This window comes from Halichoeres trimaculatus, unplaced genomic scaffold (assembly GCF_033239565.1).
Source record: "Halichoeres trimaculatus isolate MK-OKI-2021-1 unplaced genomic scaffold, fHalTri1.1 fHalTri1_scaffold_6, whole genome shotgun sequence".
Lineage (NCBI taxonomy): Eukaryota > Metazoa > Chordata > Actinopteri > Labriformes > Labridae > Halichoeres > Halichoeres trimaculatus.
The window spans coordinates 10,739,357-11,252,427 of NW_027437184.1; the positions used below are offsets into that span (position 1 = coordinate 10,739,357).

Sequence of the window (513,071 nt, forward strand, 5' to 3'; positions counted from 1 at the left end):
GCTTCACACTCGCCTCTTTTGTTGCTGCCACAACCAGAGTGTCGTAAAGCCTTCACTTTACATTTACAGCCTTCAGCCCTCATGGCTGCCAGAGTGTGTGAGTGTGTGTGAGTGTGTGAGGCTCCATGGAGGTGACACCCTGTAACGAGTCAGCCATGGCGAGCTGTTGGCGGTGAAAAAGATAGATGTTCCCTTACTAATAAAATGATGAGTGTGGGTGCCTCGATATGATGGTAATCATTGTTCACACAAACACACACACACACACACACGCACACACACACACACACACACACACACACACACACACACACACACACACACACACACACACACACAGCAGGGTGGGGGTGGAATCAACACATCACAGGAAGTGACAAGGTAAAAGGTGAGTGCAGGGTGACATCAGTGCTGGTTGACAGGGTGCGCTCAAGAGCTACTGTCACATGGGAAGTTTGAGAGATCGAGGTGACAAATACACACAAGGAGAGGGGGAGAGAGAGTTTCTGCAGTGACAAAAGGAACGACAAACGTGTCCTCTGCTGTCTCTGGATGAGCCGTCAGCACAGCAGAGAGCATAAAGAAGAGCAAGGACAGAGACGGAGAGATGACTACAGCAGAGAAAGAGCTGCTGCAGGATTGAAAGAACTGGACTCACAGGTCTGAGCAGGTGGCTGAAAGATGAGAGGTTAGGTGGAAGAATGGAGGGGTATAAAACCAGACAGCTGGAGAGATGGAGAAATAAAGGAGAATATGTTGAGAAGGACAAGAGCAGAGACTCTACTGGCCACAAAGAGAAGTCATTGAGAAAATGAGCCTACATCTTCCTCTTGTTACATTTTTCTTTAGGGCATTTAATGAGCCTTTATGGACAGGGCAGGGGAGAGAATGGAATACAACATGCTCACACTTCAACTGCAGAGCTAAACCTGAGCCTAGGTGCATATATCCTCAAGTTTCCTTCAACATAATGCTCAAATAATGAGTGAATTATGGTAAAGTAAGGCACTAGTTTAGCTGTAAGACAGGCAGTACAAGCAGCAACCTCCAGTATGACAATATGAAGCCAATGTAGAGGTTCTAAAGGTGTAGCTCCTGGAGTTTCCACTAGAGGCAGTCTGCAAGAAGTGCTAGACCCCCCTGAAAATTAAGCATGCCAGGCCTGTAGTTGGCGCTATAACTATCTTGTATAGAAGCTGCTTTTGGTAGATCACCACTCAAGTAGAGTTAGTGTATTGGGGAATACTAAGTGCAGAAGTGGTGCAACAGACACACATTTTGTTGAAAGACAGTCAGCAGATTCAGCAACACAAGCGCAACACGGTAATTGTACTAACAGCGCTGTGTACTGGTGTGTGCTCAAAGCGGAGCGTGACATCAGCGTTTCCACTGAAAACCCCGGCTTACTGTTTACACAGCAACAGTGTTGGCAGCAATTCAGAAAAACTTCACTCTAGAGGCCGTATTCAAAAGTTTGTGGCCAGACAAAAGGCTTTAGGCGTGAGGCTGAAAAGCAACAATACTGCTGTCATGTTAACTGCCCCTTAGATATAATTTGATACCACTGACCACAACATTTTAGTCTTAACACCTTGAGAAATGGTTCAACCTCTCTGGTGCTGTTTAAAACTGGAAGATGCTTTCATGTCTGTCTGGAGGATTGTGTTTTTGCAAAATATAACCTACCTCCAAGAAAGCTGTCTGGGTCCCCTACTATTTTCGTCTAGGTAAAACTATTAACTAGAAAATAGTCAGTATCAACAGTTATGCTGATGACACTCAATTATATTTCTCCACTGAGCCAACAAACCGTGACAGTATTCACTCTGTGACCTCTTGTCTAGCCTCCATTAATCAATGAATAAGCACCTTTTAAAAAAAAAAAAAAAAAACTGAATGAGGACAAAATGGAAACAGCCTTTTAATCATCAGACAAAACCTCATGTCAACGGTCCAGGTGTCATTTTAGGTTCTGACCCAAGTTTTAAGTCCCACATTAGCAGAGTGACTCAGATAGCTTTCTTCCACCCAAGAAATGTTGTTAAGATACAAACATTTTTAATGAAACAGGATGCTGAGACATTAATTGATGCTTTTATTTCCATTAGCAGCTCTAGTACTGCATATAAATTAAATCTTGTTAGTGTGCATTCAGCAGTAGGCTATTCTAGGGAGCCTGGTAGAGTGAGTATAAAACATCTGGTCCTGTGATTGGCAGAGCAGCGATAGAAGCGAGTCTTCCATTCCATTGATGTGTGTTACAAGACAGTAACATGAGTGAAAATCGAAATGATTGGGAATAATCACTTATTCCCAAACATTAGAGGCTGTGGATCCCTGTTGAAGACCTCTGGATTAGACCACTGTTTATTATTTTTGGACAGTTTTCAGAAACAACCAAACTCTGCTATACTTCATCTAATAAAAAATAAATAAGAGAAGAGCAAGCTCCTCAGGGCCAGGAAAGGGACACTGCTGATTTGAGAGATACCACCAAAGCCAAACATCGCACTCCTAATTGGGACGCTTCTACACTATTTCAAGCTTCCAGATTTTGAACTTTCGATCCAAACACACCAAGGATCATGTGACCTCAGCAACTCACAGACTCTGGAGGTGAGCCAAAACTACCTCAAGAATTAATTCTTCAAAATCTAGTTCCCATTTTGGAGAAAGTTTGTGTGCATCTTGATGCTTACATTGAGCTTGTTCAACCTTTACTTCTTTTCAGATCAACCTAGGTGACCAAACATTGTCACCTCTGGCTCCTAAAACACCAAAACCCAAGGCTTCAAAAGGAACCAAAGGGTGATGCTAAAGAGGAAACATTCTTATAGCTGTCGCATGAGAAATAGATTGGAAAAAGTCTGCTCTAAGTTAAACGTGTGATTAAAGTCAGTAATAACACAATTCCAAACACTGACAGGAAATATTCAGACAATAGACACAATTACAGAAGAATAAAGTCCACCAGATAAACCAGATCGCACCCAGCCCACAGTCCTTCAAAGAGATGGATGAATGAACTCAAGGAAAAGATGGAGAGATATATGGATGACAGCATCGAGTGGAGGAATTCAAGGATGCTGAAAGAAGGAGGATAATAGATAGAGTGTGAAATGTAGAGATAAACAAGCAGAGAGCAAAAAGAGATGGACAGCTACTCCCCAGTGTTCCTCTCCTTCATTTCCTCCCTTCATCCATCTCTTACCAGCTCTGCTCCCGCTGGACTCCACATCCTTCTGCTCGCTGAGTGAGACACCGGCTTCAGAGGAACTCCCCTCTGTGATATATGTTGGGATTCATCGCAGAATAAGAACCACTGAGATGTGACATCATCTGTATTCACACCCTTCGTCTCCCGTGTGACTCTCTGCTCGGCGACTGACCGTGAAAATGGATCGCAGTGGGCCGGCAGAGATTTGTCACTCCCGTCAGGAAGTGGAGCTTAATGTTGCGGCTAAACTGTTACAGAGGAGATGTTGACATAAAAGTGGCGGGTTCAGAAAACTGACATGACCACAGGGAGTTGGCGGGAGGATGTTGGAGGGACAGTGTAAGTGGAAGTGACGTGGCGTTGTACATCAGAAACCCTGCGATACAAGAAGAAGACTGTCAGGGAAGAGGAATAGTTTTCAATCCTTGTTCATCCTTAGTATTTTTACCTTTTCAACTAAGAAAGAAGTAGCTCTTCCTTCTCTTACCCAGCCATGGTCTTCACTTTCTTTTACGCATTCATTGCTTTTAATCTGCAAGCTACTTTTGTTTTTTCTGAGTAGAGATGCCCGATCTGTTTTGACCTGTTGAGGGGTTATTTATATCAATTTATGTCACTGTGATGATCCCATTTTATCTGCTAAGTAACAACAAGCCAGCAAGGTATTCTGAAAGAAGAAAAGGTCATCGGGTTTGGGTTCAGAATATCTTATATTGAGGAAATTAAAAAAAAACTGATGTCACATTTTGTATTTATATAACCAGGAAATGACTTGGTACGATTGAAATCAGTTTTAAGCAGTTGCACCAACAAAGACAGATCCAGTATAGAAAAATGAAGTAGCAGTAACTAACAGGCTGTATATCCTCTTTTCTAAATGGCCTTTGTTGTCATCTTACTACCCTCTACTGGTCTGGTGGTGATCTGCAATTCCTTTTCATTTTTTCTCCATGGCCTGATTTGCATCATCTTTACTGTGTCTTTACTACTCACAGTCACAGCAATCATAACAAGGCTTCTGATTTAGCCCAGTGAGTACATTACTTTGTCTCTTATCTCGCCTGTCAGCTCACACCAGCTGTGTGCTCAGTCTGGCATGTATCAGGACCTCCAACATGTATCAGGAGTTCCCTGGATTCCTGCCCCAGTGATAATCCTCTCCTGGTTCATATTGGGAGGTAAAACCTCAAACCTGTTTACCCCTGGTCTGGCTCTGCTTATTCTGTCGTTTTGTTGTTTTAGTAAAAATTAATACCATCTTGTTTGGACATGCTTTGTTTTATTTTGAAAGTCACCAGGCGTTTTTAGGTGGACTTCATGTCACACTTGATCTGCATTTTAAAAACTGACAATTTACAGCTCCAGAGTATAATCCAGAGGGCTCTGACCTGCCAGGGTCAGAGCCCTCTGCCTTGTACACAGCAGAGCCAGACTGGAGACACATCTGGTGTGTTTTGGTTGTTAAATGTTTTCTGAACAAAATAATATTACTGGAAAGTTGACCTCTGACCTTTTGGATTCAAATAAAAATAATGGTGTCAAGATGAAATAAATCTAAAGTGTTTGGTGGGTTTGTACCATATGAAGCAATGCTAACGTCATTTAGTGGCACATTTCCAGGTTATTTAATTTTATTTTTTTTTGCCCAGGCAAACATATTACTAATTTTACATACATTTCTGCTGCTGCTTCTTTCTACAGTTTTAATTATTGTAATATGAAAGATAAGAGTTATAACTTTACTGGAATGTTTGCTAAAAGGGCCACTAATAACAGCTGATGAGGAGACCTTTAAACACAAAATTAATCATAATGCAGAGCCTGAGGCTGCAGGAGCTTTGTGAATCCATCCATGATCACTCTTAAGAGCACAGGTAAATGGGAGAGAAGAGTTAATTAAATGCATCGCTCTGATTGGTTGGGATGTGGGCGTGTGTGTGTGTGTGTGTGTGTGTGTGTGTGTGTGTGTGTGTGTGTGTGTGTGTGTGTGTGTGTGTGTGTGTGTGTGTGTGTGTGTGTGTGTGTGTGTGTGTGTGTGTGTGTTTGTGTGTACAAAGTGCATTATGGTCTTCGTCTGCCGTAAAGCCAGGCAGTAATTGGGTCAAAGCTCTCTAGAAAATTTAATAAGAGTCAGAGACAGATTAGGAAAAAGTGTTTGGAGGTATTACAGGATAAAAAAGACAAACAGAGAGAGAAAGAGAGAAAAGAAAAGCTGTATATCAGGGGATTATATTTGTGTTTACAGTCGTTACTCTTATTGCGGTTAATCTCAACCTTGCTGGATCTCCTCCTTGTGTTGTCGACACGCCACGCTGCCACATTTCACGTGTAATTGCTTTTTTTTTTTCTCTTTTCTTCCCTCTGACACAAACAGCCCCCTCCTCTTATTTTCACATCTCTAGCTGTCCTTGACTTGTCAGCTAATTAGTTTGGGAGTAATTACCTGCTTCAGCGCTTTGTAATAGTCTGTCTTATTGTTGGAAGAAATAAAATAAAACAATGCAGTGCAGGTACAGGGGAGGAAGAGGCTTCTCCTGTTTGTCTTTAACTCTCGGTCAGACCGAGACCGAGATCTTTTACAGTCTTTAGAGTGTCTGTGAAGGAGGAAAGAGCAGATGAAGCCTTCCTTCACTTGCATCTTCTTCAGGTGGGTGTTGTTTGTTGACAATAGCCTGAATAGGCAGAATAGAGAATAGTGCATAAAGGAAGGTGAGAATAGTGAAGGACATCCAGGATAGCGGCTGCAGTTGGGACCTTAACCTAGTCTGTTTCCCGTGCTGGGTGCCTAAGCTAGTGTTGCCACAAAGATTTGCTTTTTTGTTCTTCTTTAAAGAAGAAATCCTTTGGTGTATTGGCAAATGCTAAGTGCAAAAGTGGTTCAACAGATGCACATTTTGTTGAAAGACAGTCAGCAGATTGAGCAGCACAAGCACATCATAGCAGTCTGCAACGAAATGTGAAGCGTGACGTGAGTGTTTCTCCTGAAAATGGTGGCTTGCTGGTTACACTGCAATTGTCGCTGGAGTGTTTCAGGAAAAAGCCACTGCGTAGGCGGATGTTGAAAATGCCGATTCCATGTAAACAAGAAGCCAAAACTCACCACTATTTTTGCATTTCATCCTTAAAAAACGTATAAACTGCCCCAAAAAATGTCTTGTTTTAGCTGATGTCTTTTAAAGGCTTCTTGTTCCACAAAGCCCCTACACTCTAACTGGCCAGCCCTTTAGGAGTCCTACAAGGGGAAGCTATGAGAAGACCATAATCTCGTTTCAGCAGGGCTCCTACAGATCACACAGTTAGTTTATGGATGGGTTTAGACGTGTAAAAATCTGCATGAATATAGTAGGGCCCAGATCTAAAAAGTGGCTTACAGTCTGCCATTCTCTGTGGCATCTGCCATTCAGTTGGGGACACCTGCCAACTGCTCTGTGACGCCTACCAATTGCCAAGTGACACCTTGTACAGCTGAGACATCTGCAAGTGACACTTACTATTTGCTCTGTGACATCTGTTTGTCCCTTAGTGATACTAACCAATCCCTTAGTGATACTTATCAATCACAAAGTGAGATCTGCCAATTCCTTAAGGACCACAGACTGTATGTAGAGTGGACAGCGTGGCTCCACCATTTACCATTGTATGGTTTTGAAGCCAACATACAGCTAACATACAGCCGCAGCCATTGTAGCAGTTATGCAGCCAGAGTCTGCATAGTAGAGACTGTGAGCGATTCTGGGAGAATCTGAATGCAGCTGGGTGACAAAAATAATATATATATATATATATTTTCTCATGAGAGTCTAATCCACTTCTTGACCATACCTCCTGACATATTTTACAATCCCCCCCAAAATTACACGGAAATGGCAGCTGTCAAACATCATTAAACATTACGTAAAGCCTTGTTTTTAACCACGTATAACTAATGAAAACAAAACTTTTCAGAAAAAAAGAGGGCTTGAATGCAAGACAGTCAAATGATATCTTCAAATCACCACAACAATCGGACATGAGAAACATTTCTACGAGGGGTATTAATTTTTCAAAGTTTGACCACAGCCCATCTGGAATGGCTGGAAAGCCGGATTTTTTAACCTATACTGCAGCCAGCCACCAGGGGGAGCAGTTTTTTTTGAGTCGAGCAAGCGGACGTCCATTTTTTTTACAGTCTATGACAAGGCCATCCACCATTTGCTCAGTGACACCTTCTAATTGCTAAGTGATACTTTCCATTTGCTTAGTGACACGTGCCAATTATCAGTGATAACTGCCAGTCACTTTTTGGCACCCTCATTTGGTCAGTATCAACTCTTGATTGCCCAGTGACACCTGTCAGTTGCTAAGTGACACTTGCCAATCCCTCAGTGACACTTGCTAATTGCTAATTGCTAAGCGACATCTGTGACACCTGGCATCCCCCTAGTGACACCTGCCAATCCCTACGTGACACCTACTTATTGCTCTGTGACACCTGCTAGTTGCTCATTAAGACATACAAATCATTTTGCGACAGCTGCCATTTGCTCAGTGACAACTACCAACCCTAAGTGACACCTGCCAAGCACTCTGTGGCACCTGCCTCTTTGTCATAGACACCTTACGTTTGCTCAATTACACCTGCAAATCGCTCAGTGACCCCTGTCAGTCTCTTAGTGGCACCTGACAGTCTGTCAGTGACATTTACCAATCCCTTAATGACACTTACTAATTGCTCTGTGACTTTGTCCCCCAGTGACAACTGCCAATATTTCGCTGATACCTGCCAAGCATAGAGTTATCTGCCAATCATCAGTGATACCTGCCAGTTGTTCAGTGACACCCGCCAATCCCCTACTGACTCTTTACCAAACCATAGGCCATTTTTGAATCCTGGCCTCACTCCACATTCAGTCTGAACATCCAGTTCTGATATGTGACATAAATGTTTAGAACATGAAAAAGCAGCTCACACACTCTCAAACCAAAATCTAAGAATTACAAATACTGTATCTACGTCCTTGACAGACTTTTAAGTTACTGTTACTACTTATGAGTCTGGTATGAGGCTGGAACTATGTCACTTATACTGATAAGAAAAAATAAATGAAACTTTAAGTGTCATCATTCAATCACAAGAAGTCATGGGAATAATTGAACCAATCTGAGTGAGTTTGCTATTTGCGTCAGATGATGCACCTTCCATTCATACCTGCTTCAACATTTGATTTCCTCCTCTCGCAGCTCTCAGGCTGATGATCTGAATAAATGAACAGCAGCTCTACGAACCCTCTGAATTCATGAAGAGTCCATTTCAGTGCCAGAGAGCTGACACTCTGAGTGCCAATTTATGAGCAAACACACACACACACACACACACACACACACACACACACACACACACACACACACACACACACACACACACACACAGACACACACACACACACACACACACACACACAAACACACACACACACAGACAATGCGTGTCATCTGTTTCACTCTGACGGCAGCGCTGAGTGAGGGAAATACAAAAGCTGTGAGTCAGGAGGAGAAGAAAAGAAAACAGAGACGGGGAAATGTGTTTCTGTGTTTTTCTTCAAAAGAGGAGGAACTCGAGATGAAGCACAAAAAAACAAATGAAAAGAAGAGATTTGATCCACTTCAATGCTGTCTAGACTGGAGTGTCTGTAAATGCACTACCCACTTCTCTTATCCCAGCTTTTAGAGACCTAACAGCATTTGTCTGCTTTAACAATGCAGCAGCTTGTGCACAAATCAACAGATTAAAAGTTGTAATTTGTCTGAAAGTAGACACAAATCGTTCTTTAGTTCAGGACAGAAAAAACACTCTGTCAGATGGCCGGAGAGGAAAATTGCAATGCATGTTGTTTTTATAAACCGTCGAGCAATTAAAGGACAGAAAGCAAAACCACGTCTGGTGTCTGATCAAACTCACAGACACTGGAGCATCTGAAAGAGAGTTTCATTGACTCACTCAGATGGCTTCAGCTTTATATTTGGTTATGTAAAAAGAATACTTTTACCCATGGTTTAAAGACCCTGTGAAGAGTTTTATAAAGATTTTGAAACACTCTCCAGGTCCTAAACAGGATGATCAGAGACAGCATTGGTTTGGTTAAACATCTTTTAGGATAAAGGTGAGTGGCTATTCATCCCTCAAAAATCCTGTACAAGCTCCATCTAAAAAAAACAAAAACAAATGCCATGGCTAAAACACAGGCTGAGCTGTTTTTGATTATTATTATTTCAACCCACATGCAGCAATTCTGCAGTGGTCTGTTCAAACTTGAGAGTCTATCAATAAAATGAAGAGTGAGATTATGTTAGCCTTGCTTGGTGAGGTTGGAGTTGGTAGATGAGCACTCGTAGGACATAACCAGGATTCACTAACATTTCATGTTACTGACGTGTCACAGAGCACCAGGCTTTGATTAGTGCTAAATATAGCTAGCTATTAAACTGTGGATTGCTTGTTGTTGTGTTTCAAACTGTAGCTCTACGTAACTGTTGACAAATACCTTAACTTGTCATGTATCCAGTAAAAAGCTGTTTTGAACAAAAAACAACAACAACAACAACAAAAAAAAAAAACTCATTTTGCTAAGAGTCACGTCTTTACTACAGTGTGAGTGAGAGTTCAGGCCAAAAGGTTTCACTGCATTCCAATTTTAATGGATCCTCCTCACAGTTCCTGAAATTGTAAGCAAGTCACAATTGGTCAGCAACTGTATCATTCAATTTCTGTGAAATTCCCTCCAAATTTCAAGATAAGTAGAGACAAAAAGACAGACAAAAAGACAAAAAGAGACATTTTTCATTTGTAAGTCATGCAGCAGAAGTTTTTAATCAATTGTGTCCATTAAGGTCCATAAAGGTAAAAGCAAATAAATGAATAAATAAATAAATAAATAAATAAATAAATAAATAAATAAATAAATAAATAAATAAATAAATAAATAAACAGGTGAGAGAAAAAGGCGAATCTTTGCAGCAGTGTTTGGAACTCAAACTGAGCTGGCTGATTCAGCACCATGGACAGAGTCCGACTTTCCTACACTTAGAACTCCAGATTGGATTAGACTGTAATACTCTGAGGCATCATTTTATGTTATCAAAGTACTGACGAGTTCATAGAAAAGCTGTCAGCAGTGTGAAGAGAAAGACAAAAAGACTGTACAGGATAAAAACTAGATCAACATCAGAGTCTAAAGATCTCCATTATTCTGAGAATCATCAGAAAGGAGCTGCGGCACAGGGTCAGTTCTGATTTTGTTTTGATTGGGGTGGCCAAACTTTCTCTGTCTGTTCCTCACATAGAGTGATTTTTTGCATCATCTAATGGCTGCTAAAGTGCTAAGGGACAAACTAAAAGTAGATAAAGGGCAACATATCGCAGTCATAGCATGAAATACTATGTGGACCAGCCCAAGAATGAATTTGCTTACCTGCTTTCGCCTGTTACTTTTTAAGCCTACAGAAAGGGGATATTTGCTATCTTTAGGTGAATTATCCCTTTAAAAGTGTCACCCTGCAGCACTCAGAGACACACAGTTAAAACTCATCCACACATTGTTAACTGTCTGCTCTCTGAAGGATCATTGTGCCCTAATTTCAGACGCCTCCTGTGTTTTCCACACTGCTTTCCCCTTGTTATCTTTGCTCCTTTGCCTCTGTGCCCCTCCTTCTCTTCCTCTTCATCACAGTGGAGAAAGAGGTCACCATCTGTGGCAGCAGTCAGGCCAAGATCAGACACCTCATCTATTAACCAAAGCCGCTCTTACGAGCATATTCTGTGCTGCCTGCCAACACGAACAGGAACATAATGCTGGTAAATATTTAAAAAGCTGGGTGTATGTCATTTTGTGCCGGAGTCTCCTCCATTGAACTGTGGATGTGAACAAGTTGTACATGTCTCAGGAAATCACACAGGTGCAAAGATAAAAGCTTCTCTATCCTGTGTGAGGAAACCAAGAAGCTCCTGATACTTTCCATGAACTCAACCAACAACGCAGAGTGGAGTGAAGAAATTCATCTTTTCAAGTCTGTGAAATCCCAGAAAAGCAGGGTATTGGGTACACAAAGGTAGCAAAGTTTAGTTTGTTTATACACTCTAAGAAATGAATGTTGTTTTTACTTGATGAGTTATGTCAACTGGTTCCACAAAACTATGTTGTTTAAATCTGACACACAAAACACTATTCATGTGAACAACACATATGAAGCAAATCTAACTGAACTACCTTACTTCAAAGCTACATGATATTACTGCATTGCATAAACACAATAACATTATGTTGGATTTACTGACCCACAAGAAGTTAACTTAATATGACCAAGTTCAACTAATTTAACACAAATAAACATTACTAATGTGTGGTAGGTTTGTGTCAATAAAACACCTTAAACATACTGGTTAAATCAAATCAAGTCAAAGAGATCTGTTGTGTTTTGTAACCCTGAGTGAAGAGGGAATACAGTGGATATGAGTCCCTGCTGTACAATGACTGCTGGGCAGGGGGTGGGCTCGGGCTGTCTGTGCTTGGTAGCATGGACTTTCTGTCTGTGCTGCATTTTGAGTACTCCCCAAGAGTTGATCGTGTAAAGTTACCTGAAACACAAAATTAAGATTAAATTTAAATTAAAACTGTACAAACCAATAGATACATGGTCTGTGCTGCTGTATGCACAGACAGCCAGTCTGTGCCAAGTTAAGCACAGAGAGCAGGTCTGTTCCACAGTAAGCACAAGCAGGCAGTCACTGCCACCTTGAGCACAGACAGCTGGTCTGTTCCACGACAAGCACAGACCAGCAGGAGGATTCCGCATGGAGCACAAGCAGCCAGTCCATGCCATGTGGAGCATAGTCAGCGCATGTCCCTGTACATCATCTTAATGTACAGCAGGCTCTCTGTGTTCCCTCCTCACTCATGGTTACAAAACATCACAAAAAATGAAACCATTTTCTTCAAAAGTAGTTTTTGAACTTTGGTTACAGAGAATATTAAATTAAAAAATAAGGAAATTTCAGGTTACCATCAGTTTTTGTAACGCAGTCACACCCATCCAGTTGGAGCAAATTGGGGTTTGGGGTCTTGGTCAAGGACACTTTGGCATGTGACTGCAGGAGCTAGGATCAAATCCCGACCTTCTGATTGAGATTAATGAACTGTGTTTTTTAGCCTTCAAATCTGTTACCTTACTCCATTCAAATCTTGCTAAGTTTTCTGTAAAAACATATATTTTTTTAGGAATTCTAACAGAACGATGTCACATAATATGGACAATATCATTATTTCATTTGGCATGTGTCATTTAAGGTCCAAAAGATTTTGACAATTACAGAAACATAATCAATAAATCCCTCTTAGCTCTTCCTTAGTGCTTGGTTGTACAATGAGTTTTTATGTCAAAGGATTACTGCTCCTGACTCTGACGCCTCAGACAAACTGTTCGGGGCCGCCCTGCACCCCATGACATATGGCCTGCTTGTATGTGCAGCCTGGGAGATGTTAATCTAGACATGATGTACTGCTCACTCCCACACAGTCCAGTGAAAACAGCTAAATCAGCTGTTCTGTTCTCATGTTTTATCCGAGCTATGAGGTTTTATTTTTTACTCTGGTTTCAGAGGATGCTGAATGAAACTTTCAGGTTTAAAGTCATTTATGCAAAAGTGTCCTGGATGAAAAAATAATACTTTATCTTTCAGGAATCTTACATCCAATATTTAATATTAAAAAACATTTATCTTGAGCCAAATTACTGGTGGATGCAGCCTGTTTTGAAAAGGCTCTCCTTAAGGGAAAGGTTTTATTTATCTTCCTGCAAGATGAGTTTTTGTATCCTCACACATCTTCTTATGAAAACCATCCATCTTCACAAAGTTGCATTTTAAACCCCTGAAGTTGTTCTCCATTCTCAAAAACCTACGCCTGTATGCAACCACAAAATTTCTTAAGGCCGATGGAAACCTTCCTGACTTGGTCATAAAACTCCTTCAAATGTTCATAACAGCTGGTTTCATAGGCACTGTTATCCAAGGGCGAGAACACACCACAGGATAATCCTGCTGATTTTGTCCCCCACATGATCAAAGCCAACAAAGACCCATTTATGACTCTGTGGTGACTTCTGCTCTTTTCTACCAAGTGGTCTGCAGGGGAGCAGGGAGCATGAAGAGGGACAGAAAGAGACTGAACAGACTGGTCAGGAGAGCCAGTTCTGTCCTGGACTGCTCCTTAGACTCCCTGCAGGTGATGGGTGAGAGGAGGATGCTGGGAAAGCTTGCCTCCATTATGGACAATCCCTCCCAACCAATGCATGAGACTGTGGGGGACTTAAGGTAGCTCCTTCAGCAGCAGACTGAGACTCCCAGCCTGCAAGGCGGAGTACCACCGCAGGTCATTCCTCCCATCTGCAATAAGACGTTATAACACATTAAAACAAACCTGAACTCTCACCTTTTGCCACCCAGCATTCCAAAATACTGTATACACTATAGTGTGAACTTGAGCTTGCATACTGGTCATAGCTTGTATGAGTCCACCATTTAACAAATATGTTTGACTCACTGCTTGCGACAAGTCCACCAAAAGTCATGCCCAAGTCTGCTCCAGGTGGTTGCTTGCTGAGTCTTCACTGGCAAACAGATCATGCATTAAATAAACTGTTGCATGTTAGTTCTGATTCAGGTCACATGATCAGTGATGATAAGAAAGGTTAAAAAAGCTCTTGACTGCGTGTATGTTTCTTGGTAAAACCCAAAGTCGGAAAGAGAGGTGAAAGTCTCTCACTTACAAGTTGCAGAACAGATACATGATGGGAATTCACAAGGAAGACTCGTTCCTAAAGAACACCTGAGAGAAAGTCAACCCACCGAGTGTGAAGGCATAATTGACACACAGATATCTAAATGCCTCAGAGTCCACAGCCATGAGAGTGCAGACTCCAGCACTCTGTTAGAAATGTGACCTGCTCTTTTCCTGCCAGAGGGGTTACCAGGTATCACCACAACCAATTACCAGACTAACTCAAGCCATCAGCCTTTTTCCCGTTCACCTGTGTGCACTCTATACCACCTCTGCAGGCTTCACATCAACTACTCAGGAGGTAGGGTCTATTTTTAGCCTCAAACACACTCTGTTAAAGCACTCTGTCTGTGTACAAAGAGGGGAATGAGTGTGTTCTGTATTCATACAGATGTCCAGCCTTGGGGTACCAGCTGATCTGAGCTCTGCTCCAATCGATACAAGCGTTGGATTGATGACGATTTCTTTCTCCTGCATCTGTGTGTAAAGAAACAAATGTGAATAAACGAACTGATATGTTTTCACAATCTGCACAGCAGTCTGTCTGCAGTTTTCAGTGGCATCACCCACTCTGCTGTGACAGGAAACTGTCTCTGAAAACAAAGAATGAGAATAATAAAGCAAAGACTGAAAATGTCTGCAAAACTTTGTACAATCTAAACTGTTGCTACACAGCCCGTGGTTAAAATTCACAATGATCCTCTCTGCTATGCCTTCATCTCTTGACATGCTAAATACCCCATAAAGCTGACCTTTTTAGGACTTCCTGATTGCCTGACATTTGCAGTGACAAGTAAAGTTGTGTTACTGCACTCTCACAGGGTGCCGAGTAAAAAGAAAAATCAATGACGTACCAAAGAGAACAGCTGGGAACAACCTTGTGGACCTGCAGGCTGTTTAAGAGCAGATTCATTCTGACATTCTGTGCACAGATCAAATCAGAGGAGAGAGATCTGTCTGTTAATGGATGGTAGGGATATGACGGTCAGCAGATACTTTACAGGAGCACAGAGATGGATAGAAGTATCGTTTGGGTTAGGGATGAAAATAAAACATTGAAAAAATGTTTCCCAAAAGACACCGAGCAGATCGATACACAGCAATTCAAAGCTGTCTCAATCAGGTGAGGGTGAAGGAGCCCAGCAGCTTTTCTCCCTCAGAGATTTGGTCTCCTCTCTCTCCAAATCAAAACTGAGCTCAGGTGGTGCACAACAGGTGAATATCTTTTCACTTGTGAGATTCTTTTCTTACATTTTCACTTTGTAATGATAAAAAGAGGAACCCAGAAGCAAGATGGAGTGAAGTTAAAGTGGCATGCAGAAAGAGACATACATGAATGAAAAAACTGTATACTGTAATGATGGTGTAATGATGCACGTCACAACGTAACTATCCTGCGCATTGAGGAGAAAATTTTTGTTTTCTTTGATACAAATTTTGATCTGTACATCAAGTCAGCACAAGCAGAAGCGCCTGTGTCACTGTGTAGATTAAGTTTACTTTAAACTTTTTCCTGATCAGTTTGTGGGGACTGTCATGCTGATCGGTGCTGTGAATCCACTCACATATATTATGCATCGGCTGATTGTTTATCCTCCTGCTCAAACAGGAATCACCTTTCTGCTCTCTTTGGGATGGAAGCTGGAGTTTGTCTATCTTTACTCTGATTCTTTACTCAACAGAGATGTTTTCTTCCAGCTTTTGTTTAACAAACCTCAGATGACTGATGAAAAAAAAGGAAAATTGCTACAGTGAGTCTGAATATTATTTTAAGTGTTTTGTTGCTCATCTTTAAATTTTAAATACCTTTTTAAAGGAGACTTATTCCACTTTTTGTGGTAAATGTTTTAAAAGTTTTAGATAAAAAAAGACAAGTTGGTTATTTTGATTTCATTTTTATTTATTTTAAACATTACTTTTTTTTTATTTTCACGGCAAACTATAGTTTATTTTTATGTTTGGAGTTAAAAAGAAGAAAATGCAAGAGAATAAAATGTTCAAATTAAGGATATAAAATCATTTTCATTAAAGGGGCTATCAGGAGTTTGAAAGTGATCTTGAAAAAGTCTCCCTTCTAGATATATGCCTGATTGTAATCCACACAAAATGAGATTATCAGCATCAATATTGCTGGTTACAGTTTGTTTTAAATTGCTTCTTCTTAGTTTCCAGTTCAGGTCGACCAGGACTGGATTGATTCAGGGCACATCTAGGTCTCTATGACAGCACCACACCGGCTGACAAAGTTTAGAAGTGAGGAGAGATAAAACACAGAGATCTGTGTTTTTCTCTGCTAAAAACGTTTTCTGTGGTTAATTTTGAAGTTATGGTGGACACAGAGTCTAACTGTCTGACAGAAAAAAAGGACAGAAGCACAGAAGAAAGTTAAATGGGAGAGAGATACAGCCCGAGCTAAAGGCTAATTAGCTTTTAGCTTGGGCTGTATCACACAGAGGCTAAGCTGTTTTTGATAGCCTAATGTTTATTCCAACCCACATGCAGCAGTTATTCCGCAGTGGTCTGTTCAAATTTGAGAGTCTATCAATAAAATGAAGAGTGAGGTTATGTTAGCGTTGCTTGGTAGATGACAGGCAGGACATAGCTAACCAGGATTTACAAACGTTACACATTACGGACATGTCTTAGAGCCCTGGGCTGCCAGCTGTGCTAAATATGAATGGCTACTAAACTACATACAAACTGACAGTGTTTATTTGTTGTCACGTTAGCCGTGATGTTGCTAACATAAAGCCAGCTTAATGTCACGTTTTAAACCATAGCACTACATAACTGTACTGATAAGTCCCTACCTCAGTGTGTTGTATCCAGTAAAAAGTTGTCTTGAACAAAGAAATTTTGTTTCGATCAGATCTCCATTTAGTCCCAAAACAAACACACACCTCACTAAAAGTAATTTATAACAGTGTGCGAAGACTCCGGGCCACAAGGTGGCGAGGGATTGCAATTAAAACAGATCCCCCTCATAACTTCTTCAACAATCAGTTGTGTTATGTTCTACTTTGAAGAATCATCAGCACGCATGAGTGAGGGGGTACTCATGGCATTAAAAAAAAAAAAAAGTTGGGAACCACTAAGGAGCTGTGTGTACACCTTGAGTCTTAATTTTGCTGTGCAAATATGTGAGAATGACACAAAAGTATGTTTTTCCTGGTTGAGCTGTGGTAAGCAATTGTGTTGACATGTATGTGGTCTGCTCATTAGAAGTACCTCTGCATTGCCTCATAAGTCCTCTGAATGGTCCAGGAGACCAGCAGAGGAAGCGACAGTTGACAAACAGCTTTGAGTCATCTGCAACATGCCTTCATGCTGGATTCCTCATGCAAAAAACATATGACATAAGCAATCATGCTGAGCTCCATTCAGTACAAAGGGAGAAGCAGAGGAATGGACAAAAGGCACAAAATGTGGCTGAAACAAAACAAGAAATTCTCGCACAGCTTCAGAAAAAGGCTCTTCACACTCATGAATGAATGACTACAGTGCAGCTGTGAATGGATTTCCCTGTAGCTTTCTTTCACTCAGTGTAAACCACGTCCCTAAGTCTGAGCTGTCAACATTTCTTTTCACCATTCTGTAACGTTTTATGGCAGGATTTCCTCTGGAAGCCGGCCTTTTTGAAAAATACACCAAGCTTACACTTTCCTCCACACCGCTATCGGCAATCAACCACATCAAAGTGAGTGAAAGAGAGAAAAGGTGCAGAAGAAGGGGCTCCAAAGAATGCTTTGATCACAGACAGAGAGAATGAGAAGCTTCTCCTCTTTAAAGGCATCGATTCTGACCTGACAGGTGCTTCAGTGGATGTAAGTGGTGAACTGCACACACCTGGAAAGAGTGTGCAGTTTCCTGACAAACTGAAAATATGTGGTGGACAGAAAGTCTGATGGATTTGAGAATCTATACCACTCTGGAGTGTTTTCAGGATGCTAACTGGTTTCTTTCCTCTTTGGAGGAATTCAGAAATTCCCCTGAAATCCCCTCTGTTCAGAGATTTCCTCTAACACCACTGGAGCAGCTCCTGCCTGGCGGGAGGCGCGGTCCCCTGGGGTGAGGAAGAAAAGGTTTACCTCCTGTTGGCACTTTGCAGCAGCTGTTGCAGTTGACCTTCGGGCCTTGATCAAAGAGGGCTGCTTTGTCTGGTGTTAATATCAAATGATGAACATTCAGCTCCCGCGCTGCCCTTTATTCTGTCTGCCAAACAGACGGCAGGAACACATCGGCATGGGCTGATTGGTATTCACAGACGCTGCTCTAAATGATTACGAGGCTGTGAGAAGCTGCCGGACAGTAAAGAGAGGACGGGCTGCTCCTCTCGCTGTTGGTTGACATTTCTCAAAGCCCCTGGGAGCATGAGTAGAAATACCAAAAATTCATATAGAATATCAAAATTCAACTTAGCATTAACCAAAAATGGGGTGAAAATAAACATGAATCTATGAGAGAAACTGCCAACTACAAAATCCAGGGTTCAGTAAAAGCATCTTGTGTGTCTTGTGACCCGGGTCATGATCAGGAGTAACACCACCAGATTAGAAACATCTACAGCAATCACCTCCTCCACAAACCCCGTCCGTGTTACGGTGAGCATGACTTTTATGAGCTATGTCGGAGCAGAACCCATTCAATATCAGTGAGATGGATTAAACCAGAAAACGCTTCCCCAGTGAAAGGATTTCAGATAAAACAGGACAAACAATCGATGATTGAGGCATAATTCACACCCAGAGCTCACATGCTCACACACACAGAGACAAACACACAACCACAATGACACCCCTGCCTCCTGCAGTCAGATTAAAGTCCAGGAAACCACGGTCTCATGCTGTCTTCCTGATCAATACCTCAGTCCAATGAATCACGTGAGAGGAAAACAAAACCACAAGCTCCTGTCAAGGACTTCAATTTTCTCTTTTACACGTGCATCTGATGCTTCACTGTTCCTCTGAGAGCTGAGGAGTGATGAGAATCAGGGGAACTTTTACAAAAGATGCAGCAGGTTAAGAAAACACTCCCACACATTTTATAGCAGAAGCAGGGGGGGGAACCTGCAGACTTATAAAAACATGCGTAAACTGGAAAGACAACTTCAAAATACATTTTATGATACTCAATAACTGGACTGACAACCAAATATATGGTAGAGAACCCAGATCAAAAAATTTAGGTGATGCTTTGATTTTGGAGAGAACTCAGGAATAAGTATGGATGACCACATTAAAGATGTCCCAGGTGTTTCTTCATTAAACCTTTACTCAGAAACAAAAGAAGAGAGCTGCAAATATGATATGGAATATGCTATCACTGTTTTGAAAGAGGCACAACCAAAATAGAAAAGCAAATCAAGATTAGTTTACCATAATCTACATTTGATTGCATGGAAGAGTAGAAAAATACATTAAAATAACAAGTTAGAACACAAACAAGCTCTCTTCACAAATAATCAAACACAATTCATTTACAAAGCACCAAATCACATCAGATTCAGTGCAGAGCTGTGTCACAAATTTGGTTACCCTCATCTCTAAGGCTACACTCATTGTGTGTAATGTTGCTGGTAAAGAAAGGTGAGGTGTGACTAAACATAGGCTACACAGAGCAGAAAAGGAAAAGGCAGGCTGAGATGCTAGAAGAGCTGTAATCATTACAACAGTGAAAGAGCCTGGTGAAAACCAAGGTAGAGGAATGGAAATAAAAGAAGGCAGATTATGTCAACTCAATATAAGAGTTATTAACAACAACATACAACATGTTCAGTGCTCATGCAGAGTACCCTGTAACTCAACTAAAGTAACATACAGAGTAACTAGAAATGCTGTGCAATTTATGTAAAGTGATACTTATGATGCTTCTGCACATTTCCATCCCTACATAGCAATATTAAACAATACACTTAGATAGGAGGTATTGTCCTTTTTCAGTCTTTATTTTGTGCCTCTGGTGCTAGCTCAAAAAACAACCCTATTTTTCTTTTAGAAAACCCTTGTTTCAGCCTCTGTCTGAAACACTTTGTTTAAGCTGCTGTCTCTACAGCGCTCGCCGCTCCTCGAGCAATTCATCTGAAGACCTATCAGGCGTGGAACTATTTTCAGACCTTAGGCCCCTCATTCGAAAACGCTAAAAGGTGGTGAAAACAGTGAAAACGCTGTAGTGATAAGCATGCCAGGCCAGTAGTTCGCGCTATAACTGTCTTGTCTTGAAGCAGCTTTTGGTAGATCTCCACTGAAGTAGAGTTAAGCTGATCATCTGGTGTGTTGGCAAATGTTAAGTGCAGAAATGGAGCAACAGATGCACATTTTGTTGAAAGACAGTCGGCAGATTGAGCAGCACAAGCACAACTTTGTAGTCTGCGATAATAGTAACAACGGTACTGTTGTTTTGTTGTATGCACTTGCCCAAAGCAGAGCGTGGCGTCAGCGTTTCTACTGAAAACGCCGGCTGTTTACACGGCAACGGTTTTGGCAGCATTTCAGAAAAGTTCCACTCTGGAGGCCGTTTTCAAAAGTTTGCGTTTTAGGGTCAGCTAAAACACAGTTTCCATGTAAATGCAAGGCAAAAGCGCAAAAAAAACGTCTGCGTTCCACCCAAAAACCATTGTCATGTAAATGGCCCCTTAGTCAGTTAAATAAATGGACGTAGCCTCCCTGACATCACCCGTCTTTTTCTGAAACAGATTTTTGAAGAAAATCGTCTGGAGTGGCCATATTGGAAGTGTCCCTTCAACGTGTCATAAACCAGTTAGGAAATTCTAATTTGTTAACCTAAGTAAGTGATGATCTGCTGATATTTTAGAAAACACATTGTTTTCATCAGTTTACAGTCAGATTCAAGTAATTCCACAACACATAAATATATAAAGGTTTAAAAATCTGCACACGCTCTGTCTAAACATCCAGTATTGTTACTTTATATTCAAATTTACAATAAAGGAAAGCAGCACAAACAGTGTCAAAGACACCTCTTATTACCTCAGGGGGTAATACTGGAATACTCATTCCTTTATTAAAAATCACAGACATAGAGAAAACATTATCTTATCTTAAAAATGCAATTTTCCACCATTTTTACCAGATGTCTTCCAACCCCATTAAATTGCACAGGGAGAAAAAGAAGGGTGCTTACTGCCTTCAAAGATTGAGCATGGTCTTAAAGTGAAAACACACACATCATGCTGCTCAAAGAAACAGCAACTCAAAGACCGAGTCATTACTTAATGGTATTTTGATTTAGTTAGTCTGCAGAAAACATCTGCTTGAGTTTCTTGCAGCAGAAGACAGAACTTCCATGTGCACAAAATCCATCTGATGTAATTTTTAATAAATTCAACTTAACATTGTCTCAGTTTTGTCACAACAGCAGCTGAGACCAGAGACCTCCAACAGTCTAAGCACCAAAGAAGCTCTCATCCACAGGCAGCCATGTTTCTTCCTATCAGCGTGTGTGTTTCCTTTTAATTATCGCACCAGTTCAACACTCTCGGTGTGTTATCACCCTTCGTGTAACACCTCACCACTCCACAGAAAGAGGTTCAGGTTGTTTGTAGAGCAATCCAAGTGTTGGCTGCTCCTCTCAAGATGAGCTCCCAACCTCTGATACTCTGCGAATGACTCTCCCTGTCTCCATGAATAAACCAATTAACAGAGTGTTCACAGGTAGAGCAGCGTGCCAAGAAACAGGATGAAACAGATGAAGACGCCAGATCCCTCGCCCTCCTGCTGAGCATCCTGTTACTCCTAATACCAAAGCATGAAATTAGGCGTTCAGTTTCTCTGACATCTCTGCACAAACCCTCATTTTGGTTTTTTATAACTCCCCAAAAAAGGAAAATACCTGTAATCACTTTAAAAACCTTCAGTCTTTGTTGTCACAGGCTGTAAATGAGTTGTTTCCAAGCAATAAAAAGACGTTCAATCCAACGGCAGTAAAGTGGCTTCCTCATTTTCTATGTAATTAACAAACGGTGTAGAGACTTTGTGATGGTGCAATACAAGTGTGTTTGTGTGTGCGTGCGTGCGTGCGTGCGTGCGTGCGTGCGTGCGTGCGTGCGTGTGTGTGTGTGTGTGTGTGTGTGTGTGTGTGTGTGTGTGTGTGTGTGTGTGTGTGTGTGTGTAATTGCTCTTGATATGGAACAGGCGTGTGAAGCGTAAGACCTTATTAACTATGTTGCACTTATATAAGAACTCCAGAGCTCCAGGTTTCTGTACTGACTTATTGTCTAACCTTTTTAGGTAGTGAGAGGCTGCTCCTGTAGTTTTCAGTATGTCTTCTCAGGCACGCAACTCTAATTTATTATCGTTTTAAATATAGAAATAGAAAATAAGAAAAAGCTGTGCCGAAAAAAGTTCCTCTAATATGAAATTGAGCAAATTTAGTTCCTGGGTCATCAATGCCCACAATGTAAAGTTCCTGCTACCAAGGTCCGGAAACTTTGACTTATCATGTCAACAATAAGAAAACCCCCAACCATGACTGACTTGGTTTAACCATCAAGACTAATCAGGAATACTTTCAGGTTATCTTTTCTTGATTTTTGGAGATTATTTTGGTTGTGTTGCTTCATTTGAAATGCCTTTTTCGTGAGAACATATTTGTCATTGAAAATCTCAAAATTTAAATTTCAGACTTTTCATAGGTCAACACAACATTGGGGGCAAAATCAAGGCCCCAAGACAAATGGACAAAAATGTTCTGAACCAAATCTTCCATGAAAACACAACAGATTAACCCCTTGATGCCTGTTGTTGCAAATTTGTGACATACCCTGTCAGGTCTTGATGCAGCTGAAATGACCTTTGTATCTCATTATCACCAATTGACTCATATTTTACACATACCAAAGATCGTACGAGATCCACTGTGTCACAATATATTGGTCAGGACTTCAAGTCTTTCAGCACAGGTGAATTCATGCTGACATTATGGAAGAAAACTTTGATTTCTCAGATAGTGCATTTGAAATGGTCAAAAAGTTGAGTGTGTAAAGCTTGACACTTACTACTACACTACTTATTAATGACTTTGGTAGGTTTGTAGGTGTAATATACAGAAAAGCAGTGTCACTGGGCAATTTAAAGGTGCCACTGTGTGATTGACAGGTGTCACTGCCAAATTGGTGAGTGTAACAAAACAGTTGCAGGTGTCAGTAAGTAACTGGCAGGTGCCACTGTATGATTGGCAGGTGTCACTGATGGATTGGCAGGTGTCACTGAGCAATTCACAGGTGCCAATGTGCCTTTGGCAGATGTTGGTAATGGAATTTCATTATAAACCTGAACTCACACCCTTAGCCATTCAGCATTCAAAAAATTCAGGACTTTTTTTGCACATCGTCTCAGTATTCATAGCTCAGTGTTCAGTGCTGATTCTTTTACTGTTTTGTTCTTGTGTAAATAGTATGCTTTTTTTCTTCTATATTTCAATATTTTTCTTTTATTACTATAATTTTTTTTATTTTTATTATTGCATTTTGCACTTTGTGAGCTGCTGTGACAAGAAAATTTCCCCCATGGGGGATCAACAATGAAAATTCTATTCTGTTTAATTGCAGGTGTCACTGAGAAAATGGCAGGTGCCGCTGTGTGACTGGCAGACGTTGCTGAGCAATTGGCAGCTGTCTCTGTGCTATTGGCAAATGTAACTGAACAGTTGCAGGTGTTGCTAAATTGTTGACAAGTGTCAGTGAACTAACACGTAAAATTCTTAGAGGACGTGGGCCACAGAAACCCTTAAGTTCCTTAAAGAGAAGACCCAGGACTAAAATTACCATTTTGGATCAACCTAAAACCAGACAAAGAGATGGAGCTGAGTCAGACTGAAAGCCTGTTTGCAAACAGCATCCCAATCATCTCCCACATGGCTCTAAATGTGCAAATATATGCATGACTCACAGCTTTAATAAAATCAAAACAGATGAGTTGTAACAGTTTGTATGAATAAATAAAATGTGCAAATGAGACCTAAATCATCTTTTGTTCCAGAGCTTAATTAGGATGACTTGGCTTTGGCAGACAGCCTCATGTGGTTGCTTTAAGAATTGCACCTCTGCTTCAATTTTACAGAGGTTGTGGCTTGTGCAAGACAAATCTGTGAAACCTTTTTGTTTCACAAATCTGCACCATGATTTGTTATTCTCTGCATCAAGCTCTCATCCCTGCCTCTGCAAACTTAAATGCAGTCCATTTACTTGTTTATGTATGCCAACAACCCTGCTGATTTCCAGGCCCCGTAAGACCAATATGAGTATCACCACAGCCAGCATGGAGCCAGCAGCAGGGTGACTTCATGAATGTTAATGTGATCTGATGTCAGAGTGAGTCGAGGAACACTTATTTGAATTACTTCCTGCTGTGCCGAGGTCTTCATCATCACCAGATAAGATTTGATGTCACTTTTTTCTGAGTCAAACCTTCATTTAGATTTCCTGGAACGGAGCTCTTCCTTATCTCCCCCCTGCTTTGGTATTAAAAAATTCACTTAACAAGTTCATGTGCCCCTTACGTTCTCCTGAAGATAGCACGCCGCTCTCTGGCTTTCATCACCTCACAGGACCATTAGTATGTCGGCCTCGTGCGGGGTCTTCAGCCACACATCATTAGCCGACATGATGTGCAATTTCCTTGGCTGTGGGCACAGAACGTGCGGGTGCACATATCTGCGATTCATATGTGGAATGTGTGTGTGTGAGACAGAGAGAGAGTGTGTGTGTGTGAGAGGGTGTGTGTGGTTCGGAGCAGCAGCTTCAGATCCATCCATCTGCAGATTAGAAAAGCAAGTCATTTCACAGCCTGGATTTCTCTCATGTCACTCACCATTATGAGAAAATGTGTTGTCTGTAAGTCATTCCACAACCAGATGAGATCCTGGAACGTGTCTATGCCTTACAGAGAGAGCTCACATGGAGGTTTACATCCTGCACATAGCACTACATCCCTTTCTGAAACAAACTTATTACCCAAAATGCATCATTCCACATCTCCACAACACAGGTTTTCATCTTTACATCCTGTGTTGACTCAGTTTTCACCAACGCTGGATCCCGTCAGCGATTATCTGACGAAGCTTGAACCTCTCTGAGCATCAGCCAATTTTTCAAGGCTCCTGGTGTAGCCAGCGGTTATTCAGGTAATTGATACAGGATATCTGAGCCAAGACTCACTCCTCTTTTTCAGTGTTGTGACAGCCTCAGGGCCTCTGCTGGGGATGCTGTGTGTGTGTTGTTGTGTCGTTGTTGTTGTGCCTGATTGTTTGGTGCTGGAGTCTGTCTGAGGATAGGAGTCAGATGGCTGTTGTCTCTGGGCTCTGACCGGCCCGAGCCACCTTACCACCTGGCACTATGATACTTTGTTCTAGAGCTTTTCCTGCATAGTTTACATTTCTTTGTTACCAATACACTTTTTATTTTCATAATTGCTGCAGGATCAGTGGATATTTTTTCTGAGGGAATCTTATCACAATCCACCAAGGAGATGATGGATGTCAGACATGGTGCATGATTGCTTCTTGTATTTCTTGGCAGATATCTGTTTGTAGAGATGCATAAGCTTAAATACCACCAGCTGATAGCTAAATATTTCCAGGACTGTTTTACAGCCAATAAGCCTTAGCTCTCCTTCACCACACAAACTTTATGGGTAATGCTACATGCATACGAAATGAAATCCAAACAATTCTGCAACAAACATTTGTCCAGGACCTACAGATTTGTGCATAAGGCTTCTGTTTACTTAGATTTAGTTTGAAATGACTAGGTTTTGATGCATTCATGGGAAAGTGGAGCAAGTATTTTCTCTTTGTCCTATGAAGGCACACAAGGAACTTAAAAATCTAACTGAAACCTGTGAACTTTGCATTACTGTGGTCAAATTAAACTTAAAGAGGGGGCATTGTGTTTTTTTTTTTTTTAAGTCTTTGTTCTGTCCTTCTGGTGCCCCCATAGTATCTTTGAATGATCCACAGCTGAAAATATCCCTATTTTTCTCTCCTGAGTGGTTAAGAAAACCCTTATTTCAGATAGATAGATAGATAGATAGATAGATAGATAGATAGATAGATAGATAGATAGATAGATAGATAGATAGATAGATAGATAGATAGATAGATAGATAGATACTTCATTGATTTTGAGGGATACTAAAGTTTCTCTCAAGAAACTTCTTTAGACTCTGTCTGAAAGACTTTGTTTTTGCTGCTGTCTCTTTAAGGCTCCCACTCCACAAAACCCCTTCACTCTGATTGGCCCTCTGAAAGCTTGTTAGGGGCACAGTCATGGGCAGACATTGGTGTCTGAGGCCTTATTCCACCAAGGTTTTGTGAACCAGTTAAAGCAGTGACTACCAACCTGTGGACAGTAGCCCCCTGGTGGGCCTGACAGTGTTGTAAGCGGGCTGCTAGATCATTTTCAAAGTGGTATGATTTTTTTTATTTATTTTTTTTTAACAAGCTGTAACACTAAAGGTGTTGTATCATATTACAGATGCCGTGTTAGCAAAAATTTGCTTCCAGCATGTTTCCTCTGTTTTCAGTTCAGTCCCAGATGAATCATCTTGTTTTCAAGCCAGTCCTTAAATTACACACAGACACAAAGCCAAACATTACAACAGAGTTACACTACTTTACAGAATATACAAGAACAAGACATATCATTGTGACAAAACAGTACAGTACAAGACGATAACAAATACACATTGCACTCTTGGCTGGACCATCAAGGTTCACACTTTTATATGAAAGGTAATATATACCCATCATGTTATATACCCGTCATTATCAATAGCACATAAATTTATGATCAACATGATGTATTGTGTCTGCGGCTCATCACAGATCAAAATTGCCATTAGTAGTTTGTTAGAACAAGAACATTTTTTTGTAAGTGAATAAAAAGGGATTTCTTGAAGAGCTGAGGAGAAATTATAGGTTTTAGAAAATTAGGCAAGGTATCCCAATTGGACAGAGCTTTAAATCTAAGGGGAAATCAACTTTTTTCTTTCTGAATTCTTGGAACAAAGAAAAAAAACTGCCAGTCTTCAATAAAAAAGTGCACTGAGAATGCATAATATGGCCTCCGTATTCATTGGGTCAGGGTGAACTGCCAGAATTTTTGAGACTTAGAAGTGGGCCCTGAGTTGGAATAGTTTGTGAACCACTGAGTTACAATGTTCAAATGTGATGACCTTATCACTTCAGCAAGTCTCCTGAAGGTCTGGGATTTTTTTAAAGGCTTATACCCCCATCTTTAAAGCTCTGGTAACCTTAATCCAAACTACTCATTATTTAAAAAATATTAGAACTGAACTTACATCAATTTTCGAAACATTATGAGTAAAGCTTTTTAAAAACCTTTTAGTGTTAATTTTGGGGGTTGTGATGGAAATACTGACAAAATACTTATCAAACCAAACATTTGTGCTAAAGCAGTCTCACATATGCTCTGCTCATTTCCTCCAGGAACAGCTCACCAACCTTGCCCGGGAAGCTTTCTGGGCAAAGCTAAGGCCACAATTGCTTTAGCTGTGATGTATAAGAATGTCAAATTTAATCCATCAAAGGAAAAAAATTCAATAATTGTTTTTTTTATTTACACAGGCCTGGATACCAACGACATCCACTGAGCCAGGTAGTTTATTGTTTTGGGCATTTATGGTTGCTTTGAAGCCAGAAACTTTATTTTTGTAAGCAAAATAATGTGTTTCCAAACAAATTCACTCAATCATTGCCTTAAAAGCAAACGTAAAACAGTTTATCTTTAAACAGAAAACATTTTAAACTTAGCATTTTCAGATGCTGGAGTTTCTTCACTTTCTGGTTTGGAGTCAAACAGCTCATACATGAAGTTCATGGTTTTATTGGTTTGAGTGAGTCATGTCAATCAAACTGTAAGCAGTTTGGCTGAAGCTCATTGACCCTTTTTAATGTTGTCTGATAGAATCCAATTAAGGTGAGGAAGAGTGACGGAAATAACTGTATTTATATTCTCAACCACTGAGCTAATTGTGTGTTCCAGTTCTCTTCTCAGTTTTAAATTTAGACTCCCTTAAACATGCAGAGTCACCTCAGAGTAGATTAAAATCTCCCACTTTCAAACATTTGGCCCAGTGTGAGCTCATTTTCATTCCTCCCTGTCCCCACTTTAAGCTACAAATGCATACCCCTGCCTGAAAGTGGCATCAATTAGTCAACACTGATGGCTTTTAGGAGGGCCATCCCTAGTCTCTGCAGCCTGGAGTCAGGGAGAGAAAGTGTCACAGCTCCTCTCAAATATTCATGAAGCATCTCATGAGGATGGAATGAACCGTAACATGAAAGCAGCGTCTGATTATCGGGAGCATTATGACCCCTTTGAAGGAAACAAATGCTGAGTTAACCAAAAACACATTGACTCAGACACAAACTTCTCTGCGGTCTCAAAAGACATGGGGTGTGATAAGAAAATTCCTCTCAGTGTGACGATTCACTTGTTTGATTGTTGTGCAAAATCGTAGGAGAGCAGGATGGTCCACAACTTGCTAGAAAACACCTCTTTGACCATTAAAACACCTCCAAAGTTGCATAACTTGGAACTACAGTTCCACAAAATCCATCAGACCTGCCAGTCCTCCCACTATCCCTATTAATGAACCCCAACGTTCTTGAGCTATTGATTGTCTTGTTTGATATGAATGTCTTAAGGGATCCATCCAGGTTTAGTTTTATAGACTTACATTAAGGCTCCAAAACAACACTCTCCAACCTGCCAAACATACGTGGAAATTCATTTTGGTGGGTTAAAAAAAACAAAAACAAAAACAATTCATTGAACTGAGTGCCACACTCCGTTTCCCCAATCTCAATGCTTACTGCCCCTCTACCATTATATATCAAAGTACCTGAACTGTACTCTAATTCAGTGGTCCAAAATCCAATTAAGAGCTGGGGTCAGTTCAGAAAACATTTGGATCTTAAAAATGTATGAAGCTTCTCCCCAGTTATGTTGAGTCAGCTTTTTGCACCATCCCCAGTAGATCAGGCATTTGCAGTTTGGCATAGAAGTGGCCTGGTCTACTTTCAAGATCTTTTTAATGGTGATAGCTTTGCATCATTCAAATGTCTATGTGATGATCACAATTTACCAAAGCCTCATTACTTCAGATACCTTTAGGTTTGAAGTTTTGTCTCTAATTTTTTGTTTCCAGGATATCCATCTCCACCCTCTTAAGACCTACTGCATTAAGTCCTTAATGTAAATCTATTCAACAAAAGAGCAGTATCAAACATTTATGCATTAATTCTGGACAGTTGCCCTCATTCAGGGAAAAAAAAATCAAGGCAGCTTGGGAGGGAGAAATTAGAGGAATAAAACCAGAAGACACTTGGAAAAATACCATACAGGGTATACACACATCGCCATTCTTTATCAGGCATGGCCTGATCCATTTTAAGGTTATTCACAGTTTACATTACTCTAACAATAGACTGTATGAGGTTTACCCTAACATCTCACCACAGTGCCGTAGATGTAAACATTCTCCTGTTTCTTCATGTTCTGGTCATGTCAATCTTTGTATTGTTTCTGGTCTTCAATCTTTCAGTCACTATCAGCAATACCTGGGAAAACCCTGCACCCTGACCCATTAATTGTCAGAGGGGAGTGGCCCTCTCCTCCCTCTATTCACATAAACTTAAGTGTTGCAAAGTCGGCTAATTATGAGCGACTTTGGGCTTTTTTTTTTTCTGTTTTCTTTATAGTCGCTTGCAGATCTCATCAGTGTGACCTGTGTTTGTTGAGCTTGTTTTCTTATGTGTACAGTTGCTTATTTGAAGTTGCTCATATGGTCCCCGCCTGACTCTCCACAACAGCGAGACACACAATGCACACACAAAGCGACAATGCCACCCTGGAGGTGAAATGAATTTCATTTTCTATACAGCACCAGATCACAGCAGAGACAATTTAAGATTTCTTCTCTTACAAATCAGGTTTAAATCTTTTATTTAACAGACCAAAAAGCCTTATGCTATTTATTGCTATCTAATTTACATGACAGGATGTCATCTCTATCTCTACATGGCTGTGCATTCACAATTCTCCAATTCTCGCGTGGTAGAGATTCTCCCAGATATCTGAACAGTCCCACACAGACAAGCATGCTCCATATAGCAGAGAGAGTCGGGAAAAATAATGTTGCAATCGCCATAAAGGACACAGAAAGTAAAAATAGCCTCTGCCTTTTTAAACCACTCTCAGCACCTGCCCCTGGTACTGCACACTTTGATGAGACCCCTGGTTGAGCCACTGTCTCTCATAAGGACATGTGACTCCTCATTTTATTGGTATTTAATGATGATTTAAAGCTGTTTACTGCCCTCCTTTGGTCTGGTGGTGTTTTGCAACAGACTGGTTTACTTTCTTCTAGGTTAACTGTCAAATGTAAGCCTGAGACAAACTCTACCTGAGCAGAAAAATGGCTTCGCTGACACTCAGACTATGAAACCTGGTTTTTCCTGTCAGGTAGGGTTTTTAATCTTGCATGTGCAGAACCCTGGAAGTCTCCTCATTTGATAGAACGACATGTCAGGAGGAGAAACACAAGGCCGGAGTCACTCCGAACAAGATGTGTGCTTAAAGGAGGAGATGAAGAGTGGCTGCAGGATGATTAATATGACAGGCACCTTCTCTGTCTTTCACTTTCAGTTACTTCCTGCTCAGCTGGAAGCAGGAATGTAGCTCAAAATCAACTTGCTGTTGTGTCTACGGGCATAAAGCAAACGGGAAATGATTTGAATGTGAATTCTACCATGATGTTTACCTCTAAAAGACTTCAAAAATCACAGAAAAACATGAACTCTATCAGTTAAACTACTTTAAAGATATTTCTTAAAGAGAAAAGTTAGAGAAGAAAGAAACGTCTGGTTTAAGGAGCGAGGGATGAGTTCACCTGCAGTCATTTTTCAAGGACATGTGGGTTTTAAGCTCAGTCTCTCTTCGTTTCTTCTTTGCCAAACTTCCTTCATCATCATCACCCCCAACAGGACTGGAGCTGGATTCACAGTGATCCAGAAATCCACTTTCAAGTGTCAGGAATCAAACGTGGACCCCGTGTTTGGATTTTCTTATTGAGTTAACCGCTCCAGTGCAAGGCTGACCTTCGTCTTGTGAGAGGATTGAGGCTTCTCTTGATTCTCCTCTCCTGCCGGGAGCCCCCCCAGGTCCCCAGCTGGTTAAACACAGCCGGGTTCACGCAGAAAGAAAGGCTAAGGTTAGCTTTGATGGCACATCTCATTTCTGCTTGCAGCAGTCAGCACTTCAAGAGCCGCAGGGAAAATGAACCATGACACGTGTTGCTCAGCAGGCTGGAGTTGAAACGACAGCTCTGTCATTTATCAGAGGAGCCGCAGCAGGAAGTGGTGAACTCTCCACAGGGAGATGATCAACGATTCACAGATAACCCTGTTTGTCTTTGCTCTCTCTTACAACCGAAAGAACTTCAATTAATGCAGAGTGTGAGCCACTTCACATGCATCGCTTCTGTTCAACCTCGAGAATGTTTAACTTCTCTTTCATCTGCTACAAACCACAGGCTTTAAACACAAGGAAAAGATGTGATGTCTTCTTTTTTTATCTTAAAACATCTGACAAAGTGCTTCCACCTCCAGCTCGCATCATTATTTCTTCATCTGACTCATAGGGACCAGACTGTGTCTTGTAGTAACACATTTTTTTTGTTTATTCTGCGTACCTCCTCTTGCATCTTGGATTCCAAAATCAAAAGTTTGTGTATGCAAAATGGTCAGATACATCAAAAGTGTCCAAAATTCTGATTTACTCTAACTTCAGATTTTGAAAAAAGTAAATAGACTCTGTTAAAGTGGGTTAATGTGTTATTCTGGGAGTAAAAAGTGATCACAAGACAAAGTGAATATCTTAATACTTCCACTTTATGCAAGAAGTGACCCAAGGCCTATTGGTAGAGGCTACCATATCAGAAATAGGCCTACTGTCTCAACCTGGCTTCTGGTGACCTACTGTGAGGTAAAGAGGCAGAATTGAAGCCTTTAGCTTCTTAGCTAAATGCTACATGGTGCTTGCCTATAAATCCAGTCAGTCATGCTCCAACGTGAAAAAAAAAAGGGACTCCAGGAACTGCAGCTTTTAACACTTCAGCACTGGCAACTTCACATTTTAGGACTAGATGATACCACCTGACAGTCATCTTGTCTCATCTCTAATGAAGCAAACATAAGCATGCCTCTTAATTTGAAGTCAGACTGAGACTTCTCAGCCTCTAAATACTATCATTTTATCCTGTAGCTACATGGTGAACAATGATGAAGACTACTTAAGATGCTTTGCCCTTTGGCATAGTATAGTCACTTTCATTGGATCTTTGTTTTGTTTATCTGTATTGTTGTTTTATGTTTTATATGCTTTTATTGTTTCTACTTCTGTCTTTTTTTGTACTGTAAAGCATTTTGGTAAGCCACTGACTGTTTTAAATGCACTATATGAATAAAGATGACATTAGTTGTATGGTCCGTTACACTCAAGAATAGAAATGGACACGAAAAACACCAAAATTTCTCAAAACCTCTCACATTTCAAACAAAAGTTTTCAAGCTCTCATGAGGTGTTTTTTTTTTTTTTTTTTTCACAAGTTACGATACTGAAGTGTCCTAAAAGTAATACCAGGGGTGCACGTTCCATCCTTTTAAAAAAGGATTAGAAATAAAACTGGAAACTTGCTTTAGATTTTTTCCCCTATAAATGACGACTGTATTTCCATTAATTATGAAGATTTTACCCTTTTAAAAAAATGACTTTCTGCCTACATATTAGCCATAGAGCTGAGGGATCAATTTCTGTAGTCCCAACTATTTTTTAAACTTCCTCTTGTCAGAGTGCCATTGTCTTATACGCTCCATCCCAGCCATGACCCTGCTTCTTCTCACTCTCTTCCAGATTTGAGCTGACAGGACTAACGCCACCTTACTCCAAATGTAACACAGTGTTAATTTGTGGCCAGGGGAGGAAATACAACAATAAATAAATAATGCATGAAGAAAAATTCAGTTAAATTTATGTCTTTAAATAACAGGCTGTTTCCTTTAGCATGCATGCAGAGGTAAGCAGACACAACCCTTCCTAATGTTTCTGCTGTGCTGTGTATACACATTGTAACAGTCAGGTAACAAGCTCAGAGTCAGTACAGCTTCAGGCCCAGAGCTGCAGCTCCACAAATCCACAAACCAGCTCCAGGCCTTAAAGAACGGCTCGTGTCCTGTCTCCGACATGTTTCCATGTGATCTGATTCAATTTATTGCCACTGAGTATGAGGGAGTTTACATTAATGTGAATCTATACACTGCATGGATACATTCCCCCCGAGGAGGCTGAAACCATTATTATCCGTGTGTGTAAGTGTGTGTGTGTGGCCTGTTTGCTAAAAGGGCAGTGTGGGGTTGACTGAGCTCAGTAAAAGAGGTGTTGGTTCTCTGGCTGGCGCCTGCAGAGCCTCTGCGTGATGAATGGGGTTTACCGGGCCAGAAGACAAGGGCTGCAGCCGGTGACATGAGATGTGGAACATGGATTTATCTACAGCAACAGAGAAATCAATTAGACATCACGAGCGCGCATGTGTTGTGTGTGTGTGTGTGTGTGTGTGTGTGTGTGTGTGTGTGTGTGTGTGTGTGTGTGTGTGTGTGTGTGTGTGTGTGTGTGTGTGTTGTGTTGTGTTGTGGAGGGTAACAGCAGATGCAGAGAGCAGGAACTGTGGTTAAAGTCATCCTAAAAGTCATCTGGACCTGAACTTTTTATCCTCTGATTACAGGAAGCGGACCCGCAGGAGCCACATGTATATTTGCACTGACCCACTTGGGTGGGCAGCCAGGGGTGCAGAGATAACATCAGTGACTGTCTCCCCTGAATCAAACAGGTAGAGGTAACCAGAAGTTCCCAGAAACCCTCTTCAATCTGTTCAGAGACTCTCTGCAGGATCACTGAATCTTAAAGACGTTCAGGAGAGGAAGCTTCACCGTGAGGTTACAAGTTCAGCAGACGTGGCAGATAAAGAAAGAATAAAGCTGAGTTAAAATAAGTAAAGCTGTGCTCTGTAAGCTCCTTGCCTGAAAACAACAAAAACATAAGGAAAAAAAACACACAAAGCAGTTAACTGGGAAGCACAGAGGAGTTTCAGGCCAGAGAGTGGAAAATAATGAGTTTGGTTGTTGTTATGTTTAGATTTTCTCAACTTAAGATGAAAACTGAGATGAGTCAAGACACAACACAATGGTAAACTAACAGCACTGCTCCCAGACAAAAACAGAAGAGACCTTCCATAGCCGCTTTAAATGAATGCTGCACAACACAGACTTTATTTCTGGGCTGTCTTTGAACCTTAGTCAGGAGTCTTGACTTAATTGAGATTAAATAATAATAATAATAATAATAATAATAATAATAATAATAATAATAATAATAATAATAAAAATTGATAAAATTAATTGATAAAATTAATTGATGTTTAAACAGAAATCAAACATCAAACATGTTGGTTGCTTTGAAACCTCCGTATATGCCGCTCAGTGGTGCAGTGGTTTGTACTGTTGCCCCAAAGCACAGAAGCCAGGTTTGATTCCCCCAAGTGGAGTTTGCATGTTCTCTTCCTGCAGGGGTCCGCTGTTCTGAGTGAAAAGTGAAGTTCTTTCATTTCCACTAAATCCATCTACTTCCATATTCACATCTAGCCAGTGTGCTTTTGTCTATGGAACTGCAATCTGTTGCAGTACAGTGGTACCTGGTTTACAAATTCAAGCTGTTCTGTGATGGGGCTCATAACTAAAATTATTTGTATGTCAAATCAGTTTTCCCAATTGAAATAAACTGAAATGCCATTAGCCTAGTTCTAACTCCCAAAAAAACACAGCAAAGGTTTTTTTGTTTGTTTGTTTCTTTTAAAAATAATAATAATAATAATAATTATATATATATATATATATATATATATATATATATATATATATATATATATATATATATATATATATATATATATATATATATATATATATATATACTACCTTAATAATGAATACTGTGTAAAAACACAACACAATATAATGTACTGAAATAAACTGGTTTTATTAATTTAAATTTACCTGGGAGGTCTTTCACTGAGAAAGGCTGAACTGAATGGTAACTGAATTGTATCTGCTGATTTTTACCTTTTTTTCACCACACTTTTGTTACCTTCGGGTCTCCAAAAAAAAAAAAAAAAAAAGTCCAATGAGCCCTGTTTCATCCTCCGTTTCAGAATGTTTCCTCAAGTTTCATTGAACGGCCCATTTGCAACTTTTTCAGGGTGTTTCATTTGAATGACGTTTGAAAGATTTTCAAAATAAGGGCAAGTACAAATGTGAGCACAACACTGATGCTTCCACTGCTTGGATTCGTATTGTTTGTGTAATTCTATGCCATGTTCGTCACTGTTCCCATTGGTGTCCACGTCGGAGTTCCCATTCGCGTTCCAGTTGGTGTTGGCATTCACTCAGTGGGGTACCTGAAGCTGGCTTGTAATATGCATTTTTGCTCTCAACTCAAAGCAAAAGAATTGTCTGAGAGACACAATGGCATCTTTTAGTAGATTGCAGTAAGTCCCAGTATTTTAAAAATGCTCTGATCCACTTTCTTTTGGTTGAGAAAAATAATAAAATGAGCAAAAGACTTGCAGAGCAATACAGAGCAAGAAGCAAAGTATCTGTACTGGAGAGCAGGAAGCACTGTCAGACTGTTTGAGTGTAATTGTTTTTTTTGCCGCCCCCCATGTTAGCCCTGTGATAGGCTGAGACCTGTCCAGGAGTTCTCTGCCTCTCACCCATTAAGAGCTGGGACAGACTCCAGTTTCTGTGTCCCCTAAAGGGGTGAGTGGTAAAGATAAGGCAATACTCGTAGAAATATTACTCCAAACCCATTTATTTCTTCAGTCAAATTATCAGAGTAAATGTTTTGCAAGGCATCATGGCCTGTTGGCATCATGATTAGTGATTCAAACTATGTAGCAAATTAAAAACAAAAATAATACAAAACAATATTTTGTATGTAAAGTTTACCACAAGCTCAGGCCCAGAGAAGTCTCTGCTGTTTCAGGATCAGGTTTATACCTGTTTTTATTTTTGCTTAATGCAGTCTTTACTGGTTTTCATGTCCTCTTTGATGAGGTGGGTGTATCGTGAGGCTACATCCTACCTGAATGAAGGTTTTTGCTCACGGTTCCTTCAGAGAAAAACAAAAACAGCAGGAACACGTCACACAAAGCTCTAAAAAACAACCTCTGCACACCTCTTTTAACCTTGTGATCGTTAGCTCCCAATCACCGGTTTATCTGAGTCAGATTCCTCTCCGCTAACAGCTGGTAATAGCTGCTGAGGAGGTTATTTTTAAGTCCTCCCTCACAGAGTCCTGGAGGTGTAAAATTATGAGCAATTATTTGAGGTAATTAGGTCAGGGGGGAGGCAGCGGCGTGCTGTGGGGGAATCGCAGCCCTCAGCGACCCTGCTGGGGGAACCTCACCTCTCTGCTCGTTATTGGCAGCTCTGCAGGAAAATGTCAGAGAAACAAGACTGGGCTCATCAAGTGTCAGGGCTCTGTCTTGTAAATGTTACTTAAACTAAATAAACGTTGGCTGCAGCTGCTAAACCTGTCACTCAGCGGGTTCTCCAGCAGCTTAAACACGTCTGATGCCCTGCAGCATGATGGGTAATACTCATCATTAAGGAAATCCTGTTCAGGGGATATTAGTCTTGTGTATTTATAAACTCTTACTCATTACCTATAAAAATCCTCTGCATGATTTTTTTCCCATTACAGATGATTTACTCAGAGCTCAACAACAACTCTGATGACAACAGGAAAAGTCATTATTTTAAGTCTTAATCCCTTATTTAAGATATCTTGGGTCTTAAACCATAAGGTACAAACAGCTGGGCTTTGTGTCTTATTGTGTGTGAAGACATAATGGGAAATATTAATTGATTCAGGAAGCAGAGGGTCAGCAACTCTACAGAACCGTTTCATACATAACAGATGTGAACAAACAATTCTACTTTAAGTTTCCATCAAATGAGTGAAGTTGATTCCCTGTGGAGTCAAGACTCTATGCATGCCATATTGAAGCATTATTTCAAACTTCATGTTATTGTCTATCCTCCCTTTTCATAGTAAAGATATTGGAAGTAATTCTATTATCATAGGTTTAAATTAAAATTAAATTCTGCACATAAAATGAGAGGAATTATGTCTCTCAGCTTTTTTTTTTTTCTAAATAATGGCATCTTTCTTCTTCTACCCAGTGCAGGGTTGACAATGATAAAACTAAATTTTGCGTCCTCCCTGATCTGCTGCAAAGGCTGGACACTCATGAGAGGTTGGGTGTAGCTGGCATGTTAAGTGCTTCCAACTAAGGCTATGTTCACACTGCTGTTCAAAGTGACCTAAATCCATTTTTTGGCTCAGATGTGACCCATATCTGCTTAGTTTCTGACAGTGTGAACAACACCAATCAGACTGAATCTGACAATTTCAGATCAAATTCATGTAGTAATGAATCAGATTTACTTGAAGGCAACCACAGTCCCAACAGCCAGGTTGCATTTAATGCAACTTTGACGTCATTTCGGAGCAACAAAAGGCAGAGTTCTGCTTCTCATATGAATAAAAAATGAGACAGGAGTCAACACTCAATGAACACAACCACTGACTAAAGTGGTGATGGAGTTACCCAGTGGAGGGCTAACAAAACTTTGCACCTTATTAGTAGCCTGAGTGCTGGGACTAAACAGCAACACTCACAGCTGAGCAGAGGAGGAGGGGTGGAGTGGGCATGAGCAAAATGAGAGAGGAGGAGAAACTGAAACTTAAGTATGTGTTTGTGTTGTGAACTGTTGTGGAGAGAGAAGCAGATGGGGATCATACGGGCAGCAAAGCAAACCCAAATAAGTAACAACACGTTGAAAACAAGCCTAAAAAAAAACATGAACACTGCTCTATGCGAGGCGTCATCAATGTTCAACTTGGCATGTGGGTCACTTCAAAAGCATGAGCTGTTCACATCACAGTCCACAGACCGGCCACATCACAATTGAGCATTAAGGACTGCAGCGTGAACATGCAGTCCCTGCTTTTCTCTGAATTTAAAGCATGAATCGATCCTACTCCTCTCAACGAGCAATGGGTGCTACCATGGGTTCCTCCTTCGTTGCAAAACACTCACAGGTGAACAAGTCCTCCTCAACCAGTCGCCTGTACAACAGTCCTTCCCAGCTGCAGCCAGAGCAGAAGACTGCATGCAGATAAATCAGAGTGTCTTTCAGGTCACTTTTTCCTGTCTCCAGCCTGTTATAGGAAGAGGGTTGATATTTAGACATTAACTCATTCACTGCCAGCTGTCAAACATAATTGACGTCTAAAGACGTCAATGGCGAGTAACGTTCAACGTCGAAACGACATCTGTATACGTCAATGGCAGCAAAAGAGTTAAAATATATATAAACTGTAATTAACAGAAGACAGTTCATTTATAGTCTAAACATACATAAACAGTGTTTTTTACTCACTTTCTGTCTCCACTTTAATGTTATTCCTCTTTCCTACAGCGTCCATGACAATTACATTCAAATTGCTTATTATGCTAATTAGAAGATGCTATCATTTAGTGACTTCTACAATAGCGACTTTCCTTACTAAGGAGTTGGTAACACTGGGCATGTGGTCCTTCATGGGTGAGGGACACTCTCATAGTTGTCAGATACATCTTCATCACCATCAGTGTCTTCATCAATTACACAGTCTCTGTAGAACTGACCCAGCCAGGCTCCGATTTGAGTTACACACATGCTCTTTACTTAGATAACAGACTGCTTCATCTCTCAGTGAGGCCAAGCAGATGGGAAACGTGTACATCAGCATGCCAGTCTGTGCTCTCTTTCTGAAAACAGGCATAGGAAGGTGGGACATATACCTGAAGATTTCTGGATCAGATGGCTTGTTTCTTTTTTCATATCACTACGAGAAATATTTCTCTTTCTTACACCTGTACCAAGAAAAAGATGTAAAGAAAGTTAAATAAATCAGAAGTCTTCAGAGACAGAGTTTGGAATCAGCTGTTGGTGAAATAGCTGAAATAATGGTTTAACCCAGTTAATTTTTGTCACATCAGACTTCAGCTCTTCTTTCCAAATGCAGCAGGATCTGGGTCACATCATAGCTGTTTTTGACTTTATTCTGCTGATTTAATATTCCTTTGATGCTCTGTAGGTGTAACCTCTTTAATTACATCTTCTGAACCAGCCGTGTTCCTCACATCATCTTTTTTTTTATGACTCATTTCAGAAATCTGCAAATCTCCTGCTTTTTATTCCACCCCTCACCATCCTAAATTTCTCTCAGCCTTGACTTTGTGGGTGGCTGCAGTTGAAATCCCCCCTGTTCCCCCCTTTGTTTGTCCCTGCTGGGCTTCCGTCTACAAAGAGAAACATGGCCCGGGGGCATCAGGCAGCTCCGGCGGGTTAATAATTCATGACTTGTCATCATGAATCACGGCACACACTCCCACTGCAATCACTGAGATCATTTGCTCTGTAAACCCTGCTAAATGCCTCTGCTGTTTGTCACAACAATAATTAAACGTTCCACACTGACCTGGCCACCTGTTGCTTTTACATGTCACCTGGACCCACCGGGGGCACTGTTACTGTACTGACTGTGGAGGACACAGGAGAGCCTGGGCAGATTAAAGGTAAGCTGGGGGCTCATATTAGACTGAGAAATGTCTGAAATCACAAAACACTTACAGAAACATTTCAGTAAATGTATCATTCAGGACCAAAATGAGGTACAAAGGAGGTATTGTTCTTTTTTAGTCTTTATTCTGTCTCTCTGCTGCCCCCGTAGTGACTTCTTTACATGATTTATAGCTCAAGAGATATCCTTATTTTTTCCTTCAGCTGTGTTTTAGAAAACCATTTCAACCAAAATACACACTGTAAAAGATTTCACTGTAAAATAACAGTAAAACACTGGCAGCAGGGATAGCCAATCATTTGCTGTTATTTTACAGCAAAGTAATTTTGTTTGATGGCATTTTGTAACCATGAGTGAGGAAGAATTCCAGTGGATATAAAACCCTGCTGTAAATTGGTATTTCTTGCGGAAGGTATAGGCTGTCCAAGCTCCACGTGGCATGGACCGATTCCTCCCATGGCATTGACCACCTACCTGTCCTAGCCCATCAACCTGTTCATTTATTAACATAACATATTGAGCCCACTGTAAAAATCATGGGCCTTGCCATGTTGAGGACAGACAGCCGGTCCATGCCATGCGAAGCACAGATGGCTGATCAGTGCCATGTGAAGTATTTTAAAACTTGATGAGCAGTTTTTCACCTGCTCTGCTTCCTTATTTTGTTGTTATGTCCTAACCAAGTGTGTATTTAGGAACCAGATGGCAAAATGAACTTGTTTCAGGACAAACCCACACCAGCATTAAAAAATTTGTTCAGGGGTGCCGCTGATACCTCTGTATATTAAGCTTTCTTTCTTGCCTTTCTGCTTGAAGACATATGATTGCAGAACAGTTGTTAGTGTGGGAGGTTTCTGCAAGTCTCTCCAGGGGAGCTATAACACTTCTCTGTTTGGGTAAATCTCACTGAGGTGTGTTACGATATATATATATTTTTTCCTCTCAGATTAAAGTGTAAAAATTCAATCTGCTGCCCTCAGATTGGAGAAAAAAAGTATGCAATGTTTTTAATTTAAAGCTGCAAGTGTGTACGCTGTAAACATTGTGTGTAAGTGCTTCTATTCTTAAGATACAGTAAGATTTTGTCACATTTTGCCGATGTTACGCCCTCCTCTTATTTTTGAATCCTATTCTTGGCTCTTGACGTTGGAGGAAGTCGAGCTCTCAGTCAGTGTAGACGTGGGTGAAGCTGCCAGTGCTCCATTAATTATGGGGCAGGGTGTGAGTAGGCAGTGAAAAGATCAACAAATGCTGTATACACACACACACTCTCACACACACACACTCACACACACACAGCAGTGTGTTCACACTGCATACTACAGAGGCTCATCTTGTATGTTGGGTTCTTTTGAGACTGTCAGCTGTCAAAGCAGCTTGGCTGGTTCCAGAGCTTATTTGAAACATGAAACAATATTTTACATCCACCCTTCACAGGTGGATAAAACAACCATTATTTTATTTTTATTTTTGTTGTTGTTTTCCTTGTTGTTTGTGGTGCATTTTTCCCACTCCCTGAGATAAACAGGGCTGCACATGGGATCAGTTGAGGTTCAGAAACTTTCAGGCCTTAGTCTCCAGTTTCACGAAGCAGTCTGGGTCCAAGATGTCTGAGAAAGCCTGATGTCACCCTTTTTCGACAGAGCTGGTGCCAGTGCCAGTCTCAGGTCAGTGCCCAACTTAGCTCTTGTCCTTTGTGCTTCCAATGACAAAGAACTGACTCCAGGTGCTCAAAACTGGTGTTAAGCAAGCAATTACACTTTGATAGGCCAGAATGAAGCACTGACTACATCAGGGTTCAAGGGCCGGGGTTACCATGACCAACGATCAGTGCTGAACTCAGCCATTCTTAAAAAGAAGAGCTGCAGTGTGGGTTGCCTGTCGCTTTTTTTTTTTTTTTTTTTTGGTGTTTCTCATTCAAAACTTTAACTGGAGGTGAAATTGAAGCAGCATACATTACCTCTCTTATACCTTGTTATTCTATCTAACAGACTAAATACCCTCAATGTGCTATTTGTCTTATTTACATGATGGGATGCAATTTTTGCCTCATGTTTGTGCATTCACATTTCTCCTCTGTGCACACACACACACATACACACACACACTCCACGCAGCAGACAGTCACAAAAAATAATGACACAAACACAAAAAATAAAAGAAAATCTGAGCCTATTTGTAAGTGCTCCCAGTGCCGACTCCCACCCCTCATCCCTACGCCTAAGTATGCTGATGCTGATGTTCACACACACACACACACACAAGCAAACAAACCAAGAGGGAAAGTTTTTCAACTGTAGGAGGAAACCAGAGTACCTGAAGAAAATCCACTCATGCATGGGGGGGAACATGCAAAATCCATACAGAAAGGCCCACCTTGCCTGAACCAGAATTCAAACTGGTGACCTTCTTGCTGTGAGACAACAGCACTAGCCCCTGCACCACAATGCAGTCATGATGGCCTATGTGGAGAAGCGTTTTTTTTTCTAAACTCTGTTGTTGTTCTTTGTTCTGTCCAAAGAGGGGGCACTGTGATGTGTTCAAGGTCATGTCAAAAAATAACCAACTGTCTGAGGTAAAAAAAAATGTTGTCAACAAAAGCAAGAATTTACTATCGCCTCATCTTCCACCTGGTGTAACAGAGGAGTATCGATAGAGGAATCAACACTGGCAGAGATCAATACGGAGTTTTAAATACCAATAAAATAATCAATCACAATCATTACATGTGGGGATGTTAGAAAGGCATGCAGACAGACTGTTGGCAGTAGTATGGAAGCATGCATAGGAAAAAAGAGTGAGAGGTTTCACCAAGCATGAAGCCTGAGTAAAGCTCCAGTAAATCATGTCTTTATGACTAACACGGTTAAAGCGTTAAATATCACTTAATAACCCACCTGCTCTTGATTTCAAGTGCTCCTCTGTGACTGAGGCGAGATTATCAAATAAATCTCCACTTTACAATTTCCAAACAACAGATTAATGCAAGCAAACGTGTGTCAGAGCTTTGGCGCAGACATATGGTGAGAACTTTTTATAGGAGAGAGAGCAGACTTTCTGTGCAGTGAGTAAGAGTACAGTTAAGTGTGATTATTGTCTCTGTGCTCCACAGAGACGCTAAATTAGCAGCTGCATGTGGGAGGGCAGACAGATAAGTTTAGATTCAGGCCTTGAGGCAGTTTAAAGGCTGCTTTGTCCCATAGTGTGCAATTTTATGAGAGTATAATCAAACTCCCACTTCATAATAGAGCTGCATGCTGTGTGTGTGTGTGTGTGTGTGTGTGTTTGTGTGTGTGTGTGTGTGTGTGTGTGTGTGTGTGTGTGTGTGTGTGTGTGTGTGTGTGTGTGTGTGTGTGTGTGTGTGTGTGTGTGTGTTTGTGTGTGTGTTTGTTCACAAAGTGAAGTCATTAAACAAGATACATTTTCCATGCGCACAGATTTCTGCCAACAAAAGGTTTGTGTGCGAGATTAAAAGAAGTCTAGAGTTAGATGCGTGCTCCCTGTTACACCCACTTTTTAATTATTTCCCTTCCTGTATCTCTGAAGACGTCCCTTCATCTGCAGACTAAAACCAGAAACAGGATGAATTCAAATACACCTCAGTCGTACAGCTTTTTGTGTCTCTCTGGTGATTTGAAAAGTGTCATTTAAGAATTAAACTGGAAACTTAAAGGGGCTGTGAGGATTTTGAAACTGATCTTGAAAAAGTCTCCCTTCCAGATCTATGTCTAATTGTAATCCACACTTTATAATGAGATTATTAGCGCCAATACTGCTGCTCAAAGGTTATTTTAAATTGCTACTTCTTAGTTTCCAGATTGGCTCGTCCAAGAACAGATTGATTTACGACATGTTTAGGGCTCTATAACAACACCGCCAGTTGACAAACTGTCAGAAAGGAAAAGGAAAGAAGAGCAGAAGAAAGCTAAATGCTTTTAGCTGGGTGCTGTATAACTTACAGGGGCTAAACTTTTTGTGATAATGTTCATTCCAACCCACAGTCAGCAGTTATCCTGCAGTGGTCTGTTCAAACTTGACAGTCTATCAATAAAATGAAGACTGAGATTACATTAGCTCTGCTTGGTAGATGACTGGCAGGACATAGCTAACCAGAATTTACTAACGTTACACAATACTGACATGTCTTAGAGCACCTGACTGCCAGCTGTGCTAAATATAAACAGCTACTAAACTACTTACAAAATGACAGTGTTAACTTGTTGTCATGTTAGCCTTTAGATTTGTTGAAGCACCGGGTTGATGACTTGCTACATATAGCTGGCTACTACAACGTTTGCTTGATGTAGCACTACATAACTGTACTGATGAGTCCCTTACCTAGGCGCATTGTATCCAGTAAGGATGACAGGGACGCATGGCACACATTCTCTGTCCCTTGAAGTTGTTAAACATTGCTTATAGCCATTGGTGAACAAAAAAAGATATTGGAACAGTACAAAAAAGTAATCTTTATATTTAGACAGTAACAATTAAAGGACCTCTCCATAAACTGAAAAATTGGCCGATCTGTGCCAGTGTCATGGTACAGCGGAGGATGTACTTTCCACAGCAGCGAAGTAAGTTCAACTTGCCAAAGAACATGACCCCTATCTGTGCCGGGCTGCGCAGATACCAATTGTTGTTGTGTGGTTGGCACCATGAGCAGAGCTCTCAGTCATTTTCTTCCTTTATTTTATCAGTGTCTGATTCTTCTTTGGTTCATAACCAAGCGGCAACCTCGAGCCTAAGAATATAAGACAATGTGGAAGTGCTAAAATCTGCTGTTTCTCGAGTGTCCACTTGAGGCTGGCTCCAGAAGTGCCATAACTCACATACACAAAAAATGCCAAAAAAAAGCTGTTTTCAAAGTAGAAATTAACCTATTTTCAGCCTGGTTTAAATAACATCTCCTGTCTGAATTGTTAGGTATACTATCGGCACACACTGTACAGGGGTTGAATTTTTTTTTCTAACTTGGCGGTTCAGAGGATATTAAGATCGCAAGCTCACCCAATCAAAGGCACAGCTCAGGTTACGTGACTGACAGGCGTCCTATAGCTGTACATGAAGCCCTTGCCACTTCCAATATGGTTATGTAGGGAAGCGTACGTCCATGTTTAATACAGTCTGTTCACAACACTGTGCCACTGCAGACTACTCTGTCAACATTTTTTTTTTTTTGTCCACAGAAAACACAATTTATTCCACACATGAACCTCTGCTGTGTTTGTAACCTGCTGCATGTCTCCTGTCGCCCCCACGCTTTGAGTCCCTTAAAATTCAGGTGGGCTGCGTCGTACATCAACAGGAGTGATTTTCCAAATGAATCAGCTGGCTGTGACCTCTAGTGGTTTGTTCCTCCTCCTCAGCTAATATCCTCTCGTCCTACAGCCGGGGGCCCTGTAGTTGAAAAGTTGCTTTTGAAATGGGAAAGATAATATTGTCTGTGTTAATTAATAAAAGATATAACTTTACTCCCATGCGTTATCCCTCTTCTCCCCCTGTGAGCAGCAGCTTCCCACTCTACCTGTCAGAAATTATAAATAATTTTGCCAATAAAGCTGGCGTGAGTGGAGGGTAAATGAATTGATGGTGAGAAAGTCTTTCTAAAACTCTGAGTTCTTATGAAAGTGTCTCTGAAAGTGCCTCAAAAGTTGACCTTCATGAATTATGGAGGGGAGAGAAAACACATAGGGATGCTTTAGTTTGATCCACGAGTCTGTGAGTTCTTTCATATCATCAGAAAAAGTTAAAATCAGAGGGAAATTAAAGAGAAGAGATCAATACTTAATAACCCAAGCTGCTTCCTTTCACTTTCTGCTGTTACTCAAAACATTAAACGTCTTTGCTCAGTTTTGTAAACACAGGAGGAGGAACATGTTCCTCAGCAGCCTCTTGATAAACTTGAGAGAATTTCCTCCACTGATCTCTGAGTATAACAGCTTGACACATTATCCTCCTCCTACTTCTTAAAACGCTGAGCCAATCCAAACAGCAGAGCCTTTAATGATAAAACTACAAGTTAATGAGCAGGGGAGGAAACTGAATGGGAACTGATGTCTGGGAAGCTCTTCAGCTGCTGATTGTTACGCCCCTGTGATAGCTTCACTGTTCAGGAAGTTGTCTGCCAGTGGCTGAAGCCTATCACAGCTGTCTTCGGGCAAGGGGCAGGGTACACCCTGGACTGATCGCCAGTCAATCGCAGGACTGATGCGTAGACAGACAACCTTTGGTGTGCACACTCACACATATGGACAATTTAGAGTGATCAGTTAGCCTGATAAGCATGTTTCTGGAATGTGGGAGGAAGCCGGAGCACAGGAAAGAACTCACACATGCATGGGGAAAACATGCAAACTCCACCCAGCAAACTAGGAATTGAACTGGTGACCCTCTTGCTGTGAGGTAACAGTGCTAACCATTGCACAGTCCATATAAATAATCAGAGGATCTATTTCATGTTTTGACACCGACCACTATTCAAGGGTTTAAGTCACATGACTTTTAGTCATACATGCCTTTTCATGTCTGCAAGGTTATTGAAATAAATAAGTAATTTGTATTTGGAGCCTTCAGTCACCTTCAAACCAGAGCAGTTTAATCCCCAAAAAAGGCCCAATCAGGAGATTAGTGTTGCTCATTTTTTGTGCGTTGATAAATCAGGATTTTTGCGTTCCTTTTTGGAAAATACACTGACCAAGGTGTTCCCTAGATTCCCACTCCAATGATCCTCTCCTGGTTCATGTTCATCAGTAAAACCTTAGGCCTGTTGGCCATGTCCCACATCTCATACTCATGCGCTTAAACGTACAATTTTGAGTGCATGAGTGTGTTCACACTGAGAGTATGGAGAAAACACAGTGCACTTTAATTTCACAGCTGGTGAACACAAACCAGTCTAAGACTTGAGTGTGGAACAGTGAACACCTTTCACCTTCAATGGTCACCATCCCAGCTAAGTAGAGGAATCAAGAGGATCAAATAATGAATGGAAGCTTGTTATCATTGAATAACACCTGTGAACAGTCATGGAATGTGATTGCAATTTCTGGTAAGTGTTAAGGTACAGTGTTTGATTTGGGACAACACTTACCTGTAAAATTTAGTGCACTGTTCGAGTAAAGAGTGTACACAGTGCACTTCATATAAGTGGACTACTGGGAGTATGCGATTTGAGTCTCAGCCATTGACTCCTGGTCTGGCTGAGCTCATTATGTTGGTTGGACACTCTGTTTTATTTTGAAAGTCCCTCTTTTTCTTTTTTGTGATTTTGAATTAAATGATCTACTGATGTATCACGCTCCAGCATCCAGCAAAAATGGGATTCTTGCACATCTGAAGTGAAGATCTCTGATAGAGCAAAGCTGGACTGGAAATGCATCTGGTGTGTTTTGGGCTTTACAACCAGCAACGTTTGCATTGGGTTGGGTCTTTTGACTAGCGTGCACATAACAGGACAACAACGGTGTTGTTCCACTCCTAATCTAACAAAGTTCCTTGGACTATCATATGTTAAAATGACCTTGCCAACCCTAGAGTGGACCGGGTTACCCACTTGCTAGGAAAATAGCAAAAAGTGTCTTTGGGCCAAAAGCGAAATGGGGAGTCTACTACCTGTGCAACTTACCAATGAAGTCAAGCCTGAAAGTTAACGCTTTTATTCACCACAGAAAGAGCTTCTTTCATTGATGGTAGCTGACTGGAGTTGCTTTGATCTAAAACTTCAGACCTTATGGGAGTGTGTGGAAAAGTCAGGTACCTACTGAACAGAATTAAGCAAATTACCAAAAATGACAAGCCTGGTTATATCAACTACCACTCCTAGCTTGCTCCTGAAGTTCAGTCTGCACAATCTTGCACTACATTGAGTTGCTTTTGTGCAATTTTTTTTTTTTTTTGTCACATCCCTGCCTGCTAGAAAATGCTGTTTTATCACATCATTAAAGAGTAACTTATGCCTCAGGAAAGGCCTACACACAGGATATGACAGGGTTTGGCGTTTGCATTCATGTTTTTCTTTTTCTTGTGTTGCATGTGTTCGATCTTCGCTGCTTTTTTCATTGTCTTATCATTTCTAGTTTGTTGGGGGGGGGGGGGGGGGGGGTTAACTCTGGTGCCACTTTAATCATTTTATTTGTGTGCATAAGTTCTACAGTGGATGGTACATGCAACAGTTTTTTCCGACCGCCCCTTAAGCCCACAATGACAATTCCCAGGCTGCAATCAGCAGATAAGCAACAGGTGCAGAACATGGATTAACTAGAGATAATAGCTGAACAGAGAGGCACAACAGAGGGGGTCTGTGGCACGGAAAACATAGAGGTGAAAACCTCAGAGCCAGTGTGAGCTACATGGAGCTCCCAAGAACCACGGACCAGGAAAGGAGTCACTGAAGAGCAGAAGCCAGTGTCCACTTGGCGCAAATACTTCAGCCTGGATTGGTGAGTACATGAGAGTGTTTGTGGTTAACCATGGTGTGTAGAGCTCCACAAGTAAGTGTGCGCCAGCAGTTGGATATGCAGGAAGAGGAGTGGGCCTCTGAGGACTGAGATGCTCAGACACCCTCTCTTTGAAATCCCAGAAAGCAGAGCTGCACAAGTCCCATTTTATCTGCATATCCAAACCTCACCTGGAAGGAAAAGAAGACTCAGCCTTTCAGATAAAGAGCAACTGAAGGGAGTCTGGGTTTGGTTTTCTTTGCCTGAAGAGATGGTTTAGGCACCTTACTCAGAGGAGACCCTGATGTTAATCTGGAGCTCCCAGGAGAGATTTTCCATCACACCTGGCCAATGCATGTTTTGAATCCCCCAAAGAGCATGAAAAGATGCCCAGGTAAAGAAACATCTGGACTGACTCATGCAGCCTGTTGGGGATGTTTTGGAGTGTTTTCCCATGCTGCCTCTATCATCTGCACAAATTCTAATATGTGCTGCATAGTTTTGGAGCTGAAAAAGGCAAATTAGTCTGAAAATGTGATCAAACTTGGGACTGCTTCTGCAGAAACAGAAATGTAACAGGGAGAACTGTGCCGGCAAACTCTGAGTTGCAACTTTTCATGCATTCAGTCAAATGTGCTGAAAAGGAACATTTGAGAGGGAATGGATTGCGACTGTTTTGGAGTTTGAGCGATATGACTTTTTTTCCCCCTTTTCTGCTGCTCCTGCTCTTTCTCTGTGCAGCCAGCCTCTGAGGAGCGGCCTGTTTATTAAACTCAGAAGTGTTCTTCCACTCTCACAGAGATAAGCAGATGCATTCAGGTGGGTTTAGTGTCCTGCACAGGAGCCCGTCATTCAGAGACAGCTGCAATTAGAGTGATAGTGCTCGGCCATATGCTGTTTTTACGTCCTGTTCGTTCCTCTGTGGGGCTTTGTGCTCCGTCGTGGTTGGTAGCTTCTTTGGAGAGAGCTGAAGTCTCTCTGCTCGGAACCTCTCAAGGATGTTTCCCTCTCTGCTCACAGGAAATATGGCCAGGAGCCACAAGTGATGTCTGGGAGAGAATAGTAAAACGTGTAAGGACTCCACAGAGAGTGAGCGCAGACACGTGCCTGGGCTGAATTTGGATTTCCTGTGGGGTGATGACTTGGGCATTTGCATAACTCTCTGCGGGGTCTTTTCTCCGGCGGCACAAGCTGCTCAGAGGTAATCTCACTCACATGCTTCTTAACTTTCTTTGTCTATCACTCTGTTTTCTGCTGCTTTCATCTGTTTGTCTCCAAGCCTGATGCTTGAGTTTACTTTGCTTAGTGATTGCTTGACTTCTCGGGCAATGACAAACATCTCTTTTAATTCCAACCAATCCACCAGGGCTGTAATGGTACTTATGTTCACTCTATCAGGCACAAGAAGCCCATGAGATTGGAGAAAATGGTAGCAGCAATCCTCCGTTTTATAACTTCATTTAGAGGTTGGCAATACAATTATCTCCAGCACTTTGGTAAATTGAAACCCATCGGTGAAATCTGCAAATACTTAATTACTTTATGAACATGGAACAGCATTAGAGACGCACTTTAAATTCTTAACCCTAGAGATGTGTGGGCTGTTGCTGCTTCTGGGTTTATGGAGACCTAATGGCTGCAGTACAATGGTTATTTTCCCACAATGCAGTTTACCACATGTTAGTGGACATAGATTCACTTATGGTTCAATTTGATTGTTCATCTCATCTCATCCAAAATATAAAAAAAAGCAGTAAGTAGTGGGGCTGTCCTGAAAATGGTGAATTGGCAAGCTGCATTTTTCCTATGATGCTGACCAGCTAAGTTCATCACTGATGATCAAAACTCAAACACTTATTTATATTTTTTCCTGTTAACAAGACAATGAAAATGCATCTTTCTTGTTTTCATTGATGGTTCTGACTCCCTGTTTGTGTGTGTTGCCTTTTTGCTGCTGTTCTCCTCAAATTTATTTTAGAAGTCTAGTGAGGACTTTCTTTAAGTGATCTTGGAACAGTCTCCCTTCTAGATGTATGCCTGATTATAACCCAGGACTTGAAATTAGATTACCAGCACTGGCATAGGTTATTCCTAAATCCTAAATTTTTCAATATTCATTTTTGAGTCTTGCGTACCCCCCTGGTGTGCCCTTGTGTACCTCCAGGGGTACACATACCCCCATTTGAGAACCACTGGGCTAAAACACAAACTAAAGGATAAAACACTGGCTAAAGACTTTAATAAAAGTTAAGGGCTAAACAATTGCTACAGGCTAAGACACAGGCTATAAGCTGAAACACTAGCTAGGCAGGGGCCAAAGGCTAAAAACACTGGCTAAAGGCTTAATCACAGTTTGGGCTGTGCAGTTTAATTACTAAATATCAAAACTGACATTTAGAGCTTCTCAACAACATAAAACTGTTGGTTACTTTGATTTTTCTTTCCTTGTTATTGTCTCTCTCTGGTACTACACCATCCCCTTAAAATGCACTATTTTTAGTGTAATCACACAGCAGGCAGCCAGATATAGTAAAGCCATAATCAGCTAGCTCAATGCTAAGGCTAAAACGCTGGTTAAAGACCAAACACAGGCTGTAGGTTAAAACAGTCTAAATGCTAACCTGGCTAAAGGCTAAAGCACGGGCTAGAGTCTAAACACATCCAAAGTCTAAAATGCTGGCCAAAGGCTAAAACATGGGTTAAAGGCTAAAACATGGGTTAAAGACAAAACACAGGCTAACACAAAGTCAATACATTTCAACCCATATGCAACAATTATTCTGCAGTGGTCTGTTCAACCTTGACAGTCTATCAATAAAATGGAGAGTGAGGATATGTTAGCTCTGCTCGGTGAGATTGGAGTTGGCAGATGAGCACTGGTATCACATGACCAGGATTCACTAAAGTAACAGGTTATAGAAATGTCTCAGAGCACCTGGTCGCTAGATATGGCCGTCTACTAAACTACGGTACAAACTGACAAAGTTTGCGTGTTGTCATGTTTCAAAATTTCTCTTGAACAAAGAGACGTAGAATTGTGTTATGTCATCTCAGTGTGGGAGCCTTGTTGGCTCTGCAGCTGGTCACATGACTTGGCTTTGTAAGCCTAAGCTGGAAGCAGGACTCAGTTAGTTGTGTTTCAGTAGTTTTATGAGCACTGAAACAAACCGTTGGCTTCCAGATGTTTCTGTCAAGCTGTAAATTTGCTGGTTGTGTTTAGCTGTTGAAAATGCACATAAATAATCCCTCAACTCACGACTTAGTGTTCAGACTGAAAACCGCTCTGAACATATTAAAAGGATTGGAAGTGTTTTGAGTGCCATGGATTGCAAGGAGGAGAACAGGGTGTTCTGGGTGTTTGAGTTGCCTTGTGTAACCTGCTGTAAGTTGGATCTGCAGAGACTGAAAGATGGATAAAAATGCTCCTACTGGATGCCCATTTTTCACTGTAGCTGATACATTTCCAATAACTGACACCGGGACATTAGTTCTGTATGTGGAGCGAGTCCTGTTCAGCTGACACAGCCGATCAATATTTACTACACAAGCTGGCTCCTAAAAAATATTTACAGGGAGCTGAAAGTGGAGCGTGCTCTGTTTTTGCACATTTAGTAAGCAAACATTTGCCACTTTGGTTCTGCGTTGTTTTCTCGTCCATCACTGTCTGCCAGGCGCCGTGTTACATCATAATCTTTGCACAGGGTTTATTGCATTCTGTCATGAAAATGTGATTTCTCCCCTCGCTGTGTGTGTCAGTCCAGCTGTTTCTCCTTTTCTTCCTCACCTTCTTTCTCCTCTGCAGGATGATGGATGCAGCTTTGCTAATCATGAGCTCTCTCCTCCACCCCATCCACTGGGAGGTTTTCTCTCAGCTCCATCTGCTTTTCTTCTCTTCCATTTTCACTTTTTTCCTCTCTATCTACATTTTGTTTCCCTATTCCCGTCCCTCCTTCACCGTCTCCTCTTGCCTCTGTTTGATGATGGATGTCGCTTCATCAGCTTTTGCTATCTGTGGGGCTCCGGGGCCTGTGATGCCAGAGGACCCAGAGGACTGCGGGCCAAGCCAAACCTTCCCAACGAGGTGCTCATTAAACTCATCATGGGAAACTAATGAGGATGGATTTGGAGGCTGGATGTGCTTTTGTACCAAGGGAGTGCTGGGCTTCTCTCAAAGTGTCTGTTCATCTGTTCCACCCAGAGAACTGACGCTGTGTTTTTCTCCTCTGGCTCTTTGGCTTTAGTCCTGCTCTCTTTCAATTTGCTCTTTCAACAAGATTTCAAACAAATACTCAAACAATAGCTCAGTGATGTGAGCACTGTTCTGTGTGGGAGAGTAAATATGTATTTGTGAGGATGTGCATGGGTTATAACTGCACTACAACACAAAAAAAAAACATTTGGTTGCTTCTTCTTTTCAGAAGTTTTACTCCAAACATCACATGCTGTAGTTTCTGCAGAAAAAAGAAATCATATTTTTATAACTGGTAGTCATATTTCTGACTTTGGATCATAGCACTGTTATTCGTGCATGCAGTCTCTTGACAGGCGTGGTAGGCTTTACAAGTTGCTGCAACAGTGATTTAACATCAGATGAAGAGCCCAAGCAATGCAGGTCTGCACCTTTGACCCATGATGGTAAAATCTGGTTTCCAAAACCAGATATCAGAAGCCCAAATGACTCACTGGAGGCTTGAGAAGAAGAAAAGAGAAGATAATTCTTTTTTTTTTTTATCCAAGAGCAGAATTTAAATTCCTGCAACACAGTGTAAGCAGATGACAGGTCCACCTGAGTGTGGTTTGACCTGACGTTTCTATCTGGTAAAAAGCCTGGAGAGTCGACTCCATGGTTTGGTCATGCTGCAGTGGCCAATCCCTTTTGTGCTTAATTAGCTACGCTCTCTGTTTGTTTTTGCACAATAAAACAATAAAAGTGACTCAATACACATACAGGGGGGGGGGGGCACAAATGTCATGGCTTAGTTGTTGACAAACATGTCAAAATTCCCACACAAAACTAAAAAAAAAATCTGCCAGTAAAACAAGAAAAAATTGCTTCAAACAAGAATAATGTCTTAATACAAGTAACTTTTCTCTTGTTCCACTGGCAGATTTTTTTTTTACTTGTTAGAAGTAATTCAGACCTCATTTTTGTCTTGATATAACTTGAAACAAGACATTTTTGATGAATGTGTCTCATATTAAGTCTAAAAAGATATTTTCTACTGAAAATAAGACAGAACACTTGATAAGGTTTCAGTTTTATTTTATCTTATTTTTTTTGCACTGTGCCTTCTTTGTGATCAGTATGGGGCTCTTTGTTTCTTTATTAACACCATCACACAGACTTTGAACCAATCAATGGACTGCAGTGTTTCTAGCTTCACCTACAGGGGTCTGCTCAGTATGTCCGGGACCCCAACAGAAGGGTACCAAAAAGTGGGATGGTAGGGGTCTGTCATTTGAGGACCTGTCCCGGTTTTAGTCAAAGGAAATGCCACAAAATGTGTGCCTTACTGAGACAAAACAAACTGAACCACTTGATGGAAACAGGGCTTTAGGGCGTAGCCACACTGGTGATCCAAATCGTGCCATGCTTAAGCACGAATGCCCCCCGCAGTGCCATTCCCCCGCTGGGAAGTATGGCCAGTGGTCACACTACTCCATTATGGACTAGACTTTAGCGGGTATCACACACGTGCATGGCTCGCCTATGTCAATGTGAAGCATCTGTTTACATGAAGCAGCACAATGAGACACAGAGAGCACTGCTACAACTTTCTACGAGTTTTGGACTTGTGGTGAGTCGTTTTGGCCCATCACAGCCCTCAAACACCCCACTACTGTTTAAAATGATTGTCGAGAGATGTGCTCACGGTGATCATACATCATGACATGCGCTGTCCGTGTGCTTGTGCTAATGCATGAAGTAAACCGTGCCGAAGCCCACCTCTCTGAAGCATACCAAAGCAGAGAAGTGAATTGTGCTCAAGCACAGCACGGTTGCGGTCACTCTGGCCAATTGAAACATGCTTTAGGGCTGAAGCGTGCTTAAGCACGGCATGGTTTGCCAGTGGTTTGACCGCGTCCTCGGAGTGAGTGGGCTGAACCCAGGTGTCCTCAGCAGCAAGAAGTGAGCTGGGAACCTCTCCAGATACCAGTCTTAATGTTTAGACTTTATTCATACCAGATCCAAAGCCAATTCCCACCAGACTGAGCCTCTTTGACCTCCATGAGGTACTTTGACCTGTTACATTTGACCAGGAGCTGATCCCATAACCTTTGTGTGAACTGCTCCCACTCTAAGTCTACAGCTCTGCCTCTTGCAAAAAGAAAAGCAACAAGAAATTGCTGTTGTTTAATATAAGATGAAACTACCAGAGTTCTTGACTGGTTGCTGCAAATTTGGTGCAAGGATGTTAATTTCTAACAGTCAGGCTTCAATAATGATTCATTTGGCAATGAAATAAAGCATAAGGCATTTTTTTCCTTTTTTGTTGCATCGTGCAGGGAAAGTCTTTCATTCTCGTTCCTCTGGATTTAACCTCATGTTCCCATAAAGCACACCTTCACAGCTCACCATTCTAGCTGTAGCTCAACCATGAATAAGCTCGTGTGTGAACAGCGATGTGAGAGAGGCTCTACAGGTCTGTGAGAATATATTACATGCATGACTGATATATATATGTCCAAATGTATTCAGACAGGAGGACTTTGCTGCACTGCTCTGAGAAAGCCTCTCACGGGAACTTCAAAGCAGGTGTTAATTAAAGCTGAAATGACCGTGCTTGTTATTTTTCCCTTCTTAAAGATAAATTTACACCTAAACGTCAAACACAACATGCAAAACGCTGCAGAGGCTGATTCCAGAGCCTCCCTGGCTTCTTACCTCAGGTTTAAAGCACTTTTCTTCATTACTTGGCGTAATTTGGATTCACAATGGTCCAGGGACTATCAACCCGTCTGTGTCATTTAATTATGGCTGTATGAAATGAGAGTTTTTCCTGCCGTACTCTTTTAATGTTTCCTGGAATTGATAAGAGAGAGGAAGCTCATCACATTACACTGCACAGCTCTGATCCTCCTTTGTTGCAGCTCACTCGTGCTAATGGGCCTCATCAGCGTCACAGGCAGATACTCGACTATTAGACGAGGAGAGACAGAAGTCGTAATGGGAAAGACAGGAAAGAGAGGAAGGGGGGAGAAGGGAAGCAAGGTGGGAGGTAGAGAGGTATGGAGGGGAGGAAGTGCTAAGAAATAGGAAACAGAGGAGAAAAGGGAAGAGACAGTGATGAATTCACATTTGGTACATAAAATTATATCTGCTCGGGTAAACATTTAAATCGTCAAACACCAAAGACTGATCACTGTCTAATGTTCAGACATTTAGAGCAATGCCTGCAAATTTAAAACGTCCCAAATAATATACCCAGGTTGTCATTGTCACAAAGAAATGGGTGCCTTTCAGAGGAAAACATCAGCGTAAGTTCTGGAGGCAGATTTTCAGTCACAACACAATGTACGGTCCCATCACAGCTCACAGAGAGAAGACTGCAGCTGCTTTTAGCACCAAGAATTACACAGCCCTGCTATCTGCTCCATGAGGATGTCAGATACAAGGAGCATGAGACCATGATGCCTTCACATGCATTTCCATAAAGCTCCTGCAGTTTGTGCTTGTTTTGTTTATGATGAACTTTCAGCATCTGTACTTTCTGATGCACGGAGCCCAAATCATTCACACTTTTAAGATCTATAATGTTTGAAGTCAAATCATGACAGACAGGACACAGATTTCACACTTTATATCCAATCTACTTCCTGGGGTGAGGTGCCGAAGAGTGTTTTAGTCATTGTACCACTGGAGAGCCAGGGAGACAATTTCTAAACTGGCTTCCAGTTTCCACCTCTCCCCTTTCAGAAATCTCTTAAGAAGTGTCCCAGTGCCCTGGGACCAATCTTATTTCCCATCTATATCAACAACATGTGAAATCTGTCAAATACCATGTAACACTTATATACTGTTGACACTATCATCTCTTGTTGCACAAGCTTTTGAGTTTCTGCAGTCAGCTTTTAAAGTTTTCCAGTCTTGTTTTAGGGAACTAAGTTTGGTCATAAACACTGATAAAATTAAACTCATTAAAGTACTTTTTTCCATCCAAGTGGAGAAGCAACAACCGCCCCACTGTTTTTAACTTGAAGTCAAGCTTATCAAAGCTTTAAAGGGGACATGTCATGCTGATGCCTGATTTAATACTTACATATAATATAATAAATTTGAAAACAAGACCTTACACCCCCTGAATTTTCAAAAAACAAGATATTGTATTTTTTCTGATATCCTAGAATGAGATTTGATGCCTGCCTTTGAGATGTGAAGTTTTGGCAAACAGCAAACTCACTCGGTCTGCCCCATCCAATATGGCGATTTTGTAAATACTGCAAAAACCACCCCCTGGCTTTACCCCCTCTGCCCCTCTGATAGAAGTGACCAATCGGAGCACAAAGGGCTGTGACGTTGCAAGATTACTGGAGGTCATTCTCTAAACGGAGCGTTTCAACGAGATTTTCAGAATGGCCTAAGCTGAGGATATTGGGAACGCTATTGTGGGGCAATGAAGGAACTAAATGACTTGTACTGAGGGCAGAAATGCTTTACAGGCATCCTAGTCTGGCATAGTGAAAAGGAGAAACAAGCATGTTATGTCCCCTTTAAGTACTTGGGATTAATTCTTGAGTGTGATCTGTCTTTTGAACCGCATGTTGCCAATTTGGCCCATAAACTTAAGGTGAAGTTGGGATTTTATTGCAGAACGGAATCCTGATTTTCCCCCAGGGCAAGGAAAATTTTTGTTTAATTTTTTCTTATTTGTTCCATCATGAAGATGTGCTGAATATTTTCCAAATGTTTACAGTTATCGGACACAATGTATCACTGTCTGTTAAGACTTGTTACTGGTTATGGACATTTCACTCTTATAAATCCAATGAACAAGAAAAATGCGCTCATGTAAAAAAAGGGCAAGGATGGGACACATCCAGCAATTTGTCTTCTTGGTAAGCAGCATGTGGCTCTTTGCTATAAAGCACAATCAAGCTTTGTTCCAGAGAACGCTGTGCCGTGGGGAGAAATATAGCCACTGTCACAGGGTAAGTGACAATTCTTTTGACCAGTCGACAGAATGCAGTGTTGTAGCTCCATCTTCTGGGATTGGATCAGTTTAGTCTGGCCTTCCTACAGAAGGGTCCCAAAAAGTGGGACAGCTTGTCTAGGTTATTTGGGGTGGATATGCCATAAATCCATGCCATGCTGAGACGGACAAACTGAGCCGCTTGACAAAAACGGGGCTTAACTGGTTCATGACACAATGGAGAGGTGGGCTTCAGAAACTGAGGTCTGCTCATAGCTCCTGAAAGGCTTTCAGAGGACTGGCTGACCAGAGGAAAGGGGGTTCGTGGAGTAGGGAGCCAGGTTTCACTTAAGTCAGGCCTGTTTCATTGGTTTTTTATGTTCTTTTTCTTTTTTTTGTTTTTTGTTTTGTGTTGTTTTGTTTTTTTAAAGAACATGTTTGAAATGCAAATACATCCCTGTGCACGTTGCATGGAAACCAAAATGAATAGATACTTCGAAGGATTCCTCTGCACATTTCATCCAGACTCCTATCATCATCCAATGTACAGGAGAGAGGGGTTCCAGTTGCTCAGCATGCATCTCACATGGACAGACTTCTTCTGTGTGCCACGTGTGTGAGGAGACAAACCCAGAGGATGTCCTGACCTGATTGTCCGAGGATTACTCAGAGGTCAAACATGGAAATGGACTTTCAATTACTTGATTAGACATGACGAATAAGAGAGAGAACATGATGCTGTACCCAGCTGCCCTTGGTGCAAGATCATTGGTAGATTTTAAAAGTTCTGCAGTTTTTAAAGCAAGTCATATTAAACAGAATAATAAAAACATTTCCATTTTAAACAGGAGCTGGAACTATTGGACAATAAATGAATCCCCACTTTCTGCTTCCCACAACTTCTATGTTTTTATTTCCACCACTCAAACCATAAAAAGGCAGAATTAAAAGCTTTATTTGTGGAGAAGCCAGGACACATTTGGTCCTCCAGCACCAGTTAAGTGAGCTGATGCTCAGCCATAACTGGCCACCAGAGACCTGGCCCTCCTGGTTGTTTGGACTAAGTGGAAAAATAACATGATTTCAGTCGGGCAATCAAAGACATGATGGCCAAATTGGCATAAAGAGCAGAGCAGAATTTCAGATTTGATGAGATTGGATTTCTAACGAAGCAGTAATGGTGATTATTAAAGGGAATAACAGTTACATAAGAGCCAAGGGTTTCAGTGCTAAACTACAGCACATAAAATCATTCAGTCATCAAACTGATGATGTTGTGAACAAAGTCACAAAGACACAAAATCAAAGATAAAAGAGGACTTATTCACACCCCACACTCCCATCATGAATTCAGCCAAGCCCAGTGGAGATCCTTGACCCTCTGCAATGAGCCGACGTGGACCTAAAGACCGCTCCTGACTGCTGGTGGTCACATGGTGCCATCCATAATGCATCTGTCCCCCCTGAGGAGGTCTGTCTGGCAGAGGAGGAGAATATGAGCATGCAGACACAGTTTCTGAACCCTCTGTGATTCTGATCCATTATGGATTTCAGGACTGGGCTCAGAACACAGTGTGGCTCTGATTTATCTTCATGAGATGCTGCAACAACAAGAGGGCCAAGTCCTCTGCTGGTTTTCAAGTAGGAACTCTGAACACACATGCACACACAGACTCAGCACTGGCTCTCTGAATACACTTGAGAGGGGGAAATCATGCACAAACATTTGCATTTGGACGGTTAGATGGTCACCTGTCAGTCAGCTCAGCTGAGGAGAATGCACTGTACAGAGTCAAATACAGAGAATGGTTCAATGAGTATCATCTGATGATATTTGAACTGTTCTTGTGTTGTCATGCTTAAGATGACCGTCATACACTCAGTATTTTAACATAAAAGCAGTGTGATACACTTTCAGAAGTAAGGATTCCAAACGGGTTCTTCTTGAAGGGCAGAAGTTCTACCCACAACCATTTGCTTCGGAAAAACAAATAAACAAACAAACCCTTGTTTTTTAAAAAAAAGGGTACTTGAATGTTCTTTGTAAGAATAGGGGGCATGCACATACAACAAATCTGCAGACAGAATACCAATTGGAAGTAATTTTTGCTTCCATTTGATTGGACAGCTGAGGGCAGACAGGAAATGCAGACAGCCGTGGTTGACAACCAGTGACAGCTGCAACAAGGACTCTAGCCTCTGTATGTGGAGCTGTTGAAGGGGAAAATATGAGACAAACACACAACCTTCAGTCTGATATGAACTCCAGTCAGATCTACAGTTTTATTTCTGTGGTGATATTATTTTGTTTTTATTCCAACTTGTAAACTCACCAAATGCGGCTTGCAGAGGTCTCTCTGTATCATGTATGAGTTTCTAGTTTTTGGCAATGTTGTCTCAAGACTTTGCAAACTATCTACCTAAAAAACAGTTAAAATAGAATGGGCCGCTAGTTGTTAGTTGCACCAGAGCTGGATTGCAGGTGGATGCATGTGCTTACACAGATCACGGAATACCTCCGTGACAAGAATGGGTTAGGGTTAGTTTGTGGCTTAACTGCAGGGTTAAGTTTGAAGGTCATTTGTTCTGTTAAGGACTAGGTGATATTCACCTGATCAAAATTTTAAGACTAGATGAAAAATTGAAGAATTTGTATCTTGTAGAGCTTCAAAATGCAGAAGGAAGAAATGGAAGTCAGAAAAAAAAAAAAAAAACTGAGCAAGCAATTTATTGAAAACAATTATTATATATATATATATATATATATATATATATATATATATATATATATATATATATATATATATATATATATATATATATATAGGCTGTTCATCAGATGATCTAAAGTGTAAGAAGTTTCAATGCATCCTCAAATGTCAGATCAGGGGAGCACCCAGGATGCTCCCAAAGAGTGACTTTATTCCTCTGGAAGAAGTCCAGTGGACGTTGTGAACTGCAGTGTTCGTCCCAGTCATTGCCACACAGGTTACGGCCCTCAGTCAAGAAGGACGCCCCCTTTGACATCTCTACATAGCATGCCATTCCTGTGATGCCCTGCACAACCTAAAGCTCTATCGTTCCATTGAAGGAAAAAACCCCCAGGATCATGATGGCAGCCCCTCCACTGTGCCCCAAAGACAAAATCTCCAGTGGGATCTCCTTGTCATGCCAGTAATGTTGGAAGCCATCAGGACCGTCAGAGTTAAAAAAAACTTCTAAAGTTTCTGAAGAGAAAGTGTCGTCTTAACCTTCAGGTTATGCTCCACTGCTGATCTGACCCCAGGGGGCGCTGAAAACACCGACCACTGAGCATGCTAAACGTCTGGAGGCATGCAGGCGGAAAAACTGCCATATGTTCTCATGACCTGCTCACAGACGCTTTTCAGATTCAGTCTGGGTAAGAAGACGGGTGCTGTAAAACTAAGTGGAAGCAAATTAGCACAAATTAACAACAGGACATTGATTTTACGCTCTTAAAGGTTAATGTGGTTTGTGACTCTTCTGTCTGAGAGACGGTCCAAGGAGAGAAGAAGATGGAGGGAGAAAGAGAGGGGGAACTCAAATGAGGGGAGGGAAAGGAGGAGAGAGGAGCTTCCATTTTCTTTTCAATCTGTAGACTGAGAGCTGAAAGATGGACAGGTTGGGACAATTTGAGAAGAAAGGACAATGGATGACTTCTTCTGTCATCTGTGCAGCTTTATTTAATTTTCTGGCTTATTCCATCAACTTATTTGTCTCTTCCAGGTCTGATTGGCTAGAAATGGGACAATTTGGTCCCTATAAGTCCATCACAATCATACCACCCCAGCTTTAATCAAACAATGTATTAATTATGTCACTGAAATTAATCATATTCTGAATTATGTGAACACTTACATTTTTTTCCAAAGTCACAAAACAAACCAAAGTCTAACTAGGGAAGTCTCAAACGCCAGCTGGACTGTGCAAGGGCTACTTGATTAAAACTCTAGCTCTGTGTATTCTGAAACTCAACAACTCTTACTGCTGATTTCTTGAAATGATTGGATTTCTCAGAAAGTGCAAATACAAGAGTTAAAAAATATTTCTCTTCCTTCCCTCCTTCCTTCCTGCCTTCCCTTCTTTTCCTCCACCCTTTGCTTTTTTAAATTCCTTCCTACCTTCCTTCCCTTCTTTTACATAAGCCTTCCTTTCTTTGACCCTTTACTTCCTACCCTCCCTTCCATTCTTCTTTTCTTTCAACCCTTACTCCTTTTCCTTCCTTCCTTCCTTGCTTACGTCCTCCCTTCCCTTCTTTTCCTCCACCCTTTACTTCCTTTACTTCCTTTACTTCCTTCTTACCCTTTTTCCTTCCTTCCCTTCTTTGGTCCATTCTTCCTTTCCTCCACCCTTTACTTTCTGCCCTTCCTTCCTTTCTTCAATTCTTTCACCCTATACTCTTCATTGTTCTTTTTTCCTTCCCCCTTCTCCTCCCTTCCTTCATTCCCTTTGTGTCTTCCTTCCTTCCCTTTCTTTTTGTCTTCCTTTTCTTTCTTTTTTCTCTCCCTTCTGCCCCTCTTTCCTTTCCCTCATGTTTTCCTTCCCTCCTTATTTCCTTCCTTCTGTCTCCCTTCCTTCCTTTATCCATTTTCCTTTCTACCCCTCCATTCCTTACTTCATTCCATTCCTTCCTATATTTCCATTTTTTTCGACTTCTGCTTTGTTTTTACATCACAACAGTCTAAGTTTGAAAGACAATCCTGATCAAATCCAGATCCTGATTCTTCCATAAAAACACCCTCACATATTTCCCCTATATTGCCACCTTATGGAAAACATTTTTCTTGGTCAGAGGCAGAGTTTGCTGATGTGTATGCAGCACTTAGCACTGCAGAAACTTAACACTGATCATCTTTTATCAAGAGACACCTGAGCGACAGTTGAGTTTTGATTTCATCAGTCTGTAATGAGGGTATAATGGCAGTAATGGGATGTTTGACTCTTTTCTGTAAGTTGTTGTAAATGCTCAGTGAAAGGTCTTTAATCCAAGAATTCCAAATGTTAAGCTGATGATTTAAATATTTCGTTTGAGCATGTGCTGTGAGTTTAGCCTGTGGCCTGTGACATACCCAATCCTATGGAGCTGTGATTTCCCTCCACACTGACAAGAGTGCAAACAAGCAACTTTCCTGCTTCCTGGATGGCATGGTCTTTCAGGGATGATCAGAGTCCTACGCCAGGTTCTGGCCCAGTTGAGCTAAGCTCCTGAAACAAGTTGATCATAGAAACCAGGAAATACATCTGCAGTGAGTGTGCTCTAGGAGTGTTTGGAGCTAAAGTGAAGGAATGGTGAGGAGGATGAAGAAAAACGAGGTTTCCATGAGGCTATAAAAGTCTGGCTCAGGAAGCCATCGTCTCTTCACCTTCTGTTTGAGTGAATGATTGGACAACAGAGGACGCTCTGAAAACACACACATACACACACATGCCAGTAACCAACAGTAGCTTGGGACAGGTCTTATCAGCTGCCCAGCACATGGTCTATGCACCCCAACACACAGACATGTACGAGCAGTGTTTCACACAGGTGTATTGCTTTACTGCGTCATAAATTATTTCACACACTAACATTTTACAGCAACTCCGTCAGTGTGTGTTTTAAGAGCTGCAGTTTCTCTTTTAGAGACGTGTTGGTTTTATTCCTGCTGTATTTCAGTGTTGTTATTGTGTGTTTACCTGTTTTTAATAGACACCTGTGTACGTGTGTGTGTGTGTGTGTGTGTGTGTGTGTGTGTGTGCGTGTGTGTGTGTGTGTGTGTGTGTGTGTGTGTGTGTGTGTGTGTGTGTGTGTGTGTGTGTGTGTGTTTGTGTGTGTGTGTGTGTCTGTAGAGGTGTGTGTCCATCATTGTGATTTACCTTCATTCATATTCATCCTCCGCCAGAGGAGAGGGAATTTTTGCTGTGCCACAGACATTTAATAAATAATGATTCCTCCTCCAAGCTCCTGCTTTTCCCACCTCCATAACGCCAGTGTCATGTTATTAAAGTGTCCATTTTCTTTCAATTTCATGTTTCCTATTACACGCTACTTTAACCCCGGGAATCATTTCTTCAGATAATAGGGAAGAGACCCGGTTTTAATTCTGTTTAACATTATTCTTAATCTGCCATCAAAGCGCTACAAGAATACATTATGGGAAGCTGTTTTTATTGAAGTGCATGGGCGTTTCTTTTAGATTCACAGAAGGCGGAGTTTCTTTAACACACAGTGTGTACGTCTAAAAGCAGCAGAGAGGGACAAATTGCACAGTGCGGTGTGCAGAGGCTGTAAGGCAGCTGTAAAACTTCAGGTGTCTTAGCTGTTTGTAGGATAGCTTTACTTGCAGGAAAGTATTACTTTAACACTTTCTCACACATTTCTAACTTATAGTTTTGTGTTTTTGTTCATTGTTGTGTTTTATAATTGACCATACATCAATCCTGTAACCACACTCAGAAACTAGAGACACAAATAATGTCAAATAATGTCATGATAACTCTGACCTTCACAAGATGTGGACTCTTTTAGACCCCTGAAGGTATGTTATGGCATCTGGCAGACATTAGACACAGATGTGACAGTGACGCAGATCCTTTTGAAAAGGGGGTATTGTTTTTTTTTTTTTTTTTTTTTTTGTTTTTTTTTGGCTAACTCTTGTCCCTATTATTGGTGAAGAGTTTCAAAAGCCCTGTTTCCATCAAGTGGTTCAGTTTGGTATGGCACACATTTTGTTGTGTTTCCTTTGGCTAAAACTGGGACAGGTCCCCAAATTACTGACCCATACTGTCCCAATTTTTTGATACCCCTCTGTTGGGGGGCCAGACAAACTCAAGAAGGTGGAGCTAGAAGGCTAGAAGCTTGAAACAAAGTAACAAAGAGCCACATGCCACTCACAAAGAATTGCTGGATGTCTTCCATGGTTGCTCCTTTTTACTGTGTTGTTCGTTGGATTTATTTACAGGGTACACTTTGCTGCGCTGCTGTCATGTTATTACGTAACTACCATGGCCATCAGTGTCCAGCTTACACCCCACCCACTAAGAAATAAAGCTTATTCAGCTTTAAAATGCAGCTCATTGGCTGGTAGAGACTCCCAACCCCCTTGTCCAGTGTGTCACACTTTCCAATCAGTACTGAGCATCTCACATTCATCAGAGCGTGATATTTATGCTGGTAGAGTTGATGTGGCACCTTTGGAAAGATGAAGTCGACTCCACTTCCTCACGTTGAGTGACAAACAGTGCAGGGCTGCAGGAGGAGGTCAGGACTCTGCAGAGCGGAGACATATTTGCAGATGATATCAGTGCTGGAACTCTGTGATGAAGAGATCAGCCCGTGTGCCTCCTGAGCTGCTGACCTTTCTACTGACAGACGGACAGAAACAGGGAACGACAGATAGATTTGAAGACAGTCGAGCTGTCAGCAGCTCTGACATTTGTACGCCGCAGTGAGTCGACCTGCTGGGATGAGATCATCCGCCTAAAATATGAGTGGAGTGGCTCCTTGTAGCGGTGTCACTTTTCACTGTCAGGTACTCAGGCTTACTGTGGAGATGTCGTTTCATCTAGTTTATTTGCTGACTCTAAAATTTCACTCTCATGGTTCTTGTTGAGTTTCACTTTCAGTGGAAAGTGAGAGCTAGCTTGACACATTTCACTCAAACTAGCAGCTGCTCAGAACTAACAGGTATCAGGTCAAGGGAAAATGATCAGTGAGTTAGTTTGCAGTTGAAATGCTGAAATGATGTTTGCCATAGATTGTTGTTTTCTTTTCTTTCTTTACTTTTGAAGGCAGTGTGAAAAATGGAATACTCAGTAAGTCCCACAAGAGAAATGCCAATACTAAACAAAATATAAACTGATTGATGCCAATGAAGCAGAACTTACACTTTAAACTGTTTGATGTTTAAACCAATGGAAGGTATGCTGAAAGGGTACTTACATGGCACCTAAATTTTATCTGAAGAGCTTTGTTGCTAGAGTATCATTGTGTATATTTACCTGAAAGGCCACCCAGTAGGTACCTTGCTATGTTTTTCTTTCTTGAAAAAAAAAAAAAATCTGATGGAAGGGACTCCATATGGTACCCCATCAGTTTGTATTCCATGGAAGAGTAATCACACTCCACACTATTATGTTTATTCCCTGAGTAAAGTAGTTCAGATGAAACCCCACTGGGTTAAATTCACTAGGAAAAAAAAAAAGAAAAAAAAAAAAAAACAGAGGGAATTTTTATCCAGCATAGGGGCATCCAGATAGTACCAAGCAAGGTTGTAGCTACTTGATAATATTATTGGGTTTACTGACTAGTGGGGGTTGTATTTGTTTTATTCCATAGAAAAAATATGCCAATGGTACCTGACCAGGGTGAATGTTATTGTGTTTTCTCTTGCAATAAAAGCAATCAAAGGGAACTTTATTATGTTTAATCCACTGTATGAGCATCCAGGGGAAATTTGATAATTCTCATTTTGTGGAAAGGCATCCAGAACTGTATTCTGTATATTCCACTAAAATGACATCCTGTAGTATCTTGCAGTGTATCAAATGAAAGGGCATTCAAAAGGAGTTGTATTATGTTTAATTATTCAGAAAGGCATCCAGGTGGTACCTAAGCAGGTTGGACCCACTGGAAATGCACCCAGGGTGGATGTCATTAGGTTTTACCCTTCCCGGGGAGTCAATCATATAAAACCTTTATATGTTTTGTAAATCGGAAGAGCATCCGGAGAGAATTTTGTCAAGTTAATCCAATGGAGGGGCATCCAGTGCCTAACCAGGTCTTATTGACTGGAAAGGGGATTCAGAAGGAACCTTATTATGTTTTATTAGCTGAGAGTACCCAGGTAGAATTTATCATGTCTTTATAAATGGAAGACCATCCAGAGGTATATATATATATATATATATATATATATATATATATATATATATATATATATATATATATATATATATATTATACAGAGAGAGAGAGAGAGAGAGAGAGAGAGAGAGAGAGAAAGAGATTTTTTTTTTGTTGTTTAATCTACTGTTTTTGTGTCATTCTTTTATTTTGTTTGCTTGCTTGTTTAATACTCATTTAAAGTGTCTAAGAGGTGATTTAGAAACGCTTTAGTCACTGTTCTGAGAAGCCTTGATTGCTACTTTTTTAGGTGATGCTGATAAGTACTTGAAGGGTCACAAAGATGGGTCACTTGTAAAACAAAACACAAAGATGTTGTAATTTTTGCACTAAAGTAGCTCTTGACAGCTACAGTATAAAATGCAAAATGTGCCCCAGAGAATATTCAAAGCATCAGGAAACACCCATCTTTCATTCAGATGTCTTATACCCAAAGTAGGGAGTGTGTCTGAATTTAAGAAGACAATCAGAGCGTCAGCAGAGGAGGAAGAATGTTTTCTTTGTTGAAGTTTAACATCAGAACTGTTTCTCGCTGCAGGCTGAAAATATGTTCCTCTCATAACTGCAAGTTTGCAGCCGACAAATGAACAAATGATTCTGTCAGCTCGTGAACACGTCTACTAAATCTCCTGCAAATACAGAAACATTCTCAGCGCTGAGAAGAACTCCTCTTTTACTGGTGTAAAGTGCTGAAAAGGCTTTTAAAAGTTTGGAGATAAATATGCAGAAGTTGATCTTTGAAAACATAAAACAAAATGTGGGATGGTTACCTAACCAACATGCTGCTCATATTTAATCTGTTTTTATTCAAAACATACCCTTTCCACCCCAGTGCTTTTGGGCTGAGATTTAATTTGCTGAGCCTGCAACTCAGCATTAAAGATTACGGCTGCTGCTTTTATTTTTTAGTTTTACTATTTTTGACAGACCCCTCGTACTTAGTTTGACTGTGCCCCGGCGTATTAGCAGCCTGACCTTCACTTCTGCAGGTAATGAGAATGAAAACCTGGTAAACAGTGTGCTGCTTTCCTCTTCCCTCAAAGGAGCTCCTCACAGGGAGGAGGAGGAGGTTGAAGAGGAAAAGGAGGAGGATAGTAATGCTGCTAACAACTCTGCACCACCCTTCTCATTACAGCCAGGAAGATTCAGACAAATCACAGCAGACAGGTGGAAATTCCACCTAAGACTGACACCTTAACTGCTGCCCCATCCTCACACTTAGCAGAGAGTTAAAAAGATGAGATCTCTCAAAGCGCAGGACTTATATAAAGCTTTCCTCTGGGGTTACGCTGAGCGGCTGAGATTTGTCTCTGAGCGTACACACTGAGGTGAGCCGGGAGGACAGAGCACGTCATGGGAGATTAAAATCTCTTCCTAAGGCTCTGTCTTGCTTGGAGCTGTCATAGCTGTTTACTGGTTATCACTGTGGCAAGCGGCCTCACACGCCAGTTTAGGCTGAGGATTTCTCTCCAGTGTAATCATTCCCAGTGTGCCAAGAGACTGGCAGAGAAAAGTAAAGTTAGAGGGGACCAACTCTGCTTTTTCCAAATAAGCTCTACATCTATAGAGTTACATCTTATTTGGTTCTTAAACGTCCTTGTTGAACTTTCAACCTACCCATGCATCCAGTATTGAAGGGCATGAGCGTATATAAAAAAAAAAAAAAACATCTCTGTTTGCAAATTGTGCTTATTCTCAGACATAATCATGGATTTAATGTTTAAATCTTGCACTGTATATTCAAATCCCACATGTATCTATCTTTATTAACCTTTATTCAAGCCCTTTTTGACTTTGGTATCAATAGTCTTTTCAATAAGAGAACCAGGCCATGGTTCAGAAGTGTGAGATCGATCACAGTTTTTTCCTGTGCAGCAGTCGCAGGATCGATGGGGACTTCAGTAAACATACGACGGATCAATAGGTCCTGATCACGCATTAGTCCAGGAAGACTTTGTTCTATTGGGGTGAAAGAGCATTGTTGTTGCACTTTTCATGTGGTTTGGTTTATTTTCACGCTGCACTCAGTCAAAGACACCAAACCGTTTGTTCAGCATCACAGAGTTTTGACTGTTCCTTTGTGGTAGAATTGTCCCAAAACAGGAGAAGAAGAAGGCAAAGAAAACTTATTTAGACCAGAAAACTTGAATCCATCCCCTTTTATCAGTTTACTCACCACTTAAACAGCAGAGACACAATTTCTGCTGTATACCTGAGGACCAGAGTTTGAATGATCTTTCACATGACTGTAAAGATACCAGACTATCTAAAGCCTCATTCCCAAGCAGTTTGTTATGGATTAGTACCAGTGGCAGCTGCTGGTTAGTCAAGGAGGGGAAGTTCATTTTTTTCCGGCCTACATCATAAATTTGTTTATTTATTTAAACGTAAATTCTACCCTCTGTGTCAGCTTGTTAGCAGCTGGAGCTGCTACATGAGACTACGACAGGCTGAAAGTGTGAGTGACAGGAGGGAAAGCTCCGCAGCTGTAGCTGTAGCTGCTTACTGGTAAAAAAAGAGAAAATCTTTAAACACAACGCTCGTCGTTTTTAAGAAAAATTAACTCGCTGGGGATTGATAAAGCCTCTGGATCAGTCCAGAACAGGTAAGTGTAGAGCTCAGAAGATGCTCCGGGTGGAGGGTTATACTTCAAGATCGCTGACTGGCTCATTTCACTGTCAATCAAAGAGGGATTCGGCCTCAGACAGATCATCCAATCATCATGCAGAAGCCCAGCGTCCAGGTCAGCCCACTGCCTCATAGACCCCCAGAGACCCTTAGCGTCCGATGGGCGGGACAAAGTCCAGTGTTTATCCAATGACCGTCCAGTTTCCACAGTGGAACAACCCACTCTACGCTTCCCCGCTGAAGTCAGAAGACGTCCAGCGTCCGACGGTGTTAAAGCACTGAGACACTGCGGAGATGAATGAGAAGGAGGTTGAGCCAGTTACCTGTGATAGGTAGCTGATTCTGAACAAAAGATGAAGGAATTCTAGCACATATTTTGTCAATGAACTGTACACACAGCAGTACATATCACCCCTTTTTTGGGGACATTTTAGGGGAAGCTAGGCTTCCCTTGCAGTCTTAGAGCAATCGCCACTGATCAGTACTGTTTGGTACGGGTTGCATCGGTAAAACCTGATCCTGTTTGCTTTTGCCACAGCCAATCGAGCCCTTCTTGGTAGGTGGTGTGTGACCTGGATGCCAACAGCCACGTTAGCTACATAATAGCGTAATGGCATTGCAGCTGGTCATAGTGTACCCAACCAATAATTGTACTGTGTAATTTTGCTGCCTCTTGACCAGGACTCCCTTGAAAAAGAGATTCTTAATCTCAATGGGACCTTCCTGGTTAAATAAAGGTTAAATGAAAATAATAATAATAATTTAAAAAAAATCCAACAACAAAGAAAAAAGTGACACAGTTTGGGTTCAACACTAGTTTCACTGTTTGGTGACACCATTTCCAAACAAAAAAAGAGTTTTCTTCAAGTTGATCAAAAATGTAAACATGGCAGGGTTATGTGTTGTTGTTTTTTTTGTTTGTTTGTTTGTTTTTTTTTACCGCTGTTGCGAGGGGAAGTGATGATTCTTTCGACCAAACAATGGACTGCAGTGTTTTTAGCTCCACCTCTGGGTCAGGTCTGTACAACTGGCACCCCAACATAAGGGTTCCAAAGAGTGGGATGGTGGGGGTCGGTAATTTGAGGACCTGTCCCTGTTTTAGTCAAAAGAAACGCCACTAAATGCATGCTGTACTGAGACAAACCAAACTGAACCACTTGTTGGAAACGGGGCTCATCTACAGCGGCCCGACCATCTGAATGCAACCTTCAGTGACACAGGTTATGTTTCTCCTTCACAGTGAGCAAACTGGAGTAGAAACTGCAGAGCAGCTAATGATGCAATATGACATCTGACACAAAGCCTGCAATATTTCTTATACCATGATACAGCGGCTCTGCTCCTACTGATAAACTCTAAGGCAATCATTCTTTGAGAATGTCACCAAACAGGTTCTATTAAATTGGATTCAGATTCTCTCCTCTTACTATTGAAAGGAAAAACACATCTTTGAATGCCATCATCTCCCCCAGCCCATGTTCTCATCTGCTGCTTGTACCCTATTATCTTTACAGAGATTACACCATGGGTTGGACCATATTAAAGGCACTGGGTGTGATTTTAACTGCCATAAAGCAGAGAAACATGACACTCCTTATTAAACTGCAGCCATGTTCATTTCAGGAGATGTGTTCTGTAATGAGAAACAAACTGTGTGAGGAGAGAGGAACAGAGCTGTGCCAGGAGTTCCAAATGAAGTGCATGAAAGTGCTGAATAATGTAGAAAACATTTCCAAACACTGTCACAACCATGATCTAATAAAAACAACATCATATATATATATATATATATATATATATATATATATATAGGTGTATGCAAATGTATTACGTTTGTGAACCGCCAAAAATGTCCTCAAACTTGAGCAGAATCCCTTCATCGACTGACTGAAAATAGTGACCTTCTTTTCCCTGTCAGGTCTCAGTCTGATCTACTTTATGACCTTGGCATTTTTATTCACTGCCCATTTTATTTCACATAGAGCAGAAATAAACATAGATTTCAGAGGGGCTCCAATCATTTCGTCTTTCCTTTTGTCACTTCAATCACTTCACAAACCTTCAAAAACTTTCTAATTTCCTTCTTCTCTTACTTACTGCAAAATTTCAATCACTTACTACAGCCTTTAACCAAAAAAGAAAAGAAAAAAAACTCTCAAGCTGATTCTACGGCTGAAAGAAACATGTCCATAGCCACTGAGGAAAAAGTAAAGTTTCTGAGCAACAGTGAGAAGAAGATAAAGAAAAACAGAAAATCAGCTTTTTTTTTTTTTTGCTTTTTTTTTTTTTTTTTTTTTTTTTGATTCAGTTTCTAAATTGATCCTTTTTTTCCCCTCTTCATAACTCAGAATCTCAGGCTCACTGGAAAAAATAACAACTCTGAATTTTATCATCTGAAATCTAAGATGATCTTTGGCTCTAATCTCAGATTATGAGCTGAGATTTGTAACACTAGAAATTGAATTTGAATATTTAGTGCTACCCTACCCACAGCCTGGGGCCATGAGATTTGTCTATAACGTGTCCCGTTAATGAATCCTGTTTATGTCCAACCAGTGCTCATCTACCAACTCCAACCTCACCAAGCAGAGCTAACATAACCTCACTCTTCATTTTGTTGATAGACCCATGTTTTAGCCTTTGGTCAGTCAGTGTTTTAGCCTTTAGCTCGTGTTCTATCACTGTTTAGCTTTCTTCTGCTCTCCTGTCCTTTTTCTTTCTAACAGTTAGGCTCAAGAGTCTCTCATCACTACAAAATTAATCACAGAAACTGTTTTTAGCAGAGAAGAACACAGAAAACACAGATCTCTCTCCTCACTACTAAACTATGCCAGCTTGCGTGGTGTTGTCATAGAGACTTTGAGAATCCAGTCCTGCTTGACCCGATCAGGAAGCTAAGTAGTAGCATTTAGGAATCACCTATGTTGGTGCTGTAATTTTGTGGATGACGATCTGGCATATATCCAAAAGGAAGACTTTTTGAAGATCACTTAGAAAGTCCTCACAGGGACTTTCAGATCATGCTTTTGAAATTCAATATGATAATTCAAATCCAGTTTTTGGTGGCACAAATTTCAGTTCAGTAAAGGTGTAATTATTAAAAAGAATACATCTGAGACAAATGTCAGAGTTTCTGAGGTTTATTTTTTTTTTCTTTTCCAATTCAAGGAAGTGTTGTATAATTGTTCCCTGCCTGACCCCCTTAGAAAGTATTATAGTGGCTTTAATCCTGTCCTCTTCATCTCTCTACTGGCCCATGCTGTAAGGTTTGCAATCTTTTTTTCAACGCTTCAGGAGGTTTTGAGTTCAACGCCAGAAGAGTCATAGCTGACTTAACACAGACACCGTAGCTGTTAGCGCGGAAGCTAAAAGCCGCCTAAAAACCACCTGTGTGCCTGTAGGCAGAGTCCATCAATGACAGGCCTGAGAAACCAGCAGGTGATGCCACCAAGTGGAGTTTAAACTCTCTGGTCTCTCTGGTTTCTTCTCTGCTTTATGAATGTGGTCTGATTTCAGCAGCTTTTAGGAGCCGGAGAAGCAGACGAATGTGAATCACATCCTGTGTCGCAGATCAAAGTTTGAGATGGTTTTAAAAGCAGATACATCAGATTCAGATTAATTTGTTGTCTGCCATCATTTCACCCAGTGCATGCTGGGATATGCACCAGTGGACTGGATGCTAATATGCTAACACTATCAGAGGGATGTGAGAGAATATTAATTTTTCTGTTTTTCTTCCTTCCACCAGCTTAGAGGTGACTGACAGCAGCAATCTCCCTTACACAGCCTGAACTCTGTTTGCTGAAATTAAAATGAGATGATACATAAAACTGCATGTCCCTGCCTCTGGGGAGAGGAAAATATGTTCTTTTTTTCTCTTCTGCTGCTCCCTAAATGATAAAGTGTGCAATCTCAGCAGGAAGCCACGCTGTCCCCACCTCAAATCAGATTAAATTGTCCATCTAATTGGAGCAGCATGGGCCTCTCTTTTAAAGGAAGAGGGATCAGCACTTCAGGATCTAAGCATGTGATGACAGAGTGAGGGAGGAGGGAGCTCGGAGGTAGGCCGGGAAAGAGGCTGCAACACATGGAAGAGAAAATGAAGTGAGATGGAGATGTGAGAGTGCAGGGAGGGGAGAGGGAGAGCTGCTCTGCGGAGAAATTGGAGAGCATGCTGACCGTAAAATAACTCTCTTCTGGGAGGCTAATCAAGTGCTACACCTCCACGCAGCCAGGCTGTCCTACATCATTAGATATTGGCATGTGCTGAAACCCAGTCATATTAATTAACCTCCATAATTCAACTCCAGTCGCTAATGTAAGCCTGTCAATGCAGCTAATCAATGTGTGCATAATTACATCCAATGGATACCTCACTGAAACAGTAGACCCACTCAGCCTCCAGCAGCTCACAGCTCCGCACAGGACAAAGATTAATATTCATATTTCTGATTGTTTTCCTCACTGGATGGTGTTTTGTTGGAGGGTCGATGAGCATTGAATGAGAGGTGATGAGGTTAATTGCTCAAACAAAAGGTCAAATCAATTATCGACGAACGCAGTCTGTGGAGGTTGAAGAGGTGAGGTCACGATGCCGAGGAGGAAGATTTGTGAGCCAGAGGCTCAACGCTGAGCCTCAGCAAACACCTCCTCAGTGTTTCTGTTTGTGTCTAAAGATTTCCTTCTATTCAACTGAAATTCATGCAATTAATGTATTTGTTTCCCCAAACTTTGAGATTTTACAAAAGTTTTTTTCTCCTTTTTCAACAGGTTGTGTGTGTCAACCAGTGGTGTGCACAGACTTTTTAAAGGGCAGGGGCACAAAAAAAAGTAGATGTAGCAAGTTCTCACCACTGAAGAGGCGATTTAGCACACATTATTGCTAAAGAGTACACTTCAATACCCGTTTTGGCTCATGAGTGCAATTCAGCACTTGTTTTGGCACAAAACTGTATGAATAAAAAAGCATGTGTTTTTCCTAAAGAGTGTACGTGCATTATGTTACCAAAAGTGCATGTTAGCAGCCCTTTGGCTCAAAAGTGCATTTTAGCACGCATTTTTGCTCTCGGGTGCCCTTTAACCCCCTTTGGACTCATGTGCACTTTAGAATTTAGAATAGAATAGAATAGAATAGAATAGAATAGAATAGAATAGAATAGAAAATACTTTATTTATCCCCGAGGGGAAATTCAGGAGTCACAGCAGCATTTAAGAAACAAAAGTAAGAAAGTGCATACAAAGTGCAAAAAGGTCCATAAGAAAATAGATGACGACACCCCGTCCACCACTCTCCAGCCCAGCCAGTCTCCACCTCCACAGGACTGAGCCTCCCCAGCAGTCTGTTCAGATTTTTTTCTTCTGATTCATATCCCTTTGCTGTAGTATACCAAAAAGGCATTTCAAATTAAGTTAGCCATGTCTGACATCAACATGGAGGACACATAATGGTCTAGGGCTGTTTTAAGGATCCAGGGTCAGCCAGAACCACTTGAAGATTAAAAGAAGATAGTCCATGTGTAAACATGGAAGAGACCGCCAGCACAGTCTAAGTCTGCAGACTTAAACCCTATGGAGCTGTTTTGGGATAAACTGGACAGGAGAGTGAAAATCCAACACTGAGAGGAACTTATACTGAAACAGAGCTGGAGAGAACTTTCTGATGAAGATTGTTGGAAACTAATGATGGCATTTGAGAGCCTTTGCAGAAATTATAAAATGATTCCACTCCTCAGGTGAACTTTAAAGATGAAAAACCTGTCTTATATTCAGGCCAACAAGCTCATTACAGCCCCACTGTCCACATCAGTGCTCAGAGTAGGCTTTATGGATAGATTTTCTGTATTTTTTGTGCAGAAGATGTTTCACCCACTCATCCCAGAGGCTTCATTACAGCTACTTTCACCAGGAGGGATGATTAACCCTGCTGGGTGAGCGCTGATGAGAGCCTCCTCACTCTGGGAATCCTGGTTCCACCTAAAACCTCCGATCCCCCCTCGAATAGTGTTCTGCAGAGGAGAAGAAGAAGAAGTCAGTGAAGTGCTTGATCTGCAGCGCGACCTCTGCTTCCTGACCTCTTCTGGATTCGTCAGCCTCTATTTCCTGAGGAATAACCTTCAGGTGAAACCCCAGTGGGATTGACTGCTGAGTTAGATAGTTGAAATGAGCTTTCTTTATGTGCAGCAGATGACACATGCAGACTCTGAGATAAGCATCCATACTAATTCTCCACTGTACAATGATTTGCGCCATCAGTGTTTTCTGAGGACATGGAGGTGGTATATGTTCCTCTCAGAGCGTATTGAAGCCTTTGATGTGCCTCGTCTGACTCAGTGAAGAACAGGTGTCCTGGTTTCTCTGCTGGAAAATGAAAACTAATGCAGGCACTTAGGAGGCTACATCAAAGAAAAGTGCAGCGCTTAAAATGCTACAGGCGTGTGAAGTAAGGCCTCACTTCACCTTCATATTACATTTCCTCTGACATTTACATCCAAGAGCAGCTTACGATGAGTGCAACAGAGACAGCCTCATACTGGAGCTCAAAGGTCAGAGCACCGAGGATATACAGACATATTTAAAAAGAGTGTTTGCAGATGACACCTCACTCTATTTTGCAAAATTAGGTTTTCAGCTCGGCTGCACTTTGCCACCAGGAAAGAATTATTCATCAGAAAAGCCATGCACAAGAGATTAGAGTGTCTGAATGTGAAATACAGAGCCATTATCACCTGAAGAGCCTTATCATTAAACGTCTTCTCAGGCTATTCATGCAGTTGCTCTTGGATTCAGAGGATTGATACCAGAACAAATCTCCTTTCCTAAGTGAACAGAAACATCATAATGGATTTTGTGCATCTACAGACAGGTAAAATGAGCGTTCTGTGAAACAAAATGTTTGCAAGATTGCTGACTAAGAATGTCATGGGTGAGGTTTTCTCCTTAAAGCGTCATTAGTTTCTGTAAATTTGTTTTCGTAAATTTTATTGCTGACTGTGCAGCAATAATGGTGCGCCATTTTTCTGTTTTTATTTTCTCCTGTCCTGTTTTGGCTTTTAGCAAGAATAAGATCAAAAGAAAAAAAATAAAACAAACCAAAAGTAAAAAAAAGAAACATCTAGCACTTGGGTAAGGTACAAGGCCAATGACCTATCACAGGTCCTAATGGGTGGGTTAAAAATACTCAAATCTCTGATTTTCTCCTGTCATAACTCCACTGTTCAGTCTTAGATGACGCTGTTTTAGGCTGGTCACTCTGCTCATATTGGCATCATTACCATGAAATTATCTCTTAAATTGAATGTCCAGTGGTGGCGTAGATCATGGTTATGTCACTTCCAAATCTGCATTTCAAATAATATTAGAGAGGTTCATTTTAAAATTCCACGCAATGTTTATTTAATTTCCAAGATTGATGAAATGGATGAGAGATGCACTTTTTGTGCAAATAAGCCAGAGACAATTTTACATTCGTTTTGCATTTGCCTATTGTCGTCTGTATTTCAACATGGAAAAACTCATCTACGATAAAACTTGACACTCCATAATCCAAAGATATTATCTTAAAAATATGATGTAACGGTTAACCCCTATGCTTTATAACAAATCTTGTGCTTCTGATGGGTACATTTCACATCCACAGGATGCAGTTTTCCAAGTCCCTACCTCACTTTGGTAATTTCATTGTAGAATTAAATCTTTATTCAGCCACTGATGTTAAATAATAAAGTGAACACTCACTACTATACTTCAGAGATTAATTTGCAGCAACCCCACAAAAAGATACAATTAAAATGTGTTTTTTTGCGCCTTATTATTGGTCCATTTATTTTGTCATTTTTCATTTTTATATTTGTTCTGAATGTAATATGATTATTAGTTTTGTATATATTGTATCATATTTTATCATATATTCATTATTACAAGACCTCTAATTTTATCTGCAGCCTGATTGTCTGTGTTGTCTGTAAAATAAAGTTCTGCAATGAAAAAACATTACAAAATAAAATACTTAAAAAAAAAAATGGAATGTCCATTGGGTGCTTGTCAGTAGATGCATTTCCATTACACTTTTTCTAAAAATCAAAGTGATATTTCTAAAGTTTGGATATAGTACAACTGCACTTTGCCTGGTTTTATTACAAAAAGAATTGAGCACACCTTGAGTAAAATCTTGTCCCACGAGATTCAGTTAACGACAGTTTCCCTCCCTCCTGCTGCACCTTGACCCTCTCACAGTCTCCCTGATACCTACCTACTGATTACTGATGGTCAGAAACACCAACATATGCAATGACCACATAACTAACAGAGCTGCTACAATATAAACACCAGAGTCCATATGTGTGTCAGTGGACATGTACAAGGAGGGACTTCTGGGAAAGGATGGTGGTCAAAATGGTGAGGAAGGTGCATTCGATGACGTGTTTTTGCCAAAAAGGTTTTTCCATTGCACTTTTGAGATAAACTTTAACATTGAAACTTCAGAAAAAAAGAAAAAAAAACAATAAGAGCATTAAAAACTTCATTCAAATTTAAGAGGTTTTAGGCAATTTAGTGTTTACATTTTGATTTTATATTGAGATATTTAGATTTTGTGCAATTCTAGATGTAATGGAAATGCAGCTAGTTAGAAAGTCTCTTTACAGCTCAGAAATTCTCCTTTTTTTCCCTCACCTTTGTGTTATAAAAAACTCTCATTTCAGCCTCTGTCTGAAACTCTTTGTTTTAGCTGCTGTCTCTCTAAAACTCCCTATTCCCCAAACCCCCTTCACTCTGATTGGCCAGTCCTCCAAAGGCATGTTGGGGCAGAACTATAGGGCAGATCTTGATGTTTGAGGTCGAACCCTTCATCATTGATGATGACCTCATTATCTCAGCAATATCTCACGATCTGGTGTTGTTTTTGAAAGGAGCATTTTCAGCACGATTATAAAATCCACCACAGAAAGGTGTTTCCCGAACATCTGAAATAGACACCTCTATCTCTGTAAAATAAAACCCCCTCAACCCTGGATCTGAGGTCACATCAGGTCCTCTGAGGTCTTCAGTCAGTCAAATAAGAGTAAATCTCTTCAGACACTTCCTGTCAGGACACCTTTTTTCTCTTTTCTGTCTTCCCTGAGTCCAGCGTCCTCAGTTATCAACGCTCTCTGACGAGGAGCCTGCTTGACCACGGCCTGACTGGTGCCCTGGCCTGATTTGTTTTCCCACTGAGTAATTAAAAATGCAGCGTGGAGGAGCGAGCTGATGGATGACGCCTGGCAGAGATGGTGAAAGAGAATCCGTTCATCTGTCTTTGGACACCAACTGTCCATTTATCTGTCCATCCAAACACACACACACACACACACACACACACACACACACACACACACACACACACACACACACACACACACACACACACACACACACCAACACTCATTCAGCCATTCATCTTCTGTTCAGGCTCCTTCACCTGCTGCTGACCCGGGGATAAATGTGTGTGTGCATGCAGCTGTGTGTGTGTGCGTGCAGGTGTGTGTGAGTTGCTTACAGATGACTCATGCTCCATAGGTCAAGGTTAATCCAGCTGTTTGTGCAGGTTTGTGTGTTTGTTGGTCTCTAGAGGTTGAAGTTTTCTCTCTAGTGTGAAGTGAAGTCTCTCTCTCTCTCACACACACACACGTACAGACACACACACACACACGCACTCACACCCACACCCACACACACACACACACACACACACACACACACACACACACACACACATATACACACATGTAGACACACACACACACCCACACACACACCCACACACACGCAATTTGTCCTTCCAAGGTGACATTTCACTCTCTATAAGGTGTCTCTATCCTTTTTCTTTACACACATTTTAACACACGTTTTAACCCCTGCTTTAATTTTCAGATTTCCTCTTTTCCCCCATTTATTTATTTGTCCTTTTTAATCACTAATAACAGTGAGGGTTTTTTTCCTCTTCAGCAAATACATAAACACTTTTTTTTCTCATCTAAACATTTGACAGGAAGTTGTCTGACTATAGACAACATGTTTCAATTCAGTGTATCAGTTTATTAGTTATTTAGTCATTTTACTTTTCAATATGTCAGTACCAATAAAAAAAAAAAATCCTACTGCCGTCAGCCTCACTGTCCTAACAAAGCATAATGTGAGTGTACAGGAAATTAGAGCCAGTTGTACAGAAGAGGATTGGGGCCACTGGGGAAAACTGGAGGAAATGCCAGGTCAAGTCAATCTTAGTAGTCTGAGAAAAAAAAAAAAATCCGAGACTAAAGTCAGAATTCTGACTCAGAAAAAAGGTTATAAAAAATTGGACATACCTGTTTTGTTTTTGTTTTTTTTTTCCCAGTGGCCCTTATCCGTGTCCATACAGTTGAGAAAAATTAATAAATGAGAAAAACTGACTATATAAATACATCTGTTCATTTACCATCCATCTATCCATCCATCTATCCATCCATCCATCCATCCATCCATCCATCCATCCATCCAGCTAACTGCCCATACATTTAATATGTGTCATTAGAGCAGTTAATGAGAACAGGAGGACTGAATCGTGCAAGTTGTCCTCTGAGTGCAGTGATTATATTTCTGATGATGGACCAGATGTTGCCCGTGCAGCTAACACTGTTTGCTAACGGTTTGTGATGTCAACATAAAATCAGATCTCAAGTGAAAGATTATCAGTTCACTTATCTTTAGGCATCCATAGATGACTATTTTAATTTTCTACCTTTTGCAAGCTAACCGCTCAAATGTGTTCCCGTTTTTTTTTCTGTTGTAATGATCCATCTCGTGGCACAGAGACTGCTCCTCCCACCTTCACACATTAAGTTTCCTCCACATGTTGCATCCCTGCGGTGTGGTGCCCGTGCATCGATCTGTTGTACTCTCATCTCTGCCGATTGATTGCCTTGAAAAAAAAAGGAAAGAAAGCATTTCCTCTGAGTGCAGTTACCGCTGTAACGGACTGCTTTTTATTTGTGTTTTGACTGAGAGGTGATGTTAATAAAGCAGTGTGTAAATCAGCGGGCCGTGAAGTTACTCTGCTCTTTCTTATTAACTCACTGGCTGGATGCACCTGTTACAAATTTCCTCCGGGAGCGTGAATCTATCTCATCTGTCATCTTAGCTTTCTGTGTTATTGAAAAGCAGAAGTGCACATTCCCAGGTGTGTGTTTTGTTACAGGTGGAATGATATAGAGCCAAGGTGTGATGAATTTAGACGAGTTTTGTTTTTGTTCTGTTTTATTTATTTTTGTTTGTTTCCGTCTAACACGTCATGATTGTGGTATCGGTGTTTGATAATGTTCACTGAAAGGATCAGAGAGAAAGTACAATCTGTTGGCAGCTCTGAAGAGCTTTATTTGTATTCAGGGATGAACATAACTATTTGAAGTTTAATAAAGTTGGCAAGAGCTGCAGATAATTTGCTTTACATGCCAAGCATGTCAACAATGATCCCACAGATCAGTCTAAAGTCCATGTTCTGTACGTTTTGTTGCCTCTGTAGCTAACATCTCAGTCAGGATCAACCCAATCTTAACAGGAAGTGAACCATTCGCCCTCAGGCGATACACAATGCTGAGTGAGCAGAAACTTCCTGAACCGGAGGCTGCGGCTGCACAAATCTGATGCGTCTGTGTGTTTAAACTGAGATAACCTTAGTGCCCTTTGTGGCCACGAGTCTTATCCTTTTTCTTCTAACCTTTGCCAACAAGCATCTGAACTCCTCGGGGGCTGGTGTTTGCAGAGATTGCCTGTGTGCACTGCAGCTGTGAAACAGCTCGAGCAGGATGAGATGGCACATTTGTGTTGCAACATGACACCATAGCCTCCTGCTGTGTCGCTATATGGTCTTTCAAAGTTTTAAAAACACAAAAACAAAAGAAAGCTAACATCCAAATGTATGATTGAAAGACTGAGGGAAAAAATCATAACAGACTTGTGTGTGGTGAAGAAGCCTACCCCATCACACTGTCATCAGCTAACACACAGTACATTACCTCGCACATGGTCCCTGATGTCCCATACAAGCCAAAAATGAAGATGGATCACAATAGATGAGCAGCATGGAGTCGGTACATCACCAAAGTACATTATCAACTAGACACCTTCATCATTTGTACCTCAGGGAGGTTCTACAGTTTGCTTTCAAACCTCTTTACGTTAGTTCTTTCTAACATGTATGAGTAAAAAGAGGAGTGATGAGAGAAAAAACAGGGAGGAAAGTCTGTGTGGAGATGATGGGAAGAGGAAAAGGGAAGATACAGCCAGGTCAGGAAGCCTGCCAGAGCTCGGAACAACCAGAACAGTCTGTTCTGTTTCTCTGTAGTTTTTGTGACTGAAAAGAGGAATGGCTGAAGTACACCAGATATGTTTGCGTTCTTGCATGTTACAGGACTGACAGACAGCTGGAGTCACAGATCGAGTAGATCCCACGCTCTCCATCCATGTTGATCTGTAAAACCTCAGATCTGTTGAATCCTGGTCTAGCTCCGCTCATCATGTCTGTTTGTTGTTAGAGTCAAGATATATGCCATGGTTTGGACATGCTTTTGTTTTATTTTGAAAGTCACTTTTTAGGTACTTTCCCTGCACAACTTTCTGTCCCCCTAAATCTTCCCTACAGTGAATTGACACAGAATGGCTGTGTATTAGCTGCCACCTGTAGAACCAGCCACACAGTGGTTCCAGTATAAGAGAACACATTGACTTGAACAGAACCTTATCTGATCTGGTGCTATGACGGAGAGGAGCTAAACCACATCTGGTATATTCTAGCTGTACGGAGATAGAGAGAACAGGAAAACTGTAAGAAAGGTAGAGGTAAGTATGGGTTTGGCTGTCCACTCCCAATATTTTAACAAAGGAAGAGAAGGAACATGCAGCTCTAAAACATACAGTAATTGTTGCCAATCTCTGCTGCTTCAGTTTATTCAGTTTGTTCAGGCTTTATCGTCTTAACACTTGACTTTGAAGTGAATTTGAAAAACATTCTGTGATTCATGGATTTAATGAGGTTTTGGTTCTGGTTCTTGGTTCCTGAAAGTGAATAATTTTCAGTCAGCATAAAGATTTTTTTTTGTTTTTTGAATCTGCCAGGGCCTACTGTGTCAGCATGAGATAACACAGCAGGTCAACGAGAGAAGCGGATCACGTCAGGTGGCAGTAACTGGTCTAAAGTTTTACTAAATGTCATTTAAAAAAAAAAAAAGAGAAAAAAACTAATACAGGAAGAGAGGAAGAAGTGTGAACATTAAAGCCCTGATTTCACCAAGTGGTCTGGTATGGATCAGTACAGTTTGGTACGGGTTGGATTGGTAAAACCTGATCCTGCTTGCGCTTCCTTAGCCTACCGTGGTAGGCGGCGCGAAAGCATGTTTGTGATGGCCACAACAGTGCAAACCCCAAACTTAACCTGTTTATAAATCAGACCAAGAAGAAAGGAACCAGCCATGGAGCGCTGTTTCCTGATGCAGTCTTCTGAACAAAAGAAAGTTATCTTCACAATGTGGTCTGGAAATTTAAAAATGGCAGGGTTATGTGTTGTTATGTATTACCACTGTCACACAGGATGTGACAACTCTTTCGACCAATCAACAGACTACAGTGTTTTTAGCTCCACCTTCTGGGGTGGGGTCTGTATTTCTGGCTGAAGAGTACCAAAAAGTGGACTGTGATCGGTAATTTGCCCCGAACAGCATGTTGTACTGAGATGAACCAAACTGAACTGGTTGGTGGAAACGGAGGTTATTAAATTTACTTCATCACAGTGTGAATTTGATGTGCTGTAGTCTCCTGAAAAACAACTGTAGTGACATCTCATCTCAGGTACAAACACAGGTTCACGTTAATTCAGAGGTGAAACAATCATGATGGAAATGCAGACACCATGAATCCTGATCTGTTTTGCATTGGGAACACTTAAAGAACACAAAAACACTATTTTGGCTGAACACTGTGAAGAATCATGCAGCCAGTGGGAGCTCCAGATTTAGATCATTGCTGTATCTGAGTGCAGCACATAGGGAGTTTCACACACCCTTAGATAAGTGTTGGAGGCTTTGTTCCTGATTGGGAAACCCAGCTTTCTGTTGAAAGTTAATTGTTGAGTCAGGAGTAATCGATCAGCTGATCAGCTGCAGATAGAGAACATGCTCTCTGTTCAGCTCTGAGTTATTCTTCCAGATGATCTAGATGTTCACTTGTTTATGTGTTCGTGCCTCTGGGCGGTATCTACGGATATGTGACGACAAATGTGCCGCTCTTAATTATCCACCTGTGAGGTACAGAAGCACAGCTAATTAGCTTCCTCATTAGTGTTTTTCTTCAGCATTTGAGGCAAACAAACAAATGAGTCCACCCCACAGCTCTGCTTGCTGGAATCACCGACTCCTGCTTATACAGGGAAGGTAAGGGTGGGGATGTGAGGGCTGCACTTAGTTTGATTTGTCAGAAGATAAAAGTTACCATGTAACCAAACATTGTCATAATGAATAACCATCATGTCTGCGGTCAGACTACGGGAGGCATCAGAGTGCCAGAAAAAAGAGTGAGCCTTGTTTTATGGACAGGTGAAACCAATATGTGTGCAAATAAGGGTATTCCATATTGTATACATAGATATAACGTCCCAATCATAGACTGTATTAAACATGGACCAAGCATCCACAATGTTGCCTGTCTGTTCCTGAAATTGTGAAATATAGCCAATCCACAGACGCAGCCACAATCGCTATGACGCCAGCTGTGAGTTTTTCTTCAAGCACAAAAACACACACTTCAAACAGCCACAGGGGTCAGGTGACCTGAGCTGTGCCGCTGATTGGAAAATCAAACGATCCCAATAACTTCTAAACTGCAGATCTAGAAAAAAACATTGCTCACCATACAGTGTGCGCCAATAGTGAAATCAGCGTTTTAGACCCAAGCTGTTATTTTTAACCAGGCTGTTAATATACGTTTTAATGCCGTAAAAGTCTGTCTTTATAGCTGTGTGTGTCGGTGACTTCCGGTCATTCTGCAGTCAGCCTCAAGCAGATTCTCAAGGAACAGCGACTTTAAGCACTTCAGCATAGGCTTCATTTTTACCCACCCGATGTTGCCCCTTTATCTCATTTCTGGATGTTCAGGCTAAGCAGATTTTCAAATCTCTACATGTTTATATGTTGTAGAAATCCCTGAATCTGTTTGTAAACTTATCAAGATCCACAAGTTCTAAACCAGAAATGCTGAAATCACATAAGGATCTCCTAACTGGTTCATGAGGTCCCCAAACACCAAGGTCTAGCCATAGGTCTGCCCTCTGACAGGCATCCAGAGGGCTGGCTAATAGGGTAGGGGGCTTGTGGACAGCAGCATACAAAAGCCCAGTGTGCACTTTGTGATGTTTCCATTTACTAAAACCGGGACAGATCCCCATACTGTGCCACTTTTTGGTACCCTTCTGTTGGGCGGCCAGATACGTATTGATCCAACTCTAGAAAGTGGAGCTAGAAACACTGCAGTCTATTGATTGGTTCAAAGACTCATCACTTCTTGTGCAACAGCGTTAATAGAGAACAACACACAACCCTGCTCTGTTAAAATTTCCAGTCAACTTCTAAAGATAACTTTTTTTTTTGTTCGGAAGATGTCGCCAGGAAACAGCGTGAAACTGTTGTCGAAACAAAACTGTGTTGTGTTTTTCTTCTTCAGTGGATCTATTAGCAGGGTACACTGTGTCACGCTGCTATGCCGTTAAAAGCACTATCAGCATCCAGCTTACAAGCTGCCTACTAAGAAGAGCACAGTTGGCTGTGTTCTGTAACCCAAACTTCATGTGTCTTTTTTTCAGATGCAAATAGAAGTTGAGTTAAGCATGCAGATGACACACGTGACTAAATTTATCATCACCACTCTTAGAAGTACTCTTTTTGTGACTTGTCTTCAAATTACAGACCCAAAAGAGAAAAAAAAAAGATCTGTGATTTGGTAAGTGAGACATGCACTTTTTGGAAACTCTGCTTTGTTTCTGAAAACTGTCAGAAATCATACCACCATGTTTATTGGTATGATACACACATGAGCTTGTGCTGTGTTCACATTTGGAGGAGTAGGAGAACCCTTGAATAAAGAGCTTCTATAGGAGCCCTTCACTCAAATTTAAATGAAAATTAATGTAAATCCCACATTCTTCGAGCACACGTGATACAGATTTACCCCGGAGACAAGCCATGTGACAGAGACTTACAAAAACAATCAGACACATGAGAGGAGAGAGTGAGTAAAAGATAGAGCAGAAGGGAAACAGATCCACTCTCCCCTCACCTCCAACCCTCTGAGAGCAGCTGGAGGGCACTTCTAACAAACCTTACCACCTGAGGATTGAGAGTAGGCACTGTAACTTGTGCAGTACCTGCAGATGAGCTGCTCACCTCCAGCTCAGACATACTGGCTGAGTCTTCACTGGTCCAGGTCTGAGACTGTGGACACAGGGAAATGAGAGAATATGACAGGAGAGTGAGACAGAAATAGAAACAAGAGGAGAGACACAGCAGATTCATCCACCTTAGAGCTCACTGCTGTAGAGTGTGCAAAGAATTATGCACAAGTCTTGATGATGTGGATCTTATGATATGGTGCTATTGATGTTAATATATTGAGAGCAGCCTAAACACAAAGACATGCATAAGGAAAAAAAACACATATTTAACAGTGTAAACTAGCAGAAAAATGAAGACTTGGGGAATAAGAAATTGAGGATGCAGCGGATAAAGACAGAAAATTATCCTCCAGGATTCAAAGACGTGGGATTATATCATTTCAGTAGAAGCGGAACATTCTGGCACAACTTCACCTACTTCCTAGTTGCACAGCGAGGTAAAAATGGCTTTAAATCTGTGTTGTTTTCGCAGACCTGCTGTGACAAGAAGTGATTTTTAACATTGGACTCCATGTTTATATGAAGGGAGTAAGACATGCAGTGTCTTCACATTTATAGCTCTGCTGAATTCAGCCATAACTTTCAGTTTTTTTGAACCTTTCAGGGAACCATAGTTTATCCAGTTCAACATAGTCATGTAGCTTGTTGTAAATTAACAGCTCTAGGTCAATTTCTAAACTTGATGTTAAAATGTGTTCATGAAAATAAAGGTTTTAAATGAATTTGGTATGATATTTGGTAAGGTATTCCTGACGTCAATGCTAATTCTGTTCCCCTGTAAATAGGGAACAAAATGAGGATAAGGATTTCCCATTGCCTGGATAATGATGGATGTGGTCTATGTGACACCACACAATCAGCATCTGATTGGTCGAACTCAAAATCTAGTTTTTAAGAATAGGGGTGGTGCAAGGGGCAACACCTGGTTAGTAAAAATGAAGCCTGTGCGGAAGTGCTAAAAGTTGCTCTTCATTGTGAGTCCACTTGAGAGTCCACTTGAGGCTGGCTGCAGAAAGAGCAGAAGCCGTGTACACACCCAGCCATAAAAACAGACTTCTACAGCATTAAAAAGCATATTTACAGCCTGGTTCAAAAAAACGGCTTGGGTCTTTGAGTCTATAGTGAGTGTTTTTTTTTCTAACTCTGTGGTTTAAAAGTTATTAAGATTGTTTGATTTTCCAATCAGAGGCACACCTCAGGTCACATGACTGGCCAGCACCCTGAAGCTGTTTGAAGAAAAACTCAAAGCCGGAGTCATATCAAATGTGGCTGTGTCCACGGATTGGCTTCATTTCACGGTTTTAGGAACAGACAGGTGACGTCGCAGAGGCTACGTCCATGTTTTCTACAGCCTACAGGGTGGGGTCAGGGGGCGTCTACTTGTGCTCATGCCCTGGATGATTTCTAAAAACCCCAAATTTGACTTTTACCTTTGAGGGTAGGAAACCTCTTGGAAGTAACATACAACACTGGAGTCGAACAGAGAAGCTGCAGTTGTGTTAAAGAGCCTGTATACAGCCTGCCAGAGCCTCCCCTAGAGAAGAAGTGCTTCACCACCCTGTACACTGCACCTGCCTGGCTGCACTGAGGGATTGGACAGACTTTTACTAGCTTGAATACCATATATGTGTGATGATAATGAACAAGTGATTCAGTTCACTGGTGTTTTTTGATTTTTTTTTTTTTTTAGGACAAGTTTTACTTAAAAAACAAAAAACAAAAAAACAAATTAATCAGGAAGAAACTGTCAAATTTCACTAAGGAATGTTTATTATTTCTGAGTAAAGAATGATATGAATGTGTCAGAAATGTTAATACTACATACAATCTGTAGCCTGGTCGGCTGCAAATGATGCATTGAGTTACATTTCTGAAATGACTCCAGTGTTTCAGCTGCAATAACTTCAAAACAAAGCGTGGGAATATGTAATGTGAATCCAGAAAACAAACCCTGGAGTGAGCATGTTTAAAGTGCGGAGAGAGGTGGAGGTGGCTGTGATAAGTTTTTTTTGTATTCGCCAGCACTCAAACACAATGGCATCACAGCGAGAAGACAGGGTTTAAAGATCATCTGCATCCAGACTTCATTTACCGCAACAATTCTTTAAAAGCTGTCGCTCTCACCCTGCCTCCGCCCTGAGATATTCCTGCCATACATTTCCCAACAAAGCTCAATGGTATCTCATGAAAACCTCCAGCTTATGAACGCAGCCTGTGGCATTTCTCTCAGAGATCCAACCAAATAAGAAATAGCCATCCAGACTCAAAGAAGAAAAGGTCAAGCACATATGGAAGCTGCAGGTATTCAGGCATTCAGCTGTCCTCATTCCACAGTGAATATAAATTTTGGTGTTTTATGTTGTAGAATAGAGGAAGATAAGAAAGAAGACAGTTAATTCAGTCTTAAAGAGTCCTCAGGAGAAAGGAAAGCTTTTACAAAGTCTCCATTTTCTTCTGCTGAATGACCACATTTCTGGTTTCACTCGATTTGACCCCGATCGTCGTTTTTACTTTCAGCTCTGACCTTCCTTTGAAGATGTTTAAAAGAAGATGCGACCTTCTTAAACCTCAGTATCAGTAAGAACTTTTTCATCTCCTTTTCTGACTGCTCTGACTGTGTCCTCCTGGTGTCCAAGCCTCTCTTCCTCTCCCTGAGTTGCTCATAAAGTAGAAATGACATCCTCGCTCCCCCCTGCTCAGATCTACCCAGGAAAGATATCAAAATGACACTTTTTGTCTCCTCTGAGCCATGCTGCGAGCTCCCATCCTTTTAGCTTTCTATTTTTACAAACATCCCTCCTTTATAGCGCTTCAGCTCCAAGGGTCTGAGAGCAGAGTTGGACCAAATCATCATCCAAGAGAACTCGCCAAAAGATTTCTTTCCTTTTCACCGAGTCCAGCCAGAGGGTGCAGGATGAAAACCCATGACAACTCAGGAACTGGAGAGCATGTCAGCAGAGGAGACAGGAGCGGGGCACAAATATATATCTTTATTCACTTCAGGGGAGCAAAAATTGAACTTGCCAAAACTGAGATTTTGCTGTTGAGCAAGCATCCTTTGAAGCATTTGATCATGGTGTTGAAATTTTGAGTTATGCAGATGACATCTCAAGTCAAATTGCATGCAAAGCTGTCCCAGACTTAAGTGACCCAGTTTCTACAAACAATAAAACTGTTCATAAACTTTAAAGTAATCTTCAGAAACACAGCCCATAAAGCTGGCCTGAAGTTCTGTTGGTACCAAGTCTCTCTCCAAACGGAAGAAGCTCTATGGGTTCGTGAGCCCACAGTTTAACCACCCAAACACAAGACCCAAACCACGACAGCTCTGTCTCTGCTCTGTCATGGGATCTAATTGTTAACTTAACAATAAGACTTCAGTCTTTATCCGTTTCTAGAGCAACAAGCATCAGTTTACAAAAGACAGACTGAGCAGCACAGTAAGTCGTTCACTCGAACAATAAAAAAAAAAGACAAAACAAACAAACAAACAATAAAAGAAAATAAACAGTCAATGACTTTCAAAATAAAACCATTAAAACAAACCGTATTGTATTTATCTTTACCTACAACAACAAACGGCCATAATGAGTGGAGCCAGGAGTCAACAGGTTTGAGGTTTTACAGCCCAACATAAACCCCCGACATGAACCAGGAGAGGATCATCTTTGGAGTGGGAATCCAGGGAACTCCTGCCTCTGTGACTCCAGAAGTAAACATTTGGTAGTTTCATGACTTGAAGACCAAAATATCAAACAAAAAGTGTAACACCCTGTCTACCTCCTTGCATTATTTTGACACAATTCCCTTCACTTCAATTGGAATTGAAGTGAAGGATTCTGGGTTCCATCGGTCAGATTTGACAGTCACCCACAGAATTCAGAATGCATGAAAAAGTAAGCATGAAAAGACAGGAAGAGGTCGTTTTTTAATGAAACTTTTTTTTATGGATTTTCTCTTTTTATAACCCGCTTTTGTGCACCATCAAACATGTCATTACACAACGGGTCTCCAAGGAGGGTTTGGTTGTTTCCCCCCAAAATCCCCATCATGATGATGCAAAGATCAGCGAAGCAGGAGCAACACGGGAGGATTTCAGCTCGAGGAATTGACTTTTCATGGAAAAAGAAAATGATGTGAGACTGAAAAATAAAACAATGAATGGTGAAGCAGACACGTTATAGCACATTTTCAGAATACACTTTAGGAGCTGCCGGAGGAGAAGCAGAAATGCACTCTACACACATTCATGTTTAGGATTTGTTGTTCAAACCATCATCCCACAGGCTTCCATCTTCTGCTGGGTGGTCTTTGAATCTTTTTTTAGCTCCTTTTCCTCCTCGCCGTGGTTGGAGCCCTCCCTCATCGTCAGGTTGAAAGGTCTGCAGTCTTCAGAGCAGTCATGGTGGCTGTGGTAGTAGGACGAGGAAGCAAAGCCAAGCAGCTGTCGGGTATTATCGCCACGCCTGAGTGTTCAGGCAGACTGGTGGACTGGGACTTCATCTGCTCTGCTCCATGGGGGCATGGGGGGCAGCAAGTGAGTTCAAGGAGAGTGGCAAAGAGGCCAGTGACTGGAAAAAAAGGCCTGACAGGCCGACTGCTGTTTGAGGGCTGGCATCAATCCAAACAGGGTGGTAAGCTGAAGCTGGTCTTGTCATAACACAGTCGAGTACGCTGTATGTCATATCTCTCTTTGGCTTTGACAGCCCGTTGTTTCTTATGGTTATTTTAAACTGGAGATGGGCAAGCACAGATACCAAGTATTGGTATTGGGCCATTACCAGCCTTATTTAAGGTATCAGTGCTCTTAAAGGCTGCCGATACCAGCAGCCGATACTCAAAGCGAAAAATCTTGCATAGGTAAATCTTCCTGCCAGTAGTTTGTGCAGTGGGAACAAAAAGTCAGCCTTCAGTTTGACGCTACGGGAAATGTGCACTAGGTCTAATTCAGACAATATGAATGAACTCGGGAGAGTTAGCAGTTAAAATGTTTTATTTTGCACTTCTGTTTTATTTAAAAAGAAAATAAATAAATCTAAAAGTCTGACGGTTGTTAGTTGTTGTTTTGTTTGTTTTTTTGGGATTTTTTTGTTTGTTTGTTTGTTTGTTTTTTTGCACTCGTGTTGATTTATTAAAATCAAATAATAAACACAAAGATAATTCTTTTGGTGTTTTATTCTAAACTTATCCGCCGAGCCACTGTGCTGTCTTTGTTGTTTGTTAGAAATGATCTGTCACTGTTAATTAATTGAAATTTTATGTATCAAAAGAACTAGTGGTATCGGTACTCGGTATTGGTGAGTACTCAAGAAGGTATACTCCAACTAGTATCGGTCTTTAAAAAAGTGGTATCGAACATACTATAAACCTTTTATGGGCATTTTTCTATTCCCATTAACTGTTGATGAAGTTTTTTGTAAGTAATACCCAAAGAGAGGGTAACTTGCTTTTTTAAGTCTATTCAGTCCCTCTGGTGCCCCTGTAGTATCTTTACATGATTTGGAGCACAAAAAAAATCTCTGCTTTTCTCTCCCTGGTGTTTTAGAAGAACCTTATTTCAGCCTAATTCAAAGTAAGGAAACAAGACTGGTGACAATATTAAATAAGACACCAGTGACTGTAACTGAGGTTATCAAAATATACAATAAAGTTTTTATTACAAGGCTAAATAAATTAACAAACAAACAAATTTAATAATGTCATTTTCAGACCATATTTTTTTAAAGTTCAACTTCTCTTAACCCTTGTGGTGGGCTGGTCAGGCTCAGCTGGGGACTTCCTCTTGGCTGCAACACGGCACCACACCACTGCTTCTGCGATCCTGTCTCTCCTCCTGCATCATCTTTTGTCCATTAATTGTTCATCGTCTGTCATTCCTGCTGCTGTTATGAGGATAAAATGAGTCAGTATTGGTGCATTCACCACTTTTTTTGAACAAAAAGAAGCATTTAAGGAAAATAAGGTTTTTTGAATGTACCAAAGAAAAAAGAGAGGATTACAGAAATAAATCTAAGTGCTAAACCCCTTAAAACGTGGTGTTACTCCAGTTACTCCTCCTAAGACCTATAGTTTCTTCAGCTGCAGACTTTAAATGATTATCCTCCTGACAAGCTGTGAAGGCTGTAGCCTGTGCTCACTCTTTAAAAGCTCATTCGAAAACTTGTTTCTGTGTATAACAATGACCTGCAGTTATTGCTTCTGACCTCACTTTAATGACTGTTGCTTTTTCCTGCACTCGCCCTGCTTCTGTTGTTGATTCCTGCTGTTATTCTCTGTGAGCTGAGACTCATTTCTGCAGATCTATCAGAGCTTCACACAGTCTGTGGAATGCAGTAATTATTTAAATGCATTTTCCTCTGTTCTCTTTAACAGTGAAGTGACAGGGAGATGAAAGAGAGAGGAAAAAAATAACAGAAAACATACAATTACTCTGTCCTTTCCTGTTCGTCGTCTGTCTTCTTACTCTCACTCTCAGCTGCGCTTTTTGTTTCAGCTGGCAGGTGTTTCACATCATCAATCCTTGAACTATTACTTCATGAGAGTGCATGTGCTGCTGATGGGCAAATTATTACTTTGGCTTCTCAGAGACAAAGGTAGGCAGAACATTTTGAGACACTGCAAAGAGGTGAGTCGAAAGGAAGAAGAAATTGGGCTAAAGTTGATGGTTGCAGCTGCACGCCCAGCAGACTTTCTCAAAAAAAGGTCCAAATTTTGGATTTAAACCAACCTAATCTCTTCTAAACTGCCTGCTATATGCTACCTATGGATGTAGCATGTTGTGCTGTTGTCTGTTGTCTGTATTTGAATAGAATGCTGTCTGTTTATTCACTTCTTTCTGGTTTTGAAAAGCTGAAGTAAAGGTGATAGCCAAAGCTTCAGTTGCATCAACTTAATTTCTAGGTTATTATGCCCTTGAATCATTTTCACGGATACAAAAACCTGGATGTGAGATGGTTTCACTTCAAGTAGGTATCTTTCTCATAATCATTATACAAACGAGTGATAAGATGCGCTATTTGCAACTCAATGGCAAAATTCATAGACTATGTACTCTGTCTCCGCCGCCAACCCCCCAATTTAAAATAATGTAGCAGTGTTCCCTGCACAGATGAGTCTTCAGACGTCTCTTAAAAGTAGAAAGGGACTCTGTCTGATTGTATAGAGTTAGGTAATTCATTCTATCATTAGGCACAACAGAGGAGAAGAGTCTGGCTACAGATTTGGAGCTTGGCTGGGAGCACCCGGCATCTTTCACAGGCAGAGGGTAGTGGGCGAAAGAAGTGTAGACCTGGATGAGGGACTCCAGGTATGTTTGAGCATTCTTTCTAACAGTAATAGGGCCCCTGTCATTCACATGAACTGAGCTGTACCTCTGATATGACAAACTCCTGATATTAATATTTACTAAATCCCTGAGTTAGAAAAAAAAGGAAAAACCCATCCAGTTTGTGCTGTTTTAAAAATCTGCCTCAGCTGTTTTCTGACTCAGGCTGTAAATACATTTCTCAATACCGTCAAAGTCTGTTTATTTGGCTTGTTGTGCACATGATTTTCAGTCTTTCTACAGCCAGTGTCATGCAGATTCTCAGTGAACTGTACCTTTTAGCACTTCTGCATAGGCATCATTTTTTTAACCTTGATGTTTCCCCTTGGCAATATTACACCAGCTATGTCTCTGCTTCATTAAAGTATTGGACTGATGATTTTTTGTTTGTTTGTTTGTTTGTTTGTTTGTTTGGTTGGTTGGTTTTTTGAGTCAATCTGTTAACTTCCTGTCACTTGGCCCTATTGCCTTCCAACTCTTTAGCTTCAGATATGCAAGACTCCTATTTTTGCCAGAACAACAGAGCATTATTTTGCACAGAGCAGATCAAGCAAGACAGGAAGTCAGGTACTGAAACCACATTTAAACATCAATTGACTTTCAAAATAAAACAAACTATGTCCAAACCGGGTGGTATTTACCTTGACTACACCAAGAAACCAACATTATGGGTAGGCTCTGACCAGCCCACTGCTCAATGTGACATTGAAATTATGTGTATTGAACGTAATTTTTGACGTCCAAATCAGGTCTCCTGAAGTGCAGAATGAAAGTTTTTATCATGTTTCTCCAACGTTGTATGGAGGTCAGAGTAATATCTAAAAAAGGTCTACTAATGACGTCTGAATGTTTGGATCCATTTTGAACATCTCATTGACGTCTGGATTTCATCTGCAAATGGAGACCAAATGCTGAACGTCTTACAACATCAAAAAAAGGTCAGATTTAGATGTCAAAATTTGTACCTATTTTTCACAGTGCTCTAACGTCTAGATATGGTCTTCAACGGACCAACCCAATACTGGGTCGTGGAAGGAGTCAACAGGTTTGAGGTTTTACAGCCCAACATGAACCAGGAGAGGATCACCATTAGGGTGGGAATCCGGGGAACTCTTTGGTCTGTGACTGAACGGATCTGGTGTAGTTCTGGAGTAATACTCCTGGAACATTTTAATCAACAAGGTTTAGTGCAGTATACTTTTACTCACATTCTTTAAAGTATTTACCTTTCCTTTTTTTTTAAATAGACTTGTGTATTTCAGACAGAAGCTTAGATTCTCAAGCATTTCCTTTCACATCCCAGGAGTCTGATCAGTGAACACTGAGCCTCTTTTATTCTTAGAGTTTGTGGAGAGAACTTCAGGGAGGTTCCTTCCTGAGGATCTGAGACCGTTCACTGCTTCAGATCAAAATCTAGCTCCATACAGTCACAGACGGCTCCAGAATTAACCACGCCACATGTTCTATATTTGATTTAAAGACTTACTGAAGTATTTATAGATCAGAGTAAAAGAACTGCGTATACATCCTGGGGATGAAAATGTAAAACTTGTCGTATGTCTCTCTATGTTTAATCCCTGCTCACGCTGTCTTTACACCCCTACAGTTCAAAGTAAACGTCAGAGTCTCTCTGTGTAATCCGCTCCTGCTGGGAAATGAATTCCTCTCATTCTTTATGCGCAGGGCATGTTATGACATTGTGCTCCATTCAGGAAATGTCAGGAGACGTGTGCAAACTGCGGAGAGGGACTCCGTCTGTTGTCATGATGTCATCACGCCTAATCCTGCACATTTCCTGTAACATGCCAATTAAGAGAAAAAGGAACATTTCACAAACCATTCTGCAAGAGGACAGACCAGGCAGCTCCCAATTTATGCAGCATGCACGCACACACACACACACACACACACACACACACACACACACACACACACACACACACACACACACACACACTCAGACAGACAGAGCAAGCAGAGCATCCTGGGAATAAAGGAGATTCATGATAACACACTAACAAACTCTTCCTCTCCTGCTTTTTCACCTCTACGCCTATCTCTCTCACACATTAATGCACACACAAGGGGACACACACATGACACTGTTTCATTATTCCAGCCAGGACATCATGTATGCATTGTGTCAGGCCAGCAGACACCACGGGCCCTGCATGCTAATGACAAACCTGCACAGGGAGAGGGGAATCACACAGGTGAGGGAGAAGAGAGGTGGAGCAGGCAGACATGTGGATTCCTGCAGCAAATCAAAAATCAAATGCTCCTTCAAGCAAAGTAAGCATGCATATCCGAAGAATACATTTTATTTCAAGACAAGGCGCAGAAAAAGGTTGGTGAAAACAGTAAGCAGTGCTTTGGGTAAAGCTGGACGCTTGTGCAAAAAAAATGTCCTGACCTTAAAGCTTTTAAAGGTCGCTGTGGATATGAAACCATTAACTTTGCACACATGAATCTGATTCTCAATTATTGTGTCATACATGATGGTCTAAGAGTGTGTGGTAGCTTCAGGAGAGAAAAGGTTGGTCAGCGAGAGAGATAAAGGAGGTAGTGGGGGTAGGAGGAGTGTCGAGTCAGACCCAGGAGACGGATGGATCCAGAGAAAAACCCACTGCTGCAATCCTGCTGCAACACTTTGCTTATTTCCTTAGCTCTTTGTTGTTGATGTGTTTGGGTATTAATTTTTCAGCTGAGCAGGGGAGCGGCTCTGACACCAGGGTGACGACAGACATGATGACAATTTTTCTGATACAGAGCAGATCAAAGACGCTGTCTTAACGCAACAGTCAATCAAATACCGTGGCTGACAAGATGGATGAGGAGCAAACTTTATTACACTCTGCTTATCTGGTTCTATCAGGAGCCTGTGTGTACGCTTTACGACTGAAGAGGTACAACTGCAGTGAGATTATTTACACAGATCGTGATAAAGGAAGAAGTTCAAGGAAGAGTACAGCTCAGAAAGCTTTTAAAGACGCAGTGAGCACAACAACAGGTTAAAGTAACTAGTAAGCAAGCAAGTAAGATCCAGGAATTTAGAGAAAAAAAGAGAACAAAAAAAAAATCATCTGTCAAAATCAAATTTATGACTTATCTTGTGTATGTTAAGCCTGATCTCAAAAATAAAATGAAATAAAAAATAAATAGATAATAATAACAGAAAAAAAAACAAGCCCTCCAACCTTTACTTTTTGGAAAATAACTCATTTTATGTGTATTTTCAAAAATAAAACAGTGACATTGTGTAATCAAATGTGCATTTAAAGGGTTAAAATAATAATACAAAAATTAATAAATATTTTATATTTTTGATTAAGAATAACATTAAGTGAAAGATTAATGCAAACATATATATATATATATATATATATATATATATATATATATATATATATATATATATATATATATATATATATATTAGAAAAAATATTAGATTATTTTGTCTTTATAGCAGTTTTTGGTAGAGGACATTTTGTCCTCTAATGACCACAATAGTTGGACTCTGAGGTAGAGTCTGCAGGAATTTTTGTCACTAGTTAGTAAACACGATATTCAAAGTGTGCACCGCCTCTTTGGATCAGAGCCAGCAGCAGCACAAACACATTGCCACAGGCCGTAGCTAGTGAACACGCTCGCTAGCCCAGCAAGCACCTGCAGCAACATGTTTTTTACTTGGAGAGACTCAGGAGCCGTGCACCTGGCTTGACATGTTAGCGCAAACTAATCAGGGGTATTTAGCCCCATTTCTACCAAGCAGTCCAGTTTAGAAAAATACAGTTTGGTACAGGTTGGCTCGGTTAAGCCTGGTCCTGTTTGGGCTTCCATAGCCAACCATGCCCCCTCATGGTTGGGGGCATGTAAACCGGATGCTGATAGCCGCAACAGTTACATAACAGCATGATGCCATAGCAGCGCAACACAGTGTGCCCCGCTAATAAATCCAAAAAAGAATTCAAATGTGTCATAGGGAACAAAGTGCTATGGGACACATCCAGCTATTTATTGTTGTGATTGGCAAGTAGCTCTTTGTTACAAAGCACAATCAAGTTTTGTATTAGAGAAGGCTGTGTATAGTAAGGAGAAATACAGCTGCTGTCGCTTGGTAATTGACAATTCTTTCAACCAATCAACGGACTACAGTGTTGTAGCTCCACCTTCCAGAATTGGATTGGTTGAGTCTGGCACCCCCAAGGAAGGGTCCTAAAAAGTGGGACGGCTAGTCTTGGTTATTTGGGGATCTTTCCCAGGGTTAGTCAGTGAAAACGCTATAAAATGTTTGCCTGGCATGAATGAACTGAACTAAACTGCTTGGTGGAAACATCAAAACCTGCTCAGCAGAAAGCCAACTCGCGTTGCCCTTCGTCCTATGTTGCTTTCAGAGTGTCTGAAAATGAGAGCAAATTAGGCCAAGCTCCACCCCCATTTAGGAAAAAGCTTTATTTGTTTGGCGGTTTTTGTTTCACTTTGGTTGTGTTTGTCTTCCTCCATTCTAAGTCCGTTATCGTAGCCACTTAGGATAGCTTCTTCCACTCGCTATTATCAACATGCAAACTCACTTACATACTTCACACACTGTGTTTGGCTGAGGTAGCCATGCTTACTCTCTGCCTAGAATGGTCCCAAAACAACCAAAACATCAACATACAGACAGAGGAGAGGGTTGAGTCAGACACAGACACTGACACACAAAGGCCCATAGAAGACAATTGAACAGGATTACACCTGTAAAAGTTCATGTTATATACCTTTAAGGAAAATCATGCAGATTCTACCTTTGAAAGGACTCATAACTGTGAAAATGCTGTTTAGAGGCAGCCTTCAAGTTTGCACAAACTCCTACAGGGTAACATTTCTCTGGCAAGTCAAGCATCAGATTTCTTTTTGGTTTTGGACCTCTGGAGGTTTAAGATATTCCAGCATGTCACCTCAGAGCTCGCTAGCAGCAGCAAGTGTTAAAAAAGTAAGAGTCAGAGAGAAGATGGAGGGATAGAAGTGATGGAGAGTGACATGACCAAGCAGCCATATCAGAAACACCTTGTCAATCCCGGGTCAGTCAGACTCCATTTATCTGACACTTGTCGGGCAGCAGGCTCTGCTTCTCCTCTCCATCCTCTCCTCCTGGTCTGCCTGGACTTTGTGTTGCAGAAAAGAGGATGAAGAAGAAGCTACAGAGGAGGCTGAGAGAGGAAGTTTACTAAAACAAAAAGATGATCTGGGGAAAGCAGGAGGTGGAGGAGGAGAGTTAATGAGTCAAATTATTGAGAAAGACAGCTGAGGAGGAGGAGGAAGAGAATAAAGAGAGAAGGCTACAAGCAACAACAAAAGAGGAGATGACAGAGATATAATCCCGTCATGTTTCTTCTTCAAACTTTAGAGAAGACAAAGGCGAGGCAGGGAAGGTGAGGATGATGAGTCAGAAGCTTTTTAATCAGTGTGAGAGGTGTCGACTCATATCACAGACATTCATCATCGCTCCATGTTCCTTCAGAGATAAACACAACAATACATCCAGCCATTACAAAGGTGGGAGGATGAATCTCTCAACGGTCTACGGCTTCTAAAGCTGCCTTTGCAGTCATTTAGTGCGCTGCTATCTGCAGGTTGAGGAGTGAGCAGATAAGGAGAAAGAAAGCAAAATTATTGAGAATTCATAGCGGATTTTTTTTTTTTTTTTTAGAGAGCCTGCAGTGAAAGTTTTCCCTGATCACCTGGTTTACTGCAGGGAAAAGCAGACACAGTTCCGCTGTTGACCATTTGTTTCCCTCGGCTCGGACGTGTCTGAGCCCTCAGCGTCTGAGGGAGAATGTGAGCAGATAAAACCGAAAAAGTTGCAGTGTCTTTGCATCCTACTCCTCTTTCTCTTCCTGTCTCCATCACTACCTCAGGGAGCTAAATGACTCGGCTGTGAAGGTAGAGTCGAGGCTGTTTGACCTTGATAGCAAACCTGCATTCCTAAATAAATATTCAGGAGTCAGGAGCGATGGCGCATGCCTTTCCTCCTCCAGATAACTGCTTTTGTATGAGGTGCATGCTCCGCATCGAGGCCCAGCCTGCAGCGCTGAGGCCTGCAGAGGAGCACTAACAAGAAGCCCTTAGCAGTTTCAGGTTATCAGAATAATCATGATTTATCAATGCAAGAGGAAATACCTGGGGCATCTGAGTGAATCTGAACTCAATTTGGCTTATTGGACTTCCATTTTGAAAAAAAAAGCATTTAAATGAACCATAACTAGCCATTTTGAAGCTTCCAGCTTTGTAATTTTTTTGTGACCTATACAGAATTTTAGTGTCTTGTTTCTTTGCCAGTCTTGAGCTACACTTACAAAGCAACCATTTCTTCTTTCTTGAAACACCATAACAGTCCATCTCTGAAATCCTGTAGATCCATCTTGTCAGGCTCCTTTGACCAATGAATTCACTCAGTTAAATTCTAGCCGGCCCAATCAGGGAAGAGAGGCTGGAGCTGGGGGAGTTGAGGAATTGACCAGCAGATGTGACGTCAGCAGATTTTCGTACTTGTCAGCGTTCCTTTGATTCTTATGTTAACTTTACAAAAATGTCAGCAGTTGTCTAACACCATTATCATGGCTGTTTCTTGTGTTCCTGTAGTTGTTCATCAATTGTTTCTCAGCAGAGGGGGCACATAAACTACGTCATACCGTGGCTTGATGTGGATTGGTCTGTGGTGAGTGTGTCAAATCAGAACGGTTGTCCAGTCACCAGCCGCTGAGTTTTCTGAGGTCCCACGTCTGAAAACCAATCAGAAGAGCTGCTACCCAGATGGACTAGTGAAATATTTTCGTGGCGGATATATGAAACTGTTCATCTGGCATGTCAGCCTCTGTTGAACATTGTTTTAGCTGTGGTCTATTAAAGACGAACCCCCTTCCCTCTGAATGGCCAGCTCTCTGGAGGCCTATCAGGGGCAGAGCTTTGGTCAGACCTTAGTACTGCCTCTGATATATTATGAGGCAGTTAGGAGATCCTCATGCAAAAATATGAATACGTAGAGACTTGATAGCCATGATTAAAAGGTGAAAGAACAATACACTCATTGACAGAATGGGATGGAAAGCTCAACCTCACCTGATTTAGCTTTAAATTGTCCCTACCCTTCTTACTTTAGTTGCATGAAAGAAGCAAAGAGAGGAGAAGGGAAACAAAGACTTGAGAGAGGTAGAGTTTAAGAAAGCTTGGGGCACGTCATGATTTATTCCAGCATAATATGAAATTTACTCTGTGACAGTAAAATCTCTTAAAAAGTCATTTGGTTTAAATCCTGCGGAAAGTCTCATTTCATCCTTCGTGCTTTCTGTGTCTGACTAAATGAATTCCTGTGAGGATATAGAAGTTTGAATGACACTCTGTTGCCAAAACAATCTGAACCCTGTGAATCTTCTCTACAGCTGCCCACACAGCAGGGGGGCATCTTATTCAGATATTTTTACCGCCTGGCTCCATCATCACATCAAAAGATGATTCTGTCAGAGGTTTGTGAAATATATATTTTTTTTTTTTATTCCCTCTGGCCCCTTCAACACTAATCTTTATTTACAGATACTGGTTTCCATCTGTGGTGTGTTTGTAGTCTGGTAGTTGAGGGAAAACAGTCTGCATACAAGGAGATGGAATGAAAACTAGCATCGTGACACTGCAACTCCCTCCAGCATTAAATCCTTACAAACAGATATCTGCAGCTGAGAATCTGAACATTTGCGCCTGAGCCGAAGCTATGGGCTGAGATTCATGCCACAAGAAACTGAATTTTCGAGTTAGAAAAAAAACTCCCCCATGAACAGTGTGTGCCAATAGCAAAATTAGCATTTCAGGCCCAAGCCTTTTTTCAAACTGAGCTGTTAATATGTTTTTTTAATGTGGTAGAAGTCTGATTTTTATTTTTTTTTTGGCTTGGTGTGTATGTGGTTTCCAGTCTCTCTGCAGCCAGCCTAATATGGATTCTCGATGAACAGTAACTTTGAGCACTTTCACTTTTCTAAACTGGACGTTACTAGTTGTTCTCAGCTGGACAAGGGTGTTTCTCTCTGAAGTGATTGACAAAGAGTTTTCTAAAATTTTTCAGAACTGTAGAAGAAAAGAAATGGGCCCATAGCTATTTTCATTTGCATAGGAAGTATGCCTGTTTGTAGTGACTAGTTAAAGACATGGGTTTGTGGTTTGGCTATGCTATTCATAATACATTTTACCAATTTTATATTAAGATGGATAAAGTCAACAGATTTATTAGTTTGTAACTTAACTACATCAATGACGTCCATTATAATGATTTAATTTGAGATGATAACATGGGCATTTATTTTAATGATATTCTTGTTTACATCACGTTTGACCAGTGGATCAACAGCTTCTTTAGCTAGATTGTAGCCGACACTAACACTAACACTCATTCAATTTAGAAGCAGTCTCTGTTGTTTCAGTTTGAAGTGACTAGTTGTTTACACCCTTGTTATCTAGTGGTTCTCGAACTTATATAGACCATGGACCCCTTTCAGTTTAGACATTTTTCCAGGGACCCCTTGTTATCATAACAATGGTTAGCTTGATATTCATACTTTTTTTATAATGCAATATGTAGTGTTTTGCAATGATAGAACTAGGCTACATTTATACTTTCCAAGCAATTCATTTTGTAAACTTTGAGTAAATGGTACCCCAGAGGCAGTGGTGAGCGGGGTGGGGGTGGGGGTCAATACCCCCTGAAATGACCTCTCAGGAGCCAAAATGTGTGTGAAAGTGCCCTCATATTTGGCAAAACACACTTAACTACTCTCTTAGGTCACAAAAATGTGCGCTATATGTGCCTTTTATTTTCTTTTTTTTTTTCTTTTCGCGCCTGCCCTTTGAAAAGTCTGTGCACACCACCGCATCAAAATGTGTTTTGTTTTGATGTTTTTTATTATTATAATTTTTCTGTTGTTGTACATTATGAAGTGATAAACATGTCAGGATTATTTGAGAATCTCATTGCACAAAACTATATATATTGGACAGCAGTATTTGAAAAAAAAAAATTGCGGATGTTATTGGTGCAATAAATGCCAGTTTGTTAATATGCTTGTTTTAATGATATAAAACACTTTTACAAGTGTTTCTTAAATTATTCCACGGACCCCCTAGCTACGGTTCACAGAGCCCTGGGGGTCCTGGGACCCCACTTTGAGAAACACTGATCTAGATAACCAGATTTCACTATGCTGTTTTTAATTATGCTGTTGAGCACCTTCCATGTCCCATGAGTGTCATTCCTATGCTGTTCTAATTTTTCATTCAAGTAATCCTTTTTGTTGTGTCTCGTTATACTGCTTAGTTTTGCAATTGTTACATTTATTCTGCCTCATTTGTTCTTGATTTAAGAAACCATTTATAAAGTTCATTTTTCTTATTACAGGCCTTTTCTAATCCTTTGGTGATACAAGGCTTGTTAAAGGGCAATGTTTATCACATAGTGTATTAAAGGTTGATAGAAATTCCTTATGACCTTTATCAGGATGATCACTTAAATAAACCTTAGTCCAGCCTTGCTGTCTTCAGTCTGGTCTAAGAGCCTCTATGGCTTCAGGTGTTCAGGTATTCCTTGAATGCATCGCAGAGATTGTTCCCCTTTCAAAAACAGACCTGAAGAGCTCCCATGTTTATTTTTTATGAAGTTGAGGCATTACTTTATTATTTTGACACACTTAGACACATTTATTTAGAGCATATCAGAAAATTATCCAGGGATGGGCAAAGATGTTTATGTCATGGTTTCTTTGGTGAGAATTTCAAATAAGTGAAATATTTGTCTGTTACAGGAACACACAATGCAGCTTACATGTTAAAATCAGCTGAGATTTTGGTCTAAGTCTGGTAGTGTTGAGAAATATTATGCCTGGAAGTGATCAGCACATTTCCACAGCTCCTCATCAGATGGTCAAACTCTCAGTGATGACAGCAGGGTTTTAAATGGAGCATGTGCCATTGCAGGTTTATGTGTCACTGGGCCACTCAAAGGAGGCCGCACTCACATCCAGGAGTCTTCCTGGTGACATACTCAAACAGCTCCAGGGACTCATGGAGACTTTTGTCCATTCTGTAAATCTGTCTCACCCTTCTCTCTCTTCACTCTGCAGGGTGCATCAACTGAAGCAGAAAACACATCACAAACATCCGGCGAACAGCTGTCATTTGACTGCAGCGGTAAAACTGAGGAGGAGACAACGCCTCTAGTGACTCAGCTCACTCAGGCTGAAAACATGAGGAGGGGGAACTTGATGAGTGTGGACTCTCTACAGGTATGCAGACATCTAAAGAGGAGCCTTTTATTTGTATTCCAAACTAGGGACTTTCCCACATCTGTTATGCCAAAACTTTTATTGAAACAACTCTCAAGGTGTGATGGTGGTCTCTGGTTTCTGCGCCTCTGCTCACTCAGCAATGCCACACAGCACTGTCTACAGCTACTATACCGATACAACCCTTACAAATGCATTCAAATGATCAATCATTGAATCAAGATAAGTGAATGAAAACAGCCAGACGCTTTTCAAAAGGAAATATACCTGCAGGAGACAGTAAAATACATCAATGTCCTTCAGGTCTCGGCCATCAACACGTGACAGAATAAAATGAACATGTTTTTAAAGCTGAAAAGGGACGTTTCTTGCAGATTCTCGATAGGCAACAACTTTTAATGCTTTCACATAGGCTTCTTTTCTCTAAACCAGATGTTGCCCCTTGTTCTCAGCTGGAAGGGTGGACTGCCCACTCCGGGTCAGAGGAGAGTCGATGCCCCAAGCGGGAGAGCTTGAGTATCTCTGGGTCTTGTTCATGTGTGAGGGGTAAATGGAGCAAGAGATTGACAGATGGATCAAGGCATCGGCAGTGATGCAGACGCTATACCGGTCTGTTGTGGTAAAGAGGGAGTTGAGCCAGAAGGCATGGCTCTCAAGTTATCAGTGAATCTACGTTGCAACCCTCACCCCTGGCCTCGAGCTGTGAGTGGTGATGGAAAGTTTGCAAACACAAGAGACTGAAATGTGCTTTCTTTGGAGGGTGTCTGGGCTCAGCCTTAGAGATAGGATTTGGAGCTCACTCAGACATCTGGGAGAGGCTAGGAGTAGATCCGCTGCTCGAACCACCTCATCTGGTTCAGTGGAAAGTCTCTTTTGGGGGGTGATATGGGCATGCCCATGTGGGAGGAGACCCCAGGGCAGACCCAGGATACAATGGAGATTGCTGGCCCTGCAACCCTGGACAAGTGGTGTAAGATGGATGGATGAAATGTTACATTAAAACATTGTCTTGATGTTATTTTTAACTGTCAGAAAATGAGCCAAAGTATTACAAAACATCTAAGCATAAAGAAAACATCATAATGAGCATTGAAAATTAAACAGGGGGAGCTGACCTCAGAGGGGCACAAGCCGCAAGTGCACAAACAGGTTTAAAAGGATCATTAATGCTAATGAGCATTAAATTAAACTCATCCAGATAAAATTCATCCCACAACATCATCACTAATCTAATCATCCTGCAAGAAGATGTGAAGATTTGAAGCAGCAGACAGTGTACAAATGAAACCTAGAGTCTGGATCCCAGACTTCCACCCCGGCTGCTGAGGTGTGTGTTCCCACCTGAAAGCCCTCTGCTCACAGGTTGATGGTGTTTGGAGTGTCAGACTGCACAGAGGTGTTACTCTGGGATGTAGTGTACAGCTGTAGCTGGAGAAGATGTGTATTTGTGCCAGCGTGTGCGTCTGTGTGTCTGCGCCAAGCCCAGTGATCCCTGAGCTCGGCTCTGTCTGGGCTGCAGGCTAGAGTCGGACGGACAGACGGAGGGTTGTTGTTGTCGGAAGAAAATCCCCCTGGGTTTGAAAAGCCAGCTGCATCTGACCTGCTGCCACCGCTCCTGGCCATGACATACGTAAGAATACACACATGCATAAAAACATAGACATCTACAGGTATGCACAGGGAGAAAACAGAAGCCAATATCCCTTTAGTCCTGCCTGGAAACACATACAAACATATAAACACACACAAACAGACATATACAGAATATGGTAAAGCCTCACATGCCCTGAAATCATCAAACTGATTTCAGAAAAATCCAACTCAGAGTCATTGATGATTTAAACGTTGAGGAAGACAAGAGTGAAAAGTCTGTGCGTGGGTGAGGAAACGTGTCTACATGTATAAAGCTTTAAACCATCCTCTAAGAATGTGCTCAGAGGTAATCATAGTGCCATTGTCCATGGAGGTGTAAACTGAATGTGCCTGTGTATCTCCATATAAGTGTGGGTTTGTGTGCAGAAAATGAGTGATAAGACGTCACAGCATCATTGTGCTGTTTATTCACACCCTGCGCCTCTTTCTGACCCTGTTAATTCATTTTCATTTGCTTTTTGCTTCGGTTTCTCATCGTTCACACACTAAAATGAATGCACCAGATGTTGCCAAGACTGGGGTGGACTGTACCAAGTTGGCTTTCAAGACCAGGAAAAGGGGGTTTCAACAGCAGTTTTTCTAGTATTTTTAAAACAAATATGTACCTAAATTGGGCTGCATGGTGGCGCAACAGTTGGCACTGCAGCCTCACAGCAAGAAGGTCACCAGTTTGATTCCCAGCTTGGACGGCCCCTGGCATCCTCTCACAGTCCAAAAACATGCTCATCAGGTTAGTTGAACACTCTAAATTGTCTGTAGGTGTGAGTGTGTGCTTGAATGGTTGTCTGTTTATGCGTCAGCCCTGTGATTGACTGGTGATCAGTCCATGGTTCCCCGCCTCTTGCCCAATGACAGCTAGGATAGGCTCAGGCCACTTGCTTCCCTTAACGGGATGAGTGGCTTGGAAAATGAATGAATGTACCTAAATTGTCTTTTTTCTCAATAAGAATTCTGCAGACTAAATCCTGATCCAGTGCAGTGTGAGCAGAGCAAGAGCATGTGGTGTAATTTGGCAAGCCTTTTTATTTTTGGACTGAAGGTTGCTGCTAGGTAAGTACCTTGGGGAAAAAAAAACTGCTGCACTGTACGATGTGATGTTAAAGTGACAGAGATCCATACAAAAAAACAACAACAACAACAAAACAAACTTGTGAATCCATTCCTGAACTTGGTATTGTACACACAATTCTACTTCTAGGTGTAATACCAAAACCAGCTTGTAAGAGGAAGTAACGCTGCTGAGTATCTAGACTTCTAGAAGTAGATAGCCCATGTGAAGCTTAAAGTGGACTTAAGCCTTGCATTTTGGTAAGGGTTGGATCAGTTAAGCCTGATCCTGTTTGCATTTCCACAGCCAACCGTGCCCTTCTTGGTAGACAGCCTGTAAGCACAATATTGTGGCCACACAATCTGCATTATAGCATAATGGCATAGCAGCACGACACAGTGTATCTCTTTAATAGATTAAATGAAGAAATAATAAACAACACAGTGAACAGAGGGCGACAATGGAAGACATCCAGCAATTTGTCTTCTTTGTGATTGGCATGTGGCTCTTTGTTACAAACTGCTATCAAGCTTTTTTCTTTATTACTGCTGTTGGGAGGTGACCATTCTTTTGATCAATCAATGGACTGCAGTGTTTCTAGCCCCACCTTCTGGGGTCAGATCTGTATGTATAGCACCCAAACAGAGGGGTACCAAAAAGTGGGATAGTACGGGTCAGTAATTCCAGGACCTGCCCTGGTCTGGGTCAAAGGAAACACCGCAAAATGCAAGCCGCATCAAGACAAACTGAACAGGCCTGTTAGGTGGATAACAGCTTCTATTTTATTTCATGCTGGTTCAGAGGACAGTAACTCTGGATGGAGTTCTTTGGCTGTTGATGACTGCTTTGGCTCCACAAACCTCCCTGAATGGCTGCTCTATGTCCTCCACAGCCCTCAGACCACTGCAGCACCTCTACCTTCCTCAGGAAAGAAGACACTGTGGTTATGTGCATTATGTTTTATAGACACAATAAAAAAAAACCTCCCTTAGTGTGAGAATGAAGGAGCTGAATGTTCTCATGCCATGCTGGAATAAAAGGTAAACTGACCTTCAAAATAAACTGAAGGCATCTCAAAGTGAAAGTATCCTGAAGCAAAGTTGGAGAGCTGAACAGGCCCTACACGGTAGTTTGTGGTAAAGTTGCAGAGAGCCTGAAAAAAAAGGAGCAGTCTGAGAGTCTTTATCAGTCTGCAATAGTCTGCCCACTCCATGATCTCCATTCTCTCCAAATTATCAGCAAGTACACTCCATTACAGAGCCTTCCTGATATAATTGCAATACTCTCTTGCATGTCCCTCTTATTCCCTTTTCCATCATCCTCCATTCCTCCTTCTCTGTCTCACTCCTTCTGCCGTTCTGATTATCTCCCCTCTCCCTCTTTCCCTCGAACACTTTCTGGCTCACAAATCTTGAAAATTGAGATCTGAAGGATGCTGCTGCCAGAAGCCTTGATACAAGGCTACCACTCTCAGTCAAATGAAGACACTCCTCTGGCAGAGAGAGGCGAGAGAGCAACGTATACCCACTCCTCCGCTGAGAGCCAGAGAGGCCCTCCACTCACTTAACTTGTCCTCACATATTTCTCTTTTATTCCAGCAGTAACACTGATCAGACCTGCAGCGTACAAACACCTGAAGAGGAGGCTGTGTTTATATCCAGGCTTCTCCTGCAGAGTGTAAACCAGAGGACTATTCTGCCGATTTAGGAAGAAGAACTCTCTCTGTGGTCGTAGGCTGGACTTGCATTTACATTTTGATTCCTTCTGATTATCCACAGTTGAGTCCGTTCTTCACACGGCTCAGGATAATTTCATGCATTTCCATCCTGCTGAGCTCGTCTGCTCTCACCACGGCGCTCACATGAGGTCCATCAGAGCACCTACAGCTGCAGCCGGCTGCGCAATGTACAGGAAGGGATTTGTTAGGGAATGGTGTTGCTAAGAAAAAAAAGGGTAAAGAGGAAAAATGGTTGAAATAACTTCCATGATTTGAATCTATTTTTTTTCTCTTTAAAAAAATGTGGATGCCTGGTCATCACTTACTGAAAAAGCTCACACACTCAGCATCATCTGATATCTGCTCACTCTTCCTTGTATCTGCAAACCTCACACTCTTACCCTTAAAGAAAAATCATATTTTTTATGAAGGTTACATCGATCTTCTCTGAGGAGGTTTTGTGATTTCGTCCCTGCAGTGCAGTTTTGATGGTGCATATCAAATGACCAAGGAGAGAAATCATTTCCTTGATGACATCTGGTCAACGAGCTGTGACTTCTTTTGTCAAACAGGAGGGTTCATTTACCTAAGGCTGCCACATTCATTAACAGTTTGATAATGTATAGTGAGCAGGTGGTTATGTAAGGTTGAGTGCTCTTGGAGGTTTGTAGGAAAGTTGGTTCTGGTTTTCCAGAGGCTAGATTGGAAGAAGACCATGAAATATGCCGAAGATCCTCATGCAGTGTTGGCTGTTTAATGTTTGGGGATGATACAATCCTAGTTCTCTCTCTTTCAAATTTTGATTCACTGATGAATGAACCTACTGCTGGTTTATCTTATATGTAAACATAAAAAAGTGGTAAAAAAATAAAAAAAAACATTCTTTATTTTCCAGACTATTAGTCCGCATCAGTCAAAAAGTGCGTCATGAATAAAAAAAAAAAAGCAGTCACAGTGAACTAAAAATCACATTAATTTAGAATGATCTGGTATGTTTACAGTACTTAGAGATAACTATTTGATAAGTATTTACTATTGATAATCATTTGTATATTAGAAGGTTTAAATACTTTTTCTGCAGCACCTTCTGTCTGTGACCATAGTTAAGTTTCAGTTTCTCCTCTTTGCGTGTGTTCCTCTCACTGCCTGTTTTCCAAACTGCCTACTACATACTACTTGTGAAAGTAGTATATATTAGGCACTACATACTGTTTACTGCTTTTTCATGTAGAATGTAGTATGAAGTATGACGGTTCTGTTAGGTTTGTTTTGTAGTACACTCCTCTGGTTTTAAGTTTTGAAAGGCGGAGCTACAGCTGATGATTTTTTTTTTTTTTGTCACCTTTATTAGGATGAACAAAACAACCTATGGGTAGATAGTGACATTTTAGTTATTCCGTTAATCATATCACAGCAGAAACATCATTCTTGATTTTTGGTCTTACACCAAAAGTCATATTGTTTATTTTAAAAATTCTGGAAGGGATTGATTTTTTACTTTTACAGCTGATGGGAAGACCACTTCCATATAATCAAGGTATGGCTAAAAAGTTTATGATTGGTTCATATGGGCTTCAATGGATTTGTAAAAGTAAACACCTCCTATATAACTATGGTGGTAATTTGGAAAGCAGCCACTTACTTTGCTCATGATCACCCCAGCCCCCCCCCTTCTCCCATGCTCTACTGTGATTGTTGCCGGTAAGACCAGCCCAGAGTTAAGCTTGGTTTATGCTTGACATGTCTGCAAGCTCCATGTGGCTTCCAGTGTATGAATCATGTTATTTTTTTGCCACCTCCTCTCCTTGCACAGTCCTTTCCAAGCAGAAAATGTACACTTCCTGCACCTCAAAATTCCGAACTTCCTTACGGACAAACGCTCTTCATATTCAAAGTACAAATAAACTGGCATTTATATGATTCATCAGACAGACATAACTGAGATAACTAAGTGATGAAGAAAAAAAAAAAGTAAACAGTGTAACTTTTTCTACTCTTCTCTAGTATTGTGGTAAACATGTATTTGCAATGCATTGACCCCTGAAGTCTGGATATTTCCTCATCAATATTCCTCACGTTTGAATTCAGTGATTTTTTTCCTTAAAAGTGTCCAATAACACAGCACCTCATTTATTTGATATAGTTACGCCTGACTATAAGTCACAGGACCAGCCAAACTATGAGAAAAAGTGTGACTTATAGCCCAGAAAATATGGTACTCTAAAAGTTTATCTAACATTATAAACAAGTCTGTTGGGATACCTCAGGTGTGTTGTTGATGAGAAACTGTATTGGAGAGAACAAACTAACTGGGTTAGTAGAAAAATTCAGAAACCTATTGGAATAAAAGGGAAGATGTCTGTGCGTGTGTGTGCGTGTGTGTGCGTGTGTGTGCGTGTGTGTGTGTGTGTGTGTGTGTGTGTGTGTGTGTGTGTGTGTGTGTGTGTGTGTGTGTGGTCTGCAAGCTGTGCAGCATCGCTGTAATCCAGCCACAGCGAGGGTGACTCTCTCCATGATTGAACATAATGACGTGTGAACCCATTAGGCAGCTAATAAGAAGCAGCAATGGAGCTGATGATGATGAAGATGATGCTGGTGGGAACTTCACTACAATCATCAACTCCTTTAAGAAAGATACCCTCATTGTGTTTTCTGAGGAGAGTAATCAAGTTAACAGAAGAGTATGTGAAAAGATGCTGCTGCAGCGTGGTTCTAACAGACTGTTGAAATGAATGAAGGACGGTTTTTACCCATCATGCATCTTTACATATTGCCTACATTGGGCCAAAAAAGGTGCAGGAACCCTTACATAGCAGTTGTGTGACACAAGTACAGCATGATGTGTAACTTACACATACGCACATGTACACACACACACACACACACACACACACACACACACACACACATATATATATATATATATATATATATATATATATATATATATATATATATATATATATATATATATATATATACATATGTTTGTTTTCTTGGTGTGAGTTTCCTTGTGTTTCAGTCTTCTGGTGTTTCTTTGTAATTGCTCTTTGTGATTCTTGTCTAGTGTTTCTGAGTTACCTGTGTTTATCTTAGTTATTCCTTTTGTGTGTTACTTGTTTTTTTTTCTAGTCACTTTGTTGCTCCCTGTGTTTGGTTGAGTTCTCCTTGTGTTTCCCCCCTGGTTGATTGCTCCTCATGTGCTTCACCTGTGCCTTGTTTCGCACCTGTGCTTAATTACTCCCTTATCTATGTAGTCTCTTTGTTTCTTGAGTTTCCTTGTCAGTCCATTTCCTGTGTTTGATGTCTGCTGTTGCCCCTCGTATCCCTTTTGGGTTATTTTTTCTTTTGTAATTTTTTTTGTTTTGAGTTTTTGGCTTAGTTGAAAAAAAAAAAAACTTTTTTTAGTTACATCTGCAACAGGGTCCACCTCTTGTTTCCTGCACTTCTGGAATTCCTGACAGCATACTTCTGGAATTCCATGCATGCATGGATGGATGTGTGGATGGACGAATGGACAGATGGAGGAATGGACGGAGGGACAGGCCAGTGGACGGACAGATGGATGGATGGATGTTACAGTAGTGTCATGTAAGAACAAATTTGTACTCTCTTCTGTAAATAAATCAGGAGGTCTGTTTCTTATTAGCATTAGGAGACCACGTAGTGTTGTTTAGGCCCTTCTACATCTTTTAGTATAACTGTTTTGGAGTAAAAGTATTACATAAACATGCAATATATGACTATTTTATACCCACAAGCTCATTATTACTCTTTTTAATCAAAAGTAACATACCTGGGCCACTGGTTAAAGAGAAGGGGGGCAGTAAACTTGATTTGTCTCTGGACCAGAGGCACTTGCCTCAATGTCAACCCCTGAATTAATGCATAATAATAATAACAATTGTGATTGTTCCTCGGATTATAATCTTAAAGTGAAAATGTATTATTGTTACATCCCTAAAGCTAAAACAAAATGGGGCAGGCTTCAAACCTGCTCACTAATGGCCATTGGACAATCGTCTGTCAATCAGCTGTGCCTCTGATCAAAGACAAATCAGCTGTCATTAAAAATCAAAAATCATACTGAGGAGGAAAATTAATACACCTCATGGGAAATGCAGCAAATTGACATTAGATTCTCATGATCAATCCACAGCACACCCACACTAATAAAACTGCAAACACTCACAGATTAGACAGATTTTTTTTAAAAAATGTTTTACATTAATTAATGTATTTACAGAAAACAAGGGGACAAATTGATTCCACACATTAATTCCACCAAATCTCACTCACACACACTTACTCACACACTCAGCGGCGTACAGGGAATGAGAGTGACAACAGATGAGATCCACAGATGTCTCCCTCGTGAGAACATGGCTGCCAGCAGATGATCCATCCCATTCTTCATCGTTCTGTCCATGACTGGCGCGTCGCACGCTCAGCCCACAAGTTCACTCCTTCATCTGTCTCCCTTTGTGCTCCCATCACTTATCCTTCTTCCCTCTCTCTCTGTCTTTTCTTTTTCTGCTTGTTTCTCTCTCTGTCTTTGTCCTTTGGCTCTGGTTGTGGTCCTAGGATATTTCTTTATTCTGGTGTGAATATTTGTGCTTTTAAATGCACAAACATTTATCTGCATACTTTTTACAAAACATCCTCTTCCGGAATCATTCCCATGGCCTGAAGTTTTTTTTCTCTACCAATAATTTGTTTTTACAGATCTAAAATTAATGCGTCTAATCAGGCCAAAGAGAAAACACTGAATTTGCTCACGACGGTTTTCAAAGAAATATCCACGACAGCTCTTTGAATGAGCCAGCAAACAGTGCACAGAGTGAGATTAGTGCTTTCTTTTATATGGAAATAACTTTGGTGTATCATTTCCTCTGGAGCTGTTTTTGATTTCTTTGAAACAAAAAACAGCCTGATTGTATATTCTCCCTATAGCATCTTCATGTTCGCTACTTCTAAGGCTCTATTAAAACCAGGAGTTTCTGTGCCAGCAGGATCATTACATGCATGTATAATTCAGATGAGCGGCTCGTGCTCCCTGGTTTCTATTCAGCACAAAGCTCTGTTTATTCCTGGGCTGTGACTGCTGATAGAGGAAGAAGAATCAGACAGTGATACTTCACAGTTACTGTAACAGACGCCATCTGTGCACAGAGCATCTCTCCATTTACAAAACAATTAGTTCAGCACTTATTTAATAGAAACTGAGTTCATTTCAAGGATTTACACCTTCATGTATGTTTTTATCCATGTCAGTCTTCCTGGTTCCACAATCTTCTACATTAAAGTAAAATAATCCCATCAGTCAGCTATACATTGATAAGATTAGACATGAATAACAGACGCACATCCCTCACCTCTTTGACCACCATTCTCTCCTAGATGTCCCTAGTGATGTGTTCACTGCCACACTGCAAAAAGCTGAAATCCAATTGAGTGTTTTTGTCTTATTTTAAGTAAAATTGTCCTTTTATACCCCGCATGAGTCACGTTCACCTTACAAGTTTAGAAAAATGTCTTGTTTCAAGTTATTTTGAGACAAAAATGAGTTCTGAATTGCTTGTAAGAAGTGAATAAAGTCTGCCAATGGAACAAGAAAAATTGGCTCAAAAATTTGCCATAATACTAGTAACTTTTCTCTTGCTCCACTGGCAGATTTTCTTTACTTGTTACAAGCAATTCAGAGCTCATTTTTGTCTTTAAATAACTTAAAACGAGACATTTTTCTGGACTGGCCAGGTGAATGTGTCTCATTGAGTCTGAACAGATATTTTCTGCTGAAAATAAGACAAAAACACATGATAAGTTTGCTTTTTTTTTTTTTTTTTTTTTTTTTGCAGTGCATACATAAAGAGTCTGGCGTTCATATTGTAACAGCTCTGCTGTCAGTGGTGTGTTCAGTGCAGCTGTTGGTGTTTCTGACCACCAGTGAAGGCATCAGGAAGGCTGTGGGCAGGTCAGAATGCAGAAGGAGGGAGGGATGGAGGTGTGTGCGTGAGAGAGAGAGAGAGTAGCTGAGCTAAACATGATGATTCTCATTCAGTGTTTGGTTCCTGCCTATTTCATGGCTGACTCTTGCGTTCACCACTTGTCATCGCCATAACTGCAGCGTCTGGATGGATGGTACAAAATTTTAACGCTATCTGTGTTTGCCTGTTGACAGCATCAGCAACAACAGTAACACCCATTAAAACGACAGCTGAACTCTTCAAATGTTTGGGATATCTATGGTTACCACTGGTTATTGTCCTCCTTCATTCTTCTGCTCTCACAAATTGAATCTCACAGGAAGATATTTTATTCTAGTTGTGCACAATTCTGGCCGTAATGGAAACACTAGCAAGGCAAAATTGTACTTCACCCAAACTTAAGAAATATTACTTTTATTTCAGAAAAAGAGTCATGAAATGCAGCATAGAGAGACTTCAAAAACCTGCATTCCCCTGAAAGGTGCAGAAAATTGTCTTGTTTTGAGATATAACGTGCCAATAAATAAGACCTGAAGAGTTGGGGAAAAACAAACTACCATTGCCAAAAGAAAAATGTCCTTGTCATGTTCTTTCAATAAGAAAACAATGTCATAAAAGAAACTGAACAAGTACTACTTTTCTCTGATGACCTTGGATGATTTGTTTTACTCATTACAAGCAACAGTCAATGACTGTGGCACATTTTACGTTTCATATTTTTTGTTTACTAGAAATAAGACAAAAACACTCACGCTCACTCATGTTAACTCCTGGTCTAGCTCTACTCATTGTCTCAGTTTTTTTGTTGGAGTCATGATAAATAAGATCTGGTTTAGACATGCTTTGATTTGTTTTGAAAGTCACTGGTGTTTTGTTGCTGTTGTTGTTGTGGTGGTTATTGTTGTTGTCCGAGCCATCTACTGATTTTTGGTCGTTAGGTTTACATGTATGTACATGAAAGGCAGAGGAGGTGTGCTCTCCCTGCCACAGGCTTTGGATTCAATGTTCGCATGTGAAGGGCAGGAAGCTCCCTGTGGTTGGAGAGCAGATATATTTCGGTCAAACACGGTCCTATTGTGAGGATTTGTCTCTGGTTTGGGTGATAAACTTTCACTTCTCCTCCCCCTTTGAAACACCTCAGAATATTGACCCTCTGTAACTCTGGATAATTTAGCCTGAGAACCAGTCCTGTAAGACCAGAGCCATCTGAAACTCATTTGGCTCTGTACAAATGAGTTTTGATCCACTGCCTGATTTTGAGCCATTACATTATTTCATTAAGTCTGTGAAACATAAAATTCCAATTAGGCTGAAGTCTGTGTGTCACTGCCAGAAGTACAAACGTAGAACTGGGGTGATTAGCCTCCTAATTTACACTTTCAGTGTTATTAGCTCTGCATTGATGTGTGTTGGGTCTGGCCTGCTTCCTCTGCTGACTCCAGTCTTTGATTCAATTTCACACTCAATAACTAAACAATAGGGGAGCACAGGGTCAGCTCTTACAAAGATGTTTCCTGGATTCGTAGACAGAAATTTTAATTGAAATTTGATTTTTGGGTTTGAAATTATAGCTACAGCTTTTCTTTATGACTTTGCAGCTAAGCTTGTTTGTTAGGTCAGCTGGAAAATTGTGTTATTAAACTTCTAGAAACCAACATCAATGGATTCCATCCTCCTTTAACTCAATAAGTAATTCCTTCAGCAGTTAATCCTAAGCTTACAGCCTATTATTCAGAGGTAAACACACCCCGGCCCACCTGCAGAAAGCTGAAGGTTTGTCTTAAACCTAGGAACTGTTAAGCCAATTTAGGTAAATGATGGTGGTCATTGTTTCTTTTTCTTCACTCATCTGTTACTGTTACTACTTTTCTTTGTACTTTCCATTGTTAGTTGCAAAGCCAGACAGGTTTGTTTATCAAACCTTACAGACAGACTATTCAAATAGCTTTTGGGCTACTTGTGACACAAGAGACAAAATGGGAAATATACGTGAGGAGCTATGAAGTAATAACCTGGTGGGTCTTAAAGTGTGAGAGCAGCTTTCTTTTTCAATCTTAATTCTGTCCCTCTGGTGCTCCTGTAGTATCTTTACATCATTTACCGCTCATAAAAATCTATATTTCCCTGTCACTGGTGTTTTAGAAAACCTTTGTCTAGCCACTCTGTTTTTAGTTGTGGTTTCTTTAAGGCTCCCTGCTGCACAAACCCCATTCACTCTGATTGGCCAGCCCTCCAAAGGCCTGTCAGGGGTGGAGCTTTGGAGCACACCTTGGTGTTTAAGACCACCTCACCAACAGAACATCAAAACCATCCTCCCTCTTTCCCATGACTCATTTCAGTTTGCCTACAGGCCGAACAGGTCCATTGAGAACGCCATTTCCGCTGCTCTCCACCCAGCCCAGACCCACCTGGACACAAAGAACTCCTACATACGGGGGCTGTTCTTGGGCTTCCGTACAGCCTTTAACACAATAATCCCCCAGCAGCTAACACTCAACCATTTGTGACTCAACAACCCCCTGTGGGCCTGGGTTCAGGACTTTCTCACAGGGAGGCCACAAGCCGTGAGAGTCAGCACCAACATCTCAGAAACAATCTCACTGAGCGTCAACACTGTGGCCCCACAAAAATGTGTGCTCAACCCACTGCTCTGCACCCAGCTGGCCCACAAGTGTGTCCTCACCTACAGCTCCAACCACATCATTAAGTTTGTGGACGACGCAACAGTGGTGGTCCTCATCAATGACAATGATGAAACCAACTACATGAAGGAGGAGAGCCAACTGGTTCAGTGGTGCAAGGACAACAACTTCTTCCTCAGTGTGAGGAAAACCATGGGGATTGTTGTCAACTTCAGGAAAGGACATCCACAGCATCCCCTACTGGCCATTAATGGTGCTGCTGGGGAGAGGGTGAGCAGTACCAACTTCCTTGGACTGCACATTTGGGATGACCTCTCCTGGACCAACAACACCACATTGCTGGCTAGGGAGTGTCAAAGACGACTCCATTTCCTCCACAAACTGAGGAGAGCACAAGTCCCACTCCCTATCATGTGCTTCTTCTACTGGGGAACAATTGAGAACATCCTCACCGGCTGAGCCATCAGCATCACTCGTGACACCTTCCATCCCTTCCACTTTCTCTTTAGTGTCCTGCCTTCAGAGAGAAGTTACCGGAGCCTCTGAGCCTGTGTTTGAATTAGGAGTCCTTATGTGATGACCCCATCATTTCAGGTAGTTTTCTAAAGAACTGAACTGAGAAACTTTCCCCTCCTGGAGTCCCTGGAATTAACAACAAAAAAGGAAGGGAAAAGAATTAATGACCAGCAGCCCTCATCCTCCTCTCCTACGCTGTACTTCCGTCACCCTTTAAGTTGATTGACTTGAAAAGATTGTGAATGTCACTTGTAGTAGTTCTCGCCATATTGGGCCTGATGAAACATGATAATATATGGAAAGCAGGATCAGCACTCTCATTAAATGTGATGGAAACATGTTCAAAGACAGTCATTTCCTTCTTTACAGCTAAGTACGGAGTGTTAAACCTGAACCTCAGGTGCCACAGCCAGCGCCGCACCCCCACACAGCAAAGGTAACAGAGAACGTCTCACACCTTGAATGTTATTTCTAAAGGTCACTGGTCATGATCCTCTTTCCATGACTGCAGATCGTCTCCTGACACACACAGAGTCCTCTGTGGCAGAGCTGCTGCAGCTAATCAGCAGCAGGCAGAGGCTCCGGCTGTTAATATCGACGGCTGCTTAAGGGAGCGTGGCGTTATAATTGCATGTGCTGCAGACATGCTGTTTGTGTGCCGAACACAAGGAGAAAAAAAGCTTTTGATAAATGTGTCTCAATAATGTGAGCAGAGCCTGATAAACTCTTTTCCAGCACTCTCTATCGCTTTAAAACAGCAGAGCAGGATTATTTTCATAACAAGTATTGATTACTCCTGTGCAACAGCTCTCTCAGCAGATTAAGCTCCATGTGTGGGAGTGTGTGTGTGGGCAGGTGTGCTCTGTGCCATTGCGTGCATATGCAGGTACACTCTGTGCATGTTGTGTTTGTGTGTGTGTGTGTGTGTGTGTGTGTGTGTGTGTGTGTGTGTGTGTGTGTGTGTGTGTGTGTGTGTGTGTGTGTGTGTGTGTGTGTGTCATCATTATGTGCTCTTTATGCACTCATGTTTCTGTGTGTTTCACCATAGAAAAACAAATCATTCACATGTTACACCAATGTCCAGGCCATCAACTCCATTATTTTACATGTCAAAACAATTTTTAAGAAGATGTAAAAAACTTCTTTTTAGTGTCTTGTTGCTCAAGTGAAACCATAACTTAAACCTTATTCGCACAGGGTACTGTGGCACTGTTCATTTGTAATAATTGTGGAGGATATCTGTGTCAGCATTTGACATTCTAAACAAACACTATTTTTTTTTAAATAATGGTGAAATACTGGCAACCCTGCTGTCAGTATTTGACTGTTATTTTACAGCAAAGTAATTTTTCCTGTCACAGTGCTTTGTAACCATTAGTGAGGAAGAAACACAGTGGATATGAGACCCTGCTATATTTGATGTGTTGTGTGAAGGGCACAGGCTGTTTGTGCTCCAATGAAACTACTGCCCTGGTAGTGGTGTTTTTAAGTCATCCCAAAAAAAAAACCTCAGTTGATCTTATTCTCCATTCTAAAATTGGCCTGCACACTGTAAAAGTTATGGGCTACATGTGAAGCACAGACTGCACGTCCATGTCATGTGGAGCACAGACATCTGTACCAAGGGCGGCATCACAATATACAGCAGGGTCTCATATCTACTGTGTCATACAAAGAAAGATGTCCAGAAATGACGCTGAAAGGACATCCTTGGACGTCATATGTGGATTTCAGAAAAAAAAAGTCAGAAAAAAATGACATTGTCTGGAATACCAGTGTGCACCTTCAGGAGACCAAACTCGGACATACAAAAATGACATCGAAATGACGTCCTTTAAACATCTCTTTGCACAGTGGGCTCACTTATTCACTCACTAACTCCTGCTAAGACATCCACTACAAGTCCAAATAGCTGATGTTCAAATGTTGAACAACATACTGACGTCCAGGTTGACTAATGATTAGACATCCAAATAGAGAGCCTAATTTGAACGTTGTGTGGATGTCCAGAATTGGTCTTGGACCAACAGATGCAGTACAGACATAACCTGTGCATCCATCAGATGTCTAATGTTTAATGGGGATAACCATGATAAATAAAACACTAACAACACAAAACAGCAACACATGACTTAAACAAATAGCTCAATTCTGTTTAAAGTCTCTAAAGAGTAAACATTGGAAAATTTAATAAAAATATTTTTGCTTTTATTGTTTTACTGTGTCTTTTTTAATAAATTGTGTGTTGGCTTTAGAAACTTCAGAACCAGAATGTGCACAAAGACAGAATGAAAAAAAGGAGTCGGTAAAACAAAATGGTACAAATTAATTTTCCCTTTCGGCATGAACAACAAAAAGAATAAAGAATTAATGTCCTTTAATTAACAAAAAGCACATTAAGTAAACAAATAATGGGGCTGTTTCAGAGTTATTTACTTTGAAGCAGGAAAAAGACTTCTGGAAAAAAAAAAGAAAAAACTTCCCTGACCTTTTTTTCTTTTTTTTTTTTTTTTAAACAATGACTCCTCAGCTGCCCTGGTCTCTTTGAGTGGCTCTTAATTCATGTCCAAGGGTCAGAATCTGCAATAAAACTAGAATATACAATCTTAATAATAATGAAATGCAACAATGCATTATGTTTTACAATGTGGGATGGAAAAGGATTTAAAACACACAATCAAAAAACAGATCTCAAAACTATTAAAAGAATATCTAACATGAACATAAATGTACGATAAAACAAAGAAAGTCAATGCCAATATGAAAGCTGGTCTATAAATAGCATGTGCATACTGTATTTGTGTGTGTGTGTGTGTGTGTGTGTGTGTGTGTGTGTGTGTGTGTGTGTGTGTGTGTGTGTGTGTGTGTGTGTGTGTGTGTGTGTGTGTGTGTGTGTGAGTGTGTGTTCACTGTAACGTCCCAGTGGTGCATTTGAGCATGTGCCAGATCCTTTAAGCGTCCCCGTGTGTTTTCTTTCCGTGCGTGAGCGCGTCCACCTTAAATATTCTAATCGATGTTTACGACCCCTGGCAAGAGGAGGTCTGTCAGCGTGCCAGCCTCACTGCAGCTGGGGACTCTGCCACCCCCCAACACACACACACACACACACACACACACACACACACACACACACACACACACACACACACACACACACACACACACACACACACTGGCTTTACCTCTCTTGCTAATTTCCTTTCCTTTCTCTCCCTCGGATGCTGTTGGTTCTCTCAGAGGTTTCTTTAACCTCCAAACATCCTGATCATGTGGTTGTAATCCAGCATCTTTCCTCCCTCTTTTCTTTCTCTTTTTTTTTCCTGTGTCTTTCTCTTTCTCTTCTTTCCCTCTCTCATTCTCTCTTTGGGGTTTCGGATCATGATCCCCCCTCTGTTGCTGCAAGGAAAACTCCACCTACTCAGCGCTGTTAATGTAGTCACTGACAGTGCAAGCTGCTCCCTCTCCTTTCCTCTGTGCTTTACTCCCTCTATCTCTCTCTCTCAGTCTTCCTCCTCCCCCTCCTCCTCCCCCTCTTTTTGCGAGCATCCTCCTCTCTTCTCCTCTCCTCTCCTCTCACATCGCTCTCCGGCATCACTTGAGCTCGCAGCCTCCTGCCCGTTCGCAGCTCTCTGCGCTCTCCTCTCTCTCTGCCTGTACACCTTTTCTTTCTGCACACTCACATTTACACACACGCATGCATGCACACACTCTCCTTTATCTCACTGTCTGTCTTTCTCTCTCTTTCCATCCCCCTCTTCTCTCTCAGTCACACTCGGTCCCGTGCAGACTTGAGAAGTCCCGGAGAGGAGATGAAGCTGCTGGTGATCCTGGAGCTTAAGTGCTGATTTTTCTTTTCTTCGCTCTTTGAAAATAGAAACTTGGAGTTGCGATGTTGATGCAGCACCTCTCCCCTCTGTGCTGTGCTGAAGTGACTACCTGCTGCCTTGATTCAGCCCTTTTCCAGAGGATTTAAGCATCAGAGAGTGTGTGCTGCGCTAGCTGTGCACTCTGCATCTTTTTGCGTTGGATCTTTTCTTTTTTCCTCCTTCTCTTTATCTCATCTCTCCTCTGAAGGATGCTCAGCTCTTTCCCTGATCTGGAATATTATAACAACTACAGATACTCCTCCTGTTATCGTTGCCTACTTCTGCGCCCCTGCCAGATCGTGGTCTGAAGCGCCCCGGGTCCCCTACAGGGAGAAAGAAGCCTGTCAGAGGCTCTCACATGGAAATGAGCCGTCTGCTGCTGCTGCTGACGCCTGACCCTAGCTTCTAATCCAGACTTGAGATTATCTTCAAAATAATAGAAAAGGAAGGTTTTCCCTTTGGCTCCGTGTGACACACTGAAAAACCCTGTGTCACTTTCTGTATTTGCAGGAGCAGCAGCTGCTTCTCAAGCTCTTTGCTTCTCTGATTGGTCCAGGACTGGGATTTGGTGTCTGTCCGAAAGGTAAGGCTGGTTTATTTCACTCTCACTTTGCTGTGTTGCTTCTTCTTTTTTTTTTTTTTAGCGTTTTCAGTCCGTCTGCCATGTCCTGAGCAGCATTGATCCTGGACTTTGGAGAGGAACGGCTCAGACTGGGTGATGTGGCAGATTTTCTCTCCTCATCTTCTCCTCCTGTAGAGCTGCTTGCACCTTATCCCCTCCCTGCTTCATCTGATTAGTCATGACTGGCACTGCTCTGTCCTGTTTACTATGCATCTTCCACAGTCTGTAGCAGTGACCGTGTGTTTCTGCTTCGGCAGCCGGCAGAGGGATGAACGACACTGCAGCTCAGCAGCCCGAGGTGTTTGGTTGTGAGGCTGTATTCTGGGAATTATGAAGCGTTTTGCTGTGAGTTTGTCACAATCCGTCTGCTGGAATGAGAGCAGGGAGATGAAGTGCAGCTTATTTTGGAGAGCAGGGTTCATTATCTTTGTCTTTACAGCCTCCTAAATCCAGACGGCTCCCTCTGTTTGAGTTTTATCGCATTAAAAAGTCTGTTTTCATGCTTTTACTCCTTGTTCCTGGATCTACTTTCTATAATTAGTTTCCCTCACCGTGCTCATTGTCCACATGAGCTGGTATGAATAATTGGCATTAGAAATGGACCATCTGCTCTGCATCCAGATTGTGCAGCGTAATGGGAAGTCTGCTATACTGTAAAATCAATCGATGCGTGGGTTATTCCCTGTCAGATACAATAACTGCACGCCGTCTCTGTATGCAGATCCAGATGTGGGGTAATTGGATTCAAGGGGGGGTGGTTCAGCGTGCAGCTTGTCTTTGCCAGCCTGTGACTTCTTCAAATCTGAGCGGCACAAATGACTGAGACAGAAAATCACATGCTGCGTCTGAACTAATATTGGTCACTGAGATGTTCCCTCATCAGAGGAGGAGATTTAGACTGAAGTTTGGCATAGGTCGATCACTTTCTGGATTGAGTAACTTTTGATGGAGCATCTATCCTGCTTAATTCCTCTTAAAACAAACACATTCAGGACTTTAAGCCACAGCACTCATCTTGGTGTAATGCAACTTATAAGCTTCAGGCTCCGAACTGCAAAAAACAAACCAACAAAGCAAGTTATTTAGAAACACTTCACCACTAAGGTGAGATAATTCCTCTACTTGCCGGCAGCATCTTGTAAGAAATGAGTATCAGTGGCTGGAAACAGCTCAGCACTGGAGAAATGTCTTGAACAGGTTCAACAAATTGAATTGTGAGAAGAATGTACTTCTATGGGCTGTTATAGGAACTTGATATAAATCGACAAACCTCCTTCTGGTTTAAAGCAGCAGTTTCTTGAACATAAAGCAGATTGTTAAAGTTGCAGAAAACAATGCCAGTGTGTGACGTTTTATTTCTCCAGTTAAATTCTGATGGTGCAAAAACTACCTCCAAAAATGTCACTGTCCAGCATCAGGTTATCTAATCTTGCAGATTTCTGCAGAACTGCACACTTCTTCCACTGCAACCCATTGTGCATAAATCCCACATTTCTTTCTCTTTACTGCATATTTTTATGTAACTCCCCCTAAAGCTCCTCGTGAGAATTTTTCAGTTTGTGCAGATTTGGTGCCCCCTGTGGGCAAACACGTGTGTCTTATCACTTTGCTGATCTTGTCCCGTACATGGTCAGGTAGACTTTCCTTTGTAACCCCTGGAATTGCGGTTTATTTAAGATTTTTGCTTTTGTAAATGTAAAGAAAGGTTGTCACATTCACTCACTCGCTGCATTAAAATTGACAATCAGGGATTGCCAGTCTTGTTGCTGAAAGCCTAGTTCGCTTTTGTAGGTCAGTCAGAAACTCCTATCCAGGGGCTTTGTGCTCCCTTGTAGTAGAGTGCTGCTGTTTGCTGCCTTGTCACATTTTCATTCTGCACACACACCAAATTAAATCTCATTCTTGCTGGAAAATAAACCTGATTTGCAGTCCAATGCAGGCACCCTTTTGGGGTAAATTCTGCACATTTAAGGCTATAGATTCAAGGGGGATGAGTAGCATGCAACATGTGCTAAAAGATTTATCTTAACGTTGAGATTTGGTTGTTGTTAAGTTGAACTGAAAGACCAGGGGAATTAAATATGGCTGGGAAAAGATCGCGCTTGAGACAGGACCACCAAAAAGAAAATGCATGCCCGTGTTAGATTTGGTGGTGTGTCTGTGTTCTGACATCTTCCTGTCCATACAAGTGTTCCTAAATGGTATGAAAAAGCTTAAAGCAGGGAAGTCACACCACTCCTATATTTTATGTACATACATGAGCAAAACAGGCAGGGCGAGCAGCAGCAAAGACTGGCAGGAAGAGCATCAGTGAGAATAGAGATGACTCTGATAAGATTGAGGCTTGGGGTGGGGGTAGGCTTAAAAAGGTCTGCAGGGGAAGCAGGAAGAGTAGGCAGGATAGGAAACAAACATTACTGTTTACTGATTGGATGCGTAGAATCAGGTGAGCTGGCCACTGATAGGGGCTGGTGTGAAAAGGAAAAGCTGATCTAATGTATTTGTAACTAAGAAAATGTTTTGACGTGACAGTTTTCCTAGTTCATCAAACAGATAGTTAAATTACAACCAGAAGTAAAGTTTCTTCCTTTTTTTATTTTTATTTTTTTTTTTTTGATAGAGCATTGATAAAGCTCGCACAGCTAGCGCCAGCAACAGGCTTAACGTATTCACACCTGTACTGGTTCCTCATGTCTCTGGTCTCTGCTCTGGTATGCCAGTTTTAGCAGTCAGCCAACTTTGTCTTCGTTTATAGATCAACATACTGACAAACCAAGACACACTACAAGATGAGATAATTCTTCATTTACAGTTCATTCAGTCTCCTCCTACTTTTTGAAGGTGAATCCTTCCAAAGTGGTGCTGGTGTCCTGTGAGAATGATGCTTGCTATTAGAGGTGGGAGAAAAAAAAATCTAAAATCAATATATGTGGATTTTTTGTTTGACAATATCAAAATCTCGATTTTTGGTCAAAAAAGAAAAATTGATTTATTTTTTCAAATTGAAATTCTTCGTTTTAGTTTTTGTTTACAAAACTAGATTGTAAAAAAAAAGTGACCAATTTTCTCCATCAGAGGGTGAAATGTGTCTCTCTGACTTATGTAATGTGCATTTTAGAAAATATGGCTCCTTATATAGTCTGTAGACATTATCAACATCTATTTGCTTTTTCACATGGACTGGTGTTAAAAAAGCAAACTAAAAATCACAAAAACTGTAAACATTGAGGAATTGCAATTTAATTTGAACCAGTGCCCCAAAAATCGTAATAAGATTGAATCGCCAAAATAGCGAAAGCGATAGGAAAAAGGAAACACAGTGACACAACAGAACACAACATGATGAGCTCTCAAAGGCCAGCGAAACAGGGTTTACCACAAATCAAGTACAATTTATTTTGACGCGGATGACAGCAACATTACAAAAACCCTATAATCTTGAATTTACCAACTCATAACAAATCATCCAGGTTGTAGAGATTTATAATGTTATGGCAGAAATTCTACAAACTCAATCTTGACTTAAGACACTTTCCAACTGACAGAGAAACATGCATCACAGTGAGTATTTCCTGCACATATGTGGTCATTATTTCTCTAACTTGAGTTTGTCTCCAGGAGAGAGAGAGCTCTTCCTTCTCTTTCCTGTTGCAGGAGTTTTTGTGGAACTGTTGGTGATGTTTAGCGCTCCTGACAGAGATGCCTGAGGTTCTGACTGATGCTGATTTTTCAAACTTCTGTAAATGTGGATTTTTTTTTTTACTATCACAAGGTGTTTCTATTCTCCCTCAGCCTTGGGCAGCTCTAACCCTTGATTAACAAGATATATCAAGCTGAACAGAATTTATTTGTGCAGTTTTCTTGGAAGCAGGCTTATAGCTGCAGAGAGAGAGAAAGAGGACAAAGAGGTGACGGGGAACAGGAGACATTAAAGAGACGGGGAGATGGGAACAGTGGGAGACTGGGGGTGATGATCGAGTGTCTCCCAGAACAAAGTCCCGGTGGTGAAGCGTGGGGCGACGACTTGGACAGACAGCCTGTAAAGAATCATGAATAATGAATTGGAGGGAAAGGGTGTGGTGATGAATACTGCAGCAGGGAGCAGGAGAAGCTCTGAGGTGTTTCTCTCCATGACTCAGCCCCGCATCACCTCAGCAAGCACTCATGAATTACTTAGGATAAAAAGTAGTCTGAACACACTTCAATTACGCAAACACAAACACACACACACACACACACACACACAAACACACGATGCTTAACTACATTAGAGCGCACAGGGCGTCACCTTAAAGACGGGAAAGTTGATTTGGATCCAGAGGACGAGCTGCTGCGTCCTTCAACATCTCTGCAACTCAAACAAATCAGCTCAACCTTCATCGTCCTTCTCTGGCATTGGGACACAAACTCAAATGTGTGTGTGTGTGTGTGTGTGTGTGTGTGTGTGTGTGTGTGTGTGTGTGTGTGTGTGTGTGTGTGTGTGTGTGTGTGTGTGTGTGTGTGTGTGTGTGTGTGTTTTTGGACAGGTGGATAATCAGATTTGCTGTGTGCTTATGCACTGCCAGTATCTGTTTGTGCTTTAACTCTTGGATCAGTCCAGGGGGGTAAAAATATAAACATGGAGTGTTCAAAAGTTCCTTTTCCAAATATTATCAAGCACTTTTACTTTGTCAATTGATTCCTGCAGCATCAAAACAGCTCGTCCATTCATTTTCCTCTTTTCCTTCCAAACTTCTGCCTTGACAGAAAGTCTGAGATCCTCTTACAGAACGTTCCTAACTTATTTTTACAACTTTCAGGATGGAGTCCAAGCTTTGGAAGGATTTAGAGACGTTTTCAGGGCGAGGAGGGGACAGGAACACAGTCAGGAGGCGGGTTGACCTTGTTGGTGGTTTAGTCTGTATAAAACATGTTGATGGTTATTGTTTGATCACTTTCCCTCTTGGGAGGAGTGAAGAAGTCTCATGGTTCTCCCAAAGTGCTTTAAACCTGTACTTTTAATCATGGAGGAAGGAAGCTACAAGAAGTTAGCCCTTCTCCTCAGTTGGTTTATGGTCTCAGTTGGGGCTGGGTACAGAACTTTGTTTTTTTACGGCACTGACCGAAATACCTCCACAGTACTGAGTATCAACATGTGCTTCGTCTTTGGGTGCCGAGTGTCGGTACCCAGAAGGTTAATCACGTGATCAAGATCTGAAAATGCTTCTTTCCTAATGCTTTCTAGCAACTTTCAGACCCTCACAACTTTTTTTCAAAAAAGCAACCAGCAACACATCCAGCAACTCTTCTGGAGTTTGGGGACTCAGACATGAAAGCATGTATTGATCTCCAGCACCCTCTGCTTCTCAACGAGCAGCGGGTGCTGAGCCCCTACTCTATCCTTAACACTCACGTAGACAAGTTCATCTCTCAGCTCAGCTCTCAGCAGTCCCTCACAGCTGCAGCCAGAGCAGGTGAGTTGTGTAATCACTCTATACTAACCTGTCAACTTACTTTACGCTGGCAATAATGTGTTTGTTTTTAATGTAAGAAAATTGTCAAGAGGAAAAATACTAAAGCTGAAAATGAAACTCTTTATTCATACAGTAATGTGTAATGTTATTTTCTTTATGTTAGAATTTATTTTTTTGATGGTTATGCTGTTTCAATGACTCCTTGTTGGTTTTTCATACACATCTTGGCCTTATTTTGAAGGTAGCAGGTGCTAAAACTGAAGGCTCCAGATCAGGCTCACCTTTTGCTGAAATACGGCATGACCTGATCTCAAAAGCAAAGACAAAATAAAAAAAGGAATCACAAAACCCCAAAAGGGAAATTCAAGGCCTGAGAATGATTGAAATTTGGATTGTAGCTGCCAATATCTCCAAGAATTATGCATTATTTCCTTGCTAGCTGCTCCGTCTTAAGGTGGACCTCACGAAGCAAACTCCTTCAATAACATTAAAATGCCAGTTATTTAAAAGTTAAAATCCAGCTTATTTTGTGGAGTAAATTTGGTCGTTCACATTAAACTAGAATAAAAAAAAAAAAACAGTATGCAATGTCAACATGTAGGGAGTCAGGATTTTATTCTTTGAGGTACTTATCACTTAAAAATAACATTTTTTCAGTCATTGTTTGAGCCTGTAACTTTGTGTCCCTCAAGGAGACATTTTATAATTTCTTTCCTTTCAGACTTGTGTCCTTCTCCTCCTCCGTCTTCTTGTTGTTCTCATCTTGTAACATCTCTGTTTCCTCAGCTCTTCCTTTCTTCTCTTTTTGTGTCCCTTCTCATTTTTCTTTTTGTATTTACTTTGTCCTTCGTGTTGTTTTCACCTTCTCCCTCCTCATTATTTTATTCCTCCCCTCACACTGACTGTTGTCTCATATTTCTATATGTGTGTCCTATCTCCGTGTCCTCCCTCACGCCAAATTAGCCACTGAAGGAACTGTGCGTCTTTGCAGCGTCTTTGTGTTTGTCTTCTGATTTGTGTTTTTGCTTTAAGTAAGATCTCTTTATGTGCTCCTGCATATTTGTGTGCACAGATCTGTATTTGTAGAGTGTGAAAGCGGAGGAGCTCCCTGGGGTGAGGGAGAAAATTGGAGGCTTTCTTTCCATCCACTAATTACCCAGCAACAGTCCCCACTAATTGTCAGGGCCCTGCACGCACTTGATGTCTTTAAATACCCAGCAGCATGGAGCCACAGAAATGAAGACGAGGAGAGGCAAGGAGGGGGGGAAAGGGCAGAAAAAGAGGGTCACTGGATGTGCTTTGAAGATGCGCACTAACTGTAACCTGCAGAGGATCTGCTGCTGGATGAGGCTCTGTGATCTCAGAGGATGTGACTGCCTGTTAGAGGGAGGAGGGGCCCCACTTCTGCAGCCAAACACTTACAGTGAGAAAACTCAGCAAAGATGTTCAGCTATAACAGTAAATAAACCAAATCTGGACAAGCTTGAGGACGAGTTGATTGGAGTTTTTCTTGGAGAGGAAGTGGCAAGATCTCCTTTTTTTAAGGTGGCCTTGTAAGGGTTGAATGAATGTGACGATGGTGAGCAGATTGAGCTACAGAAATGAGCAAAGGTGCACCAGAGTCACAGTGTATCTCTGGTTCAGTTTCAGCAGATGTTCAGATCAACTCAGGAGAAAAAAAAGCAGAAGAGAGTTAAGCTCCTGTTCTTTATGCAAAAATAAAATAAATCTTTATCCATCTCTAAAGTTGGTAAAATTTTGCAGCTATGATGCTGGATTCACACCACATCTATCTTTTCTGACCTTACTTATTGAGGTTCTCTGTTGTCTCTCATCAGCACATACTACACTGCTGAAATCTTATCAAGTTTTTTTGTCTATTTTTCAATATAACACGTCTTCTTAGACTTAATATGAGCCACATTCACCTGGCGAGTCTAGAAAAATGTCTTGTTTCAAGTTTTTTGACAAAAATGAGGTCTGAATTTCTTGTAACAAGTAAAAAAAAAAACATTGAGTCGAAAGTGTGTGTTGCCTGGCAACAGCCCCTAAACATAACTGCTTTAGATGAGATCTGCATGGAGGAATGGGCCAAAATACCAGCTACAGAGTGTTCAAACCTGGTGAAGACTTACAGGAAATGTTTGACCTCTTTCATTGCCAACAAAGGTTATGTTACAAAGTATTGAGTTTAATTTTTGTTATGACCAAATACTTAGTTTTCACCATAGTTAACAAATTAATTCTTTAAAAAGCCTATTTTCCTGATTTTTTTTCTCATTTTGTCTCTCATAGTAAAGTTTAAGTTGATAAAAAATGCAGACCTCTCTCAGCTTTCTTAGCAGGAGAATTTGCAAAATCAGTGGTTGATTAAATACTTTTTTTTGCCCAACTGTAACTTGTATTAAGACTTTATTCTAGGTGTAAACAATTTTTCTCTTGTTCCATTGACAAATTATTTATACTTATATACTTATAATTCAGGCCTCATTTTTGTCTTTAAATAAGCTGAAACAATACATTTTTCTGCACTAATCTGTTAAATGGGGTTATACCAAGTAAAATAAGACAAATTTTACTTTACAAAAACACTTCATTTTTGCAGTGTAGCATGTGGGGTACCATAAGCAGGACAGCAGGAGTCACAGACTGAGAAGTTCTAGCCGTAACTACAGAATCAGCAGCTCGTTTGTTGGTGCCAGATCTATTTAACTTGACTACAACAAACTGACTTAACTAAGGGAGCCAGGCCTGAGTCAGCTGGTAAGAGATGGACCACACATGGATCTGGTGGAAGTCTGGTGTTTGTCTGCAACTTGATGTCACACCTGGATTCAGTGTTTGCTTTGGTCACATCACTCTGTTACACTTCTTTCCCTCAATTCTGCGTTTGCAATAGTGGAAGTCCTCTGTCATGTTGCTACCAAAACCTTTGCGTGCACAAACTAAAACTCGTGTTTCAACAGAGCTGTGGCTTAACACAACGCCTGCAATGGCATCAAAACATCTACTCCTAACCCATCCTGTTGTTCCATAAATGTGATTTACTGCACACCGTACAGGAAGCCTTCAACCAGAAACACTGTTTGCTCAGCCCAGAAAAACTCTTTCTCACACTTATTCTCTTGTTAAGATTTGAGACAAGCGATTTATTTTGACACAATACCCGCCCCCTCGGAGCCAAAGAGGAACGAGAGTTCAGGTGTGTCAGCAGCATGAGATGCTGAAAAAGCTGGAAGATGGGATGCTGTCAAACAGACAACACGCCACTTTGCAGAAGAAGAAGCGCCTTTCACAGAATCCGCAGTCAAATGCGATTTTGTAAGGAGAAATGGGCTGCATGTGAATCTGATTTACTGCCGAGGCACTGTGTGTGTGCAACCAACTGCAAACCAAAATAACATGTCTCTTCTTATTTCCAGATCACTGATCAGTGACACACAAAACAGGGGGTGGGGGAGGGAGCCTTCAGAAAATGTGTTGTTCCCCCAAACCTACAGCGGAATGAAAAACAGAATTCACTTCATTATTTCCAAAACCAGGACGTCTGCAGAGGAAAGGGAAGAGAATAAAAGCAGAGCAGTCCCTGCTGCTGTTTGGATCTCTAACGGAGAACGCACAAACAAACGAGGAACGACTCGACATTCCCCCGCAGCGGCTCCAAAACACGGTGAATGTCAGGAAACAAACCGTTTCACACAAATATTTAGTGCAAAATAGAGGACAGGGGATGAGTGAGCTGCAGATTACAGCAGGACCTGTTTCATGCTGAGGCCTGACAGACAGGGCCGTGCTGTCTTAGCCTTGACGTCTTTAAGTCCACTTAGATCTGATCCTAAATATAAATGCTGGTCTGAGGACCTGGTAAACAGACAGAAGGAGAAAAGAGAAGTGGGTCTCGCCCATCTCCTGTCTCCTACATAAATAGCCTTATCTCCACCAACTGCTGAGCGACACTGACAGCACGCGTTAGCAACCTGGAACTGATTTCAAGACTCGGAGTCCTTTGAGGGATTGATTCGTCCTGCAGAGACGAGGCAAAGCCAACACAAAGGTGTGCATGAAGGTCAGAGAGCTCAGCCTGTTGAGATGTGAACAGGCAGACGGGCGAGCAGACAGGCAGGCGAGAGGGTGGGATGGAGGGTGGGTCCTCCTGAGGGATGACAGGTTTTGATCACGTAAGTAGAGCAAATAGATTCAATAATGAGCCACATCACATAAATATTAAGGGGGGCGGGGGGGGGGGGGGGGGGGGGGGGTGTTTCTGAAGTCTGATGGCTCTGAGTGGATTCCTTAGGGTCCACATGTTATTTAGTGACATGAGAACAAGGCCAACGATGGAATAGTGCAACCAGCTCCTGGAATGATTGACATGTTTTAGTACACAGTCACTGAGTTCCAGGCCAACTCTGTGCGGGCCTCTGAGATGAAACTGAGGCTTAAAAAGAACTAATTCTGTCAGAGAAACAAACAAAAGGATCATAACTAATACCCAGAAGAGCTGGTGTAGAGACTGAAGAGGAATTGTGCTTCTTTAGGCCTTTATCCTGCCCTTCTGGTGTCCCTGTAGTATCTCTACCTGATTTACCGCTAAAAGAAAAATAAAAAAAATCAAATTTTCTTACACTGGTGTTTTAGAAAGCCTTAATTTCAGATTCTGCCTGAAACCCTTTCACTCAGATTGGACAGCCCTTTTGAGACCCGTCAGGAGGCAGAGTGACAAGAAGATAATCTGGGTCTACTTTGAGAACAGAGAGGAAGGACAAGGATTCAGGAGTTTCCACAACATGAACATTTAAAAGTTTACAACTCTGTACAAGCTTGGTCTGAACATCCAGTGGTGGTGCTTTGTGTCCATGTTTAAAATAAGAATAGGCAGTATACCCTATCTTTAAATTTGATAAAATCCACCCATTTATGACATATAACCGTAATAAATCACAGACACCTAGCCTCCACAAGTTGAGTATTTTAACAAGATTGGTGGGATATCAATATCCCCCAACTATTTTGCTTTAAAGAGGACCGTAAAGTTTGTTTTTCATCATTTTAAACTTCTTTATATCTCAGTGGTGCTGTTCATAGAGACAGAAATCCTGCTCAAAACTCGTGTACTACTTTTGATATGGAGTAAACTTAGATGTAGATGACAGTATGACCCACACAGAGGTGCCGTTTAGCTGAGCTACCCCTGCCAGGGTCATATATATAAAAGTAGAGAGGAGAAACGGTCCCAGAATAGAGCCTTGGAGGACACCTTCATGGTGTTAAAAAAATTATGTTTAAAGCTCACTGGTTTAGTCTCAAAAGGGAGTCTGTAAACTTCCATTACTTTAATAGAAATTGAATACGTATCAGTATCTCAACAAGAAAAGGCTCAAAACTCACCTTTCTTCACTCTTAGGAGCCAACCTCTGAGATGTTCTCTTTAATCATGTAGCTCTATCTGCAGAAAGTTGTATCCTGAGTTTAAACTCCAGATAATATCATGCTCCTCAGACTACATTTATAATGTGGTGTTGTAAGCAGATCCGTGTGCACTCTCATCCTTTAGTGCAGGTGTTCAAACACCTGCAGCTGAATTGATTCATAAGTAATCTCTGATGACACATCTGTCAGCAGCTGGTGTTGTTTTCCTGAAGTCAACTTGACTTCATCAACATTTCATTTCCGTCGCAGCAGGAAAACATGTTTCTTTGTTTAAACAATGTATGAGGCTGTTTTATAAATAAGGAGATGTGTGTGTCTCAGCTGTCAGCAGTGTGACTCTGTATCTGCATGACTGCGTGGAAAAGGTGAACACCAGTTTGAAAACCTCAGGAGGTCAGCCGATGCACTGAAGCAAGATGATTGGTTGCCAGATTTTCACTTGAATAATTTAGAAATGGTTCACACATCGGCCCTGGGTCTGTGGCAGCAGCAGGTGTGCATAGGTATTGTATGTCTCACCGGGGTGCATAAGTAAAAAAGAATCATGAATGAAAGATGAAGCATCATCTTTAATTCTTAAATTATCAAGGGTGATAGGCGTGCATCTTTATAGAAAACTATCATAGATCAGGTCTGAATTCTTAAACAGCACAGAGTTAGAGCGTCATAGTGTTGAACACCATCAATGATGGTGTTGTTTGTGCAGACACTGCAACAGGATGGCAATGGGGAGCAGAGTGACATTCACCAGTCTTATCAACCCCTTATGACATCATCAGGCGTGTGGTTTTCATGGTGACAAATCATCTCAATTTATTTTAATGAGCCAATCATTTGGGGGAAATGTTGATAACTTTAAAAAGGAAAGGTACATGTGCACTTCTTCTAAACATTTTCAAATCTGAATGGTGAAAATCTGATATATTGGTTGGGGAGAGGTGAGCCAAAAATACATATATATTTATAGAATTTTTAGGATTTAAACAGTGTCTAAACTGCTGGTGGTGATGGGGGTGTTGGGGGGCATTTCCCTGTGTCAAATGCTGGATGTTGAAATGCTGGACGGTTCATAACCCCTCTCCAGTATAAGTCAATTTTTGCAAAGGAATGGGTTTTGTCTTCACTTTTCAGGGAGTGTTGCAGCTCTCTCTTGCGTTTGATGATCTTGAAAGATCTCCCTGCCAGCAGTTTGTGTGAAAACTCTAAAAGGAGTGGTGATAAACAGGAGAACAGAGATAACACCTCAGAAGCTCTCAGCTGCTCTGGAGAAACATCTGGCTGTGGAAAGGCGAGGATGAGCAGTTTTCAGGGATAGTTGTTGCCTTACTACTCATGAACAGTGGTTCAGGTGTGGAGGGCTGTGGGCACTTTCTTTATCTTCAGGTGCCAAATGTATTTCATGACGGCCTTTGAATGTTTACCAGAGGATGGTGACAAGAGTAAGATGTGTGGAAACACCGTCCTGAAAGATTTCTGAGATCCATTTAACCAACCCTCAAAAATTGTTTTTTCTGGCACAAACTGTTTCCATGCTGTTTTTATTTCCCTTCTTTGAGAGCCTGCTCTGAACGAGGGTCCAGGGATCTGTTGGTCCACACACGGCTTCTTTTTGGCGATGAGTTACAGCAAGCTCATTCAGACGCCGGTGTGAGGCTGAACAACATGCATTGATTTGTTTGTCAAAGGGGGTGAATAATTCTGATGAGCTATTGATTGTCATAAATCAGGACATAAGTCACCTTGGTTAAGGGCAGCAGGAGCTGCTGATAGATTTCATGATGTATATATGATTATTGAGCGTTACAACAAGGCATTGAAGAATGAGCACTTTGCTGACTGGCTGTTCACCATCATCACTCACAGAGGGATTGTATCGACAGGCTCAAGGGGAGAACGATGCTGAACGCTAACAAAAGAGGCTGGAAGTTTGTTTTTTACAACTCCTGAAGGTTTCACCTCCTGACACTGCTGCGGTGGCATCAGAGACGCAGTTTCAGCAACAGGAGTGAGTGTTGCGTAATCAGCAGACCATGAGTGGTTGACTGTGAGAGCGCCGGCGGCTCCTGATGGATGGTTATTGTTTCAGAGACAGACAAAGAGCAGAGAGCGAGAGACGAGAAGAGAGAAGTTCAAAAGGCCGAAAACAAAGACCAGAAAAAAGAGTTTAAAGGGACAAAGAGTCATGCTAACATTAAAACTGAGAGGAAATAAAAGCCTAAACTACAGAGAGCAGATTACTGAGGATGACTGAGTGGAAGTGAAATGGAGAAAGTTAAAGAACGAGGAGCAGATAAAGGAGACTGATGGCTAAAGTGAGGAGGAAGAGTGAGAATCCAATTATTTTGAGCTCCAAGAAGTCAAACAGTTTCATCATGTATGTCAGCTGTGTCCTGAAGCTTCACAGGACAACTCAAAGTGTCTGCACTTCAAGCTTTAAAGCTTTGCTTTATCTGTTATCAGACGGTTTATAACTGAACACACTTAAAGACCCAGTGTGTATAAGACTCTGAAGTTGTGCTTCAACCAGAGGGTCCAGGGACTTTTAGTCCCAGTCAAAGCATTTTCCAGAACTAGCTCCTGTGTCCCATTATTTGTCTGCATTTAAATCCCAGAGGCCTCTTGAAAGTACTACTCTCTAGGTGAAAAAAAATGTATCCCCCAGAATTATATTTAGACCCTAGATCCTCTGCTCAAAATGCAGGTAGTATTTGGGGTAGTTCCTTAGGTTGAAACACAGATAAAATACTAGGAGGCTTTTCCATGCAGCAAATGATGATAGTTGAAATGCTTGGCCTGAACCAAGCGGCAACCTCTGATCTAAGAACATGTGACAATGCAGAAGTGCTAAAATCTGCTGTTTCTGGAGTGTTCGCTTGAGGCTGGCTCCGGAAGTACCAGAAGTCACATACACACCAAGCCAAAAAAAAACATTTTCAAAGCAGAAATTAACCTATTTACAGCCTGGTTCAGAAAACGTCTCCTGTTTTACTGTTGGCACCCACAGGGGGTGATTTTTTTTCTAACTCGGCCGTTCAGAGGATATTGAGATCGCGAGCTACCCCAATGAGAGGCACAGCTGAGGGTCACATGACTGACAGGCACCCTATGGCTATAGGCAAAGTCCTTGCCACTACCAATATGGCCGCCATAGCCGTTGTGGTTCATTTTCCATTACAGAAACAGACGGGTGACATCGGCGAGACTATGTCCATGTTTTATACAGTCTATGGCCTGAACCCTAATAGTATCAGTTGTATTTATGACCCCTTATGACATTATCAGCTGTGTGGTTTTCATGATGATGGGGAACAGATCTTAACTCTAAAGATATGCACCTGTCTTGATTATAACTTCTGTTTTCAGGACCCTAAACCCTTACCTCTTATGACATCATCAGCTGTTTGGCTTTGTGGTGACACATTGACTCCATTCATTTTAATAGGCCAAAAAAAAAAAAGTAGGAAAATGCCATTTTAAAAAATACAAGGATTAGAACTGTGAAACCTACTCACAGACTTTTCCTAAAGATTCTAACAATTTAAAATGGAAACCGTAAAAATAAGTGAAAATTTATTAGAGAAGTAGCCAGTAAAAAAAATATATATATATCAAAAATTAAGTGGGATAAAGTCACTGTTTTTCTATATGTGAAAATGTTCATAACCCATAAGATCATTAGCAATTTAACATGATAAAAAAAGTCAATGTAAGTATTAGTTGAAATCAAATATCACAACAACCTTGGGACTAACCCAACGAGACAACTCTAATCTGTTGCAATACCACAATTAAAAAACAAACACAGAAGAATTTCACATGAAATAAACTAAGGCTCCATGACTCGAGACATCCGATGAATGTAATATCAGCCTCATGCATATTCCATGGCCAACTGTATGTCATACTGATGATGATAATGTAATGAAAAGGAGAATAATGCAGCATGCATGACATACGTGCCATATGAGCTGCAAGCTACATTAAAAATAACACAATCAATCTACACTGTCATGACTAAACAACAAATATTCATTTGCATGATGAGCTGATGACTCGAGCCAGAGATCGTGAAGATTAATACAAACAAGTTAAGCTGCAGAATGCAACAAACAGACGTCACCCTCTGCTTTAGAGGTTGTAAAAGGATTTACAGTGCTCCCAAATCTGGTCCTAAAACTCACAAAAGGCCTGGCTGGAGTGACTCAAACTGAATATTGAGTGTTTTACCTGGAGTGGTACCAAGCATTCTGAGAATTGAGTGTCTGATGAGCTTCCTCCGAAAATGTAAAAATGGCTTTGAATGGCTTTAGATGGCTTTGTCTCCAGAGCTCATCTCCTTTCAAGAGTCAACAAATCCATCTGCAGCGAAATAAAGCATCATCAAAACCAACACAGGCTGAATATCCTTCATTCTCCTTCTATGGTGTAGCTTTTGCTGAAAGACCTTGGTTGTTGTTTTACTGCCCTCTACTGGTCTGGTGCTGTTTTACACTGACCTTTATTTGTTTCTCTCCATATGTCTTTGTTCTGTTTTGCATAGTGTATCCAGGTCTTTGGCCCCGCATACAACAGTGGGCCACAGGAAGTTCTAGGGAATGTTTTGCAGGGAACTGGAGCCCTGTTTCCACCAAGTGGTCCTGTAAAGCCTGATGCTGCATTTCCTCTGCCAGCCATGTCCTTCTTGACAAGCCCTGTGCAAGCCAGATGCTGTATGCCATGTCGGTTGTTCAGCATGACAGAATAGCAGTGTGCCAAAATGTACTCCTCTAATAAATTCTACAAAGAAGAAAAACACAACACAGTAAACAAAGAGCATTGATGACATATGGCTCTTTGTAACAAAGCGCAGCATGCTTTGCTTCAGAGGGGGCTGTGTGCCGCAAGGAGAAAGACAGCAACTGCTGTTGCACAGGAAGTGACAATTCCTTTGACCAATCAACAGGCTGCAGTGTTTCTAGCTCCCCTTCTGTGGTTGGATCAGTATGTCTGGCAACAGAAAGGTACCAAAAAGTGTGACTGTCACAAAATGTGTGCTTTATCAGGATGCACCAAACTGAACCACTTGGTGGAAACGGGGCTTAAAAGTTTGCAGCTTTTGTGAATATTGAGGGGAAATGCCAAGATGAAGGTGGATCAACACATTTTTCTGTCTTACTTGTATGCTGTTGCCAATTTCTAACGATATCTGCAGTTATGTTTGCATTCACATCAGCACTTCCCTGAGAGAAATGTCTATTTCAATATCACCTATCCATCTTTTTTGTTTGCATTATTGTTTTAACACACTTTTTGTTTTAAACTTATTTCATATGAATACTGGCCTCCCACCACACACACACACACACACACACACACACACACACACACACACACACACACACACACACACACACACACACACACACACACACACACACACACACACGCACACTCCTAGTGTATGGCCGCGTACTGCTGGATCCTTCTCAAACCCTTTCATTGTGTTACTCTGCACATGATTACGTTTGAATATTGTGTGAAAACATCTCTCTCAGTGTGGAGCAGCACTTTACAGTCTACTTATATGCTCTTGAATCCGTGCAATAATCCCTCATTCAGCGGAGGAACTCATCCAAATAAACTGTGCGAGCTGATATCCTACTTTACAAACTGCTATTTGCGTGTGAATATGAATTTGCATTAGGCGCCTGTGAGTCTGGGAGTGTATTTATGTGTGTTTGGCGTTTCAGCACTTCTCGTTTTGGTGGCGTTTACATGAAAAGGGAAAAAAAAAAACACTGGGGGCTGGTGGGCGAGACTTCCTCTCCCCAAGCCATGGAGAAAATTAAATGAGTCAGGATGTAAAATTTATTCATTATTTGATTTCCATCTCCCCGATGCAGGCCACTGAATCCCGGCTCAGCACGAGAGCCTGAGGCGCATGCACGGGCTGTAAGAGCACAATGAGGCTGCCGTATCATTTTAATGCAGATGTTTCTGAGTTGAGGTGGAGCAGAATGGAAAAGCGGTCAGAAGTGAAGTTACTTATTGTTTCTTTTTTTTTCCTCCAAACAGCTCCACGGCTACATAATAACGTTTGTTCACTAAGTGGAACATCAGCAGGGTGTGAATGAGCCTTTACAAGAGCTCTCTGTAAATGCATGTTGACTCACATGCACCTTTGCATGTGCACAGGGGTTCTCTGTGTGCAGGTTATATTTACCGGGGGCAGAATTAGCTGCAAGCTGCAGAGGCCAGCAGTATCTGAGCGTCTATCGACTGTATGACTGATGCTCATATTTACCTGTTGAATGGTTGACTGCTTTGACTAATGACTGCCTGATTTTTCATTTTCTTAACTCCCCGTTTTGCAAGGATGGCTGGAGTAAATTAAAAGATACAGAGGCAGAGGCACGGGGAGGAGCAGGAGGAGGAGGAAGAGGTGAGCGGAGATGAAAAATGGGTAATTATTGAAAACATCCACCAAATTCTCTCCACGTATATTTCAAGTGTGAAGGTTTTTGTCACAGCGAATTGTTGTATTTTTCCGCTGCAGTAGAAAATCCCCTCCCTCTGTCTCTTCCAGCATACAATCAGCCGCTCAGGCAGGTGTCACCTTTTAAAAACACATTTAGAGAGCCGCCCATCAATCCTGAGCTAAGGCAGAAGTGTCGTCTCCTCTCAGGCCGAGCTGAGGAATCAGAATCTGAAGAGCTCCAGATGTTTGTTTCATCGGAGGAAGAAAAAAAAAATAATTAACCACACTGAGCAGAACTAGACTTAATTGTGACGGGGCGAAAAGAAAGCGCTCAGCAGGGAGTGCATGACACTCAGAGTCGATGTTATTGCTAATGTCCCAGTTTGCTCTGCAGAAACTCTGGAAAAGAAAGCAAAGCTTTAGTGATGTTTGCCACGCAGTTAAAAAAAAATAACTTTAAATTCACAGTGAAATGCTGGCAGCCAAAATGACCCGTAATTTGCTGTTATTTTACAGTGCATGCACTGTAATTTCTTTTTTAGTATAATTCTCTATATTAGATTACAGTATATGAATGGGAAATAACAACAAAATACCCGCAACCCTGCAGCCAGTATTTTATCATTCTTTAACAGCAAAGTAATTTTTGTTGTGATTGTGTTTTTTAACTGTGAGTATAGGGAACGAAGTAGATATGATATCCTTCTATGCATTGAAATGTTAAACTGCAGAAGGCACAGGCTTTTTGTGCTACAAGTAAAACACCATCCAGGTTGTGATCATTTAAATAAAACTAAAAAGAAAAAAAAAACACTTTCCTTTCAAACTGGCTAGGATAGTGTAGCCCAACATATCTAATTTATCAATGTATAAAACACATGGTAAAAACCACTGGGTACATGGTCCATGCCATGTGGAGCACAGATAACCTGTGCCATGTTAAGCACAGACAACCATGGTACTCCGCAGTGTAATATATCAATGTACAGCAAGATCTTCTACAACTGTGCTCCCTCCTTACCCACAGATATAAAACGCCATCACAAACAATTACTTTGTTGTAAAATAACAGTAAAATACTGGCAACAGGAAGTGTCGGTGTTTTACTGTATAGTAGTAGTATTATTTTAATATAACGTGATTTTACTGTTGAAACTCATTTGTAAATTTACAGTAATATGTTAGGGTTCAGGATGGAAGTAAAATCCTCTATATAAATTAAAGAAAAAAAAGGAGTGATATGATTAATTTATCAGGAGCTAGAACTCCACCTCTGAAATCTCAGCTTGGGTTATAGATGATGTCTTAAGTTAAAGAAAATGGAAATGTTAGTCTGATTCATAACGGACATTTTGTGAATAAGTGCTTGGCTTATGTTCTTCAGGTAAACATCTTGCTTCTCTCTTGAAAATGATTTTATTTGTAGGAGAAATGCTGCATTGAAACATGTAGCTGCAGAACCATTAAGCTGTTGTTGAGTCCCAACTATGCAGCCCGCACACACACCTGCGTTCATGTTCTGTAATGTGACCGTACTTACATTTCAGCTCCCCTCCTGCTGTTTTCTATTAGCTTCAAACTGTAAAGCAATGAGGGGTTTACATTTACAAGCTTGTGCAATGGAGAATTGGTTTACCAGCTTAGCTGAGGGTGATATTTACTGAGGCAAGATGGAAATTAGCTTTAATGCAGCAGAATGTGTATGTTGTGTTAAAATAAGTCAGCATAACAGAGCTGTCACTAAGAGAAAGAACATGTGGGTGAAGAGCTGACTTACGGAGGAGGGTAACAGCCACTGAAAGACTAATCTTATGAAGGTCAAAAGAAAAAAAATAAAACTCAGACTTAAGTCTTGTGAATCAATTTTGAAATTAAAGTCAGATTTTGTTAGAAAAGAATTTGAATTGGAAAATGTTGATTTTAAAAAAGGAAATATGGCTGGTTTCCCAAACTTCTGAGCTTTGTGAGATTTCACAAATGTTATTATCCTCAAAACAACAGTTTGCCCATTGTTGGAGTAAACTTCTTTAAATATCCAAAAAAGAATGTAAAGAAGTTAAACTTTTAACTTCAGCCCTGCCGCTCTCCGTTTTGCGGATGAGTGGGGCGGTATCAGCGGTGGCTCATTTACATATGAAGGTCACGCCCACGAAATCAGACCGTTCTGAACAGAGGGGCTATGAGAGCCTGGAAACAATGCTGCTGTGCTTGATTTATTGGCTTTTTGGACCAAAACATGTTACTACCATTTCATGAAGACATCAATGATCCATATTAAATCGCAGAAAAGGAACATAATATGGGACCTTTAAGACATTTAAGACATATCTGTCATGGTTCTTAAAAATGTAAGGAATCTGGGAGTAAAAACAGAATTTTAAGAGGTTAAAAAAAAATAAGCGGAAAGAAGAATCTGAAAATTCTGAGAAAAATCTGAAACTAAAGATTAAAGTTAAATTTCTATAGAATCTAGAAATCTCATATTTGTGGATTTAAGACAGAATTTTAAAGAGGGGAAAAGTCAGAAATCATGTGAATTTCAAACTCTGAATTTAAAGCTTGTATATCACATTCAGAAGAAAATCCCCAAAATCTGAGTAGAAGTTCAAAAGTTCATTTTGTTTATCTCCTTTAAGTTATGCCAGCAGATAAAACCAGGGATGACATATCGTGCTGTGAAATGCCTTAATTTACCTTCACTTTCTTCTTGATGCTAATCTGCTATCGACGTGGAGCTTGTCCTGAAATGACAAGAAAGTTGGAAGTGTCCTTTTCAGACCTGTCATAGTCCAGTCTTTTCTCTGGACCTGAATCCTTTTTTAAATCCTCCTGAATCTGTCAGAGAGACTCAGAGGCCTCAGTGAGTGGGGTAGAAGAAGTTGTACCCTCCGTGTCTCTTCAGGAACAGATCATCATGCTGTGAAGAAGCTGCTGATGTCGATAGGTGGTGAAACGCGATGTGAGGCTCCTGTCCAATGAGCTGAGCTATGTTTGGAGTCTTTTTGTCACATGCCGTCACACACTTTGGGTCTGTCTTCACACTAAAACATGTTAGGTTTCTGCTTCCTCTGAGTCTGTGAGTCTTTGAGCTCCGCACCAACAATCCTTCGGGTTTCGTTTCCAAGTTCGACAATTCCACTGTGGGCCGAGGAGCTGCTTTTGTTCCATGTTAACAGGAACATCTTGTCCAAATGGGATCTTAAATGTGTGTGTGTTTGAGTGTGTGTGAAAGAGATAATGACTGTTGTGCACACAGGCAGAGCAGTGTGTCTGTTTTTCTCTGTTTTCAATCATGTTTGGTAAATGTCAGGAAATGCAAGAATGATAACACTGCCAGTAGACCAATCAAAGGACTTGCATTAGCACTGTTTCAATATGTTTCAATGTGTTAAACATTGGAGGGGCTAGACGTCAGACTTTTGCATTGGCTAGCTGTCATTTGGTACTTGGGTCTGTGCCGTACGGAGTACAGACAGCCACTCCATGCAATGTAAAGCACAGACAGACAGTCCATGCCGTTTGAAGCACAGACAGCCAGTCAGTGCCACATAAGCACAGACAGCCAGTTTATGTCATGTGGAGCACAGACAGCCAGTCCGTGCCACTGGAGCATGGACAGCCAGTCCATGCCACATAAGCACAGACAGCCAGTTTATGTCATGTGGAGCACAGATGGCCAGTCTGTGCCGCATGGAGCAAAGACAGCCAGTCCAAGCCACATAGAGCACTGACAGCCAGTTCATGCAGCGTGGAGCACAGACAGCCAGTCCGTGCTGTGTGAAGCACAGACAGGCGGTCCTTGCAATGTGGAGCACCATTACCCTCTGGGCAACATAACGATTTACAGCTGGGTCTCATATCTATTGTGTTGCTGTAATTACACTTAACAGGGTTTTGCTGTTGAAACTCCTTTGTAAATTTGCATTTATTTGTTAGAGTGGGGATTTAAATTACATTGACCTTTAGGGTTGATTTGGTGCAGAGGTTTAAACTTTGTGCAAGAAAGCATCCATTTTCATACGTTCATCAAAGATCAAGTCTAACAAGTCGACACAGATGTCCTCTCCCGGCAAAGTTTTCTAGTTCCTCTTGGGGGATCCTTAAGTGTTCTGACTCCAGAATGGGCCTATAAATGTTTCTGTTGGGTGAACGCATAATTCTAACCCCTAACATGCTGTTTCCATGCTTTGCAGCTTTATGCACACCTCTTTTGTACTGCAGCTCTGCAGTTTTACGAAGGCCCATAATTCTGGGCATCTCTGCGGAGATAAAAGCTCAGACAGTAAAAGTAGAGACAGCAGCACACCAAAACATGTGAAGCATGTTTTAGTAAACAGCTCCCTCTCTAACTGTTATAGGTGTCATAGAGCTTCCTGTGTGCCTCACCTCCTTCTGAGGGCAAATACTCCTCCAGATGAGCCTCTGCACTCCCACTTCTCCACTACAGGGGACTGAATGAAGCACAAGTGCTCAAAAAAAGGTCCTTATTAAAACACTCCAGCACTCATTTCCTCCTCTCATGGCCTCTCGCCTGCGGCCATAACACGAGCGCCTGCGAGCTGCCTCCTCTGACCCGGGCAGGTGCTCCTGTGCTCTCCTGCCAAAGAAAAGAGAAGCTCATTCTGACTGCAGGCTCTTGGTTTGAGGTTTACGACATGAAATTAAAGGACTGGGGGAGGAAATAAAGTCCTGGAATCTAATTAAAGAGTTTTTGCATCCCAGGGAGAGATGATTATAAAGAATAAAAGCCTTTAACAAGCATGGCATAAGGTAGTCCACCACCTCTGCCCACCACAGCCTCCATTTGAAAGGACACGCAGGCAGTAAATGAAGCCACGGGCATGTGAGAATGATTGGCTGCGATTCAGTAACAGTACAATCAAAGAGAGAGCCAGGACTGTCAGCCCCCACATCAGGCCTAATAAAGACTAATAGTATACTACCAATAATGCTCTGTGTGTGTGTGTGTGTGTGTGTGTGTGTGTGTGTGTGTGTGTGTGTGTGTGTGTGTGTGTGTGTGTGTGTGTGTGTGTGTGTGTGTGTGTGTGTCCATCCTGCTATTCACACTGTCCCTCTGCAATTATCTCAAGTGTTGAGTCTACCCCTGCAAGTTTTCAGACTCCTGCTCCTTTAATTTGAAATGCAGATGAAGTTCTGGTGCTTCTCCAAATGCGTGAATGTCCTATCAATTCACAGAGCTGAACAAAGGCACGGTGCGGATGCTAAATCCATCACCAAAAAAATAAGTTTTAGTTCATAAAGCATCTCAAATTAGTTCCTAACTTTGAGCCAAAGAGCTGGCAAAGGAATGACAAGTTTTAGGCTTGTTAACCTGTGCTGATGAGCCCAAACAGGAATAAAAAAAAAAAAAAAAGTGATGCACTAATTTGGAGTAAAATATGCCCCTTTTGGAGCAAATTACCCCCAAATCCAAAATAGGCAAACTTGCAAACACAGGTGCTAACAGCTCTGCAAAGTTACAGAGACATTTTTTGCAATCTGCTGGTAGTCTGTGGTAATAGGGGTATTCATAAGAGTTGTCTCGCTTAAACTTTTCCGTAATCGTAGGTTTTCACCATTTGTTTTCTCGTGGAAATACAGTTATGGTTGAAGAAGTCAACCATAAGTTTGGGTGCTGACACAGAGCAGACAGTGAGGCAAAAGATGCTGACACTTATCTACCTCTTTCTACCACTCAGTGGTAACCCCAATGACTTCTCCTTGCTATGTCACATGCATATTCTCTATGCTCTTGCAAATAAGGGGTAGTGGTTTAAATCAGCAGTTGACTCTTCTTGACTGAAAAGGCTATCATTCTAGAAAAGGATGATCCAGGTTCAAATTCAACCTTTGGGACAGTTTGGAGAAATCTTTTTCTCCAAATTAAGGTATAAAAACTCAACTAGTGCTGAGTTTGGACCAAATGTAACTTCAGACATCATTAAAAATAGGGTTATGACATTCATATAACGCAGAAATACAAAGTAGCTCCAACCACATCTTGTTTTTTCTGTTTCCTTCAAAATTCACAATGGCTGCATTCTGATCCAGAAGGGCCAGGAACTTTTCGTTTCTGTTAAAACATTCCCCAGAACTAAATTGTACCTTTACCATTGTTTGTCAGTGTTATAGTTTAAAGGGTCACTTTGAAATGAGACACCAGGAGCTGACAGAGACACATTCACACTATCAGTCTCAAAGAAGACCATTGTTTAGGTGTTATTAAAGCGGGTCAAATCACGGACGGAGAAAGGAAGAAAAACACTAGGGCTGCTCCACCAATCAGAAACATTCAGCTTGCAGTCTCTGCCCCAAAAGTTCCTGGACCTTAGGAAAATCAAAGGTTGACAGCAGAAGTCCAAATAGTTCCAAAGGAAAGTTCAACTTGTTGAAAGGCAACTAAATGAGATTAAAGAAAGGAGACAAGACGTCTTTTCCAACCCAATCGACCACAACAAGCTGGGTTTTTTTTTTTTTTTCAACTTTTACCTGCAGCAAGAAATGCCTCTGTATAGTTTCAGTGTGAGGGGAAAGTTGAAAGTTTCCAAACAAATGTCTGCTTTGTGCTGGAAGTCCTGCAGTGATCTGAAGAAATGAGTCAACTAACTGTCTCTGACTTAGAGATTTGCATCCCACTTTGCATCTCTTTGTGATGAGTCCAGAGTTGCAGCACATGCATGTCGTCCTACAGCAGCACAGAAAAACTTCATCTCATTACCCAGCGTGAGCTTTCCTAAGTGAATGAAAAATGGACGCAGCTTTTCTCTGTCAGTGGTAACTCAGAGTTACTCATCAGGGTGTGAATAATTGCAGAGATACAATCTGTCAAATTCTGACAGAGGTCAAAACTGCATTAAATATTCATCTCATGATTTAGGAGATGATGTGCAACGAGCTGAGTCTGGATAATGAGTCACATCAACAAACTTCTGCAAGTGTTGGCTGGTTGCACTGGTTTCTTTTAACCAGGTGAAAGTCTATATCTGATTAAAATCACTTTTTAATAGGTGGCTGGCTTAGAGGGCGCCATAAAAGAGGCCATACAGCCATAAAGACAAACACAAATAGGGCAATAATACAGTCAGAGCCAGCATAAAAAGCCAAAGTGATTATTCTGTTAAAATATACATGAGTACCACGTTCCTCAAGTGTCTGTTTAATTACATTAGGGGCAAGAAACGATTCCACTAAAGTGCTTGTTTCCAGTTACAGCTGGTTTGAGCATCTATTGCTCTGATATAACTTCACACTGGCTCCATTTCTCTCTCTGCCGTTTGATGTTTTATTTTTCTCCTACTGTAGATTCCCATGATACCATCTGCTATGTGGAAATTGTACAAGAAAGCTAATTCCACCATGGGGAAAAGGTTGAAAATCGTCCATTACAGCACATTAAAGGCCTATATAATGCTTTTGCATGCATAAGGACCTGCATTTGATCTATTTTTCAGAGCGTGTAGGATTTTATTTAAATGTGGTGCTGTCAAACAGAGTGGGATTATGACGTGGGTGAAGCTCTGTCAGCCACCAGGAGCTGCTTGCAGTAAGTATGTTCCATCAGAGCTCTGCTGGAACCAGACAGACAAATATTCTGAGTATGCACGCTCAGACTGGATATGTGAGGTTTTTTATAAGGACATGACAAAAAGTGAGTAAAATCACGTATAAGACTGCCTTATCTCACACCTTGCATGCAAAGCTTCTTAAAATTCTGTGAATAAATCTCCCACAGACTTTCTTTAGATGAGAGAGGAGCAGTTTCTGCACGTCCTACTCTAATGCAGTGTGAAGTCACAAGGTTTCCTTCAAATTGAATTTAAACAACTTATATAGATTCTTGGGGTTGTATGTGAGATAGTTAAGCTCCTTCTAAGAAAGATATATTGTCAAGTCAGGATCGGCCCAAGATACATCTGCTTGAACTGCACTGTAAAAAAAACTGTCTCATTAAAGAACACTAGTATCCTGGCAGCAGAAATGGTCGGTAATTTCCTGTCATTTTACATTGCATGTACAGTAAATTATTTTTACAGTTTAATCCTGTATATTGGATTACAGTACATGGATGTAGAAAATAACAGTAATATGCTGGCAAACCTGCTGCCAATATTTTGTGGCACACAGACTGCCAGTCTGTGCCATGTGGAGCACAGTTTGCTGGTCTGTGCCATTCAGCACGGACAGAGCTCTTATTTAAATACCATCCCAGTATTGACAATACTAGGATAAATATTAAAAAACACAACAAACCCTTAACAAATCTTTTCTACACTTCATTTTAAATTTGGTCGACATGACATCAACACATATTATTAATTTTGTTGATCATTTTTTACTTTAATTTTCCAAGAGACAAATATAGATATGCATATGTACAATATAAAAATACAATTCAGAAGAAAAAAAATGTATAAATAGTTAAAAAGGTTAATATACAAATACACAATAATGAATGTGCAATGAATATAAAATAGAAATCATAAGGATAAATACAATACAATAGAATGATAAAAAAAACAAATGTACAAGTATGAAAATATACAAAACAATAATAGCAGAAAAAAAAAAAAAGTAACAAAAGTAAAGCAAAAGAAAGAAAGAAAGAAACTCACCCACAAATAAATCCAACCATTCCCTGGATCAATAACTACAAACTTCAGTTGCATGGTACACCTAAAATCCCTGGAAGCTAGTTGGAATTGAATACCAAGCCATTATGGCAGAATCTTTGGCTCCATGGACTCTGGCTGTTGACACCTCCAAAGAAACAATCACATATCATTTGTTTACATGTAAAACATTAAAAAAAAAAAAAAAAAAAAAAAAAACCTTGGGTCTAGCATCCTCACCATGTGAAGCACAGGCAGCCTGGGTCTCCCATGCAACACATCACTGTACAGCAGGGTAAAATACTGGCAACAGGGTTGGCAGTATTTCACTGTGATTTCACAGCGAAATTTTTTACAGTGCTGTATTTTAACAAAATAGAATTTTAAAGCTGAAATTTCCTTGTAAGTATACAGTAATTTGTTGCAGTGTAACAATTGTTACAATCATGAGTCAGGAGAAAACCTGGTGCAGCAGCAGACTCTTAACAGTGATCCTCAGCAGTAAACTGTAGATTACTGTAATTGGGAGTATTTGACCATTGGGACCATAGGCAAGTGTTAATACTCCCAGAATGCATTATTTCTAACAGTATTTTCCTCACATATCAAAATACAGAACATGACTGTTGGGATTCTATTGTAACTTTCCATCAGAGCTTTACAGTGTAGAACAGATTTAGTCCTTTTTATTCATGCTCAGTCATATTTGTGGTGTACTGCACAACTTTATTCAATTTCCTGGGTTGAGATGTGTCTTAGAAAAGGGTAAAAAATATACCCCGTCACCCAGCCTCCCAGGATATCTTGTGTTGGACTTGCAAGACTCAGCCATAGGTCAGTCGGCTGAAGATGGATTGTATTGTGTTGGTTAGTGGAAAGCAGGTTAACCAAAGACTGTAGACACTGACTTGACTGGCGCAGCTCGGACAAACATTAGCACTGATGGATTTTCTCCATTCTTCTTTCTTATGTTTGACACCAAATGAAGCAGGACGAATTTGTTCATGGGACTATTTTCCTGTGACAAGTTGGCATTTGTGGCGTGTTGAGTTGAAACCAGGGACTGGATTTGGGGAACTTCAGAGCGACACATTCTAGTCTGTTTCTCTTTTTATCAATTTCTGTGTGAATTCTCACTGTAGTTGGTTGTCTGTTCTTTGGGTTTCATAAAGTCCCTTTGTTAGGTTGAGCTAATGTAAATACACAACCCTGACCTCATATTGTAGGGATTTATGCCTACCTGGCACCCTTGCATATGGTTGAACCATTAAAACATAGGCACATAGAAGAGCAGGGAGCTCTCAGGGAATAGCTTTTTTTAAGCAAACATAAATCTGCCTTTTCTAGAACAACTGTCACTAACAGTTTAAACTTCAGTGTCAGAACCCCACAATGTTATTTCATCATTTTAGAAACACATTTACACCACCACCGCCCTTCCCCCTGCTTTGCTGCCTCTGTATTCAGGCTTAGAAATGAATAAAAGTATTTGAATTGGGATTCCCACAGTCCCCTCTGCCATGCATTCACACATTGGGTTTTTGACACAGTGAAGAAGAGCAGAGTCACTCTTCTGGTTGCTTTATTCCTCCAAAAAAGAACAGAGACTTTCATGCATACAGCGTGCAGCGGTAGATAACAGCATCAGAGGGCTCACTTCACTAAAAGTACTCCATGTGAAAGGGATTCACCAGGCCCCATTGTAATGCAGAAGATCACTGTGTTGGAGTGGATTGTTCTTTCAAAAAACACTGCGTTCTGTAATAGAAAAAAGGAAGTGAGCATCAATGGTGTCGGCGCTCGGTTCGGCGGATGTTGGAAAAATAAACTTGTTAGGAGAGTCGCTCCTGACTTTCATTTGTCCTCTGCTGAAAGCTGATTCACAAATGAATCTATCAGCTGTTGGGGCCTGATGCAGGAGGCTGGAGGTGTGTGATAACCACAGTCTAGTCCTGTGGTTTATAAATGACCTCACAGGGAGAGGATCTCTATCTCAGGGAAACATGGATCCACCATTTTTCTCTAAAAGAGGCTGTCAAAACAGATTACATTGTGCAAAGTAAATCATATTAATGATGCTCCTTGCATCATGTTGCTCTCCTGTTTGTCCTGGAAGCAAGTGTCAGAGTGGGCCATGTGATCAGTTTGTCACTTCAGATCTGTCTGACTTGTGATCAACAACATCTAAAGTGTTAAATGCATGATGCCTGTCAGTGTTGTATCCATCTGTTTTGCACTCTACAGAGCAAAGCACTCAAAAATGTTTTGAGGGTCAGGTGGCTTGTGGAGAGTGCTAAAAGGGTGGATAAACTGGTGTTGTAAGCCAAGGCTCTAAAGTGTGTTCACTGAGGACTGACTCATCTTTGTGGCTCACAGAGATCAGTAGAAGGAAGCAACCAACCCATGTGCTGGAAATTTCTGAAATTTTACTGCTGAGCAAATTCAGCAAAGTATTTGCTCAGACTGAGGCCTAGCTTCGCTGACAGAACATCAGCGGCTCCTATCAGTTAACAGCTCAGTCACCTACATCTACTGCCCCTGCTTCACCTAACCTCTTTCTGAACTTCTTCACCCTAGTTTCATCTTTTTATGCTTTTGATTTTACCAGTATCTCTCTGCCCTTTCATGGGCATTGGTGGGAAGAACACACCTCCCCTCCCTCTTAGTGTGCTATGTGTTGTCACTGGTGCTCACTGGAAAGTCTTTGCTGCTGCTCTCCCTGCTTCTTTAGCTTTCCATTGATATCCACACCTGATCAAAATTTTAGGACCAGTTAAGAAATTGCAAGACCATACATTTTGCTCCACTGGATCTTGAAAAGGTTCTTAGTAGAGTTTCAAAATGCCAAAAAGAAAAAAAATTGAAGTGAGACAATTAAGCAATTTATTGCAAAATAAACTGTACACACACGTACACAGACAATCATATTGACAGCCAATCTGATCCTACAGCTCAGTGCTTATTTTGGTCTACCACTTGTCTTTTTTGTTCCATAACCCTGAGGATCTTTGAAGAAAATTAAAATGACTGTCTAACTGCGCAGAACCTTGGCAGCAATGATACATTGTGAGAGTCTTTGCTTATGCAGCTCAACAATCCGTCCACATTCAAAGAGACAGCTTTTAGCCTTTGCCATCAGAAGGTCATGAAAGTGTGAATATCTAATAGAAAATCACATTGAATCCACATTTCCATGCAGATTTTGTCTTTTAAAGGCTGTTATCCTCACAGCAAGAAGGTCATCGGTTTGATTCCCAGCTTGGCCGGTGGGCCTTTCTGTATGGAGTTTGCATGTTCTCCCTGTGCATGTGTGGGTTCTCTCAGAGTACTCTAAATTGTCCGTAGGTGTGAGTGTGTGTGTGTGTGTGTGTGTGTGTGTGTGTGTGTGTGTGTGTGTGTGTGTGTGTGTAAAAGGTTGTCTGTCTGTCTGTCTGTCTGTCTGTGTCAGCCCTGTGATTGACTGGCAGCCAGTCCAGGGTGTACCCCGCCTCTTGCCCAGTGACAGGTGGGATAGGCTCCCTGAACAGGATAAGCAGTTTGGTAAATGAATGAATGAATGAATCAAAGGCTATGGTCTTCAGCTTTTGATTAGCTGATGAACAGACTATTTAACCTTAATATATGTTTTCAACAAACTGCTAGCTAATCTTTTTCTTCTTCTTCTTTTTTTTTTTGTCTCACTCCCATTTCTTCTGTTTGCATTTTGAACCTCTACTTGGAACTTGTTTAATATCCAACAGTGAAAAATGTAAATTTGAGCAAATTTTTCAACTGGTCCTAAAATTTTGATCAGATATGTGAATGAAAGTGAGGGGAGGTGTGCTCTCCCCACCTTAGGCTATGGCACTTCATATGAGCTCATGAAAGGGCAGGAAACTACAAGACTCTCAGAGCTCTAGTTGGGGTCTTTCCAATCAAAAACAAATTAACAGTTTTAGATTTCATCTATTATAATGATTATTTAAACAAAAATAGAAGTAAAATTTAATTTCAAACCATGCAAAAAGAAAAAAAAGTAAAAAAACAGAAAATGTTTCACGTTTTCTTTTTTTTTTTTTTTTTTTTGTAGAAGCCCACCAAGATGACAAAACCATGAAAACCACAGTATCAATGGAAGAAGGATTAATTTAAGAAACAGAAATATGTTAACTAGTTCAGGTGAATTAAGTATTTTAGGCTGTTATGTGTACATTCTTGTCTATTTTTGCATTGGCCGAGTGTATTCCCACAGTAGGTGTGGCTGGTCTCGTTGTTTTGGTGGTCGTATAAGCTGAAGAGTTTGATAACCTCTGCTTTAGTGTCTTGACTCTGGTGTCTATCTTTGATTTTTAAGGCTCTTTATACTCAATTTCAACTGAATGCTTGCCGAATGCAGATGGGAGCATGCACTTGCAGCGATTGGCAGAAAGTTGTGTCTGTTGTTTGAAAGTTTTTTTTTTTTTTCTTTTGTAACTTTATCTGATGTTTCTATGTCCTGTTCCTTTCTACAAAACTAATTGTCTTTGGGTTAAAACTATTTTAAAGTCAAAAACAGGTCAGGTTAGGGTTAGGGTTTTTATACAGAAATACAGTCCAAGGAGCAGGAGTCAAAGGTCGACATAGAAACTTGAACTGATTAACAGCATTGAAGCTTTTAAATATCTAAAAACAGACAACAAGCCACCTACACGTCTCCTAATGTCGGCATCGTTGCCCTGATTTAAGTTTTTAGTCGCTCTGTAACAAATTATGCATGATAAAGCCCAGGCCTGAGATGATCATTGGCAACACCAAAATAAACCTTAAGTGGACCCAGAGACCGTACCTCAAGAAATCTTACATTAAAAACCCTGCATGTCTCTGTGTTTGTCCTGTAAGAATAAAATATCCTTGGTTATGAAGCTACATCCACCAGACATCAATCCCTCACTTTTCCACATCTATCTCTCCGCCTCTGCTGCCTCTCTCCTCCTCTCCTCAGCCATATTTTCTCCTCTTGCTTCTCGGCCAAGACTCCATTGGATTTCTCTTCATCTCTCTTTCCTGTCTTTCTGTCTTCCTGTCCTCATTATTGGCTGCTACTTCAAACTTGTTAAGTGGTAAATGATCGACAGCACTTTTAAAGTTACAGCTCACAGAGACAGGAGCCGAGGCACAAGTCCCGCCTTCCCCTGCTTCATTTTGTTAAACTTTGCAACCTGTCACTCATCATGCCACTCACCGCGATGAGCTGTCTGCGTTCAAAGAGTGTCGCCCGCAGCTCAGGTAAGCAGCATCAGTGAAGCCTCCACAGGCAGCCGGTGAGGAAACAAAGCTGATGTTCTGTTTGTCTGCAGCACGCTCGGCTCATCTCATGCCTATTTTAGGAAGGTTTAGTCGTTGTTGTGGTGGCTTTGTTTGTGTCTGAAACTAAGCTCAGCTCACAGTCAGGTGGTTAAAACCCCAAACCTTCACCATTTTCACCTGTCTGCATGGGCTGCTGCAGAATTTAGACAAAAATTTAAAAAAGGATCTTAAAGTGCCTCCAGTGTACTCCTTTGCCCCTGGCTGAAGGTTAAAACTCGCTGTGAGGGTCGTGATTCTCTGACTGGTTGTGAATTATTAAACACATCTTACTCCCACTTTAGATGACTATGAATCCTTCAAACGGAAAATGTCATTCATTAAAGCCATAATGGCTTCTTAGTATTTTCATTAAGTGAACTTCCTGTCACTCTTGGGAAGCACAACAAGGCCGTGACTTCACTAAATGTGTGTGTGTGTAAGTGTGCATTAAAGCCTGCAGCTGGAGGGTGCAGTAACCTTGCACCTAAATGTGTTTACACATTCTTAACAGAGCTCCCTCGACCTCCAGAAACTCTTCATCTGTTTGTAGAAGTCGGTGTGTGTTTGGCTGAGTGAACACACAGCAGATATCTTCTAATGGAGGGCAGTTTGGGAATGATATGTGTCCCTTCTGTCAGGTTTCTAAATGAATGCAGACATCTTGGTCATGAAGATATAAAGTTGCCTGTCACAACTTTTCTCATTTCCCTACACTGAGGTCAAACAGAATCTTTGGGCAAACGCTGCCTCGCTCCCGGATATCTCCAGACTTGCACTTATTTGTTGGAAATGAAACCAAAGTTGTAGTGCTGGGGGAAAAAATATATTCCTTGTGGCTGTTTTTACAATTTTCAGGTTACAATTTTTTGTTAATGTTTTTCTCATTAAATATAAATCCTTCAATTTAATCTTTCTTTAAAAGCTGGGTTGGAAACAATGTTACTGCTTTTCTCCAACAGAAGGTGAAATGTTTTTCTTTGACTATCTATTAACATAATGTCAGATCCCTGAGTAAATCCTAAAAACTGACTCATATGTGAGTTACAATGATTTTTTTTTGTTTGCTTTTTTTTTTTTTTTTTTTTCTTTTGTTTTTTTTTAATATGGCCCCTGATTTAGCCTGTGGACATCAGCATTGTCATTCAACTCTTTCACATGGTCTGTTGTTAAAAAAGCAAACTAACAATTGCAAAAATCAGAACTATTGAAGAGCTGCAATTTAAATTGAATCATCGTCCCAAAAGTTGTTTAAGAATGGAATCGCACATGTTTTTTTGTGATGATTAATCAAAAAAGATCAAAACTTAACACAACATCCCCTTAAAATATGCTACTGGTTGTGCAGTTACACCAGGTAAGCCAGGTATCACAAAGCATAAAGGCTATTGGAAAACTTGCAGAAGAAGAAGTAGCCACGTGACACTGTCCCATCCAGTTGGCTACACACAGTATATTTACCTGCAGATTTTCATAAAATTGGACTTTCATAAACAGCTTAGAACATAGCTCAATCAGCACACGTAGATAATGCGATGCGACTGCTTGCGGACTGTGGCTGGATTTGGCAGGACTCAGCAGGTCTTGGAACAAAAGCATGTACATGTTGATTTCAGGTTCAATTAAAGGTTCAATTAATCCTGATCGCCCAACCTTAAAATATAATCTACTCTTGTGCATGTATGATCTACAGCTTGTTTCTAAGCTCTTGAGTAAACCAGAGCAAATCATTACTTGAGCAAGACTCTGAAGTGCATAATTTTACACCTCCAAACTCTATACAGGTGGTTAAATATGAACTGTAATGCTTCATCTATGGTTGATAAAACCGTGAGAGCAGTCTGCTTGACCTGGGTGTGTATCTTTTCAATTTTGCAGCATTATTCAATGTGACCGTCATCAGTTTGAGCTGTATACTCTCACCCCTTCTGCTCCATTCAGTGCAGGTGTTACCTCTGCAGCGGTCACTGAAACAGAGCACCTGAGATTTGTTCTCTGATGTGCAGACTCACCTTTGGTGCAGACAGTCTTTGTGGATTTACAGCAGATAATTAAATCATGACCTTTCACAGCAGACGGTCCGTGGCTCTCGTGTTTGAAAGGAAACTATAAAAGACACAAACAAGTTCCCGCTCAGGTCAGCCTACAGCCTCATGCAAAAACTTGTGTATGATAATTCAGCTACGCAGGGCAGTACACCTGTGCACGCCCTCCAGTAGCCCCATTTCTGTTTTCTCCTGACAGCGTTTTTGTTGTTGTTGTTTTTTCCCACAATCCTCTAACCTGTCAAGCCCTGCCAAAATATGTGTTCTGTCTCCCTGTGGCTCTGTGCACAGACGCTGCCTTCCAATTATCCGAAGAGAAACAGACGGAAAACCGGGTTGATAAATCTGAAGGGCTTTTGACAAATATTACCTTCCTTTCCTCACTTCCTTTCCTTTCTTCCTTGTGTGTCCTGATTCTTCCTCTGCTGTCACATACTTTGGACTTGGTTATCTAACCGCTCTTTCCTCTGTGTGATGAAAGGACATACCGGGCTGTGAAATGTCAGTCTGACTTTCAGAAATATGTGTATAATTATGAAGGTTGCTGCATTGACGGCTTTGTGTGTGTGCGTGTGTGTGTGTGTGTGTGTGTGTGTGTGTGTGTAGAGCTTTGCACAACACTGAGAGTTTGAAGTATGTCTTTTCATGCATGTTCACAAAGCTCAGGTCTCACCATCTGCCATTTTCTAGCTTTGTGCAGGGACACAGACCTCGGGCAAACTGGACCCAGACACTGAACAAAATATCACCTTAAAAATTCCTCAGTACCAAATTAAAACTGATTCTGAATTTGCCCCGTATTCTGAAGTAACTTCAGACAGAATGCCTGTCAACAGGTCCATCTATGGAGCATCAGCTAGATTTGAAAAATGCTGGGGACAATGACTATAATTTGTTTACTTTAAGTAAGGCTACTATAAAATGTGTTTGCAGCATAGGCTCCAACTCATCTGCAAGGGGTTAGTTATAATAATTGTGGAGGATGTCTGTGTTTTTATTTTGTGCGAATTAACCATGTCTTAAATATGTAAATTAAAAATTCCAGGGAAAATTGTCTGGCATATTTCAGACACACATGGGTCCTCTGGCAATAAAATCCAGTTTGAATCAGTATCTCTTTTTTTATAATTTTCTATGCAAAAAAAAAAAAAAAAAAAGATAAAATGTTTGGTATTCTAATCAAAGTTTTTAACAGCACTTTGTAGAGAAGTAAGATTGAAGGAGCCTCACTGTGTACCCCTGTTAGCAATAAACAGGCTAAAAATAGACTAATTTATGCACCTAAATATAACTATGAAAAAAAAAAAGGCACAGCACTGATTTAATGTCACTCAGGGGATATTAAGCTTACACAATCATGATGACTACAAATAAAACATTCAACTAAATATTTTGACAGCTCCACAACCCAAGAGGCCTATGGACACAGAGTCTGAAACAGTCTATTCCTGTACATCAGGTTGTCACAGACACTCTGTCTTATAGCATATGATCATATTAAGGATACAATTCAAATTAAATCATTAGAAAATATTGTTGATGTCTCTGTTTTTTTATTGCTCCTAAACGAAGCTTATTAAACATATATGGCAAGTCAGAGCTGTTGTCCAGTAGTTGTTCTGTATGAACAGAAATGTGGAGATTCAGATATGGAGTAAAGATGAGAAGCTTTGCTGCAGACTGAGGTAAAGAATGAGGTCATTGCCTTTATGAAGCTAAGAGAGTGTGCACATTATGGTAATTTCAACAGATAAATACAAGGTGAACTACATTTCCTTTTTCATAACTTAAGAATGAAAGTAAGATTGCAGCACTTTGGTTATTGTTGCTTCACAAACTCACTCACGCAGGCACATGAAAATCAACTTTTCTGATGGTTGAGTATCAGGGGCAGGACACTTTAAGAACTGATGTTTTGTACAGTTGCTTTTAAGCTCTAAGATTAAATTTACTCTGCATATCCAGAAGTTTTCATTGCATATTGTTTGAATGAAGCTGGATGACGTGGTTTTCTTTATCAGAATGTAAGGCTGGCTGTGTGCTGCAGAGGTCCCCACGTAATACTAATCCTGAGTGAATAGGGCTTTATTTCATGTTTTATCAGAGTAAAAGGCACCCAGTCAGAGATCTCTTGAAACTTGGCACGGAGGCAAATCTACAACAGCAGCACAGCTTGTTTTTTTTTTTTTTAGCCTCGCAGTGGTCTGCTTGCATCTCTTTGCCACTCGTGGTAGCATGCTGATGGTGCATTCTGTAGCGGCGGAATTTTCTATACTGCTGAAATAACTGGTGTTACAATGGCTCACACATGAAGGATTTGTGCACGATGGGGACAAAATGACCTCTGACAAAAATGCGTGTGTGGGTGGGTGGGGAGGCACATAGTCACATAGTTATAGTCACTGACCTTCCCTGAATTGATGCCTATGTCAGAACTGCTCACCTGGGTTGCAGTGGTTTGGAGCCGATCCCATCTGTGTACCCTCTAAATGAGACAAAGTCTGACGCCATATATCTAAAAGTAATTGCAGAACAACACGCAGAACTGAGCTAAAGTTTGGACTGCAGCAGCGCAGCAATTATTAATATTGATACGATCTGTTGTATAATCACTGGAACTCATGTCTCCTCAGAGGCTAAGCTAATAGCTGGGAGCATTAACAGGGTTTCAAATGACACCACGAGGACCATGCTATCGTTTCAAACCAATTGGGATGGTCGCCAAAGCACCAGCAGCGAAGGTGCACTTCTCTGGGTGGCTAATGACCATAAAGTGAATATATACATCTCTGCACCAACCCGACCACTAAATCTGCACAAAGACGAAGCGTCTCCGCGTCACGGCTGTAACCCACAGCAGAGATGATATAATGTGATCGTAAAACGTGGTCCGAGGAGAGGTGGAAACTCTCAGCTTTTTCCCATCAGTGATAATTTGTTTCCCCCAGGAGGTCCCTCAGCCCAGGTTTTACCCCACCGCCTCGCCTGCTTGGCTCCCAGCATGCAGCAGGGTGCTGCTCTGGTTCATATCCTTCATTGTAATGGTTCTTGTCCTCACTGGGAGGCCTTTGGCTACTGATGAATAGGAAGGGACTCATTTATTTACACTGCTTCCATTATCATATATTCTTAGAGCACTCTTGTCTACACCGCATACTGATTTTCATCCCACATCCTGCAGCCTGTGGGCTCCATCTTTAATTTAGATTTGGTTGTACAGCATGTACTTGTGGTTATTAATTCATCCAGGAAAAGATTTAGCAGGAAATATATCACGCCGTCGTTCAGTGTCGGGTAGTTGTCAGCTTGCGAGTTCAAACAGCTGAAGTAAAGAGCCTATTTGCAGCCCAGACTTTAAAGTGCAATCAAAGTAGAGTATAAAAGTTTATGAACCCAAAACGTCTGTTTGATCCTGCAAAACGCCGTCCTGCCTCAACCTTGACCGGCTGCTTTCTCTGTACCTGTGCATTAATGCAGTTTAAACACTTTGCTTCTCTTTGAAATAAGAAAGCTGGCTCAGACGTGGATGTTGTCGTTTTTAAATCTTGTTTTGTTTTTTTTTCTGGTTGGGGACTTTCTCTCCTCTGTGCTGCAAGTTGTGATAAACAGCTAGTGGCTATGATTCAGATCTGAGTGAACTCTGACTGACCTGACTCAGAGTTTCTTCAGTTTAATATGATTCTGGTGCTTTTTTTTGATTGTTTGTTTTTTCACTTCTGAAGTTTTTAAAGTCTTACTAGTTGTGTTGTGTAGCTACCTGCCTTAGGACTATGGATGAAATTTAGCCTCTGTTTTAAGTCTGCATTTCCACTGATGGCCAATGCAGTAATGTTGAATAATGTACATTGTCCCAAGTCAACACATTAAAAAATGATAATAATTTAAAAAATAGATAGATAGATAGATAGATAGATAGATAGATAGATAGATAGATAGATAGATAGATAGATAGATAGATAGATAGATAGATAGATAGATAGATAGATAGATAGATTGATTGATTCAAAAAATAAATAAATAAAACAAACACTAGCAACTTCAGTGCTCTTATTCTCCATTGACTTTCTTTCTAGAGCACTAAGGGACTATAGACCAGTAGAGATACCAATGTCTCCCAGTATCCAAACTAAAAGAAATTAACCATTGCTATGATAGCAAGAGGCTAATATTCCATTTTTCACATCCAGTGGTTTGGAATAAGCTGTAAAGTTGTATTTTGTATCAAACTGAAAAGAAAAAAGAAAAAGTGATAAAACCTAACCATACAAGCAACTTGACTAACGATATCATCTTCAATTGCAAGAACCTACCTGACAACCAACGCAGGTTATTGAGTTAAAGATAATTGCCTGTTAGCCAAGCTAGCATACTGTCATCATCTCAAAAGTTGAAGTTTTGTTCAACAGTAAAGCTGATTTCAGGCAGATACTCAGAAGTTTGACCAAGAAATTCGGTGTCCATTGCATTTGCACCTCTTAAATATGAGATATGAGGTTTCTGAGGCACAGGAAAAACGCACCCCACCTGCATTAGATATCACCCTCTGAAAAAAAAAACGGAGGATGTGTTTCCCAAAATGCGGCAAAAAAATTAAGCGAGTGTTTCACTGCTGCGTCAATGGCTATGAGGTCTGGTCTTATCTGTGTATTTTTATCTGATTATGATGAGTATATTTAATATTGAGCCTTGATTTTCTGGAAGGATGAAGTTGTAGACAGATGAATAAATGGATTTAAGGGCAAAAAGATTGATATCATCAGTAGAAGTCTACGGTGGCACTCCACTGAGCGCTGTTGACTCTGTGTTTCTGACATTATTTGACATTGAATTGGGCTCTAGCCTAATCAGCTCAAACTTGGCCCAGGGTGCAGACCAGCAGATGTTTTATTCATCCTGTCTGAAATAATCCCACCCAACATAAAACACATCCTGCCGTTGGGAGGTCCTCACCTACAGTAAGCTGGAACAGGTCATCTTTCCCCCTTAAAAATGGCGTCCACCGGCTATCTGCATTAATTCTTAGCTTCCTGCTGATTCATTTCGGCGAGCCTCAGTGTCCAGCCTGGCGGAAGCTCCAGGAGGTCATCATTTGAGCGAGCATGTGGGCTGGGATAAAATGAGAATTACGACCTTGTTTAATGGTGTCGTTTTAAATCATGCTGAGCTCTGGGACAGCACTGAGCCGCCCATCAGCTCTTCTTCTCCTGTTTCCTCTCCGGTCTTTAGTAAGACGGTGATGAGCTGCAGGAAGGCAGGAGGCTGAGTGTTTTTTGCTGAAGGGAAGGCTGAAGACAGTTTTTTCTTCATTTGAAAAGTGATGCATGAGAGGAGAGATGAGAGGTCATCCTGGATGACCTTCACCACTTGGACCGGCTACTGGGACTTCGCCATCATTTCTGCTGTAGAAGCATTTAAGAGGTCGTTGTAGATGTCAAGTGATAAGAACTGGCTCACAGTCAACATTCCAGTTGACCTCAAAGTGGTTTTATATCCAGGAGGGGAATGGAAATGTCTGAAGCATAGACTGTATAAAACATGGACATAGTCTCGCCGACGTCACCCATCTGTTTCTGAAACGGAAAATGAAGCATATCAGCTATAGCGGCCATATTGGTAGTGGCAAGGGCTTCGCCTACAGCCATAGGGCTCCTGTCGGTCACGTGAACCTCAGCTGTGCCTCTTATTGGGGGAGCTCGCGATCTTAATATCCTGCGAATGGCCGAGTTAGAAAAAAATTCACCCCCCATACAGTGGGTGCTGGTAGTAAAATCAGCGACTCAAAAATTTGGAGACATTTTTTGAACCAGGCTGTAAATAGGTTAATTTCTGCTTTGAAAACAGCTTTTTTTTGGCTTGATGTGTATGTGACTTCCGCTACTTCCAATGCCAGCGTCAAGCAAACACTCGAGAAACAGTGGATTTTAGCACTTCTGCATTGTCTCATATTATCAGACTGGAGGTTGCTGCTTGGTCTGGAGCTGGCTTTGTGCACAGTTTTAAAGACGTAAAGAAAGTGGAAGAGCCTTCAACCCTAACCTTATCATAGTCAGAACCAATATACATTGTTGTCCAACATCATTGAAATCAAAAAGCAGCGTGCAGACTGGTAAAAAGTGTGTATACACAGCTGCAGATCCTTCCCTGAAACCCAGTCTTAGCTTGAAGCAGCCACTAACCTTGGCTACTTAAGGATGCTTTAAACACAATGTTTGATTTCTTCACTTATTTTAGATTTAGTATGAGTCATTGGACAAGGATGCCTGTTAGTGTTAGATGCATTTGGACATGCATCTTTAGAACCAGAAATACTTGAAGCCCCATGGGGTAAATTTGGACACAGTCGGTCACTTTTTAATCATAAATCCAAATCATGGTTACACAGAGCAATTAAATCTTTGATATTTCAATCAACACCTTGTTGAGCTTAATAAATGAACCCAAACTAAAGCATCAATGTAGGGGTGGATAGATAGATAGATAGACTCTGAGGGCAAAAAGAAAGTGACAAATGACAGGAGAGAGGAGAGCGTAAATGCAGCAAGTGATTCAGTTCGGTTTGTTCACCCAGATGATTTGTTCGTTTCCAAAAGAACGTTCCAGCTTCATAGCACCACTTGTCAGGATTGCAAATGTCTCGTTAAATCAACCCAAGTAACAGAGAGAGATTCCGCTTTGATTATGCAAGCTCCAGCACTCCTGCTCCAGGAATCAACAGGTTTGAGGTTTTGTAGCCCAACAGGAATGAAGAGAGGCTTATTAGTGGAGTGGAAAACGGACAGACTCACGCAGCAAGTGTAAGTAAACAAATTCAGTCAACATGCAATGGAGTGTAGCTAGAATGCAGATGTATCTGGTGTATTTGAGGTGTAAGGAATAGAGAATGTTGAATCTATACTGGTATCAGATCGGCTCAGTATTGGTATCAATCAGTAAAGCTCAGCAATCAGGACTTAAAATGTTGCAAATAAACAAACCAAAGTTTTTCCATAAGCTTTGATCCACTGTAACAGAAAACATTTACCAAATAAAACCTAAACACACCCTATCTGAAAATCTGGACAACACAATTTACACACATCTAAACTTTAAATAGTCAAACTGATGTTTTTTTGTTGGGAACTGCAGCTGAAATCATTGTTTCGCCAGTTCCTACTTTTAATTTGTGTATTTTTAATGGCCAGGATATCCAGGTGTAGGACAAGGAGTTTAGTTCATTCAGTGTTTTGTCTGCCAGGGTGTGTGCGTGTGGGTACATGTTGTAACTAATGTGTAATTCTGTTGAGGAGAAGCAGAAGCTGGAGCCAGCCTCTCAGTTTAACACACATCATTAGCATCACCTCCTACTTCTCCATTCAGCCGGCCACCCTCCCTGATTAAAAAAAAATCAAGAAAACACAGTTTGATTTATACACCACCACCAGCCAGCTGAGCAATGGTCCACCCCAGCGCTAGCCATCAAGGGCATCTCCGATCTGACTATAAATAATCAATTATTTCAGCTAATGACCCTACAAGTTCCCCTTTAGACGAGGTCGAGCTTCCACTTGGCAGGCGCCCCACCGCCCCCGCAGAGCCGACAAGCCATCCAACATTAGCGGGCGCTGACACGTCCTCCCAGCCTCCCTGATGGACTGAAGGACCGGCTCTCCTCTGCTGTGACAGAAAACACTCTGTCTACACACTCAGCTGTCTTGTCAGCCAGTGTGTCTTCCCAAACGTCCAATCTGCAGCGTCTTTGTATCAGAGGTGGCAGGAGAGATGTGTGAGAGCGCTGTTGATGCTCTGCAGGTCAGGGGAAGATTGTCAAACCGTCATGCAGTGAGATTACGATCAGCATGTCAGTCTGCTGGGTCCTTAAGGTGGCCCAGCCCTGTCTGCATGGCCTCAGGACTGTCTGACACAGATCTTAATTCCTCCTCGAGTCCTACTTTCAGCTCAGTTTTCAGTTTTCAATGCTGTCACTTGTTCTAGTTTAGAACTTGGGACATGGTTTCTCATCTGTTGTTGTTCATTGTTTCTGAGCATGCAACATACAGGAATGAATGCACAGGATGCATCGGGAACCTTTTGGCATACACCAACAGAAATACCCCAGATTTATGGGCTGCATGGGGTTGGGTATCCAGAGCTGTTTTGTGCCTTGCTTAGGATCAACAAGTTCAGATCTCCAAACTGTAGTCCAAACCAGGACCTGAATCCATAGTTCAACAGGGGCACTGATTTGTGCAGGGATGGCATGAAGTATCAGGAAGTTTCAGTCGTCAGGATTTTTTTTTTTTTTTTTTTTTTAACCTTTTTTTTATACTTTAGCAATCGACAGCAGAACATAGGCTGGTTTCACTAAAAATGTTTTTGACAAAAAATGTGTTTTGTTTTTTATAGTGCCCCTCTCTGAAGCTCCATTCTTTGATCCTCCGTTGTCTTTTCTCACGATTGCGACACATTCTCTGTTTGAGTCCGAGTACTGCCTGAACTCGTACGACTTTTAACGTCTGTCATTGTCTCTGTCATCCCTTCTCATCTCTTGGGGCGATGTGAATCAGTAGTAGAATCTTCCAGTCTGTCGAGGGTTCAAGCCCAGCTCCTGCAGTCGCATGCCGAAGTGTCCTGGAGCAAGACACTGAACCCCAAATTGCTCCTGTTGTTGGCCAGATGGGTGTGGATGAGTATGAATGTGTTGGCGGATGGTTGCTTTCACAGAGCTCTCCACCATCAGTGTGTGAATGTGGTGTGACTGTGGTGTGAAACAAAAACGGCAATGTAAAGAGCTTTGAGTGGTCAGAAAGACTAGAAAAGTGCTGTACAAGGATTGGTCTACTTAGCATTTATTCTATGCTGGTCTCTTGATCTAACAGAGCACCACTGCCACCTATAGGGGATAGTTTAAAGACAGATTCAGGGATTTCTACAAAAAAAAGAATATATATATATATATATATATATATATATATATATATATATATATATATATATATATATATATATATATGTATATATATATATATATATATATATATATATTTATTTATTTATATATATATGTATACTGCTTATATATACTGCTTATATATAAGCAGTATACCTACTCTTTAAGTCTTTGTCTGCAGTTTGTTAAATTTGATGTTATGGCCGTGTCCTGGGCGCTCCCTGCCCTTCCGTGTGCTAAAGAGGAAAGGTTAGAGGGCACATCCTACCTCTCTTTCATGTGCATCCATGAAGATCCCAGGCAGGGAGAGCAGCAGCAAAGTTACTGAAGTTTTCCATTTGAAAAAGATTTTTCAAAACCCGCAGTCTGGCACTGAAACATTTTGTGTTTGGCACACCAAGCTGCTGCACAGTTCACATTTCTAGATTTAATAATTATCCTGTATTTGTAAATCTTCAGCACGGCCTGCTGGGAGATGAAGCAGCGTTTCATTTTCAAACAAAAACACGGCTCGCCCGCCGTCTTGTGTGGTTCCGTGTTGTTGTGTTTGTGTTTTTCATTATTGTTAAAGCAGGAGAAAAACACCACACAGCAACAGGGAAATGGATTTCAGATTCAATGCTGCAGAGCCAAGCTGCACCCGGCTCCATCTCCAAGGTTCAAGGGAGGGTTGTTTTCCAATAGTTTTATTCCGCTCACACCCGTCGGGAATAATAAATGTGCTTGTTTTACAAAATGATGTACTTTGAATACATAATAATGTGCCATGCTCCAAAGTCAAGTTCAACTTCTACTGCTGCTGTTAGCCCAGGAGGAGATGTGTTTGGTAAACAGGAACAGGAAGAACTAATCAAGGAAAACAATGCCATTGAAACACAGCTTTTATGAGCACACTGCAGCTGAATCATACAAATCAGCTTTTCTTGTTCTTTGGTTGTTTTAGCACAGGATTTGTGGACTACAATTATAACACAGAACATGTGGGGTGCTTTTGTTGGTTAATCTTTACAAAATTAAAGAGATAATCATCAAGCAAAGAGACGTCTGATTGCCCGTTTGACACATTTTATGTTGTTTCCTGTTACTATAGGCTGCAGCAGATTAAAAAGGCCATCCAGAAATATGTTATTTTATTACTGTACATTGCACCCTTCTTATCTTAATGCTAATTTCATAAATGACTTCAAACTTTTTCAGTGGTGGTTCTTGCCTTTTCTGACTAGCAAAGCAGGCACTCACCTTTTTACTATCAGGATGGGGTTGGCTGACAGTCTGACTTCCAACTCTGTTCTCTTTTCGAGCATGTGCTCCCACCTTCTTGTTCCCAAAATGCAATAAAATCAAGTAATTACTTTTTCCTCTTTGAAGCAATGATACAGTAAAATACTGTTATAACCCCTTTTATACAGAGTTGTCCTTTATTTAAACATAACAGGATTTTACCATTTAAATTTTCTCAATTTACAGCAACTCATTAGAGTGTAGAAAAAAGTCTGCCTTATAGATTTTGCAATCAATAAATCAATAAATGATTTTTAGCCCGGTGCAGAGATGAAGTTCATCCAGCCCTGGAAGTCTATGCAGGGCTGGCTGCAGCTTTGATGCAGCATCGGGGGTCTCTCCCACACGTCAACCAAAAAGTTAAGGAGCACAAAATGTCAACATCTGCTGAGGATTATTTTACCAATGCAATGCAGTCAGTGTTGAGCTACAGTTTCTTTAAAAAAGTACTGTACATTACTGATAACTTTTTAAAAAGTAACTCAGTAACTTAACTGATTACTTGATTTCAAAAGTAACTGTTAGATTACAAGTTACATTCAGCAACTGCCAACAACCACATCATAGAGCTGTACAATTTGGCTAAATTGTATAATTGTGATCATAATGAATAATATATAAATCTACATGCTTTGCTATAAAAGGAAATGCAGACTATATATATATATATATATATATATATATATATATATATATATATATATATATATATATATATATATATATATATAATATATATATATATATGTGTGTGTGTGTGTGTGTGTGTGTGTGTGTGTGTGTGTGTGTGTGTGTGTGTGCGTACATAGGTGGTTTTGTAATAACTACTTCAAAATTTAAAGATCAAAATTATTTATTTTATACATTTCATTTCAAAATAAAACAAAAAAAAAACAAACATGTACAGTACTACTTTAGGTGCACTCAGCCCTGTTCAGTTAAATCAATATTATTTTTTAAAAACGGTTTGTCTTAGTCTAGTTTGTTTTTTAAAAGTTTCATGTTATTGTTAAAGCTGTAGTCTTTTGATCCTGTATAAAACAAGCAATCAAAACTAAAATATAGTGGAGTGGGGGTTCACATAATCCCCAGTGCCTTGGTCGGGGCCCCCAAGTCTAAAAAGTCTGGACACGCCCCTGCTCGTTAACACGTGCCTCATTGCAGGTAGCCCACGGTATGTTGGTCAGCGCAATGACGGATGGATTTGTGCGAACTGAGGGTTCAGCTCATGGAAAAAATAGAGATACAGGGACTCAAAGACGGGACTCAACTTTCGACAGGTAAATGTCAAACAACTTCTCAAGCATTTGTGGCCACGCAGGGCACCGCGCATGTGTCATCACAATTAATATTCTGCAGGTGAATCAAAAGACCTGAAGTTAACTGTCAGCACAGAGTTTATAACGAAAATTAATATCTCTAGCTGACACAAACTCTAGTGACTATATGTAGAAAACGCGGATCTCTCTCCTCCCTTCTTTGGTACTTTTAAGTTTTGCTTTTCTGTCGCTGGCTGCTTGTTATGAATGCACGTGAGTTGTCATGCTGAAAACGTGGCTTGTCGCCATCCGAAGTAAGAAGAGATCAAATAGTTCTTAATATATAGCAACGTTACTTTCAATGTTTTTTTCAACATCTGAATCAGAATGTTCATTTAATAACATTTTTGCTATCTGGGATACCACTTCTGCTATTTGGAGTTATTGAACCACCAACCTTCCAACTGAGAGTCACAGGCCACAGGATGGAAATGAAACAGGCAAAGTTACAAAATCATTTAAAAAAAATAATTGCTAGGTTTCCTCACGAGTTGAAAGTGTTTGCAGCGCAACAAAGATGGTAAACATAAAGACAGTTTAACTTTTTTTTCAATCAATATCTTAATCTAATTAAAGTGACCCACATCACAATGTTTTTTATAAACTTGAATAATATGGAAACATTTTAAGTAACTGGTGCTTAAAAATACCTCACAATACAGAAAGTGAAACTTTTAAAACTTAAGATTTCCTAGAAGAGGAGTCCAGCCACTCCAAAATTATCAACCTCTGTATCCCTGCTGATGCTAAAGAGAAATCTTTAAACTTTCTGTGAAATAAATTTGTGTACATATGACTGAATCAGGCTCAGACATTCAGATGTTAGATTGAGCATCCAAACCAGAAAAAAAATAAAACTGTTTCACATCTTTAGATCATTTTTCAGCCCTTTGAAAATAACATGTTGAAGTATTATGAGTTGTGCTCATATTTGTATTCAGAGAACATGTGCTTATTTTAAGCAGCGACTCGTTACATGTATGACCAAAGGATGCTTAGTCTTTCACACTTCATGTGATTGAATTTATGTCCTTGCAACTTCGACACTCTCATGCTGCCTATAGCTGAAAAATTAATTAGCTCTGTTTGGAAGAGAAACATGGCATTAATTTAAAATGAGGATGTTGCACAAGCTGCCATGTGTCTTCATTTATTTGTTTATCAGGCCGGGCTAATTAAAAAGCGGAGCTGCAGGTACTTGTTGTGGTTGCCAGTTTTGGCATCACTCACGTCTGTCTGCTGTCGCTCATGGTAACGATTTGATGCCAGCGAAACAATCATGCAAAGCTTGTAGCTTTTTTACCAGTAGAAAGAAGGAGACAAACAGAATAAAATAATGCCATGCACCCTCGCAGCGATACGTCTCTATCAGGGGACCTGTCATGTCCTCCAGCTGACATGGAGAACACGCAGGGGGCGGACATGCTCATTTAGTTTGAATATAGGCAGAGAAACAACGTCAGGCCGCTTTCTTTCCCCTCCTGTTCCCCTCTTCATCAGTTCCCACATGGATTCATTTACTTAATTCTCCTGCATGGCTGGTAAACTGTATCCTCTGAGTGAACCTGCTCCGTGTACACAGCAGCGTTCAGCGCCAGTGCACATGCTGGGTCGCGGTTTAATATCAGCTGAAGTGTCTTTAATTTCAGAGCTTCTTTGAGCAGGTAGAAATGTCACATCAACCCTGAACTTCCTGAACCTCCCCCGTGAATATCCTGCTCCTCAGCCCACCATGACTCAACTCTCTGTGCAGATGTTATCATTTGCAAACAAGTCATCAACAAAATTAGTCACATCTGCTTCCAGTAAAGGGAACGGCTCGCCTTCAGTTCAGATTGAATCATAAGTGATCAGCTCATTCATGGGTCATAAAGTTAGGCAATGAAATGTGAAATGAGGGGTGAAATTATACAAACATGATGACATTAAATACTGGTAGTTTCAATTTGATGCTAAACTTTGGTGAGGTTAAAAGTTTTATATGTTACTGACCTTGTAAAAAGGCTGGAGCCAACAAGAGGTATAATTTGACCCTGAGTACATGATAACAAGCAGGCCCCTAAAAGCTTTTAATGCTACACCTTCAAAAAGCACAAAAGTGCACAAAACCATCAATCAGGAGTCAATTAGTCAGTCCAACCTGAGGCAGATGGAGGCTGACACTTGGTTCTGCACTGCAGCGTTTTGCACCAGCGCTGTCAAATGCTTAGATGTGACACGTGGAAAATCATGTGATGGAAAAAAAAGCATGAAAAGAAAAAACAGAATGCATTTATACTGCATTTTTTTTTAAAAGTGCTTTGCATTGACAAAAACATGCAGATCTTTTGAAACAAGCAGTCACAAGAGCCACAGGGTATCATTACTAATATAAAATACAGATTATACACAGCCATGAATAAGAACAGATATTTTCCTCTTTGCTTTAGCACACTCTGATAAGATTGCTTTTGACGTTTGCATGTCATTTTAAAGATTCAGCATTTCTAAGTTTACTGCTCCCTCCTCCCGTTGAAGATCGTCTCCACAGTTTCCAGGAAAAGCTGGGATGTAATTTGTATCCCTTCTGTTACCCATTGCGCACAGTTACGTTTAAAGGATGTCCTTCAAGGACGTCCTCTGAATGAAAGTTGGAAGTTTCAACATCATTTTTGCATGTCTAACTCTGGTCTCCTGAAGGTGCATACAGTTACACCAGACCACTTTGTTTTCCGACGTTTTCCGTCAATTTATGCACCTTCAGGAGACCAAAATAAGACATCCTAAAATGGGGTTAAAAGGACGCCCTTCAAAAGTCTGTTTGCACAGTGGAATCAATCAATCACTCACTCACTCACTCACTCACTCACTCACTCACTCACTCACTCACTCACTCACTCACTCACTCACTCACTCCGGCTTTGACGTTCACTTGACGTCCAAAAAACTAACATGCGAATGTTGAACTGCAAATTGACAGCCAAGTGGGGTCATGGTTAGACGTTCAAATAGTGGACCTAATTTGAATGTTAAGTAGACGTCTAGAATTGGTCTTGAACAGACAAGATATAGACACGGCCATCAGACATCTGCTGTTTAGTGGGTATGTTCCCAAATCTGGAGCCATTCCTTCTTGTCATGTTCCTGTCTCAGCTGCAGAAACATGTGACACCCCCTACAGGTTTCAAACCTTGACATCACGCAGATAATTTAAGTCCAGAGATTACCTGAAACAGAGCTGACAGACAGACAGGGACAGGCTGATAAGATGACCCACATAGGGTCATCTGTACAGAGCCCCAGCTGTTTCCATAGCGATGAGAGCTCCCTGTATGTCATGTAGGAAGACTGTTGCAGAGAAATGAAAGGGTGATGACAGCAGAGGTGGAGGGTGAGAGTTAGAGTGGGAAGAGCTGGGTTTGTCTTGATGGTTTGTCTTTCTGACAAAGAATTGGAGCGCATTCATACCTGGAATGTTTCATATCTGTTAAAATCTGCTGTATTATTTAAATGTGACAATGTTTTAGTTAGCTAGTAGTGTAATATTACATTTAGAGGACATATCTGAGCTTTCTCACTCATTTCAATTATTTAGTTTTATTATTAATTCATTTTTTTTTCATCAGTTAATGAAGCCAGAGAAGAAAATTGATGCAGTTAAGAAGCTTTAGACTGCAGACATTGGTACTTTGGTGGTGCTTTGCCTACCATATTTAAAAGCCCTGTGAGAAGCTTCATCTGATTCTGAGAACCTTGCTCTTGTACTGTTACCTCCTTATGATTGACAGAAAACAGTGAAATTTTAGAGAGTAATTTTTATTTATTTATTTATTTTTGCTATGTTGTGGCAACATTCACAGTACAGCTGGAGAGGAGGGGGAGAACAGAGAAGAGAAACTGAAACTTAAGCACACATGTTGACATATTCTTGTTGTTGTTGTAGAGAGCTGGGAGAATCCGGTGGGGATCATACAGACAGCAAAACAAGCTCAAATAGGGAACTACAATTTAGAAAAAGGCCCCAAAACTGGTGAGACTTGCAAGCAACTTTACAGAAAACCAAGGCTAAAATTGCTTATAATTAGCAGACTTGGCAACTATGATCCTCAGCACTCTGTCTGTCTATGTGTACAGCAGCAGCTGTTCCGGGAGAATCAGACTTGACCAAACCACTGGGAGGATTGCAGTAGGGGGATTTGTAATCTTCAACAGTTAAAACTGTCAATGTGTTTTTAAGTCTGACTTGTATTGTACAGAGGACTAGAGAGAGTCACTCAATCTCTATAAATCTTGTGATACATAGTCAACTGCTGTGCTACCTTTTCCTGGCCTTGTTGCTTCATAAAACTTTCAAAAGACAGCTGCAGCTGCTGCTGTTCTTGCAAGCATTTCATGTTTTGACCTCTGTGATGTCTCTACGTGATCTCTGACAGTTGTCTGCTTTGTGTGTTATTCTTTTGATGGATTGACTGACTCACACAAATTGCAGGAACATATGCAGTCACTCCACAAACACATAGCTTTGGGTCCATCAACCTTTCATCCACGCATCTAGGACCCAAACTCCCTGCAGGACACAGTAACACCAAATTAGCTTCCAGACACCAATTTTCAGCTCCATCGCTCTGGTTTGACTGGAGGTGACCTGGAAGGACTCCAGTGACCCCCCAGCAGCTCCGACTCTTTGTCACAGAGCGGTAGGAATGAGGGGCATCGGCTTTGGCATCCATTTGAGTCTCTGCCACCTGTCCCACTCTGTCAGTGTCAGAGCACATTTGATGAGCAGGCCAAAAGCCATCGTCCAGATATAGCCGCTGGCTCGCAGACGGGATCCTTCATGGGTCATTACAGAACAGAAAGGCGGGCTGTTACGGAACCATTACCGCAGGCGCCCGGGATGATGTGCCATATTTTAGGTACCACGTTCTGAGTGTTTGGTATGAGATTCAATTTCATCTTTTCATCTGGGGTCATGTAAGAGCAGGATATGAAGTTGGACGGGAAAGGGCAGGCTTGGCGGGAAGTCGGAGGCTTCCTTACTGACCTTTCATCATAAAAGTCTTTGTCCGCTTTAATTAATGTTCCTTATTCTTAGAAAGTGTTGCTGCTGCCGAGGTCATAAAAAATGAGTCACAAATATATCTGAACTGTGACTAATGATGCCCAAACTTTGATGCATACACTATCTACAACATAGGAGTCTAATCAGGCCATCCCCAAATACACATAGCCTATGTTAGATGATGGCAATGACTCTTTTAATCTCCTTCGTCTCTTTTTCCAGAAAATACAATAGACTGTATATAGAGCAGTCAGCATGGCTCTTCTAATTACCATTGCATGGTTTTGAAGTCAAAATACCCACGTCACAGGAGCAGCCATTGAAGCAGTTGTGCAGCCAGAGTCTGCGCAGTAGACACTGTGAGGGATTGTGGGAGAGTCTGAGTGAACCGGGTGAAAAAAAAAATGTATTTTTTTTTCTCTTGAGAGTCTAATCACTTCTTGACTCTACCTCTCAACATATTTTACAATCTGCAAAAAAAATACATGAGAACGGCAGCTGTCAATCATCGTTAAACATGACATAAAGCCCTGTTTTTAACCTTGTATACTCCTCAACTAATGAAAACAAAACTCTTATGAAAAAAATTGAATTAAATACGAGGCAGCCAAATATTATATTCACATCACCACAACCATTGGATGTGAGAAGCATTTCTACCAGGTGTATTAATTTTTTAAAGCTTGACCACAGCCCATCTGAAATGACTGGAAAGCTGGATTTTTTTACCTATACTGCATCCAGCCACCAGGGGGAGCAGTTTTTGTGGTGACCTCACTTTGAGCAGAGCAAGATGACCTTCATTTTACAGTCTATGGAAAATACTGACTGTACAGGTCTCAACTCTTCAAAGAAGAAGCAATTTTTAGTAGTCATGCTTATATTTCTAGCCTTTTGTTAAAAAATGTCACTGAAAGTTTGATTTATGGCACCCTTCAGTGTCTTTTTCAAGGTATACATTAAATGTTTTGAGTAGACCTTTTGGGAAAATTGACGCAAAGTGAATAACACTTAAAAGATACTTTAACAGACTTAAAAATAATTTAAAAAAGGCATGTTTAAGTCAAAATCAGAAACTTGAGTGGACCTTTTATCAACTGTCACAGGTAACCTTGAAAGTATTGACACATGGTATCTTTCAACAGATATAGATTGCAGACATAGATGCTGCAGACTATCTCAAAATATACTTGAAACAAATCCCACGTGGTACCTTAAAACTAGGGATGCACGATATTGGATATTGGATATGCCGATATATCGAAACCCGTTTTGACCAATACCGTTACTGTTACCGATAATCACAAGTTAGTTTGTTTTTTCACTGTAAAGAAAGCTAAGTCTATCCTGTACTGGAATTTATGTTACTCTTATTGTGACGGTCTTATTTGTTTAAGAAACACACATAAAACAAGACAAATAACATTTGATTTTACCATAAATATGAAATGTATTATTTTTTCAAACTCAAGACATTTAGTATTGAAATACAGAAAAATAATTTCTTTAGATCACATGAACTTTAAATGTACAATGCATTTTTAAACATAACCAAGTTGCATTTGATTATTTTAGAGCTACTGTAACAACCTGGTGACAGACACAGAGCTCTGCAGTGCAAATAAATGAAGTGCTACATTTTATTTAAGGAGCTCATTTTTCAGATGGAAAATAATAATAATCCTAACTGAATAGCACCTTATCGGCTGTGCATATCGGCAGAAATTTTCATATGTGCCGATACCGATAAACGTGTTTTTAAGCTTTTATCAGCCGATACCGATATTGTGCCGATAATATTATGCATCCCTACTTAAAACAGAAGTTCAATCATTACTTGAGTTACACTCTGAAGAGTACCACAGACTTTGATTATGTTTACAAAATGAAGACGTAAGAGATCTTGGAAGTGGCACCATGCAGTGATGCCTTACAGTACCCTGAAATATACCTTGAATAATATTCAGTCAAATCGTACTTGGTACCCCGGAAATATTTTCAAAAATTAGCAAAAGAGGATCTGCAGTACTATGACGGTACCTAGAAACATGGTGTTTATGATAAGCTTTCCTATTCCTCTGTGTGAAAAGCAAAGGGGTACCTTGTATCTACCTGTTCAGATAAAGAAACAAACACACAAGGATGTGAACAGAGGTTTTCTGTTTGTTGAGAGGACTAGATCTCTAACATCACACATGAACGGCTAAAATACAACAGATGCGTCTGCAGTGCATCTCCATTCTGTTGCCGCAAACGGTTCAAATAGGTTTCATTCAAATCACTGTGTCAACTTACACAGGTTTGGTTCTGTTGCAGTATGTCTGCGTGTTGCAGGTAATGCGCAGCCTAACCTATTTTGGTAGACCCAGGGGCTGTGACATATAATTTCAGCATAGGAAAGATTGAGCAGGACAGGAAGTCTTGAGTGTAAACTAACTTAAAACACCCAGTAACTTTCAAAATAAAACAGATTTTGTCAAAATGAGTTTGCTTTAGCTGGATGCAGCACAATGGAGTCGCACTGCAGACATATCTGGCGCATTTCAGGCGTTATTATCAGAGAGAGGAGGAGCCCTCATCTGTCCCTCTGAATATTGTCCTGATTGATAACCTTTGTGCCAGAGAACCACTGGTGTTTCTGATCCAGATCTCTGTGTTTTCATCAAACTTGTTTCTTCAGACACAGGCCTCCTCACACAGGGTCACTCCACCATCCTTTAACTCTTTTTGGATGAAGACATTCATCTTTTTGCTAATGCATCAATAAAATTTGCTCGTATAAGTGGACACTCCAGTAAATTTTGATTAAAGACCTCAGACACTTTGCTGCCTGATGGTCGTCTGAAAGGAAAGCCTCATGTCATAAAGTTGTTATAAAACCCTCAGGATGAAATATTAAGCTTCTTCCATTATGCTAGCTTGTTCCTCTCCCCAAACTGAGAGGCAGTGTGTGAAATAATAACTTCTAAAAAGTCAGATAACAGCTCTGGTCCAGTAATTTATCTAAAATGCTAATATTTTCTCAAGGCAAAGAAAGGCTGAATAATTTAATACAGTTTAACTGGGTAACACCCCAGCACTGTGATAAGGGCAGTTATCTGCTGGTAGTGGCCTTTTAAAAGCTAAGAAGTGTCATTTTTGGTGAATTATCTGCACTCCCTCTATTTGAGTCGCTCTGTAAACACAGCACTGATAAGGACTTTTTGTGCTCTGTCACTTTAAAATATTGTCCTAAACAAGCTCTTATCTAGCTGCATTGAAAAGCGTGCATGATTTTCCATATTTAAAAACACTTTTTGCAAGCTAAGCGTGACAAATTTTTGGGGTACATTTTGACCCACATAGCATGCTTTTTTTCTTCCTTCTGCAAAGTTTCACACATCCCTGCATTCAAGTAGTCTTGAGGATGAGGACATATCTGTACAGTACTGGGCAAAGAAATGAAAAGTAGAACACTAAAAGTATAATTTCTTAACCAGTTTTTTTTTAACAGGTTTCTAACTTTAAGATCCTCTGTGGCTAGATTACATGAGAATTCATCATAAAAAACACCTTTATCTGAGACATAAAACCCAGAAAACAGCGAACAAGTGTTCCACCTGCTAACTAACCTGCAGATATCGAATTAAAAGACAGACAAACATCAGGCTAACTCTCTGGCCTCAAACCAAGCTTAGATTATAAAGTCAAAGACTGTTCCAACAGTGCAACAGCCTTAGATCTGTGCATTTATGAAACATTTTGATTTAACTTTTCACCCCTACTTTTCATGACTTTTCCCCGAAAGCCCATCGTGTCCCACTATGTTTCTCTGGCCAATGTGTACACCTGCTCTCATTGATATTCACAGTGACTTCTGTGTGACTTTTACTGTCATAGCTGGCCTTTTTTGACCCCTCTTCTTCTAAAGGGTCTACATGTGCCCGTATTAAGCAATGTAACATTAATATTATTAAATCTAGATTTTGGTGTTTCATGTTAAAACTGTAAGCTGGATTTTCAGCCCTGTTTCATCTGGACTTTTTGTCTGCCAGCATTCTTATTTTGCACTACACTCCTCTGACCAGCTGTTTGCTGACATTACTCAGTGCCAACTGACTTGTGAATTGGATTAGACTAAATAACTGAGCACATTTGTTGAGAGATGCCAGGACAGATGAAATGACAGAGCACAACCGCTTTGTGACTTTTTTTATAATCTTAAACTTGTTGTTATATATATTTTCAGAGAGGCTATGTTCAAACTTTCCTGCTTGCCCCTTCTGTTGTTCTATGCTTCTCTGGCAAAAATAGTACACACTGTTAACATTACACAGTGACAGCAGCAGCAGGTTTTTTTTTTATGCCTGAGCTGGCTTCATGAGACCCTTACTTCTGCTTCATGCAACTTTTGGAAATGTGTTATGCTAAAGAACTGTTGATGAGTGCATATGTTAAAAGATACCAGACAAATTAGACGAAGACCGTGCACTTTGTGACTCGTCACAGGTCTCTTAGATTTGAATATTTTCAGAGCCAAATTTTGGAGTGAGCTGTGTGTCTGAATTTAAAAAGCTGGATCTTGCATTTCTGGTTGATCCAGACTCTTTTTGTTGCAGCCAGCAGCACAATGCTTCTTTGGCAAAATTGCACATCCTATGTTACACAGTGATAACTGCAGAATTCTTTTAAAGTGTGACCCTCTCTCCTGTCCTGTGGTGACTTTGGAACTGAGTTAAAGTTCAGATCTTGTTTCCTAGTGGAAATGTGGAAAGATAACAAACAGAATAAACAGAGCACAAGCACCTTGGGAATTATTGTCAAATGTAATATTTAATTAGATAATTCAAAGCCATAGTTTGAGCTACAAATGAGGTCTGAATCCAACTGTTTGTGTTTTTCATTTCAGCCTCAATTATACTTTTTTTACCAGTCTCCTTGTGTAGCACTATGCTTCGCTGGCCAACTTGTACATAGTGCATACATGGAAAGGGCTCCTCACACTAGACAAAAAAAAGACAGAAAAAGATTCCTACTATATTAACCTTCCTCCTCCAAGTATACTTCCCTCCTCACAGACTTCACCTTGCTGGTGTAATTTGTCAGTTCTTTAATTGTCAGCTAGCAGTGAAAGCCTCTTCCTCATCAGAAACCTGCCTCATGAATGGCTTTCTTTTGTCCTGACTTCTCTCGGAAATGACTTGTGCTGACATTTCTATGCAGGCGATCCGTCTTTGTTGGCACTTATTAATCTCCCCTCTCCCCTCGATGCACCTGTGCTCTTCAATCACAGAGTCAAGGCAGAGGAAGAACGTTAAAAAGCTCAATTCAGGATAGATGGAGCATTGCTGTCTGTTCTTTTGTTATGGTTGTTTGCCACATGCTGTCGCTGCACGGTATTACTATCCTTTCACCACATCATTGTGACAGTCAGTGACTTTGTCTTCCTGAGACAACACATAAAGACTTTGAGTGCGGAGAAAACAGCGTGGACTGGGAAAGGAAGGTACTGACACCAAACAAAGCTCTAAGGACTGTAAACAGGCCCCTCTGCAGCCAGTCTGAATCAATCTGCATTCATGCAATGTTTGGCTACTGTGATCAATGGTAAAACCCAGTGCCCGCTCAACGTTTTGTGCATTGTTCCATTGTAGTTAGACTGTCGTGTTTATCTACTTGCCATTATAATGTAATGTAATTTCCCCTTGGAGATCAAAGTATTTCTGATTCTGATTCAGCTTCAGTTTGTATTGTGTCTGTGTGAGTTGGCAGACCCCGGGCTGAACCAGAGACGGCTTTAACAGCTTCACTTTGACGTCATCAGCGCTGCTTTCTCCAAGCTTTAAAGAAATTTTCAAACTGTTTTCAAAAGGAGGGAAAAAAAAAAACAACAAAAAAAACCGCATCAGGACTTCTGATCTACACCTTTCATAAAATGCTTCAAACTACAAGCAGCTGAAACCAAATGAAAACAAATATCTCTAAGACGTTCTGAAACACCTGAGATTCAGGAACAATCAAATACCTCTTTCCTGTCAGGATTCAAAATGTAAATGCCATCCGTCTTGATTGAATACTCCAATGAGATCAGGACCTAATTTCTGATGTTTACATTTCTGAAAGGTCCGTTTGTTTCCTCTCACCTTGGGGAAGGAAGTGTTGAAAAGATGAAGTCTCATGTCGGTTTTAAAGGGGAGACATGGCTCCTTAATACTTAATCTTGCAAGTAAGTGAATGTCACATTTTTAACCAGTTTCTGCCAACAAACAGAGATGTGATGTACATGATTAGCCTGGTTCAAGATGCTGCTGTGGAGATAAGACACTGTTATACCCCGATGAGCTGATAGCACTGAGAACCTGCTCCTGTTGCTTTGACTGACAGGCTCATATTTTCACCGCCGCAGCACTGTGGCTTGACTCCCAGGAGCTGATCAAATCTTTTTGTGCTCTCTATTGCTGCAAGGCACTGAGGCAATGAACCGGCAACCGGTGGTTTGAAAGACTTGGGTTTTGTGTAACGATATGTCTGCTGAGGTCTATTTTTTACTCTGACTGAGGAGTAAAAGGATTCACAGGCTGCTGCTGCCGCTGCTACTGCTGTGCTAATGGGACACAGAGTGCATGCAGGAGAGAGGGCTGCTGGTCTCCACTGCTCTGGGCTGCAAAATATTATCAGGTTCAGAGGTGATTCATGCTTTAATAGCATTTCAGAGCAGATGACTCATGAAAACTTTTACAAATAAGTTGGTATGCCGCTACCTTCCTTTTTGGATGCCTAATCCAGATCCAAAGAGATTTAAGAGTTCATGAGTTATGTAGGTATTCAGGTGGACTTGATGCTAGTTGTTGGAAATTTGACATCAGAATCCTTTGCAGCAACACACATCTTAGAATGAGCAACGCCACATCTGATGTCATGTTTTAAACTGCGCATAATTGGTAAAGTAAGTTTTGATTTGTGAATTTTGTGTGCATTTCCTTAATGTGACAGAATTGTTTTTTTTTCCAGGTGTCAGGTGGTTTGTTTAGCAGCATTAAAACAAGGGTGCACATAAAAATGGTTGTTTTGGAACTAATACTTTACATTTGTATGTACTTGAGCAGGATAGGCGGAATAAATCTCCTGTGTGGTGAAAAAACTGGATGTTTGAATCCTAAACACTGACCTCTACTTTGGTGGCTCCACTCTCGAAGTGCACAGGTTAGAGTCCCCCTGTTGTCCCCACAGGTTAAGTGTTTAAAAGGGGGTATTGTGCTTCTTTAAGGGCCAATCCCAATTGTACCTCTTAGCCCTCTTTTTACCTCTTAGCCCTTGGTTTTGTGCATTCAGGTTAGTGAAGGGGTGTCCCAATTCTCAATAGGGTTAAGAGGAAGGACTAAAGAGAAGGGCTACACAGCCCTTGAAACAAACCAGGACCTCTCTGAAACCAAGGGGTATGACAAATTTTCCTTGATATGGATTTTAATCAGATACCTTTTGCTACTCCATGTAAATAAAAGCTGTGTTTGGAATCGTTAGTTGTATTTTAAAATCCCTTTTCATAAGGATCTAGCCAATACTGCTATTACGGCAGCTATAGCTAATAATAGCTCCACTGATGTCAGACCAGGGGGACAGATTCACAGTAAACGGACTTCACCACAATGAACTGCATTACATGAATGATTAGACAGCTAAGCTGCATTCAGGAGCTGCATCAGCTACATTAGCTGTGATAAGCTAATGTTACGGTATTCAGAAGCTACATAATATAGCCCCTGAATACGGTTATGTTTGCGCAACATTTGTTTTTCAAAACTTAGCTGTGTCTGTACTCATACAATGCAGCAAATTGTGGTGAAGTCTGCTTGCTTTGAATGCATCAATCTAATCTGACATTGGTTTGTTGTCATTTTCTAAAAATGAGTTGGGTTGGGAAATGAATGAACCATCACCCTACCTACCACACAGCCAGCGGGCATCCAGGGGTGACAAAGCGGGGATCAAGTGGTGTCTTGTTTCCAAGAAATGTGTTTTCACCCCTTCCCCTTGGCCTTCAAAACAGAGAGCCAAGGGAAAGGGGTAGACAAAGAGATAGTACGAGGACAAAGGAGGAGGGAAAAGAGTGACAATTGGGATCAGCCCTAAGTCTTTATTCTGTCCTTCTGGTGCCCCCTTAGTATTTGCTGTCTCTTTGAGACTTCCAGCTCTACAAGCACCCTTCCCTTTGATTGGCTAGCTCTGTTCAGACCTGCCGCAGGTGGAGCTATGGGCAGACCTTGGTGTTCGGGGTCTGTCCCCAAAATGTGTCATGAATGTAGATATTTGATGAGTGTTAAAAAGTTCTGGTGTCAGAACAGTTGCAGTGTTCCTAATCCAGGTTGTATTGTCCATTATATAGTACTGGCTGTCTGCAGGAAAATCAGGACATGTGTAGAGGACTACATCGGGAGATTTTCATCAAAGGTGTGAATCTGGATCCAATCTGGATCATTTCATTAAGTGTATGTGCAGCAAAAGCAGCGGAAAATCTGTTTGAAGACACCATCTGTTTGCCTTTGACTTTCCTGGCCCTCTTGATTAGTTTCAAGCACTGTGAAAAACTCACCTCAGTCTCTCACAATTCAACACTTGTGTATGAACTTCTGTCTGAGTGAAAAAAAAAAAATCCACAAAATTGGGCCAGAAAGGATATTTTATCCGGAACAATCTGTACATCAAAGAGATTCGCTTTCAGCTCATTAAAAACACTGTTAACAACTCTGAGCGAGAAGCGCCTCACCGCGCCGAGTCATTTAAAGGTCAGCACTCAGGAACTGTACGAGGCCAGATTTAGCTGACAAAGCTCCGTTTAGACAAAAAGGTAAAGACTGACTGCTTATCTGAAGATCTGAACCACCTGTTGCCAGGAAACACAGGAGGGGTGTTGAAATGAAGAATATCTGAAGCCTTGCTTTGTCACAGTACGATAAAAAAAAACACCTTTATGGTTTACACTGTGTCCATACCTGATGAAGCTGATATCTGCTTCTTGGAGACAGCTGGTTGTGAGCCACATCCAGGTCAGGGTGGGATATAACGGCCTAAAAGCTTCTCTAACAGCTTCAGGTCACTCAAGTTTCCCCTCTGGTGTGATTTAAGCTCTTTTTTATGATCCTGAAGGGGCATTCTTGTTCCTGACAGTGTGATAAAAACAAGGCATCAGAAAGTCATCTACTGGACCACGTGGATGGAAACCTGGTTGGTAAAACTCTCACTGTTACTTCTTGTAATGACTTTAAAAGATCTTGGCGTCATGTGTTTGTGTTTGGAGGTATGTGTTACAATCAGTAAGATTTTACAACATGCAAATGATAATGTATTGTAAGTGGGTTGTCCTAGCAGATTAGAGTCCCAAAGGATGAGCAGGACCCAATGCAAGTTTGTCTCATCAAACCCTAAAGAGGTTCCTCAGATATAAAACAGTCCTCCTGATTCGTAGGTCTTCTTCAAAAGATTGATGTCTTGGTCATACAGATCATGAAGTTTTTAGCCCCGTTTCCACCAAGCTGTCCATTATGGATTAGTACAATAGGGGTTGGATCAGTAAAGCCTGGTCCTGTTTGCGTTTCCAATGCCAACTGTGCAATTCTTGGTAGACGGGGTGTAAGCCGGATGCTGATAGCCGTGTCAGCTACGTAATAGCTTGATGGTATAACAGCACGACACAGGGTACCCTGCTAGTAAATCCAATGAAGAAGAGAAATGTGACAGTAAACAAAGAGAAACAAGTTGTGAGGCAAACAAAAAAGAACGTTATCTTCACAAAGTCGATCAGAGATTTTAACATGCCAGGGTTATTAGTTGTTCTTTTTTACCACTGTTGGTAGGAAGTTTTCATTCTTTTTACCAATCAATGGACTGCAATGTTTCTAGCTTCACCTTCTTGGGTCGTTTCAGTATGTCTGGCACCCCAACAGAAGAGTACCAAAAAGTGGCACACTATGGGTCGGTAATTTGGGAACCTGTCCCAGTTTTAGTCAAAGGAAATGCCACAAAATGCATGCTGAATCAAGCTGAACCAAACTGAACCACTTGATGGAAATAGGGCTTTTAACTTTTAGTCGCCCTCCTCCTGTGTGCATGGCTCTACACTCATACAGCTAACACTTAAAACTTGATTGAGCATGTCTCCTGCTCATATTCCTGAAGTTCTCCTGAAGGGATTTTTTGGGCATCTTTGTACGATCTGTCTCTGGTGCATTCAGGTTTGGCTCTGAAAACCTCCAACCTTTGACTCTGGGCCTGGCTCTGCTCGTTAGAACGGCTTGTCATTGTAGTTCAGTGAAATATGACTGATGTTTTGAGGTGGTTTCAGTACATGACTTCCTGTCCTGCTCGATCTGCACCTTGCAAACAAATGCGTTGTTGTTTCGACATCCATCAGGAATAGAAGTCCTGTGTATATGGTTTGGAGTGCTTCAACCTGCCAGAGTTAGGATGCATCTGGAAAGCAGCAGAGTGGAACCAGAGGAAGCTGAAACCTATTAGCTCTGGTGTCATGACAGAGAGGGGATGCACCAGACGTGGATCTGGTGGAATTTTGCTGTAATGGTCATGAGTTCCACTGTAGCCAGTGGCGTTCTTTTTCTTCTTCTTTTTTTTTTTTTTTTTTTTTTTACTTTCAGTGTGCTGCAGCTTGTTTCTTTATTTATCCACCTTGATGCTTGTCCAGCTCACATGTTCTCCTGCTGTAGGTGTTTCTTTCAATCCTCAGTGGAAGCTTTTGTAGTCTGGGTTTGATCTTTGGGGAAGTGCTGTGAAGCTGGTGAGATGAGCTCCTAACAGCTGCAGGTTCTGTCCTCTTCTTCTGAAAGACCACACTGTGAGAAATAATGCAGCAGGGTCACCTCTCAGGGAGTTCAACACAGCGAGGTTAAGCCTCTGTGGATTTCTCTGTGAAATTATGGCACAACTTCAGAGATCTGATTTTCTTTTATTTCAGAGCTAGTGAAGGAATCGCACAGATACACACAGCTACACAAACTCACACGTGACCCTCTCTCCCAGCAGCAGTCTCCTGTTACTTGTGGCCATTCTGATCCGGCTTCTAATATAATGATGCCACTGGATACACGTAGCGTGGCTGCCAGCAGACAGACAGGTCATGATGCAGAATTAATGACTCTGTGGTGTGGTGAGCGCTCTCTCCTGGGACGTTTTATTTTCTAACACCCAGCACTGTGTGCAGCTCTGTGAGTCCACGTCTCTCTGTGGTCATTTGTCTCCAAACCTCAGCTCCTCACAGAGAACCTTTACTCCTCCAGGCCTCATAGAGCTCTGATTACAGACCGACAGATAAAGTGAATTCTTTGCCTCTATGTCTCAGGGATTAAATTTGCTGCTTGTTTCCAACTCTTTTCTTGGTTAGGATTTTTGTTTAAAGAATGGGGAAAGTTCTTCAGAGTGAAAGATGAGAAACAAATTAATATACTTAATTAAACCCTGCTCTTCTGTTGATACCATCGATTTGAACACTCCTAACCCAGGATGTGTCCAGCTGACCCCTACCTCATTATAAAATAAAATACAATTTTTCTGCTGCAGTTCTTTTTTCAACAAACAGGAATGTAATAACTCGAATGAAAAACTTAATCCGTCTTGAATTAACCTGCTTCCTGTTCCATCTGTTGTCCCCTACTTTTAATTAAATCACAGCATTAATGCAGCAGTTACATGTAAATGACTCATTACCATCATCATTGATAGGTATTCATATTCCAGCTACAGAAGCAAAACCCACAGCGGCGCTGATTATGGGAAAATGTCAAGCACAGCGTTGTCTGAAAGCACAATGAGCTGCTTGACTTAGCTCAAATCACATTAACTTAGTGGGAAAGCTTTGATTAGTAAGCCATAAAATTACATTCTAATGGAGTGAATGGAATTATTTATGCCTGACAAGGATTTGTGAGTGTGGCGGCTGTTTGTTAGCCGAACACCTGAGCCTGCTTTGTTTCTATGAAAGAGCACCTGGAGGGATAATAAGGGGGTCTCAGAGATGAGGCAAAGTGTGTATGAAGATTTCACTCATCATGGCTGTGCGTCCACTAAATACAGATATAAAACAATCAGCTATGGATCAGAGAAAGACCGAGTATTGACATTTTAAAATAATAAACAGAGGTCTGCACTCATGAGACGGGATAAAAAAATAAGAACAGATACTGAAAGGGTGTGATATTTTTCTGGGGGTTATTCTGAGATACATCTCATCACAAACTATTTGTCAGCTCAGTAAAGCAGAAAGTTAAAAGTAGTATTGCCATGATACACTTATCGAAGTTCATGCCATTTTGTTCTGACAGATTTCTGACAGATTTACAAACTGTTGTCTACAGCTTTGAGACTCTTTCTTAAAAAGTTTAGGATGTTTTTTGCCCTCAAAGTTTGCTGTCTTTTTCTCTAAAACTTTGAGCTCTTTCTTGTGAGGTTGAGGCTACAAAATCATGGGATTTTTTTTTCCGAAGAAGTTTGTGGACCTATAAGGAAAAACTTGAGTGCTCTTTCTTTCACAGATTTAAGAAACAAGTTTTTACATTTTTTCCTTATAATTCTAAGACTTTCCATGGATTTGCATCTTTTTTATTATTATTATTATTTTCACATATTTTAGACATTTTTTTCCTTTTCCATTCTCTCATTCTAAAGTTGTCCACATCAGTTCCCCGAAACTTGAGACCCTTTCTCGAAGGTCAAAAGTTTGAAATGTTTTATTTTCTCTCCAAAGATTTCTGACTTCACAGTCAGATATTTTAACAAAAAAAATTACGAGACTTTTGTAAAAAAAACTTGAACTTTTCTAATCAAATAAAAGACTTTGCTGCCCTTTTCTCATTTAATTTGCAAATCTTCCCAAAAGTTTTTTGTTTTTATGTCTTAAAAATCTGAGACTCTTAGCTCACAGATTCACAACCTGCTGGTCACAAATTTGATACTTTTATCCTCAAGTGTGTCAGTCTTGCTCTCAGAAGTTGTTTGACTTGTTTCACACAAACTAGAGTCTGTTTTTCAAAAGTCTGAGATTGTATTTTCTCAGATTTTTTTCTGATATTGTGTTAACAAAATTCTTATGGAATGAGTGACTTTTTAATGCTATAGTTCACTGCCTTTTCCCATGAACTTGTAGCTTTGTTTTAAAAGGTTGAGAAATATATATATATATATATATATATATATATATATATATATATATATATATATATATATATATATATGTATATATATATATATATATATATATATATTAGGGCTGCACGATTATCGCAATCACTATCGCAATCGCAGTGTCAGCACATGCAATTCAGATTTTTTTTTTTTGCTTGGTTATCATGGAGATTTTTCTCCATGATAACCAAGCAAGTCTGTAGACTCATCATGACACAGCTTTCTTTATTTAATCGCAAGCACAATTGCAATCGCAATATTGTCCACCTAATCCCAAATCGCACCCTTTCCCCAAATCCTGCAGCACTAATATATATATATATATATATATATATATATATATATATATATATATAGATAGATAGATAGATAGATAGATAGATAGATAGATAGAGAGATTTCTGAGACTCTTTGATCACAGATTCGCATCCTGTTGGTCACAAGTTTGTCCTGGTGTCGCTGAGGGATTGGAAAGTGTCCCTGATGGATTCATTCTTTTCTTCAAAGTGTTTTGCCTTGTCACATATTCAAACCTTATCAACAAAAAACAGAATCTCAGAATTTTTGACTTTATTCTTGAATTTTTAGGATATAAGTTTCAATTATTTGGGAATTGTTCTCACAAGTTTTCCTCTTTCTCTTGTGCTCAAAATTCTGTGACTTTTAAGACTTGAATTAGAGCTTTTTGTTAGGAAAAATGTCTGTTGTCATTTTTTTCACAAATTGGGGGCTCTTTCTCAATAAATTAATAAATAAAATTAAAATGACATGACAATGATAATTTGGATCAGGTAATTCATTATTATTATCTTTTTTAATCTCACGGTTTCCTTCTGGGTGGTGCAAGAACCCGATGTTACACAAATTTAAACATGAGCGTCTATACTCTGACAGTTTCCAGAAAAACAAGAAAGTCATAGAAATTTGCAATCTGAGTTTAGAGGTCCCTTTTTCTTCTTAACTTATGACCCAATGGATGGCCAAGTTATTTAACAGCTCAGGCAGAGGTCTGATGCTGATTCTGAGATAGCTCGTATGAACTCATAAATGACATTAAAGAGCCAAGAGATTTAGTATCACAGAGTGTAATGTCATAAGATGGTAAGCCAGAAAAAAAAAGAAAAGTTAGAGAAACCTGGTCCTTAAAATGATGGCTTGGAGGGAAAAAAGGGGAGAAGGAGGCTGTAAATGTAATACGAAGCAAAGTTATGTCTCCTGTGCATTCTTCATCAAACTGTGTTTGTTTGTTTTTTAAATCCCTGACACCCACTGGCTGAAATCACCCACTTTTACAAGGTTTATGTGAAAACCTTTCACTAAAAACAGACAAATATAAGGCAGCTTATGACATCCTGATTCAGGGTTTAGACTTTGCAGAGCCAAGGAACATCCCTCTGAACAATATCTGCATCTTAATTCATAAAGTAATGATTCAAACAATGATCGATTGGCCCTCCAGCATCCCTCAGCATGGCTGCACATATGGAAGACTAATCCTGCTGATCAGTGATGGAGCTCTGACCCTGACTAATGCTAAGCTAACAGCTCCATTCAGCTGGATAGATCCCCTCTGATAACTCCTGATGGGTGTGAGTGTGATGCAGGCTCATAGGCTGACTGTCCCTCTGTCTGCAGGTCATCATAGATTTACCCACAATTCACAGCAAGAAAGAGAGAAAGAAGGAGGCGAGGAGGTGAATAACACAGCAGCTGGAGGGTTTGCACAACCCTTTGTTTTTGTTTTGAAGCTGAGGAAAAGTGTCTGTGTGAGCAGAATCTTCCATCCTGCTTTCATCCTGCAGCTCTGCTCGCTGTTGGCTTTTGTTAGTGTTTGCAACACTGTGGAGGACTGCTAAGGTGATGCTCACGCTTGCTGCTTCCATTTATTGATCAATTTTTGAAGAAATTTGATTGTTTTTTAATAATATAATATGAAATGATGACTCAACGTTGCTGGAATTGCACACTCACCCTTTCAGACCCGAGCAGCAGTGGTTTACTGGTGTTCATCTGGTGTAAGGCGTGTACAATGGTAAACAGACATTTCTGTACTTCAAACATGCAGCACTTACAACCTGCTCCCTTTGAAGAGCCTCTTCCTCTTAGTGTCGTAGCACAGAATCAGCAGGAGGCCATCGCACTCTCCGCGGATGTTTCCCTTTTTTCCAGACGCTGTGATCAGACTGTACGTGAAGTGTTAAAGCTCATTCTTTGAACATTTCCATGCAGCTGTTGATCTCTAACAGCCACGAACGTTTAACAACATGTGGGCTTCAACCCCAGGTGTGCTCGGGGGGGCCTTTGGCTACACTCTGATGTATGTGCCCACATACTCTGAACATCACACATCTCTAAACAATTTTGGCTGTCAGATTCTGTTACAGGTTTTCTGTCTGATATGTGCTCAAAGCAAGACTTCATGCTGCGTTCAGGGTCGACTTGGAAATAGGCTATTTCTTCCCTGTTCCCCAAAGTGAACCAGTAGGCCATGAATGCAGAGGGCTGGAATCCACTTTAAATTGATATATTGTGGTGGACTATGTCTTTCCTAGTTTGAGAGTCGTGTAATGAAAGCAACTCCAAAGATATATCAAGGTATGCTACAACATCCAAAATTAGAGCTTGCACTTAAACTCCATCAGAAAAAAAAACATGGCTCAAGACAGTTTTTGCATGGGTCCAGCCCAAAGCATGTCAGTGTCCTGATCTAAATGCATGTTTTTAGTCTTAATTCTGAGAAGTGATGTGCACATTTAGTCAACTAAATGATCAGATGTCTGCACCCTTGCTTAGTAACTTGTTGGTGCAAATTATCCCCAAAGAAATTATTAAACTTATTTTAACTGAACTGATCAACAGTATCATATTTGTGTTCTTGAAGCCTGATACACCAGTTCAATTCTTTTTTTTTTTTTTTTTCATACCTCACCCACTGTAATGGCCAATTTAATCCAAATAAAAAACTCTCTTGCCACTTCATAGCAGGACAAATTGATTCTGACTCGGATGTTCCTGATCCAAAGACGAAAGTGACACCGGTTCAAGGTTTCCAAAAATATGGTGAACACTTTTTATTTTTCCAAAACGGACATAAAGCTGAAGGTTACAAAAAAATGATTTGTCTCCTATCCTTCTGAAACAAAAAATTACATCCTCACAGTGTCAGAAAAACGTTGCTCCTCGTCCTGCTTGAACGTATCTCTACTGTAACTTAACTCCTCCTCCGACACAACAGACCATCATGACATTGGTAGACACTTTACGGAGGCCGTGGCTTAAAGAGCAACACACGTACACACGCACACACGTACACACGAACGGAGAAATGCCACTCAAATACTATATCAATATCAAACGTGAAAGCATATTCAAAAGTTAAGAACTTATATTGCATTCTATATTAGTGGCTTCAACATTCCGGCCCCTAATTGTTCTTGTGGACCACAAAACAATTACTTTCTTAACATTTTCATAAGAGCCATATCACAGTCAACTTTAAAGCAATATAACAAACATCTTCAGTAAATAACCAAGGCCAAATGTCCAAAGTCTGGTCTTCTTGTTGGAACAGGAACTCTCTTTGTTTTTTTTTTTTGTTTTTTTTTACTCAAGGTTTCCAAAAAAAAAAATAGAAAAGGTGGAGTTAGAGGTTCCAGAACATAACTCACCGTTGGAGACCAGCCTTTACCGCTGTCTCTTAAGTGACAAAAAAAAAAAAAAAAAAAAAACTACATGTCCCCCTCAAGTAACACGCAGAGCTTTGTCACAGGTCTGAGGAGAACATTGTTGCTGGTTTTCACCTTTGCCTGCCGAATCTGCCCCTTGTGATCCTCGATCGTCTGGACGACTCGACCCATCACCCAAGAGTTTCGTGGGGTGGTGTCATCAGCAATGAGGACGATGTCATCCACAAGAATGTTTCTTTTTGGGAGAACCCACTTTTGTCTCTCTTGTAAAGCTGGTAAATACTCTCTGGTCCAGCGTCTCCAAAACAAGTCCGCCAAATACTGAACTTGGCGCCATCTGCGTCTGGAGTACATGTCATTTCTGTCGAATAAGCCTGGAGGTAGTGGAGTTTTGGCTTTCATCAACAACAGGTGGTTTGGTGTTAAGGCGTCGATGTCATTTGGATCGTCAGATACTCTTGTGATGGGGCGGCTATTTATTATTGCCTCAACTTCACACAACAAAGTGTGCAACCCTTCCTCGTCGATAGTTTGCTGCTTCACAACAGAACTGAGCACTCTTCTTATCGTGCGTATCTGCCGTTCCCACACTCCTCCAAAATGAGAAGCAGCAGGGGGGTTGAACAGCCATGTGATCCCTTTGTCCCCCAAGGTGTCTTGAATCTTTGCATTGTCCAAAGCCAGCACTGCCTCACGCAGCTCGCGCTCAGCAGCCACAAAGTTAGTTCCATTATCTGAACGCATCATCTTGACCTGCCCTCTCCTAGCAATGAAACGGCGAAGGGCATGGATACAGGAGTCAGTGTCCAATGAACTGGCAACTTCAATATGTACGGCTCTCACTGTCAAACAAGTGAAAATCACTCCATACCTCTTGATAATGGTCCTTCCCCTCTTGATCTCAAAAGGACCAAAGTAGTCTACTCCCACGCTTGTGAATGGCGGCTCGTCGGCTACAAGTCTTTCACTTGGGAGATCAGCCATAACTTGACTTTGTGTTTTTCCTTGCAGACGTTTGCAGGTTACACATTTGGACAGAACATGCCGGACTGCTGCATGTGATCTTAATATCCAGTACCTCTGTCGTACCTTAGACAGGACATGATTCCTGCCGCTGTGTCCCAGGTTTACATGGACGGATCTAAGAATGAGGGAAGTGATGTGCATATCTTTTGCGAGGATCGCAGGATGTATCAACTCCTCATTCATCGCTGACTTGTTTAACCTGCCACCCACACGTAGTATTCCTTCTTGCAAAATGGGTGAAAGACGATAAAGAGGATTAGCTTTTGGCACCGTTTTTCCCTCTTGCAGCATGGCGATTTCTTTGTGGAATCTTTCTTTTTGACTGAAGCGAACAATCTCTGACTCTGCTCTCGCAATGTCGCTTGCAGTGAGGCGTTGAACAAAGATTGAGGTCTTGAAGTTCCTCATTTGTTTTTCAAGCTCCAACTTTTGGCTTTTTTCGTCCAACTTTCCAACCTTGAATGCTTCTGCAAAGTCTTTCCTCTTTTGAGCAAGGAGCTTTAGTATGCACTTTAGCTTGAGAATCCATGCAACACTTTTTTTAAGGCAACTCCATCTTGAGAAATGACGAAGGAGTTGGGAGGTGGGGTTCACACTGTCTTCCATAATCAGTGCACAAACTGGAGCTTCCTTGATCTCTGGGTCATTGCAGATAGGTTGACATACGCTGTCCGGCATTTCAGGCCACTCTGACTTTGGTTTCGTTAGGAAGTCTGGACCGTTTATCCAGGTCTTTGCTTTAAGAAAGGCCTCCACGCTAAGACCTCTGGAAGCGAAGTCCGCTGGATTGGTAGATGTACTGACATATCTCCATTGGGAAATGTCAGACCTGTCTTTGATTTCAGTGATCCGATTGGCAACAAATGTGCGAAATCTGATCGACTCGTTCTTAAGGTACTGAATGACGGCTGTACTATCAGTCCAAAAGACAGATTTTTCCAGCTTCAGTTCCATTTCAGCTCTTATCATCGAGTCCATCCTTGTGGCTACAAGAGCAGCAGTGAGCTCGAGACGTGGTATGGTAACTGATTTTAGCGGTGTCACCCTGGCCTTGCCAACAATGAGCGCACTGTGCTTCTGATTCCGATGGTTTTTTGAGACCAAGTAGGTGGCTGTGCCGTACCCCTTCTCGCTTGCGTCGGCAAAGTGGTGAAGCTGAGCTGCGGTGGTCTCACCAAAGTCATCTGGCTTCACACATCTCTCTACTTTGAACTTGGCAAGATGATGTAGGCTAGTAACCCACTGTTGCCATTGTTGGGCTAAAGCTTCTGGCATGCCATCATCCCATGCATGTTTTGTTCTGCAGAGCTCCTGCAGTATCTGTTTTGCTGGGAGGATGAGCGGAGCCAAAATCCCAAGGGGATCGTAGATAGTGCTTACCATAGAAAGCACTCCTCTTCTTGTCAGTGGCTTGGTCTGCAGTACAACTCTGAACTTTAGCGTGTCAGACTCAACGCACCACTGAACCCCTAGGGCTCTTTCGATGGGGAGGCGATCCTTTTCCAAGTCAAGCTCCTTAACCTCACTGGCTCTATCATCCTCATGTACAGAAGCAAGCACCACTCTACTATTGGAAATCCACTTGGTGAGCTTAAAGCCTCCTGCAGCACACAGTTCTCTTAGGTCCTGAATGAGAGCAACTGCCTGTTCTTCGGTGCTAACAGACTTAAGGCAGTCGTCTACATAAAAGTTCTTTAGAACAGTACTTAGTGCCTCCGAGCTGAATCTTGAGCGATTGTCCTCTGCACATTTCCGTAAGGCATAACTTGCACAGCTTGGTGACGACGTGGCACCAAACAAATGGACAGCCATTCTGTATTCTTTTGGTTCCAGACTGAGGTTTCCCTGCGGCCACCACAAAAACCTCAGCATGTCTCTGTCTTCAACAGGAACCCGTACCTGATGGAACATGCCTTCGATATCAGACATGAAAGCAAATGGCTCCTGTCTGAACCTTGTTAGCACCCCGATGAGCGTACTTGTCAGGTCAGGCCCTTGCAACAGCTGTGAGTTCAGAGAGATACCTTGATACGTGGCTGCACAGTCGAACACAACCCGCAATTTGTGCTTTGTCGGGTGGTAGACCCCATGATGTGGAATGTACCAAACCCTGTCACAGTCTTTGTCAATCTCTGCCATGGGAACCTCCTCAGCGTAGCCTTTCTCCATTGTTTCTGTCATGAACTTTGTGTAATCCTTATGGAACTCTTGGTTTCTCGACAACTTTCGTTTCAGCCCTTCCAGTCTCTGAACTGCTATAGTACGGTTGTTTGGGAAAGTGGTGCCCTTGTTCTTGAAGGGAAGACCAATATTGTAATGGCCTTCAACAAGTTTTGCTGTATGTGAAACAGAGTCCATAAACTGTCTGTCTTCACTAGACATTTCCAACTTCTCTGTCAGCTGCTGCTCTGGGAAGTCAAACTTCATCTGCTGATGAGTAAGGTCCTCCAGCTTTGCCACTGAGATCTTGTTCACTGTTATCTGTGGCCACTTGGAGTCTTCGTCGAGGTTGTCGGTTTCTCTAAGCAGTGGCCCGTTAATCGTCCAGCCTAGAAATGTCTTGACAGCATAAGGACCCTCACCTTCACTGTTGATGACCTTCCATGGCTCAAGGGCTTTTGGTACGTTTGTTCCTATTAACAAACCTACACCTGCATCAATGTGCTTGAGCTGGACTTCTCTCAAATATGGCCACCTGTCCACATCTTTCTGTTTTGGAATGTTTTCCCTTTTTACTGGAATCTCTGCTTGTGAGTACACTTGTGGCAGCTCTAGGAAGTTGTTTTCGCCCAAACCGCTGACCTCAAGCTCTTTAACAACATGTGTGCTTACTGTTCCTTCTTTACCCATAGTGCGGAGCATAATGCTTGTCCTTTTTCCAGTTACTTTAAGATCTCTCATCAGCTCCTCCGTACAGAAGGTTCCAGTGCTGCCTGGGTCCAGAAATGCATATGTTTCCACTGTTTTATTGCTCCTAACACTTCTGACCTTTACCGGAACAATAGACAGTGCACAGGTTGCTTCCCCGGCCCCAGTACAACCACAAGTTTCACTTTCTGTTGTGACAGGTGAATTTGGAATTGGTTGTTCGACGTACCTTGTTTCACCAACAGAGGGAGTCAATTCCTCCTTGTTTAAGTGCAGAATGGTGGGATGTTTCAGAGAACATGTTTGACAAATGAGCCTTTTTTGACAACCTTTGCTCAAATGCCCCTGCGTCAGACATCCAAAACACAAACCCTTAGATCTGAGAAATTCAAGCTTTTCCTTATGTGACTTTTGCTTGATGAACTTGCAGACATCCAGGTTATGCCCAGTTTTATGACAGAAAAGACACTGTCTCTCACTTGTGCTGCCAGTACTTTCCTTCTCCTTTTTTGCTTGTTCTGTTTGCTTCTGCACAGGTTTAACATCTGTTGCAAAAATGTTCTTCCTTTCTTTGACTCTTGAAGCGGTTTCTTTGCTTGTCTTTGTTTTGCTTCCTTCCCTTGAAGAGGTGTGCTCTTGTATGTTGCCAAACAATGGATGAGAAGCAATTTTCGCCTGCTTTTCCACAAAGAGTACCAGATCGCTGAACCTGGCTCTCCTTCCTGACCTTTCTTGGATGTCACAAGCAACTCCCCTCCACTTATCACGTAACTTAAAGGGAAGCTTGGAAACGACTGCTCTCATGTTAGTAGGGCTATCCATTTCTTCAACATAGTCCATGCTGTCAACTGTGTTACAGCAACTTGTGAGGAAAACTGCAAACTCTGTAAGCGCTTCTCCGTCTTCTGACTTAATAACAGGCCATTTCAATGCTCTTTCAATGTAGGCAGAAGCAATTGTGTATTCATTCCCAAAATGTTTGTTCAAGAGCTGCTTAGCTTCTGCATAGCCTCTATCAGGATGCATATGTGAACAACTCCGAACGAGAATCTTTGGCCTGCCGTGGGTAAACTGCTCAAGGAAATGCAATCTGTCCCGGTTGCTGTCTGTCCTTTCCTCAATCCCATGCTCAAACGCTTTCATGAAGAAACCAAACTCCAGGGGATCTCCGTTAAAGACTGGGACGTTTAGAGGAGGAAGAGTAGAGACTCTCTGCTGCCTCACCAAAAGCTCTGTAATCTCATTTTGTCGCTCCATAACATTCAGCAAGTCTCTAATATCAGCAACTCTGCTTTGTTCTGTGCTGGACCTTTTAGTAGACTTAGCATTAAGGTGATGAGATGGGCCATCTCTTTCTGAGCTGTGTTGATACACAATCCTCGGAGTTACATCTGATCTACCTTCTCGGGGGAGGTCTTCATAGTCTGAGTGCAAAGATCTAACGTTGCCTTCCCTAAGATGGCTTGCAACATTTAGGTATGAAGTCACTCTGTTCTCGGAAACAGCGGAATTGCTACCAGCTGACCCTTTTACGGCTAAAACCTCAAGTTTTGCACTAGCTGCAGCAATAGCTGTCTGCAACTCCCATTCTTCCTTTTTTGCTTTTAGCAAAGCCTCTTCTCTTTCAATTTCCAACTTCCGTTTCAAAGCTTCTGCACGTGCTACCAATGCTGCCCGTTCAGCTTCTACTTTGAGCCTAGCAGAAGACACAGTTGTAGACACACCGCTGTGATTGACTGATGATACCATCGAGGCACTGTCTGTGGGTTTTACCTCTGCATCGACAATTTTAGCCTCATCTGCTTGTTGTTGAACTACTTTCAACCACTTTTCCACGTTCTCTACAAATGTCTTTAATTTGGTGGCTTTAGGCTCAAACCACTGCGTCTGATCATGAAGAGCTTCTTTTTCGTTCAGTTCTACTCTAAGTGCATCATTGGCTTCACGGAATTCCATGTACATGTTTGTAAAGTCAGTGGTAGTTTTAGTATTCACTTCCTCGGCATTCCTGTGATCCTCCATAAGAGCATCGATTTCCTTCATCTTTCGAGTGAGATAAGCAAACTTAGCTTTCCTTGCTCCCCTTAGCTGATTAAGCTTTTCCTCAAGCGCTTTCATAGTAGGCTTTGATTCTCTTTTTCGGACCGCTTCTTGCTCCGCTTGATCCATGTTAATAACGTAGCAACCAAACTCATACAAATAACCGTAGTCTTTGATGCACGTCACTTCAATGAACAGCCTTTTAAGTAGCTGGAGCTTCACCCAGTCTTATTTTACGTATACGTGAAGTTGTGCTTACTTGTAAAGGTGATGCCTCATGCGTTGAGCCGGCTACCTTGTCTGTATGTCCATGCTCTTGTCCTTTCAGGCAAACGTTAGCATGTCCAGTCCTACATGTGCTCCGTCAGTGTGCTCCTTTAGCATCGACAAACTTCGTACGTCGCTGATATCTTCCACCTGCGGAGCGTTTTTCTGACTTAATGTAATGGCCAATTTAATCCAAATAAAAAACTCTCTTGCCACTTCATAGCAGGACAAATTGATTCTGACTCGGATGTTCCTGATCCAAAGACGAAAGTGACACCGGTTCAAGGTTTCCAAAAATATGGTGAACACTTTTTATTTTTCCAAAACGGACATAAAGCTGAAGGTTACAAAAAAATGATTTGTCTCCTATCCTTCTGAAACAAAAAATTACATCCTCACAGTGTCAGAAAAACGTTGCTCCTCGTCCTGCTTGAACGTATCTCTACTGTAACTTAACTCCTCCTCCGACACAACAGACCATCATGACATTGGTAGACACTTTACGGAGGCCGTGGCTTAAAGAGCAACACACGTACACACGCACACACGTACACACGAACGGAGAAATGCCACTCAAATACTATATCAATATCAAACGTGAAAGCATATTCAAAAGTTAAGAACTTATATTGCATTCTATATTAGTGGCTTCAACACCCACTTAGCGCTAACTGGGGCTCCAGTCTTCTACCTGGATGGAAACAGTCACAAGCTGTATTTTCATGACACTTATACACAAAAACAAAGCAATATTTCTGAAGTTTGGATAAAATATCATTACTTCTTGCCTGTGCTACCATTACAACTACAAATGTGAACAACTTGAGTAAAATCTTGTCCCGCGGGATTCAATTTGTAGAAATGCGTAAGAAGGAAAGAGGACTGTAACCAGTGGTAGCCATGGATACCACTAACAGTTTAAGAGCTGAGCTGTCATTTTAATGGGTGTTAGTCTTGTTTGCGATGTTGTCAACAGATAGAGGCAGAGGACGTTGATATATTCTAACATCGGTCTGGACGCTGCAATGATGACTATCTCGATTGGTGAACACTTGTGTTTTTATTCACTCGTCACTGTCAGCCATGACCACGCCATCTCAAAACAGGCAGGAACAAAACATTCACTGAAAATCATCAGCTCCAGCTCACCGACTCTCTACTTGCACACCTCCCTCCTGCTGCTTTCTGACTCGCTCACAGCCTTCCTGATGGTCAGAAACACCAACTTCTCTGAACACACAAGTAACAGCAGAGCTGTTACAATATGAACATACTCTGAAAACCTGAAAAGAAGGCCCCTGTCCCCGGGCTCTTGGAGATTTTGCAAAATACCCACTCATTTATTTAAAATGTTCCTTTACAGTTTGAAGTGAAAATGCATAGACATGCCTCACTATATGCTTCAATAAAAAAAAACAAAAAAAAAAAAAACAAAAAAACTCATCACTCATTTTTTTCAGACTTTGTTGGTCATCCAGCTTTGATTTTTAAATCCAGGATGCATCATTTGTATTCCATGATTCATGAGAGCAATCCGGTTCCTGGTGAGATCTATTTCCTGGTGATTAAAGTTCTGTGAGTTTGTCTCTGAGAGAAGCACAGAGCTTAATCCTCTTTTGATAAGAGAGAGATTTTTTTCTTTTAACATTTGGTTTCAGAGAAGAAGAGCTGCTAAGGTGCAGATAAAACACTTCCTCATAATAAGCTGAGTCGTCAGTGAAACACGGATCGATGTTTGCAGGATTTGAAGCGCTGTTTGTTCTGGTTGTGTTTGTGATTTCTGTTGTTCACATCGGGGGGATCGGAGATGGTTAGAAATGTTTTCTCTGTTGGCTCTAATTTGTACACTCTTGAACTGTTTTTGAATCAGGGTTAGAGTAAACACTTTGGTGCTCTCACACTTTGTTTGAACATTCTACGGGAAGGTTGATTACCCCATTGTTGCTGAATGTCACTGTAACTGATCATCAGTGATAGTTGAGTAAGTTTACATTTCCGAGCGTCTGTTTCTAGGTTCTGCTTTTTCTCTGTGTAGTTTTATTGTTCATGCTTTGGACCTTTAAAATTTGATTCAAAAAGTTATTGCATTAATCTAAGAAATCTAAGAAAGGTCATGAACATAAAAGCAATGCTGGCTGCAGTTACTCACCCTAGGAGGGCTGAAATCCAAAAGTGGCTTATGGTATGCCACTGATAGCACAGCGACACCTGCCAATTGCTCTGTGACACCTGCCGGTTGCTCATTGTCACCTACCAATTGAGCAGTGACACCTACCAATAGCCTCAGAAACACCTGACAATTTCTCATTGATGCTGATAGATTGGCGGGTGACACTTGGCAATTGGTTGGTGTCACTGAAGGATTGGCAGGTGTCAGTTACTCCAAATAATCTAAAACTTCTTCTGATACTTGGATGATATGACAGTCTTCAGAGAGACATTAATTTGTGGTGTCACATATTGTGTGACTGTGGAATCTGTCATAAGTCATATCTGTCTCTTATAATGGGAAACATGTAGTATCCCATCACATCCCATTGTATTACACTGTTTCACACTGCTTTTCATTTTTCATATCATAGTGCACTCCACTGTATCAGCAGGGTTCATATCTGATTGTATCAGGTTATATCTATGGTAACGAGTCCTGTCCTGTACCACTGGATCAAATTGTGTCATATCATATTGTATCATGTGGTACAGTGCATGATGTGTCATCTTGCATTGCGCTGAGGACAATTCTAAAGTTAGAGATCCTGTGGTGCTTTACACCTCAAATACACCAGATACATCTGCAGTCCGACTCCATCCTGTTGTGTATTGACTGCGTTTGTCAACTCACACCAGCTGCATGACTGACAGATAGCTGGAGTCACAGACCAAGGGGTTTACACACTTCCAACTCCATTGATAAGCCTCTCTGCATTCATGTTGGGCTGTAAAACCTCAAACCTGTTGACTCTGGGCCTGGCTTCGCTCATTATGTCAGTTTATCATCGTAGTCTAGCTAAATACAAACCAATTTTGACACAGTCTGTTTTGTTTTGAAAGTCACCTGTCATTTTTAAGGTAGTTTCCGGTCATGATTTCCTTGTCTCGCTCAATCTTCCTTATGCTGAATTTATGCATCATGGATCCACGTCCAGCAAAACTAGGATGGCTGCTTTTTACCTGTGACATGACAGACCAGCCACGCAGGTGTACTGCAACAGAACGGATCCAATGCGAGGTATCACATTGACTTGAATGTAAACCAACTGATCTGTTTGCAGTGACAGAGTGAGAATGCACTGCAGGCACATCTGGTGTATTTCAGCCGTTATAATGTCTTTGTGCTCACTGTGTATGGGGAAAGTCCTAGTCAAAGACATAAAGTTCACATTTTACTTTTTTCAAACACCTCAAAGAACCTCTGCTGCTATCAGTGAGCAAGGTTTGTCTGATCATTGTGTGGTTTTTGCAGGTTTGCTCTTCAGTCTGCGCAGCCTCCAGTCGAGGAGTAAACACTGAGACTTTCTGCTATATCATTAGACGTAGAGCCCAGGCTGGCTGACACAAATAGCAAACGTTGTCTCGAGTATTTCTGGGAGGATTTCTCTGAGAAGATGACTCATTGTGCTTTAAGTTTCATCAGCTGCTGCTGAAAGTTTGAAGCTGCGTATTTATCCTGCAGGAAACATAGGAGCAATGACTAAGCAGAGCAACTTTCTCTTCTTTTTCAGCCTGTTTAAGTTCTCCATCCCCTCCTTCTGCAGCCAAACATTCCTCAGCTAACAGCACAAAGACTGATACTAAACTCTCACAGGTCGGTATCATCAGAGGGGAAATATTAAGAACCTGATGGATATTAATGTTAATATCACTAAGCGTGTTTGAGTCTAATACAGCTGGTGACAACGCAATCTCCCTCAAATTTATTACACACATATGCAGCTCACAAATATGAGCTGCTGTTTTCCCTGCCTTCAGTAATCCTCTGCATATTAGTTTGTGACAAATGGCTCACTTGGAGTTGAAAGAGGGATGAAAGCGTTTGCAAACAGCCAGTAGCATCGTTCAGGCTTTATTAGAGGAATATTAATCATGATCCATGTTAGCAGAGACACTGTAATTCTTTATGTGCTCTATATGACTTTTAGTTTAGTGAGGGATAATGTAAAGTGAGCAGGTTGTTATTACACACAAACCCCTGGAGGGATGACAGCCTGCTTACTGCTTCTGACACGACGGCAGAAATTAAAGTTTAACACTTTTTGGATTAGAAATCTGCTGAGCAAAGAGTCCTATAAGACTCATTGTTGTTAGCTTAAATTAATGAATATTTAACCAACAATTTAATGTAGCAACACAAAGGGAACATGATTTATTACTTTACAGACTCACAACAGCAAACACACTGTAACCTAGATGTGTAAAACTTCAACAAAAGCAAACTTAACATATAGAACCACATTAACAGAGTTAGTGAAAAAGTCTGCTAGCTTGGTGCTAACATATATGGAAGATCCTACTGCTTGGCTAACAGAGCTAGCATTGCCATCGCGATTTTTTGTTTTCATATTTGTGAAAACAACTGATTTGAAAAAAAATCTTCATTAGTACTTCGAGATATGTCATGCACTCTTAAAAATAGAGATGGAGTGATTTGGGTTTTCAGGGGCGATGGTAAAACTGATAATTTGTAGTCAAGGAGGCTGATATCTGGAGCCTGAGTACTTTCTAAGGGCCCCATTCACAAATAGTGCATAAGCACAAATTTGTGCCTATATTGTGCGTACAAACTTTTGATACACAAATCTGATTCATCAATATTTTCTTACTTGAATTTGTTCTTATTCTGCAAACAGATTTAGGGCCTCCTCAGACCATGTGTACACACAAACAGTGATGACCAACTCTTTCAGAAAATGCTAACACATACACTTTTAACTAAATGCATGACATATTTAGACTACTCTCAGTAAAAGAAAAAAAAGACTTAAATAGAATATAAAAAATAAAAATTGTGAACTGACAAAATATTTAAATAACCATGAAACTGACACATACCCACCCTTATTCATATAGTATTGAATATTAAATTAGATAGTTCTACAAATCAAAATATCACAATGTAATTATTAAATGTCACAGTTTTGATGTTAATTAACCACTGGGTATTGTTAATGCAGTGTCTCTAATAGAGGTCAGTTATAAAGCATGCTTCTAAATGTTAACTGAGTGAGGACATTAAGTTAATGCTTCTCCCCATGACTTGTTAGTTTTCTGAGAAAATGAGACACACACAGCTTCACTGATCACTCACACTTATTTATTTGTTCATAAAGATATCCAACTGTTGCGATCTCCCGCACAGCATCCAGAAGTGCCTGCTGATCATTGTAAAGAGGTGAGGCGACGGGGGAGTGGGCTGTGTGGCTGAGGCTAGTGACAGGGATCTCCAGGTCTATGGTTCCTCCTCCGAGGCATCAAACAGATATCCTTATATGGATGGATTGGAGTGTGGTAGTATGCCGATTGGGAGTTGTGTACATGCACCTGTCAATTTGGAATAATTCTGATTCACTAACATATGCACGGTGGTGAGAAGACAACTGGAAGGTGTGCACGTGTCATGACTTCAATGGTAATTTTGTGTAAACATGGAACTTTCACAAAGAACATTTCTACCTATTCATTACTGAATGAGGGCCTTAGTGTAGTGTCAAAATTGGCGACTTGGTAATGCTAGACTAAGCTATGGTAGCCTGGCAGGGCCATAACTGCAGCGCACCATGTGTCTTTGAGTTGTTACTATGTGGGCCTTTTAAGGTTCGTTGATGTGTCTTTAAGTCACTTTATTTCCTTTATCCCCTCACACACACACACACCTGCTCATTAAATCACTCCTTACATCCTCTTGTGTGTTCATGGAACTGCACATTTACACATCACGCCTGCAACAGCAGTTGCATTAATAATGCAACATTTGTCTCTACTCTTAAACACATCAAGTGAATGTGTTATAATTATTCTGTACTGAAAGTGTCTGTGCCAGCTTTACTCTGTGGTCGTCTTTAAAGCTGTGATTTATTGATCTATTGGTTCCTCTTCCTGGCAAGTGTTGCAGTAATTTGCGTTCACTCATAACTCAGAGGTAGTAACTCAAACCACATGAGCTGTTTGTTCCATCGCTCTAGTAAGACTCTTTTTCCAGGCATCATCACAACCCCTTTCGCTATTCGGACCTGCACACGCTCTCCAGCTGACACATGCACCATGGATAGCCTGGTGTTATTTTACAAAGGAGCGTTTGCTTTCTTCTTCAGATTCAGCTTTTATGATCTAATAGAACCCACTTCTTCCTTTTTACTCCAGAAAAAGGACATTTGAAATGTGTTATTTAAAATTTGTACCCTTTCCTTTTCTCTCCATAGTGTGTTTTCTGTGGATTATCGTCTAAATTCAACAAAAGGAGCCCTTATATGCAGAGTGTTTCAATACAGACTGTTCCACTTTGCTGGACAACAATGGATGTTTGGGTCCCAGCTGCTTTCTTGAAACATTATTCAGATTTAACGCTGAGTCATTCTGCAGACGTCTATTTTTGGTTGGAAAAGAAAATTGGAGCGAGCGCAGCTTTGCCTCTGTGACACGCTGTAAAGGGCTTTTATATGCTCTACCTCAATAGGCTCACACTGAAAGTGGATTATTGCACCTGGCTGCTTGTAATGGCATGCTGTCCTGCAAGACCACCAGGATCCTATAAGACCAGGAGCTAAGACCCTGTTGGGACCCTGACAGAGCCACAGGCTTACACTGCAGCTTTTGAAGGGATAGAAATCACAAGGAGGTGATGCTGGAGCAGAGGGAGACATTGTTCAGGTTGAGCTAATACATTCATCCTGCTCTTCGATCACTACGGCACGCTGTTCTTACTCTGCAAACTCTGAAGTTTCCAAACTTGTATCCAACAGGAGTTCGGTGCGTTAAAAGCAATACAAGCACAAGATTTGGAAAAGAAAAGGAAAGAAGTGGTCAGATACAAAAGCTCAAACCTATCAGGTCTCTCATGTCTTCTTTAACAATCATCTATTGTAGAATGTTCTAATGTTCTTCCATCCAGCATGTCTCCAAAACTTTTGTACCTTTAACTTCAAAGGTGCAGTGTGTTAAAAGTAGAAATAATATTGATGTGTAGTTTTCAGATTTCAGAATGAGACAATATGTTGCTAAATGACCGTATCACTATGTGACGGTAGCCTTTGCAGATCAAATACGGTCCTTAAGATGGCACCATGTATTTTAATCATTATGTTGATGGGCGTTGATGCTGTGAAACACGTCTCATAGCTGGAGAAACAGCCAGAAATTTCCACGACACCCCCCACCCCCTTTCTTTTAACACCCCAGATTACCATATACCCTAATAATCCACCATTATCAGATTATTTTTAATCAATTATGTCATGTATAGTCATGAAAAACCTGAAAGACTGAGGCTGTTTCCCATCTTAAACATCATTAAAGCTGAGTGAAACATTGCTAGTTTCAACATGCCAACTCCTCAGTAAGGAAAGTCACTACCGGCTGTCCCAGAAGTCACTAAATGTCATTAAATGACGTGTCTAATTTTCATAATAATCAAACTGCACGTAATTGTAGGCCTGGGCCGATAGTCCATAATTCATTAATCGTATGATAAATGAAACAAGCCAGCATCAATATATTCCCATGTACATGCGTGTTTGTTTTCCTCATCTCTCGCCTTACAGGCTGGATGTCAAGAGGGTTCACTCCGTGCATCGCTCTCTGCATCTGAGCGCGTTTGTAGCAGAATAAACCAAGTGAACCCTCTTGTCAGCCATCCAAAATCTTTATCTCCAGGGGTGACGGGGTTGCTAGCATCAGGCCAGCGTAAACAGAGTGCAGTAAGTGAGCCTCGTGAACTTGTGAGCAATGCAGGTTGACATAGAAGAATTGGGAGGAAAAAAAGATTATTGTAAAGTGACCACCACAGCCCCTGTGTAGAAATATTTCAGCTTCAAACCAAATGAGCAAAGTTAACAAGTGCAGTTTTTGACTGAGAGCTAATTTTAATTTTATTGTTTTTTGTTTGTTTTATTGGGATATTTGAAATTTACTGATATTCCTATCACAACAGTAAGAAATTACTTATGAGAAATATAATTTAATTGCATGTGAAAGGGTGTATTACATTATTATGATGTATTATTTTTAAATTAGTGATTAATTTGATCTCAAAACAATATTGCCAATAATATCATTTATCATTAATAATTGAGGGACAATTTATCATCCAGCAAAATTTGTCATCAGCCCAGGCCTACGTAATAGTCATGGACTCTGTAGGAGAGAGAAATATCGTGAGAGAGACAGAAAGCAGGTAAAACACAACATCATGAATATATTAAGAACTACAAATTAGCTGTCTCCTGTCTCCTCTATCTGAGCTGACGACTGGCAGAAGTGACCATAATTACGTGATTCATTTGAATGCAGCTGTCTGCTCTGGAGCAGCAGGTGGAGGCTGCTGTGAGTGAGGACTGTCTGTCTGTGTTTTGGATAGGGGAAGGGACTCACACATACTGACCATTGAGGAGATCAAAACATGCCTTAGCCCCAGATTCTCCAAACTCCAGAAAAGTTACAAGAATTGTTGTCTTTTAAAAAAGTCGCAAGAGGGGTCTAAATGTACGGTCAAATGTAGTGACCTAGTCTAAGTCAGCAACACTCAATCGCAGTTTTTATCCTCCACCTTCTTACCGCTGTTATAAGAGCTCACAATGAATCTAAAGTGCTACTAGACAGCAGAATGACACAATGCCACAGGTACAACGTCTAAGTCTCCGCTCGTCATGTAGACACACACGCTTCCCCACCTCTAGTAACGTATGATCGGAGCTACATACTTGCGTCAAACTGGGTAGTAAAATGAAGATGAAAGATAAACATGAGAGAGGAAAACCAGACGGTTTGTTTTTTGCATAAACCATTCCACCCCTACAAGAAGCTGATCTTTACGGCAGGAATTAACATGTTTACAGCCTGGGCAAAACATAATTTCAGTCTGCATGGATCATTTCTCTAACAGAAACTAATAGACCCCAAAAATCAACCCTGATAACTTCCTTCTTCGGCTTCAGCTCACTTTCCTGGAAATAAAACAGAATGTCTTTCCACATAGTAATAGTTTATTCTGGTACTTGGCTGACAGCTGAACATCATATTTAATGCTGGAACAGCTAAACTGGTCTTTATTCATTACTTAAGGGCTGTAATCCATGGATTATTCATTTAATGTGAGCAGGTAGAGAGTATTATGTTTGCTCCACTTCCTGTGAGGGAGCAGTTCTGCCTGTGTGAGCTCCTCCTCTGCAGAAAAACTCATCGTCTGACTCAGGACTGCTGTTTGAAACAGGACAGTGGACATCTTTCCTCCCACTCAGCGGTGATATATCTGCGTTAAGTCTTTCACTGCCTCACTTCTTCGTCCCTTATGATCCAAACTCCACACCTTCTCAATCATTTCCCTGCTCTCTTCGTTGTATTCATCCGCTTTGCATTCGCCTCTCCCTCCGTCATCCCTCCACCTCCTCTTCACTCGGCCGTGTCACTTCAGTATGCGTGAACAGACTCTTGGAAGGCGACAGCTGCAAGAAGCGACTTCACGGCGAGCTGGACCGCTCTGTTCGTTTATTAGAAACTTTCAAAGAGTTTCAATTTCCCCGAGCGGGGCTGCAGTATGAATTATTCCCTCGGTATTTTCAGAGCTCTGCTGCCACACAAACTTGTCTTTTCATTTTTTTTATTGTACAGCTCCATCAACCCACTTCTGCATTCAGATTTGGTGTCATTTCCAGTGTGATCACTGCAGAAACTTTCATTGCATTTGCGAGAAAATGAGCGAGAAGAGAAGGAGTCTTCTCTACAGCTTATGCTCTCATTTGCAAGAAGAGCCGCACCCCCTCCTCCTCCTCTTCCTCTGTTCACTCTCTCCTCCTCCCCTCAGCCACTTAATCTACTTCTCTCTCCATCAGCAGAACTCTCTGTCCTCTTTCCCTCTAATTTCTAGCAGGAATTCCACTTAGAGCTGCTTATCAATTCAGCCTGCGCCCACCCTTCCTCACCAGCTCCTCAAATGAACAAGAGAACCGGCAAACAAACAAACAGACAAATAAATAAAAGTGAAATGATTTAACAAGATGTAATTCATCAAAACACAATCAAGAGAGAGAAAAGGAGGAAGGGAGGGGATGAGGAGGCAAAGTCAAACACAAAGTCAATCCGCTAAAGCTGAACACAACAGCAGAAACCCGAGCGTGTAGAGAGGAGTCGACGGAGAGACGTTCCCTCGCCACATTTGCATGAATTATGGGCCTAAAATTGAGGCAGCAACGATTGTTAGTCTCTATTAGATGCTCTGTCTCGTTCTCTCATCAGTTTGGAGTAATGTGCTGAATAATCATTTGTTTCAAGGACAACAGAGAAACTTCAGCGAACTCACAGCTAGCCGGAGCATCACCCATGGCGAACCTCCTCACCCGAGGGTGCTTGCATTAATCTCAGTCATTTCTTGCACCGAGACCTTGCGGCCCCTCTCTGGTTTTTCAGCTGCTCGGCCTTCCCAGAGGCTGTGCGCCTGCCCTCCCTCTGACGGGAAACCCTGGACCCGGTCCTGTGCACGCCTGGGTGAGGCCCGGCTGGTGGTGATGGTGCTGCTGAGCCGTTAAATTCTGTTATCACGGCCTCTTAACTTCCCTCTCAGTCCCAAACTCTCCCTCTGCCTCTGTCTCTGGGCGTGACTTTCAGACAACTTTGAACCGCTGGGCAGAAACATGTGTCCTTGATGACAGAGGTGGTGATGCTGGTGGAGGCTTCTGCAGAGGCGTTGGCATTAGCAGTGGTTGTCTTTTATGAGGTGGCAGTCACACAAGGCCTGCGGTCAGACGGGGCGTGAGGGTAGGCAGGTGGTGGTTTTATAGAGCTGTAGGCCACTGGTATGCAGCGACCGTCTTCTGTGTCAGTCTGCTGCCCTTCAAAGTGTTTCAGGGGTCTTCGTCTGTCTGAGGCCTCTGTCCTTTGTCAGTTTGAAGTTTGTTGAAGGTGTGTAAAGTTGATGTTTCATTCAAAACAAGCTACACATCTTTAAATGAGATTGCTTTATTTAACAGGAGGGTCTGCAGGATTTTCCTAAAAAAGTAAAATGAATAATCCTGCTCAATCGTTACTCCTGGGCCTCTTTACATTAGGCCTGGGACTATAGTCAGTAAATCAATGAATTGTTTAAAAAATGAAATGAACTAAGTAATTTTACCAGCCTCAATATATCGCCATGTGCATGCATGCTTGTTTTTGTAGTTTGGGATGAAGCTGATGAAGCCTCATGGATGAGAGGAGAAATGCCTTCACAAACTCTGAACAGTCTTGTGGCCTCAGTTTGGAGCATTAAGATTAAATGATCTGGATAAGTGAAAATTTACATGGACACATAGAGTGTATTTTGCTTCATCACAAAAGAAATTCTGCATTTTGATTCAGTTTTTTTTTAAATTCTAGTGCAATTTTTGACTGAGACCCCATTTTACGTTGCCTGCTTTTTTTCTTTCTTTTTTTTTGAGATTTGAAAGATTGATATTGATATTCCAATTAACTTAGAAAAAAATACTCATGAGAAATAAAAGTTTATTGCATTTGAAAGGGTGTATTGCACTATTGTCATATGTATTTTTTATATTAGTGCTTAAATTGGTCTCAAAATGATATTGTCCACAATATTGTTTATCGTCAATAATTGTGGGACAATATATCATCCAGCAAAGTTTGTTATCTGCCCAGGCCTACTTTACATGTCTGCCAGTACCTGTGTCTGTCTCAACCCACACCTCTGCCTGTATGATGATGTTTTGGTAGTTTTGAGACATTTCTGAGCAGAGAGTAGCCGTTTTTACCTCAGCCTATCCCAGCGCATCCAGGGCGCTAGTGACTTTGCATGATGATGATAGCGAGAGGAAGAAACTATCCCAAGCAGCTACGAGAGTAAAAGTAGCACGAAGGAAGGAAAACACAAAGAGAAACAAAACACTAAACAGATAAAGCTTTTTCAGTAAACTATGAAGTTTGGCTGGTTTCCACTCGCTTTTGGGCACTTGGAGAGCAGCACAAGTTGGCTTTCTCCTAAGCAGGTATGTGTCAAATAACCCAGTGATTAGCTCGTGCTAGCGTGTCAAGTCAGGTGCACGGCTCTTGAGTTTTACCCATGGAGAAACGCCATGCTGAAGGTGGTTGCTAGGCAAGTGAATGTGTTTGCGTAGTCACAGTCAGAGGCTGTAGGGGTGTGCGCTGCCACTTACTCTGAGCCAAGGAAGAGGAGCCCAGTTTGAATTTTTGTAGTACCAAATTTCCTGCCGACACTCCCTTTTAAAAGCTGTTTGAGCATTCTCTCTTGCACAAATGGTTGAGGAGCCACATTAGTTGAAAGAACACTTGTGAAATGTTCTCTGATGGTTTTCAAAGAATAAAAAGACAGAAATGACGCCTGAATTGCTTGTGTAAAGTAAAATAAATCTTCCAGTGCTTTAATAACCATATCATGAGCTGTCAAAATGTCCAACTTTGATTTATCAGCATGATGCCACTTAACTGAGACGTGATGGATGGTCAAATTCGAGCTGTGATGGGGTCAGCAGCAGCTTCATTAGAGACAATAACATGTGATGTGTCCTACTCTCTGTGCTCTCCATCATCTTCAGTCATCCTGTAGAGGACAACACAAATTTTCAAGCTCAAAATGCATCCTTACTTTGGTTATTTTGTGAAAACTGTCTCATTAAATGCATTTGAAATAAGAGCATATTTACAAAAGTCTTCTGTCGGACAAATTCAATACTTAAGTGTAAAAAAAGAACAAAAAAAGGTGGATTTTTCACTTCATTTAGCACCATTACACAGCCCACAATCACCTGCTTCTGTAAGATAAGAGTTCACTGAACTTCTTAAAGCTTTAACTCAAGGACGACAGTTTTCTTGTTATCCTTTCATGGACTGCAGCAGTAATAGAGAAGAATTGGACAAAAGAGAATAACTGCATCCTCGAAAGCGAACACACACTCTAATCAACTCCTCTCTGACTCAGTCAGTGGAAATATTAAACATTAAAATGTTCACAAAGGCGGTATTTATTTATTACAGAGCTCTGCATAATGTATGATCACAACTATAATCCTGCTTACAGAGGGAAAATATCTGCCAAGCTCTTCTGTGTTTGTTTTCTGCTACTGCTGTCTCTTGTTTACATAAATTACTTTGTTTTATGCTCCCAGAACATTGTGTGCATTCGAAGAAAAACAATTATACTAAAAGCAGAAACCCCACGACACCGTCCTCTCTGCAGAACATACACTCGTCCCTCCTATTCCCCCCCGCCACTCTCTAGCCTCCTGGATCCTTTGTGTTCAGTGCAAACATCCAGCTCATTGATTGGCTAAGTGTTTGCTGGCTGCCACACCTGGACTGGCAGCGTCCTCTCTGCCGTGTTTGCTCATCGTAACACGGGTTTCACACTGAGATCAGCCAAATGACGGCCGCCTGGCTGTGCTTTAATAATTACACACACAGATGGTGACCGGCATGGCTGCTGCTGCTCTCCTGCTCCAGGATGAGGGCGTCTAATCTGTGCTGAGGTTATTTATAAAGCTCTTTATACCTCGAATACGTGTTTACAGTCTTCATACTCTGAGCTGGTTTTAAACCATGAGTTAATTCTGCTCCCGTGCTGAGCAGCTAATTAAAGAACCTACTCATATGATTGATGGCCAAATAATGACGTGTTCATTTCAGATAATACACTAATCAGATATGATTATAGGAGAACAGGATTAGTTATGATTAGCATGCTCACACCTACAATTATCTAATTATCTCATCAAAATGCATTATGTGCACCACTGGAAAGATTACCTTCCTGTATAAGTTTCAGTGTTCACAGCTTATATCACAACACAGCCAACAAGCATCCAACGTGTGCATAAAAACCAACTGGAAGTGTCAGAAAATCTGCAGTTTGAAAAAAAACAACCTTCAAAATAAAAATGGCATTTTATTGTTGTATCAGTCAGGAATCCTCTGAAATGCTTACATCCAATTACAGAAAGCCAAAACAGAGAGAGCAGCAGCAAAGACTGCCAGGGAACATCAATGAGAAAACACATGACCCTGGTAAAATCAGACACAGCAGAAATAAGGAGCCGGATGTAAAGATTTTGATATTCACCATCTCCAACTTTGGAAAACATGAAGGGTTTTTTTCTGACGCCACCTGAAGATGGTGGTTGCCATGTTTAAAATGTTGACCTTACAACTAGTTACACCAACCAATGCCCTATGCCTGACACTCACAATGTGTTCTGTCGGCACCAAGTGTTGCTGTTTAATGCACAACAAGCAAATAGTCTACAGTGCCTCTCTGTGATCCAATTACTGATTTCAGTGTTTACATGTGACTTATAGCAATAGATCTGTAATGCCTTATTATGTTGTTACGTTTTGGCAAAGATATCCCCTAAAACCCTGCTGTGGATGGCATGGAAACAGCCAGCCAGCCATATCTCCAAGTAGGGTGTTTAATTTTGCCATAGAGTTGATTTCACCTGCTGTACATTGCACTTGTGCTGTACTCCTCCAGGTTCATCTTCTTTGTTCAGACTGAGGTGTGATTGTTTCTTGGTACCTCTAAAACAAACCTGGTGTGAATCATTAGCAGGGTGTTGTGAAGAGATGCTACAAAGACCAAGCTGAGATGCGACGCTTCAGTTTAAACTGGGATTTTGTCTTTACAGGCTAATGTAAACAATATAATCTGACTTGTAATTTAATCAAGATATTAGTTATAAACTAGAAAAGCACTCAGGGCGCAGACCTCTGCCATGCATATTGTGATAGTGACACAGCACTTTTGTCCTTCTTTAATGTTATACTCCCTTTCAGCAGATTGTATGCTAAACTTAAGTGTTTGCTGCAGTACATATTTCATATGTTAGTATCCAGAATATTGGCAGGATCTAGATCGTACTTTTACATCTGTCAGAAATTATGGTGACCTTGTCTTGTATTGTTTTGCAAAACAATCTGACCATTTATCCTGGAGTTATATACACATACGGTGAAAACAGTCCTATCTCACGATGGTAAAGAATCCTTTAAAAACAAAACCTGGATCTAGACGGTGATCCGGATCACCTCCAAAATGTAAACACTTTTTCTTTATCTTGTTTTGAACATCTCCTGAAAATTTCATCAAGATTTGTTTGTTACTTTTTGAGTGATGTTCACTGACAGACAAACTCCCCAAAACATAATCTCTTTAGTGAAGGTAAAATTTGAAGTTGTTTTAATATGAAAAAGATTTTAAGAAACAAACAAAAAAAAACAACAGCTTTGCACTGGCTGGGAAGATGTTTGATTCTGGATCCCAAAACTTCCTGCTTTTTGGGCCTTCTAGTTCTAGCACCAAACTGGTTGGGCTAAGGGCCCAAAAGCAACGCATGGATCTGTGAGAAACACAATGGTGTAGTCTTGAATTAAAGAAAGATAAAAGCTTGACTCCTGCTGGCGAAATGGAAAAGCTGTTCCCAGCAGAAAGCCCTGAGGGCCGATAAGAAGGAACAATGTGACACTGTCATGTTCTGCAGCTGTGTGGACGTTTGAAGTGTTTAAATACACTTAATATTGAAATACATTATCCTGACATTGATGCTGTGTGACAGTAACTAAAGAGGAGATTCATGTCCATGCTACAGTTTTATATTTATTCATGGCTTTTTCACAAACTGCAGAGGGACTGTGACCCAGATTGTATCAGAGCACTCAAACAGCATGCAGCATTAACATGTGAAGCTTGTTTCCTCATGCTCTTTGTGACACATGTGTTATCTCCTTCTGAAAACATTATTTCTCCTTCCCCAGAGATCGGTGGCGTATCATGGAAAACCCTCCTTTTGACGGTAACACGCTCGGATGTGATGGGAGAGTCATGTTGGCTGTGAGCGTTTAGAGTCGGCGGGGAGACAGAGGCTCCAGTGTGACGAGAGAGAGGCCTTTCTGTGCTGTGACTCGGATGAACACAGCAGTTGTTGGGGAAAAGGTCAGTGGATTTTGTTTGTATTCTGCAGACGTGCTCTTTTTGGCAGCACACTCCACGTCGCAGCGGGCACTCGAGCTTGAAATGATGTTGCTTCCTCCAGCCAGGAGGCGATGGCTCCCACGCCACACAGCATACGCAGGACGCCATAAATCCTAGAGTGTAAATAAAGACCTGCACCAACCTCCCCTCTGTTTGTTTTTTCTCCTTGTAAACACTGTCCTGTCTTCTTCCATTCTCCTCTCCTTCCCTCTAATTTTACTTCCATGTTTTTCCCCCCAAATCTTTCCCATCTTCCCCTCTTTCCTCTCTTCCCTCTATGGTGCAGATTTGAACTCAAATGTGATTGATTCCATCAGTGTTGTGAACATTTAAAGTCACTGGATTAACAAAGTGTCCATGCCCCATCCCTGGTCACCTTTACTCCTCTTCTGTAGAGCAGCGTTGGATTCTTTCAATGTCTGATACGTATGAAGTTTCAACTGAAGACTTGTTTGTCCAGATTGGGGCTGAATAACTTCCTCAAATAATTCAAGTAACTTGATTACAAAAAATATTGCAAAACTTTGCCTCGAGGGATCGTTTAATTTTAAAAGATTGAAGAATGGAATACTTTTGATGTTGCAAATAGAGCTGACGTTGTATTTAGTGACTTTACAGACCCCTCCAGTGCCTCCCCCCCCAAAAAAAAAAAAACTGGCCAGGGACATATCTAGCCTCTTTTCTGGAGTTTGGAGACTGATGTGAAAGCATGCATTGATCTGCATTTCCAGCTGCTTCTTAACGTGCCGCACATGGTGAGCCCCCTATCCAAATTCAGTCTGTGTGGTCAAAGCCAGTACCAGTGAATTAAAACACAAGTATTCAAAGTGGTATAGTCATGATTGCAGCATCCGGATGGACGTCACATACTTTTTTAATCAATTTGTGCGCAATTGTAGTCGTATTGGAAACACATGCAAGGTGCAAATGTAATTTTTTGAAACTTCAGATATATTGCTTTAATTTTGTAAAAACGTCTAATGGAAACCCAGCTACTGAGAGCGAAAACAGGTGTTGTCTGACAGTTGGCTGTACACTCGGGATGCACCGATCTGATCCTGGTATAGGGTATTGGACCCGATCCAGCCCCTCAAAGTTGGATGGGTCCAAAGGATCGGTCCAAACTTGACACTAAAGCCAAACTATGATTTGGTCTACAAGGTATAAAATTTTACAATCAAATAGTCATTGCTGAAAATTCTGAGGTAATTTTTAACCAAACTGCTGTGTAACATTTGAACACTTATAGTTCAAATAAACATTAACTTCAGTAATTCCATATACACTCATTTTTGTCTTTTACTCAAAACATTATCAGTCTTATCCCTCAATGGAGCTTGCAGGTTTTTATTTAATGCTAGTATCAGATCGGGATTGGTATCGGTCGATACCCAAAGCCCAGGTATCAGTACCAGTATTAGTACCAGAAAAAGTTGGATCGGTGCATCTCTATTGTTTGCCGGTCAAAGGGTACAATCTTTCCTTGGATATCCTTTAACTTCAAAGCAGGAGAAGCCAGGGAACATTTTGATGCCTAATTTGTCTGTGGACTGTAGCTTGTGGATTTTATGGCAGTTTGTTTTGGGGATCCTGACTCTAACTGATAAGGTCATTCATTGTAAGAGCTGAGTTTTTAGTGTAAAAACCCAAAGTTCATGTTGCTTTAACAGTAAAATCTTATAAACTGAAGAAGATAACAAAAAGTTGATTACAAGTTGAATAGTGGAAAGATTTGTGAACATTTTAATGACAAAATAACTTTGTTACGTGTAAACAAGCACAAATCAAGTTTCTGTTTCATTCACTAGCAGTTGCTGAGACATCTCTAAGTCTAATGAATTTTACTGTTTAAGCTACCTTTCTGGATGAAAATATTTGACTTGATTTCTTATCAGCAGATCATCTTCGTCTTTTTGTTTCTCCTCCTTACCCCCTCCTGCCTTCCTCTGAAGTCTAATCTCACTTTGTTGTTATGTAAAACCTGATCCTCATTTCCATCTGGCTTTGTTCGTGGCAGGTAGACTCAGAGAAACAAAGGGGAGCTAAATCTCATTTGGTCACAGTTTGACTTTATTAACCGCACAGCAGGCAGTGACAGAGGTTTATCCTTTGACAGATGTTTTGAATGCTGCTCGCCATGTCGGACCACTACCCCCTGTCTTCAACACACACACACACAAACACGCACATACTCACACTTACTCACACATGCACACGGTTGTGAAGTCCCTAATTACAGGCCTACAACTCCCTGCCAAGCCCATACAGCATCCAGGCCCAGCAGGTTCTTCTGCCTCTTTGGAATGACTTTACAGGAGACATTACTTTGTTGTACATCAAACAACCAAACAGCAGGACTCTTTGACTCAAGGCAACAAACGCTGTTTCAGCAAATGCTGGAAAAGACTGTGGTCTAAGGGCTGAGTTAGATACACACCTCCTACATCCTTAATTTATGGTTTAAAAAGTGTGTTTCTCACCTGCTGTCCTAAAGGCGTGATCTATTTACAAAGATGTCATGTGTGTAGTCACATGTTTTGCCCCAAAAACTCCCAAAATATTTGAAATTATGAAAAAAGGAACCAAGGGATCAAAGGGGACTGTAAACCTGGCCAAAACTAAAAAAAAACAGGAAGGTCCCTCACTGGAAAGAGGAGCTCAAAGTTATCTCTGTAGTTTACAGGTTCAAGGGTTTGAGATGCCAAAAACAAATTTCAACCCTCAAACAACAACACAAACAGTTTTGTTTTCCTGGACTCTTTTAATATTACCATTAATTCTTGACTAAGTACAGCAATGACTGGCATTTTTCTCGTGAATCATGTATTCTGAAGCGGTTTCTGTTCAGAGTCCAGAGTGCGCTTTAGGACAAACCTAGGCGGGCATTTCTAGAAAAAAATTATAAAAAAATTAGTTTAATCAATTTGTGGATGAATGTTAAGTGTTAAACTGTTTCCTTACTGTGTTTGGGATGCCAACTCGTCCGTTTCATCCTGTATCTCCAGCTGCTTTGCCTCCTTCACTGATGTAGCAGAAACCGTCAAAGCTCCAAAGAATAAAAACATTTACATTTTAAAGCCTTTATACGACTTGCTACATGGTGTTGTACTAGATACCTGGACGATTCTACCGTATATCAGTGACAGACACTTTAGGCAACTCCAACAAACACCTTAATTATTTAATCTCTACCATCATAACACCATCTACTGTTACTTTCTACTCCTCCTTTCTGTAACTGGAAATGCCGAAGCCACCTTACGGCACTGCGAAGCAATCCGTGCATATACTCTAAAACAATATTAAATAAATCAAAACCTTCCTTTCACCTCATTTCTCAATACATCTGAAGGAAAGATAACCATAATAGGGCTGTGGTTGAAAATCCCTGGCAACAACAAGCATATCAGCAGGTGTGCATCACTTTTAAGTGTCCTCTGGAAACCCTTATGTTGTGTTGTAGTGTATTTGCAGCACGTTTTCTAATGTGTTGTCCTGTGGTCTTTGCGGCACGTTTTCTAAATGTTGCGCACACGTTGTCAAATAGATGAAGATGTTTTTAATTTGCTTGTGTTTTGTCTTTTTGCATGTGTTTTCATAAGTTGCAGTGCTGTGAGCTCACAGGGCCACTGTATCTTTCTCACATTGCTGCACACACTCAACACAGTGTGGGTATTGCTGCCAATACTGTGATGTCGTGCTTCTAAGCTCTCAGAATCCAATGGAATACCATTAATAGCATAAATGGTTGAAGAGTTATGATATTTCGATTTCATAGGTCATTATATGTTGCCGCTAACATGACTGTAATAAGAGGATTAAAGCTCCCCGCTCAACAAACCCCCTTGGTCAAACCTCTTGAGAGCTGTCAGGGGTGGAAGTATGGACTAACCTTGGTGTTTGAGGCCTGTCCCCTTCATTTTAGTAAGATCTGTGTCTTTTCAGTTTTTTGGGGGGGCTTTTATGCCTTTAATCAGAGAGGATAGTGTAGATAGAGCAGTAAATGGGGTGAGAATGGGGAGTGACATGCAGGAAAAAATCCACGCACTGGATTCGAACCCGGGCCACCCATGCGAGGGCAAACGTCATGTCTAAACCACTAGGCCATCTGCGTTTCCAGAGCTGATCTTTCTTCAGCTATGTTTTTTTTTCTTTTGAAACAAGCACATAAATTAAAGCTAGCACTTTAAATCCAACAAGGTTGGCTTATCTTTCATTTGTGGTGACGTCCGAGCATTATCATTCAGGAAACTTACATATCAAGCCAAGAAGAACAGATCCAGCCTAATGGGTCGAGAGATTCCCAGTTGGTCACACTTCCCCTTCCCAGAGTTCAGGGTGTAATTGCTCTTCTGCGCTCTGCTTCGTTTTGAAAATAACCTCAAACAGCTCTGACCATATGCTCGAGGATGCAGATTCCTGAAGCTGTGTTTGGCGCCCTTGGACTTTCTGCAGTTCAGCGAAGGAGTGGCTGAGGCTGAGCAGTTGGTCTTTCTCCAGAGGGAGGGAATGAATTTGCATTTCTGGCCAAAGATTATTTATCAAGGTCTTTGTTCCAAGTTCCTGTCTCATAGTATTATTTCCATATCTTAACATTTTGCCAACCTTGGGGCTGCTTTTGACAGCAAAGTGGAGCCTTGTGTTTTTCAGATAGATATGAAGGCTCATTAGCCCCAGTTTATCTTTCAGAAAGCTCTGAAAACACATCACATTACTCAGAGTTTCATATACTCTCTAGAAGGACGAGTAAAGGTTTAACAGAATGACTAAACGGTGTCTGAATTCTGAATCGTTGTGGCCAGAGTAAACCTTCGAACAAGTCATGACTCTCTTAAAAGGAGGAGTAAATCTATTGCAGGTCAGAAGACGGTGAAGGTGAAGCATATTCATAACATTTTCCAGAGGGAAAAATAATATTCCTCTCCCCTCTCTACTTCTTGAGCTTTATAGCTGAGCTGGCTTTGTTGTTAGCTCTGAATTATTTCAACAAGGACCAAAACAGCAGTGCTATACCTCACACATAATGATCAGCTGTCTTATAATGATTCCCCCGTTTGTCGCTCGATTTGAGACGTAAACCTGTTAGCTGTGTTTCTGCGCTAAAAGCTGCAGTCTTCTTACAGGGGTAAAGAAAGGGGGGTGGGTATAAAAGAGTGTTACTTCTTTCTTTGTTAGTATTCTTTTGTTCATCACTACAAACTCATCAAACACGACTGATAGGGCCCTCACCTTGTGCCTCACAACCATAATCTCTTGGTATCATTTAGCGCAGTATTTTAGCATAGTATTGAGCTGTGGAGATTCCTTCCATGAACTCCACTTTTAAACTTTTGACCCCAGATGAAAGCTTTTTCTGTATTTTGTCTTGTGTGGAATGTTTCCAACAGTTTGAATCAGCACAGATGGAGGTGAGAAGGTTGAATATCTGCTTTTTTTTTCTTAAAAGCATGTATCACTCTCCATTAACATTCAACTCTGAAGAGGCAGACATATAAGCGTTGACGTCTCAATCTAAAAGCTCCGTTCCTCTATGTCTGAGGTGAGGAGGCAGGTGTCTCTTGCCTCCTTAACTCACAAATTTACGCTCTCATTGTGGAGGCAATTACCAGCATTAAGTCTATGACAAGAACAGCGAAATGTGAAAAGTGCTGAATCGAAAGTGACAAGGCTGAATAAATTGCACCACTTAGCAGCCATTCTTACTTTGCGGTGTGCGTAACTTACTGATGATTACATGGCTCTGCAATACATGAGAGCAGCCAAGCTATTATGTCCAAGTTTGACATCCCATTTCCTGTTCCCCTCTCCCATTCCAGCATATTCATATAAAACATTCAGACTGAGAGGGGGATGGCTTTCAGCCGGGGAGGCTCATTAACTGAAACACTGTTGGACTGTGTCACGTAGCAGGTAGGGATTTGTTTACATATTTTATATATAAAGAATGACATGAGTTTAGGCACTCATCCAGAGTTAGCTTCTACTTATTAATTATTTCAATATCAGCTTTGCTTTTCAGTCCAGCCAACTCGGGTCACATTGTTCTGAAACTAAACAGACTTTAAGATAACTTCAGAAAGAAATATGGTCTTCTACTTTTTAAACAAAGCTCTTCTGAGTAATTGTTGCTCGTTGTAAAAAAGTTTGTGTGAGCAACAGGAGCAAACAAAAAATCATCAAGGAGACCAGAAGACGTAGTTCACTGTTCAGAGAGCACAAATGGGCTAGTCACTCCCACAAGAGATCAAACCGGCAGTAAGATCTTAAGTCTCTTTATCTTAAAGAAAGGGCAAAATGCACGTCTTTGTTGCCTTGACAATGATTTTCTCCTAGATCCCAGACTGCACTCATCTGGGGGGTGTTGTTTGAGAGGTGTCACAGCACGGTACTGGAAATGCAAGCTGATGTAAAAATCAGCAAAATATTCAAAATGTCACACCACAGGCACATAAGAGAGATAAGACAAGATAATGACATCATCAGTCAGTGAATTTCTTTACCCCCCCCCCCCCCCCCCCCCCCCCCCCAAAATAAATAAATAAATAAATAAATAAATAAATAAATAAATAAATAAATAAAATATAAATAAAATAAAAAATAAAAATAAATAATAATAATAATAATAATAATAATAATAATAATAATAATAATAAATAAAATAATAAAATAATAAAATAAAAATAAATAAGTAAGTTGATAAATAAATAAATAAATAAATAAATAAATAAATAAATAAATAAATAAATAAATAAATAGAAAAGAAACAAAAAAAGGTGGGGGGGGGGGGGGGGGGGGGGGTATAATACTGGATCCTGAAGTACTGGGCTCTAAATGCTAGGTTTCAGAGTGCAGGTTTCTGGTATGCTGGGTTCTAGAGTGCAGGTTTGGGAAATGTTGTGATCAGTAATCCTCGATTTTGGAAGTCTGGGTTTCCGCTAGAGCTGCACGATTTGGGGAAAAGGTGCGATTTGCGATTAGGTGGAAAATATTGCGATTGCGATTGTGCTTGCGATTTAATAAAAAAGGTTGTGTCATGATGAGTCTACAGATTTGCTTGGTTATCATGGAGAAAAATCTGAATTGCATGTGCTGACATTGCAATTGCGATTGCGATATCCTCTTTTGCGATTACGTAATTGCATGTGCTGACATTGCGATTGCGATTGCGATTGCGATTGCGATTGCGATTGCGATTGCGATTGCGATAATCGTGCAGCCCTAGTTTCCGCGTGCATGGTTCTGATAAACTGTGTTCTGGAATGTTGGGGTTCAGGGTGCTTGGTTTCAGAATCCTGGGTTTTAGAGTGCTGGGTTCCAGAATGGCATGTTTCAGAGTGCCAGATTCTTGAATACTAAATTGTAGAGTGCTTGGTCCCTGAATGCTGGTTTCCAGACTTCAGGTTTTTGGAATGATGTGTTGTAGAATGCCAGTTTTTGGAGTGCTGCGTTCTAGAGTGCTGGGTTTTTGAATCTCAGGCTTCAGCATGTCAGAGTGGGTTTCAGAGTGCCTAGTTCGAAATTTTGACATTTTAGAGCACTGGGTTCTGGAATGCTTGGTTCCAGACTTTAGAGTATGGGTTCCAGAATGCTGAGTTTCAGAACGTTGGGTTTCAGATTACTGGGTTCCAAGACGGTTCCAAGATAACTAAGTTACGAAATGCTGGGTTAGAAAATCCTGATTTTTCTGTACTGCCTCTTCCATGACACATCAAGGATCTCTCTTATTATGACCATGAAACCTTCCGAACGTTTGTTGCCTCAGATACAGTGAATCAGACAAAGTACTTTCTCAGCTTGCTATGTGCTTCTAATAAACGCACCAGGGTCGAGGTGGAGAGAGGTGTCTGTGTGCATTACTGAGCTGATGAATAGAAATCTTGTTCCTGCACATATTTTCTCCCTGTATGTGTGGAGAGGCTGATAATGTCCCTGTAATGAAAGTCTGTTCCGCTCGCTAACGGGATTAGAGCAGAGAAATGAGCACGCAGCATTTTCCTACGAGCCACTGGGAGTTCCGTTTTTAACAGCCCTGTCTCCTAACTCTTTGTCTCATCACTTTTCCACGGATTGTCCCTGTTTCACTTTGGCTGGAGCCATTAAAGGAAGCTGTTTTTGTGTGTACAATCATCTGTCAGACATAAGGGCAGCTGTGGACTCATTGTACATGTAGCCTGTGTCTCTGTCTTAGAAACAGTATGCAGGCACAGAGTTCTCGAAAACTTTATTTGAACTAAAATCTGCTGTAGTTTATGTCAGTTATATTTTTGTAGTCTCAGTTTGTGAGGTTTTGCCATTGTCCAAAAGTTCCTCTCATGAAAAATCAATTGATCACCACAGAGACCCACAGATAACAGAGCTGAGGAGGCCTGAGCGAAGCTTTAGAAGACACTTGTGAATGTGATGCTTCGTTGTTTAGTCTGGAGAAGTGGTTGCGACACAAACATTACATCAGCATGTTTGTGCTGATGAAATCCCTTTAACTATCAGAAGGAGAGAAAATGCTGCTGGAGGCTAAACAAAGCTGGGTTTTTCATGGCAGCTGGGCTTTTCGCTCAGTGTTTGATATTCCAGACTTTGGTGTTTGAAGAAACCAGAAAGGTTTGGACTAAAAAAATACACTAATGTTTTTGCCTTACAGACAGAAGGTTAAGTGCTTTCATCATTGCTTGAAGTAGACATTTGTGCCTGCAAGATTAGTACACATACTTTTAAGGGTAAAACTTTAAAGTACAGCTAGGATCAAATCATATTTCTGTTACCATCCCTCTTGTCCAGGAGATTTAACTATTAGCATGCAACAATTGCATTTGACAATACAGCTTCATTGGGAGCTCCCTGCCCTTCCATGAGCATATGTGGGAGGGCAAAGTCTGCTTATTTAGGTGTCCTTGCTCCTTTGATATCTCTTCGTGAGGTGCTTTGACTGTTTGCTGTGATAGAAACTTTTTTATTCTGGGCGATATCACAAGTGCTCAAAACATGTGATGGCAATTATTAGGTGTTTCCAGAACTCTTTTGTTGCCAGAATACCTCACACAAAGCTGTTTTCCCCATAATGAGACAGGTATTATAAACCTATCTTTACAAAAGATTCAGCAACAACAGGTTGCACACAGCTAGACAGGTGATTTAGCTTTTCATGCATAGAGATGTGAATTTTCTTAAGACAGGCTTTTGGAACAAACTTGAATCTGCGGTCCAGTTTAACACAACTTTGAGGAAGTGTGTTTTATTTTCAGTCTTTATTCTGTCCCTCGGGTGCCCCTCTAGTATCGTTACATGATTTACAGCTCCAATTTCTGTTTTTCTCCCTCTGGTGTTTTAGAAAACTCTTTTTTCAGCCTCTGTCTGAAACACTTTGTTTTAGCTGCTGTCTCTTCAAAGCACAGTTTCCACCAAGCTCTCCAGTAGGGATCAGTACAGTTTGGTACGGGTTGGATCAGTAAAGCCTGATCCTGTTGATGTTTCCACAACCATTTTTGCCCTTCAGACACAGCCCCTAGTAAATCCAACTAAGAAGAAACACACTGTAAACAAAGAGCAACAATGGAAGGTAACCAATAGTTTGCCTTCTTTGTGTTTGGCATGTGGCTCTTTGTTATAAAGCACAATCAAGTTTTTTTCTATATAACTGCTGTCACACAGGATCTTTTGATCCATCAACAGACTGCAGTGTTTTTGGCTCCACCTTCTGGGGGCCGGATTGGTATGTCTCGCACCCCAAAAGATAGGAACCAAAAAGTGGTACCGAACAGGTCCGTGTTTCAGGGACCTGTCCTAGTTTTCGTCAAAGGAAACGCCACAGAACAAGTGCACTTGGTGGAAACGGGGCTTAAGGCTCCCCACTCCACAAACCCCCTTCCTACTATTTCGCCAGCCTTCCGTAGGACTTTCAGGAGCCTTTGGTGTTTCAGGCCTGCCCCTCCAACATGTTATGAACCAGTCAGGAGTTTCTTATCATTTCAGCGGGTCTTAATGAAGATCTCAAGACTGAAAATCTGGTAAAGAGCTGAAGCTAATTTTAGAAAACGAGTGTTTTGATGAGTTTACATAGGGATTTCTATGTAGAGGTTTGAAAATCCTGATAAGACTTGCCAAAATGACAAAAATGTCTGACAATCACAGCTAATTTCAAACTAATAAGATTTTATTCAGGAGGTCCAATAATATCGACTGACATCTGCAGCATGATATAAATGCACTTACTCAACTAATCTGCTGATATCCCTAAATTGAAAAATATTGTTTTCAAAAATTAAATCTTCATTGTATTTCTTTCATTGAATATTTTCTGGATCAAAAAAAAAGCTGTTAGTTTTATTTTAATGAGTTTGTGGACAGTTTCAGGCTTGGTTGTCAGGGCATCATGGCGGATTTGAGGCAGAAGGAACTTTAGGACTCTTCTTAATGCAAACCTTGACTCAAAGCAGAGAATTTGTTGCACCTGTTCAGGTGTGACAGGTCAGACGTCCTCTCTGCCGTTGATCTGAAACACTCACTTTCTCTCTCATGCAGCCTTTCTCTTCTGCATCCGACTCTCTAATTACTCCTGGTTGTAAGTAGCTTCATTAATTCTGCAGTAACCACACTGACCACAATACCTGGCAGTAATTCATAATTAACACATAACACTTTGGTGGTAAACTTCCTCCTCCGCGTTAATTATGCATAGCCTGTGGAGGAGTGTATGAGCTCTCAGTGACAGTGTGTGAATATCTGATTTCTGCTTCTTTAGAGTAATTATTAATGAAACTGACTCACAGGAAACAGACTCTGCAAAAATCGAGACCTCAGCAGAGCCCACAATCTTGTCAGGAAGGTGTAAACATAGTAGAAAAACAGGGTCCAGCTCACCTTGTGAGATGCTCTGCTCAAAACTAAGGGTGCTTGGTCTCTCTAGCCTGTCCCTCTGCATCATAGCTTGATAGAGGACAGGATTGATACTAAATTAGTGTTTTCTTCTTCAGTGATTAGCATCTACCCCTCCACGGTGTCTTTATTAGACTTAGTGAACCACAACCTGTGTTTTAGAATAGCATAAACTAGACTATAATAGAATAGACTAGAATAGAATGGAATAGAATGGAATAGAATGCCTGTATTGTCATTATACAATTTTACTTGTGCTCAAAAAACAGCATCCAGTTGTTCCTGGTGACTGTAGCGATTTGCAAAAGTGTCCACAAGAGAAATCAAATGAGAAATATAAAAAAAAAAAAAAATCACAAAAAAGGAGCATCTTTGTGTGCCACCATCTTTGCACGTCTTTTACCTGAAAATTAACCAGATGTCATGTTGTTTCAATGTCTTACCTGCTCTCCTACTTTATCAACCTTATGGTGTTCTGATGCTCCGAAGCTGAAACACATTGGTCCAAAATTATCTTTTTCTCATCACCTCTGCCAAGGAGGTTGTGTTTTTGGGAGAGTTTGTCTGTCAGTGAACAACATAACTCAAAAAGTGCTGATTGAATGTTGGAGGTTATTTGGATCACCGTCTGAATCCACAATTTTTTTAAAGGATTCTTTATCATTGTGAGATGGGGCAGCTTTCACCTTACATGTACATAAAGCCATGATAAATGGTCAGATTGCTTTGCAAAACAACACAAGACAAGATCACCATGATTTCTTATGGATGTAAAAGTACAGTTCAGATCCTGGCAATATTCTGGACACTAATGCTTATTAAACCTATTGCTCCAGCATCTAGCTTGTATGGCGGAGCTGAAACGGAACCAGACTGACACGGAGTGGAGTTTACACATCAGTCGGTATGTCGGAAATTAGCAGTTAGTCACTTGCATCACTGATCTAACTTCACCGTGGTTCTAACCTTTAAAGTTTAAGGAAATAAATGCTGAAAATGTCAGTACACTCACTGTACTATCCAGTTATGTAGCCTCTGACTTCCTATCCTTTTAATTGCAGCACACAGATTTGGTGTCTGTGATCATTAGCATTGGCGGTAGCACCAAACATTCAGTTGTGTCTCCTCCCGGTAAAGCTTTGCTCAGGTATTTATAGTCAGTTAATTTGCTCATTATGTCTTCTGAACCCCAGCCCACATGCAGTCCCAACCACAGAGCCACTGCTCACTCCTCAAAGTGTTATTCAAATGGCCAGTGGGCTGAGTTATGAGCTCCTTTCTTTTGAACAGTGGACTCTTTGAATGGAGCTCTGACAGAGATGGAGCACAGGAATAATTGTTTCATTGCTCCGTTTGAAGCAGGCCCATCCATCAGCTGGCCTGCTGTCTCACTCTGAACGTGTGCGATGTGTGGATGGGGAGGGGATCCAATGATGATGGGAGGAAGGAGTGTGTAGAGAGTGCTTGGAGCTCTGTGTTGTGGTAAATGAATTTTTCCAGCATTGTGTACTGAGACAATGAAACAAAATGAGTTTTAGCTTTAGGGAGGCTGCTTACACAGCCTTGACATTATCATTAGAAAAATCAGCCATCAGTCTTTTTGTCAGGGACGTACTGAACTCTCCTTCAGCCTGCACGGCCTAAATACTGCTCATCCTCAAGTTTACCTACAACCATCAAAAACCTGATTAATGACGGGGAGGGTGTGTTTGATTTTATTACAACCCAGTGCCTCAGATAATTAATCTAAAGCTTTAATAAAAGGATAAACATGGGACCTTAATTATCCTGGATTATCTGAGTGGAACTCTTTCCAATGTGAAATACAGAGCGATGAATGATGAACTCAAAGCATTGAGTTCTGGACCACAAATAAAAGCAGTGACATTATGATCCCAAGAGCTTTAAAATGAGGCCTAACTTCAGTGGATTTATGCCTCATTGATCTCAGTCTGTTTATTATCATCCTTAAATTTAAAAGAGTCCATCTGAAACTAAAGATCCATGAAGGCTATCTGAGCAAACTGGTGCCAAAATTTAATGCACACGTTTTTGGTCTGAGCCTTGAATGAACTACCAAGTGAGACAGTCAGACGTTTGGTTGGCCCAGGCCTTATTCCAAATACATACTCTCGCTAGTACCAGGTTGGACCCCCTTTGTCCTTCAGAACTGTCCTAATTCTTGGTGTCATAGATCCAGTGAGGTGCTGAGAATAATCCTCAGGTTATGGCTTTGCTGCTGCAGATCTGCGGGTTACACAGCCATGATGAGAATTTCCCATTCCTCCACATCCCAAAGGAGCTCTACTGAATTGAGATCTGGTGGCTGTGGAGGCCATTAGAGTACAGGGAACTCATTGTCATGTTCAAGACAGCAGTTTGAGATTATTTGAGCTGGTGTTGAGCATTATCTTGCTGGAAGTCTTCATCAGAAGATGGCTACACTGCTCACCATCACTGCTACACTGCTACCATCAAGGTTTAAATACAGTTCTACAGTTTCATTCAGCAGACGCTTTTGTCCAAAGCGACACACAACACAAGGAAGAATTTAGATGGAAGGAAAACCTTAGTAAGTGCAACATAGTACTACAAGTTATTTGGCTGCAGGTGCTGACCGTGCTGACTCTGTGGACCGTATAGAGTTAGGTAATTCATTCCACAGTTTGGGCACAAAAGAGGAGAAGAGTCTGGCTAGAAATTTAGAGCCGCACTGGGCTGGGAGCACAAGGCGTCTTTCACAAGCAGAGCGTAGTGGCGAGGAGGAGTGTATACCTGGATGAGGGGCCCCAGGTAGGCAGGAGCCGTTTTTGTCAATGTTTTGTAAGCCTGAAGAAAAGCTTTGAATTTGATTGAAGCTGCCACTAAAAGCCAGTGAAGAAAGATGAACAGCAGGTCCACATCAGATTGAATTCTCTCAAAAGAAAAAAAGATTCACATCCCCAACCTTATCTGTGTAAACATGCAGTCTCCTTTCTTTCACAGAGCCTTTCCCTGAACAAAGGAATAACGTTTGGATATTTGAGGCAAAAGTACAATAGCTCCACCCACACACATTTCTCTAATGTCTTTATTTATTAAGAGGGTAAGGCTCATGATGAAGCTTGAACTTCTGAATGTCACAGTAGAGGTTGAGTCACAGCAGGAACAAGGGGACCTAAAAACAGACTCTGAGACGACCAACTGAGTCAAAACATAGGTCAAACAAAGAGGTGCAGATCTGGCTGTGTGCACAAAGATTAACCAGTCCTAGAGTTAGCAGACAGGTCACTAGACACAGGTGAGCAGGGCGAGAGATAGAGACATTATTTGTTTTCAGCCATTAAAGGCATCAGCTGATGCCAGCTGTTTAAAAGTTCAGTTCAGTTTATCTCAGCATGCTTTTTGTAGGGTTTCCTATGACTAAAACCAGGATAGTTCCCCAAAGTACCGACCCATGCGTCCCACTTTTTCATACCCTTCTGTTGGGGTGCCAGACATACAGATCCGACCCCCAGTGGGTGGAGTTAGAAACACTGCAGTCTGTTGTTTGTCACTTATTAGCCATATCTGTTGCAAATGAAATACATGTTTTTAAAACACAGTCCCAGAACTGCGGTCCTGAAACTGCAGCCTCTGGCTCAGCAGACATTGTCAAAGGAGACGGTTTTATGGAGCCCATGTCAAAACATCAAACTGTCTGTTGAGGGGATTCTCTCATGAGTCATCAGTTTTATGCAGTCTGTTGTTTCCAAGCAAGTTAAAAAGTCAGAGGATTTCTGTGTCCTGACTCGACAGGTGGTCGATGAAAACATTCCCCAGCAGTCACGTTGACCTCCCTTAGGGAACAGACTGAGGCTTAAGAGGACTAAAAGGAGGCCATTTCTTTAACTTCCCTTTCAAGCCCTTTCTTCAACTATTGCTTCTTTTTTTGTGAGCACAACTGAGTGCCTGGCTATGAATGGCTCCGAGGAGAGATTTGCCAAAATTGCCGACCATTATTTGAAGGCTGAAATGACAGGCTTTTCTCCTGGCTTTAGAGATGTCCTGAACTCTTTCTGCCTTCAGACGTGGAAGCATCAGGATCATTTTGAGCAACTATCTCAGCTTTTACTCCTCAATTTGCCTCCTCATGTCTCCAGGTGAATAAAAGTGTGTGCAGCTCCTGAGTCTGAGTGCTGGTGTTGATAACAGGATAATTAGACTCGGTCTTTGTATAAAGAAACAACACCTCCTCTGCCTTCACCATCGTCATTCTAACCAGGTAGTGAATTAAATCCGTCCTTCTTTCGTTATTCACCCGTATGGTTCGTACTCATTCAGCTCTGTCCTCTTTCCTGAAGTGCTGAGAGTTTGTTGACGAGCTGAGCAGGACACCAAAGGTCGGCGTTGGCCTTTTCTTCCTCTTAGTATGAGCAGCTCTCCCTCCCTGAACTAGATTACACCATAAATAAGCGGTTCACATTATAAGCCAGCCAGTAATCCAGCCAGGAGGGAGGTTGCTGCGTTTGTGTGGCTGCTCTGGCTGAGTGCATGCTGGCTTCTGTTTCTTTCACAATGACTGCTTGAAAGTGTACAGTATTTTCCAGAAATTTACATCTTTGGTTGTGTCCATCCCAGTGTAAAGCCTCTGCTCTGTGTTTAGTCTGTGTAATTTACCAAAACAACCTTCCCCCCATTTTCCCACTTCAATGGGATTTGCTCATGTTGGGATTTTTGGTTAAAATCTCTGTGAAAACTTCCTGTTTGGTGTTGATTGCAGTGACAAGTGTGGCCACAATTGGTAGACTCCATTTCCCATGAGCATCATCACCCACTGTCATAAAGACACAATGCTCAGCAAGGCGTGTATTTGTTTGGAAGGGCAGATCTTCTTATTAACTCTACTTGACTTTGTTCAAGACAAATTTTGGGGTCATCAAAGTGACTTTCAATCTACATTCTCTGGCCACTTTATTAGGCACACCAGACGGGCTGGTCTGAGCATTTCAGAAACTGCTGATCTACGAGGATTCCTACGCACAGCTATCTCTGGGTTTAAAGAGAATGGTCCCAAAAAGAGAAAATATCCAGTGAGCGGCAGTTCTGTGGGACAAAATACCATGTTGATGCCAGAGGTCAGAGGAGAATGCACAGACTGGTTGGAGCTGATAGAAAGGCAACAGTAACTCAAATAACCACTGGTTACAACCGAGGTCTGCAGAAGAGCATCTCTAAACGCACAACACGTCCAACCTTGAGGCAGATGGGCTACAGCAGCAGATGACCACACCGGGTGTCACTCATGTCAGCTAAGAACAGGAAAACTGAGGCTGCAATTCACACAGGCTCACCAAAATTGGACAGTAGAAGATTGAAAGAATGTTGCTTGGTCTGATGAGTCTGGATTTCTGCTGCGACATTTGGATGGTAGGGTCAAAATTTGGCTTCAACAACATAAAAGCATGAATCTCTCCTGCCTTGTATCAATGGTTCAGGCTTGTGGTGGTGGTGTAATGATGTGGGGGATATTTTCTTGGCTCTCTTTGGGCCCCTTGGTACCAACTGAGCATTGTTTAAAATCCACAGCCTACCTGAGTCTTGTTGCTGACAATGTTCATCCCTTTATGACCACAGTGGTTACTTCCACCAGGATAACGTGCCATGTCATAAAGCTGGAATCATCTCAGACTGGTTTCTTCAACATGACAATGAGTTCCCTGCACTCAAATGGCCTCCACAGTCCCCAGATCTCAATCCAACAGAGCACCTTTGGGATGTGGTGGAACGGGAGATTCTCATCATGGATGTGCAGCCGGCAAATCTGCAGCAACTGCGTGATGCTATCATGTCAATATGGACCAAACTCTCTGAGGAATGTTTCCAGTACCTTGTTGAATCTATGCCACCAAGGATTAAGGCAGTTCTGAAGGCAAAAAGGGTCCAATCCCGTACTAGCAAGGTGTACCTAATAAAGTGGCCGGTTAGTGTATGTCAAGATCACTCAGAAAGACCTCAACGACCCTTTAAAGTAAGCAATCACAAATATAGAGCACCATCGTTTTGTGCATCAAACAAATGTTGCAGAAAAAATACACTTCCTCTTAAACATGGAACAATAAACACCATTTGGGATGTTCTGTGACTTTCACACTCAAACATCTTGTATTACTCTGCACATTTGACATACTCAGGTGTTTTAAGCGGGGCACGGACAGATCATATCAGGATGTAAGGAGTCTCATATGTCAAGTTTAGGATTGTGACCAAAGCACATAGTTCAATCCAGAACTAAGATTTTAAAAGCAGTAAAAGCCATCAAAAATTCACCTCATGTTCAGAGCGGTCATAAAAGTAATCCCTCTGATCCTCTGTCACATTAACCGTCGGAGAGAGAGCTTCTCATGTCGGTGTAGCTCCACTGTCAGCTTTGATTGGGCGTCCAGCAGGAAGACATCATAGTAAATTAAAAATCTGCTGTGACACTTTTTGTGGTTATAATGTAATTACAATAAAATACTGTGTGATGTGTTCCGGTGACAGAATTTTGATAGAGCAATTCCAGTTTGATTCGTGCAGATGAAATGACCAGCGTCGCTAACGAGATAGATTAATAACAGACGTACTTATCAGCTGCCTCACTGCAAAGATTTAATGCTGCTGCAGGAAACATCATGGCTTTCTGTCACTGCTGTGCAGAGGCAGCGTGTGAACGTGGAGGGAAACAATTTGAATAAAGGAGCGTTATTAATGTTTGATACCAGAGAGGTGATATTTCATAGTTAAGAGAAACAGATAGGATGGAGGCTTAATGAGAAGATAAAAGCGGAGGAGTCGCCTCCTTCAGCTTGTGTCCTCATAGGAAATGAATATTCATGAGAATGTAATCACAGAGTATGAAGAGATGGGACAGACGTTGGTGTTAATTTCATTATATCTGAAGGATCACATCAGGGGAACAAAGAAGCGGCTCGTAGCATGACGCTCTTAAGATGCATGAAGCAGTTAGAGCGGTGCTAACCTCAGAAAGTCTGCAGGATGAGAGTGATACTGTCAGCCTTGGATGAAAGTGTTTCAGCGGTGGTGTGTGTGGTGGGGGGAGAGCAACCATCCCCCTTGTGGCCCAATATTTGAAAAATATGTCCTCTTTGGAGCCAAAACATGTGCTAAAGTGACTTATTTTGACTCAAGTGCCTTTCTTTTGAGCTAAAACACAGGCTACGGTGCCTTCTTGGGAGCAAAAAAAGAGCGCTGAAGTGCTGTCTTTTAGACAAAATGCATTCTGAATGGTCCTCTGTGTAGTTGAAATCTCAAGCCAGACTCTTCTTCTCTGTTGTGTCCAAATAGTGGAATGAATTACCTAACTCTAAACAATCCACAGAATCCCTTTCTACCTTAAGAGATGTCTGACGACTATTCTGTTCAAGGAAAACACTTAAGCACTTAAGCTGACCCTTCTCCTCTTTGTCCTCAGGGGAAGAATGAGTGAGAAGGTCTCAGACCCAGCTTTTAGTGTATTTTCAGCACTAATTACTGAATGTTGTTGAACGTTGAAGTATATTGTTGCAGCAAACAATTGTGGTTAGTTGGCGAGATTATTCTACATTATTATAAAAAATAAATCCAGCACTTGATAGCAGCACCTGCAGCCAAATAACATGTAGCACTTTTGTTGCACTAGCTGGGGTTTTCTTTCTGTCCAAATTGTTGCTTGTGTTGTACGTCACTTTGGACAAAAGCGTCTGCTAAATGAAACTGTGGAATTGTAGAACTGTGTTTTAAACACCTTTTGAACAGGAGAAGGCATTATGAAGATTTACCAGAAAGATTGTTTCTTTCGTACTGTGGGAAAACCATGAAAATGAAACACAGAGAAGAAACATCGGAAGAAGCTTGAAGCAGCTCAGCTCGCATGTTTCAAACAGCTTCAGTGGAAAATTCAGTTCAAAGATTCAACTAAATCAGCTCAGAGTCTCCTAAGTGATGCACCCAGCTGTGGATTTATTATAGAGCAGTCCTGAGTTAAACTCAGCCTCCTCACCCTGAGTTATTTATTCATGCTGTGTCTGCATGTGTCAGTCAGACTCTGTCAAGACACAGTCCTGCCTCAGATCACAAGACCTCTGAAATCCTAATCAGTTTAAAATCCAAGCTGTCCAGCGCACAGCACAAAGAGCTTCCATGTCAAACTTTATAATCACACCAGAGAAGTTTATCCTCAAGAAAAACTAAAAAGGAAAGAAAGAGAATGGGAATTTGAAAATTTTACAAAATCAACTGTAACATCTACATAACAAAAGAGAGAAAACCAAACTGCCTCCCACACACAAGCTCCGGTCCACAGACCTACTTGTAAATCATGTGAGGAGGTGCCAAAGAGTGACCTTTTCCTGTAAGAGACATCAAAGAAGAAAACAAAAGGAAGAAAAGAAGACGAAAGAAAAGCTGCATCAAATATAGATGCAAGGGTTTCATGTTCTGCTTCCAAATCTTGTGACCTGTCTCTCTTTTTTAACAACCATAGCTACAAAACCAAAGGAGGAGAATATGTGAAGTTTGTGACCTTTTTCATACAATTGTTAAATTTGTTTAAAATAAAAAAAAAAAAAACTTGGTGTTTTAAGCCTGCAAAGCTAACTTCAAGTAATACGCCGATGCAGCGCTCATCACCTATGTCATGAGGATGGCTGAGTGAGCAAAGAGGTCCAGCTGCATTTTGCTAAAATAGTAGGAAAGGAGGAATTGAAATGCAGTTTGTGTGGCAAAATAAGGTCTTGGAGAGGGGGAAACAACCTCCATGGGCAAACATATCAGCCACATTCATCATATTAGACCAAAGTGTAGTACCTTTGAGAATCTTTAGACTGAGACGAGACCACCAGCTCCTCCTTCAGCAGTTTAACAGCCCTCTTCTCAGACCCAGAGTTGCTATGGTGTGTTTACTAAAACTTTTCATCAGGTCCAGTTTGTTGAAAAAAAGAAACCTTTGTTTAAAGCCATGCTCGAACTGGTGAGAAAAGTATTTCTGTAACTTGTAGCTTATCATGATGATGCGTTTCATGTGTTGTCAGAAAATAGAGCATTTCATAATGTTGATCTAAAGGTCGTCATGTGTTCAATGTAACCAAAAGAAAATGAAAGTTTGGTTTTGGCAAAAAGGTCAAACTAATTCAGTCATTTGGAGTTAGCTTGAAAGCAACGTCATGCTTTTTCTTTGGGATAATCGAGACCATAATCACAGTTGATTGTAACTCGACTCAAGCTGTCAGACTGCCAATATCCTGAAATATGTTGCATTCAAAGAAGCCACCTTTTTGGAATAGAATAGATTTATACTTTGGGAAATTCAGAGTGACAGCAGCAGTGCAAGAAGGTATATGGTGCAAAAATTCCAAGAATATAAAAATAGAATAATAAAAAAAAGTTCCAGCTAAAAAACACAATGCCCATCAGAGATGACAGCTTGGCCATCATCCCCCAGTCAGCCTCCACCTCCACAGGGTCCAGACTGAGCTAGACTTCTTCACCAGTCTGTTCAGTCTTTCTCTCCTGTATCCTATTGGCTCACAGCAGGTGAAATCCTTCCAATATGGAGTTCATGTCCAGTGTTAGCTCCATTAGCCATGTCTGTGAATAGCATGATGCTACTCTGTCCTCTGGTATTCCTTCTTGCTAGCTTGTCCATCTTAGTGGAAATAGATCCTACATTCCCCATAATGATGGATGGAAGGACAGGTTGATGTCATCTCTTCATAGCTCACACTGCAGCATCAGCACGCTGTCCTCACCTCCCTCCCCTCAGGCTGCAGGGAAATTTGGACCCAACACTGGTTAGCATAGACATGGTACAGGCTGATAACAGCTGAAATCTTGAGTGTAAACAAATGCAGCCATTGTTACAGATAGGATCTCAGGACAAACACAGAAACAGCAAAGTAAAAGCACCGCTGCAAATACAATCACTTTGGTGTCAATGGCCGACAAATGAGCCATAAAAAAGCAATTACAGGCTCTAAATACAAAGATAACTAATAAGAGAAGAAAAGAGAGAGAAAATAACGAAGAGAGAGCTGCTGCAACAAGCTGCCATTTGAGGGGCTCTTTTTAATGTTATCTTGTAGATTTTCCTGTTCTTTAGGTGATTCATGATGAGGTTTCTGCTTCAAAACGCATTGAAAATGTCAGGCGGTTAAATCAGATACCAAGTGTTGAAATACATTTGGCACGAGAGTGGATATTTGAGCAGCAAAAACTTGATCTAAATGTCAGGAAATCCAAACTACTTTAGTTTGCTTGGATTGTCAATCCCTTAGCTTTGATCCTTTTTTAAAAGAGGTCGTCTTCCTGAAAACTCTGCAGCAGATGTGAAGGAGGGACACATAGAGGCCCAGATGCTCAGAGACAAGTACCAGGAGTCTTCTAAAGATGTAAACAACAGATGCAAATCCAGGGCGTGAATTCAACATTTAGCGTCTGAAAATGACATTCTCTCTCTCTCCTTCTTTCCCTCTCTCTATTTTTCTTTCTCTTTAGGATCATTCATCAAGCTCTCTTTAAGTGCTGCGGTATGTTTTAGCATCGATGCACCTGTAACTGCTGCAGCTGCAGGTAGAGAACAGCCTCAAGGGTGCTCAATGGAAGTTTTAAAAGGAAGGAGAGAAATCAGCAAATGTTCGCTTGCTGAGTTCAAACTCTGCTGCGAACGCTCTCAAGAGGTTCTTTTTTTGGTCCAACACTTTCATGCGCGTTGATAACAGCAGCGCTAAAATAACCTGAATGATGCTCCTCACTCCCACAGTGAATGCACCTCTCGGCTTCTTCTTTCTGCTGCTGGGTTCCTGAATTGAAGCGCTGCTTATGATATTAGAACACAGCAGCTCTCAGATACACTGAAGGGGGACCTCAAGAGTGTTTGCTTTTTATGGAACACACAAAAATGATACAAATACAGCAGCAGGGTTCAAAACAGCATATCAACAATGATGCTGCCAAGGGGCAAAATGAACAGATTCTGCTAGTTTAGGGTTTTGTTTCAGTTTAATCATATTTATTTTTGGAAAAAAAAGGTACATTTTGCATTTGAAATCTTTAAATTCAAATGATTTTTTAATGCAATTCAGCAAATGATGATTGATTTTGCAGAATGAAAGTGCAACAGTGCTTTCTTTGCAAACCTCTTTGCAACCCACCTCTATTTATAGTGTCTAACTTTAGCAGTATCATGTATATATAACTCCCTGCCTTCCACGTCTATGTGAAATGCCAAAGCCAGAGGTAGGAAGAGCACACCTCTCCTCATTTTATGTGCTTTGCTGTTGCCCTCCCCGTCTTTTTTTTTATTTTATTTTATTTTTTTCAATGTATGCGTATCAAAGAGAGGTGTGCCCTTTCTACCTTTCTATGAGCACAAGTGGAATGCCAAAGCTTGAAGTGGTAAGAGCAAAGCTTCCCTCCCTTCCCTGTGCTTTGCTGCTGCTCTCCTTGTCTTGGCTGCTAATGTATGTGCATAAAAAAGAGGAGAGATATGCCCATCCAGTGTTGCTCCCTGCCCTTCTGTGTGCAGGCTGGAATGCCAAAGCTCATCGTGGTATAAGCAGATCTCCCTTCCCATTCATGTGCTTTGCTGCTGTTCTACCAGCCTTGGCTTTCATTTTTGATAGAAAACCAATCTCTTCTGTTGAAATAGATCAAATGATTCAAGATTTCAAGATTCAATTTTATTAAATGGTATTTTATGGTTGTGTGGGTTGTGTTTAAATGGTTGTGTCAGTGTTGCTTTTCCCTTAGACAAAGGTAGTTTTGCAGCCATTCCCCCTCCTTTTAGTTGTTTTTTTAAGCTCTTCTTTGGTGGTATACACGATTCATCCCTCAAATTTTTAACTTGGTGATGAGAACAGCTTCATTCTCTCTTGTTAGTGTGAAAGGTGAACAAACTGTGTTGCATGCCTCTAAATCATCCAAAGCTTACATACTTGCCATATCCTTTCATTTCAGATCAGCTGAGTGAAAGTTATTTGTCCATCCATGAGTGCACCACAAGAGAAACGGTTGATCAGTAATTCTGCCCTCAGATGGTACCAGTTTGTCAAAGTGTCAGCATTTAAAGGCTTTAAAAACTGAGGAGAAGCTGCTGCTTCGTATCTATCCTCTGCAAAGGATAAAGCAGCTCCACAGATGTCCAAAGTGTTTTTCAGGGCACATCAGTGAGATAGAACTGCTCTGGTGTTGTAATCACAGCAGACCCTCTTCATCACAGGCTGACACATGCATGATTGGGCTGAGCGGACCCAAACTGCAGCCTTTAACAGACTTTTTCACCCTTTTTAAAAATCTCCTAAAGATGTTTGTTATTCCTCCTCAGTCTGTACTTTGCCTCTGTTGCAGTGTCAGGAAATCAACACCTGGACTGTTGTTGAATGTCATCCTGTCGCCCCCGTACCTCCTGACAATTTCTCCTGCAAGCTGCAGGTGATAGCACAGAAAGGTCACAGAAGTAATGTTAAAAAATGATCAAGGAAGAGACTGAGCAGGCTCCCCGGGGCCTCTCTGCATTACTTAGAAAGTCTCTGTAACTTTCAAAGAAAGTTTGGCTGGCAGGTGGAGACGAACAATTAAAGAGGCGTCAGGATGAAACATTTGGAGGTCATGATTAGAGATTAATGCTGTGCTGTGAGCCAGACTGACGAAGTAGAGCTTCTGTTAATTGTTTTTCATCAGAGAAAGAGAGCGACGATAGATTTTTAAGAGATGATAGACATCAGGAAGTTGTGAAGACAGAGAGCAGTGGATAAAAGCCACACAGCGCCTTGTGGTTGAGTCATGACGAGGTTTACTTTCCTGTGCAAAAGATGAGTTTTCAATATTTCCGTTAAGCAGACTGGGACCTGCTGACAGATGCTGAAGTGTACTGAGGCTTTCTGAGGAGCTGAGCCAGTGATGAGCAATATCCTGAATGAGTACGTTTCTATTAAAGCTGGCTTTAGTCTCTTTCCCATAAACTGCACGAGGAACAGATCCCTAGAGTGAGATGAGGTGAGCTGTATCTTACATTTAAAATCTTTAACAACTCTTTGTTTAGAACTAAGGCAAATTATCATAAAGCCATTGTTTGGGGACATTTTCACTTATACTGTTGACGTAATTTGTAAAGAAGAGCGGCTCCTTGACGGAGCCCAGGGGCACACCATTCATTATTTTAAGGAGTTAAGTGTTCATATCATTAAAAGTTTTGACATATTTTCGCACATTTAACATCTTTGACATCTCTTTTTTGAAAGTTAAAACAAGTTTTCATATCATTATTGTTTGGAAACATTTTCACCCATACTGTTGATGTAATTTGTATGTAATTGAGGTCCCATGACAGAGCCCACGGGCACACCGTTTAAGGGGTCAGTGTTGATAACATTAAGATTTTTTCTTTTACAGTAAAAGTTCAGTAATTACATATTTTTCTGCAACAAGGACGAGACCACAATGAGCAAGTATAATTTACCAATGTATCTTCATTTTGTTTTTGCTATGGAGATGATGACTGGATAAATGTGCACATCATTATGACTAACCTTTATTTTACCAGATAAAACCCACTGAGTTCAGGATCTTTATTACAATGGGGATTTGGCCAAAAGGTCAGCAGCACGTTAAAAGAAACAGTTACAAGGAAGTGATAGTCTATCTTTACAGCACAGTGTTTTCATTTAAAAGTGCAGAAGCTGTAATACATCACTACCATATACTGCTAAACTAATGGATGTAGTCCACCCGACTTCACCCGAACTGACTTTTAAAGCAAATCGGCTATCACGGCCATATTAGAAGCTTTGAGTACAGCTATAGGGTGCACGTCAGTCACGTGAGCTGATCTGTGCCTCTGATTGGGCAAGCTCACAATCTTAATATCCTCTTTTAGAAAAAAAATTACCCACTGTACAGTGTGTGGTTTATTTCTGCTGTGAAAACAGCCTTTTTGGCTTGGTGTATATGAGACGTCAGGTACTTCCGGAGCCAGCCTCAAGTGGACACTGTCTCTCTTTCCTCATTGTCTTACATTTTTACAGCTGAGGTTGCTGCTTGGTCACTATAGGTGCAATGAAGGACCATCGTGAATGTGCAGCACAGTTCTTTTATTGTTTCCATAGTCCTTTTTTGTCAAAGCTGGAGATCAAAAAACTTTGTACCAGACACACAGCTGGGTCGTTTTTTACAAGGTTAAAGTCCCCTGCAAATGATGATCATCACTTCATATCCTCCAGAAGATGCTCTGTGCTGAAACGCTTTGTCATTATACCAAAAGAACATTCTCAGAACATCCAAATGAACCTTTTTTATGATCTTCTTCAACCTGTTTTAAAGTCTTTTCATCTGCAGATGGGCTGAGTCAGGAAGTGTCAGGAGGACGATTGTTTAAGAGCAGGTGTCTGACTCACTGCTGTCCTGTTTAAGACTTGTTCTAGTCCATTTCGTCCTTTTCTATCTCACTGTGAAAGAGCTGCTGAATGCAGTTAAACAGGAGGGCAGTGTCTCAGGTCACACACACACACAGACACACACACACACACACACACACACAGGGCTGCAGACAAATCAGACATACCCTCATGCAGCACATAGGCCTCTACACACACTCAGACACACACTGATGGCTCTCTCTGAGATTCTCTGTGGCTGTAAAAGGATTTGGTGAATTGTGTGTGTGTGTGTGTGTGTGTGTGTGTGTGTGTGTGTGTGTGTGTGTGTGTGTGTGTGTGTGTGTGTGTGTGTGTGTGTGTGTGTGTGTGTGTGTGTGTGTGTGTGTGTGTGTAGGAGGATCCTGCAACAGCTCTATAGGGTTCATTAACTAACACACACACAGACCCACACAGACACAGGGACATAAAGTGACCCCTGTAAGGACTCCATTCTTTCTAACACACCCCTACACCTTTTCTGTTTATTTGTTTTCCGAGCCGTTAGGTTCCAGTCCTCTTCAGGACCGATCTGATGTTTTAGGGTCTGTCTCAGGTTTACACACTGTACAGCAGACTGTGAAACAGAGACCATCTCATAGAGAGGGCTTTAAAAAGGAGACAGAGTAACAGCCTGGAGATATTTCCTCCCATTACTTGTGAATGTGGACAGAAGCAGCACCACAGCAGTTTCCAGCGGATTTAAATCACAAGGAGGAAGGATTCAGTTTGACTTAGTTTAAATGTCAAAGCCATGTTAACAACATGAAAACAAATTCTAGGGCATTTCACTATATAAAAAAAATCATCATCATCACCACACTGTTTCAACATTAGTTTCTCAAATGTTGAAATGGTAGCTGTAATTAAACATTGAATCAACATAGATTTTACAACCTCAACTAAAAATAAAACAAACTTGACAAAAATCCCACTTTGAATCAACTTTTTTTGCTATCTGGGTGGATAGATAGATATAATCGGTTCACCCTCTGACCAGTACATTGGGAAATAGTGCATTTGATATAATCCTTGGTAAGAATATGAATCAGTAGGCATTAGTGGGATGCAATGTATATCTCAGCTGCATCGAAACCTGATGGAGTACGTTGCAGATTCATGAAAACAGGCATCAAGTGGTTAAATACCGTACTGACCCAAGTAGAAGACACATAGGCTGCATTCATCTGTCGATCACAGCAGAGACGCAATGACAGGAGATGAGACATGGAGAGACGTGCTGATTGTCTAGAGCAAAGTAGACCAAAAATTGGGCAAGTTAACAGACAACTGAGGCAGAGTTATGATGCTGATTTTAAGATCATAATGGTCAGTCCAGCAGAGACGTTAAACAACTGTCAAGCAGACAGTTGTTAAAGTTACGGAATGTAATCACGAAGATTGTACGTCCATCAAAAGTGTCTGAAAAATGTGAACTGTTTAAAAAAAAGCCTATCGTCTTCGAAGGGACTGTTACCAAGAAATAGACTGTACAAAGTAAATTTTGGTTATCAGTTTTTTTTTCTGAAGTTTGGTCTTGAAAAGAGGTGGGTCGTCCTATATACGGGTTAGTAGGGTAATCTGAATTAGAAGGTAATACCAAACCCATCTGCGGTAACTGCTGGAAATGGACACCAGGGGCTGCACAGGCTGATGCATGCAGCCTCCTGTCAGAACTAGATGCTGTAAGCCAAAAATTAAGCCTGCATTAAACCTCCTCAATACAACTCCATGTATTAACAACAGTGTCTCCTGGGAGTGATATACCCCTGTTTGAAAAATACCTTCTCAAACTGGTTCAAAATAAATAAATAAGTAAATAAATAAAAAAAAAAAAAAAAAAAAAAAAAGCCTTCTTATCAACCTCCTTATGTAAGATTGTTAGCAATCAGCTTAAGCTACGCAACAGCTTGCTCATATGCCAGGGACAATGTAAACACGTATAAGTAGGAGATATATAAAAAAGACTATTTGAATACTTGAAAGTCATACCTTAGATATATTATACATATTTATTTAATTTCCTTGTGTTGTCCTGATTTTACCATGCCGTGTCTGCAGCCACTGCAAAACCAAATGCAGGCCACAGAGGGCAGAAACTTGTCTTGTGTTGGATGCTAAACTTCAGGCTGAACATAGAAACCCAGCTGGGAGCTAAAAGTGCTGCATTCTGTCAAAAATGTCACAGTAAGATACAGACTGTGCATGCAAGACTTTGGCATCCAGATTCATGCCACACAAAAACTTCTCCCTGAAAGCAGTAGTTGTTGTTACTTCTGTCTCCTGCAGTTTATCTCTGCAGTGTCTCTAATTGAAGCTCATGCTCTGCAGTGCTGATTCACATTACAGGAAGTGATGGTTCTCCTGCAGGCCTGTACAGATTGTGTTTTCTTATTGATGCTCAGAGATGGTTCCTCACCGACAGCTTGCTTTACTAAATGAACACAGCTCAGCTCGGAGCAGTGAGATACTTTTCCCTGACTGTTTGATGCACTGAAAAGAAGAAACTGAAGAATATGAGGTTGTTCAGCCATGTGCAGCACAGCCAAACACACAAACCATGACTTTTTATCTCCTCCCCTTCTATTTTCATCTCCTTTGTACGGCTGTCAAATTCAATTTTCCCCATACTTCCCCGTGTTTTGTAACATCAAAGACAGCGCATGCAAAACAGTGATCTGTATCAGTTTAATGACACTTTATTGCACTCTTCTGTATTAGCAGGAAGAAGAAAGTGAATAACAGAGGATTAGGAAAAGAGAGGGAATGCTTTTTAAAGCTCCTACGTGCTCAACGTTTATGTGATTATGGCATCTTTCACATTATTCTGATGGCGGGGAGGCTTCAAAGACTCAGAGGAGAGAGATAACAGAGAGCCGAGGCGTCTGGATTCAGAGTGTATTTAAAGATAAAAAACAGACCACATGTTAGAGTCAACGTGAGGATAACTAAACGTGTTGTGGTTGTTCTGGTGCTATTAAAAATAAGAGCTCTGCAGGAGGTCGTTAATCTGATTATCTAATTAGGAACAGTACACAAAGATTCACGTCATTATGATGCCAACATGCTACTTTCAGCCCAATTGCTGTTAAAAGAAAGACGCAAAAGAAAAAGTAAACTCGTGCCTACACAAATTTACAAGAAAAGAAAATATAGAGGCATGTCAGAAGAGCAGCTGGAGCTGACTTTGTTACAGCAGCTATGACTTTAAACATAAAATGTAAGGGTGTAAACTGAAATGGAATGTGGAGAAGAAGTATAATTGAGGGTGTAGAATGAATAGAATAATGAAATAGAATGTTATTGCTCTATTTTCATTGTAAGAAACACATTAAATCATAAACAGATTTTTTTTTTCCAGGATGAAAGACTGCATTTCCCATGAGTACCAACACCATCTGTGGCAGAGATGTGTGTTATTTAATATGGAAGTAAATAAAGGAAAAATGGAAACTTTATTTCAGGATGCACATGAAACTTTATATTGACCACTGAGGAAACGGTACATCATGGGTTCTGGTTCTTTACTTTGGTGATTCTGTATTGATTGACAAAATATAGTGTAATGCCCTGTTTGCACCAAGTGGGGTTCAGTTCAGTTCATCCTGAAACAGCACACAATTTGTGGCATTTCCTTTGATTAAAACTGGGACTGATCCTCAAATTACCAACCCACACTGTTACACTTTTTGGTACCCTTCAGTTAGGGGGCATAGACATAACAATCTGACCACAGAAAGTGGAGCTAGAAACACTGAAGTCTGTTGATTGGTTGAAAGAATCATCACCTCCCAAGAAACAGCAGTAATAAAGAAAAATGCCCAATCCTGTCATGTTAAAATCACCAGTCGACTGTGTGAAACAATTGCTGGATGTCTTCCATCGTTGATCTTTGTTTACTGGGTCCCGTTTTTCTTCTTAGTTGGAATTTTTAGGAGCTGTGTTGCGCTGATATGTCATCACGTTATTATGTGGATGTAAATTCTGGAAATATACCAGAGGCACCAGAGGGGCAGAATAAAGAATGGAAAAAGCACTCTCCCCCCTCTTTAATGTTTCTCACATAAGAACTTATTTGTCAATTCAACCCCTCTGGAGTCTTGCCACAACAAAAAAAAAAAAAAAAAAAAAAAAAAAAAAAAAATGATGGCGTTTTTATTTGTATGGTCTTATCTCAAATATGACTTCTTTTGTTATATAGATTTTACCATCAAAGTAGAAAAGATGGTGTTTTTAGTAAAACTAAATCTGTTTTGATTTTCAGAGGAAATCTTGTAACTTTAACTTAAGTGTCTGAGTTTAGTTTTCAAAAGGTGAGCAGACTGGTTAAATATCACCTGCCTCTCACATTAACCATATAACATAAAACTAAAGCAGGTTCCCACTGCTCATTAACTGTTATTAAATGTTTAACATGCTATTATTCTGTTGTGGTTGCAGGTGTCCTATGTCCCAGTGACCTTGTTCCTCTGGTCTTGTGCTCCCTTGTATTTTCCCATCAGCATATTCATAGCTCTCAGTGAATCATCTGTGAACTCTACCAGGACAACTCTCTGCCCTGGAGAAACGAGCCAAGTTTGAGCCACAGTGTGTCATTTAATAAGCGTATATCTAGGAGCTCAGAGCTCTGTGCATTAACATACATGACTGTAAGAAGAAGAGGAAGTCAAAGGAGAACAAAGGAGCTCATCTAAAGTTTAAAAAGAGCATATATGATTAGTCAGCCGTCACTGGATGAATTAAAGTTAAAAGAAAAGTCCCTGTAGGGAAGAGCAAGCCATGGTCAGTGAACAATGAAGGGATTCAATAGAGCGGGATTCAGCAATTTGTCCCCATCACTGAGAAATAAAAGCTAAGCAGAAGTGACAGTCAAGAAGTGACAGTATGGATGAAATATGATTGAGAGAAAAAAGAGGGAGAGAGGCAGTTAAACCCACTTATGCTCAATCTATTCTGAGTTTTCGGCTGACCTTTATTACAGAAATAGATCAAATGAGTCCCTCTGAGAATGTTTGAAATCAGACACAACATGCCTCAAATGCATGCTTCTGTAGATTTTTATTTTCTGACAAAGTGAGTGATGACAGAATAACATGACGCAGGGCCACCTTTCATCACATTCTGGATCTCCAGTGTTGAGCAAATTACTCTCAAAAGTAATTAGTTATAGTTACTTGTTACTTTCCTAAAAAAGGAATTGCATTATTAACTGGATTACTCCTTCATAAATGTAACTCGTTACTAGGGGAAGTAGTTATTGTGCTACTTTTTGAAAAAAAAAACTTAAAAATGTAAAGAATAATGATTTTTGAGTAGGTTTTCACATTCTTGTTCTTGCCAGTTTAAACGTCGCAGACCACTCCAATCTTGCAAACATTTTATTTCCAGCTCCTGTGCCTGGTTCCGTGAGCCAAGTCAAGTAACAGCATACCTGCCATCACCCCCGGATTTAAGTGGGAGTCTTCCGATTTTTAACCCTATCTCCTGCTCCATGTAGCTACTGGTTTTGGTTGCCCTTAAGTTTCAGCATGGCAAAATTTCCAGCATTCATCCGCTTAGCCTTTTTAGTCTCTTCTTCCTCCCTTCCTGGTGTCCGTTTCAGGGTACCGTGTCGTAGACTTCCTCAGAAAGCCTTTGAGGTAAGAGTTTAGAGATGCTCCAGAATCTGTTTATCAAGATACTCCCCAGTAGCTGTATTATGTTACCTTTAGACACTGCCTTTAGGCCTTCTGTAGTCAACACAACTACACGTCCATAGCAAGTTACATCTGCTACTGTGATAAAGTACTTATGATCATTCGTTTCAAGGTACCTTTTGATAGATTTTTCATTTGTTATCACTCAAACCAAGTTTAACAATGACAGCACACTTTGATGTTTGTTTTAATGAACACTTTGAAGACTGTTTTGTTGTAGTTTTCAGCATAAGCTCCGTAACTGGGCTTCTGCTTACCTTAATGTCCCTGAATAGAATAGAATAGAATAGAATAGAATAGAATAGAATAGAAAATACTGTATTCATCCCCGAGGGGAAATTCAAGAGTCATAGCAGTAATCAAGCAATCAAAAGTAAGTTTATAAAAGGTGCAAAAAAGGTTCATAAGAAAATAGATCATGACAGCTTAGCCATCATTCTCCAGCCAGCCTCCACCTCCACATGGTCCAGGACTGAGCTTCTTTAGCCTTTTGTTCAGTCTTTCTCTCCTGTATCCTGTCTGCTTACATCAGGTGAAGTTCTTCAAATGAGGTGTTGGTGTCCAATGTTAGCTCCGTCAACCATGTATGTGAATAGCATGATGCCACTCTGCCTTCTGGTATTCCTTCTGTTGCTGGGTTAGCTTGGCTAGCTGGTCCATCTTACTGGAGATAAATCTTAAGTTCCCGATATTGATGGATGGCAGGACAGATCAATGTCGTCACTTCTTAGCTCACAACTCAGTACCAGCACATCATCCTCACCTCCTTCTCCTCACTTTGTGGGAAATCATCAGGCCTTGCACCAGTTAGCATTGACTTGCTACAGGCTGCTAACAGCTGATTTCACAAGTAAACAATGCAGCCATGATAACATGTAGGATCTCCAGACAAACACAGGAGCAAAAACAGCAAAAATATCACTGAAGACACAGTTTGGTGTCCATGACCAACAAATGAGCCATACAAAGTAATGACCTACTCCAAATTCAAAGATGACGGAAAAATTACAAGAAGCGGACAAAAAAGACAGAACTGCTGCAACAGGTAGCCACAACCAACAGGGCAGCTGTTCCATAGCTAAGAGCATGATAAAGCAAGTTGTAGTGAAGCCTGAAGACTGCAGCTCCTAAAAGCAGAAAAAAATAATTGAACATATTTAACGTATCACTTAAAACTGATGTGAACCAGAAGCTGCTCGCCCACTTTGCCCCAAGAAAACGATAAAGTCCAGAGTTGAAGGTGTAAAGAAAATGTAATCCCTTCATTCTGCAGAGCTGTGAAAATATACAGAGGAGGAATATAGATATAATTTTTAAACTTGGACACATCCAGCTGGAGCTGTTTGAGGCTAAAAATAAAGACCTTGGAAATGGTTCACACTTTAAGCGACTGCCCTTAGTGTTCCAGTTTTATAATCTGAATTATTGAAGGCTGTTTCAGCTTAAAATGTTTCCCATTTACATTTGTCGTGGTTCTTCAGCCAAAGAATTCAAGCTTAACTGAATAAAATGGAGCTGAATCAAAGGTTGAATATGAAATTTCAGCATGCTTTGATCGTTTTCTCAAAAGATATCTGACTGAGTTTATGTTGGGTTGGGAAAAGTAGACAAATAGATACAAGAGTGAGTTGAAATGGTTTTCTGATTCTGGAGGCAGAGGAAAGAAGGATCCAGGCTGCTTTCAGTCCCAAACCTCAGGGCGGCTTGGCGGCAGCAGGTTGACAGAAAGCAGCACAGGCCTTTATTTCCTTTATCCAGCTCAGGGCAGGAGGAGACAAAGACAGGGGCAGCTGATAAGACCAGGAAGAGGAGATGTGAGAGCAGGTTCCACTTTTAGGATCCAGAAGGAGAGTTCAGAGCAGGGCTGAAGTGAAAGTGTTGCACCCTCGCTGTCATCGTGGCCTTCTGTCCCACAATCCATCAGAGTATCCTGGGCTGCTCTGCCACATGTCATGATGACAAATCTGCCCTTCAGACAAACACAGTTCAGTGTGACGAGTTGGCATTTCAGCTGGATTAACGCTCAAACACTGACACTTTGAATCAGACATGATTCACACATTCAAAGGAACCAAACTGACCGCCCATTTATATTTAGAATCATCAGGTAAGAGAGGCATCTGATTTAGTTTGGGTATGTAGATTAAAATCTAGTGATTTGAAGAAATCAGGCTTCATAACAAGTTATCAAAGTACTCACTCAAGTTCACCAGACACTGTTTACAAGAGAGTCATTACTTTACCCTGATTTTTGCTCTTTCATACAATCTTTCTTTTGTGAAATCACCGCTCATGCCTCTTTTTTTCATGATGATAACAAGCTAAACACGGCTATTTGATGACGAGGCTTTGTGAGTTTTTGTTGGTGAGACTATACTGGACTAAAATGTTAGTGAGTGATCTGTCAAATGTTCAGAGTGCATACTTTTCTGCCCAGTTTGTGTGTAATTGGTCTGTCAAAAGCTAAAAAGTATCAGCAGTGCTGCAGCATCAAAATGTGTATGCATGTGTGCAACAGAAGTGGCGTTTGGCTCCATTCATTCAGATATGTTAACGCTCTTTAAACATTAAATTAAAGCTGTAAGCAGCTTAAAAATGTCAATGTCAGAAATAATACTATATCATGTATTTAACTTCCATTGAGTTCTGATCCTTACAGAGCTACTGGTGTGTTATAGTTAAGAGTGACCGTGCTAACTGTTGACTCTCAGCTGAACGTGTCAGTGATGGTTGGCTGACAGTCACCAATTAATGAGATCACACTTTGCACTGAAACACCAGCGATGTCTGCAGCTGTGTTATTAAATGTGTCTTCCTTATACAACCTCAGGTAACCAGGTTTGACTGTATATAAAAATATTAACTGACAATTTCTAAATACAGTTTTTACTTTGTGTATTTAATGAAAAACTTGGTTTCAGGCCGAGGTTGTGACCGAACATGGACTAGCTTTGGCAGGTAAATAATAAGTGAACCTATAAATTATGATTACCAGAAACAGATTTTAAGTTCAAAGTCAAACTGTGGTGAAATGTAACCCGTTTTATCGGTAATCTTTGAATACAAAACTTTTAATGTTTTATCAGTTGCAACACTTGATACAACCTGTCAACCTTGATTCTGATTCCCAATACTTACTGACCCCTTAAAAAAACAATACTTAAAGAAAAAACAACAACAATAATAATAATAATAATAATAATAATAATAATAATAATAATAATAATAATAATAATAATAATAATAATAATAATAATAATAATAATAATGATTAAAAAAATAATAATAAAACAGGACTAAAACCTTTGAATTTTTCTCAACTAAAACTGGAGAAAAAAACCTATCACACATAGAAACAACTAAAATGTAGCTGAAACTAATAAACATTTTTTCTCCAAGTCAAAGACTGCTGGCAAAAAAAAAACAAAAAAACAAAAACAAAAAAAAACGTAAGCATTTTCAAATTTCTCAGTCTCCTCAGTGTTAACACACAGCTGCAATGAGGAAGAACACTTTCATAGAAAAAAAAGACAACCCATGCTTCAGTTGATGTTTTAGTAATTAGAGTACATGGCTGTAACAAAAAGCAGAGTGTTCTTTAAAAAAAGAAAAGGAAAAGTCACTTCATGCAAAATGTTATAGAACCATTGTTTTAAAGATGCATTCACGACAGAAATGTGTACTACGATTGTGCACAGGACAATGATCAAAGCGTGCTTTAAAAAAATACCATCAGTCTGAGTCTCCATTTTGGAAAAAAAATCCATGTTGCTTGTCTGCAGAACTGTGCATGCATAAAGAGGGAGTCTTTTGATGAAGAAGCCATGAGGCTATTGCTGCATTACGATAAATTAGATTCATCCATGCGTGTAATCTCTAAACATGTATTGGGGTCACTGAAGTAAAGTGTTCAATCAGTAAGCAGAAGGGCTCTGGTTTCAAGAGCTTAGATAATTAATAAGTGAATTATATCTCAGAGACTACTGTTGCATCAACACCAAGCATGAGCAAACATTTAATTTGCGTGAAATCTTATGGACATGAGTGTTGTGTGTAAGTTGAGGTGTTTGGTTCAGAATCCTCTCCAGTCTGTCATCATCAAGCATGATTTATCTCAACTACATCATGAAGTGAAGTCCGTTAGCACAACTGTTTGATATTCAGTCAGATATCATCTGAGGATTTCACTGCTGATTGGCTATTACAGCATGGAAGGTTTGCTAAAGATCCGGGCCTGTTTTCACAAAGCATCCTTAGGCTTAAAGTAGCTCTTAGTGATGTCATTTTATCTGGGTAAGTTAAAAGTGAGAGCTCCCAAGGTGAAAAACTGTTAGGAGGAGGGAGGAGGACTTTTACCAAGCCAAAGAATGGCCGCTGATACTATTGTTGGACTTTCAACCACACCTCCTCACTTAGAGTTTCTGTCCCCTTCTTGCCCAGAGTTGCCCGCAGAAACTCTCTGAATCACTCTTTAGCCAAGTTCCTTGCTAGGATTTTTTAGGCTAAGTAAAGAGCTCTCTGAGAGGACTGTGAGGAACTTTTGAATATGGGCCTAGATTTTTCACCTCTTGTGTTATCAAAGTTACCAATAACTTGTGTCTTCTGACTTCACATGTAATCCAACAGCACACATGATATTTTGCACTTGGTGAAATTGTAGAATTATGCTGTCAGCTATGGCATCCCTCAGGGGTCTTTTTTTGGTCCACTGTTGTTTTCATTATACTGGGCTCTACTGGGTCAGATTGTAAATTCTTTGGGGTTGATTTTTGTTGTTTGGCTGATGATTGAAAAAAAGTATACACTACATGAAATTGCTGGCTTGTAGGAGGTGGTTTGTCTCCAACTTTGCCAACTGGTCAGGCTGAGTCACTCCACAAAAAGGTGATGAGTCCACCTCAGAAATATCACTAAGATTAGATCTGTCCTGTCATTTAAGGACACTGAAGTTTCCGTCGGTACCTTTTTATCAAATCACTGCAAAGGTTTTCAGTCTGGTTTTGGGAAGACACTGATTCCCAGTGACGATAAGTTAGGGTCATATCCTCCCCCTCGCTCAGCTCTCCCTCATATCTCAGAGTGCAGGATCAATGTGGTTCTTTAGTGTCAAGTTGCAAATGTGTTTAATGGAATGAGATCCTAAAATACACCTTTGTGAGGTGTTTGACATCTGTATCTCTGCGCCAACAATCAAACGGGCAATCAATAAACAATCTGAGGGAAAAAATCCATTTCATCACAACTCGCAGAGTGAATCAGCGCTGTTTCTGTGGAGAAGTGGACACATTCAAAAGAGCCTCATTCTCCTCATGTCATTTTCTGCTCACAGAGTAATGATGGCTTACAATAGAAAGCAAAGCCTCTCTTTGCTTTTTGTCCTGTTTTTCTTTCTCTTTGTCTTTTGTTCTCCTTTCTCAATGATGCTCCTGTTTCTTTCTCCTCCTGTCTGTTCCTCCACCTCTGTCTCTCACTTCTCTTTCGGGTTTATCTTGGTGTTATGGACGTCATATTTACTGGCAGTCTCCAAAAATATAGACTGAGATCATTGAAATGCAGGATTTGATTACAATGAAGGATTGTTTGATTGTCAGTATTTAGTTTGACTCCTAAAGCCTGATTTATCATTCTTACAAAACAACAGAGAAGCTTTCGGTGAAGCCTCTCTTTGTGGCTGGATGTGCTTCACAATAACACAAACTGCAAGCCCTGTGATTGGTCTGAATTCACCCTGCAGCATGCATAAACCCCAGCTTAACATTCTTTGCTACAAGTAGCCATGGATAGGGCCCTGATGATCAGGGTTTGGTCATATGGGCAGTAGCATAACAGGAAGTGTCCATCTTCAGACCACTCCTGTTGTTACATCATCACAGGAGATGAGCCAGGCTTTGCTTGGATCATGATTCCAGACTCATCCCCTCCTCTGTGAATGACACTGATAATTGGCCTCCTTGACCTGCAGAACCATGCATGCAACCCTCATTATATCTGCATGCTGAAGCTGTTTACACCCACAGAAACCTTAGAGTCCAGAGTCTGAATTAAGGGTTTGTGCACAGAAAATAACCCTCAAACACTTTACATTCTCATCATTGCACCAGGATGTAGGGTATGCCTGCCTCCTCATTTCTCTTTCTCTCTCTCTCTCTGATTTTTTTTTTCTTTTGGTGAGTAACATGAAATGAATGAATTCATTACTCAAAGTGAAGGCTGTGCTGTTCTCATCTCTGTTTCTACTTGATCAGATTTCTTATAACAGCAGAAGTCATTATTTGAAGTGATCTCGGTGCTCGCGAGCATTTCATTTCAAATCAAATATCCTGTTGAATCCGAGCCGCCTTTTGTTGGAGGTTTATGCTCTACTTAACCTTTATTTACTCTGATGTACTCTGCTTTTCTCTTATCCTTTCAAGTCGATACAAGCAGAAAGCTAAGACAAACAACATTCACATCATTTACCTAATGCTAACAAGAAGGGGAGCATCATGTAAATGTTTTATTTTGATCTTATAAGTGGACCAAACAACTCTACTCATCTTCTGACCAGCCCTTGAAATCTGAGGTGAGAATCAAACTTTATCCCGCAGAGCAAAAGTATCTCCAATTTATGCATTTATAACTCAAAACAATGCAAACATTTGGGAAGAATATTGAGAAAAGATAAGATGTCAGAATTTAATAGTTTTTTTCTGATTTCAGACCCATCTGAAAATGTGAATGAATGGATGAATGAATGAATGGATATTAATTTTATCAGGAATTTCAGATGCGGATTGCAAAGCAGCTAGTTGTGTCCTCATACTCTTTGAATAAATGGTGGTCTTGCAACATTGCAGCATCAATGGATATCAGCACAAAATACACAGACACTACAGGAATGCTATTTCACTGCATTTGGCTATACAGGACATTTAAATGTTTTAAAAGTGGTGAGGAAATCAAGGGAAAGGTCAGTTTAAAAACCAATAAGAAAATTTGATAAAAATGGTCATTGAATAGTGAGCATAGCATAAGTTCCGACTGGCCTCAAAGTTCAAGACCATGTTAGGACTTTCAAAAGCCATGTTTCCACCAAGTGGTTTAGTTTGGTTCATCCCGTACCGAATCCATTTTGTGGCACACCCTTTGACTAAAACTGGGACTAGTCCCTAAATTACCGACCCTTACCGCCCCACTTTTTGGTACCTTTGGTTGGAGATACCAATCTGACCTGGGAAGGTGGAGCTAGAAACACTGCAGTCTGTCAATTGATCAAAAGAATCGTCACTTCTTTTGCAACAGCAGTAATAAAGAACAACACATTACCATGCCATATTTAAATCTCCAGTCCATTTTGTTAATGTAACTTTCTTTTTGTTTGGAAAATAGCTTCACCAAACAGTGTGAATACGTAGCTGATGCGGCTGTTGGCATCTGGCTTACACGCCACCTACCAAGAAGAGCACAGTTGATTGTAGAAAGGCAAATAGGATCAGGCTTTACCGACCCAACCCGTACCAAACTGCACTGATCCAGACTGGACCACTTGTTGGAAGTGGCGTTAATGTTACTTTTATATATGTTTGCCTAAGTCATTAGTTATCAGCACCATAATGTGTTTTTCTAAATGCTATTTCTCAGAATTTCCCAGGAAAACATGAATCTGTTTACAAACTAAAAGTCCCTTTGATGATACCACACCGCATAAAAGTAGAGTTAAAAAGAAATCTTCTCTCCAAAACAAATGCACGCCTTGGAAAGAGTCACAACAGTGGGTGACTGTGCTCATAGGAAAACAGAGTTATTATCCTTGGAAAACACTACAGATGCCTCCAGTTTGCAAAATCTTTACAGCCCAGCTCCTCTCTAAGGCTGTGTTTGATCTCCATTTCTTAACAAACTTCAGTCTGCTGAGTCAGACTCCAGGTAATCGTACTCGTCAGCACAGGTGCAAACATGGCAGAAGATCCATCATCTTCAGCTGTCCAGAGAGACAAGATCATTAAAAAAATATTAATACAGGAAGAAAAATATCTGCTGAAGCAAAATATCAGGTCATTAAAAACAGAAGCAGGTTTAGTTTAAAAAGTGTCTGTGTGATGGTGTGAATATTCACCCTCTTACGTTGTTAACAGCCATCTCTACTTGCCTCAGTGTCCCCTGCTGATTCTCTTTTAGTAATGCAGGTTGTGTTGTGACACCGGGCCACTCAGGTCATGTTGATCCCAGAAGAGTCCCATCCAGCTCTGATGACCTCACACACCGCATTAGCATCAGGATGACATGCGTAAGCCAGCGTGCACGCTCAGTTTGAGCTTGTCGAGGTCGCTGCACAATGTATGAGGTCTGTGTGTGTGTCCTAATGATTCAGACACACCTGATGGATTCTCACGCTGCTCCATTTGCAGGGCTGTCTAACTTGTTGCGTCTCTGCAAGGCCCAAACTCATGTTGTACTTCTTATCAACCTTTCCTTCAACACATCAACACCTACAGAGAAAAAAAATACAGCATCATTTGTCTGGATTCCCAAAATAAAATCAGGAATAGGTCAACCTGTCTGCTCCACTGTGCAGGTGTAAATGTAGCGATGGCAGCGGCTACCTTTTCCTCCAAAATCTCTAGCTTTTTTTTATGTACAAGCTTGTTTAGTCTAGTTGTGCGTGTTTGTGTTTGTGTGTGTGTGTGTATGTTTGCACATTGTTCGACCTGTCCCCTGTCAGGTGCAGAGAGTGTTTAACAAATGACTGCCAGCTCGGGGACACAGGGGCCACAGACCTCTGCAAGGGAGTCGGCCAACAATAAATCTGAAAAATCGATATGACAGCACCCCGGGGTAATCAGTATCAATGATTTTAAACTGGAATAAGTCCCTCGGGGAGAAGAATGATAAAATCCTTTGAGCTCAGGGTTTGAAAAACATCCTGGGGATGAAGGATGGTGAAGAGAAGGAAAAAGAGAGTGAGGGGAGAAAGGAAAGAAAGAGATTATTGATGCTTTCTCCCAGAAACCCCTGCAGCAAGCTGAGGATCTCTGTTGTGCTTTTTCTTTCTGTCACTTGTGAGCTGGCCTTCCTTCTCTTCTAACCTCACATCTCTCTCTTCTCTGCTCCTCTTCTGTGTTAGACATGAACTCCTCTTCTTCTTGTTTGAATGTGATGCAATGTTGTTTCTGCTGCTCTTTGTGCCTTTTAATAAATTTTTATTAAGCTTCACCAATGTCTACACTGAAAAAGTTAAATGTAACACGCAGCTGTATGTGTTTGATTATAGGTACAAAAGGTCACCTTGACTCATTGAACTTGAATCCTGTACCAGAAATGTTTTTTTCTGTGGTAGCCACTGGGCTGTAACTGTCAAACGTCAAAAATTTCACAATCTAACAAAGAAATCCTGACAAAAGCTAAAATAAATGGCATTACAGTCCAAATGTCTAGAGCATGATGAGGGCCATTATGGGGCCTTAAGATGTCCATTTTCAACATTGTGACTTCAATGAGCCTGCAACTTAGCTAAAAACAGGTGTAGAGGTGAAGTTAGCCTTAGCTTTACTCACTGGCTAACAGCTTGCAAGGGCTTGGTGTTCCACAGACTAGCTGTTTCTTTTAATTGTGACCCCATCCAAATCAAAACTTTTAACCTTAATATGATCAAATTAAGAGTTACCAAAAACAAAAACAAACAAAAAAATAAAAAATAAAAAAATAAAAAATAAAAACCATCATTATCATCATTATTCCCCTCGAGGGACAATTTGAGGTGTTTTTCAACCTCAAGAACTTTTCCCATGAGTTAGGGACTTTATAAGGAACTTGGGTCTAACTTCAGTTCTTGGAAAGTTGATCTACCACTTTAAAGATCACTGCCCTGAGGAGATGATCTAGAAATTAGAATGGATAGTTTTTATAGTTTTATTTTCTTTGTAAGGCTTTTGTCTCTTTCTCACTGCCATCTACTGGTCTGGCTATGTGTAACTTATATTTCTTCTACATATAACACTGGCCTGACTGGGCTTCAGACAGTGGTGGGAACTCACACAGCAATCGGCTGCAGGAACTATTTAGATCCTTGAAGGAAAGTTCCTTTGACCCAAAGTTCCCGGAACTTCTGGTGGGAACGCATCTTCAGTTTCCAACACAAGACCCCCCTTTTAAAACTCATGATAATATATGACTTACATATGTGACTCATGTTATATTTGTTGTGCAGTAAGAAATGAGAGTTTGTTTTTTGTGAACAATCATACAGCAATTAAGTTAAGAGCTCAAAGCTGTTTCCAAATTAATTTTCCTACCTGTCAAAATGTTGAGTTTAAAAAAAAAATGAGTCAGAACTTTTTGCTCACATTGGAGTCATTTTAGGAGCTGTCATTCTTGAAATGTTAGTACTGGATAATCTCTGCCTCCAGTTTGAGCTGACATAAGTAGTTTATGTTGCTTTAGCTGATGAAACTGAGCAAGTGTTGTTCTTGTTGATGCTAACCTGAATTCTGAAGGCATGACTGATTACATCCTTTTGAAGCAATAACGTCAACCTTTGACAGCTTTTAATCCTTATTCTCTGTGTTATTTCTACTGGAATCAGTTTGTCAGAGCCAAATATCCTGATTCTCCAAACAGAGGGACTAATGGGACACGCTGTCAGACAGTAATGATGAACAAAGCGGAAGCACTGAGATGATCATTCTGGCACCAAACCATGCCCTCGGTCGGAGCACTTCTGGAGAGGTGTATTATTCTTTTGTTTTGTAGATTCTGCACTTTATAGGAGACTCATTGTTGGCAGGAGGACTTGGCTGGTTTGGGTTCCCTGTGCAGTGCCGGCAGGTCTCTGGAACAGCGGCCTGTGCCCTTTGCTGAAGACGGTATTTAATCACCTTCCCTCCCCCTCTCTGGCACCAGTCAGAGTTGTGGTGAATGCTACGCCGTCATGCTTGAAACATCTGTGGCCCTCTGTGGCTAAATGTCAACAAATAACATTCAGTCAGCGTTTAAAACATTTATCTGCCCCGCAGTTTCTCTTTGCACAGCTCCCCCCTCCATCCCTGCGTGGATGCAGCCGCCCTGGGTCCATCCCTGTGGATGTATTTAAACCTAGATAACACCCTAATACCCAAACACTCACTGGAGCCAGAGCTCCACAGGCATTCATTTCAAATACTTTTTTGCTTCTTATTTTTTTCCAGCAGATAAATGTTGGAATCTGTAATAAGTTGCATTCAAAGGATGCAAACCCCTGAATGTGGAGCAGGCAGGCAGGCAGGCAGGCAGGCCTCGATCTGCTGCAGTCATACAGGAAGCTGAAAAGCATGGCTGAAAGCATACTTTGGAGAAGCAGGCTGAACAGTCACTTTAATGTGGCTTTAGACCTCCATTTTAAATCTACTGTCCTTTCATTTACATCTAATACCCAAAAAACCCACCACCCTAGGGCCTCCCTTTATGCTGTGTCTGATTAAATCAGTGTTGTATTAATCCTCAGTGATGCCCTGGGTTTCTTTGCTGCTGCCATGACTGTTCATGCATTCACGTCAAAGGAAGCAAAGGTGTGCTCTTGTTCCCTCCTGCTTTAACATTTAACTATGCTCATGAAAGGGCAGGGAGGTCCTCTTTTTAAACTGCTCTTGAAAATATCAATGGATTACCACCAGAACACGTTTCTTATGTTTGTTAAAATTCCCACTGAAAGCATCCTGATAAAAATAGACTTCAGTGTTGTTTCTTGGCTACAGAAGAAATTCCCCAAACTTCATCAAAATCAAACTCACTTTGAAGTCAAACATTCACCTTGCTCATATCAATCATTTTTAAAGCAAAGCAGAGACTGCCCGGTTAAAAGGAGTCAAAAATCTCAAGCGCCTAAATGGGGCATGAACCCACGGATCTCAGATCAGACGGTTTGTGCTTTTGAAGATTAAAAATTTGAACTGGTGAACTCGCAGAAAATGAGGCTTTGGTGGAGCTCCATGTACCAGATAACTTCAAGGATTAAATGAAACAAATCAGGGTCAAGGACCGAAGTAAAAGGAGGCTAAGTGGTGTTTCTTATTGTCTGTAGAGACCGGCTTTGATCGAGCTAATGGGGCTTGTTCTGAGCATGTCTGGACTACCTGGTTGGGGGTTTCACAACTGAGGAAACTATTTGTCTGTTAATACTGTGCAGCTTAATCCTTAAGGGTTAGAAATGGAGTGGAATGAGACTGTTTACTGGAAGGTGTTTCACTCACAGAGGATCCTGATGAACTTGGGCACTATGTTGCTATACCAGGCAATTGGGTCAAGTGTGTCACACAGTTGATCATATTTTAAGAAACTCAGATCCAAACATAAACATTGTTTTGGACATTTTGCAGTGGTTATTTTGTTGCCAGGATGCTGTGTTGTCTCAGCAAACTGTGTAAATGACATGTACAAAGGTGTTCCCTCATCTTCAGTGTGCCGATCAGAGAGATTACTGCTTCGAAAATTATTTCTGTAGCATACATTTACCTCTTACCATCTAAACACACCCAGTGCCTTTCAAAATAAAACAAAGCATGTTCAAACCAGACAGTATTTATCTTGACTAAAATGACAAACCAACATAATAAGTGGAGCCAGATCAGGAGTTAACAGGTTTGAGGTTTTACATCCCAGCTTGAACTAGGAGAGGATCATCATTGGGGTGGGAATCCAGGGAACCCCTCGGTCTGTGACTCCAGCTGTCTGGAGGTCCTGATATGAGCTGGACTGAACACGCAGCTGGGGTGAGTTGAATGGATGAGAGAGCACGCAGCCAGCATGCAACAGAGCGGAGCCCCATCTGGTGTGTCATCGGCATCAGGCTCTCCTTGAATTAGCTGAATCATCTGCTAGGGTTAACGCCATAAGCAGCTTCCATTTGCTAGACTCTGTTCCTGTTCACATATTGGTTTTATAACAAAGAGGTTAAGCTCAAATGGTTCTGATAACTTGTGAATTCTCATTTAGGAATGATAATTATAATTTCTTGTTAAATTATTACAAAACCTAAAAGTATTTTTTCATCAAATCAGTAGTTTTACTGTAGTACTGGCAGCCTTCTGTACATTGAGATGTTGAGCGGAGGGCATAGGCTGTCTGTGCTCCACTTAAACTACTGTAGAGGTATTTTAAAATTAACCGTAAAAGATAAAAAATAAAATAAAATACATAAAAAACACTCAGTTTATCTTTTTCTTTATTTTGAAAATTGGCCAACACACTGTAAAATCCATCAGGTACAATGTCCGTGCGATGTGGAGCACAGACAGCCTGTGTCTCCCACAGTCTACAGCCTCTGTCTGTATTGCACATTCATGTTCATTTGTCATGTTCATTTTTTGTCTTGCAAATTGCACATTCTATGTCTACTCAGTGCACTACTTTCTTTCTTAGACCTTTTTAACTTTTTAACTTAAATCTTGTATATATCTTTATTCTACTCCTTTCAAAGTTGTTTATTTTAATATTGTAATTATTATACTACTGTACATAGAGAGTGCAGCTTTAACCAAAGTAAAATTCCTTGTATTCTGGAAATACATGGCGAATAAAGCTCATTCTGATTCGGATTATGATTCTGATTCTGTCTAGCATATCAATGTAAAGCAGGGTCTCATATACAGTGTTTCCTCCTCACTTATGGATATGAAACGCCATAACAACAAACATTATTTGCTGTAAAATAATAGTAAAATACTGACAACAGGGTTGCCAGTATTTACTGTTATTTTACAGTGTTTTTTTTTTTTTTTTTTACAATGCTGTATTTGCAAGAAACATTATTTTCTAAAGGATTATGAAATTTCCTCATAATTTACAGCTGTTGGAGATCATCTGCCCTCAGATATTTTCTTGTCTTTTCAAGATATATTTTCAGGATTTTATGCCCTTTATTAGAGCCGATGAGAAGTGTGAGGATGTGAAGTGACATGCAGGAAGAAGGTTGCAGGTTGGACTCGAGGGTAGGCAAACTAATTCTTAAACAAACAGTAATAACATTGAAAGAATGTTAATTTTCTTTGCGGCATCTCATTATTTGTGTTTTTGGACCCCCTTTGGTGTCTTTGCATTTGTTATTGCGTTTTAAATTTAAAAAGTTTGTGAAAGATAAAGATCTTTCAGGCTGTTGCAGATTGTCCTTGTTTCCCATCGAACTAACAGGAACCTCTAACAGACTGCTTTGTGTCTGAATAAGACACACAAAAAAAGAGCTGTCAAAAAAGCAGACATGCATGATGACCTGGAGACATAGCACTTTTAGACAAATGAGACCTTTTTGTTTGTTCCTCATTTGACAGGAAAGCTAAAGACAGAGACAAAAAGTGAAGCGCGAGAGCGAGTAGTGGCACGCAGCAAAGGGTCAAGCATGCCTTTGGCTGTATATACAAAGAACTGGGCTTTAAAAGTTGTGCAAAACTACAAAGAGTAGTTTCAGATGTTGTATGGATGTATAATCTGCAGTTTGCATGGGAAACAAATGATTATTGTGCCATGTAGAAACTACATGCACACCCTTGGTGAGCCTTGCGGCTAGAACTCGGAGCTGACCCCTCCTCCATCACCTCTACTGAACCTTCACAATGCTCCCTCTGCTTTACAGCGAACAGCTGCTTCCTGACATGAAATGTCACACTTCATCAGAAAAAAACAACTTAACACCTCAAAGGTCACGCAAAGATGATAAGTGTTGTGTCATCTTCCCACACGCCACACACCGCAACTTTCCCACGATTGGTCCCGGTGAATAGTGAAAGAGAAATCAGAGGAGGGCTGCTGCTGCTCTTCGTGTTAATCTCTTTGCTGAAAGAAACTGAGGATATTCTGCGTTTCTTCATCTTCCCTCAGCTCCTCATTTCACTTTGCAGACTCTCTTCATTATCTTTCAAGCCCTCCACTCGTTGTTTCGTCATGTCCTCCGTCGTATCTCAGTTTTTGCATTCCCTCCCTTCTCCTGTTCTCTCTATCTCTGTCTGTCACTGTCTATTCAGAGCAGATTAGAGGCTATCAAACTGCCAGCCGACGCTGACTCATGAGACCCAGAGTCTGTGTTTGTGTTCGAGACAGTGTGAGAGCTTCAAGGTTAATCTTTAGTCAAATCTTTGAGTTTAACCTTTGCTGGGAGCGCAAATTAATCTCTTCATTTCTGCATGTCTGATTCCTGTGCTGCTGTAGAACACACACACACACACACACACACACACACACACACACACACACACACACACACACACACACACACACACACACACACACACACACACACACACACACACACACACACACACACACCTGTCTTAGGGCATGTGCAAACACAGGTGCTCACAGGATCAGCGCCAACACTGATGGAGGTTAAACTGACGGCCCACATGATGAATTACCCACCTCTTTCCAAACTTTCACCTCCTGTAGCTTTCTGCAGGTGCTCCTGAGTGTGCTGGAAGCTTCATTACCCGAGTTTAACTGGAGTCACTGGGACTTTGCAGTTAACAAATCGTGCCTCACTGTTTTGTACGGATTGGTGTTGGTCTTTGTGGTGCCCACACAGTAGCATCAGAATTGGAGCGGCATGTCCATTAGCAGTCTGAGGAGGTTTCAGTCCTGCAGCCTGACCTTTGGGTTTGTGATGAGGTGTGTTTCTGATGCACAGTGTGGTCAGAGGAGAGTGGGGCCTGCGCCTGTTGCTGTATGCATTAATGCTCAGCACAATCCCAGACTGCCAAGACTCTGAGACTAGTATAAATTAGGGGACCCTGAATTTAACCAAATCCTGCCACTTTATGTGGTCCTCTCTGGTTGTCTCCATCTCTGGAGTCTAAACTTACAACTGAGGGCTTTTCTACTTATCTGTTTATTTCTCGTCCTCACATCTGCTGAACACTTTAATGCTTCTGAAATAATGAACAACTCAATTCATGGACTTTTGTCCTTTCCTTCTAGTGATGTTTGTAAACTATTCATTTAAAACAAATCATGAGGTGAACAACCTGAAGTGAATCACTTACTGAAAAGAGTTGTTCATCTCTCAAAATTCGTGCAGCTTAAGCTGTACTGATATCACATTTTGTGTGCATAATTCTCACAATAACATTAAATACACACTTGTATTTTGGTGGTCCTGATTTCCTGCCACTGCCGTCCTGCACTCACACTTTCCACTCCAGCGCCTCTTCATGCACCTGCAGGCTTTGACCAGAAGATTTAAGATCTCATTTCTCCTCAGGTTTCTGCAAAATGAAATAAATCTCTGAGAGACCGAAGAGGTCAGAGGTCAGAGCACTGGTGCAAACAAAGCTCTTAACGCTCCAAACCATTACAGCCACATTTGTCCAGTCAGACTCAGTCGCCTTCATTGTGACTCTTTAAAGTTGATTCTGCAGCTGTGGACAAGCAAGTAGTGCTTGGGTTGTCATATTTTGAAGCGTAAGGTTGTTGCATAAGTCAAGAGGATTGCACACACGCACACACACACACACGCACACACACACACGCACACGCACACACACGCACGCACGCACGCACGCACGCACACGCACACACATACAAACACACACACACACATACAAACACACACACACACACACAGGGGAGCCTCCTCTGCAGAGCTTCAGCGTGGCGCTCAGCTCTGATCTGGCTGCTCATAAGTTATCAGAGCTGTGAGAGCTGAAGGACCCAAAGAGGTTTATTAGTCCTGTCTTTACAACACGGGAGGCTCGCTGACAGATCAGGATTTACAGCTCTACACGCACACACACACACACACACACACACACAAACACACACAAGCATGTTATAGCAGGATAGTGTGTGAGGCAATATATCAGGGTCCAGAGGTCACTTCAAGGCCCATTTATCCTACCGTTACTTACACAATGTTGATGTCCATTTCAAATGATGTTGCAGTCACTGCTCACAAACTTTATACGTCCTATACACTGTTCAATGTAACTTGTTTGACATAAAAATATGATGTGAAAGACTGCCTCAAAACTTTATGTTGGGTCAAAAAAATACATTGTTATGTTCTATCTCTAACAGAAGTTATCTTTTCTAAATAAAATGTCTTGTGTCAACCCTCATCTTAATTTAGTTGACTTAGACATGTTAGCTGACTCAACTTCTTCAGGTAGTTGTTTGAAAGAGTTTTCCACTTCAACTCAACTAAAGGTTTCAGTTTTGGTAACCTTTTTTTGTTTGTTTGTTTGTTTATATAAATTATATTTTTTAATTTCCTTAAATTCTTCAGGTTGTTGTTTGGCTTTATAAATCCATATCCCAGACAAATGGTCTGTATCATGGGGTTCAAAAGTCAGGTTTGAGCCATGAGGTACAGACACCTGTTCCTTAACATGGAAGGTAGACATTACACCATACCGTTTGGCACAGACTCTGAAATCAAGTGTAAAGCTGAACATTGTGTTGTAGGATTTCATTTCATAACATGCTCTCCTTACTTACGATGACAAAAAAATAAAAACAAAAATAAAATAAGAATGTAATGGACAAAGGCATTCTGGGTATTAACTTGAAGGTAATATTTTACATTTTACAGTGTACGTTGGCATTTCTGTTAACCAATAAAGAGAGTCAAAGTCTAAAGTTTATGCCAATAAACTCAAAAACAAACATGGCAACTGTGGAGGAGGTATTGCTAATGTACCTCTTGCATAAGAGACAATGATAGAGGCAGCATTGAAGGAGACAGTGGTCGGTGAAGCCGTTAAATACATCTCAACTTTTGATTGCCTCCCAGCTGTTTTTGTTGCATCAGTTTATCCTGGTGCCCAGGTGAAGAAACATCATACAGATGTTTTAGGTTCCTCACCAACTTACTAAGTTCTTCTTCAAACATTTCTGCTGTTGTTATTTCTTCTTCGTGTCTCGCCAGAGCTACAGATAGTAACAACATATCTGTATTTACCATTGAGCATTTATAGGTCTATAGAGCACATTTTTCAGAGGTGATATATTTTAGCTGCATTGTCTCCACCATCTGCCCACAGTTTGTCCTTGCTTCATGGTGAGTTTGGAAAGATTGTTTTTAACAGATATTTAGACTCATAACTTGTTTTTGGCAGGAAAAAAAAACAAACTGAAGAAACATTAGCCCAGGTGATTTTAAAAGTTTCTCTTACCTCCTCATCGAAGCATTTCAGGCTCTTTTCTCACAGAGTTGGCGACTTCTCAAAAAACCTGAAAACTAATGAAACCCTTTTATTACTCAACAGTTTTCAGTTGTTTTGAGTCCTGCAGAAATTTGGCTGAAGAAAATAAGTCTGAAAATAAAAAAGCCTTTTAAACCAAAGGTGAGACTTCTTTTTTACAAGTCAACTAGATTTCTTTGTGATAAAATTAAACATCCACATTGAAAGAAATTGTGCGTTGGATTCTGCTTATCAAGGCTGAGATTTCACACGAGCAAATCTTAAATCTTCTTCACAAGAAAACATCTTTTATCCTCTTCTTCTTCTGCTGCACCGGCTCAAGGCTGTAGAGTCATTTTCCTGAGTCGTGCCGCCAGCCGCTGTTTTCACAAGTTCAGTTTTTTACTTTTTGAGAAGGACTCTGTGTCTAAAGAAACATTTCAGCAGGTTGTTCCATTCCCAAAGCCGAGGTTTAACTGTGGCTTTGTTTCCAAAACTTCAACACAATACAAAAGTACAGTTTAAACCAAAGTTTCTAAATATTGAACTTCAAGCCATAAAACTTCTTAAAGTGTGGGGCTAATATCGTCCTCTCCTGATATCATGAGTCGTCTCTTGTGTGCTCTGCAGACCTGACACCCTCTGCTTCCCTCCTGAAACCCTCGCAGCACATTGCTCAGTGATTGGTTTGCAGCTCATTTCTCAGGGTCTCCCAGGATGTTAGCCGTGTCCGGGGTCTGTTTGAGCACCGTGCACCGTCTGCTGCTACTGCCTGCTCTGGAAATTGAACCTCCTCTCCCATCTCCCTGAAGAACTTTAGACCTGTTTTCTACTAAACAATCCTCTGTCAGTTAGAATAACTTCCTCCTCTGCGGAGGTGGAGCCTCCCTCTGGACCCTCCTGTTAGCTGTGCAGGTGTGCTTCTGTTTGCAGGTGTTTGATTCACCTCCTTTCTGACATTTCTTACGCCACTCTCACTCTCCGTCTCATCGCTCTGAACATGTAGACAAACCCTCATCACCAACTCTTCTGATCAAAATGGCTCCAAATGGAATAAAAAACAAACATCCTCCCCGCAGATTAGCTTGCCAAAGTTCTCAGCTCAGATTCTGGCAGCACACAGGATCAGATGCAATATGACCTGCTATTTTAAAACACAAATACATTAATTCTGGCTCTTGAACCAGGAGGAGAGTGGGTGTCTTTAAAAGAAAAGGTACAGCATGTCACTGAGGTCAGGACGTAGGCGTCTCTTTTTGCTAATATCTGCTTAAATTTAGAAACAGAGACTGAGCACAAACAATGTTTTAAACATAAGATGCAAAACTCTTTTTAAGGCTTTGAGCGGTACACTCACTTGTCTTTTAACTATGTATGCAGACTTCTCCTGGTCGTGATGAGGGTGTTTTGATATCGTCTTCCGCAGACAAACTGTGCGGTGTTTGCATGTTTGTCAAAGCTGCAGTTGTCAATCAGTGTCTCCAACGGGGAAGCTGTTGTTTTTTGTATTTTTTGTTTTAAAAAGTGTTCAATGGACTGGCTCCACAGTCCATCTCGGACTTCCTCTAAATTTATACACCAGCACGTGCCCTGAAGTTCAAGGGTCAGCTCATGGTAACGAAGACGAGACTTAAAACCAGAGGGGATCGGGTGTGGAATGGCGTGTTTTAAGTCTCATGCTGAAACCCACTTTTATTCTTAAGCTTGTAACACTGCGTGAGTCGTGTGGTTCCTTGTGACATTTATTTCTATTGATTTTAGTATTTGTGTTTATTGCTTTTAGCTACTATTTCCCCTTACAGTATACTTTCTTGGTGTGATTGCTTTTTGGTTTTATAATTGCTTTGTTTCAAACTGACATTTTGTGAAATGTTCAGTTTAGAAAATTAGCTATATAAATAAAATAGATTGGATTCAATTTAAGTTTGAAGCACAAAAACTCACAGATTCCTGATGTCATCATAGTATCACTCCCAACTTGATGCAATAAAAAAAGGTCACTTATTTGACAAAACAAAGCACATGATTCACACCCCCTAGAATAATGAAGGGGCTGTGTTTTCGTATTTATTCTGTCCCCTTGGTGCCTCATAGTATCTTAACGTGATCTACAGCCCAAACAATTTATCTCTTTTTTTCTCTCCCTGGTGTTTTAAAAAGGCCTTATTTCAGCCTCTGTCTAAAACCCTTTGTTTTAGCTACTGTCTCTTTAAGGCTCCTGCAGTGGCCTGTTTGGCCTGTTTTATATGAACAGACCTTGGTGTTTGAGGCCCCACCCCTTTAATATGTCATGAAGAACTTAGGAAATCCTTATCTAATGTAGATCTGGGGCCTCATTTACAACTGTTACCAAAAACACTGCCTGAAACTGATGTACATCTTTCCCCACACAAAGTTTGTGATATATATATCTGTATATACATTTTGGAGGCATGGGAAACTGGGGATGCAGAAAGAAAAGTGGTAAACTGATGAACATCCAGCATTGGTTCTTTGTGTATTTAAAATGTATAAAGACAGAATACACACTCTTTAACCACAACATAACTTACTGATGATAGAAAACAGATGGCTAACCCTTTGTTGATTTGTAACCCAATAACTGATACATATGGCTGGTTGTTAGCTAGAAAATAAATGTTGATGGTTAGGGTTAGGTTGCTCAACTTGTCAGGATTATAATTTACATTACTTATCTAAATTTGAAGCTCCTGTTCAGAAAATTTGTGTTGTGTTGACTTTGCCGCCCCCTGTAGACAAAATGGTCATTGTTAATCATTTCTGTGCATGTGGAATTTTGAGTAACCAAGTACACCTCAACCAGCTAAAAACTGCTCACAGGAGCTTGAATAGAAGATGTTTACCCCCTGAGATAATCAGCTCATGAAATGCTTTTTCCATGAGTTGTTTCACATGTGAACTCACAGAGTCTCCTGTCTGTCAGCCCTTTGTTTGATCCTGCTACGGCCTTTGACCACCCCCTGAATCAGACTTTACTCTCCTCATATGATGGGACGTGACTTCAGCAAGGCAGGCTGCAGGATCGATACCAGAGAGGTCTTCCAGGGTCAGATTTCGAATCTTCAGAGCTGCTATGCTTCATGAGTCCTCTCTCTGACAACCTTGGCAAGAAAAATCACATCTAAAACTCCCTCTTTGCTTTGTTTGATGCTCATCTCCTTCTCAACCTTAAATGATCTCACTGGTTTATTGGCCTCATCATAAAGCTCCAAACAAACCTGATTCTTTACTGATTGTTGTGAAGATTACATGCTCTCCTCCTCTCCCATATCTAAGGCCTTTATTTCCTGTCCTCGCTGTGAAATGAAGATGTGTCCAGGAGGTGTCGGCCCTGCCAGCTGACAGCAGCCTGTAAAACACGACTCTTCACTGCACCGCACTGTGTGAATGTTTAAAACAGAAGCTATATCACCGGTGACGGCAAGTCAGAGGAACAGCTGCCTCCATGGCGCTTTATCCGGACAGAGGATACAGTTTTTAATTTCAGCCCTCAGCAGATCAGCGCCACCCTTCATTAACCCGCCCTGACCTGCTCATTAATTCACATTCCTGCTCTAATTGGGCAGCGGTGTGTGTAATGGCCGCTCTACTCTGGTGCTCTGCGTAGAATGGAAAATAAATGATTAACAAAAGTGACATCACTGAGAGTGTGGAGTATTCACAGCTCAGTCTGCAGCCAGCCTCGTGTGGGGGATGAATAACATCTTCTGAAAAGATGAAAGTGTAATTAAATTAAGGAGGAGAGGGACATGAGGGAGGAGAGGGAGGGTGAGGATGATCAGATCTGCAGAAAAAACATCAAATAATTCTAACGCAGAGTGGGAGATTTTAGTTCTGCTTATTAAAACGGAAATATAAGTCAGTAGTTTTACAAACAGCACAACATACTTTTTCTTTATTTGAAAAAAAAATATTGTGTGCAGGAGTAAAAAACATCCACAAACAACCAGATCAAAGAAAACAGAGGATGCATTGTCGGATTTGGAAGAGCCCTCACCTGTTGCAGGGATAAATGGTGTTACCTGAGGGGTTTTTTTATGCATTATTCGGTAACACTTCATTTTAGAGGTCCGCAAATTTCATCACACTAAGGTAATAATTAGACAAAGTTTGTTTTTGTTTTCTTTGAAAAACATGCAAATTGACTTGCTGGATGGACTTTGGTTTTGTTTGTGACCTTGTCAGGAAATGCAGTCAACCAGTCTGGATGTTTTGAAGGTGTGGATGAGTATTTTTCTTCCACAGATGTGGCACGACAGTGCATGGTGCACGGTGGTGCAACGGTTAGCGCTGCAGCCTCACAGCAAGAAGGTCTCCGGTTTGATTCCTAGCTTGGCTGGTGGGCCTTTCAGAGTGGAATTTGCATGTTCTCCCCTTGCATGCGTGGGTTCTCTCAGGGTACTCAGACAGACAATACACTATTTGTGTGGATGTTCATTGTTCCCACAGTGTTGAGTCAGTGAAGGCAGCTTCTCCAGCTGTGAGTGATAGTGCAGCAGGAGGGAGGAGCGGAGGTGTGTGAGTGTGTGTGAGAGCTGAGAGAGGCAGGAGACTCCCCAAGTTAGACTGTTATGAGCCATTCATTTTCAATTTTGCATTTTTTCTCCAACTTGTTAGTTGACGTGGTCACGGTCCCCCGTGACCAGTTTGATAATGTGTTACAAATCGGCGTAATCTTTGCAGTGTCCAAAAGGGCATTAAATTACTATTATTAGATAATTTAGCGTTATGTTATAACGATACTAAAACTTGGATGATCGTTTGCAGGCTCAGCGTTATATTTTCTCGTACATCTTTCCTCTCCATCTGGGGTTCCTTTTTCATCCCACTAATGAAAAAGTTACTAAGTTTTTCACATTATTTCTCGCCTTTTCAGTGCTACTCTTGCTCTTCTTCCTGTCCTGTTTGAACCATAGACTTGTTCTCATGAACCTCTGACAAGCACTGCTACACGTGCACATGCTTGGACGTGTTATCATGTTAACGGATGGCTGGGTATAAGCAAAAAAAGACCTGCTAGTGCAGGCAGTCTAGGGACAGCGTTATCAGCTTCCATGATACATTTTAACCAGAGCCACTCTGGGACCCAAGCACTTTAGTCTCGTCACTGTTTGTTGATGACAATGTCTGTTATTTTCGTCACAGTCTTCATTATCACGTCTGAGTTTTTGTTTAGTCCTCATTTATTTTTTGTCCGTGAAAAAGTGTGTGTTAACTGTATTCTCAGTGTGTGTTCAGTCAAGCATGTATCAGGACCTTCAGACAGCTGGAGTCACAGACCAAGGAGTTCCCTGCATTCCTACGCCATTGATGATCCTCTCCTGGTTCATGTTGGGCTGTAAAACCTCAAACCTGTTGACTCCTGGTCTGTCCCTGCTCATTATGTTGGTTGGTTTCAGATCATGACTTCCTGTCCCACTCAATCTGCTTTTTGCCAATTGATGCCTCTCTGCTCCGGCATCCAGCAAAAATGGTCTCAACCTGAGGGCTTCTACTTTTGCCGTCGAATGTCTTCCACAGTCAGTGAGTTAGACTCAGAAACAACAACCTGGAGTGATCAAACAGGGATTATATGTTGTATTCAGAGCTGTTTGACTCCCATGCAGCTTGCTACGCTCTCCTTTGCTTTTTGATAAGTCAAGGTAGTAAGTGTGATGTTAATACTTCTCAAAGACTCATAAAGGCATCAGTGCTTAAATTAACTTTCACATTTCAGTGCTGGATGGACTCTCTGAGTGATATTTAAGAATCAGAGACAACATTCAGCTGATGTAGAAGCTTCCATGCACTCTGTGATTGGGTTTCATCTGGTATTAATGGAACATTCTGTATAATGAACCATCTGGTGACCATGCAGCGGGTGTTTGATATACGAGCACGGCATATAAACTGATCCACTCAGGTTTACACGCTTAAAGACACCCACTAACTTCAGTTACACATCCTGAGATATGCAGAGACCCACACTGTGTGAGATGCCCTCTGCTTTATCACACTCAATGACTCCTGCATCCAAAGCGTTTTCATGGCTCGCCGTTAAGTAAGAACTGCTGATTCATCCACATTTTTAAACCTCCATATGCTGCGAGGCTCTACTCCGTCGTGCCGCTAATTCCTGCTCCAGCAGCTCATTTCCTCCCCTGGCGTACATCGGAATCATTAAACGCTCGGCTCAGGTGTGTCACCCATGTCTGGAACAGCTCTGTGTTCTTGAGAGATGTGTTTGATGCAGAAATTTCTTTGTGGAGTGGATCTTCGCCCAGCTATTATCTGTGGTATTAGAAAATCAGAGGAATCTAGTTCTGATTTGCTTTGAACAGACTAAACTTAATCTTTCTGTAATGGAAACAGAACATTCTTGTGGAGCCAGAAGTTCCGTAACGTCTGAGTCAGCACTCAGTGATTCCTAATTGTGGTTATTAATATAGCTGTTTAAATTTCTTCTGACATGAAAGCTTTAGGATTTGGATGGCTGTATGATTGTTTTTGTCGGGTTTATATTGATGTTTGTTTGGTTGATGCTAAATTATTAAATGTAGAAATGACTCCCAGCACTGTAATCCATCATGGACTTTTCTAACTGGAGGAAAAAACAGCCTCTTATCTTCAACTTTTCTCCCCTGGTTTGCACAAATAAAAATGTTCTACGGTTTGAGACGTGACTCATAATAACCTGAAACAGCTTAAATTAAACTGTCTGGAAAGATTTGATGGAGTATTTATGATGTAAAACCAAGCACACTAGTGGTTATTTCCCTGTTGAAATTACAATTAACATTATTTCAGGCTTACTAATTTCAGATGAGAAATAGCTCATGTCTCAAGAATTGAACCCTTTTCGTGGCAGTCTGCAGAAATGCATGAAGTGGTAGGTTGCAAGAATGGTGTTGTCCCCCCACCCAGAAGACTTTATAACACCAAAAGTAAATGTTGAAGAATCAATTCTTTGAACTCCTCAGAATTACCATACTTTCAGTCTCAAACATCATCCATCATGCAAATAAAAAAAAAAAAAAAGAAAGCAGTGAGGTTGCATACTTTACTTCAGAGCTTCATGCATTTGGCCCAGCAGCAGTCTCAAATTGACTGGGGGCCACAGTCAGTGCTATACTCTTTAAGGACTTAAGTGAGAAACTGGCAGCACCGACCTCTGTAGCTACTAGGGATGTCCCGATTCGATCCCGATCATGTGATCGGATCGGGATCGGGGCATTTATTTGATGATCGGAGATCGGGGGAGACAGAATCGGAAAAAGCCTGGGGCCTTAGTTCTTGTTTTTAATTAAAATGTGTATAAAAGAACATCATCATTCATTTTAGAATATAACTTTATTTGTCATTATAACAAGTACAACAATATTGCAAACAAGGAATTGCAACCTTATTGTCACCCACATACAAGGTAATCTTGTGATGCACCACTGAGAAGCTTTATCTTTATTTTGTTGATCCAATGCTGCACTAAGTGGAGAAAAAAAGCTATATCCATGTTGGCTAGAATGAAACCTTCATTTAAATAAAATTAAAAAAAATCAAGACAACTTGTAAGAGTTTTTTTCTTTTCTTTTTTCCTAATGTGTTGCTGAAAGATCGGATCGGGAAATATCGGGATTGGCAGATACTCAAAATACAAAAATCGGGATCAGATCAGGAGCAAAAAAAAGGTGATCGAGATATCCCTAGTAGCTGCTTAATCAATTTAAGTAGGCTATACTCAAAACCGGAGTAAAATAGCTATTTTTCAATATTTAAGTAATTATAATGTCAAAAAAGAAGCAGATTTTCTGCCACTGTTTCAGTCGTTAGTAATGAAACTACAGCTGACAGTTGAAAGACTTTTGATAACTTACCAAGAAACTCAAAAAAAAAAAAAAAAAAAAAAAAACCCATATATATATATATATATATATATATATATATATATATATATATATATATATATATATATATATATATATATATATATATATATATATATATCGTGTGTTATCAGCGGAAACTTTGCTAAAACTACATTAAGCAAACAGCAAGAAAGTTGAGTGACATGCTCTCAAAATCTGTTCATATTAAATTAAAAGTTCTATATTAATATCTGTTTTTATAGGAAATCCATACAATAGAGTGGATCGGTAACCAATCAATCAATAAATAAATCAATCAATCTACCAATCAATCAGTCATTTTTTATACAGTGCCAAATCGTACTTAACATTATCTCAAGACACTTTCCAAAGACATTAAGAGGTCTAAACCTGAAATTTCTGAAGTGTTGATAAAGTACTAATGCACCTTGCCAGTGTTTTTATTACAACTAGAAGTGTGCACAATTTGAGTGAAATAATACACAACATTGGTCTGGAGGCTGCACTCATGATGATGCCAATTCATGAGCACCAGTGATTTTATTCACTGGTCACTGATAGCGGTGATCACGCCAACTCCAAACAGGCATAAACAAAACATTGAATGAAAGTCATCATCTTCAGCTTTCCTACTTAGCCACTTATGCTTGTTGTTTTTTTCTCGAAATTTTGATAAAACTTTTTTCAATACAAATGAACAAATAAAAAAGAGGTTTTAATGTCATAGGCCTCTCTGCGCTGTAGCCATTGGCCTGGTGAGTTTTAACCAACTATAAGAGGCATATTTTTAGCTTGTCTGGCCTTCTATTGTTCTCCCCAAATATCCCGACCTCTACAACCTGTGATTATAGAAACCTCCCAGTAATGACTCCAATAAAACACTGAGGCCGACTTATTTCAGCAAACGCAGTACCACAGCATAAACACAACAGAGAAGCCACCATGGCTGACGGATTGGTTTCTAACTTTTTTAATATGTACGCTGCTGCAACGTTGCTGAAATAATAAACAACTGTGATTTAACATGAAAACACGGCATAGGTCCACGCAGCACATATCTAACCAATAGGAGGGCTCAAAGACGTCCTTAGAGCTCCAAAGTTTCTGGATTTTTGAGGAATTCTGCTGATCCTCTCCCTCCGTTCTTTCTGTTTCCTCTCTGCGGTAAAAGTGATGACTGCTGGGAGGTAGAGTTGGTGCCCTGATCCCACATCAGCACTTCCTAATTGGAGAAACTTGGGAAATAATAACATGAGGCAGGGAGGATGTGATCAGCTTATGGGCGAACCCATCCTTCACATGCTGACCGTCTCTTTCTTCTTCTTCTCCTCTCAGGTGATTAGAGAAATCCCCCGGACCCAGTCAGAAACCCCGAATCAGCACACTCACACACTGAGGTAAGAGAGCCAGCATGTTTGGCTTCATTAACTGTTTGCAGGAAGCTTCCTGTGTGTGTTTCTGTGTGTTTTAAGATCTGAAACTGCAGGAAAAGCTGCATTAAGACAGTGTCATTTACCCAGATCAAAGCGCTGCTTCTGTTATGTTTGTTGATAATGTTTCAACACCATCTCCTCTTCAGGGATGGAAGAATCAGTCAGCTTCCTGCTGAGATCTCTGCTGGTCTCTGCATCTTAAAGTAAACACTCCTAAAAGCAGAGGAAGATGCATTTATTTGGGACTGTTTTTGTCTTACAGAGGCAATGAGTCATTTTTATTCTCTTAGAGAAGCAGGATGTTGTGTCGATGAAACCCTCAGAGAGTCTTGTGGGTATAAAAGGTTTTGTTGTTATTAATGATCTCTTTGTGGTACTTTTTCTGAAAGTTTAGCTGGAACTAAGTCTTCAGGCCGGTACTTTATTTTTTTGTTTTTTGAAACACAGTAAGGGTCATTGGTGCCATATTTGATTGATAAAGTATGTCACATAGGTGTCGGGAGAAAAAAAAGAAAGGGGCGGGACAGGTTGGGGTATGTAAAGTAGAGCTGTGTGTGTTTGTGAGTAATGATCTTTGTTTTATCCCACTTTGTGCTCAACAACAGCACGTTGATCTTGTGGAGCACTGTGGTTTATTTCTATTTAATTCCTTTCACTTTCATTCCAATCTGTACCACTCCTCTTCATCCGTTCCAGTCCATTCCTCTATTCTGTCTGTTTTACCCATAATTCGCATATACATTGTGAGCGCTGCGCCGCAGGGCAGCGCCCGTAGCAGCTGGATACCCGAGTTCACAAGATACCAGGAGCACCACATGTTCCTGCATGAATCCCACCCATGACAATGTGCTTGCATGGTAATAAATTAGCATATTAAACTCACCTGGCCCTCCCAAAACTTCAGCCCCTTAGTCCATGCCTTCTCCTTTCTGCTGGTGTCCTTATAGAAAGAATGTGATATGCCTACATGATTAACTTTCCCTTGTCCAAACCCCCCCCCCCCGTTTCCTCTAGATCTGACCTGCTGATCTGGCCATGTGTCAGTGATGTAGATTTGAAAAACAAGGATGAGATTTATGATTGGGAGCTAGAACATGGGGCTTTATTCTGAAATTACTGGATACTCTGATCGTTTTTGGGCCTGATTTCCTGTTTGGTACAATCTGCTCTGCAGAGATTGATGCATTTCTGCTGCGCACTCTGGGAAAAATGACTCACAGTGTAACAGCCATGCACAGCCGTTGGTGTTGCTGTGTTAATGTTTAGCTAGAGTGGTTTCTAAGTGCGGCGTAGTGACCGGTGCTGCGCTGTGTGGCCCTCAAGCTTTATGTCTGAATTAGAGATTAGTCCATTCATTTTAGTCTACTTTACTCCAGTCTAGCCAAGTCCACTGCACTCCAGTCCTCTGTATGCCATTTTAATCAAGCCTGGTATATTCCATTTCATCCCAGTTCAGTCAAATCCATTCCACTCCAGTCAGGTCAAGTCTAGTCCACTGCGGGCTAGTCCACTCTTTGCTAGTCCAGTCAAGTCTAGTACATTCTGCTCCATTCCAGTCCAGTCAAATCCATTCCACTGTATATTTTGACTTGGAGCTGTTTAATAAACATACGCTTAATGGCTTTTAAACAAAGTTAAGCGTTGGAGTTTGTATTATTCCAAATTCTGACGCCAATATTTTTACTTTTACTGCAAACAAATACTAGCCCCAGATATCGGTTATCAGCTTCCTTGCCCACTGATCATCAGTATCTGAATTGGCCCTAATAAAAAAAAACAAAAACAAAAACATATTAGTCATTCTCTAATAAATTATAGCAATTGGAAAAAGAAACTGTTGGAGGCGAGGCATGCCACTTTGTGTTTAAGTTGAGGAAATTAAATCTGTTTGTGAAGATGCTTTAATCAGATTAAAAAATTAAAGTTTTGTCAGTGTTTACACTCACCTCACAGTAGAATTATCGGATGGCTGAAAAACTGTAAGACAAAATGGGTTGCAGGTCTGCTGTCACTGCTGTGAACCAAGCAAAGCAAGGTGCTGTCTGTCACAAACAACATGATACAGGTGAATTTATCCTGAGTCAGGAGCAGTGCGATAGAAAGGAGTCTTAAGTTTGATGAGATTTAAGGAAAAGTTAGTCTTGTTCACACATTCTTTTGAAATCCAGAAATGTTAAGAGTTTTATGAAGTGTTTCATGTCTTCCCAGAGCTGTTTTAGAGCTTTTCACGTTCAGGGACACACTAAAGCCTGAGCACTTGTTCTGCTAAAAGGACCAGTTATTAATTGAATGCATTTCACTGCTGTTGGCTTTTATTCACTTCCTGGCTGGTTTACTGCATCCAAAGAAAACATAAATATGCAGATTAAATGAGCACTCTGCAAGCTTTTTCATCGTAGCTTAAATTTTACTGTTCCATAAACCAAAGATATTCAAAATACATAAAAACTGGACAAGAGTGCAGCGCTGACGTTAAGGTAACGAGGAACTTTCTCATCAGAGGTAATTGTTGGGCAGCTTTTAGTGTTGGTGCAGAGTTTTAACTTAAGTGAACCGGAGCAGAAAGCACAGGTGCGCCTCCTGAGTCTGGGCATACACAGCATCTGTTTCAGGGAGCGCTGAGCTCCTCGCCTCCTCCTGTTGGCTTCGTTTAACTGGTGCGAGTAAAAAACAAAGGCGCAGAGCACTCAGCTGTATTGTGGCTCATATTGTCATGTTGCCAAAGCGTTTACACTGATTTCACAGGTGTTCCCTCCAACAAGGAAACAGAGAATGGCTTTATAAAATCAAACAGAGGCATAGACACAGAGGCAGAGAGACTGTGGGGGAACAACAGGAAACGCTGTCGTCTAACCGGACTCGTGGAACACGTTCGGCTCACTTAGCTGCCAATGGACTGTAAAATAAAAAAAGTGACTTTAACAAGAAAACAATGGTTCTGCAGCCAGCCGGTGTGCTGCCGTTTCATCTTCATTTCTGCTGGAAGGACTGAAACAGCAGGAAGCCGCTTGGATTATTTTTAGTGTGGTGACAAAGATGAGGTCAGGATCAGGTCAAACGAGGCGGTGGTTCATCCAAGGATTAGTTTCCAGCCTGAGGGCAGACTGGAGGAGTTATTTTTGTGATCTAATTCCATCCATGACAACACAGAAGCCAACACAGATCCCAGGAGTCACTGCTTCATGAGTCAGATGCCGACTTTGCCAATAACCAGGAATGTAAGGCTGCATGTCTGGTTGGACAGAAGCAGAAGCACATTCCTACGGCGGTGTGGTCTGTTACAGTTAGTGACATGTTTCTTGTATTTTCAGGCATTTATTTTCCTTTTTAGGGAGCTTATCATCGTTTCCTCTTAGACTTTCTGTCCTGTCACATTTAAAAGTTGTTGTTTATCCTGCAGCAGGAAAATGCAAATCAGCAAACTTTGTTGTATTCTGGGTCGTCATGTGCTCAGAGGAGCTCAGACGCTGCTTTGAGGAAGTGAAAGGAAGAAAAAAAAAACAGGATGGGATGCAAAAGAGCTTTTTAAATCTAAAAATACTGAAACTGGGTTATTCAATGGATTGAATTTCAATCGAATTTGAAAACTCAGAAACTTCTGGAGCTTTAAAAGATTGTGAGGTGAATTTACAAAGAATCAATTGTAGCCACAGTGAGCCCCAAAAGTAACTGTGTGTACTCTGCTCTCCCATATCATAAACACAGATTTATGAAATCAATCCTGGATGATCAGACTGAGCGTGCAGGTTTTCAAACCTCTTCATATTTATATGTTGTAGAAATCTCTGAATCTGATCAAAACACTCTGTTCTTCAAATAGCACCAGGTCTTCACCAGATTTGCTGAGATGATGAGGTCTTCACTTATTAGTGATGTGTCGCTCATGAACGATTTGTTCAAAACAAACAAATCATCTGTGCAAATCACTCACTAAAACAAGTCATTCTTTCATCAAATTTAGTTTCCCTCCTTTCTCTCGTCTTGTTTCTGGCTCATGTTAGTCACCCAAGCTCACCACCCTCTCCCTTTCATATCAGTGATAGGTACTGACTAAACCAACATGACGGAGTTGGTCAGGAGCTAGCCTCTAGATCATGTCTTAAATCAAGGAGGTTGCAAATATTTATTTAAACATTAGGTGTAGTGAAAATGTATGTCCTTTTCAAAGCTGCTGTCAGTTTGAAGACAGTTTATTTAAACAACAGTCTAAATCACATGACTTCCCCATTGTTGGATTCTTTGAGTAAATGAAATTTAGAGCGAGAGCATCCTGTTCATCCATCGGGGTGCTGTGACACTAAAGTGTCTTTTCTGTGACTTAGATAGGAGAACTGGTTGATGCATGATGATGATACTATGTGACTGCGTATGCAGAGTTTTCAGGTCTGGATGCATTTTGATGAAAATGCCTCAACATCTGACTTTAAGTTACTGTACAAACACACCACCGAGCTCACATTCCTCTTAAAGTTAACTGGAATAAAAAGAAGCAGTGTGTCTCTCCAGGGATGTAAACATTGACAAGTCTCTCTCAGATTCAGCACTCCCCCCTGCACCTCTGTGTTTTTGTGTTTGAGCATGAGCACACGCTTCCCCCCGAGCACCTGTGTTTGTGTTTTTCCCTTTTTCTCGAGCTTTGTTCTTCAAAGGCGCTGAATCCTTGTGATTTCCAGGAAAAAAAAAAAAAAAAAAACAGGTTTCCATGATTTTGAAAAGAATTCTAATGGTGGAAACGCATATTTTTTTCTATAACTCTGGAGTTAAAGCTTTGCACAGACCGGTATCAAGTTATTTTGAGACAGGGTCACCCAATACATCTGACGGTTTCCAGCCTGAAAATGTGAAACAGCAACAGCAGGGGCAACCAGAAATGCAGGTTTTTGTGCATTGAGAGTTAAAACACAAGCTTCAAGGAAAAGATGCATTAGGGTTAAAAATAGAGCAAGCTGAGACTGAATCTGGCAGAGAGGGACGACACAGAAAGGAAGAATGAGCTTTTTAAGACGAGACTCTGACTGACAGGTTGCATGTCTGCCTCAGGTCCCTGATTGCCAAACATTGCGTTAGAAAACACACAGAAGCACCGATTTCACCACGGGACAGGAGCTGCCAGAACCTTCTGCTCAAGCTGCAGGTTGAGACATAAAAGTTTCAGCTGCTCACTTTATGGAGTGAGCTGGTGTTTGGGGTGTTTCGTGACATTTCTCCAGCCTGGAAACCCCTGAAGATCCTGAATGAGCCGCATGAAGGAGCAAACACGCCGAGCAGAGCTGCCGGACAAAGTCATCACGGACAGGCAGGAGGAAAAGTTAAGCTTTAAAACTGACAAAAGAAACACATTTACTGCTAAGGGGCAGAATAACTCAAAGTCACGTGGATGATGTGTGAACTTTCACTTTTTTTTTGAGGTCACATGAGGGTGACAGTTAATCTTGCTACAGTTTTTGATGCAGAAAAGTCCCCAAAGGATTCCTTCAGTCTTCAACAAAACACCAGTCAGAGCGGGAGCAGCACGCATGGCTTTTGAAAGTCTGAACCTCCAGCTTGTCTAGCTCAGCTGACAATTTTACCAGCTTTTCATGTATAGACATGAAAGATAGGGGAGGTGTGCTCTCCCTGCCTCTGAAATTCTATGTTAGCATGTGAAAAGGTAGGGAGCTCCCAAAGCACAGCCATACCAGCAGATTTATCTTTTTGCATGCTTAGTATTAGCACTTCTGACAGGGTGGTCCATGTTAAAATGTAAGTTTGGCTGGACAGGCATCAGCAGTGCAGTGTTGTAGTCAAGTCAGCAAACCCTGGGTGACAGGTCCCCATATGTATTTAAAGACTTATAAAGACATTTTTTTTTTTTGGTATAATAACCTGGACTTTTTGGATTTAAAGAAAACACATTTCCTGTTCACTCAAAAATACCTGCAGTCAGAACTGAAAAAAGTTTGTGAACCCTTGTTGTGCATATTAAACATGCTGTTCTGCCTTTGTTTGGATTTACTGTAAAACCTTTAAAAACTTCCTGCAAGACTTTGACAAACCACTACAGAATGAGACTGCATGTTAACATCTGTACTCTGATTGAAAAGTACACCAGAGTCATCCATTTCACTATCTAGGAGTGAATGCAGTAAGTCACAGGTGATGTATTTGCAAAAGTCAAAGAAACCTGAGTCAGAAGAAAGTTAAAGATTCTAGTTATTGTGTTTGAAATGCATGTCTTCTCTAGAAATCTGTAAGAAAAACTGAGAAGTGTTTACCAGTCCATAAATTTGGACAATAAAAACCAAAACCCTGCTCAAACAATAGATTTTTACTTTGTTTGTGAAAAAAAAAAGATAAAAAGGGCATTCATAAGGCTAGTACAGAAATGTGTTTTTTGAAAAACATAACAAATAAAAATAACAATAGAAACAGAAATGAGGGAGTTGGAAGGACACAGAGAGCTGGAATAAGAGTGAGAATTAATAAGATAAGAACAGATGTTGTGCACCGTTTTGGAGCTCAGAAAGAGGCATTGTGATTAAAAAATATAATACCCTGATGGTGCAAAGTTGAGCAGAAACTAAAGAGCATCCTTGTCCAGCATCGTGGAATTAAAATGGATGTTTTTGTCTGTACAGAAAGGCTCAAACCATGCATAAATATCATCACAGATTCTGGAAGAGGCAGGGAGGTGTGAGCGAGTGCAGAGGAGAGATTAGTTTAAAGTACGCAGAGAGATGGAGGGATAAAGAGAGGATGGAGGACCTATGGCAGAGGGAAAGGAGAGATTAAAATGTGTAGAGGAGGAGGAGAAGTGGAGGTGTGCAGGCAGAGGAGGAGGTGGAGAGGCGGCCTGGCAGCTCTCCAAAGGCTTCCGGCAGCCGTCCAGCTGCTTCTGAAGGCCACTTCCAAAAGCCTGTTAGCGGTGCCAACAATACATGCAGGAACGCAGAGAGCCGGGGAACAAGGGGGGGAGAACAGGTGAGGGTGAGGGATGGAGAGGAGGAGCAGGGAATAAATTATGGAGAGAAAAGGAGGAGGATGCAGGGAATCTTGTTCCTGAGAAAATGGAAAGAAGAAGATGCCAACTCCAAATCCTCTTGACTGAGACTGGGCGCACAAAAACAGACGCTTACCCTGCAGGGGTGTGGACCCTCTCAAACTAAAAGAACCTGAATCGTAATGATAAAATAGGTAACAACTGCTTCAATCCACAGTTCCTGGAAACAGAGTCTGAAGAAACAAAAATGAATGTGTTTCCCTCAGCTCTCTTACCTTTGCAGCACAAAATCCTTGCTTCCTGTTTTGCTACTCATTCTTCCAAAACCCTCACTTTAAAAAAATAAAATAAAAGGCAAACATGATAACTTTATAAAGGTGTTATCTAAACTTTGCTGAAACTTTCTATAGGACTCCTTCCAAGACAAGAGGAAAGTTCAGAGAATGTCAGTGTCGCTGTCCGCGGTGCTGAAAAGGTTGAGCAATTGATTTTCAGTAACTCTGCAAATGTATCTGCTTACAAGCCTTTTGTACAGTAGAACTTCACATTCCATGTCATACTTAAGCTTGTATGCATGCAAAAAATGCTACAGGGGGCACCAGAGGGGCAAAACAGAAGCATAAAAACAGAACAATATAATATATTTCCCATAAGTCCTTAATCTGATTTCTTCAAAGCTTTTTAACAAAGTGTTCCAGACACGCCATAAATGCATGATGGATCATAAAGTAGGCATTTATTTATTCATGACCTTTCAGACACGACTCTAAGATCTTCACAGACACATAAAAATGTGTTAAAACAAAACATTAAGACTGTAAAAGTGCATTACAACATTAATTAGGAACAAAAAGTGAGAGTCCAGAAGTTATGTGTTGAATTTATTGTCAAGCTGCAATAAAGAAAAACGATCTTATCCATAACTGAAAGGCATAGTAAGGAGATTTAATGTGTTGATTCTGGTGACCGCTTTGCATGAAAGCTGCACTTCCCATGAGCACAATCACAAAAATAAAAAAACTCCTGCTTAATAACTTACCCCTAACTGTGATACTTTATTAGTTGATTCTTAATCCAGACACAAAGAAGCAGCTTTTCTGGCGCTGATGTAACCTGAATTTGTAGGATTTTGTGAGTGAGACCTGCTGTATTCTCTGCTCAGGAGACTGGAGACCTCCTGATCAGGTACATGGACGTAGGTCTAGGTTGATAGTCAATAAATTCATTAATCAGAGGATAAATGAAATTAACTCAACAATTTTGCTGGCCTCACTGTATTGCATGCGTGCTTGTTTCCCTCATCTTTTGCCTCGAAACAGGCTGGATAATAATAATACATTTTGTTTCAAGGCGCCTTTCAAGACACCCGAGGACAGCATACAAAACATAGCTTAAAAACACTTCAACAAAAATTAAAAAACAAAAATGTATGTAAATGAAAGTTTAAAGAAATTGATTCAAAAGATAAGACAGATGACAGTCAGATTGAGTAGGCAAGTCGGAATAGATGGTTTTGAGGCAGAATTTAAAAATAATCAATGAGTCAATGTCACGGGTGTCCAGTGGGAGGGAGTTCCAGAGACAGGGGGCAGAGGGATTGGGGGCTCTGGATCCCAGAGATGACTAGAGGGTTCACCCTGTGCATTGCTCTCAGCACCTGGGTTCGTTTGTTCTAATACTTATGAAAAAAAAAAAAAAGTCGCATTTTAAAGGGTGTACTGCATTATTATGATGTATTAGTTTTACATTAGTGGTTAATTTTCTCTCAAAAATATTGTCAATAATATTGACAATTTTTGCGGGACAATATAGCCAGCAAAATTTATCGTCCCAGGCTCACATGGACTTCTATTTTAGTCGGATGCAGAAGCAAAAAGATCATGCCGGACAGGAAGTTGTGCCCAGAAAACACATTGAAACATCCTGTAACTTTCAAAACAAAGTAGAACCTGTCAACAACAGATGGTATTAGGCTTGCCTAGCTTGACCAAGGTAATGAGGAGAGCCAGACCAAGAGTCAACAGGTTTGAGGTTTTACACCAGACTCACAGCAGATCTGTGTTCATGTTCCGTCACCTTACACTGGCTGCGTGCTCAGTCCAGAACCTCACAACCTACAGCTGGAGTCACAGACCCAGGAGTTCCCTTGATTCCCACCTCAATGATGATCCTCTCCTTTTTTGGTTTCATAACACAACTTCCTGTCCTGCTTGATCTGCTTTCTATAAATCAATAGGCTGTTGCAGTATATTGCAGAAATAAAAGTCTTGAACTAAATTGAAACCTAATGGATCTGGTGTGTTTTGGCCATCAAGACTTAAAAACAGACAAAGAAAACACTTGGTGACTTAATAAAAGCAAAAAGAGAAAGTGCTTCATCTTTTCGTGATTTTAAAACGTCTTAAAGCACAGACCTCAAACGCTTGTGTGAATTTTTCCTTCATCCAGCCTGTTATTAAATATACACATCCAACCAGCTCATGTCCAAAGGCAGGGTGTGTTAGGGGAGTAAAAATAGGTCACCTGAGGAGGCCTGATGCTGCATAGCGTGCCGAACAAACAGATCTGAATGAAGCCCTGAATGCGTGGAGTGAAACGCTGTTAAAAATAGCCCCAGACACTCTCTGCTCATCTGCGCTGTGACTACAGGACCGACAGAGGAGTGACAGAGAAGCCTGCTGGCATTTTAAAGCCGTCCTGTCACATCCCGCTGAATAATGGGAGCAGGAAATATCCTCCCATGAGGCCTTATGATAATAGGCCCATATGTGCCGGCCACGCTGACGCTAATTAATTGCTACACAAAACTTGTGAGGTCGCTCTGCGCAGTACAGTGACCTCCAGACATGAGAGCAATGACACAGCTAACACTGAGAGCACAGCAGGGCGGAGCGGAGCTGGGGGAGGATGGAGGGAGAGGAGCACGCCGCAGATTAGTTAGCAATATGACCTTTCCCAGAAGGCACCAGCTCTCGCCTCAGTCTTTTTGTCACCAGATTAGAGAATTTAAATGCAGTGGGAGGTCAGCGCAGGATTTACTGCTCAGCTCTGTCAACCAGGATATTTCACTATCTGTGTCTGTGGAGGCTGAGAGAGGGGGAGGGAGGACAGTAAAGATCAGGAGAGAGGAGGAAGTGAAGGATGGAGGAGGCTAAGAGAAGAGAGGTGAAGGATGAAAACAGAAAAACAAAACAGTAAGATAGCAGGAGAAAGGAAGAAGGGAGTAAGGAGGAGAGAGAACATCAATAGTGAAGGATTGAAAAGCAGAAACAAAAACAAGAGTGAGACGGAGCCTCATAAGAGCAAGTCAGACAGAGTGAGAGGAGGAAAAGGAGAGCGTTGATGATGACAGATGAGAGCAAAAGAAGAAGCGAGACAGAGGTGAGGAGATCAGAAAGTAGGAGACTCTGAGGCTCATGGGAGTCAACAAAAATGAAACTCATCATCCAGGATGAATTCAGCCATCCAGCTCCATGATTCCACATTCAGGACTCTTCTTCATCGTGTCTGACTATCCGGCCATCTTCATATCACGTCCCTGCAGTGGCTGACGCAGGCGAGCTCGGCCAGGTCATCTTCGGTACACTGCGGAGCCTTGCCACAGCTCATGATGTACGCCATGGTTTAGGACTCTCCTCATCTGCGTACAGATGTCGCTGGCTTCCACTTCTTCAACGTGGATGCGGTTTAAGGTTTTCCAGACAGCTCAGGGTTGGTTGTGGCCTGTAGCGGGGCACTCACTGGGGGTGATGTCTCTCCCTCCTTCTAGTCATCTGGCTGCCAAGGTTGTTCCATCACCTGTACCGTTTAGTGGCAACAGTTGAAATGGTCTCCAGGACTTTGTTGGTATTCAGGAAGCTTCTCCTGGCAGAGTGCTCATGAAGTAGATGCCGATTATCTTCAGCTTCCTTTTTGTGCTTGGCTTGTGTGGTGACTGCTCTGTGAATGTCAGGGAGGGAGTCACATGGAACTTCATGTTGCTAGCAGACTTCTAATGAAGTTGCATGGTTTGGCATTCCCTGTCATATCAAAAAGCTTTTTCATCAGTATCCTTTGTCAGACGGCTTAGGTCTCTAGATCTTGATGCATGGGTGAGAAACCCACAAGATGCCTGAGACCTAGCATCCGACTTCTGACTTCAAAATGAGCTTGACAAAAAGGTTGTACAATTTTTTTTTTACTCTGATAAAAGAGTGACAGTGCGACCTGTCAGACCTCAACAAAAAGAAGTCTTGGTAATCGAGTGTTTTCTTGCAAAGAGAACTTCAAAGCGATATTTTTGAACAGCTCATTAAAAATGACACATCAGCCTTTAATTGGTCGTCAGCTGCAGGTTGAAGCCAGACACTTAGACGTGTGAATGTGTCAGAGAGGGAAAGTGTGATAAAACAGCGAGGTGCAGCTTCAGGACAGAGTACAGCAGGTGCTGTGGGTGTCAAACTGTTGGAGTGGAGATGTGATTGTTTTTGACCGTGTCTCGACATCCAGAGAGAACAAAGAGACGCCAGGAGACTTTGACGCAGAGTGAAACTGGAGTTACCTGAAAATAAAAATAAAAACTTGGGCCCTGAGTCAGAGAGGAGATATTAATAAAACATGAGGGTCATTTATTCATTTATCTGCATTTTCTCAATCATACATTTGAGGTATTTATATAATTATCGCAATCTGGAAATGGATGTAGTCTTTTGTTCCTGACACAGTTTTAAAGCCAAGTTTCTTCTGTTTGCTCTTTGTTTTTGTTTTTGTCTTTTCCCCCTTTTTTTCCTTCCTCTTTTTTTTTTTTTTTTTTTTTTTTTTTACAAACAAGGTAATACAACTTAGGACAGTAAAAATGTTTTTAAAAATTTCCCAATGTTTTATATTCCTGTGCAGTGATTCAGAGAGAATTTTAACCCATTATCAGAAATTTTGTACCTATAAATCGTGAATATGAGTATTTTTGTTGCTTGCCGTCTGATGTTCTGATGGTGTTATGGTGATGCTCTAATGTTCTGAAACGGCAGAGGTGAACTTTCTGTAATCACAAACTGCAGACTGGACAAAGCTCCTCGGACTTGTAAATAGCCTTGTAAATTTTTAGGTTACAGACAAATATGGAAAGTGATTTCTCAGACACTGTTTTTGAACTAGCATTGAACCAGACTATGCTAATAATTTTAAAATGCCAAATGCCTGATTAAAGGCTCTGATTAAAAATTCCAACCAGTTAACTCACTTACTTCTAATAATTAGGTAGTGCAGCCTTTTTTTTTAATCCCAAGAAGAACCTTTGAATCACTCCACTTTTTGAAACTCCACCTTTTAAAGTCATTTTAAATTCATTCTTACTTTCTGTTGAACCTCAAACAATACACTAATCCTCAGCAAAACTTCATTACAATTAAAACTTGACAAACACATCCCGTCGTCCTTCAGACTCTGTGCTCTCCATCCTATAATTAAACACACAAATCTGCAAAAAAGTGCATCAGAATGACAGAAAGATCCAGCAAACTAAAAGGAATAATCCCAGTCCTTCATTAAGCTGTGGCTCAATAGAAAGCAGCACACAGTATCACATATATTAACTCCTGACCACGTAAAGACAGCTCATTATTGAGTCTGCAGCCAGAGTCTTAATTAACAGCAGCCGGGAGGCCTAGACTCTCTCAGCTTTCAGTGATGTTAACGTGGAGTTTCTGGAGGACTATCGGGGTCATGTGAGGTGACTTTTGTTCAGTACTACTTAATTTTAAGAAGAAGAAGAAAATGCAGTAAATTAAGAGTTTGAGCATCTGATTTTGAAAGTTTGAAACTCGTCAGAGGAGTTTTCGTCCCAGCAGGTTGTTTCATGTCTGGAGCACGAGACAGACTCCACATGGCAAGCCGCTTTGTTTCTGTTTCTGATATGAAAAAGTAAAGATTCAGAGAGCTACAGCAGCGGGAAAACAAAACTGTAGAGTGCAGCGGGGAGCGGTTTGTCTGTGGAATTGTGAAACTCAACAGCTTGCCTGCTGCTGAGGGGAGGAGGCCTCTTAACACCAACTGAACACACTCAGGCACCATGAGGGGTCGAAGAAACACTTTCACACAAACAGAGATGTTATTTCTACACCAGAAATTATATAAAAGCAGCTTTTTCAAACTGTTACTCCAGTTATTCAAACTCACTCACAGTGTGTAATTTCCTCTTTGTGGACTGAGATTTCCGGTCAGACCGCTTTGCAGGTTCATCAGTAAAACACAGAGTGCTGCATGCTTTTAGTGAACTTAGCAACACAATAAATGAGTTTAATGAAATTTGTTTAATGTTGTTGTTTCAGACAAACAAAGAGCCACGATTCTGTGCAGGTGGATCAATAGAGGCCAAAGGTTCACCATCTGTTTCCAGATTTCAGACTACTTTATTTATCCCCGGGGGGTGATTCAATTTTAGTTTCATCCTTTCCAGAACATAAAAAGACAGTGACATATAACATGGGGAGACAGTAGCAGGAGAAGTGGGAGGCGTCAGCGTGCCCAGCGCCCTGTTTCATTAGATGTGAAAAAGAGTACAGGAGGTAAAGAGAGGGAAAAAAACAAAAAAACAAAGATCAGACTAGGCTTCTTACCACATAGGCAAATAAATAACCGACACAACAAAACTGTGAGACTTGCACATGTGTCAGAGGTAAGGGTGTCAGAAAGGGAAGGCGTCACAGCACAGACACTGAGAGGTGTGCATGCAGTGTGTGCGTGTGTGTGTGTGTGTGTGTGTGTGTGTGTAAGCCCGTGGACTTCGTCTCCACCCAAACTCAACAATGTCTCTGCCATCTCATGATGACAAGGCCACGTCTGTTGTCGTGGAGACAACCTGAAAGGGTTCTGAACAAGTGACAAAGTTTATCTTCCTCTGGATCACATTCAAAATGGGGTTTAGGTCTGGAGACTGGTCTGAGTCTTGATCTCCTTTATCCACATCTTGATTAGCAAGCTGTGTGTCATGGATGGATCCTCAGAGTTGAAGAAAAGGGTCAGACAAGAGGGTAGCAGCTTCTCTTCTAGGGTGACCTTGTTCATGGTTTGATTCATTTATACTTTGCAAAGACCTGGATCTGCTCAGATACTCTCCAATCCACAGCCAGTGGGCATGAGCTTTTGTGGCTTGTAGGCCTCTACAGGTCTCCATCCAACAATTAGACCACAAAAGCTTAAAAGTGGACTTATCAGGGAAGATAACCTTACTTCAATCCTCTAAGGTCCAATGCTCTATGGTCCAGTCCTTATGGTCTCTGTCAATCCTCGGACTGGCTCTTGTTTGCTTTCTTTGCTTCTAATGGATGGAGGACTTGTTTCTAGCTCCACAGGACTTGAGCCCCATCTACCTGTAGAAACCCCAGCGTCCTGGCCTCTAGGAGCCCTTCTGGCTTCTAGAAACCCTGTCAGCCTATGGGAGCTATATCAGCATCTAGAAGCACCTCTGGCCTAGGAGCCCTGCCTGTCTCTAGGAGTTCTGCTGCCCTCTCAGAGCCCTGTTTGTTTCTAAGGGCCCCTTTGCCTCTAGGGGCCCAGCCTTTAGGTGCCTTTTGGGCTTGCAAGAGCCCCTTGGGCCTCTAAGAGCCTTGCTAGCCTTTAGGGGCATGTTGGCCTCTAGAAGCCACTTTCCTTTGGGAGTCCTGTTTGCCTATAGGTGCCTTGCGGACCTCTAGGGGTCTGTTTTGAACTGATCTGGCCGTGCTTCATTCAAGCTGCTATTAGCTGATCTTTTTGGTGGTTGTGATGTCATCCTATGGTTGCTGAGTGACATGTGAATGAGTCAAGGGTTGTCCCACTCAATGATGAGTGGTTTTGGTTCTCTGATGGTCTGTAGTCTGCAGGTGTGTTTAAGAAACAAGGAGAAGTCTTAGGCCTGTGTATGACTCCTTAATGTGTCACTTTTCTCTTTGCCAGTTTCCTGTTTTAATGTCTGACTCCACGCTGCGCTGTTTAACATCTGCCACTCTTAATTTGAGTTGTGAGTTTTTCCAACGGCTAATGAATGCATCACTCATCTCATTCTTTTGACTTCTGACATGAACCAGAAGTGTGGGGACGGATGTGGAGGTGGACGTCTGAAAAACGCCTAAAATTAGTTCAAATGCAGGTCAAAGTAAAATATTTAAGAGAGAGCTTTGCCTTTTTTGTTTCTGTGAGAATACCCCGCCTCGGCAAAGGGCTCTTCGAGGTGTGGAAGTATGTTTGGAGCAGAAGAAGAAGTGCTTCAATCGATGTTTCTGCAGTTCCTTTTGGTCACTGACAGAAGTCGATGGAAGACATGAATTATTCACACGTGCCTATAAACTCTGCAAAAACAAACACTCCTAAACTTTTGGTAGATCCAGATCTGGCTGGAGATGGGATGAGAAGAGACATGTCTGTAATTAAAGAAGCAAAGAGCAGATAGAAAGTTAACCGACTTTCTGATTTCTGCTGAAACTTATCGGAGTGCAGATGGTTCTTTTAATTAATCGCCTTTGGCAGGATGAAGTGGCTCTTTATCTTTTTCTTTCTACCTCCTCTTGGCTCATCTTTTCTCCTCCCCCCTCCTCTGATGGTATATGCACTTAAAGAAACATTGCACACTGAAAAGAAGCCCGTGCTTTCACCCAAGGACATTGACGTACGCCACAAACACGTTGGTATGTGAAGAATCAGAGATCTCAGGCTTTCTTTCAGTGCTCAAACATCAGGAGATAAAAGGTCTGCTCGTGTGTTCATGATGAATCGGTGAAGAAGTACTTCAAACATTAAACAAACTGTAAATCTGACCACAGGAGCTTAAAATAATATTTTTCAAATTCAAATGATGCATCATCATAGTTCATTATTCACTTTGGTGTTTGAGATGAATTCTTACGATAAACCCAATGGGAATATCTCTGTATCACTGAAGTATCTTGTAAATTTCTCCCATAACTGACATTATGTTAATAAACAAAATGTCCTGGTTGCACTGAAATCATCCTGTTTTCAAGTTTTGTGTCTCATCAAAAATCTATTGAACACTTCTTTTGAAAAATCCTGTCCTAATCCTCAACTATTTCATCGATCCACCATGCATCATACACAAATGATCTGTCTGTCCATGTCAATCAGTCTTCACGGCTTAGGGCTGTTGCCGTTTGATGTGATAGAAAAACACCCCTTTGAAAAAACAGCACTAATTTGTTTACAAACTTTTCAAAATGTCAAACTGAGTGAGTGTTTTTATCTATTTTTTAAATTATTTTTTTGGAGGATGGCTTAAAAAGCATCATATAACTTTGATTCAAGTATCAAGTAAAGCAAAGAAAAAAAAACATACTTTTTAAGTTTCTGGAAACAAAAAATAGTCTTAGTTTTCTATCTACATGGGTAGTTTATGAATTCTAATCAGAATACTTTATTGATCCCAGAGGGGAAGTTGCATTTCAGTTACAACCCTTCCAAGACATATAAGAGGACAAACTCAGACATGGGGAAAACAGACAGGATTGGGATTAACCTTGGAGCTCACCAGCTACCCAGCACCTCTTTGCAATGGATATGAAATAACAACATTAAGAGACTTGGCTATCAGCATCAGGCGCACACGCCACCCACCAAGAAGGGCATGGTTGGCTGTGGAAACACAAACAGGATCAGGCTTTACCGGACCAACCCATACCAAACTGTAACGATCCATACTGGACCGCTGGTATGGTAAAACACTGCATGAGCATTTTGCATTATTGGTGATTTTGCTGCTTAGCATCAGTCTCTGAATCAACGTCTTTCTGATCGATACCTCATTCATCTCAAACACATCAATGACAGACCTCCTGGTTGAGTGATAACGTCTGTTTTACATTTATTTATGCACCTATAGATTTTCCCCGTCATCATCTGTCAGCATGTTTTCATGAAACCACGTTCCTCTGCTCTAACCTTTTTAACATGCTGGATGTTTCGTTAATTTGATTAGAAAAAGCGTATACTTCTGGGGGAATATCCTCCTGCAGTGGATTTGCTCCAGTGGTGATTTCTGATGTATTCATCTAATTGCCTGATGCAGTTGCTCTCCCCCTCAGGAGCTGTGTATTAGCACCATCCTGCAGACTTGCCTTTGGCAGTGGCAGTCTGAGGAAAGGAGAAACTGCAGCTGAATTATTGAACAAATCAAGGTCCCGGGCTGTGTATTTATATGATATTGGTAATGAGGCCGCAGGAGATGCTGTTGTAGAGAGAGTTAAGATCTTTATAAGCTCTGCACCGGGCCTGTTAGAAGAACACGGAGCTCAACCTGTACACAGATGATGACTTTACCGACTGCATGATTCTCTGCTCCCTCTTCTCCCTCAGGACCGGATGTTTGATCATTACACTTATTGTCTGTAATATCTCCAGACACTCGGCTGCAGCATCGCCCCTTTTCTTTTCCTCTGTAAGGAACATTTCTATTTGTGGAGCATGTAGAGCAGCCGGAGGGAAAGTAAAGCAGACGGAGCAGTGAGTGCACTTCACAAACATCATGTCTTTACTTCAAACCTCTCACACAGCTTGGTCGACAGCCCTAAGCTGTATAATTTGAAGCCCTCGGTCCTTTGCAACTTCCTGTTTCCAAGTGGAGGGTTCCTCTGTTAAGCAGACTAGGAAAAGAACATCTCAGAGTGTAAACACTATAATACTTCTGATGGTGGCATAGTTTGGGACGTCCCAGTCCTGTTATTTTTCCTCTGTTACATGCCAAAGAGATTAAGGGTCACCATGTGTTAACCCCTTGATGCCTGTTGTCGCGAATTTGCGTCATACCCTACCACGTCTCGATACAGCTAAAATGATCTTTGTATCCCACTAAAGCCTATTGAATTATATTCCACATATTATTATTTCCATCAGGACTATTCTCACAGAAAAATAATTCATCATTTAAATGCAGTAAGTTATTTTTGGCAGTATCACTGTGTTCTGGGAGTTTCATGACCTTCCATTTACCTATAGGGGTGTCAAAAGCCCTGTTACCACCTAGTGGTTCAGTATGGATCAGAACAGTTTGGTACTGGTTGGAACGATAAGGCCTGATCCTTATTGCATTTCCACAACCAACCGTGCCCTTCTTGGTAGGTGCTGTGTAAGGTGGCTGCCAATAGCCGCGTCAGCTACCTGATAGCTTGACAACATAGCAACGCAACACAGTGTACCTCGCTAATAAATCCAACAAAGAAGAAAAACGGGAAACAGTAAAAAAAAAAAAAGAAGGGCAGCAATGACAGACATTCAGCAATTTGTCTTCTTTGTGATTGGCATGTGGCTCCTCTGTCAACCAATTGGCTGAATGCAGTGTTTCTAGCTCCACTTTCTGGATCTGTCTGTCTGGCACCCCAATAAAAGGGCACTAAAAAGTGGGTAGTATGGGTCAGTAATTTAGGGACCTGCCACATGCCACAAAATATATGCCATTCCAAGATTAATCCAACTGAACCACTTGGTGGAAATGCGGCCTTAGGCGGGGAGAGCACACCTCCCCCCTCTCTCATACGCATAGAAAGAAGCTTGGCCAACCTTGACATTACAAAATAATTTTTGATATGTATTAAGACTCATCTTTTTTACAGCTGCCTTTTGTTAGTATATTCGAACAAATCATTTCAATATATATTTTTCATTATTGGGCTGCTCTGTACTATGACTTTGATGCTAATGTCTCAAAACATGTATTTTAACCTTTTTATTACCATTTTGTTTTATTTATTTGCTCTTCGAATTGATTTTTTATTGTTTAATTTAATATGTTTTGCTGACTTTTTCAGTGCTTATTTGTAATTCTGTAAAGCACTTCAAATTGCCTTGCTGCAGAAATGTGCTATACAAACACACTTGCCTTGCCATCAGTGACAACAGTGAAATTCCACTGCCTGAGGTGGGAAGAGCACACCTTTTGTTTTTTACTCTCTTTTGTGTATATCAATCTTTGAGAAGATAGCTCACAGCTGAAGAATATCCAGTGATAAACCAGGTGAAGTGATGGATCCGTGGTTCTGGATAAGGTTAAAAACTTTCCCCTCAGATCCTTCAAATCAAACTTCTTCCCTGTGTCATTACCTCAGCCCTGCATCTTTCTGCTCTACCAGGGCTCAGACACATATTTCCCTGAACATTCTGCAGACAGACATAGGAGGGTCTGAATATGCACTGTGTCTGAAGTCTGATGGATGAGCAGGTGAAGCTTTAAAGACTGTTAGAGAGAGTGTCAATAAAAGCGTCTGTACTTGTTCTCTTTAACACAGCACTGGTAATGTTTTCCAGCTCAGGATGAGGAGGGCTTAAACTCAGTGTCCTGTTTCACTTCTTTTTCATTCTGCAGCTGTTTGAGTTTGTGATCCGTAGCAGGAGGTAGAGTTAATAGATCAGAGAGAGGGAGAGCAGCGGAGGAGGACAGAAATATGGACTTTAGAGACTGTAAAGACAGGTAATAACTGTTTGAACTGTACCAGTCTGGAGCCTTGAAGGATTACTTCCACCAGGCTTTAACCTAGGCTGCAGGAAGAGGAGGGTCTGAGGACTTCATTCAGACCAGGACCGGACCAGGTATGTGACTAAACTGATTCTGATTTTAATTTCTCTGGTGCTCGCTCTTGTTTACACACTGGGAGTCTTTGCTGATGCTCTGCCTGCCTTGGCTTTTCAAGGCATACAAGAGAAGGGGTGTGCTCTTCCTGCCTTAGGTTGTGAAATTTCACTTAACGCTTAGTGTGGACACGAGGAACAGAGAGTTTAAAGAGCTCACAGGAACACAAGGCAAAGTGACTTTTGCTTCATTGAAGGTAAGAATAAAGATAAGAAGACACCAAACCAAAAACAGCCTCATAAATCAGCCTTAACCAGCTTAAATACCTGTGCACCTTCAAAAATGACCTCTTTGAGATTGAGTTCAGGTCACAGTGATGAGTGAAACATCCACAACCAGTAACAAATCTCAATGCACTGTGATACACAGTGTCCAATGAGTGTAAACATTTGGTCGATACAGCGCATTTCCACAGTCCATCAAAGACACAAAGGTCAATTTAACAAGAAGTTACCTTGCCCTGAGGGGAAATTAGCATTTTCATAAAATAAAATCCTAACTTCACCTTTAGTTTGGAGGTAAAGTTAGCAATATGTTTTAAAAGACAGATCATACTCGAGAATAAATCTCTTAAATCTCCAGCTTTTGACAAGCTTTATTTCATTTCCTCGAGAAGTTAAAACAGTTGTTACTTCTCCACTTGAATGAGAAAACAACATGAGTTAAGTTTTATCAGTGTTTGTACCTTAGTGCTGTCAAACAAGACTGGACAACTTTTAAAGCTGACTCCAGAAACTCAAAAGCTTGTGCAACAGATGCTGAGCAACAAGAGATGATTGTGTGTCATCAGCATAAAATGATACATAGTGTTTGACAGCTTTTCACATAATTTATTGATGAAATAAGACAAATCCTAGAATCGAATCTTGGGGCTCTCCTCCAAAGATTTTAAAAAGGAAGAGGTGGATCCAGCCATGAGCACGCAGTGTTCGAAGAACTGCCAAACCAGGGGGCAGCTCGCTTTGATAAACCAACTTTTTGGAGGATTTTGATTAATTATCCATGATAAACTGTGCCAGAGGTCTTTGATAAGTGGATAGGAAGAGCTATGCGAGAATCTTACAATCTACTGTGTTAACGCCAGTTGGATTTCAGTTTTTGCAGTGCAGATGCCCAAATAGATCAAGACCAAGTCAACACCTCAAACTCATCTTTTTTTTGTCTTCAGGCCACCTTCTTATTTTGCTCTGAGCTCCAGCTGTGCCACAGTCTGCAGCCCCACTCACAACAAACTGTGACACAACTTCCTGTACAACTTCCCAGGACAAAACAAACACAAACTGCTTAGGGTTATTTATCCTAACGGTTTCATCTGTACTCTATTGAAGGTCATGAGTTCCAAATCTGAAGGCTTTGGAAGCATCATTTACGTGGTCTCTCTCTGTCTCTCTTTCACACACACACACACACACACACACACACTCTCACACACTCTCACACCTCACAGCTCACAGCTCAGGTTGCCAGCTCTGACACATCGCTCAGTCTGCGTCTGCCAAACGTTGCGTCGCAGGGATGTGTCTGACATTCAATAGCAACAATCCTAACAACACTAATCAAACAGTAGATACAAGAGCTGTACACACACACACACACACACACACACACACACACACACACACACACACACACACACACACACACACACAGCTTATCAGCAGCCAGCAGCACAGGTCTGCTCTCTCGCTGTGTTAAGTTCATTTCAATAGGCAGAGAACGTCACGGTGCTTCAGCTCTCTCCTGTCCGAGCAGCTTTGCTCTGACTCCCCTCACCTCAGCTCAGCTCAACTCAGCTGAACCGTTTCCATACCGTCTCCACCTTACAGGAAACAAGAATGTATTTCAGAGATTGTAGCCTCAGAGCAGCAGTGAGCATTTGATAAAAGTATTCTGATCACAAGAGGAAAGCTGCTGTGCTCCTTTGAAATAATTTAAAACGCATTTTAACAAAGAATCTGAAAAAAAGGTCTGACAGCATGTAAATGAACGTCCTCTTTGTGACTTTGAGAGATGAAAAACAGGGGTGATCCAACTCAGCAGCTGCTAATAACAGCTTTAAATCATGTGCAGCTTTGACTCAGACAGCAGAGACTGTCTCTCTGGCATCTTTAATTCAGGGCCTGCTCTCTGGTTGTGTAACCATGACGTCCACTTCTCTCCTTCCTCCAGTTCAGCCCTAATTGGAGAAATCTGCACCTGACAATTTGCATCAAATGTCAGCATCCAGTGTTAATGCAGGAGGCAGTTTGGCCTTTATGTAGAGAGAGGAGAGGAGCAGTCTGCAGGTCGACTTCACTGAAGGAGACGTTCAGCATGACGCCTGCTACAGTACGAGGAATATATAATCACTGTGGAGGAATAGATAAATGACTGTAAAGTGACTCATCACTGTTATACATGAGAATTAAACTCTTCTTTCTCTTATGAAACTTTTTTTGTGTGTTGAATCTTGACTTTCAGGCCAGATTTAGGATAAATCTGAAGCGAGGACAAAATAAATTAAGATTAAAAATAAATAAATACATAAATAAAATGATAGAAAAATAATGATAACAATAACAACAATTATGATTTAAAAACTGGGGACAAAAAAATAAAAAATAAACAACACCCCCCCCCCCCCAAAAAAAAATAAATAAATAAATAAATAAATAAATAAATAAATACATAAATAAATAAATAAATAAATAGAAATAAGAAAAAAAAAGATAGAAGAAAAATAGAATAAAGTAAAAATAAAATAAAATAAAATAAAATAAAATGAAATAAAATAAATGAATAAAAAGTACAGTTTGAGGTTACAGGGGTTCCTTGGTAAGACTAGGTGTGTTACAATCCCTGATATTTCTGCACCACAACTGTCCCGTGAGGTGGTTCCTCGGCGACAGAAACCAGGTAATGATCTTCTTACTAGGCATCATAAGGTGTTTAAGCCTTTTATCACAAGACACCCTCTGCTGAGGCATGCCAGCGACAAGTTGATAAAGCCTGGATGCGTCTTGTGATTAGCCTGACATCTTTGTAGCCCAGATAGCTTCTTTCCTTTTCAGCCATAGCCGGTGGCTGCTCCTTTCTGCTGTCTCAGTCAGGTCTTTCATTGATCTCCTGTGATCTTGTCTCCTCACTCCAGTTTCCTTGAAGTAGCCTGGATGTTGAGCTTGACACATAGCCCCTGCACTCCACCTCGACTTGGTGCAACTTCACAACTTTATGCATCTCCCGGTCTCTGGCTCCATTAAGCTAAAATCAGAATCAGATTTAGAAATACTTTATTAATATCAGGGGGAAATGAGGTACAAACTGAAACATATTCAGTTGGTCTTTGATTGTTTCTCCTACTTGGACAGAGGGTGGAGGTTCTTGGAATGCAGTCTGTTAAGGGGTTGATTGTTGCCAGATACCCTCTTGCTCTTGGATTCAGCTGCTAGGTGTTTTAGTACCTGTTTGTGTCGCCTGGTGTACCTCCCCTGAGTCAGGCTCGTCTTGTTGCTGACCGAGATATGCTCGTGGGTTGCTGGACATGTGAATTGGCTGTTGAGGGCAAACGTCATGAGTGGCTAAAACAAAATTAAAATAGAAAGTGAAACAAGGCAGCAAAAGAATTCTTCTATAATAGATTATTTTCAGAGCCTTATTTGCTTATTTTTACTCCACATCAGGAGTCCTTTGCTTTGCTCATCAATGCATCATGATCCTGATCACATCCTATAAGACCTGTGAGTCCACCTGTAAGGGACCAAGGTCAACATGTCTTGTCTTTTGTGAGACTCTGAGATCTTGCACCATGTGATCTAAAGCCTATTCCCAGAGTTTGAAACAGAATCATCTCCAAAAACCTTGATTTTAGCCAATTTTTAGATGTTGCTGCTCCAGGATTAGATGCAGTGTTTGGTTTTCTTGGTGAATTATAAACATCATCCTGTAATGTGAGATATTTAAAGCTGTCCCAAACTTCAGCTGAGGGAAGAAACTCTGCTCCAGCTTTCTGCAGCCGCAGCTCTCTCCCTGAGCCGCTCAATCATCCGTTTGTAGAACAAGGATTTCTATTTGCATTTAGAGGCTAAATAAGGAAGATCCTGAGATTGTGGATTACTCTCCTGGCTTTGCCTTTGAAGGGAGGAATTAAGAAGAGGAGTTTGGGGAGCTTTACAGGGTGAATGGGATTCAAAGCGCTCTTTGTGTGTGTGAAGCTTGTGTGTGTGTTTGTGTGTGTACAGGTGAAAACTTTCCTAAAGTGTGTACATGAAACCTTGCAAATAAAATGCTCCACGATGATACTTTTTCCCAAGTTCAATCTCATCACATCTGCAGCGGTTTGTTGATTTCATCCTGTGACATGTGCAGAAGTTTGAAGGTTGCTTCAGAATCAGAGTTTGGTTTGTTTGAGGATCTCTCCTGCAGCACACAGGAGACACACTCAGACATCTTTTGTCTCTTTACGTCCATTTATCTTTACAGATCAAACACTTCCTTTATGTTTTTATATTTAAGTACTTCAATGAAGCTCTGCCACAAAGAAACTGCAGCTCCTAATTCTCCTCTGGATGTCTGAAACCTGTCACCAGGAAAGCGCTACCCTGCGTCTGCACTCCATAGACAAAATGATTAAAAAGTCAGTCAAAGTGATTTTTAGTAAAGCTGAGAAAGAAATATATATTTTTACAGATTTGTGTCGATGCTTTCTAAAGCTTTTTAACTAAGAGTGTCAGGAGCAACATGCTGCAAAGTAATGCCTTTACGTGGATTATATCTGCCGGTAGCACATGATGCAGTTGCAGTATTGTCAGTAAAGTTCCTCAGAGTAAAACTCACAAAAAAGTTCATCCTTTTTATCCTTCTTGATTTTTGAATCGCAAACTTTTCTGCTTCTAGATATGTAATTGTTTGGAGGTCTCAGGTTGGTTTAATGTCTAGAAATAAAAAAGAAAAAGATTTCACAAACATAGAAAAGCTTCCAAACTTTTATGTCAAACATGGCACACTCTGGGAACTGTTGCAAAAGCCAAACCCTTCCATGGAATACATTATCCATCTCTATAAGGGTAAATCCAGCAGCTAATTTGCTTAGGAATATATACATAACTTATCGTGCAGATGTTTTGCAAGGGTGGAAAACTCTTTAACAACTTTCTTTAGAGTTGAAAATCTCAGCCATCTCCACTTTTGAAGTCCATTTCCTGCAACAGTTGTCCTGGTTCTCACACCAAATCTCATACCAATCTTGGATGTTTACACTGAGCTTGTGCAGATTTTCAAACCTCTACACATCCTTAAGTTTGAAGAAATTCATAAGTCTGTATGTAAACTGATCACAATACTCTTTTTTTCTTAAAAACAAAAAAAGCCTCAGATCTTCAGAAGACTTGCTGAAATGACAAGGTCCTCACATAAAGGTTGCTAGGCGCTACCCAAGTAGCTGCCTGTTGCAGCAGCTCTCTCGTCTTTGTCCGTTTCTTGTAATTTTTCTGTCTCTTTTTCGTAATCTTTGTATTTGGAGTGGATCATCACTTTGTATGGTTCATTGTCAGTCACGGACACCAAACTTTTTGTGGCTTCGGCGATATTTTCTACTACTTTTCTCCTGTGTTTGTCCGGAGATCCTACATGTAACCATGGCTGCATTGTTTACATGCAAAATTAGCTGTTAGCAGCCTGTAGCATGTCAATGCTAACTAGTGTAGGGCTTGATGATTTCCCTTGAGCTGAGGAGGAGGAGGTGAGGACGACGTGCTGGTTCTCGGATGTGAGCTGGGAGGTGACGACGTGGACCTGTCCTTCCATCCATCGTTGTTGGGAACGTGGGATCTGGCCCCGGGGGATGGACGAGCTAGCTGTGCTAACCCAGCGGCATCGTGCTGTTCACGGACGTGCCTGACGGAGCTGACATCGGACGCCGCGACACATCGGAGGAGCTTCGCCTGCTGTGAGCAGACAGGATCCAGGAGACAGACTGAACAGACTGCTGGGGAGGCTCAGTCCTGGACCCTGTGGAGGTGGAGACTGGCTGGGCTGGAGAGTGGTGGACGAGTGGTGGACGGGATGTCGTCATCTAATTTCTTATGGACATTTTTGCACTTTCTATACTCTTTCTTACTTTTGTTTTCTTAAATGCTGCGGTGACTCCTGAATTTCCCCTCGGGGATAAATAAAGTATTTTCTATTCTATTCTATTCTATTCTAAAGAACTCCTGATGAGCCTAGAATACCAAGGTCTGCTAATAGCTTCACCCATGACAAACTTAGAGATGGCTGGCCAATCAGAGTGAAGGGGCTTTGTGGAGCAGGGATCCTTAAAGGTGGGGTCTGCAGGACTGTTTCTTAGTTATTAGTAAACACAACATTCAAACTGGGCTCCTCCCCCTTGGATCAGTGCCAGCAGCAGCGCACACCCACTTCCACCGTGACTACGTGAACACACTCACTGGCCCAGCAACTGTCTGTAGATTTACATTTCTACGTGGGAGAGACTCAAGAGACTAGAGACTTGGCATGTTAGCACAAGCTAATCACAGGTATTTGACACATACCTGGTTAGCAGATAGTCAACTTGCGTCACTCTTCGTCCTGAGCTGCTCTCCAAGCGCCTGAAAGTGAGTTAAAGTCAAACCAAGCTTCCCTCTCATTTGGAAAAAGCTTTATCTGTTTGGCATTTTGTTTCACCTTGGTTGTGTCTTTCTTCCTCCATGTTACGTCCACTATCATCACCACTGAGAGTAGCTTCTTCCAACCACTGTCATCAACACACAGTCACTTGTGCACTGAGGGCTCTGTGATTGGCTAAGTTAGCCACGCCTACTACTACTAGTACAGTCAGAGGAAGGGGGTGAGGTGGACACTGACACACAGGTAAAGAGGCCCGTAGGAGATAATTGAGCAGGATCTCTCTTGTAAAATTGGACATTGTATGTTAAAGGAAAATCCTGCAGACTCTACCTTGAAAGAGACAGCAGCCAAAATGAAGTGTCTCTGACAGCAGCTGAAATAAAGTGTTTGACAAAACAACAGGCAGAGAAAAACAGATTTTTTTTTTAACTGTCAATCATGTAAAGATAATACAGGTGCACCAAAGAGACAGAATAAAGGCTAAAAAAAGGTCAATAGCCCTCTTTAACCCTACTATACAAACTAACAGACCTCAGTATAATGAGGATTACATTGATTTTAGGCTTTTTTTTTTTTTCTAATAAGAACAAAAAGTTTTCTACTAAGACCAAATAAGCTTTTCAGCTTAGGGAATAATATAGAATAATAGAAAATAATCAACATTAAAGTGAGGTAAAGATCTGAGTTTGAAGGAGGAACATCAGTGAGGACAAATAATTGGCCCAAAGTTAAGGCAGCAGATATGTTTCCAACCTGCATCCTCTTCTGTGCTTGTTATTCCTCCTGATGCTCTTCCGAACCTCCTGCTCCTCTTGCTGTCCTCTCCTCCTGAGTAAAGCCTCTCCTTAAAAAGAAAAAAAAGTTTCTGTTCCAAACTTGTTAGAAGCATCACATACCTGCTTTGAAACCTCATCATGTCACGCTAACACCTCAACTCAGGGTTGGGCCGTCTGAACACACACCTGACCTTCATCGCTCTAACCTGCAGTGTGTGCACAGTAGAAGAGACTAAATGTAGCTGAGTAAAACCAGAACAATAAATGTTCCCTCTGCCATTTAACATTCGCTCTCTGCTGGCTGAACACGGCTCTGACTCTGTTTTGTGTTTTTTTCTTTTTGTTGTAAAAGCTGTAAAATCTGTCTGTGGGCGAAACGCTCAGAGAGCAGTGTCACATTGAAGCGAGCTGATGCCAGATTTCTCACGCTCCTGTTTACATGCTCTTGTCCTTGGCTCTGCAGTATTCAGTCTCTAATTTTGTGACTGGTTCCATTCGCTTTACTGAAACACTAACGCGTCCCTTCTCTCCTCTCTGTCCTCTCCAAACTGGCTAATGCATCCGTTGAGGCTGGATTTCTCTGGTTGAGCCTTTAAGCTGTGATTTCATACTTTTTTCTCTGACTTTGACGTACTTTCACACTCTTTTATAACTATGACAGGCTGTCACAGCGTCTTTGTTTCACCTGAAGGTTCAGGGACACATATAAAGCGACTCATTGTGACATTCTGCTGGATACCGATGAATGTTGGTTTAGTCTGACAGCTTTCTTTCACAACTCTTCATGAAATCTCTCTCTTTCTTTAGCTGTCCTTGGTGGAGAGCTCTTGTTGCCTGCAAGTAACAAGTTTAATGGTAGACGAAGGCGAGGACACTTTCAAATGTGAAGTGGAACTGGTCCAGGACTTTTAAGTCCAAGAATGGGGACACTGTCAGAAAAGCCGAGTCAGCATGCCACAGTGATGTTTTGAAGCCTGGTAAGATCAAGAGGGGGGACTTGTGCCTCTTCTCTTACAGCTGCGGAGTGACCACTTGTCAAAAAACTCACAAATGAAATAGCAAGGTATAAAAAAATTCAACTCCGTTAAGTCTGTGCTATTAGAAAAAATATTATATTTAGACCAAAATCTCTTTTTGAACCAGGCTGTAACTGTGTTAATTTCTGCTGTAAATATCTGCTTTTTGAATGGGTGTGTATGTGTATGTGGTTCCTAGAGCTTAAAGAGTCAGCCTCTAGTGGACACTCCAGGAATTGCAGTTAGGAACACTTATGCAACTACCTCATATTTTTAGACCAGAGGTTGCTGCTTGGTTTCGTTGTATCTCTTGAATGCATTTTGCAAATCTGATGCGTTCATTTGAACCCCTGCTAGGTGTGTTATGCATGGTCAAGTATATTTGCAAGCAATGATAATAATAATAATAATGATAATAATAATAATAATAATAATAATAATAATAATAATAATAATAATAATAATAATAATAATAATAACAATAACAATAAGAGGATAAACAAAGTCAAAAATACTTTAACCATGGTTCAAAAATTTTATTTAGCTATATAAGTATATACATAGAGACAGATTAAAGAAATTGACTTAAAGAGTTGAATTTTAACTTTAAATTAATTCAAAAAGATTGGATGGATAGATGGCAGGGCAGAAAATATGTTATTAAGAGTCAATTTCATGGATCAGGTGGGAGGGAGTTCTAGTGATGGGGGGCAGAGCGAGAGGTCAAGCAGGGGGATGTTGATGCTGAGGGAGGATGAAGATCTGAGAGTACAGCTTGGTTTGTTAATGAGGAGGAGATCGGTAAGGTACTAAGGAACGAGGTTATGGAAGGCTTCGAGGGTATTGAGCAGGGTTTTTAACTAATGTGATGGATGATAGAAAGCTGGTGCATTTGTTTCAGAATGAGGTTGATATGGTGGAAAAAAGGCTGCAGAATTATTTGCTACTTTAAGTTTATGGAGGGACTTTTGGGGAGGACCAGAGATGAAGGAGTTGCAAAAGTTCAGGCTGGAGGTAACAAGTGAGAGGATGGGGATGGTGGCGCTGTTGGAGATGAGGGAAGGGCGGAGGTGGTGGATATTGTGTAGATGGGAGTATGCAGACCAGGTGGAATTTTGATGTGAGTGTAGAATGATTAAGTACTGTCAAGGACCACACCAAGACTTTGACCTATGTTGATGGGGAGACAGAGGAGTTGTTAGTGTCCATTGTTCATGTTGCTGACCAGTGTGGACTTCAGTGCATCGATGCATCTCTGTGTCATGCTGCAGTTTGCCTCACAAACCATAATTTTGTACAGGGATTTAACTTCACCTTGTTTTAAGGTTTTATTTTGGGGTATTCCAGCCTTTATTGGAAGAACAGATGAAGAGACCAGAAAGGCAGGAAAAACAGCATTGAGGACCTTAACCTGTACACCTGGGGTTTAAACCACTTGGCCTACCTGTGCCTTGTAAAGCTACTTTTTGGAGAACGTGCATGCCAGATTATAATTGTGCAAAGAGGAACTACAGCATGGATTTAGTGCAAAAGTGCAAATCAGGCTTAACTGCAAAAGACTCAAGACTGTTTTTCAGAGGCATTGGGATTACAAGTGTTTAATAGAATGACCTGAAGTTTGCAAAAGGAGCGTTAGTTCAGTTCCTTCTTGATGCTGGAACAGTACAAGCATGGTGGCAGTTAGTTCTGGTGAACTTGTGAATAGCTGTTGTAACCGGAGTAAAACAACAGTTGCTGCAGATTAAACAAATTCCTAAAGTTGTAACTAAAAACTTTTCCTGTTTCTTCTCCCTGGCTCATTTTTCCACCTAAAGCATGTTGGGAAACATTCTCAGCAGAATGCAGTTGGACCCCAGTAAGCAGTGACCCTGCTGGATGCTCCGTCTGTGCAAACTTATACAGGCCTAAACGTCTTCGGATGTGTGCAGATGTCGGCTTCAGACTTGTAAACGTCTTTCAAAAGTCTTCCAATGCATCTCTGGCTTAATTAACGTTCGGAGCTCTCTTACAGCAGCTTCCTCTCTTACTTTAAAGATCGAATTTCATTAATTTGAAAGTTCTGTTCGGCTCGACTGACAAATCCCCTCTGATGAGCCGACAGCGAGGAGGAGAGGGAATTAACAGCAATCAAGTAAAGTCCCAATCTGAGGGAGGAAGAGCTGTTTGTCCCCTCGTGGAAAGTTAATTGACGTCTTAAAGGAAGGTTGTCGCCAAGCCACCATGCTTCTTGCCAGAAATGCCATTTGCTTACAGATCAATATGGCTTTTCAAACATAATACTGTTTAGTCGGACGAAGGTGAGACGGTGCGGATGACTGCAGAGGAATGTTGGTTTTGTTTTGTGCTCACATATTTCTCATGGAACGGGCCGTTTATGTCACTGTGTTGTGTCTGTTTTCACAGTTTGGGAGACTTTTATTTGGTAACCATTATCTCTCCCCCTGAGGACCCACAATGCAATCCGTCATCCAGCAGTGGCGGCAGTCACACCCCACAAAGGCGGCCTCTCCGTTTCTGACTCAATGAACCCTCGGCAGCAGTGCCAGGCGACGCTAAACGCAGCACCATTTGTCATGCCTTCTCTCTCGTCCTATTCTCCTCCAGCTGAGTGTTAGCTCATCAGAGCAGGCCTGTCTGCTGCCTGCCAAAGCCATCATCTACATCACCGCGCTCCAACGGAAACACAATCACTGCTTTCTATGGAAAACCAAACGCAGCGGTATAATAGGAGCAATATGTTTCTCTTCTGTCTCTGTTCAAACAATGTGGGTGGAACGGCCCGAAACGGATGAGAAAAGAGGAAAGTTAGTGAGTGATGCTGAACGGCAGAGCCTGAGGGTTCAATTGACAAAGCTAATAATTCAGCGGACAGGATGCTAAAATAGAGTCCACATGCAGTGAGGATTTATAATCATTAGTCTGATGAATTTCAGAGTCATCAACACAAAATTCTTACAGGTCGATACCAGAGAAGCAGTGCTCGTATTTCCCTTTAATTGGGCAAAGTAAGTCATCAATGTGGAGTTTTTGGTGCAGAAAGTCTGGCCTAAAAGAAATCAGAGGAGCTTGACAAAGTATCTTTAAATAAAGGTTGAAGAAACAAGCTTTTGCACAGCTTTATAGCCCTTACCTGCATATCCGTTTTCTATCTGCAAAGGACTTTGAAAAGAAACTCTACAGAAAGTTTAACACCATAACTCCACACCAGGCATGGACTGGCCATCTGGTGTATCAGGTGATTCCCAGTGGATTGATGTTCCTTTAAGGCCGACAGTCCTGACACTTTTTTCTTTTTCTTTTTTTTAAATGGAGCCTATAGATGTATTGGTGTGACTGGTCATCCATGAAACCAGTAGATCAGTGGCCTGATTGACTCTAGACTGGGCCATTCACATTTTTAGAAACCAAACCTTCTTGCTTCGGTTCTGGCTATAACAAAACAAAACAAAACAAACAAAAAAAATCAGTTGGCCCAAGGCTTTGTTTCCTGACCACTGGCCCTTAAAAAATACTAGTTTTCAGCCCTTTTTTTTTTTTCATCACTGACACAGAGCTGGCCCAATCATATCATGAAGCACCTCCTCCCTTTGGCTTGGAGTGCCGGAGTGCAGAATCCTGTTGTCTGAGCCAGGCTTCAGTTTATGTAATGGGTACCTTAAGAGCACCCCAGCCCCATGATAAATCTAATAAAGTTATAAAACCTTAATGTGACTATTTTGGCAAACGTTCTTTGGCCAAGTTTGTATTATAAACACAGGTGTAAATAGCTAAAAACATCCTTTTTGCTCAAGGCTATTTATAAGACATACACTGACTCAATAGAATGAGTGCTACTCTAAGATTCATTACTGTGATGGAGTCAGGCTCAAAATACCAGGACCGATTTTTGGTCCCATTCCACCCCTGCTCCACACCCTCATGATGTTCGATGGCTCTGGCCACACGTGCATCATGAACAGTCTTCATCCCACTTTGACTCAACAAACCCTCACCCTTACTATATGGAATGAAAATACGATGCTACTCAGATAGGCAGCATCTTCCTTTACCCTAAAAACCTCTCATGAATTGACGAGGTAGGGCATGACTCTGCGGCTCTGAGGTTAATCCCTTCGTTCACAAATAAAACAAGCATTTCCCTTTTGAGCACAGTTTTACATCCCAAACAGGATGGTTTTCAGACCCATATTTGGAGCCACCCGCAACTTTCTATTCTGAAGTAAACAACAACTAGAACACATCAATCAATGACGTTTGTCCTTGAACCATTTTTCCAACATCAAATTCTGCTCTCACCAGCTTCGTTCTCTCCTGTGACTTTCTTTGACTTCCAAACTAAGTGCTCAAGCTATCCAGACCCTATAAGTCTGTCACACTTCATGGAGTCTGGGTAACCATAAGGACACCCTGTAAAGACTTGCTGTCAGTCACGCCGGCAGCCTCCGCACACTCAGAGTCTAAACTGCCACTGTCCTCGTTAGCGTCACTGTCACCCGTAGCTCATATCTTAATTATGTGGGAGCAAACGTGGCACTGCAGTCGTCCTCACGCTGACTCGCATTTAATCACCAGATACAGCCTATTCTACCATATTAGCTCCAACCTCCTCTGCTTCTTTTGTTGAGGGTAACGGCGTCTATTTTAAGCTAACCAGATGGCCCAAGTCTGGCTGAGCTTGGTGTGAGCGATGTGATTATTTACCTGCTTCAGGTTTTTCTATTTTGAGCCTGATCTACTCCCTCTAGACTCCCAATGACAAAACTTGGCTATAACTCAGAGGCCGTGGAGTGAAGGAGAGCTGGTCCCAAAAGTTGCATCACTTTACTGTTTTGACTAACGAAATAGCCTTGGGATATGTCTTTGTAAGCTAAGAAACCTTAATCACCTTGACCTGGTCCTTTAAAGAGACCTGGTGGAACAAATATCAGTGCTTGTCACTTTAGACTGGATTATTTTGACAGAGTCCAGAAGTATGGGAGTTGATTAGACCTGGAAATCTTCCGTAGGTTACAGATGAGGTTGGTTTCCATAGAGATTATTAATAATTGTTAATTACAAATAACCAGATATCCTCAGATAATGTGATTCTGGCCTTAAATAAAGCTTTGGAAGTCATCTTCCCTTAGCTGCATTGACTGTAATGTAATGTATGTTTCATATATCAAAATGATGATACAATTAGTATTCCAACATGTTAAGATGCATACTGTTATTGTTTTGTTAATTCTCACTGGTTTGTCATTGTTTTTTTTTGTTTGTTTGTTTTTTTTTGTTTGTTTTTTGTTTTTGTTTGTTTGTTTGGTTTTCCACTGCACTTCTTGCATTATGCATACACATGTTGGAATTAAAGCATTAATTCATTTCTTCATTCAATATCAATCCAAATCCAAAGCAGAGGTAAAATTTTATACCACAGCATAACAACTGACAGTTAAGCAGATCACATCATTTTTTTTTTTCTCTGTTGGAAAGGATTGTGAGCAACACTAAACCAATAGTCTGCTTACCTTTTGGACCTGCTGCGTTAAAGTTTGATTTTTTGTCACCTTTCAAACTACAAAAAAATAAGTTTCCCTGTCTGGAACAAAAAAAGTAGAGTTTAAAAGAAGACGTGCTCTGAAGAGTCTTATCTCTACCACAGTGGGTGATGGTGCTCATGGGAAATGGAGTCTATGTTTCAAGAAAACTCTACCACAGGCGTCACTGCAATCAATGCCAAATGGATAGTCCTCACAGGTGTGCACTTAACACCACAAAACAGCACAGAAAAAACCCTTAAAACTTCTGGAGGAAAGTCTTTCTGAGTGATCAGACCAAAATTAAATTTATAGTCACAATCATTCTCACTATGTTTGGAGAGGTGTCAACAAGACCCCTGAGGAAAAGTACACCATCTCTACAGTGAAGCATGGATTTCTGATGTTCTGGGAAACCATGAACTACAACAGCTTAGAGTTAGTCAAAAATAATGGCGAGATAAATGTTATTAGAAAATCCAATGCTGTGATGGACTGGAGACACATCTGGTATATTTCAGCTGTTAGACTTTACAAAATGACACGGCCTCAACCACAACTTACACTAAGGACTGCAAGCAGTCATCAATGCAACATATCAAGAACTTAGGGTATGCAAATGTTAGAACAGCGACTGTCTCATTATTTTCTGCATTACCACGTTTGGTTTTATGGTTGTGCTGTTCTGTTAAGGATGGAGCACATCTTCCAAATTCTGCCAGGGTTTGATGAGCACAACTTGTTTCTCTGCACAAGGACACTCAGCCGAGCACTGAACAGGAGGTGAGAGTTAGGTATTTATAAAGCTGAGCCCTAGTTTTACAGATTCTGCAAATGACTCACAGGTGAGGAAATGTTTTGGGATAGCTCCAGTAGATCACTTTGGCAGACAAACAGGCTGTTACGGCTGCAGGATAATCATAGGAGGCGAATGGGCATCATGAAAGTGATTCACAGAGGGCATGTATCAGCATGCAGAGGTTTGAACTAGCACAGGAAGGAGATAAACCCTTTGTCACAGAGTAAGAAACCCAAAAGGCCTTGTGCCTGAGCTCTTCAAGCACCAAGCGTGTTAAATACTGAACCCTGTGTTGAGAATGATGTGATACAATTGTCACTGCATTTATAGTAATGGAAGTAGAGTGAGGACATGTTGTATTGGTTTCTTAGATGATGAAATTGGTTTCAGGATGCTGACATCTGTGTGATCAATCTATCAATTTGAAGCTTATCAGAAATCAAACCATGAGGCAGGGCAACTGTGTGAGACACTTCTGATAAGAGAAAGAGAACAATTATGAAGTCCTGTGTTTTAGAATTCAGTGTCAAGAGTTCAGGAAGTTTCCTGCTGCCCATCATTAAACATATTTCCACCTCTAAATCTAACACTCAGGAAATATTTTAAGCTTCTCATCACAAGAGACGAGCAGAGTAAATCTATCAGAGTGAATCCTCTCTGTCACTGTCCACTTCTTTAATTTCCCCACTTCCTCACTGCTGCTGACACAGCTGCAAAGCTTCAGCTCATGAAGGAGCTGTTCAATTTCTCCATCTCCTCTCCTCCTCAGGTTCATTTCCTGGGTAATTAGTCATTTTAGAAGTCACCTCGCCGGAAACAAAGACTTGATGGGCCAATTGTCACAAGCAGCCACCGCTCACCAGAAGGTGGAGGCAGTGATGTGAAGAAAATGACAGAACCATCACGGTCAAGGTGTTGTGTTTCGCTCTTTAATCAAACATTACGTCAAAGCAGGAGCATAGCAGCAAGAGTAGCTCTGTTCTGGGACTATGTTTGAGAAAATGAGAGCAAGAGGTACATATTTTCTCCAAAGCATTTATAGTAAGTTTAGAGTGTGTGCACATAACTAAGCCAAATGTTCCAAGATACAACACACAAACCTGCCCAAGCTGATGTCTATCAACAGGATTGAGACATCCAAGCAAAATGATCCAAGCATCCAAGCTAAGATTACATAAGCTAAGACAATTTATGGTTAAGAAAACGGCTAAATTATAAATATAGGCTAAGAACAGCTAAGAAATGGGCTAGAATTTAAATTAATTGAATGATTAAATAAATGGTAAAAAAAATAATTAAAATAAATAAATAAATAAGGTAAAATAGAAAAAAAAAAAAAAAAGATAAAATAAAAATAAGACGTTAGTTGAAGCCAAAGAGTGATGATGGATAATTCTTGCAGGTTAAAGCACTTCACTTCAATCTAAGAATTGCGTCCTGTTCATTTTCTGATATATATATATATATATATATATATATATATATATATATATATATATATATATATATATATATATATATATATATATATATATATATATATATATATATATACATACATACATACCTTTTATTTATTTAATTTTTTTAAGTAAAGCTGCCTTCAGCTGAGGACCAAAAATTCCGAAACTGCATCAGTAGATGAACCCAGACTGCAGCCTTGAGTTCTTTATGGTCTTTATTCCTTCCCTTTGCTGCCCCCTTAGTATCTTTCAATGAATTACAGATAAATAAGCCTATTTTATTAGCTCAGTAAACCCTTAGTTCAGGCCCTGTCTGAGACACTTTAATTTAGCTGCTGTCCCTTTAAGGCTCCCAGCTCCACAAACCCACTCACTCTGATTGGCAGTGCTCGTCCCTAATGTGATGACCCCATTGTTTAAGTTCTGCAAGGATCTGGCACTTTTTTTTTTTTTTTCTAGAACAGAGTGTTTTGATCAGTTTGCAGACAGATTCAAGAATTTCTATGACAAATGAATAAGCAAGTTTGAAACTCTGCACATGTTCGGTCTGAACATCCACAATTGAATAATGCAAAACAACTGTTGCAGACTATGTTGCAATTACTGACTTCGGAAATGGACCAGAGCTCTTTTAGGCTTTTTTTTTCCTTTTTCTTTTTTTTTTTTTTTTTTTTTTTTTAATTTCTTAAATGGTTCAAAAATGGTTTCAAATGAATACATTTCCCTCTAAATGTGGTGTTGTTTGGCATTCTGCTGTTAAATCGGTCTCTGAAGAAAATAAGTTTTTCTCAGAAGCTTTTTATCCTCAATATTCTTTGATTTATGTAACTTAATGTATTATTTACAGTTTCGACTTACTCCTCCTCGTCTCTGCTTTCCACGGGGTGTTCTCTGTAATCTGTTTCTTCTCTTCTCTTTGCCGGGAGCGTTGTCTTTATCCATCAGTGGAAGTGAACTCAGTGAAATCACTGAGAGCGATCCAAAATCACTCACAATCAATGAAAGTGTCAGTCAGCACCAGGCGATGCACAGCGTGTATACTACAATCATATTCCCCTGTGGTCTTCAGGGATCTCAAACACTGTGGCGTTTATAAAAACATGTTACAGTGGCGGTCGTTTATACAGCTTAGAGGGATTTTTACTGTATCACAGCTCCACAGAAAGCACTCTTCACAAAGCACTGCTGTGTGCAACAAACGGCCCCGCTGTGTTACATTTTACAGGGAAGCATCCGTTAAGTTTCTCCACATGCATTTTTAATAAGTAACAATGGCCTTAGTGCTGGATGCGCAATTTAGGCAGAAATGCTCAGTGAGTAATCATAATAAGGTTTATGCCCAGTGAGCTGTTGTACACATACTAAAGCTCGCTGACAGAGTGCGAACAGGGTCTTTTAATGGGTCAAGCCTGCCATGGAGTCAGCTCTATCGTTAAAATAAATGTCCAGACGTGTAGGGCTGGGGGATTTTCCAAACACAGAGGGAGCTGGGGAGCAATTCTAAAAGTTTCGGGCCACACTCAGTGGTACTGAATGTGCATTTAGCTTAAATAAGGATGTTTTCCCATTAAATACTCATTAGCATCAGTGCTACAGTGACCATAGAGACACTGTGCTGCAGAATCAGGGCTGTTAGAGAGGATTCTGTGTAACACTGAGGGAGGAAGCCATCGCGACTGCTGAGAAATAAAAGAGTAAAGTCTTACAGAATGTTAACCTGAGGTGAAATCTGATGGCCATTGGGATTGTACAATGTCATCTCTGTTGTAGTCATTAGAAAGAGAAGAGTACTTTTAGACTCTGTAGACTTGTTTAAGTGTGTTTGTACTTCACAATGAGGGACAGCAAACAGTGGGTTTGTTTTCTACACCTTTAAAGTCTCGATTTGGCGTCTGAGCTGTTCCTACTTTGGAGTATGGCAGCCAACATTGAGGTCATCAACAGATGGATAAGAAGAAGAAACTGACAAAGGGTGAGAGATTAGCAAACACAATCAAATCATGTCGCTAATAAACCTATCACTAACATTTGGGAGCCTTAAAGAGACAGCAGCTAATACAAAGTGGTTCTGACAGAGGCTGAAATAAGGGTTTCCAAAACACCGGATAGAAAAAAAAGGGTTTTATTTGAGCTGCAATTCTTGTAAAATGATGAAGAGAATAATATTCAAGATCACATAGAAAGTCCTCACAAAGACTTTAAACACTGCCTTATTGTGCATCTTGAAACAGCCACACCACTTCTTTGCAAAGAAGGCTGTATCTGGAGTATTTGGGTGACTTGTTATCAACTGTACCACAAATTTCAATTTCTTCTTCTTCTTCTTCTTCTTCTTCTTCTTCTTCTTCTTCTTCTTCTTCTTCCAGTTGATTTAAATGACTTTTTCTGGCTTTTTATTGACTTTAATTAGATGGGAGAGAGGACAGTGCAGAGCAAGAAACAAGGCAAGGATGCAGAGTGATATGCTGGAAGCAGATTAGACACAGGCCATATGGGTAACGGCGAACCTCATGGAGCACAACTTAGACCACTTGGACTCTGCTGACCAGCTTTTTTCAAATCTTTGGATATCTCTCTAGATGCTTTTCCAGATTTATAAAGTTCTACTACTTTCCTCGCAGGTCCATGGACAGTTCTTCATTTTCTCTCTGGCTCAGTTTCCAGAAAGTCTGTTGAGCTCTGGATAAAAAGTAACAGGTGTTGACACTTACCTCTAACAGCTGTTAAATCCTGTGTGTGTCAACCCATGAGATTATCATTATCACACCAAACATTCAAGCAAACATTCAAAAAATAACCATGAGTCGTCTCTCTAAAATGACTTCACGCTTCCAGGAGTGTTTTATGGCTGCTGGCTCTCAGACCCTCCCGTATTTATAGAAATAATTTGTTTGGAACCATGAAATATATGGAGTGAGGAAAACGAGGTAATGATTTCCATCACAAATGAAAATATGGATCCACTCTTGGACTCAACAACCTCTTTGGCACCGAGCTGGAATAAGATGGAGCAGTAAAACTAAAGGCCCCAACAAAAGCTGCTCAGGACACAGAAAACATTTCAATCTGATTATCACCTCGTCAGCGTCTGCTCGCAGATATCCATGTGATTGTTGGGGCAGAAAACGAGGCGAAGTTATGATAAATCTGGCTCTTGGTTTTGTTTGGGCCTGCTGGTGGAGGAATGCAGAAAAAACACACGAAGGAGAGAGCGTTTGTTTTAGCTGGACGCAAAAATAAATAACTGTGTTTATTCATGATGACATCTGAGACACCATCGGTATTCAAACAAGGTGGCACGCATTGGGGGCAGCTTTAAAACCCCGTCGCAGAGCCAGCGTGGGCCTGTAATTGGCTGTTTTCATACAAAGAAGGATGCAGGCTGGGAAGCGTCCAGACGCTCGGGCTGAGAGCGGCAGGTTGGGGATTTTTGTGCCTTAGGTACGATTCACACAAGGACACAATAAAAACAACAACATTCATTATGTATCACTACAGGAGAGACGTGCAGAGACGTGCCTGCAGGGGCACGAGGAGTCCAGGCTGACAGATGGATGAATGATGGACAAACTACACAGAGGGTGGCGTGCGATGTCCGACATCCTCCGCCATCAAAGCTCACACACACACATACACACAAACACACACTCACAAAGAGATGGGCTGTTCTCTCATCCATGCACAGACCTGGATTTACACACAGACATGAAAATCTGCAGAAACAAACAGATTGGTTTGTTTGTTATTCAAGCATCTCTCTGAGGAAGAGCTGATCTAATTGGATGAATTATACATAGAAAAGGCGGAGCCACCGACGCACAGAGTTTCTAACTAGGTGACCTGAGACTGAACCACATAGAAGACTGCAGAAAGTTTAGCTGTCAACCTGACTTTGAAGGATGGTATGGAGAGGGATGATTAATGTTTGAAGCCTTCAGATGTGATGCTATCCAGGATCCCAGCCAGAACGCAGCCTCATAATCTCAGTGACGCAGCGTGTTGATGAAAGTTGAGGTGTTGTGTGTAACTGAACTGAAAAGGTACCATCTCTCTTTTCTTTGATTCCTCAAACTGCAAACAAGGTTGAGAATCTGCAGCTTGTTGGTCCCTTTGTGGCTGCTTTGAAAACATGCATGAAGTCTTGGTGACATTTCCTACAAAAATCAGTCTCTAGGGGGCGTCAAACATCCTTTGTCCCAAAGCTCACCTGTCCCTCAGGTGTCTCCTGATGCAAGATGATAAGTGTTCAGATTTCTGCAGTGATACATGCTGCCTAGACATCAGTAAACTCTGCTTCTGACCAATGAACATGTTCTCCATTAGGGGGCGTTATGGAGAAAATATGTCAGGATGTTTTTATGCCACGATTGGGATCTACATTTTTTCAGGATTGTGGCACCTATCAGAAACTCCAGACAGGTGGAGTCACAGACCGAGGAGTTACCTGGATTCCCACCCCAATGATGATCCTCTCCTGATTCATGTTGGGCTATAAAACCTCAAACTTGTTCACTCTTGGTCTGGCTCCACTCATTTTGTCTGTTGTTGTAGTCAAGATAAGCATAATCTAGTTTTGACACACTTTGTTTGATTTTGAAAGTCACTGGGTGTTTTTAGATGATTTCTGTGCACAACTTCCAATCCCACTGGATCTGCACTTTGTAAACCGAAGCATCACGGCTCTGGCATCTAGCAAAAGAATGGTAGCTGGTGCATCTGATACAGAGGGTTCCAACCTGCTGGTGCTGTCCATTAGAAGTCCCACCTAATGGGAAGCGTTCATAGATTACAACATTATCGGCACATTATCGGTATCAGCCAGTATTGGCTTGAAAATGAAGAAAAAAAAAAAAAGAATATCGGCCAACCAACCAAATTCTGCCAATAGAAGAAAACACTAAATTAATGTGGTGAAGCTGCATATTTTTTGCACTTTTTGTGATTTTGTTTGCACAGTCCAAACTGAGTGGCCCCATATTTGGTTCCTGCTTTAAGTTAAACTTGAAGCAGCAGTCTGTAAGGCACATGTAGCTGACTCATTAAGGCACATTTACCATTTACCAAAGTAAACCATTTTATTCAATATGGGTTTAATTGTTGTACAGTTGCACTTCTCATAAATTCCCACAGGAAGGGCATGATCCAGGTTTTAAGTAGGATTTCTCTTTTATATGTTTATTTATTTTTTGTTTAAAAACAATTGTCATAGATAAATATACAGTTTCAAGTATATATACACTGCAAAAAAAAAAGAGGTCTGAATTGCTTGTAATAAGTAAAAAAAAAATCTGCCAATGGAACAAAAAAAATGCTTAAAAGTAAAATAATGTGTTTATACAAATATCTGTTCTGATGTTCCATTGGCATACTTTTTTTAAATATTTTTATTTATTTATTTATTTATTTATTTTTTAATTGTTCCAAGCAATTCAGACCTCATTTCTGTCTTTAAATACAACATTTTCTGGACTGGCCAGGTTAATGTGGCTTATTTAAACCCTAACAGAATAAAAATACATTTACTACTGAAAATAAGATGGAAACCCTTGATAATAAATATTTTTTTCAAGTTTTTTTCTGATTTTGCACAAGAAATGAATATTACATGACAGATGTCATAAGAGTATGCACCATAATACAATATGCAACTTTCAAAGAAGAGAGTTGGTAATCTCTGCAATTATATGCACAGGAAAAAAAAAAAAAAAAAAAAAAAAAAAATCAGTATAGGTATTGGATGAATCAGTTGTCAAATATAAGCATAACGGATATTGGCAAACAAAAAGAAAAAAATCCAATATCCTGCATCCCCACCATGGATGATGCCTTAGGTTTGTAATGGAGTCTTGATTTCCCTCTCTTGCCTCTGATGTCAAATAAAACGCCACTGTAGACATCTGTGCCGCTGTATTGTGATGCAGAGTGAGTGGCCAAACTTCTGATCTGCTCACCCAGGGTGCATGTTCCTGCAGATGTAAACAGGCTGTTGGATTCAATATATTGCTCATCTTTAACCTTTGTATTTGCTGTTTCTAATGGCTTATAGTGGAGCATGTAAACAGAGCACGATCGATCAGACTAATTACTGGTAACAGTGCACCGCCCCCGGCAGCCTCCTCTTTCCCTGACTGAACTGAGTCAGATGAACTCTACGTTAGATGGTTAATGTGTAAAATAAAGGGTAAGAGTCTGAAAATTACTTCCAAAAGATGAAGAAATGACTTCTCTGTGAGATAAATAGATGTCTGTGTGATAATTCCTCCGCCCTCTCTATCTCTCTTTAAAAATCTCTCTGTGTATCAGATCTCGTCTCGCCTCCCAAGCGTATTTGCCTTCCTTACGTCTTCATTATGAAACACAGCCTCTCTGCCTTTCTCGTCTTTACCCGAGGCCTATTAGAGATTTTTTCTTTCCTATATTGATTAATACATCATCAAGTGGAGTTGGAGCTGCAGCTCAGGGAAGAACAGCGAGGTTCCCTCGGTGTCTGCAGGTCCCACACAGACGCTTAAGATTCAGGGGCTGGCCTCTTCTGATAGACGATGATTGCTGCTGTTCCTTTTCCTTCTTTCTTCTGAAAAGTGAGACTCGTAGGATAGTTGTGCTTTTACTGCCGCTGGAAGAGAGAAACAAAAGAGCAAAAAGAATCAGATTTGTTGAAATTACCCAGCTTAAAAAATGTCGTGGAGTTTTGGACATGGACATATCTGCAGCTTACAGGCACACAAAACGAGTTTTAACCTGTTTTAATAATAAAGCACCTTGCTCCTTCTTCTTCTTATCAAAGGCCCGGCACTGTGAAGCTGCTGGATGTTACATCAAAGCATGAAGTATTCCTCTAACCTACAGAATCAGTCTCACCACAAACAAGCAGGCAGGGAGAATGGGATCAGTGTGGCTGTGAGGAGAGAAGGAGGCAGAGGAAGGGGGAGAGAAAAGAAAGTGCAGCTTTGTAGAAGAAGCTTTGTGAGATTTCTTTCCTCCCTCGCTGTCAGGCCAAAGAACATAAAAGTGGAGGAGAGGAATTTGCATTCTCTAAATCGTTTCTCTTCTTCTCTCGTCTCGGCTCGCACACTGACACTCGCGCACGTGCACCCACACATGCAGTGCTCTCTTACTGGTGCATAGTTCACATCGCTGAGGCTTTATTGCCCTGATGTTCCCTTAAAAAACAACAGAATGTCTGCAGAATAACCACAGATTTACTCTATGATGGTCAAATAAGAGGAACACTTAGCCTCAGTGATATTCATTAAATCCACTTCACTTTAAGAGCCTTCACACTTAACCTTCAGAGCACCAGGGCTCTCTCCTGGGACCTCATAAACTGTAAACTGCAGAGTATTCAAACAGCAAATGAAGCATTAGAGCTTTTAATCAAATAATATTAACAGGTCTCTCAGAGTCATGGTTCAAAAGGTGCCGAACAACAACAACCAACACATTTTGAAGCATGCGACCAGGGGTGGCCAACCTGCAGCTCGGGAGCCGCATGTGGCTCTTTGTTTTTCCGCGTGCGGCTCTTCAATCCATTCATAAAAATATGTATGTATATATTGTGGTGGTGTGCCGATCAATCTGAAATATTGATATACCGATGCCAACGTTGGGATCAGTGTTGATCTATGTTTGGGTGTACAGATTGATACTTAAGTTTCAGTTTCACTTCTCTAGTATGAATTTAAACACACTTTCAAACACAATAAATCTAGCTTTGAGAGTTGGAGATGTATTGATTTTTCATTTTATGTCATTTCGTTGATATGTGAGAGGAAGTGTTTTTTTAAGACCTTGTGCGTGACGTGGCTCTCTGTAGTACCCCAGTCATTTTTGAGGCTCTTGGTCTCTGACTGGTTGGCCACCCCTGCATTAGACGCTTAAAATAAAGTATTCACAGACCCAGAGTGCCATGCATAGAGTTTATAAATGTGGACAGGAAACCACAGGCCAGGCACCTCAATAAGTAATGCCAAAAAAATTCTTTAAGGCGTCTTTTAAGATGCATGAGAAGAATTGTTGCAAAAAACATGAGTCACCAAATGCTCCATAACTGTCTATAAAGACATCCTTTGAGAGAAAATGATCTCCCAAACATTCTTTGCTTACAGTGTTCTTGTAGACAAAACAACACAGGGATATTGCATGTGCATGCTTTTCTTTACATGATCCACAGCTCAAGTAAGTCCCTATTTTTTTTTTTCTCTGGTGCTCCAGAACATTCTTATTTCAGACAGTATCTGAAACAATTCATTTTAGCTGCCGTCTCTTTAAGGGCTCCCTCTCAATAAACCCCCTTCACTCTGATTGGCCAGCCCTCTGGAGGCCTGGAGGTGGAGTTCGATGACCTTGGTGTGCGATCTATATGGGTGACCTCATCTTTTACATTTGGTGAAGATCTGGTGCTACTTTTAGAAGGAGTGTTTTTGACCAGTTTACTGACAGATTCAGGTAGAGATGAATATTTAGAGATTTAAAAAACTTCTCAGTCTGAACATCCAGATCAGTACTTTATATCCATGTTTATAATATGCTTACACTTACAAGGCACCTACTTGCCCTTGAACGTGTGTCCCAGACTATAAGTCACACTTTTTTTCTCATAGTTAAGCTGGTCCTGCAACTTACAGTCAGGTGCAACTTTTACATCAAATAAATGAGTTGCTGTGTTATTTTATACTTTAATGGAAAAAAAGATCTCTAAACTCATACATGATGGTATTGATGAGGAAGCATCTCTGTTAAAAGAGATTAAAAACGATGAATTCATCTGGACTAGTGTATTGAATGACTATATAAAGCCCTGTTTCCACCAAGTGTTTCAATTCCGCTTGTCTTGGCATGGTACACATTCTACAGCATTTCCATTGACTGATCCAGGGACAGATCCCCACATAAGCGAGATGAGCCATCCCACTTTTTGGGGTGCCAGACTAAACCAATATGATCCTGGAAGGTGAAGCTACAACACTGCAGACCGTTGACTGTTCTAAAGAATCATCACTTACCATGTGACAGCGGCTGTATTTCTCCTTGTGGTAAAAAGCCTCCTCTAAAACAAAGCTTGATTGCACTTTGTAACAAAGAGCCACACAGAAATCACAAAGACGGTGAATCACTGGATGTCTCCAGTAGCCGGTGCCACTATCGGCATCCAGCTTATTCTCCACCTACCACAAGGGGGCGCAGTTCCCTGTAGAAATGCAAACAGGACCAGGCTTAAGCGAGCCATCCCATACCAAACCGTACTAATGTAAACAGGACTGCTCAGTGGAAACAGGGCTTAAGCTAAAAACTAAAGCATGCTATGTAATTCCATCATGGGACCTAATGGGGACTCTCCAACTTTTGTAGCCTACCTCTAGTGGACACTGAAGGAACTGTAGCATTTTCAAATTCAGCATTGGCTTCACTTTTCTGAAGTTTTCCAATTTTAATGCACCCTTTGCTCTTTATGTTGAGCCTTGAGTTTGAGAAACTTTGGACCCATGTTGACTTTTTTGCGTGTATAAAAGACTCAGAGGCTGCAGCTCACTCTGCATCTGCACACCTGATGTGCACAAAAGCTCAAGTAAAGCTGCTCCCATCCTGAGTTTGTTCTACCTAAACCAGTGCATTTAACTTTTCCACAGACTTACAATGTCTAGTGCCTGTCTTGACCTCATCCTCCATGACGCATCTTGCAGGTTAACAGCTCTGTAGCTGATGCATTTAGCCGGTTTTCCTTCCAACCATGCAGAAGTGTTAGTAACCACTTTACGGCTCCAACAGACATGCTGCTGTCTGTTATTCTGATCCTCACTCTGAACACATGGGAAACATCTGAACACCCTACAATACTTACTAATAAAAACCAGAAGAGGCTGGGCTCTGTCTGCTGGAGGAGGAGTAGCCATGACAACACAACACTCACATGCAAAGCCCCGCCTCCTCCAACTTCAAACCAGAAGCACACATGTGTCTGCGGTTCTAAATCTGGCATGAAGGCAGGACTTCAGGGGCCAGAGCAACACGACTCCCCATAGCAGGAGGAGAAAAAAGACAGAGAGAGACAGCTGGGTCACGAGAGTCCACCAAGCATCCAGGAAACAGCTCAGAGATCGGGGACGGGGGCCAAAAGAGGCGGAGAGCGGTTTGTTATTGGAAAAGCTGACAGCGGGAGGGGAGGGGAGAGACGGAGAGGGGCGGCTGCCTGACTTTGACTTGGTCAGTGAAGGCCTCATGCAGCTTCTTAACAGCAACTCAGTCCACTTTTTATCTGCCTGACACCTCAGGAGAGCTCGCACAGAGAGGAAGTGAAGGAGGAAGTAGGAAGGAGGAGAGCAAACATGGTGAGTTTGTTTAAACTTGAGGTGTGGTTGTTGGCGTGGTTGTTGGTGTGGCTGCTGTGGGCGTGGAGGTGGGCTGAGCTTCATTGAACACGCTCTCTGTGTTGTTTGCTCTCCCTTGTTTTGCAGATTTTTGTTTCTTTGTCCCACCTCTCTGAGAGGAAGAAACAATATCATAAGTAGCTCCAGATTGCAGAGCCCCTGAGACTGAAGCAGCTCGGTGAATTCCATTTTTCGTGAGCGCAGAAGTTTGGAAAGAATGGAGCCGGGAAACTTTCTTTTCAGAGAGGAAATTGCAGGAGAAGTGATTTCCAAAGCTGTTTGCTCTAAATCTGGGAGCTTTTCTGCCACATCTTTGTGTCGTGAGGAAGGAGTGGGTGGGCTGACCGGCCCACTTCCCCATATCAGTCCCGGCAACACATTTGGTTTCAATCACTTTATCCCCCGGGGAACAAGTTGCTATAAATAAGTAACAAGAAGCTGTGTGTGGACAGACTGCAGCCTACTGTTGGTCCCACTGTGGAGGAGGAGGAGGAGGAGGAGGAGGAGGTGCATGCCTCAACATTGACTGTGGTTTCTGATCTGAGAGGGGGTGGGATCAGAAGGGTGTTAGATGGCTGGGTTGTGGGGAAGGGGTGTGTTTGTGTGTCATGGAGCAGAGGTCTTGTTTAGACCTTTGATGAGAGGTCCGTCTGGTGCTGTTATGTTTTACTGTTCTGAGATTTCTACTGCCACTGTTTCATCTGTGTTCCCTAGAAATGTGACTAAAGCTTGAGTCTGAAAATAAAGGCCAGAAAAGTTGGATCAGGAACTTGTTAATCCTGGCTGAACAGTGTGACATTGATTGTAATCTCACACCAAGTGTTGTCAAGAGTTTTGAGGTGTTTTGTGCATGTGTGAACGCCATCAGCCATATTTCTCATCCTGACTTGATCAGCTTTTTCAGGCCAGCTCCTCTGTAAAATTCCTGCAGAATACAGAGGCTAACAGTCAGTGTGGTTTACACCTACATCATGTGACAAATGCACAATTGATGCTGTGTTTGAGTGTTATAATGCTGCTTCTTAACGTTCCTTGCTGGAAAGCTGTGGTTACATTTATTGCCATCTATCTTGGAAATAATCGGTTACAGCAGCATATTCACACTATGCCACCCTCCTTTAGGTGTTGACTTTGTCTCCAGGGAAATTGTCAGAGTATGAGATATGTGTAAAAACAAGCAAGTTTGGACACTATAGGGTCAGCTGCTTCTGAAATTGGCCTAGATGTTGAGAAATAAAAGGCATGCATGTGTCAGAGAGGCTCATAATCAAATACTACCATCAGTTTATACTAGGGATGGGAATTTCAAGCAAAAGAGCTTTTTGATATTGGCTTATAAATAAAAATCCTCCAACCTGTTGATGTCTGGTCTTGCTCCGTTCATTATGTCAGTTTGTTGCTGTGGTCAAGTTAAATTCGATCTGGTTTGGACACAGTTTGTTTTATTTTGAAAGTCACTGTGCATTTTTGATGGTTTCCGTGCACAACTTCCTGTCCCGATTGACCTGTTTTTTTCTAAAATTGATATGTAACACCTCTGGGATCGTGCATGAAACTGCTGTCTGCTGTGGACAAGACCAGCATCACTTGAACTATTCTTTTTTATTTTTATTTTTTAATGACTGTTTGAACAAGATTTTTTTTTAATTCACACAACAAAAACTGACCACTAGGGAGGTTTTTATGTCTTATTTTAATTAAACATGTTTTATTAGACTTAATGTGAGCCACAGTCTCCTGAGGAATCCAAAACAATGTCTGATTTCAGGATATTGAAAGACTAAACTCAACTTTATTTGTAACACAAAAAACGACCATAGCTTGTGTTTTAGTTCACCCTTGGCTGCAAGATCTCTACATACTTTATTGATTTTTTATCCCCTAAAAATGTTTGATTACCTTAATTGTATGTTTGAACATTTGCTTTAGGCTTTTCTCACACTTTTATGGAAGACTGTAGTTGTGGTTGTCCTGGGATACAGTCCATTGCCAAGCTGCTCATCTGTTCATGTTCTTAACATGCTTTCCTTTCTGCACCAACCCTCTACCTTTACTTAAAGCTTGAAAACAAAGGTCCACCCTTGGATCACTTTGTGTAAGTTGCTCTGATGTGTTCGTGTTTGCACACAGACAGAAAAGCTGTGACTTGGGCTCCTTTTTCCAGAAGACTTTCCAAACTCAGAACTGCTGCCTCAGGTTTTGTAAAGGTCTCATTATCCCAATTTTTCTGACAGGATTTTCTGCAGACCTCGGTGAGCGTGACGAGACTGAAGTGTGGGGGCTACGCTTGATTACACTTATTGAGATGCAACAGATCTGCCCTTTCTGCAGAGAGTGGTCACGAATGTAAAGATTCAACAGAGCAGGGACTGAGACGAGGTGAACAGAAACAGGGCTTCAGACTAAAAGGATGGAATAAGGGATGTTTCATCTTTTTAGTGCACTGATGTTTAAGTTAGCTGCATTTTATCAGGGTGTATTTATAAGTTTAAATTTGACCTACAGCAGCATGAGTAATGAAAGTGAAGTACCAAGTTCATTCCTCTTCTGTGCCTGAAAGCCAAGTCCACCCAAGATCCATCAGATAAGTTTAATTATCAGAGACGCAGAGAACAACAGGAAGAGATGAAGGAAATTAGCAGCAGTTACAGCGTTGTACTGACAGCCAGCAGCCTTTCAGACCCCCTGCTCCTGTGTACATTTGCCTGAAGTCGCCTCAAACACCAGGAAGCTCCCGAGTCTGCTCCCCTCCCAATGTGCCTGTGCTGTGAAACACAGCCCACCTGCTTTAGGACACGCAGCAGCTGTCGCTCCACACACCGTTATATTAGGAACACGGTCAGAGCTCCAAATATACAACCAGCCCCCAGCCCCCGACTCTATGTCTCTGCCGCTTCTCTCTGCCTGTCTGCAGGGACGGCCTGCAAAGAGAGAAATAGTCACATTCAGCTTCAACATTATCATAAGAAGTTGTTATAAAAACCTGTACTTCGCTCATCCCTTAGTTGTTTCTGGATCAAACTGGATTAAATAACCACTGTCTCCCTGGGCTTAGATAACGCTTCTACAAATAGAAGTCTAGAAGGGGAAGTCAGGAGAAACCTGATATAACTGTGTAAAAAAAACCCACTAAATTATTAAATTGAAGTATTGCCAGGGATCGTATTTTTAAAATCTTAGCTCTGCCAGTACCCTCGTACTGCTGACAGTCGGTTTCAAGGCCGGTATGCCAGAGTGTCGTAACAACCCCTGTGGTCCCCACTAAAATAGCTGAACTGGTTTCCAGTCTTGTCCAGACAATAAAAATCCTGAGAGGACTAACTTCAGACTTTCATAACAAATCCTGGTCCTGTGAGCTAAAACAGCTGATATCAGTGCACAGAATTCCAGAGGTGCACCATCATTCATGGTACTCAGCAGATGAATCCTTCTCACTTTTCTAAATTTGGTTTCAAAGATAGCACGCTAGGTTGTTGTAACAGTCATGCTGTCCTTTGAGGTTAAAAATGCTCCATTCTTTCAAGATTTTGAGTTTTGCATAGGCAGTCAGGGTCCACAGAGGATTATAGGAAGGTACAGTATGTTGAAGAAGATGTGAACCTGTAGACTATAATAGTTCAACTACTAGGTGTAATTTGAATTTGAAAGGATATCTATAGTCTCCAGAGGATGAGCCCATCTAGCTCTATAAAAAGTGACATAATTCTAACTCCAGTTTTTTAAATTGTTTTTTTTAAATCATGTAGTCAGACCTGAACTTTTCAGTGCCCGTATGCAATTCCAGATTTGTTTGGACATTCAGTGTCTTCAGAGGATGTTCCCCTTCATTTTTCTAAATGTGCATTTTTGCAATTGCTTTATTCAAGAAATGGTATGCCAGTCTTCTTTACATTTACTTACTTTATACACTGGTAAAATAGCTTAACTCATAATAGATTTGGAGAAAGGAAACCATGGTCCCTATGGGATATACCCTATTGATTTATGCCTACACAGTAGTGTGGCATAAATCGTGTGGTTCTGTGTGGAGTTTGCATGTTTTCCCGGTGCATGCATGGGTTCTCTCCGGGTACTCTGGCTTCCTCCCATAGTTCAAAAACATGCTCATCAGGTTAATTGGTTGATCTGAAGTTGTCCATAGGTGTGAGTGTGTGCATGAAAGGTCATCTGTCTATGTGCCAGCCCTGTGACTGACTGGTGACCAGTCCAGGGTGTACCCTGCCTCTCGCCCAAAGACAGCTAGGATAGGCTCCCGCCACCCATGACCCTGATTAGGATAAGTGCTTCAGAAAATGAATGAATGAAATAGCTTTACCTCAGGATTTGTACACAGTTTTATGCGGGCAATCATGAGCTCCATGGTCCCCAGAAAATAAACTGTCTGTGCATACAAAGTGAGGCAGTGGCACGATTCTAAATAAAGCAAATTCATGTTGTAACTCATGTGGTTTGACCCAAAATGGCCTAATTCCTGCATTACTTTCATATGTTGTACAGAGATTCATAATCCTCAGAAAATGACCCCTTCTTTTTATCTGCATTCAATAGTTTGGCAAAGGTTTCAAACTAAGGAGAGTTGTCAAATTTATATGATAGTTTCTTTAGGCATTGGCATTGACCTTAATTACTAAGCAAATTTCCAGTTTTAGACTGACAGCTTGTTTTGGGGGGAAGGCGTATCAGACTGTCTTACCACTTCTGTGATTTTGGCTGATTTAGTCAAACTTTTAAGCATATTTGCAGTTTTGAAATGATTTATTTTCCTCAGAGGATGATCCCCTCTACCTTTGCTAATTCAGGAGTACAGGTGCCAAATTTTAAATGCTGAAGTAGGACATTATGAGTACTTTTCTGATGCACAGGAGCACAAAGTAGACCGGTGTGAAGAGTGAAATCTCCCAACTCTCTGCAAACAGCAGACAGCCCTGAGTGTTGGCTCAGAGACTATGTTGACTTTTTTAGCTCCTGTGCTGGAATGTGCTCCTGTGTTGTTCAGTCTTTGTCAGGGTTACAGAGTCACAGACACACTTCCTGACAGACACTAGTTTAAAAAAAAAAAATATGAAATAAAAAAAGCTAATGTAAAAGTGTGAAAAATGTAAGAGTTTTAACTGAATTAATCATGAGATTAAATAGTATTATTCTTACTTTTGGGGGATTCATTTCAAGGAAAATTTAAAAACACTATTCATACTCATAGTATTAATAACACTATATATATATATATATATATATATATATATATATATATATATATATATATATATATATATATATATATATATATATATATATATATATATATATATATATATATATATATCTGTAATTCATGAATGCTTGATTTCTAAGATTTTTATTTGCAGAATTCTTGAATTTTAAGATCCCAATTATACTGAGATTTTCATCCAATGAATTTTTTAAGTCTAGAACTCTGATCCCAAAACTCTAGATTGATTTTAATCACAGGATTCTTTGGAATCTGAACTTGAATACTGACAGTATTGCAGCTTCATTGGCCTTCTCACCTGTGCATGTTGAAATGTCCAATGTGTAAATGTGATGACTTGGTCTGATTGTTTAATTCAACCACACCTAGCTTGGCTGAATGTTCACATTTTGGGGCATGCAACTGTAAGGTTTTGATGTTTTTGTTGCAGGGGATGCTTTGTTAAGTTTTTCATTCAGTGTGAGGAGGGAACTAAGTGACTTTCACTTGCAGCTATGGTGTATATCTATCCTACATCTCTCTCCTCATTTGATTTGCTACTGGATTGTGATTTAATTGAAAAGCTCAGCTGAGATTCCTGTTTGCAGCTGTTCTTTAAAGAGTGCAGAAGCTGTTAAAAGTCAGGCTCACTGTTTGCTGGATCTTTGCTGTTCTTCTTCTGAGTGTTTTCTTAATTGAAGCTCTGCATATTCTGGTAATCAAACTAGTATTGAATACTAAAGCGCAGGCACAGCTTTCATATTGTGGTGACATTTAACTTCTTATTTGTGATCCCGAGTATTGATTGTTATTCAGAGTCAGAGTTAGTCACTCATTCAAACTTTGTATTAAGGAGACTGAACTTTTCTCATTCTGCACCAACACTGAGCCAAACTGCAGCTTTTCTGTTCCCGGGGGAAGGTTACGTTGTACTTCTGGCTGCAACAACGACCGCATGTGACTCCGATCAAGGACACTGTTCATCTTCAGAACAGCTTTTAGCAAAATGGTAGCCGGTACACAGGACTATATTTAAGGGTTGGCAACACGCCTCATGGACAGAACTCCTATTCCAGCTCTCCAAAACCATAAAACCACCCAAAGTCTGGAAAAAGTGAAGGATGACTCATCAGACCTTTTCATTTTGGTGCTGCAGAGAATTGCAGAGCACTTAGAGAAAGCGCTCTGACTTTTGACGCGGGACAAAAACACTTTCTAAATGGCAACGACTCCACGGAGACCGAGTGTCTGACTTTTCTCAGGTGTTGTTCAAAATACAGATGACTTCTGTGGAGCACCTGAACTACACATTTCTGTGGTATCATGTCTAATTAACACGTCTAAATCAAAACAAAGCGGCGATTTGGAGGACAAACAAGCAACGAGTGAAACTATCAGATAAATGAGATGTGGTGTTAAGCCTTGTTTGGAAGAACTTTCCAAGTAGTTTGAGCATTTTTATCATCTTTTAGTACAATGTTTTAGTTTCTGCAGCACATTGACTCAGGTTCAATGTCAGCCGTCTCATTAACAAGCAGTTTCAAGCTTCAGCAGTCAGCTATTCACAGCCAACAAGCTCTGAAAAACTGTCTGCACGCTATCAGGGGCAGTAAACAGGAGACAGACAAAGTGGGGCAGGTGAAACACTGAGCAGCTAAAGAGCTGTTTATCTTTACAGCGGAGCAAAAACTGCAGTAAAATAACTTTTTGAGCATTTTGTGACCTACTTGAAGGAGATTGATTGTAATCATGTGTCTGTATAAATATTAAGTCACTCAAACTAGCCCCTCAGGTTAGCTTAGCACAGCACAATGTCTGGGAGCAAAGAGAAACAACTCACCTAGCACTTTTCTCTTCTCAGGACTCAAGAAAGGAAAAAAGCGCTAATTCTACTATTGCACATTCTTATTCCTCAAATAATCCCTGTGCAAGAGTTGATGTGCATACTCTACATCTGGCTGAACAAACAATGCAGGAAAACACTGAATTACTGAGTCTCTTATACAGTTTTTTGACTTGGGTGGCCAGAAGAATTCCAAGCTTCAAGTCTCAGAGTTCCAGAATTTTAAACTCTAGGATTGAAGCCCAAGAATTTCAGAATTCTAACTTTGATGAAGAACTCTAGAAATCTTGAGTTTAGGTCTTGAAGTCAAAAGCACAAAAGTTAGAGTGTCAGCATTCTAGAAGTTTGAGATCAAAGTCCCAGAATGTAGAACTCTAATACGTTACGCTACAACTCCATTAAGTCTGTAATTTAGATTCCAGAAATCTAGAGTTTTGATTTGGAATTGGTTTAAAATCTTGGATTCCAGAGGTCAAAAGTAAAAGAACTGAAATTTCAGAACTATGTGTTTTCAGTTCCAGAGTTCTTACATTCCATCCAGGATTTTAAACTTATTTAATTTTCTTGGACCCCAGAGTTCAAATGTTGAATTACCATATTCTATAACTCTGTTATTTTGGTCCCAGCATTCTAGAATTCTCATTTTCTGATCCAGGAATCTGGGATTCAAGTCTAATAATTCTAGATTTCCAGTGTCTCAGATCCACAAAATTCTACAACCCTGAAGTAATATCCTATAAGTCTTGAACACTGAGATGAAATTCTGATTTCAAAACTAGAATGGGAAAAAAAAGCATCAGATTTCAGAATTATGACAAAAAAGATCATCCAACTTCTGTAGTTTAAATCTTTGAGGACGAAAAAAAGCGATATCCAAAATTTACTATCTAACAAAAGAAAATGTGCTTTATCGGAATGCAATGAAAGCTATGAGAACCATGTCATATTCCAGCTGGAGGAGTAATTGTTAACATAGCTCCTTTGTTGTGGAAAACTTCAAAGAACAGAGCAGAACTGGAGAGCAGATGGTCTTCAGTCTTGTTTTATAGTTTGGTTAAAGAGCTGAGTTAATTTGTATGGTGGGTGGGACAACTAACATGTTCAGTGACTTAAAAGATGAAGAATCTTTCTTCAGATACTAACCATTGGAAGTGCTGATGTCAAACGCAGTAATCTATGACTGAAAGTTATCTTGTGCTCTCAGAAACAACTGTAATCTTTGATACAGCCCATGAAGAGTCACAGTTCAGGACTTTTAGGGTGAGAGCAAGCAGATTCTGAGGAAAGCTACTCTGAATCCACTCCAGGTTTTGAAGTCCAAGTTTCAAACTTAAAGGCAAGGGGTATGGAATATTCCTACCCTTAGATGACGGGAAGGCTTTGGGTGGACCCAGAGCTCATTAGATGAATTACATATGAAATCTGGCCTGGAGACGCCTAGGGATACATGAGTAGGAGCTGGAAAGGATGAAGACGAGAGGGATGTCTAGTTAAGGGTGTTTTAACTCCTCAATGGATGCATGGGTGGACGAAACTCTTTGGAAAGGGCTTGTAGTTTGTCAGTAAGCATGATGCGGACTTCATGAAAACAGTGTAGGTTTGATTAAGTGATATCAAACTGAGGCTTAAGTCAAGTTTTAAGAAAATGATCCAGCAGTTGAGCAAACTGATGCAAATCACGTGTTATCGAGACTATCAACCCCTTCACTGGTTTGAGAGATGAGAGTCTGTGGTCTCCTCTGCTGAGTCGTCCCACTGTGACGACTGTGTTTTTTTTCTTCTTTGATGTACATCAGATTCTGACACTCTCTATTTGTTGTCTCTTTTAAAACAGACTATCTCTCCATAAATTTGGGGCATAATAGCCGTCAAAGAACAACAGTAGGGAATTATTGTAGAGACAGTCTGTCCTGCAGCGTTTCTGTTATTTCCTCCTCCCTCCTGCAGACTCATGAATAGAAAGAGCTGCAGGGGGGCTTGGAGGGAGAAATGACAGGCATATGAGTCTGAGAGGAGGAGGTGAAAAGAGGCATCACAGAGAGACGGGAGAGAAGTGGAGGGTTTGCTGAGTGAGCGATAATTTCAGGATTGGATTTGGGAGCAGGAATAGAGACACCCTGCGCCAGCCTCTTCCCACACCGGCTTGGCGTGACACTCTAAAGTCATTTCCATGAAGGAAAAAATGACCCCAAACCTCTTTTGTTTGTGCCAATTTAGCCACAAAGTGAAAGAGCTTTAGAGGAATGTGAAAGACCCTCCATCCACCAGATTTTTCTCTTCTTGCATAGCAGTTCAGCCATCAGGCAAGTCGATGACAGAGGAGAAGCTTTGGCTGCTGTGATGACTTAACTATCCTGTAATCTGCCTCAGCTGTCAAACCGAGAGGCAGATATAACTGCAGTTTCCTTTTGGAGATGTAAAGCAAGCTTAAAGAGTCAAAGAGAATAAATGAATCATAAATGATTAAGTCTTCATAAAGCTCTTTCTTTCTTTTCTCTCACTGTGAATTTCAGTATTTAGACTCTGCTTGTGTTTCATGGTTAATGTTGGAGGAATAGCTTTTCATCCCCTGCTGATTGTGCACAGTTTGATTCCTCTGATTACAAACCAAAATATAGAAACTTTGAGGCGTTTAATAAAGCAAGCAAAATACTCCTCAAAGTTTCTCCATCAGCCTCCTCAGTCTGCCCAACTGTGGGCTTTAATTTGTGGGTAAACAACGTCTCTTCTACTTTTATATTTTAACAAAAACTCTCCTTAATGACACTGAAAACACAGTTAGGAAGACTTATTCTGTCATGGATACACTGCAACAAAATGACTGTATATTCATGAGGAAGTTTCAACTGTAAAATTCTGTTAAGTTTAAAAACAGCACTGTAAAAAATGTCACAACAAAAATGGTAAAAAACGGGCAACCCTGTCGACAGTATTTTACAGATATTTACAGCAAAGTAATTTGTTGTGACAGTGTTTTGAAGCTGTGAGTGAGGAGGGAATACAGTGGATACGAGAACAGAGCACAGACTGACTTTTCGTGCTCCACATGGCACAGATGGCCATCTGTTTACCCATATACCCAATGATTTTTACCATGTGTTTCATGTTTTAGATACCCTGCCTGGCCAAAAAAGTAAAAAAAAAAATGTTTCCACCTTGATTTAACTAAGCAGCCTCGTATTGGATAATAACTGCATGGGCAAAAGACACATCCTGTGGTTGTGGAAAAAGATGTTGGTCTGTTTGAGAAGGGTTGAATCATTGCATCAAGCAGAGAAAAACATCTGAGGAGATTGCAGAAACTACTAAAATTGGGTTAAGAACTGTCTAACCCATTATTAAAAACAGGTTGGACAGTTCTTTGAGGAAGAAATGTGGCCAGAAAAAATCCTGAATGATTGTGATCGGCGATCACTTAAATGTTTGGTGAAATCAAATCAAAGAAAAACAACAGTAAAACTCAGGGCTATGTTTAACAGTGACAGTAAGAGCATTTCCACACACACATTGCGAAGGGAACACAAGGGACTGGGACTGAACAGCTGTGTCGCCTTATGCAAACCACTAATCAGCGAGGCTAACTGGAAAAAAAAAGGCTTCAAATGGGTAGGGAGCATAACGATTGGACTCTGGAGCAATGGAAGAAGGTCATGTGGTCTGATGAGTCCAGATTTACTCAGTTCCAGAGTGATGGGCGCTTAAGGGTAAGAAGAGAGGCAGATGAAGTGATCACCAATCATGCCTAGTGCCTACTGTACAAGCCTGTGGGGGCAGTGCTATGATCTGGGGTTGCTGCTGTTGGACAGGTCTAGGTTCAACAGCAGTCCGTGCTCAAAGAATGAGGTCAGCTGACTACCTGAATATACTGAATGACCAGGTTATTCCAACAATGGATTTTTTCTTCCCTGATGGCATGGCCATACTCCAAGATGATGCCAGGATTCATCGGGCTGTGAAAGAGTGGTTGAAGAAGGCTTTGCGCAGCAGTCAGACTCTGTAAGATCTTGGTGAAAAATGAATGCAACACTGGATGTAAATAAATCTTGTGACATTGGATAAGCTTATTGAAACAATGCCACAGCAAATGCATGCTTTAATCAAAGATTAAGGCAGTCCAACGAAATATTAGAGTGTGTGACCTTATTTTTTTGGTGGTGACTTTTTTTTTGGACAGCCAGTGTATTAATAAATGAGATGTACTGATGGGCTATGCTGTGTTGTCCAATTTTAAAATTAAGCATGAAAGAGTTTGGGGTTGTATTTAGTAAACTTTATGTTACTACTACCGAAACAGCATTTTGATTAGAGCACAGACAGTCTGTGCTCCCTGCAGTGTAACATCTAAATGCACAGCAGGGTCTCATATCCACTGTGTTCCTTCCTGACTTATGGTTACAAAATGCAGACAAACAAAATTCACTTTGCTTAAAAAAAAAAAAAAAAAAAAAGTTAAAGACTGGCAGCAGGGTTGCCAGTACTTTATATTCACATTCATATTTCATTGTAATCTAATTTAAAGTATTTTACTGTAAAAATAAATTACAATACATGCACCGTGAAAATAACAACAAATTACTGGCCATTTCTACTGCCAGTATCTTACTGTTATTTTAAAGTGATTTTTTTTTTTACAGTGTACCTCCGTTTAATATTCCTGCACACTTCTCCAGTTCTAATAGGAAACAGATATGAATTCTTGAAGGCAGCTTTTCTGTGGTTTGTTTTCCTGAATTTTGGCTTAAGATAAAGATTATTTCTAAGAAAGGGCAGTTTGTGACCAAATGGGTATTCCCTTGTAATTTGTGATAAAATGTACTTTGAACAGGGTAAGGACCTGAATTAGTCTCTTTCCAGCGGATCAGTGGTTTGACCTGTGTTTTACAGAGACAGAAAAAGACTCACCATCTCCTCTCTTAACATTTCTTGTCCTGACAGAGCTGCTCGTGCAGCTGTGGACACTTATTCTTGTTAAAAGGTTATTTATAACATTAATATACCCATGGGGATGATTTCACAACTGACTCTCAGAAGGCTTCACACTCTAGGAGTTAAAACGTCAAAGCCACTTAGTGTCTGACTTTCAAGTCCAGTCCATTCTTGTTTCTATCGCTTAAAATCAAAACCGGCCTAAAAGGACTTCATGATCCAGACAGCCTCCTTAAAACTCTAGCTGAGATGAGAAAAACACTAAACTTTCAGAAACATGAAAAACTTTTCAGAGATGATCAGGTTCAGATGAAACACTCTGCTTCCTCAAACTTCAGCTGGAAACATCTGGAAGTGTCAGCCTGGTATCTGTCGTCAAAAGTTGGTGCACTTTGACTCTAATTGGCCCTTTTGGTTTAACTTTAAAGCTGAATACATTTAGGATGATGGCAGGATTGTAAGTTTTGTGCTAATTGGCAGGATGACTGTCATGGTTTGGTTCCACTTTAGAGCAGACAGGTGTTACTTTTGTCTCAGACAGGTGACTCAAGGCAGGAAAGTTCAACTTTTAGCAAGCATGCTGATTGGTTTGAGGGTTTTTTTTTATCCTTACAAGATACTGACCATCTTATGCACTTCATAAAGCTGCTTCAAGCTACCAGGGGCCAAAAGCCCTGACAAAGTATGAGTAAGGCTGCTGATGAATGTACGGTCACCTTTGTGTACTCTAGTTAGATGCAACAACCTCATTTCTTGGATGTCACTTTTGAAAGTTTTTAGTGATCTTTTACTAGCGACAGACTCAAGTGATTCTCATTTCTCACCAGGAAAATTGCATAGGGCTGCAAGGTACTGCTCTGGACTGGTTCAGGTCCTATCTGTCCAATAGGAGTTCTTTGTTTGACTGGGTGAGACTGTGTCGTCTTCAGTGCCTCTCCTTTGTGTAGTCCCTCAGGGCTCTGTTCTTGGGCAAATGTATTCTGCATCTACCATCGTCCCTAGGATCTGTTTCTTTTAGGAAGTATGCCATCTCGTGGTATTGTTATGCAGATAATACTCACAGTTTTCTGCCCTTGAAACTAGAAAATGCTAACTTCTTAAAATTGATGTAGGACTGCCTTAAAGTGATACTCCAGGATGGAACAAGTTGGGTCCTATCACAAGGTTTAGGGCAAAAATTACCCCTACAGCAGTGTTTTTGTGCAGCAGAAGCCCAGAGCGCTCGCACCAAACACCCCCTCCCTGCTTGTCACCCGCTTTCCTCTGCACTCAGACGGGGCCATATTTTACTTGACCAAAAACACAAATAAACGGACTCCCACTGAAAAAATCTGATATCGGTCAGCATTCACGCTTTATTTAGAGAATTTTCAGCATGTTACTTTCACACAAAAACACAGCTAAATAAGGCTGTAATTCTCATCATTTTTTTTTTTTTGCTTGTGGCTGTCTTGAACACACCCTGCTGTAGTTGCAGTTTGCATTTTAAATCTTGCACTATTATTTTTATTTTTATTTTTTTTCTTGAAGGCTCAGTATGGCACTGTCTGTGTTTGGTGTCAAAATGTCGACGTAGAATGTACTCTTTGACAAATGTCCTCATAAAGCAAAAGACATCCTGTTTTTTTTTCTCCTTGAGGCACAAGCATATATTTGCCTCCCATCTTCCATTTTTCTTGAAACAGCCTTAGGTTAAAAAGTCAGACTCTTTTATAAAGTTTTACATTTCAGGTGGACAGTTAAGAAGAAATGCTTGACCATATTTGATATAAATTTCAAACATATTGGCCTTTAAATGTAGAGCTTTAGGTACTTAAACACATTGGTAGGACTCAGAATTGGAGCTGGAAATGTTGATACTAACTGAAGTCATGAGATTAAGATTGACTCTGATGATCCAAACTCTGGTTAAACTTCATCCTCAGTGTCACACACAGATATCTCTCTCTCCTTCTGTCTGTCATTTTCATTTTGTCTTTTCGTCTCTCCGTGTTCCCGCTCGCCTCCCCCCTCTTCTCATTTCTTTTTTGTCATTGTGTGAGTTTCTATGAGGTATTTCAGCCTCTCTTTCTCTCTGAGTTTATCTCTCTCTGTCTCCTCTACTTTAGTCCCTCATTTCTCTCTTCTTCCCTCCGTGTACTCATCTATTGTTTTCTTTTTTCCAGCTCCATCACGTCTCTGAGAGAGTACAGCATGACCGATTGGCACTTACCATAAAAATTGTTGTTCTAAATAGTCCCAGACTCCCAAACAACTCAGCGCCATGAATACCAATGACTGCTCAGCGTGCATCAGAGAAGATGGACAACTGCAGCCGAGCAAGCGAGAGTAATGATGATGATGGTGTGGATGAGTGTGGCGTGCAGTAAATACCGTAGACGCTTACCGGAAACTGTGTTTGAGGTGCAGAAAAGTCAAAAGTGCCATCAGTCGAATCATGTCTGACTCTGAGGAGCTAAATGCGAAGAGGGTATTAGCTTCATGGAATGTTGTGATCTCATGAGGAGGAGCATCAGACTTTGTTACAGAGATAAATAAGCCAACTGCAGGTCAGATCAGTCTGTTTGTAAGTCAAATCATGCTTGTTGATAGTTAAGGTCGAATCCTAACTTTAGGGGGTAGAAAATTCTGAGGAAAAAGTCATCCTTTTAGGAGTCTTCAGTTTGGTTGTTTCTATTTGAAGTCAGGCACCCTGAAAAAGTCCCTGCAGGGAGAAAAAAGGGGTAAAACCATGCAGCGACCCTGGTATCCCAGTGGTATCTTTGCATGAGAAAAGCAAAAAAAAAAAAATTCTTTTTTTTTTTTTTTTTTTTTTAGCAAACACTTATTTTAAGCCCTGTCTGAAACACTTAATTTCAGCTGAGTTTCTTTCAAGTCCCATTCCCACCAAGTGCTCCATTATGGATCAGTGCAGTTTGGTTGGATCGGTAAAGCCTGATTCTGTTTGTATTTCCACAGACAACTATGCCTGTCTTGGTAGACAGTGTGTAAGCCAGGTACATAGCTGTGTCAGCTATGTAATATCATGACAGCATAGAAGTGCAACGCAGTCAATCTAATGAGCTAATGTGAGCTAATGATGCAGTAAACAGCAACGATGGAAGTTGTCCAGCAATTTGTCTTCCTTGTGATCGGCATGTGGCTCTTTGTTACAAAGCGCAATCAAGCTTTGCTTCTTTATTGCCACTGTTGCAAGGGAAGTTGTTGACCAATCAACGCAGTGTTTATAGCTCCACCTTTTGGGTGTCAAATCAGTATGTTTGGCACCCCAACAGAAGGGTACCAAAAAGTGGGATGGTATGGGTTGGTAATTTGGGAACCTGTCCCGGTTTTAGTCAAAGAAAATGGCACAAAAATGGGAAAACACCACAAAATGGGATTCCCCGTTCCACCAAACCACTCCCCTTTGATTGCAAGGCCCTCTGGAGGTCTGTCAAAAAGATGGGGCTATGAGCAGACCTTGGTGTTGCCTCAGTTCTACAAAGTGTAATGAAGGAGTTAGATCTGGTTTATTCCAGAATGGAGTGTTTTGATCAGTTTACAGATAGATTCAGCTATTTCTACAACATATGAATATGCAGAGGTTTGAAAATCTACACACGCTCAGTCCAATTCGGAAAATCATGAAACTTCTTTTCTTTTTTTTTTTTTTTTTAAATTCAAGATTCACAACTCTGTCCAACTTCCCAAATACTGATTGAAGGAAACAGCAGTAAGAAGAGAAATCTACGAAAATATGGAGGCTGTTTTGTTGACTGTTAAACCTCCATGGCCTCTTCCTGCGGTAAATCAAAACATTCACATATTATAAGAACATGCTTTGTCATCTGGGGCATGTTGTCTCTCCGAATCAGTCTGTTATCATTTCAGTCACAGACATCCTTACAGCAGACTGTGGGCGTATACCTAGAGAATCGGTGTAAATATACATGTGAGTTTATGATGAATGTTTAAAAAGATTGTCTCACTGTGTTCCTCATCTTCCCGTTCATCCTGATGAAAGTCACTCACTGTTCTTTTTGTCTGAGTGCTGAGCTCACTGGCCCCAGGGCTGTTCTCAGAATCTGAGCTGAGTCGGTTAAATTCATGCTGAAAATATAATTCACCAAAATGGATGGTGAGAGCATTAGAACTCCAAATGTGTGTCAGGAAACGTTTCTAATTCTATGTAACAGTTATTCATTGGAAGAAGTTTGGATCTCAAAGTTTGAGTTACTCTGCAGAGGAGCTCATCTCTGTTCAACTTCTGGTTGGGCTTTGACCTGCGTATCCATTTTGTACCAAACCTTCAAGTAAGAAGTCAAGTCTCTCAGTCCAACTGACAGTTTGTTTATAGCCTTCTTTTGAGTTATTTCATGAATATTATTCTGAAATTAAAGCTTTATAATGACTGAAAGTGTATTCAAACTTTAGTCGAGCTGAAGCCACTTCAGCTGCAGATATGTGTATAATTGCTTCAAATGAATTATGGGAGAGATAAGGACACCTTTCCTGTGTCCAAAACAACAGAGACAGGAAGTATGTTTCCTGTTCTTCCTGTCCAAAGAGTTACGACTGAAAACATCCCACAAACCAGCCCGTTTGCTCTCCAGAGCTTCATAATAAAAGCATATCAAGTCTCTCATTCACTGTTAAACGTCCCGAGTGCCACGTAAAATGAATTTTAATTTTGTCTAAAAAACATGATCTTAGATTGAATGGGTTTGCCTTGATTCTTTTTTCAACCTGCTTGAAAATTCAGCTCACTTTTTTTTTTTTTTTCTTAAAAAATTAAGTTATGGTTTGGCTTTATTTGTTTCACTGTTTGCATTGATGCTAAATTGAAGAACTTGTAGAAAGACACTTGATTCAATACAGTTTCTTTATCAGTTGCTCCTTTTGAGTGCAGTCACACCAAGAAGAAATGAAGAAGATGATAAAAGCCATCTTAGATCAGCAAAAGTTAAAAAAAGGGAGGGCTAATATTGAAAACTGTAATAAAATGTAAATAACATACTCCAAATTAAAAAAAAGTTTGATTAAAAAGAAAGGTATTAAAGATTTAAACTTTCTTGAAATGTTTAATTAAAGTGTTTTAGAGAAAGAATAAAAATACAACCTCTGATTTTAAAAACAAAGGTCTTTCCTTTATCCTGTTCTGCATTGTTGTTGCTGTTTGAATTGAATCTCTGCTCTTTAACGATCTAAACTCTGCTGCAGGGTCAGGTTATTCTCTGTCTCTGACCACCTGTGCCACAGACTGAGGTCACATTGAACTATGGATGAAAGTGCTCTTCAAAAACAGCTCTCAGCAGAGATAAATCAAATGTTCCTTCATGCACTGGACCCAGGGGAAGCTGGATTTGGTCAATACTTTGTCTAAGTTTCTGCAAAAGCTCTTTGTTTGCCATGTTTCTGAGTTAAAGACTCTTAGCCTCTTATTATGCATGTTTTACTATCATGAAGCTGGAAACTAGAGGTTTTTATTAGCTGTGGAGAAGGCTGCGAGAAGTTTCCAGTGGAAGAATCATAAAACAGCCCTGGACTGTCTTTATAGGCGATCTTTCCATCCTTTTTGTTCATATGTTCACACTCTGGATGAAGTCATGGGTCGACATTTGAGGACGTTTCTTTCACTAAATCAGTTCACAGTCAAGAGTAGCCTCTAAGGAGGGCAGGGGGGAGGCTCTGGCTGTCAGGAACAGACAGCTTTGCACCTCAGAAGACTTGTTAGTGACTCCTGGATATTTTTAGGGAGTCTGAGTTTCGCCTTAGGGATAAGGTCAGGAGCTCAGAGTGGAGCTGCTACTGCTTCTTTGCATCAAAAGTAGTCAGCTGAGAAGGTTTGAGCTTCTGATAAGCATGCTTTTCTGGATGTTATCCCTTAGAGGTGCTGGTCCACCTGGGAGGAGGCCTCAGGGTTGACCCAGAGCTAGCATAAGAGATTAGACATCCAGTCTGGTCTGGGGATGCCTCGGGATCCTTGAGGAGGAGCTTAAAAATGATGAAGGGAAGCGCAATGTTGAGGTCAACTACAACCAGACCCTAGATAAGTGGAAGGAAACAGAGGAGTGGATGTTTGTAACTGATTAAAAATGCCAATATTAGCTCATGGTTTTGCCACAGTGTCAACAGGCAGAGGTGAAACTAATGTGTGAGAGATTTCATGCAGTTTCTGCAAGGCGTTGATCAATCAGAATCAAGACTTTAGCTGAAAAGAGTTCACATCCTGCAGAAAATAAGAACAACCTTTAATGTTTCATGAAATCAAATCTGCATCATGCAGCAGAAGCTGAAGCAGATTCAGTTTTCTTGTCAGAATAACTTTTACCTACAGTGATGAATCTGTATCTGGCGAGCTGAGAAACTGCAGATGCCAAACACACCAGAGAGAGTTTTTAATCGTGGAAACCCTGCTGAGCTCAAAAAGAATTGTAGTAACCCACAGAGAGCTCTAGAGACAAGCCTCCACTGTCTCTAGGAAGCTGCTTTTGGCCATCAGATTAATATTTATTTACTGCGGTTTTGGAAAGAGAAGTCATATGCCATCTGGTTGAGCCACAGAAAATCCACAAGCTTCCTCTCCAACATCCCCACAGACCCCCACAATAGGCAGGAAGAGGCAGGGAGAGGCTGCAAATGGACGGGCGGCTAAGCCAGTAGAAGGTGTTTGATATTTTCTGGATCACAGACAATCCCTGTGTAATACAGAGGAAACACTGAGAAATGAGTGAGGCCGAGGCACTGAACCAAGAACTGCTGGAGGAGATTCTTCCTCTCCGTGCCAACTGTACTTTAATTTAACAGCAGAAAGAACTTCCCCTCGTCCTGCAGCTGCTTCAGATCTACCAGACCACTCTCATTTCTCAGCTCAGCAACAGAATAAATACAACTCTGTGCAATACTAATAATCTGATGGATCACCACAACTATCTGCATCCAACGAAGACAGTTTATCTGAAATAAATACAGCAAATCGTATATCAACCAACCACAAACAGTGATGCAAGAACTCATCGTGTTCTGATGCAAGCGCTGAAACTCCGGAAATGGAAATGATAGATCTCTTTTTTTGTAGTGCTGTTGTATCACAGCAGTGTGGCAGATTTCCAAGAACACAACACAGCAATGTTTGATTTTAGGATAAGGAACAAAAGTCACAGAAAAAGAGGGATATAGCTTGTGCTCACAGAGGTAAAGCTGTAAAACGGGTGTGCACAGATGTTGCTTTCCTGCCACGATACGTCCCCAAAGTCGGACCAAGTCAAGGTGTAACACATCCCTCAACAGGGCTGAGAATTGTGGCCAAGTTGTTGTCTCTGATGGTCTTTGTTTTCTCGTTGACAGTTATGATACTCGAGCCTCTATATGCTGTCCCTAACACGATAATAAAACTAACCTCTGCCCAAATACTTTGAGCAGCAAAGGTCCTGCAAAAATCAGACAAAATCCTAGGAATAAAATGTGGACTTGCACTTTTATTAGCCACCAAGTCTTACTTGCCAAACCCTGAACACTTGTCTGGATGCACCCCTTGACATCTGCACTCTATAAGCTTCAGGTTAAAGCCAGGTGCTCTCTGCACAAGATCCACTGACAATGAACTCCACCCTTCAGTGCTTTGGAGACAACTTTTTGAGGTGAAATCTACTAATACTAGGTCCTGTTTCCTGTGTTTTATGTAAAAATGAAGGCATATCCTCTCCAGCGGGAGCACCTGAAGTTAGCCCTGCAGCTTCCCTCCTCTTTAAAGAATCAGATTCATAGCCCCAAAGATATTTTAGAAATGCATATGCATGCTGAATTGTTGTTTAAAAGTCTTTAAAAACCAAAAAGAAGCACACTTTTGATATTATTTTCATGGGGTTTTCATCCTTACGGTTCTTAGCTGGTGGGTTGGACCCTGTAGAAGGTTGTTAAGTTGTTGTCTAAGTGGGTGTCACAAACTAACCATTGTCCGAAGAAAGAGTAGTGACTCCATACTGCTTACATTTGATGCATCCATCCCAGCCACAGTCTGCTAAATGTTGCTCAGTTTTACACACTACTCCTTTAAATTTCCACACTGTAACTGAATGAAACCAGTCGACGTCATTCCCTCTTACTCACTGCTCCTCTCGGGGTATAAACTCAAAGTGTAGCGTTTAGACGGCAGACACATCCAGGGCGTCCTCTGTCCACTGTCTCCCTGTCTCTGTCTCCTGAGATCTGCTGCAGCCTCTGCTCCAGGCTGCATCACTTTCCCTGACACTCACTCCCTGACTCACTCAGACCATTGTTACATGGAGTAGGACTAATTGAGGACCTTGTAAAAAATATGAGGACATCTTGTTTTTCATTTAAAGCAAGACTCATATGTTTATCAAAAAAATGTTATCTCAAGAAGCCCACTTCTGCCAGGATAAAAACAAAGGAAACTGACCATAATTTGAAATTAAAAAAAGAAAGTCAATACAGTGAGGTGAAAAAGGAAACAAATTTGTTCAAGACAACTTTTTACTGGATACAATCCAATACAGCCCAAGCTAAAGGCTAATAAGCCCTTATATTTAGTTCAGACATCCAATATGAAACCTGGTATTCAAATGGGGGCGTTAAATATTCTGACATTGGATGCAAAAGGTCCGTATTCAGGATCTAATTAACCCTGAGGTTCAGATGACTCTTCTCATCCCAGGTGGGCTTTCAGCTTTGCAGCTGACCTATAAAAAGCAGCAAACAAACACACTTTTGGACATTTTTTAAATCCTCTGGAGTTTAAAAATGTTTCAATGAGGTCTGATGCTGTGTGGTGTTTGTTGCTTTGTTTGAAAAATAAACATGAAGTGTGTCCAAACTCATTCTCATCTGTGCTCGAGTGCTGTGAGGAAAGACTTTTTTTCAGAGTGCGATGTGCCCAATTATGAGAAACGTTTTAGGTGTCGTTTGTTGAATGAATCCTCCCTCTGCTTGACAGCCTGTCTGCACTGCTCCTCATTTTATTCAGATACAGCCTGTTAAAAGTTCCCACCAAAGTGCTCTGCAAATAAAGTTATTGTTGTTATTATTCAGCACCATTACTTCCCCTAAGGCTGCCTCCACAGCACAGCGTATGAGTGTTTATGGCTCATGACACAATTATGATTAAGACGTTAGCCTCTCACAGCGAGGGGGGGCCAGGGGGAGATAAAGAAAGAGGGGGAGACAGAAAGAAAGAGAGAAAAAGAGAGAGGGAGCAAGGAGAAGAGACAGGCAATTTAGCATCACTGTCTCTCTCCTGGGATAAAGGCGAGCAGCCCGGCTCTGGCCTGTCACTGTGCTGCTCTGATAGAAGAGGACTCTTTACATCTCTCTCACACAAACATTAGGTCTTTTTATTTTATCTAACCCACACATTTTAGAGTCTGCTCCCCCACCAGCTCTTTCTATTAAGGAGAACATTTTTATTTTCAGACTCTTCTCTGATAGAGTCGTTGCTCTGAGGAAATTTTCCTCCCCGACTCTGAGGGGGGGATTTCACAAAGATTGCACCCCAATATCTGTTCTACCATAAGATATTATTCACAAAGCATACAGTGCATAATCTTCTGCAGCTCTGTGCAGTTTGCTCTTTGTTTGCATCTGATGGTGTAGATGAGCTGTCAGCATCACCAGGCTCGGCAGAATGGAGCTGTAACCTGAAGCAAATCTATAACAGTGATCACTTGAAAATTTCAGCGAGATACCTCTTAAAATCTGGCAGCATAATCACCAACAACTTTCAGTGGGTAAATCATAGATTGTATAAAACATGGACTCCCTGATGTCACCTGTCTGTTTCTGAAACAGAAAATAAAGCAAATTGGGAATCACAGCCACGTTGTAAGTGGCAAGGGCTTCGCTTTAAAGATAGACTGATATGGATTTTTTGGGGGGCAATATGAATACTGATTATGAGCAGGCAAGGAAGCCGATAACAGATATTTGAAGCTGATATTCATTTGCAGTTAGTGTGAAAATAGCTAAAATAAAAATTTACAGTGAATAAAGTTTCCAAAATTTCTATGTAATTGCAATAAAACAGTACAGAATTGAGTTTGTGCTGCCTTTTACAGGCATGTAATGCAGTTGAATTAATTTTCTGTTTGGTTTTACATGACTAATTTTAAATGACCATCTAGGGCTTCCATAGTGTAGAAAGGGAGAAATTCTGTGCAGTGGAGCGTCACAGTCAAAACAACACAGTTTTGTGGGTTTAAGAATGGGTTTCATACCGGCCGTCGGGTAAAAAAAAGGCCGATGCCAATGCCCCAAAATGCCAAATATCTGCCCCATTAATCGGCTCAGCCAATAATCAGTCTACCCCTACTTCGCATACAGCTATAGGCCACCTGTCAGTTAAGTGACCTAAGCTGTGCCTTTGATTGGGTGAGCTTACAATCTTAATATCCTCTGAACTGCTGGATTGAAAAATAAAATCACCCCCGGTGCAGTGTGTACCAATAGTAGACTTAGCAAATCAGACAAGAGAAGTTTTTGGAACCAGGCTGGAAATAGGTTAATTTCTGCTTTGAAAACAGCTTTTCTTGGCTTGACGTGAATTTGACTTCTGGTACTTCCGGAGCCAGCCTCAAGCGGACACTCGAGAAACAGCAGATTTTAGCACTTCCACATTGTCTCATATTCTTAGACTGGAGGTTGCCGCTGGGGGTGAATACTTCACCCTTTGTCCATTAGGTTTTTGTGTCTTGAGGTAGCTGTGGCCCAATTCTAGAACAGCACTTGCTTGAGTCAGAGCCAAAATGCAAGCTAAAGTATCCTCTTAGGCTCAATAAGTGCCCTCTTTGGAGCCAAAAAAATCACCAATGAGCCTGTATGGGACCCAAAATGTGTGCCAGAGTGTCCTCTTGGGAGTCAGAACACTGCCATTTCCTCTTCCGGTTGGCAAAACATGCTAAAATGCCCTCCTGGGTGGCAAAAACGCGCAAAAAGTTAAACTTTGCAATATGACTCTGTTTTCTGAACTCTCTGCTCTTCCACGTGGCTATGTGGTATGCCAAAGTCTGAGGAAGGAGAAGAGCAGCAGCAAACATCCTCAGGGTACGGGACAGAGTGAGCATCATTGAAAGGAAAGGGAGGTTTGCTTGTCCCATCAGGATTTTTTTTTTGTTTTGATTTCCTCTGCCCTGCTGAAGAAATTCAATAGAATATTATCGACACTCTGTCAAAAATATTACTGCATTACTCTGGTATATTTCACAAGAAGCTGAGACATTTGAATTCTTTTAGTTCTTTGTCCCTGTGACGTGGACATCCTAAGGGAAATGGTTGAATCTGAGGACTTATCCAAATATGAGCAAGCGTCTCCTTGGCGGTGAAGTCGATCCCTGAAGTCTCTTTATCCTGGAAAGAGGAAGTAGCTCCTCGTCCTTATCTGCTTTACCATCTAAAGTCTGCCATCATCTGAGCCCTCCTCGTTTCTTCTCCTCAGTCCTGACCTTCATCCCGTCTCCCTCTCCTCCTCCTCCTCCTTCCTTTTGAAACTGTCTGAGTAAGCCTTGAAGGGTTTACTTCTCAGTCCAACACATCTTAATCACTGGGGGGCCATGGATTCAGACTGTGAGCCTGGTGCTGTCACTCCCACTCCTCTCAGATTCTCCTGCTCTGGATATCAACAGGTTTCTTTCCCCTGTGCTGTGCTGTGATTCCATCCTCTCTGGTTTCTGTGTCTTTTTAATCCAGGCTATGATAACAGCTCTTAATGGATGATAAAGTCGTGCTAACAGAGAGTCTGTTAGCTTTGGTGACATTAAAGATTAGGAGTTAATTAGAGCCTGCTTGTGCGGTTTGGCCTCAGGGTCCAGAGACTCAGCAGCAGCAGGAAGGTAGATCTGATGGTGCGTTCTGTGGGGCTTCGATAACACTGGATAAAGCATTTTCAATCAGCAGACAGCCTTTTTTTTGCTCTTTATCCTGTCCCTCTGGTGCCCCTGTAGTATTCTTACATGATTTACACCTCAAACAAATTTGATTGTTTTCCTCTCCTGGTGTTTAAGAAAACCATTTTTCAGCTTCTGTCTGAAACACTTTGTCTTAGCTGCTGTCTCTTTAAGCCTCCCTGCTCCACAAAACCCCCTTCACTCTGATTGGACAGCCCTGTGGAGGCCTATCAGGGGTGAAGCTGAAGGAAAACTTTAATGTTTGAGGTGCTCTCTCATGAAGATTTCTTCTGCTTTTTTGAAGCATGCAAATGCCTGGTATAACTTCCAAAATATTGCTGTCAAGTTTGTGAGTTTTTTTGCAGAAAAATGCAGTTAAACTTTGACAGTGGCAATATCAAATGTCCCCTTTGCTGTCAAAAATTCTGTCAAGGGAAAACAACTGGGATCAACTCAGATGCATATGAAAGGGACACTTAGCAAACTTACACTTGGACAAATTTATTGTGAGCTGAGCCTTTGCAAAGTGAAGATGAATGCAAAGACTGTCAAACTCAGCGGGGAAAGCAAAGATAACGAGGCGCTTAAACAATCCAAGGCAGAGAAACTGCGCACAGGATGAAAAAACTGAATTCATCAGCTGCTCTTGGAAGAGAAGAGTGTGAGTCAGGATGCTTCTAAGCTGGGTTTACATGGAGCCTACTCAGATCGAAACTGTGTTAGAAGCCCAAACCAAAAGAGAATGCTCCATATAAACACCTCCTTAAGAGTTAACAGGCTGAAAAGGGATTGATTTTCCTTCAGTTTCATAGAGGTAGAATATTCCTCTTCTCAAACGGGTCAAATGTAAAGGTTTGACATACAAACAATGAAACCAAAAGTTGTCAGGCTGCATTCTGTCTATGCATGCTCTGTTTTGACATAAAACTTGTTTCCACCAGTCTTTGCTGCAGCCCCCCATCTGCACCTTTTTGGTCTTCGGAGGGCACATAAGCAGAACCAACGTAGACAACTTAGCGGCTCTGTCGCTGTATTTAGCAACTTCTCAGACCCCTCTAGCAACTCTGTTTTGAAAAGCGACTGGCAACAGATCTAGAGACTTTTCTGGGGTTTGGAGACACTGACATGAAAGCAGTGGGTGCTGCTGTGAGCCCCTCTCCCATCCAAATCACTCATAGCTCTGATGCACAGTAGTCCCTCCCAGCTGCAGCCAGAGCAGGCAAATGCATGTAGATGAAACCAGCACAAGTGTGTCTCTTTTGGGTCACTTCTGCATGGATAAAGAAGGAGGATTGATATTTAAACAGCAAAATAATGACAGAAATAAAGTTCATTTATGGTTTTAAACATATTGACAGTGGTTTTTACATGCTCTCTTCAACAGCGTCCATGACAGTTGCATGCAAATTGCTTATTATTATGCAAATTTGGCAATGACTTTGGGGCCATTTACACCACAATGGTTTTAGGATAGAACACAAAAGTAGCATTGCATTTGGCCTCTTACTTACATGGATATTTACATGGATACAATATGCATTTTTGCATATTGGGGTGAAACATGGTGTAAATGGGCCTTTTACTGACTTCTGGGACAGCCAACAGCTACTTTTTATACTGAGGAGTTGAAAACACTGGGCAGAACAGGAAAGCATTACAAAGCACATACAAAAAGGCCCTCTGCTGTATGGTCTCTCCTCTTCAGTGCTCCCAGTAGGAACATGTTAGTATCAAGCTGTTGCTTGAATAAAAGCGTAAAATCAGTCACAACTGTGCTTTATAGACCATAGACCTCCATCTTTGATAATGACTTGATGTTTTCATAGATCCGTGCATGTCACATGTCTGTACATGTACCTGTTCTGGTTAAATGTTGTGGCACATGTAAATACCGGATCACATCAACTGAAATCAGTTGACCTGAGATCTTCAATCAGAATGGAAAAAAGTGTAAACACTGACTGGATCCTGTAGTCAGATTTTAACATCTGTAAATATGAAAGAAGCTTCCTATATTCAGGAAGATGTTTGGACCTCCATGCTGATTTACCTTTCAGGAAAAACATGAGCTGTGGTGTATTTTATACGAAGAGCTTTAAATATACAGGATGCTGCTGTTACACATGGATTTCACAGCTCATGCAGGAGCAGATGTGCCACTGTTATCAGTCCAGCATCATATCTGTCAGACATGGCCTTCAAACACGGGCTCTGACAAATTAATCTAATCAGGTGTTTAACAATCCTGTTGACAGGCATGCTGACGCTGTATTAGATGAAAAATAACCTTTTTTAGATACGTACTCCACGAAAAGGAGAGAGGAAGAGCCCAGAGTTACTCAGCTGTTTAAGTATTCATTATGCCCTCCAGCCAGGCTTGGCCTCAGGCTGGGCTTCACGCCTGTTCGGAGGAATTAAGCAGCCAAATTGCTTGTTTTCTTATTCTTGTCTCTTTTTTGTATAATCACTGAGAAGCTGCTTTGTCAGATGCTGAGCAGGTTGGACCTCTCATTAAATTGTTTACTGTTATTCTGTGACCTTTTCAGTAACAGTAAGTATTAACCACACTTTTCTCATCTGTAATGGGCCAGTGAGCAGCGGCGGCAGCGGCCAACAATGCAGCGCTGTGCCGAGGATGTGGCCTCTGAGTTAATGAGGGGCAGGAATGTGGGACAAAAGGCCGAGCGGCTGCTGCTGCTGCTGCTGCTGCATGCTGAAAACTGGTGCAAATAAAGTCTATTTACCAAGTATGCTAAATACACCAGCATTTATGCTAGTGACCATTAAAGCTGCAGGCATGGGAGACGGTGTTCACCATTATCCCCACTGCATTTAGTCTGAAAATTGATTTCTGAGAACAGGGATGAAGCAAACGTCGGCGCATAGGAGCAGTTAAACTAAATACCAAGCAACAGATTTTTACATAATCTGACGATCTTTAAACCACTTTATTAGAGATACGACAAAGTTATCCCTCACTGCTGCAGAAAGCTGACAAACTTGGAGTGGGAGCTGTCAGCGGAGATGGATTTTCACCTCATAAATGTGAAGGAGTATATAACTTCCTGTTTTTATGGCTTAATGTCTTCTTTACAGCCTGAAAGTCATCTCAAAGCCTGCGTCTGTTAGCTCACCTTACTGGATTTCAGCAGCATTACCAACCCAGCAGCCAGGTGCAATATTGTTTTTACCACTGAGGAGGACAAACTGAAGATTCAAGGTGTAAACAACATGAATTATCAAAAAGTAAAGTGCAGGTAATCAAACATTATAGACGACACAGATGCTAGGACTCAAATGGGCTTATATCAACTCTGAACTGGCAGAGAATCCCAGATCTCTGCATGAAGTCAGTTTAATAGAGTGTTTGTAGGTGAAGCAACTTAGTAACCCATCAGAAGTTGTTAGAGATTTTTAAGATCTGAATTCAAAATGGTCTAATTAAATGAAAAATTATTTCAGCTTGCTGAAGATTGAAGGCGGCGAGATAGGGAGTGGAGTTTGAGCCGGTCATTCAGATATGAGGGGGTGAGGTTATTAAGAGCTCTGGAGCAGAAGTGGGTGAGCAACCTTGGCACTTTTGTGGTTTATGGAGGTCAGTAGAGGAGGCTGTATCCTTGTGGTCAGTTTGACCCCATTCAATGTTTATCATTCAAAAAATAACGGTTGACTTTTTCATTTTAAATTCATATTTCATGACTTTTCCTTATTTGATGGGGACAAATGTTTAAGCCTAAGACTATCATGATATTTTTTTCAAGGTGTTGAACAAATTTAGTACACACTGATGTTCCTTTGGGGTCAATTTGACACCAAGGTGTTTCAGCTGGGTAAAACTTGTCTGTTTATGTGACTTAACATTTCCATACCTGCAGGTAAGGAATTGATACTTTCAAGTCATTACATAACAGGGGGCGGGAAAACAACTTTTTAGTTGATTACATCCAAGTCTTTAACTACACGTCAAATTGACCCTAAGGGTAAAATGTGTTAATAATGTTTGAGGATATTAGAAGGGGTATGGAGGCATGGATGAGTGTTTCTGCAGCTGGTCTTTCTGGGTTCAAGTCATGCAATTTTACAGAGGTGGAAGAATGCATGATTTGGTTATACTATTGGTGTTTGGTTCAAAGGACAGATTACAGACCTCAATGAAGGGTGTGACTGTGCTCTCATGATCATTCAGTTAGGAGTTGTGAGTGAAGGGGAGTGGTATTTGTAGAAATGTCGATCAGGGCATTATCAAGGCAGCAGTTAACGTACAGTTTGTGACGGCCTGTGATGTTGCCGTGGAGGGGGGCACAACACAGACATTACAAACAGCCCTAAGTCTGCTCTGCTAATTCATATAACTCTTTGGGGACATTATGTTTCATGGTTAAAGTCTTAACCTGCACTTTCACAGCTGTTCTCAATGACCTCCTCAGTTGATGCTCAGTGGCACATGCTTAGTTCTTGTGTAGAGTATGTATTGTAGCTTTTCATCCCCATTTTATGTTTCTTTATATCTTTATATCGTTATAGTGAATGAGGCTCCATGTAAAAGTGGATTGGAAGCAGGAGAGTCAAGAAATGGGTTAGCAGTACATACAGTTTTGATTTAAGGTTGATTTGTCTAGTCTCAAAGACCAAAGGCAATAAATGGGAGGAGTCGTTGCAGCATTGAGGCACCCTTTGGGAGGGGGGGTGTCCTTCATTGCTGTCTTCTACATGAGGGCGAAAAACTAAAGATTCAAGGTGGGGAGAAATACAGTTACAATAGGGGTGGGATTGCCAGCTGCTCCTATGCCAGGAGTAGGAGCTGGATGCCTCTTGTAGATGGTCAGGGCTGGGTACAACACCATCACTCCTCTGCTTGGGCCTTGGTCCGTAACCCCGATGCCAACCAGGCTAAGTCCAGTCAAATCTCAGAGTTCAATTTGCTCAATAGCAGCCTCATTATTAGTTAGGTTATTTGTCTCGACCCTGAGATCAAATCTGGTTTCCTCACGTCTGATATGAGGGCACACAGCTGGAGAATGTTCATGGTCACTGCAGAGGAACCAGCACTGACTGGAGGGGACTGGAGGTGAGCAGCTGCCTCCATCATCAAATCTGCCACTTCACATCCTCTTCAACCTCACCGGTAAAGGCGAAGGTAAAGGTTACGCTCTGCAGCGTCGTCACATTACTTCTGCTTTCTTCCTAACAGACACGAGTCCTAATTCAAACAGCCACCGAAGGTCTCTTGTCAGGACGATGTAATTATAAATTGTCAGACATAATTGAACAAATGAACAATGCTGCTGCGTTCCTCGGGACTAAGTGAGGGTTTTAATTTGAGTTTTTAAGGCTTAAATATTTGACTATTGTATTTTCTACTTCTCAATTAATGCAGCGACTGAACCCGAGGTGTTAAAAATTGCAGCTTTGTCTCAGTTTCTTATGCACACAGGATTTGGCTTTTGCAGGAGAGGCACCAGGATTTAAGACACTGATGAAAACCTCCAAAATGCATCTTAAACAAGTAAAAAAAAGGCCAGCAATCAGAAGTAAAACAATTTCCAGCCAGAAGTTTGGATGTAATTCAAATACATGTCAAGCTAATTCTGCAACCCTACTTGTGAGGACTTTGGTGCCTAAACCTTTCAACACGGACTCGGATGGGCTCAACCTTGAGTGCATGAATGGCACAAAGAGAAGTCCCAAAGCTTTGGTTTCTGATGACTTTGTGCATAAAAGCGTTGGTCAGTCCATTGAAATTTTTTTCTTGGTGCATCTGTATTTCAATGTGAGTATGAGCAGAAGTGAAGTTAGGACTCATATTTGCAGCAATACTAGTGATGTCTGCCCCCGTTTGAATGTTTTGCACATTTCTGAAGCCCTATAAAAATATTAATGTGTGTATTTCTGATGCTTTATCTCTTTTTAATGTGTGACTGTTTAGGAATGGTAATGTTTATTTGTTGGTTTGTGGAGGAGGCAGTTTGCATCAGGGTTGCATCAGATTCCCTCCACTCGTTGATTCGAATGGCATCCCTGCCTCAGTACTATTCCCTGTTGTTGTTCTTGTTTTGTTGAGGGTTATAAAAGCAACAAGAAATAAAGTTAGAGTGAGCACCTTGTGTTTTAACACGTGTACAATAAAAAGGGAGTGCTCCCGGGGCCCTTAAGACAAAGGAAAAGGACAGTTAGAGGCACCAAGGGGCGGGCAATTCAGGTCATTCACCACAGGGGCTCTTTAATCGAAGGTAATGGCTAGAAAAAGGTGTGTTATACTTTGAAGGAAACCAAATCTGAGACATGGAGCCTCGAGGGTTTGAACCCAGAAATTAAATATGGTGAAAAAGGAAGAAGCAGTTACGTGTTTGGAGGAGAAAGATGCATAAAAGAGACATTTACATCCAAAGAACAAACAGAAAGATATTCACACTCGTACATTTTTTGTCAAAAAGGCAAAAAGTCATGTTTGGCTGTGTATCCATGGCTTGCAGAACAACAGATGAAGTCAGTGAAAAGGGTAAACAAAACTAAACAAAAACAAAAAAAAAGAGTAGGTACAGCTAGCAGCTTTAGGTTTGTAAATTGAGGTCTTGTACAGAAAGAGATGTAAAGATGATCAACTGTTACCTTTGCAGGGGAGTAACTTGTGGATTAGACACACAGTTTGAGAAAACATGGACAAAACATGGGGAGGTAGAGCATACAGTCCAACCCTTAACTCTCAACCAACAAGACTTCTTTCCCTGGCTCTGCCTTTCCTGTCTATGTCCCCCTGTTCTCCCTTGTCTCTTCTCTTCTTAGACCTCACTGGAATTGGGATGAATGGGAAGGTAGAGCATACAGCCACACCTTGTGGGGTAAACACCAACCTGAGCAAGCTTCTTACCTACCTTTCCAGTCCTCTATCTTCTCATTGCTCTATTGCATCCTTCTTTTGTTTTTGTTTATTTTTCTTCACCCTTTCTTCCCTAGAAAATCTAGATTTGAGATTTGGGGAGAGGTAGGGCATGCAGGGTCGACCTGTGAGGTTATCTCTGACCCCAACTGCCTTCCTACATGGAGCCTTTCCCCATCTTCTATTAGACATTAGCACACAGTCTTTTGTCACTCCCCTTGTCTTTCATGAAAACAGGGACACGGGAGGAGGTAGAGCATACAGTCTAATCCAATATGATCCCAAACAGGCACCTCACTCCAGTTTTCCCCTTACTGTGTTCTATCTTCTTATCTCTCCGTGGTTTTTTTTCAAGCCCCAAAGAAAATGTAGATGTAGATGGGGGAAAGTGCGGCCCATTTATACTTCGAGGGCCCCTCTTTTAGGGAGGTAGAGCATACAACCTTTCTTGAACAGGCCTCTTGGCCTGACTCTTTCTCTTAATAGGCATGAAATAAGAAAACATGGTGTGGTGGAATGGGATCTTTTCCTAAGCACCAGGGAACAACCACATGGAGGAAAGAACTATGCATCAGTCAGAACATGGCCCTTCATTTTAACAATACACCTGTTGAATGGTCTGTGCATGCTGCAGCCTTTAGTTCCATTTACAGAAACCACATATTCATAAAAACGAAATAAATAAATGCACTTACAGAGAAGGAGAAATGGATGGAGTAGATCTAGCGCAGCAGCTATTGACAGTTAGCTTTGGGAATAATCTACTGTGAGCCCAAAAACTAAATGACAGACTCGGTTGTGTGGGTTGGAAAGCGAGCCAAGTCAGTCCAAAAGAATCATCTGCTAAGCTGTTAGCCATTAGCCCCCGGAGAATTCAAAGCACAGTTGAGCTGGAGTCAGTAAAATGTTTAGAAACTTTTCAATCAGCCCATTACATTTCTCCACTCCCACATATTGTAACAGCCAGTAAACTTCCTCTGGCAGTCGGCCAGTTTGTATATTCATACATTTGGAGGGCCCAGTAATGGCCTGTCCGTTGGCAGCGGCCCTTGGGTCCTGGTTCTGATCCACATGTTGTCTATAAAAGTCCTAATGGGGAGCTGCCTGGCTATTTGGCAGCAGGAATAACCAATAAGGTTTTGTAAAAGCTCATTTCTCTCTCTAATCAGAGACAGACTTTGTTTGTGGGATGTTGGGTTTTCTTCAGGCTCTCTGAATGAAGACTTGGCTGAATGTGTGGCACGCTTGGAAAGCAGCAGTGGAGGGAGAAAGACTCAAAGGCCAATGATTTGATTTGCCTCCAATTTGCCACTTATTTTCGTTCTCTGGCTCTTCAGCTCTGCTTTCTTAACACACACACACACACACACACACACACACACACACACACACACACACACACACACACACACACACACACACACACACACCTCCACTCTTATGAGAGAGGCCATTATTTAGCTTGTAACCAAGCACCATTTTCTTTCTGTGTCAGCCTGCAGCTGGAGAGCTTATTGGAAAGCTTCACTTCTTTCTGAGCCTGGACGGAGAAGGAGAGGGGTTGTATTATTTCATTACTGCTGTACATTTGCTTTATTTATGAGTACATCCACAATGTAGCCGAGGCTTCTGGAAATAAGCCAATGAAGCAATGAGGACATTCATAAACCTTGGAAAACCGTTATTGATTTGTTGTTGTGTTTGGAGCTTTGATTAGAGTTTGCTGAGAGGAAACTGTTTCATAGCTTGAATTGAGTTTTACAGTCCGGAAAAACTTCAAAAGAGATGAAGTTCTGCAAGAAAGCTACAGCCTCTATACAGAGTCTCCATCACATGGGCATACAGCACATTACACTGCAGGATTCATGCATGCAATAAATAGAAATATAAGCTGCAAGAACTACTTCTGAATCATGAAAAAAAGAGTGATAAGGTTTGTGCAGAAACAAAAAAAGTTCCTCTACTGTGTTGCAGCTCAGAAACTCTAATATGAAAAACAAATAGTTTATCTTTCCACCAACATCAGTTTCAAGTGACAAACACTTAAAGAAAACAAAACAAAGGATCATTTACACAGCCTTTGTTAGGATGGATGGAGCAGTCAACACACTGTTGGATCTTCTGTTTGCTTTCTATTTTGTAGAGTCCTTGAGCTAAACCATGGAGGGTTATATCAACCAACAGTCGCCTGTATGAAAGCAGTTATTCAACTGGAACTCTTGTTGCCCACATTGCCTGAAGCCCAGTCAAGTTTACTCTTTCAGCTGCATCAGCTTCTTCTTCATGCTGCTCCCCTACACCGTGATGTCATTTATCTGGGCTAAGTTGAGACTGTTGTCTGTAAATAACATTATTGTAGCCTCAGAGATGCCACCCATTTGTTTCTGAAGCAGCCTTTTAAAGACAATCAGTTATCCATCATTTCAGATATGGTCGAAATACAGCTACAGTGTTCCCACCAGTCAGTCAAGTCAGCCCTGCTTTGGTTCTGGGAGCACCTGTCTGCTTACGTGGGGATGCAAAAGCCTCAGGCGGGGAGAGCACATCTCATTCTCCTTTTAATTGCATTCATGAAATGTTTGTGTGTATCATTTGTATTAGGCCATGTAGTCAGGGTTGAGAACTGCATATTAGCTTGTGTCAAGATCATAGACTGTATAAAACGTGGACGTGGACGTAGCCTCCGCGACGCCACCTGTCTGTTCCTGAAACCGTTACATGAAGCCACATCCAGCCACATTTGCTATGATGCCTGCTGTGAGTTTCCTTTCCAACAGCTCAGGGGGGGCCTGTCAGTCACATGGCCTCAGCTGTGTCTCTGATTGGACAATCAGACAATCATAATAACTTCTAAAGTGCTGAGTTGAAAAAAAAATCACTCGCCCGTACAGGGTGCCGACAATGAATTCAGCGTTTTAGACCCAACTCGTGACTTCTGTCTTTCTGCAGCCAGCCTTAAACAGATTCTCGCTGAAGGCTTCATTTTTACTAACCAGATGTTCCCCCTTGGTCAGGATGAACAGAATAAGCATCAGTGAAAATGTATATGACCCTGATAAAATCAGACACACCATGAAAGAAGGAGCTTGAATGGAGAAAGGCTGGACAGAAGAAAATACTATCTATGTATTGTGATGCTTTAAAGTTCAAAGTCTTCCGAGAGAGGATGTTTAAAGAGCAAGTAGTCTCTTAACCACAAGGTTGATGGTTTGATCCCAGCTCTTTCCATCACACACTGAAGTGAAAATACTCCCAAATTTGTCCCACAGCAGGGAAATTTACAGAATTACAGCATTAAAAAAAAAAATAAATAAAAAATACTTATATTATATCATAACATTTTAAAGTTCAAACCACTATAGTATGCATAAAGAGAATGTTTACGGTTTAATTTAGTACAGGAAACAACCTGAAAAGGATGTATGAGCACACTCCTCACTCCTCAGTCTGACTCGTGTGCAGGTGACACAGATGTTGACGTTGGGTGTTGCTCTCCTGCCAAGCTGCTGGTTCATTCTCACCAACACCTGGACAGGTTTGGCAGCTCTGCTGTGTTCTGACTTTCATATTTATCTTTTTAATAGTTTGTTTTTTGTTTTATTTTTTTTTTCTGGGTTTGTTCTTGATTATAATTTCAAGGACATTTTCAGTAACTTTTATTTTATGAGACTGAGTTTTGAAGAGTTTGACTCTTCACTCGTTTTGTGTTAATCACTAAAACTTAAGTGGTGTCATAACTGAACAAACAGTGGAGTTCATTTAACTAGCATATTGAATTCTGGCCTTCTACTACTTTCATGAAATGAGCAAACAGAGCTGCTTCTCACAGATTAATAAAGGCTCTGATGTTTTGAAACCTGGGATCATTTTGGTGGTGCACTTGATAATTTGACAGACTTTGCCTGGCATTAACTTTAGCTGAAAAAACAAGGTTTTTTAGTTGATATATTTTTTGTCGTTCACGAGTGAAATCAGAGATTTTTTGCTGCCTGTCTCATGGCAACAAGCAGGAGGATTTATAAGGAGTCATTCCAACACATTTTGTTCTTTAAGTCGTGTAGTGTGTAAAAATAGAGCTCTGCTTTAATATGGCTGGAGTAGCATGAAGCTTTTATCGTAGGCAGTGAAAATATTGCCGCTCTCACTAATTTATACAACCATGCCTTCGCAGTTTCAACGTATTCCCACTTTGGCAAGAGCCTGATGGGAAATTAGAGGGCGTATATGTGACGTCCCTTTTATTTTCACACTCCAGGGATTTATTCAGCGTGTGCCTCCTAAACTCTCTCTGAAGCCGCTCTCCTTTTTCTCGCTGCCACCAGCTTAGCGAATTTTACTGACAGGATCTGTTTCATTTCAGAGTTTCACTTTCATATCAGTTTCAGGGTCAGTTATCTGAGCCTGTCACAGCAGGCAGGAAAAACATCACAAACCACATCTAGAAAGAGGAAATGGAAAAACCTGCCCGTCAGTCTTGAAAACGCACGCTCAGTTTTCATAATCCCACCATACGGGGTGTAAACAAACGTCCGAGCAGCCCCGTGAGCTGAACTAGATCCTGTTCAAACAGCGGATTGGACAGCTCTGCAGCGTGTTGCCAGGGTGAATACACTGTGTCTGGTTTTTCTCAAACACTCTCCATATTTGGACGGAGGGCGCTGAAGCAGGTGCCTTCAGATGGAGAGAGAGAAAAGAGTGTGCAGCAGGATCAGGCCCGTTATTAATCCCCACTCACTGTCTGCGGCTCTCTGTGAGGATTTGCCAAAGAGCTGATCAAACAGGCTGGGTTACTTTTGGCTCATGCAGCTGGATGTCTTGTATTGGTGTTTGTATTTGAATAAAATCTGAGCTAAGCACTCAGCCTGAGTGATCAGGTGCCACTGTTTAACTGTGAGATTAATCCAAGGCTCCTCCTCGGGTTGGGTGATTAAGAAACTGCATAATTAACCGAGTTTGTGAAGACAAACGTTAACTGTGACAAAATATTCTCTGTGCAGGAGGTACTTAACCTGATTTCAATGAATGTGACCCACGTTAAGCATGAAGAATGCCTTAAGACTGCTTGGCTATTAAAACTGTCTTAACTTAAACTCACATGAATACAGCGCTCAGGCACGTATTTGTCTCTGAATGCTCCAGAAACACTCCAGATTCTGTCTGTAGTCTGAGATAGCTTTGACCAATCATGTGCCAGCATGCTTAAGCTGTTTAAAATGCCCATCACAGCTTGTCTTCTTGTTCCTTAAAGTCTCTGTGAGGATTTTCTGTTTCAAGTTGATTGCAGTGACCCCTGTGGCTGTGATTGGTAGTATTTGTCAGTGACAAAGACCCCTTCACTTCCCATGAGCACTATCATTAGCTAACATAAAGATGCGACTCTTTTCAAGGCCTGGAATAAGTAAGGATTAAACAACGAGGAAGCGTGCATTAGACCGTTCTAAGGAACGACGTGGAGTGGGAACACCACAACGCAAAGCGGAGTGGTGTTACTCCGCGGAGTAAAACCGCTCCTGAAGATAAAAAAAAAAAGAAAAAGAAAAAATTAGGAACTTTTTAGTCTGTCAAACATCCGGTTGATGACTCCTGACTGACCATTCCAGGGATTTCTATAACATAGAAATCATGAACATGTAGAGGTTTTAAAATCCATGCACACTCAGTCTGAACATCCAGCATTGGTATTTCATATGTGCAAGTGTTTTGAGTTTATTGACACCTGTCATGATTCCACCGCTGCAGAAATGATGGGTGCATCTCCTCACTAAGGGAGAAGCAGTGTGTACTTGCACACAAAGCTCACATCATTGATAATTTAAATCTCATGTTAATAAATGAAATGTGTTCCCAAAAGTTTCCACACAGTCAGCCTGAAGTGAAGAGTTTGGAGTCCTCACAATAAATCACAAAATTAAAAAATCATGATTCTACTTTTGCAGCTTTTTCTGTGACCTGGAATCACATTTTTTTTCTACCGAATGATGAATTTGGTCTCTATTCCAATAAAGTGCAGTAGTAATTTGAAAAAACAGATGAATTTTAGTCCTTAACTATTTGAAGTCGGCAGTGTTTCAATGAAATAGTAGAGCTTGGACGTTGAAAACCTTCTCACAGCCAGGAAAAACAGGAGGCGCTGGTGGAAACACGTTCCTGCCTTCACACCTCAGCTTGTTGTGAACAGAGGAGCCTAATGAGGTGTTTCTTTGTACGGTTCAAAGTTATTCTGAGAAAACATAAAACTTACCTCGTGCTTGTTGACAACCTCCTTGATTTGGACGACATTTTATTTCCTTTTTTTAGCCTTCTTGACTCTCACATCTCTACTGTCTTTCTCTCCCTAGCAGCATCACCATCATGGTAACACATCTTCTTGCATCCCTTCAAAGAAAAAGAAAAATCTGACCATGCACCATGAGGTTGTGTTTGCTTGCTGGTGCTTTGTGGACTTGTCCATAGCTTTCAGCACTTCCTCACGGGGGCCTTGTCTCGTGCCGTTTGTTTCAGTTAGCTGGAAATGTGTGTGGTTGTCAAAAACGATTGGCTTTGGTGGTCTGAGGCACGCTCTCCACAGCACAGCCGACAGTAAATTGTATTTTTCGGCAGAGTTATTAGGCCATTATTATGGCGCTTGAAGTGAACAATGCCTCCTCTTCTTCACAGGCAGACAATTAGAATCATCATTAATCGGCACTATCAGCACATCAATGGGGCAGAGGGGGCATAATGGAGTTATGGACCACTTATGGGCCAATCAATCAACCCAACTGCTAACTACACTGTCTTTCATCGTGCCCAAACTGAGTGCCCGGTCAGTGCTGAAGTGGAGTATACAAGAGGAATGTTTATGGCGTGTTATTAGCCCTAATGTTCAGCAGCGCACCATCTATTAAATGCAGGTCATTGTCTGCACAGCTGCACAGCTGCAGCACAAATCCCCCAGCAATCAGAGGCGGCTCCTGCATGGAGGCAAAATGGGTTTCAATAATAGCTGAATGCACAACGGCCACTATAGAAAAGAGATACTGTAAACCAGTGATGATAATGCTACTCTAAAGCAGAGGCCACGGACAAGAGTTAGGGAGTCAGAGGTGGAGGAGGTGAAAGTTTAGTATCTAAAGTGATGGAAAGTTCCCTTTGAGATAGGCAAAGATCAAACAGGAGACAGTGTCTGATCATAATGCACAGTTTTTTTTTGTTTTTTTGTGTTTTTTCTTCACAACTTTTAAGAGTTAGAGGAAAAGACTTAAAAGCCAGAAAGCAGAGTTAAAGACTATACCATCAGTCTTAAATGGAAACCACAAAGAGAGAGCAGAAAGCCCAGTTGCCACCAAGCGGTTCAGTTTAGTTTGTCTAAGTAGGACACACATTTTGTGGCGTCCCCAAGATCCCCAACTTACTGACCCATACTGTCTCTCCTTTTTGGTACGCTTCTGTCGGGATGCCAGACATACAGATCTGGTCACAAAAGGCGTAGCTAGAAACACTGCAATCCTTGAAGTGGTCCAAAGAATTGTCACTTCCTTTGCGATAGCAGTAAAAAAAAAAAAAAAAAAAAACTTGATTGCGCTTTTAGAGCTCTGTGCTGTTTGCTTGTCTGTTTTATTTGCTGGTGACACATTAGCGTCTATACTCTCTGCTTTAAGGTGTGTCCTCATATCATTGGAGCTTGAATCCTACCACACACAGGAGGTGAATCAGACTGGGAAGGCACACTTTTTATTTAATCTTAGACCAACAAGTTTCACCTTTCATCACTCAAAGGGCTGGTTTAAGACTGAAAATGTCCAAAACATCCAGTCATATGCGACCACATTCATGTCAGCCTTCTATGAGGGATCCAATAAGGGATCTGAGTGATGCTGAGTCCATTGATGGTGCTCCTCCTGCCCTTGGGGGAGACCCAGAGCCCTGCTGGTCTAGGAATGTTTTGGGATCTCCAAGAAGAAGCCAGAATACGTTTATTACACTCAAACCGGGATAAATTGATGACAGAGGTTTAGAGGGCACAAAATACTGTTGTTGTCTCATGTCCAAATGTGTGGATCCACTTCTTTCTCCCAAAAGTTCAAGGTTCATTTTGGATGCTAATAAAAGTCAATCTCAAGAGTGCATATGTTATTTGCGAAATGCTGCAGGCAGAGCGACGACTGAATGTGACATTAGTAAGCATTGATATGATATTGAATGTCTTTTTGGTGCTTGGAGCATCTTCTTCTGCCAGAAAGTTGCAGAATCTCTCACAGATATAACATCTTTAGCTTCATATGAGGCCTCTGAAGCCTCCTGGCTGAAACATTCTGCATTGCATCCTTCCAAACCAATGTGTCACCCAGACACAGACCGAGTTAGCGGCGACAGTTTGACCGAGTCTTTGCTCAGCTTGGTAAGACAGAGGTCAAGATGTTGCCCTCAGCTGTACTCACTTCCTGTTTCCCTCCCTGTCTCCTCTCAGATGACCCAGGAACAGTGCACTCATAGGAACAATGTCCAGAGTTCAGAGAAACCACAAGTGTACAAAGTGGGAATATACGGCTGGAGGAAACGCTGCCTTTACTTCTTCGTCCTGCTGCTGATGATCCTGATCCTCATCAACTTGGCGCTAACTATCTGGATCCTCAAGGTCATGAACTTCACCATAGTAAGTTCCCTTTTTATTCCTTAATAGTACATGTATATGTGATAGACAAACCGCTTGGTTTCCACTTCATCGCTTTCTGTCATCGTCGCTGGTGAAGCTAACGTGGAGGGATTAGCTCAACAGGCGTGAAGCAGAAACACTAACCACCCCCTCAGCATGAATATTTGATGCTGCTGGGTGATTTATGAAATGTTAATCAGCCTGATTCTGACAACAAGGTCACATCTCTGAGTTTATAGAGCTCCAAACACCAGGTCACATCCACACCTCATGCTGAAACAGATCTACTTCACACATGATGCATTTATGAATGAGGAGCTGGTCTCTGTGCAGTTGATGTTTGATAGCTTCATTAAGGGTTTTATATGTGTGGTAAGCATCTTTTACTCTTTCACTTTCAGTTTGAAGAGGCTGGAGAAACACATTAACATGTTTGGGTTATCTGAAGAGTTTGTATCAAGTTGGGAAATGATGTTAACTTTGGTCTCATGAGTTTTGGAAATCACAGGTCCCCAAATTGCTATAAAGAAAGGCTGGACAAAACAAACTATCTGGGGTTGTGTTGACAGCTGGTTAAGTTGGCACTAAGGGGAAAAGTTAATTTCTGGGTGATTAGGAGTCGTGCTAAATGGTTAGGGGGGATTTGTGAGGCACTAAGTTGCCCATCAGTGATTACCATATACAGAAAAGAGAGTGAGAGGAGGACTTGTCCTTTATTTTTGTCTGTAGAAAACAAATGCCAAGTAGGAATACTGCACAAAAAAAGATCTTGATCCTTGTCTAGTTGATGCAAAGCTTGGTGCCAGGCCCTACTTAGCCAATCTCCCAGTGTTCATACGTCATACTACTCATAAATCTGCAGTGTTCAGTTCACCCCTTGCCCTGGAACCAGCTCTCAAGCAGGGAGTCTCTCCACCAGGGAGGAACCCCCTCGCTGAGGCAGTCCCCAGCTTTAACCATCCTCTATGGGCCGATGAATGTGGCTCCCTCTGCGGTCAGACCAGAGTCTTTCCAGCCTGTTGCCAAGTCTGTTCGGTCTCCTCTCAATAGACCCCAGCCTTCCCCTCTGAATCAAGACCTAGGCAGAATTTTTACCTTGTTCAAGATGTTATACTTCTCCATGAAACCTGAATTTGAGTTATGTGTCATGATTCCAAAGAAAAACACAATTTTGATTATTAATTTTAGATTGCTTTAATTAGTAACAGATTTTTTTTATAGTCTCAAATCAAATTACAACTAAATAGAAAAATAGATAACGGGATAAAAAATTAAATGTTTTTGAGGATCATTAGTTTATTGGTCAAGATTTATTTTTTCACATTTTTTTTACATAAATCATAGAAATCATAAATCAAAGTATAGATTCTACCTTTTGATGAATTCTGACTTCTTCTTTTCTTTTTTTTTCTTTTAACCAGAAATTTGATCTTCATGTCTGAATTGGAAGGAAAGACCTCAGACCTTAAACCTCTATTTTTGAATTTTACATTTATGACTTTGACTTGCTGGGTTTTTTTAAATTAATGGCAGATTTTGTGTAACTTCATGTAAATTGTGTTTTTCAGTGATTTAAGTCCAAATTTGAAGAATTTTTCACTGAAAATTTATTTTTACTATTATTATTATTATTATTATTATTATTAGTAGTAGTAGTAGTAGTAGTAGTAGTAGTAGTAGTAGTAGAAGTAGTAGTAGTAGTAGTAGTAGTAGTAGAAGTAGTTGTTGTTGTTGTTTGTAGTAGCAGTAGTAGTAGTACAAGTAGTGCTTTTTTTTGTTTGTTTGTTTGTTTTTTTAATCATTATTATTTTTACATGACTTATATAAAGTAGACTGATGGGATACGGACAATTTTTTTGCTTCTCATATCATTCAAACCCTGGTCGTCTGAGTAAGAATCTGAAGTATTTGAACAAATTGACTTAAAATCAATGAGTGACTGATACATATGAGTTTATAGTGGAATTAAAAGAGATCTGCTGCATTCATGTAGAACACTGCTGAGATAAAATAATGGAACAGGATGATATGACTAAATAACCCTGCCTGGTTTCCTACCAGTATTTGGGATCTTTAATCAGCTAAGGTAATAATAAAACTTCCAGAGAGGCTTAGTCGGCGCCATTTAACAGCTTGGTCAGAGCCTAAATTCCTTCCCGTTTTTATTTTATAGCTGAACACACTGGTTTTGGGCAGGTGTGGCTTATAGCATGTGCCTGATGGCTGATGGTCCTCATTCAAAGAGACACCATTGGACGGTAATTACACCAACGAGGTGCTCCGTCTTTTTAAAGCTGTTGTAATCAGCGATGAAGTCATTTGTTGTAAAGAGACTCAACCAAGCTCGTGATTGTCCAGACGGGTCATCTTCTCTAGACGTAGGAGTAGATTGATTTCTGCTGATGACACCCAGCGGGGTGTTTATTCTTCCCAGGTGATGAGCCAGGTGTGGAGGGCACCTTGATGAGCTGCGCTGAGGGAATCAAACTTTAGAAACTAGCACACTTGTTGCACTGATCAAAGTCGTTGGTTTCAGTGTGAGCTGTTGTATCATAAGGTTTGATGTCTGTAGAGCTGCTCCTTGTGTCCTTCTCTCTGTCTGTGCGCTTCATAACCTCTGGCGCCTGTAATGACTCAGATACAGATGCTACAGTATGAAATGCACATTCATATCCGGCTACATACAGACCGACACACACATGGCCGTCCCTGTAAATAATGCATGAGGTCTGCCTCACTGCGAGGCTTTAATATAAGATCTACATAAATCTGAGAGCTGCTTCTCAGATCCTTAGCAGTGATTTTCTGGCGAGCGCTGCTGCAGTAGGGCTGTAATGTTTTTAATGTGACTCTCCTCACATTGCAGAAGACTGAAACAAAGTGGAAGAATGATGGAAATTTAAGCCAATGGCAATGATTTGCTTTCATAGGGTTCCCTTAGATTTATTCTGATTCATAGAAGGCTTTAAACATGAAATATTTCAGCACAACCTGGCCTCAAAAGAGCTTTAACATCCCCTTCACTGGTAAATTAATCCTATTTTTATGAACGTCACTGATGCTCAGCGGCTTTGTTCATCCATGATGGCAGCTCGGCTCCAGGGATGATGGTCGGTCAGTCCAACCTTAACAACTGTCGGATGGATTGCCATGAAATCTTGGACAGATGTTTCTTTTCCCAGAGGATGGTGCCTAATTATCAGGAAATGATTTTACACCTGCCAGACCCTGGATAGATGTTGGCAGCAGCAGGTAAAAATCTCAGGTCACCTGCCATCATGATAGAGCTTTTGGTTAATGATGCTCTTGTGCCATCATTGTTAGTTTTATCTCTTACAGCTGAAGATGTACTTCTTTTCTCTGTGAGGCTGAGGTTCAAATATGTAAAATGTCATCATCCTATGAAAAAGACTGTAAGAAGGAAGAAATCAGTAATATTTGGGTCTGCAGGTCAAAATATTCTGAATATGAAAACCAATCCTGAAGCGGCCAAACCGAAGGCGTCTGTAGAAGTCAGCATGAATAATGAATACAGACATCAGAGTGAGTGGTGTTTGTGTGTAGGAGGATGTGAGTCTGACTGTAAAGTGTGATTAAAAGAGGCCATAAAGGAGCTTGAACTGAGTTTAACCTGTGCAGCCACTACATTACACAGCGCATGTATGAGGAGTGTACAAATCTGCAGTTAGTGAGTGCACTTTAAAATATTCATGTTAGATTCTCATTGGCACACGTCCATTCAGTTAAATGTCTTTCAGAGAGACATTAAGTCCCTCTGACCTCTGCGGCCGAGCAGAAAGAAAGTCAGACCGAGTCGTCCCATGTTTGGGTTCATGCATCACTTTCACTGACATCCCTAAATAACCTTAGCGTTTGCAAAAGTTTACTCCCAAAAAGATTTTCCTTTGTTTGAAAATGTTTTCTATCAGGATCAGATTCCCATTAACGTCCAGCTAGACCTTCAAAAAGACCTGCAAAACTGGGAGCCATTTATTACAGGAAACTCCAGTTGCACTGACTTGTGCATAGGGATGGGTGCCAAATCAGGTGCACCTTGCACTTTTAATGTGGCATCTTAAATTGCCATGAGCAAACCAGGCAACAACAGTGACCATGGCGGACTACCATGTTGCACTTGTCCCTTAAACTTCAGGTCTCCTGGGTTCTCGATGTTAACAGAGTGTTGGTGGTGACACACTATGTCTCTGCAGGTGTATGATTAAAGAAAAAAAAAACTGCTTGTTGAACAGATTGAGCTCCTGGTTCATGTGTTTGAGAGTTATCACTGAAATGTGTTTCCATCTGGAACATCATACACACGCTGTAGTCAGAACAACAGCTTTACATTTATCTTCCTCTCTGAGCACCAGTCTGTATACACAGTTTGATCCCAAGGGGCCCGTTTACATTTACAAGCCTGTGCTTTGACACATTAGCGCGTTTATTCCTCTCTCTGTGTGTATGTGTGTGTGTGTTGTGTTTGTGCAGCACTCACGGTGATTCACACGCTGTAAATCATCTGATAAGCTGCTGACCCATGCTGCTGCAGGTTTTCAGAGACATTTGTCGAGAGCAGAGCTCTCATGTTGGGCTCGACACACATTTTCATAATGGCTCGGTGTACAAGTGTAGGGCACGGCCAGAGAGCCGAGTGTTCCTGGTCGAGTAACCCTGAGGCTGCATATTGATGAGCTGATGGTGTGTAACATGGCTGCAAACAGAAGGTGTGGCAGGTTATTTCTCTAACTGCTCGTACAGTGGTGATTTAACATGTTTATGAAGCAGCAGAGCTTCCTTTGTGTCCAGTGTCAAAGCTCTGTGCCCTTCACACAGATGTATTTCACATGCAGTAGATATTATCTTAAACAGGCTCTGGTCTGTCCTTGTCTCTGATGTTCCAGGATTCTGTTTGTATTTGGTTTCCTCTTTGCAAGATGTAGTTTCTTAAAGTGATTCTGAGTCCATGCACTGACCTCCACTGCAGAAACATCTATTTTTAACGCTGTGCTGTCTGAGAGCCTGAAGAGTACCTTTGCTTTAATTAAAATGATAAATTACACTGTGAGAAGTCTTTTACTCTACCTCACTTGATGCAATTGCCAACATGACCTGTGTTCCCTGAGTGATGGCTAATTATTTATAAAATCTATTATAGGAAGACCTTAACCTCCAGGACCTGTTGTCTGCCTGTGTGGACATACCGTTATGGTTTACATGAGAACAGTACTTAATTATAATTAACTGTGGCCTGATGTATACATAAGATGATATCAACACTGTCATTGTTTGGAAAGTTGCTTAATCAACCCCCTCCCTGTAGTACACGCCTCCAACCTTGCTCCCCTTGAACCCTTGGTAGAAGGCTTAAGCTCTGAAGTTTTACTTAAAGGTGATTAACCCAACACTTAACAGTGGGTCTGCTCTTCGCTGTAGCCATCTCACAAACCAGCTCAGTATGTTGGTTTGGTCTAACTTGGCAAAAGCAAGGCACCAACTAAAGAAGCATATTGGTCTGGTTGCTCTTGTTGCCTATCTTTATCTAAAGTCTGGGTGTGTCTAAAGCATGGACTGTATAAAACATGGACGTAGCATCCGCAACATCTCCCGCCTGTTCCTGAAAATGTGAAATGGAGCCAGTCCGCGGACGCAGCCACATTCGCCATGACGCCAGCTGTGAGTTTTTCTTTGAGCAGCTACAGGCGCCCGGTGGTCACGTGACCTGAGCTGTGCCTCTAATTGGAAATTCAAACAATCTCAATAACTTCTAAACCACAGAGATAGGAAAAAATTCACCCACCGTACAGTGTGTGCGGATAGTAAAATCAGGGTTTTAAACCCAAGCTGTTTTTTGAACCAGGCTGTAAATATGCTTTTTTAATGCCACAAAAGTCTGTTTTTATGGCTGGGTGTGTACGTGACTTCTGGTCTATCTGCAGCCAGCCTCAAGCAGATTCTCGATGAACAGCAGCTTTTAGCACTTCCGCATAGGCTTTATTTTTACTAACCAGATGTTGCCCCTTAGTCTAAAAGCCCCTTTTCCACCAAGCAGTTCAGCAGTTCATCGCTTCGTATCGGCACGCATTTTACAATGTTTCCACTGTCTATTCCCGGGACAGACCCCCTAATAACGGAGACTAACCATCCCACTTTTTGGGACCCTCCCATAGGGGTGCCAGACAAAATTGAACCATTCCCTTAAGGTGGCGCTACAACACTGCAGACCGTTGATTGTTAAAAGAATCATCTCTTACCTTGCGCTTGGTATCAAAGGGCCACGCCTATCACAAAAAAAAGTTAACTGCTGCATGTTACCCTTTGTTGCTCTTTATTTACTGTGCTGAGTTGTTCTTCTTTTGTTAGATTAATTTGTGGGATACACAGGGTTCGTACAGGTCCTTGAAATCCTTGAAAATGCTTATTTTTTCATGTTGTGTTTTCAAGGTTTGAAAAGTACTTGATTTTCTTTTCGAGTGCTTGAGAATGCTTGAATTTATAATCGTATATAACTACTCAGCCTCCTAATTCAACAGATCGATCCAATAGAGAGAAATAAAATAAAATTGTGGCGGAAAAAAAAAACGTTCCATCTGTTGGGCTCGCGGGTGTAACATAACTGGTCTGTTTATATGTGCGTTGTGACGTCTCCCCCATGAGGATTGTTCCTTAAGCAGCATGCCGGGAGGCATGACCGTTGACTGGAGAAAGAAAAATACAAATTTTGGATTAAACGTAGCGCAAATCCCCGTGCAGCATACTGCAATGTATGTAAAAAGGAGATTGCAGTGGAAGCTATGGGCGAGTCGGCACTCGACAGCCACATGAGAGGTACCCTGTTAGCCCTACACGTTAATTAGCCAATTAGCCTGCTACCTGTTGAAGCTAACCAACTTTTTATGCTACATGGGAGGCATGAGTGATGAAGGCAGTGTGCCATTTAACTTAAAGGTAGTGTTGCCTGCGGGTGTTTGTCGGGGCAGGTTATAAAATAACTGCGGTCGGGCAGTGACAAGTTTTGTCTACAAATACCGGGTCGTGCCTGGTCTGAGCATACGGCCGCGGCGGAGTGGGAGGCTCGCCCTGTACATACGAAGGAACGAAACGGCGTTTCTCATTGAGACCCGGCACAGACGAACAACAGTCATGCGATAACCTGCCCCGAGCATCAAACCATAAAGGTTAGATGGCTCGTTCGTGCTAAAGCCGCGCTACCGGCTTGGTTTATTATAAGCGTCTGAGATGTGGCTATCTAACTCATTGTTTGAGAATAATAAAAACCATAGAATTCGATACAAAAAGTAGGGCTGGGTTAAAAAAAAAATCGATTCTCAAAATTAAAAACGATCCTCATTTTCAAAATTTGACATCGATTCATAAAGTCCAAGGATCGATCTTTTAATTAGATTTGTTCAGATTAATTCTGAGGGTCTGAACTGGAGATATGACTTCACTGTTTGTCTTCAGACTGATCCACTGAGCTGTCAGCTGCTTCATTAACATACACGGTGTTGGGAAGGGTGCGTTTAATTTGTTCTCCCAGTTTGCCCTGTTTGTGGACCATCTACTGTGGAGGGATGTTGTTTTCACAAAGGAGGGAGCTGCATTAAAAAAATTGTTGTAATATAATAAATTTAATATAAATCCTCATAATGCTCCTAATACTCTTAGTTTCAAAGATAATGATACCAGTTTCGTCAGCAAGTGATGAGAATCAGTTCATTGAGAAGTAGTAAAAAGACAAGAATCAGGAAAAAAAAATGCTGTTTTTTTGTAAATGCGAGTCCTCTCTGTGAAGTTGTAAACAAATGTGCTGTTAAACACAAAACAATGAAATTGCCATTTTGTGTGCGCATCAATTTCTTAACATTATGAAATTAACAACTGCTCACAGTACTTGAAAAGTTTGAAAATTGACCTTGAAGTTCCTTGAAAAGTACTTGAATTTAACCGTGAAAAATCTGTATGAACCCTGGATACACTGTTACGCTGCCTTGGGGTCACACTATAATTTAACTATTGTGGTAATCAGCAACCACCTTACACACCCCCTACCACAAGGGGACACAGCTAGCTGTGGTAAAACAAACAGGACCAGGCTTGACCAAGCCAACCCTCACCTCTACTGATCTAAACTGGACTGCTAGGTGGAAATTGGGCTTCAGTGTCAGATCTGTCCTTATCTGGAGCTTGGAGAAAGGGAGCCTGGTTTTGTTGAAGTTTGGGATGCTGTCTTGTTTGTGGTTCCCACTTTTGGCCATTTGCTGTATGTTGTATAATGTATCTGCAAGGCCAGAGTGGTGGAGCAAAAGTAATTTGTGAAACATGTAACCATAAAAACATCTCAAGCCTCTCGAGTCTCATCAACTCCCAGTGGACACCTGAGGAACTGCAGCTTTTTGCTCTCCCTTCATTTTTCAGTACCACAGGTTTGTACTTGAGTCTTATGGTTCTAGATAAATTCATGCATTTTTTTTTTTCAAACATGTGACCAAGTACTGCTGGGATGGTTTTAGGCTTTCAAAAGACAGCCAAAGTCATATTAGTTTGCTTTGATATCTGCAGATCAGTTAACAGACTGTGGGCCCTATTTATAACTCTTAAGAGGAGCATTTTGTCAGATGTTAATATTTAGTTGTTTTTTTTTTATCAATTTATTTTAAAAATACACAGATAAGAGGAGAGATTAAAGAGTGAGAATAAAGGCGCATGCAAGTTTGAAAAGAAAGGGCAAAGAGATGAAAAGTGAGGCGTGCAAACAGAACTGCAGATTGGAATCTCTCTTAGCTGAGACAAAAGGACAAAGTGACGTGAGCAGCTGCAGCGTGGGTTAAATATGCATTATCATCATCTGCAAACCCTCACTTCTCCTGTAGGATGTCTTGGCTCTGTTATTGTAAGGCTCTGTCAGAGTTCATCTGTCCTCAGTCAAGCTTCTCTCTCTGCACTTGTCTCATCACATGATTATCTTGGAGCTGATTTCCTTCCTGGCTACTGCAGCTGTGGTGGATTTATGCAAGACCTGTACATATTCTGCAGCATTGAGAGATTAAATATGCAGAAATGCAGCTTTCTGAAAGGTTTCATGGTTGCAGATCTTTGTCATGAGTCGACCTGGCTTTGATCTGAGTCTTGTGTGTGTTTCCTGAGATCTACAGCCAGTTAAACGGGCTCTGCATGTCAGCACCGACAGCTGAGGGCTCTAACATTGAGACAGATTAAAGCGGCTGCACCTCATGTACATGGAGGTCTGCAGAGTGAGTGGTAATGAGTGAAGGGGGGGGAGTGATGTATCTGCTGCCCTCTCTTCCAGGTCCTTCCACTCCACTGAAGCAGACCTGCTCAGCTGCCAGACAATCAGCCTGCAGGGAGGAGAGAGCAGACAATAGACAGACTGCTAATGGTTACTCTTTGGTGCTTTTAACATTTTAGTGTCAGCCTCCTGGTGCTGAGCTAAACTTATCTGCCCTCTATTCAAAGCTCATTGAGGAAAAACAAAGTCTGAAGGCTACTTTCTCTGTTAGTTTCATTTATTTATGGAAACATTCCTTCTGGGAGGTGTTGCTGGAAATTAAATCCTGGATAAAGAGGCTACGTGCCCTTTGCACCAACAAGTGATGCAACAAGAAGAGTTTTATGGAACAAAGAGTGGGACAGTGATGCACACTGAGAATTAAACTTAAAGCAAGTGTTTTAAATATTTTGTAATGAGAGACATGTATACCCTTCTGGAGATACAACCACCCATTCCTTTGCATTATACCAACTTGAACTACATATTCAACACTCTACTTAATGCCATCTTGCTTTTTGAGGCAAGGAATGGTTTTATTTCAGAGCACAAAACGGATGACGAGCTAACCAGCTAGACCAAACTGCTAATTTGACCAAGTTGAATAAAAATCGAGATCAAGCCAGCTTTTGCCCTTCAGCCTCATAACCACCTCAGCAACCTATGCTGTTAGATTTGTGCAGCGTCAAGAAAAAAGCCCTATCCTGTATTCAGGTCAATATTGTACTTTTCCAGTTGGATGAAACACTTAGCAACACTGTGGTTGTGATTCCAAGGTATACCAAGTTATTCAACAACTGATACAGAGTTGATCCTGTGCTGTTGATGGTTATGAATGCAGCGAAGACATCTGACAAGTTTTTTTTTTTTTTTTTTTTTTTTTTTTTTCTCCCAATATTAAGAAGATTTGGCCTTCATTATTTTTTTTTTATCTTTTTACAATTATAAATTGAATAATAAATTTTATTTATAGGTGTCTTTTGAAGCTCTCAAGATCATCTTATAAATTTAAAAACAAGAATAGTGCAAAAGTAAAATCAACTAATTAACCGGACAAATGACAGTGTTTAAAAACAATATGTGCAGAGGTTTGGTGATTGAGAACCAGAGTGAATCTGAGAGTTAATAAAAAGATGTGTTTTCAGAGTCAGCGCATGGGTGGCTGAGAAACTGAAGGCTCTGGACCCCATGGTGGTCATAAGGGGCAACATAAGAAAGCATGGTTATTCATGGCGGCTTGAAAGTGAGGAGAAGAATCTAGAAATTGATGCGATATTTGAGCGGGAGCCGGTGAAGCTGCTGAGCGAAAGGAGGTGATCCATGGAGGGGGTCTGGGGATGATGTAGGCTCTGAACCAGTTCATAGAGAGGGTTGAGAGAGTAGAGAAGAGGATTACAGTGGTCAGTATGACTGGGATTATTATCAAACTGGAAAGAGGAGTTTGTCTTGTAATCCAGTTTATATCTTTAATTCCAATACCAATGTGATCAAATTTGGAGGTAAGCATTGAGTCTACTCTCCATACAGACGTCATAAATTCAATAACAAGTTATAAAAAACAAAATCTTTGTTCATAAGAGGCTGTAAAAATGATTCTAACAAGATGCTTCTCAAGTCATTGTTGTTTCTGACACACAAGGTGGAACTTGCATTTATTGATGTGCATGTTTTGTAGATTAAACAACCAAATAGCATCACCCTTGCAAGACAACATCAGGACAATCAGATATTATAAACAGATATTATTAAATAAATCATAACTGCAGGCCTAAAATGAAGGTTAAAGCTGTATTGCAGCTAAAAGAGCTAATGCAGGTCTGGGTGCTGGTTAAGCTGAAGCTTTTTAAGTTGTTTTAAGGGGAATGTAATAAAGTGGGATGGACTTGGGTGGAATGGGGTGGTGTTTTGTCAGTGTGTTGATCTATAAATGGAGACAGAGGTATCTGTGGGCTGTGTCTAATTAAACTGGCTGAATAAAGCACCCAGGTTTAGAAATACTGAAACTTGGAACAGAAGAGAGGAGCAGCGAGTAAAGGTCAGCCCAGGACACACAGACAGAACTTTTATTCACCAGAAACAAACACTGCTTCATCATATTCCTGTCTTTGACTCTAAATTATTCTTTCATAAATTAGAACTAGATCAGGCTCATCCCTCTCTGAGGCTCCTGAGAGGGAGAGAACAGGAAAATGTTGACATATCAGAGCGCAGCTGAGGAAGAAGAAAACTTAATTTAAAGTTTCAGAGACTCACCGTGACTTTCAGACATCATATCCCAGCCTCTTTATAGCAGTTAGTCAACCCACAAAATGCCAGCGCACTGACAGGTAGGAGTTAACTTTGTTACCGCAGAGCACTTTAACAGGACACAACAAACCAGAGCTCTGCCTCTCTGCTGTCCACTGCCAGGAGGAGATTAATGAAACTGAGGGAGGAATAAAAAAAAAACACAAAACGCTTTCCATTTTGTGTACCTGCTCCCACCGCCGCAGCAGCCTGCACTTTAAGTGAAAGTGAGGTGAACTGTTGTGACTGCGTGATACGGCTCACTGCTCCTGGGAGCCCGCAGCAGGAGGAGGTCTGTAGCCGCTCTGCCTCCCACAATCCCACAAGGCTACAGCGGGGCGGGCAGGGCCTGGAGGGGAGGCTTGACCTTCTGCTCTCCAGACAAAGTTAGAGGACTGAGTTAGTTTAGTCAGGCTTACTGGTTTACAGACTTAAAAGGAGGGGCGGCAAGGTGGGAAACGGTTTCAGGCTGTGAAGGATGGAGGTTGTGTTTCTGACCTGAGCAGTTAGAGGAAATTTGGAAGTTCACGGCTCAGCCCCACCAAAAAGAAAGAGTTTGACTTTCTTTTTTTCAGCTGTCCAAACTCTCCTCCAACTTATCATATTTCTGTGTCAAAGGTAAATCTAATGAATGGGTTGCATTTTAGGTCAAATTTCCCCCCTCCCTGATAAAATCATGTTTCTGTAACTCTTGTGTAGTGTTCCATGTTTACAGTAAGGCACTCATACATAAAAAAGTTTCCATGATTGTATGTACATAATTATTGTGGCCTCTGTGATGTTACATTTATCCCAAATGTGGCTAGACTATGCAAAAAGTCACCGTAAAGATGTGAGTTGACATAATTTTTTATCAGGAGGTGAAAATGGCAACATGTTCAACACTCTACCCACTTTATCTGCCAGACTTAAGAGATCTGCACTTTAACAAACATCCTCTTGGTACCTGTTGCTGTTATTTATTTACTCCCTGCATCTTGAGGAAAGGTACAGTTGTGTCAGAATCATCTGCTTCTAATGTATGAAAGATGAAAGAGATGAGTTTGAGAGTCACTAAACTCCAGTTTTCTCCAGTGATGTCTCACTGAATGGGCACTTGTGTAGATGGTTGTTCGGGTGGGATGAAGTGGGAGGAAAAACAGTGAGGGCAAACTTTCAAGCCAGACCAGTTCATTAAACTGTAAATCCAATTTTAAAGTTAAATGAATGACCTTCAAAATAATGATTTGCACACTGCACTGATGCATACGTAATGCACACCCTGTGGCCTTGTGAAAACACTAAAAGCCATGGATGTCTGATTCTTCAAACTGAAACATCAGTGCAGTTAAAACTAGAAAAGCACTCAGAGAGCGCAGACCTCTGCCAAGCATATCGGGATTGTCACGCAACACTTTAATCCTACTTTAATGTTATACTCCCTTTCAGCAGACTGTCTGCTACAATTTAGTGTTAGGTGCAGGTTATGATGACCCAGTGCATATTTCATATTCCAAATCTTAGTATCCAGAAAATTGTCAGGACCATTTATTGTGGAGTTATATCAAGGGGCAACATCTGGTCAGTAAAATGAAGCCTATGCAAAGTGCTTAAAGTTGCTGTTCATCGAGAACCTGCTTGAGGCTGGCTGCAGAAAGACCAGAAGTCACGTGCACACCCAGCTTTAAAAACAGACTTGTGACATTCAGTAATCTTACAGAGTACTCAACAAATTTCCCAGTTTTCATCCTTTAAGTCACTGCACCCGTTGGAGTTTGTGAGCCTTCAGTTTCCATCTTTTACATTAGTTCACGTCAGGTGCTTCTACAACAGCCAAACACAAATTGAGATCATGCATTATGACACCAGTATCCCATTCTTACAGGTTTAAGTGTGAAAGCTTCAGAGCATGGAGACATAAGAGCTGCAGAGAAATCAATGTATGATGGTTGCATTGGTTGGAAGACCTAGAGGTGGAAACGTCTTTCTGGATAAAGAGTATGTGAAATCCCTGCAACATCAAGCCAGTCTTAGGGAAGAGGGGCTGATAGAAACACTGACATAGTTTACAATCCAAGCTGATGGGACAAAGGACGACGTCAGAGCTTCTGAGATGTTTACCTCCTCCTGTAATGTGAGAGAGGGGGGAACACTTTTATTTATAGCTCAGAGACAGACTAAAAAACACACACGCAGCCCTGTCAGAACCTCTCTCACACACACACATATACACTGAGCTGCGGTGCTGGTTTATGGGGCAGAGTGATTGGGGACAATGCAGCTGGAGAGTCTTCCATCTTACTTTAAGGACGTCATCTTCCTGTCACCCCTAAGAGCAACTTTTTAAGGCATTCTCAGGGCAACTTACTGTGTTCTGTTCGATCAGTTGATCTCAGATTAACCTTGCATTTTCTTACTGAATATTTCCAATTCCAATTAACACCTGAACTCACTCTACAGAAAGACACATGAAAATCAGCACCACCTCCAGTCTTTCCTGGTGGGTGTAGTGTTGCACAGTCTGTATAATGTTGTTGTCTCTGCTTTGTTACACAGGGGATAATGTGTTCATTTTAGTCTTTATTCTGTCCCTCTAGTGGCCCTGTAGTATTTTACATGATTTACAGCTCAATAAAATCTCTATTTTTCTCTCCCTGGTGTTTTAGAAAACCCCTGTTTTAGCCTCTGTCTGAAACACTTTGTTTTGGTTCCTGTCACTTTAAGACTTCCTCCTCCACAAACCCCCTTCACTCTGATTGGCCTGCCCTCAGGAGGGGGGCTTGTTGCAGTCAGAGTAGTAGGCAGACCTTGGTGTTTGAGGCCCAGCACCTTCAATGTGTCATGAACCAGTTAGGTTATGTGATGACATCATTTCAGCAAGATGTGGCACTTTTCTTTGTACAGAGTGTTTTGATAAGTTTACAGACAGATTCAGGGATTTCTACAACATTTGAATATTTAGAGATTTACGAGTCTGCACATGCTCAGTCCGAACATCTAGCAGTGGACTGTTGTACACTCCTGATGTGTATGTTGCCCTGGCAGCATGTCGTCTAATGGTCCTCTCCTTTTTTTCAACTCTAAAGATATTGCAAAAAACAGGCTCTTCATAGCCTCCAGTCATGTTTCAACCTATAACTAGTGAACCTTTTGGCTCGGTCAGGGCTTAAAAACTGTAAAATTCTAAATCAAAGTGCAAACTCCTTAAAGGGCAACTCCGGTTTTTTGACACCTGGACCTTATTTATAGGTGTGTGCATGCTCACATACTCACTGAGACAAACATCATGCAGCTCGGAGTCCTTAAGAAGTTATTTAGATCCAACCGATTTTAGCCGCACTTAGCGGGGGCCACGGCAAGGGAGCTTCAGCGCGGGACATAATCTCTGCAAAATCACTCATTTTGGCTATATTTTTTCATCCATCGCCAATGTTATCATAAAGTCAGCTTGTCTACCGTCTACCAAACCAGAGTTGCCCTTTAAGCCACTGAAGTCCTGTCATCTTGATTGAGGACACATCATATAATTCTTGCATTGCTTGTGACATTCATGCACAGCTTGTATTTAACAGCGATGCTCTTATTTTCCTGTCATCCTGAAACTCAAACCAATCTGAATATTTGTATGAAGTAAATAGTCTTTGCTTTGTTATCTCACTTAAACATAAGTTGAATTAGCTGCCATCACATGCACACTGACAGCAGCTGCGGGTCTACCCCCTACAGCTGCATCAAAATACCCCCCAAATTTGCCAGTCATTACCAAAAATAGTACATGGTTGTGAAGCTATAGCTGGTGGGTACTAAGGTCTTGCAAAGCAATACAGAGGACTTAAACCAATTTAAAGACCCTCCTGTAGAGTCAAACCACCGGTACCATCACTTATTCAGATAAGATCATGTGCATTCTTCAGGTATTGACTTTGAGGATTCTCAACAAGCTGCAGTTTTTGGAAGCAAAGCCTTTCAATTTTTTCAACTCCTGAAGTCAAAGCACCTTTTCATAAGAAAGCCAGAGCAATCTTGTCTCTTTTTGTGTGAGACGAGCAACAATGTGAGAGCATTTTCCTTTGCAGATAGCAGCTCACTCAGTCATAATACATGTGAGGACTACAGGAGATAAACATCCCAGTATCTGTGGCCTGGATTGTTGCTGATGGTGGCGAGGAAGAATGAGGAGTAATTCTCTCTCTGATTGCAGCCTGCCTGTCTCCAGGCTACATTGATAAGCTTTTTCACGGCTGAAAAAAGGGGAGTGGATGAAGAACAGAGAGACAAAGACAAAATGAAGAGGAGGGAGGAGGAGGAGTGACGGGTGATTATAGGGAATGATTCTAACTCCTGGGAAAGAGAAATTCATCACCGTTTTAGAATTTCTTCATCGGTCACCAAGCTGGAGGTATTTATGATCACAGTGACTCTTATGAGTGTGAGTGTCTCTAGTTTTCTGTGTCACCCCTGACCAGGCTTGATCTGGGTAAAAGAAATGAGATCATCTCCATGTGTCAAAATTAAGCCCTGTTTCCACTAAGTGGTCCAGTATGGATCAGTGCAGTTTGGTAGGGGTTGGATCGGTTTGTGTTTTCACAGTCAACCATGCCCTTCTTGGTAAGCAGCGTGTAAGCTGGATGCTGATAGCCGCGTGAGCTACATAATAGCCTGACAGCATAGCAGCGTGACACATAGTACTCCGCTAATGAATTTCATTTGGAAGAAAAGTACAACACAGTAAACAAAGGGCACACTGTTTCCTGAAGCCATTTTTTCAAACAAAAAGAGAATTTTCTTCAAGATGCTGAGTGGAGATTGGTGGAAAACAGGATTTTTGACTAAAACCAGAACGGGTCCCCAAATAACCAAACCATACCATCCCACTTTTTGGGAACCTTTTGTTTGGGTGACAGACATACTGTCCTAACTCCAGAATGTTGAGCTTGGAATGCTGGAGCCCGATAGAATCATCACTTGCTGTGCAACAGTGGTAATAAAGAAACAAATCTTGACTGCTTTGTAACAAAGAGACTCATGCCAATCACAAAGAAGAAAAAAATGCTGGATGTCTTCCATTGTTGCATTTTCTTAGTTGCTATGCCATCAAAGCTGACACTATATGCTTACAAGCTGCGTACTAAGAAAGGCACAGTTGGCCTATCTGACCCGTTCCACTGATGCATACTGGACAGCCTGGTGCAAATGTTGCTAAAAGAAATGCCATAAAATGCATGCCCCACCGAGATAAATCAAACTGAACCGCTTAGTGGAAACAAGGCTTTAGAGTCTTCTCATCTGTTTTCATCTCAGGCTTCAGGCTTTTTTTGGCCAAAAATAATGAGTTGTGTCTTTTTTTAACCCTATTTTATCCTTTGGTTGGTTTAGTTTGGTTTATTTGTTACTTCAATCTATTGTCCAATGCCTAAAATACACCAGATATGTCTGCAGTGTGACTCTGTTTCCCTTAATCTTGATTGCATTTGTCAACTTATACTGGCTGCGTGTTCAGTGCAACAAGCTGCATGACTGACAGACAGCTGGAGTCACAAGACGTAGGAGTCAACTTATTCATTGATAAGTCTCTCTTCATTCAAGTTGGGCTGTAAAGCCTCAAACCTGTTGACTCCTGGTCTGGCTCCACTCATTATTTCCGTTTGTCATTGTAGTCAAGCTAAATACAAACACAGTCTGTTTTATTTTGAAAGCTTCTTGATGTTTTTAGGTAGTTTCTGGTCACGACTTCTTGTCCCGCTCGAGCGTCCCTACGCTGAATTTATGCATCACAGCTCCGCGTCCGTCAAAAATAGGATTGCAGCGTATTACCTCCAACACGATGGACCAGCCTCGCAGACATACTGCAACAGAACAGATGCAGTGTGAGTTGGCACATTGATTTGAATGAAACCTATTTGATCCGTTTGCCATAAAGTAATGTAGCGGAGATGCACTGCAGATGCATCCAGTGTATTTTAGCCGTAAAACTGCTGTTTTCCCATTCCCAAGCCCCATTTCTTCACACCAACACTTCAGACCCAGGTGATAGGAAAGTGGGAGCTGGCTGTCAGAGCAAAGTTGAATGAAGAAAATTAAAACATAGATCAGCAGCCAGATTCCCTCTCTTCATTCACGTTCTGTTTCCTCCCCCATGAATTCATCCCAGCATCCAAACATCCCCTCTCTTTCCACAAGCTGACAGAACAGAGAATTGGCCGGTGGCAGCGTTAAATCCCATGCTGTTGATGAGATCAGAGTTACTGGCTCTCATCGGGGACAATTAAACCTCCGGCCGACTTTCCTGAAAGGTCAACAGAAAGAGAGATGAAAGAAGAGCCACGAGGGAGGAGAGGGGGAGAGGAACAAATAAGTGAAGCGGAGACTGTCTGCAGGCTGTTTTCACAGCTCACGTACAATTCATGCCTGCAAAATGAAAGGGCTAATAAGAGCAGGACAATATCATGCAGAGCGTTTCCTGGGTGTGAAATGGAGTTACAGACGAAGACACTAATTACATTTGAGGCAGAGTCTGCTAACTTCATGAATCCGGCACTCAGGGGACATCTAATAAAGCTCAACTTCAGGATTTTATGGTCCCAAATGAGAAAATGAGCTGGCTTTAAGGCTTCTGACAAAATGCTTGATTACATTACAACACAGAAACATATGGACGTGATGAAGAATGGTTCTGCTAAATTGTCGCTCTGAGATATTTGAATGTTGCTGAGGAAATATTTAGTTATGTTCCTGCTGTTTAACATCAGAAAAACAAACAATTACCAGCTTTGAATGAACGACAGATCGAAATCAAAGAAACCTAATGAAGATTTGTGCTCTCCCTGCAGTATAGGAATGAAATCAGACTGATGGGTGTTCATCTATCAAAAGAAAACAGACTTTAATTTGATATCTTTCTGTGGCTATGCGCTGCACTCTAACACCTTTCACAGGTGTAGCACGACATATTCTGAGCACATTGTTAAGTGTTTTATCATTGTAACTGAACTGATTCCCTGCATGCAATTAGCTGTTTTTGGTGGCTCTATTTTGGCAGCTCTCTGCCCTGCCCCTTCCTCCCCTCTCACATGCCAACATGCTAGCCAAAACCTCAAGTGGGGAGAGCACACCTCCTCTCTCTTTCATGTGCATAAATAAAAAGCTACGGAAGGGGGAGCATCAGCAAAGAACAATATTAAGTAACATTACACATGTAGTTATCATAAAAAATGCATAGTAATTAGTGGAAGGGATAGCATCAGCAAAGAGCAAGCATTGGCAAAAACACATATAGGTATTAGTTGATGCTCTCCCTGTCTTAGCTTTGCACACAGATTTCTGTTAATGACACTTTGTTTCATATTATTAGTGTCGTAGTAAGTATTGGTTTTGATGCTTTGTGCTTTTTGCTGGTGCTCTTCCTGTCTCGGCTTTGAACAAAAGAACAGATTGGTTTCCATAGGTCAAGTTTTATGTTAAATTATTCCAAGTGTCCTACACAGCATCACTGATGCTTGCTCTTTGCTGGTGCTCTCTCACCCTTGGCTTTTCACAGACACAACAAAATGTTCTTTTTTATGGTGATTAATATTTTGATGTTGAGTATGAGTGGCAAATGTATTGTCACCAATGGTTGTTCTTCGCTAAAAATCATCCTGCCGTGGCCTTTCATGTACAGTTGTAAAATCATGTTGGTTGCTGATTCGATGTGTGGACACGATCAGCTGGTGTGAAGGGCAGCTGATGAACTGTGGGTGGGGCTTAGTTTAATGGCTTGATCCAGCTTTTACCTGTATTGCAAAAGTTTGACCCAACCTAAAGACGTCCTGCTCAGTCTGTTTCCTGAACTTTAGTATCTGACTGTTTGATTCCCTCAGAGCAGCTCATCAAGGTGTCCCCTCACCTGCCTCATCAATGGGAAGAATAAACACCCCGCTGGGTGTCATCTGCAGAAATCAATGTGCTCTTGTGTCCAGAGAAGATGACCTGTCTGGACAATCATGAGCTGAGAGTTTGTCAGACTTTTTAACGACTAATGACTCCATCACCGATTTGAAGATCTTTAAACATACAGGGAGGGGGAGACTCGTTGATGCAATCTTGAATAATTTAGATTCCTCTCACAGAATGGTAAAGCTTTCCTTTCCACTCTGAAGAAAAAACTTCTGCTGTAATTCTTTGTGACAGATCAGTCATCTCTACTTTATCTGAGTTTGACTCTCCCTGAGCAGGTCTGGTCTTTGTCCAGGTTGGAGTCAAACAGCTGACATCTTTAAAATAAAGTTTGAAAAGGCTCAAGATGAGTTCAAGACCCGAGAAGGCATCAAGCTCTGCTGATGATATCAAACTCCATCCATCATCCAGTCCGCTGTGCTTTATATGAAGCTGTATTCACCGTAACTCCTACTGCCCTCCTACTGAAGGTCACAGAAACTTTACTATACAAACAGGAAACTCTGTTAATGAGTCATCAGCTGTTTGACATGACAGAGGAAATAACTGAGACCTGAGAGCATTGCTTTGAGCCCACAGACTCAAACATCAGAGCTGCCTGTCCATAATTACTCCTGCTGACATTCCCTTTAGGAAGGTCCTTCACACAAGTTAATGACCATCTGAACGGCGACCAAATAACCAGCAGATACTGACTCATGCTCCACACTTTCACTCAACTTCTAATCAGATTTCTGAGACAGACGGGGCATTTTTGTGTGGCTGAAATCCAACTTTACCATACTATGAAATGGCACGTCAGACAACAAACAGGCTTTGCAAACAGTAAATCAGACTTTGATAAACATTTCTGTCTATTCACTACTATTAAACCTAGGAACTCACAAGATTCTTTTGGCTTCTTTAGCATCACGTGTAATCACTTGTGGCACTTATTTTTCTGTGCTGTGAATGTGCAGCAGTTAGTTTAGCCAGTCACAACTCTAAATTGTTGTCTTTGACAACCTTAATGACAAAAGAAGTTCCTTACATATGTATTCTTCTTCTTCTTCTTCTTCTTCTTCTGTTGCTTCTTCTTCGTCTTCTTCTTCTTCAGTAACCAGCACACAGGGGTTCCTTTATCCTTCTTTCATTTTTGTCAACATCATCACAAACAGTTTAACCCACCTTTCAGCCTTTGGCCCATCCTCTATCACTCTCCCATCTAGCTTTCTTCTGCTCTTCTTCCCATTCTCTGTCTGACAGTGATGCTCCAGTGCCCACCATTCCTACACAGTTAATTAAAAAATGGGTTTTAAGCAGAGAAAAATACAGATCTCTCTTCTCACTACTTAACTTCATCAGCCGGTGTGGTGAGGCTCTGCTTTTCAGAAATGAAACTTCCACATGCCATGCATCAGTCTGGTCCTCCTCAACCCAATCAGGAAGCTGAGAACTAGCAAATAAAAATAACCTACATTGGAACGGGTAATCTCATTTTAAAATGTGGATTAAATCAGGCACATATTTAGAAAGGGGAGTTTTTCAAGACCACTTAGAAACTCCTCACAACCCCTTTAAGGTTGAAGCTGCAAAATGTTTCAACCCTTGCCCCCATCAAAAAAAAGGAATGAGAAGCTATGTTTCCAGCCCCAGTCAGACCGTGTAGGACAGAAAAAAAAAAGAAAAAAAGGATTTGAAGAATGAAAAGTGTTGCTTTCCAGTAATAGAGGACCCTGTGCAGGTATTTCCAGGTAAAAGAGAACTCGAGCGGACAGTTACACCGAGTGGAAGAGCCTCCATTTTCTGAGAGGCATCAAAGTCATCGACCCAAACTCCAGAGACTCTCCCCCTCTCAGACACCCTCTGACTTCAGCGTCCTCTCTGTTATTACACTTCAAAAGGTGTCTCACTTTCTTCACGGGGTTACACTCTTCTCGTCTGCTTAGGTTATCGCCCCCAGTTACATCAGCCTGACCTGTCGGAGGCTGTGCTTTCAGAAATGAGCTTTAAACAGGACATTTTTTCGTCTGTTGGTGTGGTGAGGTGCAGAGACATCACTTATTAATGTTTTGAGAGGCTTGAGAGGCACCGAAGACCTCAACTCTCCTGCTAAACGACATCCTCTCTGATGGAAACCTGACTGTGGGTCTTTGAAACGAAGGAAATCAAGCGTCTAATTGATGAGCTCCTTGAAAAAGATTAAAGTGGAGGGAGAATAAGAAAAGTTGATTCCAAATAGAGAGTAAGAGTAGACGAAGGAGAGGAAACAAAGGAAGGATGTGAGGACGTTTAGCAAACGGACAGGTTTGTGTAATATTCAGAAAATGATTCAGGGAGATTTAAGGGAGCAGAGAAAGAGGGGAGGTCAGGGTTTCTTTGAAGTGCTGATGGGCCCCCACAGCTCTACAAAGCCCTGTGCTTTCACTCTTAATAAGAGGATTGTTCCTCCACTGTGTTTCATTTAGTTTTGATTGTTGAACATTTTTTAAAACATCTGAAAAATGCGCAGGCAGCATGGGATTAAACACGGCGAACAGGAGACAACAAGCCTGTTCAAAGTTGAATAAAGAGAGAGCCAGAGAGCAGATTTATGGATCCAGTAGTGAGACTCATACTATGAGAGAAACGGTCTCAGATTTTACTCCTTCTGCTCAATAAAAGAAATGCTGATAGTTTTAAAAACTGTCACAGGGAGAGGAAGAATTCTTTGGCTGGTCTACAGTTGCTCATCCATGAACGCAAGCACAGGTAGTCAATGTGATCATGATGTATAATGATGCAATGCTCCGATCGCCTCCTTGTGAAATCAATATGAATAATTGATACTGACCCACCGCTCTGAATACAAAGCAGGCTTTTCTTTGAGATGCATGTAGAAGAAACACATTCTCATGCTGCTGTTTACTACTGAGTGGAGTTTGTATTTCCACCCCCCCAAAAAAACAAAAAACGATCAACCAGAGCACAGCCTATCAGGAGTGTTAAAAAGTGCAGTTATAGGAGTGTCCACTAGAGGCTGTCTGTAGAAACACCAGAAACCACATACACATCTATTTGAAGGCTGACGTGTACAGCCTGGTTCAAAACATGATTTCAGTCTGAAGAGATCATTTCTCTATCTAATACTACTTTGTAAGATATTAAGATAACAATTTTGAGTCATAGGTACAACTCACGTCTCAAGTCTGGAGTCTATCGTACTTCCTGAACCATAACGCCTTAAATACACCAGTGACATTTGCAGTCCAGCTCCACTCCATTGTAATTTGATTGCATTTGTCAACTCACATAACCTGTTGGCTCCTGGTCTGGCTCTGCTCATTATGTCAGTTTGTTATTGAAGTCAAGATAAATACAATTTTGTTTGGACATGGTTTGTTTTATTTTGAAACTCATTGGGTGTTTTTAGATGGTTCCCATGCACTACTTCGTGTCCCAACCAATATTCCCTACAGTGGATGTATGCATCACCACCATTTTAGATCTGTCAGGTTTGTTGTTGTAGTAAAGTCAAGTATGATCTGGTCTTGACACTGTTTTATTTTGAAAATTTACCAGATGTTTTGGAGTCCTACCTCTGCTTCAGCTCAGTCTGCTCAGTTCTGATTGATGCTGCGTTGCTATGGCTGTGGATGGCTCCAACCTGCTGGATCAGAGACTCAGTCAAAGCCAGTAGTTAACACATGGACTAGAAATAAAACCAATCACATCCAGTGAAGTGAGGGATCAGAGTCTAACCTTTTTAGCTTGTTTACACCTGGATCAATATGATATTAGGCCAGCAGGGGGCCACAGAGAGTGAGTTTCAGGTCAAATAAACTTAAAATGGCATGTTTGTGTTGTTTAAGGTTGAAGCCTGAAGGGCAGGTCCATTCAGGAGAGATTTGCTTTTTGAAAAGTTTTTTAACTTCCCCTTCTCCTTGTAGTTGAAGTGTTGGTTGATGCTTAAGATTTCAGACGTTTGAGGTAGAGCTCGGTTGTCCACCCAGCAGTTTGAAACTCCCAGAAGAGCTTTCTTCCCTCTCTCCTGTCCATGCAGCAGTCTTGTTTCATGTAGATAAATACTGTCTGTGTCTCCACCTGCTGTGAAAATCAATGTGAGAATCAACTGATCGGCTGCTATTGTGTCCAGCCCAGCAGGAAAGACCGCACGGGTTTTGTGCTTCCCTCTGCAGGTGGTCCCGCCATAAAGAACTCAAGCTTGTGAGTCAATGACCGAAACGTCCGAGCTTTCAGGTTGAGGCAAAGATATATTTGAGATAAAGGCATGTTTGTCTTTTTCTGTCTCTGCAGAGACAGCTCATCACGCTGTGAAAGTGTCTGAATGTCTTTATGCGTCTGTCCTCTGCAGCTTGTCTTTGTCGTCTCCTTTATTCTAACTTCTCTCCCTGTATGAATGAAAGATAAAGTGTCTCTCTGAGACACATGAAGCTGTCTGACGTCTTAGATACTGTCACTTTCACTGTCTGTCCTTCTGTTCCCCCCAAAAGATCAGAATTCAGTTTATTACTGAGTCTGTAACACTAACAGGGGCTTTTCTTTGGTGTTTTCATGAGAATAATGTGCAGAAAACTACAATAAGAATAACAAAGAAGTTTTACAGCAGATTTTCTGACAGACAGAAGTAAAAAAAAAAAAAAAAGAGTAAAGTAAGCAATAAAAACAGTTCGATTGAGTTAAATTGTCACAGCTCATTCCAAATTTCTTAAAGCTGCTTAGAAGAAACAGGATCGAAGAGAGGAGAATTAAAGAAGCAAAAACTTTTCTGAACACAAAGTAAATTTTTACCCTGAAGGAGGATTTGATGATGCACTCCTGATCAAAATCTTAAGACCCGTTGAATTCATTTTTTTTCATATATTTTTCAAAGGTTCTAGCTAGAGTTTTAAAATGCAAAAAAATAAGAAATTTTGGTGAGACATTGAAAAAAATGTGTAAACAATTTGTTAAAAGCAACAGTTAAAGCGAAAAAGTCTATTCATCAACTGCTCAAAAGTTTAAGCCCACAACCTTTAAAAGACAAAATTTACACAAAAATGTAAGAGATGTTTTCTATGTGGCACAGTGGAGGCCAGATAAATTACTTCTTGCAGAAGAATAATCTCATTGTAATCCTACCAATGACCTTTTTTAAAAGTTTAATCTGACTGTGTTTCCTTCGTGTTGATGTCTTAACCCTAACCTTATGACAACAGCTTGAGGAGCAATCACAGTGGTTGAAACAATCAGCACTAATGTCAAGGACAGGAACCATGATGGTTTATTGTGATGAAAAAGCAGAACAAGAGAGCAAAATGAAATAAGAGTGAGCATAGAGGTGAATAGGGGAAAGAGCAGACGGCCATGTCTGCAAAGAAAAAGCTGTAAAGTGTCAGAAACTGAATAAATCAGACCGAATGTGGTGACTGACCTTATAAGTCTGACATGACCCGAATTGTTGCTTATTTCTAAGTGGCTCAGGTTATTCAATATCTTTTAAAAGGTCAAACCAGTTTCTTTCTGACAGTCATGGAGAGAAATTACAACTTCAGCAGGAGACAACTGCAAAGTCTGTACGTGTAGTCCTCTCCTTAAGTTTGTTTTCCTCCTCTGAGGGGGTGGACAATGCTTCTGGCCAAAGATTATGCTGCTTCCGTAGAGACTGGACATACATGGTATGATTTTATGAATGTGGTGTTGGAGAGTAAAATCACACTATGAGGGTGAGATGTTTTCAACACACGATGGAGGCTCACAGCGTAACTCTGTAACTCGACCTGAGAGCTCACACAGAGCGTGTTAAGTATGATTGGCATTAGAGTTACTTTGAAAACTTACACACGTGTCAGAGTGAGTCAGAGAGACGGAACACATTTTCTATATACACTGCAACAAACAACAGTAAATTCATGAGGAAATTTCAATGGTAAAATCCTGTTTTGTTTTAAAAAAGCACTTAGAAAACTCCTGCTTAAAAATAATGGTTAAATACTGGCAAGCCAGCCAGTATATAACAGACATCTTGTTTGTGCCACGTGAAGCATAGACATCTGATCTGTGCCATGTGGAGCACAGCCTGCAGCCTTCTTGCAAAAAACACACTTAACAGCAGGATTTTATATCCACAAAGTTCCTCCTTACTCATGGTTACAAAACATCATCACAACAAAAATTTACTTTCAGTAAGATAATGGTAAAATACTGGCAGCAGGGTTGACAGTTTTTCTTTTTTTTATTGTTATGTTCGAGGGATTTTTTTTTTGTTTTAATACAGTGTAGGCAATCAGCATTTTCTCAAATGCCAGATATTCCACTGACCAGTACCATAGAGCCAGATTAGAAGAGCCTCTACCCTGATCAGCAGCAGGTGAGAAAAGGTGACACAGATGTATCCTCCTACACTAAAGATGTATGTCTCAAAGCACGCTGAAGACTGAAAAGTTTGCATCTTTATTTTTCAGTTTAAATTCCTTGAGGACCAAAGCAAAAACAAACAGCTCAGTTCCCAGAGAGCTAAACACATCTGTGAGAGTGGAGATCTTTCGTTCAAGCCTCTCTGGATGAATAAAGGTTAATAGGAAAAGAAAAGAGTGGATAAGAGAGATTTGGTGATGCTTTATCCAGGGCCTGTCATCGTCTTCATTCAGGCGCCTGCAGGGATTTAGAGGAGGAGCGCAACTCTTTTTTCTGCAGCCATTACTCACATGTGAGGAAGCCAATAAGGGAGAAAGTGGAGAAATATCCAATCTGTTTACCTGTTTATGTATTCATGTATTTATATCTGCACTCCCTATGGACTGCATGGCCATGTGGCGGTGCAGCATTGCATTTATTTCCAATGGGAAATATACAAACAGGCAAAGTGCCGAGGAGTTAAACCCACTCTCTTTCATTTTTCTCCCCCTTTCGTCATTTCCCCTATAATATATTTTCTTATGTGTTTAAACGTGCGTATGCATGGAAAATAGACTTGGCAGCAGCTTTCCTCTCAGTGTTGTGTGTTGCCGTGTTGTGTGGTGAATCGGACGTGCACACTCCAAATGTTATCAGCCTCCAATCCCCCGTCTGAAGAAAGTGGGATGAGTACGGCTGGAAGTTGTCAGCTTTATCTGCCACCCCTGCCTTTTGATCTCCGCCTCATGGGACTGCACTGAATGAAGGGAATTCATGCATAAACACAGCAGACACAGACAGATGCCCACACACACACACACACACACACACACACACACACACACACACACACACACACACACACACACACACACACACACACACAAAAAGTAAAGCTACAGAAAACTCACTCTTTAAATGATGAAAACGTGCCCTGAAAAGCTCACACATTCAAAAGCGAAGAGTTTCTTCAAGGTCGGTGAAAAATGTATGAATCTGTGAGACATATGGAGTGTGATGGTGGAAACTACATCAGTTGAGTCACTCAGTTTGATTTTGTTGGCTTCTTTTAATCTTTCTGAAGTGATTTGCCAGAATCTCGTAAAGTTATATGATAACGGTGGTATGCTTAGAGACTTAAACATCACACAAATGTGACCTTTCATCTTCCAGAAACAAGTGACATAATCAAAGCTGGTGATTCCTGTTTTGCTGGCATAACAGAAGCCAACCTGCAATCACATTAAGAGAAACATGTTGCAATGATGCATGGTGCAAATTCAAAGTGCATGCAAAAGAACATTCTACAAAAAGCAAACACAGCAGCATGAACAGCAAATGTGTGCACCATGCAAAATTAAACACTTATAAAAACAGAGAATGACTGGAGCTGAATACTAGCGCCAAGAGGAGGAGCTTTATTTTGAAAGGCAGAGAGTGAAAGAGTGCACACCATTATCTGGATAAAACAGATGTCAGTGGCATGGCGTCACTTATTGTTTCATGCAATAATGGTTTTTGTAGTTACATCATAACCAAAACTCTCTACATGAGGTCCACCTTGCTAGTTCCAAGTGCGACCCCCTTTGTCTCTAGAACTGCCTTAATTCTTCAAATTCTGAAACCTTCCTCAGACATTTTACTCTATATTGTCATCATAGTGTCACACAGTTATTGTGGGCTGAAAATCTGTGATGAGAACCCCTCTTCCCCCATATCCCACAGGAGCTCTATTGGATTGTGATCTGGTGACTAAAAAGGCCATTAGAGCCCAGGGAACTCAGCATGAAACACTCAAAACATAATTAAAGCCACAAGTAGCGATACAAGGCCTTCGCGTCCACCAGGGCATGTTGCCATCACCGCATAAGCAGCAGGATGTGCATCTGCATTACTGAGATGTGAGTGAGTAATACAATACTCAAAAGGTCAGTTTAATTGTCTGTAAGACCTGGCTCCTAAGCCATGCAGACATCTGTTGTTTTAACTAAAGAGTGCATTGTAGTACTGTTTTTGACCAGTAGGTATGGCTAAGACTTGTGGTTTTCATCTGCAGGAATGTTCATGACAGATCATTAAAGACAAATGATGACCTCATTTAAGGAAGTGTTTATGAGAGGAAATACCACTTGTGTCCAATAAGTGGTAAAGTTTATCAGGAATGCATGTGTAGACAAGTTCAAATAGAGACCATGATCCTGTCTATAAGATTTAAATGAAAAGTGGAAAACATAAGTGAAAGCTAGTACCAAAGGTTTCTAGTGGCGCAATGGCAGTCATGGTAAATAAATTAGAGTATAGATGTGTTATGAGGTGGACCATGGTTGTGTACATGAAATTTGAAGAGACTGATCCCTTTAGGACATAGTTACAGTAATGCCCTCCAAGCCACTGAACAAATGGCAGGTGTCATTGAGCAGTTGTCAGGTTTCACTAACAGAACGGCAGGTGTCACTAACATAATAACAGATGTCACCAAGCAGTTATTATGTGTCAAGAACAGAGTGGCAGGTGTCACTAAGCAACTGGCAGGTGTCACTGAGCAAATGGCAGTAGTCACAAAACGATTGGCGAGTGTCACTGAAAAAATGTCAGGTGTCATTGAGTCATTGGCAGGTGACACTGAGAGAATAATGGCATACCATAAGCCACTTTTAGATATCGGCCTTGCTGGGAGTTTGAGAAAATTTAAGAAAATCTTTCCCATACTTTTGCAGCAGCAGCAGCCTGAAGTGTTAATCCACGGCAAGATAGATCTATGCTTTCATTTTGTTTGCTTAAAATTCTGAGTCTACCTTCTGAATGTGGAACAGGCAACGTTTTCAGTCTTCTATAGTCCAGTTTTGGTGAGCCCTTGTGGATTGTAGCCTCAGTTTTCTGATCATAGTTGACAGTAGTGTCACCCGGTGTGGTCTGCTTCAAGGTTGGGCGGAGGTTGGATACCACGTTTAAAGCCCCTGAAATCACTTTTTTCCTCCACTTTGAAGCTCAGTTCATACTTCAGCACCTCATGTTCCCCATGTCTACATGAATAAATGTTGCCATGTGATTGGCTGATTAGCTATTTGTGTTAATTAGCATTTGAAAGCCAGTGCATGTGTTAAATTTGATGCAAGAAAACTGCATTTTAAGCCTCTTTGGGAGCATTAAAAGGAGAAGACAAGCACAGGTTGAGGATGTATGGATTGGTTCGACAAAGGTTTCCAGATGGATAAGTGTTGCTAAGCTACTCCGATAATGCTAGAGCACTGGATATGCTGATGGCACAGCAAGGATGATGGCTGTGTGAGGAGCATCCCTCTGCATGTCTCCAGAGACCCGTGCAGGAGTTCAATTGGAGTGTAATAAACCAATAAGGTTTCTCCTTCAAGCCTCAGACCCTCACTGTGCTCCTGATCTTTCCCAGCTCCAGTCACACACAGCTGATCCTGACTGAGGCCAGATTAGAGGAAACAGATCAATTAAAGAGGTTATCGCCTGTGAAGGGGTATGTTGGAGTAAGAGGGAAAAATGTGCAGCTGTTTGAGTAACTTCATGAATACATGAGCTGAAACATACAGAAAGCTTTACTTCTGTGCATTTACTTCTCAATCTGAAACATGCATCAATAACAATGATCTGTTCCATTCATTCCCTGCCGCATTGAATTAAGATGCATGCATATTTTAGCTTTGCAGCGTAAACAGTATTTTTCAGTGTGACTCAGCTAGCTGGTGGAAAATAAGCTTCATTTTAGTGTAGGTGTGATTTTTTAAGCTCAGATTCAAACAAAGCCAACTCTGCTGCAATAATGCACCCCAACAGTAACAATCTAAGTGCCTGAATTTGTAAATCAATAAGTTAGTCTTTGTACATAATGGTCTTAATGGGAAAATGTCTGCAGCTCTGAAATGAGTCACTCCTGAATGGATTGGTGCTGCCACCAAAACAGAATAAGATCATGGATTAAATAGAGGGAGGGGTGATGAAAACCATGAGCTGAAAGAAACCACTCAATGTGCTCTCAACCTGACAGCGTAATTTATTATTTTCACCAGAGTTATAACCAATCCACTCTTTGGGATGCACAAACTACACAAAGATCAGGTTCACTTTTATTAGAGCAGGTACAGGACTTTGATGAACTCAAGTCCTTTTGATGATGGTCTCATTATCGTCTATCTTTTCACCAGTTAAAGGAATATTTCAGTATTTTTAGAATAAAACCTGATTCATTTATCCCAGTTTGTATGTAATTTAACTACAAGGACAAACCGTCATAATGAGCAGAGTCAGGCCTGGAGTCAACAAGTCAAAGGTTTTCAGTGGACAATACAGACAACATGAATGAGGAGAAGGATCGGGCATTAATTTGGTGGAAATCCAGTGTAACTGCCTCTCCTAGTAAATTACTCAGATAGCCAGCAAAAGAGGTGGCTTTCAGTGTCTGATATTGTGTTGACGGTGTTGGTTAAAAGCCATCCTCTTCTTATGCTTGTGTCAGGATGGTAGCCACAGTAAAACACTCTTTAAAGTCTCCATTAAGAGTCTCTGTTCAGAGATCTGTTTGGATTTCTGTTTGACTTTCAGCCCTCTGTGAACCACATAATTCAGTAAAACCCCAGTCTGTTCGTCTGGTTTTTGTCTTTCTGTCTCCTTGTACTGAGACCTTCCAGCCGTCTGCGTCCCCGTGCTGGCAATCGTGCCTTGAAGACGAGGACATTCAATCTCAGAGACCCTGAGACTCTGAAAGTTTGTGCATCGTAAATTTCTGCTGGGTACAGAGGAGGGCAGGATCTTTATTGGAGGCCTCTCTGATGGCGTCTAGAGCTCCCGGCACAGCACAAAGAGCTCATTTAAAAGTCTCTCCCGCAAAGAAAGGAAAGGCTGCATGAAGGAGTGAGGAGGAGGAGGAGATCAAAGGAGGAGCAGTGGATCTTTGTGCCTCAGCTCGGGGGAACATTCAGGGAGGGATTGGTTCAGCGTTAACATGCTATCAAACACAGAAACCTGCTGGTTCGTTACAGGCTGATACAGAGCTGGGAGGGTGTTTCAATCATGCTGCACTAAAAGATACTAGCCTCTGTATATTCATATGTTGTAGATATCCCTGAATCAAATCTTTATGAGATCTTCACAAGACTTGCTGAATGAGAAATCACATGAGGCTCCACTTACCAGTTCATGAAATGTTTGAGAGTCAGGGCCTCAAGCACCAAGGTCTGCCCATAGCCCCACCCCCTACAGTCCTCCAGAGGGCTGGCCAGTCAGAGCAAAGGAGATTTGTTGAGAGGGGAGCCTTAAAGAGACAGCAGCTAAAACATTTTTTTTCAGACAGGGACGGAAACTTTGAGCTGTAAATCATGTGATGATACTACAGGAGCACCAGAGGGACAGAATCAAGACAAAAGTGAATAAGAAACAGTAAAATTGTGACAATGATCAAGTCCTCAGTTTTACTCTTGCATTGATTACAGAAACAATCATCACACATGACATTAATAAACACAGTTGCACAAACATGTAAATCTGCACTCACAGACGTGTTTTAACAACATTGTTCTCAGTATTACTGCTGATACACCCAGTGTAAAACCACAGGAGGGGAAATTAACTCAAATTCAGCGTCTCTCAAGCTGCGTCTCTGAAAGACTTTCCCTCCAGTTTCTCAGATTCAAACTGTCCTGACTAAGTGACTCACTGATTCTGCTCTTTAATCTAAGAGAAAACATCGACATGTTTACCTCACGACATGAGTCCAACAGCTGGAGCTGCACTGCTCAGACATTTCTTACTGCAAAGTCATGATGAACAGGAAATTATGAAACAGAATCATGAAACATAGATCCATTGGTAAGTCTTCTAATGTAGTTTTCGACAAAAATGCTAGTTTCTCCTCCACAGTGTTTGCTGTCTGTAGTTTGAAAAATTTGACCACAGCAGTGACCTTTAGGATTGTGATCACATGCTTGATACACCTGACCAGCATGTTCTATTACAGTCATTACAGCAGCACCAAACTTCATCTTGATCAGACATATTAAACCAAAGTCTGGTGTGGATGGATGTGCCTGTGACAGTGAGTGAGCACCAAGTCTGTCTGATTAAACGTTATCACAAAGCTGCTCCAAGAGCCATAAAAACAATAAGAGCCTCCGATTAGCTCACAGTAATTATTTAATAAGCAGGAGATGATTGTTCCTCTTTTACTACAGTCATAATAACAGTGAGTATGAGTGTGTGTGTGTGTGTGTGTGTGTGTGTGTGTGTGTGTGTGTGTGTGTGTGTGTGTGTGTGTGTGTGTGTGTGTGTGTGTGTGTGTGTGTGTGTGTGTGTGTGTGTTAATCACTGCCTCTCCCTCTGCAAAGACTTAATGTGTCTCCCGTGTTTGAAGGTGAAGCGCTTTTTGGTGTCAGGACTCAAGTTAATTTCAGCATGGACTCTGTAAATTCTTCAGATTCATAGTGCAAAAGAAAATAAATCTGTTTCACAGAAAAAGGTCGGCCTGTTCAGAAGGATCTGAAGACAAAACAAATGATAAAAAAGACCCACTCAAAGGTTAGTGACAATGGAAAATTTGGCTGGATAAGGCAACAAAAAACTTCTTAAGTTTTGTTCTGACTTTAACCTCAGAAGTCCAAGATTTAAATCAGGACTCGGATTTTACTGACAGAATTCTAGATTTCTAATTTTAATCTCAGAATTCTGAGAAAAGTTACAACCCTGGCAATTTAATACTTAGTTGACTTAGAATTCTACAATTCCAATCTCAGAATTTTAAGAAATACAATAGAATTGAATCAAATCCAGTAATTCTCTAGTCAGCCTCCACCCCCACAGGGTCCAGGACTGAGCTGGACTTCTTCAATAGTTTGTTCACTCTTGCTCTCCTGTATCACGTCAACTCACAGCTGGTGAAATCCTCCCAGTGTGGCATCTGTGTCTGGTTTTAGCTTCATTAGCCATGCCTGTGAATAAAATGATGCTACTCTGCTCTCTGGTATTCCCTCTGGTTGCTGGGTTAGCATGGCTAGCCCATCCACCTTATTGGAGATAGATCTGACATTTCTCATAATGTTGGATAGAGGGACAGGTCGCTCACACTACAGCACCAGCATGTCATCCTCAACTCCCTCTCCTCAGCTCAGAGGACACTCAAGACCTAGCACTGGTTAACATTTGCATGCTACAAGCTGCTATTAGCTGAAATCAACACAGGCACCAAAAAAGTAAAAACATCACTGCAAACATATCAAGTTTGATGTTATTGACCAACACATGAGACCTAAAAAGCAATGACAGACTTCAAATAAAAAGAAAACATATAAAGAGAAGAAAAAGATCAACAAGAGGGAGTTGCAACAAGCTGCCACTTAGCAGCCTAATTCTGATCTCAGAAATTCAAAGTACAAGAGCTTCAATCTATTTTTACCCCAAAATGATTGAAAATCAGATTTCTAGAATCCTGAAATAAAAGTCTAAATTCAAAGATCTGAGTCACAATTCTATGTTTTGTGAGCAAAAGAAAGAGCTCTGACTTTCCACCCTCAATTCTTGGACTAAAGGCAGAGTTGTGTGTTTCTGAGTTTAAGGTTTGAATTCCAAGATTCAAATTAGAATCCACATCTAGAAAAGCATTATTGGTACTTCAATCGTAAAAAGCTGGGGCAAAGTGTCAGAACTCAACTATTCTTTCTTTCTTTCTTTCTTTCTTTCTTTCTTTCTTTCTTTCTTTCTTTCTTTCTTTCTTTCTTTCTTTCTTTCTTTCTTTCTATATATTTTTTAAATTCTAATTTCCTAAATGTACGATTAAAAAGTGAAAAATTCTCAATTTAATCTGAGAATACTCAAACTTTGTTTTAATAACTTGCCCAGTTTCAAAGATTTTTTTTATTCTCTGATTTTTTTATTATTAATGTGATTATTCTGCTCAGAATTTAAACATCAGTGTTTTACATCTTACTATCCTAGAAACTGAAATCAAAGTCAGAATACTGAAATTAAGGGCTGGAAAACTGAAGGGAATCAAATAACAGATTTTTTGATCAAAAAGTGGTCTATTTATTTATTTATTTTTAAGAAAAGAGGCACAAGTAACAAAGCTAAAATTTCAATTTTTTTTAAGATTTGCGAATTGTAGATTATAACAAAGTTTTAACTTTTTTTTATCACTCATCTCTCAGTTGCTGCACAGTATCTCCTCCTCTCTCCTATTTTACTCAGCCCAGTGCTATCTGCTACAGTCCTCAGTCCTTGCTCTGTGTTTGTCTGTAGCCCTCTGAGCCCGCAGGCGTGAGCACTCACACATTGGCCTCTGTGAAGACCTTGATGCTGCGCTGCCGTCAGCCTCTGAAGGCCATGCCGGCAGTCCCAGATGAAGACCAAGTTAATAGGAAATCCATCGGCCTGTGACACTGACATGTGGCAGCCGCAGGCACCGAGAGTCTTACAGAGACTCTGCAAAGACTTGAGACTGTACCTGGATCCTGCTCTCCATCACTGAGTCTGAGATTTCTCTGTGTGTGGCCTTATGTGGATTCAAATCAACATCAAGATTCACATTTTTAAAGCTGTAGAACAACTTGAAACACACATGGGACAATTCAGGATTCAGGTTTTGTTGTTTCCAGCTCACGTTTACAAACAACAGTTTCACAGGAGGAGCTTTAAAAAGCTTTGCTCTCTTCAAATTAGAGCTTTGAGTGAGTTAGCTCCAGTGAACAGAGGCTTAAAGTGGATGTTAAACCAGAGCAGAATGAAAAATATGGCTTTCAAACACTCTCCCTCCTCTTCTCCCTCAGTCTCTCTTGATTTTTTTCCCATAGTCTCATCTTTCCGCTGCTCATCCCTCCTCTGCCTCTCCACTCGGAGTCTTCATCGCTTCATTTACACTGCAGCACGTTTTCGCCGTCGTCTCATTTTCTCTTTACCCTTATCTTGCTCTCTGTGTTTAACTATCTATTTCACTCAGTCTTATCTCTCTGACTTTATCAACACCCCCTCGTGCTCTCCTTTCTTTCATCTTTCACTCACTCGGCTCTGAACCCCCCCAATCTGCATCACTATCCCATTGATGGATGATGTGTTGCTGCTTTGAGGGCCTCAATCAGAGGCGCAGAGGGGGCTGCTGTGGAGAGCAATCTTGGAGCCAATTCCACTGATAGCATCGGTGGGTGTTGCAACACGACGTTGCAGCTCTCACCTGTGGGGAGAGCTGCAGGTGCCGCTGCGCTCGGACTGCAGCGCCAGAGGGGAAAACTTTCTCTCTTATCAAACGGATCAATTGGAAAAATGTATTACCTTGGAGTTCGGCCATGTTGGCTCCTGCCACGGCAGCCTCGCGGGGCCAACTGAGGCTGATTGAAAGAAGCACGGCGCTGCAGGATTGGAGCGAGGATGGATTGCAGGAGACGCTTTGTTGCTGCTCAATGGGCCGGCGTTTTATTCATGGAGGGCTTTTTGGCGAAGGCCTCACAGGTGGCCACAGCTTCTCTTTCATGTATTCATTTGCAATTTGAAACAGTGAAGCAGCTTCTGCGTGTAAATGAGAGCATAAAGGAGGGAGCAACTCCTCCTGGGCAGTGGTTTGTTTACCTGATGCTAACACATGGCTCAGCTTTATTTGCTGACATGTGCTGGAGGAGAGTTTAAGCTGCCTGGAGGCTGAGATTTACATGAGCTGTTATTTAATCGCACTAATCCGCAATGCTGCATTATTTACAATGATTGTAAGGTTGGCGTTGTGTCTGGCATGCTGTCATAGAGGAACAAACTGGATCCCTGAAATCTACAAAGCAGCATGTAGGATGTGGCTCAGAGCGGGCCAAGCAGCTGCTGATGGACGACTCCCAAGTGTCCACAACAATAAAGTGGATTTTTAAAGATTTCTTTAAGTAAAATAAACTCATGACAGTCTTTGAGCTCATCTCATGATGTGGCCCAGTTTAGGCTCAGATTATCTGAAGTCTTTTAAATGAGCCTTCAAAATGTGGCAATGTGGCCGTGTGAGCTTCAGCTTCTATGTGAGTATCCTACAGTGTAGCGTATTGCAGCCATGGAGTAGTCCTTTTTTCTGAATCTTGTAAACGTAGGCCCTGTGAGGGTTTTTTGATTTATCTTGAAATAGCCTAATTTTTGTGTATATACCTGTTTGTAAACCACGATTTAAAATGAGTTTAAAAACACTTAAGAGTGGGTCTTAGAAATCTTAAACTTAGTTTATGCTTGACCCATTTGCGAGATCCACACTCCTTCACGTGGACAAAAAACATCATTTTAGCAACCTCGCCCCCTTATGCTGTCCTTTTCAAGCAGAAATTCTCCACATTGCACACATCTGAAAATAACTGTCTTCAAACAAGGACAAACAGGCGTGAAAAGGGGCTCCTAAAGTCAGAAGTACATACAGGCTTTTAAATCCCTGTTTCCATCAAGCGGTCCAATATTGATCAGTGCAGTTAGGTACATGTTGGATTAATGAAGCCTGATCCTGTTAGTGTTTATTCACAGCCAACCCTGCCCTTCTGAGAAGGCAGTGTGTAAGCCAGATACCGATGACTGCGTGAGTCACATAATAGCATGACGGAGTGGCAGCATGGCATGGCAGCGTGGCACAGCATACCCCTCTGATAAATCCAACAAGAAAGAAAAGCAAGACACAGTAAATGAAGAGCATTGATGGAAGACATACCAGCTATTCATCTTCTTTGTGACTGACATATGACTCTTTGTTTCGAAGCCCAATCAAGCTTTGTTTACTTCATGTCCTGACAGTTCTTTTGACCAACCGAGGGGATTAAAGTGCTCCAGCTCCACCTTCTGGGTTGAATTGTTATGTGAAGGCATTTTTCTCTTCTCTTTTGAGACACCTCTAGGACAGTTGATCACTATTGTCTTTACAGAAGAGTAGGCAACAGTCAGTACGTTTACAGCTTCAGTACAAGCTCAGACTATTATGATGCATGTAAACTGCTAAGTCAGACCCAGAATGGACTGAGCAAGCTCAAAAGACACACCTAGATATTGGGGTTACAATCCAGTCCCAGGTTGGCATTCAGCATGAGCAAATTTCACCTGGAAGAGGGAGATGACCATGATAAAAAGGGTCACCTCGCCCCAACACAACACCATGACAACAGAGAGCAAAAAGCCTCATTTTGGGAGCAAGGAAGGAACAACCCATCTTTTGACACAGCTCAATAAACTAAAGATTCTTAAATTCACAAATGGAAGAAAGGTTTTCACCTTTGAAATTTAAATAAATACATTACCTTGTCCCTTTACATTGTGGGGAAAGTGGTCTGAACAAAGAAAGGTAGAGTTAAAAAAAGATGATAAAGACCGTGATAAAAAGGGTCACCGCGCTCCAACACAACACCATGACAACAGAGAGCAAAAAGCCTGATTTTGGGAGCGAGTAAGAAACAACCTGTCTTTTGATGCAGCTCAATAAACTAAACATTCATAAATTCATAAATGGAAAAAAGGTTTTCACCTTTGAAAATTCAAATAAATACATTACCTTGTTCCTTTGCATCCTGGGAAAAGTGGTCCAAACAAAGAAAAGTAGAGTTAAAAAGATGATCAAGATGCCTTGATATGTGTCATGTCTTTATCGCAGTGGGTGTTTGTGCTCATGAGAAAGAGTTGAATCCTAGTTGAATACCACAGGGAGCGCTGCAGTCAAAGCTGACGGGAGGCAGTAAAAATGGTGGAAGATTGTGATGTAATATTTACAGTTTGCTTATAACGCTCCTCATGTAGGCACATAAAAGAAAGTGGTGTACTCTCTCCACCTCAGGCTTTGGCATTCACTGTTTTACATGTTTATAAGTTGTCCCTCCCTCCTCTCTTTATCCCTTTCTTTACCTCTCCCTCCATCTCTCTCTCCAACAGCATGAGCTGCAACAAGGGCTAAATTGATCTATACTCAAAGCTGCGTGCCTCCACTGCACTGTCACCACTATGTTAGCCTGATGGTTATGGAGAATTTATTGTGTTTATATATATATATATATATATATATATATATATATTTGTGTGTGTGTGTGTGTGTGTGTGTGTGTGTGTGTGTGTGTGTGTGTGTGTTTACCTGGCTGTTTCTGTGCGTGTGAGCCCAGGACCAAACATCTGTCTTGTAAATAAGGTTTGTGCCTGCGTTCCTTCTGTTATTCCTCAGATATATGTGGCCCAGCTGGGCGTGCTGCAGCACACTGAGGGGGGTCTGCAGAGTGAATATGAGGACTGATGTAACAGAGGATCCTTTTGTTCATGTCTGCCCTCTGCCTGTATTCATCACTGCTTCTCTATCTCGACCATCTCCCCGCCTCTGTCTCCCTCTCTGAGGCCGACATCCTCGGCGAACTGGGAGTCGCTGCTGTCAATAATGCAGAGCTCTTGGCCTATTATTGAGCGTCTGCATCGATATGCATCAAGCCGCCACCCCAGGCTAAAGCAAATATAGACGTCTGTGGGCTCTGGGGAGAATATTACACGTCAGACTCCTGCATGCTGCACACATAATCACACTTCTGCATGTCGGGAGGTTAAATCCATGCCTGCAGACTCCTACACACTGAAAAAGTTTGCTGGATTCAAGGTGTTTGGATGGTTATCTGCAGAACAAAGAGAAGTTACACAAACTAAACAAAGAGCCAGGAAGAGAAGGGAAGCTGCCAAGGGCTGAAGTCTTCTTCTCAGCAAAACTTTCCCATGATTGCTTTTGTTTTTCACTGGCTTAAGGATAGTTATCTTCAGTGTCTGAAGATGCTGCAAATTATAAGATGCTTGTAAAAAAAAGTTACAGAAAGAGAATCAACAGTTTTTAAAATTGTTGGAACTTTAGTAGAAACTTAGAACTGGAGCATAAGTTAACCCCTGAAAACAGCCTTGGGGGGCAGTACTTCCGAGAGATCCAAGGACTTTGGGGATCCAGTGTTGATGGACTTGGTTTAATAGTTACTGAACAGTGGCATGCAAAATATTTTTGAAGGACAGGGGCGAAATGAAGTTCCACTAAGTTCCATGTGTTTTCAAGAGAAGTTTAGACTTGTTTTTCCATGTTCCTCAGCCAAGAGGGCACTACGATGCTGATTTGGATCTCAAGAGGGCACTTAGTTGTGGCTCTATGCAGGTTGTTCATGTTTTGGATCCCAAATGGGCACTTTAGCTCACATTGGCCTCTAAGTGGGCACTTAAGAGTGCACTTTGGATTCCAAGAGTGCACTTTAGTACACAGTTTGGCTCCCAAGCAGGCATTTTGGCATTGATCTGCATTTGGCTCCCAAAGGACACTCTTGTGTGCATTTTGGATTCCAAAAGCACACTTGATTGGACATTTTGGCTCCAAGCAGGGACTCTGTGCACGTTTTGGATCCCAAAAGGGCACTTAAGCACATTTCGCTCTCAAGAGTGCACTTTAGCACACATGTTGGCTCTTAAGCAGTGGTTTAGTGCATTTTTGCTCCCATGTGGGCACTTATTTTGTACGTTTTGGCTCCAGAGAGCCTCAGTGATGATAAAAATACGTAATATGGTGACAGTTTTTTTCAAGTTTGAACTTCAGTTTGAATTAAAAATATGACCAAGTCTATTAGTTTGAGTTTTTTGCTTTTAATGCTGAACAGTGATTTGGTGTTGATTTGGTGACTATGTCTTTAACTTTGTGCAACACTGTTATCATTGCTTTTGGTTCATGTCCTAGTTTGTAGTTTGCAAAGCTCTCCTTTCAAGGTAACTCCCCTCAGACTGACACCATGAGAGAAAATCTATATATCTTCTGTTTTGACACAAAAATCTAAAAATAGATCCTTCCAGCTGATGTGAACTGACAAAGACAGAAGTGGAAGGATGGAAACAGGGACAATAAAGAGAGAAAAGTAAGGTTAGATTTTTAGGGACTGTCAGAGATGAGTGAGAGGAATCCAGAGCGAACAGACAGGATAATCAGTGTTAGAAGAGGGAGAGGAGAGAGTGGAGGTATGGAGGTACACCTGAGTGCTAGGAGGTGTCTGTCCTGTTAGAGCTCTCCTGAATTATTCATGGCCCGCTTGCCTGGCTGTGGCGGCTGCAGCGCTCTGCTCTCTGCATGAAGAGAGAGAAGAAACAAGCTGCAGACAGTGCAGCTGATTTCAGTTTCTCAGATGAAGATTGTGATACCACGGCTGATGGCTGCAGGTGGATTAACAAACCGCTCAGTCTTAGTTTGGCTCTTTGTTTCTCTGTCTGTCTTTCCTCTCTTTTTCTTTCACTCTTAGACTCTGAGGAGAGGAAACATGGCCTGTATGAAAACATTTACTTTTCAGAGTCTCTGTTTTATTGTCAGAACTGGGTGTCTCAGCAGAGGATGACTATTTCTCTCTCTGCGCTCCATCTCTGCTGGTGACTCACTCAGGGTCAGACTGGGAGCAATCCACTCTCATACCCACTGTCACAGAAACACCAACATTCATTCACAAATCTGCTCAGTTTATGTCAGGAGCTTGTGAATCAGCTTCATTGTGACAGGAACACTACCAATTCATCAGCTACAGAAACACATCAAAACAGCACACTATTTAGACTCTACTCGCTTCTAACATGAATGCTAGACTAAAATTACATGTTTAACTGTAATCCAAATGTACACTGCCAAATATTACCCTGTTTTTTTAACTGTAACTTTAACTGTAATGTCCACAACTTTATTTTGTGATTTTAAACTCTGTTTAATTATTACCAGAATTCCACATAATTTTTCTGTATTCTTTCCTGTTTTTTAAGACTATTTCCTCTGGTAACAAAGCAAATCACACAAACTGTGGGATGTACATAACTATTTCAAACAATGGCTGGCTCAAGGACACATGACTTTAGCGGATGTCAAGTGAAAGGAAGACTATCAGCATGACGGTATAAAACCAAAGCTTTACAGTGAACTACAGTGAGTAATGTTTGACTACACCAAAAAAAGGGTCACATGATGATCCCATTAAGCCAAAATAACAAGAAATATAAGATTTGAAAAATAAATGAATAAAAAACTAACAACAACAGGACAGTCTTTCTGATGAGTTTTCTGCATGTGTCTCTGTCCATGGTGCTGAAAGCTGAAAATCCATTTCCTTGAGTCACCTCAAATTTCCTCTTTAGCATTCTTTCTTTGTCTGTTCTAGCTTTAAATATTTCACCCATTCACTCAAATGAAATGTGTCAAGATGCACTGAAGATTGCAGCTTTAACCCTGAACTTGAGTTTCTGCTTCAATGTTTATTTTTCTCTCCCTGTTGCTAGAGAAAACCCTGATTTCAGCCTTTGTCCAATGGGCTGTTTACACAACAACAGTTTCAGGAAGAAATACAAAGGTACTGTTGCCTTTTGACCTCTTTTTCTACATGAGAATGGCGTTTTAGCCGACCCAAAACCTTTGAAAAAGGCCTCCAGGGTGGAATTTTTCTGACACACAGCAGCCACTGTTGATGTGTAATCAGCAAGCTGGAGTTTTCAGTGGAAATGCTGGCATCACACACTTTGTGTGTTACACTTTCAGTATGACAACTTAAACTGCCTAAAATTAGACAACAACAACAGTAACAATGCTAGACTACTGTGTTGTGCTTGTGCTGCTGAATCAGCTGACTGCCTTTCAACAAAGTGTGCAACTGTTGCTGCACTTCAGCAGTCAGTCTAGACGCATTTGAAATACACATCAAACGATGTTGAATGATGATTTGGGGTAAAATGTTGGTAGAGTTTTGTACTTGAGGTCCTGCCACTCAAACCTTTCATGAACGAGTTTAAAGATCCTTATGTGATGACCTCATCATTTCAAGAAGATCCAGTACTATTTTTTGGAACTAAGTGCTTCGATTAGTTTACAGACAGATTCAAAAATTCATACTACATAAAAATATATATTGAGAAAATCTGCACATGTTCAGTCTGATTGGCATTGGTACTTCAAATCCAAAGCCCAACACACACTTTTTGAGCCTCCCATGTGTTGATTGCTTTGCATGTGTATTTTCATTTTTGTTTGTTTGTTTGTAATTTTAAGGTCTAAAGTGATTTCTGTTTTATTGTGTTCTTCTTTCTCTCTCTATGTCTGTGATAGTTTTACTACCTACCCACGTTTGTTTCCCTCCCTCTGTGACGTTACCTTGTAGTCTCTGTGTTTCCTCCCTGGTGTTGTTAGATCCTCATGTGCTTTTTTGGACTTGGTTTTGGATTTGGTTTTGGACAGTTTCTGACCCTCAAGTCTGCCCCCTGCTCAAATTTTCAGCATCTTTGCAGTCCAGAGAAACCAGAGTCAGTGCTCTCAGATCTGCTGATTGGCATTGAGTCATGGCTGGATAAATAATGATATGAGCTGCTTTTCTCCCTTTAGTTTAGTTTAGTTTAGTCTAGTTTAGTCTAGTTTAATGTACTTGTAAAAGAATGGACAGAAAGAAACCTGCAGCACTCAGACAATATTTTCTGGTTTTAAAGGAACCTTTGCCTTCCTCTGATGCATATCCAAATGTCTGCCAGGAACTGAATCCAAGAATTTTTTCTTTAGAAGCTCCAAGTAGAGGGAAATGTATGTTTCCATTCTTACAGCGGGTTTACGTCATCAAAGAGTCGGAAATTGAGTTTAAATAACGTCTGCCGGCCGTCTCCGACAGGCCCGCTGATTTCCACCTGAGGTGGATTCACAATCAGCACACGTCCAAGACTCAACCCCCTGCTACCTCTGCTGTGTGAGGGTTTTAATACTTTTTACCCAGTGGGGGAAGGATTACATCGAGGAGGCTTGAAAACAGTCCTTGGCTACTTTGGGATTTCTGGGGGTCTTGATCTCCATTTGCTCATCAGAACCTGAGGGATCAAACGCAGCGGGGAGAGAAAAAAAAAGGCGTTTTTAGAGCAAGATCACATGAGCTGATGGCTGGCTGTTTCCCCTCTGTTTCTCTGTCTTGTATCACTCTGAAGTGTCTTCTCTGAGAAGCTGTTTTTATACTACAGTTAAAGGCTGTGTGAAGAGTGAAGAGTCATAGCCAGTCGTCTTATCTCTGCAGATTGAAACACATGCTAAACTGCATCCTCTGCTTTTTCTTCTAGAGAAACAAGGAGTTTCGTTTTATTTGGATGTTATTTTTCACTCTGTTTGCTTTTTCCTGCAGAGAGAGAAGTTCACTCTGTCACTTTCTAGCCTTGGGGTTGCTGCTATAATATTCTATGCCTGCCGCCTTAAAATACTTCACTTAATTTTCCAAATGCTGCATGCATAAGGATTCAGTGTTTAAATGAGCTCTGCTTCCAGAGAGGAACTAAATTTCTCCTTTGGGCCCCTGTCAGAAAAAGTAAACAAGGCTGAGCAGAAAATATGAGGGTGTTGACTTATTGAATTAGTGCAGGATGCAGTTTTAACTCTGACTCAACTTGTTTCTAGTTGAAGTTGTAATTATGTTGGAGAAGGCTTGGAAAACAGAACTTCAGGTCAAATTAAATTCTTCCAACCGGGCGGGATGAGGCCGTGTGAAGTTGCATGTTCAGCTTTTTTTTGCATTTCAGCAGCATCTACTCTGTGGAATGGACCTATTTTTTTCCAAACCTGCTTTACTTCGACATATTTGTCTTTATTTATGTGATCTGTAAGATAGGATGTTCCATTGCCGTTAAGAAGTCAAAAGAAGGATTTTAAATGAGATTTTATAGGTGTATAGCCAGTGTAGAGATGGTGGCTCTCCTTCTGGTCCCAGTCAGTACCAGAACTGCAGCATTCTGAACTAGCTGAAGAGTCCTTATAGACTTGTCTGGACAATAAGATAAAAGATATGCACATGAAATGTGATCTAGTGTCTGATTTTTCTGATGTATGACGATGAAAAAAGGATGTCCTCGAAATTGGTGGAATGTGAGTGTTACCCCTTTATCACCCAAGTATCATCCAGGCCACCTGGACTTTTTTTGTTATTTTGTCATTGAAAGAGTCAGATATCATGCCCAGAAAGCTTATCTTCTCTTCTTTCAGGAACTATTTGATTTTTTTCTTTGCTCAAATAGTTGAAGACTTATGGTAATGACAACAGTTCAAATCAATTATTGCCTGTGACTTAAACGTCATTACACATGGATTCATATGTAGGAATCACAATACATAATGGGTTTTGAGGAGTTAAAGAACGAGTTTTGATCCAAAATAACTCCCAGGTTCCTAACAGTGGTGCCTAATGCCAGGCTGATGTCATCCAAGGTGGTGATCTGGTCAGAGAAAGCCTCTTAGTTGTTTAGGTCCAAGAACAACAACTTCAGTGATCTCTGAGTTCAGGAATAAGAAATTTCCCACTCAACCAGGTCCATAAGTCTTTGAGGCATGCTAAAAGTTTAGATTAACTGCTGGCTTCTTCTGATTTTAAAGTTTTCCTCACAGGGCAGCCATGAAGCAGGTGGAGTTGAATTCGGCCAGGACAGTCTGACTGCAGACCTCCACCGTCAGGTCCCTACCTCCGCAGACCTCTAAAATGCATCAACTTACAACAATCCAGGAAATACACCAAAATTTTCAAATGTATGGGAGCTTAATTTCAAGTGATCATTTGGTCACTTTTTGCACACGTGAGATGTATGTAATATATTTAAAAATTTAACTGGGTTTTCACCTCTGGTTTTAGGGTACAGTTGAGAACGGCAAATCGTACTGGTGTTGGTCAGTTACTCGTTTAATTGCTGTCCAAAACAGTCACTTCCAATGGCTGTCTGACTCTCAAATGTTGTCATTTAGCTGAAGCTTTGGTCCAGCGATGTGGATCTGAAAGTTTGTACAACACAAGTGAGGAACCAGAGCACAAGAGGTATCAGTTGAGGTGGTTCATGCACTACCAACATGGAGGAGACCTCAGGGCAGACCCAGAGCACAGGGGACAGATTAGAAATCCCCTCTTACCTGGGATCGCCTTGGGATTCCCCAGGAGGAGCTTAGAAATGTTACTGGAGGGTGGGAGGTCTGATAAAAGCTTTATCTTTCTCTCGAAAGTGGAAAGAGCTCTGCAGAGAGGTTAAGAGATGAAAACTTGTGGTTCCAACCACAGCTGGGCAGAAGTCTTTCTGTGATGAGTTAAAATGTTCTCTCTTAACTTCCTGTGGATGTGAGTGTTTGCCGTCTAGTCACTTGCACCAAATCACTGCTAGAATAAGCTCCAGCCTGTGACCCCTGTGTTGCTGTATTGGCAAAGCATAGGAGCTGTTTCTACTTTTTGTTTTTTGTATTTGATATCAGCAGTCAGCTGAGCTTCACGTGCAGTTTTGAGATGGTTAAAGAAAGGTCACGATGCTGAGTTCAGGATCATCTGCAGAGTTTTCACTGTAAGTAAAAAGCTGCAGGAGCCAGTCAGTGCTGTAAAGACTGTGAACTGATCCTTCAAACAATGTACGTCCACTGGCAGAGCTTGTTTTCCTGACACTGACAGACGGACACTGTTGTTCTTGGAGTCTGACAGCAGAGCAGAAAGAAGCCCTGCAGAGTTAGATCTTTGTTTTTCAGAAACAAATGTTGCTCTGTGCTCTTTGAGGCCTCAAAGCTGCAGAAACAGTGGAAGAAAGTCAGATTTTATATCATGGAACTGAAGCGTAGCATGCCATCACTTCTTTTTAATATGCTTGTTATTGTGTCAACAGGAAGTGACATGTTTGAGCCAGAATAAGTACACATCTGCACAGTGTTAGCCTCTGTTTGTAACACCTATGCAAGAGCTAGATATGAACCACCATCTGTGCATTAAAACAGATTAACAGAGATTATAGTTAGCTGATCGACTGTGCAGGGAGAGATTAGATATAATCCCTGTATAGTGATCAGAGTTTGTACCTGAGGGCGTGAAAATAAATCTCATCTTTGTCTCTGATAAACTTTAAGCCCTCGCTGTGCAGCCGTGGAGCCACACAGGTAAATAACAGGTGTGTGTTATCAAACTGCAGATGTCAGACGTAAAACTACAGGTGTTGGATTCAGGTGGTAATTCCTGATCAGAGTCTGGCATCATGTGGACTAGGAAGAGGAGAAAACTCAGTCAGGAGTCATGTTGTGTGTGCCTGTGCATGCTGCAGTGACTCATTCTGAAAGTCTTTGAAGATGGGAAAATAGAAGCAAAGAAATACGAAACCATTTGAAAATTTCTTCCATTCCACTCTCCCTGCTGGTTAGCTTCCTGCAACTGAGGCTGTTCTTTGTATACAATCAGTTTAATGAGGTCTTTTTGTGCTCCTGTAGCCCTTTTAAAACTTTTTAATCATCACGTAAAGAAAGTTTGAAATCATCACCAACTGTGTTGCCAGGATCATGTTTTACAAAAAGTTTCAGTGAAAGAAAAACTGAAAGATCAATTCAAGACTTACGTTTCTTGCACAAACTTTACTCAACTGTGTAATTTCAGACCAAAGACCAAAAATGTGCCACCATTGCCCATTTTTGCAGAATTTCTGAGAAATTAAATGGACAGATAATGGTATTTGCTGAGTGTACCTGATCTAGATGAAGATTTTTGCCATCTATGTGCAAAAACTGTGTCTATCCGAATGTTTTTGTTTGGAAGTCAGTGAATCCTAGAGCTATACATTCTCAAACTCCAGATGCAGCTGCATATGTGCACAAGCCTGGTTGGAGGCACAGGCATCAGCAGAAGAAACTCTTGGTAGCTGTGTCTGTAGATTCCTCCCAAACTTTTTGTTATTGTGGGAAACTTTTCTGCGTGCAGCTGGTGGCTGGATTCAGCTCTCAGCAGAAGTTTTTAAACAAAGAATGGTTTGCTCTCTGTTTCGAAAGCCTGATATTTATTAGCTTCCTTTGCTTAATTCTCAACCACTTACTTGTATCAATAGGCTCAGTCCAAGATGCAGTCGCCGGTAACTTTAAGCCACTGACGTTGACACCAATGATACAGTGATTTAGATTTACATCATATAAGTGTGCCCTGCCCTTAGGAAAGTCTGTGCATGCCATTGATGGTGATTTCCAAACACTATCAGTAATTTAAGTGTCTTTTTCTACTGACTCTTTGTAACACCAACTTGATATATTTTTCTTTAAACCTGGTTTGTGCAAATCTTGAGGTTGAACGGCGGGGTCATCAAACTGAGCAAACTTGCAGAAGTCTCTGGGAGGATGATGCAAAAAGGAATTCACTGAGTCCTTGCTCTTGGAATTTCATGGATCCACCACTGAGTCTTTTCTTGTTTCTAGCTGTTGTTTCTGTTTTATTTGTTTTAAATATGTGATAAACTCCTCAGACCTCACTGAGCCTGTGTGTTTCTCTCCTCACAGGACGGCATGGGCAAGCTGAGAATAACAGAGAAGGGCCTGAAACTGGAAGGGGAGTCTGAGTTCCTCCAACCCCTCTATGCCAAAGAAATCCAATCCAAACCCGTAAGTCTCAATGTCTTCACACACTCCAACACTCTGCTGTGTTCAATTCAGACACACATTAAACACATTAAACTTGCTCTATTCAACAATGTAGCACTGCATAATTTTCATCATTTATAGAATCTGACAAGAGCTTGCATCTAATCACTTTTTTTTTTTTTTACATGTAAATAACTCATAGAAATGATTTAACTCCCGCGAACAAGTAACTGACAAATAGGGTTTCTGGTACTGTCTCTTTAAGGCCCCCCTCCCTACAGGCCCACTTTCTTCTGATTGGCCAGCTCTTCCAAATTCTGCCTAGCAACATTACAACAGAGTTCTGACAATTTGTGATGTCATAAAGTGCCTGTAATTGAAAAAAAGGGTGTGAAAGCTGCCGTTCAGAGCAGACTGAGAGATTCATTCAAATGATTACTGAATGATTTAAAACTTTACCCACTTTAAATCTAAATGTCCAATGCTGCATTTTTAATTCTATGTCTGAAGATACAGAACAGAATCAAAGGTAGCCTTTCTTTGAGTTAAATCAAATAAATTAACAGAGTGACTCGGTCTTATGGGGGTGTGAGTATAAGTCTTTAAGTCTGAATACTACAGCCCAGTCAAAGCATGTGAGGTGATCCTTTGGCGACTTCAACTGGACGTCAGTGCTTTAGCCAGCATTGATTTCATGAAATGCCTGAATGTGGCTCTAACACAGCTTAAAACCTTTTTGCCCAGGCCTCAGTGCCCACCCTAACATAAATAAGAAAAGGTTCCACATGTTCACCAAAGAGAGGAAACCATCCCTCTCTCCTAACACATTTTCAGAGTGTCAGGCAAGAAGCTCAAGTGTCTGCTCCACCTCCTCCTCCTGGGGGATCCTGACAGACCTGGGTCAGATAGGATATGTAGTCTGTCTTGTAAGCTGTGGGGCTGCCTTTGTGCCAGCTCGGAGTAAAAACCTCCACAGGGAGCGATTCTTCAGAGCACAAGTTGAAGCCCAGTCTTCCTCCTGATGTCCTGGTGTCACTCTTTCCCCAAAGGCAAGCTGAGAGAGAGGAGTCGGAGCCACTTTAGCTGCTTGTGTCCATCATCCTGGGACTGTAAAGCAGTATTAAAGAGATTCCAGCAAAGGCAGTGTGTTTGAGGAACCTTGAACAAGTGACAGTGAGCTGAAGAAGGCCTGAGCGCAAGTCGTGCAGATTTTTTCCTGCACACTACACACATTTTTCACGCTACTCACTCAAGGTTTTTTGACGAGGATCACAAAAAGTTGATCAAATATAAAACTACAGAGAATATGCAAAATGCTTGGCGCAGATTTCAGTATTAAATAGGCTGGTTTTCAGGAAGGCTGGGCACAGACCTGAGCTGTTTGGCTGAGCATTGAGCTTTCTGGGAAAAGTTGGTGAGCCGGTCCTGGAGGAAATTAGTCCAAATGTTCAGGCCAATGTTTCTCCAAATCCACCTCAGTTGGAAAGAGAAGAATGAGAAAATGAGATCTTCACTGGTAGCTGTTAGCTGTACAGACAGATTACAAGCAGTATGTGGTTAGCTAGCAAGCTAAAAGCATGAGGACATAAAGAAGTGTGCAGATTTTCAAACCTCTATATACTCATGTGTTGCAGAAATCCCTGGAGTCTGCCCATAACTCCATCCCTTAACAGGCCTTCAGAGGGCTGGCCAATCAGAGTGAAGGAGGTTTGTGGAGCGGGGAGCCTCAAAGAGACAGCAGCTAAAACCAAGTGTGTCACGCAGAGGCTGAAATAAGGGCTTTCTGAAACACTAGAGAGAGGAAAATAGAGATTTATTTGAGCTCTAAATCATTTAAAGATTCTGCGAAGGCACGGGAGGGACAGAATAAAGACAAACAAAGCACAATACTCCCTCTTTAAGTTATATTTCCTCAAAGTAAATGTACCTGAACTAAAGAAGGTTTTTTAAAACTTGTCTAGCCACACATTTGCACATTTCCTCATTGTAACTAAAATGGGTGAGTTTGATCAAGGTTAATCCTTTTGCAGCTGCGAGTCCAAAATGAACTTACACACTTAAACTGCTGTTTCAAACAGGCTGTGAAAACATCTGTTTTAATTCAGGTTCTAAGAGATAAGTATTTGGAGTTAGTGGTTAGTTAAGTGGACAATCAATGAAACTGCAAGTTTTTTTGCTGTTCCTCATTTGCTTCACTTGCAAACACAATCATTGACAAACAAAAAAATGAAATATCGAGATACATAGCTCAGAAGATAACCATTCAGAAACATCATGCTGCAAACATAGTCTGAGCATCAGCAGGCACCTCACTTCCTGGATCAAATTTGTAGGCTTGAACTTTAGTGGTTCTGTGAGCAGCCATAGCTGTGCATCCAGAGTAAACATGGAAACATGTGAAACCAAGCCAAGCCTACCTCTCCAGATTAAGGGCATGGCCTGGCAGTGTTTTAGCTTTTCAAAGCCTCACCAAATGAAAACTATAAGCTCTGAGCAGACCTAAAAAAGAGAGAAAAAAAGGAGCATTTTTGTGTAATCTTTCATATGATTTTCTGATGAATGCTTTTACAGTTCTTCCTCTGCACAGCTCAGCCCTTCCGATGAGCAGAGTTCCTCCTCTAAGCTTGAAGTCTAACTCAGCACAGCTGACTGACAACAAGCATGCAGACTGTACTTTCTTTGTTCTGTGACGCTGCACGCTCTGTCTGACCGATGACGTATAACGTCTTTATGAATCAGAACAGACAAGACGAGATGAGCACTGCTGTGGCTCGCCGTGGCATCTTCTCTTGACACAAAGTGACAAAATGAGACCACGCAGACGCTTCTATTGTGTAGGCAGATGCTACGGAAGATCCTGTTGTGACACAGAGTCTGCTAGGACCTCAGAGGATTCTGTGGCATGTCTCATTATGTCACGCCAATAAAAGGCAAGAAGAGGGATGACATCATGACAGGAAGCATATGGCTCCATCAGAGCACCTGGTCCACAGCAGGTGGCCTCTGTGGGGAAACAAACACCTGCAGGACTCTGAGCTGGACGTGTTCACAGCATGAGTTCTGCACAAGTTTTCCTGTAGGATTGATTCAAATGCACAATCCAGTCTCTCTGATAAGCATTGACTTTGTGTCTGCTGTTTTAGGGGACCTGGGAGGATGGGGGATTGAGCTGGAGAAGCTCTGAGGTGGGGATGAGAGGTGTGAGAGTCAGCAGCCGTGGAAATAGAGACACAAACGGAGGGACAGATGGAAGAGGACTGACTGTGGTTGTGTTTTGACAGCTAGCATCATGCAGGCTGCAGCCAAGATCAGCTCTGACTCAAACAAGCACAACATGCTCTCAGTTTGACATCACGGTGCGAATAAACAGTCAGATGACAGCCACGTCTGGAGGAGTGTTTCTGAGGAGTGTGTGCATATTCACAAATATAAACGCAGACAGACTGGGCTTTGACATCATAAATGTTAAAGACAACTTGAAACTGAGGGAAAAAATAGTTTGTTTAAAGTCTGAATGGATGAAAAATCAAAGTTTTTGGTCTGATACAACAGGATGAGGGTTCAGTTATGGTAATGAATCAAAAAAGCTCAAAATGTCAAAGTAAAGAGACCAAGAGAAATCAATGAGCGGGATTTCGAGTCCTGTGTAGTTCTAAAAGTTAAGATCAGTCTATCAGAGAAAGTTTCAACTTTGCGCCCACATTGTTGTGATTAAATTTACTTCAAGAATCCCTGTTTAAGAAGGATTATCCAATTTAAGTTGAAGCTATACATAGCCTACTCTGAAAAGGCAGACAGGCTGAGAGAAAGTTCACTTAACTGATGTCAAAGAGGAACAGAGACAGGGATCAAACTGCTGGCCTGAAACATAGGCAAGTAGGGGTCAGGCAATAGGTCAAGGAATCTTAAACGGCTTGAACATTTGAACAGAGAGGAGGAGAAAGAGTTTAAGGCGCCTCTCAAAGAGGGGTCAAGAACACTGGTGTTAAATGAAAAGTTCAATGCTGACAACGCTGACATTGTTGCCACATGTTGCACCTGACATGCCCTAACTACATGAGCGTATTTCTCTTCTTCCTTTGGCACTGAGTCCACAGTATGCCCACTTTGTAATAACTTCTTGCTAGCATATCATATGCGGGATGTATTTACTGTGGGAACTTCAGTAAGTTTGGCCAGAGCCATAATGTTATCAGGAACACACACACCAGGCAGATCCCCTCCTCGGCTGCAGAGCAGCACGATGGTCAGGACGTTATCTCTAATTAAGAAGTTGACTGAGGCGTGAAGATTAGTTGAGCACAGAGAGAGCAGAGCGTCCTACGTGATTGGCATTCCATAGGTGCACAGCATTCTGGGAAATGGTAGGCTAAAGTCTTGGACAGTGTTTGTCTTTCAGGATGAACTTGTGAGTTTTATTTGTTTTTCTGTGTTAATTTCTTTCTTTATGAGTTGTTACATTAACTTTATCTCCAATATTTCCTGACTTTCCCGAGGGAGTCCTTGCAGCATCAAAAGTTTCTTATAGAGAATAAAGAGGTAACCGTTACATGAATGAAGAAGACAAATGAGTATTAAGTGGAGTCGTCTGTGTAAAAAATAACCCAGTAGGGATCCCTGCTGGACACCACTTTGGAGTTTTAAACCTCCAACCATGACACTTTCATCTTTCTGCTCAGGTAGTTTTCAAACCACTGAATTATTCTCCAGAAAGCACATGAAGCACGTCAAGCACTAGTAGGTTGCAGGGATTAAATTCTAAATGCTAGCTTTGTGATAATTCTTCCATACTTTTTTGTGATGTCCACGTGAGCAAAAACTGCCGCTCTGTTCATGTTGTATTTACGGTGTAACTGCAGGTGTAACAAACATACATATATTTCAGCAAAAAGGACAAAAAAGGTCTGAACAAACGTTTGTGTCAGGCTTTCTTTTGAGTTATCGACATAGAATATTACCGAAGATGGTTATAACATAGCTCAATGACTAACAGGAGCTCTGACACGATGGGTCACAGCAATTTACAACTCTGTAAGCCATCCTCCTGCTGCCACCCATTGGACTGTGTGCATTTTTCTAACCAATACCCATTTTTGAAAGCAAAAACTGAGCATGAAGCAAGTGTTAGCGTTTTGTGTTTAGTTCTAATTTGTTCTTTTTCACCTCAATACGAGCCAGATTCACCTGACCAGTTCAGATAAATGTCTCTGAGCAAAAGCAAAAAGAAAACCCTCCCATGGTGTAGTTCAGGAAATTCTCCAAATGGGTGTTTGGCACTGGGATCATGTGACCACAAAACCTCACATGACATGTGGGAGTTAACGGCCCATTCAGGAGGATAATGAATCTCAGGAAGATACCCCTTTTCTACACGACTTGGCACTAGTCCTTTGAGTTTCCACTGATGAAGCACTAGCTCCAGGTGCCCAAAACTACTTAGCAAGTACCAACTCTTTGCTGGTCATAGCACTGACCACATCAGGGGCCAGAGGTGGGGTTATCGTGACCATTGGTGGAAAACAGCCATTTTTAGAAAGGGGAGCTGCCAAGCAACTTGTCTGTTGTTTTGTTGCAGTTTCCTCATTCAAAACTTGAAATGGAGGCAAAATTGAAGCAGTGATGCAACGCCTGATAAAGATCAGGTTTGTATATCGTTATTAAATTTAACAGGCTAAATATTTGTATTTTCTTTATCTTATTTACATGATGAGATTTTCACAGACATACAAACACATGAGCACACACCAGAGAGACTAGCACTCTTCCTATAGTGGACAGTCGGGAAAAATATTGTCACAACCACCACAAAGAACCCTGTTCAAAAATCTCTGCCTTTTTTACGCAGTCCCAGAGCCATCTCTATGAAGACAGCAACACTGCACACAGAGGGGGGAACAATGAAATGGCTACATATGCAGTGACTTATGATATACTGTGGCACAATGACGTGGCTTCAACTTGGCTCCTTGCCGATGGTAAACCAAACCAGTTCTTTGGGGGAACATGATTAGAACCATTAAAGTGCTAACAATAGTATTAGCAATGAGCTGCCATTTTGTTTGAGTCTTCAGAACATGGTGCAAGACAAATGTACTTGTTTATTTATTTATTTATTTAATTTTTGTTTGGACACATCAATTCTTTTCTTCAAGAATGTTGTTTCAAGCAATTGTTCTTACCCCATTTGCAGATTTCTTTATGCAACTTAGACGCTATTAGTGTCTTTTTATTATATATTGTAAACAGACATTTTTCTGGACTTACCAGGTGAATGGGGCTCATATTAAGTCAAATAAGACATTTTTACTGGACCATAATAAAAACATTGGAATAATCAATAGCTTAAGACATGTCAAACCCTCATCTCTGTCACATAATATAAATTTCAGTCACAATTAGTTATTTTGTGCTCTTTCAAAAAATTGATTAAAAAAAAAAGAAAAAAAACCTCAGGTAGTGCAACTGACAAACACTGGTGTAAGTTTTTCAAGCATGCTGTTTGTGCCTGTTTAAAGGGTTTATATGTAGAAGTTAAACCCTGTCAACAAACCCTCAAGCTCTCTGTCTTGCACAGACGTTTTGTAATATTGTTGTAGAAACAAGAACACCTCTGTGAGTTTGCAAGCAGCAAGCGTTTGTTGGTTGTGGCTAATGGCATGAAAACATTCCCAGGATTTACCCAAACATGGTGGGTGGGATAGTGACAGACTTGTCACACACGTCATTGAGGGTCTTTATGATTCATCTTTTGAGTTTTGATCTTTTGGAAATCTCTAACTGGTGATTTCTTCCTTCTCATTTCTCATCCTCTCTCTGCAGCCTCCTCCTCACCACTGGCTGAACAAATAACCCCTCTGATCTCTCTTTCAGGGTCGCCCGCTGTTGTTGCAGTCGTCCAGAAACGTGTCGGTCAATATCGTCAACAGCAACAACCAGCTGCTCACACAACTTGTAACAGGTAAGACTAAGCGGGAGCAACACGCGTTCTGCTTTCATGTATAGTTTACTGATGTTCTCCTTTGATTTGATGTTTCATTTCATCAAAAACACATCAAACCTGACGACATCGACTGCAACTCACAGATTACACACAGAGTTTGATGCTTCTTTACTCCCACCAAGAGTTATTTTCGAAGCGCCCGTGGCCATTTTTACATTTTTATGATTGTCTGTGTGTTCTTTGCTGTCACTCAGAGTCAGTAAAGAGACTTTAAATGGTAACTGAGATCATTAAACAGATTTATCTCAGGTGTGGGAGTAAAATGGTCAAAGATCTGAGGTAGAGAATGAAGTAAAACAGTGAGGATGAGCATTATTCTCTCTGGATGTGTTTATATCAGGGACATTTTTACTCCAAAGTCAGGCAAATATCTTCAAGAGTCCATTGCTTTCACCAGAGAAGAACAAAATCCTGACCAATCAGGCCCTCAATCTTCAATGGGGAGGTATTTGTTCAAATCCAGTGGTCACCCTGGGTGACAGAAGAGTGGACAGATACGGCTGCTGCCTCACAGGACACTGATAGTGTAGGTGTGACGGGGGATTCTTTAATCAGTCCAGTGATGCTGGTTTAAGTAAATGTGGGCTGCTCAAAGTCTCTCTTCATTTTAGAGGGCAACAAGTTCACTCTCGGTAAACTGGTCTGAAGCAGAGTTAAAAAGGATTGGATATGTGAAGAATGCAGCACAAGAAAACACTGCTCTGTGACATCTTGAGCTGGATTGGACTCAACCAAAGCTGCCCTCGAAACATCTCTGGATTCACCTGAAGCTCCTCACCATCATCATGGCCAAAATGCACCACATGCAGCAACGCTTAGTGGCATTCCATCTGTGTCCCAGCTCTGGCAGGTCAGGGCTTTCCAGATCAGATATGGACGCCTCCTGTTTTTGCAGGCTTTAAGGCAGTGACACGTCAATTTACAAAAGGCAGATTGAGTGGGACAGGAAGTCCTATAGAAACCACCTCAAAATGTCCAGTGGCTTTCAAAATAAAACAAAGGGTGTCCCAACCAGATATTATTTATCATGACTGCAACAACAAACCAACATAATGAGCAGTGTCAGACCAGGAGTCAACAGGTTTGAGGTTCTCAGCCCGATGAGGATCATCTTTGGGGTGGGAATCCAGGAACTCCAGCTGTCTAGAGGTCCTGATACATGCCGGACAGAACACGCAGCTGGTGTTAGCAGATGAATAGGAGAGCACACAGTCATCAGTATGGAGCCGGACTGGAGACCCATTGGGTGTATTCCCAGCATTACTCCCAACTTCCACAGGAAGTGCAGCACCCTGTTTGTCAGCATGGGGCACTGTTACAGTCAATGCTCATGCTTGGAGGACAAATCAAGCTCAACAAATAGAACCAACCTGGACAGGAAGTCAATTTCAAAATGAATCTCCATGTACAGACACCTGACCGGGTATCAGATCGTTAAGACAAAAAATCACAGATCACTGGCCAGAAAATAATTGTGTAAGGTTACAAAACAGACACGTCTCTGATCCATGCTGACAACAGCACAAATTTGAGCTGACGGAAGTCCTGCCTATGGTGGCCCTGCGAGCTCATAGCGCTGCAACTTTAGAAAACAGATGCAAAAAGACAAAGCACAAGCAAATTAAGAAAACATCAACAATTTGACAACATGTGCGCTGCATTTAGAAAACGGGCTTCAAAGACCACAATACAACACATTAGAAAAACGTGCTGATAAGATACCGCAACACAACAGAAGTGTTTCCACAGGAGACTTAATAGTGATGCACATGTCCCGACAAGCTTGTTGTTGACACAGATTTTCAGTCACAGCTCTATTATGGTTCTCTTTCTGTCAACTGTGTTTAAAAATGTTGTAAAAAGTTTTTAACATTGTATAAGAGTATGTGTAATAGAGCTGTGACTGAAATATGTGGCAACAACAAGTCTGTCGGGACATGTGCATCACTTAAAGTGTCCTCTGGAAACACTTGTGTTTTGTCTTTTTGTATAGGTTTTCTTAAGATGCAGCGCTGTGAGCTCTCTAGGCCACGGCACCTGTCAGATCAAGCAAACTTGTCTAAATTAGGCCCCAGAATTTGCAACATATCCCATACTGTGTTACTTCATTCTCCATCTCCTTTTTGGCACACTTCTCTGTCACAGCCAGCACTTTAAGTGTCTCTGATGTCTCCTGATTTCCTCCATTGCTTTGGTCTCTCTTTTCCCAAGTGATGTTGAACTAACCCAACTTCCTTCTGGGGATTTATACGATAACAGCCAGTACACTACGGTCTGTGATTGGAGCTGTATTCATAATTCTCTGCAGCAGAGAAATACGAGACAGAATCAGGTTTCTAACACAGCAATTCAGTAAGAAGAGTTTGTTTGAATCACATGATTTTCTTTCTTTTTGCTTTAGCCAGTTCCTGTAATTCACCTCATCTCTGTCTTCTTGCATGGATCTATCATCTAATGTTTAGTCTGGTACTTTCCATCAATGCACTGACATAGCTGACACAAATTTACAAGCATTATTTTCTAAAGTTTTGATAGAGGTGATAGTGGTATAATATTTACTATCATTTTGGGCTTAATATTTGTCTCCCAACTCTTCAGAGACCCCAGAATCCTCGAGCTAGGAGCTGTGGCTCTAAATAGTCCTCCTCTTATTTCCAGGCCTGAACATTAGCACATCATAAATCCCTCCTGTAACTCTTCCAGCAGACGCCTCAGCCGCTCCACAATAGCTCTGTGATCACTTTCTTCCTTACGTTCCTCGCTCTCCGCCTGTCACACTCTAATAGAGCCGGCAGTGTTCTGAGGATGGAAATGTCTTTGTGTAAACATGCACAGGAAGTGTCTCTCACATTAGAAAGAGCACTGACATCTGCCTCCTGGGTCTGAGGAGGAGGACGATGAAGTCTATGTTTCACTCGGATGACTAAGCGTTGTTCGAGTTCGGGGAGGAACTTCACATCCCAGATGGAGAGTGACAGAATCAATTGCGCGCGTGTCAATCAGTCTCCCCTCCCCTGACGCCCGGTGTTTTTCGTCTGTCGCAGGAGACAAAGCAATTTGACTTGGAGGGAGTTGCCTGCGTTTTTCTCTTTTCTTGTTTGTAGCAACAACAGTCACACTTTTGGCAGCTTGAGCAGCGATTTTCCTCAAGTTTCCTGAGGACTCATTTAAACTCATGTCAGGGTGGAAACCTCTTTCTCTCTGACGGGTCAGTGCTGGGGGAGAGAGTTTCTAACATTCCAGCACAAAAAGTTCAACTTTTAGCTTCTTTATTCTTCTCCTTTTACTGTGTCCGCAGCCTATGATTCAGCCAGAAGGAACATTTTGGCATGCTAATTTTAAAAAAGATTTCTGGGGTTGAAATTTAAAGAAGTACACAAACACCAATGGAGCAGATGAAGCTAAATTAACATGCTTTAGCTGCACACCATGTTGCAAACCCACTTTGATGAGATGGTTGAGAGGAAAAGAGACAGGCTCTATGTTTACACATGCACAAAACTTCCTCAAACTGTCAGAAAGTTTTAAGATCAGCAGCATGTGTGAATGCAAACGGCAGAATTATTATTATTTTTTTTTTAATTAGAATCAAACTCGCCTTTATTCGCCAAGTATCTCAAGAACACAAGGAATTGACTCTGGTAGCCAGACTCGCTCTGCACAATTTTTATAGGCACACACTAAATATTACGAAAATTAAAAAAATAGAGCTCGAGCAGTAAGAAAAATAAAGATAATAACAATAATAATAATAATAAGGAGCTGTGTATAGAGAAGAATAAAAAATAAATACATACAAATAATTAAAAATAAAAAAATTAAGATAAAATAAAATAAAATAGTGCACTGAAAATGGATGCAAAAAAACTGCGCAATTTGCAAAAGAAAAAGAAAATGGAACATGATTGTGCAAATAGAAACAGACCGGCTGTAGCTGAACATGAGGTACATGAATGATTGTTTATGGCATGATCACCTGCAAAGATATCTTCACATCCATGTAGCATTAAATGATTGAGAACAACATTTAATAAATTCATGTTCAGGTTGGGTTTGAAAGAGAAAGAAAACCTTTTCTTAAGTTAGCAGGTCCGCTCAGATGGTTTCACATTTTCTGACTCTGATGTAAGTGAGGAATAACTCATCTTTGATCTCTCCTCTCCATTCTCTCCTCTCCTCTCCTCTCCTCTCCTCTCCTCCTCTCCTTTCCTCTCCTCATCTCCTCTCCTTTCCTCTCCTCTCTGTCCACGTGTCCTCTGCAGGATCGAGCGGATTTAAAGCACGAGGAAAGATGTTTGAAGTCAAATCCAACTCTGGGAAGCTGCTGTTCTCCGCCGATGAGCAGGAAGTAGTTGTGGGCGCTGAGAGGCTCCGAGTGATGGGTGAGTGACACAAACGGCTGTCATGAGTCAAAGTGGGAGGTCAGGCTGGATCAAAGTGTGTAAATGTGTCTGTGATGGTTTTTCTGCTGTTACTGTTCTAATATCATGCTGATTGTGGAACACTGGACCAGCTTTTTACACTTGCTAGGGTGCTAGAGGCGGCATTGGAGTTTGTCTGACCAGTCCACATATGCTTTGTGGACCTGGAAAAGGCTTTTGACCATGTTCCCCAAGGTTTCCTACAGCAGGTGCTCCAGAAGTGTGAAGTAAAAGGCTCCTTGTTACAGGCTATTCAGTCTCTGTATTTTAGCATATAGTGAGAGTTTGGTTTACATTGATGACAGTAAGTCAAACTTGAGGCCCAGTTCAGTGACATATAATAGTGAAACTCAAAACTGTGCTTGTGTTTTCAGTCCTGCAGTGCTGCTAAATAAACATCAGTTTCTAAGCTGAGTCAAATGATCTGGCTCTCTGAAAAGAGATCTGCCAAGTGGCTCACCTTTAAAAAGCATGAAAAGCCTTATTTTTAGTCCTGCAGAGAGATAAAAGATATGTTTTTAAGGATGATTTGAAAAAGGCTGGTATTTGTTAGTCAAATCAACTAGAAACAGCCTTCTCTTATTCCTCTTAGAGCTCACACTGTGCCTCTGTAACCATGCTGACACCGCGTCAAACTGCTGTACAGTACGAGCTCTGAATGATCATTCAGTGCTTATATTAGCATCATACTCAGTGAGGAGATCTCATCTCAGCTCCTGTGTGAGAGGAAGGAGATGACAACCAGCGATGAATGATGAGGAAGAGTTCTAAAGCTCTTAGGAAATGAAAGCTCGCCGAGGAAGAGGAGCGAGAGAGTGACGTGGGAGTGTTTTTATCTGCCGGCAGGACTCAGGGGAGGGGCGGGAGAAGGTGGCCTGAAGTCGTCAGACAAATGAGTTCTGCGTGTATGACAGGAGATAAGAAGTGACAGAGCTGTTGTGACGGCAGTGGGACACTCGGCCTCTCGGTGACGAGGAGTCGGCAGATGATTTCCTGTGAGAGCGGAGGGGCGGAACCGAGGAGAGTGAGGAGGCGAAATTAGTTCAGGGTGGAAATATGTGTTCACGCATAAACAAAACATCTTCAAAGAGAGAGCTGGAGGAGAGAAAAACATGAGGAAGAATCCCATTTTCTAAAATCATATGATGAGATAATGATTACAAAGACAGCTGTAATTCTTAGTTTCATGCTTCATGATTTAGCTGGGACATGAAAGTTGTTTATTCTCTTGTAGGTCAATGCTTTTTCACCTATCTGCTGGTATGGTCACCTCACATCCACAGTGTTTATTTGTTAAATGAGAAATCTGCGTAAGTGAGCAGAAATTACAGTTACCCCTTGTCCACAGGGGGCGTCAAAACTGACTCAAAAGAGAATGTTCCTGAAAAATCTTCTGACTTCTTATCTACAAAACACTTTAAATCACTCAATCATAAAACCACTCAAAGTATCCTTGGAGAAAGGTGAAGTCTGATGCAGCAAAGGTCCATTTGTCAAGCAGGTGAGACAACCACACAGATCAAAATGAGCCCTGAGTCCTCCCAGGAGAGGCTAAGACACCTTTTTCTGTCTTCATAGAAAGATGTAAATCTCTGAAGATGTTCTTGATTGGTGAAGGCAGCTTTTAGAAAGTCATTGTTTTTAGGTGTCTTGGTGCTGGCGCCTCACCTTAAGAGCAATCCCCCATGATTTGTGTAAGTACTTTAGCCAGCATGCTAACATACTGTTTTCTGCTCAGTTCAGGCACTGGAAATCTTCACCTACTTATAGTAAAGCGAGAATCTGTTTTGGAACCATTAGCAAATTTAAAGCACTGTTAGAATCAATAGGGCAGGTGCATTTCAGTTCCTTTTACTGGTTCAATGACATAAACTTTCAGTCTTAAATTTCAGTGACTAGACTCAGTATGAAAGGGCCATATTCATTGGCCAAAGAATAATCACAGGCTTACTTTTTATCTTGAAAGAATCATCATGATTTACTCTCCAAAAATTACTAAGTTTACCTGTACACTGTATTCCCATTCAAGACTATTTTCTGAAAAGATGTTTATATGCTCCACAGAGTGCTGCGCTACAAGAATATTCCCATTTAAATTTGAATAAGCGTACTCTGAGTAAACTGTAGTAGCAGGGTTAGGTTAGGGTTAGGGTTAGGGTTAGGGTTAGGATTAGGGTTAGGGTTAGGGTTAGGTGTAGGGTCATGACAAAATGCCATCCAGGGGCAGCCTTTTGCACGCACTGGGTTGGTATTTCCACCAGATTGTCCAACATGCTTGTTTCCGCACTTTACTGTGTTATATTTGTATCCCTTCTTCATCAAACTGTGACTGGCAAGGTATTTGCTTTCTCGTCATGTTGAAGGAGCAAACAAATCCTCTAGGTCAGGGATGTCAAACTCGTGCCATGGAGGGCCAAGAGGCTGCGGGTTTTCCTTCCAACCAAGAACTTCATCAGCTGATTTCACTGATTAGTCCCTGCTCTCTGCTGGAAGGTGAGGTAATCAGTGGAATCAGCTGGGGGAGTTCTTGGTTGGAAAGAAAACCTGCAGCCTCTTGGCCCTCCATGGCATGAGTTTGACATCCCTGCTCTAGGTGGCCTAATTGGGAGCATATTCCAACTAACACCTTAACATGACCCAATATGTTTAAATGACTTTTTAAGCAATCAGAATATTGTCATAATTCTGATTAGTACAGGAATATGGCGTGCATTAGAATTGAAATTAGGGGTCGGTAAGAAGAACCAGTATCAGAGGGGAGGCCTCCTCATTTGTCGAGATTCCCCCAGCAATTCGTAGCCTCACAGCCTCACAGGCTCTCAGCCGACACACATTACATATGTGTGTTTAAAGATCTGAAGCTCACTGTATGCAGATCTTTGTGGCTTTAGTGAGACAGTTAATATGATACGAGTTTCCAGTATTTTGCAGCCTGTATGCAGGACCCAGTGGATTCCAAGACACAACAGTCTGCTGTCTTCAGTCTTTCCTTGATGTTTGCTCCCATCTCAATTTTCCAGCCACTGTAGCTCTGATGGTGACAGATGTGTGTTATTTCCTGAAGGTCCAGATGCAATCAAGAATCGAGTCATATTTCAAAACAAAATACCCTGCAGCCTGAAGGCCTGGTGGTTTCAGATATATTCTAAACATTTTGTCAGGAGGCTTTTATTTTGAAGGCACAAAGCCGCATCCTGGAAAAACACTCTTGTTCAATGGATTTAATTGCCTCCTTCATGAGAAAATATGAACTTTAGCTTACTTTTATTCTCACTAAAGATAAGAATGATAAAAGACTTTTCCCTTCACAAACTTTAATGACAAAAAAACCTTCTGCATTAATTGGGTTTAAAGAAATCAGCCATCCATGTCACAAGAGGACAGATTTAATCAGCACTGATTTCTTGAATTTTACTTCACAGTGGGATAATTGCCGGGGAAGTGAAATAAGTTGCAGAGAGCATAATTAAAATATCAGAAAAGAGTGAATCTGCAGCCCACTCCCACACGAGAGCTGGTGTCTTTGACTTCCTGTTTGTCTCCTTTCACTCCAGCTCCTCAGATTTCCTCCTCCTCATCTTTTAAACGTCTTTGCACCGTGCTGCTCCTGCTTCCTCTCACCATTATCCCTCCATCTGCCGTCATTCACCATCACTCAGCCCCCGCCCACTCCTTCATCAGCGCATCCATTCACCCTCATTAATGGATAAACACATATCTGAAGTGTCTCCCTCTTGACTGGGACGCACATTTCCACTTAAGAGCTCCCATGGGTGCCCTCTCTCTCCCCCTCTCTCTGTCTGACACACACCTCTCAAGGCCCTCAGTGTGAGCCGCCTCATCCTCACCCACTCAGGGTTCATTACTGTCACCGCCTCGGCAGACAAAGATGGAGGCAGGGAGGAGTGAGGACAGGTAGTGTTTTTGTTTTCTATTCAATTCAAAGTCAGAGCTGCTTTAATGTTCACCTGTCGCTGCTCATTTCAGCTCAGATGTAACATCCACAAAACCCAACATCAGTAAACACAACAAGCGTTTAGTTTAACAAAGCGGCTGTGATCGCTGCTGCCTGACGTTTACACGCTCTGTGGGTCCTCTTTGATTTCAGAATTGGAGCCGGAAGAGGTCTGCAGCGGGAAAAAACAGCATAACTGTTTAAAATTTCCTGCATGTCAGCAAGTCTGAGGAGACTAGAGCTCAGTTTGCTAAGGACTAGAATTACCACGGGAGCTGAAGTGGAAGGAAAATGTGCAGCAAGATGCCAAACTCTTTGGCAAAGTCTCAAACTCAAGCATCAAAGAGTTTCACAGAGATGTCAAGTATGAGGCGGTGTACATTTTGTAATCAAGCCTGGCTCAGCCTTTTTTTTCTTGACACAACTCGGGATTGGTTCAGACAGGCCACAAAGAGAAGCTCGGCCTACAGAGCATCAGCAAACTGCCCTTCCATTCCAGCCCCTCCTTTATGCTGTGTCTGTTTTTATCAGGGTGATAAATATTCTCACCGGAGCCCACTCTGTTCTGCACTCAGCTCTTTGCTGATGCTGCTCTGAGGTGTGCTCTCCCCTCCTCAGGCATGTCGAAGGACAGAAAAATCAGAAGTAGATTTCAAGTCTCTGTGAGGACTGTCCATTTGTAGTTCACTGTAGTGAGACGTTTTCAGAATTGGTATTGTCTTTCAAGGGTGCCCACTAACCAATAGATATCTGATGGAAGAGCAGATCAAGTCTGTATTGTGTCAATCAGTCCAAGACCAATTCTGGACGTCTACTCAATGTTCAAATTAGGTCCACCATTTGGTTAGGTTTTTGGACGTCTAATCTTAGACATTAATTTTGAATAAAAGTAATATGTTGTTTGTTTGTTTACATGTCCTGCTTTCCATTTTAAAATAATGATGAGTTATCCTGTCGCGGTTAATTTCCCTGTAGCTTCATTTGGCTCAGCAGGGTTTGAAGTGGAAATGTAAATCACTTTTGTTTGTATTTGCATTTACCATCTGCTGCTGAGAAAATCAAAAGTAGCTACAGAAAAATAGACCAGAACAGAATGTCACCTTCTTAAACTAGACTACAGTTATACACAGAAACTAGAAGTGGTGCAAAAACAATAAGAATGCCGAAAATGGCTGCAGCACCAGCAGCAGCGACTGTAGCTCAGTTCATAGGGACTTGTCTTTGAAACTGGAGGGATGCTAGTTCAAGACCTGGCATAGACCAGTGCTTTAAAAATTGGGGGGAAATTTTTCTTGTTCTAAAATAAGTTTGAATTTGACATAGACAACACGTCCTTTGTACATCTCTTTGCAGAGTGAGTAGCTATAATGCAGAGGTACTGTGGAATGTCATAAATGGACGTTTGGTAGACGTCAGACAGAAGAAAAAGAGATGTCACCTGGAGTAACGGTGTGCACTTTGAGGAGACCAAAATTAGAAGCCCAAAAATGATGTTCAGGGACGTCCTTTGAATGTCTTTTTGTGTAGTGGGTGAAGACTCCAGTGAGCACTATCACTCACTGTCCTGAAGATGTGACTCTTGCCATGGTCTGCTTTTGTTCTGGAGACCTGATCTGTGTTTTAGCATTTTGACATATAGTTGGATATGTGCATACTCTTTTGCACACCACAACCTTCTACCCCCTGACTAAATGTTTGGCCACAAATAAAGGAACATCTAGTCATCCATCGTCCTGAGTTTGTGGTTCAAGTCACGGAAGCAGCCAGCTGAACCGATCAACCCATGTATCCCTTCTCTCTGTAACATTATACCCTTCCTGGAACTTTGGCATCAAGTCTATTGTACAAGTTCTGAGTTTACATCCAAACCTGGTAAATTTCCAGAAGAAGGATCTTATTTAGGTACCCAAACCTCCCAAACTGAGGCTCCTACCACCTTCATATTATCTCTTTCTCTCTGTCACTGTACCCAGAGTCCATGGCGTGTGCTGTGCAGGTCAAATGAGGAAGGGAAAGCTTGGCCATCAGGCTCAGCGCCCTCTTCACCACGATGAGACCCTGAGATACTTCATCTCCTTCATGTAGTTCATTTCTGATGAACCCTCCTCCCACATTTCCTTCACTTCTGTCCTTCACAGTGTTTTAAGTGTCAGCATCTCCCGTCCATTTGTGAGGTGGATATCCTTATAGCCGATGATAAAAAGGTCTTGATGTTCTTAAACTTGAAGAACGGCTCAGGTTTTTGTCCTGTTTCATTTCGTGCAGACATGCGCTCAGGTTTTCCTCTCTTGACGTCAAAGATGTAAGACAAAGAAAAACAGCCCTGAGTCTTTCTCGGCTGTCCTGTCAGTCTTTGTGACAGTAGCTGAAGTCCTCTGGGAGCAGGTGAAGAAAGAAAGAGAGAGGAAGAGTCGATGATTTGCCAATTACTCCACTTATCTGCTCAGCCGTTTGATGAGGCCGCTCAGGGCGTTGAGGCTCATCAAACACCTCGACACCCGCTGTCTCACACTCTCTGATTGGCCCTCAGAGTCCCCAAAGGACTTCTTAAAGCTTGTGTGTGACTCTACGGTGTGTACTCATGCCTCTGAATATTTTCCAACTTAAATATTTGTTTCTGAATTATCTCTGAATAGCTGACAGCTGGATGATTTCTGTAGCGCTGCAGATTAGACACCTGATTATTCATGAGGGTTCAAAAACATTATATATCCATTTTAAGTTCATGAGAACATGGAACATAAGAAATCCAATTCATAAAAGAGTGTTTATCAGAAAGTGTAATGTATAAGAAGGTTGGGAATTTTCAGATCTTTAATGCTGATAAAGCAGTCTTCTCTTTCTTTATTCTTACTTAATAAGTGTCGTGTTCCTGGTCAAACCCAAAAAGTCCATTAAGACATGTCATTAAAAACTAAAATAATACAAGTATTATAGATTTGTGTTTGCATGTCTTTAATCCACTTAAGTTCTTGTTAAACGTTACAAATTTTGACCTTGTTTGTTATTTATGACCTGTAGGCCTCAATGATCTCAGCTGAAATTCAAGTTCTTAAAACCACAGAAAATTTATTTTATAACAACACTGATTTAAAAAAAAATGAAAGAGTTCTTCCTCATGCCCTGACCAGTGTCTTTTTTCACTGCAAAAACTGAAATCTTATCAAGTGTTTTTGTGGTACTTTAAGTAAATTTTGACTTGGTACACTTTAAATGAGCCATATTCTCTTTATCAGTCCAGAAAATGTCTTGTTTCAAGTTTTTTAAGATAAAAATGAGTTCTTAATTGCTTGTATCACATAAAAAAAAAAAAAAAATGCAATGAAACAAGAAAAATTTGCTCAAAAATTTGCATGAGGCATTTTTTTTTACTTGTTCCAAGCTATTCAGACCTCATTTCTGTCTTTAAATTACTTGAAAGAAGACATTTTTTTGACTGGTCAGGTGATTGTGGCTCATATTAAGTGTAAACAGACATTTTCTACTGAAATCTTTACAGAACACTTGATAAGAGTTCAGTTTTTTGCAGTGTTCTTTTAATCCTTTTGACAACTATTTCCTTATTTGGCACTGTCACAGTGAATCAAAATGACATGATGCTGCCACACAAGTAAAGGGGAGCAAGTGTCTCAAAATGTATTACTGTAATACCAAAGCTAAAAGGAAAATACATTTTGTTCAAACAAATATTAAAACTGTGCTGCAGCTACCTGTAAAAACTGCTAGCAGCTGTTGTTCTTGTACAAGAGACTCTACTGGGTAAAGCTCCCCAGGAAAGCAAAGGTTTATTATGTTATTTTAAAAGAAAAAACTTTAAAATAATTAGGGTTAAAGTGGTAAAGGGTACATTGTGCAGTTGCTTGGATATTAACTTGGACAGTGTGAGCATCTTTGAATGTCACTTTTTTGAAAAGTTTCCAGCAGATAAGGTCATCAATCTAAAGGCACAGGTGAGCTCTTCAGATGTTGGTGAATAAAGCCTGGATTCTTCTCCAGCTCGACTGGATCAAACATCATAATTCTGTCCGGATCTACACGCCCCATCCGTCCTCCCATGAGTCCGCCCTACTCTGCAGCCAATCTGAGCCGAAACACATCATTAAAAAAGTATTTCACTCAGATCTGACCCAGCCTGTCATCCTATTCCCTCAGTTTGTGTTCTCATTTACTGTCTGTCTGCCGGGAGCCGGCCGGCAGCTCTGACCGGACTGTAAATAGCTGCAGAAGCAATAATGAAGCCAATGATAGCGGTATCATGGATTTCCAATGACCTCAGTTGGGCCAATTAAAGTTATATACAGGGTGTAATTATGTATTTTATTGGCAGGGGCGGAAAGATGGGATTGGTAATAACATGAGGCAGCTTTATAAGCCTCTACAGACATGAGATCAGACAGGAGCTCTTCCTCAGGTCTGATCTGCACTTTAACAGCTGCTGATTCACTTGTTTGTGTCTGCAGATTGATCCTAATGCACTTCTGACTGCAAATGCACAAACTTAACTCACACATGAATACATATTTCACTCAAGCCATTTCTGCTTGGCTCGGATATTTCTACCCCGAAAAGTTTTGACAAACTTTAGCTCTCAGTCTGAGAAAAGACTTCGAAATTATTTGCTGTGAACTGTATAGCTCTAACAAACCTCTTTTACGTTTAAATGTTGAACACTATCTTCTGTTTATTCTTTAGTGTTGCAGAAAAATACTTCTGATATCCAAAGTTCTATTTCTGAAGGCAGAAGTAGAATCAGAAACTCCTGCAGACTTTTTGATTTAATTGCCACTGACGTCTCAAAGTCTGACACATCTGTCATGAAAGCACCTTTAGCTGATACTTCTGACAGTCAAAGACAGAGGAACTTTATTTTCAAACAGCGAACAGCTGTTAAATGAGTCCTTCCAAGGCACTAGACTACATTAACATCGACACTCATTTTGATTTAAGTGGGCTGGGGTAAACATAATGTTTTTGTCTATGTAGTCTGGAGGTCTCCAAGAAAACAAGACAGAGGATTTATATAGTTTCTAAATACTTATTTATTTATCTATTTTTATTTTTTTCACAGATTAAAAAGTGTAGGTTTTATCTTAAATTTAAGAGAAAAAATAACCAACTCATCAGCCAGCTATGATTTACAAAAACTCAAGCTGCTGCTGTCAGTGGAATTATGTATTGTTTGTGACAGCTGAGGACACGTTGTGGCTTTATTCTAGGTAAAACTCATGAAACAAAAACAAGCTCAGAGTCCAGGCTGCAGTTATCTAATACATTCACTGGAAAAGACTGGAAGCTATCTTTGTGAAAAGTCTACTTTTGTATAGAAAAATAGTGGAAGAATCTTTGGCCAAGTTATTAAAAAACTGACACATTTTACATCAAACTGTGCCTAAACTCCTCCTCCACATGTGTGTGGTCTCAGAGATGATAGGCGGGTAGCACTCTTAAATCTTTTTCTAAGGCACTGGGTCAGCAGATATTCCTTGAGCAGATTTCCCAGCACCCACTTAGAGCAGTTGGGAATCAGACCTGATCTCCAGAATAACTGCTGCTCACTCATGTGATGTCATCGTGGGCTGTTTTTCGTCACCCTCTGAGCTTTGGGAGCAAAGTGAAACTAAGGGATTAATACAGTTTACAGTTAACAGCTCCAAGAGGTTTACAGCAAGAGTCTGCAGGGAGGGAGTCACCTTGGTGCTCTGATCAACATCTCTGCTCAAGAGATTAAAACACCAAAAACATGCTCATAATTACTTTAAAGCCATGATTTTAAGCTCCTTTCATTACCTTTGGTGAAATCTCATTGACTTTCTAATGTGTCATTCAAAGTGAAGTCAGGAGAACAAATCCAAGACACACGCTTTGATAAAAATGACAGCAGAAGAGGAAAGGTAAGGTGAGGAAAGGTGAGGTGAGGAGAGTCCTCCTCCCCTCGTCCCTGGTGACAGGCGCGTTATCTGCTGTGTTGCTCCCACTGAGTAATTACCGCTCTGCATTATGCTCCTCCAACTCGTTCGTTTCTGCAAAAGAAAATCAAAGACGCCTGAACGATTACACAGACACATTCTTACAGGGAGGAGTGAGATGTTTCCTTTGTCAGTCTTTTCTCTCTCTCTGAGCTACATCTCTTTTTATCCTTCAAGGGATAAAAGTCAGGATGTGTGTGAAAAACACTCTGATCAATGATCAACAGATGTTATCTCAACCTGAATATCTCTGAATAATCTCATTTAGAAAACAAAGGGGGAGAATAAAAACAGGATTGTAACTTTTTATCAATATAAAAGTGTATTGTACATCAATAAGTAACCACTTCTTATATTTCAGTCCTTTATTCGTGTTGAGACAGATATCTTATTGCTGCATTGATTCATCTTTAGAAGCTTAAAGAGATTTCAAAGTACAGTTCTTTTTCTTTTTGGATACCCGGGTTAATATGACGATATAAACCAAAGCTGTCACTATTAACACACTGATGCGATGACAGTAATCCAAAATTACCTCGTTTAAAAAAAACAAAGAAGAAATGTCATATTTTGTCCCTTTCAGTCCACCATCGTGTAGCTGCAGTAGTGTGTTCTTGGTTTTTGCTGTTGTAATGGAGAACGATGAGTGCTGTGCTATGAGAGCCATGTTTGACTTTAAAACACTCTGAGACAGCTCTGTAAAGTCAGAATATATGGCTATCTCAAAAACAACCAGTGTCAAATAAGTTCAACTTCACTTATTTCATTTCATTTCCAGACCATGGTAAGATGAGCTTTTCACGCTTATATCTGCTTTGGAGATTATTTTCAAAAAGAAAAACAAAAATTTAATTTGCAAAAAATAAATGCTATTATTATTATTATTATTATTATTATTATTATTATTATTATTATTATTTTCTTTTTTTAAATGTAATTTATTTATTTTGAATATGCAAATAGAACAGGGCCTCCTAACTAATAAAACCATCTGTTTTCACAACACAATATACAGGTTACTCAGCTGGTAACTTCTCTGCATTCTGTGGATTATTTTACTGTCTTTTTATTTTCCTTGTTGAGTGTATTTATGCGTGACTGTGGAACTCCACACCGACATTATTTAGTAAGAATATTTTCTTTAATTTTGTTTTGCACTGATATAAAATAGTTTTCTTTGAACTTTGAACAATTAAAATACTTATGCCTGAGTTTTTCCTGTAACATGCTTCCAGACTTCCTCTAGTGTGGGTTTTTAATTGCTCAGGCTTTAAGACACAGAATCATCCTGAAAGACAAACCAAAGGGGGTTTTGTCCTCCTTTGCCCTGAATGTGGGAACATCCATACCTGGAACTTTTAACTGTTACACAAGAAAAGATTGTTGACCGGCATTCATTAGCTGATTCTGCAGAATCATAAATAGGCTGACTGTCAGGATGCATCATCATTTTCTGTTTTTAAACAAGCCAAGTTTATTTCCAAGCACTTATCAGCAACAAAGAGTTTCACAAACCTGATAAAAAGCAGTCATGAGATACTCTGGATAATATCACAAGTTTAGATGAGGCTCTGTGACACTGCTGCTGCTGCTGCTGCTGCTGCTGCTGCTGCTGCTGCTGCTGCTGCTGCTGCTGCTGCTGCTGCTGCTGCTGCTGCTGCTGCTGCTGCTGCTGCTGCTGCTGCTGCTGCTGCTGCTGCTTTTGTGTTTCAACAGTTGATATGGCTGAGCTGGGTCCAGTCTAGTTTCAAGTCCCAGTCTGTTCCTGGTTTTAGGTGCAGGTGTTCTGGGGGCACAAGATACACAACTATAAAAGATAGTTCTCCCTGGCTGTGATTCAGCTCTGCATTCTTTAAGAGCTTTGTAAACTCCAGGATGAGCTCTGAATAGGGTGTAGGGAAGTCACATGATAGAGGATGAAGCTTTAGTGCTTTTAGGACATTAAAATATTCAAAGTTGGACTACAAAATCACAAAGATCTGCATGAGAACAGAATCTGATCAATCCTGAAATCATCCTTCCTCACTGTATCTCAGCTAACAGAGAGAGATAAAGAGAAAACAGACCACAGCAACATCTGCATCCCCCTCTCTGGTCCTCCACACTGCCAGCTGAGGATGGTCGGCTCGGAGTGGGATCAGAGTCAGAGTTTCTAACAGCAGATGGACGGGTCAATGCCAAGCTCGTAACTTTTTAACGGCCTCTTTGTATAATGTAACACTTGAAACTGTAAAAAAGAATAAAAAGCATTAAATATTAAGTGGAGGACTCCGAGGAGAGAAGGAGGGGATGAGTTGTGACCTGAAAGGGTAAAAATACATTTTGAAGTAGTTTAATTTCATAAACTGCTCTGGATTCTGACAAAAACTGTGATGTATTATTTTCTTAAAAATGTTGGTAAAATTGTATATTTTGTGTTTAAAATAAAGTGCAGAAAGAAACAAAATCAGTTAAATATTACTCTCAGCATGAGATAAATACACATTTTTTCAGGTTTTCAAACCTCCACATATTCATATGTTGTAGAAATCCCTGAGCCTGTCTGTAAACTGATCAAAACACCCCGTTCTAAAGAAATAAACCAGATCTTCATGAGACTTGCTGAAATACTGAGGCCATCACACGAGGATCCTTTCACTGTTTGGCATGTTGAAGTGACAGGCCTCAAACACCAAGGTCCGCCCATAACTCCGCCCCCTTGAGGCCTCCAGAGGGCTGGCCAATCAGAGTGAAGAGGGTTTGTGAAGCAGGGAGCCTTAAAGTGACAGCAACTAAACAAGAAGCAGCTTAAATTGGGATTTTCTAAAAACACCAGGGAGAGGTGAAAAAGGGACTCTTTTTTTTTTTAAGCTGTCAATTGTATAAATTTACAATGGGTGCAGCAGAAAGACTAAATAAAGACTGAAAGAAATCGATTGCCCCTCTTTAATCTTGCCATTTACTCATAGTTGGTTTTACTTACCTTTTTTTTGCAAGCCCAAGCTCCAGAATGGTGAACATTAATAGTTGAATGGAAACTTCTTTCATTTTTAACTTTAATTAATGTCTGATTATTCCATGTAGCATGAAATTATTGCCTTATCAATCATTAATGTGTCTTTACTTTCTATTTGAAATTTTAATTGGAATTTTAGACACATATTAATTATTTTAAACTTAAAAAATCCATTTTCATTTCCTGAAATCCACAGAGCTGAACTGAAGCAGTTAGATAACCACAGAGGAAGGAGAAGCTTGTGTTGCAAGTGCTGTATTAGTTTTGTTAATTTATTTGGATATTTCAAAGTAATGGAACAAATTTAAAAGCCTGAATAATTTGGCATTGTGTTGAGTAAAAGAGGCAGGAGAAATCCAGGAAATAAATTGGATGTTAAATGGTATTTACGATTCACTGACCTTAGGCCTGACCTGATTCCCTCCTCTGAGCATGAAACAATGAAATCATGTGTGTGGGACAAAAGGCGCTCGAAGCCAAATAAGAGAAGGCCAAACATGAACTGGAGTTCAACTTTAAATTTGTGAAATTTTAAAAGAATGTGTCATACAACCGGCATCCTCTCAGTGTACGTACCCGCAGAGAAACTCAGGGCAAATTATTCAAATCCAAGTTCAAATCATGAACTTGTTTTTCCGCTAACCTCAATTATTCTCAGCTTAGAATAAAATCTGTACATCATTGGGGTCATGACCAGAGGAAGCTGAAGAAAAAGGGTTATACAAATATCCACAGCCAGTGAGACAGACAGGAAACCTTCAGGAAATAACTGTAAAGTTTTAAAATATTACCTCACAAACAAAGTCCCCCCACTCCCTCTTTCTCTCTTTGGGACTGTCTTCATCTTTATCTTTGACCTCTCTCCTTCATGGTCTCATTATTCCCTGTTGTTAATGAAACAGCTCCAGCCTCAGTCGGCTGTTGGAAAAGCTGGTCCGTTGTTCATCCTCCCCGTCTCTGGGAAAGAGTTCAGAGATTGGCCCCTCTAAGTGGTCAAACCCGCTCTTCCTCGTCTGTTTTGTTCTAAAAGAAGTCTGTTTTTGTTTTGATGTTTTCCTCCCGGCTGCTCAGATCGAGTTATTCCGCATCTGCCCTCGCCCTGTGGACCTCTGCTCGCCTGAAGCTAACCTCACACCAGCCTTTTGGCTGCGGGGTCGCCTCAGATGTTATAAAGTCTCTGCTGAAATATTTGCCCTTTGGGAAGAAGCCTTTTCTCAGAAGCTCTCTGAGGACTTTAATGCTCTTCTCCAGGTTATGTGCTGCACTATTTTTCAGGGAAAACCAGACAAAATGGGGCAAAACCAGAGAGTGATAATATGCTGCAAAGATCGCAGGACAATTTTGAACCCAGGAAGTTAAATTGAGCCAACTGAGTCTCCCTGAGGGAGTAAAGAGCCCTTTCTGGCCTTGAAATGAGCCTCACAGGAGCAATCTTCACTGGCTGTGTGAAGCTGCTGTCCTCACAGGGCTGAAGTCATCGTGCACACAGCCAGTAAGCTACAAATACCCCAAAAAATACACGGCTTTCTGTCTATATTTAGTGCCTTATCTTTGGAGATCAGTACAAAACTCATCATTTCAAATTAAATGAATAAAACTTTACCTTTGCATATGTTCTTCACCAACAGTCTTGCATAAATCTTATCCAACAGTGTTTCTACCCTTATAGCAATGTTTAGGAGGCCTTGTCCTGTTTGTTATGTCCTCTTTGAGATTCTTACAGATTGATTGACATCGTACTGAAGGCCAATAAACTTCCAGTCAGCCGGTCAGGTGGTAGATAAGTCAGTGTGATGGATTTAAAGTTTGTCAGTTAGTCAGTTAGCTAGTTTGTAAGTTTGTCAGAGCAATGAGTCAGTGCATCAGATGTGTGTATGTATAGTAAATAAGTCAGATAGTCAGTTAGTCAGTTAGTTCATTGGGTGCATGACCAGTTATTCTGTTTGTTGGTTGATCAGTGAGTGCATTTGATGCATAATTTGTTTTGTTTTTTTTGCATGTTCATTCATTTGTTGGTTAATTACTTGTTTGTCAAATCTGCTCAGCATTCCTATGCTTATTATTTATCTCTGAATGCAAAGTTAGTGAGTTAGTTGTTCATTTATTTAATGAACTAGTTACTTAGTTATTAGGTGCAAATGAAGGCAAGTTATTAGATAAGCTACTCCCTTGGATGAATTGCCCGCTAGATAGTTAAGTAGTTGATTGGATGAAAGGCAAGTTGGTTAATTCCTATGTTATGTGGTAAGTAATTTAGTTAGTTGGTAACTCAGCAAGTTTATTGGATTTATGGTTCGTATTTTGGTGTGTAAATTACTTCAATGCACTGTTAGTTAGTTAGTTTTCTGTCTGTCAGTCAGTCAGTCAGTCTGTCAGTCAGTCAGTCAGTCAGTCAGTCAGTCAGTTAGTTAGTTAGTTAGTTTTGTTAGTCAGATGTTTTATAAACAGGATAGTTTGACAGTATTCAGTTACTTGCTTAGTTATATTTGGGTTATTTATTGGTTTGCTGGATGCGTTTTTGGATGCATATCTTGTTAGTGTACTGTTTGAAGGAATGTTGGTTAGGTAACACATTGGGTCAGTGATTGGTTAGTTAGTTTTCAGTTAGTTTATTAGATTCCTGGCTCATTGGCAAGTTAACAGGAGATAGTTTGGTTATCATACACAGCACATTAGTTCATTAGTAGGATATATTGTTCAGTAGTAAACAATTTCCTGTTAAGTCATCCATCAATCATTAATAATAAACAACACCTCACAACTGCCTCTCCTGATAAGTCGATTACTACCCAGTACAAAGGTTGGTTAGTCAGTGGGTTACTTTGATTCTTAGTTAGTTAACTGAGAGTTAGTTTTGTGAGTTCTTTTTATTAAGCAGGCAGAGCAGGGCCCAGGTAATCAGACATTTAACATTTAAACTGTTAACTTAAAATTAAGTTTGATTAACAGTCGGTCAATCAACCATCAAATAAACATCAGTTAGCCAGTCAGTTAATATCAATCTTAATGGTAAAACCATGGTAAGATTCCAAACACATTCAGTCATAAATATCTAAGAATTCTGCTCTTCCATCCTCTCTCTCCCTCTGAGTGGATTAAAAAAGAAGAAGCTCCATAAAACCATCACTCTAATATTTGATTTTTAATGCTCAGAAAGCTTTTTCATGACTCCAGGATCCTGAACGATGTGTGAGTGACAGCTGTGAGGCTGTAAGTTTCAAACTTCTGTCACTTCAGGGACACTTTTCCACAACTTAATGCATGAAAGCCCTCTCCTGTGTCAGCACTCAGACATGTTTTTATGATTTCCCAAAGTCTGACTCAAGCACTTTAACCAAGCATTGTTATTTAAATTAAAATGATTTCCTTGGACATTTAAAAAGCTGTCAGAGTGTTAAAGTTGGTAGTTAAAGTAAAGTGTCTGAAGGTCTGATTATCAGGGTATCAGAGATAATGTTTCAGTGTCTCTCTTTACCTGAATCTACCTCTGCGGTCTCTATCTCTTAACTGCATCGAGCCCCTCCCAGACTCGCTCATATATCCCCCCCGACAGCCTCAGCACAACATTCCAACTCCCAGCTCTCCTTGCTGCGAGTGGACGCCGTAAAGCCGTAATAAGACCATAAAGACGCTGCAGAGTTACTGCGCGTGAGGACGTCAGGCTGCAGAATTTATTCAAGCGCACATTTCACAGTTTTATCTGGGCTGAATGGGAAATGTGCGAGTGTGCAGGCTGCCATTGGATTCCTGTCAGCTGACCACGTTAAGGAGATGATGAAGAATCCATTAAAGGCCCGAGACTGCAGCTACACCGACCTGTGTGTGTGTGTGTGTGTGTGTGTGTGTGTGTGTGTGTGTGTGTGTGTGTGTGTGTGTGTGTGTGTGTGTGTGTGTGTGTGTGTGTTTCTGTGTGTGAGGGACCTCATCTTTACTGAGCTGTTAAAGCAGACCAATAAAAGTAAAACAAACTGAGGGGCCCTTTAAAAACACAATCATGAGCCATGTGTGTTTATGCGCTGTGCGCTGCAGGATGTTGACTCTGAATACACAGAGACAGCTATATTTAAACGTAAAGGTGTGACTGAAGAAACATCTCACATCCTTAAACACTCAGGAAGATAAGGAAAGAGACGGTAACTTGCTTTTCTGCCACAGTGTCAACAGGCAGAAGCGGGATACGGGCTGCTGTGGCTCAGTGGTAGAGTAGTCGCCTCTCAATCCGTGGGGGTTGGGGTTGGGGGTTCGAATCCAGCTCCAGCAGTCACAAGCCGAAGTGTCTTTGAGCAACACCTTGAACCCTGAATTGCTTCCACTGATGCTCAGAGATAAAAAACTGATGGTTTCCAGAGATCCACCATCAGTGTGTGAATGCGGTGTGTATGGGTGAATGAGAGACTAGCAGTGTAAAGCTCTTTGAGTGGTCTGAGGGACTAGAAAAGCGCTATATAAGTACTGGTCCATTGGTCCAAATATACAAGACCCTTTTCCATGGAACAATCCAACTCATTGAAAAATGAATGTAATGTTTTTTAGTTTTTTGAGATGCATTTTGAATCTTAAAATGGTGATCTCCAATTTGGAAGTGCCAATCGAATCTAAAAACTGGAAAGGAGGAAGACAGACTGGGACTCAAATCAGCCCTCGATTGTGACATAACTGCAGGGGAAGAGGACGGCTTGCTAATCTTCTGTTCCCAACAGCAGAAAATTTGAAGAAACAGTGGACTGTGTTTTTTGGTGGAGTCATGCTAAAATAGTCCTGCGAATGCTTCATCCATTTCCACCTGGACTCACTAACCTTTTATCAGACAGCTCTGAGCTTTTTTATTCAACCTTTGTTTTCAATGATGCATGGAGAGGGCACAGGCTGTCCGTAATCAACAACATGGACCCATTGCCTGCCTCTTTTTTAAATACTGCCCAAGTATTCATAATTTACAGTTGCCTGAAAAAACTCAGATTGAATTCAAATTAAAAACTTTACAAATTAATAGGTACTTGGTCAATGCTACGTTAACCATGGACAGTGAGCCAGCCCGTGCTGGGGCTGGAACAATATGCTATTCTCGTGATTCTATTCTATTACTTTCTATTATTTTTGGGGTGCTGATTCGATTTAGATTGCAACTCTGCAATATTTACGATTTTTGTGATTTTTAGTTTGCTTTTTTAACACCAGACCATGGAAATGGTTAAATGGCAATGGTACAGTCTACAGACTTTATCAAGAGCCATATTTTCCATAAAATGCACATCACATGAGTCAGAGAGAAACATTTCACGCCCTGCTGGAGAAAAAGTGGTAACTTTTTTTTCAATCCAGTTTATAAACAAAGACTGAAATGAATTTTAATTTGAAGGAAATATATATATATATATATATATATATATATATATATATATATATATATATATATATATATATATATATATATATATATATATATATATATATATCATATTTCTATTTTTCTCCCACCTTTGGTCCGCTTGCAGCATCTCAGCTTTAGCATAGCATCAGATCTGCTGCATTCCCTCTTTACTCACAGTTACAAAATGCAGTAACAACCAAAATTTACTTTGCAAAACCATTTTCCTCTGCTTGGTTTAAGTTAGAGAACAGAGATCTTAGTTTTCCTCCTCTAGACCTAATCAAAAGAGAAATTTAGTGCTTTTCCTCTAAGCTATGGTTCTAAAAAGTCACACATTTTAGTATTTTTGAAATAAGGAAGAGAAAAGACTTCTTCAAAGACCCTACAGGGATTTCTTGGCGCTCATTTGAGATATTTGAGGTGAAGTTGGAAACAGAGTCTCCCGGTTCTTTGGTTGATCATCAGTCAATTGCTATGCCAGTAAAGAAGTTGGGTTAAACTGTCAAACTGTTGCTGAGCGACATAGTTGTTCCAACCACAGCTATCATCAGCTATCATCAGATTTCAGGAATGTGTGAGCAAAGTGTGTGTGTTGTTTAGGACGTGGTGACTTGGAGGAGAAGAACTCACTGCCATGAGCTGTCTTACTTCTAGCCATAACAAAGATTTGGAGTAAATATTGACCATGAGGCTATATAAGAACACACTCCAAGGCAACATAAAACTAGACAAATACTCATCAAACTTAATTGAAATAAGAAATGATATAATGGAGTGACTGAAGTTATCTCACAGATCGATGTGAAATGACCAAAGTCTTCCTCTTTTTCTGAGGTCACTTTACCCAAAAGTGTCGGAGCTGGTCCAAAGTCTACCAGTGACAAAACCTTTTCACCATAAACTTTAATAATGCCTTTGATGATGGCATAATGCCTGGAGCACAGCCAGAAGTGAACACCAAAATCCGAGACAGCATTCAAACCACTAACTGTGACCCCGGGCTGCCATCCTGGTTCTTCTGGAGGTCAGATCTTGGAGTTTACTTCTGCAGTTGATGAAGATGAGAAGGCACACCTGTCTTTGGTAATCCAAAAACAAATCTCGGTCCCTGGTGCATGTTAAGTCCCAGGTTTTGTGTGCTTGTGCCCCTCACACCTGGCTGGCCTCAGGGTTGGAGGACGTTTCATGGCTGACATAAATCCAGACGCCAGCATCATGAACTGAGATTAGATCCTGAGCTCTGTGGAGGAAAAGTGCTCTCTGCTGCAGGCCTCTGCAGCTGGCACCGTCCCTGACAAACAAGGTGCGCTCAGGAGCCCAGGCAGAGCTGTTTACAGAGATCATGGCTGCTGTTTATTTCCCAAAGACAGTTATATGTGAGTGACAGACAGTCTGCCTCCTATACGCTGCAGCGGAGTGTTATGTTCCCTCTGTTTTTATCCCCTCAGTACATAATGTGCCATCTGTGTGGGAGAGGAGGCTGCACTTAGGACTAATGTCGTCATAACACCTAGCATGGAAGCATAACCAACAGCTATGATGACATTATTTCATCACTGATGGCTGAATATAGTTAAAGGTGACTTTCACGCTCACCTTCCATTACTTCATGTTGACAGAGGAGGAAGAAGAGAGGGGAGGAACGTTGTAGAACATGATAAAACCATTACTACTAAGAGTTTTTGGGTCTGTAACTTCTTTAATGTTGCTTCATGGAACAGTTAACTTCTTTCATACGCTGTGTCTGTCCGTCTGTCTGTGCATTGTGCAGTTTATCCCAAAACAGAATGGTAAAACTGTGTGCTATCAGACTCTAAGCTCTCATTTTCAGTGTGTGCATTGGTTCTTAGCTTCAGCTCACATCTGGTGAATAAACAGGCTGCACAAATAGTCGAGGCGACAGCAAATATACCGAGGTAGGAATCAAAAAAGTTTCAACACTCACAGCACCATTGTCCTCATCTTAGGAGTGAAGGAGCTCAAATGTCTGGAGTTTGTTTTTAAGACTGGGGGTGAAACTGGCATCAGCACTCAAGCCTGATGAAGGAGCTCTTATTTACCAGTCTATGTACACTCCAACCCTCATTTGGAAATCCATGAGCGTGGGCTGTAACCCATCTGAAGGTAAAATGAGTTTCCTCCAACATTTGGAGGATTTGAGGAAAGAGGAAGAAGCCTGGACATCTGGAGGGACCTCAGAGTGTTTTTAAAGGGAGTCAGTTTGGCTCTGGCTCCTGCAAAGGGAGCAGGTTTTGGAGGTTTTCTGGGCACATCCAGCTGGAAGGAGACCTCAGAGGAGACTCAGAGTTTGCTGACAGGATATCTGAATATCCCATCTGGGCTTAGCTTACCCAGAATCCTCCAGAAGGTGCCAGAGAGTGTGACTGGAGGAGGTGATGTCCAGGCTGATGAGAATACTCCGAAGCCAGGAGAAAACAACTCAAGGACCAAGGAGAAGAACGAGATGGATGGATGGATGGATGGATGGATGGATGGATGGATGGATGGATGGATGGATGGATGGATGGATGGATTGATGAGAAATGTCTCCTCAATATTACTTTAAAGTGCATACATAGTTAAAATCTAAATAAGATTTTTAAAAAAATCATAAAATCTTACGTGATGTTTATTTTTCGCTATTATTATTTTTTTGAATTGTAAAAAATTGATAATAATAATAATAAAAAATTTCAAAAATATTAAAAAATGAAATAAAAATGAAAAGAAATGTACAGGAATCTTTGAAATTTCAAAAATGTTGAATTTTATTTTTTTTTAATTATATAATAATTTCGGCAAAAATATAACATTTTTGAAAGAGGATTTGAATTTGATAACATATTGATAATGTTGCTCAAATCATTATTTCTAGTTGTTTGCTAATGCCTTGCCACATATTAAGCATGTTTTTCAAGCTGACACATTGGCAGTTAAATGAATCCATTTACACAAAATTAAAATCTGTATTTTCTTCAAGATTTGTCTTTTTGTAGACTCAGTTATCTTGCAAGGGATTTTAAACTGGAGGTTAGCCACAGGTGCAGTGGGCCGTTGATACTGTAGGAAGTGAAACAGAGCAGTGGCAGGCTTTATTGGCAGATGTGATGCAGATTTAGTTTAACAAATTGTTAATGCATGATTTTCTTTAGTGTCAGTGTCTTTAATTACCAATACCCTCTGTAACAACAATAAAAATTCTCTATTTCAATAATATTGTTTAAAGCTACAAGGAGCCGCTGCCACTGCAAAGGAGTCAAAGAGCTACATGAGGCTCCAGGGCTGCAGGTTGCAAACCCTAGGAAGAGACAGACCAATAGACTGACGGATGAATGGATGGAAAAGTTAATGAATAGCTGGGTGAAAAAGACAGACTGAAATAATGACTAATTGATGAATGTAGAAGAAGTTGTCAAATAACTTCAGAGATGACATGACATCAGGGTCCTGTTCAGTCCTTGAACACCCCCCCCCCCCCCCCCCCCCCACACACACACACACACACACACACACACACACACACACACACACACACACACACACACACACACACACACACACTAATAGCGGACCAGCTGCAGAGAGAGAGATTAATGCGTACACAGGAAGACAAATATGACCACGTCAAATACAAGTCGTCCAGACACGTCTTGTTCTAATCATCAGGATGGATCTGTTTCTCTCCTCGTGTAAATAATCGGCTGCTTGTCTTCTGCCCTAGCTCTGCCCTGGTTCCTGTCTGAGTCTGCCATATGGCTGGCTCATTATCATGATGACAGGCTGTGACTGGGTAGGGTGGGGTGGGGTTGGGTGTTAACATCTGTAAATAAAGAGAATCTTAGACCAGTCACAGAGGTTCATATCCAGTATTCATCATGATGAGCATGGAGCAAATAGGGTGTTTGATCCATACAGGTGGTCTTCACATAGCCTTTACATCAGGAAAGACCTAAATTCTTGATAGAACTTCATAAAGTATAAATCTCAATCTCTCCTTCTCTATAACACACTTTACTAATTTAAAACCTGAGCCGTCTTGTCTGAAGTTCTGCCTTTTGAGGAACATAGGTTTTAATCATCCATTAGCTTGGCAGGCCGCTCGTCTCCTCTTGTTAAATGTGTCCGCTGGCTCCTTTCGCTGCGTTCTGCACAGACCCTCCTGCAGCTCTCTTTGACCCGCTGTAATGAGACGGAGCACGACTAAATATATTTCATGTTAATGTGCAATCCCACTGTCTTGTTGTGAGACCAAAGCCTGAGGCCCCCTCCCTGCTGGGCCCCTGTCCGGCCCCTGACCCCCATCAGCAGTACATCAAGTCCAACATACAGCTCCTCCTCAGAGCTCCGGGGTTTAATCACCAGAGTTATTAAGAAGAAATTACCACAATGAGGGAAAGGAGGGATGAGGAGGAGAAAGAGGGGAATTGGGGAGCTAAAACTAGAAATAAAAGTGCAAAGAGATTTACTCTGCATGAAACTTTGCATTAAAGAGGACAGAAGTGCAAAGAAAGGAGAAGAAGTAAAAGCATCTGAATATAAATATCACTAAGAACGGCTAAAGAAGCACTGCAGACAGATGGATAGCACCAATTTACCTGCATCAGACACCTGCAGCCTTTAGGCAGTGCTCTGCAGCAGGTTCCTTATTTCAGACGCTGACTATTAAATCTGTTTTAAGCTAAAAGCAGTCCATACTTCTAATAAAGGAAGGAAAACAGCAGGAAGAAGTGCAGGGCATCACTCTGAAGGAGGGAAGCTTCTTTCGCAAATGCACAATACCATTTAAAGGAACTGTCACACACGCCCCTTAAAGCATGAAGACTTCCTCATGGAATAAGAGTAAGGGGAAAGTCTTCAAAAGTAGGCAGAACGATGGGGGAGGAAGCAACAAAGATGCATACAGTGATTAAAGTTATTGCATTTACATCAATGCTTCTTATAAACACTCTTGCAAACATTGTTTCTACACCTCCTTTTTAAACCTAATGTAATGTCCATGTCTATAGAGTCTTACCCCCTGTAAATTTATTCAGTGTAATCTATCAAAAAAGGAGATTTCTGTGTCCTTGTAAAGCAGAGGATTTAGCCAAAAAAAGTTAAAATACAGTATGGAGAGTTTAGGAGTCAAATAAGTGGTTATTTTATTTTTCGAAATATTCAGAACGTCAATCAAAATCAATTAAACTGATGGAAAAAAATCCAGCCTCGCAGCAGGTTGTTACCAGCCACACACATCCGGGGAAAATGGCTGAGAAAACACATCCAGGAGCTGCACACTGGCCACTCAGGCACAGGTGGACTCACTTTGAGTAGTCAGGGAGCTGTCAGTTGTCAAGTGACATTGTCAATTTTCAGAAAACATGTCACGTTCCCCTTAAAGGGGGGTTTTCTGCCTTTTTTTAGGGGAGAATGGGGTTACACTTTACTCCAGTGAGAATTTCTCAGCAAAATGCTTTTCCCTTGTTATTCTCACATTGACTTGAAGCTTAAGGTGTTGGCTTGAAATGTGCATCCCTCTGATTTTTCAACACGTTTTCATAGAGAGGTAATGAACTATCAAAGACACTCTGACACATTGTGACAACCAGCCCCATTGTGGTGGAATTTTTATATTGCTTTATGCCTTTCCTTAGTTAATTCTCTAAATTGCCTCTATATGTGTCACAATAATACCTGTATTTGCCTTTAAGTAATCTGTACACAGAGACAGTGTTTTTCCTAGTCTGGGTTGGATCCGATTCCCATGTTCTTATCTCCTTGAACGTTGTTTCTCACATCGAGTTCCCAAGCTAAGCTGAACCCATTGGCTGATATATAGACATAGCAATCCCAATCGCAAGAATACTAAATACTGAGCACACGGACTGGTCTGTTAGAATTGACTTTGCATTACAAAGGGCAACATGTGTATTGTCTGTCATTTTCTCCTCGATTGAGCTATATAAACTATTTCTCCTGAGTCTTCTTCATCAAGTGTCAAGATTCCTGAAATTTCCTCAACACCCATCATGGAAAAAATATTTTAAAAGGGTTAGAGGACAGAACAAAACTTTAAATTTTATTTGCATCAGAAAGCTGAAAAATACACAACTTATATCTTCTTAACACAAAATGAGCTAGGAACATGAACAGGAAACACATGTTGAGGCCAGCCGACCTTACATAACATATTCATATACATAAGACAAGACAAAAATAAAAATGTGATGACTAACCCCATCTGGAATTTCTTGCTAGCATCAAGGCTAACAACAGTGTAACCACTAGTTGGCTAGCTAACAACAATCTAAGCTATAGCTTTGTGCTCACATTCGTTAAGGGTAACAAGTTTTGTTGTTGTTGTTGTTGTTGTTGTTGTTGTTGTTGTTGTTGTTGTTGTTGTTGTTGTTGTTGTTATTGTTATTAAGCTGTTGTGTAAAAGCTAAGAAGATCATCTCATCTCAAGTTCAGCTGTCTTACTCTAGAGAAGAGAATTATCCTACCACAATTTAAGAGACAGCGTCCTCTGGTGGGGAGATACAAAGTACTATTTTCTCTCCCTGTGCTTTAGTAACCCTTCATCTCTGTCTGACACACTTAGTTTGCGCTGCTGTCTCTTTAAAGCTTCCCACTCCACAAACCCCCTTCACTCTGATTGGCCAGCCCTCTGGAGGCCTGTTGGAGGGTGGAGCTTTGAGCAAATTTTGGTATTTGAGGCCTACCCCTCCAACGTGAAATGAACCAGTTTGGAGATAAAGGGGATGATTTCATCATTTTGGCAAGTCTGGATGGATCTGGTGGAGATTTGGGTAGTCTGAATCAGTTTAAGGACACTTTCAGGGATTTCTACAACATATGAGTGTGTGGAGGTTTGAAAATGTGCATACACTCAGTCCAAACATCCAAGATTGATACTTTACAACCATTTTTACAATATGAGAAAGAATAATACCTCCTCTTCAAAAAGTACCCCCTGATTATTCTTTAATGAGTCTTAATTCAATGTTTCTGGTGATTCCAGGCTGCCATGTGGCAGGCTGACGTTTCCTCTGTTTTCTGTCTTTCATCTTGACCGTTTATTTATATGCTGTTTGAATCACACTGACATATCTTAAATGTACAGACACAATCTTCATTTAAACGTGTTTAGCTGTTGGGGAGAAAAATAAAGCTTTCATTAAAGTGACGGTACGTGATGTATCGCACTGCGTCTTCATAAATCAGACAACTTCTTCAAGCAGCTCTCGTCTCACAAACTTTAAAACAGACACTAAATCGCTCAAGTGACGAATGTTAAGTTTAAAAGCTTAAATCTTCAGACAACCGTTTGGAGCTGTTACCTGTGCTTAGGATTTGAAGTCTGGGGTTGGTGGTGGAGCTCTTAACGGCCCTTCGTTCTGTCCCAGAGGAGGGTTTAGCAGCAGATGGTTGGTGGGGATTTTAGAGCTGATAGAAAAATACTCCAGAGGTTTAACGGCAGTTTAAAGTTAAACCGTCTCCTCCTAGAGCAGCTCGCTGACACATCACTGATTGACGCTCTGAAGACAAACTCAGAGAAGAGCAAGACTCCGAGTCAGATAAACACGTTCATCACCTAAAACCAGCAGAGGAGTTTATTGATTGGTGCTGATGTCTTAACAAACTCAAACAGCAGCAGAATCAAAGGTTCATTTTCTCTCCGAGCTGACGTCATCCTCCTCCATGTGAGACACTCCTAATGAGCGACATAAGCTGAGTCTAATGATTAAAAAACAACACAAACAGTGTGTCAGCATGTTTGGCATATTTTTCACTGACTAAGCCAACCTGAGCTCCATCAGCAAGGAGAAGGAAGGCATTAGTCTGACACTGAAAAATTACCTAAAAGAGGTGTGTGCAGATCTCAAGGGTGTAATTTCCCCCTCCAGTTATAATGAAGTATTATACTTTAATGTTATAGCTCATTAACTATGACTGATATATTCTTTACATCCCTGCAGACCATTTTCCAAAGCAAACTCAACACCAGATTGATTTCCTACCATCGAGACCGCTGCTGGTCTTGATTCATTTCAGCAGAGTGTGGAAATAAAGTCAGAGATGAATAATTCATCCACAGACCGTCACTGCTTCATGACAGATTTATCTCTCACCCAAGAAGTTGAGACAGAAACTGACAAACAAAAATTAATTAATGCTAAATACTCCAAAGATTATCATCCAATATCTGTCTTTGTACATTTTGTAGATATCAACCTAAGAACATTTTTATTGTGATGAAAGTTTTCCAAAGACCCATGAAAAAGATGTTCTGTTTAACAGGCTATACTTCCACACAAGTTTGGGAAACACTGTTGAACTGGTAAGCATAAGGGGAAGTCCTGTCAGACGGAAAAAGTCAGATTCATCCTAAGATGTTGACGTCTCTAAAGCCATGGGGTTTACAGTTCTGTGGTTATACTGCACTCATGCAAAACTTCCTGTTTTTCCATTCATACTGATTTTAAAGTGTGTCCACTCCAAAAACCATGGATATAATGACTTTTCATATGATTTCACCCTGTTTATATGATTTATGTGAGATTCTGAGACACCTTGAAGAAAGTTTGGGCTTACTTTTGAAACTTCTGGTTTGGAGCAGGTTGAAAACTTTTCAGAGTGACGCTTTTCCAAATTATTTCATCAGAAGTTTGAAGTATGACTGACTTTTAAATGTTTCAAGAAACGTTCTTCAAAAATGAGGTTAAGTCAGGGTATCACAGTCTGATTACTAGATCACCACACTGACAAACAACACTACACTGCCAAAAAGTATCCATCTTCAGAGATTGTTAACATCCAGGTAGTTAATCTCCTACTACTAACACTTAAGAATTTATATTCTGTTTTGTTTGGTTCTCCACTGATCTGTTACATTCTATTTCACTCTATTCCATTCTGTGATATCATTTTCATTCCACTCTATTTAGCCCATTTTGCGCCATCTAATTGGTACCATTCCACTACTTTCTATTTATTTCTATTTTTTACTATTTCCTTTATCTTGATCCATTTCCTGCTTTTTTTTTCCATTCCATTGGTTTCCATTTATTTCAGTCAATTATGTTCCATTCTATTCAGTCCATTCCATGCATCCTATTTATTTCAATCTCTTTATCTCCTTATATCCCTTGCTCTCTGTACCATTCTATTCTGTTCTATTTATAAATATTTTTTATTGAATCCATATGTTCCATTCCTTTTTATTACATTCCATGTTTATTTACTTGTTTCCACTCCATTTTTCTTATTCCATTCCAGGCTTTTATTCCATTTTATTTGTTTCTGTTTCTTCTAATCCATTTTATTCTGTTCGATTAGTTCAGATTTCATACCATTCCTTTCCATTATTTTACTCCTTTTCATTCCATGCTTTCATTTTGTTCCACTTTATTCATTCTATTTTATTTATTCCATTCTCGGTGGGCTTGTTGTTCACATGTTTTATCCCCTTATAGTAGGATTACATTACAGTGTGAAAAAGTGCCTAACTACAAAGGTCAACATACCGACAAACCATGCTAAGCTACCAGATGATAACCGAGACTATTAACATCATGTGAGTCAATCTTTACAAAAAAGACCACTTAAGATTTTTCAGTGTGTTTTTCTCCCCATTCTGGCCTGTTCATTTCACTATTGATCTATTCCATTCCATTCTATTTATTCCACTCCGGTTAGGCTTGACTTTCTCCTGTCGTATCCGCCTTTAGTAGGATTTCCACAGCTCCACCTACAGGGAGAGCTTTTGTCCTCTTCAAATCCTGATGAAATATAAAGAGGGGAATCATGAATACCTGTAACCCTCCGATATTTCCACAGCTGACGGAGGTCACTCAGCGGACAGCTGTCTGTATTCAGGATGTCTTTCAGAGTCAGTGATGGTGAGAGCAAGGCGTGGGACATGTCTGACTCTTATCAGCTCTCATGTGCTTCTTAACAGCTGTAATCAGTTCTCATCTGCTGCCGCTCGATGAGCAGCCTGCAGACTCTGATCGATACCTCCGACCTGCATTCACACGCAGTTCATGACTCGTTCTTTCCCGACTTGTTCCCTCTTTTTTCATCGCTCCTCTCATCATCTCTCTCTCTCCTTCTATTTGCCTCGTAAACATGTCCAAACAGACTGCACAAGCGATCAATAAAACACATCCCCAGGTTTTATTTCCACTTCCTTCAGACAAAATATTACGCCTCCTTCCCTGAGATAATTTCATTAGGAGTTTCCCAAAACCTGACCTTGCTGACACGCTCTCCTCCTCTGTCTTCATCTTCTGTTCCTCTCAGACTCCACCTCTCTTCCTCTCTTTCCTCTCTTTAGTTTTTGTTTTTCCTCTGTCCTCATCGTTTGACATCAATCAGAAACTTATGAAGCATGCAGCAGGATAAATCAGCCGTGCTTTGGAGGCCTCGTCAAGATTTGCTTAATGGGGTTTCATGTCAGCAGGCAACTCGTCCTGATAAAGAACGGCAGCACTGGGTGGCTAGAGAGAAATGAGGGGATAGGGAGAGAAAAATTGGTGAATAAAGAGAGAGGCCCAGAGTGAGGACAGAAAAATTAGGGACTAAAACCACGACTAAAGAGTAACACTTTTTATAACACCCAAAAGACCAGTATGGCTGAGATCCAAAAGTAGCTTATTGTATGTGTTTGATCACTTAGTGCATTCTGCCAATCCCTCTGCAACACCTGCCATTCCTGGGAGTCGCCTGCCAATTAGACAGTGGCACCTGCAAATTGCTGAGTGAAGGCTGCCAATCACTCATTTACACCTGCCGATTGCGCATTGACACCTTCCAGTAGCTCACTGACATTTGCCAAACCCTCATTGATGCCTACCAATCCCTTATTGACATCTGCCAGTCACTCATTGACACCTGGTAATCCTTCAATGGCACCTGCCATTAGCTCACTAATACCTGCCATTCACTCATTAAATGTTGCCAGTTGCTCATTGACTCTTGCTAGTCACTTATTGACATCTGCCAATCGTTCATTGAAGCCTACAAATTGCTTATTGACACCTGCCAGTTGCTCATTGACACATGCCAGTTGCTCATTGACATCTGCAGTTGCCTCATTGACATCTGCCACACCTTCATCGGTACCTACCAGTTTCTTATTGTGATCTACCAATTCCTCATTTACACGTGCCGATCCCTCTATGACACATGCCAATTGTTCACTGATACCTGCCAATCACTCATTGACTATTGCCAGTGGCTCACTGACATCAGTCAGTTGGTCATTGGCTGCTGCCATTTGCTCTTGAACACCTGCTGTTATGTCAGTGACACCTGCCAACTCCTTAATGACACCTGCCAATTCATCAGTGACATTTGCCAATTTGTGTGTGTTACCTGCCATTTGCTCAGCAACAACAGCCAATCCCTCAGTTTTTCTGTTTATTTAACCTGAGCTGTTTGGAGAGGAAATTGTGGGTAACATGGAGGAAACAACATTTTATTAAGACTTTGAGAGCACAGAGAGAACTTGCAGGGCCACAGAGCCAACCTTTAAAGTGGTTTAAAGCACACATATACGTAGAGTTAAGAGCTGCCAAAGAGTGACAGACTCATCCAGAGAGTGAAATACTGCAGACCGCTCCCTTCGAACAGAACCCAAGGCAGATACGGGTGTGGAGGTTCATAAAAGGTCTGTAAAATTAGAAAATGAAAAAGGAAGAGTGTTAAGTGCTGAGTATCACTCCTCCAACTTGGCTCACACTTTTAGCATGCTAACATTCGCCAATTAGTACCAGATCCAAATTACAGCCGACACTGATGGGACTTTCATTCGTTTCTCAGGTAGGAGATGGAGAGAAAATTAAACCTGATGCAGCTGCTAATAAAACTTATTTTATTTCCTCCTGTGGGCAACACGAATTTAATTTCAGTCTATTCAACAACTGTTTGAATATTTCAATCAGAGCTACAACGCTGAACGGATTAAACAACAGGAAGTTCTCCCTGGAGCCATGCCGCCGGCATGTTCATGAGCCTCACAACTTTTATTTATCCTGGAATTAACAAATAAAAGACTTCTGTCTTTACTTCCACAAGTTTCAAATGAGAAAAATACTAGTATGCATTTTTTTTAATCCAAGGCTTGTGCGAAAATGGGAGACCAATCAAAAAATAGCACATAGCGTGCTCCTCTCTGCATTTACCTCCTTTTCATAAGAATGAAGTGTGACATGATAATCAGATGATCTGTTCATCAGTCACCTCAGTCATTTTTGTCTTGAACACTGACTGATTACTGAGGCTCAGGTGCTTCCCTGATGAAGACGATGCGTCATCTGTCATGTGCAACTGCCTCAGAGAGGAAAATAGGACAGATCGATTCTGCACTTCCTCATTGACGCCCTTTTCAATGCTGCAGGTTCCTGCTTGGTTTATTCTTTGTGCAGAACACAGTTATACTCCTTTATCACCTTCTGGTCACAATTTCCTGCTAAATATGCTAATGCAAAATTTTACAAAAAAACATGTCTGCAATAAAATTCACACAGCCCTGCGACAGCATAGCATCATTGATTTACATATAAAACCAAAGGTTAAAACTTAAAGAGGGGGTATTCTGCTTGCCAATATTTTAATCAAAGTACCAATGCTGGATATTCAAACTGAGCGTGAGCAGGTTTTCAAACCTCTACATATTCATTTGTTGTAGAAATATAATATCTCTGTAAAATTATCAAAACACTCCATTCTAAAACATAGCTGTTGAACAAGACCTTCTTGCTGAAATGATGAGGTCATCTCATAGGGATGGATCTAGTTCAGGCCTCCAGTGGGCTAGCCAATCAGAGTGAAGGGGTTTTGTGGAGCAGGAAGTTGTTTTAACTACAAATCATGCAAAGATACTACAGAGACAGAATACAGACTAAAAAAAAAAAAAAAAAAAAAAGAACACCCCCACTTTAAACTGATTAAAGCTTTGTTGGTTATCTAATGGTTCACTACCTGAGCCGTCCCATTGCAGATAGTGTCCACCTTATGTCTGGATGTGGACAGAATGATTGGAAAAGTAACTTGCCCAGCTGTTTTTTTTTGTTTGTTTTTTTTTTGTAATATCTGTATAATCTTGCTCCCCAATGCTGCTACTTTCAAATATCACCATGACAGAATTGTGCAGCATTGTGTTCCCATGCAACTTAACTGTATCATTGCTAAACAGCACTGTGACAGATGGAAAGGAAAAGCTGCAGTCATACACAGACATCTGGGCGTGTTGATTATCAGTACATGCAAACAAATTCTGCTGTAGTGTGTTAGAAAACATGTCTGCTGATAAATCCCCAAAATATCTCAGTTATAGGGAAGTAGAGCATCGCATCGGAGCCAATTTGTTGCATGCCAACAAACCAGAAGAAGCAGAAGGAAGACGGAATGTAAGGCTGTGCGTGAGGAAAGTCCTGCACATTTCCGGGGTCAGGGCGGTGAACCAGAGTGGGATAATTTGGCCTTTTCGTCTTGACATCACATGCCAGCCTGTGGTGAGCAGAGATAATGATGACCAGACACGAAAACCTCTTTCTCTTCTGTTTATCACATCAGAACCAAAGTTTAGCCTCATCTCCTGCAGGTCCTGACAAATGTATGATTCTAGCTGCTGATCAGAGCTGTTTACCACTCTCAAGAGCCTGCAAAGGTGCACAAACACACGCAATGTTGTTGTTGTTGTTGTTTACTTGTTGTTGTGTAATTCTGCAATGTTGACAGCTTGGATGCCGCAGACAACACCCTGAATGGCTGCTGCATCTCTGCCATCGCTCATGTCATGCCAGGGTTGTTAAAACATCTCTCACTTTCTCACCGATCACTGTCGGGGCTCAGCTGTCACTCCTGCAGCTTTGTCAGCATGTTTAGGTGGATGAGAGGAGAAAAGAAGTCGAGGAACTCGGAGCGATACAACCTCAGGTGAATGATTCATATTCACCTGGAGAAAATGTCACTGGATTGTCTTTCCAAACCAGCTGTAATCCAGAGGCTGTAAACTCTACGTGACAAGTCAAGGCAGACAGATCCATCCGTCTGACGGCTAGTTAGCGCCTCATTTTCTTCCTCACTTTGATACCGACTCTCTCTTGTTGCTCCCTCTAATCCTCTGGCTGCAGACATTTTCTGACAGCCTAAAACTTACTGTCGAGACGGAGTATGGCCGCCTGTAATAAAAGCTGCTGATTTGCTTACAGGATTCAGAGGAGAAAGGGCAAAGCTCCTCAGCAGGGAGCGCCGGCTATTTATTGAAAAGAGCAGCCGGTTACACCTCCAGTCTGACTGAAATACTGAAAGAAAAGGATATTATAGAGTCTGTGGAAGAGAAAATGGAGCCGGCAGACGATGGTATATGAGAGGGAGATAATAGAGGGCAGAAAGAGGAAAATTAAAGGGGTAAATATTAAACTTTGGAGGTTTTATTTCTCTGCAAGGCAGCTCGTTCTGTCTGCAGAAGTTTGCAGTTTTTATATGGATGAACGTGACCTGAAAAATCGCAAGTTTTATGCAGTCAGTCTTAGTAACTCACATGTAGTTCATTGCCTCCAGCAGCACTTCTGTACACGCTTACACTGTTATTATCACACCTATGCATTAATAAAAAATACATACAGCAGCTTAATGAGTGGGTACAGTAAGTGCTGTGGCTGCACATGCTAATGCACGTCATGCGTGTCAGTGTGGATGTAATATTTATGTGGGAGCTCACCAATTATGTGTGTTTGACAGAATGCAGCACGTTTATTTAGAACAGCTCTGTGTAGTGAAGTTGAAAAATGTGACTGGAACTCCATGCAGCAAGCTTCTACTGTTAATGAGGTTTCTAGACGTGATGGTCAACCCACCCGTTGTCTCTTACTAGTTTGCCACCCTGCATATTTTCCAACTCCAGCCTGAGAGTTGTTAAAATGCATGATGGAAATATACAGACCTGGCTGTGAGATCTGGGGTTGTTTTCCTCTGCACAGGTTGGGAGAGTTAGAAAAGCATCAAGCAACGAGCGTGTTTTCCTCTTCTTCTTTTTTTTTCTTCTGAGTAATTATTTGTGTGCAAACCTGCCATCACTAAGTCGGAAAGCTGAACTAGTCTCACTGATCTGCACAAAAAAAAACTGTATTTGGAACTCCCCTTCCTTCCAAACTGCTTTACCAACCCCATTCAGTCCAGAGACCTCAGCTCAGAGAAGACTCACTAGACAGAAGGCCATAGGGCAAAAAATCAGAATCAATCAATCACGTTTATTTATATAGCACATTTAAAAACAACCAAGGTTGACCAAAGTGCTGCACAGTCTTAGAACACAATCAAATAAAAGCAAGTTTAAAAAAAATAAAATAAAAATCTGTTAAAGAGAATAAAAACAGTAAAAACAGAAGGCCTGTTAGTCAGAAAATCAGATGGCCTGTTGGTCAGAAAATCTGACCCCATGTTAAGTCAGAAGGCCTGTTAGTCAGAAAGCTTGTTTGACAGAAAGCCTTCTAGTCAGAAGGTCTGTTAGTCAGAGGGATTATTAATGAGAAAACCAGAAGGCCTTTAAGTCAGAAAATCAGACCAAATGTTAATCAAAAGGCCTGTGAGTAAAAAAGCTTGTTTCACACAAGGTCTTCTACCAGCCAGTCCAATGGACAGAAGGCCTGTTAATCAGAAGATCCATTAGTCAGAAAATCAGAAAAACTGTTAATCAGAACAAGTCCAATGGAGAATGAAAAATATCTGATTTCATCCAATTTTGTGACTAATGGGCCTTCTGACAAGAAGCTTGGCTCCTCTTCAAGGTTTGAAACCTAACTTGATTATCAGGTGATGACAAGAGCAGAAATACACTCTTTTGGAGGAGAAGCTTCTCTGAGAATTGATTCCAATCACGATTGGCTCTAAGAGTTATGCATCATTTGTCCCCGATGCCTGCTTTGTCTCTGTCTTACTCACAAATCAAACTGTCCTATTGAAATTCAAGCACAAAAACACAGCTCAGTGCAGTTTGGTCTTATTTTGCATCCAATTGTGACTGAGTTGAGCTGGTAGCACTTCTGCTCTCTGCTGCACAGAGCTGAGCTGTGTGCACTCATCCTGAGTCCACATCTATCCCCATGTAGAGAATTACTCATCATGGATATGCTACAAATTTCATTAATTGCAAAACCTCTTCCCTAGAATGAGCAAAAACAGCATCTACAGATGAAATTACCAAAAACCCTCATCTGTTTGACGGCCAACACAGTGCCTGCTTAACGTCTGAATTTTTTAGTAAAAACCACTGATGCACAGGGACGAGGTTTGCGCTGCAGCTCAGTTTGTCTAACATTAACCCTTTCCTGTTTGCTTTGTAAATTAGTTAGTGTATTCTGTCTCATTTGCAGAGGTTTATAAAGTGAAAACAACAGGGATACTTTAGTGAATCGAGCCCCAAGTCTCAAAATCAGCCGTGTGGCCTGTTTGAGATAAACTAGAAGTCTGAAGCATTAAAAAAAGACAAAGTGATGCCCTGCTCCACTCGCCCTCAGGCTGTGATTGACTGTGGTGTCGATTCGGTGGCTCAGCACGAGTAAACCGAGCCGCTCAGGTGCATCAGATCAACAAAGCATCAGGTGCAGATCAATAGTCACGACTAAATGTGTTTCAAAGAGTTCAAGTGTTGAGGCCGTGATTCAAAAGAGCTCACGCTATGAGACACACTTCAAGCTTTCACACCGAGCGGTGAGCTGAGCTGAGCACAGATCCTGAAAAACAGGAGCAGATCTGAAGTGACAGGGAGCCAGGGTGCACTGGGAACGGCTACAGCTCATCACAACGAGTCAGTGCTGCTCAATAAAGACGGAGACCCAGCTGTGGAAACTAAACAAGAACATATGAGTTAGAGGTCAGAATCCAAAAGCCATCTGTGGGGATCAGAATCCAAAAGCCATCTGTGGGGATCAAAATTTCTTTTTCATCCATTATTGTTAAAACATCAACACAAATAGATGTTAAAGTTGATATAAACCATGCAAACAGAAAATGTTTATGTCAATGCTTCACAAGAGTTAAAAACTGCAGGTCATTGAGTGTCCACATGAGGCTTTCTGCAGAAACACCAGAAACCACACAGACACATGCCCAATCAAAAGCCAATCTTTGGTGGGCTCCAAAACCCAGCTTCAGAAACAAACGGTGACATCACACAAACTACAATCTGTGTGGAAACTTTGTGTCATCTCAGAGGACAAACAAAGTTGACTGTGTTGATATTTAAACACCTTCAGCTCAGTAAGTTAGAGTAAGGCTGAGTGGAGAAGCCTCGCTGCATGTCTCTGCCACCCTGCAGCTGAAACGTGAGTTAAAATACAACAGAAATTCCAGCTCTTGGCCTGAATAAAAACAACACAGCTCTTCAGTTTGCTCCAGGCTGCCACTGCGCCTCAAAAAGTGTGTCATTTTATTTTATTCAACACATCATTTCATCCCTCTCTGAAAAAAGTTCAAACACAAAAATATTCACTCTGTCAGCAGTGTGAAATAAACTGTTTGCTTTTAGTGGACCTCAATCGACCTCTTAATTTGCAGTTTTCTGCTTTAATACATTTAAGGATTGTTTTAATGTTTCATAAGGCAAAGTGGACTGAATACTAAAAGATTATTAAAGGCCTGCTGGGGCCATTAGTGATGAAAAATATACTTTTATCTCCAGAAACTCTCCAGCTGTGGTCATCACAGGGAGCTATGTAACTTCAATCAGAAAGCAAACACAGCATACACCATGATGCTGTATGGATCCACAGATTGATCCCGCATCAATATGGGAAGTTTTTCAATCTGCTGTAATGACTATGACAAAGATTTAACTGTATTCTTCTTTAGATCCTGAAAGCTTACATCAAATCAAACCCAGCTTTAGAAAGATGTACAAGCAGCATTTTTGGCTGTGTACCCATTAGATGTACATTTAGTAATCACAACAGGATGTCATTAAGTATTAAACAGAGGGAACAGCTCTTTGTAAAATGAGAGGCTGTTTCTTCCTGATTCTTCTGAGACCTCACAAACACAGTTACTGTAAAACTTTTAATACAAAAGATTTCCAGACTCATAAGAAGCAAACACAGTGTAACTTAGCAGTGTACCCATCTTTAACAGATATTAACTAATTATGTTTAGCCATAAAAACAAAGCTGTTCGCTTGATTCTAACATGTAATGTAAAAAACTATTTAGCATGCTAATGGAATTAGCTTCGCAAGTGAAAAAAAAAGGTTAAAAAAAATCTACATCAGCACTTACACACATTTCTAGCACTTATAGAAATGAGCTACATAAATTTTGTGAACAAGCAGTGGTACCTTGACTAACAAGTGTCTCAACTAACAAGTTTTTTGAAATACTCTCAGCTGATTTTTTGGTTTGAGTTGAGAGCTAAAATTTGAGTAACAAACAAGCTGTTACTTGTTTCAGACTTTATTCAAACATCCCAAAAAGTGTTGCAAATAGGTATGCACCAGCACAGTTTAGTGACCCTTATCAAACTTGTTTCAGAAATCTGCCCTTTTCTCAGAGGGACAGTTAGTCTGATTTGTGTCTTATATTTAGTTGATATCCTTAATCTCTATTCTTAAACCTGGCTAACAGGCTTTCTGGTTCTCTAACAAGTAGGCCTTCTACCTAACCAACCATCTGATTTTCTGACCAACAGGCCATCTGACTGATGGGCCGTTTGATTTTCTGACTGTAAGGCCTTCTAACTAATGATCCATATGACTGACTGGCCATCTACATTTTCTGACTAAAAGGTCTTCTGATTTTCTGACTAACAGGCTTTCTAATTTTGCTGATTTAAAAGTCTTCTGACTAATGGGCCTTCAAAATTTCCAACTTAGAGGCCCTTTGACTATCAGGCCCTCTGTTTTTTCTGACTAATAGGCCTTCTGATTTTGGACTTAGTGGCCTTTTGACCAACATACCTTCAGATTTCCTGACAAACAAGCCATCTGGTTTTCTGACTAACATACCTTCTGATTTTCTGACTAACATACCTTCTGATTTTCTGAAAAAAGTATTTGAGCCAGCTCTTTGGAATTCTGGAAGGAATTGTTGCTGACCAAGGTATTTTATGAGTCAGGACAACATCCTTATCTGCATCCAATACTTCAACTTTAGCAGCATGGCTAACTTCTGGAAGTCTTCCTGACCATTCACGTGCTTGTGTGGTATGTCAAAGCCTGGGGCAGGTAAAGCACACCTCCACTGTTTTTCAGAAAATAGCACACATTAGTGAGAATACATATGATGCTGGGAGGAAGGGGCAGTGTGCTCTTCCCACATCAGGCTTTGGTATTCTACCTGTGCACGAGGAAGTGCAGGGAGCATCACATATGACCCTGGTGAAATCAGACACAGTAGAGAAGTAGGTGCTGATGACAGCAGCTGATATTCTGTAAGCTGGACTTGGTGGCCTGATATTTTGTCCAGGCTTAAACATCCTCTCTCAGCTGAGCTCCTGCTACGTTTTGGACACTGATTGAGAGATGCACGATGAGACGTTCACTCACATTAAATGACCCTGTGACCCTGCAGATGTGTACATTTGTCCCTGAAGTCTTTATTTGTATTCAGCGGAGAGTGACGGCTCTATTCATGGCCACCTCTGAGAATAAAACTTGATCTATCTGATTTTCTGATCAAGCTCCACATGAATACTGAGCAGACAGCGACCATACGTCAGCTGGCTGACACCTTCATGGACCGGTGGGGGGCTGGGGGGGTCTGCAGAGAAAATAAATGGTGCCATTAAAGATTAATGTGTCTGTGTGAGCAGCTGTGTGTCCATGTGTATACGTGTGTGAACGTGTGTGTGTGTTTATGAGGCCGACCAGGGGCAGATATAATCAGTTGTGGCCTGGAGTATCTCAGAGGTGATGAAATATAGAGACACAAAAAGCACAGAAGAAACTCCCTCCAGGAATAATTTCAGTGATTGGTGACGGTCGTGAACTACACACAAGCAGCAGTAACCCAAAACCAGAATCCAGCATTTATCTGGCTCTCTACTGCATCTTTTACTTTATTTTTTCCATTACTTCGTCATTTTCTATCTAAATGAACTGTCTGTGTCTCAGCGTGTTAGAAAAACAGTTCATCCTGTTGAGTTTTAGAGGGTTTTGTGTGAGCCTGCATCTCTAATACTTTATGCCGGACCAAGGAAGGAAGCAGCCGCTGCTATCATTCAAGCTAACACCACAAAAACAATTATGTCATTCAAAAGAGGCTCTTCTTATGGGGAGCAGATTTGTCATGTGAGTGCATGCTGGTTAAAAATCACTGGATGTTCAAACCAGACCTGTAGATTGGAAAAGCCTGTTATCAGGACAAAAGCTGCAAACAAAATGTGATGAATCATGGGGAGACCACATTTAAAGTCCTGGACTACAACGCTCTGGTACTGGGCTTAAGAGTACTGAGGGGATATATATCAGGGGAATGTATGTTACTATCCCGATTTGATAAAAGGTAATGAGTTGGCATATGATGTGATATAATACCATATTTTCTGGAATATAAGCCACACTAGTCAAAAAAATGTGTCCGGAGGAAAAAACATATAAGTTGCACTGGACTACAAGTCACATTTACTTAGATTGATTTGGTATGTTTACAGTATTTACAGAGAAAACTATTTACATATAACTTTGATAAGTAAGTATTTGTATACATTAAGGTTAAAATATTTTTCTAACAGCACCTTGTACCTGTGACCATACTTAAGTTTCAGTTTCTCTTCTCCACCTGTGCTCCTCTTACTATGCCCTCCCCTGATCTACTGTGAGTGTTGAATAGACCAGTGCTGTTTGAGCTTAAATAAGCTCCATCAGATAAATGTCCACACTTAAAAAGTCACCGCAGTTTTGTAACTAGTTTGTGACTCAAATCCAGAAAAACTGTCTACAACAGAGAGCGAAGAAGACGCAAGTAGACTTTTATTTCTCTAAATCATGATATCAGGTGCTAAACACTGAGAGCTGTCAGGCTGTTTAAGCTGGGGATGCAGAGTTGCTAGTGCACAGTGCCATCAAGGCCAAAAAGATATTTCCTCATCAATTTTCTACATGTATGATTTTAGTGATCTTTGTCTATAAAAGTATCCAATAACAGCACCTCATTTATTTGATATGAAAGTCACTCCTTGCTTTGAGTCATAGGACCAGCCAAACTATGAAAAAGGATGACTTGTAGCCCAGAAAATACACTAAACTGTTTTTTGGTCCCTGCAGACAGTTTTTCGCGTTGCATTACTTCCTGTTTACCCTTTGTAGGGATGTATATATGAGCATGTGGCTCACCTGTTGATGTGGTTTTTATTCACAGCCAATAGTTCCTTACCACAATAAAAGGTTCCTGCTTTTAGGCTTTGAAAATGTTCTTTCTCTTTGTAAAAAAGTTTTGAAATTACTGTCCATAATATCTCATCCCTTCAGAACAAGTCTGAGTGCATGTTATCAGTGAGTTCCAGAGAGCTGAGGAGCCGCCACGCACACTGACGAGCGGCGTATAGATCGGCAGAGTCTGCAGAGATTATGTCCATTGATTGGATGAGAGGGCTTGGTGGTTTCAATTGATGGAGGCTGTTCGTCTGATGTTGTGTTCTGTGATTTCAGGGGCCGAAGGAGCCGTGTTCAGCAAATCACTGGAGACGCCACACGTCAGGGCTGAGCCGTTCAAAGAGCTGAGGTGAGTCTGTGCACGCATCCATGGAGGTAAAATGGTGAGATCTGAACCATCACTTTGCTAAAAATTCCACGTGAAATCACAGTTTTTATTTCTCCTGAGGGGTAAAAACATCCAGCCCACCTTTTGAGCACAGGTGTAGTTTTCAGCTATGTGACAGGGATCATTCACTGTCAGCTGATGGACCGTGTGTGGCTGCTTCCTCTCCCCCTGTCCTGTGTATCTGTGCCTGTTTATGTGTGTGGACAGCCGAGGATGTCTCCTTGGTGTAAATGTCTTGTTTATCATCTTTGGCTTGCCTGTGCTGTCAGATGTGATGACAGTCAATCAGAGCAGAGCGAGCGAGGGAGAGCGACAGAGAGAAAAAGAGAGTGAGAGAGATGCTCCTAACAGGATAGAAGAGGAAAAAAGAGGAACACTGAGTTACCGCTCTGTGACGGCTAAACAGGGGAAATCAGGACTCTTACTACCAGTTCGCCTTCTCCAGATTCGTCTTCTTAATAACTGTGGTTCAGACTCTCATTGATCATTCACACAGGTGGCTTTACCTGTAAAAAATCCTTCTCTGGACCAAGATGTGAACTTGATTTAGTATCTTTAAAATCTCTGCAGAGCCCTCACACCCTGGATACTAACTGTTTAAACCCCTCTGCTCTGGCCAGCGTTACAGAGCTCTGTGCGTCAGGACATCCAGACACAGGAACAGTTTCTTTCCCCAGGCGGTCACACTGATGAACAATTTACCCTGCCATAAAACAATAACTCATACACCTCATGTACAGCTACAGCCTGTCTGTTTCTCTTTGCACAATCATGTTTCCTTTCCTTTCCTTTCTTTTTTTTTTTTTTTTTTTGCAACTTGCACAGTTCTTTGACATCCTTTCAGTGCACTATTTTTATTTTATTTTAACTTAAATGTGAATATATTTTTATTCTTCTTTGTACAAAGTTCTTTATCATTATTTTTTCTCACTGCTTAAGCTTTATTTTTTTCCTATTTTGTAATATTTTGTGTGTATTTACAATTGTACAGAGAGAGTGTGGTTAAACTGGAGTCAAATTCCTTGTATTCTTGAGATACTTGGTAAATAAAAACCAATCTGATTCTGATTCTGATTCTGATTCTATTTACATGGGCCTTGAATAATGAAAACATCAGCTGAGATATTATCTCACCACAAAAACACTGACTGGTCTGATCCTCCTGATGAGGGTGGGGACAGATGTTGGCAGGGAGGAGCTCAGGTCACCCAAACGTGGGTCTTGTTTTTTCATCCAACAAAGGGAACAGGAAGACACTAAAGCTCAAGTTTTGGCTCCCAATCTGGCACTTTAGCACATATTTTGCCCCCAAGAGGGCGATTCAGTATGTTATTGCACCCAAGAGGGCACTTTGGCCCAGGTTTTGGGTCCTGAGAGGGCAATGAAGTGTGTTTCAACTCCCAAGAGGGAACTTTAGCGCACATTTCAGTCCCAAGAAGGCACTGAAATGTGATTTTGCTCCAAAGAGGGCATTTAGGTGCATCCTTTTTCTCCCTGGGGAACACTTTGGTGCACATTTTGGCTCCCAAGAGGGCACTAATGTGCAAGTTTTTCAAAATTTGGACCAGAAAGGGGGTGACAGCCTCCCCTCTGTGCTTACCATTTGCTGAGATGCAAGTATAGTTTTCCACTTGAGATTAGTGGATGTTGTTTTGTAATGTCCAGACCAGGTACCTTATGCTGACCCCTGAACAACCATTGTTAAGATCAGATGTCTCGAAAAGGTTAAAGTTAGAGGATGAAACAGGTCAGACTCAGACCCATGAACACTGATATGTGACCAGAAATCAGTGTTTCAGATTCATCATTTTCCTGTTTTCAAAGCTGGATGATATCAATCAAACTTCTGCCTTATGCGCTGAAGGCGCTCACAGTAAAGTGAACATTTGGTGATCATTTCCTTTTTCTCCTAGCCTTAAGTGACACTGACATAATGAGGAAGGATGGTGACTTTATAAAACCAACAATGCTACAGCAAAGAAGGAAAAGAGGGATACACCAGGAGATAGGTGTGTTAATTAGTGAAGAGTTTGTAAAGTGACAAAATGCAGATACCTGGCTTTTGTTTCTTAAAATACCAAGATTTTGAGTTTATTATTCACATGCAGTGTGCACCTTTCAGTGCAAACTCCCCTTCATATATAAAATTGCAAAGTCAGTGTTGAGTACAACGATTGCTTTCAGATAAAGGTTGTTAGAGTTTGATTTATAGACCCTGTAGCATTAGTTCAAACAGGTGATAGCCGAGGTGTGATCCGCCCTCGAGGATGCTGTGAGCCCTCCAGACATAAAACACAAAACTCTGTAACTTCATTAACATCTTGGGTCCATCACATCCAGCACACGGACAGTAAACACCGGCGCCCCCCAGGGGTGTGTGCTCTCCCCACTGCTCTTCTCCCTTTACACCAATAACTGCACCTCAGGGGGCCTCTCTGTGAAACTCCTGAAGTTAGCGGACGACACCACCATCATTGGTCTTATCCAAGATAGTGATGAGGCCCCATACTGACAGGAGGTGGAACAGCTGGTCCTCTGGTGTGGTCAGAACAACCTGGAGCTGAACCCGCTCAAGACTGTGGAGATGACAGTGGACTTCAGGAGAACCCCACCACCTCCATTTTTAACAACACTGTGTCTACTGTGGACTCCTTTTGGTTCCTGAGATCCACCATCTCCCGGGATCTGAAGTGGACCTCCCACATAGACTCCATCAGGAAGAAGACACAGCAGAGGTTGTTCTTCCTCAGACAGCTGAGGAAGTTCAACCTGCCCCAGGACCTGCTCATCATCGGTTTGGTCTTCCTCAGCCTCCAAACACGACAGGAAGAGACCAAAACGAACTGTGAGGGCTGCAGAAAAAATCATCAGAGCCAGCCTGCCCTCCATCCAGGACTTATACCGGTCCAGGACCAGGAAGCGGGCTGGTAACATCCCTGCAGACCCTTCACACCCCAGACACAAACTGTTTAAACTGCTCCCCCTCTGGCCGGTGTTACAGAGCTCTGTGTGTCAAGACATCCAGACACAGGAACAGTTTCTTCCCCAAGGCTGTCACACTGATTAACACTTAACCTGTCATAGAACAATATCTTATTTACCTCATGTACAGCTACAGCACATTCATGTTTCTTTTTTTTTTTTTTTTTGCCAATTGCATATTCTGACATCTACTCGGTGCACAACTTTTAACTTAAATTGTGTATGTATTTTTATTCTACTCTGTACAAAGTTTGTTATTTTAATATTGTAATTATTATTGTTTTCCTCCTACTACTCAAGTTTTATTTTTTTACTGTTTTTAATATTTAGTGTTTCTCAGTGTTTTTCTATCCACAACATTTGTACTGAGAGAGTGCAGTTTAAATCTGAGTCAAATGCCTTGTATTCTTGGAAATACTTGGCAAATAAAGCTGATTCTGATTCTGATTCTAATTCTTAATGTTGAGATCTTCAGACTCACTGACAGGGTTTATCAACACGTCATAATCTGGATCTCCTGTCACTGGTGTTTGGTTAAATCAGGCCAGTGATGGGAGGATTAACTGTTAGTGCGAAAAACCAACCTCTCTGTCAGCTCTTTCATTCGTCCCAATTAACCTATGGCTAAGTCCCACCCTCTAATGTGATGATCCAATCACAGTGCGGTGGATATTCTCTGCTCGTGCGTCCATTGAAATGCATTGCAAAAAGTCAGTTTTTGTTTGGTTTTATGAGGTTTTTCTTAGATTTTAAGTTTAAAATGGTCAAATGGTGTTCATGGGGTATAAGAGACTCAGACACACAAATTATTCCAGCATATTTGCATCAACACATGCTGCTGAATAGTTAATTTTGTGCATGGCCTGATTGAATAAACTCGCTGCACAACAACAACGATAAACAATCTGTTTTAAAACCTCTCCAGTGTCCCTCATGAAACAGCTCCACTTTGTTAGAACTGCTTTGTGCCTGGTTTTTATGTTTCTGCATACAGTAGACGTTCTTTGATCCAGATCTGAAAGAGAGATCTACAAAGTGACTTTGGATCTAAAATAAAATCTAGACGGCAAAAGTACAAAGTGTGACGATTAAAGAACAAGAGATAGAGAGGACCAAAGGATGAAAGGACACAGAAACAGACAGAGGGAGATAAAGTGAAAGTAAAACATATTCTGTGACAGAAGAGAGAAAATATAGAGTCTAATGTGACAGGAAGCAGTGCTGCGGGAATTGGAGGTCGACTAGAAGGACTTTGAAGACAAACAGAGAGCATCTATGATTCATCAATCACCTCTGCTTCTCTTTGAAAATCATCACCATATCATCAGGACCATCACCACAACCTCTCATCATGTGATCGCCTGTGTAATCTACCAGTCTCCATCCACAGAGATGTTTCCTCCTTTGCTCGCTGCGTTTTGCATCTTTTGTGACAAGCAGCCAATTGAGAATGAAATATGGAACAAACCATCCAATTATGTCAGAGAGGAGAGCAAGCGCGCCGGAGCATGGCTAAAATCTAATCTCGCTCTAATCTCTCCCAACCCCTTGGCAGGTAGCAATCGAGGATTCAAATCCTATTTGAGGATATCACATTAACCCCAAACACACACACACACACACACATACACACACACCCCACCCAGCGCTGAGCTGTCACTGCTTTATGGAAACTGTAAGCGTCACATCCATCTGCGTGGTAATGCCTTGTCAACAAGATGTGTCCTTGCATCAGACGGATGCGTTTGTGAAAGCAGGACGGTAGTGTGGGTGAATTTGATAGTGCGGCGTGATTTATGTCCTGACCATTTCCAAGCACAGATAACAGGAATGAAAATATGAAGCAATAAGAGAGAAAGTGGGGAGGAGGACAGAGAGAGAGGAAGCAGGAGGTTAATTTCTTTCTAAAGGTGAAATGAGTCGTGCTGAGGCTCCAGAAGTTTTCACCTCATGAAAAGTTTGATGGACTCACATTAGAGTCGCTCCATCCCGGGGCTCATCCCGTACACGCAGGCTTCAGGTCCCTGACGTCTTCACGACATGAGAACATTAACGTGCTGAGATTGAAACTGCAGTGAAGGACAGACGCTCAAAGCAAAATCAATGTCATCATGAAAGGAAAATGTTTGGGACATATTTCTACAGCCGGAGGCTCACAGAGAATCACATTCTGATCTGAAAACAGCTTTTTCTCTTTGAATCAGTCACTGTGAGCACTATCTGAAATATTCTCATCTTTTAATTTTTGCCACTTCATAATCAAGGTTTTAAAATGAGATCATCAGCACCTGAGTGAATCATTTCAAAATGAAATGCATGCCCTCTCCTCCATCAACTCACACCATCTGTGTGCTCAGTCCAGCACATATCAGCACCTCTGGACAGCTAGTGGCACAGGCTGAGGAGTTGCCTGGTTTCCCATCCTGAAAACCTTGAACGTGTTGACTCCTGGTCTGGCTCTGCTCTTTATGTCAGTTTGATGTTTGAGTCAAGATGAATAGCACTGTTCGTGCCTCCAGAAAAAAATAGGAGGCTTGAGTATCTGATGCAACGGGGTTCTGACTTGCTGTAGCTGGGGCACAGCCGGAACACAATAGAGTGGATATGTTGTGAGTTGACTTTTTGGCTTGAATAGAAACCATCTGAATCTGATCTGGTGCTGTAACAAAAAGGAGCAAGACTGGAGTCACATTTGGTTTATTGTGGCAAAGTTTAGTACAGACAAAAGAGATGTGTTTTTCTCTGCTGTAAAGGATTTCATTGATTTATTTCGTAGTAATGGTGGACACTGAAGCTAAAAAAAGGAGGTCAGAGTAGAAGAAAGCAAAAACAGGAGAGTGATCCTGGAGCAAGCAGGAGACAGCATGGACTAAAACACAGGTTAAACTGTGGATAATGTTAATCCAACCCACATGCAGCAGTTGTTCTGCAGTGGTCTGTTCAAACTTGAGAGTCTATCAATAAAATGAAGAGTGAGGTTACATTAGCTCTGCTCAGTGAGAGGATAATGATCATGGAAACTGGAGTCCTGGGCCTTGTCCATATGTAGCCGGATATTTTAAGAAACAAATATCCTCCTCATTCTTTTTTAAAAATACTCTCTTCCACATGTAACCCTCCAAATCTTCAGATAAGTGGGGTTTGAAGCATGCCTATATGAAGCAGTGCTTTTCAGACGTGAAACCCATGTCAGCCAATCAGAATAAACCCCCATCATTCAGATGTGACGTTTGAGAACTACAATCTCTGTTTCCCGGTGTATACACAAAACCATGAAACAAGAATTTCCTCAGTCTTCACTTTGGCTCGAGTTTACAGAAAACATCAGTTTTAGAGACATAAAACAGCAGTTTCATGTGGATGATGGGCCTAACGCCTGAAATACACCAGATACATCTGCAGTGCGACTCTATTGCACTGCGTGTTGACTGCGTTTGTCAACTTACACCGGCTGTGTGTTCAGTCCGACAAGCAGCGTGACTGACAGACAGCTGGAGTCACAGACCGAGGAGTCCTCGCGCTTCCCTCTTCTTTGATAAGTCTCTCTTCTTTCATGTTGGACTGTAAAACCTTAAACCTGTTGACTCCTGGTCTGGCTCTGCTCATTATGTCCGTTTATTATCATAGTCAAGCTAAATACAAACTGATTTTGACACGGTCTGTTTAATTTTGAAAGTCACTGGGTGTTTTTAGGTAATTTCTGATCACGACTTCCTGTCCTGCTCGATCTTGACTATGCTGAATGTATACGTCACACGAATGTATACGTGGATAATTGCTGTGACCACTTCTCTTGACAGTCATTTTAAACAATAGCAGGGTGTTAGAGAGCTGTGTCGGACTAAACTGACTGAACATGGGCCACAAAGTCTCCAAAGTTTTAGTAGTGTTTTCTGTGTCTCATTGTGCTGAATCTGATGAGATCTACTTCATGTAAACAGATGTTTCACAATGACGAAGGCAGCAGTGCGTGTGCCACAAGTCTGGTCTCTAACTTCATGAGTCACTGCAATCAACGCCAAAGAGATTTTTGCCTTTTTCTCCTTAATCTTAATAAAAACATATAAAAAACTTACAGAAAAAAAGTTTGATGTTCTGTTGCACCCCTGGTATGTAATCTTGGGCTCTTTGTCTGTCTGCAGACACATCCCATCGTGCCTCAGCAGCAGCTCCTGGGCTGCTCCAGATCCCATTTTGAATCATTAGAGAAGAAGTCATGACACTGTGCGACAACCTGACCTGAGGTTCAGTCAAAGCTGTTTTAAGCTCCTTCTCACCTCATTTCAACTCTTCCTGTCAGCGGCCTCCTCTCCTTCATCACTTCCTCTCCTCCTCACCTCAACCTCACTTTGCATCTAACCTGCTACTCCTGTTACCTCGATCCACCTTCATCCCTCCTCCTCATCTCCTGATTACTTCTACTTTTGTCACCCCATGCACCTCTTTCTGCCTTCTCTAAAGTTACACCGGCTCCTTCTCTCCCTGTCTCCTCCTCTTCCTCAGCTCATCTCAGTGTTTAGAGGATGATCTGCTCCTCAGCAGACTGTATGGGTCATCTTCCCGCCTGGTCACAAAGCCCTGCGAAGCAATCATCCACACTGGAACCAGAAGAGATTGCCATTTAACCTCAGATTGTCAGCTTGGCTCGATGGCAGCCCGTTATAGTTTGCTGTAACTTTTATATTTATGACTCCAAACTGTTCTCACCGCCGTGTTCACACAACAAAAGACACAGAGGCGTCTCCTTCAAAGATAAAAGAGTCACATGCACAGGAAAAGGAGAATAAACGCTGCCCACAGTTTACAATTTCTGTCATGTCAAAAAGCCTCTGATCATTTCTGTTGTTGTCTGAACGCGCGCGATATGAGCAGGAAGCGAGGGAAAGTTATTAACCTTTGATCTGAGACGTAGATATGAAACGCTGCCAAGAAAAGAAACAGGAATGATAAGATGTACTAAAGTGGGAGGGAGGACAAGAAAGACAACAAGACGGAGCTTTATTGACTGTGGCAGCTGTAAAAGAAGCAGCTGACAAGAGGGAAATAAAGAAAAGAAACACGGTGTAAAGGCAAAAATAGATAACAGAACAAAGTTAATACATAGTCAGAGCAGAGACACAACAGCAGGGTGTCAAGGAAGCTTTAAATTCAGGTTTTATACATAAACTGCAGCTTTCAATGAAAGTTTCCAGTTAAATCAGGGACTTTATGACGTATGAGAAGTGTTTTTATTAGGAGACAGAAATAAAGGTGAAGGATACAGGGGAACAATATTAGATGGATTCAATTCACAGGTACACCAAGGACTGAGGAGAAAATGAATAAAAATAAAACCCAGGAGGAAATATTGCATATTCCTGTCTCCCTGAGGAGGAGAGAGGAAGGAGGAGAGTAGGAAGGGAGGTTTTTGGAAGGAGTACAGAATTTTGTATTTCATACCTGTATTCCTCCTGAGGTGTTGGTTTTAGTGGTGCCATCATTTTTCGACCTTGAAATTACAGATTTGATCAAATTCTGCAGGAAAAGTTAAACACAAACTATCTCAGCTCTTGGGGATGTCTGGCACTGAAATTTAGGCTGGGAAAACCTGGGTATAACACTCATTGATTGTACAACTTTAAATAAAACCCTGTCCCAGTTAAAGGCAGGGCCCCTTTAGTGGTCTGGTATGGCTGCTCAGTTTGACAGCAGCTGTAAACCATGTATATATTTCAGTTTGATGTAACTTTGGGCCAAAGACTTCTAGCAGTGTTGTTATCTTTTTCCCATGATGCAAAGTGAGATATGTATTTATTTGTAGTTTGAAAGGTGACAACAATCAAACTCTGTAAACTCAGTAGACTATCCAAAAAAGACACATCCTTAACAGGTAATGGGATCTGCCCTGTTTTAAAAAGGCCTGTCAGTCATAAAATTGGAATGTTAGTTACTCACAAAAGCTTGTGAGTCAGAAAATTAGAAGACTTGTTAGTCAGAAAACCAGAAGGCCGGTTAGACAAAGATCTAGAAGGCCTGTGAGTCAGAAAAGTTGAAGGCTTGTTAGTCAGAAGGCTTTTTAGTCAGAAAATCAGAAGGCCTGTTAGTCAGAAGGTCTTTTAGCTAGAAAATTTGTTTGGATTTAGTTGATCCAAACTTATTTCCTTACTGACTGGTCTTCTGACTAACAGGCCTTCCAATACTTTGATTACGGGGCCTTCGATTTAAGGGCCGTCTGAATGATGGGGCTTCTGATGATACGCCAAGCTCTGTAATGTGTAACTAAAGTGAATCCTGGCTTTGGCCTCTCTCACACAACGACAGATACTGAGTTAAACCATGAAGAAAAAAAACACTTTTGGTGCTGTTAATTTAATTTCTTCTCACAGGGGGTGAACAGACAGTGCTTTCTGTGGAGCCCCTTATGAGAGAGAAACACCTGGAACATGTACCTATGCAGTCAAGTATTAAAAAAAAAGAAAAAGAAAAAAAAACAGTCCAATGAAACACATTTCAGACCACTGAAGATGAAGTTAGAGACTGGTGAAGGCCAAGGTCATCCACTCAGAGAAAAATGGACACCAGTGTTGAATTGGGAAGGCAGCAGGATCAGGAATCGATCTTTTTCTTTTATAAATTATCAAATTACAACAAATAATATCCCAAGATGCCTTCCAAAAACCAAGGAAGTGTGCCAGAAGATGCGACAGAGCTGGCTAACAATGCCAAAGCGTCATGTGACTTCTCTGAGGAAGCTGAAACATGTCAGAGTAAGAAGTCTGAGGCTTAAACAGAGTAACAAACTGACAGAGTGACAGATGCTCAGATACATTTAGAAGAAGTTAATCCAATTTATTTCAACACCTCTTTTAAATGTCTTATCACAAAAACCAAACACAACGTAGGAGATTAAAACAAAGGCTCTGAAAAGTCATTCAGTGATGTGTGTTTAATTAATCAGCACATTACAAACACTGCTGTTAATACGTGTGAAAGCTTAACCCTCCGCCGGGACGAGGTAACGCAAAACAGATTAAAGTTTTAATTTGGGAACTTGCTCCCTCTCCTCATCAGTGGAAGCTTTTTGTCTTCAGTCATGTTCGTCAGCTCTCAGCTGTCATCTCTTTCCCCCCTGCCGGGTGAATTACAAGAGCCAACATCCTTCAACTTACAAATGGATGCAACCGGGTATCAGGGGAGGGGTATCAGACTTTGATAGAGCTAGAAAAAAGGTGAAACAATTTTGGAAAAAGTTGACAAAGTCAAACACAAGACTAAACTGAATGAACGTGTTGTGCCGAAAGTAAAGTAAAACTGTCTGAATGGAATCAAGAAGTTGAGTTTAAGAAATGAAATGAAAATTCAGCGTTGAAATTTAAAGAAAGAGGTGAGAAAATCTCTAGAACACAGAGCAAAAGAAGACAAAAATCAAGTCAAAAAGCGGGGCATAAAGGAGAATTGTTGAATTGAAATGTCAAGACTAATGTGGAAATGTCAGAAAGAAATTGAAAATGCTGAGGATGCTGAGCTGAATAAAACATTCTGGTTTTATTTACAAAAACAGTTTGAGTTAAATGTTTTTTGCTCACTGAATGCTAAATGAACTGCATGCTTTTTGCAGTTCCTCATTTGAACACTGGTCACTGCTTGTTGGAGACACCTGCTCTAATGTGTTGTTTCCACTTTGGTTTTTACAGTGTCTATGGGTCTACATGTGAAACCGTTGATTGTTGCTATTAGCTCGGAAACAAAAGCCCCTCAATCCTCTGGCTGCAAACGGCATTTCAGAGATATCAGTGCACACTCTCCCTGTGGAGAAACATCGTTCCTTATCCACATTGTAACAGGACGACATGAGGCCAGCAGAGACTTTGTGTTCAGGTGTGAGTCTTATGAAGGGCTTTGACACCTGCGCAGCTTCATGTTATGGTCGTCTTGTGTCTCTGATTTGAATAGTGAGAAGGAATGGGCTGAGTTTAACTTCTAATTTCTCACAGATATGTTAGCAGCGTCAGCGTGCAGGCTGAAGCGTTCTGGTGTCAAACTCACTTCATTTATATTCCAGCTGAAAAGTGGTTGTTTTAATACCTTTGTATTCACGTAAGAGTCCACATTTTAGCTTTCTTTGACTAACTGGGTTCTAAAACTTTGCTATCCAGTGGTTGGATGACCCCTCAAAAAGCAGTCGTTGAAAGACCCTAGCCTGGGACTCTGGCCTGCTCTCTTTTCTTTTAAAGGTTTATTTTACCAAGTTTAAGATTTATTTAGTTAAATAATTTCTGCTGAAGTAAATTCAGTGTACAAGTTTTATCCATCAAAATGTGTCATCTGCAGTTTGTATTATAGCTGGATTCTTTCATGTTTTTAAAGAGGTGGGTCTTTTCATATATCCAGGAGTGTAAAAGTCTGTTTGTTGCTGTTGTTGAATACCCCTGATTTCCTGATCTCTAAGATATTTACTGAACCAAAAAGTGTTATATCTCCAAATTGTATCTTCCCCCACAAATGAAATCATTTAAAGGAATGAACCAAAAACATGGTGGCTGTAATCAACTTAAAGTGTTTATATTGTTGTAAAAGTGATAAAAATCTGTCCTGCAAAGTGTCAGAACAAAATATCAATACACCAGCACAGCTGTAAATGAGAAATTCTCAAATTTTGAAAAGGTTAAATTGAAATATTGAAAATATAAAATTGAGGCCAAAGTGAATTTTCCTCACAGAATGATAACAAATAAAACCCATGGGTGCTTTTGAAGCTTACATTTCTTCATCTTGATCCAGTCTGATTATTTTTGGTTCACACATCCAGCACTCAAAGATCTGTTTCTGTCTTCAACCTCAGGCTGGAGTCTCCAACCCGATCTCTGCTGATGGAGGCTCCTAAAGGCATCCAGATCCTGGCCGAGGCCGGGGACATCCAAGCCATCTGCAGGAACGAGCTGAGACTGGAGTCCAAAGATGGAGAGGTCTGTAACCATGAGTGTTCATTAAAGCCAGGGTGTTTTGCTCTTTCAAGTCTTTATTCTGTCCCTCCTGGGGCACCATAGTAATCTTATCATGATTGAGATGTGTCAGAAAAGCCTTATTCCAGCCTTGCCTTATTTTAGCTGCTTTATCTTTGAGGCTCCCAGCTCCACAAACCCCCTTTACTCTGATTGGCCAGCCCTGTGGAGGCCTGCCAGAGGCAGAGCTACACTCTGAGAAATGAATTAATGATGTTGTTCTTTTTATGTAACTTTGTTGTCTCAAAATTACTAAATTCTTTGATTGAAAACTTAACGCTTCTTAGGGATAAGATCACAGTCACAGATTTCAAGGCCACAAAACACAGTTAACTCAAACAAACATAACCTCCTCAGTTAAAATCAACACACATACAAAGATACTCTACAATGAGAAACTAAACTTTTCATTTCATATCATCATCTTGAATAAATCCAAATCAAAGTATAGACAGGCTAAAATATAGTTTCCTTATTTTTCAATTAAATATTCTCTGTATCCAAACTTCAAACTGCTTCTTTACATTTTAAGAAAATAGTTTCAGTGGTGGATATTGAACCCTATATTATTATGCAGCGCCGGGGAGTTGGTCTACATTGCTGTCTGTGCTTGCTGTGGCATGAACTGGCTGCTCCTGCTCCAAGTGGCACAGACCGGCTGTTTTTTGCTTAACTTGGCTTGGATGGTGTCTGAGCTCTATGGTACAGACCATAGACCTTTCAATTTGTGAAGTTTTTAAAAGAATTTAATCAGAAATGTCTTTTTCAGGTAACTTTAACTGATCAACTCTTGGGTGGCATTTAGAATGGAGTGCAAACAGCAGGTCTGTGCCCTACCTGCGCATCACACATTGTACAGCAGGGTCTCATATCCACAGCATTCTCTCCTCACTTATGGTTACAATTTAAAAAATTGAAAAAACAAAATGTAATATATTTATTAGTGCGGTCAAGTGATTAAAAAAAATAACCTAGTTAATCACATGTCTGTTCTGGGGTTTATAATGATTAATCACATGTGTCCCTTGGGCTTATTAAAGTCTATTTATGCAATCTATTAAAATGCTACAATTGACTCAATTTTGTTTTGAGTAGTGCTGTTAAACTATTACAATATTGAATCAGATTAGTCTAGGGTTTCTGTGGATATTAATCATGTTTCAGTTTGCATGAGTAAACAGACTCAAGGAAAAGGAATTATTTTTGCAGTTAACGTGTTAATTATACACCTCTGAAAGTTCATGTTAACAAAAAAAACGTTGTGCTTCTTGAAAGAGCATTGTATAATGCATCTTGAGCGGCAACTTGAAAAACTTTTGTAAAAACCATGTCCTCAACAATATTAATCGGTCTTGAGTTTGTTGCAGTCCACTTGGCAATTGTGTCAATTTGTCTGAGGTAGATTTAGTGAAGCCCAGAAGCAGAAATTAAAACACCTCCTGCAGAGTGTGTACAGTACTTTATGTTGGGGGACTATTTTTTAAAATCTTTTTTATTTTTGTACTCAAATCTAATTGGACAAATTGTCTAAAATGTGTTGCCAGTGACATTTCAGGGATTTTGAGTCATTCTGCACAGCAGATGAGTTAATTGAGTTAAAATTTTTAATCAGATTAATTATGATGATGAGATTAATCTGATTTATGCTTTAACTTTGACAACCCTAGTATTTATTTAACTTTGTGTTTTAACCAGCATGACTAAGGTGTTGCTTTCACTCATACCTACCACATTAATAATGTTTATTATGTGTTAAGTTAGTTGAACTCAGTCATTTTAAGTTAGCTTAATGTGGATTTAGTAAATCTAACATAATGTTATTGTGTATTTGCAGTGTAGTAATATCATGTAGCTTTAAAGTAAGATAGTTCAGTTATATGTACTCACATTAATAATGTTCTGCGTGTTATGGAGCTGGATGACATAACTTATCAAGTCATTTTTTAGAGTGTATGAAAAGGCCTTGGTGTTTGCCCCCCCTTCAACGTGTCACCTTGTGCCATGTTTCCTAGTTACTTTATGATTTGTTGTCCTTGGTTTATAACCAATAAATAATACACCCTACCGTCAGTGAGGGTTGCAGAAGTGGCTGAATTGACTGATCCAATCTGGATGCAAACTTTTTCTCTCATCCTCTTTCTGCAAAGTGAATGTTTGAACCATTATCAGCTCCATTAGCAGCTGCAACCTATGCTGGATGAATATAAGCACGACTTCTCCCTCTGTCAGCTACACATGTAAAAGGTAATTCTGCAGGATTGTAAGTCCCAAATAGCTCTAATTATGTAGAAAATGTTGAAAGCTCACGCGTAAAAGAGCGCTCAAGTGATGTGCAGAAAATAGCAGAGGCCATCCTGTTAAATCAAACATGCACAAAGATAAAATCCCTTGCTCTCTTTTGGACAGGCGAGTTGGGAAATTAACTTTCTGTCCTCCAGCCATTCTGGCAAACACAGCTCTATCTCGATTCAATATTCCTCCCGTCCAAACTTATTTTTAGCCAAAACAATCCAAACAATAGCGAGATCCTGCAGCCAGCATGGAGCAGTGTTGGGCTAATTGGCTGGTGGCAATTTCCCACATACTGGCCGTCCACCAGAATCAGTTCCAGCCTCACAGTGAAGGGGATGAACGGAGGGTAGAAGTTGATTGATTTCTCCTTATCTTCACTTTAGTTGTCTTTACAGCTTTTAGAAGTTTGTTTCCCTTCCTCCCCCTTCTTCCTGCGTCCTCTTTCTGTCTCTAACTTTCTCTGAACGCTGTCTTCTTCCTGCTTGCTTATCCACTGACATGCCACTTCCTCCCCTTCTCTCATCCTTTCCTCCCTGCTCCTAAATTCCTTCAACCGTCCCTTAATTCGTTACACACATCATTCCTCGCGTTCATCACGCTTGGCTGCGCTGATAAAAGGATTTCCCACCTTATGTTGCAGCAGTCCTGTCGTGTCAGATCTGTTAAAATCAGCGAGGGAGGATTAGGGAGAAGGAAGTGTTTAAAAGTTTCCTGCAAAAACACTTACATACATTAAGACAGGCGGCTGAAAGCAGCCGGACAAGGCGGACAAGGAGAAGCACGCTGCTTCAGGAAGGTGCCCTTGGATTCAGTTAAGTCCAATTAAAAGTGGCTCTGAAGCCCCACCCACATCGCCTTAAACTTACATTTGTCATGGCCGTGTGGTCCAAAATGAGGCTGCTGAACTCCTGATGGTCAATTCATGTAATTAGAAACACGTCTTGTGCTCCATTAGTGTTGCAAATGTCCATTTGTCAGACCTTTTTCCAACAAATACACACACTCTCTGCTTCCTCAGGCCTCCCTCGACCCCTGAACACCAATTACAGAGCAGCTTTGGTCTTCAGAGACCCACAAACCAGAAATAGACTCTCACACAGACGCTGTTGTTCCCTGAAGCCTCTCTGACACAAGGCTCAGACACACTCACACACACTATGTGCACACCATGACGTGGTCGTAAGCTCAGCAGACCACACCTCCTGCAGTGGAGATGTAATTTGGCCGACCTTTGAGGACCAGAGTCTAACTGAGCATTTAAGCTCCCCTGTGGCTGCATACTCTACCTAAACACCTCAAAGATCCGTTTATGCATGAAGGAGACTTCCAGAACTAAACTCATCAAAAGTCAGGCTTGTGCTGGGCCCCATTCTGAGTCCTTTTTGATGAGTTGAGGGAGTGAGAATGGGTTGGCGGTAAACATATACACTGATTGTGTAATGGGCTCTGAACAGTGCCAGAACACCGCCAACCAACAATCAGTTCAGTGCTGGAATCTGTCCTGAGGAGACAATGTTGGAGGACTAAAACAATCCTGGCAGAGATCTTCTGTGCCTCTATTTCTGTAGAACAATGGTGGTTTTATTCATCTGAAAAAATATAAATATGAATACATAAAGTGTATGAAACCTTCTGTAAGTGTGAAACGAACAAAAATGATTTAATACGTTTATGATCATCAGCGTCACGTGATTGGTTGCAATCTGACAATTCTCAAACAAAGGGGGAGTTAGACATTTTTCAAAGTTTATTTTTGGGCCTTTATTGAGAGGAGAGGACAGAACAGCTTTTTAGACCAAAGTTATTCTCTGGACCCAGCTTTAACATGTTTATTCCTGCTGTAAAGAGTGGCTTTTTGGGTGTGTACATGATTTCTGCGGTTTCTGTAGACAGCCTTTTGTGGACACTCAGCACTTGTGCACATGTCTGTCTCAATCAAAACCAGTATCCTCAAAGTGTTTTCTTTTAAGTCAGCCGTTAGGTCTGAATTCCAGAAAGCGCATGTCAGCAAGTCAAAGATGTTTCATATTTAGCAGTTTAGACAAAAGGCCAAAGTCAGGACCTCCAAAGTCAAAACGTCTAAAGTCAAGACTTCAAAAGTAAAAAAATAAAAGTTAAGACTTCAAAGTCAAGACATCCAAATTCAAGATGATCGAAGTCAGGATATCCAAAGTCAAGAGGTCCAAAGTCAAGATGTCCTAAGTCAAGACGTCCAAATTCAAGAAATCAAAAGTCAAGCTGTCCAAAGTCAGGATATCCAAAGTCAGGATATTAAATTTCAAGACTTCTAGAGTCAATACCACAAAAGTCAGGATGTCCATATTCAAGATTTCCAAGGTCAAGATGTCAAAATTCAAGAAATCCAAAGTTAAGATGTTCGAAGTCAAGATGTCCAAGGTCAAGACTTCTAAATTCAGAATATCCAAATGACCAAAATCATAACTCAAGAAGTCTAAATTTAGATATCCATAAACAAGATGTCCAAAGTAAAGACCGGTAGAGTAAACACATCTGTATTCAAGATTTCCAAGGTCAAGACGTCATAATCCAAAGCAACCAAAGTTCAAGATGTCCAAGGCCAAGACTTCTTAAGTCAGGATGTCAAGATAACCAAATGTCCAAAAGTCAAGATGTCCAAAATCAAGACGTCCAAATTCCAGGCGTCAAAAGTCAAGATGTCCAAAGTCAAGGCTTCCAAAGTCAGGATGTCAAGATGCCCAAAGTCAAGGCTTCCAAAGTCAGGATGTCAAGATGCCCAAAGTCAGGATATCCAAAGCCAGGATATCCAAATTTAAGACTTCTAGAATCAATACAACGAAATTCAGGATTCCAAATTCAAGATGTCCAAGTTCAAGACTTCTAAAGTCACAATATCCAAATGACCAAAATCAAAACTCAAGAAGTCTAAATTCAAATTCTCAAATTCAAGATGTCCAAAGTCAAGACGTCTAAATTCAAGACGCCAAAAGTCCCAGAAAAAGACCCAGAAAATTGTTACTGGTTTGTTTCTGCCTTTCTTGCCCACAGACCATTTACCCTCAAACCAGGTTGCTGATATTTTAAATCACCTTTGGACCAATTATTGTTATCCTGGGTTAGGGTTGCGGCAGGGGCTGGCATGTTAAGTAGCATCTGCTTTCTGCAGCTCAAAGGGGAGAGGATCAAGGAGCGAGGAGGAGAGGACATCTTATGTCAACATACATCCTTGTTACCTTTTTCCCTCCATTTATTTCCCTCTATGAGTCTCTGGTAGGAGAGGAGAAGCAGTGAAAAGAGGTATGTGAGGAGGGCATGGATGTGTCTTCAAAGAGCGGAAACGCAGCTCATTGGCACTTACAACATATTCACAGTATTGCCCTTAATGGCAGCTGGGATTGGCTCCTGCAACCCTGAAAATGGAAAGGCAGGAGAAGGTATCTTATCTCTCAGGGCAGGGATGAAAAATGCAGGTTAAATTCAATGCTTTGCATAGTGTGGCTAACATAAGTAGAGCTAGCTTTGTGATGTTCCTGGAAGAAGGATGAAATCTAGAAAACTCACCTGGATTTTTTTGAAGTTCTTAATAAAGCAAAAAATCTGTGAAAACCAGAAAAAAAGGTCATCCCGCTCTGTCCACTGCCCTTTATTTCCCCTCACACTCTCACTCTGAGATGCTCCAGCCTCTCTAACACAGAGGTCCTGTCACTGCTTCTCACCACCTGCCCCTCGTGGTGACAGATTTGTTCAACAGCAGCTGTCAGACAAGTCAGCTGAGACTTTTCTTTAAAAGTGTTCCAGGTCATTTGTTTGTGATGCCTCCCCGAGGAGCCCAGTAATGGCTCCTTTACCTTTTTTATGGCTGAGAGCTCCTCCTCTGCTCCTCTCTGAAACACCAGCTCTGCCGGAGCCCCCGGGAGGCCGCGAGGCAGAGGAGGGCAGAGAGATGAGCTTCATGCAGCACTGGTTTGTGTCTGTGGGAGAAAGACAGCTTGTTTCAATCAGCGAGGGGGTGAAGGAGTAAAGAGTGTGCTGAGTTTCTCTCCTGATGCTTCTGGGATGAGGGGAAGGATCTTGGGAGTAGCAGACAGTAAACCTCTGACCTTTGTAAGATGTAAGCTGCTCTCTTTTTGTTTACTTGTAGAAAATAGTGATAGTTTTTTAAATTCATGTTCTGACAGCTGGACGCTGAATTTGTGCTTTTAGCAACCAGTTGAAGTCTGTTCGCAAACAGCCTTGACATGAGGGCAGTACGTTTCATCAAAAGCTGTGGTTCACTTCTCTAAGGTTGCATCAATGCATCTCTTAGCTGCATCTTTTCCTCCTGTCATAGTCCCTCCCTTTCATAGAGGCATGTAGAGAAACAAAGCAAGGGAAGCATCAAGAAAAGAAGTAACAAGAAAATATGATGAGAGATGTAATGTTTTCTCTACAATAATCTCTCCTCCATCCTAGGAGACCTAAAATTACTTCTGGGACATAGCAGAAATATGATTTTAAGGACAGAAAAGCAGGGATGGGGTCAATTTGTGCCCCCCCCCCCCCCCCCCCCCCCCCCATTTATTGTGAACAGGTCATGGCGACTTAAGCTCTGGACATCATACCTACGGCCCATGAGAAGGCCTTTCTGGATTTCTGTGCTGCGGTTTGAAAACTCAGTCACGTTGTGACAGAAGATTAATTAAAAAAAAGGCATTTACAGTCATTACTTTCACTTAAAATTAAAAGAACATCCTTAAAGCTGTATCAGAAATAATGTGGTATCATTCGCTCTTTACTCTTTACCTAAGTCATCTACCACTTTGAGCAGCCTCTCATGGGAAATGGCTTTAGATTGAACTGGTGTAATAAGCTTCAGTATTTTTTAAAGCGACTAAGAATTAAGATAACAGCCTGTATTTATTTAAAGCATATGCTGCAAACTTGGCATGGCTGAAAAATAAACTTTTACTCAAACTGTTTCTCTGGAAATACAGAAATAAAAGTATGTGCATTCTGCAGAACATTCCCCTCAGCACTCTTTTACAACATTTTATATAACAGCAAGCTACTGGCAGTTATACCACTGAGTTCCTGACTACCAAGCATGGCAGGTAAAGCTCTTTAAGGATGACTGACTAACTTGCAAAACTCTGACATATTTTTCAGACCCTTCTAGCGAAGGCTCCTCCCCCATCTCCAAACCGCTCACAGGTGGACACGTCCTCCTCTCTCGCAGCAGATTTTTTCAGCTGCAGCCAGAGTAGGCAACTCATTGCAAATGAATTCTGCATGCTTGTGTCTATTTAGGGTCACTTTTGCTGGTTCCACACTGCAAAAAACTGAAATCTTATTGAGTGTTTTTGTCTTATTTTCAGTAAAAAATGTCTTTTAAGACTTGGTGTGAGCCACTATCACCTGTCCAGTCCAGAAAATTGTCTTGTTTTACATTATTCAGCGACAATAATGAGGTCTGAATTGCTTGTAACAAGGTAAAAAAAAAAAATCTGCCGATGGAACAAGAGAAAAAGTACTTGTATTGAGACATTATTCTAGGTCAAGCAAATTTTCTAGCAAATTTTCCTTATTCCATCTGCAGATTTTTTTTTTAATTTGTTACCAGCAACTCAGACCTCATTCTTGTCTTTAAATAACTTTAAACAAAACACTTTTCTCAACTGATAAGTTGAATGTGGCTCATATCAAGTGTATTGAGATAGTTTTTACTTAAAATAAGACACAATCACTTGATAAAATTTCAGTTTTTGCAGTGCAAGGAGTGTTGATATTTAGATATAAAAAAAATGGGGGAGAAGGGTCAGAAGAAGGTTTGTTTGTAGTTAAAAACATATTAAAAGTCTTTTTATACTCAATCCTTTTACAATTTCACGCAATGGACAATTGTGCAAATTAGTTTAAAGTGCCATTTACTGGCTTCTAGGGCAGCCAATACCTACCTTCCTTGCTGAAGAGTTGGCAACCTTACTGACATAAAGTGATTCATCACATGAACAGAAGTTTGTAGGGGTGGGACAAAAAAATTGAAAATCAATATATCAGAATTTTTTTTTATTTGACAATATCAAAATTGGAATTCTTTGTCAAAAAAGAGATTTTTTTTATTTTTCAAATTCAAATTCTTCATTTCAGTCTTTGTTTATAAACTATAAAAGTTACCACTTTTCTCCAGCAAAGGGTGAAATGTTTCTCTCTGACTCACGTGATGTGCATTTTATGGGAAATATGGGTTGTAGATAGTTTTTAGACATTATCATCATCATTTAGCTTTTTCCTAAGGTCCGGTGTTAGAAAAGGAAACTAGAAAAACGCAAAAATCGAAGAATCAAAATTTAAATCAGCACCTCAATAATAGTAATACAATCAAATTGCGAGAAAAGCATATCGTCCCAGCCCTAGAGGTTTGGTTTTCTTGTGCATTTCATACATTTCTGTGTTTCTTTGCTCACCTGAAATTATAGTAAAATGAGCTTAGTATGCAGCTAAGTGTACAGCTTAACAAGCAGCTCAGAGTGCAGTTTAGCCTAGCTCCATGTAGCAGAGCATCTCCATCTCCTTAATGAGGGGTGTGTCCATTATCAAGACCCCCAAATTTCTCCAAACATCCTGCATGCTTCACATTATTTTAGGCTTTTATTTTGAGATTGAACCAAATCAATGTTATGAAGATTTTGCCATCCTTAGTGAGGTGTGACACCGATCGTCTGTCTAAAGAGTGTGACGCTCTTAAAAAATAAAGCTTTTAAACCTGTTTTTCATTGAGTGCTCTATAAGTCTTACTTTCAGCTTCCTCCTGCTTCATGGATTCAGACAGATGCCCTTCAGTTGTTTTCTTACCCCCCAGGCTCTCTCCTCTTCAGCTTAAAACAGATTTCTCCTCAGAGATGATGCCAGGCTGATGTTCTGAGTGACTTTTATTCAGCGTATCAGTCCACCACGCATTTTTAACATTCATGGTGTGAGCTCCAAATTGAACACATGACCTTTAACAGCCACTCATCTATTGTCACTGAGCTGGAATATGCTGTGAGTACTGATAGAAAGCAGTCTAATAAACAAGACCTGTCTGAGGACGTAGAGAGATGCTTCTGTAGAGTGACTCTCAATATCCAACTCACTTACCATTCTGTGCAGCCCACAATGTGGAGTGCTAAGGTGTTAAGAGGCGCAGATGCTATTTGGGCGAGATGAATCCTAAAGGTAGACGACCAGAGGAGAAAAATAAAAGCCGAGCTAAAGAGAGCAGGTGGAGAGATTTGCTCTGAGAGCAATTAGAGTGAAGAGACGAGACGAGACGAGACGCGGGATTCAGAGAGAGTGAGCCGAGCTGGAGATGAAAGAGAAGAAGATGAGTTTTTTAGCCTTTAAAGAAAAAACAGGAATGTCTCTCTGGTGGAGTGTAAGCTAGGATGGTGGCTGTCCAGTGGGCGAGGTGCTGGTGTGGGCAGTTAGAGGCTTTTAGTGGAGAGCAACGTGAGCGCTTTGAGAGAGATTGAGGATTATTTGAGCTGGAGCTGGTTTTCAGCCAAGTGTTTCACATCCTGAACCATTGACAGACGAGCCACGTCCAGCTGGGAACAGTCCAGACTCTTAATTCTCAATCAGCAACAAGAAACTCTACATTCACTGGCCTCAGTGTCCAGTCACAAGAGGAACAAAGGAGATATTCAAACCTACAACTGTTTAGGTTCATCTGATACATTTTGAAGTCATGCTGTTGGTTTGGAAAGTTAGTTTCTTTTGCTTGACATCCTTTTTTTCAATGTATCAATTTTTACCTCCACCAAGGAGATTATGTTTTTGGGAGTGTATCTGTTTGTCTGTGAACAACATAACTCAAAAAGTGATGAAAGGATCATGATAAAATTTTCAGGAAATGTTCAAAATGGGACTAGGAAGCACTCATTAAATTTTCGAGGTGTTCTGGATTACTGTCTGGATCCAGAATTTTTTTTAAAGGATTCTTTATCATTATGAGATAGGGCTGTTTTCGCCATATGTATATATTGTACATACATGTATGTTGGTATTGTTCATTGTTGTAATATAATTTTTTTTTTTTTAATTAAAATGTATTGCAAGACATTTTATCCTATGTCTTTTTGACACCAAATCATTAGGTTCTAAAGATCACACAATTTAATCATATTTTTAATCAGAATTCTAACACCAATGTTCCAGATTAATATTTTTTATATCTGAAGAATGGGAGTATAACATTAAAGTAGGACTAAAATGTTGTGTGAGAATGCCTTGCAGAGGTCTGCTTTCTCTGAGTGCTTTTCTTGTTTTATTTTGTTCTATCCTGTCCAAAGTTCTTCCTTTTGTTGTTAAAAGCTGCAGAAAATCTCAGCTGGTTGTTGACTTTTACACATCCCATCCTAATGTAAGGATGCCCCCACCTGGACGGTGAAAGGAGCATGCTGGGAACATTAGAGTCAAAGCCTTTAGGGATGTTAGAGTAGTTTATTATGAAGTTCTGGATTGAGAGTGGGTATCCAGATGTTCATTTAACTCACAGGCTTCATATTGAAGTTTCCTCAAGCTGTGTCTCTGCCATCTAGTCCTGTCATTAGTCATAGTCCTGTCTGATCAGGGAGTTACATCTGTCTAAAAGAACACAACCTGCTTGTCACCATGTTGGAAAACTCACCTAAGCCTGCTGTTAACCAGACTTGCACATACTCCTCAGGTGCAAAGGAATCATAACTTGTTATCCCTAAATCACACTCACCTGTTTCCTCTCGCATCCCTCAGATCTCTCTGGACGCTCGGAGGATCCGTCTGATGCGGCTGCCTGAGGGGAAGGCCTCCACCAGCTCCTCGTCCTCCGGGACCAGGCAGACTGTCTACGAGGTTTGCGTTTGCCCCAACGGGAGGCTTTTCCTGTCCCAGGCTGGCACCGGATCCACTTGCCAGATCAGCAACAATGTCTGCCTCTAGGACCCTGAATCCCAATAATCAAGCAGATGTCCAGGGCCAGGCTGTCACCGCCTGCCTCACAGTAAGGACAGACAGACAGACAGACGGCCGGAGCTGAAGGAAAATTTACAATCACAGAAACTGTACTTCAAACAGACACATCAGTGTTTTCACACAACAACCATAAACCCTCTGACTGATTTCAAGCCTCTGCAGAAACCTTTCAACAGCCCGATTCTAAAATTTTTGGATTGAAGCTGCTCACAGCTGATATTTTGTGCCAATATTTCAATGCTAGGAAATATTTTCTCCCTTAATTTTGTACTTTTCAGAGCAGAAAACCCCTCTGAAGTAGGGTTAAGAGCATCATGGGACACTTTAACTCCCCGCCGAGTGTCACTCTCACACACACACCTACACACACACGCACACACACACACACGCACACACACACCCCTCTAAACTCTTTCTACAGCAGCCAACAGGAGGCGCTCTTTGGATTTTAAGCTGAATTACATTAACAGAGGAGTAATGTGTCACAGTGCAGGTTTTAAAGACTTTTTAATACAAGAGATACCAGAGTGGAAACTTCATCTCATCCTTTTTTAAATTATACTAAACTGACTGGATGATCAACACTTATCAATAAAAGGACAGTGCTGATGAAATACACACACACACACACACACACACACACACACACACACACACACACACACACACACACACCGTACACATGGTGAACACACACTTTTTGCTCATCGGAGCCTCCTGGTAGACGCTGAGAGGAGAACCTCCAGAGATTTATCAGAGGAGACATCGATCTGTTCCCTTCTCCCTGGAGAGAGAACGTCTCAGAGTCAGGATCAGGAGGGTGATCACCAACTCCTCTCCTCTGCGAGTCTTTCTTCTTCTTCAGCTAAATAAGGCGGGATTTTTTAAATCATTTTTTAAATCCCTCGTTGTTATGCTATGTACTCGTGAAATAACTGAAGACACAACATTGATGGATTCTGTCACTGGTCATCCATTTCCATTCTAACACGACTATTTTTCACCTGAAAAAGGGCTGGAAGACTGGGGAGTTGGGAAAATGTGTTGTTTATCTTTAGGAGACGAATTAAAAAAGTTTCATTAGTCCCTGATTTAAAACACAAAGGCATTTTAAAGCCCTTTCAATTAAGTAATCATTAAATAAGATGATTATTCAGCCCTCATGGGAACAGAAATGTTAGATTAGCTTCCCGTTGCTAAATGCAGCATTAATCTAGATAACAAAAAGTTTCTGACAGACTGGGATTTTTTATGTCAGGACACATTCAGCTGATTTTTATTGTTAATCTTAGATTCTATCTTGAAAGTCAAAGATCTGAGATAAGTCATAACTCACTTGTGTCACAAAAAGTTGGAACCCAGTGAAAGAAACTTAACTTGAATCTATAGCCCCTTTTCCTACAAGTGGTCTGGTTTGGAACAGCACAGTTTGGTACAGGTCAGATCGGTAAAGCCTGATCCTGTTTGTGTGTCCACAGCAAAGTTCGCACTTCTTGGTAAGTGGTGTGTAAGCTGGGTGCTGATAGCCACGTCAGCTACATAATAGCATGACGGTACAACAGTGTACCCTGATTTGTGATTGGCATGTGCCTCTTTGGTACAAAGCAATCAAGCTTTGCTTTCTTATTTTACCACGATTCTTTTGACAAATCAATGGACTGCACTGCTTCTATCTCCATCTTCTGGGGTCAGATTGGGATGTCTGGCATCCCAACAGAAGGGTACCAAGTGGGACAGTGCGGGTCAGTAATTTGGGGACCTGTCCTGGTCCTGGTCAAAGGAAATGCCACAAAAAATCTGCCACACAGAAGCAAAATGAACTGAACTGCTTGTAGACAAAAGGATTCTCAGAGTTTGAGATTTTGAGGGAAAAAAAGTTAAAATCTTAAGTGAAGGCTGTAGTCTAACAAAAGTAAGAGTTCTGAGATTAAAGTTGGAATATTAGAGGAAAACAGGAATCTGCGTCATCCCCAATGGTTTATTTGAGATTGTAAAAAATCTTTAGGGAAATGGAAAAAAATCATTGTGGTGTCATTTAGACTGGATCTGAGGGGCAAAATGTTATGAGGACAAAAAATAATAATAATTCTGATCAGAAAACGAAAGAAACTCTGAATTAATTTGAGAGACAGAGAAATGTGCATAAAAGAATGCCATTTAGAATCAATCATAGACTCATTTTTCAATCTTATTCAGAAATTTGAAAATAAGATTTTAAATAATAATTCCAAATAAAATTCTGAGAAAACATTAACTAAGATTTAATTTGAGAGCTGTGGGGAAATAAAGTTCAGTTTAGAATTAATTTCAGAATTGTAACAAATAAAATCATCAAAGAATTCTGAGGTAAAAGCAATTTGCATTAGTTAAAGAATGAATTAAATTCATATTTCTCAAAGAAAATTCTAAGCTCTCTCTTTAATCTGAGAAGAAAGCAATTTTATTCTGAGAAGGGAACTTGAATTTATGCCTAACAACTGAACTACAATGAAATGAAATGTTGCTCCTTTGCTGTCATTCATTTGGTCCACGTCTCCAACTCAAATCTCACCCTAACAGTGAAACTCTACATCCTTGTTTTTTCTTCTTCTTCATGATAATACCTGAAAAGATGTCCTGACCCTCAAACAGCTGCTGGAGCCGTGGTGCTGACCCTGACCTCTTCCTGCTCTGAGACTTTCTTCAAAAAGGAACAAACTAAAAAACAGTAACACGAGCCGCTCTGCGACCTACCGACCGACCAACCAACTGAGGGGAACTGTGCCTGTGCCTTATGTCCATGCACTCGTGGCAAGAAGAAGCACATCACAGACTTTCTTTAGCATCAACGAGTCAAATGTCTGATTTCTGTTCACTCCCATCCCATCCACAACTCTCCCTCCACGGGGAATGCAAAGACCTTCAGCTAAACCTGACTGCAGCGCCCCCTACTGGCAACACCTGACTCTTAGAAAGGGTATAATTTTTTCTAATAACCACTTAAGCTTTATCATTTTGAGGTGGTGTGCATGTGATTTTGGTTTTAGTCTAAAACATACTGTGTGAAAACATTCATGTTTTTATTTTTGTCTTCTGAGTCCTAGTCGATGGATAATTGCACTGAGGTTCTGGTTTTCACTGATTATCACAAGCTTCTCGGTCAAAAACTGTTTGCTTCTCTCCACAAGATATCAGTATGTTTTGATTTTTAAACACAGATATGGTCCTTAAAAAGTGCTTCCTTAAAAAAATGACTTACCCCAATCATTAGTTGACAGCACATACAGCTCTGCTGAAGTCTAAGGCTCGTACTTTCAGTCAGGAATTCCTACACTCCACTCTGATTTTTGTGGATAGAGCCATGCAGGCTCAATAGGCTCTATTTACACATGCAAAAGATTCCCTGAATTTCTTTACATGCATGTGTGAATAAACTCAAACAGCACGTTTTTTCTTTTTTTCACCTCGTCTTTACTTGAACTTTTCCTGCAAGCCTCTTAGTTGAGTGCCCGCGATGAGTCAGGTATCATTCCATGTGCAATTGTAACGTGAAGTTTGTGCAATCTCAGAAGAGCAACAAGAGACAGGATGTCTCACTTGGAGGATCTGTACATTCACGCAGGTTTCTGCTGCATTGCCTGCCTTGATGTTGCAAATGTAGCTTTTCATGTCCTGCTTCCTCAGACCTTCCTCCTTCCAGTCTGACATTAAAGATGTAATACTTTCTGACGTGAGTGAACATACAATGTTGGAGGATTTTGAGAATGCATGTATGGAAGAGGTTTGACTGTTTTAAAACGACCCTGGTTTATCTCCACTCATTTGAGGTTTAATTCTGTTCAGTCCAGCATGAAGAACGTCCTCCAGAAAGCTAGAGTCAGGAGACACAGGGAAATATTTTGTCTTCTTTGAGACAATAGGCGACATTAAAAAAAAGTTGCAACTACCAAGAAGCAGGCATGCACCTTGCAAGCCAACCATGTGCTTTGAACTGCACTTACTGCATCAATTATGGTCACATCTGGCTTGTAAAACCGAGAGCAACACCAGGAAAACACCATATGTGTCTCATCCATCAACTCAAACCAGCTGCGTGTTCAGTCCTGCACGTATCAGGACCAGCTGGGGTCACAGACTGAGGTGTTCCCTGGAATCCCACCCCAGTGATGATCCTCTCCTGGTTCATGTTGAGCTGTAAAACTTTAAATCTGTTGACTCCTGGTCTGGCTCCACACTCATTATGTCCGTTTGTAGTTGAAGTCAAGAATACTAAATACTATCTGGTTTGGACACGCTTTGTTTTATTTTGAAAGTCACTGGGTGTTTTTTGGTAGTTCCACAACTTCCTGTCCCACTCAGTCTGCTCTGTGTGAATTGATGGATTTTAGTTTTGAGTATCCGCCTTTTACATCTCAAGTCACAAGATTTCTGACACTAAAAGGTGCAATAAATGGATTTATAATGTTTAAAGAGAGGGACTGTTTTTCCGAGTAGTTTGTGATAACTCAGCATTCAGCTCTCCTCAGCTGGAGCCAATCACCTGACAGAGTTTGTGTCACGATCATTCTCTCACATTTTGGTGGAAATTGTTCATATCTGTTAGGAGTTTTAAGCTCCAATTACATCTTTACGGACTCACAAGCTCCCGTTTGTCTTGGAGTTTCATATTTTTGTGCAGTTTTAGTCAGTTTTGTAATCCTTTTAAAGAGTCAGGTGTTCCAACCCTCTCGCTGTCTCTCAACTTCTCTGTCGCTGTATATTAAAGGACTTTCTGAGATATTTCACCTATCTGATGTATTTGATTTTTGAATACCTGTACACAAGAGAAATACTGATTTTTATACGGTTGTATATGTAAATAATGTATACAGAACCGCTGTGAGCGTCAGATGGAGCACGCCCACAAAGAGAAACTGCTCTTTTGCAAAAACGCAAATCTTTTTTATAACGTACATCAGTGTGTGTTTTGTATGAAAAGGGCAAAAAAAAAAATCATGTTTGAGGATGATGTTAAGTTAGCATGTACAGCAGTGTATTCAAAGTTTGCTTGTGGAGACGAAGCTGCTTTGTTTTTCAGCCTCTCCGTCTCTGCAGCTGTGCTCAGATGTTTCACACAAACACAAATCTGCTTTTCCTTTCTCCTTCTCCTCCTCTTCTCCCTCTTCTTCTTCTTCCTCTTCTTCTTGTCGCTGTCGGCCCAAGGTCTTTGCATTCCCTCCAAGTGTGCTGTGTGTAAAAATTGTGTAACTATGGGTGAGCTTTTTGTTTTATTCTTCTGCTTCACAGAACGTGTTGAATGATTCTCAGAGACGCACACACAAACCAAAACTGCGAGAAGAAAAACAGAGAGGGGGAGGAGACGGAGGGCAGCACGGGGTCCGGACAGAGACGCAAACAAAGAGACAACAGCTGGGGAACAAAAAATACAAATGGAGAGAGGACAACATTTAATTTGTGTAATCTGGAGGTACAGTGGCCACGACAGGGAACTGCATGAATGTTGAAAATATTTTGCTGAACACCAAACAAAACATTTGATATGCAAAAACTATTGAACAAAACTATAAACCAAAGTGAAAATTTATTTAACTAGATAACGAAACCTAGAAAAAGCTCAACGAACACATACTAATTTAGAAAATGCAAAAGAAATATTTAATTTGAAAAAAAACATTCATTGATATATGAGACAATTTTTCTTGCCAAAAAGAAAAATTTGAAGAAACAAAAAGTAAATTACTCGAACTGCAAGAATGTGTTCTTCAATTCATCCCAAATTTCATTTCAAAACAAGAAACAATTTAAAAACTATTCATAATTTTGGGAAAACAAAAATCCTGGAAAAATGTATAAACTGATTTTGTAACATACAAAACTGTCATACAATGCAAATATTAGAGCTTTCTGAAATATTAGTTTTTAAAAATGATATTTTCAAGTGAAATCTATTCAGTGATTTGCAGAACAAAAAATCTGCTGAAGGTATGAATGTTCTTTATTATAGTGTCGTTCACTTAAGTTAAACACTGAAGGAAAAACAAAACAAACAGGAAAGTAAAAAATAAATAAATAAATAAGATAAGATAAGATGAAACAAAAGAACTGAAAAACAAAAAAGTTTTCGAAAGTCAAATGTTTCAGGAACCACAAAATTATTTCTTAAACGTAATTTATTTCTTGGAATGAAAAATAAGTTATTTAATTCAATGGTAAAATTTTCCTATGTTATTTCACAACTCACAAAACGCTCACAAATTGCATTTAAAATATTATTACGTTTTTGAATTTTGTGTTTCATAAATATTTCTGCTGTTTGCTTTTATTTTAGTTTTTTCTCATTGAAAAAAAAAAACTTTTTTTAAAGGTATTTAATCTTTTTTTTTTTTTCTTTAACCAGTGCACTGCACTCGTGCGCAATGAAATCTTTTTTTGCATTGAGTGTAAAACTTATGGTGTTCAGTAAGAATTGTTTTTGAGTCATCTTCAGGCCACCGTACTTAAAAGATAACCAATTGCCCCGTACAGCTAAGTACGTTTGCTTATCAATCTCTCTGATGTCACTTCCTGTCATGCAGCCCTGTGCGCTCTCCACTCCTCCTCTGCAGAACTCGAGGGGTTAACATCCATCCTGAATTGTTCCATTTTTCCTCATTTTCAGTCTGAAACTGCCGTTCATGGAGTAGTTTTCAAAGATGCCAAAATAAAAGGCGTTGTTCAAGTTGACTGCAGTGTTTTTTTTTTGTTGTTGTTTTTTTTACCAGTTTTAGGATCAGAACAATAATCCCCTTTGTCTCTGCGACGTGGCAAAGGCTTCAGTTCTTCATCACTGAGAGGACAACAAAAACCAGTTGCTGCTTCAGAGGGATGTTGGTCACGTTTGCTTTGTCACCTTTCTTTGTCTTGTGTCTCTTTAATACCCTGTTTGACATAAACAGTGACGTTCATAATAAAAAAGTTTACATGTTCAAGTTTTAAAGTTCAGCATCTGGTTTCAGGCAACCTGAAAGAAAAGTTTGAGCAGAATTTTGAGCGAGTCTGATTTAAGAAAACATCATTTCATCCTGACAGAAACAGGAAGCCATAGTCTCCCTCAGGCCCTCATCATTGGACTTAATCCTTTTTTATCTGCAGCACAAACATGTGGCAGAAATCTCTCAGTGAACGGAGGGGACAGGGAGAGGAGTTAAAACAGAAGTTATCTGACTGTTGATGCACAGTCAGATTAGTATTATGATTCAAAAACTTTGTCTAAGTTTAGACGGTTGGTTTGAATGTTTGAGCCTCCAGTGTCAACTTGGATCAATGAAAAGAAGCAGAATAAGTTCACCTTTGTGGTTTTCATAGTGGCATCTGTTTTTAAAGACCTTCAAATTTTACCTATGGTCTTGGGTTTTTAGGCTAGAGATACAGCCTGTGTCCAAAAAACACCATTAAAGAGGGGTATTGTGCTTTTTTAGTCTTTATTCTGTTCCTCTGATGCTCCTGTAGTATCTTAACATAATTTAGAGATAAAAAAAAACAAACAAAAAAACCACCATTTTTACTCTCTGGTGTTTTAGAAAACCCTTGTTTCGGCCTCCGATGTTTCAGCTGCTCTCCCTTAAAGGCGCCCCATTCAACAAACCTCCATCTATCTGGTTGGCCAGACTTTCGAGGCCTGTGAGAGGGGACAGACCCATGGACAGACTTTAGGTTTGAGGCTCCAAGGTGTCTCAAACCAATTAGAGGATCAGTATGTGATGACCTCATCATTTCAAGCAATTTTGGTAATGATCTGGTGAAGGCCGCAGGCTTTTAGAGCCAGCCTCTAGTGGACACTTAAGAAACTGCAGCTTTGCACTTTCCAACTGGCTTCAAGACCAGAGGCTGCTGCTTGCTTACAACCTTCCTTAACAGCATTAACTTGACCAAAAAGCTTGAGCCTTGCAAGAAAATCCAACTCTAGCAGGTTTACAACGCATCAACAATACATTTTGATTTTTTTAATTCTTGACGTGCTGACATGCACTCAAGCAAACCTGCATTTGCAACAGGAACACATCTATGTTGAAGGGCTGCAGGGTCGTGAAGTCCCTGTGAAGAAATGAGAGGAAACTATGCTTTGTTGTTTATGTCACAAACCGACATGAGACCAGGATGGTTATGGTGCTTTTAAAAACCAGAGATGAATCTGTGGAGATGTCGCTGCATCCTGCTTCTTTATTCCACGACGCTGCCTGATCGTATCACTGATGATCCGTACAGAAACTGGAACACGGAAGACTGACGCTGGATTTAATCTTCCCAAAATGTCATACGACAGCACTCCTCTGTGCTTTATCTCCTGCTGCTTCATGATTAAACCAGTCCCCACATTTCTTTGCCGTCCTTCTCGTCTTCACGCTGTTATCCGTCTGATGGCACATGAGTAATAACACGTGTGAAATTGGTTTCCAGAGACTTTATATGCTACTCCTTTGTCTCTAAAAGCTGCGGACGTGCTGGAGGAGAAAGCTCTGGGGCTCTTTGTCCGGCCTTAATGAAGCTTTTTATTCCTGAGACGGCAGGACGACCTGTCTGCCTGTGTTTTTAGGGAGTGAAAAATACGGACCTGGATTCATGCATTTTAAAGCCAGAGCTGCGATTATCACGAGACGTTAAGAGCAGCAGCAGCAGCAGCAGTGTCCACCCTCAGATTAACTTTCCTTCAGTGTATTTTAATTTGATCTTTCTCCCCCAGCCTCTCTCCGAGCGCTGCACGGTTCACTCCGGGTCAGGCCTCCTCTCTTGTTTGCAGTGTTATCAGCCCGCTGAACCGTTGCCACCTCAGATTAAGCTTTGCTTCTCGCTCTCTTTGGGCTTTATGAAGGCAAGGCCAGCGAGGCCAGTGAGCCTGTTTGATCTGAGCTGCTGGAGGCCTGAAAAAATGGGCTTTAACGGCTCGCCTCATTAGACGATCTTCAGTGAGCGACGGCAAACCTCGGTACGCTGCAGAAACATTCATTTCAGAACATCTTTAAAGTCAAATTTCTAGACATCTTTAAACATCTGATTTTATCCGAAGCAGACGGGCATGGATTCAAATTTAAATGTCCTTCTCTTTCTTTGTGATGAGAAGTAACTGCAGCCCACAAAGGGATAAAAGTAAGCCAAGTTTCCCTTCTCGATCACTCTCTCTTGACCCTCACTTATCAGGGTTTTGACAAGTTTCTGCAAGAGGATGCTTCAAGGTCTCGAGTCTTTGTTGGACTGGCAGATAATTTTCTGGGCAGAAATATCTTTCTCCGGCGTCGAACACAGAAAACTCATCTCTCCTCTCTGACTGATGGAGTAAAAGGCTGAAACTTTTAAACTGGGTCAGGGAAACTGTTGAATCAATGTGTGCTTCAACTCTTCTGCTCTAACTGTCACTTCTTTCATTGAGAGGGATCTTAAAGGATGTGAGCACCCTGTGTTTTTGTATAGACACTTCCCTCATCATTGTCTTTGAACTCTCTGATGAGACCAGAAACTGGAACAAACATCTGCAGGAGTCAGCGCGGCTAACACCCGCAGAGTTGGATGATCTCACACTGAGTGTTTAGCTGCATGTGCAGCGTGGAACGCTTTGGCCAGAATTCAGAAAAACTGGACTCATTTCAGTTTAGGAAACCAGTCCGTACTTAATGAGTGATGGCACAGACAAACTCAGCAGCGCCAGATGTGATTTTCTCACATCCTGATGAAAACAAACGCTGGGGGTCAAAGGTCACATCTTGGTACCAATTCTTGTGAATTTCAGCGTCATTAACATGCTTTTAATCAGAAGTTGGAAGTAGTGCAAAGACTCATCCCTGCTGCCTGTGAGTCCCACTTACAAATACAAAAGAATTTTCAAACTTCAAAAACTGTGAAAGTTTACTTTTTCAAAACACCTGGACTGGAGAGCAGATGCTAGAGGGTACCTCCAAGTAGATTCCTAAGGTAACCTTTGTGATGTGCTGGGTCTTTATAAGCCCACACTAGGGAATACTTTGAAGCCCATGCTAAGGGTCAAGCCTCCCAGGTACCCTGATCTAGACCCTATAAGAAACCTTGAAGCAGCCTCTTCAGCATAGTAAACTATATTTTTAACTGAACATTGAAGCAGCCTCTAAGGTACCCTGATCCAGACCCTTAATGGAACCTTGATCATCCTCTTGGGCACTCTGATCAAGACCCTTTAAAGAATCTTGAAACAGACTTTGAGGTATTCTGCTTTGAGGTTCTTTAAAAGGTCTCACTCAGACAGAGGTACAACAATTTAGCCCTGATCAAGGGAATCTGTAAAAGTATGAGATACTCTGATACAGACCCTAAAATGAACACTGAAGCAGTGACCAAGGCACTTTGATCTAGACCAGATCAAGGAACCTTCAAGCAGCCTCTGAGGTACTCCAATCTAGACCTTTAAAAGTACCCTGAAGAAGCCTCTGAGATACTCTGATCTAGACCTCTAAATGTACCCTGAATTATCCGATCAAGGTGCTTCGAAGCTAGCATGACAAGGTAGCCTAGAGACTATTTCTGGGTCTGTTTGTTAATTGTTAACATGAAAGTGAGAGCAATTTTCTAGGGTATCTTGAACATGGTGTTAACTAGTAAAGTGCTGAGGGGTATCTTGATGTGCAGGCTAAAGGGTGGTGACCCTCTTGATGGCTCCAACATCAGATCTTGCAGAAAGGATCTTATCAATGTGTCTCATACTGTGCTGGAAGCTGTAAAGAGGTATCAAACCATCCATTGTACGAGGATATGTTTCATTCTGGCACCTGAATCTAATCATCTGCTTGTGTTGATAATACTAAAGCACTAATCAGATGTATTAGTTGAGCGTTAGCAGGCTTTGATTCTCTAAACTTTTGTTTGTTGACACGATGGAGAGCCTAATGAAAAGAGGCTCTGAACAGCAGGAGGGATGCGGATCAAGCTGTGAACTAATTGGCTGTGTAGTGACTGAAGGCTGCTGTAGAGAGCTGAGTCTGCCTGTTCATACTCACAGCTCTGCATTATAAAGAGGGGGTGGGGGGTAGCAGTTTGATGAAGCAGGGCTGTTGTTTGGCAGCGTAACAGCTGAAGCTTTCAGAATTATTTTAATGGTCATTTAATGCCTTTAAACAGCCGGGCTGCTGGAACTGTACGAGATCATGCGCAAAGAGGTTTTTCTGTAATTACGAGCTTAATAATAAAGGCAACATACTGCTTCAAGACTAATGACAGGGCTTGTTAGGAAAGTGTTAATCTTGGTTGTTCAATCCATCCATTCAAATTCCACTGCTAATCCAGAGCGAAAAACAACCTGACCTATAAGGGGTCATGGAAAGCAGTCATTAAAAAGGCAACACGTCAGTTTAACTGCCAATTATAATCATGTTACCAGCAAAAAAGCCCTTATCAGAACGGCCTTCTTTCTTTTACAACCCCCCCAAAAAAACACCTCTGCCAAACCTAATCGGAAATACTTGTGTTTTAGACTTACATGACATTTGAATTGGAATGAAAAATACTTTAACTTCTATTTACGGGATGAAAAAACTACCTTAAAATCTCTCAGGCAAAGTTTAAAGAGGGGTATAATTTAAAAAAATATATATATATATATTTTTTTTTTTTCATCTTTTTCTTTACTTGTCACTCTCTGGTGCCCTCTTGTATTTTTAAGTGACTTACAGCTCAGAATAAATCCCTTTTTTCTCTTTTAGGTGTTTTATTAAAGCCTTATTTCAGACTCTGTCTTGAACACTTGGTTTGGCCGCTGTTATTTTTAACCCTTTAACTACCTCTCTTTTTAACTCTTCAACTTTCACTTTTTAAAATGCAAGGGATAAGATATCCTGTTCCACAAAACCCCCCGTCACTCTGATTGGCCAGAGGTCTGTTGGGGTGGAGCTATGGGTAGACCTTGGTGTTTGAGGTTCGCCCCCGCCAACGGATCATGAAGCAGTTGGGAGGTCTGTCCTACTTTTTGTTTTAAGTGCCTTTTATTGCCTTCTTTCTTTGTCTTATTGAGTATATGTTTTTAGCCTTTATTTCAATCCTCACTGTGCTTCTTGCAAGGGTCTTGTTTTTGTGTCCTGTTTTTGTTTCCCTGTGCTTTGTTGTGTTCCTGTCTGTTGTCAAAGCACTTTGTGAGGTGCTGTTTTAAAGGTGCTATATAAATAAAGTTATTATTATTATTATTATTATTATTATTATTATTATTATTATTATTATTATCATTATTATCATTATTATTATCATTATTATTATTATTATTATTATTATCATCATATGAATATGTAAAGATTTGAAGATTTGTGTACCTTCAGTCCGAATATCCAGGATTGGTACTTTATAGCCATGTTTACAGTTTGGAAAGCAGAATACACCCTCTTTAAATAAGACAGTTTTTAAAGGTGATTTTGTATTGCAGTTTACCAAGATAAATCAAAATCCAGCAGCCCCATACAAAAGAAAACTTGTGTGTGTCTCTGCATCATCAGGCTGAATAAACATTATTTCTCACTCTTATGAAAACAGACCATTGAAGGTCTTGCAACTTCCGTGAAAGAGCACAAACATCATGTATCATCACAAAGAAAATTCATAATGCTTATAGTCATTGTAATGGTTGCTCACATCTACTCTGTTGCAATATTCCACATCTTTATGCATCATAGTTGAATGAAAGGGCAACTAAATATTAAAGAAGTTATTGTCTTTCCCCTTTTCTCTTCATCTTCAAAAAGCTGAAATACATGCAACAGTAAACGTAACAAAGCCAGCGTTTAAAAAGATAATCTGTGAGATGTGAAAGTGTGAGGGTGCAGACAGAATGAGGGCTGTAAAGTCTGTAATTACAGACGGATATTCGGTGGGCTCTCTTGCTCTTCTGGGCTGTAAAGAGAAAAAGAGTGGGTGAGAAAGTGAGAGCGCCGGGAGCCGTGAGACTGATGATACCCACGGAGGCTTCCTGCCTTGTTGGCGTGTAAACAGAGAGAGACAAAGTAGCCTTTTAATATCAGCTGACATTAACATGCATCTCAAACAACACTGTGTGCAGATATGATTTAGAGGGCACGTATTTATGTCCTGCATTCAAATGTGTCGCTAGGAAACAGAAGGAGAGTTTCACTCGCTCAGCTGCAGAGGAGAAGTATCCATAAACACTGACACACACATTCAACACGGCTTAATGAGCAAATACCAGGAGATGAATATTCATCCACGGGCCCAGGTCCTAATTTGAATAAATAAAACAGTTAAAGAAAAGCCTTCTTATGAGAGCCATGATTGTTTATAACGTGTATAACAAATGTTCACTGCTCAGCAGAGAAACAAAGAATCCATCAACAGGACTTTACTTTATGTAACTGTGCAATCATATGTTTACATTTCTTTTTCCTTGTCTGTGAAAAGTTGTCATTGATCAACATCCTCATACAAAACAAATAAATATTCAAATGAAGCTTTTATTCCAGCAACCAAATCCACACAGCTCTGAGCAGACGTTCATCCTATTAGTGCATGAAACGCTGCATCTAAAAGTGGAAATCATTCAAAATAAAGTGTGTCAGATGCTTTTCTTCTTTATTATGATATTACAACAAAAGCTTTGACTAAAAGCATAAAGTATACAAGCACATCGAGGCACTTTGGGCCTATTTTCAGACTCTTAGGGGAAATAAATAAAAGGTCTGAGGCTGAAACATTAAAGGGGTAGCAATGTCAACTCATCTTTAAGAAAATGAAAGAGCTAAAATCCGATTCAAGAACTTTTTTTATGTTTGCTGACAAAATGGTAGAAATTTGCATTGTGTTTTATACTCTCCATCTATAAGCATGTTTCTGTTTCTCCTCCTGTTTTTATTTTGAAAGAACCAGTCAACTACAATCGAAGAATATGATGGGAAAACGTAAATTTTGAGTTCGAATAGCATTTAAACATTGATTCAAAGAAAAGAACACATTAAGCTAGTTGTTTCAGATCTTGTTTGTTTTTGTTTCTCCCATAAGTCTCGTATTTGAGGACGTACCATGTTCTCGTTTCAGATCCAGACACTGTCCTGAAAAAGCTTTCCATGTTCTTGTTCCGTCACCTCCTCTTATTCTTGTCCCGTCTCTCAATGTGACACCTCTCCACCGCTAATGTGTCTGTGAGCAAACGTGATGATATTCAAAGTGAAGAGCCGAGCAGTTGATAAATAAAACACAGCACAGAAGTTAAACTCTCTCTGGAGGGAATCTCAGGTTTCAGTGCTCTATGAGGATTTCTCTCAACTCTTCCTGACCCTTGGAAATGTAAACCTTCTCTGACTACACTACTAATCAAAAGTTTTAGAAATTAGAAATGTGTAGAAATATTATGCACTTTCATTTCCTACATATAAAAATTATTAAGTTAAAAGTAAACTGCTTTCATTCTTCTGTCCATTTGATCCCAAACCAGGGCCTGTATGCACATCCAGCCATTAGCTAGGTAAATGGACCGCTTGTACTAATGGTAGAAAAAAAAAATGAGCCAGGGTAACGCAACAGAAGAGCATTAAATTCAATGGAGGTTTACCCCACCATTACAGACGCTAACAGACGGATTACTGCACCTGTTCTGTTGTTTAAAGGCGAACATTCTGCTTATGCATTACAGTTTAAGACAAAGTATGTGAAGACAGCAGATGTTTAGGGATCAAACGTATCTTTTGGTAAAGTATAGGGTTGTGGAGCTATACATCAAATTTAGATTGAGGAAGCACAACATTTCTCAATTAGCCGATGAGATCAGGGAGCCAGTCGAGGTCTCAAGCCGACAAGGCTCACAGCCGTCATTTTTCTTAGTTTGCTTTGCTCTTCATTTCTATGCGCCTGGGTTCTTCCAAGATGTGTGTGGTGAAATGTTTTAGAGTTTTGTTTGTAACTGTTTGGGTCAGTCATTAATGGAGTTACTGGGGCATTGCTGCAGTGCTTGTTCCACAAAGCAGCTTTCATGTTGCTTATCTTATGTCTGAGGTCTTCAATTGCGTGCTTGGAAACACCACATCCATCTACTCTGTTTAAGATTTATCAAGATTCTGGATCCAGAAAATCGGCCTTAGATCATCATGCTTACTCCTCCATGTTTCCATTTGATGTCACACACTGAGGAACATCCTTTCCTTAGCCTACTTCACATACAGCATTCAAAAATCTCGCATGACAAAGCAAAGATCTTTCATCTTCCCATCTTCAGTAGTCCATTGGCCTGGTCAAGCCTCCTTTTCTTCTTCTGACTCTGTCTTAGTAATGGATTTCTTTCTTTCTCCAGTAGCCAAAGCTGCATCTTAAAGTCTTCTCTTCACAGTAACTGAAACTGTGACAGCAACACTACAACCTCTTTGAAGCTTAAAGCTGTTGATTCTCAGAAACTGGTCTTTCTTATGGTTTGGCTTTAGTTCAGCCAGATCTCTTCCCATCAGAGTTTCCACTCCCCATTTTTGCGTGTCTTTTGGATGCTGAAGGAAATCCTTCTCATTGAGCTCTCCTCGAATTTCTTTGACTTCATTGCTCTGGAGGACAGACCTCTTTCTGGAAATGTTCAGCTCTACATTTATATACATAGAGATAGTTAGAAGGGATTAAGAAAACTAGGGACACATGTAGGAACTGGTAGCACCAACTTTTGAAGCCTGATCTCCAGCGCTGCAAGTCAGCAACTAAAAGTTTTAAAGGGCCTTTGTGTTTCATTACAAATTGTCTGTTTTTTTACATTAGTACCATTTCAAGCTTTTTAAAGAGTTGACCCCTTTGACCCCAGAGATCAAATGATAGAGAATATCTGCGTTGTTCTTTCTCTTCCTGTGCATCCTTCCTTTTTATTTGGCGTCCTGTCTGTAAACACTGTGTTTACGGTGTCTTTGTCTCTGACTGTGCGCCCGTAGGTGTGAGTCTGATTTCATGCATCCACGTGTCTTCATCTGTCTGTTTCTGACTGCACATCACCGTGTTCCTGAAATGTGCGTGGACAACCCAAGTGTGTTGTCAGCGCCTCAAACTGACAGCTGAACTCTCCACCCAGCATTAATTGAGTTCACACACACATTAGGTTGCTCCAGGGATGAGATAGAATAACAGAAGGGAAGAAAACACCCTTCACGGCGTAATTTGTTTCCCTGCGTCGCCTCCTGACACGCCGAAGATTGAAGCTGAATATTAGAAGACATTATGTCGGATTTAGAATAGTTGTTTTCTCCGCGTCGAGCGCTTGCGCTGACAGACGAGGACAAGGTGGTGGAGTGTTTGTCAGGCAGTGAGATGTGTGGCTCCGGAGGGGCTCTGGAGGAGCTCAGGGAGAGGTGGCAACTTTTGTGTTGGAGAGAAATATGGGGTGGAAGCGGGAGACAATCTGCAGCATGAATCAGAAAGCTTATGACATAGATGTTTGGCCAAACTGTCCTGACATGTGTTTGAAAGTTTATCAAATTCATGATATCCTTTAGTTCTCTTACCCAGTGAGGAGAGTCATGAAGCAGATGCATCAAATTAGAGTTACAACAAGTATTTCATATTAGCACAGCACCGTTTCAGCCATTACATTACTTACAAATAACTTAATATATGTGTAAGACAAGAGGCAACATTGCACTGCCCTTTTTATGGATCTTTTTAAAGCTTTTGACACAGTTATAACAGGTATCACAGTAGGGAGAAACAGGAGAGATGAATGAAAAATGATTTATTAACCAAAACTCAAAATCCCCAAAATTCACTTACAAGAAACAAAACCAAAGACAAAACTTAAGGGTTAAGAAGCTCAAAGATGACACATAAGGCTATAGCAACAGTGGAAGGGCGACAGGAAACAATGAACTCAAAAAGAATTTAAGAAACCCAAAGACTATGTATATGGATGGGGGGTAATCAACACAAGGAGGATCAAACCACAAACGGAGCAACAAAGGCTATGTTCACACTGCAGTCAAAAGTCACCTGAATCAGTTTGGCTGAATCCAAATCTCTGGACTTCACCACACTTGCGAACTCGCGGACTTTGCGGGCGCATTCACGGGAAGCCTGGTAGTGCTGAGGGCTGTCCACATCCACAATATATCCAGTCCACAAGCGAACTTTCTGCAGACTCCCAGAGAGTCTGCTTGGGGTACAGACTTCTGCAGACTTCACTAGTTTGATTACCCACAATTCATTGCAATACAGACGTGACGTTTTAATTATTCGATTTTTTTAAATTGCTCCTGGCCTATAAAAGCTGTGCAATCTGAACCAAACGCCTGAAAAACTTTGTCAGGTACAACAACCTTCAGCCTCTGGTTTCTTAAAAGGAGCAGAACGATCACGTAGGGGACTGCTGCTGTGATTACCGTATACATGATGGTTTTCAAACAGTTTTGTGGAAACAACTGAAACGGACTCCAAGTCTGTCTATTAGCTCCATTCATAATGCTGTAGACTCCCGCTCTTGTAGACTTTAAGTGATGACTGTAAAGACCTCACATTACGTATGACTGAAGTCCGCGAGGGCTCAGTCTGCAAGTCCAGAGGGTGGAGATTTGGATGCAGACTTTCTTTTGGTTCAGATGTGACCCATATCTGATTTGTTTTTGGCAGTCTGAACAGCACGAGTCACACTGAATCTAATACTGACACTGAATTGGACACGTATTGGATGTCTTTTTTTTTTAAACGTGGTCTGCCAAGTCGCATTTAATGTGACTTTGGCATCATTCTGGGGCAGAAGTCATGCTCAATGAACACAAACATAGGAGGAAAGCAGAGGGAGCAGAGCAAGAAGCGAACAGAGAAAAGCAAAAGTGAAACTAAAGTACGCATTTGTGTTTCTCCGTGTGGATGGCAGTGAGAGAAACAGGCGGGTATTATACAGACAGCAAAGCAAGCCCATACAAGAACCTGCACTTCAGAAATCAAGTCCCAAAAACCCAGGCCCATGTTTGTTTTCACTGCACTAACAGTTCACATTGTTGTCCACAGACAGGTCACATTTCAAAATGGAGTGTGAACAAACAAGAAGAAATCAGATGTGAGCAGTAAATCAGAATTGAGCAAACACAGGAAACACTAGATCAAAATCCTTAACAATTACGAAGAAACTCAAATGATAAAACTGTGAAATAGATTTTATTTTTTCGAGCCTCTGCAATTTTGAAGTCATCAAAAAAATAAGTCCTGAATGATTTTTTTTTCATAGGAATATGCAAAGGTTTGACTGAATAAACGAGGCAGGAGGAATATCTTGCTTAACACTGCTCACTGTACCTTTAAGACATACAAGTTGGTACCAGCTTTTCTTTCAGCTGTTTTGGTTAAGAGATCACATGCCACTGTGTTTCAAACAGTAAAATGGTTAGAGGAGAAAGGATCAAGGAGAGAGGAGGGACAGCCAAACCAACGGGTGACATCAGGGGGTGAGCAGGACTTCTGCAGGAATGTTTTTCCATTTCTCTCCTCATTCATCTCTCTTATCTTTAAAGAGTCAAATCAACAGCACCTGATTGATCATAGGGCTTCTTTTTGTGCTACAAATGGATCTCTTTTCCTGAAATTAACATGCACCTGAGACAGTGAAGTCTGGGACAAGTCGCTTTGGTTATCTGTGCATGCAGAAGTGAACTACATGGAGTGAACCGCTGAGTTCAGTCACTTGCAGCTAATTCTGCTTCACAGTACAAGAGCAAAGCCTTCACTACAGTCATACCTGGACAGTCATATTTTGAAGCATCAGTCAACTTAGACATGTGACTTTTCAAGCTCAAAGCTTTGCATCCTCATTTAAACCTGCAGAAACGTGTCAGTATTAATGTTTCTACTGCTTTCCTCTGTGTGTGAAAGATTGTCTCTCATTTTGATATTTGTTTCCTCTCAGCCCCCATTCAGATGTCAGATCATCTGAATCACTGATCTGATTCCCCGTCTGTGCTCACAGGAGAAAGATGGATGCTCTGTGAGGTGTGTTATCTGTTTGTCTCTGTAGAATATGAAGCGAGTGATGCAGAGAGTTATTTATTCACTGAAATATCTTTGTTTTAAAAACGTCATCTGGAACAGAATCTCATTCCATCTCTCACCTCAGTCTCCACAGACTTTCTTCCTACCTCCTGCATTTATTCCTCCCTGCTGTTTGAGTAATTATGAGATAGTGTTGTATTTTCACAGCAGCTAGAGCACACTTGGCTTACTATTTTTCTCTTTAACATCAACATGTTGTTCCAGTCAGGGGCAGCTTTTCTGATGGATGTTTCGGGTGAAAGATCACGTGTCTTTAATTTCCTGTGTGGCCAAAAATGCAAACACTAAAATAGTCAAAGAATAGAGGAGGCATCCCATTGTTACTCAAGCAGCTCAAAAGGGAGAGGAAGGGAGGACAGATTCCCTTGTTCATTTTCATCCTCGCTTTGGGGCTGGTGCTTGCTCTGTTCTGTATCCTGGGAGTCTTTGCTGCTGCTCTCCCTGCTATGGCATTTTATGAATGGGAACTGGGGACAGTTGTGACACAGGTCAGTTGTAACACTTGCAGTTGCCCCAATCAAGAACAAGTTGGGAATTACCTGGTTCACCCTGAACATGCACAGTGTAGTCTTTAGTCCACATGTGTAGAAGTAGTGCCCTCCAGCAGACACAGCTGAATTTGCAACGGAAAACATATTTCGAGGTAAGAAAGTTCTTTGTGAGTTTGTTTTGATTTGTTTTTCGATTTCGATTTGATTATTTTTGTGAATACAGTGCCTGCTCAGTTGAACTCATCAAATGTATATCATGTTGATCATGTGGTCGTTTAGCTATCTTCATTCAGATTTTTTGTGGTAATGTTTTAGCTGTTAGCTAGAGCCAAGCTAGCTCACAAAAAGATTGCTATTTTTTCCATAATATAAGTTTGTATCATATTTGACACATTGTGTGTCTTTGGCAACCTTCTTAGTAAAGTTTTTTGGTCAATATGCAAGATATATATATATATATATATATATATATATATATATATATATATATATATATATATATATATATATATATATATATATATATATATATATATATGGTTGCTAGGCGCTACCCAAGTAGCTGCCTGTTGCAGCAGCTCTCTCGTCTTTGTCCGTTTCTTGGAATTTTTTTCGTCTCTTTTTCGTAATCTTTGTATTTGGAGTGGATCATCACTTTGTATGGTTCATTGTCGGTCACGGACACCAAACTTTTTGTGGCTTCGGTGATATTTTTGACTACTTTTCTCCTGTGTTTGTCTGGTGATCCTACATGTAACCATGGCTGCATTGTTTACATGCAAACTCAGCTGTTAGCAGCCTGTAGCATGCCAATGCTAACTAGTGAAGGGCTTGATGATTTTCCTCGAGCTGAGGAGGAGGAGGTGAGGACGACGTGCTGGTTCTCGGGTGTGAGCTGGGAGATGACAACGTGGACCTGTCCTTCCATCCATCGTTGTTGGGAATGTGGGATCCAGCTCCGGGGGATGGACGAGCTAGCCGTGCTAACCCAGCGGCATCGTGCTGTTCACGGACGTGGCTAACGGAGCTGACATCGGACGCCGGCGACACATCGGAGGAGCTTCGCCTGCTGTGAGCAGGCAGGATCTCGGAGACAGAGACTGAACGGACTGCTGGGGAGGCTCAGTCCTGGACCCTGTGGAGGTGGAGACTGGCTGGGCTGGAGAGTGGTGGACGAGTGGTGGACGGGATGTCGTCATCTAATTTCTTATGGACCTTTTTGCACTTTCTATATTCTTTCTTACTTTTGTTTTCTTAAATGCTGCGGTGACTCCTGAATTTCCCCTCGGGGATAAATAAAGTATTTTCTTTTCTATTCTATATATATATATATATATATATATATATATATATATATATATATATATATATATATATATATATATATAGCTATTGTTTTCCTTAAAAAAAAAAAAAAAAAAAAAGTCTGGATGATTTCCTGAGAGTGGCCATTTTGAAGTGGGTCAAAACCCAACTTCAGCTTCCTGTAGTGGAGTAATAGTCTTTGGTGGATTAAACAGTTTTTTAAAGGAAACTATTTATCATGTTCATAAAATAGAGGTCTTTGAAACTCATGTATCAAATATGATACATTTGGCATTAAAGGGGTACAGTCCTTTACTCTGCAGAACCGCAATAAAATCTCTTTAAAAGTTGTGAAAAAAAGGGGGAAAGGCTTTCAGTATCTTAAGTCATTGACATGCTTTTTAAATTTTCTGTTTGTGTTGCACAGGTGTTTTTTAGACCATTTTTTTCAGACACTTGAAGCCAGTTTGAACACAGTGGGTTGAAAGAGCTCAAAGTTGGAGACAGAAACATCAAAAATGTTTCAAATGTCCCCAGTCTCCCCTGTAAACATGAAAGAGAGTAAAGATATGCCCTCCCTGCCTCAAGCTCTATTCCCCGATGTCACACCATTTTCATACAATGTGTATTCTGTAGTTTTTCTGTCCTGGACTACTATTTGCTAAACCGTCTTTGTCTGTTTGCCAACTTTTAGTCAATCTTAAATCTTTCTGTCCATTCAGCGGTTCGTAAGATTGCATAAAGTGAGTACTTTTTATGTTAAAAGCAAAGAACTTTAAAAATCAGGCTGTCCTGTAACTCATTCAGTATCTTGTTGCTTTACCCACAGGGAGTGCTGGTGCATCTTAGCGTTCTTGTTGCAAAAGTGTAATCAAAGCAAAACCATGTGAGTATTATCAATGCCCGTGTTTATCATCTTTTAATGAGCCTGCAGGCAATGATGGTTTGAGCGATCTTATTTCCTGTGTGCAATGCCTGCAGAGTAACTGCCTTCACCAGTCTGGAGGGTGCAGACAGAGTGAGAGACAAAATATTATTCAGAAAATTAAAAAGTACGTCCCCAGATGCAACAGAAAGAGGCATTTTAGGTTTAAAATATATATTATAATCATAATTCATGCAGGCTTTTAAACAGTGTTTTATTAATATCAGGTGAGGAGAAATATTTCTTCCAGTGTGATTCATCTCTGTCGTCCTCTTCGGTACCTCTTTTTTCTTTGTGCAGCTGTTTCTGCTTCTGAATGTAAATGAAGGACCTGTTTTTATGTAAATAAGATCATTTTCTAGAGGATGTGGACACGGTCTGTGGAGTGGAGAGAGCTTTGTATGTGCATTTTATTTCTCTATTAATCATAATTTACAGTTTGGCACAGGCAGCTCTGCCTTTTTCCATGAGCAATACATCTAAATATCACATTCATGAGGCCTAAAATTTCACTGGCAGGTGGTTCATGGCCCCTTTTTGGGTAAAACTGATGAAGGAAGACGAGATGGTGGCAGAAGAAACTCAAGCAGAGATCACGAGGAGTTGGTAGAGATTCAGCAAAAACATAAAAACACTGGTTGTTCTGGTCACAGAGGGTTAACCTGGAAATAAACACATCCCCTGCATGTTTCACACTCACATACACACATGTGGTGAGAGCTGCTGCAGTGCTGCCCAGAGAGCAGTTAGAGGATGTGTAATCAAGACAGAGGTTAGCTTAACAGCTCAATTAGCATCCGTAATTAAACACTCGCTCAAAGACAGATAGCATGGATCTTTGTATTTCTCTCTCTTTCACACACACATACACACACACACACACACACACACACACACACACACACACACACACACACACACACACACACACACACACACACACACACACAGGCACAGGCAAACAGAAAAAAATAAAGCTATGCACACAGAGGGATTTGTACTGCACAGTAATAATATACAAACACACAGAGAGAAGAGAGAAGCTGTTTCCTGCGTTCAGTAATGACAGAAAGCAGGAAAAGCTGCTCATGTGTGTAATTATTAATCAGCAGAACAAACCTAACGACATCAGCTTCTGTTCTGCTGCTGAGAGCATGGTCTGAGTCCTCACAGAGAGATGGAGCAGCTTTTTATAGCATTTGACTGCATGGTGTCTTAATCTGGCTCAAGGGTCATGACAACCAGGCAACAGCCGCTGAAGTTAACAGCAAAGCTTTAAGAGTTTATTGTACAAACGTAAAAATAACAACAAAAGGTGTGAGTGTTGCAGCCGAGATGAGCCCTGGTGGAATGAAAGACAAGAAGATCACTGGTGTTAGGCTTTTATCCCCAAAACTCCATGCCCAGATGCTCCAGATCAGCATCGCTAATTAAAACCAGATAAGGAGGTGTTAGCACCAGAGGCTGCCACAAAGGGAGGTTATGCACTTTTACCTTTTAATGACATTAGCTTTGGCGGCTCCCCTCTTCTCTCCTTTCTCCTCTCCCCTCAATCTTCTGCCCTTCAAACTTATGGATACTCCCTTACACGGCACACCTAGAACTAGCTATTGAAAATCAAGATCGTGATAAGAACTCAGAAAAAAGAAGAGAAACGAAAAAGCTACAAACAAGATGTGATAAATTCAAATGAGCCCTTGTCTTAAAAAAAAAGAATAGAATAGAATAGAATAGAATAGAATAGAATAGAATAGAATAGAATAGAATAGAATGTACTTTATTAACCCCTGAAGGGAAATTCAGAAGCAATACAAGAAAGTGTATAGAGCAAAAAGTCAAGGATTTATAAATACAATAATATAATTAGAGTCAACTTAAAAAAAAAAGTCCATTAGAGATGGCAGCTTGACCATTAGTCATATATGTGTGAACAGCATGATGCTACTTTGCCCTCTGGTATTCCCTCTGGTGCTGGGTTAACACTGCTAGCTCGTCCATCGTATTGGAGATAGCTCTTATATTCCCCATAACGATAGATGGAAGGACAGGTCACTGTCATCTCTTCCTACTTCACACTGCAGTATCAGAATGTTTTCCTCACTTCCTTCTCTTCATCTTGCAGGGAACATTGGGCCTAGCACCGGTTAGCATTGACATGGTACAGGCTGCTCACAACTGATCTCGTGCGTAAACAGCACAATCATGGTTATGTGTGGAAGAAAAAAGTAAAACACCACTGCAAACCTGACCAGTTTGGCGTCAATGGTAAACAAATGAGATATTAAAAGTAATGACAGGCTTCAAATATAAAGATTTTAAAAAAGAGAAGGAAAAAAGAGAAAAAAGAATGAGAAAGAGAGAGCTGTTGTAACAAGCTGCCACTCGAACGGGGCTTGGCAAATATAAATAATTTAGATAATATAATGTAACGTTGCTGGATGTTCAGATTAAATGTGCAGACTATAAATCTTTAATACATTACCCCCTCTTTAATCTCTTTTTTCCAAGATGTAAACATGAAGTCTAAATGCATTCAAAGGATGCAAAGTAAGATTTACTTTTCTGCACAAATGTGTCAGGTTATAAAGTGATGTGGAAAATGAAACCTCTGAAATATGAAACCGTGTTCACATAAAGCTGCTATTTGATGGTTTAGCAGATGTAGAGGCATGTTGAACACCTGCTGGGATCAAGGATCAAGGATTTCTTCATTGTCCCTGAGGGCTGATTTGTTTCTACAGCCAGCAGCTCCAAAAACAGCAGAAAAGAGTAAGCTTCCTGGAAATATGAGGGAGAATGTGCATCTTTGTGTTTTCTTTATTTTAATCCACACTGATCGCTCTCTGAGGTTTCCTTCAGTCACAGCCTCAAACCCCGAGATGTGATTTCATTACAGCGTAATAACCCTTTACAGCTTGTCCCTTAACACTCAGCTGTCATCGTCTCATATCCACGATAAATCTAATCAACAGGAGAGAAAGGAGCAGAAATAGCTCCTGAGACAAACACTTTTATTCCTCCTGTCACGTTTTTACGGTTTCCTCTCTCTGCCGTCAAATTTATCTTCTTTTTGTCCTGCTCTGAAGACTTTTATCAGCTTTATTTGTTGTGCTGCTCCTCTTTTATTTCTGTTTCTGCAGAGCTGTAAAAGCATGTTTCTTTCTTTCTGGACCAAAGTGTGCATAAATTATTAATTTTACTTTCTGTTTTACCATAACACTCATGAATAGTTAAAAGCCTCAAAGAAAACAAACACAGGAGGAAACATTTTAAAGTGAATCTGTGTCAAAAGTGCAATTAAAAGATGACGTTTGCCACTTTGTACCAAAAATAAGAAATAAGAGATCAACTAGAAGTGTTGAAGTGCTTTTATTTTGAAAAACAGATTTGTATTAGAGTTTTCAAAGTTATAATCCATGTATTTATAGTTTTAGAGTAATTTAAGCAGCATATTTTAGTTGTTAAAAATGCTGAAAGTGCTGCTGTGGTTTTCAGGACTTTCAGCTGGAGCTCCAGCATCCCATGTAGCCAATCAGAGGCTGAAAAGTGCTCCTGAGGAAGTTCTCCATCTCATTCACAATCCTGCTCTTTCTGACTGACAGACTGATCCAGTCTTTAGTGAGCACTGATGTTAAAACTACACCAGTTGTGATCTGATGCTGTATGGAAGAGAGGAGGTGTGAAGGTATAAGAAAGCCAACAAATCAAAAAGAAGTTGATCATCAGAGGCTGAAACAGAGACAGAATGAGGCCAGCTCAGACCAAGAGTACTGAGACAGCACAGGTGCAGGACACTGGTGAACACCTGAGCTCATCTCTGCCTGCAGGCGACCTGTACATAGGATAGCAGGAGGGCTGCACTGCTTTAATACTAGAAAACAACCAGAAAGAGAGGTGTGAAGATATATTTAGTTTTTTTGGTATATTTGTCTACGATGTATTTCTTCAAAGTTACTTCTGTGAAGGGGAAGCTTAACCAACCCAACAGTATACCTTCTTCATACTCAAATTCCAAATTCCACATTCCTGACCCCTCCTCAGTGAAGGAAACTAATATTGAAGGGCAGAGTATGACAACAGTTTGAGGCGTGATGCATCTTGAAATGTATCTTCTATCACCAGTGCAACTTAAAGAGGGGGTATTGGGCTTTATAAGTCTTGATTCTGTCCCTCTGGTGCCCCTGTAGTATGTTAACACGGCTTAAAGCTCATAGAAGTCCCTGTTTTTCTCTCCCTTACACTGTAAAAAATTACTGTAAATTTACAAGGAGGTCAGAGATTTCACTGTAAAATAACAGTATAATACCTGTTATTTTACAGTTGTGTTTTTTTACAGTGTGCTTTAGAAACTCTCATTTTAGCCTCTGCTTTTTAGCTTTGGATTCTTCAAAGCTCTTGGCACCTTTATGACCCTTTTACAATAATGTGAGAGACTTTGAAGATATGTATGGCTTCAAGATGGATTTGACGTTTGACAATGCTATAATTTACATACTTCAGCAAACATAGAGGGAAAAAAATACAGATCAAGAAGACTCTTCTTGATTCATATTTTTTCCCATTTTATTTTGGCTTTTATGCCATAGATACAGTCTCTATCAGAGAAACATTACATTAAAGAGGGGGTGTTGTGCTTTTTTAAGTCTTTATTTTGTCCCTCTGGTGCCCCCATAGTATCTTAAAATGATTTACAGCTCAAATAAATCATTAATTTTCTCTCTCCTGTGTTTTAGGCACTCCTTATTTCAGCCTCTGTATGAAACTTTTTGGTTTAGCTGCTGTCTCTTTAAGGCTCCCCAGCTCCACAAGCCACCTTCTCTCTAATTGGTCCGATAACAGTATTTTAGTCACATTACTGACAGATTCAAGGATTTGTACAACAAATGAATATGTAGAGATTTGTAAATTTGCACATGCTCAGTGTGAACATCCAGCTTTGATACTTTATATCCCGGTTTGAGAAATGTGAAAGTAGCCCCCCCTTTCTTTAAAGTTAAAGGACCTCCAAGAGTTGTGCATTTTCAGGAATGAGCTGATTTTGCAGACTACTTTTGATTCCTGCCATGTTAGTCAGTTTGATTTTATTAGCAGGATCCCTCTGACCCCTTTCTGTGATTGCAACAGTTGTATTAAAGAAACATGTTGTAGATTCTCAGTTTGCAGTTCACAGGGTCCTCTTGTGGTGAGGATTTAATCAGCAAAGTGCAGAGGAGGTAATTATTTAGAAATCCAAAGCTCTGGGACATCAGACTGTGTTTAAATAATCCTTTTCATCCAAACCTCATTGTAGTGTCTTTTCACATCTCCTGCTGACATTTCTGAAATATTCAAATTAAATACAGATGAATTTCATCTGAGGAGCAGAGGCAGAAATAATGAGCTTTCAGTCTGAGGTAAATGAGTTGGAGGGGCCGAGAGAGGGAGGTCTGAGCTGGGGGGTGTCACTGCAAGAAAAGCAGAGCCATAAATCAGCAGGAGGAGGAAATAGAGATGCTGACAGTCGCTCATGAGACAGAGAGTCCCGCACAGACAGAGGAGGAGGAGGAGGAGGCATTAACATGGTACACACTAATTGGCAGTTTAATGGGTGTTAACCAATTACAGCGAGGTCTATCACATTAACAGCAACTGAGGATGACAGAGCTCAGTCAATCAACATTAGGAGCTCAGAGTTCACACACTGAGCAAGAGGAACAACCAGAGGTACCATGGGCTCTGACAGAGAAGGTTTAAACTTCAAGAAGCCATGTAATCAGACACACATTTAGAGCTAGTTTAGACGTTTCATTTTGAAATTACTGGTCATGTCATAATCTGACAAAGTTAATGTGCTCTCCACAAGGTGGAGCCTGCGAGTCAGAGACGAGGTGTATCTGGAAAGTTTTGTATGATGGAGGGCTGTTGTCATTTGTTGTGTTGCGAGATGCAGTTTTCCAGATGCGTCTTCCTCAGTTAAGCCGTTGTTTCTGGCTGAAAAATAAAGTCCAGAGAAAGAAGACTGCAACAGCTCTCAGATAGATTTGTATGTGGTGCAGTACCAAGATGAACCGAACTGAACCGATAGGTGGAAATAGGGCTTAGGATGACAACCCCCATATGATGGTCTTGGTTTAGTACCTACTAAACAATGGTCTCCTTTGAGACTGGTAGTGTGAATGTGTTTCTGTTAGCTCCCAGTGTTACAGTTTAAAGAGTGACCCTGTAAACTGGTGACCTTCAGATGAAGGTGTCAGTGGATATCCAGTTTACTACAGCTGTTCAAACACAAAAGAAGACCTCGGGAATGCAACCTAGCTGGTTCACGTCCCAGCATGGACCAAGATTGGGAATTGGGCTGATAGCTTAAGAGGTGTTAGCATAATTTTCTGAGCACTTGTGGGACACCATATTCCCAAAAACACAAGGGAATATGTGTCTTCAGACGAAATCATCTGTAAAGTGAAATTGTAAATTTAAATGGCCTTCATTAATGTTTTATTGCCCTCTACTGGTCTGATGGTGTAGCACAGTAACTTTTTTTTCATAGCCATACATTACTGGTCAAATCTACCCAAGTCTTTGGAGGAAAACAGACAAAGGGCCACAGGAACAATTTAGTTCCTGTGATTTTTTTAGGTTTTTAGACCTTCTGGATGATAAACACCCTCTGATTACACAACAGAATTCACAGCATTGAATTCAAACCTGCAATGAAATTTCAGTAAGCGGACTATGAAAGTTAGGGATGATAAATCATGAATGAATGATTGTGCTAGGTCTTATCCAGAGTCAGTTATTAGCATGTTTTCTTGTTTTTGCAGGTTTTTCCTTTATTGAGGCAGAAGGTGGTACGAGAGTTGGCTGAAAAGTTGTGGTGTTGCATGAACTCAAGCAGGAGTGTCAGGAGTGCAGAGTTTATGCTCAGGTGATAGGATTAGGAAATTAAAGGTAACAACTTCATTACAAGCGTATACATGAGGTCTCTCAGAGGGTCTCTTTGGTCCTCATGGCTCTATGGAGAAATCTCCCTGACATACATTCTGAGAGCAACAATTAACTTTGGACAAGGTTTAATTTGGCACGCTGGTCTTCAAAGGAAACTGATGAAGGTGTTGGCATTTTAATTGACACAGGTATTTGTGGAGACTCGGGGGATTTTGTGCAGAGACGATGGCTTCAAGATGCTGGAGACGTTCTGGATGGAGGTACCCGAAGGAGCTTGACAGCATGTGAAGTTTAAAACAGCCTGACTTCAAGAGGATGCATGTGGTGAGTGGACAAACAGATAGTGAATATAAAAGAGAGAGGTTGCTGACTCACATCGTGCAGCCGGATTCATAATCAGCTCTGGACGGCTTAATTGAGAAATCTCATCGTCTTAAATAAGCGAGGAACAGCCGGCAGCCAAGGACACCAGAGGAAGAGCAATTTCCTTTTTCCTGCCGCGGTGTTTTCATCTGGTTTATGCTGCATCGATTTTCTTCTCTCTGGGCCGCGTGAGAGTCTGAAACATGCGGGATAAATAAGTGTGAGCGGAGCGGACAGCAGGGTGTTTGTGTGTGGAAGGGTTGATGGCTCCGCTCTTGGAAACACTGGAGTTTTTGTTTTCCTAACTTAAAATATGAACAGCATTTTTAAGTTCCTGTTTCATAAAACCTGTGTGGGTTTGAACCTGGACTCTTGTGTAGCCCACTGTGAGACGCCCAACTGTCGAAGTTTGCACAGAGCTGAGTCACATGGATGATTAATCATTGAAGGATTACCCACGAGAAGTAAAAGTCAGGATCAATTGTTCATGACTTTTGATAAGACAAATCAAACTGGTAATATTAAAGATAAATGGCTTTTAATACTTAAACATACGCCTGTCCAGAAAATAATAATGATAATTATACCAATTCATCCTGAAGGTAAAGTAAGAATACTCGCTCTTAATTCTGAATTAAATTGAGCATTTATGTTTTCTAAAGGTTAGGCAAAGAAACTTCTTTTTAAGGCGTGTTTAGAGTGCTGACTCTGATTTTATCTTTAGATATTGACTTTTATTTTGAAATTTTAACTTTTCCCTTTCCGTGTTGCGGGCGGCTGGAGCCTATCCCAGGTGTTTTTTTAGTGAGAGGCCCCAAATTGGTTGGGAGACAATCACAGGGTTGACACACAGACAGACAGACAACCTTCCATGCACACTTTCACCTACAGGAAATTTATAATCCCCAATTAACCTGATGACTTTTTTTTTTTTTTGACTGAGGTTGGAAGCTGGAGAACCTATGCATGCACTGGAAAAATGTGCAAACTCCCCACAGTATGTCTCACCTTGACCTAGGATATGAACTGGTGACCTTCCTGCTGGGGGGGCAACATCCCTAACCACTGCACCACCATGCAGCCCAGAAACAGGCTATTATCTTGGAATTCAGACTTTAATTTTGAAATGCTGACTTATACAACAGAATTAGAAGATACTTATATTGAGAGTCAGACTTGTAAAATTTGGATTGTAACCCTGACTTTCCTAAAATTTTGGCTTTTATTCACAATTCAGACTTTCTAAGGAACCAAACTTCTTTTTTTGGAATTCTGACTTTAGGACTGAAATTCTGTTTTTATCTTAAAAAGTTGTCTGTTTTCACAGTATTCAGGCTTTAACTCTGTATATCTGAATATAAAGACTAAAGATTCCTTCGTGAACCAAAACTACCTGTCCAGTACAGCTTGGACTTAAAACAGCTCTGCAAACAGACACATGAATGGCGGCCCATTCAGAAAACTCCAAGACCACAGAGTACAAAGCTTGGGTTTGCTGACTCTGCATTTTAAAGAGCTGCCAAACATTAAGAAGACGTTAAATGCTGTGATTCAACCAAGACTCTAACAGAAAGTGGAATCAGACTTGATGTATATCAGACAGGGTGGAAACAGACAAGTTTTCTTTGCAGGATTTTTTCCTTTCTGCAGATAAACAGAGAATTAGGGTCAGACTTTTAGTCTTAGTCCACAATCTGCTTGTTTACCTCAGTGTTTACTCACCTGATGGTTAATGGATTCTCTCTGCTTTCCAAGAGCCGCTCCATTAGATGGAAACATCCGTCTCATTACTCCAACAAACCCTCATCTTCAGGATTCATTTCCTGATAGTTAAAATCTCAGCTTTGTATTTCATTTGGAGCCAAACTGACAGAGAAGTCTTCACTGATCCAGAGCCAGCTGAACAGCAGCAACACGGTGCCCACTTTCCACAACAAGCTGGAGTAGTAAACACTCGACGACTTGAATGTACTCCAGACCTGTGGAGACACTCAGAGGGAAAAACACTCCTGGTGTAATGAATGTGTTGGAACAAAATGATTTTCTCTGTGAGCTGGAAAAGTCATCCTCTCTGTTAGGGATCGGCTAGAGAACAGGACTTTTGGACTTGTTGAAATGTTGCTGATATGAAGCTTGTTTGCTTTTTGTTCAGATTCAACAGCTTTTGATTCACCATGATTATGTTTAACAGCAGCTTTCTAAACGGCGGATCTACTTTTAGAATAGACCCTAAATACTTCAAACTCACCTTTTCTGTCTGCACTGCTCCTTCCTCTCTGGACCACCCAGTGTTTGTTGCAAGCAGCTGATGAAGAATGAGACTCTCTGCTGGCTGTTTGAACTTTGTGAAAGTTTGTTTTTGTTGTTGTCAGGTTGCAATTAGCGTGCACTGAATGTCAAACAAGCCTCCGTCAGCACAGCAGGTGTCCAGTGAGAACGCTAAACAAAGCTCGGCAGCCTGAAAAGGCCTCTGCTCAGCTTGTAAACAAGGCAACTGAAGGCTGCAAAGAAAATCTGTCATTAGTGAGTCAAAATTAACAAGATGGGTGATTGCAGGTAGAAGTAGAAATAAAAACACCTCAATACCTCCAGAAACAAAGGCTGCAAGAAAGAAGAATACTTCAGACTGGGTGAGGAAACAGTCCCATGAAAGGTGTCAATGAAGTTTTTCTGAGTGATCTTGAAACAGTCTGATGTTTTAATGTATTTGCATGTTTATGAGATTATCAGCCCTAACATCCGTGATTCTAGATACAATTTCACCATCTGATCCTTTTCTCTGCTGAGCATTAGCTAAAGGAAGTAGTCTTTTGGGATAAAGACTCAGTTTCCCACGATTCAGTCAATTATTGCCTGTGATCAGAAGGCCGTTGTAGATTCCTATACAGTGCCATAATACCTCGAAAATTACTGTAAAGCCTGTCTTTTATCATTTTAAACTTTAAAACCCATCTGAGAATTTCTGCTCTTTGATTAATATGACATTTAGAACATTTGAGTTAGGAAGAAAATTCAAGTGGCCCCTAAAAGAGGAAAAGACAAACTTCATGGTGATATCCAGGGTTTTACGGCACTACACTGCAATCCATGTGCAACAACATTCCAAGAGAAAAGGTCAAATAGTCTCTGAAAGAAGAGAAGATGCGTTTTCTAGACATGATCCCAGACTCTTCTAAGGACAAAATAACAAACAAAAGAAAAAAGTCCAGGTGGTCTGTAGGGTACTGGGGTGGTCCAACAACTTCATCATAGTGTTTCTGTAAGAGTCATCACAAGTGGATCCTTCCACTGCACCCAGTCAGTAAACAAAGCCATAAATGTAAATGTGCACAGACACCAGCAGGGTCAGAATTGCAGAGCACTGCAGTAACTCCAGAAATCAATGTCAGGGGTCACACACATGAAACCTTTCCTAACGTTCGATCCCGGCAGCAGAGCGCAGAGGTGTAATTGTTGCCCTTCATGCTCCACATGGAGTTTAGCAGCACATTTGATAGAAACAGATTGATGCCAGAGGTCAGTGTCAGAGGAGCACAGTGGCTAATAAACACGCTGCAGCATTGTCTGTTCTCTCCGCACCTCCTCTCCCAGGTTCTTCATTAGCTCGGGGAACATGCACCACTGTTTTTTTCCATTTACATGCCAGTTTCAATGAATAGTAATGAGCATTGTTGTTGTTGCTCTGTTTGTCGATGACCTTCTCCGGCTCCACCAGCTCAGATATTATTCTGTTTTGTAGAAATGAATTGCTCCAATACACACAAGCCATCGGCGGTTTTAATGCATGCTTAATAAGCCGTCCTGTGTTTGACATCCACGACTGCTTTCTGTCACTCCTGCTACAACACGGCTGATATACCTTATACATACATTAAGGAGATAAGTGCCGTTTGCAGAGTGCTCACAGGGAGGTGGGCTGAATGAATGCTCAATGTGACCTCGTCAATAACAGCATATGGCCAACATACGTCTCCTCACGCCCATTTACTGCTGATAGAGCTTCTGCCAAACACTAAAGACGTCCTTCTATACAGCACTGTAATGGTTTCTCTCTGCAGCTGGTACTTTTACATTTTATCCCTTTGTTTTATCATCTTATCTTTTGTTCTCACAGGTTAACATGCCAGATCAATTTACCTTGGATTAAATTTCTCGATTTGCAGCTAAGAGGCTCAGATTGTCATTCCTAGAGTCTAACATCTCATAAAAGTTGGAGCTGTTGATTCAAACTTTGGAGGCCAGAAAAAGACATACGTCACCATCTTCATAGCTTTTCATGGCAAAAGCGGTGATTTTCCCTCTAAGTATGAAGCAGTTGCTGGTCTACCCTCTCCTGGCCGATCCTTGCTGCCAGTCTGAAGTACCACCGTCATAAAGTCTGAAAATAACTTGAGAATAGAATAGTTCAGTCTCACTTACCTGCATCCTGTCTGGTCATGGCAGGTGAAATCCTTCCAGTGTTTGTGTTCGGTGTTAGCTCCTTTAGCTATGTCTCCATGGATAGCCTGATACTACTTTGCCAGTATTACCTCTGGTGCTGGGTTAGCATGGCTAGCTCATCCATCTTATTGGAGGTAGATCCCACATTCCCCATAACGATGGATGGAAGGACAGGTCAATGTCTCTTCTTTGCTCACACCACCGTACCAGCATACCGTACTCGCCTCCTTCTCCTCAGCTCCAAGGGAACACTGGGCTTAGCACAGTTAGCATCAACATGCTACAGGTTGCTAACAGTTGAAACTTTGTGTGTAAACAATGCAACCGTGATTGCGGGTGGGATCTTTGGACAGACATAGAAACAAAAACAGTAAAAACACCACTGCAAATTTAACAAGTTTGGTGTCATGGCAACAAAAGAGCCATAAAAAGAAAAGACTGGCTCCAAATACAAAGCGAACAAAAAAGAGAAGGAAAAAAAGAGGGAAAGAGAACAACAAAGATAGAGCTGCTGAAACAAGCAGCCCTGGTTCATGTTGGGCTGTAAAACCTTGACTCCTGGTCTGGCTCTATTAATTATGCCCATTTGTTGTTGTGGTCAAGATTAATACCATCTGGTTTGGACACGCTTTCTTTTCTTTTGAAAGTAACGGGACGTTTTTAGGTGGTTTCCATGCAGGACTTCCTGTTTAACTTGATCTGTGCTCCAGCATCCACTGACACATTGCGATGAAGTAAAACCAAAGCCATGACAAAGCTGGATTCATCCATTTCTCCTGATCCAGATCAAATCCCAGAAATCATCCTCCAGTTTCAACCATTTCTAAAACTACAAGAGAGAATTCCACAATCTAAATCTCCAAGAGAGAAAGTTAGAAAACAAGGGACAATTTGAAAACAGCTGCAAACTTCTCTCCTAAAGTAGTCATGAAGGCCGGATTCTGAAAATAAATTTACCGTCCATTCTTCGGCTCCAAAACACAACATAAAGACTTTCAGTTTTGCCCCCTTCAGGGCAATAAAGTCCCAGAGAAAATCTGGCTGGACAGCCAACTGAGCAAAGCTTATTGTTTGGTCTTTGAGAAGCAGTGAGTCTGAAGCTGAAGTTAGGATTCGAAGAGACAACGTGCAGCACATCAGCATTTTATGCACATGCTGAAGTAGACTTTGTGTACACAGCTAAAGAGGAAACTCAGTGAGCCAGTCCTAATGAATCATATTTGTTTCTGCCAGAGCTGGTTGATAATCAGTGACTGACACAGAATCTCATGTTTTACTCCGGTTAAAAACCAGAGACAGATTATATCATCCAGGGAAGCTGAGGTTATTTTGGGCTTTTGCGTCAAAATGGTTCAATGACACAAGCAAGTAGCTCCTCAGAGGAGAGGAGGTAGAACGGACGCTGCTGCAGTGGCATGCACAGACTTTTTGAAGGGAAGGGGCAAAAAGAAAAAAAAAAACTCAAAACGCAGCTATTTGCCACCAAAGAGGGCAGTTTAGTGTGTTTTGTCAACCAGGATGGCACTGTGGTGCACGTTTTAGCTCCCAAGAAAGCACTTTAGCTTGAGTATTTGCTACCAAAAGGCCACAGCAAATGTTTTTGCCACCAAGAGGGCACCTATGCGTGCCTTTTGGCTACCAGGAGGGCACATTAGAGTGCATGTTGGGTCTCAAAGGATACTTTAGAGCACCTGTGGCTCTTAAGAAGGCACTTTTGTCAGTATGTTGGCTCCCAAGAAAGCTACTTAGTGCACATTTTGGCTACCTAAGAGGGCAACTTAGCACACATTTTGGCTCCCAGCGGGGCACTTTAAGCTCACTCTTTGTATGATAGAGAGACACGGGGATCAGTTTTTATACCTGTTAGATCTTTTACAACCTGCTCCCCATTCCTCTCGATCCTCTTGGAGTGTAACTTTTCTGGTTCATTGTTCTGTAAGCTGAGACACAGGAATAGTGTCCCAATGCAAGGACACCCCCCCCCCCTTTTTGTATAACAAAAAAAAGGGACATAACGCTGTGATAGGCGCTGAGATTTGGGACCAGTGGGGTTATTCAGAGTCCAGACATGCACAGAAACGATCCAGCTGCTAGAGGCAAACATGAACAGTAATTTGGATGGAACCCTGCAGAGACTTGTGTCCTCACATTGCCATGTCTTGTAGCCTGTTTGTGTTTGAGATTACAGGGTATAAAACCAGAAGTTTGTCCTCCATTGACCTGAATACTGAGCCACAGAATTTTAAACTCCTGAAGTCTCAGCCTGACCTGAAATATGTGGCCTCCGTCACTTACCTGATGTGTCCTTGCCTGTGTAGAGGAGTTTCTGCACAGTTTGTCTCTCACACAGGTCTAAAGCTGTTACCTTCAACAGTAAACGGAGCCTGAACGGTCTGAACAGGAAGAGGTCCATCTCTGAGGACCCAGGGGACTCCACAGACAGAGAAACCTTCTCTTGCACACTTTGAAAAGTTAGCAGGTCTGGGTTTTGTCCGCTCCTGAATAATTGAAGACTCTCTCATCCCCGTTGAGAGTGAGCTGTCTTAACAGCGCCACAGTCTGTCTGACCTTGTGACTCAGAAAACATTCAGATACTCAGCATGCCTTTAGGCAACAGGAGCACAGGAGCACAGGAGCACACACTGATGGGAGCTCTGAAAATAGCACTGTGGACTGTGAGCCAATGAGACTCTGTTGTGTTCTTCCTCTTGTGTTTGCAGCTGGTGTGTTATAAAACATATAGAGGCTGTAATAAATTAGAGGGACATGTCAGCAGGGATTCATTCACTTTGGTTCCAGTGCCTCCATTGCCTTTGCATACGACTGACTATTGCTTTGAGATGTATTTTGGTGTTTTCTTGAACATTCCTGTTGTTTTATTGTTACATTATTAGCAGTCAGCTCTTACAAAATCAACTGACTTTGCATAATGTTCATATAGAAGACACCCTGTACTGTATTTAAGAAAAGTTTCCCATGCCCTCATATTTTTGCAGCCTTCATTTTTCAATCTCTGTCCACATCACAGAAATATCTCTGTCCATTTGAAGAGGCACAACTGAAAACGGTCACCTGCAAGCCAAAGCAATGTCATGCCTGGCCGATAAGTGACAGGTTAGCAAAATGTGAAGAATAAGATTGTTATGCACATGCACAGTCAAAAAGAGGAAGAAGAAGCAGTCAACAGAGTCTTGAGATGGCGGGGGAAAAAAAGACAAATAAAAATGAGTCATTTGTGTGGACGGACGATAAAGTAGACTTGTTACTTTATGAACATCAACAACAACATCATCATCAACAACATTACATTCATTTGTAGAGCTGTAATGAGGTCAAAAAGTACAAAGAACAAAGAAATAGCGCTGTAAATGTCGGCCATCATTCTTGTTGTTGGCAGTCATTGCTACAGTGACTTGTTGCTAGGCGCTTGATGTCATTGTGTCCACTCCGGCTCCGTTTAACACTGCTACACTGATCCACTCAACTGTATATTTTTTCATTTCCTCACTTTTTTATCCATTTAAAAAAAGCTCAGTTTATGGTGGCTGAAACCACTGTGTTCGTGTGGTTGAGAGGCCCAATTTGACAGAAAAATGTGCGTTTATGAATGTCTATATTTGTGTGGTCATGGCCTAAATTCAGAGAACTGACTTTGACCTCAGATTTCATTTTCATTCATTTCATTTTCCTCAGAGAATTCTCTGTAAGGTTAAAGGAAAGGGCTGCACAGCCTTTGCACAGCCTTTGCAACGAAGGCAAACCAGAACCTTACTTAAAAAGGAATGGGTATGTGAATTTTCCCATGATACACAAT

At 41.0% G+C, this 513,071-nt stretch overlaps 1 protein-coding gene and 1 long non-coding RNA gene across 4 annotated transcripts; one reads left to right on the forward strand and one right to left on the reverse strand.

Annotated features, from left to right (window-relative positions):
• The first annotated feature begins 120,156 nt into the window (after nucleotides 1-120,156).
• sgcd (sarcoglycan, delta (dystrophin-associated glycoprotein)) lies at nucleotides 120,157-482,520 on the forward strand. Of its 3 annotated transcripts, none has more exons than XM_074672035.1 (10): nucleotides 120,157-121,006; nucleotides 209,925-210,102; nucleotides 268,449-268,510; nucleotides 353,832-354,017; nucleotides 401,111-401,212; nucleotides 408,062-408,149; nucleotides 412,454-412,573; nucleotides 452,525-452,597; nucleotides 464,440-464,563; nucleotides 475,622-482,520. In XM_074672035.1, the coding sequence occupies exons 4-10, from the start codon at nucleotides 353,832-353,834 to the stop codon at nucleotides 475,805-475,807; spliced, it is 879 nt and encodes a 292-aa protein (XP_074528136.1). In that variant the 5' UTR covers nucleotides 120,157-121,006; nucleotides 209,925-210,102; nucleotides 268,449-268,510; the 3' UTR covers nucleotides 475,808-482,520. The 3 variants fall into 3 exon arrangements, with proteins under 3 accessions (XP_074528136.1, XP_074528137.1, XP_074528135.1); XM_074672036.1 differs by lacking the exon at nucleotides 120,157-121,006 and adding an exon at nucleotides 165,706-165,827; XM_074672034.1 differs by lacking the exons at nucleotides 120,157-121,006; nucleotides 209,925-210,102; nucleotides 268,449-268,510 and adding an exon at nucleotides 314,492-314,612.
• Nucleotides 482,521-498,764: 16,244 nt separating this feature from the next.
• On the reverse strand, nucleotides 498,765-507,090 carry LOC141792014 (uncharacterized). Its single transcript, XR_012598343.1, has 3 exons — nucleotides 506,540-507,090; nucleotides 504,830-505,013; nucleotides 498,765-499,137 (listed from the first exon to the last, which is right to left on the reverse strand). It is a non-coding gene; the product is annotated as an uncharacterized LOC141792014 (long non-coding RNA).
• Between the last annotated feature and the right edge of the window lie 5,981 nt (nucleotides 507,091-513,071).

Bases quoted from the DNA above. Each gene is read 5' to 3' on its own strand.
- sgcd (XM_074672034.1), top strand. The intron at 401,213-408,061 runs GTAAGTCTCAAT...TCTCTCTTTCAG, and splicing joins AAGAAATCCAATCCAAACCC to GGTCGCCCGCTGTTGTTGCA. The intron at 464,564-475,621 runs GTCTGTAACCAT...CGCATCCCTCAG, and splicing joins TGGAGTCCAAAGATGGAGAG to ATCTCTCTGGACGCTCGGAG.